General features: G+C 52.7%; 13 protein-coding genes, 6 long non-coding RNA genes and 5 pseudogenes across 21 annotated transcripts; 10 read left to right on the forward strand and 14 right to left on the reverse strand.

The window, feature by feature from the left end:
* Nucleotides 1-50,926: 50,926 nt before the first annotated feature.
* On the forward strand, nt 50,927-447,519 carry LOC135406163 (uncharacterized). 2 transcript variants are annotated; one of them, XR_010426183.1, is made up of 4 exons: nt 50,927-51,122; nt 79,810-79,901; nt 79,971-80,072; nt 447,473-447,519. It is a non-coding gene; the product is annotated as an uncharacterized LOC135406163 (long non-coding RNA). The 2 variants fall into 2 exon arrangements; XR_010426182.1 differs by lacking the exon at nt 50,927-51,122 and having other exon boundaries at nt 79,769-79,901.
* LOC135406290 (gastrula zinc finger protein XlCGF49.1-like) lies at nt 56,965-57,679 on the forward strand (annotated as a pseudogene).
* Nucleotides 76,965-79,448, forward strand: LOC135406291 (G2/M phase-specific E3 ubiquitin-protein ligase-like). The gene is made up of 4 exons (XM_064640712.1): nt 76,965-77,390; nt 77,524-77,642; nt 77,791-78,132; nt 79,309-79,448. The coding sequence occupies exons 1-4, from the start codon at nt 76,966-76,968 to the stop codon at nt 79,446-79,448; spliced, it is 1,026 nt and encodes a 341-aa protein (XP_064496782.1). The 5' UTR covers nt 76,965.
* Nucleotides 80,655-81,818, forward strand: LOC135406101 (PHD finger protein 7-like). Its single transcript, XM_064640653.1, has 5 exons — nt 80,655-80,862; nt 80,984-81,097; nt 81,231-81,349; nt 81,499-81,594; nt 81,705-81,818. The coding sequence occupies exons 1-5, from the start codon at nt 80,738-80,740 to the stop codon at nt 81,725-81,727; spliced, it is 477 nt and encodes a 158-aa protein (XP_064496723.1). The 5' UTR covers nt 80,655-80,737; the 3' UTR covers nt 81,728-81,818.
* On the reverse strand, nt 99,566-101,008 carry LOC135406077 (kelch-like protein 10). The gene is given in 4 exon segments (XM_064640635.1): nt 99,566-99,682; nt 99,684-99,706; nt 99,800-100,277; nt 100,803-101,008. Coding segments are annotated over 4 exon segments (750 nt in total). The 5' UTR covers nt 100,949-101,008; the 3' UTR covers nt 99,566-99,579.
* On the forward strand, nt 102,010-106,375 carry LOC135406127 (7-methylguanosine phosphate-specific 5'-nucleotidase-like; annotated as a pseudogene).
* On the reverse strand, nt 108,315-110,417 carry LOC135406210 (uncharacterized). The gene is made up of 2 exons (XR_010426228.1): nt 109,661-110,417; nt 108,315-108,624 (listed from the first exon to the last, which is right to left on the reverse strand). It is a non-coding gene; the product is annotated as an uncharacterized LOC135406210 (long non-coding RNA).
* LOC135406016 (hydrocephalus-inducing protein homolog) lies at nt 147,928-154,213 on the reverse strand. The gene is made up of 9 exons (XM_064640538.1): nt 154,013-154,213; nt 153,414-153,522; nt 152,574-152,819; nt 152,114-152,259; nt 151,551-151,772; nt 150,245-150,405; nt 149,949-150,061; nt 149,046-149,361; nt 147,928-148,226 (listed from the first exon to the last, which is right to left on the reverse strand). Exons 1-9 carry the CDS (start codon nt 154,193-154,195, stop codon nt 148,064-148,066), a joined length of 1,659 nt encoding a protein of 552 aa, XP_064496608.1. The 5' UTR covers nt 154,196-154,213; the 3' UTR covers nt 147,928-148,063.
* LOC135406293 (hydrocephalus-inducing protein homolog) lies at nt 154,967-202,662 on the reverse strand. The gene is made up of 47 exons (XM_064640713.1): nt 202,569-202,662; nt 202,052-202,180; nt 200,841-200,963; nt 199,673-199,792; nt 197,701-197,835; nt 196,962-197,176; nt 194,371-194,495; nt 192,811-193,012; nt 190,435-190,600; nt 189,319-189,418; nt 187,382-187,500; nt 185,646-185,869; nt 184,378-184,445; nt 183,136-183,377; nt 182,198-182,298; nt 180,831-180,966; nt 180,167-180,331; nt 179,136-179,288; nt 177,267-177,499; nt 176,298-176,547; nt 175,532-175,675; nt 173,949-174,092; nt 173,135-173,448; nt 172,083-172,473; nt 171,496-171,594; nt 170,695-170,904; nt 169,703-169,840; nt 168,461-168,638; nt 167,866-167,936; nt 167,024-167,157; nt 165,991-166,127; nt 165,232-165,353; nt 164,953-165,144; nt 164,407-164,556; nt 163,119-163,358; nt 162,674-162,845; nt 162,046-162,213; nt 161,581-161,754; nt 160,347-160,495; nt 159,770-159,916; nt 159,272-159,476; nt 158,677-158,818; nt 156,963-157,434; nt 156,328-156,483; nt 155,715-155,908; nt 155,352-155,534; nt 154,967-155,111 (listed from the first exon to the last, which is right to left on the reverse strand). The coding sequence occupies exons 2-47, from the start codon at nt 202,124-202,126 to the stop codon at nt 154,967-154,969; spliced, it is 7,923 nt and encodes a 2,640-aa protein (XP_064496783.1). The 5' UTR covers nt 202,127-202,180; nt 202,569-202,662.
* LOC135406195 (uncharacterized) lies at nt 219,233-223,355 on the reverse strand. Of its 2 annotated transcripts, none has more exons than XR_010426213.1 (3): nt 223,188-223,355; nt 220,461-220,531; nt 219,233-219,740 (listed from the first exon to the last, which is right to left on the reverse strand). It is a non-coding gene; the product is annotated as an uncharacterized LOC135406195 (long non-coding RNA). The 2 variants fall into 2 exon arrangements; XR_010426212.1 differs by lacking the exon at nt 219,233-219,740 and adding an exon at nt 219,751-220,288.
* LOC135406294 (kelch-like protein 10) lies at nt 258,002-263,658 on the forward strand. Its single transcript, XM_064640714.1, is given in 5 exon segments — nt 258,002-258,277; nt 260,929-261,406; nt 261,500-261,522; nt 261,524-261,604; nt 263,601-263,658. Coding segments are annotated over 5 exon segments (786 nt in total). The 5' UTR covers nt 258,002-258,131.
* On the reverse strand, nt 277,810-278,635 carry LOC135406109 (zinc finger protein 92 homolog). Its single transcript, XM_064640657.1, has 2 exons — nt 278,560-278,635; nt 277,810-278,371 (listed from the first exon to the last, which is right to left on the reverse strand). The coding sequence occupies exons 1-2, from the start codon at nt 278,609-278,611 to the stop codon at nt 278,058-278,060; spliced, it is 366 nt and encodes a 121-aa protein (XP_064496727.1). The 5' UTR covers nt 278,612-278,635; the 3' UTR covers nt 277,810-278,057.
* On the forward strand, nt 303,162-410,972 carry LOC135406295 (zinc finger protein 135-like). Its single transcript, XM_064640715.1, has 3 exons — nt 303,162-303,307; nt 303,781-304,194; nt 410,549-410,972. The coding sequence occupies exons 1-3, from the start codon at nt 303,162-303,164 to the stop codon at nt 410,970-410,972; spliced, it is 984 nt and encodes a 327-aa protein (XP_064496785.1).
* On the reverse strand, nt 312,297-313,045 carry LOC135406296 (olfactory receptor 14J1-like; annotated as a pseudogene).
* LOC135406114 (kelch-like protein 10) lies at nt 328,649-329,586 on the reverse strand. Its single transcript, XM_064640662.1, has 2 exons — nt 329,439-329,586; nt 328,649-328,913 (listed from the first exon to the last, which is right to left on the reverse strand). Exons 1-2 carry the CDS (start codon nt 329,570-329,572, stop codon nt 328,709-328,711), a joined length of 339 nt encoding a protein of 112 aa, XP_064496732.1. The 5' UTR covers nt 329,573-329,586; the 3' UTR covers nt 328,649-328,708.
* LOC135406297 (7-methylguanosine phosphate-specific 5'-nucleotidase-like) lies at nt 346,682-351,547 on the forward strand (annotated as a pseudogene).
* LOC135406219 (uncharacterized) lies at nt 389,170-390,376 on the reverse strand. The gene is made up of 2 exons (XR_010426236.1): nt 389,796-390,376; nt 389,170-389,607 (listed from the first exon to the last, which is right to left on the reverse strand). It is a non-coding gene; the product is annotated as an uncharacterized LOC135406219 (long non-coding RNA).
* Nucleotides 393,406-400,474, reverse strand: LOC135406012 (hydrocephalus-inducing protein homolog). The gene is made up of 10 exons (XM_064640529.1): nt 400,354-400,474; nt 399,392-399,587; nt 398,792-398,900; nt 397,952-398,197; nt 397,492-397,637; nt 396,929-397,150; nt 395,623-395,783; nt 395,327-395,439; nt 394,457-394,739; nt 393,406-393,627 (listed from the first exon to the last, which is right to left on the reverse strand). The coding sequence occupies exons 1-10, from the start codon at nt 400,458-400,460 to the stop codon at nt 393,465-393,467; spliced, it is 1,746 nt and encodes a 581-aa protein (XP_064496599.1). The 5' UTR covers nt 400,461-400,474; the 3' UTR covers nt 393,406-393,464.
* LOC135406143 (uncharacterized) lies at nt 400,493-401,960 on the reverse strand. Its single transcript, XR_010426162.1, has 3 exons — nt 401,846-401,960; nt 401,114-401,213; nt 400,493-400,586 (listed from the first exon to the last, which is right to left on the reverse strand). It is a non-coding gene; the product is annotated as an uncharacterized LOC135406143 (long non-coding RNA).
* On the reverse strand, nt 403,871-405,395 carry LOC135406298 (hydrocephalus-inducing protein-like). The gene is made up of 4 exons (XM_064640716.1): nt 405,234-405,395; nt 404,617-404,810; nt 404,254-404,436; nt 403,871-404,015 (listed from the first exon to the last, which is right to left on the reverse strand). Exons 2-4 carry the CDS (start codon nt 404,661-404,663, stop codon nt 403,871-403,873), a joined length of 375 nt encoding a protein of 124 aa, XP_064496786.1. The 5' UTR covers nt 404,664-404,810; nt 405,234-405,395.
* Nucleotides 423,257-435,164, forward strand: LOC135406299 (hydrocephalus-inducing protein homolog). The gene is made up of 7 exons (XM_064640717.1): nt 423,257-423,334; nt 429,388-429,510; nt 430,540-430,659; nt 432,064-432,198; nt 432,723-432,937; nt 434,210-434,408; nt 435,135-435,164. Exons 1-7 carry the CDS (start codon nt 423,257-423,259, stop codon nt 435,162-435,164), a joined length of 900 nt encoding a protein of 299 aa, XP_064496787.1.
* Nucleotides 447,520-463,753: 16,234 nt separating the features above from the next.
* On the reverse strand, nt 463,754-464,678 carry LOC135406117 (kelch-like protein 10). Its single transcript, XM_064640664.1, has 2 exons — nt 464,544-464,678; nt 463,754-464,018 (listed from the first exon to the last, which is right to left on the reverse strand). The coding sequence occupies exons 1-2, from the start codon at nt 464,675-464,677 to the stop codon at nt 463,814-463,816; spliced, it is 339 nt and encodes a 112-aa protein (XP_064496734.1). The 5' UTR covers nt 464,678; the 3' UTR covers nt 463,754-463,813.
* Nucleotides 464,679-465,748: 1,070 nt separating this feature from the next.
* LOC135406124 (7-methylguanosine phosphate-specific 5'-nucleotidase-like) lies at nt 465,749-470,097 on the forward strand (annotated as a pseudogene).
* A 288-nt stretch (nt 470,098-470,385) lies between these two features.
* Nucleotides 470,386-473,312, reverse strand: LOC135406211 (uncharacterized). The gene is made up of 2 exons (XR_010426229.1): nt 472,467-473,312; nt 470,386-472,378 (listed from the first exon to the last, which is right to left on the reverse strand). It is a non-coding gene; the product is annotated as an uncharacterized LOC135406211 (long non-coding RNA).
* Between the last annotated feature and the right edge of the window lie 37,889 nt (nt 473,313-511,201).

The following is a 511,201-nucleotide window of genomic DNA, read 5'->3' on the forward strand; positions in this document are numbered from 1 at the left end:
GTGCCGTTCCTCCTGCTCACAGAGGGCTCTTTGTATTTCTGTTTGTGGGGACGGGTTCAGAAGCTGAGTGTTTGGGCGTACCCGACTTCTGCTGGCCTCCTGGAAGACAGTCTCGTCTGCTGGATCAAGGACAACCCAGAGCCAGTGGTCTTCCAACTGTGCTGCGAAGGGGTGCAAGTGAAGCTGAGGGTCAGCCCCCAGGAGCTGCATTTCAACAAGATACTTCTGCACAGGTCAGTCATCCCACGGCTGAGGGCACTCCAAGGCTCGTGACAAAGAGAAGAGGTTTGACTCTGGTTCCAGAGGCTCAGATGGAGCTGCTTTGAGCCGCATTCAGTGGCCAGGCTGGTGTGACCACCCAGCACTGACGCTGAGTGTCTTCCTGTCTCTGCAGGACTGACACCCAGACCCTGGTCCTAAGAAACGACAGCCCACTGCCCATGGCATGGCATCTCAGTGGGCTGGACGACCTTGGAGATGACTTCTCTGCATCGCAAGGCAGGGGCATCGTTGGGCCCCGCACAGACTTTGAGGTGAAGCTGAATTTCAAGGCTGAGAAGATTGGCATCACAAATAAGATGATCCAACTAGAGGTGAGAGGGGCTTGGGCCTTCCTGGCAGAGCAGGGCAGAGCAAGCAGCCGTGTGCTCTTAGGGACAGAGTCAGGGAGAGCTGCACCTGACAGACACGGGGGACATTAATGCTTTCGCCGAGTTCGGAGAGAGACACAGGCACTGTGATGCCAATGAGTGCCTTTTTCCAAGAGGCAGGCAGGAGGCACAAGAGGGGGGGTAAGTTGCCAAAGCTGCCTCCCGAGCCTCTGCAGGGCTTGAAGCAGAAGGACCCCGGAGAAGAGCTCAGCTTCAAAGCTCCCATGCTTTGGACACTTTGTCCTCACCTCCATGAACCCATTTGCTTCCCCAGGCCCTGGGAACTGCTCCTGTGCTCCTCCTGTGCTGCCGAGGGCACCCACAGAGCCTGCTCTGCCTGAGAAACAGCGTAACTAGCTGGGAATGTGATGGCTGTGCTGGTCTGGGCACATGTAAGAGGCAAACAACCTGGTGACCCTGGGCCTGGTGCCCCTGGGCCTGGCAGTGGGTGCCCAGGGTGGGTTTGGCAGAGCCGCACTGCTCTGGCCTACCTTGACCCAGGTCTGGAACGATCTTGTCCCTCCTGTTTCCCCTCACACCCTCCCGAGATGACTCAGGGCTTGCTGGTGTCAGTGTGGCCAGACAGTCAGAACTGGAGCCTTCTGACAGCTCCAGGGAACCTGAGACCATCAGCCCCAACACAGGCAGCCTGGCGCTATCAGGGCTGTCTCCCGGTTCTCCAGCACTGGAGACCGTCAGCCCCAGCCCCAGCGCCCAGCTGCCATCTCCTGGATCTTCAGCACCACAGACCAGCAACCTCCATAGCACCCAACAGGCAACATCAGAGGAGACTCTGGAATCCCCCTCACAGGAGACGAGCAGCTCCAGCCCTGACAGTCAGGTAACATCGGGGTCGTCCCACAGCAGCTTCCCAGAAACTGAGGACAGCAGCTGCTCCAGCAGTCAGGGGCCTGACCGCCGGCAAAACCACTCCCGCCGGCAACGTCGGGCCCAAATTCCACACCTTCGGTCCGGAAGCCCCCAGGACAGGAGCCATGTGCCAGCACCAAGTCCTGGGAGGCGCAGGCCCAGGCAGAGACACTCAAGGACATTCCGCAGGCGAAACCGCTCCCGCCTGCAACGTCAGACCCCAAATCCATCCGGCCGGTGCAGAAGTCCCCATGACAGGAAGTGCACGCCAGCGCCGAGTGCTGGGAGGCGAAATCCAGGGGAAACAGCAGCCAGGACTTGCCAAAGGCAACACCACTCCCGCCAGCAGCGTCGGACCCGGAACTCATGCAGAACATTCCGAAGTCGCCATGAGAGAAGCCGTGTTAGAGCACCCAGTGCTGGGAGCCCCACTCACCGCTCAGACGGTGAGACAGGGACCCACCACTGACATGTCCCACATCAGACAGAGAGGAGGAGGCCCCCAAAGGGAGGGAGCCAGGTAAGAAGCAAAGCACCTGGTAACCCTGGGCCTGGTGCCCCTGGGCCTGGCAGTGGGTGCCCAGGGTGGGTTTGGCAGAGCCGCACTGCTCTGGCCTATCCTGGCTGGGCCTGGGGTGGCCTTGACATTCCTGCTTCCCCTCACAGCCTCCTGAGATGACTCAGAGCTTGCTGGCCCCAGCATGGCCTGACTGTCAGGACTGGAGCCTTCTGACAGCTCCAGGGAACTTGAGACCATCAGCCCCAACACAGGCAGCCTGGCGCTATCAGGGCTGTCTCCCAGTTCTCCAGCACTGGAGACCGTCAGCCCCAGCCCCAGTGCCCAGCTGCCATCTCCTGGATCTTCAGCACCACAGACCAGCAACCTCCATAGCACCCAACAGGCAACATCAGAGGAGACTCTGGAATCCCCCTCACAGGAGACGAGCAGCTCCAGCCCTGACAGTCAGGTAACATCGGGGTCGTGTCAGTGTTTCCTGCCTCGGAACCAGTGGAGGAGCACCTTGGAAGCGACCTCGGTGTTCCGAGGACAGACGCCCTGCTGACATCACCATGGCAGACAGACACGAGCAAGCCCCCGAAGAAAGGGAGCAAGCCCCCGAAGAGAGACAGGAAGCCCCTGAACAGAGAGAGGACCAAGCCCCCGAAGACAGGCAGGAAGCCCCCGAAGACAGGGAGCCAGGTGAGAGCAAAGTGCCCCTCCCGCAGCCTGGCAGAGGGGCTGTCAGGGTGGGCAGCACAGGTGCCATGCCCGGGGCCACTGTCTCTCTCCCTCCAGCATGCGTGCTGTGTCAGCGATCAGAGGCTGACCCGGACATCTTGTGCGGAAAAACTCCAGATAAATGGGCTCTGTGTCCACAAGCTCTGGTGACCCTGGGCCTGGCAGTGGGTGCCCAGGGTGGGTTTGGCAGAGCCGCACTGCTCTGGCCTATCTTGACCCAGGTCTGGAACGATCTTGTCCCTCCTGTTTCCCCTCACACCCTCCCGAGATGACTCAGGGCTTGCTGGTGTCAGTGTGGCCAGACAGTCAGGACTGGAGCCTTCTGACAGCAACAGCGAAAAGTTAACCATCCTCAACGACTCCCCCATGGAGGCAGAGGTGCATTTCTCCTTTGAGAATGACAGCAAAGGAGAGACGTTCCTTTTGGACCCTCCCAGCATGAGGCTGCAGCCCAAAGAGAAGAAGGTAGGAGGTGAGCAGGTAGGGCAGGCACCGCAGAAGTGCCGTTCCTCCTGCTCACAGAGGGCTCTTTGTATTTCTGTTTGTGGGGACGGGTTCAGAAGCTGAGTGTTTGGGCGTACCCGACTTCTGCTGGCCTCCTGGAAGACAGTCTCGTCTGCTGGATCAAGGACAACCCAGAGCCAGTGGTCTTCCAACTGTGCTGCGAAGGGGTGCAAGTGAAGCTGAGGGTCAGCCCCCAGGAGCTGCATTTCAACAAGATACTTCTGCACAGGTCAGTCATCCCACGGCTGAGGGCACTCCAAGGCTCGTGACAAAGAGAAGAGGTTTGACTCTGGTTCCAGAGGCTCAGATGGAGCTGCTTTGAGCCGCATTCAGTGGCCAGGCTGGTGTGACCACCCAGCACTGACGCTGAGTGTCTTCCTGTCTCTGCAGGACTGACACCCAGACCCTGGTCCTAAGAAACGACAGCCCACTGCCCATGGCATGGCATCTCAGTGGGCTGGACGACCTTGGAGATGACTTCTCTGCATCGCAAGGCAGGGGCATCGTTGGGCCTCGCACAGACTTTGAGGTGAAGCTGAATTTCAAGGCTGAGAAGATTGGCATCACAAATAAGATGATCCAACTAGAGGTGAGAGGGGCTTGGGCCTTCCTGGCAGAGCAGGGCAGAGCAAGCAGCCGTGTGCTCTTAGGGACAGAGTCAGGGAGAGCTGCACCTGACAGACACGGGGGACATTAATGCTTTCGCCGAGTTCGGAGAGAGACACAGGCACTGTGATGCCAATGAGTGCCTTTTTCCAAGAGGCAGGCAGGAGGCACAAGAGGGGGGGTAAGTTGCCAAAGCTGCCTCCCGAGCCTCTGCAGGGCTTGAAGCAGAAGGACCCCGGAGAAGAGCTCAGCTTCAAAGCTCCCATGCTTTGGACACTTTGTCCTCACCTCCATGAACCCATTTGCTTCCCCAGGCCCTGGGAACTGCTCCTGTGCTCCTCCTGTGCTGCCGAGGGCACCCACAGAGCCTGCTCTGCCTGAGAAACAGCGTAACTAGCTGGGAATGTGATGGCTGTGCTGGTCTGGGCACATGTAAGAGGCAAACAACCTGGTGACCCTGGGCCTGGTGCCCCTGGGCCTGGCAGTGGGTGCCCAGGGTGGGTTTGGCAGAGCCGCACTGCTCTGGCCTACCTTGACCCAGGTCTGGAACGATCTTGTCCCTCCTGTTTCCCCTCACACCCTCCCGAGATGACTCAGGGCTTGCTGGTGTCAGTGTGGCCAGACAGTCAGAACTGGAGCCTTCTGACAGCTCCAGGGAACCTGAGACCATCAGCCCCAACACAGGCAGCCTGGCGCTATCAGGGCTGTCTCCCGGTTCTCCAGCACTGGAGACCGTCAGCCCCAGCCCCAGCGCCCAGCTGCCATCTCCTGGATCTTCAGCACCACAGACCAGCAACCTCCATAGCACCCAACAGGCAACATCAGAGGAGACTCTGGAATCCCCCTCACAGGAGACGAGCAGCTCCAGCCCTGACAGTCAGGTAACATCGGGGTCGTCCCACAGCAGCTTCCCAGAAACTGAGGACAGCAGCTGCTCCAGCAGTCAGGGGCCTGACCGCCGGCAAAACCACTCCCGCCGGCAACGTCGGGCCCAAATTCCACACCTTCGGTCCGGAAGCCCCCAGGACAGGAGCCATGTGCCAGCACCAAGTCCTGGGGGGCGCAGGCCCAGGCAGAGACACTCAAGGACATTCCGCAGGCGAAACCGCTCCCGCCTGCAACGTCAGACCCCAAATCCATCCGGCCGGTGCAGAAGTCCCCATGACAGGAAGTGCACGCCAGCGCCGAGTGCTGGGAGGCGAAATCCAGGGGAAACAGCAGCCAGGACTTGCCAAAGGCAACACCACTCCCGCCAGCAGCGTCGGACCCGGAACTCATGCAGAACATTCCGAAGTCGCCATGAGAGAAGCCGTGTTAGAGCACCCAGTGCTGGGAGCCCCACTCACCGCTCAGACGGTGAGACAGGGACCCACCACTGACATGTCCCACATCAGACAGAGAGGAGGAGGCCCCCAAAGGGAGGGAGCCAGGTAAGAAGCAAAGCACCTGGTAACCCTGGGCCTGGTGCCCCTGGGCCTGGCAGTGGGTGCCCAGGGTGGGTTTGGCAGAGCCGCACTGCTCTGGCCTATCCTGGCTGGGCCTGGGGTGGCCTTGACATTCCTGCTTCCCCTCACAGCCTCCTGAGATGACTCAGAGCTTGCTGGCCCCAGCATGGCCTGACTGTCAGGACTGGAGCCTTCTGACAGCTCCAGGGAACTTGAGACCATCAGCCCCAACACAGGCAGCCTGGCGCTATCAGGGCTGTCTCCCAGTTCTCCAGCACTGGAGACCGTCAGCCCCAGCCCCAGTGCCCAGCTGCCATCTCCTGGATCTTCAGCACCACAGACCAGCAACCTCCATACCACCCAACAGGCAACATCAGAGGAGACTCTGGAATCCCCCTCACAGGAGACGAGCAGCTCCAGCCCTGACAGTCAGGTAACATCGGGGTCGTGTCAGTGTTTCCTGCCTCGGAACCAGTGGAGGAGCACCTTGGAAGCGACCTCGGTGTTCCGAGGACAGACGCCCTGCTGACATCACCATGGCAGACAGACACGAGCAAGCCCCCGAAGAAAGGGAGCAAGCCCCCGAAGAGAGACAGGAAGCCCCTGAACAGAGAGAGGACCAAGCCCCCGAAGACAGGCAGGAAGCCCCCGAAGACAGGGAGCCAGGTGAGAGCAAAGTGCCCCTCCCGCAGTCTGGCAGAGGGGCTGTCAGGGTGGGCAGCACAGGTGCCATGCCCGGGGCCACTGTCTCTCTCCCTCCAGCATGCGTGCTGTGTCAGCGATCAGAGGCTGACCCGGACATCTTGTGCGGAAAAACTCCTGATAAATGGGCTCTGTGTCCACAAGCTCTGGTGACCCTGGGCCTGGCAGTGGGTGCCCAGGGTGGGTTTGGCAGAGCCGCACTGCTCTGGCCTATCTTGACCCAGGTCTGGAACGATCTTGTCCCTCCTGTTTCCCCTCACACCCTCCCGAGATGACTCAGGGCTTGCTGGTGTCAGTGTGGCCAGACAGTCAGGACTGGAGCCTTCTGACAGCAACAGCGAAAAGTTAACCATCCTCAACGACTCCCCCATGGAGGCAGAGGTGCATTTCTCCTTTGAGAATGACAGCAAAGGAGAGACGTTCCTTTTGGACCCTCCCAGCATGAGGCTGCAGCCCAAAGAGAAGAAGGTAGGAGGTGAGCAGGTAGGGCAGGCACCGCAGAAGTGCCGTTCCTCCTGCTCACAGAGGGCTCTTTGTATTTCTGTTTGTGGGGACGGGTTCAGAAGCTGAGTGTTTGGGCGTACCCGACTTCTGCTGGCCTCCTGGAAGACAGTCTCGTCTGCTGGATCAAGGACAACCCAGAGCCAGTGGTCTTCCAACTGTGCTGCGAAGGGGTGCAAGTGAAGCTGAGGGTCAGCCCCCAGGAGCTGCATTTCAACAAGATACTTCTGCACAGGTCAGTCATCCCACGGCTGAGGGCACTCCAAGGCTCGTGACAAAGAGAAGAGGTTTGACTCTGGTTCCAGAGGCTCAGATGGAGCTGCTTTGAGCCGCATTCAGTGGCCAGGCTGGTGTGACCACCCAGCACTGACGCTGAGTGTCTTCCTGTCTCTGCAGGACTGACACCCAGACCCTGGTCCTAAGAAACGACAGCCCACTGCCCATGGCATGGCATCTCAGTGGGCTGGACGACCTTGGAGATGACTTCTCTGCATCGCAAGGCAGGGGCATCGTTGGGCCTCGCACAGACTTTGAGGTGAAGCTGAATTTCAAGGCTGAGAAGATTGGCATCACAAATAAGATGATCCAACTAGAGGTGAGAGGGGCTTGGGCCTTCCTGGCAGAGCAGGGCAGAGCAAGCAGCCGTGTGCTCTTAGGGACAGAGTCAGGGAGAGCTGCACCTGACAGACACGGGGGACATTAATGCTTTCGCCGAGTTCGGAGAGAGACACAGGCACTGTGATGCCAATGAGTGCCTTTTTCCAAGAGGCAGGCAGGAGGCACAAGAGGGGGGGTAAGTTGCCAAAGCTGCCTCCCGAGCCTCTGCAGGGCTTGAAGCAGAAGGACCCCGGAGAAGAGCTCAGCTTCAAAGCTCCCATGCTTTGGACACTTTGTCCTCACCTCCATGAACCCATTTGCTTCCCCAGGCCCTGGGAACTGCTCCTGTGCTCCTCCTGTGCTGCCGAGGGCACCCACAGAGCCTGCTCTGCCTGAGAAACAGCGTAACTAGCTGGGAATGTGATGGCTGTGCTGGTCTGGGCACATGTAAGAGGCAAACAACCTGGTGACCCTGGGCCTGGTGCCCCTGGGCCTGGCAGTGGGTGCCCAGGGTGGGTTTGGCAGAGCCGCACTGCTCTGGCCTACCTTGACCCAGGTCTGGAACGATCTTGTCCCTCCTGTTTCCCCTCACACCCTCCCGAGATGACTCAGGGCTTGCTGGTGTCAGTGTGGCCAGACAGTCAGAACTGGAGCCTTCTGACAGCTCCAGGGAACCTGAGACCATCAGCCCCAACACAGGCAGCCTGGCGCTATCAGGGCTGTCTCCCGGTTCTCCAGCACTGGAGACCGTCAGCCCCAGCCCCAGCGCCCAGCTGCCATCTCCTGGATCTTCAGCACCACAGACCAGCAACCTCCATAGCACCCAACAGGCAACATCAGAGGAGACTCTGGAATCCCCCTCACAGGAGACGAGCAGCTCCAGCCCTGACAGTCAGGTAACATCGGGGTCGTCCCACAGCAGCTTCCCAGAAACTGAGGACAGCAGCTGCTCCAGCAGTCAGGGGCCTGACCGCCGGCAAAACCACTCCCGCCGGCAACGTCGGGCCCAAATTCCACACCTTCGGTCCGGAAGCCCCCAGGACAGGAGCCATGTGCCAGCACCAAGTCCTGGGAGGCGCAGGCCCAGGCAGAGACACTCAAGGACATTCCGCAGGCGAAACCGCTCCCGCCTGCAACGTCAGACCCCAAATCCATCCGGCCGGTGCAGAAGTCCCCATGACAGGAAGTGCACGCCAGCGCCGAGTGCTGGGAGGCGAAATCCAGGGGAAACAGCAGCCAGGACTTGCCAAAGGCAACACCACTCCCGCCAGCAGCGTCGGACCCGGAACTCATGCAGAACATTCCGAAGTCGCCATGAGAGAAGCCGTGTTAGAGCACCCAGTGCTGGGAGCCCCACTCACCGCTCAGACGTGGTCCCTGAGACAGGGACCCACCACTGACATGTCCCACATCAGACAGAGAGGAGGAGGCCCCCAAAGGGAGGGAGCCAGGTAAGAAGCAAAGCACCTGGTAACCCTGGGCCTGGTGCCCCTGGGCCTGGCAGTGGGTGCCCAGGGTGGGTTTGGCAGAGCCGCACTGCTCTGGCCTATCCTGGCTGGGCCTGGGGTGGCCTTGACATTCCTGCTTCCCCTCACAGCCTCCTGAGATGACTCAGAGCTTGCTGGCCCCAGCATGGCCTGACTGTCAGGACTGGAGCCTTCTGACAGCTCCAGGGAACTTGAGACCATCAGCCCCAACACAGGCAGCCTGGCGCTATCAGGGCTGTCTCCCAGTTCTCCAGCACTGGAGACCGTCAGCCCCAGCCCCAGTGCCCAGCTGCCATCTCCTGGATCTTCAGCACCACAGACCAGCAACCTCCATACCACCCAACAGGCAACATCAGAGGAGACTCTGGAATCCCCCTCACAGGAGAGGAGCAGCTCCAGCCCTGACAGTCAGGTAACATCGGGGTCGTGTCAGTGTTTCCTGCCTCGGAACCAGTGGAGGAGCACCTTGGAAGCGACCTCGGTGTTCCGAGGACAGACGCCCTGCTGACATCACCATGGCAGACAGACACGAGCAAGCCCCCGAAGAAAGGGAGCAAGCCCCCGAAGAGAGACAGGAAGCCCCTGAACAGAGAGAGGACCAAGCCCCCGAAGACAGGCAGGAAGCCCCCGAAGACAGGGAGCCAGGTGAGAGCAAAGTGCCCCTCCCGCAGCCTGGCAGAGGGGCTGTCAGGGTGGGCAGCACAGGTGCCATGCCCGGGGCCACTGTCTCTCTCCCTCCAGCATGCGTGCTGTGTCAGCGATCAGAGGCTGACCCGGACATCTTGTGCGGAAAAACTCCAGATAAATGGGCTCTGTGTCCACAAGCTCTGGTGACCCTGGGCCTGGCAGTGGGTGCCCAGGGTGGGTTTGGCAGAGCCGCACTGCTCTGGCCTATCTTGACCCAGGTCTGGAACGATCTTGTCCCTCCTGTTTCCCCTCACACCCTCCCGAGATGACTCAGGGCTTGCTGGTGTCAGTGTGGCCAGACAGTCAGGACTGGAGCCTTCTGACAGCAACAGCGAAAAGTTAACCATCCTCAACGACTCCCCCATGGAGGCAGAGGTGCATTTCTCCTTTGAGAATGACAGCAAAGGAGAGACGTTCCTTTTGGACCCTCCCAGCATGAGGCTGCAGCCCAAAGAGAAGAAGGTAGGAGGTGAGCAGGTAGGGCAGGCACCGCAGAAGTGCCGTTCCTCCTGCTCACAGAGGGCTCTTTGTATTTCTGTTTGTGGGGACGGGTTCAGAAGCTGAGTGTTTGGGCGTACCCGACTTCTGCTGGCCTCCTGGAAGACAGTCTCGTCTGCTGGATCAAGGACAACCCAGAGCCAGTGGTCTTCCAACTGTGCTGCGAAGGGGTGCAAGTGAAGCTGAGGGTCAGCCCCCAGGAGCTGCATTTCAACAAGATACTTCTGCACAGGTCAGTCATCCCACGGCTGAGGGCACTCCAAGGCTCGTGACAAAGAGAAGAGGTTTGACTCTGGTTCCAGAGGCTCAGATGGAGCTGCTTTGAGCCGCATTCAGTGGCCAGGCTGGTGTGACCACCCAGCACTGACGCTGAGTGTCTTCCTGTCTCTGCAGGACTGACACCCAGACCCTGGTCCTAAGAAACGACAGCCCACTGCCCATGGCATGGCATCTCAGTGGGCTGGACGACCTTGGAGATGACTTCTCTGCATCGCAAGGCAGGGGCATCGTTGGGCCTCGCACAGACTTTGAGGTGAAGCTGAATTTCAAGGCTGAGAAGATTGGCATCACAAATAAGATGATCCAACTAGAGGTGAGAGGGGCTTGGGCCTTCCTGGCAGAGCAGGGCAGAGCAAGCAGCCGTGTGCTCTTAGGGACAGAGTCAGGGAGAGCTGCACCTGACAGACACGGGGGACATTAATGCTTTCGCCGAGTTCGGAGAGAGACACAGGCACTGTGATGCCAATGAGTGCCTTTTTCCAAGAGGCAGGCAGGAGGCACAAGAGGGGGGGTAAGTTGCCAAAGCTGCCTCCCGAGCCTCTGCAGGGCTTGAAGCAGAAGGACCCCGGAGAAGAGCTCAGCTTCAAAGCTCCCATGCTTTGGACACTTTGTCCTCACCTCCATGAACCCATTTGCTTCCCCAGGCCCTGGGAACTGCTCCTGTGCTCCTCCTGTGCTGCCGAGGGCACCCACAGAGCCTGCTCTGCCTGAGAAACAGCGTAACTAGCTGGGAATGTGATGGCTGTGCTGGTCTGGGCACATGTAAGAGGCAAACAACCTGGTGACCCTGGGCCTGGTGCCCCTGGGCCTGGCAGTGGGTGCCCAGGGTGGGTTTGGCAGAGCCGCACTGCTCTGGCCTACCTTGACCCAGGTCTGGAACGATCTTGTCCCTCCTGTTTCCCCTCACACCCTCCCGAGATGACTCAGGGCTTGCTGGTGTCAGTGTGGCCAGACAGTCAGAACTGGAGCCTTCTGACAGCTCCAGGGAACCTGAGACCATCAGCCCCAACACAGCCAGCCTGGCGCTATCAGGGCTGTCTCCCGGTTCTCCAGCACTGGAGACCGTCAGCCCCAGCCCCAGCGCCCAGCTGCCATCTCCTGGATCTTCAGCACCACAGACCAGCAACCTCCATAGCACCCAACAGGCAACATCAGAGGAGACTCTGGAATCCCCCTCACAGGAGACGAGCAGCTCCAGCCCTGACAGTCAGGTAACATCGGGGTCGTCCCACAGCAGCTTCCCAGAAACTGAGGACAGCAGCTGCTCCAGCAGTCAGGGGCCTGACCGCCGGCAAAACCACTCCCGCCGGCAACGTCGGGCCCAAATTCCACACCTTCGGTCCGGAAGCCCCCAGGACAGGAGCCATGTGCCAGCACCAAGTCCTGGGGGGCGCAGGCCCAGGCAGAGACACTCAAGGACATTCCGCAGGCGAAACCGCTCCCGCCTGCAACGTCAGACCCCAAATCCATCCGGCCGGTGCAGAAGTCCCCATGACAGGAAGTGCACGCCAGCGCCGAGTGCTGGGAGGCGAAATCCAGGGGAAACAGCAGCCAGGACTTGCCAAAGGCAACACCACTCCCGCCAGCAGCGTCGGACCCGGAACTCATGCAGAACATTCCGAAGTCGCCATGAGAGAAGCCGTGTTAGAGCACCCAGTGCTGGGAGCCCCACTCACCGCTCAGACGGTGAGACAGGGACCCACCACTGACATGTCCCACATCAGACAGAGAGGAGGAGGCCCCCAAAGGGAGGGAGCCAGGTAAGAAGCAAAGCACCTGGTAACCCTGGGCCTGGTGCCCCTGGGCCTGGCAGTGGGTGCCCAGGGTGGGTTTGGCAGAGCCGCACTGCTCTGGCCTATCCTGGCTGGGCCTGGGGTGGCCTTGACATTCCTGCTTCCCCTCACAGCCTCCTGAGATGACTCAGAGCTTGCTGGCCCCAGCATGGCCTGACTGTCAGGACTGGAGCCTTCTGACAGCTCCAGGGAACTTGAGACCATCAGCCCCAACACAGGCAGCCTGGCGCTATCAGGGCTGTCTCCCAGTTCTCCAGCACTGGAGACCGTCAGCCCCAGCCCCAGTGCCCAGCTGCCATCTCCTGGATCTTCAGCACCACAGACCAGCAACCTCCATACCACCCAACAGGCAACATCAGAGGAGACTCTGGAATCCCCCTCACAGGAGACGAGCAGCTCCAGCCCTGACAGTCAGGTAACATCGGGGTCGTGTCAGTGTTTCCTGCCTCGGAACCAGTGGAGGAGCACCTTGGAAGCGACCTCGGTGTTCCGAGGACAGACGCCCTGCTGACATCACCATGGCAGACAGACACGAGCAAGCCCCCGAAGAAAGGGAGCAAGCCCCCGAAGAGAGACAGGAAGCCCCTGAACAGAGAGAGGACCAAGCCCCCGAAGACAGGCAGGAAGCCCCCGAAGACAGGGAGCCAGGTGAGAGCAAAGTGCCCCTCCCGCAGTCTGGCAGAGGGGCTGTCAGGGTGGGCAGCACAGGTGCCATGCCCGGGGCCACTGTCTCTCTCCCTCCAGCATGCGTGCTGTGTCAGCGATCAGAGGCTGACCCGGACATCTTGTGCGGAAAAACTCCTGATAAATGGGCTCTGTGTCCACAAGCTCTGGTGACCCTGGGCCTGGCAGTGGGTGCCCAGGGTGGGTTTGGCAGAGCCGCACTGCTCTGGCCTATCTTGACCCAGGTCTGGAACGATCTTGTCCCTCCTGTTTCCCCTCACACCCTCCCGAGATGACTCAGGGCTTGCTGGTGTCAGTGTGGCCAGACAGTCAGGACTGGAGCCTTCTGACAGCAACAGCGAAAAGTTAACCATCCTCAACGACTCCCCCATGGAGGCAGAGGTGCATTTCTCCTTTGAGAATGACAGCAAAGGAGAGACGTTCCTTTTGGACCCTCCCAGCATGAGGCTGCAGCCCAAAGAGAAGAAGGTAGGAGGTGAGCAGGTAGGGCAGGCACCGCAGAAGTGCCGTTCCTCCTGCTCACAGAGGGCTCTTTGTATTTCTGTTTGTGGGGACGGGTTCAGAAGCTGAGTGTTTGGGCGTACCCGACTTCTGCTGGCCTCCTGGAAGACAGTCTCGTCTGCTGGATCAAGGACAACCCAGAGCCAGTGGTCTTCCAACTGTGCTGCGAAGGGGTGCAAGTGAAGCTGAGGGTCAGCCCCCAGGAGCTGCATTTCAACAAGATACTTCTGCACAGGTCAGTCATCCCACGGCTGAGGGCACTCCAAGGCTCGTGACAAAGAGAAGAGGTTTGACTCTGGTTCCAGAGGCTCAGATGGAGCTGCTTTGAGCCGCATTCAGTGGCCAGGCTGGTGTGACCACCCAGCACTGACGCTGAGTGTCTTCCTGTCTCTGCAGGACTGACACCCAGACCCTGGTCCTAAGAAACGACAGCCCACTGCCCATGGCATGGCATCTCAGTGGGCTGGACGACCTTGGAGATGACTTCTCTGCATCGCAAGGCAGGGGCATCGTTGGGCCTCGCACAGACTTTGAGGTGAAGCTGAATTTCAAGGCTGAGAAGATTGGCATCACAAATAAGATGATCCAACTAGAGGTGAGAGGGGCTTGGGCCTTCCTGGCAGAGCAGGGCAGAGCAAGCAGCCGTGTGCTCTTAGGGACAGAGTCAGGGAGAGCTGCACCTGACAGACACGGGGGACATTAATGCTTTCGCCGAGTTCGGAGAGAGACACAGGCACTGTGATGCCAATGAGTGCCTTTTTCCAAGAGGCAGGCAGGAGGCACAAGAGGGGGGGTAAGTTGCCAAAGCTGCCTCCCGAGCCTCTGCAGGGCTTGAAGCAGAAGGACCCCGGAGAAGAGCTCAGCTTCAAAGCTCCCATGCTTTGGACACTTTGTCCTCACCTCCATGAACCCATTTGCTTCCCCAGGCCCTGGGAACTGCTCCTGTGCTCCTCCTGTGCTGCCGAGGGCACCCACAGAGCCTGCTCTGCCTGAGAAACAGCGTAACTAGCTGGGAATGTGATGGCTGTGCTGGTCTGGGCACATGTAAGAGGCAAACAACCTGGTGACCCTGGGCCTGGTGCCCCTGGGCCTGGCAGTGGGTGCCCAGGGTGGGTTTGGCAGAGCCGCACTGCTCTGGCCTACCTTGACCCAGGTCTGGAACGATCTTGTCCCTCCTGTTTCCCCTCACACCCTCCCGAGATGACTCAGGGCTTGCTGGTGTCAGTGTGGCCAGACAGTCAGAACTGGAGCCTTCTGACAGCTCCAGGGAACCTGAGACCATCAGCCCCAACACAGGCAGCCTGGCGCTATCAGGGCTGTCTCCCGGTTCTCCAGCACTGGAGACCGTCAGCCCCAGCCCCAGCGCCCAGCTGCCATCTCCTGGATCTTCAGCACCACAGACCAGCAACCTCCATAGCACCCAACAGGCAACATCAGAGGAGACTCTGGAATCCCCCTCACAGGAGACGAGCAGCTCCAGCCCTGACAGTCAGGTAACATCGGGGTCGTCCCACAGCAGCTTCCCAGAAACTGAGGACAGCAGCTGCTCCAGCAGTCAGGGGCCTGACCGCCGGCAAAACCACTCCCGCCGGCAACGTCGGGCCCAAATTCCACACCTTCGGTCCGGAAGCCCCCAGGACAGGAGCCATGTGCCAGCACCAAGTCCTGGGAGGCGCAGGCCCAGGCAGAGACACTCAAGGACATTCCGCAGGCGAAACCGCTCCTGCCTGCAACGTCAGACCCCAAATCCATCCGGCCGGTGCAGAAGTCCCCATGACAGGAAGTGCACGCCAGCGCCGAGTGCTGGGAGGCGAAATCCAGGGGAAACAGCAGCCAGGACTTGCCAAAGGCAACACCACTCCCGCCAGCAGCGTCGGACCCGGAACTCATGCAGAACATTCCGAAGTCGCCATGAGAGAAGCCGTGTTAGAGCACCCAGTGCTGGGAGCCCCACTCACCGCTCAGACGTGGTCCCTGAGACAGGGACCCACCACTGACATGTCCCACATCAGACAGAGAGGAGGAGGCCCCCAAAGGGAGGGAGCCAGGTAAGAAGCAAAGCACCTGGTAACCCTGGGCCTGGTGCCCCTGGGCCTGGCAGTGGGTGCCCAGGGTGGGTTTGGCAGAGCCGCACTGCTCTGGCCTATCCTGGCTGGGCCTGGGGTGGCCTTGACATTCCTGCTTCCCCTCACAGCCTCCTGAGATGACTCAGAGCTTGCTGGCCCCAGCATGGCCTGACTGTCAGGACTGGAGCCTTCTGACAGCTCCAGGGAACTTGAGACCATCAGCCCCAACACAGCCAGCCTGGCGCTATCAGGGCTGTCTCCCAGTTCTCCAGCACTGGAGACCGTCAGCCCCAGCCCCAGTGCCCAGCTGCCATCTCCTGGATCTTCAGCACCACAGACCAGCAACCTCCATACCACCCAACAGGCAACATCAGAGGAGACTCTGGAATCCCCCTCACAGGAGAGGAGCAGCTCCAGCCCTGACAGTCAGGTAACATCGGGGTCGTGTCAGTGTTTCCTGCCTCGGAACCAGTGGAGGAGCACCTTGGAAGCGACCTCGGTGTTCCGAGGACAGACGCCCTGCTGACATCACCATGGCAGACAGACACGAGCAAGCCCCCGAAGAAAGGGAGCAAGCCCCCGAAGAGAGACAGGAAGCCCCTGAACAGAGAGAGGACCAAGCCCCCGAAGACAGGCAGGAAGCCCCCGAAGACAGGGAGCCAGGTGAGAGCAAAGTGCCCCTCCCGCAGCCTGGCAGAGGGGCTGTCAGGGTGGGCAGCACAGGTGCCATGCCCGGGGCCACTGTCTCTCTCCCTCCAGCATGCGTGCTGTGTCAGCGATCAGAGGCTGACCCGGACATCTTGTGCGGAAAAACTCCTGATAAATGGGCTCTGTGTCCACAAGCTCTGGTGACCCTGGGCCTGGCAGTGGGGGCCCAGGGTGGGTTTGGCAGAGCCGCACTGCTCTGGCCTATCTTGACCCAGGTCTGGAACGATCTTGTCCCTCCTGTTTCCCCTCACACCCTCCCGAGATGACTCAGGGCTTGCTGGTGTCAGTGTGGCCAGACAGTCAGGACTGGAGCCTTCTGACAGCAACAGCGAAAAGTTAACCATCCTCAACGACTCCCCCATGGAGGCAGAGGTGCATTTCTCCTTTGAGAATGACAGCAAAGGAGAGACGTTCCTTTTGGACCCTCCCAGCATGAGGCTGCAGCCCAAAGAGAAGAAGGTAGGAGGTGAGCAGGTAGGGCAGGCACCGCAGAAGTGCCGTTCCTCCTGCTCACAGAGGGCTCTTTGTATTTCTGTTTGTGGGGACGGGTTCAGAAGCTGAGTGTTTGGGCGTACCCGACTTCTGCTGGCCTCCTGGAAGACAGTCTCGTCTGCTGGATCAAGGACAACCCAGAGCCAGTGGTCTTCCAACTGTGCTGCGAAGGGGTGCAAGTGAAGCTGAGGGTCAGCCCCCAGGAGCTGCATTTCAACAAGATACTTCTGCACAGGTCAGTCATCCCACGGCTGAGGGCACTCCAAGGCTCGTGACAAAGAGAAGAGGTTTGACTCTGGTTCCAGAGGCTCAGATGGAGCTGCTTTGAGCCGCATTCAGTGGCCAGGCTGGTGTGACCACCCAGCACTGACGCTGAGTGTCTTCCTGTCTCTGCAGGACTGACACCCAGACCCTGGTCCTAAGAAACGACAGCCCACTGCCCATGGCATGGTATCTCAGTGGGCTGGACGACCTTGGAGATGACTTCTCTGCATCGCAAGGCAGGGGCATCGTTGGGCCCCGCACAGACTTTGAGGTGAAGCTGAATTTCAAGGCTGAGAAGATTGGCATCACAAATAAGATGATCCAACTAGAGGTGAGAGGGGCTTGGGCCTTCCTGGCAGAGCAGGGCAGAGCAAGCAGCCGTGTGCTCTTAGGGACAGAGTCAGGGAGAGCTGCACCTGACAGACACGGGGGACATTAATGCTTTCGCCGAGTTCGGAGAGAGACACAGGCACTGTGATGCCAATGAGTGCCTTTTTCCAAGAGGCAGGCAGGAGGCACAAGAGGGGGGGTAAGTTGCCAAAGCTGCCTCCCGAGCCTCTGCAGGGCTTGAAGCAGAAGGACCCCGGAGAAGAGCTCAGCTTCAAAGCTCCCATGCTTTGGACACTTTGTCCTCACCTCCATGAACCCATTTGCTTCCCCAGGCCCTGGGAACTGCTCCTGTGCTCCTCCTGTGCTGCCGAGGGCACCCACAGAGCCTGCTCTGCCTGAGAAACAGCGTAACTAGCTGGGAATGTGATGGCTGTGCTGGTCTGGGCACATGTAAGAGGCAAACAACCTGGTGACCCTGGGCCTGGTGCCCCTGGGCCTGGCAGTGGGTGCCCAGGGTGGGTTTGGCAGAGCCGCACTGCTCTGGCCTACCTTGACCCAGGTCTGGAACGATCTTGTCCCTCCTGTTTCCCCTCACACCCTCCCGAGATGACTCAGGGCTTGCTGGTGTCAGTGTGGCCAGACAGTCAGAACTGGAGCCTTCTGACAGCTCCAGGGAACCTGAGACCATCAGCCCCAACACAGGCAGCCTGGCGCTATCAGGGCTGTCTCCCGGTTCTCCAGCACTGGAGACCGTCAGCCCCAGCCCCAGCGCCCAGCTGCCATCTCCTGGATCTTCAGCACCACAGACCAGCAACCTCCACACCACCCAACAGGCAACATCAGAGGAGACTCTGGAATCCCCCTCACAGGAGACGAGCAGCTCCAGCCCTGACAGTCAGGTAACATCGGGGTCGTCCCACAGCAGCTTCCCAGAAACTGAGGACAGCAGCTGCTCCAGCAGTCGGGGGCCTGACCGCCGGCAAAACCACTCCCGCCGGCAACGTCGGGCCCAAATTCCACACCTTCGGTCCGGAAGCCCCCAGGACAGGAGCCATGTGCCAGCACCAAGTCCTGGGAGGCGCAGGCCCAGGCAGAGACACTCAAGGACATTCCGCAGGCGAAACCGCTCCCGCCTGCAACGTCAGACCCCAAATCCATCCGGCCGGTGCAGAAGTCCCCATGACAGGAAGTGCACGCCAGCGCCGAGTGCTGGGAGGCGAAATCCAGGGGAAACAGCAGCCAGGACTTGCCAAAGGCAACACCACTCCCGCCAGCAGCGTCGGACCCGGAACTCATGCAGAACATTCCGAAGTCGCCATGAGAGAAGCCGTGTTAGAGCACCCAGTGCTGGGAGCCCCACTCACCGCTCAGACGTGGTCCCTGAGACAGGGACCCACCACTGACATGTCCCACATCAGACAGAGAGGAGGAGGCCCCCAAAGGGAGGGAGCCAGGTAAGAAGCAAAGCACCTGGTAACCCTGGGCCTGGTGCCCCTGGGCCTGGCAGTGGGTGCCCAGGGTGGGTTTGGCAGAGCCGCACTGCTCTGGCCTATCCTGGCTGGGCCTGGGGTGGCCTTGACATTCCTGCTTCCCCTCACAGCCTCCTGAGATGACTCAGAGCTTGCTGGCCCCAGCATGGCCTGACTGTCAGGACTGGAGCCTTCTGACAGCTCCAGGGAACTTGAGACCATCAGCCCCAACACAGCCAGCCTGGCGCTATCAGGGCTGTCTCCCAGTTCTCCAGCACTGGAGACCGTCAGCCCCAGCCCCAGTGCCCAGCTGCCATCTCCTGGATCTTCAGCACCACAGACCAGCAACCTCCATACCACCCAACAGGCAACATCAGAGGAGACTCTGGAATCCCCCTCACAGGAGAGGAGCAGCTCCAGCCCTGACAGTCAGGTAACATCGGGGTCGTGTCAGTGTTTCCTGCCTCGGAACCAGTGGAGGAGCACCTTGGAAGCGACCTCGGTGTTCCGAGGACAGACGCCCTGCTGACATCACCATGGCAGACAGACACGAGCAAGCCCCCGAAGAAAGGGAGCAAGCCCTCGAAGAGAGACAGGAAGCCCCTGAACAGAGAGAGGACCAAGCCCCCGAAGACAGGCAGGAAGCCCCCGAAGACAGGGAGCCAGGTGAGAGCAAAGTGCCCCTCCCGCAGCCTGGCAGAGGGGCTGTCAGGGTGGGCAGCACAGGTGCCATGCCCGGGGCCACTGTCTCTCTCCCTCCAGCATGCGTGCTGTGTCAGCGATCAGAGGCTGACCCGGACATCTTGTGCGGAAAAACTCCTGATAAATGGGCTCTGTGTCCACAAGCTCTGGTGACCCTGGGCCTGGCAGTGGGGGCCCAGGGTGGGTTTGGCAGAGCCGCACTGCTCTGGCCTATCTTGACCCAGGTCTGGAACGATCTTGTCCCTCCTGTTTCCCCTCACACCCTCCCGAGATGACTCAGGGCTTGCTGGTGTCAGTGTGGCCAGACAGTCAGGACTGGAGCCTTCTGACAGCAACAGCGAAAAGTTAACCATCCTCAACGACTCCCCCATGGAGGCAGAGGTGCATTTCTCCTTTGAGAATGACAGCAAAGGAGAGACGTTCCTTTTGGACCCTCCCAGCATGAGGCTGCAGCCCAAAGAGAAGAAGGTAGGAGGTGAGCAGGTAGGGCAGGCACCGCAGAAGTGCCGTTCCTCCTGCTCACAGAGGGCTCTTTGTATTTCTGTTTGTGGGGACGGGTTCAGAAGCTGAGTGTTTGGGCGTACCCGACTTCTGCTGGCCTCCTGGAAGACAGTCTCGTCTGCTGGATCAAGGACAACCCAGAGCCAGTGGTCTTCCAACTGTGCTGCGAAGGGGTGCAAGTGAAGCTGAGGGTCAGCCCCCAGGAGCTGCATTTCAACAAGATACTTCTGCACAGGTCAGTCATCCCACGGCTGAGGGCACTCCAAGGCTCGTGACAAAGAGAAGAGGTTTGACTCTGGTTCCAGAGGCTCAGATGGAGCTGCTTTGAGCCGCATTCAGTGGCCAGGCTGGTGTGACCACCCAGCACTGACGCTGAGTGTCTTCCTGTCTCTGCAGGACTGACACCCAGACCCTGGTCCTAAGAAACGACAGCCCACTGCCCATGGCATGGCATCTCAGTGGGCTGGACGACCTTGGAGATGACTTCTCTGCATCGCAAGGCAGGGGCATCGTTGGGCCTCGCACAGACTTTGAGGTGAAGCTGAATTTCAAGGCTGAGAAGATTGGCATCACAAATAAGATGATCCAACTAGAGGTGAGAGGGGCTTGGGCCTTCCTGGCAGAGCAGGGCAGAGCAAGCAGCCGTGTGCTCTTAGGGACAGAGTCAGGGAGAGCTGCACCTGACAGACACGGGGGACATTAATGCTTTCGCCGAGTTCGGAGAGAGACACAGGCACTGTGATGCCAATGAGTGCCTTTTTCCAAGAGGCAGGCAGGAGGCACAAGAGGGGGGGTAAGTTGCCAAAGCTGCCTCCCGAGCCTCTGCAGGGCTTGAAGCAGAAGGACCCCGGAGAAGAGCTCAGCTTCAAAGCTCCCATGCTTTGGACACTTTGTCCTCACCTCCATGAACCCATTTGCTTCCCCAGGCCCTGGGAACTGCTCCTGTGCTCCTCCTGTGCTGCCGAGGGCACCCACAGAGCCTGCTCTGCCTGAGAAACAGCGTAACTAGCTGGGAATGTGATGGCTGTGCTGGTCTGGGCACATGTAAGAGGCAAACAACCTGGTGACCCTGGGCCTGGTGCCCCTGGGCCTGGCAGTGGGTGCCCAGGGTGGGTTTGGCAGAGCCGCACTGCTCTGGCCTACCTTGACCCAGGTCTGGAACGATCTTGTCCCTCCTGTTTCCCCTCACACCCTCCCGAGATGACTCAGGGCTTGCTGGTGTCAGTGTGGCCAGACAGTCAGAACTGGAGCCTTCTGACAGCTCCAGGGAACCTGAGACCATCAGCCCCAACACAGCCAGCCTGGCGCTATCAGGGCTGTCTCCCGGTTCTCCAGCACTGGAGACCGTCAGCCCCAGCCCCAGCGCCCAGCTGCCATCTCCTGGATCTTCAGCACCACAGACCAGCAACCTCCATAGCACCCAACAGGCAACATCAGAGGAGACTCTGGAATCCCCCTCACAGGAGACGAGCAGCTCCAGCCCTGACAGTCAGGTAACATCGGGGTCGTCCCACAGCAGCTTCCCAGAAACTGAGGACAGCAGCTGCTCCAGCAGTCAGGGGCCTGACCGCCGGCAAAACCACTCCCGCCGGCAACGTCGGGCCCAAATTCCACACCTTCGGTCCGGAAGCCCCCAGGACAGGAGCCATGTGCCAGCACCAAGTCCTGGGAGGCGCAGGCCCAGGCAGAGACACTCAAGGACATTCCGCAGGCGAAACCGCTCCCGCCTGCAACGTCAGACCCCAAATCCATCCGGCCGGTGCAGAAGTCCCCATGACAGGAAGTGCACGCCAGCGCCGAGTGCTGGGAGGCGAAATCCAGGGGAAACAGCAGCCAGGACTTGCCAAAGGCAACACCACTCCCGCCAGCAGCGTCGGACCCGGAACTCATGCAGAACATTCCGAAGTCGCCATGAGAGAAGCCGTGTTAGAGCACCCAGTGCTGGGAGCCCCACTCACCGCTCAGACGTGGTCCCTGAGACAGGGACCCACCACTGACATGTCCCACATCAGACAGAGAGGAGGAGGCCCCCAAAGGGAGGGAGCCAGGTAAGAAGCAAAGCACCTGGTAACCCTGGGCCTGGTGCCCCTGGGCCTGGCAGTGGGTGCCCAGGGTGGGTTTGGCAGAGCCGCACTGCTCTGGCCTATCCTGGCTGGGCCTGGGGTGGCCTTGACATTCCTGCTTCCCCTCACAGCCTCCTGAGATGACTCAGAGCTTGCTGGCCCCAGCATGGCCTGACTGTCAGGACTGGAGCCTTCTGACAGCTCCAGGGAACTTGAGACCATCAGCCCCAACACAGCCAGCCTGGCGCTATCAGGGCTGTCTCCCAGTTCTCCAGCACTGGAGACCGTCAGCCCCAGCCCCAGTGCCCAGCTGCCATCTCCTGGATCTTCAGCACCACAGACCAGCAACCTCCATACCACCCAACAGGCAACATCAGAGGAGACTCTGGAATCCCCCTCACAGGAGAGGAGCAGCTCCAGCCCTGACAGTCAGGTAACATCGGGGTCGTGTCAGTGTTTCCTGCCTCGGAACCAGTGGAGGAGCACCTTGGAAGCGACCTCGGTGTTCCGAGGACAGACGCCCTGCTGACATCACCATGGCAGACAGACACGAGCAAGCCCCCGAAGAAAGGGAGCAAGCCCTCGAAGAGAGACAGGAAGCCCCTGAACAGAGAGAGGACCAAGCCCCCGAAGACAGGCAGGAAGCCCCCGAAGACAGGGAGCCAGGTGAGAGCAAAGTGCCCCTCCCGCAGCCTGGCAGAGGGGCTGTCAGGGTGGGCAGCACAGGTGCCATGCCCGGGGCCACTGTCTCTCTCCCTCCAGCATGCGTGCTGTGTCAGCGATCAGAGGCTGACCCGGACATCTTGTGCGGAAAAACTCCTGATAAATGGGCTCTGTGTCCACAAGCTCTGGTGACCCTGGGCCTGGCAGTGGGGGCCCAGGGTGGGTTTGGCAGAGCCGCACTGCTCTGGCCTATCTTGACCCAGGTCTGGAACGATCTTGTCCCTCCTGTTTCCCCTCACACCCTCCCGAGATGACTCAGGGCTTGCTGGTGTCAGTGTGGCCAGACAGTCAGGACTGGAGCCTTCTGACAGCAACAGCGAAAAGTTAACCATCCTCAACGACTCCCCCATGGAGGCAGAGGTGCATTTCTCCTTTGAGAATGACAGCAAAGGAGAGACGTTCCTTTTGGACCCTCCCAGCATGAGGCTGCAGCCCAAAGAGAAGAAGGTAGGAGGTGAGCAGGTAGGGCAGGCACCGCAGAAGTGCCGTTCCTCCTGCTCACAGAGGGCTCTTTGTATTTCTGTTTGTGGGGACGGGTTCAGAAGCTGAGTGTTTGGGCGTACCCGACTTCTGCTGGCCTCCTGGAAGACAGTCTCGTCTGCTGGATCAAGGACAACCCAGAGCCAGTGGTCTTCCAACTGTGCTGCCAAGGGGTGCAAGTGAAGCTGAGGGTCAGCCCCCAGGAGCTGCATTTCAACAAGATACTTCTGCACAGGTCAGTCATCCCACGGCTGAGGGCACTCCAAGGCTCGTGACAAAGAGAAGAGGTTTGACTCTGGTTCCAGAGGCTCAGATGGAGCTGCTTTGAGCCGCATTCAGTGGCCAGGCTGGTGTGACCACCCAGCACTGACGCTGAGTGTCTTCCTGTCTCTGCAGGACTGACACCCAGACCCTGGTCCTAAGAAACGACAGCCCACTGCCCATGGCATGGCATCTCAGTGGGCTGGACGACCTTGGAGATGACTTCTCTGCATCGCAAGGCAGGGGCATCGTTGGGCCTCGCACAGACTTTGAGGTGAAGCTGAATTTCAAGGCTGAGAAGATTGGCATCACAAATAAGATGATCCAACTAGAGGTGAGAGGGGCTTGGGCCTTCCTGGCAGAGCAGGGCAGAGCAAGCAGCCGTGTGCTCTTAGGGACAGAGTCAGGGAGAGCTGCACCTGACAGACACGGGGGACATTAATGCTTTCGCCGAGTTCGGAGAGAGACACAGGCACTGTGATGCCAATGAGTGCCTTTTTCCAAGAGGCAGGCAGGAGGCACAAGAGGGGGGGTAAGTTGCCAAAGCTGCCTCCCGAGCCTCTGCAGGGCTTGAAGCAGAAGGACCCCGGAGAAGAGCTCAGCTTCAAAGCTCCCATGCTTTGGACACTTTGTCCTCACCTCCATGAACCCATTTGCTTCCCCAGGCCCTGGGAACTGCTCCTGTGCTCCTCCTGTGCTGCCGAGGGCACCCACAGAGCCTGCTCTGCCTGAGAAACAGCGTAACTAGCTGGGAATGTGATGGCTGTGCTGGTCTGGGCACATGTAAGAGGCAAACAACCTGGTGACCCTGGGCCTGGTGCCCCTGGGCCTGGCAGTGGGTGCCCAGGGTGGGTTTGGCAGAGCCGCACTGCTCTGGCCTACCTTGACCCAGGTCTGGAACGATCTTGTCCCTCCTGTTTCCCCTCATACCCTCCCGAGATGACTCAGGGCTTGCTGGTGTCAGTGTGGCCAGACAGTCAGAACTGGAGCCTTCTGACAGCTCCAGGGAACCTGAGACCATCAGCCCCAACACAGCCAGCCTGGCGCTATCAGGGCTGTCTCCCGGTTCTCCAGCACTGGAGACCGTCAGCCCCAGCCCCAGCGCCCAGCTGCCATCTCCTGGATCTTCAGCACCACAGACCAGCAACCTCCATAGCACCCAACAGGCAACATCAGAGGAGACTCTGGAATCCCCCTCACAGGAGACGAGCAGCTCCAGCCCTGACAGTCAGGTAACATCGGGGTCGTCCCACAGCAGCTTCCCAGAAACTGAGGACAGCAGCTGCTCCAGCAGTCAGGGGCCTGACCGCCGGCAAAACCACTCCCGCCGGCAACGTCGGGCCCAAATTCCACACCTTCGGTCCGGAAGCCCCCAGGACAGGAGCCATGTGCCAGCACCAAGTCCTGGGAGGCGCAGGCCCAGGCAGAGACACTCAAGGACATTCCGCAGGCGAAACCGCTCCCGCCTGCAACGTCAGACCCCAAATCCATCCGGCCGGTGCAGAAGTCCCCATGACAGGAAGTGCACGCCAGCGCCGAGTGCTGGGAGGCGAAACCCAAGGGAAACAGCGGCCAGGACTTGCCAAAGGCAACACCACTCCTGCCAGCAGCGTCGGACCCGGAACTCATGCAGAACATTCCGAAGTCGCCATGAGAGAAGCCGTGTTAGAGCACCCAGTGCTGGGAGCCCCACTCACCGCTCAGACGGTGAGACAGGGACCCACCACTGACATGTCCCACATCAGACAGAGAGGAGGAGGCCCCCAAAGGGAGGGAGCCAGGTAAGAAGCAAAGAACCTGGTAACCCTGGGCCTGGTGCCCCTGGGCCTGGCAGTGGGTGCCCAGGGTGGGTTTGGCAGAGCCGCACTGCTCTGGCCTATCCTGGCTGGGCCTGGGGTGGCCTTGACATTCCTGCTTCCCCTCACAGCCTCCTGAGATGACTCAGAGCTTGCTGGCCCCAGCATGGCCTGACTGTCAGGACTGGAGCCTTCTGACAGCTCCAGGGAACGTGAGACCATCAGCCCCAACACAGGCAGCCTGGCGCTACCAGGGCTGTCTCCCGGTTCTCCAGCACTGGAGACCGTCAGCCCCAGCCCCAGCGCCCAACTGCCATCTCCTGGATCTTCAGCACCACAGACCAGCAACCTCCACACCACCCAACAGGCAACATCAGAGGAGACTCTGGAATCCCCCTCCCAGGAGACGAGCAGCTCCAGCCCTGACAGTCAGGTAACATCGGGGTCGTGTCAGTGTTTCCTGCCTCGGAACCAGTGGAGGAGCACCTTGGAAGCGACCTCGGTGTTCCGAGGACAGACGCCCTGCTGACATCACCATGGCAGACAGACACGAGCAAGCCCCCGAAGAAAGGGAGCAAGCCCCCGAAGAGAGACAGGAAGCCCCTGAACAGAGAGAGGACCAAGCCCCCGAAGACAGGCAGGAAGCCCCCGAAGACAGGGAGCCAGGTGAGAGCAAAGTGCCCCTCCCGCAGCCTGGCAGAGGGGCTGTCAGGGTGGGCAGCACAGGTGCCATGCCCGGGGCCACTGTCTCTCTCCCTCCAGCATGCGTGCTGTGTCAGCGATCAGAGGCTGACCCGGACACCATCATGGGAGGGCTTTAATGCATTGGCCGAGCTAGAAGAGACACACAGGCACTGCCTCCTTTGTCCAGGAGGCAGGCAGGAGGCAGAAAAGGAGGGGTAAGTTGCCAAAGCTGCACCCCAGGGCTCTGCAGGGCTTGAAGCAGAAGGACCCAGGAGAAGAGCTCAGCACCTCCATGAACTCGTTTGCTTCCCCAGGCCCTGGGAACTGCTCCTGTGCTTCTCCTGTGCTGCCGAGGGCACCCACAGACACTGCTCTGGCCTGGGGACAGCAGAACCAGATGGGAATGTGATGGCTGTGCACTCCCGGGCACAGGTAAAAGGCAAAGCACCCTGGTGATCCTGGCAGCTGGTGCCCCTGGGCCTGGCAATGGGTGTCCAGGGTTGGCTTGGCTGAGCTTGTCTGCTCCAGGAGGGCTGGAGGTACTGCTCTGGGAGGGACCCCACGGGAACAGGGGAAGGACTCCAACTCCTCTCCCTGAGCAGCGGCAGAAACAACAACTGACCGTGACCCCCATTCCCATCCCCTCCCATCTCCCTGCTGGGGGGGAGGAGGGAGAACAAGGAAGGAAAGGTGGCGGAAGGTGTTTTTAAGACTGTTTTATTTCTCACTCTTTGGCTCTTATCCTGTTAGTAATAAATATAAGTACTATCCCCACTTGGAGTCTTGTTTTGCCCGTGAAGGTGATCAGTCACTGACCTCTCCCAGCTCTTATCTCTACTCAGGAATTCTTAGCTGTTTTTTTTCTCTGTCCTCTGTCCAGTTGCAGAAGCAGAGTGAGAGTGGCTTTATTGGGTACCTGGTGTCTGGCCAGGGTCAACCCACTACAAGAATATAAAAAGAAGTCATTTTTTTGGTCTTGTTCTGATGCAGTTAAGGAGCTGGAAAACCAAGACTGGTGCAGGGAGGTCCAAAGCATGGCTTTGGGTCTGGATGATGGAGACATCACATTTAGAGGGAGACAGACTCTGCCATTGCTTTCCTAGACTTTGTCCCAGCTTAATGGTGTTTTTCCACCCACAGCAGTATTGCTGGGAGATGTTGCAGTGGCACATCCCTCCTTCTCTGCCAGGGCAGCATCTTGGCCCTTCCCACCCCACCATGGATTTTCCATTCCTGTGGCAGGGACTTGTCCCCACCTGATATCCGAATGGGAAATGCAACTCCTGGGGGTGGCTTTCATGGTTCCACCACAGGCTGGCACAGATTCTGATCCAGCTTTGAGAAATTGTGTGGTCTACGTGTTCTGGATAAAGCTGTCCCACCTTTGCACGTTATGACCCAAGAGAGTTTCGGTGGCCAGTTTGTGTATCAAAAGCACTCAGTACTAAAATGTACCAAGTTGCACCTGTGGACAAATCTGCAGGAGCTCAATGCCCTGCGTACCCACACAGGCTTTTCTGTCTCGAATCCTGCTCATTGCGTGCCTGAGACTGGATTTATTTCAGCAGCTAAATGGTTCACTGGAGGACTAATTGACTCTGAGAGCTCCAGTCCTTTGCGACAGATTATTAACCCTTCCCCCTTCATTATAAAAACATGAACTGTAGAGAAATCAAATACCACAGGGCCCCTGCGCCGAGCCCGTCAGTGCTCCCGTCTCGGTGTTCAGCACAGAAAGTCCCTTTTATAGTTGGGAAGCGGAGGGAGAAAATTCTGGAAGCGCGAGAACGCGGCGATAGCTGGGATGAACTGGTAGCCCTTAGGAAAGGACTTGGAGGTACTGGGATAAAGTGGGAGCCCCGAGGAAGGAACCGGGGCTCTCCCGCCATTTGCGTAGCGCTGAGGGCAGGGCGCTTACGCCATTTGCGTAGCTTAAAGCAGTTTACGTAGCGCCCCTCTCTTGCCGTTACCGGCGCCCCCTTACGCCGTTTGCGTAGGGCTGAGGGCAGCGGCAGCGCCCTTTACGCCGTTTGCGTAGCGCTGAGGACAGCGGCGTTAGGAGGGGACTGGGATGGACTGGGAGCTCTTAAGACGGAACTGAGAGCCCTTAGGAAGGGACTGGGACAAACTGGGAGTCTTTGGAGAGGACTGCGATGAAGTGGGAAAGGTCCGCGAGCCCTCAGGAAGCCACCGTGGCCCTCCCGTCATTTGCGTAGCGCTGAGGGCAGGACCCTTGCGCCACTTGCGTAGCTTTACGCAACTGACGTAACACCTTCATTACCATTACCGGCGCCCTCCTTACGCTGTTTGCGTTGCCCCGCAGGATTGCTGGCCCCCTTACGCAATTTGCGTAGCGCCGCTCCATTGCCGGGGGTGTCCAAAAGCTCCTCCAAAAGTCAGTTTCTGGCTTTGCAGAGGGCTCTCGGGAGTCACCGAGGGGCTGAATGTAAAGAGAGAAAAATTAAATCTTTAGGAGGAAAAGAGTCTCATGGCACCCCCTGTGCCTCCCCAGAACTCCATGGAATCAAGCAGAGCCGCTGCCTCCCCCCCGCCGCCGCAGGGACCGGTGTCGCCGGCTCTGCCCCGCTTGGACACCTCTGGAGTCAGCGTGTTCTTGGGCAGCACAACTGATCTCAGACCAGAGATTTGCCCAGACTTGGCTTTGCCCCCTCTTTCCTTGGTTTCTTTTTTGTTCTTTGTTCATTCAGGGGGAAAAGGGGGAAGGGAGGTACGTGTTGATCCCTGTTTTGATCTGTTTACAAAAGGGAGTTGGGGCAGGGGGGCAGAGAGGAAGCAATTTCTCTCTCTGCTGTTCTTTGAACTGTTCTGTTGGTATTGCTGGTTTTGCTGCTCTATTTCTCATCAGTGAACTGCCACGGCCCGCGGGGGAAAGGAAAATGGGACCGGGCACTGCAAATCAGGGTCCTGACACAGCTGAGGTCTCGTGAAGCAATGCCAACTTTATTAGGACAAGCAGGGACTTACAGAGGGTTGGAACAGGGGCTGGACTCAGGATAGGGGAGGAGTAAAGGATTGACAACTCAGGGGCTCTTGGGATAGGGCAACAGGGTAGAGATGGGCGGAGTCTGGGTGTCACCAGGAGAATGGGCCAATAGGAGCTACCTCTGCACTGCACCAAACAGCAGCCAATAGCAGGCAGAGGAGCGGGAAAACAGGGCAGAACAACAGGGTTTGGCGGGAAAACTGTGAGGGAAGAAGGAGACAATATGGAGGATATGATTTTTAAAACAACAAGCTGGGGTACATACAACACTAGAACAGTACAACAATAAACTGGGGAAAACTGGGGAAAAACTGTGAGTGCAATGGTAGTCACATCCGGTAAATAAACGTCTTTTCCAGTGTATTAGTGTCCATTCCGGTGTAGATTAGTCATCTCAGGGGTTATAGATCTGTCTCCAAGCCTGGTATTTCTGCCAGTCGTTTTCTTCTTCCCCAACAGTAAACTGTTATTTTTTTCACTTATACCTCTTTGTATTTTGTCTCCTTGTACTGGTGGGGAATAAAAGGGGAGTGAGTTAATTTGATTGGAGTTCCCACCTGTGAGAAACAGAGACCCAGTCGGGCAATTTCCAATCAGAATTTATTATATGATAAAAGCAAATTCAGCGCTGGGTGATCAGGGAAGGGGTCCAACAACTCCCAACACCTGTCACACCCAAAGAAGACATTTGTTCTACATTTATTTCCAGCTACTACATGAATATTCATTATACATAAGTATAAACATTGTTAGGTACATGAGTATAAACATTACACATTGTTAGGTACATGAGTATAAACATTACACATTGTTAAGTACATGAGTATAAACATTGCGCATTGTTAGGTTAGATATTTCTTAACAAGAATGTTATCTATAAGCTTTCATAATATATTGTTAAATCAGACTTGCAGCAGATGTTCGCTGGTTATCTATACAAAGTTATAAATTTTAAGAAAGGTGCTATTATCTAGCTAACTAAACAAAATTCTCTCATTATAAATCCTACACAAGGTAAAAGGGAGGTAACTTGTTTTATCTCTTTATAGGGGCCCAATTAAGTTTTACGACTTGTTTTTCTTTTCTCTCCAGGTCATATTGACCCTTCACTGTTTCCTCTTAATCAACTCGAATTATTTTCTCAGTTTATCACACACCTCAATCTGTGTCTTTAAACCAGGACAGGTTGCTCAAGGGCTCCCTGAAATTTGGCATCATTCACAAAGGACTTGAAAACACATTTTGTCCCATTGTACAGAGAGATAATAAAGATGTTCTCTAGTGGTGTTCAAGAGATGGTCACTGAGGGATTTCACCAGGAAGTTGCTGCCAAGAGGACTTTGTACCATGGATTTTATTTGACACTCTTCATTCAGCCAACTTCCCACCCACCACATCTTCCACTTCTTCAGTCCAGCTCTCACCAGTCTGGCCATAAGGAGACCACAGGAAACCATGTCAAGGGCCTTGATAAAGTCTGGGCACAAAACATCCCCTTCTATTCCCTCCCACAGGCGTTCTGTAATCCCTGCCTTGTCCTTCCCATGCCTGGCAATGGCTGCAGCAGGACTTGCCCTCTCCCCTTCCCTGCTGAGCCTGAGCAGTGTGGAACTCTGCCAACCCTCCTTGCTGCCCTGTTTGCAGACTGCTTCCATGTCTGCCTTTGCCAAGGCCCCAGGAAGCTCTGGGATGGCTCTGGCCTTTCCAAGGGTTTGGGAGAGGTCTCCCAGTGACACTGCCCAGCCTTCTCAATATCCCAGACACCAAAACCTTTTCCATAGCCCACACTTGCAGAGGAGTGTCCAGGACACAACACAGGTTGTCCTGCTGGTTCTGGAAAATGAGAATTGATTTCTTCCTCGAGGCCAACCCCTCCAACTGGATTTGAGTGCAGCTGAAAGGTTTCCTCAGCATTTTGCCCGGTGCCTCCCTGCCCTGAAGGTTTGTGGCCATCAGGCTGGAGCTGAGGGGCTTGGGCAGGTGCCTGAGGAGGGGGTAGAACAAGGGCTGTGTCCAACTGTGCCAGGAGGGCTGTGCTGGGCAAGGATGAGGAGGCTGCAGAAAACAGTGGCACTGGGGAGGGGAGAGGAGCAGCTGGAGAGACCTTGTGCCTGCCCACGCTGGGCAGGAGCTGCCCCAGGATGGCAGCTCTGAAGCACTCACAGGATGTCCCTGTGAACAGGAGGGGAAGACTGGATCTGAAAATGGAACCTGGAAAGCAGAGAGCAGCAGTGTCATGATGACACTGCAGGAGAGTTCCAGCCCTGGAGCAAGGTGACAGAAGAAGTGACCCAGTCCATGCAGTGGCCTCAGAAGATGCCACAGCATCCTGGAGATGCTGGAAGGGAGCCCAGCTCTGCTTCACAAGTTCCCAGGGCCTGTCCCTGCCTGTGCTCCAAGGGCTTCCAGCCCCCAGGACTGTGCTCAGAGAGCACTCAGGCCTTACAGCGAGAAAGGGGCTCAGGAGGACAGTGTGGGAGTGGCAAGAGAGCAGCTCTGCAAAGACCAAGCACTGCTGCTCCCTGGCAGTGCTGCTGGGCTGGGATTATTGTCCCCGTCCCGTTTGCAAATACACCCTGTCCTGCAGTGTGCTGTCCTTTGGGAACAGCTAAGAAGAAGGGTCTTGGATAAAGAAGACACTGCGGGGTCCTTTATTTTGTTTAAATACTCAGAGAGCACAATTCACCATTTATACATCTCTGGGTCCAATTCAATGGGTAGACACTAAATTAGAAGGCAGATGCCAAATAATATTTCATTGCACAGAAGATTATTGTAAGAACAATCTGATGACCTTCATGAAAAACCTGAGCAGGAAGGCTGGGCCATGAAGGAGTCCCATTCTGAATGCTATGCACCAGAAAACAGGCACTTTATTGCTCCTGAAAAGCATCCAGTCATCATTTTTCTCAGGGTGTTCTTGAGCTCTTTGTTCCTCAGACTGTAGATGAGGGGGTTCAGTGCTGGAGGCACCACCGAGTACAGAACTGATAGTGCCAGATCCAGGGGTGGGGAGGAGATGGAGGGGGGCTTCAGGTAGGCAAATGGGCCAGTGCTGACAAAGAGGGAGACCACGGCCAGGTGAGGGAGGCAGGTGGAAAAGACTTTGTGATGTCCCTGCTGAGAGGGGATCCTCAGCACAGCCCTGAAGATCTGCAGATAGGAGAACACAATGAAAACAAACCCACCAAAACAAAAACAAGCACTAACCCCAATAAGGCCCAGTTCCCTGATGTAGGAGTGTGAGCAGGAGAGTTTGAGGAACTGTGAGATTTCACAGAAGAACTGGCCCAGGGACTTGCCCTGGCCCAGGGGCAGGGAAAATGTATTGGCTGTGTGCAGCAGAGAATAGAGAAACCAGTGGCCCAGGCAGCTGCTGCCATGTGGGCACAAGCTCTGCTGCCCAGGAGGGTCCCGTAGTGCAGGGGTTTGCAGATGGGAACATAGCGGTCGTAGCACATGATGGTGAGGAGGGAAAACTCTGCTGACATGAAAAAGGCAAAGAGAAACAGCTGTGCAGCACATCCTGCATAGGAGATGGTTGTGGTGCCCCAGAGGGAATTGTGCATGGCTTTGGGGACAGTGGTGCAGATGCAGCCCAGGTCTGTGAGGGAGAGGTGGAGCAGGAAGGAGCCCATGGGGTGTGCAGGTGGTGGTCACAGCTACGGCGCTGAGGATGAGGCCATTGGCCAGGAGGGCAGCCAGGGAGATGGCCAGGAAGAGCCAGAAGTGCAGGAGCTGCAGCTCCCGCCTGTCTGCCAATGCCAGGAGGAGGAACTGGGCCATGGAGCTGCTGTTGGACATTTCCTCCTTCCCCAGGGTATTTTGATCTGTTGAGGAGGAAACGTCACTGCTGAGTTAGACCAGGCTTCTGCAGCCAAACATTACACACCTCACAGCCACCCCACTCTCAGGCTCTCTCTGCTCTCTCAGACCTCCCTGCAGCTCCCTCCCCTGAGCTCTGGCTTTTGCTGCCTGAGGGGACCATTGGAAGCAGTAACTCTGTGATGGGCTCCCAAGGACTCCTTCTTGCTCTGCTGGAGAGGGAACTTGGATTGCAGGGTGATCTCAAAATAGATGTACTCATGATACATCAAAGAGCTTCTCAGCTTTGCTGTTTGCAATTTGCCCAAATGAGGACTGAGCTGAGGGAATTCTTTGTGTTTGTTCACCCACTTGCACCTGTCACAGTTATGAGTGTTTGTGAAGGTTTGAAATCCCTGACATTCCTATTGCACTGCAGGCCAAGTCTTGTGGGTTCTGAGGGGCACAGGGACAGTCCCTCAGTGCAGAGAGAAGAGCTGCTCTGCCCATCAGTCCTGGGCTCAGCTGCCCTGTGCTGGCAGCTTGGAGCTGGAGGAGCATCACACTCAATTGTTCCCCTACAGAGAAACTGCCCAGAGATCCAGGAATCCATGTCCAAAGAACAGATTGGCACACTGCTCACCTTTTCATCTCTCCCCTCCCAGACTGAGACACAAACTGCTGATTGCAGCTGCCCAGAGCATTTCCATGGATTTAGCACTGAGGAGTTTTCTCCATAGCGATCCTGTGCAGCACAGAGATACTATGGCAGAGCTGTGCCCTTCTGGAGGGCACCTGCAGCTCTGCAGGACACGCAAGCAAGCAGCTGAATCCCCTGAAGGTGCCTGGAGGGCACTTGGGTACTTGGCTCCCCCAGACACAACCCCACAGCAGCACCCAAAGGGGTTGTGTCTGGACAGGAATCTGCCCCTCCCAACCCCAGAGTGGCTCAGAAAACCCACTGGTGAGAACAAGGACAGCCCAGGCAGCAGGGGATGGCAGTGAAATGCCACAGTGCTGCTGCCAAGGGAGGAGGGACACCCAGAGACAGCTGGAAATCAGGGCCCTGTCCTTGCCTGGGCTCTGGCCAGGGCAATGCACAGCCCAGCCCCCGTGGGCCTGAGGGCACAGGCTCTGCTTAGGCTGGGAAAGGAGCCCAGGCAGGAGCTGCTCAGGGAAGGGGTCTGTGCCACAGGGACAGCAGGGAGGGGCCCACATCCCCCTGCCCAGCCCTTGTGGCAGCAGCTCCCTCTCCCTGCCTGCCTGTCTCCGGGTGAGGAGCTGTTCCTGCCAGCAGCCCCTGCCTGTGCCCAGCTCAGCTCCCTGCCAGTGCTGCCAGAGCCATCCCCAGCCCAGTGCCCAGGGGCAGCTCTGCCTGGGCAGGGGCTGCAGAGCAGATCCCAGACCCCCTGCGGTGGCTGGGAAGGGGGGGTGTTCTGGGGGGATGTGCTTCCTGAGAAGGGCCCCTGGAAATGGAGGAGGTGGAGCTGAAGCTGTGAGGAGCCCTGACCCTGCAGCTGAAGGGCCCTGCCCAGCCCTGCCCTGCCCTGACGGGTCACTCCTTCCACCCCCCCTTCTCCCTGCAGGGCCGTGGCAGCTCCTTGGCCGGGCTGAGAGCTGCCCTTGGCAGGCAGCAGAGTCCCTGCCCCAGCACACAGAGCCCTGGGGCAGGACCCTGCTCTGCCCCACAGCCCTGGGCACCCCTGGCTGCACCCCCACCTTCCCACCCCACAGCCAGCCCTGGCCCAGGGAACCTTCTTGCCCTGGGCCTCTGAGGGGGCAGCAGCAAGTCCTGCTCTGCAGCAGCTTCTCCTGCTGCACCCCAGCAAATCCAGCAGAGCCATCCTGACAGCTCCTGCCACTGTTGGCATTTGGCAGCTGGCAGAGGCACTTGCAGGAACTCCCCTGCACTGCTCTGCAGCCACAGCCTGACCCTGGCAAAGGGCTGGCAAGGTTCCTGCCCTGAGCAGCTCTGCCCTGTCCTCCCACCCCAGGATCCCTTGAACCTCCTGCTCCCTTCTCCTCTCTGCCCTTGCTGCCTGCAGCTCCTGCCCTGCTCTGCCATGTGGCCACTTCCCCTGCACTGCAGCAACTGGGAGAGTCCTGCTGAAAGATCCTACAAGCTGTGGGATGTGCCAGCTTTAGGAGATGCCTCCAGGAAGGGAAGCTGAACTTTCCTACAGCCAGATGATTCTTCCTTCAAATCCTGGGAAGGTTTCTCGTGTAGTGAGAGCTCAGTCACCTCCCAGCCCAGGCTGCCTCTCATCTCTCTGCCTTCTCTCCTGTGCCCTGGGTGCTGCAGGCAGTGCCCTCAGCCCTGCTGGGCTGTGCAGAGGAGCTGCTCACCAGCAGAGCTGTCTCTTGGAAGCTCTTCTTGCTTGCCAGGAGCTCCCTGTGTGCCAGGAGCCCGGCCCAGCTCAGCAGCACAGCAACAGCCCCAGGTATTTCATGACCCTCAGGGGGTTTGATGTTGTTTACATGAGACTCAGTCCCTGAGAGGAAGTTCAAACAACTTTTCAACAAGTCAAAATGAGTTTGAAATGCTGACGTTTCTTGTAGTGTTAATGGGTCCCACTGAGGGACACGACTGTGAAAACGTGTCCCTAGACTCCAATTGGAACAGAAAATTCCAGTGATGACAAGTATGGACAAGCAATGGAAAGGTGGCTCTGATGATAAGGAAACCTGGATGTGTTTTATTAGTCCAAAGGACCAAGCCCTGAGCCCCAGCCCCTGGGAAGGGACCTCCTGTCCCTGCCTCATTCCTCAGGGCTGTTCCTGGGGCACTGGGATGTGGGATGTGCAATGCCAAGGGCAGGCCCATGGGGTGGCACCTGCCAGGCTGCTGAGCAGGGACAAGGAGGCCATGAGGCCCCAGGGCTGCAAGGGGCACTCCCCTCCTCCTGGCATCAGGGGACACAGACAGCAGCCCTGGCCAAAGGCCTGCAGAAGGTGGCTCTGTCAGGGCCTTTCAGCTTCTCCCCCTCCCTGTCTCCTCTCCAGCCCAGGCTGTCCTACGGTGTCCATGCCCTGCCCCTTTCCCTGCAGGCTGTCGTCATCCCCCCGGCTGCCCCACCTGGCTGGCACCTTCCTGCACTGACATCTCTGCGTCCTCCCTGGCTCTTCCTGCACACACAAAGCCTTGGGCTCATCCACACTCCTCCTGGGGGATGTGTTGCATCACACCATTGCCCTCAGAGTGAAATTCCTTTCTCTTTGTTTCCATTCTGGACCTCTCCAGCTGAACTTGGCAGTACTTCTTTATTTTTCATGCTGTTTCCTGCTATGACAAAAGGATCCTTCATCTCTGAAACCCCCCTTCAAGCCTTCTCTGGCTACTCCTGCACTGTCCTCAGTCTCCACACCATGGAGCCCACAGCTCCTTAGTCCCTACAGAGTGGTCATGGGCTTGAGGCCTCCAAATCTTTTTTTGGGAGATCCCTGGGTACTCTCCAAGGTGTTTGTAGAAGAACACCTGGTGCTCACAGTCTAAGGAAAACACAGGGATATGTTTTACCAAGGCCTGTAGTGGCAGAACATGGAGCAATTGCTTTAAACTGAAAGACTGGAGTATTTTATTTATAATCAGAAGAAATATTTAACATTGAGGGTGGCAAGAACTGGAACAGGTTCCCAGAGAAGTGGATGCCCCATCTCTGTATTTGTCCAAGGTCAGGGAATGTGAGTAATCTCAATTAGTAAAAGATGTCCATGTCCAGGGACTTAGACCAGATGACCTTTTAGCTCCCTTCCAACCCAAATCATTCTGTGGTTCTTTCAGTCCCAAACTCCTTCTCCAAAGAATTGCCATATCTAGGACATGAATTGCCATGTTTTTAGAGAAACCCTTCTAAGCCACAACTAGTCAGGTCTGGTGTTCTTTGGGGGGGCAGACTCTGCCCAGAGTTCTGTGTGTGTTGGAAGCACAAAAGAGTGAAGCAAATGCAAAGCTAAACACCCAATGTAGTCTGGCTTTGTCCCTAAGTGGGGGCTGAGAATTGGACACAACATGTGCAGGGACAGATGGAGGGGTTTGTCCCCCTGGCCCTGCCCAGAAGGGACACCTTTCAGGAAGGGTTGTGGCCTTGGCTGTGCTGAGGGTTGCCCTGGGCAATGCAGCTTGGGATTGCAGTGGCACTGTCAGGGCTCTGCAGAGCTCCTGGCAGTTCCTGCATTTGTCCCCAGCAATGCCAGAGACCTGCAGGGGTTGCAGTCAATCACTTGTGCTCTTTGGGCCCCCGACTGGCTCTGCTGAATGTCAGCAGGCCTGGAGTTCCCAGACTGTTCCTGCATCCAGGGTCAGGCCTGCAGTGACGTTTGTGCAGCATTCAATTGGGGCAGTGGCAGGATGGCCATGGATCCATTCCTGCACAAACACAATGGGGCTCCACCCCAGGCAGGGAGAGAATGGGCCCACAAGTTTTGGAAGGATAAGAACCAGGGAGTTTTGGCCCTCTGGAACCCCATGGAACCAAAGGAACCCTGGGACATGGCAGAACCTCATGGAATAAAGGGGACATTGTGACCCTGCAGCACCTCATGGAACCAAAGGGAGTCTGGGACGTGGCAGGGCCTGATGGAAACAAAGGAACCTCCTGGGAACAAAGGGACCCTGGGACACTGTGGAATCTCCTGGAATCCAGGGGCCATTGGAATACACTGGGGCCTCCTGGAACCAAAGGGAACATGGGACACTGTGGAACCTCATGGAATCAAAAGGACCCCAGGACTCTGTGGAATGTCAGGGAATCAAGGGGCCAGTGTGACATCCCAGAACCTTTTGGAACCAAAGGGAACCAACGGGACACTGAGGAATCTCATGGAATCAAGGGTCCATTGTGACACTGGGGAAAATTATGGAATCAGTGGGCTGTTGTCACACTGCAGGGCCTTATGGAGCCCAAGAACGGTGGGAAACAGTGCAACTTCATGGAATCAAGGAGCCATTGTTGCACTGCAGAGCCTCAAGGAATAAGGGATCCAATCTTTGCCTCAGATTTTGTCAACAAATTAAATTTAAGGAATTACAGAAGTGGGATTGGAACATTTTTGTCCCACAAGTTTCAATGATTGGCCAAATGAGAATATTTATATAAAGTGAATCATTTATTCTTACAAATGATCAGACAAAAGATCTTAATCAGAGTTATTTACTACACAGTATGAAGGTTAAAACTACTAGTAGTACAGTATAAGATAGGATAGTGCACTATATTGAAGCAATTATTGAAACAATTATATTAAAGTTAGCCAAAAGAAATAATTATTATGTAGAGATCTGATGGAACTCACCCAGACCAACGGTCATGGGGAGATTTCTTTTGCTCAGCCTTGAGGAGTGTCCTTGGAGGGCGTCCCCAGCCAAGGCAGGAATCTCCACACATCTACCCCAAGCAGGGCTGTGTCAGAAGAACCTGCCTGGATGAAAGGGACTGGACTTCTCTAGTAGGAAGGGATTGACTGCTCCTCACAAATGGACAGGCCAGTGAGCAGCTTCTCTGTCCCATCCAACTTCCAAAAGCAGGATGTGTGTTTGGAGTTGGGTGAACCAGGCTGGTTTGAGCATCATCCAACACCAAAACCATTCCCATGGTGGCACCAGTAACTCTCAGATCTCACAGACAGCTTGCAGGAGAGCTGGCACTGTTGGCATTGTCTGAGGGGATTTTAGGCCTTATCAGGGTAGGCCCTCCTGCCACCTGGGCAGAGAGGTTGGCTGTGCAAGTCCATCCTGGAGATGCACAGGGAGCCAAGAGTTGGGCTCCTGAGTGACATCCAACAGTGGACAGGGGGATGGGACTGACCAGATGAAAGTGTCTCAGGCAGAGCTGGACTGGCAACACAAGGGGGAATTATTCCTGGCTCCCTGGGCCCAGGACACCTCAGGGCCTCAGGGAAGAGGTGCAACATCCAGCTGGGCTTGTGATCCAGGGCTGCATTTAACCATGGACACCAACTGCCAGGTTCTCCAGAACTGGGAAATGTGTGCTGCCATCAAAGAGGCCAAGAAGGGGATGATGGCTGAGATAGAGATGTGGGCAGGCCTGGCAGATTGATCCCAGCACACTCCCCAAACCCACCAAGGCAAGCTCTACGTGCTGACAATGGTGGACACAAGCCCTGGATGGCAGGAGACACCCACCTGTGCCTCCCACCACTGCCCAGAGCACCATCCTGGGCCTGGAAAAGCAAGTCCTGTGGAGACATGGCCCTCCAGAAACACTGGAGTTGGACAGCAGGACTCTTTTCCAAAACAACCTTGTGCACACCTGGACCAGAGAGCTCAGCATGGAGTGGATGGGTCATATTCCCTGTCCTGCACCAGCCTCTGGGAAAGTGGAATGGTAGAGTGGACTGTTCCAAACCACCTTGACAGCAATGGGCAGTGGGACCTTCAAACCTTGGGACGTGAATTTAGCAAAAGCCACCTAGTTAGTTAATCCTGTAAGCTCAAGAGAGAAAACTCCAGGCCAATTCAGTGTGTAAGATCAGCTCAAAAGAGCAGGTCCTTTAATCAGGCCCACAGGCCCAGGGGAACACACACGACGCACCCTCCCAGGCAATGGTTCTACAGTTTTAGAAGATGGTCCATCCAATGCCAGAACTCTCCACCCCCCAGTTCTGCCCAGTTCTGCCCCCGACACACCCCTTGGGGAATTGGGTTTGGGGGCTTTGGGACCCCTTCTTCCTCATCTTTCTCTTCTTCACAGCACGTACAGTCCTTGGAGCGCCTCCAAAGTTCTGGGCTTGAAGGTTGCTTTGTCTCTTGTGGGATCTTGTTGTCCAGGCCTAGGGTGTGATGGTGTTCAATAGAGGTGTTTTTCTACAATTCTACCTTGAAAAGAAGTCTAAACACGCTAAAGGAATTTAGAAAGTTTGATATCAAATGGGGTCATAGGGTTGGGTCTGTGTAAACGACTGTGCTAAAGGGTTGCATCTAATACAGCTACATTAACATCTACAGTTACTGCACAACTACTTTTAAATTAAAAAAAAAAAATATCCAGAAAGCTTTAAGGCATCACACAAACCGAGTTAGTTAACTCTACCAGTTGAACTGGCCCTGCCCAAAAAGAACCTCTCTGTACCATTGAAGGGGATAAAATCCCTGTGGTCCATGTGAGGAATATGTTAGGGAGGACAGTTTGCATTAGTCCTGCCTTAAGCAAAGGCAAACTCACCCATGGGATTGTTTCTGCTCAAGGACTTGGGTGCACTTGGTGGATGATGCAGAGGGAGGGGAAACACTCTGTGTACCTCAAGGGGATTTGATTTTTGGGTCAGAACAGTCCGTGATGTTGAATTGTAGAATATTGTTTGCTGAATGACACTCCCACTGTGTGCCAGAACTTCCATGAACAATGAGATCTTTCCTTATGTCCATTTTTTTTTATTTTCTATAGTTTTGATGTTTTCTTTTTAAAAAAAGTCATGTTTTCATTCCCTCCTTCTTCAGTAGCCCCCATCTTGTGTGTCCCAGAGAATTAGTCTACCTGGGGAGTCTCATATTGCATTTGAGTGACATAAATGAACCTGCAATAAGGTTTTGTCTGAGATTCCTTTCCTGAGCAGAGCAGGACTGATCAGGAAATGAGAACAGCTTTCTGGCTGCCCCAGCTTTGGGATGGGCCCTGTGCCTGGAGCTGGAAGAGCTCTGGAGGACCACAGGGGCCGGGGCTTTTGTGCTGGCCTGGGGGCATGGGATGGCAGGGAGGGGCTGCAGAGCTCTCAGGATCTCCTGCAGAGCAGAGCAGGGCACACCCGGAGCCTCCTTTCCCTTTTGCCAAGCACGTTCCCCCCCGGCTGGAGCTGAGTCCTCTCGGAGCTCCAGCTCTGCTGTGCCCAGAGGGGCTGGGGCTGTGGTGCCACTGCCCAGAGCAGCCTGCCCTGGGCAAGGCTGTGGGGCCAGAGCCACCTGGTCTGTGCTGGGGAGAGGCCCTTGGGGGTGGAGAGAGCTCAGGGGAGGTGGGAGAGCTTGGAGGGAGCTGGGCTGGGCTGGAAAGGAGCTGGGAGAGAAAGCCCTGGGTGTGTCTGTGACACTGTGTGAGCGTGCAGGGGGAGGACTCAGCCCAGGGGGGTTGTGGTGCAGAGCCAGGGCCTGTGGAAGGGATGGAAAACATGCAAGTGCCAGCGAGAGGAGGCTGCTCTGTGCCCTTGGTGGCAGGAACAGAGCAGGAAGGTGGCCCAGGACAGTTGTCCCCCCCAGCCTCTCTCCCCAGCCATTCCCAGCAGTGGCTGCTCAGCCCAGGGTTAGGGGTGAGTTTTGCTGTGCCCCCCTCCATCCTCCTGCTGGGCTCAGGGCCTGTGCCAGGGCCATGGCCAGCCCTGCCCGGCCTCTCTGCTGGCCCAGAACCCGGCAGAGCCTGGAGCAGGGCTGGCTGTGAGGCCCCACAGGGGACACGGCCTGTCCAGGAGCTTGGAGAGGGGCTGAACAGGAAGGCCCCGGGTGCCCAAGGCCAAGGACTGCCCTGGGCATCCCGACAGAGGGGCCCTTCCCCACCCTGAGTGCTCCTGTGCTGGGCTGGGCCTGCCCAGGGGGCTGTGGGACCAGCTGGGAGGCAGCGGGGCACAAAGGGGCCACGGAGCCACTGCCAGGGGGGGACAGCAAGGCAGGGACAGACAAGGGATTGCTGGGCATGGTCTGGGCTGGGCAGGGGGACTGTGGGGAAGGCAAAGCTCCCCTGCAGTTGGGGGCTGCAGGAAAAGTCCAGAGCCCAAAGAGCCTCAAGGGCTGTGTTGGACACCAAGGCTGCAGGAGGGAAAGGCAGGGCTGCTGTGCAATGGGGAGGGGGGTTGAATTCCAGCAGACACTGATGTGGTGCTCAGGGACTCCCTGGCTTCTCTGCCTGAGTCTTTCCTGGAAAGGTCTCTCGGGCCTCTGTGCTCGGGGAAGGGCTTCAGGGAGGAGGAGAACACGTCTGGGCAGGAACCTGCTGAAATCCCCGAGGGACAAATGGCAGTGTCTGCCCCTGCAGGGGACTCAGCCTGGCCATGGCACAGCTGGAGCTGCCTGGCTGGGAGCAGCCCTGTCAGAAGCTGTGGGTGGGCAGGGAGCTGGGCAGGAGGCAGCCGTGTGCCCTGGCACCAGGGGAGGCCAGGAGCACCCTGGGCTGTGGGACCAGCACATCAAGGACGGGCATTCTCCAGGTCTCTGTGGCTGAGGAAAACTGAGGAAAGAGCTGGGATGTTTATAAATTGTATCGTGTTTAAATTTTGTTTGTGGGCAATGAAGAGAAACTTTCTGTGTCTCTAAGTCTCACCAGTTCCAGACCTCCCAAAGAACACAAACCTGAGGAGTTGTGGTTCCCACTCCAGTGGCACTTGGAGCTCCCTCCGTACCCAGAGCACAGAGCTCCCTTGTCCCACAGAGTCCTTGGAAATGGAGGGATTAAGGACACAGGACAGGCTGTGGGGAGCAGTTGCAGGGCATGGTCAGGGCTTTGGGGTGGTTGTGACCCCAGGGCAGGACCCGGCACTTGGCCTTGTTGAACCTCCTCCAAGTGGCCTGGGCCCATGGATCCAGCCTGTCCAGATCCCTGTGCAGAGCCTTCCTGCCCTCCAGCACATCAACACTCCCCCCAGCTTGGTGCGCCCTGGGAACTGCCTGAGGCTGCACTCGATGCCCTTGTGCAGATCATTGAGAAAGAGATTGAAGTGCCCTGAGCCCAGTGCTGAGCCCTGGGAACACCCCTGGCTGGAACTCCATTGCCCACCACTCCTTGGGCCTGGCCATCCCCACAGATGTTTGCCCAGTGAAGAGATGCTGCAGAATGTGTTTGATAAAGGTCCTGTAAGCCCAGAATATTGGGATGAGTGCAGATTTAGCTCTGCACAACACAGAAATTCTTTCACTGTCTCTTTTCCTCCCTCTGTGGACTGAGGGATCTTGTGACTTCAGTGTGTGACTCCCTATGTGCAAAGGGCAAATATGGACAGAATGCGGGGCAGGGAGTGTTGGGGGGACCTTGGGCTCTGTGCTTGACACAGAAGGTGTTTGCCATTGGTCTAAGACTATCTACTGTGCAAAGAGGACTTCATTGGAGGCAATGTGGACCTAATATACAGCAGGGGAAGGACTTCTGGGTTTTATTGAGCTGTGCCTTCCTCTGGTTTTGTTTGCTGGCAATAAATGAACATCCCTCTGTGTCTCGGGCAGCTCTCTCTCCAAGCCAAGCAGGTGGGAGTTGGTGCCAAGGAGCTGAAACCTGCAGGTCCAGCCTTGAGTGGAGGGAGCTCAGATTTGCCCAAGGCTGCTTTGAGTGCCAGGGGTTTGATGAGGGAATGGTGGGGTGGGGATAGGGACAAAGTCTGATGGATTGTCAGACATAAAGGGTCCTGATTTTCTGATGTATTCAGACTGAATTAGGAGGTGCCCATGATCAATATCGACTGGGGATTGCTGATATCAATGTTAAAACAGGAAAAAAGTAAACAGGACACAAAAAAGACATCTTTTTTAATGGTTTTATTAATGCAAGATATTCACTTTGAATGCACTTCTGAGATCTGTCTAATTAACCACAAAAGAATTGAAGACTTACAAGTAAATTATTCCCAGGAGCTTGTCTGGTTAAGATGCCATCACTGAGAAGAGAGTGTGGAGGAATGAGCAGACAAGGAGACCATCCCTGGGGCTAGAGAAGCAGGAACTCAGAGTCACTGGTTCCAGATAGCAAATGGACTGTGGGATGTTTCTGTGAGAGCCCCTAAAGGGTGTGCTGGTTTCAGGGGGAGTCCAGTTAAATTTCTTCCCCATGGCCAGTGCAGGGCTGTGTTTTGGCTTTGTGCTGAACACAGGGTTGATAATCCCAGAATCACAGAATATGCTGAGTTGGAAGGGATCCACAAGGATCATCCAGTCCAACCCTTAGCCCTGCACAGGCCCATCCCCAAGGGTGACACCATGAGCCTGAGAGGATCATGCAAACACTTCTTGAGCTCTACCAGCCTTGGTGCTGTGCCCACTGCCCTGGGGAGCCTGTTCAGTGCCAACCACCCTCTGGGGGAAGAATCCTTTTCTAAGATCCAACCTAAACCTCCCCTGACACAACTCCAGGCCATTCCCTCAGACCTGTCCCTGGTCCACACAGAGCAGAGCTCAGGGCCTGCCCCTCCTCTGCCCCTCCCCAGGAAGTTGGACCTGCAGTGAGGTCTCCCCTCAGTCTCCTCTTCTCCAGCTGAACACACCAAGTGCCCTCAGTGTCCTCACACGCCTTCCCCCCAAGGCCCTTCCCCATCCTCGTTGCCCTCCTTTGGACACCCTCTAATGGCTCAATCTCTCCCTTCCATTGTGTCCCCCCAAACTGCCCCAATGGTGCAGGTGAGGCCGCCCCAGGGCAGAGCAGAGCGGGACAATCCCCTCCCTGGCCCAGCCGGCCATGCTGGGCCTGATGGCCCCAGGACAGGCTTGGCCCTCCTGGCTGCCAGGGCACTGCTGACTCAGGGCCAACTGGCCACCCACCAGCACCCCCAGGGCCCTTTCCCAGCGCTGCTTTCCAGCCTCTCCTTCCCAGTCTGTCCGTCCGTGCGGGGTTGCCCCATCCCAGGGCAGAATCCGGCACTTGCCCCTGTTGTTGGGGACGGGGTGGGGGCACAGCGGGGCCGCACATGCAGGAGCGGGGAGAGAGGGAGATCTCCCGGGGCAGTTTGTGGCCGCAGGGAGAGCTGGGGGAGTCCTTTTGGGTTTGGTCCGGGACCTGGTTTTTGGCCACCTCCTTCCCTTTTCCTGAGGGGAAGTTTTTCTCCCCACAGGACACCTTGCGGAGAACGACTGAGAGAGAGAGACCGACCCATCTCAGAGCGAGGCATTCTGCTTTCAAGACTGCCTGTGGGGAAAAAGGGACTTCTTCTTTGCTGGCTGTGAGCAGCTGTTGAACTGCCAGGACAGTCCTGCCTTCTCTCCCCCCTCCCTGGATTGCCACAGGTTTCTCCCAGCACACCTGGGGAACTGGGACTTTGTGTTTGTTCTGAAAGTTTTTGATTGCACCATTTGTTGCTTATTTAGATTTTGTTAATAAAAAGTTGTTTCTTTTCCTTTTCCACACTTCCACCTGAAGTTTCTTAATTTCTAAGTTGTAATCTTGTTAGACAGTAAGCAAATTATTCTTTATATTATTGTTCGAATAGAGTACCATTGACCTCTCCAGTTGCATGTTTGAAAATGGATTCTGTTTTCAGAAGTGCAAGAAGTTCATAGGTCACCAGGGAGTTTACTGTAACTGCCTGTCTGTGCTGCCATGGACCCCTGAGGGAGCAGGAAAGCAGCTGAGTGCACCAGTTCTGGAGCACGGGGTTACACTAAGAGCCAAAGCCTTAGAGCAGCGGCCACTTCCGCTGTCACCCCACTCCCGTCTAGACACGTGAGGACACTTAGAACCAAAACCTCCAACTGGTGGCCGCTTCCACTGCCACCCCGCCAAGACACGCGGGGACACTCAGACCACAAGCCTTAAAGCAGCAGCCGCTTCTGCCGTCATCCCCCTCCCGCCTAGACACAGGAGGACACTTAGAACAAATGCTGCCCGGCACGCATTTGCTGGGGGAAGCGGGAGACCTTGACAAAGAGAGACGTTCCTTTTGGACCCTCCCAGCATGAGGCTGCAACCCAAAGAGAAGAAGGTAGGAGGTGAGCAGGTAGGGAGGCACCGCAGAAGTGCCAGTGTTTGCTGACCACGAGAGGAGAAGGAAGAGGAGGGACAGCGCTGCCCAGGGAGAGCCTCACGGCTTGGGGCTCTTGGCCCTGTGGTGCAACCACAGCCACCTGGCGCTTCTCAGAATCAGCAAAGGAGCGTTTGGAGGAGACTGCAGTGGACTGGACAAAAGGAGGAGAAGGGGGACAGAGACAGGAGTCAGGGGCAGTAGGGGGGCCCTAGGCCCCCCTCTGTTGCAAAAGCCTCTCGCTTCTTTTGCAGAGACAGTGTAGGAGCACCTGGAGGAGGCCTCGGTGCAGTGGCCACTGGGACCCGTGAGGCCAAGGGCACAAAAGCGGACTCTGGGCTCGGGCCCAGTGCCAGTGTTTTCTGACCACGAGAGGAGAAGGAAGAGGAGGGACAGCGAGGTGGCTGTGGTTGCAGCACAGGGGGAAGGCAGGGACACCCTGCACCTGCCTGATTCCAGGACAGAGGGAGCTCATCAGTTTTCTTTTCCCATCAGGCCACCATCATGGGAGGGCTTTAATGCATTGGCCGAGCTAGAAGAGAGACACAGGCACTGCGATGCCAGTGAGTGCCTTTGTCCAGGAGGTAGGCAGGAGGCAGAAAAGGAGGGGTAAGTTGCCAAAGCTGCACCCCAGGGCTCTGCAGGGCTTGAAGCAGAAGGACCCAGGAGAAGAGCTCAGCACCTCCATGAACTCGTTTGCTTCCCCAGGCCCTGGGAACTGCTCCTGTGCTTCTCCTGTGCTGCCGAGGGCACCCACAGACACTGCTCTGGCCTGGAGACAGCAGAACCAGATGGGAATGTGATGGCTGTGCAGTCCCGGGCACAGGTAAAAGGCAAAGCACCCTGGTGATCCTGGCAGCTGGTGCCCCTGGGCCTGGCAATGGGTGTCCAGGGTTGGCTTGGCTGAGCTTGTCTGCTCCAGGAGGGCTGGGGGCACCTCTCTGGCCTATCTTGTCCTGGGTCTGGAACAATCTTGTCCCTCCTGTTTCCCCTTACAGCCTCCAGTTAAGACCCAGAGCATGTTGCTCTCATGAGGGAATCTTCTGACGACTCGACAGAATACGAGACCATCACCCCCAGTACGAGCAAACTCCATAGCAACCAACAGGCAACATCAGAGGAGACTCTGGAATCCCCCTCCCAGGAGACGAGCAGCTCCAGCCCTGACAGTCAGGTAACATCGGGGTCGTCCCACAGCAGCTTCCCAGAAACTGAGGACAGCAGCTGCTCCAGCAGTCGGGGGCCTGACCGACAGCAAAACCACTCCCGCCGGCAACATCGGGCCCAAATTCCACAACTTTGGTCCAGAAGTCCCCAGGACAGGAGCCATGTGCCAGCACCAAGTCCTGGGAGGCGCAGGCCCAGGCAGAGACACTCAAGGACATTCCGCAGGCGAAACCGCTCCCGCCTGCAACGTCAGACCCCAAATCCATCCAGCCGGTGCAGAAGTCCCCATGACAGGAACTGCACGCCAGCGCCGAGTGCTGGGAGGCGAAACCCAAGGGAAACAGCAGCCAGGACTTCCCAAAGACAACACCACTCCTGCCAGCAGCGTCGGACCCGGAACTCATCCAGAACATTCCGAAGTCGCCATGAGAGAAGCCGTGTTAGAGCACCCAGTGCTGGGAGCCCCACTCACCGCTCAGACGTGGTCCCTGAGACAGGGACCCACCACTGACATGTCCCACATCAGACAGAGAGGAGGAGGCCCCCAAAGGGAGGGAGCCAGGTAAGAAGCAAAGCACCTGGTAACCCTGGGCCTGGTGCCCCTGGGCCTGGCAGTGGGTGCCCAGGGTGGGTTTGGCAGAGCCGCACTGCTCTGGCCTATCCTGGCTGGGCCTGGGGTGGCCTTGACATTCCTGCTTCCCCTCACAGCCTCCTGAGATGACTCAGAGCTTGCTGGCCCCAGCATGGCCTGACTGTCAGGACTGGAGCCTTCTGACAGCTCCAGGGAACGTGAGACCATCAGCCCCAACACAGGCAGCCTGGCGCTACCAGGGCTGTCTCCCGGTTCTCCAGCACTGGAGACCGTCAGCCCCAGCCCCAGCGCCCAGCTGCCATCTCCTGGATCTTCAGCACCACAGACCAGCAACCTCCACACCACTCAACAGGCAACATCGGAGGAGACTCTGGAATCCCCCTCCCAGGAGACGAGCAGCTCCAGCCCTGACAGTCAGGTAACATCGGGGTCGTGTCAGTGTTTCCTGCCTCGGAACCAGTGGAGGAGCACCTTGGAAGCGACCTCAGTGTTCCGAGGACAGACGCCCTGCTGACATCACCATGGCAGACAGACACGAGCAAGCTCCCGAAGAAAGGGAGCAAGCCCCCGAAGAGAGACAGGAAGCCCCTGAACAGAGAGAGGACCAAGCCCCCGAAGACAGGCAGGAAGCCCCCGAAGACAGGGAGCCAGGTGAGAGCAAAGTGCCCCTCCCGCAGCCTGGCAGAGGGGCTGTCAGGGTGGGCAGCACAGGTGCCATGCCCGGGGCCACTGTCTCTCTCCCTCCAGCATGCGTGCTGTGTCAGCGATCAGAGGCTGACCCGGACATCTTGTGCGGAAAAACTCCAGATAAATGGGCTCTGTGTCCACAAGCTCTGCCTGGTGAGTTGCTCTGCAGGCTCCCTCCACTTTTTGACAGGCAGTCCCTGCCAGTCTTTCCTCATCAGTGAGTGTCCTTTTCCTGCAGTTTTTTGTCAGCAACTCTCCTGACATCCCGGTTCAGCGACTAGAAGACTGGAATATTGGCGCAAGGGAGATCCCTGATATAGTCTCCTGGGCAGCACAGCAGGTGAGAGCCTGACAAGAGCAGGGAGATTTGGGCAAGGCAAGGTTTGCTGGAGCTCAGCCCAGACCCCAAGCAAGAAAGCCCAGCCCTTCCAACCAGCTCTGGCACAAGGAGGAGGCCCTGAGGGTGCTGCTGATGGGGCTGCTCTGCTCTTTCCAGAGCTGCTGCATCTGTGGCCAGAGCGGGGCCACCATCCCCTGCTGTGATGGCACAGTGGGAAGGCAGGGACACCCTGCACCTGCCCAATTCCAGGACAGAGGGAGCTCATCAGTTTTCTTTTCCCATCAGACCACCATCATGGGAGGGCTTTAATGCATTGGCCGAGCTAGAAGAGACACACAGGCACTGCCTCCTTTGTCCAGGAGGCAGGCAGGAGGCAGAAAAGGAGGGGTAAGTTGCCAAAGCTGCACCCCAGGGCTCTTCAGGGCTTGAAGCAGAAGGACCCAGGAGAAGAGCTCAGCACCTCCATGAACTACTTTGCTTCCCCAGGCCCTGGGAACTGCTCCTGTGCTCCTCCTGTGCTGCCGAGGGCACCCACCGACACTGCTCTGGCCTGGGGACAGCAGAACCAGATGGGAATGTGATGGCTGTGCAGTCCCGGGCACAGGTAAAAGGCAAAGCACCCTGGTGATCCTGGCAGCTGGTGCCCCTGGGCCTGGCAACGGGTGTCCAGGGTTGGCTTGGCTGAGCTTGTCTGCTCCAGGAGGGCTGGAGGTACTGCTCTGGGAGGGACCCCACGGGAGCAGGGGAAGGACTCCAACTCCTCTCCCTGAGCAGCGGCAGAAACAATAACCGACCGTGACCCCCATTCCCATCCCCTCGCATCTCCCTGCCTGGGGGGGAGGAGGGAGAACAAGGAAGGAAAGTGGGGGAAGGTGTTTTTAAGACTGTTTTATTTCTCACTCTTTGGCTCTTATCCTGTTAGTAATAAATATAAGTACTATCCCCACTTGGAGTCTTGTTTTGCCCGTGAAGGTGATCAGTCACTGACCTCTCCCAGCTCTTATCTCTACTCAGGAATTCTTAGCTGTTTTTTTTCTCTGTCCTCTGTCCAGTTGCAGAAGGAGAGTGAGAGTGGCTTTATTGGGTACCTGGTGTCTGGCCAGGGTCAACCCACTACAAGAATATAAAAAGAAGTAATTTTTTTGGCCTTGTTCTGATGCAGTTAAGGAGCTGGAAAACCAAGACTGGTGCAGGGAGGTCCAAAGCATGGCTTTGGGTCTGGATGATGGAGACATCACATTTAGAGGGAGACAGACTCTGCTGTTGCTTTCCTAGACTTTGTCCCAGCTTAATGGTGTTTTTCCACCCACAGCAGCATTGCTGGGAGATGTTGCAGTGGCACATTCACCATTCTCTGCCAGGGCAGCATCTTGGCCCTTCCCACCCCATTATGGATTTTCCATTCCTGTGGCAAGGACTTGTCCCCACCTGATATCCGAATGGGAAATGCAACTCCTGGGGGTGGCTTTCATGGTTCCACCACAGGCTGGCACAGATTCTGATCCAGCTTTGAGAAATTGTGTGGTCTACGTGTTCTGGATAAAGCTGTCCCACCTTTGCACGTTATGACCCAAGAGAGTTTCGGTGGCCAGTTCGTCTATCAAAAGCACTCAGTACTAAAATGTACCAAGTTGCACCTGTGGACAAATCTGCAGGAGCTCAATGCCCCGCGTACCCACACAGGCTTTTCTGTCTCGAATCCTGCTCATTGCGTGCCTGAGACTGGATTTATTTCAGCAGCTAAATGGTTCACTGGAGGACTAATTGGCTCTGAGAGCTCCAGTCCTTTGTGACAGATTATTAACCCTTCCCCCTTCATTATAAAAACATGAACTGTAGAGAAACCAAATACCACAGGGCCCCTGCACCGAGCCCGTCAGTGCTCCCGGCTCGGTGTTCAGCACAGAAAGTCCCTTTTATAGTTGGGAAGCGGAGGGAGAAAATTCTGAAAGCGCGAGAACGCGGCGATAGCTGGGATGAACTGGGAGCCCTTAGGAAAGGACTGGGAGGTACTGGGATAAACTGGGAGCCCCGAGGAAGGAACCGGGGCTCTCCGCCATTTGCGTAGCGCTGAGGGCAGGGCGCTTACGCCATTTGCGTATCCTAACGCAGTTTACGTAGCGCCCCTCTCCTGCCGTTACCGGCGCCCTCTTACGCCGTTTGCGTAGGGCTGAGGGCAACGGCGTTAGGAGGGGACTGGGATGGACTGGGAACCCTTAGGGAGGGACTGGGACAAAGTGGGAGCCCTTTGGAGAGGACTGGGATGAAGTGGGAAAGGTCCGCGAGCCCTTAGGAAGCCACCATGGCCCTCCCGTCATTTGCGTAGCGCTGAGGGCAGGGCTCTTGCGCCTTTTGCGTATCTTTACGCAACTGACGTAACTCCCCCATTGCCATTACTGGCGCCCTCCTTACGCTGTTTGCGTAGCGCCGCAGGATTGGTGGCCCCCTTACGCAATTTGCGTAGCGCCGCTCCATTGCTGGGGGTGTCCAAAAGCTCCTCCAAAAGTCAGTTTATGGCTTTGCAGAGGGCTCTCGGGAGTCACTGAGAGGCTGAATGTAAAGAGAAAAATGAAAGCTTTAGGGGAAAAAAAAAGATAACAATTGCATGTCTGTGTTCCCGAGAAGCCGTGGGTGTTTTTAGGCAGCTGCCTGCAGAGGCCATCGCCGTTTCGTGAGGCGGCATTAATGCAGCAGGAGGAGACTTGTTGTGCTGTTCGGATTTTAAGGTTTTTCTCCTTGGTTTGAAGCTTCTTCATTCTTCCTTCACTCTCTTTCAGAGCAAAGGTTTTAATTTTTAAACTTAAGAGGAAAAAATATTAACAACAAGTGAGGAAAACTAGGGGGGAAAGTTCTTCTGAAAGGATTACAATGTGCAAGCAGAATCAGTTCTCTCTCCAGGAAAGAAAAAAATATTAGAGGTGTAAATTGGCTCCAAAAATGCCCCCAAGGGCATAGGGAGGATAATCAGGATGACAGCGTGGCTGAGCAAGTGTGTTCTGCTCTATACCATTAATTTTGTGATGTTTAATACTTCAGCAGGTCCAGGACTTCCAGGACTGTCCTGGTGGCTGTGATCACAAAGGATTCATCAGAGCCACTTGAACAAGAAAAGCCTTTCTAAACAAGGGCATTTCTGAGGCTCTTGCTGGTTTTTTTGCCTTCCAGCTGACCATCTTTGACTTCAGGGAGGTTGGTCTCAGGCTCAGGAAGAAGCCGGACAGCCCTCAGGAGACAAAGCTGCCCAAGACTGTCCGGCCCCCAGGCACGAGTGAGAACTCCAGTTCCAAGGTAGCCTTTTCCTGCCCTTTTCCTTGCTGTTAGATGTGACACTTGAAGAGGCTGCGTGCCTTGCCTCCAGCTCATTGAAACCCCTCAGTGTCTGGGTCCTGTTGTCGTTGCAAACTGCTGGTGGTGGTGGAGTTCCTTCTGCTGGGGCAAAGGCAAAACGTGTTCTCCTAGTGAGATGCTGGAGTCCTGATCTGTGCTAAGCCAACACAAATAATTTCTGCTGAAGCTGGTGGGGTTTGCTGGAGTTTAGCTACCATGGCGAAGGCACAATAGCGGGGGAAGGCTGGAGCAGGACACAAGGGCACGAGCTTGCCATTTTCCATTGTCCCACTGAAAGAGCCACCTCTTGCTTTGGTGTTGTCACTGGCAAATGCTGTGGGTCATAGGATTCCCTGCACAGTGGCAGTGCTGGCCTTTGAAGGCTGAGGGCCTGAGGGAATTACTCCCAGTCTAACACAACTCCAGCACTGCTGAGAAAAGAGCTGAACCTTATCCTCATGCAGCACTCACCTTATTTGTCCTATCCCTATCTACTGTGGTACTTTCTTTTTGCCCTTAACCTTCTCTGGTGCTGTTCTCTTCTTACTGGTGTCTAAGCTCTAGAGTCTGGAGTTGTGTGGGCCTCAGTCTCCCTGCCTCAGAGTAAAGGTCACCCAAAAATTGTTTCCTGTGGAGTCTGATGTAAATTCTTGAGTTTCACTTACTGCTTGAGTGCTCAGTGAGTGCCCAGAGCTCTGGGACCCCATTAGCACAGGGCTGTGCTGGAGGTAAGCGCTGCCTGGCATTTTGGAGAAGGAAAGCTGGAGAAACTCCTGCCAAAAGAGCTGCTCAGCTTGAGCCTGCTTGGTGTGGTCCAGCAGCTTTTGATCAGCTCAGAGCAGAGGTGGGTGAGCTACTGTTCCCCCAGTGGCAGCTGGGCAGACCTAGTCACCAAGAGCCTGTCCTTCACCGGGGATCAAGAGAGGAGAGTCATTCACGAGCCTTCCTCCCCGCAGCTGAACCTCTCCCTGCTCTCTCTCACCTCTCCAGTTCTCATCCCCTGACTGGAACAAGACCTTGCTTGAGCCTGTCCCATCCGAGCTGGTGTTTCAGAACTATGTCCTTGGCAAGGTCTGTGAAACGGCCCTGCTTCTGAGGAATAGAGACAAGGTAAGTGCTGGGATGTGGCGCTTTAACACTGTGCTAGAAGAAGAGGAGAGTGGTGTAACCCCCATGGTTTACAGCAGAGCAAGTATCAGCTGTGGCCCATCCAGATTCACCACCTTGGATTTGCAAGATGGTGGGAATTTTCCCGTGCTGAGGATTCTCCCCGAATTTTGGCCGTGCCTTGTTGGTATCTGACATCCAGAGCAATGGGCTCTTGAGGGTTTCCACCTTCACTTGAACCAAGTGTGATTGTTTTGCAATTGCCCACGAAAGCTGAGAAGGAAGAAGTTGAAAAATGTCAGCAATTGTGTTGCCCTGTAAAGAGGAAAACTGAGACCTTTTGAATTTCAGTCAAGGAAACAGTTTCTCAAATGACTCTTGTGCCAAGAGCAAGCTGGTGGGAATAGACAGCAGGGAGTTCAAATCACCTGGTTTAGAGGTTGTGAGATGGGATTTGGTGCTCAGGGGTTGATGCCTGTGTGCTAGCAAATGCCTGTTTGCTGTCCCTGTGCCTGTGTTCCCCTGAGGGCAGAAACTGGCAGCAGGGTGGCTGCAGGAATGCCCAGCAGTCTGGCTTGCCTGCACTGGCAGCTGCCTGGCCACAGTCACCAGGCAGCAAGAGCCCCTGGAGAGCTGAGACTGGCTTTTAATAATGAAACCACACTGTCAGTCGGTGCTGCTCATGTTTCTCCAGGCAGAAAATAACCTTTCAAGCCCAGAGTTGACAGGCCCAGCCTGCAGGGCCCTCTGGCTTTCCCTCACTCTGGCAAGCTGACTGCTCCCATCTTCTGCACCAGCCTTTCCTGGCAGTGTCTTGTGCTTCTCCCTTGCTTCTTTACAGCCCATTTCAATTCTCTTTGCCATCTCATTGTGTCGGGGCTTGTCTCTTTGTCTTGCTGTGTTCCTCCTTTTCTCTTCAGTTTCCCAGGAAGGCCAAGGGTCTGGTCTCCTCTGCTGGTGTGCCCATGGGACTGTCTCCCCACAGCTGGACTTCCCCACTCCACCTCAGTCTGTTAGAAGGGAATTTCTTCCTTCCCCCAGGCCAATGTGCTGGTTTGCCTTCAGGTAGCACATTCTCCCTCTGGAACAGGGCTGCGTGGCTGTGTGCAGGCAGAAGCAGGCAGATTCTCTGGGCTTGTTGAAATGAGGATGACTTGGTTCAGGTGTTCTATCTCCATACTGCTGGTGCCTGACCTTCCTTCCCAGCAGGCACTGCCCTACTGCCTCTGGCCGAGCTGCTTTGCCCAGGCAGAGGGATCCAAGTTCACCCTTGTGTAGCCTGTGCTTGTACCTCCAGAGCTAAAAGTCTTTTGGGAAAATGGTCAAGGAAGGCTGTCACCAGGGCACACCCAGGCCTCCTCCTGTTTCCATTAGTGGCAAAATCACCATTTTGTGTCTTTCCTGCAGGTTACTCAGCTGGTGAAGGTCACCATGGACAGCTCACCTTATTTCAAGTTGCTCGGCCTCAATGGTGTGTGCCATCAGATCCCACCGGGCTCATTTTGCACTATAAACATCCTTTTCACCCCTGAGGGGAGCAAGGTGAGTTTGGAGGAACGTTCTCTCTAAAGCCAGGGCGTTTGTTGCACACTGGTTATAGCCCAGCCCTTGCTGTGAGGTCGGCTCTGGGCTGGGGGCAGGCAGCCTGGAGCTGGTCACACCTTGGCACGGCGTGGTGCTGCCAGGCCCTGCAGCTGGGCCTAGAGGGCTGTGCTTTCCCTCCATGCCTGTTCTTGAACGTTCACGGGGGAAGAGGCAGATGGAACAGCAGGGAAATGACAGGGAGGGGTGTTGATGTTTAGCCGTCTCTAGGTTCAGTGGAAGGGATTTAAATATGGAAAATACCAGAGGAACAAAAAGATGATCCAGAAAACTTTATTCTTTCCCATTGGAATGGAGCAAAAATGATGCTTTTTCACATGCTCTGTTCTCCAGCCTTTATTAGTATGAATTAGTGGTCATTTTTGGGGTGGAAGAGGTAAATTCATGCCCACAAATGGTCATAGAAAACAGGTCTTTTTCTTCTGCCATGAGGATGGCACTCAATGCCCTCAATGCTGTGCCAGTCTCTTTTCCTGCAGGATCATTTCCACCAGCTTGTCTGCATCAGCGAAAGAGAAAAGCTCACTGTGCCAATCCGGGCCATTGGTGCCCGCCCAGTCTTGGACTTCCCTGACCAGCTGGACTTCTCGTCGTGTCCAGTCAACCACAGCACCCAGAAGACTCTGCTGGTTCAGAAGTAGTTTTATTGCCTTGAGGGGAAACTCTGTGATGCAATCATAAGTGTGGATGGAGTTGAATTCAAAGCTCACAAGCTCATCCTCTCTTGTTGCAGTACCTACTTCAGGTCAGTACTGGAAACACAAGGATTTATTTACACACCCCCAGCCCCTCCCCAGTGTGTCTGTGCCAGGGGCAGGAAAGGCCTTGGCTCTGGGGAGGCTCAGCACTAACCAAACCACCTCTGTGTTCTCAAGCCTGTGCTCAGCACAAGCCCAACCCCAGCCCCACAGCAGCCCCTGCAAAGAAAATTAACTCCACCCCGGCCCAAAGCAGCACATTCTGGCCCTTATTCCACACCAGTCCCATCATGCCCAGGCCCCACACGACTCAATACAACTTCACCACCCACCAGCCCCTTCCCATTCTTTGCTAGAACACACAGGTCTCCTTCCCTTAGTCTGTGCACCACCCCTGCAAAACGTCCATCAAATGGCCCCAAAATGTCTGTTCAATTCCTCCAGTCCAGTCCTTTGGGCTCCCCCTGTTCTGCTGGTCCCTCGGGGCAGGAGAGGGGCTGTGTGGGGGGAGTTCCTGGGCACCAAAGGCAGCTCAGGTCGGTCCCTGCTGCCCTGCAACTGCTGCTTGGGAGGCTCCTCCTGCACTGCTTGCTATTTCTGAAAGGGATTTTTGCCTGAATCTTGGTGGTTTCAGTTTTTCTGGGCTGATTCTTGCTGTTTTGGAGGTTTTTATGATGCCCGATGAGTTCTAGAGATGGACTTGGGCAGGAGGAACCCCCAAACCAACGTGCTCAGCCCTTGTTTTCCCCCCCATCAGGATTTGTCCTTCCCAAAGCTTGGGCGGATGGATGAGGAGGCTGCGAGGAAGAGGAAGATGCCTTGGGCCCCCCAGGCAGGTGAGGAGGCAGTCAGTGCCCCTTTGGGCGGGTGTTGTGCTGGCTCTGTCAGCCGAGCATGGCCCCGGCTGCAGGACAACCCCGCTGGCGCCGCCGTCCTGCCGGGGCCGGAGTTGGGGGGATGTCCTTGGCCTTCCCTGTGGGCCGGAGGCAAATCCCCTCCCTGTCCTTGCTTCCTACCCCAGGCCCCGAGCTGAGGACGGAGAGCCCGGAGGACAAATCCCCCTTGAGAGCCTGGTGGGAGAGGCTGTTTTGAAGGGCTCCCCGGCGCAGGAAGGCAGCGGGGAGGAAAAGGGCCGGAGATCCCCCCGCAGGAGGGGCTCCAAAGCCAGCCCAGGGTGCTGTGAGGAGGAAAGAGCCAGCCTGTGCCGGGAAGGCGGCCAGAGCTTGAGCCAGAGCTCTGACCTGGTGGAGCCTGAGCAGCCTCCCAGCAGGGAGAAGCCCTTCAGGTGCTTGGAGTGTGAAAAGAGCTTCAGGAAGAGCTCCCACCTGCTCTGACACCAGCACATCCACACTAGGGAATGGCCCTACCCATGTGGGGAATGCGGGAAAAGCTTCAGACAGAAGTCCCAGCTCCTCACTGACCAGCACATCCACACTGTGGAACGGCCCTACCAATGTGGGGACTGCGAAAAGAGCTTCAGGGACAGCTCCAACCTCCGCAAACAGCAGCGCATCCACACTGGGGAACGTCCCTACCAGTGTGGAGAATGTGGGAAGAGATTTCACACCAGCTCCAGTCTCCTCCTGCATTCCTGCATGAGCGGATTCACACAATGAGAGGCCCTTCTGCTGCACCGACTGCGGGAAGGGCTTCCAACAGAACTCTCCACACTGGGGAGAGGCTCTACAAGTGTGGGGAGTGTGGGAAGAGCTTCACCCAGAGCTCTAACTTGACGAGACACCAAGAGACCCACCAGTAAGTGAAGCCCTACCAGTGCCCCACCTGCAGGAAGAGCTTTGGCCGCTCCTTCCACCCCAAATGAACCCCTGATGGTTCCATCCATCTCCAAGATCTCTGATTCTTGCCTTCGAGGTGCCACATTCCCAGACATTCCCCCTCTCCAGGTTCTCCACTTTGTTGTCCTTGGGATCCCAGATGTCCCCACTGTCCAGGCTTCCCCTTCTCCGTGCGGCCCTCTCCAGGCTCTCAGGGCTCTTGCAGCTCCCCCCTCTCTCCAACCTCCCTCACTCTCCAGGGATCAAGGCATGGGGACACCAAGGCACCCTCATGGCAACCCCACTCCCGCTCTCCCCCCTCCCCTTAGCCCCCCTCTGCCAACCCTTTCCACAGCAGGAGAACAATCGCCCCCCCATCCCACAGGTGACCGGGAAGGGGGAACTCATCCCAAATATCCTGGGGGGAGCATGGGGGGTCAGGACATACTCGGGCTGCCAGCACAGATTCCCCTGCAAAGTCTGCACTGAGTCAAGCTCTGGAGAGGAGATTGTGCCCCACAGAGGGGATTGCAGAGGCTCCCTCAGGTCCCCAGCATCAATCAGCAACCAGGAATAGACACAAAAGAGAGTTTGCTGGTTGCAGCAGACCAGTCCAACGTCATGGGCATCGTCAACCTGTGCTGCGAGTTCCTCCGTTCCAGACTGTGCTCTGAGAACTGCATTGGCATCTGGAGACTCACTGACTATTACTACTGTCCTGACCTGCTCAGCCCAGGGTGCTCTGAGGAGGAAAGACTCAGCCTGTGCCAAGAAGGCGGCCAGAGTTTGAGGGGGAGCTCTGAGCTGGTGGAGCCTGAGCAGCCTCCCAGCTGGGAGAAGCCCTTCAGGTGCTTGGAGTGTAGAAAGAGCTTCAGGAAGAGCTCCCACCTGCTCCGACACCAGCACATCCACACTGGGGAATGGCCCCACTCATGTGGGGAATGCGAAAAGAGCTTCAGGGACAGCTCCCACCTCCGCAAACACCAGCGCATCCACACTGGGGAACGGCCCAACATGAGTGAGGAATGTGGGAAAAGCTTCAGCCAAAGCTCCCACCTCCGCAAACACCAGCTCATCCATACCGGGGAACGTCCCTACCAGTGTGGAGAATGTTGGAGGAGGTTTCACACCAGCTCCAATCTCCTCCTGCATGAGCGGATTCACAGCAATGAGAGGCCCTTCCGCTGCACCGACTGCAGGAAGGGCTTCAAACAGAACTCCCACCTCGTCACCCACCCGCATCCGCACTGGGGAGATGCCCTACAAGATTGGGGAGTGTGGAAAGAGCTTCACCCAGAGCTCTAACTGGACAAGACACCAAGAGACCCACCAGTAAGTGAAGCCCTACCAGCGCCCCACCTGCAGGAAGAGCTTTGGCCACTCCTTCCACCCAAATGAACCCCCTGATGGTTCCATCCATCTCTAATTAGGAATTCTTGCTTTTGTGTCCCACTCCCCTCCCACTCAGTTTGGGGTCCCACCACCCCGTTATCCCCTCTGACCCCCCTTTTCCCACCGACCGTCCCCTTCCCACCCCCCACTCACCCAAGAGCTCCTCGCCTGCAGCCAGGGGGGCTCCCAGCACCACCAGTGCCCAGAGAAGTCCCCCCAGAAAAGGGGTTGGGGGGGTCCTGGGTGGACTGTGAATGTGTTTGGGGGTCCTTGGGGAGCTCTGGGGAAGCTTTTGGGGTGTCCCAGCACCTTTTGGTGTGAGCTGGGTGCTTTATTGAGGGGCAGGTGCCCTCCCAAAGCCCCCCCAGAGCGGGTTGACACAGGGGGGACACAGCGGGGTCCCCATTCCCGATCCATCCTGGGCCTGTTCTGCCCCCCTCAAACTCGGCTCCACCTCACAGAGACCCTCCAAGCCCCTCCCCCACTGCCCCCAATAACCAGGACTGGGGAGAACTGGGAAGCTTTACTGGGATCACTGGGAGCAGCCGGGTGGAGGCAGAGTGACAGCAGGGCAGGGGGGGACACACAACCCCCCCAAAATCCTCGCAGGGACGGGGTGGGTCCAGGCTGGGCCCGAGGCTCTGGGGAGGGGCTGCGGCCGCCACCGGCTCAGGAGCTCTGTGGGGAGAGAAAAGGGGGTGACACCGGGGTGGGGGGACAGGGGGGACACCGGGATACACCGAGACCCAGACTGCATCCAGCGGGATCATATGTACTGGGATCATACTGGGATCAGACTAGGATCATACTGGCAGCAAGTGGTTCTACGCTTCAGGCAACTGGGAGCTACTAAGATCCCACTGGGAGCAATTGGGAGCAACTGGGACCATGCTGGGCACAACTGGGATCCTATTGGGAGTAACTGGGCTCACAGTGAAGGCGGCTGGGGTCATACTGGGAGTGACTGGGATCGTTCTGAGGGCAACTGGGACCATGATGGCGCAACTGGGGTATACTGGGAACAAGCAGGATCACGCTGGAGGTGACTGAATAATCGGTGTTTGAAAACATATATGTAGGGTTTATTTTAGAACAGTTTTCTTTCAAAGGTAAACAGGTATGTTGCCATTTTGGGTGTTATCATCTCTATCTCTCATCTACAGCAATATGGCATAAAGAGAACCTTTAGGGAAAATGCATAAGGGAAAGGCAGGATAAGGGTAAGGGAGAGTAAGGGAAAGCAAAGCTGAGAGTGGAAAGCTGTCTATAGTCACTGCCCACGGGGTCCAGAGATGGAACTTGGCAGTTGCAGCTCCAATGGCTGTCAGTTGAAGTGGTGGCCTTGATCCATTGGGGTGGGGGAGGGAAGCCCCCACACTCCAAGAAGTTATGAGTTATTATATCCATGGATGGTGTCCCAGCCCGTGCCACAAACCCCCAACATCTCCTGGGCCTGCGCAGAGTTCCCGTGAGGGGCCTGGGAAAAGGGTTTTTCCTGCCTTTCAAGATTGGTCGAGGGGGGAATGGGCTTTGATGGGCCATCAGAGGTCTAATGCAAAAGTCCTGCAGCTCCTCTTAGTGACACTTCTTCCTCACATCCAGTTTGAACCTTCCTGCACTTTACAAGTTTCTTTTCATTCCAGCACCCAGAAAAGCTCCATCCTGTCACATCTCCTCTAGACCCTCTCCAGTTCTTCCTCATTCCTCTAGAATAGGGAACCTCACAGACAGACAGACCAGTCCAGATGTGCTGAGGCCAAGGGGGTGACAACTCCCTTGTCTGGGTGCCCACACTCCCCCCAAGGCAGCCCCATGTGCAGTTGGCCTGAAATCAAGGGGCCGTTCTGATTCTTTGTAATGTCACGGAATCAAGTGGCACCGTGACACTGCAGGGCCTCATGAACCAAAGGAATGCAGGGACACTGTGGAATCTCATGGAACCAAGGGGCCAGAGTGACACTGAAGAGTCTCATGGCACCCCCTGTGCCTCCCCAGAACTCCATGGAATCAAGCAGAGCCGCTGCCTCCCCCCCGCCGCCGCAGGGACCGGTGTCGCCGGCTCTGCCCCGCTTGGACACCTCTGGAGTCAGCGTGTTCTTGGGCAGCACCACTGATCTCAGACCAGAGATTTGCCCAGATTTGGCTTTGCCCCCTCTTTCCTTGGTTTCTTTTTTGTTCTTTGTTCATTCAGGGGGAAAAGGGGGAAGGGAGGTACGTGTTGATCCCTGTTTTGATCTGTTTACAAAAGGGAGTTGGGGCAGGGGGGCAGAGAGGAAGCAATTTCTCTCTCTGCTGTTCTTTGAACTGTTCTGTTGCTATTGCTGGTTTTGCTGCTCTATTTCTCATCAGTGAACTGCCACGGCCTGCGGGGGAAAGGAAAATGGGACCGGGCACTGCAAATCAGGGTCTTGACACAGCTGAGGTCTCGTGAAGCAATGCCAACTTTATTAGGACAAGCAGGGACTTACAGAGGGTTGGAATAGGGGCTGGACTCAGGATAGGGGAGGAGTAAAGGATTGACAACTCAGGGGCTCTTGGGATAGGGCAACAGGGTAGAGATGGGCGGAGTCTGGGTGTCACCAGGAGAATGGGCCAATAGGAGCTACCTCTGCACTGCACCAAACAGCAGCCAATAGCAGGCAGAGGAGCGGGAAAACAGGGCAGAACAACAGGGTTTGGCGGGAAAACTGTGAGGGAAGAAGGAGACAATATGGAGGATATGATTTTTAAAACAACAAGCTGGGGTACATACAGCACTAGAACAGTACAACAACAAACTGGGGAAAACTGGGGAAAAACTGTCAGTCCAATGGTAGTCACATCCGGTAAATAAACGTCTTTTCCAGTGTATTAGTGTCCATTCCGGTGTAGATTAGTCATCTCAGGGGTTATAGATCTGTCTCCAAGCCTGGTATTTCTGCCAGTCGTTTTCTTCTTCCCCAACAGTAAACTGTTATTTTTTTCACTTATACCTCTTTGTATTTTGTCTCCTTGTACTGGTGGGGAATAAAAGGGGAGTAATTTGATTGGAGTTCCCACCTCAATAAATGTCTTTAAACCAGGACAGGTTGCTCAAGGGCTCTCTGAAATTTGGCATCATTCACAAAGGACTTGAAAACACATTTTGTCCCATTGTACAGAGAGATAATAAAGAGGTTCTCTAGTGGTGTTCAAGAGATGGTCACTGAGGGATTTCACCAGGAAGTTGCTGCCAAGAGGACTTTGTACCATGGATTTTATTTGACACTCTTCATTCAGCCAACTTCCCACCCACCACATCTTCCACTTCTTCAGTCCAGCTCTCACCAGTCTGGCCATAAGGAGACCACAGGAAACCATGTCAAGGGCCTTGATAAAGTCTGGGCACAAAACATCCCCTTCTATTCCCTCCCACAGGCATTCTGCAATCCCTGCCTTGTCCTTCCCATGCCTGGCAATGGCTGCAGGAGGACTTGCCCTATCTCCTTCCCTGCTGAGCCTGAGCAGTGTGGAACTCTGCCAACCCTCCTTGCTGCCCTGTTTGCAGACTGCTTCCATGTCTGCCTTTGCCAAGGCCCCAGGAAGCTCTGGGATGGCTCTGGCCTTTCCAAGGGTTTGGGAGAGGTCTCCCAGTGACACTGCCCAGCCTTCTCAACAGCCCTGACACCAAAACCTTTTCCATAGCCCACACTTCCAGAGGAGTGTCCAGGACACAACACAGGTTGTCCTGCTGGTTCTGGAAAATGAGAATTGATTTCTTCCTCGAGGCCAACCCCTCCAACTGGATTTGAGTGCAGCTGAAAGGTTTCCTCAGCATTTTGCCCGGTGCCTCCCTGCCCTGAAGGTTTGTGGCCATCAGGCTGGAGCTGAGGGGCTTGGGCAGGTGCCTGAGGAGGGGGTAGAACAAGGGCTGTGTCCAACTGTGCCAGGAGGGCTGTGCTGGGCAAGGATGAGGAGGCTGCAGAAAACAGTGGCACTGGGGAGGGGAGAGGAGCAGGTGGAGAGACCTTGTGCCTGCCCATGCTGGGCAGGAACTGCCCCAGGATGGCAGCTCTGAAGCACTCACAGGATGTCCCTGTGAACAGGAGGGGAAGACTGGATCTGAAAATGGAACCTGGAAAGCAGAGAGCAGCAGTGTCATGGTGACACTGCAGGAGAGTTCCAGCCCTGGAGCAAGGTCCCAGAAGAAGTGACCCAGTCCATGCAGTGGCCTCAGAAGATCCCACAGCATCCTGGAGATGCTGGAAGGGAGCCCAGCTCTGCTTCACAAGTTCCCAGGGCCTGGCCCTGCCTGTGCTCCAAGGGCTTCAGCCCCCAGGACTGTGCTCAGAGAGCACTCAGGCCTTACAGCGAGAAAGGGGCTCAGGAGGACAGTGTGGGAGTGGCAAGAGAGCAGCTCTGCAATGACCAAGCACTGCTGCTCCCTGGCAGTGCTGCTGGGCTGGGATTATTGTCCCCATCCCGTTTGCAAATACACCCTGTCCTGTAGTGTGCTGTCCTTTGGGAACAGCTAAGAAGAAGGTTCTTGGACAAAGAAGACACTGCGGGGTCCTTTATTTTGTTTAAAGACTCAGAGAGCACGATTCACTTTTTATACATCTCTGGGTCCAATTCAATGGGTAGACACTAAATTAGAAGGCAGAAGCATAATAATATTTCATTGCACAGAAAATTATTGCAAGAAGAACCCGATGATCGCCACGAAAAACCTGAGCAGAAAGGTTGGGCCATTAGTGAGTCCCATTCTGAATGCTATGCACAAGAAAACAGGCACTTTATTGCTCCTGAAAAGCATCCAGTCATCATTTTCCTCAGGGTGTTCTTGAGCTCTTTGTTCCTCAGACTGTAGATGAAGGGGTTCAGTGCTGGAGGCACCACTGAGTACAGAACTGATAGTGCCAGATCCAGGGGTGGGGAGGAGATGGAGGGGGGCTTCAGGTAGGCAAATGGGCCAGTGCTGAGGAACAGGGAGACCACGGCCAGGTGAGGAAGGCAGGTGGAAAAGGCTTTGTGATGTCCCTGCTCAGAGGGGATCCTCAGCACAGCCCTGAAGATCTGCACATAAGAGAAAATAATGAAAACAAACCCACCAAAACAAAAACAAGCACTAACCCCAATAAGGCCCAGTTCCCTGATGTAGGAGTGTGAGCAGGAGAGTTTGAGGAACTGTGAGATTTCACAGAAGAACTGGCCCAGGGCATTGCCCTGGCACAGGGGTAGGGAAAATGTATTGGCTGTGTGCAGCAGAGAATAGAGAAAGCCAGTGGCCCAGGCAGCTGCTGCCATGTGGGCACAAGCTCTGCTGCCCAGGAGGGTCCCGTAGTGCAGGGTTTTGCAGATGGGAACATAGCGGTCGTAGCACATGATGGTGAGGAGGGAAAACTCTGCTGAGATGAAAAAGGCAAAGAGAAACAGCTGTGCAGCACATCCTGCATAGGAGATGGTTGTGGTGTTATGGAGGGAATTGTGCATGGCTTTGGGGACAGTGGTGCAGGTGCAGCCCAGGTCTGTGAGGGAGAGGTGGAGCAGGAAGGAGCCCATGGGGTGTGCAGGTGGTGGTCACAGGCTACAGCGCTGAGGAGGAGGCCCTTGGCCAGGAGGGCAGCCAGGGAGATGCCCAGGAAGAGCCAGAAGTGCAGGAGCTGCAGCTCCCTCCTGTCTGCCAATGCCAGGAGGAGGAACTGGGGCATGGAGCTGCTCCATTTGCTGCTTCCCAGCACAGGGACACTGCTCAGAAACACGATAGGACAGGGAGAAGTTAAGACAGACTCCTCTAAGCAAAGCCTCTTTATTTCTCATAGAAATCCCCAGAACTGAAAGGCTTTTCCTTTCCCTTTCTCGTGGTGGCTGAGCGTGCTGTGAGGAACAGAAGCTCTGCCCATGTGCTGCCAAGGGCTCAGTTTTCCTCTGCTCCAGTGGGGACGTGGAGCTGGTCTGTGACAGCATCAAACCCTCCCAAGGGATGTCAGGCATCATCCACCCTGAATAGAAAAGTTCAGTCTCCACTCTCAAGACATGGAACAGTGTGTGCTTCAGGGGAAAGGCTTAGCATGTCCTTAAAATAATGTTGTCTGTGGTTATTATTTTCTATGGTTGCACCTGATACCTGTTCTTGTTAGGGTACAAATCCTCATTTTTATGATGCAAAATGTAATGAGACTTTAAACAAGAGAGGACAAACAGCACAGCTCTCTGTAGCTCAGTGCAGAGCCAGGAGAGCTGCAGTGTCCCTCTGTCTGTTCCCATCTGCCCTGTGCTTTTTCCCTCGTGCTGCCTGAACATAACTTCACATGCAAATTAAATTTTAGTAAACCCAAATACCTACAGTCTGATGAGTGCAGGGCAGCACTGTTTAAAAGGGCAGCTTTGTTAAATGTTCTCTGTTCCAGCCCAGCAGTGCAGCGTTGCCCAGGGGAATCTCTGGCTGTGCTGGCTCTGATGGCAACGTCAGAGCAACCCTGAGGAAGCTGGAAAAGTGACCCAGAGCTACATGTAAGGCACAGGTGTGGTGATTTCTGATACTGCCTGGTCTGTTCTCCTGTAAGAGGAACAGATTTGGAGTTTCAGTGCCTCCTCCTGAACTGTGAGATTAATTTTTAGGACCAATTTCCCAACCTGAAAACATATATTTGAAGATGGAAAGAACAGGATCCTTCACTTTCAGGTATCCCATGACTTGTTGTGCTTTCTAAAACTCCCCTGAGAAATGTTCTGTAATGACCTGGAGCTCTGAGCAGCTCTCACAATCTGCAGCCTGCTCTAAACAGGTGAAGAGCCCTTCCCTGCCCTGCCAGGTGTTGCTCCTTGCCCACAGCCCTTGTGCCCCAGCCCTGGGATCAGCTCCCCAGGTCGGCTGAGAGCTGCCCCTGGCAGGCAGCAGAGTCCCTGCCCAGCACAGCGCCCTGGGCTGCAGGACCCTGCTCTGCCCCACAGCCCTGGGCACCCCTGGCTGCACCCCCGGCTTCACAGCTCTTCCAAAGTGCCCCAAAACAGCCCTCTGCTCACCCACCCCATCAGCTGGGGCTGGGCCAGCTTTAGGAGATGCCTCCAGGAGCTGCCCCTGCACTGCCCTGCAGCCACAGACTCACCATGTGCAGCCCTGCCAAGATTCCTCCTGCAGGGAGCTCTCAGCCCTCCTGCCAGTGCTGAGCCCCTTGAAGCTCTGTCTGTGCCCTGCTGGTGTCCCTGAGCTGCCCTGGCAGTGCCCTCAGCCCTGCTGGGCTGTGCAGAGGAGCTGCTCACCAGCAGAGCTGTCTCTTTGAAGCTCTTCTTGCTTGCCAGGAGCTCCCTGTGTGCCAGGAGCCCGGCCCAGCTCAGCAGCACAGCAACAGCCCCAGGCATTTCATGACCCTCAGGGGGTTTGATGTTGTTTACATGAGACTCAGTCCCTGAGAGGAAGTTCAAACAACTTCTCAAGAAGTCAAAATGAGTTTGAAATGCTGACGTTTCTTGTAGTGTTAATGGGTCCCACTGAGGGACACGACTGTGAAAACGTCCCCAGGTTCCAATTGGAACAGAAAATTCCAGTGATGACAAGTATGGACAAGCAATGGAAAGGTGGCTCTGATGATAAGGAAACCTGGATGTGTTTTATTAGTCCAAAGGACCAAGCCCTGAGCCCCAGCCCCTATGAAGGCACATCCTGTCCCTGCCTCATTCCTCAGGGCTGTTCCTGGGGCACTGGATGTGGGATGTGCAATGCCAAGGGCAGGCCCATGGGGTGGCACCTGCCAGGCTGCTGAGCAGGGACAAGGAGGCCATGAGGCCCCAGGGCTGCAAGGGGCACTCCCCTCCTCCTGGCATCAGGGACACAGACAGCAGCCATGGCCAAAGGCCTGCAGAAGGTGGCTCTGTCAGGGCCTTTCAGCTTCTCCCCCTCCCTGTCTCCTCTCCAGCCCAGGCTGTCCTACGGTGTCCATGCCCTGCCCCTTTCCCTGCAGGCTGTCGTCATCCCCCCGGCTGCCCCACCTGGCTGGCACCTTTCTGCACTGACATCTCTGCGTCCTCCCTGGCTCTTCCTGCACACACAAAGCCTTGGGCTCATCCACACTCCTCCTGGGGGATGTGTTGCATCACACCATTGCCCTCAGAGTGAAATTCCTTTCTCTTTGTTTCCATTCTGGACCTCTCCAGCTGAACTTGGCAGTATTTCTTTATTTTTCATGCTGTTTCCTGCTATGACAAAAGGATCCTTCATCTCTGAAACCCCCCTTCAAGCCTTCTCTGGCTACTCCTGCACTGTCCTCAGTCTCCACACCATGGAGCCCACAGCTCCTTAGTCCCTACAGAGTGGTCATGGGCTTGAGGCCTCCAAATCTTTTCTTGGGAGATCCCTGGGTACTCTCCAAGGTGTTTGCAGATGAACACCTGGTGCTCATAGTCTAAGGAAAACACAGGGATATGTTTTACCAAGGCCTGTAGTGGCAGAACATGGAGCAATTGCTTTAAACTGAAAGACTGGAGTATTTTATTTATAATCAGAAGAAATATTTAACATTTAGGGTGGCAAGAACTGGAACAGGTTCCCAGAGAAGTGGATGCCCCATCTCTGTATTTGTCCAAGGTCAGGGAATGTGAGTAATCTCAATTAGTAAAAGATGTCCATGTCCAGGGACTTAGACCAGATGATTTTTTAGCTCCCTTCCAACCCAAATCATTCTGTGGTTCTTTCAGTCCCAAACTCCTTCTCCAAAGAATTGCCATATCTAGGACATGAATTGCCATGTTTTTAGAGAGACCCTTCTAAGCCACAACTAGTCAGGTCTGGTGTTCTTTGGGGGGGCAGACTCTGCCCAGAGTTCTGTGTGTGTTGGAAGCACAAAAGAGTGAAGCAAATGCAAAGCTAAACACCCAATGTAGCCTGACTTTGTCCCTAAGTGGGGGCTGAGAATTGGACCCAACATGTGCAGGGACAGATGGAGGGGTTTGTCCCCCTGGCCCTGCCCAGAAGGGACACCTTTCAGGAAGGGTTGTGGCCTTGGCTGTGCTGAGGGTTGCCCTGGGCAATGCAGCTTGGGATTGCAGTGGCACTGTCAGGGCTCTGCAGAGCTCCTGGCAGTTCCTGCATTTGTCCCCAGCAATGCCAGAGACCTGCAGGGGTTGCAGTCAATCACTTGTGCTCTTTGGGACCCCGACTGGCTCTGCTGAATGTCAGCAGGCCTGGAGTTCCCAGACTGTTCCTGCATCCAGGGTCGGGCCTGCAGTGACGTTTGTGCAGCATTCAATTGGGGCAGTGGCAGGATGGCCATGGATCCATTCCTGCACAAACACAATGGGGCTCCATCCCAGGCAGGGAGAGAATGGGCCCACAAGTTTTGGAAGGAGAAGAAGCAGGGAGTTTTGGCCCTCTGGAACCCCATGGAACCGAAGGAACCTGGGACATTGCAGAACCTCATGGAATAAAAGGGACATTGTGACCCTGCAGCACCTCATGGAACCAAAGGGAGTCTGGGACGTGGCAGGGCCTGATGGAAACAAAGGAACTTCTTGGGAACAAAGGGACCCTGGGCACTGCCAAAACTCAGGGAGACAAGGGAACCCCAGGACACTGTGGAATCTCCTGGAATCCAGGGGCCATTGGAATACACTGGGGCCTCCTGGAACCAAAGGGAACATGGGACACTGTGGAACCTCATGGAATCAAAAGGACCCCAGGACTCTGTGGAATGTCAGGGAATCAAGGGGCCAGTGTGACATCCCAGAACCTTTTGGAACCAAAGGGAACCAATGGGACACTGAGGAATCTCATGGAATCAAGGGTCCATTGTGACACTGGGGAAAATTATGGAATCAGTGGGCTGTTGTCACACTGCAGGGCCTTATGGAGCCCAAGAACGGTGGGAAACAGTGCAACCTCATGGAATCAAGGAGCCATTGTTGCACTGCAGAGCCTCAAGGAATAAGGGATCCAATCTTCACCTCAGATTTTGTCAACAAATTAAATTTAAGGAATTACAGAAGTGGGATTGGAACATTTTTGTCCCACAAGTTTCAATGATTGGCCAAATGAGAATATTTATATAAAGTGAATCATTTATTCTTACAAATGATCAGACAAAAGATCTTAATCAGAGTTATTTACTACACAGTATGAAGGTTAAAACTACTAGTAGTACAGTATAAGATAGGATAGTGCACTATATTGAAGCAATTATTGAAACAATTATATTAAAGTTAGCCAAAAGAAATAATTATTATGTAGAGATCTGATGGAACTCACCCAGACCAACGGTCATGGGGAGATTTCTTTTGCTCAGCCTTGAGGAGTGTCCTTGGAGGGCGTCCCCAGCCAAGGCAGGAATCTCCACGCATCTACCCCAAGAAGGGCTGTGTCAGAAGAACCTGCCTGGATGAAAGGGGGCTGGACTTCTCTAGTGGGAAGGGATTGACTGCTCCTCACAAATGGACAGGCCAGTTACCAGCTTCTCTGTCCCATCCAACTTCCAAAAGCAGGATGTGTGTTTGGAGTTGGGTGAACCAGGCTGGTTTGAGCATCATCCAACACCAAAACCATTCCCATGGTGCCACCAGTAACTCTCAGATCTCACAGACAGCTTGCAGGAGAGCTGGCACTGTTGGCATTGTCTGATGGCATTTTAGGCCTTATCAGGGCAGGCCCTCCTGCCACCTGGGCAGAGAGGTTAGCTGTGCAAGTCCATCCTGGAGATGCACAGGGAGCCAAGAGTTGGGCTCCTGAGTGACATCCAACAATGGACAGGGGGATGGGACTGACCAGATGAAAGTGTCTCAGGCAGAGCTGGACTGGCAACACAAGGGGGAATTATTCCTGGTTCGCTGGGCCCAGGACACCTCAGGGCCTCAGGGAAGAGGTGCAACATCCAGCTGGGCTTGTGATTCAGGGCTGCATTTAACCTTGGACACCAACTGCCAGGTTCTCCAGAACTGGGAAACATGTCCTGCCATCAAAGAGGCCAAGAGGGTAAAGCCCCTGTGGGGTGGGGGATGATGGCTGAGATAGAGATGTGGGCAGGCCTGGCAGATTGATCCCAGCACACTCCCCAAACCCACCCAGGCAAGCTCTACATGCTGACAATGGTGGACACAAGCCCTGGATGGCAGGAGACACACCCTGTGCCTCCCACCACTGCCCAGAGCACCATCCTGGGCCTGGAAAAGCAAGTCCTGGAGACATGGCCCTCCAGAAACACTGGAGTTGGACAGCAGGACTCTTTTCAAAAACGACCTTGTGCACACCTGGACCAGAGAGCTCAGCATGGAGTGGATGGGTCATATTCCCTGTCCTGCACCAGCCTCTGGGAAAGTGGAATGGTAGAGTGGACTGTTCCAAACCACCTGGAAAGCAATGGGCAGTGGGACCTTCAAACCTTGGGACGTGAATTTAGCAAAAGCCACCCAGTTAGTTAATCCTGTAAGCTCAAGAGAGAAAACTCCAGGCCAATTCAGTGTGTAAGATCAGCTCAAAAGAGCAGGTCCTTTAATCAGGCCCACAGGCCCAGGGGAACACACACGACATGTGCCCTCCCAGGCAATGGTTCTACAGTTTTAGAAGATGGTCCATCCAATGCCAGAACTCTCCACCCCCCAGTTCTGCCCAGTTCTGCCCCCGACACACCCCTTGGGGAATTGGGTTTGGGGGCTTTGGGACCCCTTCTTCCTCATCTTTCTCTTCTTCACAGCACGTACAGTCCTTGGAGCGCCTCCAAAGTTCTGGGCTTGAAGGTTGCTTTGTCTCTTGTGGGATCTTGTTGTCCAGGCCTAGGGTGTGATGGTGTTCAATAGAGGTGTTTTTCTACAATTCTACCTTGAAAAGAAGTCTAAACACGCTAAAGGAATTTAGAAAGTTTGATATCAAATGGGGTCATAGGGTTGGGTCTGTGTAAACGACTGTGCTAAAGGGTTGCATCTAATACAGCTACATTAACATCTACATTTACTGCACAACTACTTTTAAATTAAAAAAAAAAAAATATCCAGAAAGCTTTAAGGCATCACACAAACCTAGTTAGTTAACTCTACCAGTTGAACTGGCCCTGCCCAAAAAGAACCTCTCTGTACCATTGAAGGGGATAAAATCCCTGTGGTCCATGTGAGGAATATGTTAGGGAGGACAGTTTGCATTAGTCCTGCCTTAAGCAAAGGCAAACTCACCCATGGGATTGCTTCTGCTCAAGGACTTGGGTGCACTTGGTGGATGATGCAGAGGGAGGGGAAACACTCTGTGTACCTCAAGGGGATTTGATTTTTGGGTCAGAACAGTCCGTGATGTTGAATTGTAGAATATTGTTTGCTGAATGACACTCCCACTGTGTGCCAGAACTTCCATGAACAATGAGATCTTTCCTTATGTACATTTTTTTTTATTTTCTATAGTTTTGATGTTTTCTTTTTAAAAAAAGTCATGTTTTCATTCCCTCCTTCTTCAGTAGCCCCCATCTTGTGTGTCCCAGAGAATTAGTCTACCTGGGGAGTCTCATATTGCATTTGAGTGACATAAATGAACCTGCAATAAGGTTTTGTCTGAGATTCCTTTCCTGAGCAGAGCAGGACTGATCAGGAAATGAGAACAGCTTTCTGGCTGCCCCAGCTTTGGGATGGGCCCTGTGCCTGGAGCAGGAAGAGCTCTGGAGGACCACAGGGGCCGGGGCTTTTGTGCTGGTCTGGGGTGATGGGATGGCAGGGAGGGGCTGCAGAGCTCTCAGGATCTCCTGCAGAGCAGAGCAGGGCACACCGGGAGCCTCCTTTCCCTTTTGCCAAGCACGTTCCCCCCCGGCTGGGGCTGAGTCCTCTCGGAGCTCCAGCTCTGCTGTGCCCAGAGGGGCTGGGGCTGTGGTGCCACTGCCCAGAGCAGCCTGCCCTGGGCAAGGCTGTGGGGCCAGAGCCACCTGGTCTGTGCTGGGGAGAGGCCCTTGGGGGTGGAGAGAGCTCAGGGGAGGTGGGAGAGCTTGGAGGGAGCTGGGCTGGGCTGGAAAGGAGCTGGGAGAGAAAGCCCTGGGTGTGTCTGTGACACTGTGTGAGCGTGCAGGGGGAGGACTCAGCCCAGGGGGGTTGTGGTGCAGAGCCAGGGCCTGTGGAAGGGATGGAAAACATGCAAGTGCCAGCGAGAGGAGGCTGCTCTGTGCCCTTGGTGGCAGGAACAGAGCAGGAAGGTGGCCCAGGACAGTTGTCCCCCCCAGCCTCTCTCCCCAGCCATTCCCAGCAGTGGCTGCTCAGCCCAGGGTTAGGGGTGAGTTTTGCTGGGCCCCCCTCCATCCTCCTGCTGGGCTCAGGGCCTGTGCCAGGGCCATGGCCAGCCCTGCCTGGCCTCTCTGCTGGCCCAGAGCCCGGCAGAGCCTGGAGCAGGGCTGGCTGTGAGGCCCCACAGGGGACACGGCCTGTCCAGGAGCTTGGAGAGGGGCTGAACAGGAAGGCCCCGGGTGCCCAAGGCCAAGGACTGCCCTGGGCATCCCGACAGAGGGGCCCTTCCCCACCCTGAGTGCTCCTGTGCTGGGCTGGGCCTGCCCAGGGGGCTGTGGGACCAGCTGGGAGGCAGCGGGGCACAAAGGGGCCACGGAGCCGCTGCCAGGGGGGGACAGCAAGGCAGGGACAGACAAGGGATTACTGGGCATGGCCTGGGCTGTGCAGGGGGACTGTGGGAAAGGCAAAGCTCCCCTGCAGTTGGGGGCTGCAGGAAAAGTCCAGAGCCCAAAGAGCCTCAAGGGCTGTGTTGGACACCAAGGCTGCAGGAGGGAAAGGCAGGGCTGCTGTGCAATGGGGAGGGGGGTTTAATTCCAGCAGACACTGATGTGGTGCTCAGGGACTCCCTGGCTTCTCTGCCTGAGTCTTTCCTGGAAAGGTCTCTCAGACCTCTGTGCTCGGGGAAGGGCTTCAGGGAGGAGGAGAACACGTCTGGGCAGGAACCTGCTGAAATCCCCGAGGGACAAATGGCAGTGTCTGCCCCTGCAGGGGACTCAGCCTGACCATGGCACAGCTGGAGCTGCCTGGCTGGGAGCAGCCCTGTCAGAAGCTGTGGGTGGGCAGGGAGCTGGGCAGGAGGCAGCCGTGTGCCCTGGCACCAGGGGAGGCCAGGAGCACCCTGGGCTGTGGGACCAGCACATCAAGGACGGGCATTCTCCAGGTCACTGCGGCTGAGGAAAACTGAGGGAAGAGCTGGGATGTTTATAAATTGTATCGTGTTTAAATTTTGTTTGTGGGCAATGAAGAGAAACTTTCTGTGTCTCTAAGTCTCACCAGTTCCAGACCTCCCAAAGAACACAAACCTGAGGAGTTGTGGTTCCCACTCCAGTGGCACTTGGAACTCCCTCCGTACCCAGAGCACAGAGCTCCCTTGTCCCACAGAGTCCTTGGAAAGGAGGGATTAAGGACACAGGACAGGCTGTGGGGAGCAGTTGCAGGGCATGGTCAGGGCTTTGGGGTGGTTGTGACCCCAGGGCAGGACCCGGCACTTGGCCTTGTTGAACCTCCTCCAAGTGGCCTGGGCCCATGGATCCAGCCTGTCCAGATCCCTGTGCAGAGCCTTCCTGCCCTCCAGCACATCAACACTCCCCCCAGCTTGGTGCGCCCTGGGAACTGCCTGAGGCTGCACTCGATGCCCTTGTGCAGATCATTGAGAAAGAGATTGAAGTGCCCTGAGCCCAGTGCTGAGCCCTGGGAACACCCCTGGCTGGAACTCCATTGCCCACCACTCCTTGGGCCTGGCCATCCCCACAGATGTTTGCCCAGTGAAGAGATGCTGCAGAATGTGTTTGATAAAGGTCCTGTAAGCCCAGAATATTGGGATGAGTGCAGATTTAGCTCTGCACAACACAGAAATTCTTTCACTGTCTCTTTTCCTCCCTCTGTGGACTGAGGGATCTTGTGACTTCAGTGTGTGACTCCCTCTGTGCAAAGGGCAAATATGGACAGAATGCGGGGCAGGGAGTGCTGGGGGGACCTTGGGCTCTGTGCTTGACACAGAAGGTGTTTGCCATTGGTCTAAGACTATCTACTGTGCAAAGAGGACTTCATTGGAGGCAATGTGGACCTAATATACAGCAGGGGAAGGACTTCTGGGTTTTATTGAGCTGTGCCTTCCTCTGGTTTTGTTTGCTGGCAATAAATGAACATCCCTCTGTGTCTCAGGCAGCTCTTTCTCCAAGCCAAGCAGGTGGGAGTTGGTGCCAAGGAGCTGAAACCTGCAGGTCCAGCCTTGAGTGGAGGGAGCTCAGATTTGCCCAAGGCTGCTTTGAGTGCCAGGGGTTTGATGAGGGAATGGTGGGGTGGGGATAGGGATAAAGTCTGATGGATTGTCAGACATAAAAGGGTCCTGATTTTCTGATGTATTCAGACTGAATTAGGAGGTGCTTGGGATCAATATCGACTGGGGATTGCTGATATCAATGTTAAAACAGGAAAAAAGTAAACAGGACACAAAAAACCCATCTTTTTTAATGGTTTTATTAATATAAGATATTCACTTTGAATGCACTTCTGAGATCTGTCTAATTAACCACAAAAGAATTGAAGACTTAGAAGTAAATTATTCCCAGGGGCTTGTCTGGTTAAGATGCCATCTCTGAGAAGAGAGTGTGGAGGAATGAGCAGACAAGGAGACCATCCCTGGGGCTGGGGAAGCAGGAACTCAGAGTCACTGTTTCCAGGTGGCAAATGGACTGTGGGATGTTTCTGTGAGAGCCCCTAAAGGGTTTGCTGGTTTCGGGGGGAGTACAGTTAAATTTCTTCCCCTGCACAGGCCCATCCCCAAGGGTCACACCATGAGCCTGAGAGGATCATGCAAACACTTCTTGAGCTCTGCCAGCCTTGGTGCTGTGCCCGCTGCCCTGGGGAGCCTGTTCAGTGCCCAACCACCCTCTGGGGGAAGAATCCTTTTCTAAGATCCAACCTAAACCTCCCCTGACACAACTCCAGGCCATTCCCTCAGACCTATCCCTGGTCCACACAGAGCAGAGCTCAGGGCCTGCCCCTCCTCTACCCCTGCCCAGGAAGTTGGACCTGCAGTGAGGTCTCCCCTCAGTCTCCTCTTCTCCAGCTGAACACACCAAGTGCCCTCAGTGTCCTCACACGCCTTCCCCCCAGGGCCCTTCCCCATCCTCGCTGCCCTCCTTTGGACACTCTCTAATGGCTCAATCTCTCCCTTCCATTGTGCCCCCCCAGACTGCCCCAGTGGTGCAGGTGAGGCCGCCCCAGGGCAGAGCAGAGCGGGACAGTCCCCTCCCTGACCCGGCCGGTCATGCTGGGCCTGATGGCCCCAGGACAGGCTTGGCCCTCCTGGCTGCCAGGGCACTGCTGACTCAGGGCCAACTGGCCACCCACCAGCACCCCCAGGGCCCTTTCCCAGCGCTGCTTTCCAGCCTCTCCTTCCCAGTCTGTCCGTCCGTGCGGGGTTGCCCCATCCCAGGGCAGAATCCGGCACTTGCCCCTGTTGTTGGGGACGGGGTGGGGGCACAGCGGGGCCGCACATGCAGGAGCGGGGAGAGAGGGAGATCTCCCGGGGCAGTTTGTGGCCGCAGGGAGAGCTGGGGGAGTCCTTTTGGGTTTGGTCCGGGACCTGGTTTTTGGCCACCTCTTTCCCTTTTCCTGAGGGGAAGTTTTTCTCCCCACGGGACACCTTGTGGAGAACGACTGAGAGAGAGAGACCGACCCATCTCAGAGCGAGGCATTCTGCTTTCAAGACTGCCTGTGGGGAAAAAGGGACTTCTTTGCTGGCTGTGAGCAGCTGTTGAACTGCCAGGACAGTCCTGCCTTCTCTCCCCCCTCCCTGGATTGCCACAGGTTTCTCCCAGCACACCTGGGGAATTGGGACTTTGTGTTTGTTCTGAAAGTTTTTGATTGCACCATTTGTTGTTTATTTAGATTTTGTTAATAAAAAGTTGTTTCTTTTCCTTTTCCACACTTCCACCTGAAGTTTCTTAATTTCTAAGTTGTAATCTTGTTAGATAGTAAGCAAATTATTCTTTATATTATTGTTCGAATAGAGTACCATTGGCCTCTCCAGTTGCGTGTTTGAAAATGGATTCTGTTTCCAGAAGTGCAAGAAGTTCTTAGGTCACCAGGGAGTTTGCTGTAACTGCCTGTCTGTGCTGCCATGGACCCCTGAGGGAGCAGGAAAGCAGCTGAGTGCACCAGTTCTGGAGCATGGGACCCAGGAGCAGGATCCAATGGTTGCCTTTGTGCAGCATGATTAGGTGCCTCTGAGCCCAACGCTTGAGCCTGCCCAGGACTCACTGGACGGCAGCAGAGCCTTGTGGTGCCTCAGCCACTCCTCCCAGTCCCATATCATCAGCAAACGTGCTGAGGGTGCTCTCCGTCCCTTCTGCCAGGTCACTGGGCAACCGGTCGAACGAGGCTGGCCCCAGCACTGAGTGCCACGCTCACAACCCTCTGAGCTCTGCCATTCAGCCAGGTCTCAACCCCCTCAGTGTCCACTCATCTAAGCCACACTTCCTGAGCTGCCTGTGAGGGTGTTCTGGGAGGCAGGGTCAAAAGCCTTGCTGAAGTCATGGCAGACAACAGACACTGCTCTCCTCTCACTTACCCAGCTAGTCACTCCAGCACAGAAGGCTAGGAGACTGTCAGGCATGATTTTCCCTTCCTTTTATTCCACCGGCTTAGAGATGACATGCAGCATGAGCTGTTCTGTCCCCTTTCTGGGGGTGGAGGTGACTGTATTTGACCTGTCATTTCCTGGGTCCATCTTGCTGCCCTTTTTGAAGACTGGAGTGATGTTGGCTTTCCTGCAGCCCTCAGGCACCTCTGCTGGGGAATCAGCATCCCTGATGTGCTGGCAGTGTTCCCTGTGCCAGGGGCAGGAGCAGAGATTTGCCTTGGCCAGGGCTGGAGCCCTGGAGTGGCACTGCCTGAACAGCACTTTTCATCCAACAGTCCTTGGTGGCTGCCCCAGGGCCTGGCATTTGACCCTGTGCTTGCTGCAGCAGCAGCCCCGGCTCTGTGGTTACTGAGGGCTCGGGACCCGCCTCGGAACCTCGGTTGCCAAGGGGCCGCCTTACACTGGGGGGGGGGGGCTGAGGCCATCCATGCCCGTATTTCAGGTGCAGGGTGCTGATGTCACAGTGGCCACTGTGACCCCTGGGGCCAAGGGCACAAAACCGGACTCTGGGCTCGGGCTCAGTGTCACTGTTTCCTACCTCGGAACCAGTGGAGGAGCACCTTGGAAGAGACCTTGGTGTTCCGAGGAAAGACGCCCTGCTATCACCATGGCAGACAGACACGAGCAAGCCCCCGAAGACAGGCAGGAAGCCCCCGAAGACAGGGAGCCAGGTGAGAGCAAAGTGCCCCTCCCGCAGCCTGGCAGAGGGGCTGTCAGGGTGGGCAGCACAGGTGCCATACCTGGGGCCATTGTCTCTCTCTCCTCCAGCATGCCTGCTGTGTCAGCAATCAGAGGCTGACCCGGACATCTGCGGAGAAAAAATTTTCCTATTTGGGCTCTGTGTCCACAAGCTCTGCCTGGTGAGTTGCACTGCGGGCTCCCTCCACTTTTTGACAGGCAGTCCCTGCCACTCTCTCCTCATCAGTGAGTGTCCTTTTCCTGCAGTTTTTTGTCAGCAACTCTCCTGACCGCCCCGTTCTGCGACTCGAAGACTGGGATATTGACGAAAGAGAGATCCCAGATATAGTCTCCCGGGCGGCTCAGCAGGTGAGAGCCTGACAAGAGCAGGGAGATTTGGGCCAGGCGAGGTTTGCTGGAGCTTAGCCCAGACCCCAAGCAAGAAAGCCCAGCCCTTCCAACCAGCTCTGGGACAAGGAGGAGGCCCTGAGGCTGCTGCTGATGGGGCTGCTCTGCTCTTTCCAGAGGTGCTTCATCTGTGGCCAGAGCGGGGCCACCATCCCCTGCTGGGAAAGACACTGTGACCTGAGATTCCACCTGCCCTGTGCCAAGCAGGGAGGCTGTGTCACCGAGTTCATGCCACCATACAGGTACCTCCTGTCCCCTCCTCCCCACCACCAGGGAAGGGCCCAGCACTTCTCACCTCACCCACTCCTTTTCCCCCCAGGGCCTTCTGCCCCGCACACAGACCAGATCAGTCAGTGTTGGTGACTCCGGAGGCGGGCACCGAATGCCTCATCTGCTTGGAGCCTGTGGAGAACAGACAGACCTTCAACACCCTGGTGTGCCCAGCCTGCAAAACCGCCTGGTTCCACAGGGACTGCGTCCAAGTAGGAGTGGTTCTGTCACCCCGGGGGGCACACAGGGGCTCAGCAGCACCAGGGCCTCACTCTGGCTGTTTGTGTTTCTCCTGCAGAGACTGGCTCTGCATGTTGGACTTTATTCCCTCCTGTGCCCCATCTGCAGAAGTCTTGATGGCACATTTCGCAGGGATATGGCCATCATGGGGATCCGAATCCCCTTCAGGTTGGTGTCCTTCTGCCTGGCTCACAACACAGGGGGTGCAAGTGCTGTGCTGTTCCAGGGCCTGCCCCAGCAGTCCTGGCCCTGCCCTGTTCCGTGAGTCCCGGGTTCAGCTTCCCGCAGGAGTTGGAAATGGCACAGGGGGAAGGCAGGGACACCCTGCAGCTGCGCGATGCCAGGGCAGAGGGAGGTCATCAGTTTTCCCTTTTCCCATCAGAGAGTCATCAGAGGAGGACATTAATGCTTTCGTCGAGTTCGGAGAGAGACACAGGCACTGTGATGCCAATGAGTGCCTTTTTCCAGGAGGCAGGCAGGAGGCACAAGAGGGGGGGTAAGTTGCCAAAGCTGCCTCCCGAGGCTCTGCAGGGCTAGAAGCAGAAGGACCCCGGAGAAGAGCTCAGCTTCAAAGCTCCCATGCTTTGGACACTTTGTCCTCACCTCCATGAACCTGTTTGCTTCCCCAGGCCCTGGGAACTGCTCCTGTGCTCCTCCTGTGCTGCCGAGGGCACCCACAGAGCCTGCTCTGGCCTGAGGGCCAGCATAACCAGCTGGGAATGTGATAGCTGTGCTGGTCTGGGCACAGGTAAGAGGCAAACAAACCTGGTGACCCTGGGCCTGGTGCCCCTGGACCTGGCAGTGGGTGCCCAGGGTGGGTGTGGCAGAGCCGCACTGCTCTGGCCTATCTTGACCCAGGTCTGGAACGATCTTGTCCCTCCTTCTTCCCCTCACAGCCTCTCGAGATGACTTGGGGCTTGCTGGTTTCAGCGTGGCCAGACAGTCAGAACTGGAGCCTTCTGACAGCTCCAGGGAACCTGAGACCATCAGCCCCAACACAGGCAGCCTGGCGCTACCAGGGCTGTCTCCCAGTTCTTCAGCACTGGAGACCGTCAGCCCCAGCACCAGCGCCCACTCCGAAAACAACTCCGGCCGGCAACATCGGGCCCAAAATCCACAGCTTCGGTCCAGAAGTCCCCTGGACAGGAGCCATGTGCCAGCACCAAGTCCTGGGAGGCGCAGGCCCACGCAGAGACAATCAGGGACATCCTGCAGGCGAAACCGCTCCCGCCTGCAACGTCAGACCCCAAATCCATCTGGCCGGTCCAGAAGTCCCCATGACAGGAGCCATGGGAGAGCACCGAGTGCTGGCAGGAGCAGCCACATCCAGGAAACATTGCGGACATCCTGCACACAAAATCGCTCCCGCCAACAGCATCAGACCCCAAATCCATCCGGCCGGTCCAGAAGTCCCCATGACAGAAACTGTGTGAGAGCACCAAGTGCTGGGAGCCGCACCCCCAGCCAGGAAGCATCAGGGACATCCCGCAGGCGAAACCGCTCCCGCCTGCAACGTCAGACCCCAAATCCATCCGGCCAGTCCGGAAGTCCCCATGACAGGAGCTGCATGCCAGCAGCGAGTGCTGGGAGGCGAAACCAAAGGGAAACAGCAACCAGGACTTGCCAAAGACAACACCACTCCCGCCAGCAGCGTCGGACCCCCAATTCATCCAGCACATCCAGAAGTCGCCATTACAGAAACCGTGTTAGAGCACCCAGTGCTGGGAGCCCCACTCACCGCTCAGACGGTGAGACAGGGACCCACCACTGACATGTCCCATGCCAGACAGTGAGGAGGAGGCCCCCAAAGGGAGGGAGCCAGGTAAGAAGCAAAGCACCTGGTAACCCTGGGCCTGGTGCCCCTGGGCCTGGCAGTGGGTGCCCAGGGTGGGTTTGGCAGAGCCGCACTGCTCTGGCCTATCCTGGCTGGGCCTGGGGTGGCCTTGACATTCCTGCTTCCCCTCACAGCCTCCTGAGATGACTCAGAGCTTGCTGGCCCCAGCATGGCCTGACTGTCAGGACTGGAGCCTTCTGACAGCTCCAGGGAACGTGAGACCATCAGCCCCAACACAGGCAGCCTGGCGCTACCAGGGCTGTCTCCCAGTTCTCCAGCACTGGAGACCGTCAGCCCCAGCCCCAGCGCCCAGCTGCCATCTCCTGGATCTTCCGCACCAGAGACCAGCAACCTCCATACCACCCAACAGGCAACATCAGAGGAGACTCTGGAATCCCCCTCACAGGAGACGAGCAGCTCCAGCCCTGACAGTCAGGTAACATCGGGGTCATCCCAGAAAAGCTTCCCAGAAACTGAGGACAGCAGCTGCTCCAGCAGTCGGGGGCCTGACCGACGGCAAAACCACTCCCGCCGGCAACGTCGGGCCCAAATTCCACACCTTTGGTCCGGAAGTCCCCAGGACAGGAGCCATGTGCCAGCACCAAGTCCTGGGAGGCGCAGGTCCAGGCAGAGACACTCAGGGACATCCCGCAGGCGAAACCGCTCCCGCCTGCAACGTCAGACCCCAAATCCATCCGGCCGGTGCAGAAGTCCCCATGACAGCAAGTGCACGCCAGCACCGAGTGCTGGGAGGCGAAATCCAAAGGAGACAGCGGCCAGGACTTCCCAAAGGCAACACCACTCCCGCCAGCAGCCTTGGACCCCCAGTTCATCCAGCACATCCAGAAGTCACCGTGACAAGAGCCGTGTTAGAGCACCCAGTGCTGGGAGCTCCACTCCCCGGTGGGACGGCGAGACAGGGACCCACCACTGACGTGTCCCGTGTCGGACAGAGAGGACGAGGCCCCCAGATGGATAGAGCCAGGTGAGGGCAAAGTGCCCCTCCCGCAGCCTGGCAGAGGGGCTGTCAGGGTGGGCAGCACAGGTGCCATGCCCAGGGCCATTGTCTCTCTCCCTCCAGCATGCCTGCTGTGTCAGCGATCAGAGGCTGACCCGGACATCTGCGGAGAAAACCTTCAGATAAATGGGCTCTGGGCCCACGAGTTCTGCCGGGTGAGTTACTCCATTTTTTGACAGGTAGTCCCTGCCACTCTCTCCTGATAAGTGTCATTTTTCTTGCAGATTTTTACCAGCCACCTTCCTCACCACCCGGCTCACTGAGGAGGACTCAGGGCTTTTCTCCCAAGGGATATCCCAGATATAGTCTCCTGGGCGGCACAGCAGGTGAGAGCTTGACAAGAGCAGGGAGATTTGGGCCAGGCGAGGTTTGCTGGAGCTCAGCCCAGACCGCAAGCAGGAAAGCCCAGCCCTTCCAACCAGCTCTGGGACAAGGAGGAGGCCCTGAGGCTGCTGCTGATGGGGCTGCTCTGCTCTTTCCAGAGGTGCTTCATCTGTGGCCAGAGTGGGGCCACCATCGCCTGCTGTCAAACAGACTGTGACCTGAGCTTCCACCTGCCCTGTGTCACCCAGTTCATGCCACCGTACAGGTACCTCCTGTGCCCTCCTCCCCACCACCAGGGAAGGGCCCAGCACTTCTCACCTCACCCACCCATTTTCCCCCCAGGGCCTTCTGCCCCGCACACAGCCCACAGCAGGCAGTGGAGGCGACTCCAGGGCCGGGCACCCAATGCCTCATCTGCTTGGAGCCTGTGGAGGACAGAAAGACCTTCAACACCCTGGTGTGCCCGGCCTGCATGACCACCTGGTTCCACAGGGACTGCAGCCAAGTAGGAGTGGTTCTGTCGCCCCGGGGGGCACAGCAGGGGCTCAGCAGCACCAGGGGTTCACTCTGGCTGCTTGTGTTTCTCCTGCAGGGACAGGCTCTGCGCTCTGGATTTTTATCCCTCCAGTGCCCCATCTGCAGAAACAGGCACACTTTTCTCAGGGATATGGTCACCATGGGGATCCGAATCCCCTTCAGGTTGGTGTCCTTCTGCCTGGCTCACAACACAGGGGGTGCAAGTGCTGTGCTGTTCCAGGGCCTGCCCCAGCAGTCCTGGCCCTGCCCTTTTCCGTGAGTCCCGGGTTCAGCTTCCCGCAGGAGTTGGAAATGGCACAGGGGGAAGGCAGGGACACCCTGCAGCTGCGCGATGCCAGGGCAGAGAGAGCTCATCAGTTTTCCCTTTTCTCCTCAGGCCACCATCATGGGAGGGCATTAATGTATTCACTGAGCTAGGAGAGAGACACAGGCACTGTGATGCCCGTGAGTGCCTTTTTCCAGGAGGCAGGCAGGAGGCAGAGGAGGAGGGGTAAGTTGCCAAAGCTGCCCTCCAGGGCCCTGCAGGGCTTGAAGCAGAAGGACCCAGGAAAAGAGCTCAGCTTCAAAGCTCCCATGCTTTGGACACTTTGTCCTCACCTCCATGAACCTGTTTGCTTCCCTAGGCCCTGGGAATTGCTCTGGTGCTCCTCCTGTGCTGCTGAGGGCACCCACAGACCCTGCTCTGGCCTGAGGGACAGCATAAGCAGCTGGGAATGGGATGGCTGTGCTGGTCTGGGCACAGGTAAGAGGCAAACATCCCTGGTGATCCTGGACCTGGCAGCGGGTGCCCTGGGTGGGTTTGGCAGAGCCTGTCTGCTCCAGGAGGGCTGGGGGCACTGCTCTGGCCTATCTTACTCTGAGTGGCCTTGACCCTCCTGCTTCCCCTTACAGCCCCCATGGAAGAGCCTGAGCTTGACAGCCCCAGCCTGTCCACACAGTCAGGCTTGGAGCCTTCCCATGAACCCAAGACCATCAGCCCCAGCACTGGTAACCAGGTGCCATCAGGGATGTCTCCCAGTTCTCCAGCACCAGAGACCAGCAACCCCAGCACCACCCAACAGGCAACATCGGAGCAGTCTCTGCAATCTCCCTCACAGGAGATGAGCAGCCCCAGCACTGAGAACCAGGTGACATCAGACTCATCCCACAGCAGCTCCTCAGAACCTGAGGACAGCACCTGCTCCAGCAGTCCTGGGCCTGACCTGACACAAAACTGCTCGTGCCAGCAACGTCGGACCCCATTCCATATGGCCGGTCCTGGACTCCCCATGACAGTAACTGCGAGTCACATCGAGTTCTGAGAGGCAAAACCCAAGGGAGACACAGCAGCGAGGACATCCCGAAGGCAAAACCACGCCCACCAGGAGTGTCAGACCCCAAATCCACAGAGCCGGTCCCAAAGTCCCCATGACAGGAGCCATGAGCCAGCACCAAGTCCTGGGAGACGCAGGCCCAGGCAGACACAAACAGGGACATCCTGCAAGCAAAAGCACTTCTGGCAGCAATATCAGACCCCCAATACACAGAGCCAGTCCAGAAGTCATCGTGACAGGAGCCGCGTGAGATCACCAAGGGCTGGGAGGTGCAACAGCGGCCAGAAGCATCGAGGACACCCCAAAGGCGAAACCAGTCCCGCCACCAATGTCGGACCCCAGATGAATGCAGCCAATCTAGAAGTTGCCGTGACAGGAGCCGTGTGGCAGCCCCAAGTGCTGGGAGATGCACCCCCAGCCAGGAAGCACGAAGGACATCCCACACGTGAAACTGGTTCTGTCAGCAACGTATCAAATCCCTTTATCAAATCCCTTCAATAAATGTATAGGACTGCTTTTTAAAATATTTTTATGTATTTGCAAAATTATGCAAGTGGCACTTTTGATGTTGTAGCGTTTAGTATTTTCATTGTAAAGTTTCACCTGACACATTGGAGACTATTGCAAAGACCAAGGCTTAGTAGTATCTTGTTCAGGTTTCCCTTTCATCCCCCTTGGCTTTTGGCACAGCTTTCCTTTCCTTCCTATTCTATGGTTTCCCCTTGGTGTTGCAAGGGAGATGTTTGGAATGTTTTGCAATCCAGCGGTGCCACCGCCTTGATGCACTGAAGGCAGGGAAGCACTGCCGGGGTGTTGGCAGCCCCGTCCTGTCCCTGCTGCCGGCGGCCCGGGGGCAGGAGCACCCCGGCAGTGCCATGGCGGGGTTCCCCTCAGGTGTGGGCAGCCACAGCCCAGCTCTGCGGGGCGGCCCCGGCGGTGCCATGGTGGGGTTCCCCTCAGGGCGGCCCCCACTGCCCGTGCATGGTGGTGTTGCCGGGGCAGCCTCTTCCCCAGGCACATCTGTGGGCTGTGACCCAGCGGCGATCGCTTCCCGCTCTAAGAGCCCGCAGGAATGGCTGCCTGGCTCCAAACTGCCCGCCGGGAGCGCGCTGGGATCACAGGGGGAGCTCTGCCCGGGGCAGCCCCCGCACTCAGTCACCCCGAGCCTTCCCGCTCTCCCCGCACATGGCCGGCGCTTTGGGAACGGCCGCGGTCGGCGCTGGAGTGGCGGCGCTTGGGCACGAGGGAGCGCCGCGAGCCCGGGAAAAGAGTCAGGAACATTCTGGCACTGAGGGGAGCGCGGGTGCGGAACTTGGGCACAGAAATGATCGTGGGCCCGAGCGGGGGAGGGTCCTGGGCAACGGAGCGCAGGAGAGGACGGCGAGCGATGAGTGCTGCGGGTTGGGCTTCGCTGCCCTGGAGGCAAAAACTGCACTGTGCACCATCCAGAGATTTCCCATCGACCTTTCCCAAAACCTGCCAAGTGGGACAGGACATCAGACCTGTGCCCTGCCCAGACCCCAGGAAAGCTCCCCAGGCAGCCACCCCAGGCCCCACCATGGCAGGGAGGGCATTTGGAGCAGTCACCCCACATTGTGAGTCCCAGGCCAGGCCAGGCCACTGCTTTCCACACAGCCCCAGCCCCCATTTGCCGACAGGGCTGCCCCTCACACCGCCCTGCTCACCATCTCAGCTCTCTGCGACAGCCCGGCGAGCCCTTCCAGCAGTAGCCTGGACATCCCCACATTTGGACAGCCCTGATGGCTCTCGATGTCGGGCTCGTCAGCCAACTCCTCTGACTCAGCCTTCCTGGAGGACGACTGCAGGAGCAAACAGAGCCGTGAGGGGCCGGTAGAGCCTGCAGGGCTGGCGGGAGGGGACCAGGGCCTTTAGTGGTCACTCACAGCCATGGGTTGGGGTGTGGGGGCCTTCTGCAGAGCAGCGGAAGCACTGTCTACTGCAGCAGGTTGGTAAAGTCCTCCAAGATCTTGGCCAGAGTGGCCCACGGTGGGCCAGTGTCCGTCAGGACGGTGACCGCCAGGATAGGAGTGCACCTGCCCCCAGCAACGGGTCCCAGGGAGCCACCACGCAGGCAGGAACAGGCAGGGTGTCCCTGGGGACACAGGCCTGCCTCAGCCCTGGGCGCCCAGCTGCCCTCAGGGTGTCTCCAGGCCCTACTTTGCTCTCGTGTCTCCTCGGGACATCCCGAGGAGCCCCATGTTCAGACAGCCCTGCGTGCCCCCAGGACACCCCTTTTCTGTCCCCACACCGCAGAGCCTGACCTGTGAGCCCTTCAGTCACATTAAATGCATAACATTTGCTCAAGCTTAAGAGAAACCATGGCTTTTGTTGCCTCTTCTCTTTCTCCCACTGACCAGCAAGAGCTTTTCCCCACTCAACAGCTCTTCCAGCACCTTCTCCCAAGGCCTTTGCCGCGCCCCAGGCCCCTGTGCGGCACCCCGAGCTGCCCCAGGGGTGGCTGAGTGGCCCTGCCAGGCTGGCGGAGTCTTGAGGGGGGCTTAGGGCTGAAGGGAGGAGGATGGCACCCAGGGGGATTCCTTGGATTCACCAAGGAAGGCCTAGACTAAACTACCCCCGGGATCCAGCTGGAAGGGCCAAGCTCCTCAGCATGCTGGGAGCTGTCATCTGCTGGCACAGCCCAGCTGAGCGGCCGCATTGGTCCATCTGAGGGGCCAGGAGCTGTAGTCCTGCTGCTCTTGCCTCAGTTCTGTGTCTCTTCTACAGAATCCGAGCAAAGAAGCCCCCAGAAGCCCAAAGGGCCCTGGAACAGCCCCTCTCTGACAGCCCCAGAGGTGCCCTGGAGCCACTGCCCAGTGTGACCCCGCTCAGGCACCTTCAGAGCCCTGCTCTGCCCTGGGGGGCTGGTGTGGGCGTCCACGCTGCCTGGGGACAGCCAATGGGGACAACTGGCAGTTGACAACAGGAAAGACCTGGAAAAGGCTATCTTGGCAAAGAGTCCCCCCACTTTGAATTTCCATCCCATCCCCTCAGGACTTGTTCATTTTCCCTTCCGGTCCCCCCAGGCCTAGAGCCCTCCTCATACCACAAGTCCTCTCTGAACCTTCTCTTGTGCTGGGGCTGCCTCAGCCTGGGCCATTTGCCCTCTCAGCACCCTAAGGCACCTTTGGATGTGCTCCAGAGGCCACAGTTTGTCCCCTGGTCCCCACAGTACCCCTCCATCCCCCTCCCCGCACCCTTCCTTGGAGCCTCACGAGCCCTCCCTTGGCCCTCGAGGGACACAAAAGCCCACAGTTTGCTCTTCTGCAGCCAGGAGAGGCCTCTTGGCCACAGTCCCACCACAGGACTCCTCCACCTGCCCTGCAGCTGTCTTCAGGCCAGATCATACAATCACAGAACCATTTAGGTTGGCAAAGATCTGCAAAATCATCGAGTCCAAACTTGCGCCCATCCCCACCTTGTCAACTAGAGCAGAGCACTGAGGGAGTGCCATGTCCAGTCTTGTCTTGGATACCTCCAGGGATGGGGATTCCACCACCTCTCCGGGCAGCCCCTTCCAATGCCTGACAACCATTTCCATCAAGAAAAGCTTCCTCATGATCACACACAAAACCTCCTGAGGCCCTCAAGTGCACCCCAGGCCCCGCAGCAGAAACCACCCAGTCATCATGGCCGGGACCCCCGGGGCCCCCGTGGGTCAGGAAAAATACACAGCTCGGGGGGGCAACCCCTACAATAAATAACTCGAGTAGCCGTTGTTTTTCTGCTTCACTCGATCCCAGAAGTCGCCCCTGCAGCGGGCCCGCGTCTAAAGCTGCTCTTTCCAAGCCTCCTAGTCCTGGGGTTCGCCTACAGAAAATTGTTGAATTTAAAAAAAAAAGAAAAGGTGTGGCAGTGCTGTTCATGAAGCCTTCAGCAGTTACCAAGAGTTCTGTTCTGCAGAGATTTCAACTCTCTCCTAAATTCCACACTCGTGGCTTCAGGCCATGACTTGCCAGAGCAGTCCCAGAGCTGGCCACTGCCCAGAGATGCCCTGGGGCAGCTCAAGGGCCCAAGTGGGACAAGTGCCCCAGGGTGTGTGGGAGCCCTTTGGAGCAGGAGCTGGTGGGCAGGAAGGGCCCAGCTGGGGAGGGTCAGGGAATCCCCCCCCTCCAGCCCTGCTGCCCAGGTTGAGGAGGGTCCTCTCCAGCACAGCAGCACATCGTGTGCCCTTAGGGGCTGCACTGCCAGGGCTGTTCCCAGGAACTGACCAGCCAAGGTGAGGAGTGTCAGAGACTGAGATGGTTCATGACTGTCCTGGGTTGAAAAGGGCTTTCCCCTGGAGTTGGAAAGTGGTTAACCCCAGGAGGTGGTGTTCTTGGTGTTGACCCAATCAGCACCCCTGCAAAATTAAACATATCACAACAGGCTGGAAAAGAAGAGATTACGTAGCCGAGAGAAGAGCGGCAGCCACGGGCTGAGACCACGAGGAGAGAGGGGGCCAGGGAGCCCCACTGGGGGCCAAGACCCCCCAGCCCCCCGGCTGGGGCTGTAGAAACTCGGAACAGTGTTAAACTGGGCCCAGTACTGCGGCCAAGAGCCGAGGGAGTTTTTCTCCACTGTGAGTGGGCAGCAGGAGCGGCAGCAGAGACAGCACTGAACAGAGAGCTGTGGCTGAGAGCCAAGAAGACAGTCAGCAGGAGTGAGGTGGCACAGAGCCAAGCTGAGAGACACAGAGATGCCCGACAGAGAGACAGAGCACCAGGCTCAGCAGAGACTGTTTGGGGTGAGCCTGGCTTTATTTCTCCAAACCCTTTAAGACCCCTCTTGGAAGGAGGGGGTGGGCTTCCACTTGAAGGGAGTCCTGAAATGCAGCAGCAACTAGAGAGAGAGAGAGAGAGAGAGAAGCTGAGAAGCTCAGAGATGTCCTGGAGCTGGACCAGGACAGCCAGGAGGAATGTGGAGGGGGGAAGAGGCTTTCCTGCCCCTCTTCGCCATGCTGACAGTTTGAGACAGAGCAAAGGAGCTCTGCTGGAACGCTTGGGGCAAAAACTGAACTGAAAGCCCTAAATGTTCTGACTCAGGAGGAACTTGAATCCCCTGAGGAAGGGACTGTCAGGGGTGCCCAGTACCCCGTGATATGACTGTGGAGAGGTGAGTCTTGTCCCTGCTTTCGCAGTCCACGGGAGAGAGACCTTGGGCTGGAGCCGAAGGGCCGAGGGGTGAGAGAAGACCCCTGTGTTGTAATGGAGAGAGAGAGAGATTTTCCAGCTCTGACAAATCCAGCTATGACTGCTGCCTTGAAGAGGAGAGACACTGCTGCCCTGAAAGTGGAAAGGATCTTTTCTTCTTCCCTTCTGAACGTTTATTGGAGGGAAAGGAGGGATTTGATCTAATGTAAATATATTGCTCTATCATAGGAGAGATAGTTAGAATTGTGTATATAATGTATTATAGTATTTATTTGTGTAAGTAATAAACTGTAATAGAATTCCCTTCCCCCCATACTGAGCTGTGTTTTGTCTGAAAACCCTCTCACACTGAAACAAACTGGGGGGGGGAGGGGGCTTGGACTTGGAAATTGGATTTGTGAGGGTCGCAAACTGCCACAATGATTTATGCATTCTGGGATTGCCAGGGCACTTCTGCAGGCTGGGAAGAGGCAGCTGGACCCATCCCCCCTGCCAGTGCTGCTGAAGGTGTCAAGCCCTGAAAAGGCGAGAAGAGCCGTGTTTCCCAGGCCCCTCACGGGAACTCTGTGCAGGCCCAGCAGACCTTGGAGGCTCGAGGCACGGCCCAGAACACTGTCCATGGATATAATAACTCATAACTTCTTGGAGTGTGGGGGCTTCCCTCCCTTACCCCAAACGGGTCAAGGCCACCACTTCAACTGACAGACATTGGAGCTGCAACTGCCAAGTTCCATCTCTGGACCCCGTGGGCAGTGACTATAGACAGCTTTCCACTCTCAGCTTTGCTTTCCCTTACTCTCCCTTACCCTTATCCTGCCTTTCCCTTATGCATTTTCCCTAAAGGTTCTCTCTATGCCATGTTGCTGTAGATGAGAGATAGAGATGATAACACCCAAAATGGCAACATACCTGTTTACCTTTGAAACAACATTGTTCTAAAATAAACCCTACATATATATGTTTTCAAACACCGATTATTCAGTGTCGTTTCACTCTAATCCACCCCAAGGGATTTATTAATAAGAACCTGGTTACCCCCCCCTTTCTGGGGTGGGTGGTAACAGACCCCTTGTAGCAGGATGTTCTACCTGGAAAAGAATCTCGTCAGAGAATGCAAGCACTGCCAGCTCTCTGTGGGGAGTTACTGCTGGTGCCAAGGGGTTGGTTTAGTGTTGAACTGGGCCCAACCCAGCCTGGTTCCCCAGCCTTCCAACACACATCCTGCTTTTGGAAGCAGAGTTTGACAGATCAGCTGCTCACTGGCCTGGGAATATGTGACTGCTGATCCATCACTGGAGAAGCATAAAAGCCCAGGGCCAACTTTGACAGAGCAGATTCTTCCACAGACTTTGTTGAAGTGTGTGCAGCTTCTGCCGTGAAGCAGGGACAGCTCTTGATGGTCACTGCCCAGGGGGGAAAAGAAAGAGAGAGCTCTGCCTTGATTTATTTCTATCAGACCCCGCCGGGCCCTCCCCGCTTCCTGCCGGGATCGGACACTGCCGGCGGCCCCGGCCCTGCCGGGCTCCATCAGCCTGAGGAATTGCTCCGGAGGAGGGGTCGGGGCTTCCTCTTGGGCTTCGTCTCCCTGGCGCTGGGGCTCGGCTTCTACCTGTGCCAGAAGGTGAGGGGGGTCCCAGGGGGTCGCGTGTCCCCCCAGAGCGTCTGTGCCCCCCCGGGGACCCCCCACCCCGGTGTCACCCCCTTTTCTCTCCCCACAGAGCTCCTGAGCCGCCGGCGGCCACAACCCCTCCCTGGGGCCTCAGGCCCAGCCTGGACCCCTCCCCGTCCCCGTGAGGTTTTTGGGGGGGTCGTGTGTCCCCCCTGTCCCTGCTGTCACTCTGCCTCCACCTGGTTGCTCCCAGTGATCCCAGGAAAGCTTCCCAGTTTTCTCCAGTGACAGATCTGGGAGGCAGTGGGGGAGGGGTTTGAAGGAATCCCAAGGATTGGAGCTGAGTTTGGGGGGAGCAGAACCGGCCCCGGGATGGATCGGGAATGGGGACCCCCCTGTGTTCCCCCAATGTCATCTCGCTCTGGGGGGGCTTTGGGAGGGCACCTGCCCCTCAATAAAGCACCCAGCTCACCCCAAAACGTGCTGGGAACCCCCCTACACTTCCCCAAAGCCCTTCAAGGACCCCCAAACACACTCAAAGCCCACCCAGGACCCCCCCAACCCCTTTTCTGGGGGACTTCTCTGGGCACTGGTGGTGCTGGGAGCCCCCCTGGCTGCAGGCGAGGAGTGGGGAGTGGGAGGGGGGGTGGTTGGTGGGAAAAGGGGGGTCAGAGGGGATAAAGGGGTGGTGGGACCCCAAACTGAGTGGGAGGGGAGTGGGACCCCCCAAAAGTGGAGGGGGAGAGGCACTGAAGTTTGGGGGGTGATGAGAAATGGGTGGGAGAGGTCAGAAGAGTGGAGAAAAGGGGAGGGTGGGACCCCCAAACTGATCATGAGGGGGCTGGGGAGTGGGGGGATGATGTGGGAGGGGTGGGAAGGGGGGCAAAAAGTGGGGGTTGGGACCCCAAAAGTGATCCTGGTTGGGCTGGGGATTGAGGGGACCACGGAAAAGCAGGAGGAACAGGGAGAAGGGTGGAAAAGGAGGGGTGGTCTGGTGGGTCCGGCAGTCCCATGGGGGTCTTTGGAAACCAGGTTTTGGGAAAGGGAGTGGTTCCCCTGAGCTCCCAACTTCCTGTGGGGTGCTGGAGGCTGCTGGATCCAATCTCAGCCTTGAATCTTGTCAACATTTTATATTTAGAGGAATTACAGAGGTGTGACTGAACCACTTTTGTCCCCCAGGTTTTAATGATGGCAAATCAGATCTATTGATAGAAATGAAATTATTTAGGGTTATGATGCCATGGAATGTTGATGCTAAAAAATAACTCCAGGGACACCTCCAGGGACAGGGACTCCACTCCCTCCCTGCCCAGCCCATTCCAAGGCCTGATTACTCTCTTGGGAAAAAATTCCTTCCCAATATCCAGCCTAAACCTCCCCTGGCACAGCTCCAGACCCAGCCCTCTTGTCCTACTGCTGCTTCCTGGCAGAACAGCCCCAACCCCACCTGGCTACACCCTCCTGGCAGGGACTTGCAGAGAGTCAGGAGGTCTCCCTTGAGCCTCCTCTTCTCCAGCCTCAACACCCCCAGCTCCCTCAGCCTCTCCTCACACCACTTGTGCTCCACTCCCTTCCCCAGCCTCGCTGCTCTTCTCTGCTCCTGCTCCAGCCCCTCCAGGGCCTTCCTCAGCTCAGGGGCCCAGAGCTGGACACAGCACTCCAGGGGTGGCCTCACCAGCGCTCACTCCAGCCCAACAATCCCTTCCCTGCTCCTGCTGCCACACTCTTCCTCAGCCAGGCCACCATCCATTGGCCCTCTTGGCCACCTGGCCACACTCTGCCTCCTCTTCAGCTTCCTGTCCATCCCCACTCCCGGCTCCCTTTCTGCCTGCCTGCTCTCCAGCCACTCTGGCCCCAGCCCAGGGGGCTGACGGGGCTTCTTGTGGCCAAAGGGCAGGACCCGGCCCTTGGCCTGCTTGACCCTCATCCCCTTGCAATCAGCCCATGGATCCAGCTAGGCCAGGTCCCTCTGCAGAGCCCTCCTGCCTTCCAGCACATCAACACACCCCCAGCTTGGTGTCAGCTGCACATTTGCTGATGGAATGCCTGGTTCTGCAGCAGCTGCAGATGCTCAAGGGGCAGCAGGACCAAGTCAGGGGCCTGGGGGGGCCTGGGGGGCTTTGGGGTGCGGGAGGGTCCTGGGGGAGCTGGGGAGGGGCTTTGGAGATTGGGGGTTTAGACCTGAACAGACCAGGACAGACCAGTAGCTCCTCACTGCTCCCCAGATCTCTCCTGGAGCTGGGTCATGTTGTCATGGGGCACCTAAGCCCCCCCCAGTGCCCTCCCAGTACAGCCCAGTGCCCCCAGTACAGCCCACTGTGTTCCTGTCCAAGGGTGCCGGGCGATCCCTCTTGGGGGGGTTGGAAGGGATTTGAGGGGGGAGCTGGGGGAGATTTGGGGGGATCTGCAGGGGTGGGATGGGGATTTAAGGGGGTTTAGGGGGGCTTTGGGTGCATTTAGGGAAGTTAAAAGAGGTCTTGAGGGCATTGGGGGGTCAAAGGGATCTGTGTGGGGAGGGGATTAAAGGGAAAATGGGGGTTAGGGGACATTTGGGGGTGTTAATGGGGCCTGGGGGGGAGAGGAGGGGCTGCACCACGAGCAGCTGAATCCTGAAACCCCCCTGGTGTCCCCAAGACCCTCTTGGTGTCCCTAATTCCCCCTTTGACACTCCAAGACAACCCTGGTGTCTCCAGTGTCCCCAGGGCCTCCTCATTGCCATTATTCCCTCCTTGACACCCCCAATTCCACTGGCCCCAAGCTCCTCCTCACTGGCCCCAAACCCCATCCCTGATGTCCCCAACCCTCCATCTCACCCCAGGAGCCCCCCCAGAGCCTCTGACCCCAGAAACTTCCTCCCCTCCACGCTCACAGAAAGGCCAAGGGCATCTGGGGACACCTTGGGGACAGTTGGGGGGCTTTGCAGGGCACTGGGGGATACTGGGACACACTGGGGGGAACCAGGGTGTGGGAGGCGTGTCCAGGGCACAGGGTACGTGCCGGGGCAGAGAAGCCCAAGGGAGCATGCGCCGACACAGGTAACCTCATTGGTTAAAGGAGTCACAGGGTGTTAAAGGATAAAACCGTGCCGAATTTGAAATAAACTCTCTTTGTTCACCATCACACGAGGAGGTGTTTTTCCTTATTATATAAGGACATTTGAGTCTTCTACACATGGCGCACCCGAACTTGGGACTCTTTTAACTTATATTAAGTCAGTTTAGATTATCCTGAACCAGGAAACTCGTGGTAGATTCCGGTTATCGAGTCTATTATTTTGACTCGGGAATCTTTCACCACAAAAAACCAAGACGTCTATAACCCGTTGTCTCAGTGACGTCTGAGAAACGGAAAGTTAGTTTAGGAGCTCCCAAATATTAGGAAAAGTGCACAGGAACGAGAGGAAGAAAGAAGAAAGAAAAAGCCGACAGATCGAAGCGGCTGGAGAGGGTGGCCCTGATTCCGACTTACACCGGAGCGGTGAGTCAAGCTGAACACAGCGGCACATCTCACGCGGAAAGGACTTCTTCCCTGATCGGTGTGGTGCGCTGCAGCTCGGAGACCCGGGCCGTGGAGCACTTTCAAGCCGCCAGGAGAAGCCCCGCTGTTCGCCGCGGCTCGCCCGTGTGCGAAAAAGCGGCTCCGCTGCTGCCGCCTCTGACATCCTCGGCGACCGCCAGAGCCCGTGGAGCCTGAAGTGGTTCCTGCCCGGCAGAAACTGCCACAGCTCCCCGCCCGCCCGCCGCTCCTGCCGGCTCTGCCGCGCTTAAAAACCGCGCCGCGCCTTCCCGCTGCAGCGCCCGACCCCCGCACCGCACAGCAATCTGCGGGGACCCCGGAGCCGCTGCCGCCGCCCCCGCTCGTCACCGCCCGCCGAGCCCGCCCTGCGCCGGGGGCCGCCGCTCGCCGCAGCCACCCCCCACCCCAGCCACAGCACCCACGCCGTCGGAGCAGCCCCGCGCCCCCCCCGCCGCAGCCGGAGCAACCCCGAACCTCGCAGACACGTCAGAAGAAAAAAAAAGCCGGCAGGCGAACAGCCAAGTCGGAACTGAAACTGTTACACAAAGGAACTCCCAGCCATGTGCTCCGGCACCTGCCTGGAGCTAAGGGAACATAAGATGCTTCGTTTCCATAGAAACCTCACAGAGACATTGAAACATTAACTTTACTGCTAAAATCTTACCATATTCTGAACCAAGACACACACACAAGCAATTACCAAACTTGCAACGCAGGAACAGAAACTCACGGGACATAGAGGGGGGAGGGAGAGGAGCCGTTCGTGATTTAAGTACTGGGTCAGGAACCGGGAGCCCAAGGGATGCAGGTCAGCGGGAAGGGACGGGGCTTGTGACGCGAGATCCCAGCCCATGGCACCACCGTGGGGGGCCCCGTAATGGTGATGGGGGGGTTAACCCAGTTTATTTGCCACCCCATAGCGCGAATGATCGCCGACCACGTGCCCAGGCATGGGTGCCACCATCTTCCCCACCACACGGACCAGACACCGATCCTTCTCTCTGGCCCCGGCGCAGCCCCGCCCCACCCACAGACACCAAGGGGAAAGCAACCCCACCCCCTGCCCACTGCCCACCACCACCCCCCCAGGGAACCGGGTTCGCTGGAGCCACAGAGGGGGAGGAGTGGGGGGATGGGGAGAAGGAACCAGGGATGGTTCCACCGGGAGGGAACGTGGAGGCGAATGGGGGGAAGTCAGTTAACACCTGGGAACAATGTCTGGGCGAGGCACTTCAAGTGGGAAGCTTGAATAATATTCAGGCGTGCCCAAACAAATTCAGCCAAAGCCAGTCCCCTCAGCGTCAACCCCTGTATGGGGCTACAGAGAAACTGAGGCCTTTGGTAAGAGAATCTGGTATGTCCTTAACCAATACTCTCAAGTATTTGGAGGCATTGAGTTCCATCTATTTTTTCACCACATATGACTGGAAAGAACTAATGAAAATAGTTCTTAGTGACACCCAATATACAGTCTGGTTAGCTGACTTTCAGAAAAATTGCTCTGCTTATATTAAATACCCACAGGCAGGCGTCACAGCACACCAGTTAAGTGGGGATGCAAATTATAATTCATTAGATACACAATCTAAATACCATAGAGAAATATGCGACGTAGTAGCCAGGCAAGCCCTAATAGCTATGAAAAACACTCTCAGTACAAACCAAGATAATTACCTGTTCCCCATTAAAGTGTTACAAGGTTGTACTGAGCCAAATTTGAGATGTTTAGACCAGCTGCAGTCTGCTTTAAACAAGCAAGTTGAATACAATGAAGCCAGAGAGATGCTGTATAAGCAGTTGGCTCTTGAAGAGGGGAATACAAGCTGTGAAACAGCCTTGCAGACCCCTCCTGCAGGGGAAAATTGCAACATTCCTGAACTGGTTCAACCCTACCAAAGAGTTAGCTCTGAGAAGCACCAACCTGCCTTTTTAGCTGCAGCCTTAGATGCCCAGCTAAGAGTACAAAAAGAAGTCAGACACACAGGTAGTTGTGTTAGATGTGGAGACACTGATCACTCTCAGAAAGATTGCCCCTGGAGACCTCTAATAGCAACATTTCATAAGCACCCTAGCAGCAGGGAATGGACTGAGTTGTACCAAGGGTGCCATAAGCAAGGCAAGAGATAGGTCGCAAGCATTGCACTGCTTGTGGGGGTACTGCTTGCTGTACTCCTTTGTAGCACCACTTTTCATGTGCAAGAGAGGAAACAACTTAAGGCAAGCCACAATATGCCAATAACCAGCCCCCAAAATACCCATGTACTCTGCACCCCCAAGAAAGGGGACAGGTGGAAAACACTGCAAATGTTAAGAGCAGAACACGCAGTCAAAAAACATGCGGAAGCCTTGCAGCTTGGACTGCCCCTACCTATAAAGCTTCCAGCAAATTGGCCACTAGTGGTAACTGGTTCAAAGAACTATTCCTTTACCACCCTTATACACCATGGGGATGCCCAGAGACTTTTCTCTCTCGTCATGGCCACGAACAATGCACAGCCTATGCAAAATCACTGCTGGGCTGTCCCTCCTCAGGAGATGCAAAGTAACCTGACAAGGTATCAAACAGCCATGATACATCATTATGCAGAGGACACATTGATAACCACGGCCACAAGAAATGAACTGCCATTCATTGTTACTGCTCTAACCAAAATTGTCCAAGATGCAGATCTTCAGATTGTTTCAGGAAGGATCCAGCAACCACAACTCTGGGCTTGCCCTGGACAGGAATCCACGCAGCAAAAAAGTTCTCCACAGCTGCTACAGCTCGAGGTAAAAAACACTTTATATTTACACGAGTTGCAGAAGCCTCAGGGAGCTGTCAATTGCTTAAAACCTGTTTTAACCATAACCACAAGGGGCCTACACCCTCTCTTTGTATTGCTAAAGGGGAACTCCAACCTAAAGTCTGACAAATCTCTAGCTGCAGAGGCAAACCAAGTGTTAGAAAATTGTACCAAGGTGATACAAGCAGACAAAACAGGAGAAATCCTGAAAGGCAAATCTACCTAGTCCTAATTCCCAGCAGGTACCGACTTTGCAGTATTGTTCAGTGGGATCAAACTGAGAGAAGCCCACTGTTAGTTCTAGAATGGCTCTTCCTGCCACACACACACCACCTAAAAAATGTGTAAACTGTTAATGAGATGTTTGCAAAGCTTGTCATTAAAGGCAGAGCACGACTGCGGTAATTGGACAGAAGAGATCCTGCCTTTTGTCAACAGTCCAGCTTCAAAGGACAATTTGGATAGGATGACAGCTGAGGACGCAGGATCCCAAACTGCCTTGGCAAGTGGTGGTAATATTTCAATCCATCTCCTTAAGCACAGATTGTGGGCAGAAAATGGTAATTTACCTTTAAAAGCCACACCAGATGCAAACCTGAAACAGTAAAAGGTCTCAGAGCCTTCACAGATGCATCTGGGAAAAACACAAAATGCTGCAATGTCTTGAGTAAATCCTGCCACAGAACAGTGGGAACGAGAACTACAGACCGTGAACCAAGGCTCTGTGCAGGTTCTGGAACTGACTGCCGTTCATATTGCCTTGGAAAGTTTTCTGAACAACCCTTAATGTTGTATCTATGTCTGTTATACTATAAGGTTCATACCCTGTCTTGAAAGTTAATTTCCTTGAGATATTGTTAACCCTCACCTGTTGTTTGAAATGCGTTCTGTTTGGTTCCCGTGATTTACAAAAGGTATGATTTCTATACAATACACACAAATCACATGCTGACAGGTCAGAGCCAATAACTGACAGAAACTAAGAAGCTGCTAAAGCAGCAATGTTTAACACCATACCCAGAGTTCTAGAGCAAGCAAAATTAACTCATTCATTTTTCCATCAGAATGCACATTCTGTAAAGAGCCAATTCCAACCCATGATTAATAAAGCTCAGACATTATCAGGGCATGCCCACACTGTCAGAAAATCACACCCATGCCATCTCAGGAAAGCATTAACCCTAGAGAGTTAATGGCAAATGAGATCTAGTGAACAGATATACACATCTCTGAACTGGACGTATTGAAATATGTACATGCACATAGATACACATCCACAAAACATAACTGCCACAGCATCCACTGGACAAAACACAAGAGTGTAAAACACAATGATTTAGTTGCTTAGCAACCTTTGGTACCCAAAAATGGATTAACAATAATAATAAAACAGCTTTACTTCCTATCAAATAGGAAAATTCTCATGTCACAAGCATTCCACAATAACCTATAAGACAAGCACATCACACATTGAAACACATACTAGATAAAAACAAAAAGGGGGAGAATCTGTGTAGCCTGCAAGAACATCTGTAAAAAGCTATGTATGTTATCAGTTTTTTAAATTGTGACAGCACTGAAAAGCATAAGTATGAAAAGCAACATAAACCCCAGGCTTGTGCCTCTCCCGAACCACCGGTCGTGGTAAGGAACTTGATTTCAGGACAGTGGACGAGATCCCTAGATTTTGTGACAGGGGGAGGGAGCTATGCCTGTGTAGCTACAAGAAAAGAACTTAAGCAGATTTCTTCCAGGTGTGTAAAATCCTATTCAGGTACACGACCACAGCAGCAGGAACCAGAGTAACGCAGAAGTTTAAAAAGAGTTATGTTTATGTTTCAGGTTTACATTAAGGAATGACCAATGTGGTAAAAAGCAGTCTGTAAAATGTGTGTGTGTGAGTGAAGGTGGCCACCGATGAATGAAAATGAATGAAAAGAGTGAATGAATGAAAAGAGTTGTTTGACTGGTCAAATATTAAAACACAAAACACCTCACAAAATAACATTACCTCAGCCACAAGGTTGCTTTTAAGAAAATTTAGTTTTGCTAAGATTATCCTGTTTTTTAAATAAAGTTGAATTCCCTAGTTATAAAACCCCTCAGATTAATAAAGGTTGTAAGTTTATACACGGTTGGCCTAAGGCCCCTAAGTTAATAAAGTTATTTCTCCAAGTTGCACTACCCTTTAGGAATATAAGAAAGTTTTATAAGGTTTACCATAGAAGTATAAGAAACCAAGCAAGCGATGTGCTGGGTCATTGCAAACCTTGGTAGTTTACAATGTACTGTTTTGATTGTATACACTGTTGTTGTTTTGCACTGTTTTTGTGACTTCTTTAGATAATTAAGAGCAGGGTGATGTGGGAGGCGTGTCCAAGGCACAGAGGACGTGCCGGGGCAGAGGAGCCCAGGGGACCATGCGCCGACATAGGTAACCTCATTGGCTAAAGAAGTCACATGGTGTAAAAGGATAAAACCACACCGAATTTGAAATAAAGCTCTTTTTGTCTCAGCACCACACGAGGAGCAGTTATTCCTTGTTACACAAGGACTTTGCGTCCCCTACAGGGTGAGTGACTTGGCGTCGGCTGAGGAGCTCTGGCCGTACGAGTTCAGGTTGATATAGTCAAGAGACTCGAGAAAATTAGGGTTGCAAGGAAATAAAGAATTTATTGAAGAACAAATAAGCAAAACGGCGAGCCGGGCGATCGGAGGAAGCCCCTTGTTCCTGCCACGGTCCGCAAAAGGGAACAACAGGGCAGCACTTCTTATACCCTTTCACAACCACCTCCCCCCAATGTCACCTCATCTGTCCTTTGGCTCCAGTTTCGCGGGTTAGATTCTGTTTGGTTCCCCTTTCGCGGGCTGTAGTGGTTTGAACCAGATTTTCCCCCAGAGGCTAAGAAAGTGGTAACCCCCAAGGGGTGGTGGCACTTGAGCTTTGAACCAATCTGCGCTCCTGCAAAATGTAAACATACCACAAGCAAACGGAAGAGAAGAGTTGTAGTTTTGTTGTTGTAGGAGAGGTAGCCATGTTGTGAGCCACGAGGAAGGGGCTCGGAGCCCCTTGGAGGGCTCTGGCCCCCTCCTGACCCCCAGCTGGGGGGACTGCAGAGACTTGGAACAGTGTTAGACTGTTTGTAGTTAAGCTGGGAGATGTTTTCTCCACGGTGAGTGAGCAGAGACAGCAGCGGCAGACGCAGCGTCCAGAGACTCTGGCAGAGAGCCAGGACAGATAAGAACTGAACCGGAGAAGCAGCAGAGACATGCAGCTGAGTAAGGGAGACACCGAGTTGTCCCGGAGAGCTGAGAAGGAGAGTCAGCAGCAGAGCTACAGAGTTTTGGGGGTAAGAACTGAACCAAACCCCCCAAACTCCTTTGAGACCTCCGGGAAAGGAGGGACATGGACTCCTATTTTGGAGAGTAGTTTTGGATGTGCAGCACCGGAGGGAGAGGAGCTGAGAAGCTCAAAGATGTCCTGAAGCTGGATCGGGACAGAAAAGGAATGTGGGTGGAGTTGACCTTGGCCTCCCCGCTGCTGCTGACAAGCCTGGCAGCCTGGAACAGAGCACAGGAGCTCTGGTAGAACTCTTGAGGCAAAGGCTTGCAACTGAATGCTGCCCAAGATGTTCTGACTCAGGGGTGAATCCCCCGAGGAAGGGACTTTCACGAAGATGCCCCTGCATTTCGTGATATGCCTGTGATGAAGCCAGCCTTGTCCCTGCTGGCAGTCCACAGATGAGGCCTTTGCTTGGAGTCAAAGGAGAGCCAAGAGGGGTGAAAGGAGACCCCCTGTGTCTTGAAGACCCTCGTTTTGGAGACAACGGGCCAAGGGGCTTGGAGACCCTCTTGTGTGTATTGAAAAGAGATCCAGCTATCAGCTGCTGCATGTGAAGAGGACTGCTGCCATAGAGAAAGTGCTCAGAGACTAGAAGGGATCTGTCCTTCTTCCCTCCTGGACTTCTATTTGGAAAGGGGAAGAGATCTGATCCATTGTAAATACTTATGTCATGGTAGAGATAGCTAAGATTGTATATAATGTATTGTAGTATTTATTTGTATAGTCACTGTAATATATTCCCTTTCCCCCATTTGGAGTCTGGTGTGTTTTGTCTGGGAAAAAAACCCCATCTCACATTAGATTGAGATGTGACAGGGGACTAGGACGAGGGAATTTAGATTTTGAGGATTTCAAACCATGACACGGGCCGACTCCTGTTTGGTTCCTCTTTTCGTGGGCTAATCCTGTTGCTGGGAGACATCAGCCAATAGTCCAGTAGTCAATAGTCTCTATGGGCCGTGATGCTGGAATTTTCCATTGCAGGTAGTGGTTTTTCAATCCAGACCTCGTGGTCTACCCCTCTCCCTGCTTTCTCCATTTTGATTCCTACAAATGTGCTTAGAACAAGTACTTTTAAGAACAACAAGGCATAATGTGACAATTCATCTCTGCGTTGTGGTTTGTTAGTCAGCAACTCAACAGATCTTGTGCTTAGTTATTACACAACTCTCAAACTTGTGCTTTTAACAAAACGCTAAATATAACATTATAACATTATTGAGTTGTCTCGTACTTCGATCTGCAAATTTATTCTTTAATAATCTATAAAAAGGTCATAGATTTCTGACAGGGCCCTGATGATGAGATCTTTGCCCTCAGCACTGTCCTTCACGTACTCGTGAGCTTCGACGTTGTTCAGACTGTAGGAGTGCCAGTCGAACCTGGAACATGCAAGGAGGAGGTTAGAATACTAATGCTGATGGTTTCCCCCTCGGCAGCCTTTGGGGACAGCTTCAAAGCTGTGCTGCACCCACCTTGTCCAGCAAGCAGGCGATGTACTGCCTCCTGTTCTGCGGGTCGTGAGCGATCCACCTCAGCACAGCCTCGAGCATGGCTTCTTCTCGCCTCACGTTGAGCTCGTCCTTCTCGATGATATGTGCCAGCTCCTCAGCAGAGAGGGCTAGGAACTCCTCGGACACCTGGGACACCTCCTCGAAGTGATGCAGGATGTACGCGCAGGCGGCTGCGCGCAGGTCGGGGCAGTAGTAATAGCTAGTTAATCTCCAGATGCCAATGCAGTTCTCAAAGCAGAGCCTGGAATGGAGGAACTCGCAGCACAGGTTGACGATGGCCATGACATTGAACTGGTCTGCTGCAGCCAGCAAACTCTCAACGTTGTCCTCCGTGATCGGTACTGTCCCAGTGTAGGCGTAATCGATGATGAGACCCATCATTTCAGCTGAAACACCAGGGATTTGATAGACCATCTTGTCCCAGTTGGTAAACAGTATCCTGAAAACACAGCATTGCTGCATTAAATCCTGTCCTTGGGTCCCCTGTGTTTCCCGAACTCCCAGGGCAACAGTTTAGGCACTGGCAGGAGCCCTGCTGGGAGGCCCCATAGTTTATTAATTAATGTTTTACTTGCTGGTTGTTTGAAAAAGGAGAGAAAGCCTCTGGCTGGGGACAGGGAGCACCAGGGTGAACGGCCCCCATGCTTCCACAGGAATCACAAAATCACAAAATGGCCTGGGTTGGAGGGGACCTTAAGGATTATCCCATTCCAACCCCTGCCATGGGTAGGAACTCCTTCCACTAGACCAGGTTGCTCCAAGCCCCATCCAACTTGGTCTTGGACACTTCCAGAGATGGGGCAGTCACAGTTTCTCTGGGCAACCTGTGCCAGGACCTCACCACCCTCACAGGGAGGAAGTTTTTCCAACTATCTAATATAAACCTCTGTCAGTGTGACGCCATTACCCCTTGTCCTGTCACTCCAGGCCCTTGTAAATAAATCCTTGTGTTTCCAGTACTGACCCGAAGTAGACACTGCAACAGGAGAGGATTTGCTTGTGAGCTTCGAATTCCACTCCATCAACTGTTATGATCACATCACATGGTCTCTCTTCAAGGCGGAGCTCGTTGGAGATGCAGCAATTCCTTTCTCTCGTCTCCCTCTCCATGTTGGAGGATGAGCTATCCCCCACCTTGGAGTCTGAGGCAGAGTGGACCTATCTGATGTGCGTGGAGCACTCTGGTGTTGCCTGGAAACATCCAGCACTGAACCCACTCGCTGGCTCTGGATTGTGACCCGTGATGACTTCACAACCACAGGGGTGACCCAGGCCCAACATTCCCTGGTTGCCCGGCGCCTTCACTTCCCCTCGGCCCAGGTTCTGCTGAACCCCGGGCCTGCACAATGTTAATGGTTGCTGGGAGCAAAATCGTCTGTGTGATCCCCCAGCATAAGAATAATGAATAATAATAATAATAAATAATCCTCAGTATTATTTTGCCAGAGTGTAAAAGTCCCGAAAGGTGGGCACTGACTGCTGCTGAAGTGCCTTGTGCCACCTCACCCAGGAGGAAGCTGAGGCACAGCCCAGCTCCTGTCAGTGCTGAAGTCGCACACGCTGCCCCTGATTTGTCATTTGAGGTGTGCCAGGGGAGATTTAGGTTGGCTCATGGGAAAGTTTTTTCCCCAAAAGGGCTGTCCAGCCCTGGCACAGCTGCCCAGGGCAGCAGCGGTGGCGTCCTCATCCCTGTCCAGGTTTAAAAGCCGTGTGGCTCTTGGGGACATGGGTTAGTGGTGGCCTTGGCAGTGCTGGGGGACGGTTCTCTGCGGGCATTTCCTGCACAGGGTTCCGCGACTCCGCGTCCCCGGCGCTGCGGGGCGGTTCAGTGCCGGGCGCCCTTGCCCGCGGCTTCTTTATTGGAATCTTTCCTTTCTGCTTCGCCCTCCCCGCTCGCTGCGGCAGAAACGAAACCGCCGGTCCCGCCCCGCGCTGCTGCGGGCGCCGGGCGGAGGCGCAGCCGGGGCACGGGGGGTCCCCCCGCACCCCCTACCCCGAGCACGCCCCGAGTCCCCCCCGGCCCCGCGGCCGCGTTCCGGTCCCGCCCCCCCGGCCCCGCCCCGCGGCTGCGCGGCCCGGCGGGAGCGGAGCGGGAGCGATGGTGAGCGGGGTCCGCGGGCCGGGAGCCCGGGCTGGGGCAGCGGCGGCCCCGGGGCTGGGCGGGGGAGCGCGGCCAGGAGGGCGCTGGAGGCTCCTCGGTCCCACCAGGGCGGCACCGAGCGGGGTCTCTGCTCTGCCCGCAGGTGCCCGAGCTGGAGAAAGCCACGGTCCGGATCCGGCAGCCCGAGCGCGTGCGGGGGATCCTCCGGACCCTCCGGGAGCAGGGGGTGGCCAAGCTGCAGGTACCGGCCCCGGCGGGGCAGGAGGTGCATCGCTCACGCTCCGTCCTTGTCTCAGCTGGCCCTTCCTCACCCCCCCGGCTGCGGCGCGGTGTGCAGGCGGAGGGGAGAAGCCCCAGAGGAGACGGAGGACGGGGCTGGTGGCTCTCCCCGGACGGTCCTTTTGGCTCCCGGTTATGAAGCTCCCGACTCCCCAACCCCCTCCTCCGCCCAGGCAGGATGGAGCCATTCGGTGCTGATAATAGCGCCGGGGTGGGAGGGTGAGGACACCGTCTGCCCCTGTCGCTGCCAGTGTGCGCCCTGGCAGCACCTTGGCTTGCTCTGGCTGGGGCAGAGTGTGCTGGGGCACACACAGATGTTGTTTTCTCCCCTCTTCCAGGTCACTTCTGACTTTGACATGACACTGAGCAGGTTTGGATGCAAGGGCAGGCGCTGCCCCACATCTCACAGTGAGTGGAAGCTGCTGTTTTTACTGTCACTAGTTCTGTTTGGTTTCTGCATTTGTGTTTTTCATCACTGTGGTTTCTGTCATCCTCTGTCCCCTCCTGTGCCAAACCTGACTGCTCCTCCTGCGGCTCTGGGCCTCACTGCCTGGTCCTGGCCACCCACTGCCCATTGCAGGAGCCGTGTCCTGGGCTGTCCATCTCCATCCCACTCTCCCAGCAGAGCCAGGCCCTGTGCTCGGCGCCTGTTGGGACTCCACAGCTGTGCCACCGCAGCTTGTTTTGGGAGGAGCCGGCGCTGAGATGCAGGAGAGCTGCTGTTAGAAAGGCTTTTAATGTCTCTGTGCCATTGTCATTGTATTGTCCTTGCAGATATCCTCGATACCAGCCGTGTTGTCAGCGAGGACGGCAGGAAGAAGGTGGGTGCTGTGTGTAGGACACCCTGTCACCCGTCATTGTAAGGTCGCACTGGCTGGCGTGGCAACTCTCCTGGCTGTGCTGGCTGCCAGGCTGGAGGGGGAAGTGTCCAGGCTGCATTTCAGCCAGCAGTGACAGAGGAGAAGTTCAAAAGGGAAATTGAATTTGCATGCACAGCTGTGGGTGTTTCAGCTCAATAAGAGGAGGAAGGGGAGGGATGTTTGTACCTGCAGTGTCTGTCTGGAGTGAGGTGAGGGTCAGCCAGGCTGCCAAGAGCTCCAGGTGTGCTCAGAGGGAAGTTGCTCAGTGACACAGTTTGGTTGTGTTTAGGAAGTGTGATGCTTTGGAAGACTTCAGAAATGCTGGTTGTGTTGTTTATAGTCTGTTTAGACCTGATGTTCACTCTGTTCTTTTCCCTCTGTCCGACGCTCCAGCTGAAGGACCTGCTGCACTATTACAATCCCTTTGGAATTGATCCCAACCGGACTCTGGAAGAGAAATGTCCCCTCATGGTGGAGTGGTGAGTGCTGTGCATGATGATCTTGACCTTGCCCTGACAACCTCTTGTCCCCAAGGACTGCAGGACGCAAGGCTTGAGCTGTTCCTGGGCTTTGTGGTGATCCTGGGGAATTTAGTTGTGATTCTGACCGCCGAGGGCCTCTGCCCCAGAGCTCACTGCTGCCTTTCCCCAGGTGGGCCAGGGCCCAGGAGCTGCTGGTGCAGCAGAAGATCCGCAAAGATGACATAGCCCAGATTGTCAGAGAGTCAGAAGTGATGCTGAGGTGTGGACATGGGGCTGTGGTGCTGAGTTATGGACATGGGGCTGTGGTGCTGAGGTATGGACATGGGGCTGTGGTGCTGAGTTATGGACATGGGGCTGTGGTGCTGAGGCACAGGCACAGGGCTTGGCTGCCCTCGGCCCTTCTCTCCTGCCTGTGCAGCCAGGTTTCTCTGCTGTCACCAGGCTCTGTGCCGCTGAGCTCACTCCCTGGCTGCAGGCTGCTCCCTTCCTGCGCAGAAACCGCTTCCCCCTCCCTTGGGCCTTGGCGAGGAGCAGCCGAGGGGCCGGCACTGGGCACGGCTCTCCATGTGCAGGGCGGGATGCGGGGGCAGCTCCTTGCTTCCAGCAGAGATTTGTTCTCTGCACTGGAGCTGCTGGGCCTTGTCCAGGACCTTGGCTCAGCAGCAGATTTCACCCACAGCACAAAACCTTTGCTCTAAAACTTGCTGCTACAGCTGCCCTGGCAGTGATGGCCCTAAGGCTGGCTCAGGGAGCTGGGCTTTGACTGAGCTCCCAGGCTCAGGGAGGAGATGGCACCGTACGTCTGGGTTTTCTTGAGCCCAAGTTCTCCTTCTGCATGGAATTGTGTCCTGGCAGACTGAGGCTGTCACAGGTTGGCCTGATGGTCCTGCCAACCAGTCTGACCTGTTGCACATTTCCCACGTGGTTCCTGGCAGTGCCCTGTGCCCCCGCTGAGCAGGGGGTGTGATCAGGAGGTGCCAGGCAAAGGGCTGGAGTGCTCCATGTTCCCGTGAGCACCCGCCCGACCACTACACCCAGAGCTCTCCAGGGTTCTGCACAGGGAAGGCCACAGGAATGCTGGTGCCACGGAGAGCTCGTGCTGTTTGCAGAGCTCACCTGTGTGTTTCTGTTTGGGAAGTGCTGGACAGAAACAGGAGCTGGGCTGGGCACGCTGCCAGCCCAGAACACCGGGCACCGTGCTGGGAGCTGGTAACACAACCCCATGCAATGGACACTCCTGTTCTAGGGATGGCTTCAAGGAATTCTTTGATCAGCTGCACAAGAACAATGTCCCCCTGTTCATCTTCTCTGCTGGCGTCGGTGACGTCCTGGAGGAGATTATCCGCCAGGCCAGCGTCTTCTACTCCAACGTCAACGTGGTGTCCAACTACATGGACTTTGATGATGACGTGAGTTTCTGCACCACACTGGTGTGGTGAGAGGAAAGGTGTGGGCTGGGACCAAGGGCTGGGACACGATTAACAGTGCCACCACTGGGTTAAGAGCTGTCTGTCTGTCTGTCCTGTGTGCTCAGGGAGTCCTCACGCACTTCAAGGCACCACTCATCCACACCTACCACAAGAACAACACCGTGCTGCAGGCACAGATTACTTCCAGCAGCTGAGCACGAGGACGAACATCATCCTGCTCGGGGACTCCATGGGTGACCTGACGATGGCAGATGGCATTCCCAGCGTGGGGAATATCCTCAAGATTGGCTTTCTCAATGACAAGGTGGGTGTGAGGAGCAGTGTTGTGTTTCCCTGCCAGCCTTCCCCAGGTGCCAAGCTTTGGGGCAGCAGGGAGGGGCAGTGATGTGGAGGGGGGCTCCTGCTGCGTCTGGGGCATTGTCAGGGTGGTTATTGATCCCCTTTCCAGTAGCGAGGTCTGTGGGTGCAGTATCTCCGCCCTCAGCTGTTGGTGTTCACAGTCTTCCCCCCTCCCCACCCTGTCCTGAGGGACGTGCTGTAGGTGGAAGAGCGGAGGGGGAAGTACCTGGAAGCCTATGACATCGTGCTGGAGAGCGACGAGACGCTGGACGTGGTCAGTGGGATTCTCCGGTACATCCTTACTGAGACATGAGCTGGGAAGAGGCATCCCAGCTCCGGCCCCACAGCAGGCACTGGGCAGGGAATGTCCTCCCCGGGACAGAGCTGGAGGGAATCTGCTGGTACTGGCTGGGCTCCGTCCTGACCTCACTAATGCCCTCAGCCCTGGAGAGGGAGAGAAGAGATGGAGGAATCTTCTCCATTCCCTTTACCCCAACTCCCTGGTTCTGCTGCTTCCCTCTTGGACTGGCTTCATCCAACTTGGACTTCATCCCACTGGGAATTCAGGCCCTCTACCTCCCAAGGCCACAACAAACCATTCCATGTTTCAGGAAGAGATATTCTGCACCTGCTTCAGCAGCTGAGTGTGGAATGGAGATGGTTTGCTGTGGGACAGACCCGGTTTAGATGAAGTTTTAGAGTCACTGTGTTCTTCACTAAGAAAACAAATCTCTCTCCTCCCGTTTTCCTGTTTCTGAGCCCTGCTGCCCCCACTGGGCTGGTGTGGCCCTGCCAGGCATCGCATTGCCCAGCCCTACATCCCTCATGGAAACCTGCAGCTCCCTGGCCTTGGGTCCCACCTCATCCCTCTTGCACCAAGACAATTCTTACTGTGGACAAAAAGCTTTTCCAGCCGTCCCTGAAGGCCCCAGAACTCAACTGCTGCTGCTGCCCAAACCCAGAAGTAAGTTTGTCTGCCAGGGTTGGGGCTGGGGTTTGGGTGGGGTGGGAGAGGAGAGGCCAGCCGGCAGCATTTTGGGTTTTAAGGAACGTTTGAGCTGTCTGTGTTTCTGTCCTAAACTTCTGGGCTGATCCTAGGCTGATCCCAGGGTCTCGGAGCAGCAATAGGAAAAACCCCTTGTTGTTTCTTACGATGGATTAGTGGGATGGGGGAGACCTCCAGGCCTTAGGGTGCCAGCCCCATTACCTGCAGGTGAATGCCCTTCCCCCTGCCCCAGCACGTGGCCGGCGACCCCACAAGGAGCCCACACAAACCACCAGGGAGGGACGGACGAAAGAGAGAGTTTATTTGTGGGGTAGGGGTTTATAAGGCTTTTAGGAGGGTCAAAAGAGGGCCAATCACCAGTTCAGGGGCACAGAAAAAACCAATCAGGTAAGGGGTCAACAGCCAACAGGAAGGGGTTAACAAGGACCAATGAGAAACACCTCAGGACACTTTCCCAGGATACTCCTGTATGGGAGACAAGTCTCTCACAGGGGGTGTCGGGAAAAAGAAGCAATGACCTTGCAGAAAATACAAAAGGCCATTTTGAAACATGTTTAAACCACATTAAAACCTTCTGTTTCTATAACATTTGTACTGTTTTCTTCTTTTTCTTCACTAGTCCATCTCTGACAGGACTTCTTCCATCCTGCATATGGCAAATCCATTGCCACAGCTCCTCCTTTTCTGTTTCCTAAAGCTGGATATGCTTTAAATGATTGAGAGGTTCTGGCACAACTGAGCAAGCATCGAAAGACACACGTAAAGAGAAACACTACAGAAAGTCCTAGTACGATAACTACAATAATTTTCTTAATAGTGGAAGAGAGGCCTTTGAAGGGCAGCCAGTTGAAAAAGTCATCAAAAGTCAGAGGATCAGCTTGCTTGATTTCATGAACTAAGGATTTAAGCTGATTAATCTGGGAGTGGATAGATTGGGAATGATCAGAGAAGTTGAGGCAGCAGAGGCCTTCAAACTCCTGACACCGATGGCCATTTACTAGAAGGAGAAAATCTATTGCAGCACGATTTTGTAACAAGGCCTTCTTATTGGTTTGGGTATCTTGAAATAGATCATCAAGGGCAGCACTGGTGGCATCAGCTTCTTTTGCAAGCCAACATCCCATTCTGGTAAGGAGCATTAAGGCTTTTGTGGAGCTGACAACTGGAAGCAGACCACTTAGAATGTTTGCGGTGTCGGACCAAAAAAGCATGTTGGAATTGCATTCTGCTGTGAATTCCCTCAAGGACTGCAATTTTGCTAAGGGATGTTCTTCAACTGGAGGTGGGGGTGCTGCAGCCACAGGGACCTGCACTGCCTTAGGTGGAGAAGGTGGTTTTGGTTGTGATGGATAGAAGTTAAGAGGTGGGTATAAACCTTGGAATTGCCTGCGCACTCTATGACGTGGGAAGGGTGAGGTTGTTTGGAGGTTAAGGTTTCTTTTTTGCATGATTTTTGGGAGGACTTACAGGTAAAGATTTCATAAGGGTAGCTGGATTGTACAGTGTTAGTTTTCCAAATGTGCAGGGGCCTCCAGCAGCTAATCTGGGAATCATATTCCAGACTCTAAGTCCACAAATTAAAAAGACTCCTTTTGGAAGAATAACTGAATCAGGGGTAGCATGTATCTGGTAAGGAACCTCTTCCTTGCACCAAAAACTGAAGTTGGAATAAGGTCTATAAGAGGTGATATTAATTAATTCAGGAGGGGCAACATATTTGTTGTGAATGAATCAAAAACAGAGAGGAGATATGATACTCCCCAAGATTTCTAATTCCTCAGGTCTCTGCCACTGATAGCTAAATGTCTGTCTGTCATGTGAAGTTTTTGCTGGTCTTGTGAGACAATCTAAGAATGGATTTTTAAACTGATCATGGTCATCACACCAGGGGATATATTGATTTCTAAAATCACCCCATTCTCTTGGTTTCCATAGGATTCCTACCAGACAGGTCTTAAAAGGGTGAGAGGGATCTAAGGTAGAGAGACAGATAGAGTCAGTATTTAGTGATTGTGCCAGGTTTAGCCAAACATTTTGACCAGGGAGCATTACCCAATTTGGAATTGTTGGAGGAGGTGTGGCAAGGGCTCCTGATGTTAGGTCTTTCTGATTTGCTGGTGTTATGCTGCACACAAAACCAGGATTATCCCGAAAGTGATGCTGATGGGGGATCGCTTCCTGTAGCTGGTGCTGAATCCGCTGGTGCTGGATCTGCTGCTGGTTGAGCTGGGAGGGAAACTTCTTGGTGGATCCTCACTAGTCTGGACGGTATCCATCTTGGACCTGCTCCTGTGGAGACACAAGCATGTCCTCTTCCCCAGACAATTAGAGGGACAGGACCGAGCCATTCTCCTGTCAGGATATCCTTGTATTTTACCTCAGCTTCCCCCATTTTTAATTTTCCAGCTCCAAAATGATGTCCAACAGGTGAGACATCCTCATGCAGCCTATTTAAAAAATTGAGGACATACAATGCCTTGTTTAAACATTCTGATGGAGAGAGACCCACAGTTGTTTTTTCTTGTTTTTTCAGCATATCTTTTAAGGATTTGTGAGTTCTCTCTACTATCGCTTGGCCCTGTGGAGAGTGAGGAATGCCAGTGGTGTGAACTATTCCCCACATATTGAAAAATTCTTTAAGGGAAGCAGAAATGTATGCCGGGGCATTATCTGTTTTAATTTGTTTTGGAATGCCCATTATGGCAAATGCTGAGAAAAAATGTCTTTTAACATCTTTAGCTTTTTCTCCTGTATGTGCAGTGGCAACAATGAGTCCTGAGCAAGTGTCCACTGATACATGTACATACTTCAACCTGCCAAATCGTGGCACATGTGTCACATCTGATTGCCAGAGATCTAAGGGGCTAAGGCCTCTTGGATTAACTCCTTCAGATCTCACTGGAGTTACCAACTGACAGTCTGGACACGCAGACACAATGGCTTTGGCTTGAGAGGTAGATAACTGAAACATTTTTTTCAATGATGTAGAATTTTGGTGGAAAAAGTTATGAGAAATTTTTGCTTTTTCAAAACTGTTAGGTGTAGGTACTGTGTTAACTGGGAAAGCTGAATTTGCTGCTTTATCTGCCACAGCCTTCCCTTCTGTAAGTGGGCCTGGGAGGCATGTATGTGATCTAATGTGAGTGATATAGAAAGGATGTTTCCTCTGTTGGATTAATAGTAACAATGTTTTAAACAGGGTAAACAACTTTTGATTGTTCAGATCTTTTAAATAACTATTTTCTATGCAACTCACAACTCCTACAACATAGGCAGAATCTGATACCAAATTCAGAGTCTGTGGAAAAAGTTGGAACGCTCTTACCACGGCTGAGAGTTCAGCAATCTGAGATGAACCTTCAACTTGATGAACATCTGTTTTTCATTCTCCTTTTTCAAACCAGGCTACCACTGCATTACTAGACCTCCCTGAGCCGTCTGTGAAGGCTGTCACAGCTTTCTTCAAAGGGCTAGTAGAAAAGTTATTTCTCAGTCTGGGTTGAGAGATGGAAAGAAACTGCAGAAAAGGAATTGCTGGTAGATGGGTTATCAGTTTGCCTGTAAAATCTGACATAACCAGTTGAAAATCAAACAGATGTAAATCATGATAACACAGTTGAGATTTGGACAGTGGAACATAAAGAAAATCTGGGTCTTTCCCTGACAGTTCTAACATTCGGAGTTTGCCTTTGTGACAGACTTTTGCAAGCATTTCAGGCACAGTAACAATTGTCTTTGAAAACTGGTGACTGAGAAATACCCATTCCCACAAAAGAAATTTTTTGGGTTTTGAGTCTAATTGTCCTATTACAGCAAAAGGCTGTTTTGGTCCACGAAAGATTAGCAATGCAGTAGGTAATCCTTCTACTCTCCTGTTTACCTGTTGTTCTGAAATGTTTTGGTTGATCACTTCAATAATATTTTCTGCTTCTGGTGTCAAGTGACGAGGAGAAGTTAGTTCTGCTTCTCCCTTAAGGAGCTGAAACAAAGGAGCTAAAAAATCTGTTGAGAAACCAAAAAAGGATCGTATCCAATTGAGATTTCCCAAAAGAGACTGCAGATCGTTTAGTGGTTTTATTTTGGTGGGCAGGTTTACTGCTTGAGGCCTAAATGTTCTCTCTTCAATTATCAGACCAAGGTACTTCCACGGGGAAATTCTTTGTTCTTTTTCTGGGGCTATTTCTAACCCATGATTACTCAGGGTTTTTTTCACGGACTTATGTACCAATGTCAATTTGTCAGTATTAGGGGCACTGATCAATAGGTCGTCCATGTAATGAAAAATGATAGCTTCAGGAAACTGAGATCAAACTGGTTCAATTATATTGGACACCACAGACTGACAGATTGTGGGACTGTTTTTCATCCCTTGTGGCAACGTGAGCCAACTGAGACGTTTGGAGGGTTCAGCTGCATTAAGAGCTGGAACAGAAAATGCAAATTTGTGTGTATCATTAGATGGAGGTAGATATTAAAAAAACAGTCTTTAATGTCTAAAATAACAAGTGGCCAGTCTGCTGGGAGCATGGCAGGGGAGGGTAGCCCAGCTTGGAGGGCTCCCATCAGCTCTATGATATTATTGGCTTCTCGTAAATCATGTAATAACCTCCATCTCCCAGATGATTTTTTGATTGTGAAAATAGGAAAATTCCATGGAGTGGTTGTGGGGACTAATCTGCTTTTGTCCAATTGTTCTTTTACCAAATTATGAATTTGCCGCAATTTCTCTCCTCTGAGGGGCCACTGGTTTATCCACACTGGTGTGTTTGATGTCCATGTGAGAGGTGGTGCTTGCAGCTCTCCAGTGGCCACAATCACAAATTTGGAATGGATAAGATAATTCCCCACTGTGTTATTACATCTCTGCCCCACAAGGTTAGTGGAATGTCCAATATAAAAGGCTTAGATGAAGCTACCTTACCCTGTGGGCCTTGGACCAGAAGTGGCAAAATGCTCTGGAGAGGAGTTTTGGATCCTCCTACTCCTTGGATGTTGACAGCTGGCCTTGTTGTACCCCAGGTGCTGGGCCAATCTTTGGCAGAGATTATGGAAATGTCCACACCCGTGTCCAGTAAGCCAGACACAGATTTCTGTTGGCCTGAATTAGGAGAGAGAAGAGTACATTCTATTATAGGTCTGTCAAGAGGAACCTTTTGAGCCCAATTTATGCAAATTCCCTGTTCATCCTGGGTTTCTTCCTCTATGGGTATGACCTGTGCTATTTGATCTTCTGGATTAATCACTGGGGGTACAAAGTTAGGTTTAATTACAACAGACACAACTTTAGGATCTTGGAGACTCATAACCATAGGTAACACAGTAATGCCTAATGCAGTTGCAGAATCTGTTGCTGTGATAACACATTTCCCTTTAAAATCTGAAACCTGAGAAGAAGCAGAAGCCAATAACACAGTGTGATACTCTGTTTTTTCTAAGGTTTGAGGTTTTGAAGTTGCTAGCTCCAATTTAAAGGCACCTGTTTGGGGTTTTTGTTGGGAACTGTTTGAGAGGGGTAGATTAGATTGCTTAAAGCAGCTTTTTATGTCCACGTGCTGCTCTAAGCGCTCACCAAACCGTTTCCCGAATTCTGTGTTCTGGGAGGAGGCCTGGGTGAGAGTGGGTTTCCATCTCTGTCAAATAGAGATCGACAGTCTAGAGCCCAGTGTAGCCCTCTTTTACATCTGGGGCAAAGGCCTGGACGAATGGTTTTTTGAGAATTGGGGTTTTGAAATGGTGGGCAGTTAGCTTTTATATGACCTGGACATTTGCAATTATGGCATATTATTTTGGAGGGGTCTAGGGCTGCTGCTAAGGCTTGGGTCATTTTTTCTGCCATCTGCTGAGGTGCTTCCGCAATTTGGTTGCCTAATTGTATATTAGCTTCAGCTAATTGGTTAGACATTGACACCTGAGCGTGGACCAGGCTATTTGCCAATTTGTCATCAGGGCTAATATCTTTACAAGCCTTTTCCATATCCATGGGGGTAGGGTCATGAAGTTTTCTGAGTATCTGCTGACACTGTGCATTTGAATTGGAGATAGCTAGCTTCAGGAATAGGGCATCTTGTGCTTCTTTCACATTGATTTGTTTTTCTATAGATTCTTTTAATCGTTCTGCAAAGTCAATAAAAGATTCATCAGGCTTTTGAGTTACATTATTGAAAGGTGGAGTTGTTTGAGAGGCATCAGCTACTGATTGTCGTGCCTGTAATGCCATATTTCTGGTAGCAATTAAGTCTTGTTTGGGAATTTGGGCCTGATCTGTATTTGCAGAATATGGACCCTCACCAAAAAGCATTTGTATGGTAGTTTCTATAGGTCTACGTGTAGTGGTACTAGTTTCATGAGCATCCTTTCTAATTAAAGCTTTCCATTCATCTAAAAACAATGTTATTTGCACCTTATTTAGCAAGGATCTCATTATATCTTTTAAATAATTTGGAGTTAGTACAAAGGCTGAGAATAAAGACGACAAAATTCCCATTGCGTAGGCTGAGTTCAACCCATAAGTTGGTACCGCTTTTTTTGCATCCTTGAGAAGGGGTATGGCTAAGGGGTCCCATACCGGGGCTGAACCTGGATTATAAAACACTGGATATGCCTGCAATAAATTTAAACCATTAACATGACTAGGAACGTTATTTATATCATTACAATTATTGGTCTGGTTGGTTCCTGTGGAAGAAAGAAAAGGGTTAAAAGGAGAAGCAGAATTGTTAAAATTATTTGACATATTTGAAAATGGATTATTGGGAGAAAACTTGTTAAATGTTGTTAAGGATTGTGAATGGTTTGTAGCTGGAAAACTGTTTGGTGAGCCTGGTGCTGCTGAGTCAGTCACAGCTAGATCCACGCTGTGAGAGGTGGGGGAAATCCTGTCCGTTAGGGGAGTGAGTCTGTGATGCTCGGTGGTGAAGGTGTTCTGAAGCTGTGGGTGTCCTTGCCTGTCGCGGCACGATGTAGGAAGAAGCGGGGGGAGCTGGAGCTGCAGGGCAGAGGTTGTCCCGTCCCCGGCGCCGGGCAGGGAGGGGGTCCCGATGACGTCATCCTGTCCCGCTCGGCATCCCTAGGGAAGGCAGGAGCTCTCGCTGTCGGTCCGGTGTGGTTGGAAGCTGGGAATTCCCCGCCTCCTTTGTTTGGCCATGCGGGATGGCGGCCGGGGGCTGCGGCTGTGAAGCTGCCTGGGGAAGCTGCAGTTGGTGATCTCCCGCTGAGAGCTGCCGGGCAGGAGGGGCTGGGGCTGAAGCCACACAAACGCCTGCTGGATTTTTCTCGGCACAGCTCTGCCCCGAAGAGTGCCTGTGGCAGCTATTCCGTGTCAGGGGCGGTGGAATAAAGTTTTGTGTCACTGGGGGTGTGCTTGGAGCGCTGCTGCTAGTGGGTTGAAGAGAGTCTGGGCTCGGGAACGGCGAGATGGGATCGCCTGCTCTCGGAGGGAGAGGGGGTGGGAGGCGGGGAGGGGTCCCGCCGGTGTTGGCTGCGGGCGGCTCCTCCTCTCCTCGCCCCACCGGCAGCCGCGACGGAGGAGCCCGGGACGGGGCAGGGGCCGCCTCGGTGCTGAAGCCCGGGATGGGGGTTGCCGCCCCGGGTCCGACCTGTAGAAGATATTGCAGAAACCTGGTTGGTAGAGAGAGGACGCATTAAAGATTCTATACCGCTGGTCTCACGCTAAAGCAAGAAAACTATTAGAAGGTCACTGATTAGTGTGTTTGTGAAACTGCTTTGTCTAAGAAACTGCAAGGTTGCATTGTCTGCTGTGAAGCTGTATTGTTTAAGAAACTGCATACGTGATAGAAAAATTAGAGCAACAGGATGGGAAAGGTAGAGAAAGTAGCAAATAGTAAATAAAGTAACTATAGCCATGAGAAAGAGGCAGCATTTGCGCAAATGTAACTTAGGTAATTAGGAGCCAATGATGAGCTTGTATTTGGAATATTAATGAGCCTAATTATTAACCTTTATAAGCATGGAGCTTACAGCAATAAAGTTGGATTAGTCATGATCAATACTGTGATCGTGTGATACTTTCCCGTCGTCCGCAACAAATGGTGACCCCGACGTGATAATTTAAAGAAACGGGGGAATCCACGGTTGGGATGGCATAGTGTCGGAGCCTTAGCAGCGAAGGCTGGTCAAAAAGTCAAATTGAGGAGTGACTTGGACCTGGAACTGGTCAAAAAGTTGGCAGAATTTGCGACTTCGGACCCGGATCAAAAAGTGGGCAACTGCAACTTCGGATCCTTAAAGCGTCACTTGGGACGAGTTCCACCGTACGTGCTGCCGGACCCTGGAGGCTGCAAGAGCGCGCTAAAAATAGGTAAAAAATGGAAAGGGAAGCAGCATATAGTTTATTTTCTGAATTTTTGCAGAAAAAGGGTATTAAAGATATAGATTTAAAAAAGGAATTACCAGGATTACTTGCTTTTGGGTATGCAAAAGGGTGTTTTATCAACCCGCATACCGTGCATTCTTTAGAAGAGTGGCGAAAGTTTGGAGATAAAATATGTGAGGCCATTCTAGAAGAGGATAAAGTTGCAAAAAAGCTGGGAAAGTTTTGGAAAGCTGTGAATGATACATTGTTACAACATGAGGCAGAGAAACGAGCTGCTGAGCAAGCTCGAGGTATGCAGCAACACAACAGAGATTGGTTCTCTATTTCCCCGGCTCCCCCTGCATTTCAATCAGTTATGCTCCCAGCACAGCCGTCTGCCCCCCCTCCTAATGAAAATACGGCTCCCCCTTCTGCAACCCCTCCTGACCCTCCTGCCCCTGCAGAACCTTTAAGCAATAACGCTGATCCATTGCTGGAGCCACCAGCACCCCCTCCTCCTGCTTTAGATGCTGTGATGCCTGTCCCTGGGGCAAGCACTGACCCGGCGGGGGCCATAGCCAAGGAGAGGAGAGATACATGGGCAGCGATTGCTAAACATTGCCTGTCAGAAGAATTGCAGAGGGCAGAGGGCATGGCATTTCCAGTTATTTATAATCAAATGCCAGGGGGAGGGCTAAATGCCACTATAACTCCATTAGATTGGAAACTTTTGGCACAACTGCGGAGCACTGTAAGTGAATTTGGTTTGCATGGAGAACCTGTTAAACAAATGTTAGATTATTTCTGGGCCACTCAACTTTTACTACCCTCAGATCTCCGTTCCATTTCGAGAATGATACTTACAGAACATCAGCAACTTTTGTTTAATGCTTATTGGCAAGCATATGTTAATGAAAGTGTTGCTGTGATCAGGCAACCAGGGGATCCTTTACACGGCGTTACAGCAGACGAACTAATGGGAACAGGTCCATATTCACGAACCGAAGCACAAGTACACATTGGGGCAGATAAAATTAGAGAGGCCATGGACCTTGTAAGGAAAGCATTAAATAGAGTCAAGGAGCCAGGGGGAGTGCCATTATATATGAGCTTAAAACAGGGAAGGAATGAATCTTTTGGTGAATATGTTGACAAGTTAACAGCTGCTATCACAAAAGCTGGGGTCCCAGATTATGTGAAGGGAACCATGCTAAAGCAGTGTGTTTTGCAAAATGCTAACTCAATGGTTAAACAAGTAATAAATACATTGGGTCCTTATTGGACTATAGAAGAATTATTAGACAAAGTATTGCAAATACCAACAGGAGAGAATGCATTTTTAGTCAATGCTATTCAGGATTTTACTAAAGGGCTTAAAGAACAGACTCAGGACTTAGTTAAGGAGCTTAAAGAACAGGCTCAAAATTCCCAAATTCAAGTGTTAGCAGCTCTTGCACCCCTCCAGGGAAAGGCTAATAACTCCACAGATGGAAAAACTCGATCAAAGTGTTATCGATGCGGAGCTACTGGACACTTCAGAAGGGAGTGCCGAGCAACAGGAATTTGGTGCCAGCAGTGTCAGAACTCCACCCACAACACTTCTGTTTGTCGGAGCCGTTCGGGAAACTCACGGCAGAGCGCGAGATACAGCAGTGGCCGCGCTCAGACACAAATCGTCGCTGCAGCACAGATAACCCCAGCCAGCAACTTTTCACCGAACAATCCATTCCACGGACAGGAGAACAGCTGCAACCTGCCACAACCACAGCCTCAGCCAATGCTTTCGGATTACAACCTGCCACAGCCGGCAGCCTCGGATTGGATTTGGCAACAGCAGTAGAAGTTACTTTGTTATCCACCCAACCTCAAAAGATTCCCACCGGGATTTATGGACCTTTAATAATAAACAAACAAGTGTTTGGTGCATTGCTGATTGGCAGATCATCAGCTAGTCTTGCTGGATTATTTGTGCTGCCTGGATTAATTGATGCTGACTACACTGGACAGATAATGGTTATGGCATATACTATTTTTCCACCTTTAAAGATTCCTAAAGGACAACGTATTGCTCAATTAATACCCCTGCCACAGTTAGCAAAACCTTTAACCAACGACCGACAACTGATGCAACGTGGAGATCGTGGATTTGGTTCTACAAGGGGACTTACCTTACTGACACTGGATTTAAGTGAGAGGCCAAAACATAAAGTTACAATTATATGGAAAGATCAAACAAAAACACTGGATGCTTTACTAGATTCAGGAGCTGATTCCAGTATAATAGCTCCTCATTGTTGGCCTAGACACTGGCCTCTGCAACCTGCTACTACAATTGTGACTGGCATTGGAGGTGCCTCAATTGCTATGCGGACTCCTACTGTGAACATCGAGGTGGAAGGTCGTGTGGCCAGTGCTGTCCTGTCTGTTGTGCAGCTTCCACCAACAGTACAATGCTTAATCGGGAGAGATGTTTTGACACAAATTGGGATGAAACTCTCCAATGATTACCCTTTGGGGGAATAGCCATTGCTTGGTCTTTCCCAATTCCTATTACTTGGATTGTTGATACTCCAGTATGGGTTAAGCAATGGCCTTTAAAACGGGAAAGCTTGGAAGCTGCTCATGAATTAGTACAAGAACAAATTGATCAAGGACACTTAAAACTTTCTACTAGTCCCTGGAATACACCTATATTTGTAATAAAGAAAAAGTCTGGAAAATATCGATTATTGCATGATCTAAGAGCAGTTAACTCACAAATGGAAGCCATGGGAGCTTTACAGCCTGGACTACCAAATCCTGCAATGCTTCCCATGGATTGGTCCTTACTGATTGTAGACTTAAAGGATTGTTTCTTTACAATTCAATTGCACCCTCGGGATACTAAACGTTTTGCTTTTACATTACCTGCTATTAACAGAGAAAGACCTGACCAACGATTTGAATGGACAGTATTACCACAAGGGATGAGGAACAGTCCAACTTTGTGTCAACTATATGTGGATACTGCCTTACAAGCCTTGCGAAGAAGATGGCCTGACTGCATAATCTATCACTATATGGATGATATTTTGTTTTGCCAGCCTGAAGAGTTTGTACCCGAACAAATACAAATAATTCGCAGACATTTGGAACAATATAAGTTAATAATAGCAGATGAAAAAATTCAAACGACAGAACCATGGAGATATTTGGGGTGGACTATCTCTCGACATGCTGTTATCCCACAGAAATTGGTATTTCAATCAAAATTGCGCACTGTGAATGATGCACAAAAACTTCTTGGGGATTTACAGTGGTTACGCCCTGTTGTGGGAATCCCTGCTGACCTTTTAGCTGAATTGCGACCCCTATTAAAAGGAACAGACCCAACAACCAAAATTACTGTCACAAAGCACCAACAACTCATACTCCAACAAATTTTAGATTGTGTCACTCAGGGTCGTGTTCGGAGAAGACAATGGGAATTACCTTTAGAACTTACCTTTTGGGCTGACAAACGATACATTTTGGGTGCTATTACACAATCACAAACAGAAACGGGGGAGGATATAGGGGTTTTAGAATGGTTATCAACTAGCATACAACAGCCTAAAACACTTTTACAAAAAATTGAAATGTTGGCAGCCCTGATAAAAAAGGGTCGAGAGCGTGTGTTACAAATTGATGCTCAAGAGCCTGCACGTATACGATTACCAATGCAGAAAAATGATCTTGATTGGTACCTATGTACTAATGAGGGTCTTCAAGAAGCATTATTAGGACTGACATGTCCCATAATCACCAGTAGACTGCACAATGTCCCTACAGCATGGATTGGTTCTTGGCAATGGATACTGAAACCTAAAAAACAGGAACAACCAATTCCACATGCACGAACAGTTTACACAGACGCTGGCAAAAAATCTCACACTGCTGCCCTAACCTGGTTAGAGAAAGGAGAATGGAAGCATGAAATTTTAACAGGAGAACCTACAGATTCATTACAAACTTTAGAGTTGTTAGCAGTGGTCAGAGCACTAGCTAGCATGGATAGACCCCTTAATATTGTTACTGACTCATTCTATGTAGCAGGAGTAGTTAATCGGATAGAAGGGGCCCTAATTAAAGAAGTCCCGAATAAGAGGCTCTTTCAGTTATTTTGTCAATTATGGTTGGCAGTAACAAACAGAGATCATGACTATGCTGTCATATATGTACGAAGCCATAAATGGGACATTGGGTTGGGTGAAGGAAATGCTAGGGCAGACAGATTAGTTTCTATGGCTACAGAGGATGAGGAAGAATTTACCAAAGCACAGAAAGATCATGAACAATATCATCAAAATGCCAGAGGACTAAAAAGAATGTATGACATCACCTTAAATGATGCTAAAAATATTGTTCGATCCTGTCCAACATGTAGCAATCATAATGGTGGTGTAGGATTGGGTATGGGAGTAAATCCCAGAGGATTAAAGAGTAATGAAATCTGGCAAATGGATGTTACACATTATGCACCTTTTGGAAGATTTAAATATATACATGTGTGTATTGACACATATAGTCATTTTATGTGGGCTACAGCTCAAACAGGAGAAAAAGCTTTACAAGTAGAAAGACATTTGTGTGAATGTTTTGCTGTGATGGGGAAACCACAACAGATAAAAACAGACAATGGACCTGCCTATGTGGGTACTAGAGTAGGCCAATTTTTGAAAAAGTGGAAAATCACTCACCGCACAGGTATTGCTCACTCTCCCACAGGACAAGCAATCATAGAAAGGGCTCATTACACACTAAAAACGTATCTTGAAAAACATAAAAACATTATTGATATTAAGAAAAGGTTAAGCAAGGTACTGTTTGTCCTGAATCATTTATGCATTTTTGGAGATCAAAAAGATCCTCCTGTAACAATTCATTATACATTAAAACAGGATACAGAGAAACCTGAAGAGGTGTGGGTCAGATTTAAAGATCCACGTACAGGGATTTGGCAAGATCCAGCAAAAGTACTCTATTGGGGAAGAGGTTATCTTTGTGTTTCTTCACCACAGGGACCTCTTTGGATACCTGCCAAGTGGACTCGAGCTGCTGTGAATGTCTCGAGCCCTGCTAATGCAAAGTCACCTGAATAACTTTGAAGTTCAAAAAGATCCCATTAGGGGATGGCTAGCAAAATTAGGTTTAGGACCATGGCTTGCGGAGATCACTAAACAAGCAATTTCGCTTTTACTAATACTGCTGGCTGCTTTATGCATTGTTCCTTGTGCTTTTAAATGCATTCAAAACATGCTAACAAAGGCAATGAGTGACGTGTTTTTAACATTGTCTAAACAGAGCGGGGGAAGTGTAGAAGATATTACAGAAACCTGGTTGGTAGAGAGAGGACACATTAAAGATTCTATACCGCTGGTCTCACGCTAAAGCAAGAAAACTATTAGAAGGTCACTGATTAGTGTGTTTGTGAAACTACTTTGTCTAAGAAACTGCAAGGCTGCATTGTCTGCTGTGAAGCTGTATTGTTTAAGAAACTGCATATGTGATAGAAAAATTAGAGCAACAGGATGGGAAAGGTAGAGAAAGTAGCAAATAGTAAATAAAGTAACTATAGCCATGAGAAAGAGGCAGCATTTGCGCAAATGTAACTTAGGTAATTAGGAGCTAATGATGAGCTTGTATTTGGAATATTAATGAGCCTAATTATTAACCTTTATAAGCATGGAGCTTACAGCAATAAAGTTGGATTAGTCATGATCAATACTGTGATCGTGTGATACTTTCCCGTCGTCCGCAACACCGACCCGTGTAGGGGGCTGGGGCGGGGCAGCACCAAAACCAGCAGCCAGATCAGGGACCGGGTGCGCGGCACCGCCATGCGCCGACCACGATGGGGGGCTGAAGGGGGACCCCTGCCCGCGGCTGCTGGACGGGGTCTCCGTATCCCCCCTCCCCCGTTTCCCGCGGCGACTTCGGTCGCCCCCCCTCTCCTAGATCCAGGAGGGAAGCTGCGGGGTTCTCCCCTAGGGGCTTGGGATTTTTTTGTTGCATTTCAAGTATTGCTAAGACGTGAGTCCAAGCTATGCTGGCATGTACTGCTGCTTTATCGTTGGAATTTGCAGCCATCCATATCTGTGTGCCTAATAAATCCCAATCTTTGGTCGTCAGACAGAAAGGAAGTTGAAAGTCATTTTTAACCATAACTTTGGAAAGGCATTTTAAAGCTGTTTTGTTAGTCAATTTGCCATTACAACTCAATAAATTTTTCAAATGCTTATAGTTCTCTTTTTCAGTCTTAGAGAGGGAAGCCCCCATTTTTTTTTGTTTTTTTGTTGTTTTTTTTTTTTTAAGGGAACATGCCGGCGCCTGCTCCTACCTGAATGTCGTCAGGAAGGTTGAGGTATTCAAAACAGACTGCTGTCCCGTGGTGACGTAGTTCGCTAATACCTTGCTGCTTAGACGCCGGTCCGTCGTCGGAACACAGACTCGCCCCGTCTGTGCCTTAGGGCTGCTTATATCTTCACAGAAGAGTTCAGACAATCGTTGCCTCACCACGAGGGCACCATTTACGACGGATTAGTGGGACGGGGGAGACCTCCAGGCTCTTGGGTGCCTGCCCATCACCTGGAGGTGAATGCCCTTCCCCCCTGCCCCCCAGCACGTGGCCCGCGACCCCATAAGGAGCTCACAGACCACCAGGGAGGGAGGGACAAAAGAGGAAGTTTATTGTGGGGAAGGGGTTTATAAATAAGGCTTTTAGGAGGGTCAAAGGGAAACCAATCACAAGTTCAGGGGCACACAGAAAAAACCAATCAGGTAAGGGGTCAACAGCCAACAGGAAGGGGTTAACAAGGACCAGTGAGAAACACCTCAGGACACCTTCCCAGGACACCTTGTATGGGAGACAAGTCTCTCACAGGGGGTGTCGGGAAAAAGAAGCAATGACCTTGCAGAAAATACAAAAAGCCATTTTGAAACATGTTTAAACCACATTAAAAACTTCTGTTTCTATAACATTTGAACTGTTTTCTTCTTTTTCTTCACTAGTCCATCTCTGACAGGACTTCTTCCATCCTGCATATGGCAAATCCATTGCCACAGTGGCTCTGGAGGTCACTGACATTGTTCAAGGTGGAGGCCACAGCACTTCAAAAGGGAGGACAGGGCCACACGATCCTCCCATGCTGCTGGTTGGTCCCCCTGTCTCTGGGCAAACTGCCCCTCTCCGGAGCTGAGACCTGAACAACTTTGTCGCTTCTTACTGCGAGCTGTGACTGCCCTGCAAACTCTGCAGGAACACCTACTTGTTCCTAACACCCTAAAGCACTCAAAAGCACAAGCACCCCCTGAGGCCATAGGTTAGTTTTACCCTTGGGCAGTGCATGTCACTGCATCTTTCAGACCAACCTGATCTTCTGCGGATACTCCTCTGCCTCAGTAGCAAAAGCCTTCCACTGGAATCGGGCTGTGATGTTACTTCTGTTGTGGATGACCATGGTTCTGTGGCTTGACAAGTTCCAAAGAGTACTTGTCCAGCCCGATGTTGAAGTCCTTAGCTTTTCCAAGAAGTCTGGTGTGGGTATCTTCATCTGGAACAAAGCAAAGAGGAGTCTTTGCTCAGCTCCCTTGCTGATGGAATTACAAGGAGCAGAGCAAACCACAGGTAACAGAAGAAAGTGTCCAGCTTTTAGCTGGATAAGTAATTCCACAGATCAGTACATTTATCAAATGCCAACAGCTCCGTGGGTACAGTGTGAGGATGTCCTGGACACCACCTTAAGCACCTTATTTCTGGGTAGGTTTGTAGAGATTTGTCCCCAGGTGACAGTATTTACAGTGAGATTTGTCAGGTGTGCTCAGGTGACCCACTCAGACCCCAGGCAATTCTGCATCAAATTCATTCGGGTGACTCTAAGGAGCCCCACTCAGTCACAGCCCAGGGGCTCCTGAAGGCACCCCACGGGGCTCCTGCCTCTCCCAATCCCTTGTTGCTGACAAGCAAAGATTCCTGGGGGCAGGTGTGAAGAAAGGGAGGTCCAGGGGAGCAAGGGAAGTGAAGCCCATGGCAGAAGGGAACAAAGGTGAGGAAACAAGACACAATGCTCTACAACATTCAATATGACAAAGCACTAGAAAATCAACACCATGAAAGCCATCATCCCCTCCTGTCCAAGGTGTGACCAGCTCCAGGCTGCCTGCCCCCAGCCCAGAGCCGACCTCACAGCACGGGCTGGGCTATAACCAGTGTGCAACAAATGCCCTGGCTTTAGAGAGAACGTTCCTCCAAACTCACCTTGCTCCCCTCAGGGGTGAAAAGTAAGAAGACAACAGCACCAGAGAAGGTTAAGGGCACAGGCTACACAAGGGTGAACTTGGATCCCTCTGCCTGGGCAAAGCAGCTCGGCCAGAGGCAGTAGGGCAGTGCCTGCTGGGAAGGAAGGTCAGGCACCAGCAGTATGGAGATAGAACACCTGAACCAAGTCATCCTCATTTCAACAAGCCCAGAGAATCTGCCTGCTTCTGCCTGCACACAGCCACGCAGCCCTGTTCCAGAGGGAGAATGTGCTACCTGAAGGCAAACCAGCACATTGTCCTGGGGGAAGGAAGAAATTCCCTTCTAACAGACTGAGGTGGAGTGGGGAAGTCCAGCTGTGGGGAGACAGTCCTATGGGCACACCAGCAGAGGAGACCAGACACTTGGCCTTCCTGGGAAACTGAAGAGAAAAGGAGGAACACAGCAAGACAAAGAGACAAGCCCCGACACAATGAGATGGCAAAGAGAATTGAAATGGGCTGTAAAGAAGCAAGGGAGAAGCACAAGACACTGCCAGGAAAGGCTGGTGCAGAAGATGGGAGCAGTCAGTTTGCCAGAGTGAGGGAAAGCCAGACGGCCCTGCAGGCTGGGCCTGTCAACTCTGGGCTTGAAAGGTTATTTTCTGCCTGGAGAAACATGAGCAGCACCGACTGACAGTGTGGTTTCATTATTAAAAGCCAGTCTCAGCTCTCCAGGGGCTCTTGCTGCCTGGTGATTGTGGCCAGGCAGCTGCCAGTGCAGGCAAGCCAGACTGCTGGGCATTCCTGCAGCCACCCTGCTGCCAGTTTCTGCCCTCAGGGGAACACAGGCACAGGGACAGCAAACAGGCATTTGCTAGCACACGGGTATCAACCCCTGAGCACCAAATCCCATCTCACAACCTCTAAACCAGGTGATTTGGACTCCCTGCTGTCTATTCCCACCAGCTTGCTCTTGGCACAAGAGTCATTTGAGAAACTGTTTCCTTGACTGAAATTCAAAAGGTCTCAGTTTTCCTCTTTACAGTGCAACACAATTGCTGACATTTTTCAGCTTCTTCCTTCTCAGCTTTTGTGGGCAATTGCAAAACAATCACACTTGGTTCAAGTGAAGGTGGAAACCCTCAAGAGCCCATTGCTCTGGATGTCAGATACCACCAAGGCACGGCCAAAATCAGGGGAGAATCCTCAGCACGGGAAAATTCCCACCATCTTGCAAATCCAAGGTGGTGAATCTGGATGGGCCACAGCTGATACTTGCTCTGCTGTAAACCATGGGGGTTACACCACTCTCCTCTTCTTCTAGCACAGTGTTAAAGTGCCACATCCCAGCACTTACCTTGTCTCTATTCCTCAGAAGCAGGGCCGTTTCACAGACCTTGCCAAGGACATAGTTCTGAAACACCAGCTTGGATGGGACAGGCTCTAGTAGGAAGGGATTGACTGCTCCTCACAAATGGACAGGCCAGTTACCAGCTTCTCTGTCCCATCCAACTTCCAAAAGCAGGATGTGTGTTTGGAGTTGGGTAAACCAGGCTGGTTTGAGCATCATCCAACACCAAAACCATTCCCATGGTGGCACCAGTAACTCTCAGATCTCACAGACAGCTTGCAGGAGAGCTGGCACTGTTGGCATTGTCTGATGGCATTTTAGGCCTATCAGGGCAGGCCCTCCTGCCACCTGGGCAGAGAGGTTGGCTGTGAAAGTCCATCCTGGAGATGCACAGGGAGCCAAGAGCTGGGCTCCTGAGTGACATCCAACAATGGACAGGGGGATGGGACTGACCAGATGAAAGTGTCTCAGGCAGAGCTGGACTGGCAACACAAGGGGGAATTATTCCTGGCTCCCTGGGCCCAGGACACCTCAGGTCCTCAGGGAAGAGGTGCAACATCCAGCTGGGCTTGTGATCCAGGGCTGCATTTAACCATGGACACCAACTGCCAGGTTCTCCAGAACTGGGAAACGTGTGCTGCCCTCAAACAGGCCAAGAGGGTAAAGCCCCTGTGGGGTGGGGGATGATGGCTGAGATAGAGATGTGGGCAGGGCTGGCAGATTGATCCCAGCACACTCCCCAAACCCACCAAGGCAAGCTCTACATGCTGACAATGGTGGACACAAGCCCTGGATGGCAGGAGACACCCACCTGTGCCTCCCACCACTGCCCAGAACACCATCCTGGGCCTGGAAAAGCAAGTCCTGGAGACACGGCCCTCCAGAAACACTGGAGTTGGACAGCAGGACTCTTTTCAAAAACAACCTTGTGCACACCTGGACCAGAGAGCTCAGCATGGAGTGGATGGGTCATATTCCCTGTCCTGCCCCAGCCTCTGGGAAAGTGGAATGGTAGAGTGGACTGTTCCAAACCACCTGGAAAGCAATGGGCAACGGGACCTTCAAACCTTGGGATGTGCATTTAGCAAAAGCCACCTAGTTAGTTAATCCTGTAAGCTCAAGAGAGAAAACTCCAGGCCAATTCAGTGTGTAAGATCAGCTCAAAAGGTCCTTTAATCAGGCCCACAGGCCCAGGGGAACACACACGACGCGTGCCCTCCCAGGCAATGGTTCTACAGTTTTATAGGATGGTCTGTCCAATGCCAGAACTCTCCACCCCCCAGTTCTGCCCAGTTCTGCCCCCGACACGCCCCTTGGGGAATTGGGTTTGGGGGCTTTGGGACCCCTTCTTCCTCATCTTTCTCTTCACAGCACGTACAGTCCTTGGAGCGCCTCCAAAGTTCTGGGCTTGAAGGTTGCTTTGTCTCTTGTGGGATCTTGTTGTCCAGGCCTAGGGTGTGATGTTGTTCAATAGAGGTGTTTTTTCTACAATTCTACCTTGAAAAGAAGTGCTAATGGAATTTAGAAAGTTTGATATCAAATGGGGTAATAAGATTGGGTCTGTGTAAACTACTGTGCTAAAGGGTGGCATATAATACAGCTGCAGGACTTTTGCATTAGACCTCTGAGGGCCCATCAAAGCCCATCCCCCCTCGACCAATCTTGAAAGGCAGGAAAAACCCTTTTCCCAGGCCCCGCACGGGAACTCTGCGCAGGCCCCGGAGATGTTGGGGGCTCGAGGCACGGCCCAGAACACTGTCCATGGATATAATAACTCGTAACTTCTTGGAGTGTGGGGGCTTCCCTCCCCCACCCCAATGGATCAAGGCCACCACTTCAACTGACAGACATTGGAGCTGCAGCTGCCAAGTTCCATCTCTGGACCCCGTGGGCAGTGACTACAGACATCTTTCCACTCTCGTCTCTGCGTTCTCTTACTCTCCCTTACCCTTATCCTGCCTTTCCCTTATGCATTTTCCCTAAAGGTTCTCTCTATGCCATGTTGCTGTAGATGAGAGATAGAGATGATAACACCCAAAATGGCAACATACCTGTTTACCTTTGAAACAACATTGTTCTAAAATAAACCCTACATATATGTTTTCAAACACCGATTATTCAGTGTCGTTTCACTCTAATCCACCCCAAGGGATTTATTAATAAGAACCTGGGTTACCCCCCCCTTTCTGGGGTGGGTGGTAACAGACCCCTTGTAGCAGGATGTTCTACCTGGAAAAGAATCTCGTCAGAGAATGCAAGCACTGCCAGCTCTCTGTGGGGAGTTACTGCTGGTGCCAAGGGGTTGGTTTAGTGTTGAATTGGGCCCAACCCAGCCTGGTTCCCCAACCTTCCAACACACATCCTGCTTTTGGAAGCAGAGTTTGACAGGTCAGCTGCTCACTGGCCTGGGAATATGTGACTGCTGATCCATCACTGGAGAAGCATAAAAGCCCAGGGCCAACTTTGACAGAGCAGATTCTTCCACAGACTTTGTTGAAGTGTGTGCAGCTTCTGCCGTGAAGCAGGGACAGCTCTTGATGGTCACTGCCCAGGGGGGAAAAGAAAGAGAGAGCTCTGCCTTGATTTATTTCTATCAGACCCCGCCGGGCCCTCCCCGCTTCCTGCCGGGATCGGACACCGCCGGCGGCCCCGGCCCTGCCGGGCTCCATCAGCCTGAGGAATTGCTCCGGAGGAGGGGTCGGGGCTTCCTCTTGGGCTTCGTCTCCCTGGCGCTGGGAGCTCGGCTTCTACCTGTGCCAGAAGGTGGGGGGGGTCCCAGGGGGTCGTGTGTCCCCCCAGAGCGTCTGTGCCCCCCCGGGGACCCCCCATCCCGGTGTCACCCCCTTTGCTCTCCCCATAGAGCTCCTGAGCCGGCGGCGGCCACAACCCCTCCCTGGGGCCTCAGGCCCTGCCTGGACCCCCTCCCCATCCCCACGAGAATAGCTACCGCTATGATTCCAGTATGGTGCTGAATCCCAGTTGCCTCCAAGGTGGTCCCAGTTGCTCCCAGCCACCCCCAGGATGGTTCCTTTCACTCTCAGGGACTCCCCGTCTGAGTCCAGTCTGGCCCCAGTCACTCCCAGTCACTCCCTGGAGGATGCCATTTGCCCTCCGCATGGTCCCAGTTGCTCCCAGTATGATCCCAGTATGAGTCCAGTCACCCCCAGTATGATCCCAGTGACTTCCAGACACGTCCAGTAGAAAGCCAGTTTGATCCCACTCATCCCCAGTCGGCTGCAGTCCCTCTCACACACTCCCAGTATTATTGCAGTCACTCCCAGTAGGACCCCAGTAGGACCCCAGTAGGGGCCCAACTGCTCCCACTCTGATCCCAGTTGCCCCCAGCATGGTTCCAGTTGCTCCCCTTCACCCCTGCTATGGTTCCAGTCACTCCCAGAATGATCTCAGTCACTCCCAGCCACTCCCTGGATATCCCAGTTGCCTCCAGCATTCTCCCAGTCAGTCCCAGTATGATCCCAGTCTCTCCTAGTAGGATCCAAGTTACCCCCTGCATGGTCCCAGTTACTCCCAGCCACCCCATTGTAGTTCCAGTCCCTCCCAGTCTCTCCCAGTATGACTCCAGTATGATCCCAGGGACACCCTGTGTGGTGTCAGTCACACCCAGGATGAACCCAGACATTCCCTGGCACTCCCAGGATAAAGCCATTTGCCCCCAGCAGGGTCCCACTTGCTCCCAGTCACCCCACTGTAGTTCCAGTCCCTCCCAGTAGGATCCCTGTCATGGCCAGTCTCTCCCAGTATATCCCAGTTGACCTCAGCCTGCTCCCAGTCAGTCCCAGTATGATCCCAGTCACTCTTGGTCTCTCCCAGTATATCCCACTTGCCCCCAGTGTGGTTCCACTCACTCCCAGTTGCTCCCAGTAGCTTCCAGCATGATCCCAGTTGCTCCCAGCAACTCCCAGTCACCCCCAGTGGGGTCCTAGTCGCTCCCAGTATGATCCCAGTCACCTCCAGCGTGATCCTGCTTATTCCCAGTATACCCCAGTTGCGCCAACATGGTCCCAGCTGCCCTCAGAACGCTCCCAGTCACTCCCAGTATGACCCCAGCCGCTCTCACTGTGGGCCCAGTTGCTCCCAATGGGATCCCAGTTGTGCCCAGCATGGTCCCAGTTGCTCCCAATTGCTCCCACTGAGATCTCAGTAGCTCCCAGTTGCCACAAGTGTAGAACCACTTGCTCCCAGTATGATCCTAGTCTGATCCCAGTATGATCCCAGTACATATGATCCCGCTGGATCCAGTCTGGGTCTCGGGGTATCCCGGTGTCCCCCCTGTCCCCCCACCCCGGTGTCACCCCCTTTTCTCTCCCCACAGAGCTCCTGAGCCGGTGGCGGCCGCAGCCCCTCCCCAGAGCCTCGGGCCCAGCCTGGACCCACCCATCCCTGTGAGGATTTTGGGGGGTCGTGTGTCCCCCCTCCCCTGCTGTCACTCTGCCTCCACCCGGCTGCTCCCAGTGATCCCAGTAAAGCTTCCCAGTTCTCCCCAGTCCCGGTTATTGGGGGCAGTGGGGGACGGGCTTGGAGGGTCTCTGTGAGGTGGAGCCGAGTTTGGGGGGGGCAGAACAGGCCCAGGATGGATCGGGAATGGGGACCCCCCTGTGTCCCCCCTGTGTCAACCCGCTCTGGAGGGGCTTTGAGAGGGCACCTGCCCCTCAATAAAGCACCCAACTCACACCAAAAGGTGATGGGAACTTCCCCAAAACCTCCCCACAGCTCCCCAAGGACCCCCAAACACACTCAGAGCCCACCCAGGACCCCCCCAACCCCTTTTCTGGGGGATTTCTCTGGGCACTGGTGGTGCTGGGAGCCCCCCCGGCTGCGGGAGAGGAGCTCTCTGGTGAGTGGGGGGTGGGAAGGGGGCAGTTGGTGGGAAAAGGGGGGTCAGAGGGGATAAAGGGGTGGTGGGACCCCAAACTGAGTGGGAGGGGAGTGGGACCACCCAAAAGTGGAGGGGGAGGGGCACTGAGGTTTGGGGGATGATGGGAAATGGGTGGGAGAGGTCAGAAGAGTGGGGAAAGGGGAGGGTGGGACCCCCAAACTGAGCATGAGGGGGCTGGGGAGTGGGGGATGATGTGGAAGGGGTGGGAGAGCGGGGTAAAAAGTAGGGATTGAGACCTCAGAGTGATCCTGGTTGGGCTGGGGATGGAGTGGACCATGAAAAAGTGGAAGGAACAGGGAGAAGGGTGGAAAAGGGGAGGTGGTCTGGTGGGTCTGACGGTCCCATGGGTGTGGGAGGCATGTCTGGATGCACAGGGGATGTGCCAGGGCGAGGGGCCCGAGGGGACATGCGCAGTCACATATAACTCTATTGGCTGAAGAAGTCACATGGTATACAGGGATTTAAGAGTGGGAATTTTGAATAAAGTTCTCTTTGACCACACCACCGCACGAGAAGCGTCTTTCATTCCTTGTTATACAAGGACCCCTGCTACAAATGGCGATCCGACAGGGATATTTTTAGCTTATATTAAGTGAGATATCTATCCTGGATCAGGAGATCAGCTGGTGACCCCGGGATCGTTTCAATTTTCGGAAACGGGGGTCTTGACCACAAAAAACCTTGACGTCAATAAACCCCATGCTCTTAGTGGCATCTAAGAGACGGACAGTTAGTTTAGCGAGCTCAAAAATAGTAAGATAGTGCACGGAAGAAGAGAAGAAAGAAGTTGAAGAAGAAACCGAGGGGTCAAAGCAGCCACCGGAGAGAGCGGAGAGGGTCAACGCAACATCAAAAGCAGTGAGTCTGTCTGGAACGCACCCCGCACGTCTAAGACTGATCCCTGGATGAAAGCGTGCCTGCAGCTTGGAGAACGAGCCGCGGAGCACCTTAAGATCGTCAGGGAAAGGCCTGTTTGTCCCCTAAGTGTCGGTCATCTGGTAAAGCAACCCTTCGCTACCGACTGTGTGGACCACGTGCAAGAAGCGGTTTGCCGCTGCCGCGTCTTAGCAACCCCAGCCACCGCTGACCCCCGCGGAGCCCCCGTTCCAGTTTTCTGTCCAGTAGAAACTGGCCGTGGCTCCCCGCCTGCTCGTTGCTGCTGACTGACCCTGCGGCGTGCTTAAAAAGCACTGCCAGCAAAAAGCCCTTGCGCTGTGTTCAGACCGCGTGGGCTTTACCGAGGCGCCGAGCCGCGCCTTCCCATACAGCGCACTCCGACCCCCGCGCCGCCCAGCGAACCGCGGGAGCTCCCGGAGCCGCCGCTGCCACCGCTGCGAACGCCGCACTCACCGGAGACGGAGCCGGGACCACGCTGAGCCGTCGCCACGTGACTGAGAGGCCGCCGCCAGCGCCGCCGCTTCATTCGCCGCTTTGCAGCCCGCGCACGCCGATCGCCACAACCCCAGGTCACCGCCTCTACAGCCAGCCCCCGCGCTCGTAGCTACAGCTGCCCGTGCCTGCCGCCGCCGCTTGCCGCTTGCCGCCTGCACCGGGACATCAGCCGCTGCCGATGGGACGCCACAGCCCAGCCGACAGTGAGCCAACACAAATCAACAAACCGACAGACCCTCTTCAGCAGCGCACCCCAGCAGCGCCGAGTCTCAAAAGGTAACATGGGGAACTTTTTCCCTACCGAACTATCACGGGACACAGAAGCACTGGCTGCTCTGCTGAATCCTTACTATGTTCAGGTTACAAGGGCTGAACTATCAGAGTTGGTGCGGCTCATTAAAGCAGCCGTACCAGAACTGCCTCTAGTTGAAGCCCTCAACACTCACATATGGGACAAAATAGGCAATCTTATCAAACTCAAGGCTCAGGGAGGGGATCCCCAAGCAAACAACGCTTATCCAGCCTGGCAAGCTATAATGACTGCATTAAGCAGATCCCACCAAAGAACGACGGACACATACACCCCCACTCATGCTGCAACCAGCAGCCCCACTTTTACGCGCCGCAGTTCAAACACACAAACCGCGGCGGGGGGAGGGGGTGGAGCCGTTCACAATTCAACTCCGGGGAAGGGAACAGGGAGCCCGAGGGACACGGACCGGCGGGAGGGAGCGGGGCCCCAGATGCGAGGTTCCAGTCCGTGGGACAGCAGCAGGGGGTCCCGTGACGGGGGTGGGGGGGCTAGCCCAGCTTACTTGCCAACCCATCCCGCGCATGAATGCCGAGTACGTGCCCAGGGGCGGGCACCACCATCTCGCCCGCCACGCGGTACGGACACCGACCCGTCCTTCCCCACCCCTGCGCCGTCTTCCCCAACCACCACCACCGCCCACCCACAGGCAGCCGCTTTCGCCGGAGCTGCAGGGGGGGGGGAATGGGAGGAATGGGGGGAGGAGGAGGCGGATTTGGGGATAGCTCCGCTGGCAAGGGATGAAGCGACATACCGAGAGGGTACAATTGATAGATGGGCTTTATGTAGAGAAGAGGCATTGCGGGCTGGAGACTTACAAGCATGTCCAGTAATTATCGGCCCACGTCAAAGCCGCAGATTCCAACCATTACCACATGAACTAACCAAAGAACTGAGACAGTTAATAAGAGAAACTGGTGTATCATCCCCTAACACGCTTGCATTTTTAGAATCACTAAGTTCCACATATATCTTCATGCCTCATGACTGGAGAACCCTGTTACAAATAAGCCTTTCTAACACACAGTACAATGTATGGCTGAACGATTTAAGAGAAATCTGTTCCGCCTATGCTAATGACCCGCAAGCAGGGGTATCAGCACACCAACTCACAGGGGATGGGAACTGTCGTTCCATAGATGCTCAAACCGGGTACAATAGAGAGGTATACGAAGTCATTGCAAAACATGCCATGCGGGCAATAAGGAAATTACCCACATCAGACAGAGACGCAAACTTGTCATTTACAAAAATAGTACAGGGCCCAACAGAACCTTATACAAAATTCCTAGATCGGCTGCAATCTGCTCTGGATAGGCAGATTGAAAATGAGGAAGCCAGAGAAATCCTTAGCAGAAGACTGGCTTTCGAAAATGCTAATGTGGACTGCAAGAGAGTTCTGCAAACCCTTCCTAAGAGGGAAACTTGCAGTATCTCAGAATTAGTTCGTGCCTGCCGGGAGGTAGGTTCTTTAACACGTCAATCAGATTTGCTAGCAGTAGCACTGAGTACTCAGTTAAGGACACAGCAGGGGGCCAGACCCAGAGAAGGTTGCTTCATTTGTGGGGCCCCCGACCATTTCCAAAGGGACTGCCCTCAGAAACCTCTAGCATTGGTACCTCGAAAGCAACCCAAAACAAGGAGGATGCCAAAAAACTGGAGGCGAGGGGTGCTGTCGCACGCCCCGGTACAGCAATCGCATGCGACACAAGGGAACAGGCTGGCGATTTGTGCCCCCCCAACTCAGCCAGCGCTCTGTACCCCTATACCCCAGCCAGCAATCTGTGCCCCTCCACCGCAGCCAGCGCTGGGCTGGACTTATCCAACAGGGACACAATCCTCATAACTTCCACTGAGGTGGTGCTAATCCCGACCGGGTGTTGGGGTCCCCTTAATCCAGGGGTACATGCACTGCTGATTGGAAGGTCCTCCACCACTAGAATGGGTTTGTTTGTGCTGCCAGGTGTAATAGACTCAGATTCTCATAGTGAGATTCTAATAATGGCTTGGACCCCTTCACCCCCCTGCTTCATCCCGAAAGGACAGAAGCTTGCTCAGTTAATCCCCTTCTAGAGTGCGTCGCCTGCAGGGGAGGGGGGGAGGGAGCGGGGTTCAAGGGCCTTTGGCAGCACGGGACAACCACAAGTTTACTGGGCAACAGCCATCACAGCCACACAGCCGCTCATGACGTGCCAAGTTAATGGACACCAATTTACAGGCCTTTTGGATTCGGGTGCCATATGTCCTTTATGTCTCCATCATAAAGGAATGGCCACTTGACTGGCCCACTGTTTGCCCAGCTGCAACCATTCAAGGGGTGGGAGATACACAAAGACCCAGACAGAGTGCTCAAGTACTCACTGTCTTGGGGCCAGAGGGACAATTAGCAAAGGTAGCTCCATTCATAGCTCCAATCCCTTGCTCTCTGTGGGGACGTGATATACTTTCACAGTTTGGCACAGTCATGCAAATACCTCCTGCAAGCAGCCAGGCTTTTCAATAGGGGCCATTGGTCAGCCTTCCCAAGCACCGATTAAGCTAGTCTGGAAAAGTGACCAGCCGGTCTGGGTAGACCAGTGGCCCATGAAAAAAGAAAGGCTTGAACATTTAAAAATGCTTGTAGAGGAACAATTAGAAGCAGGACACATTGTAACGGCGGAGGGGGTCAGACAGAAATGCACACAAATCAATATGATTGGTAAAAATGTCCGCTTTATTAGAGGACAGACAGCTTATATGCTGCCTGTGACACACAGACATGTGATTCTTCCCCAGGTTACATTGGATACAGAAGGAAAACATACTGTGGTGTACAGTACTAATTGGATATCAGCAGGTGTCCATAAAACTTGTTTTCCTGCCAGAACAACTCCTCCTTCACCTTGGCACAAGGCCTGCAGCCATATTAGTGGCGCAGTATTTTTTTACTCTCTGCACCCAGCCATGCCAAGGTGAAGGTCTCAGAAATGCAACTGAAATTGTTCACACAATTTCTGTCCACCGACAAATCCCCCGTTGAAGTTTGAACAATTTAAATTGCATTTCTGTAACATTCCTTATTGTATCCATAACATCTCAATAAATCCAAACATACAATAACACTACTGTCATTAATAAACTTAACAACCTATTGACCCTAAGATGTGTGCTCTCAAAGTGTGCCTAAAAGTGCTTCTTTAAATGTAGGGTTTACTCTTAAAACTTCCACTCCGTCCAGAACATCCTTGGAAATGGAACTCCATTAAACTCTGGGCCATATGTCTTCCGTTATTCTTTTTCACACCTTGGCCCTTGAATAACACAATGACATAATCATATATTAACACTGGATCTTCTGTTTCTATTGCACTCTTTGCATACCATTCTATTGCAGCCCGGAGAGTTTGTTCAGGATTTCTTGCCATTTTATGGAAAGGTATCGGTGTATTTGTTTATCCAAAAGTGTTTGTGTAAGTGAATATTCACACATATACATGCATACATTTTCATTCATTCCCTTTCACACGGTGGCCACCATCATTCAAACACACTTCACACACGCATACTTTTGAATCTCATTTCACTGTGTCTCATGAGTTACGAAACCATACTAATTCTCTAGTACCTTATGGTGTTAAAGCTTCTCCACCAAACAGGTAAACTTTCCTCCACCAATACCCAGTGAATAATCTAAGATCTTAACCTTCTATAATTATATACTTCAACATACTAAAAAATTGTACTCCAACAAAACTAAAAATACTGTGCCTTAACAACACTAAAATGTGCTCATAATGCTGACAAATTGTGCTCCTGTAATACTTACTTTAAAGTTCGTACACTCTCTTAAATCCTTAATTTCATGTGCTTAAAAAAATATACTAAAAAGGTGTATATGACTAAGAAAAACTATGCATATAATACCAAAAAGAATTGTGCTCCAAAAACTGTGTTCTAACAATATTGAGGAAACTGTTAGCCACAACAACTCCTGATGTTACCATTGTTACCTGCAGAAAACAGCATCAACCTTGTTCTTTCTTTCCAAGGTTTCATTCATCATGCAGGCAGCTACAAACACCTGTGTACAAAAAAAAAAAACTTAACATATGAAACAACTTTTGCAAGGGAACTGAGGGGGCTGCCACCTGTTCTCTCCCTGTTTCTGTCTTGCAAAAGTGTGTTACAAATTCTTAAATCACTGACCCCTATACCAAATACATAGCATTGTCTGGCAACTTGGTAGTAGTTTTCAAACTGGACAAGCAATTCACCCTTTCAAAGTTTTTCTAGTTTGGATATGATATAGAATTTTACCCCAAAAATTGTTATTGCACAATCACATATAATCTTGGGAAGACTCGTAAGCCAAAAGGTTTCTGTCATATGCTGATTCCAAATAAATCTTGCTACCCACTGTAACACTACTGAGATGAAACACAGACAAATACAAGCACTGCAAAATAGTTAATGTCTGATGTAGAGTTCCCAAACCTCACCAGTCTGCCTGATCTTCACAAACATCACTGATGTGACATGAGCAGCACAGAAACAGATCGTTGTATACAGCGACAACCCTTAGGCCTCAGGATGCTAAAAGTTCTATAGTTTTCCATTGTCTTCCTTTCCCTTTAGTGACACGTCTGCCCTATCTCAGTCAAGAAATCATCTTCTAAATTCACATCTAAACAGACATTCCTCTGCTCCACAGTTTGCACAGGCAACACGGAGACAAAAGGTGTTTTTCGCAGAGTGTGATCTTTTGGCAGCTCTGGATGAGTTGTGGGGAGAGAATCCTCCTCTTTCCTAGATACCAGTGACAAGCAGTCTGCAGTGGAGCTGCTTTCCAAACAGATGAATGTTTGTGTCCATTCAGTGGTATACCTATTTCTGTTTTCTCACTTTTTTTTCCTTGGCAAAGGCTGTTTGGTTCAAGTTGGCTGCCAGAATGCAGGAGTGCTTTTGATTCCTGAGTATGTTCTACCTCAGTGCTGGCTTCCTGCAGTTCATCTTTGTCCACTTCTTCATGCATCAGGCACAGATTTGTATTAAACTCACATTGAACTTCACAAGCTACAATATTAGTAGGTTTCTTTGGATTCTGAGATACACTAATGTCTTTAAAATCCTTTCCACTGCTGTCTTCAGTTACACTTTGGACTTTGGCTTCTGGATTGTCAGGAAAACTTTCAATCTGTCCATGTTTAATTTCCAATATATTTTTTTTTTCTAAGTTGATTGCATTACTGGACAATTGGTTAATTATTTCTGCATCACCATGTGTTTGAATTCATAATGATTCAGTGAAGACAAGTCTTCCTCCTTGGATTCATATTCTTTGTGAGATACGAATGAAAGCACCTCTGGCATAACCTCTGCCAAACTATCTGTGCTTGTTTCCATACAGATTATCTCTTTTTCAGACATCTCTACTGGTGCTGCAGATTGGCTGTAACTTGCACTGACAGCAACAGCTAAAGGGTGACATCAATATGTTGTCTCCTGTGAGGAAAAATTCTGTCTCTGTTGTTATGTCTTCTGCAGATATTTGTCCATAATCTGTTTCTTACATAGTTTTCAAATTACTCTCCCCAGACCTGAGGAGACATTCTGTAACAGTTGATTCTGCTCCATGTCCAGCCAGTGTCTGAAACTCATAGCTGCTTACTAGAGAGCAGTTCTTATTTGCTAAGTCACTGAGAAAGAAACCTCCATCACAACGTGTTGGTATTTTTTGTAGTGGCAAAAGCTGCCCACGGTTTCCAAATTGGATGTGTTTTATTGCAGATGTCCGTGTTGAGGTCATATTATGAGCAAGTCCCATAGAAGATTCAGCAGTAGATGCACTGACAGATGCACTTCCCCTGCCTGAATCTGTCACACTTAATTGTGCCATCAAGTTATTATAGTCATTGTCAAGCTCATCTTTTGAAAAAGTTCGCATTTAAGTCTATGACAGTGAAAAAATACTGTTTGATCATTCTGTTTAATACTCAGCCTTAAGCTACATGTGCAGTTCAGAAGGATATAGAAGGCCAGATTCCAGCTTGCAACCGGTTCCTTAGATGTGATCTACATCATCTGCTCGTATTTTTAGTTCTTTTATCTATGAAATTTTGGTAAGAGAACAAAATTCACAACATAAGCAGCACAAAGGAAGACAAATAACTAGTTCTAAGAACATGTAACTCCATGATTGTGGAACAACAGCACAGAACAGGTAAAAAACACACCCGTTATATTAAAATCCTAAATCACTCACAGGTTTTAATTAATTTCCCGAATGTAAAGCTAACTAAATCTAGCTTTGAGATCGTTTTATTGGGAGGCAAACTAGAAAAATTTTACTAAATTCAACCTGACTCTAGTAACTCAGCTTTATTGCAATCTCTACTGATTTCCTGACAGATTATCATGTGGTCTCCAGACATTTCTGCTTTATAAATCAAATGGGCATAAAAAGTTCTAATTCACTCATCAATAGTTTCGGAAAAGTGTAATTTAGCAATCTGCTCTTTTATCAGTATAAAGTAAACACATGCATTTTGCATCTTGTTAGGTTATTTTAAAAATAATCTGAAATTCATGTAGTATAACTGTTGACATAACATCAGTGCCAAGAGAGATAAGTCAAACTTCACAGCATAGTGTGTGCCTGAGTAGTGTTTTTATAAAAGCAATTAGGCTGTATGCTATATCAGCAGTTATAAAACATTTAAAAACATATAATACGTTTCGTTTGACCAAACTGCTCTGTACATACTGTACGAATCCACGACAGAAGATATATATTAAAATCTGAAAAAAAATGTACTTGCTGCTATGTTATAAATAGAATATTAACAATTGCTTAAACAGCACATGAAATGGAACTCAAAGTTGCAACTCTGTCATAAACACAGAAGAAAAAAAAAAGGAAAAAATAATGAATTCACTAAGCTTGACCAAGGAAAAGAAATAATATCAGACAGGAATGTAAACTAAACATCCAAATGTTAAAATCAGCTGAGTAAACCTTTTTAAATACAATTCTAAAGATGTGATTTCCACTGTCACAATAACTTCTCAGTTTATAACAGGAAGATAGAGAGATGTTTTACCTAAGAATTAAGGAAATCCTCAGCCTGCTAGCTTTCCATTTATCTTATTTGCAGATTTGTAGTTTTTGGTGTATAAGTTCTACTCTCTCCCTAGTTCTGAGAAACTGCTGGAGGTGGTTTGAGTCCCACCCAGTTGCTAAGCAACAAATGATCTCTATTGTGTGAACCTTATGTCTCCTCCTGCTAAGACTGAACACGAAATTTGGGCAGAAGGTCTTTACAGGGGTAAAATGTAACTACAAACAAGGCAATTCACTAAAGTTTTTATATAAAGATTCATTCTCTGGGAAACTCTTAAAATTTCTTGCATGCTAACTTTTAGTAAAACACAATCTTTTAATTTTAAGTTATCCACAACTGAGTAGAAGGACTAAAGAGAGAGATTCTGCTTTCTGTTCTCAATTACCGACATGCCTGGATTCTGCGGGGCAACTCCCCCGCAAACCAGTCACCGCCGAGCTGCTGTTCCCCGGGCCTCTCCACGCGCCGTGCAGCTCCCGGGGATGCCCGCAGAAGTCTGACTGGCTCTGCAGAAGTAGCTGTCGGCGTTGCCTTTGCCGCCGAGGTGCCCCTGCTGCCTTTTGCCGTGGCTGCCAGTGCCGCCTCCCCCACGGCCGAGCCCGGCGCAGCGGCAGCCCCAGCGCGCAGCTCCCAGCCCTGGCGCGCGGCCTCAGCGCCCGCACGCCGGACTCTGGCAGCTGTTTGAGTAATCCTAAAGAGGAATTTTCATGCTGTTATGTGTACCCGAGACACTCTAACGGGAGGAAATTCTCCCGGACTCTCACCTCTGGGTTTTAAGTTACTGACAAACGTATGGCCGCTTCTCCACACACACACAAGCACGGTACCGTTAACAATACAGTGAGCTCACAACAACATTGGACACACAACACAATTAACACGAGAGTTAACAAAAAATACGGAAAGGCAGTTCTCTAGCCTGCCTCTCCTGTCAACGAGAAGTGGCACTTTTTCGGTGTTGCTCGTTGTGCTAATATACCATCTTCTAATGCAAGGCACAATAGCTGCTACTTTCTTTCATATGTACCATACCTGGGAACGGTGTGGTTGTTTGTGTTGGTTTTGTTTTTGGTTTTTTTGGGGTTTTTTTTGTGTTTTTTTTTTTTTTCCGAAAACAGCGTCCGTTGCCATGGCAGCGATTCAGTGGCTTTCTTCCGGGTTTCGTGGTGGCTTCAGGCGCCAGCGGTGCAGCGCCATCTAGGGACGCGGAGGCTCCCAGCAGTGTCGGTCCAGTTGACACATGCGCAGTAGCAGGCACAGTGAGGAGCGACACTGCTGACCGCGCAGCCACAGGAGAGAGCGGTGCCGCGGGCACGGCTCCAGCTTCATTCTCCGCCGCTAGTGATGTTCCTGCAGCCCCTACACGTCCTGTCGCTACATGCACGGTGCTAAAGGGAGGTGATCCCGCTGCTGTTAAGGGTCCTAGCATTCGCAACTTCGCAGTCGCGAGCACGGGGATCTCCCCTACAGCGGACCGACCGGGGCGGGGACTTGCTGCAGTCCCGCCATCTCCCGACAGAGCTGTTCGAACCTTTATGAGTTCCCGTCGCTCAGAACTTAACTCTTGTAGCGACCCAACTGCCAGACGCCAAAGCACAGTATACTTTCTAGGGGCTCCTGACCCCGGAGAGATCTCGTCCCAAAACAATTCCTTTATAGCGTCCCTTGTGGACACCTGAAAGGCGGTTCGAGCAGCGGGAAGTAGAGTCCTCGCTCTCACCCATGCCATCAACCCCTTAGGGGCGGTTTCATCAGAAACGGGCTCTCCTAGAGAGATTATATATCGGAGGAGCGTTTCCGCGGCCTCATCCCCTTTGGATGCCGCGGGCCCCATGCTCTCTCCCTCGGTCGACTCACCGGGCCAGGGTGAGATTCCTCTGTACCATGCGCATGGCTTTGTTCCGTGATGCCAGGGACAGCATCACCTCCCACGACCGCTTCCCTCAACTCCTCCTGCCTTACGTCCCTGCAGAACTCGACGAAGTAGGACTCCCTGTTCGGGCGCCAGATAACGGCGGAGGGGGTCAGAGAGAAATGCACACAAATCAATATGATTGGCAAAAATGTCCGCTTTATTAGAGGACAGACAGCTTATATGCTGCCTGTGACACACAGACATGTGATTCTTCCCCAGGTTACATTGGATACAGAAGGAAAACATACTGTGGTGTACAGTACTAATTGGATATCAGCAGGTGTCCATAAAACTTGTTTTCCTGCCAGAACAACTCCTCCTTCACCTTGGCACAAGGCCTGCAGCCATATTAGTGGCGCAGTATTTTTTCACTCTCTGCACCCAGCCATGCCAAGGTGAAGGTCTCAGAAATGCAACTGAAATTGTTCACACAATTTCTGTCCACCGACACATTGTGTCAACAAATAGTCCCTGGAACACTCCTGTATTTTGCATTCCCAAAAAATCTGGCAAATGGAGGATGATTCAGGATCTCAGAGCAGTAAACGCAGTCATTGAGTCTATGGGGGCATTGCAACCAGGATTACCCTCACCTGCTATGCTCCCAGCGAACTGACCTCTGACAATAATTGATTTAAAGGATTGCTTTTTTACCATATTCCTGCACCCCGAGGATGCCCCAAGGTTTGCATTTTCCATTCCAGCATTAAACAACTCACAGCCTATGCAAAGGTATCACTGGGTTGTTCTCCCTCAAGGGATGAAGAACAGTCCAACCATATGCCAAACAGTAGTTGCAAATGCTATTCAACCCATTAGAAAGTGTTTCCCCTCTGCAATAATATATCAATACATGGATGATGTTTTAATAAGCATGGTCACAGAAAATGAACTGCAAATTGTTGTTACTGCCTTGACTGATGCTGTCCAAGAAGCAGGCTTGCAGGTTGCAGCAGAGAAAATCCAGCGATCGCAGCCCTGGACCTATCTTGGATGGAGGATCACGCAGCAACAGATTTCCCCACAGCCACTGCAGCTCGAGGTAAAGGACACTTTAACCTTAAATGAGTTGCAAAAACTCCTGGGAGCTATTAATTGGTTAAGGCCTATTCTAGGCTTAACCACAGAGGAGCTACACCCTCTCTTTGTGTTACTAAAGGGGGACTCTGATCTGACGTCTAACAGGTCTCTGACAGCAGAGGCAAAACAGGCGTTGGACATTTGTGCCAAGGCAATAGAATCTAGGCAGAGCAGAAGGAGAGATCCTGAACTGCAAATCTGCCTGGCCTTAGTTCCCAGCAGGTACCAGCCATTTGCAGTCTTGTTTCAGTGGGACCAGACTGAAAAGGACCCACTGCTGGTTCTAGAATGGCTATTTCTGCCCCACACTCCACATAAAACTGTATGGACAATTAATGAAATGTTTGCTAAGCTTGTTATTAAAGGCAGAGCTCGATTACAGGAACTGGATGGAAGGGATCCAGCGGTCATCTACATTCCAGCCACGAAGGACAATTTAGCTTGGATGCTGGCTGAGGACGCCGAGTTCCAAGCTGCCTTAGCAGGTTTTGATGGTAACATTTCAGTTAATCTCCCTAAGCACAAACTTTGGGCAGAAATCGGTAATTTGCCTTTAAGAACCACGACTAGATGCAGAAGTGAGCCAGTAAAAGGCCTCACAGTTTTTACAGATGCATCTGGACGATCACAGAAAGCTGCAGTGACTTGGGTGAATCCTGATACAGGACAATGGGAAGAAAAAGTACAGACCATGAACCAATGCTCTGTGCAGGTTCTGGAACTGGCTGCTATTCGTATCGCCTTGGAAAAGTTTTCTGAACAACCTGTTAATATTGTCACTGATTCTTGTTATGCTGCAGGGTTAGTTTCACGTCTAGAATGTTCATTTCTTCGGGATGTTTCTAACCCTCATTTGTTGTTTGAAATGCGTTCTATTTGGTTCCTTGTCAATCACAGAAGGTTTGATTTCTATATAATGCACATCAGGTCTCACACTGACATGCCAGGACCAATAGCTGAAGGGAACCGGGAAGCTGACAAAGCAGCAATGTTCAACACAGTACCGAGGACCCTTGAGCAAGCAAAATTGTCCCATTCATTTTTTCACCAGAATGCACGCTCTCTAAAGAGACAATTCAAAATTACTATCAATCAGGTCCGAGATATCATATTGTCTTGTCCAGACTGTCAAAAAATCACCCCTATGCCATCTCAGGAAGGTGTTAACCCCAGAGGGTTAGTATCCAATGAAATATGGTAATCAGATATTACACACATCCCAGAATTTGGCCCCTTGAAATACGTACATGTAACTGTAGACACACATTCACAGTACATCACTGCTACAGCACACACAGGTGAGAAAGCCAAGGATGTAATAAGACACTGGCTAAACTGTTTTGCTACCCTTGGCACTCCAAAACAAATTAAAAGTGATAATGGACCAGCATACGTCTCTGAAAAGGTAAGGAACTTCCTATCACAATGGGGAATTTCACATATTACAGGAATTCCACACTCACCTACGGGACAAGCAATTGTAGAAAGGGCACACCGCACACTGAAAGAGATGCTAATAAAACAAAGAGGGGGGGAGAAGCTATGTAGTCCGCAAGAACGTTTGTGGAAAGCCACATATGTTATCAATTTTTTAAATTGTGACAGTACTGAAAGAAGCAGATATGAGAAGCAGCACAAATCTCAGGCGTTTGCCTCTCCCAGGCCGCTAGTCATGGTAAAAGATTTGATTTCGGGACAGTGGACAGGACCTTTAGATCTTATGACTTGGGGGAGAGGTTACGCTTGTGTGGCAACAGGAAAAGAACTGAAGTGGATCCCCTCCAGGTGTGTAAAGCCCTATTTGGATACACAATCACAGCTGCAGGAACCAGATAACTCAGGAGTTTAAAAACAATTATGTTATGTTTCAGTTTATGTTAATGACCAATGTGGTGACAAGCAAACTGCAAATATTGGTGTGTGTATGTTTGTGCGTGAATGATGACGGCCGTCGTGTGTGAGTTGAGTGAATGAATAAGAGAATTGTGTGACTGGAAAACATAAAAACACAGAATACCTCACAAAACCACATTACCTACACCACAAGGTCACTTTGAAAGAATTGAGTTTTGATATGCTTACCCTGTTTCTTGAATAAAGTTTGAAATCCCCAGTTATAAAAAAACCCCTCAGATTAATAAAGGTTATAGTTTACACACAGTTGGGCTAAAGGCCCCAAGTTAATAAAATAGTTATCCAAGTTGCACTACCCTATAGGAATATAAGGTTTTAAAAGGTTTATGTTAGAGTTAAGAAGCTAAGCGAAGCAATGCGCTGGGTCGCTGCGAAACTTGGTAGTTTACAATGTTCTGGTTGTTTGCACTGTTTTTTGCACTGTTTTTTGTGACTTCTTTTAAATATTCGAGAGAGGGGATGTGTGGGAGGCATGTCTGGATGCACAGGGGATGTGCCAGGGCGAGGGGCCCGAGGGGACATGCGCAGTCACATATAACTCTATTGGCTGAAGAAGTCACATGGTATACAGGGATTTAAGAGTGGGAATTTTGAATAAAGTTCTCTTTGACCACACCACCGCACGAGGAGCGTCTTTCATTCCTTGTTATACAAGGACCCCTGCTACACATGGGGATCTTGGGGCACAGGGGGACTGGGAAAGGGGGGTGGCTCCCCTGAGCTCCCAACTTCCTGTGGGGTGCTGGGGGCTGCTAGATCCAATCTCACCATTGGATCATGCCAACACTTTCAGTTTAGAGGAATTACAGAGGTGTGACTGAACCACTTTAGTCCCCCAGGTTTTAATGATGGCAAATCTGATCTCTTGATAGAAATGAATTATTTAGGGTTACAAATGATCAGGCCACAGATTTTCATCAGAATTATTTACTGCACAATAGAAACACTAAAACTACCAGGAGTACAGGATAAGATAGGACAGTGCTCTACACTAAAGTAATTATTGATGCAATTCTACTAAAGCTGAAACAAAAGCAATAATTCTTAATTAGAGGTGGATGGAACTCCCCCAGACCAACGCTGGTGGGGAGATCTCTGCTCTCAACCTCCAGGAGTGACCTTGGGGGGTCCCCAGCCATGGCAGGAATCTCCACACACCTCCAGAAAGGTTCTGTTGGAAGAACCTGCCCCTGGGAAAGGGGACTGGCTTTGGAGCCCCTCCTGCGGGGGGATCTCCGGCCCTTTTCCTCCCCGCTGCCTTCCTGCGCCAGGGAGCCCTTCAAAACGGCCTCTCCCACCAGGGTCTCAAGGGGGGATTTGTCCTCCGGGCTCTCCGTCCTCAGCTCGGGGCCTGGGGCAGGAAGCAAGAAGGACAGGCAGGGGATTTGCCTCCGGCCCACAGGGAAGGCCAAGGACATCCCCCCAACTCCGGCCCCGGCAGGACGGCGGCGCCAGCGGGGTTGTCCTGCAGCCGGGGCCATGCTCGGCTGACAGAGCCAGCACAACACCCGCCCAAAGGGACACTGACTGCCTCCTCACCTACCTGGGGGGCCCAAGGCATCTTCCTCTTCCTCGCAGCCTCCTCCTCCATCCACCCAAGCTTTGGGAAGGACAAATCCTGATGGGGGGAAACAAGGGCTGAGCGCGTTGGCTTGGGGGTTCCTCCTGCCCAAGTCCATCTCTAGAACTCATCGGGCATCCCGTGACCACAAAAACCTCCAAAACACCAAGATTCAGCCCAGAAAAACCCAAACCACAGTGATTCAGGAAAAAACCTCAGAAATAGCAAGAAAACCCTTGTCCCCACAAACTGCAAAAAGTTGGGATTCAGCTAAAATATACTCTAAAATATGAAGATTAGCCCAAAAAATCTCTCCCAGAAATTCCCCCTCTCTGGTCTCTCCCCTCTGGGGTTCAGAGAGTCTCCCCTGTCTGGGATGCTTGGGGTCCCACTTAGGGATACTTGGGAGTGTTGGGTCTCAAGGGTCCCTTCTGCTCTGACTCTCGCCTTCAGGGTGCCACATTCCCGGATATTCCCTCTCTCCAGGTTTTCCACTTCATTGTCCCGGGGATCCCAGGGGTCCCCACTGTCCAGGCTTCCCCTTCTCCATGCCCCCCGTTTCAGGCTCCCGGGGGTCTCGGGGCTCCTCCCTCTCCGTGCTCCCCCCTCCAGGCTGCCGGGGGTCCCCCAGCTCTGGCATAGCCCCGCTCCGCCCTCCACACTTGGCAGCTCCCGGGCTCCACATCCTGGAGGGGCCCCAAACCCACTGTGTCCCCCCCGCCGGCACTGGGCTGACAATGGAGCCGGCGGGGCCTGACCCAGCAACACCAACCCCCACCATGGGGGGGACCCGCATCCCCCACCCACCGCTGGGGCTCTGCCCCCAACCTAGCCCGGCACCCTCAGAAAACACCTCCTGTCCACCCCCAGGAGCCACCCAGGGCTGAGTAGGAACAGGAAAAGCAGGAAAACAACTGCCCCCCCATCCTGTGCATGCCTGGGAAGGGGGAACTCGTCCCAAATATTCTGGGGGGAGCATGGGGGGTCAGGACATACTCGGGCTGCCAGCACAGATTCCCTGGCAAAGTCTGCACTGAGTCAAGCTCTGGAGAGGAGATTGTGCCCCATGGATGGGATTGCAGAGGCTCCCTCAGGTCCCCAGCAGGAATCAGGAACCAGGAATAGACACAAAAGGCCCCCCCAAAGATTTCAGGGGGAGTGTTCTGTAGGGAGGGGACAGTGTCACCCCACCAGGGCGGGGCTGGCAAGTGGGAGGCTGCTCCAGGGCTCTGCAAGAGGCCTCGTGCTCTGCTCGGCCCCAGCACTGGCTGGTCCCAACAGCCCTGGCTGCCCCCGGCCCTGGGCAGCTCTGCTGCCACAGGCTGTGCCCTCACCGTGGCCCTGCAATGGCCCTGCCTGTCCCTCCCCCGTGGCCCTGCCCGTGGCCCTGTCCCTTGGCTCTCTCTCTGCCAGCTCAGTGTGGGGCACACGGGCTGGGGGTCCCTCCCGTGCCCCCCGGGCAGCCAGCGTTGGCTGGGGGGATGTGAGGGCTGGGCCTGCTCAGCACAGCCCCGGCCTCGTGCCCAGCGCCTCTTTCCTGCCCCACACAAGAGCTTCCCGGCCCCCCCAGGGCTCCCCTGCTGCTGCCTCTGCTCCTGGCCCTGCCTTTGCTGCTCCCTTGGCTGGGGCAGCGGCTGCAGGGGGGGGATGGCAGCAGCTTCAGCTCCACGGCACTTCCTGGGGGGAGCTCAGCCCGGGGGGACGGGCAGGGACATGATGGGGATGGACAGGGGCCCAGCAGGGACAGCCAGGGCCTGCAGGGGAAGGCACAGGGACAACCTGGCCCCCCACACTGCCAGGGCTGTCTCTGCTCCTCCTTGCAGGCTCCGTGGCCAGGCACAGTTGGTGTTCCTGGGTGCCCACCATCTCAGCACTTGGAGCTGCTCAAATCAGCGCCCGCAGCTCTGCAGCAAAGCCCCAGCTCACCTGGCACACAGGGGATGGAGACAGAACCTTCTCGGGGATGGGCACTCCCAGCTTTGTCTCTTCCCCACCACGGGGCTCTCCTTCCTCAGCAGCACCTCTGCCTTGCACTTATTCTCAGTGTCATCTCTGGGCCTCCTCTCAAGGACAGGAACCTGCAGGGAGGGGACATGATGTGCAAGCTGAGGGCTGCCTGCTTGCACTGGCCTCTGGGCTTCCTTCTCCTTCTACAACCATCCCAGAACTTGGCCTGCTTTTCTAACACCACACATTTACAGACTAACCTTGGAGATAGATATGGACAGACATCTCTATCACCCTGGGGATGGAGCCTCAAGCATGTGCTGCCATAGGAATGGCAATCAGAGAATCACAGAATCAGCCAGGTTGGAAAAGACCTCCGAGATCATTGAGTCCCACCCTGGATCCAACCCCGCCGTGCTTCCCAGACCATGGCACTGATGCCACATCCACTCTCACCTTCAACACCTCCAGGGACGCTGACTCCACCTCCTCCCTGCCCAGCCCATTCCAAGGCCTGATTACTCTCTCCCGAAAAAATTCCTTCCTAATATCCAACCTAAACCTCCCCGGCACAGCTCAAGACCCAGCCCTCTTGTCCTACTGCTGCTTCCTGGCAGAACAGCCCCACCCCCACCTGGCTACACCCTCCTGGCAGGGACTTGCAGAGAGTCAGGAGGTCTCCCCTGAGCCTCCTCTTCTCCAGCCTCAACACCCCCAGCTCCCTCAGCCTCTCCTCACACCACTTGTGCTCCACTCCCTTCCCCAGCCTCGCTGCTCTTCTCTGTTCCTGCTCCAGCCCCTCCAGGGCCTTCCTCAACTCAGGGGCCCAGAGCAGAGCACTCCAGGGGTGGCCTCACCAGCGCTCAGTCCAGCCCAACAATCCCTTCCCTGCTCCTGCTGCCACACTCTTCCTCACACAGGCCACCATCCATTGGCCCTCTTGGCCACCTGGCCACACTCTGCCTCCTCTTCAGCTTCCTGTCCATCCCCACTCCCAGCTCCCTTTCTGCCTGCCTGCTCTCCAGCCACTCTGGCCCCAGCCCGGGGGGCTGACGGGGCTTCTTGTGGCCAAAGGGCAGGACCCGGCCCTTGGCCTGCTTGACCCTCATCCCCTTGCAATCAGCCCATGGATCCAGCTTGGCCAGGTCCCTCTGCAGAGCCCTCCTGCCTTCCAGCACATCAGCACACCCCCAGCTTGGTGTCAGCTGCACATTTGCTGATGAAATGCCTGCTTCTGCAGCAGCTGCAGATGCTCACCCCAGCCTTTAGCCAAGCAACTGGAGTTCTTGGTACAGTCAGTGCTGCTCCCACATTAGTCGTGCAGAGTTCCTGGTGTGACCAAAGGGACACTTCCCTACCCCACCCATGACACAAAGGCCAAGGAATGGGAATTCCTAAGAGAGCAGAGCAGCCTGTGGAGCAATGGGGGTGATGTCTGATCACAGCTGCTTTCCTGGAGATGGCTGAGCCCCAGCTCCCAACCAAGCACCACACGGACACCTGCTCACTCCCCTCCCGGGGAGGTGGGAGAGAACTGGAAGAGTAACAGTGAGAAAACTTGTGCGTTGAGACACAGTTTATTAGGTAGTACACAGATGAGGTAGAGATGGGTGTTGGGGCTTGAAGAGTAGCTGGGGAGGTCTCTGCTGAAGGCTGGGAAACCACGAGCAGGAGAAGCCATGACACAAATGGTGTCACTCTAGTTTTGCTGACTGCTGCACCTTCTTCTTGGGTTTGCTGCTCTGGGTTTCACCTTTTTGCAGTGATGTAGAGCGTTTCAGATCAGCCTTTGGCAAACAGCCTTTCCCCATCACAAACACCCGTGGGCTCTCCTGAGATGGCTTCAGATTAAGAAGTCTAGGAAGAAAGGGACTGGTATTAGCCAGATGAACATTTCCAGCCAGCCAGCCACTCGCCTGTCTCCTCACAGAGCACACAGTGTCACATCCTCTCTCCAGGTAAGTAGCGAGCAGCAAATGAAACAGAACTGCACTGCCTGCCATGGAGGCAGCAGAGGTGGAAGGGCAGAATCACAACCAGTTATGGGCCTGGGGACCAACTGCAGCACACGGGGTTCCAGGTGGAGAAGGAGGTTGTGCTTGCCCCATAAGGAAGCATAGCTAGGGACTGGCTGGCCCCTTGACAGCCGTTCTGGATCTCCCATTCCAGATTTTGAAGCAGGGCAGGAGCTTAGTGTTTCATACAGTGTCTTTTCCCATTGTCTCCACACAGATCCACAGACATCTCCACAGACATCTAGCCTTGGCCAGATGATCATCTCTCTGTGCTCCTGTATGCTGTGTGTTCCTGCTGCCTCTCTGGGGCTGGCTGTCGCCAGGGCTGCACGCTCACCCACCCCAGTCAGAGGGACTGAAGGGAGAGTGTCAGAGGCTCTGCTTGGTGCTGCCCATCAACAGGACAAGAGGCAATGGGCAGAACCTGATGCAAAACACGTTCCACCTGAACATGGGGAAGAACTTCTTTCCTGTGCAGGTGACAGGTTGTCCAGAGAGGGTGTGGAGTCTCCCTCACTGCAGGTATTCCAGAACCCTCTGGACACAATCCTGTGCCATGTGCTCTGGGATGACCCTGCTTGAGCAGGGAGGGTGCACCCAATGGCCCGTCCTGTGATACCCACCAGGAGCATGGATTGGAAAGCACATGGACATTTCCTACCTGCACAGCATTTCGGCCTTAAATTCCCCCACACGCGTCGGGAAGAATTTCACACGGAAAATCTGATTCTGGCCAGCAGGGATGGTACCGCAGTGGGGCTCGATGGAGAACAGTGGTGGGTCCTTGACGAGAATTGGAGAGAATTCCAGGGAGGAGCTAAGGCCCTTCGAAGAGCGGCACAGCTGCTTTGAAAGGCGCAGACTTGGCTGGGGGTGAGTTGGCTGGGGCTGAGTTGACTCGAGCAGCAATGCCTGCTGCACCAGCCTTGCACGATTCCCTTCCCAGAGATCCTCAGCAGTAGAGGACAAGAAATCACCTGCAGGAGGAAAGAAGACATCTTTCAAAGATAAAATCCTTTGTTCCCAACAACTCTGCCTCCTGCTGCAGGTGGATAGAAGAGAGCTGGAATGCACTTGGAGTGCCTCTGGCCAAGTACTTTCAGCAGGAGACAGAGCAGCTGGGAGCAGGGTCTCTGCCTGCAGCACACACTCCTGTGCCGGGGCAGGAGGCTTGGTTTTAGACAGTGACTTTGCATTTGCCCTGGAGTGGGGAACTGCATCCAGACAGCGGCTGCAGGGCAGCTCACTTGTTCCACCCTTGTTCTTCCCAGTCTCAGAGACTTCCCAAAGAGGTGCCCTGATGCCCCCCTTCCCAGTCCTGACCCAGCACATGGCTGTCCCTGGAGCCCAGGTCAGCTCCTGTGCAGAGCACAAGTGGCAGAGCAAGAACAGGAGGGGCTAAAAGGCAGACAGGGGGGAAGGAGAAAACTCTCCAGCTGCAGCTGGGAAGTGGACAGGGATGAAAAAGCAATTAATATTTTGGGGTGAAGTGGCAGGGTCTTCTCCCCAGGCCCTCAGCTACCAACTGAAATGGCCCAGGCACCACCCAGAGCCAAACACTTACGTGTCTGAGTGGACGAGAACGGCCTCCCAGAACTCTTTGATGGTATTTCCTCCTCCAGAGTCTCCACCCAGCAGTATTTCAGGGCTACATTCCCTGTATTGGACATCTGGAAACTGAAAAACAAGGAGGAGGAATAAAAAGCAAGTACTAAAGTAACACTGTCTGGTGGGCTCCTGGTACCACCTTCCCCAGGCAACTCTGCCACGTTCAGAATTGCTGCCCTGGGTGGCCCAAACAAAGTATTTCAAAGTCTGGAAGTTTAGGAGGAAAGGGCCAACACGGTGCCCAGCACTCACGTGCTTATCTCTGTCTGGAAGAGCTCAGTCTGCTTCAGTTGAACCTCGACCGTGTCCAGTTTGAACTCGGCGTAGTCAACCTGAGCACTGAGGACAAGCTCGACCTCGTGGCTGCTCCTCTCCACGATGGTGTGAGGTGGTTCCGGGACTGCCTTGACCACCTGCAGGCAGAGGAGGGAAGAATCACTGAGCAGAGCCCAGAAAGCCAGGCTGAGCAGGGAAACCTTTGGGCCTCCAAACTTGGCCGCATAGAAAGGACATTCAGGTTTATTTCCCTGGAAAGATGACAAAATTGGACTGGTGTACTATGGCATTGGTTTCTACCCACTGATCAAAGCAGTCACCACCACGGCTATTAATACACCCCTGGGGACTATGGTCAGCTGTCAGTCCCTGTGCTTCAACCCTGGAGAGCCTCTGACCTTTTCCCCGGTCCCCTATAAATCCAGCAGGTCTCGACATTAGGATTAAGTTCCCCTGCTGGAGCCCTGTGGATGGAGAAGCCCAAGACTGACTAGTCCTAGAAAGAACTTTTTCCTTCTTGTCTTAGGAGAAAGTGCTCTCCAGATGGTACATGTGGGGTGGGAGCTGGCTGTGGGCATTTTGGGATGTGAATGATCTCACTGGGAAAGTCTCCAACTGCTGATGCCCTGATGGGGAAGTTGGGTTTACAGGACTCACAATGATTTAGAAACTCAGAAAGAACCTTCACCAAGATAAGTGTGTTTGGCAATAATGACAGAAAAAGCAAGACTTTCTGGAGATGATGCTTCTCCAGACTCCTGCGTACTATCACACAGGGCCTGGGCTGCTCCATAATGAGATATCCCCCACAATACAGAGGCCACAACCAAAATCTCTGGTGTCGGTGTAGGCAGAGCTCAGAGCTCACTGGTGTATGCACAAGAGCACTTGTGCTGCTCTCCCCTTCGGAACAAGAGACAGAATGCAGTGGAATTAACTCCTTGTGGGTGACAAGGCACCAAATCAGATGAAGAGACTGTCAAATGGGATAAAATCAAACGTGACCTCCCACTCAACACGGGCTGCAACACTCGGCTCGTGGCACAGACCGGCAGTTTGCGTGTGGATAAAGGTCTCTTGCCCAAAGGCTTCCCCCTGTGGTGTGAGCCCACCCGCTCACTGCGCATCCGCCTCTCCCCAAAAGGCACTGCTGGTGAACCTCCCGGCTGGAGCCAATGCCCAGGGGAGGCAGGAGCTGCTCTGCCAGCAGCGCTGGTGCTCTGCTGCTGTCGGCAGGTCCTTTTGCAGCAGCTCGGTGAGCTTTTGCTGCTGTGCTTCTTACCCTCTGCTTCAAAGGCCAGCGGGCTCCTGGGAGTCTCTCGGTGGTATCCTCCCACTTCTCAGTGCACATTCTGTCATCCCAGTCGCAAACCTCCTCTGGTGGCAGCTGGTATTTGATCTTGGCCACCTTACAGTTCACAGAGTGCCTTTTGACGGTGACCGGGACCTTGGATTTCAAGGTCACTCTGATATTCTTGGCACAGCCAGGCTGGAGGTGTCCCACCTAGGGAGAACCAGAGAGTCAAGACCAAACTGGAATCACTGGCAAGGGCAGCACTGACAGCAAAAGGGACTGATATGGCGAGCAGCTGTGCTTGGAATCAGCACCTCAGTAAGGATTTATGTGAGATTTGACAGAGCAAAATATGAACAGAAGGTGCCACCTCCCAGAACGCGGAGCCTTTTCTGCTGGGCTGACAGCCCTGCCCCAGCAAAGACAGGGATTGCATCTCCTGCATGGCACTGGAACGGGCTCTCACTGGTATGTGGTGACTCCCTGCCAGCTCCCAGGAACACCAGGAAAGGGCCTGAGCCACTGAGAAAGGCAGGGCTGTCCCAGCTCACCTTGGGGGAGAACTGGAACGGGGCATCTGCCAGCAGCCACTCAAACCGCATCACCTCCTCCTTGCTGCGGTTGGTGACTGTGAAGGTCTTGTCGTAGAGCTCCCCGACTGCACACTCCCCAAACTTTATGTGATTCGCTCTGACAGCTGTGAAGAAGAAGAGCAAGAGACCTCAGCATGCAGTGATGTCCATCCACCCCCCTCACTTTAAGAGACACGTGTATGTTCAGCTCTTCCTTCCTCCAAGCCTCCCTCCCTCCCTCTGGGAGGTCCCCAAGCCCGTGGCTGTGCCTGTGCCCAGCGACAAGCAGCACAGCACACACTGCTCTGTGTGCATGGCTGGCAAGCTCACAGGCCCCCAAGTCCAGTGGGTGACAGCCCAGCCCTGGCTAGAGAGAGGACACGCATGACCAGACATTTTCCTCTTCCTCGCTCTACCTTGGCAGCCTCTCCTCTCTTACCCTCAATGATGTCGTCCTCCAGATTGCCCTCAGCATTGCTCCCCTGGCTGTCTTCTGCTAGTCCAGGGAGGTTATCAAGGGTGAAGTCATCATTGTGGCCTTCACCCACCAGCTCTATGTCGATCTCACTGTTGCCTGACACTGGCACACGGATCTTCCCTTTCAGACGTTGGGCCAGGGTGGGTTTGAAAAACACGTCAAACTCTGCTGATTGCCCGTGTTCCAGGAGCAGGTAAGGCTTCTTGGCTGCACGGCAATGGGAATCAGAGTTAAGTGATAGAGCTGTACAGAGGAAATATTTCCCTGGGGTATACGAGGAATAAGAGGTTGGAATCAGTTGCTTCTAAGCACAGGTTCTCCCACCAGTGGTTCCAGACCCTCTTCCTGTGTTCACAAGACTATGCCACCATCACACATATCACCACTTAAGCGGCTTAACCTCAGGTTAACGCTCAGCCCTCATTCCATCTGCTTCCAGCCAGCTCCTGCCATACAGAAGGCTGAGCCAAGGAGCGGTTTTGGCTTCTGCTGGCTGGCTTGTGTGCTCAAGGGCTGCCTCCCTTCAGGCTGGTACCTTCCCACACGCAGCAAAGACCTCAGCCAGTCCACTGAGGTGGTGATAGTCCCCCACAGCTCAACCCACCGTGTCTCGAAGAACAGAAAAACTTCCTACAACTTGCTAGGAGGAAACCCTGCAAGGAGTCCACAAGAAAAGCTCGGGGGACAGAGAGACCAAGGAAAGAAACTATGTCCAACATGTGGCTGCTGCTTAGACAAGCCAAGAACGGGGCACACCTTTTCCCTCTGTGAATGATCACGCTGCACAGTTAATGAATTTACCTTTTCCAGTGGAGTCCTTTTCCATGTCTGCAGTGTGGAAGGCACGGAGTGCGGACTGCGTGCTTTTCAGGAAGAAAACTCCCTTGTCATCCAGGATATGAACTGTAAACTGAGAAAAGGGAACACGGAGCACAATGACATTGGTGTGAGGAGAGGCTGGCACGGGGGTTGAGCCCGTACGGCCGCTGGTCCAGCACGGGGAACCCAGACCACCTCCCCACCTCAAACACAGCACCCAGCACAAAGGTTACGTGAAGTCACACAGGGAAAAAAGGTTGTTCAGAAGCATATGGATAGAACTGCCATAGAGCCAAACAGGACAGTCAGTCACAAGCAGAATGTAACGAAACCACAACTAAGTTTAATTAAAATGGAGTCAACCAGTATCAAATGCAATCTCATGGAACTGGGACGTCACCCACACCCACATGAGAACAAAATGTGAGCTGGGAGACGGGGGAAAAACACCCCACCACCTTTCTTGTCTTGTGTTCAACTGACAAGGAAAGACTGGACAGAAAATCACATTTTTTGGGACCTTTCCTCCACAGGACAAGCACTTGTTCCCAGCCCAGAGCATTCCCCAAGCAGGTCCTTACCTGGGTGGGTACGGTGCCATTGTTACGAAGGACCAGGGGGAGTGTCTGTGAATCCCCCAGCAGGAGCCTCCTGAAGCGCAGCACAGGGGTTCCTCTCTTACTCCGAAGGCCCGGGCACTCGACTGTCACCTGAGGCACGTGCCCCTCTCCACTGACAGTGAAGGTCAGCTGTTGGGGTTTCATCTTCACAGACCTGCTGGAGAGGCACAGAAACCATTTCAGCCAGAGCCTTCCAGAATAACAGTTCTAAATAATTTCCCTCATTTGAATCATGCCATACAGCAGATAAATAACGAGGCACCAGATGAGACGTGGCAAATCCTCTGGCTGCAGTGATAGGAGACATATGCAACAAGCAAAAGCACACCATGAGAACAGTACAAAAGCAAGAAGGGAAAACCAAACCAACAGCACCGTCAGTAAAGATTATTTCCAAGGATCCTAAAGAAGGAATTGCTTGTTAGGGCAGAAAGCTGACTTCCCTGTTCCAATTCAGCCACTAAAGGCTTGGGGAAGGGCAGGTCAGAGCCCCAGTACACAGGTGCCAGGGAGAGGAACTGGGCTTCTCTTTGATAAGAGCTCCAGTCACTCCCCTGATAAAAAAATAGCTTAATGTATGCCTGGAAACCACACAAGGATCACTTCCTTTTACAGAAATAAGGAAAATCTTGACTTGCTGGCACAGAAACTGCTTCATCTGAGCCTTTGGCCTTGGAAAGCCCCAGCTCAGCTGTTGCACTTGTCAGGAACTTCCAGCTGGCTACCTAAGGCCCTCTCTTCAGAGTCCCTCACACAGCCTGAAGTCTCCTCCTCATTTTCCTGCTCTGCTCTGCCTAATGCTTAATGCCCCCTACATCATCTCATGCCAAGTACTCTGCCTAAGGGTACTGAAAGCATTAGAGGTACCAAGGGAAGAGGCAGCTACCCGAACGATCCCCCCAATACTTCATAGGGTCACTTGGGAGCAGGGAGCACATACCACTCTCCTGACTTGCCACAAAGCAGCGGTCCAAAGTGGAACTGCTTCGTGCTCATGACATACTCCTTGGAGATGATGTCCTCCTTCTCCTTGCTCTTCCTCCAGCGAGGAAACACCAGCCTGGGCAGAGAAAAAATGGGGAATGAGGAGCTCTGAGATGCTGCAAGTAGGAAATCTAGTCAGAAAGCCATCACCCTTCTCGGTGGCTGAGGTACCAGTTCAGCCTCCCAGCTCCCAGCAGAGGAAGGGATGCTGGGTGACTCAGGCAGCACCATCTGCCCCAGCCAGAAGGTCACAAGGGGCAGCCCTGGCTCCCAGGTCGGGGGTGCAGTGTGGGATGCTCCCGTGGCCCAGCCTTACCGTGGGTTCTGGCTGATGCTGGGGTACAGGGCAGTGGCACTGCAGGGCAACTGGTACAGGCGCTTTGAGCCCAGGATCTCAAAGTTCATCAGCTGGTCAAACTGCCCTGGCACTGTGGGGCTGAAGCGGATCTTCAGTTCCACCTTGCCGTGGGCAGGAACGATCCACCGGAACCTTCTCAGCCTGGCAGTTAAAAAGGAAGCTTCAGACATTGCTAAGGGGCAAAGGAGACAAGGAGGAGGGCTGTGCACTCGCCATCCCATGGAGGCACTGGCAGAGGGTCGCTGCGGAGCTGAGGACGATGGACCTCGTTTGGCAAGATGAGCGTGAAGCACAGGGATCACCTCCTCCCCTGCAGCTCACCTGGCAGGTCTCTCGAGGGTTGAGTCACTCTGCAGTTGGCTTTTCATTGGCTCAGGTGAACTTCGGGGTGTTTCTGGGGAGTGATCACGGAGACTTTTCGGGCTCTGGGGGGAGTTTGGCTTTTCCTTGCTAGACTTCTGTCTGCTCGTGGCTTTCCCCTCCTTCAAGTGGTCCTGTGCCTCCTCCTCTGGGGCCTTGGCATAAGGGGAGAGAGAAAAGGGAGAGGTGAGACCTGCCCTGAGACACGCCCCTCCTGGAAAGCAGAATGGGGGATTTGTTAGCCAACAGGAGAGAGAATAAATAATCACCATTGCCCATGGACTTGGTCTTCCTTATTGGCCTTTGTCTTGCCTCGGACACCCCTCCTTACCCAGGACTCTCTCCCCACCAAGGACCCTTGGGTTGATGGGTTTAAGCGATTTTTTTCCTGTTGTCTTACAGAACTGCTCTGTGTCTCCAGCAGCGCTGACTCTTTTCTCTCATCCCTGGTGGAAAGGATGCCTGCAGACATGGGGCCCCATCACGTCTTCACTGCCCCTCCACGGTGACCCTTTTCCATCCAACCTGTCCCCTGCCCTGGCACCCTCACTTAAGGCACAAAAGGAGTACCCACCACATCATCTTCTGCAGCAGCACCCTCAGGTTCAACAAGGATGAAGTGTCTGAGGTCTTGTGATGCTGTGGGGACTCTGTCCTCCTCTGGGTAGGGGACCACGGAGAAAAGAGAGCCAGGGGGAATGGGAGGTCCCAGTCCCAGAGAGTGCAGGATCTAAAACCAAAGAGAAAAGCCTTTTTATACTCCTGTCACCTTCATTCTCACACTCCTTCCCTAAAGGCCCTGAGCTTTTGGCAGTGGAGTTTTTGATTTATACAGAGTACAAGTGCTTTTTTATGCCCAGTGGGTCAGCAGGCTCCAGAGCAGAGGCAGGACCTACAGCGGGACCAAGAGAGAAACCTCTCCCAAGTGACTCAGCTGAAGAGAACAATGCCCTGTCCTGGGACCATTTTTAATGATTTCCAGACTGAGAAACTCTCTGAACAGATGGGATGCTTGGACACAGAGCACTCCCACTTTCCACACATCTGAGGGAGGCTGAGAACCTCCCCATCCACAGAGATACTGCGGAGCTATTGTGCAACATCATCAGTGGCCTTGACAAGGGTCTGTGTTGTTATCACCTGGGGGACACACGGTTCCAGGGCCCCAGACCACGGCAAGTTCAGCATCTGAGCCTTGCAGGCTTTTACCTGCTTTGGTGGTGGCAGCTTCTTGCTCTTCAGGATCCTCCTAAACACCTTTTCACGACGCGTGACGTGGAAGTCCAAGCAGGGCACTCCGGCATCCTGGCTTCCGACTGAGCCTTCTGCAACTTCCCCTTCCCGCTGAAGACTCTTGTGGCTGCCATGTTTTTTCAGAGGATTCTTCTCTGGCTTCTCCGGAGACTTACTGCTCTTCTTCTTGTCTTTGTGTTTACGGGAAGACTGGGACTTGTCTGGCACTTGGTTTATGATACCCTGAACCCTGTCCCAGGATGACAGAATATGTTTGATCTTCTTCTGAGAAGACTCATAGATGTCAAACCTCAGGTCCAAGATCCTGTCCCGCTTACTCGGGACCTCTGGGATTTTGGTTTCTTGCTGCCCATCTTTCTTCTCTGAGGCTCGTGATGACGCCTTTTTGCTTTCCTTATGCTCTCGAGCCAGCTGCTCCAGCTCCCTTCTGCAAGCCAAAGAGAAAACACCCCTGAGGGTCTCCACCAGAAACCTGGGCTTGCTGTAATCCCAGCTGGCTTCGCCCTTCACTCCTCGACCCTGAGGCCAGGCAGAACTGTTAGACCATCTCCATGGACCTTCCTCAACCCAGACAGCTTGGGAACATCCCAGGTGAGGAAGGCTGGGAGGCGTGGCCCAGCCAAACCTAAGCCTTGCCATCAGAAGGTATCCACTGTGCAGCTTCTCCCCTGAGACCCACCCGGACGCCTCCAGCACGCTGCCAAAGGCTGATCCACCATCTCTCTGCAGGGATGATTGAAGCCCCCCCTCTCTTGGTTTCCCAGTTTAGACCTGCCCATAAATTGCTAACACCTACTTATCCCTCCTCCAATGCTTACTTGGCTCCTTCAGCCCCCTTCTCCCTGGGCAGAGCCTGCTCATTAATGAGAATAATCATAGCAATCAGAAAGCAAAGGCTGCAGGAAGTCCCCTCCTGCAAATCAGGCTCTGATTCACCAGGTTTCCTGCTGGAACACAGCTGTGACCAGGGCACACTCGTGCTGTCTGTCCTGGGAACTGATTTGAAACAGCCCTGGCCATCTCCTCCCAGTACAACAAACATCAGCCTGGGCTGAGAGAAGTGCTGAAACACAGGTTCACTTTAAGCAGCTTCCCCTCCCAGCTCCACACTCTTCCTGTGCGTCCTCCTGAGCTGGGCTGCCCTGTTGGGCCAGAGCTTCTCCCAGATTCACCTGCTGCTGCAGCTGAAGGGCAGCCTAAGCTTTTATGGATGGTGCTCCACCCTAAGGAAAGCCCTGGCACATCAGCATTGCAAGGACTTCATCTATAGCAGGACCAGGGTGAAAGCAAGCCAGCTCAGCTGTGTCCCACACCAGCCCACACCACAGTCCTGCGGGTTTGGTGAAGAAGGGGGACGATGAAGAAGATGAGAACCAACATCACGCACTTCGAGACACTTCCGTGGGCAGTGGCAAGGCAAGCCCAGAGCCCAGCTCCCCGCAGGCCATGTCTAAGCCAGAGGGCTCACGGCTAAAACGGAGAGAAGATGTTCTCATCTCAACAGAGGAAAGTCCTTCCTCTCTTGGGAACCGGGGACCTGGACCTGGCCATCCTTGTGCTGCTTCTGGCCTTTGCTCTTGAACCCCTCTGAGCTCAACCAAGGTCCCTGGAGCAGAGAAACCCTCCAGGGACACTACCCTGAGGAGTAACCCAGAGGAGGTTTACTTACCTCTCCTTCCGCTCACACTTGATTTGTTCTATTTTGTAATCAAGCAGAGCTGTCTGCTTCTCAGAGAGGGCTTTGTACTCGTCCACATCCACATCCCAGAGACGTTCTTCCTCTCTCCGGGCAGCTTCTTCCTTCTCCCGTGCTTCAGCACAGACCACAAGAGAAGCCATCAGTGACTGCAAGCAGAGCTTGGGGCTCTGGGTCAGCTGGGAGGATTCACAGCTCTTTCCTGACCCAGCCTCTCACCCTGCCAGGAGACACTGCGGAGCTCACATCCCCGCTCCAAAATTCAGACAGCCCCCCAAACTGTGGCCTGGCTCAGGTGCACCACGGCTGTGGACAGCTGGCTGGGGGCTGGTCACTGAGCCACGCCAGCTTGCACTTGCACCCAAGCTTTAATGATGGAGATTAAGGTGAGTCTTACAGCCTCAGCTCTGCTGTATGTAAAGAAGCTGTGAGCTGAGTGCTGGCTACACTGAGCCAGAAGGTGGAAGGATCAATAAAAAGATTTCTTACAAGCTCTGCTGCAAACCCAGATACACACAGCTAAGGTTGAGGGCTTGAGAGAAATTTGAGAGGGATGGAGATATCTCACCTTTCTGCTCTTCTTTAGCTGCCCTCTTCTCTCTTGCAGCTATCTGCCTGCCTTTCCAAAACTCAGAATCCTGGAAGATGTTCACAACGTGGATATGAGGGCGATTGCTGACAGCTTTGAGCACGCACAGGAGAGAAGATGCCAGGCTGCTCGCAAAGAGGGTCTCCAGGCCATCAAACACCACTCCCTTGTAGCAGTCACTCAGCTGCCAGGAGAGACAAACAGGAACAGCGAGTCAGCCATCGCACACGTTGGGCTTGCAGCAGGTCAGTAAATGCAGATGTCTCAGGACACCAGTCACTGTCATTCCAAGTGCATTAGCTACGACCAGCTTGGATCTGCCAACTTAGGGCATCTGCACCTTCCCCCAAGGATCCCTGCATGCGGCACAGGATCCTCCAGCAGCAGGCACAGACCTCCTCCTCCTCCTCTCCGAGCTGTACCTCACTGCCCGTCTCTCTGGAGCAGGAATGTCTCCGTTTCCACCACACCACGTACCTGCAGCCGTTCAGAGATGATTTCCACCAGCAATTCCTCGGGCAGCACACAGCTCCAACACTTCCTCTTTTCCTCCTTTGTCCCCGTCCTGGTGAGGATGGTCAGTCGCTGTGGTGCAGGAGCGGTGGCGCAGGAAACGGCTGCCATCTGCAATGTGGAGCATGGTAAGGAAAATAAACCCCTGCAGAAAGCCCTGGACAGTTCCCAGTGCTGGGCTCACATCTGGGCTTCCTCGCTAGTGGAGACAAGGGCAACCCTGCAGTGCAGGCCCTGGAGGGCCCGTCCCTTGGCCAGCAGAGACCCAAGCTTGCAAGCCCCCGGCACAGCCTCCCACAGCTTTGCTCGCCGCCTGCAGCCAAGTTAACCAGGAATACACTTTGCCCACAAACCATTAAGAACCAATGGTGCTTTTCTGCTAGAGCACATTCCCACCCCAAGCCATGCCCAGCTGGCCCTTGGCACTATAGACCCTGCACCAGGCCCTTGGTGACAGGGAGCCTCCACTGTAAGCAGCCCCTTTCCATCTCAACAGCAACAGGAAGGTCCCAGGCATTAACCAGCGCAGATCATGTTTCACCTTGGAGGGCACTGAAAATCTTGCCTGGGGTTTGTCAGATGCCTTATCCTTGGTTGCTGAAGCGCTCTGGTGTCCAGCACTGAGGGTCTTCTGGTTGGCTTTGTCCCCAGGGCTGGGCTGGGTTTTCTTGGCCTCAGCACCCTTTTTACCTGCAGAGGGGACAGATGGTTCAGCAGGGCTGTGAGGAGCAAGCAGGCACCTTCTACCCCAATGGGCACAGCCTTGCCCCTGGAAGGGACATGGCACTTGTCCCCCAGCCTGCTGGGCACTGGCAGCACTGCTTCCCAGAAGCAGCTCCTTCCCTGCTTATCAGCAGGATTACAGCACACCAGCCCAGACTGGATTCTAAAGCCAGCTCTAGGCCCCTCCTAACAAACGTGCACGCAGGTGACACTGCTAGCACAGTAGTTCCCCTACGGATCAAGCCAAAGATTTGCCCTCCAGGACCATTGTTTCCATACCTTGCACCCATCCTGCATTTTCACATGGAGACTGTAACATGCAGCCCTGCCCCAGCTGCATCACCCGTCTCTGCTGGAGCTAAATCCTCCGTGTGGGAAAACCCCAGCTGGGATCCACACCCTTCTTCCTTTCACCAGCTCTGAACCCAACCAGGTTCAAAACAAAGCAATGCAAAACTTCTCCCCACACTAAGCAGGTCTGCCCTCACCCTGCAGAGCTCAGGGCACCAACTGCCAGCAAAGTTTCCTGAAAGTCTCCAGTCTGATCTGGAGAACAGCACAGCGTGCACAAGCTGCATGACCCAACAGTGGGCATAGGAAAATCTCTGGAGAAAAGAGCTCATCTACAGCATGTTTCTCATTGGAAACTCCTCTGGGAGGTTATTCTTCCCTTCCTCTCACATTTGCAAAGCCACACTCATAGCTGTCTTGTGCTTAATGAGCCACTTCAGAGGGCTTTTTCCTTCTGAAGGTGGGCAATGGTTCTGCCTGCTGCCCATGAGCAGCAAGCTGGATTCAGCTTTGAGGAAATATAAAAAATTCAGAGAAAGAGACAGGTGTGCTTCACCACCCCTAGAAAAAGGAATATGTGCCAAGAATGGCAGTAAAAGTGCCCTTCAAATCGAGCTTTCTGTTTTCAAACTAGCCAGAGATGCACAGCACCCATGTTCCCTAAGAGACCCGAGGGCTGCCAAACCATTTCTCTGAGCAAGCAGAAGTGGACGGTCGTGGTGGTTTCCTAAGCATGCTCTGGGTGCAGCGTTTCTCCTTACCCGGCATCTGTTCCCTCATGGCTCTTTGCTGACGGGCAGCCTCGACGCACAGCTCCCGGGCACGGCGCCCCGCCGAGCTGCACTCGTCCGACATGGCTTCTGTCACCACCTCGTCCAGGGACAAGCAGGCGGCACTGTAATACTTGGACAGGGCGGCCGCTACCCTTGTCTTTCCTGAGAGAGAGAGGAAGACTGCTTGGTGACACCTGCACGTGAGGCATTTTCAGGGACAGCCTCTGGAAACTCACAAACGGGTTTCAAGGACGGTGGGAAAGCAAGTGCCCTTCTAGGGGAGACCACGAGGGAGGCAGCTTGAGCACGGTTACGAGCACTGAACTCCAGCCCCAGGTGGGTCATCTCCACCTCATATGCAGCTGAGGACTTTGTCTCAGGCACCACGGTCCACCAGGATGCATTTCTCCTGCTTCCCCCTCTCCTTGCAGCCCAGGGCTGTGGCTCCCGTACCTGTCTGGGGGGTCCCATAGACGATGATGGCAATCCCTCTGGGCATTTGGGCTTTGAGCTCTTCTACAACGGGATTGGTGTCGAGGTAGCGCCTGATGGCCTGACGGATGGGCCTGTCACACTCGTCCACCATGTCCTTCAACAACCTGATGCTCTCTTGAAGTGCTGCTGTGCAGAACCAGCAGAAAAGTCAGCCTCCTGCCTACCTTGGATCCTGATCATCCTCCCTATCCCCTCAGATCCCAGGAAAGGAGACGGCCGAAAGCAACGTGAGCTTGTGCTTTTGTTGCTGGGAAGGAGCAAATATAAAAGAGCCAGTGATATTAGACCTGGTTCTACTGGCTGAAGAGCTCATCTGATGCTACTCTTTGTGGCTAAGGGACGCAAGGGGATATCCTGACTACTTCCCCAGTCTGTGGCAGGCAGATAGGAGCTGGCTTTGGCTACACTCCAGGTTGGCAGAGGATGCCACAGCCCTTCACCCAGGAATTCCTCCACCAGGCAGGAGGTCAGATGGCTGCTAAAAGCATGGGCTTTGCATGGAGAACAAGGTGATGGAGAGCTCAGGGTGCATGGGCTGGGCTCCCTGCTATGTCCCCAGTCAGAACAGCCAATGCCAAAGCCTTACCATTGTTCTCGCCTGATTCTTCCTTGTGCTTGAACATCTCTTGACCCAGAGCCTCCATCTTCTTCCATTTTTCATAATATTCCAGCACCTCTGGGGGCAGCTTCTCACCCATAGCGCGTGGAGGCATCACCACGGCTGCCCGGTCTCCAAACTCCTCCAGCGTCCGCAGGATCTGTGCGTGTGGGGAAGAGAAACCATCCACAAGATTCCTTTATCAACCTCCATCATACCAACAGACTCAGCCCATCTTCTCCCTCCTTCCTTCCTCCCAACAACACAGGCTATCCAAGCCCCTCCACAGACTGCCAGCAGGGATGGCTCACCTCAAAGTGCCACCAGGCTTTGCCCTGGGGATTGCCTCCATCTCCCTGGCACAAGCCTGGGAAGGCTGGAGTGCTGCACAGCTTGGGGAGCACACACATGGGGACCAGACCTTCCCTCTCACCTTCTCCTCCTCACGGTACTCCTCGTCAAACTCCAGGGAGTAAAATTCAATGGGGAACTCGCAGGGGTTCTTCACCACCACTGTCCTCTCCAGCTCAGGGCCGCACGGAAGCACCGCTCCCAGCTTGATCTCCGCGGGGCTGAACTCCAGCCGTGGCTCCAGACCCTGTCCTGAGATGTGCAGCACGAGGAGCTGGCTGTTCCCACGAATGTTGATCTTCAGCTCGGTTTTGTAGGACTTCTGAAAAGAGAAAAGTGCCGAGAATTTGTCCATGAAGTCCTAGGTGACAGGACCCCAAATACAAGCCTTGCTCAAGGGTCAGGGGTGTTATCAGTCCCTCCAGGGGGAACGGAAACCCAGATCTTTACTTATGGTAGGGCCTACAGCATCTGTGTCTTTGGGTCGGAGTAACTGGGACAAATCCTGGTGTGCAGTGTAACTGGGTATTTGGGTATGAAATGGATGTAAAATGGATTATCAGATGTTCTCCCCTAGTCATGGAGGAGCACACGAGAAGGTCCCTCAGTCTTGGTACTGCTGCATCAGGCAAACACCAGCTCCATGAGAGAGGCAGATGAGCTCTCGCTGGCTAGAAATAAAGGTCGTCTTCTCTGCTCAGTGTTTGGCTCTGGTCAAAGCCTGACACAAGATGGTTGGTTACATCCATCAAGCAATGAAAAGATCCCTGGGACTGTTCTTGGGCACAGAAGCACTTGTGTCCCTCCTGTTACACCCTGTCAGTTTCCAAGTCCCAGTGGCCACATGCAAAGGGCTTTTGGGAATGCTCCATCCTTGAAGTCGACTCCCCAGCTGCAAGGCAATGTGCAGGCAGGCTGGGCCAGAGCCCCAGGGACTGCTGGCAGCACACCACTACAGGTGACTGTCCTGCCGTGCCCAGGAAGGTGTCTGGTGGCTGTTTTGTCTGTTGGTGCCAGCAGCAGGATGAGCCAGCATTGGCCCTTCCAGGTTGATGCCCTGTGACTGCCCAGCTGCTCTGCACCCAGCGTCGCAGGCTGCAAATACAACCAGGCAAGGGGGAGGACGAGGGAGTCAGGCAAATCTCCCCCATGGGCAGAGAGGCAGCCACAGCACAATGCCCTGATGTTCCCTGGGAGGATTTCAAGGCGCCTCTCAGAAGGGTGTGCTGCAGGGGAAACTGAGGCGCAGTGAGTGCAGGGCTTCCAGAAAGCTGCTCGTGGAGGAAGAGCTCATCTGCCACTCCCTGTGTTGGGCTCTCCTTACCACCCTGCCCTGACAGAGCTCCTGGGGCGACAGCTGCCAATCTCACCTCTTCCAGGGGGGAAAACTGGATCTGCAGGTCACACCACTCTCTACCATAGAGGGTTCCCTCCCGGGCCTTCCACTGAAAGACACGGGAATCATCCTTCGCAGCCTGGAGCTCCTTCTGACGCATGGCCGGTGTCAAACGTTTGTCCACCTGAGCACAAAAACCAGTCGTGTGAGGTCTCCTCGGTCTGAGAGGACAGAGCCTCGGTTCCTGGAGTGCTCCGAGATCCTGTCCCGGTGCTGAGAGCACCCACAGCAAACCCGGCGTGGCCCCCACGGTCTAGAACTGGAGGGACAACCTGCAGGCAGGGCAAGCAGATGGGGAGCCACCGTCCTGTCCTCAGAGGAGGAGGAGGAATGGGTGAGGATGGCAGGGAAGCAAAGCATCAGCCAATGGAACAGGTCCAGGCAAAGCAGCCTTGATCTGGACCCTCAAAAGCTTCCTCAAACACACTGTAGCCCAAGTGCTCAGGCAGCCACAGGCACAGAAAAGGCAGGAGGTGCAAAGAAAACCCAACATTCCGTGTTACATTTCCCTGTGCTTTACCTTCTTGGCAGGTTTGTTGACAGTGAGGAACCATTCACAGGGCACGTTGAACGGGTTGTAGAGCCGGACTGTTTCACTCCAGCACTGCCCAACCTGGACATCGGGGAACTGGAGTCTGTTCCTGGAGAGGCTGAGCAGCAGCTGAATCACAGTGGCACGGAGGCGGATGTGCAGTGTGGGGCCTTTCTCTACCTGGAGAAAGACAGAGAGTTCAGCTGAGAGTCCAGGTGACACGTGCTGCTGTGCCCAGCCTGCTGCCTGCCCCAAAAGCTGCGGTACCTTGATGGGCAGGAGCACATCCACCTTTCCCACGGGCAGGTTGGCACTTGCAAAGTTCACTTGAAACAGTTTGGTGTTGCCGTAGATCAGGAACTCCACGGGCTCCCGGTATATGCTGAAACCTTGAACAGATGAAAACAAAGCAGCTGAGATACACAAGCAACACAAAATGTGTCGTAAGCATTGTTAAGGCCATACGAGAGCCCTGCTGGGAGCCCTGGGAAAAACCCCACGCTGTGCTGTTCCTGGGACAGAAACTTAGAGGAGACACCTGAGCAGCCCTCAGACACAGCAAGCCACTCTGTGATGGAAGTGCAGATCTGCCTCCAGGCCTCTTTTGGAAGCCTACTTTGATCCACCAGAGGATCAAACAGGCTGTTTCCTCAATAAAGGCCGAACACAAGAGCTGTGAGAGTGTGAACTCCAGACAAAGCACTTTCCAATCACAACAGATCTCATCTGTTTGCAACATTCCCAGAGTGCCCAAAGAAACTTGATGCCAATGGGAATCAAAGGCAGAAGATGCTGGCAGGTGAGGAGGGTAATCAGCCCATCAGGCCCCTGCAGGGAAGTGTCAGGGCAGCCCCAGGCAGGCCAGGTCCCTGGGCACAGCTGGCCAGGAGAATTCTGGCCCTGAAGCTCCCAGCAGGGGCACTGGGAGGAAGAAGCTCAAAAAACCTCCCCATGTGCAGTGGCTTAAGCCAATCTGTCTGAGACAGCTCCCTGCAGCCCACGGGAAGCCTCTCCAGCACTGGTTACCTGTGTCACGCAGGGCACGTTCATCGGCCCGGAAGACCACTGGGTACCTCCAGGTGTTGGTGATCTTCACAGTGCAGCTTTTACTGTAACCCTGAACAACAGTGCCCATGTCCAGGATGTACTCGGGCAGCTCAACTCTGGAAGGAGGAGTAAGGACAGTCCTTAAACAACAGTGCGGCCACACATTCAAGTAGATGGAAGATTCAAATAAAGTGGACATTTCTGTACTCACTGCTGTAAAAACTCAACTCAAGCCTACAAAACCCAAGGCCTGACCACCTGGGAATGACTTTGGGAAGTTATGGGGAGTGCAGGTCCTGGGTTTCATCAGCTTCCAATGGGACCCAAAAATAAAATTAGTTTTCAATGGACTCTGGTCACAGCTCCTCTGCTACAAAAAGCCCGTGTAGGTAAATCCATTGGACCTCCAGTGGTCTCAGTGAAAACGCTTCTCCTGGTGCACAGCCCAAGCCTGAAATTGCTTCCGAGCCTTGGAATAAGATTTGCACAGGAAAACTTCGCTGCTCACATGAAGGATCTGTTTTGCAAAGCATCTTCTTCCTGAACTGGAGCCTCCCATGCCCAGGCAGCATCATGAAGGAGCAAAGGGAAGGACCAAGTTACCCAGATAAGCCCTGCCAGCCCACCAGCATCAAAGCCACCTTTTGCTTAGGGGGCTCTGTCAGTCAGAACCAAGAGAACAGCTTGGAGTTCTCTTTCCGAGCTGGTCAGCAGGGACAGTGTCTGTGCTGTCTGGAAGGGCTTGATGGTCTGCACTGGGCCCTCGCAGCTCTAAGAACAGGACCTTGCACCTGTGGGGAGCTGAGCAGCTCCAAAGCTCAGCGCGGCGCTGGGGAAGGGAGGACAGTCAGCTGCTCACGAGCTATTGCTGCCACAGCTACTGGGATCAGACCCAATCTGAAGTGCCCACTGTTCCCAGATCCGCATGCACAAGGAGCTCTCAGGAGCAGGGGACACTGCTGGCTGTTGCCCTCAGGGCACCTGTAGAGAGGGAACAGGAGTCCCTACTCACTTGACAAGCTTCTGAGGAATGCTCTTGTTAAAGACAGTGTCCTCTGGGGGGCGGGAGATGAGGGTTGGCTGCAGCTCCAGAGCATTCTCCTTTATCAGCATCTGCTCCATCTCCATCCTCAGCCAAGTGTTTGCCTGAGGGAAGGGAAGGCAGTGGCTGGTTAGCAAAGGCCCTTCCCAAGGCCCAGGCTTGTATCTAAAGAGGATCCCACCCTGCTCTTGTTGAGAGGGGGAATGGGGTCCTCCTGGCTGCTCAGTGTCACATTCTGCTCTCCTAGCCAGGACCTTCTCTCCAGGGAAATAACTGCAGCATCTGTGCCTTCCCACCCACTGCTAGAAAAGCTGATCTGGCCAGACAGACAAGCTAGCAGCCTTCCAGAGCTTCAAGTATTTGCCTGTCCCCAACCAGTGCCAAAGCAGCTTGGACAAAAGCTGTCTTGAAAAGGGAACCCCGACCAAGCTGCTGCCTCTTGGAGTTGAGTACTGCCAGCACAGTCCCAGGGCACAGTCAGGCTGCTGCTACTAAGGTCTGTAAACCTGCTAGGGCTTGATTTGGGAGCAACAAACTCCCCAGCAAGGGGAAGCTTGGTACATCTCCAGGAGAGACCACGACCAGAGGTGGGGCAACGCTGAGCTGATGAATGTTTGTGGTCAGGTGTGGGCAGGGAGGTGCCAAGTGCCAGCAGGGCACTGAGAAGCTGTTGTGGGGTGTTGTGGGGTGCCAGGGCCTCAGGTGACATGGGGAGGGTGGCATGTGCCAAATGGGACTGCAGCTGTTCCTACCACAATGCCAGGGCCCTTCGCGTGTCGCTTCCTGATTTGAGCCTTCCTCCAAACACTTACTTTCTTGTCCTGCTTGTCTTTTTTCAGCTTTTCTTTTGCCTGTTTCAGTAGCCTCTCGTATTTTTCACTTCCTGAAGGAAGAAAACATTCACAAATAGAAGTGTGGGTGCAGTGCCAATGCCATTGAAGCTGAGAAGTCCCACTCCCCCGAATGCTGGTCTCTCCCAGAAACAACCCATCAATGGAAAGCCACCTCTGGAAAGTGGATGCTGCTGCTCATCTCTGAATCCTCATGTTCACTCCCACCCATCTTCCTCCCCACAGAGGAGCATCTTATCCCCTGCAGTGTCATGCAAATCCAGCCCTGCCAAAAGCCCTGCCAGTCTCTCTTACAGCTTTCCCAAGCTTTTCTGTCTAGACATCTTTCCAGGCCTCTGACGGAAGTGCTGGCAAGAGCTGCAGGATGGTTACTTGGACAAAGCCTACATGTGCTTGTCTGCTCAAGACTCAGGAAGCAACCAGAGGGGTGAGTGTTGGTCTGGCAGCCCTGCAACCTCCAGGCTTGGTGGAGATGGGTGTGAGCTGCCCTCTGGGCATTACGGCCAGGAAAAACCCCAGTGGGGACTTTGCTGGGGAGCAGATGGGCAGTGCTCACCTTTGATGCTCCAGGGCAGGTCCAGACAGATCCCAGCAAAGATTGCCTCTCCTTTCAGGGAGATTTCTACTGGTTTCAGGTGACCCACTTGAACCTGGAAAGTCCTGCAGAAGACTCCTGGCACTCCTGGCAGGTAATAGAGGTTCAGCACCTGCTCCTTGCCAGGTTCAATGGAAGCCTGCAAGGGACAGGAGAAGAGGGAGGCAATGCATCAAAGAGGGTGTGATGGAGGAAGGCTCAGGCCACAGGCAGGCTGAGAAGATAGTTTCTCTCTGGAAAAAAATGTCAGACCACATCACCTTCTAACTTCCTCATGCCCAAAAGCCCGACCCTCCAAGGTGAGGGTGCAGAGGGTGCAGTGTGTCCTTCCCAGGGCTCCTAAGGCTGCACCCCCAGCAGAGCCTGCCCTGTGCTCAGCGTGAGCACGGCTCTGCTGCTAACGGGGTTTGCCCTCTGCCAGCGAGAGCCAGGCTGAACAGGTGAGAGCTCTTTTGCCACCACTGGGGAAGAGGAGCGAAGCGCCCACACTCTCAGCCCGGCCAGCAGCTCCTGCCACCCCTTGTAGGAGACAGGCAGGAAGAAATGGGAAAACCAATCGGCTTCCTCTTCCCATGGCAAAGAGGGACAAAGACAGGAACACTGCTTCACCTCAAAGACATCCAGGCAGCACTGAGAAGCTGGGACAGTGGTGGGATGCTCCAAATTCCTCTATTGGCTCTTCCAGCCCCTCTCCTCCCTGGCCCCCTCACTGCCCCACAAAGCTGCTCCAGAGCAGCACAGCTGGGGGGAGGGAAGGACCAGCACAGGGGCTGTGACACTTTCTGGCAGAGCAGCTTCAAGCCCAAGCAAGGAATATGTAAGTGCTGCTTAGTGCTGGCATGGGGGAGGCACGGGTCAAGGAATAAGTCCTGTCTGATCCCACAGCTGGGGTAAGGTGACCCTCAGAAGAGCCTCAGTGCCAGCACAGCCACAGAGCTCAGCAGTCGGGGGCCAAGGAGTGACCAAAGTGCTCGTGCCTCCCACCAGCGGCTGCCCTGGGATGGCAGAGCCACTTGCCAGCCAAGGCCACGGGGCAGTCTGTTAGGATGGCACTTGCTTGACCTTCTCTGCCCCCAGCAGCAATTGCTTACAGCCCGGTCTCTTCTTATGGCTGGGTTTGGTTTTATTTGCCCCCCTTTTTTCTCTTTAACCCTCTCCTTGGCCACCTGACACAGGGCTGGGTCAGTCAATTGTGCCACTCACTGTGCTGGGCCGGACCACGAGCACACCAGGCAGAGGCTTGTCTGCAGTGCCAGTGCTGGGGCTCTGCACCACGTAGGTGAATCCGACCTTCCCGTCGTTCCGCAGGGTGACCTCGGCACTGGTGACTTCGTTAAAGAGCTGGAGAGGACAGAGGAGTGGGAAGTTACAGACACAGGCCTGCTGCTGAGAATCTCCTTCCTCTTTCATGGGGTTGAAAGCAGACACACCACAGGAGCAGGGACTGGGAACGAGCTACGGGCACTTGGGAACGTGGGGAACCCCCAGGCACAGGGACCTGCACAGGAACAGAGTTCTGGCAGCACGCAGAGGGGCAGGAACAACCATGGGAGGGCCAATAAGAAATGAAGCAGGGGGCACGGGCCCTCTGCACTCTGAGGGGTCACCAACAGCCAGGAGAAACAAAGGAGGTGGCATCAAGGCTTTCCAGAAGAAAAGGCGCCTGCATGCAAATATTGGCAAGCAACACACCAGCCAAAAGGGAGACAGACGGGGCACCAAGACAGGGACAGCAGCTGGAAAGACCTGTGGACTTTTAACTGAGAAGTAGGAAAGTGGGGATTATTCTGGGACATCCTCTCCAACTGCAGTGACTGGAAGCCCAACCGGGTTATTTTGTGGATTAAGCAAGAGCATTAAACAAGAGCATCTCGTTGGAGCTCAGGCTTTAGGAGTGGATCAGCAGAGGGATGTCTCAGGGACGTGTCCCTCTGGACATCCCCACTGGGATCCTGCTTGCTCCAGGAGGCAGCATTAGGCACCCTGAAGAGAAGGAATTCCCAACATTCTAGAGGGGGGTGGAGACAGCCATTGCAAAGCAGTCTGGATGCCAGACAAATCCCTCCAAGGTTGTGCTTCCAAGCCCCAGAGCCAACAAAGGAGCTGGGAAGGGGAGGGAGCCCTGGGCCGGGCTGGGCAGCAACCTGCTGGTGATGGTCCCAAGGCAGCAGCTCTGCCAGGAGAAGGGGTGGTACCTGCAGCCCACAGTTGATCTCCTCGATGCTCAGGTGGTAGGTGAGGACCGAAGTCTCTCCCCTCAGCTCCACCTCGTAGGTCGGGCCTCCCTCCACCCGGCACAGCGCTGTGACACGGGCGATGATGCTGGCATGGCCAAAGAAGGTGAAGGGCACCTGCTGGCTCTTGCCCGGCTGCAGCACACCGGACACCGGCTGGACACCAAAAACCTGCAGGAGGGGAGGAGGGATCGAGTCGTTGAGCGTGGAAATGGGTGCAGAAGAGCAGCCGTGGCTTGGAGCAAAGTACAACCGTAGCTGGAGGGGCCTATTCCTCAAACACCAGCCAGAAGCATCCTAATCTCATCCTGCCTCCATGCCACTGACCAGTGGAGGGAGCATGGCCAAAGTCTTCTGCCATACTCACTGCTCAATGCATTAATTAATACCAGACATTAAAGTAAACTGGGATGTCTCCTGGCAGCAAGACATTCTCTCTGCTGCAGAACTTGCCTTTAAAACCGGTTTTTACTGCCTTCAGAAAAGCAGGAGACTCAGAGGTGAGAGCTCTTGGAGCTGAGGGGAAGACTCCAGCCCAGCTCATCTGACTCCTGAGGCTTTTCCCCCTCTCTCTGACTTAACAGGCTGCTCCTCTCAAGGTGCTACACCAAAAGCTCCTGAAAAATATCCTGTTGAGCACCTGATGAGGTACCAGGGGAGCAATGCCCTCCCTGGGTGCTGCAGAGGGAGTTCTGTAGCTCTGGGGGCAACAGACCTGCTTGCCACGCTGAAAACGTGCAAGCGAGAGAGATTCCCACTCACCTCCTCCACTCTGAAGCCAGGGGCCTCTGCCTCCGCCGACTGCCCAGACCCCTTCGTCTCCACTGAGCTCCGAGGCCCTGCAGCAGTGGATGGTGGCACCTGGAAGACAAGGCACTTTCCATTCCAGGACACAGCCACCTTGCCAAGTCTCACTCTATAAAGGGCAGCTCTGGGGCCGTCACTGCAATGCCGGCTCGTGGGTGAAGGCAGAGACCTGAAAACGGGTGCTCTAGCTGGGTTGGGAAGGGGGTACATGGAGATCAGGATTTGGCACGGTTTGCTACAGGAAGGAAAGTGGGAGCCTTCTCATCATGATGCAGAAAAGCCTCATTTTACATTGTAAAGAAAACAAGCCAAAAAATCCCCAACTCAGCATAGGTCTGTAGGATCAGAGTGGGCTTCTTCAAAGAAAAGTATCCTATTTCTCCCTCCCCAGACACCCCATGTCCAGCCACTGGCCCTGCTGCCCAGCCCACTCTCAGGGCACAGAACAGCAGGGCAGCAAAAGGGGAGGTCAGCATGAGCACGGCTTTTTGGTGGCAAGCTGGGGGAGGCAACACAAGTGGCAGGTGCCCAAGAAAACCCACCTTTGCTTCCGGGGAGGCCTCTGAATGTGATGACTTTTGGGAAGAGTCCTGCTTTGTTTCCAGAGAGTTCTCTGGATGTGGTGACTGTTCAGGAGAATCGTCCTCTGTTTCCAGGGAGCCCTCTGAATCCGATGACTCTTCAGAAGAATCCCATTCTGTTTCCAGGGAGTTCTCTGAATCTGATGACTCTTCGGAAGAATTCTGTTCTGTTTCCAGGCAGTTTGCTGAATGTGATGATTGTTGGGAAGAGTCCTGTGCTGCTTCCGGGGCTTTGGCTGGCTCCCGCACACTTCCAGGCCTGAAGTACCTCCTTGAATAACGCCCACACTCAACACAGCCGAACCTGGCCATTTGTGGTTGGGGTCTGAATCTAGGTGGGGAAGGTATGAACCTGGAAAACAACATAACCATGATCGCGGACCTGCAGTGGGAGGGAGGGACACCTGCACGAGCAATTCCTCGTCAGGATGCAGCCCCTGGGTGGGTGCAGGTGTGATGAGCTCAGAAAGGGGGTGTCTCAGAAAAGGAGAAGGAAGGGGAAGGTAGCAAGATGTTCAGCATCAGCTCAGGTGCTAACTAGCTCTTTCTGTGACGTAATTTGGGACTTTCTGGGCATCCTCCAGCACTTCCAGGCCAAGGCTGGGAATGCAGAGAAGGTAGCAAGGAGCAGAGAGCAGTTTCTCTGCTCGCAGAGAGGACCCATCCCAAAGCAGAGGGGCCAAAGGGCTGTGAAAGTGCCTCCACCAGCCCTGTGGAGGTGGGACTAGGAGCCCTTCACCAAGGTGGTCACTGCCTCACGCCACAGAGGTCTGAGAAAGCAGATTTCCCTACCAGCTTTCCTTCCCAGAGGAAACCAGGAGGGGGACTACAGCAGCACCAAACTCATGGAAAACGCCTATTCCCTGAGCATCCAGCCTGACCACGGCTGGTCGGTGTTATTTCCACAAGGGAAAGTCAAAAGCAGTTTTTCAGATGCCAGGCAAACAGCTTTGGTCTTTGCAAAGTACAAACAGGACACCAGAGCTTCCAGGAGAGGGCAAAGGTGCACATACCCTGTCAGGTAGTCCTTGCTGTTCTCCTGGAATGACCAGTGGTAGTGGGCAGGAATTGGGCTGCAGTTGGTCATCTCCAGGTAACGCACTTGTTTTGTGCCATTCGCGATGCAACCGAAGTCCAGCGCTTTGGTCGGGATACGGAGATTCGGGAAGTAGACCTCTCCCCGAACGGTGATCTCTTCCTCATGAGGATGTTCCACCAGCTGGATCTTCATAGTCTTCTCTGCTACCCAGCTGATCGGATCCTTTTTATAGGCTGGGTTAAAGCCGATGGAGAGATGAAGTTCCTGCCCTGCCTCCATCTTCACAGGCTGCAAGGAGACAATGAGTGTCAGTCACCCACACGATGAAGTCCCAAGGTCTGACAGCACAAAACCGTAAACGCTCCAAGTGTGACCCCAGCACGGCCTTCCCAGTCCACCCTTCAGTTCTTTACAAGGGAGGCTCTGACTGCAAGCACCACACTCCGGTGGGGGATTCTCAGGCTCCTGTTTCTGTGCTCAGCAGCAATACAAGAGGATGGCTGCTGGAGAGCTGGGGTGCTCTCCAGGAGACACCTCTGCTGCATGGCTTGCCCACACCTGGCTGCCTGCTCCCTTCCCCTTGTATCTTAAGAGCCAGGAGGGATCTTTCCAATTCAGATGAGTTTTTGCTTCCTTCAGCAGCTCTGCTGACTCAGTTCACAGTTCAGGCCAGTCCACTGCTGACTCTATGGAATAAACTTCTTGACTCGAGGACCTCCCAACAGAAGGGCACCACCACAGCCCTCCCTCTTCAAAGCCCACTGGCAGGAGGGTCCTTGGCTGCTCACCTGGGCCCCTGCAGGGAGGGGCTGATGGTCTGCATCACAGATTAGGAACGGCTGCTCCAAGCCCAGCAAAAGGTGGAATGGCAGGCAGCAGGTGTTTTTTAAAGATAGAGGCTTGTACTGAAGAGTCAGGACATCATCAGGGTGCTACAGAAACAGGAGACAAGGAAAAACAACCTCAAGGAACCACAGACCTCCTTCCCCTTCCAACGCGTTTCACATTTTTCAACCTCAGAAGTGCATACATCTCTATTTACTCTTTTTCTTTGATTCTAAACCTTCCAGGACATTTTTCCCTAGAGCTGATTCTTTACATGTTTCGAAACCCCAGCCTCCCCTGGGAGACAAGGAAACACTTCCATGAACAGAGGAGGGAATAGGCTCCTGAGAGGAGGCAGCTGCTTGAACAAGATCAAAGGCAGAAAGTGACCCCAGAACGTTTGTCTCCAGTTTTGTCTCCTCTCTTGGGCAGAACAGCACAAGATGATCTTCCCTCACATACAGTCATTTCTCACAGCCTTATTGGCTCCAGCAGCCTCCTAGAAGCAGTGATGCCAGCCAGAAGAGAAAAGCAAGCAGGATTTGGCCCTTCGTGGAGATCCTGCAGCAGCCCAAGGTCAGCTTTGAACATTCCATGAACATGTGGCCAGCCAGAAACCTCAACAGTCCCTCTGCAATGTGTGTCCTGCTGCCTCTGCTACAGGCACATAGTGTCTATAACCTCCAAGCTATGATCAGCCTAAGCTCCTTCTTCTTGTTTGTGCATTGTGGTGGGCTTCTTGCACGGGGCAGAGAAACCAGAGTTTGGGAAACTAGTTCTGGATGTACTGATATCAAACAGCTGCAGTGCCAGAGCACTCCATAAATCAGTGTGGCATCAAGCAGAGCACAAGCAGGCATCAGGGAGAGCTGAAAAGCTGCTCATTACACCCAAACGGCCCGTTCCCAGAATTCGGTGCTTCCGTGGAAGCCTGGCAACCTGAGGAGAGACCCGAAACCACAGAAACTAAAAAATGCAACACCTTTTCCAGACACCTTGTGGGAATGACGATGCAGAAGTTGGGATCCAGAGACTAAAGGGCACCTGCTTTGCCTCGGTGGCATCATCACTGCAGCTGCAGGACGTGTGTGGGTCCTTAGAAGCAGGTGAGGCTTGGGGAAATGCACAGAGCTGTACCATAGAGCTATACCATAGAGCATCCATGCCAACAGCAGAGAAGGCAAAGACACACAGCAGATGACAGGTTTTTCCTCATCAGCCTGAGGAATTCACAGGAATCTCTGGTTTTCCCAGCTTCCCTACTTCACCGTGCGTTGGAGGATCCTCAAAAACCTCCCTTGACAGTGAGCACAGAAACTGGCATTTCTCTCCAGGTGGCCACGGTCCCCCTCAGCAGTGCGGCTGGAGCCACAATTCTACTTTGAGGAAGCTAAAAACCAGTCTCATCTCTAAAAACATCCTCACTTACTTTACAAAGTGCCTCAGGAAGGGTAAAGAGGGCTGTTAACACAAGCACACACCCCCCCCCACGAGCTCTCTCGCTGAGCCATGCTGTTAAATGCCAGGATGCAATCCAGAGACTTACCTTCTCCACACGGAAAGTGATTGCCTTGGATGATATTTGCACAGCGGGAGAAATGAACTTGCAGGTGACCTTTGTCTTGATTATCTCTTTCTTTGTTATCTCTGGCTTCACGACTGTCTCACACACAAGCTTCTCCTCCACATCCTGCATGCAAGAGTCACTTGTCACCAGTGCTGCTGGCAGGGTGTCCAGCAAACGCCCTGCGTTGGCTCCTCACCCCCCATGGGCCACAAAGTTACAGACACTGCCCCCTTTTCTTCCTGTGCTGCTGCAGCCTATTTCTTCTGTGCTCCAATGGCCCTAACACTGCACCCCAATAGCCACAAAAGGCACTCGTGAGACACTCCCTCCCTTCACAGGGCTTCTCTTTTACTCTCTGCTTACTCCAGAGAAACCACTTGGCACTTGCTTAATTCACTTTCTGCTTGGGCTCCTGCTTTAAGCGTAACCTATTTTCTCTGCCCTTCCTTTGTGCCTCAGCAGGTGACACTGGTAACCCCCTGTTTGCCCCCAAGAAGCAATACTTCCTTCAGCCCGTATTTTGGGATCAGCATTGGGGTTTGGTAGCTATGGAATCACAAAAAAGCCTTAGCAACCGATGGTGGCCAGCAAGGAAAGCCACTGGTGCTGCCATGGAAACCTGTAGCCTTAAACGCTGTCTTGAAGGCCCTTGCTCATTTGCCCAGGCAAATGTCAAGGGGCTGCAGGAGAAGCCCCAGTGCAGGGGACCTGATGGGGAAGGCTCAGCCCTTGGCAGGGACCTCACCTGGACAGTGCTGGAGAAGCCTTCCAGCACCAGCTCCATAGTCTCGCCTGGCTGCAGATTCATACTCCGTGGTCGCAGCTTAAATACGGGGGTGGTGTGTCTCTGGGAAGCGTTTTTGCCCTTGGTGACACAGAGGGCAGGGAGAGGATGACGCTGTCGAAAGGGGCTGAAACCTTCTGTGCCCCAGTACAGCCGCTGGAACTGACGCCCCTTGTTTGTCACGTTGAACCGGAAAACGCAGGGAACGAGGCTGGAGGAGAAGCAGAGATGGAAAAGGTCATGGGAGCTGCTATTTCCCTGCAGTCAAGTGCTCTTAAGTGAGCAATCTGAAGCGTTAATAGCTTGGAGACCATCTTCCCTTCCCGCTCTTAATGTGGACCAGAAACAATGTCTGATGCCCTTCTGATGTCGTTATTGCAAAGAGTAAGAGGTTTACACTGGTAATGTAGTATTTCCACAGCTTCCCTCAGCACAAGAGACTTCCTTCGTCACCATGGGCTTTTTCCCTCACCATCCTGGGCTTCCCTTAATGGATGCAGACTGAAACTATCACTTTGAGAACACTTCACCACCGAGAAGGCCACAAGAAGAGCATCAATGGGATGCCATTGGAATCCATGCAGCGGTGATATTTTCTCTACTTAATCTGTCTCTTTGTCATTCTCTTTCTCTCCCCCTTTCTCTCTTTTTCCCATTTCTTTCTCTCTCTCTCTTCCTTGTGTTTACTGTTAAATAAAAACCCGTACTATTAACTTTGGCACACGGTCTCGCTCGCCCCTTAATTTGGGCAGAGGCGTCTCTCTAATGATTTAAGGAACCTGAGCATAACAACATGTTTCTAAAGGAAGCTCTGGCTTCAGGGAAACAAAGCCAGGGCCTGGAGCACTGTAGAAGATTTAGCCTGAAAGTCTAAGCATAACTGCTCCTTGCTGAGCCAAGAGGAGAGGCAGGAGTTAAGAGATCTCTTACTTGAACTGGGGTTCCAAATTCAGCTCCGGCGCAAACGGTTTGTCAATGGTAATTGTGGTGCCGATGCCCACAGCCTGGATGGGGATGACACTGGTAAGGCTGTTCTCAATGAACAGCTTCATGCTGTCTTCAAATCTCCCTGTGTCACCCAGGTTTGCTGTGACAACCACAGGAACCTCAGCCTTGGCAGGGACCACTCCTTCCCTGGGTTCAATACTCCAGCATTTGCCATCCTGTAAGACAAGGCAAACATGCATTTAGGATGGAAACCATGGACCCTGGTGACTTGTGGGGTGTGAGAAAAGGAACAACTACAGAGAGGAGGGTAAAAAGCGTAAAGCCTTCATTTCCCTAAATCTAAACTACTGTGTCTGGGCAAGAGCAGAGCTTATACAACCTGTATTTTACCCGCCTTGAACCCATTTTAACAGACTTTTAAGTTTTGCCCAACCCAAGGGATGCTCCTCCTCAGGAGAATGTTATTCTCCCCCCAGTCTTTTCTTGGAGTGTATGCCAAGGGAAGCTACTTTCTCTCTTCTGGTTTCCCCACAGCAGAGCTGGGTTTTCACAAAGGCTCAAGGCTGCAGAAAGCCACGACTGCTCAAATCCCACCACAGCAGCCACACAGCTGCAGGATACTGCTGAGAGCCTGAAGACGAACTCTGCAAAACCGCTTGAGCTAAAGCCCAGCACCAAAGTCCTCGCCCCTGAAGGACCAAAGCCCTGGCTTCCCACTGAGCATCAGCTGCCAAGAGGTGCCCCAGAGCCCTTGGCTTTGGAAAAGTCAGCTCTAAATGCTTATAGCAGGGCAGGAAAACAGGAAGCAGAAAGAAAACTGCCCTGTGGGCATGGCCCAGCCTTCCCACTCTGGTCCTCTGCTTTCTCATGGACTTCCCTCTGTGGATGGGGTAAGAAAGCTGCAAGCTGCCCTGGGGAGGGAGGCAAGGCCTTCCACTAGGACAGCTGTACAGACACAGCTCGGCAGGTCCCGGCCTGGGATGAGCATGCAAAAACTATTATTTCCATGCCAGCACCACCCATCCGAGGTGGCTTGCTCTCTGCAGGGGTGGAGAGCAGAACTTCATTGTGGAGTTGAAGAAAGCTGCCCTGGAAATCCCTCACTTGGAGGTTACATTTCCTCCTCAGACACCTGGGAAAGCAGCAAGTGGAAAACTCACTCTCCTCCTCCTTGGCCCAGGAGGCTGAGCCTGGACTCTCCCCCACCGCCTGCTGCTTTATCCACAGACACAACCACGCCCACCGTGTCGGGGCTGGCTTCAACCAGCTCCAGCAGTCCAGCCCACTCAGCACGGAGGAGAACAAACCTCCCCCCAACGCTATGGAGGCCACAGGCTCCAGAGGTGCACAATCCCTGCAGCTGTGTCTGTGTGCAACAGCCCTGCTGCTCTGACCCCCAGGAAGGGGAAACTCCTGTCCCCACCCTGAGCTTGAGGCCAGACCTCACACCCTGGCCTCTACCATTAACAGCACTTTGGCACAAAACAAATGTAGGTGGTATGAGGAAACCACGGGGAAATCCTTGCCCTCTCAGGAGCAAAGGGCCACTGGCTCCTCTTCATCTCAGAGCTCCAAAAACCCAACCTGCACCGCTAAATACCTTCCCCAAAATAAAGGGAGAACTTGTAACCACAATCCAGACTCGCTTCTGCTCCTACAACTCTGCAAACTGTTTCACTGAAGGTCATCCCAGCTAAAACCACCTGCAGAGCCAGGCTCCTCTTGCCTCGGATGGAATCTCTTGTCTCCTCTCTCCCACAGGGCGATATAGAAACCTTACATATAAAATCCAAGTCCTGGGCTGCTGCTGACCAGGGAGTTTCCCTGGAAAACAGCCCCACAGACACTTACGATCTCTACTCTGAAGGCTGCAGGGATGAGATCCTGATTGCACAGCTGGAGAGTTTGGGAAGTCTCCTGTATCGCTTGGATCTCGCCGAAGTTTATCTTATTCACACTTGCGTAGACAAGCGGCGTCTTTCCAGTGCACATTAAACGCATTTGCTGTTCCAGGGAGCAGGTAAGAGAGATTTAAAAAAAACAAACCCACACAACAGGGAAAGTTAAGAAAGCTTAAACAGCTCAATCGCACTCAAGTCATTTCTCTAGGGACAGATATGATACTCCAGTTAAAATGCTGGCCTGTTAGGCAAACTTTTGACATCTTCCCTTCCAAATTAAAAAAGATTAAAGTCTGGGAAACTTTCAGAACAACTGTAAACTGTTGGCCCAAAGGCAAAAGCTTTGCAAGAAATCTGTACTTAAAAACAGTCTGGCAGTTAAACAGCTGGTTATTCTGGTGGGGAGAAACCCTGCTCTTTAAGGGAAGCAGCCTGATAGTTACGAGCAAGTGTTTTGTTAAAAGTCAGGCTCCCCTGCACAGCCTGCACTGCCTGGCCTTCCTGCTGACTGGTTTACATGCACAACGCCAATGGCCCAGCTTGAGATCTTTGGTGCCACCCAGGGGATTTGACATCATCCTTTCCATCTGCTTGACTCTAAGTTTAAATCCCTGCAACCACTTTTCAAACATCAGCCTTCCTTTCTGACACAGAAAGCTGAAGGTTCCCAGAATCCTCCCTTTGTGTTCAGAGAGATGACATTTTAAAAGTGTTTCCACAGTTACCAGCATTTTCAATGGAAGACTAATTAAATAAAATGATCCTCGATTTCAGCTTAGATGAACTATATGCTGAGATTACCCCCTAGGAGGACTCCGCTCTTCCTCTTTTCCAGCATACACTGCTTATGCCACCACTGCCTTCTGTCCTTGTCCACACCAGCCATATATGACGAGTCCCTGCTTTCCCTGGAAGAATCCCTGTGCACTCCACCCCCCCAGGATGAACTGCACAAAGGCACACGTCTCCCCTCGCACTCACCAGTGGGGATGTCTCCTTCCCGAACACGGCGATATCCACCGGGATGGAATGAGTACCCACCGCCTGGACTTCAGCTGTAATTGGGATCTCCACCGCCTCGTGACCTTGGATAATCCCACACGGCTTGGGGCTGGAGTACCACAGAGCAGCGGCCTCTTGGTGTCTCTAGAGGGACAGAATCAAGTGCAACTTCAGAGGGACCTTTGCGGAAACTTTAAACTCCTTCACATCTACCACAATGGCAACTCACACGCGTTTTCTAAAAATCCCCAGGAAAAAGCTGAAAGGCACACAAAAAAATGCAAGAATTGTTGGGGCTCAGCATCCTCTGGGGGTCCAACAGCTGCTGCATCCACAGACACCCACTCCTGTGCTGGCAGCCTCCTTGCAGTAGCTTTTCACAACCTTCTAAGAGCTCTCACAAGAAAACACCCCAAACACTAGAATATAAACTGCTTCCTGAAGAGGTTCAAATGCTTCCTGAAGTTGATATTCAGGCAGGTTCCTATTTAACTGCTTTCTAAAGTTTACATTCAGGTAGAATCCTGTTCTCAGCACATCTTTAAGTCTGAACAGAAACCAGCAAGGTCTTATCCAAACCCCGTTTGTCCCTAATAAACCCCTCAACAGTATTTGAGAGGAGGAGGGGGATGAGATGCCAAACCTGAGGGAGAACTCTGTAGCATCCTGGAAGGGGGCTCAGGTTCACAAGGGTCATCATCTTCTCGCAAGGGACCTTTGCAGAGCACGGTCCACAGTGGAGGGTGGATAAGAGCAAACGCAGCTCAGGAACGACACATCTGGGCAAAGAGATGACCCCGAGGGAATGAGAGATACTGAGAGAACAGAGAGCGTTCACCCCGCAGAGCATGGAATGGAGCATAAGACATTTGTCACTGTCCAACAGATGTTTAATACCCCTCCAGAGATAAATCACCTTTCATGTCTTTCCACTCAAACACATCTTGTCAAGGAGGGGCAAACCCTGAGACTCAGCTCTGCAGAGGCTGCCAAGTGCCCGGGCAGAGCACGGGCCTTGTCCCACAGCAGCCTCTGCCCCTCCTTTGCCCAAGGAGGCTTGCAAGGACTCCCCCAACAGGCCCAGCGAGCCGTGAGCTCTGGGGGAGCCTTCCCATTGAGGGTCAGCGCTCACCAAGGCTCAAGGAACACGAGACTCCAGTGTCTCAGGAAAAACAACTCTCTTCTCTCCCAGGGTGCTGTTGCCCTGCCAGAGAACTCAGCCAGTGTTGAGGGCACGAGCCACCCCCTATAGGGTGTGGGTGATCATCCTCCCAGTTCCTACAGCTCCCTTGCTGCTGCACCCCACAGGTCCCCGGTCTGTCCCCACTGGCACTTGCGTTACAAAACTGCAGCCCAGGCACTGACTGGACGGCTCTGCCTGGGAGAGGGAACGGCACCAGGGAACTGCATCCCTCTTGTCATTAAACTGACACCCAGGGCAGCACCACAGGAGGGAATTTGGCTGCAGCAACAACAACATCTGCATTAAGTCTGAGAACTGAGAATGTTAATGTTCAAAAGAGCCAGAGGGAAGCAGGGAAACCTGAGCCCACCTCCACATCAAGGACTACTTTCCTCTCCCACTCCTGCTGTGAGCCCCTTTCCCACTGCCATGTGCCCTTGTTAACTGAGCCAGACCCCAGCTCTCAGCAGGCTGCTCACTGAGTCCCAAACCAATGCTGCAGTGTGGTTGGAACCCAGCACAAGCAGGAAGAAGGACAGGAGGAGCTTGGGAATTTTTTACACCTCAAGCAGCAAAAGCCAGGCCAATAAATAATGTCATTCCTGTTCCCCAGAAAAAAAGGCCCAGAGCCATGCCTGGCTGTGAGCAGGGGTGCTTCTCACCACGGGCTGCTTTCCAAGCACTGCTCTTCTCCTACCTAGCTGGGCAGAACCAGCTTCTTAAGCAAGCCTTCTCCTAGAGCTGCAGCCAGCAAACCCCAAGCAAGGCACTGTGCTGGTGGTGGGTGCACGGGGAAGGACGAGCAGCTGCAAGGAGAGCACTGGTACCTGGCTTTGAGGCACAGAGCCAACACCTCCTTGCCAAAACCATCCACGTCCACCACCATATCACAGTCGTACTGTCCCACGTCATTGGAACACAGCGTGACCTGGTGGAAGAGAAGAGCAGCAAATACTTCCCTTCTCCCAAAAGCTCATTACCCACGTGTGGTCTCCTCCGGTTCTTGTTTCGCAGTAAGGCAAGGGAGGATTTTGCCTTAATTCTTCTGCTGGCCCATGCCTAGAGCACAGTCTCTGGGAGTAACATAAGCCTTCTGGCAATACTGAATTTGTTAAACACACCTTGCAGCTGTCAGGGCAGAGGTGGCTAAATTAAAGCATTATACATAATCATGTATAATCATGTATAATGAGACTAAAGCTCTACTCACTACTGCCTTCAAATTAGGGGCCCATTTTTTCATTTGACTACAATAACATAAATGCAAAGGAAATGTGTTGACTTGGACAGAATGAGTTCAGCTTTTCAGCAGGAAGCTGAGGGCAAGGTGTGCTCCTGCAGATGCTGGGCAGCTCATGGCTGCCGAGTTTTTTCTTTCCTCACTGGGGATCCCTGCAGTGACCTCAACTCATTCTGCTCCCCAGGAGAGGAGAAACGAGACTGGGAAGAAAAGCAAACTGCTTTATACAGTGGCATCTCTCTAACAGCCACCTTCTGTTCTCATCCTTCCTCTGCCTGTTTTCAGTCAAAGAAGTCACGCTCAAAACCAACACACGAATGACTTCTGTTGACCATGTGATCTCAGCTTATGGTTTTGGAGACAAAATGGTGCTCCTTCAGGAACATTCCACGTAACCCAGCTCCCACACCAGTGCAGATCCCTCCCTTGCACATGCTGAGAGCCGACAGCACTAAAGCCCTCCCACAGCCCAGTGAGGCTTCAGCCCCACCTACTGACCCATGTGTGGCCAGACTCCTCCCATACCCTGATCTCCTGGGATCCCTGGGAAGGGATGGTCCCTGTGCTGGGTGTTATGGTGAACTCCATTGGCTTCTCCTGACATGGAGCCAGTGTGCCTTTTTCCCAGGAGGGGTGAGCGTTGTCTTTCACTTGATCAGAGCTCCTAAGGCTGGGCTGTCCCTGGCCGTCCTCAGGGATGCGAAGGTGGAAGGTGATGGGCACCACGGAGGTGTTGATCAGGTGGCACGACAAGGTCTGAGGAAAGCCTAGGAAAATGACACAAATGGCCATGTAGGCACCAAGCACCTCGTGACTTCTGGTGTGAATATCCTGGTAGGATGAAACTATGCTCTGAGACTTGCTTCCCGTAACAGAAAGCCAGGGATACAGCCACACCTGGTGGGGATGTCCTGCAGAGCCAGGACACCAGCCCACAGCCTGCTCTGCAGTGGACAGGTGGCTTGGCTGGCCAGCTCTGTGGGGAGGAGACATCTCCCAGGACCTGCTTACCAAGCATCACTTGAACCCAGATGGGGAGGAAAACCAACTGCAGGCACAGCAGGGAGCTTCTCCGTGCCCATCAACAGGGACACTGCCCAGCTCCAGCAGTGACTCCAGCAGGGAGCCTCCACAGAGGCATCCTGGGTGCAGAATGATAATGGCCCTTCAGTCAATCCACGACTGATTTCACATTTAAACTGTAGATCATCTCAGTAGAAAGCCTTTTGTGAGCCTGAGATGGAGAACCAGAACCTGCATTTCAATGGTGACACTCTGGATGTTCAGCCAAAAGCTCTGTCAGCAGAGCTGGGCTTCTGCTGGGGAAGAAGAAGAAGAAGCCCACGGCTCTGAGGACACAGGTGCCTGAGACAGAGCTATTGCTGGGGCATCTGACCTCCTCAGGGATAACGAGGTGCCCTCACACCACTAATTAACATCCCACACTAAAGGTACGTGGCTTAAGCTCCCTTCTCCTGCAGTCCCATCCCCTGGGCCCTCCTACGACGAGGACTTTTACAGTCGTTTTGCTGGCAAGGACTGGGAGATTGGAGCAGAAGAGACTACGAGGGACACCAGAAAATACTGACTTTCTATTCCTTTGGTCCTTTCGGATCTCACGATGGCAAAATGCCACCAGCAGCCCTGGAGTTAACACCCTGCAGGCTGCCATGGAAGGGCATGAGTGACAGATGCTCTTCTGTTCAAGTGCTCCGTTTTGGCAAGGCACAGATCCCTCCTGCTGCATCCAGGCCCAGGAACACTCACCAAAGGAGACGTCATTGAAGTCAAGGCCACCTGTGCTGAAATGCAGGCTCAGTCCGGTGACGTGGCCCCTGCGAGGACGAGGACAGAGGAGACAACGGCTTGGTTAAAGGGAACTGCAAAGCCTTTGGCCGTCCTTCCAGCTCAGGTGGGTCAAAGCTGGTGTCAGAGCCCCGTGGGTGTCGAACCAGCTCCACACCCTGTGCTCAGCACGGCGTCCGTGGGCACAGGAGGCAGCCAACAGCTGCTGATGGGGCTCAGGGCACCACGGCAGGCAGGGCATGCCCCCGAGGTGCTGCTGGCCCCATGGAGGACCCTGTACACACACCCAGAGATGGCTCTGTGCCCTTGCCTTAGGAGAAAGACCGACTCACTACTTTTCTCTTGCAAAGTAATAACCTTTTTGTTATGTTTTATCCACTTCCCTGATGTTCTTGGTAAAATGGACTGCAGATTCCTTTTGTTTCTTTACTACCTTGATTCAGTGCCTCCCAACAGCAGCCCAGACACAGCCACCTCCAAAGCTCCAGAGCTCCCAGCATCAGCTTTCCTGCCTCCACCACATTACCCCGCCAGCCCGTGGTTCAGACTAGCTGGGACAAGCCCTCGTGCTGCTGTGGTGCTGAGGAGAGAGCTTTGCCTCTCCTTCATCACCCCTTTTCCCCATTGCTGGGCGAGGATTATCTTTTGCAATGGCACCAGCCCATGGGAGGATGCCCAAGTCCTTGTGACAGTCCCTGCTGCTGCAGAGCTCCCCATCTCCCACCCCAGTCCCTTCCTGCTGTGGAAAGGAGGTCCCAGAGCACTCCCTGCACAGGAGCCGGGAGCACAGCCTGTGCCTGTGCCTGGGCACGAGGGATGATGTGAGGCTGCTGCTGCCCCTTTGGCACAGATCATTAACAGAGGATTTTAGAACCACTTCTTCTGGCTGCAGAGTCACCCAGGCTGGCCCATCTCCAAAGCCCTGGGGGCCTTGCTGGGCGCTCAGAGGGGACATCCCAGACCAGCAGCTGCCCAAAACTAATGCCTTCCCACTGCCTGCCACGGCCAAGGCGGAGGGAGGTCCCCGCAGGAAGGAGTCACTCCAGCTCCTGGGCACCTGCACTGGGCAGAAGGCATCCCCACACTGAGGGGATGCCAACATCAGAGCCAAGACTAAGAGCTCGGGCAACACCTTTTTTCTCTGCTCCACCACCAAATGAGGCAGGTGAGAGATGATTACCCAGAGACACCTACAGACGTGCCCACCAAGCTCCCAGAGCCCTCCTCACCTGATAGTCAAGGTCACAGGCTTAGGGCATTCAGCCACATTGAAATGGAATTCTTCCTTGAACTCCCCCAGGGTGGTGGAACTGAAGGAGATCTGGATAGGCTGGAGCCCACTGGGTGGAATGATGCCCTGCTGGGGCCGAAAGGTGAAGCAGGAGCTACGGGCTGTGGTTGGAGGGATGAGCTCAAAAGGAGCATCAATAGCTCCTTTGTTAACCAGCACTGCCTGCAGCAGCAAGAAAGCAAAATGGAAATACATGAGCAACCTTCCTTTCTTACAGAAGGCTGAGTTGTTTCTAAGAAATGATTAACCCCTGGAAAGGCAGAAGATGCCATGTGCTGCTACGTGGCAAAAGCCAAAAAAGTACAACAGGAGACAAGTTCTGCCTTTGGGTTTTCATGCAAAGCAGCGATAACTTCACATAAGCAGAGTCACTCCTGGGTTATCCCAGGGACATGGAGCGGGTCACTCCTGGCCAGCATCGCCAAGTTCATTCAGACCCGGCCTGAGGAGCAACGTGGGGCAGTTGCAGCCACGCAGTGAATCCCCACAGAGCTGCTGCTGCTGCTCCAGGGGTGCCTGGCCCTGCCAAGGGCAGCACACATTCAGCTTCCATGGCAGCCAACCGGTTTACTGCGTGCAGAAGACACCTCAGAACAGTGCTATCACCAACTTCAGAAGCTCTCCCCAGCTCTGCTAGGGTAGATCATTTGGGTTCTTGTATTTTTCCTTTAATCTGATAGTTTCTTAGACCTTGCTCAGCCAGACATGTCAAGAAAGGATGAATGTGAGGTGCACAGCAGCTCCACCTATTCTAAAGAGTTGCTCTCTCACATCTCTACACAGCCATGGGGAAACCCTGCCATTGCCATGGACTTATCCATCTGCTTTGGAATTCTTTCCGCAGTTGTTAGCCTGGCAAAACCTGTCAGAACAGTTGAGGCAGAAGCAGAGGGATGTCCCTCATTTTGTAGCTTTGCAGCTGCTGTTGCAAATATTCCCATATTCAACCTCTGCCTTGAAACTTGAAAACTACTCTCCTCTCGTGTGTTACCTGTGTTACAAATTGCACTTGGGGATCCCATGCTGAGCTGAGGTTTACCTGCAGCGTAGCTGCTTAGGACAGCACTAACAGTATCATCTACTCATTCACCTTTTCTCATCTAATGAAATTACTATATTGATAGTGAGAAACACTAAAGTATCAGCATCAAAAATGCAGAGAGAGCACAATCTTTTAGTAAGAAAACAACTCAGTGTGTCCTTTCCTGCCATGGCAAAGCTTTTGGAAGTGTCTGGCATGATGCAGTGCCTCATTTTCCACCTTTTTCAGTTGCTCTCTCTTGCAGTGGACTCAAGCTCAAACGCAGCCAGTTTGTTCCAGCTGCTCTTGAACAGCCTGAGCACAAAGGTGCCTTGAGTCTGAGGCTGGAACAGAAGCCTCTGAGCACTTCAGCTTTTTGACCCAGTGTTGCTTTCATGTGTTGAGGGGTTGTTTTGCAGAAAGCATCCCAGCTGATCTCCAAGGGAGGTTGTCAAAAAGCAGGAATTGGGGCTTCAGACAACACCTTTCAGGCCCCAGAAAAGGATCCAGATTCTGTGAAACCCCTCAGATTTGACTAGTATGTCAAATATTCCCTGCTCACAACTGCCCAAGTTGCCAGAAATTCCACAGGTCCACCAGGTTCCCCTCTGCCCCAGGAGCCATCAGGATCCACCCCAGCCCCTGCTGCTCACCTCGTAGCTGTAGGCTTTTCCAACCAAAACTTTCCCCATGTCCAGTTCCTCAGAGCTGAGTTGGAGGCAGGGCTCGAGGCCTTCCCCTGTGAGGTGCAGGGGCAGCCTGGTCTCACGGCCTGGGGAGAGATTTCCATTTCAGTAGAGTAATTCTTACTCTCTTATCCTGCTTTTTCCAGGCTGCCTCAGTGCTAGTCCCTGACTCTGAGATGGGTGAGACCAGCTCCTTCCAATTTCTAACCCACCCCTCGGGCTTGTTTCCCGTTTAGCCACCAGTTTGCACCCTGAAAAAGCGATGCCAAGTTTAAAACATGATTTCTGCAGTGATAGGTTAGATATACAAAAGAAATTCTTCCCTGGGAGGGTGGTGAGAACCTAGCACAGGTTGCCCAGGGAGGTTGTGGCTGCCCTGTCCCTGGCAGTGTTCAAGGTCAGGTTGGACGGGGCTCTGAGCAACCTGGGCTAGTGGAAGGTGTCCCTGCCCATGGCAGGGGGGTTGGGGATTAGGTGATCTTTAAGGGCCATTCCAACCCCTTATCATTCTATGATTCTGTGATTTCCTTCTCACACACTTGGAGGAGCTTTGAAACCCATTCAGTGAAGGGACAAAGCTTGCAAAGAGTTGGACATTGCTGCCTGGCTTCCAACTAAATTGGGGGGCAGTGGCCCAACAGCACAGGGCTTTGTTGCCAAAGCCTTCAGCTTCTGCTGCTTTCTGACACTCAGCATCTTGTTGACAGAATGTCCCCGTGTTCGGTGACTGGCTTGGAACACGATTCTCATCTGACCACGTCAACAAACAGAGATGCACAGTTTCACACATCACAAGGAATGCCTTGGGAGCAACTTTTTAAATCCATGCTTTCCTTCCACAGCTCTAACGACTGCAGTTGGTGGGCAAGAAGAGAGTTTGTTAGCATGAGCCCTGAGTAATTACTGTAGATGGCATTTGTTGAGTTATCCCTGCACAATTACTGTCTAAATAAAAAGCTGTTTCATGACATTTGTATCTATCAGCTTGGAGCAGGAAGGAAGGCAACAGGGTGGCTGGGTTAGGGGATTGCAGCACCCTCCAGAACAGGAGCCTGGCTGCTGGAGGACCATGGGCCTCCCACCTCTTTCTCGTAGATGGGCAAACCCAGAGTATTCCCTGGATGGAAATCTGGCAGCCATCTCCCACTTTAAGGTGAAAAACACTAAGCAGCACCATGCAGAGACAGAGAGGAAGGACAGGGGAACCTGAACCACGCTGTGCTCTGTGAGTGTTCCCTCCCCTGTGCGGGCACAGCAAAGCCATCACCTCGGGGTGGGGGGTAATGATAACTGCTCCCAGAAAAGGACTTGACAGAACTCCTGGAAGCTGAGCACAGCAAGCCCAGTGGCCACCACCTGGACACACTTCAGCCTGAGAGCCAGAAGGTGACAATTCCCACACAGGGAGAGAAGCAGGTGCTGGCCAGGGGTGGTCCTTCTGCAGACAGCCTGGGCTCAGCAGGGCTCAGCCACCTCTGGTCTGCTGTTGTCTGGGCAGTGGGAGGTGATCCGGGCTCAGGGAGCACATTTCTACCTCAGCTCCTACTGCCTGATGATGGATCCATGAGGAGCCATCCTGGAGGTCAGTGCTCTAGAGGGGCTTAGTGCCTGTTCCCTAAAGCTGTTCTGCTGTGTAGCTCTTTGGCCTTTGAGGAAATACTGGCAAACCCGTGGCATGAGAGCTTATCCATGCACTGCTTGGATTGTTCTGGGAACAGTGTCCTGAGCCCTGGCCTTGCATGGGAGACCACCAGGAAGCTGCAGGGACAGTGGACATGAGCCAGCACTGCCCTGATGACCTTGGACCCTTCCCAGCACTTCCACGGGAGCTCAGTGGGCTGGAAGAGTATTTGCACCTCCCCCTCACTGTGTGTGGGTAAGAGAAAGAGGAGAAGGAGCCGTACCTGAGATGGAACAGTAGGCCACTTTTCTGTAGACTTGGGCTTCTTGGGGTTTAAAGAACACCTTGATTTCAGCTGAACAATGTGGCCCAACCTCTCCCTCCTAAAGCAGAAAGAGACAGCAAACCATTTACCTTCCAGTATCACATTTCTTCTTTTCAATCTGTAAGCCTTTACTTAGAGCAAGGAGTGAACAACACTCCCAAACCAGCTCAACACAACCGCAGGATGCTCTTAATGCTCAGCTGATCAGCCCCCACGCTACAATATTCCTACTCTGACACAAGCGCTTGGTCACATCGTGCTGCTGTCAGCTACAGTGGTGTGAAACTGCTCTTGTGCTGACACTGGTGGCTCTTGGCCTTAGATGGGCTATAGGAGTCACCAAGAAGAGAACATGATCCCCTTCCTTGGAAAGAAAAAACTTAGTTTCACTTTTTTTAAAAGAAAGCAGAGGCTGGGATTATTGTAGGGTTTACTCCAAGACGAGGAGGGATTTTGCACTGCGCAGGCAGCAGGGATTCCTCATCTCACGCTGTGTCAATACTCATACTCAGGGCTCTGGTTGATGGAAGGACATGGGGGTTTGCTTGCAGAAACAGAAAAAGATTTTCAGTCCCTGTGTGCAATAGAACTCAAAAAGTCCATTTCCAAGTCTTGTGTCCAGGCTCCCAGATGACACTGGAAGGCAGACTCAGACATGCTGTAAGTCCTGGTTCCAGGGAGGGCTTGGCATTTCCATGACCTTGGGCTGAATTTGGCCTCCTTTTCGCTTCAGGTCAGTCTGTGAACTGACAGTTCTCCAACGCCCTCTGGGAAGCCCCACACATCACGTGTAAGCTGTGCCCCTTCCTACAGTAACCGACCCCTCTGGACACTGCAAGGACACGCACCAAGCTCCCTTGATGTCGAGCCCTTGCAGCAGAGCTCAGCTTTAGGCAGGTTCCTGCTGCCTGCCAGGAGCCCACAGGGTAGCAATGCTTTTTGCAACAAGCTCTCCAGCCTGGTCAGAAACCCCATGTCTTCTCTCGGGGCACATCGAGACAGCTGAGGTGGGGATCTGCCGAGTGACCTCATTCAGGGAGGGGGAGGAGGAGGAGGTTCTCAGCTATCACTTACCAAGGGCTCAATGGTGAAAACATCATCTGAGAAGAGCATGGAGTCTGCTTCAATCTTTGCTGTCTCCTTCTCCAACTCGCGGTCGTAAAGGTCCAGCTCCTCATAGCGCTTCATCACAAGAGCCTTTGCTATCTCCTGGGGTGGCCGAGACAGATTGTGACACAGCCTGCAGCCACAGGGAGAAACAAAGGCAGCACGTCATTTAATAAGCCGCTGATTTGCAGAGCTGAGTGTAAGTGCAGAAGCAGCAAATAACTCGGGGAGGAGCAGCAGCAGCTCCCCAGCAAGGGGCTGAGCCTGAGCCACGGGCTCCCAAAGGGCTCAGAGGATCACTCGTCGTTCACTCGCAGGGCAGGTGCTTTTACTCCACACTTACAAGCTCAGGAGAGGTTTTAAAAGCCAGCAGCCCTCAAGAGAACCTCCTGGCTCAGAGCCACTGCCAAAACTGAGGGAGAACCCACCAGTGACCTCAACTGACTCTTCCTACCACAGAGCTGCTTGGGGGAGACAGATAAAGATCAAGGAGCTCCCCCACTGCCTGCAGGGCTTCCCTGGCAAGGGGAGAAGAAGCTGGCTCTCAGCTGCAGGTTACCAGCATCACTCTTGGCTTCTTCCCTTCTGGACCTGCAGGGATAAGCTAACCCTGTGTGCCCTGTTCTCTACACTGTCTTCCACCAGAGCATCCCAGAGCACTTTCAAAGCCAATTGAGGAATTCAGGCATGGCACCTCTTCAGTGACATTAAAGGTTTTGTAGGCATGAAAACAAAGGCCCTGAGAGGGGGACATCTAGCCTTGAACCACCTTCTTGTTTTCCTCCTTTTGGCCTTCTCTGCAGACCTTTGGCACAGTTAATTGCTCCGTTACTTGGTAGCTGCAGCAGAAATCATTCCAGTGTTTTAAGATCACAACCAAGAGATGAGAAAGGAACAGCTGCTTCCCAGCTGGCAGATCACTGTTCCCCCCTCAGACTCCAGTCCCCTGGCTGTGAAGAACCTGCAGGTGGCAACTGGGGGGACAAGTAGAAGGTTCCATAGGGAGCAAATTGAGGCAGTGGAGTATAAACAGGACAGCACCCTCACCCAGCCAAATTCAAACACAGTTATAAAGGAAGTACAGTCATGGATATTACCAGCTGCACACAGACAGAGCCTTGGACAAACACTGTCACCGGCACCAAAACTACTGGCTATGGCTGGCTCTCTGCACCAAAAATACTGGCTATGGCTGGCTCCCTGCACCAAAACTACTGGCTATGGCTGGCTCCCTGCACCAAAAATACTGGCTATGGCTGGCTCCCTGCCCCAAAAATACTGGCCATGGCTGGCTCCCTGCACCAAAAATACTGGCTATGGCTGGCTCCCTGCCCCAAAAATACTGGCTATGGCTGGCTCCCTGCCCCAAAAATACTGGCTATGGCTGGCTCCCTGCCCCAAAAATACTGGCTATGGCTGGCTCCTTGTGCAGCGCATTCGGAAATGTTTCTCCAGGGCTGACCTGCAGTGCTGGGCATGAGGAGGGCATCCAGCCACTGAGGTGGCAACCCTCTGCTCAACCTCCATCAACAGACAGTAATTTCCCCATGACGTGCCAGAAGGCCCTGATACTCTGCACCCCCACCTTCCACTGCCTTGTGTTATATAACAAGGGAATACCTGCCCGAGTGCAAGAAGCGGGGTCACAAATAGGACGACTGATTTAGGGGGCTCTCACCTCGGAGGACCCCCAGAGTGGACCCCTGACAACCACTGAACCAAGACCTGAGTATGTGGAATGGCAAAACCACTGCCACTCTCACCTCCCATGCTGATGAGAGACTGTACAGAAGTAACTCGCATAAATGGCCAGGAGACAGAGGAGCTAACTGAAAAAATAAACCTTTACTCTAATAAAAGAGAGAGTTCACTGAACAGACCTCAGGGAGGTCTCTCAACTCAGTGGAGGTTGCAGCTTCTTTTATCTCCTTTGCCCGGAGCACAGGTCCCTCCCCATTTCTCCATTGGCTGGGATACTCTGGAGTTACAGGCTTCCCAGCAGGCCTACTGTGTGTCCCCCATTATGTGCTGATTCGGTGGCTCTGGAGGTCGCTGACGTTGTTCAAGGTGGAGGCCACAGCACTTCAAAAGGGAGGACAGGGCCACATGATCCTCCCATGCTGCTGGTTGGTCCCCCTGTCTCTGGGCAAACTGCCCCTCTCCAGAGCTGAGAACTGAACAACTTTGTCGCTTCTTACTGCGAGCTGTGACTGCCCTGCAAACTCTGCAGGAACACCTACTTGTTCCTAACACCCTAAAGCACTCAAAAGCACAAGCACCCCCTGAGGCCATAGGTTAGTTTTACCCTTGGGCAGTGCATGTCACTGCATCTTTCAGACCAACCTGATCTTCTGCTGATACTCCTCTGCCTCAGTAGCAAAAGCCTTCCACTGGAATCGGGCTGTGATGTTACTTCTGTTGTGGATGACCATGGTTCTGTGGCTTGACAGTGTGAGGTAAGTCTTGTCAAGTTCCAAAGAGTACTTGTCCAGCTCGATGTTGAAGTCCTTAGCTTTTCCAAGAAGTCTGGTGTGGGTATCTTCACCTGGAACAAAGCAAAGAGGAGTCTTTGCTCAGCTCCCTTGCTGATGGAATTACAAGGAGCAGAGCAAACCACAGGTAACAGAAGAATATGTCCAACTTTTAGCTGGATAAGTAATTCCATGGATCAGTACATTTATCAAATCCCAACAGCTCCGTGGGTACAGTGTGAGGATGTCCTGGACACCACCTTAAGCACCTGATTTCTGGGTGGGTTTGTAGAGATTTGTCCCCAGGTGACAGTATTTACAGTGAGATTTGTCAGGTGTGCTCAGGTGACCCACTCAGATCCCAGGCAATTCTGCATCAAATTCATTCGGGTGACTCTAAGGAGCCCCACTCAGTCACAACCCAGGGGCTCCTGAAGGCACCCCACGGGGCTCCTGCCTCTCCCAATCCCGTTCCCTGTCCAAACCCATGGCCACATCAGTCTAGAAATATTTGATATCATTCTGATCTCAAACACCAAGCTGAAGCATTTGAAATGAAAGAAAGAAGGGCAGAGAGACAGACTAAAAGTACAGAGCAGCTTTTACACGAAGACTGAATGGGGTTCTTCGACCTAGAAATCGAATGGGAGACAGATGGGAGAGGTTGGGAGAGCATGAATGGCCTGGGAAATGGGAATAAGGGACAATTTGTCACGGTTTGTCATCCAACAGGAACCCGAGGGCCTGAAAATGTTCTTAGACAGAAATGACATGTATGTGTAAAGGACAACATAGAAAAAGGGTCTGTGGCAAGACAACAGAGAAGCAGCTTAGGGGACAGAGGTGAGCAAGAGACACATGACATTGGAGAGAGTTGGATGGAAAGCTCACACGTCACAGACAGCACTGTCCAGGAACACAACTTCAGCCCTGCACATCCACACTGCAGTGGAGAATCAAGGTTCCTCCTTCCTCCACTCAGCAACTCCCAACAAAACAGGATTCCAAAAATCTCATCCCTGTTTGAGGGCTTTATCCTCTTTATCAACCCCCTAAACACGAACTAGTTTGCACTTTTCGTTGCGGTGAAGCTGGGACGGGGCGGTGCTGCTGGAGGGGAATTCAGGTGGCTGGGACAGTGGGGAGTGCTGGTAGAGGACTGGGGTGGGGGTGCAGGATGGAGGACACCATGCTGGCACCAGGGTCCCCCCAGGGATGGACCAGCACACAGCAACACAGCACATCCAGGACAGGGGCAGACTCAGCCTTGGCCCCTTCTCTGCTCACTTCTGAGCACTGAAACACACGGAGGCTTTGAAAGGAACAGTTCTACAAGTAGTTTGCAGAGCAAGTCTAACGTTATTCTGCTTAGAAAGGGCTCTGCTGTTCAGAAGGACGCGGGGTGAGTGCACCTGCAGTGCCCAGCACTCACCTCTGTCACAGTGCACTGCCAGGGATGTGGAATGGTGCCCGGTCTGCAGCGGGTGATATTCCACTGTCACTTGCATGGCTTCACCAACATCGAGGGTTCCCGTGGCTGGGCTGACAGTGAAAGGGCTGCAAGACCAAGGGAGAGATCAGGACTCTTGGGGGAGGTTTGGGGACGATACTTGCAGTCTGGTTCACTTCAGCTGACTTGTGCAAGCGAGGAGCAAAGCAACCACAGTCAGCAGAAGACAGACAGAACACACAGCATCAGAAACAGCTACTGACTCTCTTTGGAGGAGATGCAGCCCTCAGAAAATCCTGTTGGATGAAATGAACTTATCTCCCCCATACTCTGCATGGAGGCTCAAGGGTCCGACTGCCAGCAATCCCAGCAGAGAATGGTTTGGGAAGAGCACAGAGAGGGTTAAGAGCTATTTGCATGCACAACTTGACACTGACTGCCTCAGGAATCTCTTTTCCAGTCCCTTATAAACCTCATTCAAGAGATGCAAACGGAATCTCAGCTGTCCTGTGAGATTACAGCCTAGGAATCAAGAGGAAGAATAAAGTCTTCCTTGAAGACCAGAGAATAATGAGTTTAATTTGCAGTGTGGTTGTTTGGGGTTGTTTTTCCCCTTGTAAACATCCTGGTTTAGCCTAAGAAAGGGCACCTTTTATCACATTTCAGTGAAAGCTGCTGGAAGAAAAGGAGCAATGAAAACTCTGAAGGAGTGCAACTGCAGATTGGAGCAATACAGTGACATGGACACAGTACCCAAAAGGAGGGTCCTGTTTACAGCCTGAAGGATTCAATCCCATCTAAATGAAGTGCCATTAAGAGCAGCACATCAAGGGAGCTGAACAGGAGGTTTCTGTGTATTCCCCAGGGATGCAGTCTGGGATTCTGGAGTGTCATCCAGGCTGGTAACTGTTTGCTTGGCCCACCAGAGAAACAAGGGAAATCATTAGGCAAATGTGTTGGTGCAGCTTGGATTTAACAGGAGCAATTTGGCTTTGTCACCAGGTAAACAGCTCTTGCCTGACAGACACAAAAATCAGAGCTTTAGTGCTTCAGGACAGCTCAGGTGAAAGGAACAGTTCTGCCCAGGGGCTGCTGGGCTTTGTGCTCTTTCTACAGCCCCACTGAGAAAACAAAAGTTTAGTGCTTGCTGATGGTTAATTTGTCACCTTAAAAACATTTCCTGGGGATTCTGATAATGATTAGAGAATGCAACACAAAAAAAAAAAAATAAGAAGAACAACTGGAGCCCTGTGCAAACTGAACTTTGTTCCTGTCAGTGGTGACAGCTGATGGAATTGCTGCCCTTTCTGCTCCTTATAAGGAGCTACTGCTGCAATTAGGGGCCTGACCTGGTCCCATTACCACCAGTGAGAACATCACTACTGGCTAATGGAGAAGCCTTGGGCCAGCAATGTTTTTGTGCTGGGCCTGAGACTTTGGAGAGAGAGGAGGAAAGACAAGCCCCACCAGCCCCAGAGCTGGATTACTCTCTGTGCTCCTGCATCTGCCCTGATGGGGATGCCAGGACTGCTGCAGGGCTCTGCTGGGGCTCGGGCGTTCATTGCCTGGAGTGGGAAAGGCACGGAATTTTTTTCCTGTTCTTTTGCCAGAAATTTTGCCAGAACAGAGAAGTTACTAGTTAAGGGGCAACTCATGAGTGCTACCTTCCCTCCCGTTCCCTTCCTACTCCTGCCCCATGTCGATATACTCCTGCCCTCAGATGGCTGGATGGGGAATAAGACTCCTGGTGCTGACTTCAGGGGATGCCTGAGAAAGAAGGCATCTTCCTATTTTCAATTTCTCAGAAGAGGATCCAGCCAAGTTCAGGACTAAGAACCCAAGTGCAAATCAGCCCCTGCATCTCCTACATTTTCACATATTCCCCAAATTGCTCCTGTTTCTTATACACCTGTGCATATGCCTATGGGCAGATGGTAGATCAACAGGCATGAGAGGACCTTGAAGAAAGTTCCCAAGGAAGAATGAGTGATAGTTTGACAAAAATTTAACACAGAGCAAAATAAATGGAAAACAAAGCAGAAACACGGGAAATTCAGAGTATTTTAAAAGAAATCGGAATTAAATCTGCTTGAAAATTTAGACTGGCTTTCAGAGGTTCCTCATGAAACAGAAGAGATGACTGATGCCCTCAGCTGACAAGGGAAATCAGATCAGCTTTGAATAACAGGAACAGCATGGGCTGTTCACAACACAGCTCATGTTGGGCATCTGATGAGGGGCCCCCTGATGTGCCACATGCTCGAGGCCTCCTGGAGAATGGGTTTATTGGCTGACAGTGGGAGGCAGCCATTTCAGAAGGTGTTGGCGCTCAGGAGGGTGCAGACCAACCACTAACGTGTTCCAGCAGTCCCCAGGAAATCTGGGAGAGACAAAGCTCAGGGCTTGCATCCTGCTTCAAACACTAGAAGCAACAGCAGACCCCACACGTCCTGCCCCTTTCCAGCTGTGGCTGCAGTGCAGCAGCTCGGATGCTCTGGTTCCTTTGGGATACTCTTTCCCAACTCTGCCATCACCCAAAGGTGTTTTGCACTAAGACAGATGAGCTGCTTTACCTCTCAGTGCTGAGGCTGTAACAGGCTTCCAGGTTCCCAGTGTTGTGAACCAGCAGAGTCTTCTGGGTGCTGTGGTTGACTGGACACGACGAGAAGTCCATCTGGTCAGGGAAGTCCAAGACTGGGCGGGCACCAATGGCCCGGATTGGCACAGTGAGCTTTTCTCTTTTGCTGATGCAGACAAGCTGGTGGAAATGATCCTGCAGGAAAAGAGACTGGCACAGCATTGAGGGCATTGAGTGCCATCCTCATGGCAGAAGAAAAAGGGCTGTTTTCTATGACCCTTTGTGGGCATGAATTTACCTCTTCCACCCCCAAAACGACCACTAATTCATACTAATAAAGGCTGGAGAACAGAGCATGTGAAAAAGCATCATTTTTGCTCCATTCCAATGGGAAAGAATAAAGCTCTCTGGATCATCTTTTTGTTCCTCTGGTATTTTCCATAATTAAACCCCTTCCAGTGAGCCTAGAGGTGGCTAAACATCATCACCCCTCCCTGTCATTTCCCTGCTGTTCCATCTGCCTCTTCCCCCGTGAACGTTCAAGAACAGGCACAGAGGGAAAGCACAGCCCTCTAGGCCCAGCTGCAGGGCCTGGCAGCACCACACCGTGCCAAGGTGTGACCAGCTCCAGGCTGCCTGCCCCCAGCCCAGAGCCGACCTCACAGCACGGGCTGGGCTATAACCAGTGTGCAACAAACGCCCTGGCTTTAGAGACAACGTTCCTCCAAACTCACCTTGCTCCCCTCAGGGGTGAAAAGGATGTTTATAGTACAAAATGAGCCCGGTGGGATCTGACGGCACACACCACTGGGGCCGACCAACTTGAAATAAGGTGAGCTGTCCATGGTGACCTTCACCAGCCGAGTAACCTGCAGGAAAGACACAAAATGGTGATTTTGCCACTTGTGGAAACAGGAGGAGACCTGGGTGTGCCCTGGTGACAGCCTTCCTTGACCACTTTCCCAAAAGACTTTTAGCTCTGGAGGTACAAGCACAGGCTACACAAGGGTGAACTTGGATCCCTCTGCCTGGGCAAAGCAGCTCGGCCAGAGGCAGTAGGGCAGTGCCTGCTGGGAAGGAAGGTCAGGCACCAGCAGTATGGAGATAGAACACCTGAACCAAGTCATCCTCATTTCAACAAGCCCAGAGAATCTGCCTGCTTCTGCCTGCACACAGCCACGCAGCCCTGTTCCAGAGGGAGAATGTGCTACCTGAAGGCAAACCAGCACATTGGCCTGGGGGAAGGAAGAAATTCCCTTCTAACAGACTGAGGTGGAGTGGGGAAGTCCAGCTGTGGGGAGACAGTCCCATGGGCACACCAGCAGAGGAGACCAGACCCTTGCCCTTCCTGGGAAACTGAAGAGAAAAGGAGGAACACAGCAAGACAAAGAGACAAGCCCTGACACAATGAGATGGCAAAGAGAATTGAAATGGGCTGTAAAGAATCAAGGGAGAAGCACAAGACACTGCCAGGAAAGGCTGGTGCAGAAGATGGGAGCAGTCAGTTTGCCAGAGTGAGGGAAAGCCAGACGGCCCTGCAGGCTGGGCCTGTCAACTCTGGGCTTGAAAGGTTATTTTCTGCCTGGAGAAACATGAGCAGCACTGACTGACAGTGTGGTTTCATTATTAAAAGCCAGTCTCAGCTCTCCAGGGGCTCTTGCTGCCTGGTGATTGTGGCCAGGCAGCTGCCAGTGCAGGCAAGCCAGACTGCTGGGCATTCCTGCAGCCACCCTGCTGCCAGTTTCTGCCCTCAGGGGAACACAGGCACAGGGACAGCAAACAGGCATTTGCTAGCACAGGGCTATCAACCCCTGAGCACCAAATCCCATCTCACAACCTCTAAACCAGGTGATTTGGACTCCCTGCTGTCTATTCCCACCAGCTTGCTCTTGGCACAAGAGTCATTTGAGAAACTGTTTCCTTGACTGAAATTCAAAAGGTCTCAGTTTTCCTCTTTACAGTGCAACACAATTGCTGACATTTTTCAGCTTCTTCCTTCTCAGCTTTCTTGGGGAATCACAAAACAATCACACTTTGTTCAAGTGAAGGTGGAAACCCTCAAGAGCACATTGCTCTGGATGTGCTGTAGTTCTGCAAAGGGAAAGCAGAGCACCATGTTGCCTTTGGAAAACCTGAGCAGAGCTGAATTAAGCTTAGCAGGAGCCTGAAGTGGCACCTAAAGGCCTCCTGCTGCTTCTGCTAAATGAGTCTGATTCCAGGGCTGTTTTCAAACACATGTCCTGCAGTGCCAGTGCTGCTAGTCATAACTAGTCATCATCATCACTAACCATGATTCCAGCATAAAGTGGAGAAGACTCAGCCCCTGAGCTTTGACTGCGAGCTGCACAGAGGCAGCTCAACAGGCTGAGAGAGGCAGAGATGCCCGCCGGGAACCAAGATTAACCAAGGAGCCACAGGACGTGGTAGTGGACATTCGAGGGCAAGCACGAGAGCAGGTGAGAACTGCACAGCCTTCCCATCAATCCAGGGCTTTCAGGGGAAAGAAGCTCCTTTGGGTCAGATACCACCAAGGTGCAGCCAAAATCAGGGGAGAATCCTCAGCATGGGAGAATCTCCCACCATCTTGCAAATCCAAGGTGGTGAATCTGGATGTGCCACATCTGATACTCTGCTGTACACCACGGGGGTTACACCACTCTCCTCTTCTTCTAGCACAGTGTTAAAGCTCCACATCCCAGCACTTACCTTGTCTCTATTCCTCAGAAGCAGGGGCATTTCACAGACCTTGCCAAGGACATAGTTCTGAAACACCAGCTCGGATGGGACAGGCTCAAGCAAGGTCTTCTTCCGGCCAAGTGACAAGAACTGGAGAGGTGAGAGAGAGCAGGGAGAGGTTCAGCTGCTGGGAGGAAGGCTCGTGAATGACTCTCCTCTCTTGATCCCTGGTGAAGGACAGGCTCTTGGTGACTAGGTCTGCCCAGCTGCCACTGGGGGAACAGTAGCTCACCCACCTCTGCTCTGAGCTGATCAAAAGCTGCTGGACCACACCAAGCAGGCTCAAGCTGAGCAGCTCTTTTGGCAGGAGTTTCTCCAGCTTTCCTTCTCCAAAATGCCAGGCAGCGCTTACCTCCAGCACAGCCCTGTGCTAATGGGGTCCCAGAGCTCTGGGCACTCACTGAGCACTCAAGCAGTAAGTGAAACTCAAGAATTTACATCAGATTCCATAGGAAACAATTTTTGGGTGACCTTTACTCTGAGGCAGGGAGACTGAGGCCCACACAACTCCAGACTCTAGAGCTTAGACACCAGTAAGAAGAGAACAGCACCAGAGGAGCTTAAGGGCAAAAAGAAAGTACCACAGTAGATAGGAATAGGACAAATGAGGCGAATGCTGGATAAGGATGAAGCTCAGCTCTTTTCTCAGCAGTGCTGGGCAACTTGAGTAAGACTGGAGTTGTGTTAAATCGGGAGTAATTCCCTCAGGCCCTCAGCCTTCAAAGGCCAGCACTGCCACTGTGCAGGGAATCCTATGACCCCCAGCATTGGTCAGTTACAACACCAAAGCAAGAGGTGGCTCTTTCAGTGGGACAATGGAAAATGGCAAGCTCGTGCCCTTGTGTCCTGCCCCAGCCTTCCCCCGCTATTGTGCCTTCGCCATGGTAGCTAAACTCCAGCAAACCCCACCAGCTTCAGCAGAAATTATTTGTGTTGGCTTAGCACAGATCAGGACTCCAGCATCTCACTAGGAGAACACGTTTTGCCTTTGCCCCAGCAGAAGGAACTCCACCACCACCAGCAGTTTGCAACGACAATAGGACCCAGACACTGAGGGGTTTCAACGAGCTGGAGGCAAGGCACGCAGTCTCTTCAAGTGTCACATCAAACAGCAAGGAAAAGGGCAGGAAAAGGCTACCTTGGAACTGGAGTTCTCACTGGTGCCTGGGGGCCGGACAATCTTGGGCAGCTTTGTCTCCTGAGGGTTGTCCGGCTTCTTCCTGAGCCTGAGACCAACCTCCCTGAAGTCAAAGATGGTCAGCTGGAAGGCAAAAAAACCAGCAAGAGCCTCAGAAATGCCCTTGTTCAGAAAGGCTTTTCTTGTTCGAGTGGCTCTGATGAATCATTTGTGATCACAGCCACCAGGACAGTCCTGGAAGTTGCCTGCTGAAATGTGTATTTCAGCATCAGAAAATTAATGGTATAGAGCAGAACACACTTGCTCGAACCAGGCGGCTCTGCCTCATTAGCTTCTCCTTGATTCAATGTGACATGTATGGAGACTTCTGCTCTTGGGGCATTTGTGTCCTCTTTACTTTCACTGGATTGAGCCAGTGACCCTGGCAGAGAGTGGCAAACTGCCCTAACTCCATCCCTGCCCAAGGCTCACAACCCCCCTGTGTGTGAAGATCTCAGTGCTGGCTGAGTGGGAGGGAAGCAGAAAAGCGGCGTTGTGCCAAGACCGAGGTGCAGAGCAATAGGTCCATAGTTCTCTCTTTGCAATTAGCACGGGTTTTTCTCTGTCTGGCCTCACAGTCCCATCCCCAGAAGAATACAGAGAGATGTCCTTGACAGAGCCTCAGCACTGGGTCACCTCCAGCCAAGTGAGCTCCAGGCAGCAAAGGGGACGTTTGTGGGCGGGAAGGAGGACTTGCCCCAATTCCACTGCTGCCTGCAGGGCTGGATCTGTGCTCCACACAGGAGATGAGACAGAACAACTGGTTAGGAACCTGTTCCAGGGGGGACCAGCCACCTCTCTCAAGGCTTCAGGCAGCACTTGAGCCGCCCACCACATGCCCAGGTGCCTGGAGGGCAGCTGTGGTCAGAGCAGCACAGTGAGCGTGCCAACCTGACAGAAGGAATTCCTGCCCACACAGGGGAAAGAAAGAAGCACAAACAAATGTAACGCTGAAGATGAGCTTAACTTGGCTCCAGTGGCACAGCCAGGCAAGACTCTGGACTGTCCCTGACGCACCATGACAGCCCCTGCCAACAGAAGCACGGCCCCAAGAGCTGGGGAGGGGGTCTGTAGCTTCACGGTGCTGCTGGACAGCAGGAGGGGCTGGGAGAAGAGGGACACGGGAGGAGTTTCCAGCCTTAACACAGCTCCTGGCCACAGCAGGTACTTACACGCTTAGGCTTCTCAGCCTCTCTCGGCTCTAGAGGACGAGTCAGCACCGCTCTCCTCGGGAATCCGGGATCCATTCTGAAGGATGTTGTGGGTGGATAAGTCGTACCAGTGATCGTGTCTCAGCTCACCTGGAAGGAGCAACAATGGAATGCTGAAAATCCAGAATCCCATTCCTGGCAGACCCAAAAGATAGAGTGGTGCTGAGAATTTTATATTATTTGAAAGTAGCTAAATGCTTGTTTGGCATAAGTAGCTAGAATTGTTAGGCTGGAAGTTGGACTTTATTTTAACGATATGGCTATGTTGTGTAATTCAAAGATGGATCAGAGTGAAACCTGGAGCTAACATTCTGAACATTAATAACAGTTAGAAGAGACAAAGCTGTAGTTTAAATATTACTTAAAAATTAATAGCTAGGGTGGACAGCCCATAGCTGGTGGTATAGGAACTGTAACAACCTCCTCTTCTGCAGGCCAACCAAGCCCAACTCCCTCAGCCACTCCTCACAGGACTTACCTCTAGACTCTGCATCAGCTGTGTTCCCCCTCCCTGGACTTGGTCCAGGGAGGGAGAATCTTTACTGCAGTGAAGGTCTCAGACACAGTACTTTTGCCTGTTGAGAAATGCAAATGGATTTGATGTGATTATTCCACTAAACTCATTGATAGGTGCCTTTGTACCCGTAAATATAGATGTTCCCATCTCTGTGCCTGAGTGTGTGTGAATTGATCATGGTCTATGTAGGCAGCAACAGAGTGAACCTTGCCATCAAACTCTGCTAGGTCGCTGAGGAGACACCATTAAAGGGACTTGAGCCACTAGAAACGCAACATGTGGGGAGCAGGACCACGTCAGACTTTATCCTAGTGGCACTTCTTCTCCAGCATCCTTATCCTGCAAGAAGCTATGGGTAAACAATCACCAGCCTGACAACCACCTCTCTCTGTGTCGTACAAAGTCGATGTGCAAGAAAGGGTAAGAAGAGAACTCCAGAAACATATCACAACAATTTGAAAAACTCTAATCAGCATGCAATCTTCAACAACTAAAATATAATCAAAATCTCTCTATTACACATCAACATAGTATTATCACAAACTTAGCTCTATTCTTAGTACTTAACTTACGTTACTATAGCTTTACTTTCTCTACAATGGTACAGTCTGCGTTTTGTTGATATTTCGCAAAAGCGGGGGGTGGACAGTTGTGATGGGGGAAACAGTTTTCCCCCTGCAGTTATAAAATGGTAAAACCCCAGGGGGTGGTGACCCTTGAAGTTTTGAGGTTTTACCCAATGAGCGCTTCTGCAAAATATAAACATATCACAACCAGAACGGAAGAGAAGGTAGTTGTGAGTTGTTTGTAGAGGAAGGAACCATGTTGTGAAGCCACGAGCAGAGGGCAGGAGCCCCTGGGGGTGGCTCTGGCCCCCCCCAACCCCTAGGCTGGGGCTGCAGGGACTTGGAACAGTGTTAGACTGGGCTAAGTGCCTGTAGCTGAAAGCCGAAGGAGTTTTTCTCCACCGTAAGTAGGCAGAAGGAGCAGCGGCAGAACTGCACTGACCGAAGAAATGATGGCAGAGAGCCAACAGATAAGAACTGAAGAAGCAGCAAAACAGCATGCAGCCAGGAAGACACAGAGTTGTCCGAGAGAACGAGAACCAGCAGCTGAGAGAAAGCAAAGCTGAGCTCTACCAAGAGAAAGTTTGGGTAAGAACTGAATAAAAAACCCTAAACCCTTTTGAGACCCCTCTTAAGTTGGGGTGGTGGACTCCTACTGAATGGAAGTCCTAAAACTGCAGCAGCAGCACTGGAGAGAGGAGCTGAAAAGCTCAAAGCGTCCTGGAAAGCTGGACCGGGATGGAGAAGGAATGCAGAGGGGGTGACCTTGAGACCCCCTCCCCACTGCTGCCAAGTTGGCAGCCTGAGACAGAGCACAGGAGCTCTGTTGGAACTCTTGAGGCAAAGGCTTCCGACTGAAAGCTGCCCAAGATGTTCTGACTCAGGGGTGAATGCCCTGAGGAAAGGACCTTCATGGGGCTCTTACACCCCATGATATACCCGTGGTAAAGCGAGTTTTGTCCCTGCTGGCAGCCCACGGGTGAGACCTTCGCTTGGAGTCAAAGGGCGAGAGGGGCTTGGATACCCCCCTCGTGTGTACTGGCAGTGAGATCCAGCTACAACAATCCAGATTGTGGCAATGGATTTGCCATACGCAGTATGGAAAAAATCCTGTCAGAGATGGGCTGGTGAGGAAAACAGCTCTAACCTTATGGAAACAGAAGTTTTTACTGTAGTTTAAACATGTTTCAACATGTTTGCGTATTTTCTGCAGTGTCACTGTCTCCCTCTCCCAGACACCCCCTGTGAAGCTATTGTCTCCCATACAAGGTGTCCTGGGAAGGTGTCCTGAGCTGTTTCTCATTGGTCCCTTGTTAACCCCTTCCTATTGGCTGTTGACCCCTTACCTGATGGTTTTTTCTGTGTGATCCTGAACTTGTGATTGGCCCCCGCTGACCTTCCTAAAAGCCTTTTTATAAACCCCAACCCCACAATAAACTTCCTCTTTCGTCCGTCCCTCCCAGGTGGTCTGCGTGTGCTCCTTGCGGGGTCACCGGGCCACGTGCAGGGGTGGGAGGAAGGGCATTCACCTCGCAGGTAATGGGGCAAGCAGCTTAAGGCCTGGAGGTCTCCCCCAATCCCCCATAATTGGTGCACCGTGGTGAGGCCAAGTTGGAACTCTTCTGTGAAGATTATAGCAGTCCTAACGCACAAACGGGGGCTAGTTTGTGTGCAGCGGCAGACCGGAGTCTAAGCGGCAAAGGTATTAGCAGACGGCATCACCACAAGAGAGCATCCTGTTTTGAGTACTTCAACCTTCCTGAGGACATTCAGGTAAGGAGCAGACCCGGCATATTCCCTTATAACAAAAAAAAAAAAATAAAAATAAAAAAAAAAAATGGGTGCATCCCTCACTAAGACTGAAAAAGAGAACTATAAGCATTTGAAAAATTTATTAAGTTGTAATGGCAAATTGACTAACAAAAATACCTTAAAATGCCTTTCCAAAGTTATGGTTAAAACTGACTTTAAACTTCCTTTCTGTCTGACGACTAAAGATTGGTAATTACTAGGTAGACAGATTTGGATAGCTGCAAATTCCAACGATAAAGCAGCAGTACATGCCAACATAGCTTGGACTCATATCGTAACAATTCTTGAAATGCAACAAAAAGATTCTGAGCCCCAACGAGAAAGCAACGCAGCTTCCCTCCAGGGTCTAGGAGAGGGTGGGCGACCGAAATCACCGCGGGAAGCGGGGGAGGAGGGAAACAGAGATCACGAACGGCAACCCTGGGCAAGCACCACCCCTCAGCCCCCCCCATCGCGGTCAGCGCATGGCGGTGCCGCACACCTGGTCCCTGATACAGCAGGAGGCTTTGGAACTGGCCAGCCTCAGCCCCCTGCGCAGATGGGACCCGGAGCGGCAACCCCCATCCCGGGCTTCACCATCGGGGCAGCCCCTGCCCCGTCCCGGGCTCCTCCGCCGCGGCTGCCGGTGGGGCGAGGAGAGGAGGAGCCGCCCGCGGCCAGCGCCGGCGGGACCCCTCCCCGCCTCCCACCCCCTCTCCCTCCGAGAGCAGGCGAATCCATCCCGCTGCTCCCAAGCCCCGACTTCCCTCAGCCGACTAACAGCACCGCTCCAGGCACACCCCCAGAGACGCAAATTCCACCGCCCCTGACACGGAATAGCTGCCACAGGCACTCTTCGGGGCAGAGCTGTGCCGAGAAAAATCCAGCAGGCGTTTGTGTGGCTTCAGCCCCAGCCCCTCCTGCCCGGCAGCTCTCAGCGGGAGATTACCAACTGCAGCTTCCCCAGGCAGCTTCACAGCCGCAGCCCCCGGCCGCCATCCCGCATGGCCAAACAAAGGAGGCGGGGAATTCCCAGCTTCCAACCACACCGGACCGACAGCGAGAGCTCCTGCCTTCCCTAGGGATGCCGAGCGGGACAGGATGACGTCATCGGGACCCCCTCCCTGCCCGGGGACGGGACAACCTCTGCCCTGCAGCTCCAGCTCCCCCCGCTTCTTCCTACATCGTGCCGCGACATGCAAGGACACCCACAGCTTCAGAACACCTTCACCACCGAGCATCAAAGAAACCCCCAGCTAACGGACAATATTTCCCCCACTTCTTACAGCGTGAATCTAGCGGTGACAGACTCAGCAGCACCAAACTCGCAATCCTTAACAACATTTAACCAATTTTCTCCCAATAATCCATTTTCAAATATGTCAAATAATTTTAACAATTCTGTTTCTCCTTTTAACCCTTTTGTTTCTTCCACAGGAACCAACCAGACCAATGATTGTAATGATATAGATGATATTGCTACACCTGTTAATGATGTAAATTTATTGCAGGCATATCCAGTGTTTTATAATCCAGGTTCAGCCCCGGTATGGGACCCCTTATCCATACCCCTTCTCAAGGATGCAAAAAAAGCGGTACCAACTTATGGGTTGAACTCAGCCTACGCAATGGGAATTCTGTCATCTATATTCTCTGGCTTTATACTGACCCCAAATGATTTAAAAGATATCATGAGAGCTTTGCTAAATAAGGTACAGGTATCATTGTTTTTAGATGAATGGCAAGCTTTAATTAGAAAATATGCTCATGAAACTAGCTCTACTACACGTAGACGTATAAAAACTACCATACAAATGCTTTTTGGTGAGGGTCCATATTCTGCAAATACAGATCAGGCCCAAATTCCCAAACAAGACTTAATTGCTACCAGAAATATGGCATTACAGGCACGACAATCAGTAGCTGATGCCTCTCAAACAACTCCACCTTTCAATAATGTAACTCAAAAGCCTGATGAATCTTTTATTGACTTTGCAGAACGATTAAAAGAATCTATAGAAAAACAAATCAATGTGAAAGAAGCACAAGATGCCCTATTCCTGAAGCTAGCTATCTCCAATTCAAATGCACAGTGTCAGCAGATACTCAGAAACCTTCATGACCCTACCCCCATGGATATGGAAAAGGCTTGTAAAGATATTAGCCCTGATGACAAATTGGCAAATAGCCTGGTCCAAGCTCAGGTGTCAATGTCTAACCAATTAGCTGAAGCTAATATACAATTAGGCAACCAAATTGCTGAGGCAACTCAGCAGATGGCAGAAAAAATGACCCAAGCCTTAGCAGCAGCCCTAGACCCCTCCAAAATAATATGCCATAATTGCAAATGTCCAGGTCATATAAAAGCTAACTGCCCACCATTTCAAAACCCCAATTCTCAAAAAACCATTCGTCCAGGCCTTTGCCCCAGATGTAAAAGAGGGCTACACTGGGCTCTAGACTGTCGATCTCTATTTGACAGAGATGGAAACCCACTCTCACCCAGGCCTCCTCCCAGAACACAGAATTTGGGAAACGGCTTGGTGAGCGCTTAGAGCAGCACGTGGACATAAAAAGCTGCTTTAAGCAATCTAATCTACCCCTCTCAAACAGTTCCCAACAAAAACCCCAAACAGGTGCCTTTAATTGGAGCTAGCAACTTCAAAACCTCAAACCTTAGAAAAAACAGAGTATCACACTGTGTTATTGGCTTCTGCTTCTTCTCAGGTTTCAGATTTTAAAGGGAAATGTGTTATCACAGCAACAGATTCTGCAACTGCATTAGGCATTACTGTGTTACCTATGGTTATGAGTCTCCAAGATCCTAAAGTTGTGTCTGTTGTAATTAAACCTAACTTTGTACCCCCAGTGATTAATCCAGAAGATCAAATAGCACAGGTCATACCCATAGAGGAAGAAACCCAGGATGAACAGGGAATTTGCATAAATTGGGCTCAAAAGGTTCCTCTTGACAGACCTATAATAGAATGTACTCTTCTCTCTCCTAATTCAGGCCAACAGAAATCTGTGTCTGGCTTACTGGACACGGGTGTGGACATTTCCATAATCTCTGCCAAAGATTGGCCCAGCACCTGGGGTACAACAAGGCCAGCTGTCAACATCCAAGGAGTAGGAGGATCCAAAACTCCTCTCCAGAGCATTTTGCCACTTCTGGTCCAAGGCCCACAGGGTAAGGTAGCTTCATCTAAGCCTTTTATATTGGACATTCCACTAACCTTGTGGGGCAGAGATGTAATAACACAGTGGGGAATTATCTTATCCATTCCAAATTTGTGATTGTGGCCACTGGAGAGCTGCAAGCACCACCTCTCACATGGACATCAAACACACCAGTGTGGATAAACCAGTGGCCCTTCAGAGGAGAGAAATTGCGGCAAATTCATAATTTGGTAAAAGAACAATTGGACAAAAGCAGATTAGTCCCCACAACCACTCCATGGAATTTTCCTATTTTCACAATCAAAAAATCATCTGGGAGATGGAGGTTATTACATGATTTACGAGAAGCCAATAATATCATAGAGCTGATGGGAGCCCTCCAAGCTGGGCTACCCTCCCCTGCCATGCTCCCAGCAGACTGGCCACTTGTTATTTTAGACATTAAAGACTGTTTTTTTAATATCTACCTCCATCTAATGATACACACAAATTTGCATTTTCTGTTCCAGCTCTTAATGCAGCTGAACCCTCCAAACGTCTCAGTTGGCTCACGTTGCCACAAGGGATGAAAAACAGTCCCACTATATGTCAATCTGTGGTGTCCAATATAATTGAACCAGTTTGATCTCAGTTTCCTGAAGCTATCATTTTTCATTACATGGACGACCTATTGATCAGTGCCCCTAATACTGACAAATTGACATTGGTACATAAGTCCGTGAAAAAAACCCTGAGTAATCATGGGTTAGAAATAGCCCCAGAAAAAGAACAAAGAATTTCCCCGTGGAAGTACCTTGGTCTGATAATTGAAGAGAGAACATTTAGGCCTCAAGCAGTAACCCTGCCCACCAAAATAAAACCACTAAACGATCTGCAGTCTCTTTTGGGAAATCTCAATTGGATACGATCCTTTTTTGGTTTCTCAACAGATTTTTTAGCTCCTTTGTTTCAGCTCCTTAAGGGAGAAGCAGAACTAACTTCTCCTCGTCACTTGACACCAGAAGCAGAAAATATTATTGAAGTGATCAACCAAAATATTTCAGAACAACAGGTAAACAGGAGAGTAGAAGGATTACCTACTGCATTGCTAATCTTTCGTGGACCAAAACAGCCTTTTGCTGTAATAGGACAATTAGACTCAAAACCCAAAAAATTTCTTTTGTGGGAATGGGTATTTCTCAGTCACCAGTTTTCAAAGACAATTGTTACTGTGCCTGAAATGCTTGCAAAAGTCTGTCACAAAGGCAAACTCTGAATGTTAGAACTGTCAGGGAAAGACCCAGATTTTCTTTATGTTCCACTGTCCAAATCTCAACTGTGTTATCATGATTTACATCTGTTTGATTTTCAACTGGTTATGTCAGATTTTACAGGCAAACTGATAACCCATCTACCAGCAATTCCTTTTCTGCAGTTTCTTTCCATCTCTCAACCCAGACTGAGAAATAACTTTTCTACTAGCCCTTTGAAGAAAGCTGTGACAGCCTTCACAGACGGCTCAGGGAGGTCCAGTAATGCAGTGGTAGCCTGGTTTGAAAAAGGAGAATGGAAAACAGATGTTCATCAAGTTGAAGGTTCATCTCAGATTGCTGAACTCTCAGCCGTGGTAAGAGCGTTCCAACTTTTTCCACAGCCTCTGAATTTGGTATCAGATTCTGCCTATGTTGTAGGAGTTGTAAGTTGCATAGAAAATAGTTATGTAAAAGATTTGAACAATCAAAAGCTGTTTACCCTGTTTAAAACATTGTTACTATTAATCCAACAGAGGAAACATCCTTTCTATATCACTCACATTAGATCACATACATGCCTCCCAGGCCCACTTACAGAAGGGAAGGCTGTGGCAGATAAAGCAGCAAATTCAGCTTTCCCAGTTAACACAGTACCTACACCTAACAATTTTGAAAAAGCAAAAATTTCTCATAACTTTTTCCACCAAAATTCTACATCATTGAAAAAAATGTTTCAGTTATCTACCTCTCAAACCAAAGCCATTGTGTCTGCGTGTCCAGACTGTCAGTTGGTAACTCCAGTGAGATCTGAAGGAGTTAATCCAAGAGGCCTTAGCCCCTTAGATCTCTGGCAATCAGATGTGACACATGTGCCACGATTTGGCAGGTTGAAGTATGTACATGTATCAGTGGACACTTGCTCAGGACTCATTGTTGCCACTGCACATACAGGAGAAAAAGCTAAAGATGTTAAAAGACATTTTTTCTCAGCATTTGCCATAATGGGCATTCCAAAACAAATTAAAACAGATAATGCCCCGGCATACATTTCTGCTTCCCTTAAAGAATTTTTCAATATGTGGGGAATAGTTCACACCACTGGCATTCCTCACTCTCCACAGGGCCAAGCGATAGTAGAGAGAACTCACAAATCCTTAAAAGATATGCTGAAAAAACAAGAAAAAACAACTGTAGGTCTCTCTCCATCAGAACGTTTAAACAAGGCATTGTATGTGCTCAATTTTTTAAATAGGCTGCATGAGGATGTTTCACCTGTTGGACATCATTTTGGAGCTGGAAAATTAAAAACGGGGGAAGCTGAGGTAAAATACAAGGATATCCTGACAGGAGAATGGCTCGGTCCTGTCCCTCTAATTGTTTGGGGGAGAGGACATGCTTGTGTCTCCACAGGAGCAGGTCCAAGATGGATACCGTCCAGACTAGTGAGGATCCACCAAGAAGTTTCCCTCCCAGCTCAACCAGCAGCAGATCCAGCACCACCGGATTCAGCACCAGCTACAGGAAGCGATCCCCCATCAGCATCACTTTCGGGATAATCCTGGTTTTGTGTGCAGCATAACACCAGCAAATCAGAAAGACTTAACGTCAGGAGCCCTTGCCACACCTCCTCCAACAATTCCAAATTGGGTAATGCTCCCTGGTCAAAATGTTTGGCTAAACCTGGCACAATCACTAAATACTGACTCTATCTGTCTCTCTACCTTAGATCCCTCTCACCCTTTTAAGACCTGTCTGGTAGGAATCCCCTGGACACCCAGAGAATGGGGTGATTTTAGAAATCAATATATCCCCTGGTGTGATGACCACGATCAGTTCAAGAATCCATTCTTGGACTGTCTCACAAGACCAGCAAAAACTTCACATGACAGACAGACATTTAGCTATCAGTGGCAGAGACCTGAGGAATTAGAAATCTTGGGGAGTATCATATCTCCTCTCTGTTTTTACTTCATTCACAACAAATATGTTGCCCCTCCTGAATTAATTAATGTCACCTCTTATGGACCTTATTCCAATTTCAGTTTCTGGTGCAAGGAAGAGGTTCCTTTCCAGATACATGCTACCCCTGATTCAGTTATTCTTCCAAAAGGAGTCTTTTTAATTTGTGGACTTAGAATCTGGAATATGATTCCTAGATTAGCTGCTGGAGGCCCCTGCACATTTGGAAAATTAGGACTGTACAATCCAGCTACCCTTATGAAATCTTTACCTGTAAAGCCTCCCAAAAATCATGCAAAAAGAAACAGTAACCTCCAAACAACCTCACCCTTCCCACGTCATAGAGTGCGCAGGCAATTCCAAGGTTTACACCCACCTCTTAACTTCTATCCATCACAACCAAAACCACCTTCTCCACCTAAGGCAGTGCAGGTCCCTGTGACTGCAGCACCCCCACCTCCAGTTGAAGAACATCCCTTAGCAAAATTGCAGTCCTTGAGTGAATTCACAGCAGAATGCAATTCTAACGTGCTTTTTTGGTCTGACACCGCAAACATTCTAAGTGGTCTGCTTCCAGTTGTCAGCTCCACAAAAGCCTTAATGCTCCTTACCAGAATGGGATGTTGGCTTGCAAAAGAAGCTGATGCCACCAGTGCTGCCCTTGATGATCTATTTCAAGATACCCAAACCAATAAGAAGGCCTTGTTACAAAATCGTGCTGCAATAGATTTTCTCCTTCTAGTAAATGGCCATGGGTGTCAGGAGTTTGAAGGCCTCTGCTGCCTCAACTTCTCTGATCACTCCCAATCTATCCACTCCCAGATTAATCAGCTTCAGTCCTTAGTTCATGAAATCAAGTAAGTTGATCCTCTGACCTTTGATGATTTTTTCAACTGGCTGCCCTTCAAAGGCCTCTCTTCCACTATTAAGAAAATTATTGTAGTTATCGTACTAGGACTTTCCGTAGTGTTTCTCTTTATGTGTGTCTTTCCATGCTTGCTCAGTTGTGCCAGAACCTCTCAATCATTAAAAGCATATCCAGCTTTAGAAAACAAAAAACGAGGAGCTGTGGCAATGGATTTGCCATATGCAGTATGGAAAAAGTCCTGTCAGAGATGGGCTGGTGAGGAAAACAGCTCTAACCTTATGGAAACAGAAGTTTTTACTGTAGTTTAAACATGTTTCAACATGTTTGCGTATTTTCTGCAGTGTCACTGTCTCCCTCTCCCAGACACCCCCTGTGAAGCTATTGTCTCCCATACAAGGTGTCCTGGGAAGGTGTCCTGAGCTGTTTCTCATTGGTCCCTTGTTAACCCCTTCCTATTGGCTGTTGACCCCTTACCTGATGGTTTTTTCTGTGTGACCCTGAACTCGTGATTGGCCCCCGTTGACCTTCCTAAAAGCCTTTTTATAAACCCCAACCCCACAATAAACTTCCTCTTTCGTCCGTCCCTCCCAGGTGGTCTGCGTGTGCTCCTTGCGGGGTCACCGGGCCATGTGCAGGGGTGGGAGGAAGGGCATTCACCTCGCAGGTAATGGGGCAAGCAGCTTAAGGCCTGGAGGTCTCCCCCAATCCCCCTCAATCCGCCGTACCCGATACAGATGCTGCATAGAAGAAGAGCACCTGCTGCCTTGGAGACTGCTGCTCTGAAGAAGGATCTTTCCTTCTTCCCTCCTGGACTTTTATTTGGAGAGGAGAAGAGATTTGATCCATTGTCAATACTTATGTCATGGTAGAGATAGCTAAGATTGTATATAATGTATTGTAGTATTTATTTGTACAGTCATTGTAATATATTCCCTTTTCCCCATTTTGAGTCTGGTGTGGTGTCTGGAAAAAACCATCTCACATTGGGTTGAGATGTGGAGGGCGTTTGGACTAGGGAATTGGATTTCTGGAGTTCTCAAACCATGACATTTTTGGTAGCAGAGGATGGTTGCGATCCATCGAGACCAAAAGAGATAAGAGCCATGATGCTTGTTGTAACAGAACAAAAACACAGACAAAACACAGACTGTACCATTGTAGTGAAAGTAAGGCTATAGTAATGTTAGTTAAGTACTAAGAGTATAGTTAAGTTTGTGATGATGTTATATTGATGTGTAGTAGAGAGATTTTGATTATATTTTAGTTTATTGCATGTTGATTAGAGTTTTTCAATTGTTGTGATATGTTAATGTTTTGCAAAAGCAGGGGATGGACAGTTGTGATGGGGGGAAACAGTTTTTCCCCCTGCAGTTATAAAATGGTAAAACCCCAGGGGGTGGTGACCCTTGAAGTTTTGAGGTTTTACCCAATGAGCGCTTCTGCAAAATATAAACATATCACAACCAGAACGGAAGAGAAGGTAGTTGTAGTTTGTTAGTTAAAGAAGTGGCCATGTTGTGAGGCCACGAGCAGAGGGGAGGAACCCCCCCCCCCGGGGGGGGAGCTTTGGACCCCCAGCCCCCAGCTGGGGCTGCAGGGACTTGGAAGAGTGTTAAACTGGACTACGTGTCTCTGGCTAAGATCTGGGGGAAGTTTCTTTGCTGAGAGCAGCAGCAGCAGTGGCAGAACTGCACTGACCGAAGAAGCTCAGGCATCCTGGCAGAGAGCCAGAAGAGATAAGAAGAAGCAGCAAACAGCATGCAACCAGGAAGATACACAGTTGTTCGAGAGAGAGAGAGCAGAGAGAGAGCCAGCAGCAGAGAGACAGAGTTGGGGTAAGAACTGAATAAAACCCCCAAACTCCTTGGAGACCCCTCCGAGAAAGGAGGAAGATGATGGGCTCTTACTTGAAAGAGCCTTGGACTGCTACTGCACTGCAGAGAGGAGCTGAAAAGCTCAAAGCGTCCTGGAAAGCTGGACCGGGATGGAGAAGGAATGCAGAGGGGGTGACCTTGAGACCCCCTCCCCACTGCTGCCAAGTTGGCAGCCTGAGACAGAGCACAGGAGCTCTGTTGGAACTCTTGAGGCGAAGGCTTCCGACTGAAAGCTGCCCAAGATGTTCTGACTCAGGGGTGAATGCCCTGAGGAAAGGACCTTCATGGGGCTCTTACACCCCATGATATACCCGTGGTAAAGCGAGTTTTGTCCCTGCTGGCAGCCCACGGGTGAGACCTTCGCTTGGAGTCAAAGGGCGAGAGGGGCTTGGATACCCCCCTCGTGTGTACTGGCAGTGAGATCCAGCTACAACAATCCAGATACAGATGCTGCATAGAAGAAGAGCACCTGCTGCCTTGGAGACTGCTGCTCTGAAGAAGGATCTTTCCTTCTTCTCTCCTGGACTTTTATTTGGAGAGGAGAAGAGATTTGATCCATTGTAAATATTTATGTCATGGTAGAGATAGCTAAGATTGTATATAATGTATTGTAGTATTTATTTGTACAGTCATTGTAATATATTCCCTTTTCCCCATTTTGAGTCTCGTGTGGTTGTCTGGAAAACCATCTTACACTGGATTGAGATGTGGGAAGGGGCTTGGACTAGGGAATTGGATTTTTGGAGCTCTCAAACCATGACAGAAAGCCTTGAGAAACTAGAGATAAAGGTATACCTGCAGATTTCGGAAAGCCCCTAATTAGGAAGGCCTTTACATGCCAAGTATGATTTCAGATTGCATGGACAGAACATCAGGTCCAATGAACTGGAGACATGAGATGCGTGCACAGACTGAGCTATCCAATCACCTTGTTGTGAGCATGTGCCCCAAACAAACTAAACTGTATAAAAGTTAACTTATTTAAGTAATAAATTGGACATTTTGCCTGATCACACCGATCGTTTGCATGCGTTCCTAAACCTCTCCATCAACAAGTTTCATTTGACTTCAAAGGAAGCCTGTCCATCATGTCCACACTGCTGTTTACAGAGGGTTTCCACTCTCCACGCCCCCATCCAGGCTAGCAGCTTCCCCTGCCCTCTAGCCCTGGCGTGATGCTCTTCCATAGCCCCATGGTTCCACTTCCATAAAGCCTACAGGGTTCTGCCTGCCAGACTCAGGGGAAGGAGCAGAACTCAGATATCAGTCCCAGCTCTCTGCAGGGACAGGATAAAGCACAGCTCCAGACGACCACCACGGTCCCGTGGGGAGAGATCTCCATCTTCCCCACCTCAGACAGCCCCTTACCCAGCCCACAAGTTAAGGAAGGATCTTAATTCCCCCTCTGCTCCAGGCTCAGGGCACAGACAGCTCTGGCCCCTCAGCTTTGTGTTCAGAGCATGAATGGCCTGAGCCTGGGCAGAGGAGCCAGCTGTGCCAGGACACAGCAGCTGAGGCCCCCTAGGGAAGCAATGAAGAAATATGGCCAGGGCTGGGGAACAATTCCTGACATGTCTCAGGAAACCCTGGTCTATCACGGCAGGGTGTCAACATCATCAAGGACATCGCAGCTTTACCTTCCAATAAAGGACACGAGTGATCTTCAAAGACAATTCTCTGCAAGGGCTCAGTTGGTGAAGAGCCTGGTCAGTCTTTGCCTTTCAACGAACTGCAAGACCGACTTTTTGAGAGTCAATCTCTCAAAGGATTGGCTTGGTGAAGCAATAAATGTCGCTGCCTGAAGGAGCTCAGGCCGCAGGGAACAGAGTAGGGTGAAAGGGAACAGGGAACTGAGGGTGTTGTGACGCCAGCACCAACAGGACAGTCGCTGTCACCGCGTTCCGGTTGCCAGGCAACAGATGGAAGGTGGAAGGGAGGCGGGCCCCGTGGGGCTGTGTGAGGGCTGTGAACAAACAAAGAGTCCCTCTCCGGCTTCCCTGCAGGCCCCTCCAGGTACTGGAAGGTGCTGCAGGTCTCCACACAACCTTCTCTTATGCCTGTCACTGACACGGGCTGTCTGTAACAGACGGATAACACAAATGCCAAAAATTATGTTTCGCCATTGTTTCTGCCTGTCAAAAAACTTCCTACCAAAAATTCTGTGTCAGTTTTCCACCACAAGTTCTCACCAGAATTTTCCCACTGGAGTTTTCCTGCCAAACGATCCTGCTATTGTTCATGGTTATCATATCTCTTTCAACATCTGAATAGGGCTATGTGTCAAGAAACCACACACAACCTCCTTTGAAAACTACAAAAGTTGAGGAGAAATTTGGGAAAAGTAGGGAAAGAGGAGCAGGAAAGAGAATTGGCTATAGCAGCTGAGTCTCTCCCCCACCTCACGCTCACCTCTTCTGCCACCCTATGCTGCCTGCCCGTCCGGAGACCGGACCTCTGCTGTCTTGGACTGAGACCCCCCGTGCCACCCGCGTGAGTTCTCCACCCTGACCAAATTTCTGAGGGCCGAGAGGTGCAGCTGGACCAAGACCTCTGCACAGCCTGGGACACGGTCTGGTGTGAGCAGCAAAGCCACATCCTGGCTGCATTCCAGAGAACTAAAGCTGTAAGAGACCCCCCCGCAGCTAAAGAGATAACACAGAAAGCGCAGAGACAGAAAAAAAAAGGCAGAAAACTGCTTCTCTCTCCCACCCCACCCCACAGACCAGCTCGACGGAAAGGTATTTTTTTGGTGGTATTTTTCTCTGCTTCTAAAAGTAATCTTAGCATTTTCCAACCTTTTCTTATTTTTTCCTCTTTCCCTTTGCATCTCTTAGCAATTAATAAAAACAGGTTTGGTATCAACAGATAACTTGTATGAGTTTTAATTTTGCTCAAGGGAATATTTGAATCTGAAAGTTCTTTCTGCAATATTTAAGCAGATTGTAACACTCTGGCACACAGAACACACCCTGAATCAAAGGGCCACAGCTCCTTCACCCCAAGACTGGCACTGCTGGCTCCAACCACCAGCACAGTCTATCTCCTTCTACAGCAAGAGCTGAGGTCACACCCCCAAAAGCTATTACCTGATATCAGATTCTCTCTTGGGATTAATCAGTATTTTGGCAAAGATGATGTGTATCACCACACCAGTGCTCTTCCATGTAAGATGTCAAAGCCACAAAAAGCAATTCTAGAAGAATACTTCACATGGCTTCATATCCCCAGAGGAACAGCTTCCTCTGCTGAAAAGGTTATTGGGACTCAACCACAGAGGTTCTCCTGAACCCCCCCCCAACCCTCATGAGCAGCTGCAGGGCAGCCATAAAGTTAAAACTTCCCTCAAGTCCCAGCAGTGTGCATCTAACCTACTGAGGTCCACCTAACAGAGAGATCAAGCTGCCATGTGCTAGATAAACAGATATTGCTCTTCCAAGAAAAGGGAGCTCCAAAGAGCTCAGAAAAGTAACAAGGGACAGGTAAAACTGCCTTTATTCTAATACCTACTCAGCACAAACAGCATCAGGGCAATCCAGGAAAGGTGCAGACCATTAAGGCTGGAGTGCTCAATTTTGTATTTAGCATGGAACAGCAGGTCAGCCAAGATCTGCTCCTGACACTGCAGGGTTTAATTTTAATCTTTAATTTTGCTATTTTTTGAACAGCAGGTCAATTAAAAGTTGCAGCTTTAGAAATTTCAGGATTTAACATTAGGAACACAAGTCCTGGGTCCAACAGGCTCAGTCCCCTCATTATCATCAGACTGGTCTTGCCTTCATTGTAACAGACTGTGCAATATCTGTGATTTTGACCCTCTAAACTGAAAATTCACATGGGATTTCAGATATGCTGTCCTAGTTAAAACAGCTGGGGCTGATTCATCACTGGATGGGTGTAGCCCAAAAGTGTGTATTCTATGGCCCTCCTGCCATTTCCCAGAAATTGTTGTCGGGGGGGGGGGGGGGGCTGCGAGGTGGGGGGATGTTCCTGTCCTCATACCCTTTTATGGAATTCCCCGCTCTGAGGGAGGGACTGAGCATTCCTGCCTGAACTGGAGAATATATAAACCTGGAGGTTTGGAACCTTACCACCACTCATGGGATCCAGAGGAAGACTGCAGCTCCCCGCTCTCAACCAGACTGAGACCACCACCCTCAACTGGACTGCAATCACCACTATTGACCAGACTGCAACAGCTCTCCCACCAGCAGGTTTTTCCCCTCTCCCTTTACTTTGGACTCGGTGGGGGGCCCAAGGAACACCACTTTGTTCATGCCCCAGGGTGCTGGGTTATACATTTGGGTTTTGTGGGTTAAAACCAATTGCTTGTCTGTATAATTGTACTTATTGCATTATTTTAATAAATTGTTATTCTGACTTATAATCTCTCTTTTGAGTTGAGTTCATTTCCCCTGCTGGTTAACTTTTAAACCAGCACAGTTCCGTTGTTCATAAGGTATGAGATCATTTCTAAACCCAAACTCTTAGTTCTCACAGATCCCATCAGACAGTTACACAACCAAGTCCGGAACACACTGACACACACATTTGCACATCAGCCCTGTTTGCTGCAGGACATCCACGATCATGGACATGTCCATTCTCTGTAAATATTATCTGAATTCTGCCTTGCACATCAGCAGTGACTCACTGCAGGTAAAGGTTCAGTACAACCTGGAGAGACATTTTTATAAAGCTTTGCAAAATTGGCCCATGATTTTTTACATGAACGGGCTGAAGGCTTCATCCAAGCCAAAGAAAACAGCTGCACTCGGGTGGGGGTTCACAACTGTATTCTTTAACTATTACCATCAATTATGTAATTTCAAAAAGCAAATTATCAAGAGTGTTTTTGAGATTCCTGACACAGGTGTCTTCACGAAGACGCCTTGTGCTTTGAGGTCCTGAGGTACCTGAGCATGAGAAGCTGCGAAAAGGAACCAGTTCAGAGAGGCAAATGAGCTCTCCGACTTTGAATTACACAGTGGGGAAAGCCTGACTCAAAGGAAACGTGTTCCTCTGGCTCTAAATGCAGAATCTTAGAGTGCAAAAACAAATTATAAGCATTAGAAAGCTGATTTGTTTGTACTGCAAGGAGGAGAGCAAGATACCTCGTAACGCTTTGGGCTTTAGAGTCAAATTTACACCAAAAAGAGAAGGTTTAAGTTTATTGTACAAACAACTGATTGGAAAGGAAAAGTTTATGAGTGTCCCTAGCTAATGAATGAATACCTTGAACTAAGGAAAAGCACTTCTGAAGTGTGGTTAGACAATGTCCTCGGGAGATGGCAATTCTCAGAGCACAGCCTGGCTTTCCTACGTGTCACCACGGTCACTGCAGGTTGTTAAAGTTGTGTGTGAGTGACCACAGAAATCTTCAAAGGTGCAGGAGACACAAACATTGCTGCAGTCAGTACTTACTAACAGTTTTCAAATGGACTGAGCTTGAAAGAAAATAAATTCAACAAGGAAAAACACTGCACCTTAAATGTTTAAGGCTTATTTTGAAAAAAATTATTTCCAGCGTAAGTTAAAAAAAAAGACATAAACAAAAAGCCACAACACAGTATAACATACCTGGCACAAACAGTACACAATTTCGCTCAAGGACTTTTACCCAACCAGTCATCTGCATCTTTGGAAGAACAATATCCAGTGAGAGACTTTAGAGAAAAAAAAAGAAAAAACAAAACCAGATTTGTCTGAAAACAAGGTACAGACAGATCTCACCTGCAGTCCTAATGTTCTTGACTGACAAACTTGCTGAAAACACAGAAGGTGTCTTTCAATTCATAAAAATGTGACCTACACTACAATAACAATATTCTATCCTTGCCAAGCATCAGCCTTTGTGTTCCCAAAACCAAGAAACAGGCCCCAAAAATCTCCTCTACAAACACCTGAAGTCTCCTGTTACTGCTGTTCCTGTTGGCAAATGTGAGTTCTACAATATCCCCAACTGTTAATGCTACAAACTCAGTAAGTACAAAATACAGTCAAAGTTTAATGCAGGTTCTCCCTGGTGAAATGGGACATTGAATGAAATGGATTTCTATAAAAATACTGCCCTTTTCCACAAATACAAGGCACATGGATCTATATACACAGATGATAAAAATAACAAGCCCCTTAACAGATAGCCTGGGTAAACTCAAATTTATACAGAAGTAGCACAGAAACATGACATTATTTGAAGACAGTCTACCTGCATCTGCAAAAAAAAAAGCTTTCTAAAAGTCCAGATACTTTACAAAATGTATCCCCTCCACATAAAAAATCAGATTTTTTTTCTTCCCATCTGCACTGTAGCAAAAAGGCAAATTTCAAGATAAAAAAAAAAACAAGGAAATGAACATACTACCACAAGTTACAGCCACTCTTACCTGAGAAAATAACTCATGAACGATTCCTCTGAAGCCACTCAGAAAATAAGGTATTATTCATGGCATTCTACCTGAAAAAAAAAAAAAAAAGATGGAAATTTTCAGCATTTTACTTCAGAAAAGCAGAACAAGTCACATGCCTGAAACGTATTGATCTTTAGGTAATTATTAAGCCAAGAAAACTTATGAGAGCAGTAACTGTATCTTTACAACTCAACTCTAAAAATAAAAGGACATTCTTGGCTGAAATAAAACACACTGGAGATGACAGTGACTGACACACAACACACACGACCTGTGCTTCTCATGACTAACTGCAATCTGCTCTTCTGTCTTCCATTACTTTAATTTTGAAAGACTTAGAGATCAAATGCAAATTTAACATTTTTTTATTGAGTAACTTATCACCCAATACCCCTCACCCCTTGTGCTTTTTTTTCACATTAAAGTCTTTAGAACCAGGCTATGCAAAATTAAATAAAACCTTTAGGGACAGCAAAGTTATTTCAAAATGGCTTCTTGTAAGGGGGGTACTTTTGAATTAGATGATCAATGGAGCATAGAGGCATGAGAAAGGAACCATATTAGGATGTGAAACCAGCTAGAGTATGGTACAATGTAACTTCATGGCACAGGTTAATTGGAAGGTCCATTGTGCTTTTTAGCAAGTCAGCCTGATATCCCCTATTATCAGAGCTGAGTTCTTCCTTAGTTTTGCTACATATTGCAAGATGGATACATCTACCCTTGAAACACAATGGTAGAGGTCATACATAGGGGTGAGAAAGATGATGATGGGAGGAAGATGGTGTGGGCAGGGGTCGCTGGCCCCTTGCCCTACAAGTAGGGCAGGCACAGACTGTTGCCATGAGGTGATGATCAGGCGGTGTTTGGCTGCCACTCAGGCATCACCTTATACTGGGTACTGGCCCTACGTAGTGTAATGTGGAACTGATAAAATGGGGTGTCGGGACTGCTGAGCCAAGCGATCCTCATCCTACCACCGAGACTGTGTTGCTCCACGGGGACGCCCGCTAAGCACGGGCACCAACCAGCTGCTGCAGATCCTGACAGCCCTGGCCTGTCTGTGTGGGTAAGCACAGGTTATTGATAGGAAGCAACTGAGAGAACAAACTTTTTAATATCCTTTTAGCATTCCTTTAATTCCCCTTTTATTATTTCATAGTATTTTTCCTTTATTTTCCCTTTTTACTAACCAATATCGTGTTAATAGTTATCCATAATATTGTGTTAAGATTCTTTTTTTTTTTTTTTGGTATCCCTTTAACCCCCCCCTTTTTTCACTAGTTAATACTGTATTAAATGCTGTTCGTAGTATTTGTTTTAAGGCTACACAATAAGGTAGTTATTTTGTATCCTTTTTAGTTCTTGATTCACTTTGCTAAGTATTATTATTATTATCACTGTAATAAAAGATATTTTGTGTGTTTGAATATTTCTGGCACTTGTCTTTATTCCGGACATGTATCCAAACAAACTGTTACACTTCTGTCATCAGCTTCTCTGAATTTTAAGTCCTACCTTGTTTGATCTTCCCCAAAAATGCATCTTTTTTGCCCTTTAGAAAACAGTTTTAAAGCTTTCAGGTAAAACCTGGAAAGCAAATATAGTATAACAATACGAGAATTAGAGAGGTAAACTCAAAGTGCAGGCTTTAAGCAAAAGCATAGAGAACTCAGTATTAACAGCAGAGGCAATAAATTCACTAAGGAGTACAGGATGCGCTGACATGAAGGAACATAAGCATAAGCACATAGGAGAACAGAAAGAACTAAAAACGCTAACTCACACGTAAATAGACATAGGAAAGGAAAACAGAGGGAGATAAGGAAAGAGATGAGCTAAGAACCAAGTACTCTTGCCAGACACCAGAAATCCCTGCCAATTGCACAAGGAAACTATCCAAATTAGGGAAGGTTCAAAAGTTTATGAGGATGATGATGAAAGGACACTGAGTTCATGAAGCTGAAGAACAGGAACGACCCCTCAAATTCTCCCCAAACTGAAGACCACACCTCTAACTCCGCCTCAACTCCACCTGCTATGAATATTAAAAGTAGATGTTACAATATAATAAATATTCATATTGTGTGATGCAATTGCTTGGCAAAAATTGTATAAAAAGCTCAGCTGTAAGTTGCTCGAGTGAAGCAGTCTTATCCAGGATGACCTGGCTGCTTCCCGACATCGTAATTAATAAACATACCTCCTGCTTAAAGACTCAAAAACTTTGTCTTTGAGCAGTTTTTCCGTTCGTGCCTTTTTGGGGGCATAAAATTGGCATCACATCAGATCCCAAACCAGGGTCTTTAACAAAAGGAACACTATATTTGCACGACCTCCAGCCAACTTTTCTTGCCTTTTGTGAAGGCAAAAATGGTATTTTATTGTACAGCAGTTATATTTATCAGCCCCACTACTTCATACTTAAGAAGAAGTCTGGAATCAGTCAGTAAAGACACAATTTTAAAAAAACATTCCTTGCTAAATTAAAAGGTATCCAAATATAAATTCCAATTCCTACACCTTAAATATAAAAAAGTAGAATTGTTAAACAAAACACATTACAAATTAAGAGGAATTTATTTTTTGAGACAATTACTTGCTATTTATTTTCAGTTGTTAAAAGAAACCACTCAAAGCTATCAAAAAAAAAACAAAACACCATAACTTATTTAAGAAAAGAGAAATTCAGCAGACATCCACCTACAGCCAGAACTTTCTTTAGGGCAAAGTGTGTATGCCAGAACCTGTTCTATACTGCAGAACTGTGGCTGGGTTAGAAAACCACCATAATCCAAATCTAAAATAAAGACACAGAACATTGTGCATAAAGGTGGAGAAGTCCAGTGGTTGCTAAAACCTGTATTTCTATTTCCAAAAAAGGGCAAACTTATATTGTTGCAATGACAGATTCACATTCCCAGAGGAGATTTACCTCCAACTGCAATGTTTAAAACCTGCATGGAGTTTTATAACTTTGCTCAAGGGTACACCATAGAAATCCAACAAATATGGCTAAACACAACCTCCAATTAAAACTAAAGTTATTAATATTTACCTCTTGCTCTACCACAGCGACTTTTTATACATTCAGAATTCCAATTTTGCCCTTACAGTGGTAATTGCTGAATGCCAGCTAACACATAACAAACGTCAGGCATTCCATTTAAACTTGCATTTTTAGAAAGTCTTGCAATAGGTGTTCTACAACTTCTAAAATTATTAGGCACCGAAAAGAAGATAAAAAATGCTTCATAAAGAGAAATGACTGTGAGGTCTCTGAAAAACGCATAAACTGAACACTAAAAACAAACCTGACACCCCAGAAACGTTTTTAAAAGCTTTCCATGTAACACACAAACTCATCCGTTTCCTTATCCTGTAACTCATATTTAAGTAACTACCTTTGCTTCCCGTAGTGTCGTCTAAATCACAACCACAATATTTGCCAACTTTCAGCTGCAGAGGTGGCAACTATTTGTTTAATTCCTTTTCTGTCTTCTAGTTTGAGAGGACATTGTTTAATTCTTACCGGTCGTGTCCCAGGTTTTAATCTTACTGTTACAGGTTGAGCGTCTGGCCCTTCCTGGGTTCCCGTCAGCCCAAACCCCAGGGTAGATTTGGTCATAGATTGCTGGTGGTACTTCTCCCAATATCTGTGGCTGGATTAAAGCAAGACTTAAAATTTTGATTAATTCATTTTCTTTTACTTTAATTTGCATATCTCCATTGTTGAACCTAATTTCTGCATTCAATTTTTCTAATAGATCCCTTCCCAAAAGTGATTTAGGTGCATGAGGCATATAAAGGAATTTATGTATACCCAAAGTCTTACCTAATTTAAAACTTAGTGGTTTCATAAAAGATACTTTTCCAACTTGACCAGTGGCTCCTATCACATTCAAAGATACATCATCCATAATGCTTAATTCCTGATTTAACACAGAGAATGTTGCTCCAGTATCTACTAAAAATTCTATTTTATGTTTGTTTTTCCCCAGTTCCATTATAACCAGGGGATCCCTGGGGGCAAACCCCTCGGTCCCCGTTAATCCTGGTCCAATTCTGCCATTAAAATAGGTTTTTGCTTCCTTTGAGGGAATTCTCTTTTCCAGTGTCCATCTTGTTTACAAATTGCACATTGGTTTGGTCTCAACTTCTGATGGTCACTCCTTCCAGGGTGCTGTCCAGGTCTCCCAGAGCGATGGTCTCTTTTATCCAGGGCAGCAATGGCTGCCTTTGTGATAGTTTTACCTAATTTTTGTCTTTCTACCCCTTCCCGGTTCCTGTATACCCGCCACGCTTCTTCAATTAATTTTTCGATATTTCTCTGATCTTCAGCTTTTAATTCTTGTAGTTTGCGCCTGATGTCATCTGAAGATTGACCCCAAAACAGTGAAATTAGCTGCTGTTGGCCCTGGTCCCCTGATGGGTCTAAGGTGGTGTAAGTTCACATTGCTTCCTTTAATCGATCTATAAATTCAGTAGGGGTTTCTCCAGTGTTTTGTTTTACTGCATAAAGAGAACCCCAGTTTACTGCTTTGGGAACTGCATTTTCTATTCTGTAAGCCACCCAACCCCAGTATCTCTGGAGAATTTGATAATGATCAGGTTTGTTATAGTCCCAACCTGGTTTATCTCGTGGGAAATAGAAATTCAAATCATCTCCAGCAGCTAACTTGGTTTGTGCATATGTCCTTGCTGCTTTTAAGACTAACTCTTTTTCAGTTTCTGTCAAAGCATCCAACATGAGGTCCACATCTTCCCAGTCTGGGTCTAAAGCTTTAACATATGCTTTAAACTTCTTTGCTACCCCAACTGGGTCGTCTCTATATTTACGAGCAATATTCTTCCAATTTTCTAAATCTCCCATAGAGAAATTGGCTTTAAGTTTTATAGACCCCTGCGGTCCTGCAGCCTCTCTTAAAGGGGCTTGTATAGTCTGCCTGGTCTCTGTGTGTGGGGAGACAGATTTTGCTCTCATTTTACTGCGTGTCCACCTGCTCAGGGGAGATAAGGATGGGGAGTGGGAAATTTCCCTTCTTCCCCTTTCTTTGTCCCTACCCCTCCCCTGCTGTCTTGGAGATGCAAACAATTCACTGTTCGGTCCTGAGGGGGGAGCAGAAGCCCCTCCTTCGACTATTTCATTTGCCCTTTCTCCAAAGGGACTTACATAATCCTCAATTCCACTTTCCATTTCCCTGTTGGTATATTTCAGACACCTCTGTCCTATTGAACAGGCTGAACAACACCTTTTGAGCTCTCCTATACCTTGTTTTAAATTCTTCTTTTCCAGTGTTAAAACAAACAGGTCTCGTGGGGCTAAATTAATGCCACACTCTCTATGCCATTCTGGGTGTTCCCTCAAGCCAAAGAACATGTCAGCATAAAGGACCTCGTTCCACCTTCCATGCCTCTGCAAAAACAACATTAACTGCAGTAAAGTATTATAGTCTAATGATCCGTGCTTTGGCCACTTTGCTCCTTCCTCTAGTTTATAGAGGGGCCACCATTCTGAACAATATTTGATTAAAGTTTTCTTGTTAGTAATCCCACCCTGAGATTCCCCAATTTCTTTCCAGTGTGTTAAAACACATCCTAATGGGCTTTTATCAACCTCGTGTTTCCCTTGCTGGTTTCCCATTTTTAGCTTTTGCTTTGGCCTGCTTTTAGTCGTGCCCTTTGCACGATAACAAAGGCACAAACTTGTGGTTATCTACAAACTTCAGTTATACACTTTCAACATACCATACGCACACAGCACCAGCTTTGAGGCAGGAAAGTTCTGAGTCAGCCCTCTTAGCTTGTTTAAGTATCTCTTGTCCGGTAGCAATCCTCAGTCTGGCAATAAGAAACTCTTTTCTTAGGTGCTTACGAAATAACTACGCTCCACACTTACTGATACAAGGTAACAATCTCACAATCTAAGTATTAATGAGAAAAGATCCACCTTTTATTCCTTTTCGCCTTATTTTACCTGTAGATTTTGTTACTCTCTCTTAGATACTGTATAAAACTGTATCTAGACTTAATTACTCCAATGCTAAGATCTCTTAATGCCGATCTTGCCCCTAACACGCAAAAATTGCCAACATTTAACACAGATTACAAGTACGAGGTGAACAATTTCTACAGATTGAGCAACGATACGGCTTTGCACTTTCGGAGGTTGTCAGCCCTGGGGTTTGTGGTATCTGCAAGCGGCCAGCAAACTTCCTGGCTTAATTCCTGCAAACAATGAGTGTTAAGGTTCTGCCTAAAACCATAAAACCACAAAAACACAAAACCACTATCTCCCGTAAACACACGAAGGTAGTCCTTTTGCCGTGGTTAGGAGAAAACCAGTAACATATATGAAAACACATATAATTTCCCAATATTTGTTTACTTAACATACAACAGTAATTTTATGACATAAGAGACAATACTCACAGACAAAAGCAAACAATACAATTCAGCAAACACATGGAACACAGACAGATGGTTTAAAACAAACCCAGATATAATATATTACCAAACTTATAATAATCGCAATTCCAAAACCAAGTCCCAAATCTAGCCACAATGGTAAACCCAAAAACATTTGTACCTCTTTCCAAATCCTCTTAGACTGAGGAATTTGGTATACCTTCGGTGAGATTCACAATCAAAAACCTATGCCACCCTTTAATGGGACTGTTAACCCATATTCAGAAGGATGCAGCCCTCTGCCCAAAATTCCTCTTAGCTTGAGGAATTTGGTAAAGCTTTGGTGAGACTCTAACTCACAATCAAAGCCATATGCATCCTCCCAGTAGGACTCGAACCTACTATTGAAAGGGTGTTGCTCTTGTTAGCTGTTAGCAAGCCCAGAGCCCTAAAAACCAGCGTACGACTTACGGTTTCCTTCCCAAAACCCTAGGGGGAAAAAGAGAAAGAAAAAAAAATGAGTGCTTTAAAATTTGTATACCTGTGCACAGGGTCTTCCTCTACTCCCGTGGTGATCCAGCGGAGCCCGGGGAGCCTCACCGGAGTAACGTCCCGGGGCGCGCAGAGGGTCCCCAGTTCCGGAGGGTCCTCACCGGCGAGCAGAGATTAGTCCCATCTGGGTGCCATATTGATTCAAAGAAACCTCTGCCAATCTGAAAAGCACTTTTATTACGGCCGGGGAATGCAAAGGGGCAGGTGTTCTCCCCAGTGCACTCCGCCGAGCCAAGAAATAACATAGCCTTTTATACAGTTTGAAAGTAGCAAGGTCAAAATTATCTTTACGCACACTCTTTTTGCAGTCTGTCTTATCTAAATAGACATTTAGTTTTACCTCCTATTCTTACCATTACAGAGTAGTTACATAAAGTTTTATCACTTCAAACAGTTTCAGGTTACACACCCCTCTCTAGGTGCTAAAAAGCCTTCCCTATTTTCTAAGCTTTTTATCTCAATTGCCCACAGTTTGGTCAGAGACTTTTAAGCAGTTTTATATTTTGCAAAGTCACACATTCATAGCTAAATATCTAATATTTTATTTCATTTTCTATTTCAAGAGGTCAGTGACTGATCACCTTCACGGGCAAAACAAGACTCCAAGTGGGGATAGTACTTATATTTATTACTAACAGGATAAGAGCCAAAGAGTGAGAAATAAAACAGTCTTAAAAACACCTTCCCCCCCCTTTCCTTCCATGTTCTCCCTCCTCCCCCCCAGCAGGGAGATGGGAGGGGATGGGAATGGGGGTCACGGTCAGTTGTTGTTTCTGCCGCTGCTCAGGGAGAGGAGTTGGAGTCGTTCCCCTGCTCCCATGGGGTCCCTCCCACGGGAGACAGTCCTTGATGGACCTCTCCGGCGTGAGTCCATCCCTCGGGCAGCAGCTCTTCCCAACCTGCTGTCCCGTGGGTCACTCCTCCATGGGGTCAGTCCCTCACGGATGAGCTGTACCAGTGTGGGTCCCCCACAGGGGCCATGAGTCCTACCTGGGAAAAACCTGCTGCAGCCTGGGCTTCCCTCTCCACGGGCTGCAGGTCCCTGCCAGGACCCTGCTCCATCCTGGGCCTGCCACGGGGTCACAGCCCCCTTCCTGCATCCACCTGCTCCAGCGTGGGAGCCTCCATGGGCTGCAGGGGGGTCTCTGCACCCCGATGCTCCCCCAGGGGCTGCAGGGGGGTCTCTGCACCCCGATTGTCCCCCAGGGGCTGCAGGGGGGTCTCTGCACCCCGATGCTCCCCCAGGGGCTGCAGGGGGGTCTCTGCACCCTGATGCTCCTCCACGGGCTGCAGGGGGGTCTCTGCACCCCGATGCTCCCCCAGGGGCTGCAGGGGGGTCTCTGCACCCCGATGCTCCCCCACGGGCTGCAGGGGGGTCTCTGCACCCCGATGCTCCCCCAGGGGCTGCAGGGGCACAGCTGCCCCACCCTGCTCTGCCCCACGGGCTGCAGGGCCTCAGCTCCAGTGCCTGGAGCACCTCCTGCCCCTCCTTCTGCGCTGACCTTGGGGTCTACGTTGTTATTCCCATGGTCTCACTTCGCTCTTCCCTGGCTGGAATTTCTTTTTCTTAAATATGTTATCCCAGAGGTGTTACTGTCACTCCTGACTGGCTCGGCCTTGGCCAGCGGCAGGAATTCCATCCTGGAGCCACTGGCATTGGCTCCATGGGACAGGGGAAGCTTCTGGCAGCTTCTAACAGAAGCCACCCCTGTAGCCCCCCCGCTACCAAAACCCAGCCACAGAAACCCACTGCACCCAGTTACTTCCACTTGCCCCAGGATGGTTCCAGTTTCCATCAGGATGATCCCGGTCACTCCCAGTCACTCCCAGTTTATGCCAGTTGCCCCCAGCATGCACCCTGTCACTCCCAGTTACTCCCAGTTGCTTCCAGCATGATCCCAGTTGCTCCAAGGATGTTCCCAGTTGTCTTCCAGCATGGCCCCACTGGCTCCCAATTCCCCCCTGCATAGTTCCAGTCACTCCCAGTTTGATCCTGGTCCCTTACAGTCACTCCCACTATGATTCCAGTATGGTGCTGGTCGCTCCCACTATGATCCCAGTCACTCCCAATAGGATCCCAGTTGCCCCCAAGGTGGTCCCAGTTGCTCCCAGCCACCCCCAGGATGGTTCCTTTCACTCTGAGGGACTCCCAGTCTGAGTCCAGTCTGGCCCCAGTCACTCCCAGTCACTCCCTGGAGGATGCCATTTGCCCTCTGCATGGTCCCAGTTGCTCCCACTATGATCCCAGTATGAGTCCAGTCACTCCTAGTATGATCCCAGTAACTTCCAGACATTTCCAGTACAAATCCAGTTTGATCCCACTCATTTCCAGTATGGCTGCAGTCCCTCTCACACACTCCCAGGATTATTGCAGTCACTCTCAGTATGATCCCAGTATGACCCTAGCAAGAGCCCAGTTGCTTCCAGTAGGATCCCAGTTGCCCCCAGCGTGGTTCCAGTTGCTCCCAGTCATCCCTACTATGGTTCCAGTCACTCCCAGCCACTCCCAGTATATCCCAGTTGCCTCTAACGTGCTGCCAGGTGCTCCCAGTATGATCCCCATTGCCCCAGTTCTGGTCCCGCTGGATCCAGTTGGGGTCTCGGTGTATCCCAGTGTCCCCCCTGTCCACCCCCCCCGGTGTCACCCCCTTTTCTCTCCCCACAGAGCTCCTGAGCCGCCGGCGGCCGCAGCCCCTCCCCAGAGCCTCGGGCCCAGCCTGGACCCCCCCCCATCCCCGTGAAGATTTTGGGGGGGTCGTGTGTCCCCCCCTCCCCTGCTGTCACTCTGCCTCTGCCCGGCTGCTCCCAGTGATCCCAGTAAAGCTTCCCAGTTCTCCCCAGTCCTGGTTATTGGGGGCAGTGGGGGAGGGGCTTGGAGGGTCTCCGTGGGCTGGAGCTGAGTTTGGGGGGGGCAGAACCAGCCCCGGGATGGATCGGGAACGGGGACCCCCCTGTGTCCCCCCTGTGTCAACACGCTCTGGGAGGGTCTTGGTGGGGCACCTGTCCCTTAAAATGCACCCAGCTCACCCCAAAAGGTGCTAGGACACCCCTAAATCTCCCCACAGGCCCTGGAGAACCCCCCAAACATACTCAGAACCCACCTAGGACCCCACCTAACCCCTTTTTTTGGGGTGGTGGGACCCCAAACTGAATTAGAGGAAGTTGGGGATTGGGGGGATGGTGTGGAAGATGTGAGAGGAGGGAAAAATGGGGGTTGGGACCCCCAGAATAATCTGGGGGTGGAGTGGGGATTGAGGGAACTATGGCAAAGTGGAAGGAAAAGGGAGAAGCATAGAAAAGGGGGGGTGATCTGGTGGGTCGGATAGTCCCATGGGGGTCTTCAGGCACAGGAAGGCTGGGAAAGGGGGGTGGCCTCCCTGAGCTCCCAACTTCCTGTGGGGTGCTGGGGGCTGCTGGATCCAATCTCAGCCTTGGATTATGCCAACAGTTCCAGTTTAAGGAATTACAGAGGTCCAACTGAACCATTTAGGTCCCCCAGGTTTTAATGATGGCAAATCAGATCTACTGATAGGAAGGAATTATTTAGGGATACAAATGATCAGACAAAACATATTCATCAGAATTTTTTTGCTGCACAATAGAAACATTAAAACTACCAGGAATACAGGATAAGATAGGACAGGGCTCCACACTAACACAATTGTTGAAGCAATTCTACTGAAGCTGGCACAAAAGCAAGAATTCTTAACAAGAGTTGTATGGAACTCCCCCAGACCAACGTTCGGGGGGAGATCTCTGCTCTCAACCTCCCCGAGTGACCTTGGGGGATCCCCAGCCAAGGCAGGGATCTCCACACACCCCACCAGGAAGGGTTCTGTTGGCAGAAGCTGCCCCTGGGAAAGGGGACTGGGCCTTTGTGGTAGAAACCTCAGTCCGCTCAAGTGCAAAGGGCCGCTATGATCCCTCCCCCCCAAAGGGACAAGACAATTGGGGAAGGAAAGTGGGGCTTGGCTACCAGAGATCAAAGATTTCATGAGGTAAAACCACAGTCAGCTCAGGCTGAGGGCGCTGCGGCCCCGCCCCTGCGAACATTCCTGACGGGAGCGCGGCGGGCGGAGGGCGGGGCCACGCCCTGATTGGCTGCGGCGGGGGGGCAGTAAAGGCGTTGTGCGCACAGAGCGCCGTGTTGGCTGCCGGGAAACCATGATGGCGGAAGGTGCGACTGAGCTAGGAGAGGTGGGGGGGGGGGTCTGCGGGAGAGCGGGGCTCTGGGGATCCCCTCGGGGGCTGCGGGGAGCGCGGCTGCGGGTGGAAAGGCTGGAGGGCTCGGGAGGGTTTAGCAGAGGGGTTCAGGGGTTCCCGAGGGTCAGAGCGCGAGGCCTGGAACCCGCGCGGGGGGCTCTGCCGACGCCCTGGCTGCACTGCGCAGGCGCCGGTATGAAAGAACTGCAACTCCCATGAGGCTCTGCGCGACCCGCCATTACCCCTCCCGCCACAGCGCCCCTTGCCGGCCCGGCGGACCGACCCCAGGGAAAGGGGATCTTAATGCCCCCTCGAACCCCAGAGACCCCCAACACTCAGCACACAGAGACCTCACAGGGAAGGGGTCCCGGGGGTCCCCTAAAGCCCAGCAGTGGGGTTCAGGGGATCTCGCAGCCCCCAGGGGAGAGGTCCTGGGGGTGCCCCCCAAAGTGCCGGGGGGAGATGTAGCAGATCTGAGTAAGGGAATCCCAGTGCCCCCAGTATCGCCCAGTGACCTCCCAGCGACACTCAGTACGGCCCAGCAACCCCCTCAGTGACCAGCCAGTGCATCCCAGTGACCTCCCACTGCCCCCCAGTATGGCCCAGTGATCCTGCAGTGAGCACCCAGTAACCCCCAGTATGGCCCAGTAACCTGCCAGTGTCCCCCCGTGTGTCCTGGTAATGCCCCAGTAACCCCCCAGTCCCTCCCAGTGCCCCCCAGTGTGTCCCAGTATCCCCCAGTAATCCCCCAGTGCCCTGCAAAGCCCCCCAGCTGTCCCCAAGGTGTCCCCAGATGCCCTTGGCCTTTCTGTGAGCGTAGAGAGGGGGTGTTTTTTGGGTCAGAGGGTCCGGGGAGGGCTCCTTGAGGGAGATGGAGGGTTGGGGACATCAGAGATGGGGTTTGGGGACAGTGAAGAGAGGTTTGTGTACAGTGGAATTGGGGGTGTCAAGGGGGGAATAATGGCAATGGGGAGGCCCCGGGGACACTGGAGACACCAGGGTTGTCTTGGGGTGTCAAGAGGGGGAATTAGGCACACCAAGAGGGTCTTGGGGACACCAAGGGGATCTCAGGATTCACCTGCTCATATTGCAGCCCTCCTCTCCCCCCCCAGGCCCCATTAACCCCCCCAAATGTCCCCCAACCCCCATTTTCCCTTTAATCCCTTCCCCTCACAGATCTCTTTAACCCCCCTAATGTCCCCAAGAGCTCTTCTAACTTCCCTAAATGCACCCAAAGCACCCCAAAACCCCCCAAATCCCCATCCAACTCCCCCCAAATACCCCCAAATCTCCCCCAGCCTCCCTCTCAATTCCCTTCCAACCCTCCAAAGAAGGGATCACCTGGCACCCTGGGACAGGAGCACAGTGGGCTGTACTGGGGGCACTGGGCTGTACTGGGAGGGCACTGGGGGGGCTCAGGTGTCCCACGACAAGGTGGCCCCAGCTCCAGGAGAGATCTGGGGAGCAGTGAGGAGCTACTGGTCTATGCTGGACACCCAGGAACACAAACTGTGCCTGGCCACAGAGCCTGCAAGGAGGAGCAGGGACAGCCCTGGCAGTGTGGGGGGCCAGGTTGTCCCTGTGCCTTCCCCTGCAGGCCCTGGCTGTCCCTGCAGGGCCCCTGTCCATCCCCATCAGGTCCCTGCCTGTGCCCCCCGGGCTGAGCTCCCCCCAGGAAGTGCCGTGGAGCTGAAGCTGCTGCCATCCCCCCCCTGCAGCCGCTGCCCCGGCCAAGGGAGCAGCAAAGGCAGGGCCAGGAGCAGAGGCAGCAGCAGGGGAGCCCTGGGGGGGCCGGGAAGCTCTTGTGTGGGGCAGGAAAGAGGCGCTGGGCACGAGGCCGGGGCTGTGCTGAGCAGGCCCAGCCCTCACATCCCCCCAGCCAACGCCGGCTGCCCGGGGGGCACGGGAGGGACCCCCAGCCCGTGTGCCCCACACTGAGCTGGCAGAGAGAGAGCCAAGGGACAGGGCCACGGGCAGGGCCACGGGGGAGGGACAGGCAGGGCCATTGCAGGGCCACGGTGAGGGCACAGCCTGTGGCAGCAGAGCTGCCCAGGGCCGGGGGCAGCCGGGGCTGTTGGGACCAGCCAGTGCTGGGGCCGAGCAGAGCACGAGGCCTCTCGCAGAGCCCTGGAGCAGCCTCCCACTTGCCAGCCCCGCCCTGGTGGGGTGACACTGTCCCCTCCCTACAGGACACTGCCCCAGAACTCTTCAGGGTGGGCCTTTTGTGTCTATTCCTGGTTGCTGATTGATACTGGGGACCTGAGGGAGCCTCTGCAATCCCATCCATGGGGCAGAATCTCCTCTCCAGAGCTTGACTCCCTGCAGACTTTGCAGGGAAATCTGTGCTGGCAGCTGCATCCTGAGCCCGAGGGCAGTTTGTATCCCCGAGTGCTGATCCATCCTGGGCACTCAAGGGATCCTCTGCCATTCCATCCATGCAGGAGGGTGACTCCTGCTGCCCTTGACTCCCTGCAGAGGAACAAGTGCCATCTCTCTGTCTGGGAGAAGCCAGATGCTGCCCCCAGGCCATCAGAAGTGGTGCTGAAGCCTCTTTCAGCCCAGCCCCAGGTGCAGTTTTCTCATCCCCTCACCAAGTGCCCGCTCCCCCAGCTGGCACTGACCATCCATGGCATTTGGCACACTTGGTTTGGTGGTTTGGAGAAACAGCCCTGGACTGGCAGGGGGCCAGAAAACCTCGAGTATCAGCCCTGGCGAGTTTAAGTGATGCTACTTCAAAACAGCTTTTGATTAATATATAGCAACTCAATCAAGTGTTCATGAAATGATCTCACTTACCTCATCCTCCCAATTAAACACCATTTTTTTTCACTGAATCTTCATATTTTGGAGTATTTTCTACTATGGCTAAACTTTAACTTTTTGCAGTTTGGGGGGGTTCATCTTGCTATATCGTAGAGGGTTTTTACCTGAATGTCGGTGGTTTGGGTTTTTCTGTTTAGTGGATCTGCAAGTCGTGGTAAGTCACACCACTTGGACTACATGCAGATCTCTTTCTCATATGATGTGTCTGAATCAGCTCATCGTAATCAATATGTACTTCTTGATCAAGGTAGTCTCCTGATTCCATCAATGTTTGCCTGCTATTTCATTGGAACTATAATGAAAATACTCTGGTCTCTAACTGGTCTCAGATTTATGTAATTAGAATCCTCTGATTCTAAAGAGGAAAAGAGAATATTTCTTATTAAATACATTTAAATTTGCTTTATGTTGAATCTTGTTGCATTTTGTTTATTTATACCTGTTTAGTGGGTCTTTTTATTTCTTCTTTCTGCCATTCCAGTAGACCTTTTTTCCTAACATATAAATATTCCTTTAAAATTAATACAGATTACCAATAAGATGTCAGCACCTTGTCACTTTGTTGTATGACTTTGCCCCCTTTCCAGTGATGTAGCATGTGACCCTTGTATAACAAGGAATAAGTGATGCTCCTCGTGCGGTGGTGAGACAAAGAGATTTTATTCGAACTCGCGCGCCCTTTTATCCTTACAGATCATGTGACTTTCTTAACCAACCAGTTTACTAACTCTGGGGCATGCTCCTTGGGCTCTGTACCTGGGCACTTCCTCTGTGCCACCTTTGGCCCGCCCCTACACATCCCCTCTTTTAATTATATTAAGAAGTCACAAAAACAGTATGAACAAAAATGCAAACAACAATGCAAACAACAATTTTAGCAATCAGAACATTATAAAACTACTAAGCTTCGCAGTGATCCGGCACATTGCTTGCTCAGTTGCTTAACTCTAATGTAAACCTTTTTAAAACCTTCTTATATTCCTATAGGGTAGTGCAACTTGGATAATTACTTTATTAACTTGGGGGCTTATCTTAACTGTGTATAAACTTATAACTTTTTTAATCTGAGGGTTTTTTAATAACTGGGGATTTCAAACTTTATTTAAGAACAGGGAAATCTTAGCAAACTACAATTTCTTAAAAGCGACCTGTGGCTGAGGTAGTGTTATTTGTGAGGTGTTTGTCTTTTATTATTTGACCAATCACACAACTATTTTCATTCACACACTCATATCATACATCGGTGGCCACCGTACTGAACACACACATGAACACACACACACACACATTCCAGAGATTGCTTTTCACCACATTGGTCATTTCCTAATGTAAACTTGAAAACATAACATAACTCTTTTCCAAACTTCTGCGTTGCTTTGGTTCCCGTTGCTGTGGTCACATATTTGAATAGGGTTTTACACACCTGGAAGAAACTTGCTTGAGTTCTTTTCTATAACTTTTAGGCATAGCTTTCTCTCCATGTCACAAACCTAGGTATTTCATCCATCGTCCTGAAATCAAATCTTACTATGATTAGCAACTTTGGAGAAACAAACGCCTGAGGTGCGTGCTGCTTTTCAGACCTGCTTCTTTCAGCACTGTCACAACTCAAAAATTGATAACATACATAGCTTTTTCCAGATGTTCTTACAGGTTACACCAGTTCTCCCCCCTTTTGTTTAAACTTAGCACGTGTTTCAATATGTGTCTTTACTGTTTTTTGGATTAGTGTGAAATACTTGACGTGAGAATTTTCCTATTTCATAGGAAGTAACTGCTTAATTTTAATGTTAATCCATTTTAGAGTACTAAAGGTTTGCTAAGCAACTAACTCATGTGTTTTACACCTTTGTGTTTTGTCTAGTGAATGTAGTAGCAGTTATGTTTTGTGAATGTATATCTATTTGCATGTACACTTTCAATATGTCCAATTCAAAATGTATATCTCTGATCGCCAAGCCTCATTTGCTATTAACTCTTTAGGGTGGTTTCCTGACAGTGTGGCATACTTTGATGATGTAGCTTTATTGATTGTTATTTTGAATGGTCTCTTAGAGAACTTGTATTCTGATGGAGAATGAATGAGGCAATTGCTTGCCTTAAAACTCTGGGTATAGTGTTAAACATTGCTGCTTTAGCAGCTTTTCAGTTTCTGTCAGTCATTGGCTGTGGCAGGTCAGGATGTGATTTTGCGTGCATTTGTATACAAATCATACCTTTTGTAACTCACAGGAACCAATCAGAACGCATTTCAAAAAACAGGTAAGGGTTAACAATATCTCAAGGAAATTAACTTTCAAAACAGATTATCAACCTCATAGCATAATAAGCACAATCATAACATCAAAGGATTGTTTTAAAATTTTCCCAAGGTAATGACAATCAGTCCAGAACTATACAGAAGCTTAGTTCATGGCTTGTAGTTTTCTCACTGTTCCGTGGCAGGATTTATTTTAAGTCTATTGCAGCATATTGTGTTTTCCTAGATGCATATGTGAAGGCCCTGAGGCCTTTCATTGGTTCAGTTTTGCATCTGGTGTGGCCTTTAAAGGTAAACTGTTGGTTTCTGCCACAATCTGTGTTTAAGGAGATGGATTAAAATATTACCACCAAAACTTGCCAGGGCATCTTGAAATCCAGCGTCCTCAGCTGTCATCCTATCCAAATTGTCCTTTCAAAGCTGGAATGTTGGTAAAGGCAGGATTTCTTCCGTCCAGATCCTCAGTCGTGCTCTGCCCTAAATGACAAGCTTACAAACTCAATAGCAACTTACACAGATTTAGGTGGTGGGGTATGACTGAAAGAGCTGTTTTAGAACTAACAGCGGCTTCTCTCAGTTTGATCCCACTGAAACAAAGCTGCAATGCTTCATACCTGCTGGAAACAAAAACTAGGCAGATTTGCCTTTCAGGATCTCCTCTGATTTGTTTGCTCTTTGTTACCTTGGTATAATTCTCTAATATTTGGTTTGCCTCTGTAATCAACAATTTGTCAGACTTTAAGTTGGAGTTCTCCCCTAGCAACACAAAGAGAGGTTGTAGGTTCCCTCTGTTTATGGCTAAAACCGGTTTTAAGCAACTGGTAGCCCTTTGAGGTTTCTGCAACTCCTGTAAATACAAATGTTTTTTACCTCGAGCTGCGTCACTTGTGTAGAGCTTTTTTGCTGTGTTGTCTTGTCCATGGCAAGTCCAGAATTGTGGTCGTTGGATTCTTCCTGAAACAAACTGAAGATCTGCACCTTGGGCAGTTTTGGTTAAAACAGCAGGAACAATTAGCAGTTCATTTCTTGTGGCATTGGCTATTAATGTGTCCTCTGCATAATGATGTATTATGGCTGTCTGATACTTCATCGAGGTATTTTGCATTTCCTGAGGAGGTACAGCCCAGCAGTGAGTTTGAATAGTTTGTGCACTGCTTAAAACCATGATGGGAAAGAGGGGTTTCTGGGCATCCTCAGGGTGACAGAGAATGGTAAAGGAATTGTTTTTTGAATCAGTTACCACTTGTGACAAATTTGCTAGAAACCCTTTAAATAGAGGCAGTCCAATCTGCAAGGCTTCTGCATGTGTTTTGACTGCGTGTTCTGCTGTTAGTATCTGCAATGTTTTCCACCTGTCACCTTTCTTTGGGGTACAGGGTACATGGTTATTTTGGGGGCTGGTTATTGGTGTGTGGCTTGCCTTAAGTAGTTTTCTCTTTTGCACATGAACAGTAGTGCTAAAAAAGAGTACAGCTAGCAATGCTATTACAAGCAATACAATACTTGTAGCACATCTTTTGTTTTGCGTATGGCACCCTTGGTACAACTGAGTCATTTCTCTGCTGCTAGGGTGTTTATGGAATGTTGCAATTAGGGGTTTCCAGGGACAACTCTCCTGATAGTGATTCATTTCTCCACAACTAAAACAACTAGTTGTGTGTCTGACTTCCTTGTGTATTCTTACCTGGGCATCTAAAGCTGCAGCTAGAGAGGCAGGTAGCTGCTTCTCAGAGCTAGCCTTTTGATAGGGTTGCACTAGCTCAGTAAAGTCACAGTTCTCCCTTGCAGGAGAGCTCTGCAAGGCTCTTGCATTTTCTCTTTCAAAAGCCAAATGCTTGTACAGCATCTCTCTGGCTTCATTGTATTCAATTTGCTTGTTTAAAGTCGACTGTAGCTGGTCCAAACATCTTAAATTCAACTCAGTATAACTTTGTAACCCTTCACTGTTGGATAGATAATCATTTTGATCTGCAGTGATAATGTTTTTCATAGCTTTTAGGGCTTGCCTGGCTATCTCTTTATGGTATTTTGATTGTGAATCTAAATTATAATTTGCTTTCCCGCTTGACTGGTGTGCCGTGGTGTCTGCCTGTAGGTATTTCCTATGAATAGAACAATTTTTCTGGAAATCAGCTAACCAGACTGTATATTGGGTGTCACTGAGAACTAGTTTTATCAGTTCTTTCCAGTCAGATGTAGTGAGTGGGTAGGTGTAACTCAATGCCTCCAAATATTTAAAAATATTGGTTAAGGACAGACCAGAACCACTTATCAATTGCCTCAGGATTTCTGTGGCCTCATACAAGGCTTGACTCTGAGGGGGCTGGCTTAGGCTCATATCGCCTGGGCAAGCCTGAATAATATTCAGGTTTTCCTTTCGTATTGCCTCGTCCAGACATTGTTCCCACATGTTAGCTGAAATCTCCTCCTGTGCCCTATTGATCCCTCCCGTTGGAACTATGTTTAGCTCTTTCTCCCCCTCCTTCTCCCCTTCCTTCTCTCCCTCCCTCCATTCGTCCCATTCCTCCCATCCCTCCCCCCTTTTGGTTTCGGCAAAACCGGTTCCTTGTGGGGGGATGGTGGTCAGTGCAGGTGGCGAGTGGGGGGCGGGGCTGGGCTCTCGGCCGGAAAAGAAAGGTTGGAGTACAGTCTGTGTGGGGGAGGAAAATGGCTGCGGCCATGGCTGTGCACGAGGTCGCGGTGCATTTGCAGCGAAAGGGGATGAATACATTAAGTTACTCTCCCCATCACTGTAACAGGACTGCCTTGTGTGGACCCGGGAGTCAGAAGTTCGCATGGCAGTGTCTGTCTCTTCCCAGCGACTCGTTTTGCGTGGCTCACGTGTCTCCCGGTATGATCCCTGAGTTTGTGTTATCATGTTGTGCTGTGCTTGCTTTCAGCAGTGTGTGTGGGGGGGTGTGGTGTGGGTTGTTTGTCTTTCTCTGGGTGCCTCGTGCAGGCAGAGTTTATCAGAGTAAAGTTGCTTTATGTTGCAAAGTTTAGCAAAACCCTAGAGTCTGAGTTTTGTTTCAATGTATCAGAGGTTTCTATGGAAACAGGTGTCTTATGTTACCTTATTTCGAGCGGCTGGGAGCACACGTTTTGAGTCCCTTTGTAGCAGTTTGGGCTATCTGCAGTCTTTTTTTGCTGCTGCTTTGGGAGGTCCGGGCTGTGTCGGCTGCGGCGAGGGGGGTGCTGCTCCGGCGGCGTGGGCGGTTCTGCACACGGCTGGAGGCGGCTGCAGCTCTGGGCAGGTCCCGGCGCGGGGGCAGGCTCGGCAGATGCTGGTTCGGCGATGGCAGGCCGTGGGGTTCCGGCGCTGGTGGCTGGTGTCTCGGTGCGGCTGCAAACTGCAGGCTCGGGACAGCGGCGGCAGCGGCGGGGGGGCCAGGACCCGCGCGGGCGGCTCCGGCGGCGTGCTCGGGGCCGCGCGGTCCTAGCGCCGGCCGGGGCCGCACGGGGCGTCCTCGGCGCGCGCGGCTCGGCGGGCGCTGCGAGGCGCGGGGCCGGCGGCGAAAAGCGGCGAAAAGCTCTTTTGGGGTTTCCGCGGTTTCTGAAAGGTTTTTCCTCAACTTGAAGGGTCTACACTATCGTCACTAACAGGCAGGGGTCGGCAGGAGTTGGCCAAGTCTCCTCCGGTGCGCAAGACGCGCAGGGGGCGGCCAGCACACGTGCTTGGCTCGGCCGCTTCTCGGGTACTTTCAAACTACGGGTTTAGTAGTTGCTAGGCAACAGGCACTAGGTGCCGGCCGGCGGTGCAGCGGGCACGGAGTTCTGCGCTTTCCGCTAGGCAGAAAGGCAATGCGGGGGTCGCGCGGTGGGGCTGGGATGGTACGGGCGGCAGCGAGACCACTCCTCGCACGCGATCCACACAGTCGGTAGCGAGATATCGCTTTTACCAGACGACCGACACTTAGGGAATCAACAGGCTTTTCCCTGACGATCTTAAGGTGTTCCGCAGCTCGGGGCTCTGAGCTGCAGCCACGTCTCGCCCAGGGATCAGTCTTAGACGTGCGGGTTCGCTCCAGACAGACTCACCGCCTTTGATGTTGCATGGACCCTCTCCGCACTCTCCGGCTGCCTGCTCTGACCTCTCGGCTTCTTCCTTAACTCTTTCTTCTCTTCTTCCGTGCACTACCTAATCTTTTTTGAGCTCGCTAACTAACTATCCGTCTCTTAGATGCCACTAAGACCACGGGGTTTACTGACGTCAAGGTTTTTTGCGGTAAAGACTCCCATCTCCGAAAAATCGAGACGATCCCGGAGTCACCGGCTAATCTCCTGATCCAGGATATTTATCTCACTTAATATAAGCTAAATTTGTCCCGTTCGAGCGCCATATGTAGCATGTGACCCTTGTATAACAAGGAATAAGTGATGCTCCTCGTGCGGTGGTGAGACAAAAAGCTTTTATTCGAACTCGCGCGCCCTTTTATCCTTACAGATCATGTGACTTTCTTAACCAACCAGTTTACTAACTCTGGGGCATGCTCCTTGGGCTCTGTACCTGGGCACTTCCTCTGTGCCACCTTTGGCCCGCCCCTACAAACACAGCCAAGCATATTCATCCAGAAAAGATATACGACAGTCTCCTATATCTTTTTTTTGCTAGATAACAGCCTCCTGAGAGATCCAAGAGCTCCTTCTTCCTGCCTCAGCTAACCCTATAAGTGCAGGTTTGAGGGATCAGAGAGTCGTGGATCAGATGATAAGACCTGCCAGCAAGGTAAAAATGATGAATGAGAACGCAAGAAAAAGCAATAATTAACATTTTGTATATGGAATTTTGGAGATGAGCTATTATTAGGTGTACAAAGCTGACCCAACCAATACTTCAAATTCTGCCAGTAATAACAAAAATTGCTTATGAAGGTGATGCTCAGTTTTGGTTTGGGCTCTGGATGGTTTACCAGAGCCCATTTGGTAATACTTAAAGTGTGCAGATTTGGAAAGGTCCAGAAAGTCCCAGTCAAAGTCCATTCTATGTCCCAAACTTTGAGGAGAAATATTAAAACCCCTGCATCCAGTGAGTGAATTGCTCATCATCTATGTACAATACATGGTTCACTGACTGACTTATCATTCTGAGAAGGAAATCCATTTTTAGGCTGTAAATTACTGAGCTGAAACTTCCATGCTAGTAGCTTTTAATGCACTTTGTTTCAGGAATGCTGACACAAAAAAAAAAAAAAGTCCAGGGTGATGCATCTTCTTTTACTGTAAAATACGTGTTACAATTCAGAAATATTGATGAAAAGTGAAAATCAATTTCTTCTGTCGTACCTTTGTGCAGAGACCATTTGAAAGGTGATATGAAGCAGTTCCAATCTCTCTTACATTTTGCAGCACCTATGGAAAACCAAAATGGTCAAAGGGAAAAAAAAAAAAAAAGAAATAACAGAAATTTATTTTCTTCTGGTGTCACTGTACACATCTCCAGCAAGAAATCTGGCATATTCTTCTTATGTGGTGCCAGATCCATCATCCACTCAAGTGAAGATATAGGCTATTACTTGCTTCAGTAGGAGTTGGAACAAAGATCCAAATAGTAATTTTCAGGGTCTTTCTTGCCTTGTGATATCAAATATCAGCAGGCATTAAACACATACAGCTTTTTGAAGGCATTTTTACAGCACAGAGATGATATTAAATTACAGAGCACTCACTGAACAGTGCAACGTTGCCCTACAATTGCATGTTGTGGTAAACATACCTTTCATGAGAGAACATTAGAAGATCCTTAAGAGTACTGGATATTTAATCCCAAAGCATTCACAAAAATATTCACAGAAGTATATTGTGTCTAGATGCAAAAAGGGCCTGATATCAATGGATGAATAAATGGTGATTTATAATCTAATATTATGCATTTTAAGAAACAGTTAATTTTTGGAAAACAAAATTTTTTCTTTGCCTCTTTTTAATTGGCTTAAATCCAACAGTCTGTTTCCTTTGGATGTACTTAGTTTGATTGCTTTCAGAAAACTCAAAATATTTCATGACCGTTTTCAAGATGGAACATTTCAACTTTCCATTTTAAGGTTGAAAAAAATCCCCAAATAATAGAGATGGAATAGAAGAGGTTGAAACCCACACATGCATCATCTGCCTTTGATAATTTTCTAGCTTTACACAGGAAGCCACCAAAAATAATAAAAACCTCAACCAATTTCCCTTCCTTGTGTTTATCTATTTTTCATCTCACAAACTAAAGTTGTCTTTCTTGTCTGCTTTAAAGTTATACTTTTGTACAGAAAAAAGAAATACAGTGTTTAACTCAGACATATTTAAATGTAAATACCACAGTATTTCACATTTGCAGCTGCACTTGGTGTCTGTCTGCTCAATGATTCACATCAATCATGAGCAAAAGCAGGTGGCCTGACCTGTTACTGCGTGGGGCCAAAATGCCCCATTATTTCCCCTACAAAATGTTGGGAAAAATGCCAGAAAGTCCACCAGGACTCCCCAGATTAGACTCATTGTTGGGTTCTCATCTCTAATCATCACCAGTGTGTCTCTGCTGACAAATCTAGATGCCTTCACTCTGCCACATCCATCTCTTCTCAAAGGTATGTTGTTTTTTTTATAGTTTATATACCCAAGATTACAGATTTTTGTTTGATATTTGTTTATCTTCAGGCAGCAGCAAGCACAGCTGGACTCCCACACTGATCTACAGATTCCAGATTTTTGCTTGTTTACAGAATAAGGAGGAAAGTCACAAAGATTTTCTCAGCACTTTTGTTCACTTGAACATGTAAGAGCGTAACCTGCTCTATGAGATCTTGCAGCTTATCAGTTTAGAGATCAGTAGTCTTGTGTTTTATTAGCTTTTTTCCTGTTTGTAACCATTTCTTGTCACTCCCTTCATTGCTCTCCTGTAAGTGCTTTCTAATATCCAGAAGGATATTTTTTTATGCAATCCTTAAAATATATCCACTGCCTCTCTTACCAGTACCTTCCTTCCGAAGGCGTAACATTCTAAACCTCAGATCCCAAAAACATATTTTGAAAGTTCTGTGTTATGTAACAATCACATAAAGCATAAGATCACTGGAACTCTGCTTCTTCCAGTTAGATTAAGAAATATGAAAATAAATGCACTGAAGTGGTTCTTGCAAAAAGTCTTTTTGAAGACTTTCAGGGTCTTTTCAATATATGCCCCAGAATCAAGCAGACAGGTTGATTGCAGCACTATCCCACCAGTCTTTGGCTCCCCAGGCTACTTTGCATTCTGAGGTCACAAAAGCGTACAACAAACCCCGAGAAAAGGGCTTCCTCAGAGGAGAGTCTCTGTGTATATTTGGGGGCAGAGGAAGGAAGATGCAGCAGGAGAAAGAACAGTTTTCCCCTCTCTCAAACAACACAGTATTGACCATGTTTACTATTTCCAAGCGTGACAGGACCCAAACCCGAGGAAAATATCTCTTAAACAGAGTCCTATGACATGGCAATTGGAAGAAAAAGCTCAACAAATTAAGGAAAGACTCAAGAGCTGTCATACAGTTGCATTCAAAATGCTTTTAAATAAAGAATCTAGAAAGGGAAATTGTGTCTCAAAAGGTGGTTAGATCTTGAACTATTTATTTTGCTTCTCTTTCTCCCCCTCTCATCTTTATTGCGCTTTGCTTGAGTTTGTCTGATTTATTGTCCCATTTGGACGATAAAACAGGGTCGTTGGTTTGAAGTGTTTTCATTATTATTTTGTTTTATTTTTGCACTTACCCCCACAAGCCTAATTAACTCCTGCCTTGTTGGAAAGCCGGCTGCATGTACAAAGTAGGTTACAAACATTTTAATAATCACTCAGTGGCTGCATGTGGTACTTATTTAAAATGCTTACTTATATAATAGATGTGCATGTTTTGATAGCACAGAATAACATAATACAATAACAGCCAAAAGATTACTCAAAAAAGATATTAAAACATCCCATTTATATTCCTCTTTATAACTATTTAGCTCACATATAATATTTAACTGTGCTCATTTTCCACTAATCATGGATACCAAAGTCTTTCATCAGACGATCTGTAACAAAGAAGTTACAGAGCTCCAGATTCAAAAACAGATTCCTCCTTACGATTCTTCAAAGTAGGAGTGAGTAGGCTCAGGAATTGATATGAAAGAGGAAAAATATTAAGAATCAAAAGCAAAGAATGGAATTTATTTAAAAAAAAAATTTACTGGAAGGGTGTTTGATTTACGAAGCTGGAAGATCACAAAGTCAGAGCTAAATGGAGGCCTTAAATTTTGAGGAATATAAATAGGAGAGAGGTATCTCTTTCAACATTTTGTTGTTGCTATAGCTATGTCATTCAGGAACAATAAAGCTCTCCAAAGAAATTATAAAATTAATAAAACCATGCTTACAACATCAGATTCATAAAAGCTTCTTAAAATGCACAATAGCTCTGACTTTGCTTCTGTGGTTTCAATTTGATTATGTACTTCAGATTGACACTAGAGAAGATTAGAGTAATGCTTCCAAGCACAGAAACACATTATCCCTAAGAGCAATTATTTTAAGATTCATGATTGTGGGTATATTCTTTTGATACAGCTGTATGAAAAAATGCAATTATTAGATAATCTTAAATTAGAAAATCTTAACTTTTAATAACAAACTAAAATACCACATTGCAGTGAAAAATGCCTATAATTTATAGAGTTAATTTATAAACTTCGGTAAACTGTAACTACAAGGTAGGTCATGAACTCCATTCCTCAGATGTAGATCTTCTCTGATTAAGTAAATAGGCTGTGTTAAAATTCAGGCATTCTGCCTGAGAACAAGGCAGCACTCCCCAGTACATGCTCTGCGTGGTGCAACTAATGTGTTTTTCAATATCATGGGTCACAAATGAACTAAATTCCATGTCCCTTTGCTCTCTTTTTATTACTTTAAATCATATTATGCCATTGATTTTTAAAACAGAACTCCCCACAGAATCCAATAGGACTCTGCTTGGAAATCAATGGTATGATCTGGCCTTCAGTATTCCATTACTCGGCTGCAGAGACAGACTGAAAAGGTTAAAAAGGTGAAAACAACACCAGCAGCTAGGCTTCAAACAGACCAAAAAAAAAAAAAAATTTCTTTCACCCAATGAATGCATGTAAAAGGTGAAGTAGGTTTTCTCCTGCCTCTCCAAGGGAGCATGGTTTGAGTAAGCGAAACTCAAATAGTGTCCACACAGCTTGCAGGCATCCCCATGCCCCAAGCACAACCCTCTGAAAGAAGGATCAGCTTTCTATCATCCCATCTCTGCCCCTTCACCTGGACATCCAGAGATGCCACAAGCCAGCCCCTGCTAGTTTCTATGCAAAAAATAAACACAGGGAGAGACACACACACAATATCTCTTTTGTTCTTAGCACAAAAGAGTGGCATTGATTAGAGAATTGACAGTAATGAAGACAGATTTTAACCCCTTCAGACACAGATTATGGATGGAGAGGGATATTTTCATTTTATCCACTTTTATAATGCAGGTTTGCAAACTTCAGTAAAAGACCTTGAAGAAAATGCTTCCAAGTGTTGCCCATTTATAAGGAAAAGACAACACAAATAATACAATTTCGCTGTAACGGTCATAAATTGCAGATCAGTGACTAGACATGAATCTAGCAGTATCCAATTTTTTTAATGGATCAAGTGGGGTGATTTATATTCTAAGGGGGCAAAAGATACATAGTGTACTACCTTAACCTCTCAGACTAACTTTAAACATGGCCAAACTCATTTCCTTCCTAGTAAATTGTCCAAACCCAATCACATCACCCTTGCTCTCCCATCATCCATATAACTGCAGCTCAAAGGAACATTAATTTGTGCAGAACAGATCACAGTTAGCATATAAAATTCAATGAAAATAAAACTAATGTACAATCCTTTATAAAAGTAGCAGCAATTCTGGGAGGAGGAGGGAATTAGATGTGGAATAGTTATATCATGAGTGAAAAAAAACCAAACGCATCAATCTAAACTGATATCCTTGTATGGTTCATCTCTGATTAGAACAAACTTCTTTTTAATATTAGGTGCTTAGTAACAGAAAAGAATTTGTAATAAGACTTCTCACAGATGAAGCATGCGCTCTTTCCTTTCAGGAAGAAACATTTTCTTTTACCCAGCACACATTTTAATTGCCTAAGATGCAATTTCCCTTATGAATAATTTGAATACAGCTGACTTTTTGACTAAGCAAATTTTCTTCAGAACTCAAATGATGTGTGCACTGTAAAATATGGAAAACCATGTGGCAGGGCAGCAGAAGAAAAGTGATGAAGTATAGCATGAATTTTAATGTAATTTAAGAAGTCACCAAGGTTCATACTCTGTCAGCGACACGCGCCTCTGACCAGATGTGTAGCCTACATTTTAGTTCACAGCCATGGAGCGTTTCACCACAAAGCCCCGTTCACATCATCCTGCTTAACGTCAGCTTTGCCATTACAGACCCTCTATCACCAGCTCAGAAAGGCTCTGAAAAGAAAAAAAGATCCACTGCAAAGTGGAGTTTGGCTACAAAGCTTTGTCTCTCCATCAGAGAATTTGTTACTGTCTTTCCTTCATGTACAACCCTCGGGGGGGCTTGCGCTTCCAACTTAACATATGAATAACTTACTGAAGTCCTGAAGTGGGAAAGCAAGCTTTAGCAGCTAGAATTAAAACAATTCTATTTTCTTCTGACTAAAACATAATAAACCAGGAAAAAAAAATATCTAAAGAAGTATATTCTTTTCTAGTGTAAGTTGCAGGTGTGAATTTTCAATAAATCATGCAAGACACTTAGATATCATCTGAGAGTTATAGATAACCTATAATAACTAAAAATTAGATCGCCATCTTCCATTAACAGAGTCAAGCTGTAGACAAATGGTAGTTTCAATGATACCACAGGGCCAAAACAGGGCAAATAAAGCAGTTTTGTTGATATTGTCAGTGTATATAATTTGGAAAAGCATTATCTGATCCTAAAAATGCACTCAATGAACACTTTGTAGGAGTTGTAGTAGCTGCTTGGTCTAGTAAATAAATTGAAATACTAATTACTCTTTCTTTGGAAAGGGGCTTTGTTATTTATTTTAATGTTGGAATTATTTCACTAAGAGGAACTTTATTTTATAATGATTGCATTGGGAAAATTTGTCTCCTAAGGGAAATAAATTAGTTACTTTTGTACCGACATAAACTACCTCAGCTGATGAGTAACCACTAACCACAACTTAATATAATTTCAAATTATTTGCGTTTTCACTTGCCTGTAGGAGCTAAGCCATCTGTTACACCTTTTTTTTCCAATTTTTTATTATCTTTAAAAATAGCAAAAGCAAACACTCTTTATCCAGGCCTCTTCAGTGATAGAGCAGTGTTCAGCTAAACTGTACCACTGAGTAAGAGTAAAAAAAAAAAAAAACAACAAATTTAGCAGTTTCTGACGTCTCTTCCAAATGTCTGATACAAGATTTTAGTTCACTGGACCAGATACATAAACAAACTAAATTCTGGCAAATGAACATACATTCCATGAAGCTGATCTTCATCATGTTTTATAACAGTCAGCTGTTTTTTAGTCAGATCCCTGTAAAATCAACTGAACCTGCTAAAATCTTATACTAAACTCCATTTTATAACAATAACATATAATTAATGTACTCTTCAGTACAAAAAAATCTCTCAGTATTGGGGCCAGTCCTGTTTAACATCTTTATTGATGACCTGGATGAAGGGATATTGAGTGTGCCCTCAGCAAGTTTGGAGATGGCACCAAATCAGGAGGGAATGTTGATCTGCTTGAGGGTAGGAAGAGACTCGGTAGCGCTGGGTTAATGGTTGGACTTGATCATCTTAAAGGTCTTTTCCAATCCAAATGATTCTATGATTGAGTTGTGGGATTTCAAAGAAATCCACATTAAAACTTGGAAAATGTTCCCCCTCTGGAGAATAGCGCTAATTAATTCATTAGTGATGAAATGTATTAGTGATGAAAAATGTCTATGTATTTAGGTCTATCTTCTGATTAGGGAAATCTTCTCTGGGTGTTGGAGAGCCAACTATTCCTAGAAATTAACACATAAAAGCATCTCTCTGTTGGGAAGAAGTTTAGCAAAACTCTGAGGGAGAAAAATTAAATGAATTCCTAAACTGTTTCTTAGTGTAGACAGTTTTCAATATTTAATGGGCACATACAAATTGAAAAATTTTTGTCTTTTAAAATTGTAGTGATGAGGTATTTTTGATTTATTTTTACTGAAGACTTTAAAAAAACCCACCTACCATCTTGCAATCTAGAAGTATACATATTTCGAAAAAAATATTCCAATTCTACCATTGGAAAAAACAATGGTTAAATATAAATAGTTGTATTAACATTTAGGGTGTGTCCCTGGTCAGGGAACACCCACGGAAAATGTGGGAAATTACTTAAGTTCAGTGGTTTTTAACCTTTTACAATTCGAATGCCCCAACAAACTCCTGCTGAAAGAACAGACTCAAGTAAAAGCAATACAGGAAAATCTCTCTATACCCAGCACCAATTTGACTTGAGGGAATGGGAAGTGGTGTGGAAATCATCAGAAAACACTAGGGGGAAAAAAACCTTCAGATCGGACACCTGAAAACACGTTTCTGGGAAACAGATCCTGTACTGAGAAATTCAAGTCCAAGACCTGTCATTTTAGCAGCAAGGCTGCATGGAGCAACAGCAGCCTCCGCAGATGTCACAAGCCTCTCAGGCCTGGCCAAAGCCTTCAGTCCTCAATGCCACGTCTGAGAGGCATGAGATAAACCCACCATCCAGGACTCCCAAAGCCATAACACTGACAATTTCCTGGAGATGCCAGATCACACATAATAGTTTATGGCAGCTTGTTTGCCTTCCTTAATAAGATACAGTAAGTATAATTTAACTTTATCACCTCATAAATCCCAAGAAAATTTCACTGAATTCTCCAAGGTGAAAGCTCTTCACTAATATAAAATATATCATACTTGCACTTATTTAGGACTATCTTATTCTTTTCTCCTTTAGAGAACAAACTGAATCCTCCATCTTAGAGCTGGGAGATACCACCCGGTATGTGCATGTCCCTTTGAAAATTAGATTAGTAAGTGGGGTTCTCCAGTCACTACAGTGTTATCCAAGCGTTGTTTCTTGTATTTCTTTGGTTTTTTATGTCATTTTTATCACTGAAGAGTAATTTATGGCCTGCCGCCCTGGTTGACTTGCAATGTTACAGTGGAAGCTTGCAAGATACATGGCTTGGTTTGGTTTTGAAACCAGCCCAGTAAAGGCTGATGATACATCTCACTTTTGTTTTGGAATTAGATCTACTTGAAAACAAAATTATACAAGGGAAAATAGCTGTAGAATTTCAAAGTACCACCAAAGAGGAAGGAACACTTTTGACTGAACCATAGGCTGGTTTTAATGCAGCCTGTTATTAAAGGAATTAAAGGAAAATGAAATTTGTTGTAGATATACACAGACAGAGTGTGGAGAGGGTAAGCGAAAGAAGCAGATATTTTATGCAGTGTACACTTCTGACTGGTCTTTTTTCTCTTGTTTTTAAGGAAATGAACCTCTTTTAACCATTCTGGGTGCTCCCAGCCAGACCAATGGGAGGACAAACCATGCTCCTTATAACATGCACAGGGTGTTTTACGTCACAATCCAGACAAGCTGAAAGCATACGCCAGACCTTTCTAGAAGATGACATAAGGCACTATTAGTCAACAGTATTTTCCTACAGCAACTTAACTCTCCCCCACACAAAACTTCAAAGCTTAACTATATTTTGTGTTTACACTAACTGGCTTGTTCAGAGCTATACATTAATTTTGGATTATCACAGACTTTGGCTTTGTGAGACTTGTGTTTGCAGTGAGATCGGCTTTAACAAAATAGCAAAATATGCCGGAAGTGCAAGCACACCTGCCCCACGTTGTGAAAGAGCAGGGCACAGAACACCTCCAGAGGTGCTTCTTGCAGAAGTGCTCCTGTTTCAGGATGAGAAACAATATGTGAAATTGTTTGGACAATATGCCATAACTTTCTCTTCTAGGTCTGTGACTGAAGAACTAGCTTTTATACTTTTAGAATAAAAGTATAAATACACTGGTAGGAGAATGGAGCCAATTTACCTCGTGACAATTCACACATTCCCACAGGTTCAGAATACTCTAGTAAATGCTCGTTACCAGGGAAAGAAACAAAAAAAATAGAACACACTTTGAACTGGCACACATTTTAGAGCGCTGGGCAAAAAATAAATAATGCACATTAAAAAAGGTATAAGCTATTTCTTTTAATGGACTAAAGGTCTTGAGGGCATTGGGGGGTCAAATGGATCTGTAGGGGGAGAGGATTAAATGGAAAAGGGGGGTTGAAGGACATTTGAGGGGGTTAAACGGGCCTGGGGAGGGGAGAGGATGGGCAGCACCACCAGTAGGGGAGTCCTGAGACCCCCCTGGTGTCCCCAAGACCCTCTTTGTGTCCCCAGTTCCCTCCTCAACACCCCAAGACCCCCCCGGTGTCTCCATTTTCCCCAGGGCCTCCCCATGGCCCCAATTCCCCCCTTGACACCCCCAATTCCACTGTCCCCAAACTCCTCCCCACTGTCCCCAAACTCCATCCCTGATGTCCCCAACCCTCCATCTCACCCCAGGAGCCCCCCCTGGACCCTCTGAGCTCAAAAACGTCCCCTCTCCCCCCCACACTCACAGAAAGGCCAAGGGCGTCTGGGGACACCTTGGGGACAGTTGGGGGGCTTTGCAGGGCACTGGGGGATTACTGGGGGATACTGGGACACACTGGGGGGAAGCAGGGGGCACTGGGAGGGACTGGGGGCTTACTGGGGCATTACCAGGACACCCGGGGGGGCACTGGGAGGTTTCTGGGCCATACTGGGGGTTACTGGGTGCTCACTGCAGGATCACTGGGCCATACTGGGGTCAGTGGGAGGTCACTTGGACACACTGGCTGGTCACTGAGGGGGTTACTGGGCCGTACTGAGGGTCACTGGGATATACTGGGGGCACTGGGATCCCCTTACCCGAATGTGGTCCGTCACCCCCCCGCACTTTTGGGGGCACCCCCAGGACCTCTCCCCTGAGGGCTGGGAGATCCCCTGAACCCCACTGCTGGGCTTTAGGGGACCCCGGGGCCCCTTCCCTGTGAGGTCTCTGTGTGCTGAGTGTTGGGGGTCTCTGGGGTTCGAGGGGGCATTAAGATCCCCTTTCCCTGGGGTCGGTCCGCCGGGCCGGCAGGGGGCGCTGTGGCGGGAGGGGTAATGGCGGGTCGCGCAGAGCCTCATGGGAGTTGATGTTCCCTCTTGAGGACTCCGCCGGCGCCTGCGCAGTGCAGCCAGGGCGTTAGCAAAGTTCCCCCCTCCGCTCGCTGGTTCCAGGCCTGCGCTCTGACCCTCGGGAACCCCCGAACCCCTTGGCTAAACCCTCCCGAGCCCTCCAGCCTTTCCACCCGCAGCCGCGCTCCCCGCAGCCCCCGAGGGGATCCCCAGAGCCCCGCTCTCCCGCAGGCCCCGCAATCTCCCCCAGCGCAGCCGCACCTTCCGCCATCATGGCTTCCGCCCGCCCGCCCGCCGGGGCTGTGTCCGGGACCGGCCGTGCCCTGGGGCGGGGCTTTGCTGCACTTTGGTGTTAAACCCAACAAACTGCGAGGGGGGACAGCCCCAGAAACCAGGGACTGGCTTCCTTTCCCCGCACAGATGTGGAAAGCCAAGTCCCGGCTGCCCCCCGGCCGCCTCCAGCGCCTTCCACAGCTCCAGCCTCATCCCTCCTCCTCTCCCCTTTACTCGGCACCAGGTTCTTCCTCCTCCTCTCCCTACAAATCCTACAAAACCATCGGGCTTCACTTCATCCCTGATTTCCTCCCTTTCCCCCCCCACCCCGGGGGCCCAGGGAGATGGGAGTGGGGGTTATGGTCAGTTCATCCCATGTTTGTGCTGCTGCTTCAACCTCAGGGAGAGGAGTCCTTCCCCTGCTCCATCCAGCCTGGCTCCCTCCCACGGGAGACAGTCCTCCATGGACTTCTTCAACCTGAGTCCTTCCATGGGGTCAGTCCCTCAGGAACAGGCTGTTCCAGTGTGGGTCTTTCCATGGGGTCAGTCCCTCAGGAACAGGCTGTTCAAATGTCAGTCCCTTCCATGGGATCAGTCCCTCAGGAACAGGCTGTTCCAGTGTGGGTCCCTTCCATGGGGTCAGTCCCTCAGGAACAGGCTGTTCCAGTGTGGGTCCTTCCATGGGATCAGTCCCTCAGGAACAGGCTGTTCCAGTGTGGGTCCCTTCCATGGGGTCAGTCCCTCAGGAACAGGCTGTTCCAGTGTGGGTCCCTTCCATGGGATCAGTCCCTCAGGAACAGGCTGTTCCAGTGTGGGTCCCTTCCATGGGGTCAGTCCCTCAGGAACAGGCTGTTCCAGTGTGGATCCCCCACGACGTCACAAGTCCTGCCAGCAAATCTGCTCCAGTGTGGGCTCCTCCCCGGGCTGCAGGGGGGTCTCTGCTCCAGCCTGGACTCACCCACAGGTCACAGGCCCTTCAGCTCGAGTTCACACGGAGTTGCAGCCACCAAGGAGCCCCAGACTCTGACACACAGCCAGGAGCCCCAGACAGCCCCAGCAGCTGCAAATTTCAGCAGCACATCCCAGACACATCTGTGGCTATCTCCAACACTCCCAGCCCCACCCTGGACACCAACAAAGGCTGTTGTGGTTTCACCCCATGCAGCCCCCAAGCCCCTCCCGGCCGCTCCTCACTCCCCCACCAGCAGGACCCTGGAGAGAACTGGGAGGGGAAAAGCTGGAAAACTCGTGGGTGGAGAGAAAGACACTTTAATAAGGACAAGCAGAAGCTGCACGCAGGAGCAAAACAAAACAGGGGATTCATTCCCTGCTTCCCACGGTTGGGCAGGTGTTCAGCACCTCCAGGAGAGCAGGGCCCTATCCCGTGGAATGGGGACTTGGGAAAACAATCTCCATCCCTCTAAACCTGTCCCAGCTGTGTCCCCTCCCAACCTCCCCCACACCCCCAGCCCCTCCCCAGTGTGTCTGTGCCAGGGGCAGGAAAGGCCTTGGCTCTGGGGAGGCTCAGCACTAACCAAACCACCTCTGTGTTCTCAAGCCTGTGCTCAGCACAAGCCCAACCCCAGCCCCACAGCAGCCCCTGCAAAGAAAATTAACTCCACCCCGGCCCAAAGCAGCACATTCTGGCCCTTATTCCACACCAGTCCCATCATGCCCAGGCCCCACACGACTCAATACAACTTCACCCCCCACCAGCCCCTTCCCATTCTTTGCTAGAACACACAGGTCTCCTTCCCTTAGTCTGTGCACCACCCCTGCAAAATGTCCATCAAATGGCCCCAAAATGTCTGTTCAATTCCTCCAGTCCAGTCCTTTGGGCTCCCCCTGTTCTGCTGGTCCCTCGGGGCAGGAGAGGGGCTGTGTGGGGGGAGTTCCTGGGCACCAAAGGCAGCTCAGGTCGGTCCCTGCTGCCCTGCAACTGCTGCTTGGGAGGCTCCTCCTGCACTGCTTGCTATTTCTGAAAGGGATTTTTGCCTGAATCTTGGTGGTTTCAGTTTTTCTGGGCTGATTCTTGCTGTTTTGGAGGTTTTTATGATGCCCGATGAGTTCTAGAGATGGACTTGGGCAGGAGGAACCCCCAAGCCAACATGCTCAGCTCTTGTTTTCCCCCCCATCAGGATTTGTCCTTCCCAAAGCTTGGGCGGATGGAGGAGGAGGCTGCGAGGAAGAGGAAGATGCCTTGGGCCCCCCAGGCAGGTGAGGAGGCAGTCAGTGTCCCTTTGGGCGGGTGTTGTGCTGGCTCTGTCAGCCGAGCATGGCCCCGGCTGCAGGACAACCCCGCTGGCGCCGCCGTCCTGCCGGGGCCGGAGTTGGGGGGATGTCCTTGGCCTTCCCTGTGGGCCGGAGGCAAATCCCCTCCCTGTCCTTGTTGCTTCCTGCCCCAGGCCCCGAGCTGAGGACGGAGAGCCCGGAGGACAAATCCCCCTGGCAGAGCCTGGTGGGAGAGGCCGTTTTGAAGGGCTCCCCGGCGCAGGAAGGCAGCGGGGAGGAAAAGGGCCGGAGATCCTCCCGCAGGAGGGGCTCCAAAGTCAGCCCAGGGTGCTGTGAGGAGGAAAGATGCAGCCTGTGTGGGGAAGGTGGCCGGAACTTGAGCCAGATCTCGGACCTGGTGGAGCCTGAGCAGCCTCCCAGCAGGGAGAAGCCCGTCCGGCGCTTGGAGTGTGAAAAGAGCTTCAGGAAGAGCACCCACCTGCTCCAACACCAGCACATCCACAGTGGGAAACGGTCCTACCCATGTGGGGAATGTGAAAAGAGCTTCAGGCAGATCTCCAGCCTGATCCGACACCAGCGCATCTCCAGCTCAGATCACACCAGCTCAGATCTCCTCAACACTCAGTTTCACACCAGTTTAGATCTCCTCCTGCATGAGCGGATTCACAGGGATGAGAGGCCCTTCCACTGCACCGACTGCGGGAAGGGCTTCCAACAGAACCAGAACTCCCACCTCATCACCCACCGGCGCGTCCACACCGGGGAGAGGCCTTACAAGTGTGGGGAGCTCTGCTGTGTTGAGCTCTATGTACCCGTCAAACCCTTCCATCCCAGCATCCAGTGATGGCTGATCACAAGACTTAGAAGGGGGAACTATTTACAACGGCACGCTCCGAGTTGAAGTGCTGAATGAGATGCCCATGGAGTTGTTGTGCCGGTAGTAGTGTGGCCTGGCGATGTAGTCCATGACGCTGGAGAGCCCTGGTACCACGCAGCAGCTGACAGCGCTGCGGGTGATGCCCATGCTGTGGGCGTTGTACAGGTTGTCCCTGTGCCTTCCCCTGCAGGGCCCCTGTCCATCCCCATCAGGTCCCTGCCCGTGCCCCCCGGGCTGAGCTCCCCCCAGGAAGTGCCGTGGAGCTGAAGCTGCTGCCATCCCCCCCCTGCAGCCGCTGCCCCAGGCAAGGGAGCAGCAAAGGCAGGGCCAGGAGCAGAGGCAGCAGCAGGGGAGCCCTGGGGGGGCCGGGAAGCTCTTGTGTGGGGCAGGAAAGAGGCGCTGGGCACGAGGCCGGGGCTGTGCTGAGCAGGCCCAGCCCTCACATCCCCCCAGCCAACGCCGGCTGCCCGGGGGGCGCGGGAGGGACCCCCAGCCCGTGTGCCCCACACTGAGCTGGCAGAGAGAGAGCCAAGGGACAGGGCCACGGGCAGGGCCACGGGGGAGGGACAGGCAGGGCCATTGCAGGACCACGGTGAGGGCACAGCCTGTGGCAGCAGAGCTGCCCAGGGCCGGGGGCAGCCGGGGCTGTTGGGACCAGCCAGTGCTGGGGCCGAGCAGAGCACGAGGCCTCTCGCAGAGCCCTGGAGCAGCCTCCCACTTGCCAGCCCCGGCCTGGTGGGGTGACACTGTCCCCTCCCTCCAGGACACTCCCCCTGAAATCTTTGGGGGGACCTTTTGTGTCTATTCCTGGTTCCTGATTCCTGCTGGGGACCTGAGGGAGCCTCTGCAATCCCCTCCATGGGGCACCATCTCCTCTCCAGAGCTTTACTCAGTGCAGGCTTTGCAGGGAAACCTGTGCTGGCAGCCCGAGTATGTCCTGACCCCCTATGCTCCCCCCAGAATATTTGGGATGAGTTCCCCCTTCCCAGGCACGCACAGGATGGGGGGGCAGTTGTTTTCCTGCTGTTCCTGTTCCTGCTCAGCCCTGGGTGGCTCCTGGGGGTGGGCGGGAGGTGTTTTCTGAGGGTGCCGGGCTGGGTTGGGGGCAGAGCCCCAGCGGTGGGTGGGGGATGCGGGTCCCCCCCATGGTGGGGGTTGGTGTTGCTGGGTCAGGCCCCGCCGGCTCCATTGTCAGCCCGGTGCCGGCGGGGGGGACACAGCGGGTTTGGGGCCCCTCCAGGAGTGCTGGGGGTGGTTCTGGAGCCCGGGAGCTGCCAAGTGTGGAGGGTGGAGCGGGGCGATGCCGGAGCTGGGGGACCCCGGCAGCCTGGAGGGGGGAGCACGGAGAGGAAGGAGCCCCGAGACCCCCGGGAGCCTGAAACGGGGGGCGTGGAGAAGGGGAAGCCTGGACAGTGGGGACCCCTGGGATCCCCGGGACGATGAAGTGGAAAACCTGGAGAGAGGGAATATCCGGGAATGTGGCACCCTGAAGGCGAGAGTCAGAGGAGAAGGGACCCTTGAGACCCAACACTCCCAAGTATCCCTAAGTGGGACCCCAAGCATCCCAGACAGGGGAGACTCTCTGAACCCCAGAGGGCAGAGACTAGAGAGGGGGAATTTCTGGGAGAGATTTTTTGGGCTAATCTTCATATTTTGGAGTATATTTTAGCTGAATCCCAACTTTTTGCAGTTTGTGGGGACGAGGGTTTTCTTGCTATTTGAGGGTTTTTTTTCCTGAATCACTGTGGTTTGGGTTTTTCTGGGCTGAATCTTGGTGTTTTGGAGGTTTTTATGGTCACGGGATGCCCGATAAGTTCTAGAGATGGACTTGGGCAGGAGGAACCCCCAAGCCAACGTGCTCAGCCCTTGTTTCCCCCCCATCAGGATTTGTCCTTCCCAAAGCTTGGGCGGATGGAGGAGGAGGCTGCGAGGAAGAGGAAGATGCCTTGGGCCCCCCAGGCGGGTGAGGAGGCAGTCAGTGTCTATTTGGGCGGGTGTTGTGCTGGCTCTGTCAGCCGAGCATGGCCCCGGCTGCAGGACAACCCCGCTGGCGCCGCCGTCCTGCCGGGGCCGGAGTTGGGGGGATGTCCTTGGCCTTCCCTGTGGGCCGGAGGCAAATCCCCTCCCTGTCCTTGTTGCTTCCTGCCCCAGGCCCCGAGCTGAGGACGGAGAGCCCGGAGGACAAATCCCCCCTTGAGACCCTGGTGGGAGAGGCCGTTTTGAAGGGCTCCCCGGTGCAGGAAGGCAGTGGGGAGGAAAAGGGCTGGAGATCCCCCTGCAGGAGAGGCTCCAAAGCCATCCCAGGGTGCTCTGAGGAGGAAAGAGCCAGCCTGTGCCGGGAAGGCCGGAGCTTGAGGGTGAGCTCTGAGCTGGTGGTCCCTGAGCAGCCTCCCAGCAGGTAGAAGCCCTTCAAGTGCTTGGAGTGTGAGAAGAGCTTCAGGAAGAGCCCCAGCCTCCTCACCCACCAGGACATCCACTCTGAGGAACGGCCCTACAGGTGTGGGAAGTGTGGGAAGAGCTTTGCCCAGAGTGGACACTTGTCCAAACACCAACGGACCCACCCTTAAGAGAGCCAGCGAGTGGGTTCAGCGCTGGATGTTTGCAGGCAACACCAGAGTGTTCCACACGCGTCAGTGAGGTCCACTCTGCCTCTGACTGCAACGTGGGGGATATCTGAGCACCCACCAGACAGTCATCCTCCAACATGGAGAGGAAGATGAGTGCAAGCAAGTGGAGCATCGCCAACGAGTTCCGCCTTGAAGGGACATTCTGTGATGTGGTTATAAGAGTTCATGGAGTGGAATTCAAGGCTCACAAGCTCATCCTCTGTTGTTGCAGTACTTACTTCAGGTCCTCCAACATGGAGAGGGAGATGAGCGACACGTCTACAGAAATTCCAAGAGGGCCGGGCTGGGCGGATGCAGGGGCCAGGACGTTGTCTTTCCTCCTTGCTGCACAAAGCTCCAATGTGCCATATGCAAAATGGTTTGGAAGCAGCAGGAAGCCTGCGAGCTGCTGGCCTCCAGCCCAGCTCTGTGGGTGAGACCTGGGGAGGCAGCTGATGGGTTCTGGAGGTGCAGGGTCAAGCTGGAGCCCTGAGCAGTGCTGCAGGGGGCAGCTGCCCCCCAACAGCGCAGGATTGAGCCCATCAGGATGCGTGTTTTTGAGCTGTGGATTCTGCCTGCAGCACAGAGGCTCATGGGCTGTGGTGGGCTACCTGCACCTCGGGGAGGGGGCAGCCCTGTGCCCCCACTCTGCCCCCTCCCAGCAGCTTTGGGAGCTTCATCCTTTTTTGCACCTCTGACGGGCCTGTCCCTTCGCCCCAGCCATGACCGAGGGGCCACAGTGGCCGGCGTGGTGGGCGTGGGGCGGCTGATCACCGGCATGGACGGGGTCTGCAGGGCATGTGCGTGAACGAGCGGCGTCACCTGGGCCCCACCTGGGCTACGGCAGCATCGGCGTGGGTAAGGGGCCACGGCACGGAGGGATGGAGGGGGCAACCCCCCTGGGGCCGCTGTCAGCAGGGACAGGGCTCCAGTGCCCACCTGGCAGCTCCACGGCCAGGGCAAGTGGTGCTGAAGCAGGGCTTCCCTGCAGCTTGGCCACCCCCTGCTCCCGGAGGGTCCGGAGGATCCCCCGCACGCGCTCGGGCTGCCGGATCCGGACCATGGCTTTCTCCAGCTCGGGCACCTGCGGGCAGAGCAGAGACCCCGCTCGGTGCCGCCCTGGTGGGACCGAGGAGCCTCCAGCGCCCTCCTGGCCGCGCTCCCCCGCCCAGCCCCGGGGCCGCCGCTGCCCCAGCCCGGGCTCCCGGCCCGCGGACCCCGCTCACCATCGCTCCCGCTCCGCTCCCGCCGGGCCGCGCAGCCGCGGGGCGGGGCCGGGGGGGCGGGACCGGAACGCGGCCGCGGGGCCGGGGGGGACTCGGGGCGTGCTCGGGGTAGGGGGTGCGGGGGGACCCCCCGTGCCCCGGCTGCGCCTCCGCCCGGCGCCCGCAGCAGCGCGGGGCGGGACCGGCGGTTTCGTTTCTGCCGCAGCGAGCGGGGAGGGCGAAGCAGAAAGGAAAGATTCCAATAAAGAAGCCGCGGGCAAGGGCGCCCGGCACTGAACCGCCCCGCAGCGCCGGGGACGCGGAGTCGCGGAACCCTGTGCAGGAAATGCCCGCAGAGAACCGTCCCCCAGCACTGCCAAGGCCACCACTAACCCATGTCCCCAAGAGCCACACGGCTTTTAAACCTGGACAGGGATGAGGACGCCACCGCTGCTGCCCTGGGCAGCTGTGCCAGGGCTGGACAGCCCTTTTGGGGAAAAAACTTTCCCATGAGCCAACCTAAATCTCCCCTGGCACACCTCAAATGACAAATCAGGGGCAGCGTGTGCGACTTCAGCACTGACAGGAGCTGGGCTGTGCCTCAGCTTCCTCCTGGGTGAGGTGGCACAAGGCACTTCAGCAGCAGTCAGTGCCCACCTTTCGGGACTTTTACACTCTGGCAAAATAATACTGAGGATTATTTATTATTATTATTATTCATTATTCTTATGCTGGGGGATCACACAGACGATTTTGCTCCCAGCAACCATTAACATTGTGCAGGCCCGGGGTTCAGCAGAACCTGGGCCGAGGGGAAGTGAAGGCGCCGGGCAACCAGGGAATGTTGGGCCTGGGTCACCCCTGTGGTTGTGATGTCATCACGGGTCACAATCCAGAGCCAGCGAGTGGGTTCAGCGCTGGATGTTTCCAGGCAACACCAGTGTTCCGCACACGTCAGTGAGGTCCACTCTGCCTCTGACTGCAGCGTGGGAGATAGCACCAGAAAGTCATCCTCCAGCACAGAGAGGGAGATGAGCGGAAGGAATTGGAGCATCACCAACGAGCTCCGCCTTGAAGCTCCGCCCTGTGATGTGATCATAACAATTGATGGAGTGCAATTCAAAGCTAACAAGCAAATCCTCTCCTGTTGCAGTGTCTACTTTGGGTCAGTACTGGAAACACAAGAATTTATTTACAAGGGCCTGGAGTGACAGGACAAGGGGTAATGGTGTCACACTGACAGAGGTTTATATTAGATAGTTGGAAAAACTTCCTCCCTGTGAGGGTGGTGAGGTCCTGGCACAGGTTGCCCAGAGAAGCTGTGACTGCCCCATCTCTGGAAGTGTCCAAGGCCAGGTTGGATGGGGCTTGGAGCAACCTGGTCTAGTGGAAGGAGTTCCTACCCATGGCAGGGGTTGGAATGGGATAATCCTTAAGGTCCCCTCCAACCCAGGCCATTTTGTGATTTTGTGATTCCTGTGGAAGCATGGGGGTCGTTCACCCTGGTGCTCCCTGTCCCCAGCCAGAGGCTTTCTCTCCTTTTTCAAACAACCAGCAAGTAAAACATTAATTAATAAACTATGGGGCCTCCCAGCAGGGCTCCTGTCAGTGCCTAAACTGTTGCCCTGGGAGTTCGGGAAACACAGGGGACCCAAGGACAGGATTTCATGCAGCAGTGCTGTGTTTTCAGGATACTGTTTACCAACTCGGACATGATGGTCTATCAAATCCCTGGTGTTTCAGCTGAAATGATGGGTCTCATCATTGATTACGCCTACACTGGAACAGTACCGATCACGGAGGACAACGTTGAGAGTTTGCTGGCTGCAGCCGACCAGTTCAATGTCATGGGCATTGTCAACCTGTGCTGCGAGTTCCTCCATTCCAGGCTCTGCTTTGAGAACTGCATTGGCATCTGGAGATTAACTAGCTATTACTACTGCCCCGACCTGCGCGCAGCCGCCTGCGCGTACATCCTGCATCACTTCGAGGAGGTGTCCCAGGTGTCCGAGGAGTTCCTAGACCTCTCTGCTGAGGAGCTGGCACATATCATCGAGAAGGACGAGCTCAACGTGAGGCGAGAAGAAGCCATGCTCGAGGCTGTGCTGAGGTGGATCACTCACGACCCGCAGAACAGGAGGCAGTACATCGCCTGCTTGCTGGACAAGGTGGGTGCAGCACAGCTTTGAAGCTGTCCCCAAAGGCTGCCGAGGGGGAAACCATCAGCATTAGTATTCTAACCTCCTCCTTGCATGTTCCAGGTTCGACTGGCACTCCTACAGTCTGAACAACGTCGAAGCTCACGAGTACGTGAAGGACAGTGCTGAGGGCAAAGATCTCATCATCAGGGCCCTGTCAGAAATCTATGACTTTTTTATAGATTATTAAAGAATAAATTTGCAGATCGAAGTAAGAGACAACTCAATAATGTTATAATGTTATATTTAGCGTTTTGTTAAAAGCACAAGTTTGAGAGTTGTGTAATAACTAAGCACAAGATCTGTTGAGTTGCTGACTAACAAACCACAACGCAGAGATGAATTGTCACATTATGCCTTGTTCTTAAAAGTACTTGTTCTAAGCATATTTGTAGGAATCAAAATGGAGAAAGCAGGGGGAGGGGTAGACCACGAGGTCTGGATTTAAAAACCACTACCTGCAATGGAAAATTCCAGCATCACGGCCCATAGAGACTATTGACTACTGGTCTATTGGCTGATGTCTCCCAGCAACAGGATTAGCCCACGAAAAGAGGAACCAAACAGGAGTCGGCCCGTGTCATGGTTTGAAATCCCCAAAATCTAAATTCCCTAGTCCTAGCCCCCTGTCACATCTCAATCTAATGTGAGATGGGTTTTTTTTTTTCCAGACAAAACACACCAGACTCCAAATGGGGGAAAGGGAATATATTACAATGACTATACAAATAAATACTACAATACATTATATACAATCTTAGCTATCTCTACCATGACATAAGTATTTACAATGGATCAGATCTCTTCCCCCCTCCAAATAAAAGTCCAGGAGGGAAGAAAGACAGATCCCTTCTTGTCTCTGAGCAGTTTCTCTACGGCAGCAGTCCTCTTCACATGCAGCAGCTGATAGCTGGATCTCTTTTCAATACACACAAGAGGATCTCCAAGCCCCTTGGCCCGTCGTCTCCAAAACGAGGGTCTTCAAGACACAGGGGGTCTCCTTTCACCCCTCTTGGCTCTCCTTCGACTCCAAGCAAAGGCCTCATCTGTGGACTGCCAGCAGGGACAAGGCTCGCTTCACCACAGGCATATCACGAAATGCAGGGGCATCTTCGTGAAAGTCCCTTCCTCGGGGGATTCACCCCTGAGTCAGAACATCTTGGGCAGCATTCAGTTGCAAGCCTTTGCCTCAAGAGTTCTACCAGAGCTCCTGTGCTCTGTTCCAGGCTGCCAGGCTTGTCAGCAGCAGCGGGGGGGCCAAGGTCAACTCCCCCCACATTCCTTTTCTGTCCCGATCCAGCTTCAGGACATCTTTGAGCTTCTCAGCTCCTCTCCCTCCGGTGCTGCACATCCAAAACTACTCTCCAAAATAGGAGTCCATGTCCCTCCTTTCCCGGAGGTCTCAAAGGAGTTTGGGGGGTTTGGTTCAGTTCTTACCCCCAAAACTCTGTAGCTCTGCTGCTGACTCTCCTTCTCGGCTCTCCGGGACAACTCGGTGTCTCCCTTACTCAGCTGCATGTCTCTGCTGCTTCTCCGGTTCAGTTCTTATCTGTCCTGGCTCTCTACCAGAGTCTCTGGACGCTGCGTCTGCCGCTGCTGTCTCTGCTCACTCACAGTGGAGAAAACATCTCCCAGCTTAACTACAAACAGTCTAACACTGTTCCAAGTCTCTGCAGTCCCCCCAACCGGGGGCTGGGAGGGGGCCAGAGCCCTCCAAGGGGCTCCGAGCCCCTTCCTCGTGGCTCACAACATGGCTGCCTCTCCTACAACAACAAAACTACAACTCTTCTCTTCCGTTTGCTTGTGGTATGTTTACATTTTGCAGGAGCGCAGATTGGTTCCAAGCTCAAGTGCCACCACCCCTCGGGGGTTACCACTTTCTTAACCTCTGGGGGAAAATCTGGTTCAAACCACTACAGCCCGCGAAAGGGGAACCAAACAGAATCTAACCCGCGAAACTGGAGCCAATGGACAGATGACGTGACATTGGGGGGAGGTGGTTGTGAAAGGGTATAAGAAGTGCTGCCCTGTTGTTCCCTTTTGCGGACTGTGGCAGGAACAAGGGGCTTCCTCCGATCGCCCGGCTCACCGTTTTGCTTATTTGTTCTTCAATAAATTCTTTATTTCCTTGCAACCCTAAATTTCTCGAGTCTCTTGACTATATCAACCTGAACTCGTACGGCCAGAGCTCCTCAGCCGACGCCAACCCACTCACCCTGTAGGGGACGCAAAATCCTTGTATAACAAGGAATAACTGCTCCTCGTGCGGTGCTGAGACAAAGAGAGCTTTATTTCAAATTTGGTGCGGTTTTATCCTTTTACAGCATGTGACTTCTTTAGCCAATGAGGTTACCTATGTCGGCACATGGTCCCCTGGGCTCCTCTGCCCCGGCACGTCCTCTGTGCCCTGGACACACCTCCCACATCACCCTGCTCTTAATTATCTAAAGAAGTCACGAAAACAGTGCAAAACAACAACAGTGCAAACATTCAGAACAGTACGTTGTAAACTACCAAGGTTTGCAATGACCCAGCACATCGCTTGCTTGGTTTCTTATACTTCTATGGCAAATCTTTTAAAACTTTCTTATATTCCTAAAGGGTAGTGCAACTTGGAGAAATAACTTTATTAACTTAGGGGCCTTAGGCCAACCGTGTATAAACTTACAACCTTTATTAATCTGAGGGGTTTTATAACTAGGGAATTCAACTTTATTTAAAAAACAGGATAATCTTAGCAAAACTAAATTTTCTTAAAAGTGACCTTGTGGCTGAGGTAATGTTATTTTGTGAGGTGTTTTGTGTTTTAGTATTTGACTAGTCAAACAACTCTTTTCATTCATTCACTCCTTTCATTCATTTTCATTCATCGGTGGCCACCTTCACTCACACACACACATACACACACATTTTACAGGCTGCTTCTTACCACATTGGTCATTCCTTAATGTAAACCTGAAACATAAACATAACTCTTTTTAAACTTCTGCGTTACTCTGGTTCCTGCTGCTGTGGTCATGTACCTGAATAGGATTTTACACACCTGGAAGAAATCTGCTTAAGTTCTTTTCTTGTAGCTACACAGGCATAGCTCCCTCCCCCGTCACAAAATCTAGGGATCTCGTCCACTGTCCTGAAATCAAGTTCCTTACCATGACCGGTGGTTCAGGAGAGGCACAAGCCTGGGGTTTATGTTGCTTTTCATACTTACGCTTTTCAGTGCTGTCACAATTTAAAAAACTGATAACATACATAGCTTTTTACAGATGTTCTTGCAGGCTACACAGATTCTCCCCCTTTTTGTTTTTATCTAGTATGTGTTTCAATGTGTGATGTGCTTGTCTTATGGGTTAGTGTGGAATGCTTGTGACGTGAGAATTTTCCTATTTGATAGGAAGTAAAGCTGTATTATTATTATTATTGTTAATCTATTTTAGAGTACCAAGGTTGCTAAGCAACTAAATCATTGTGTTTTACACTCTTGTGCTTTGTCCAGTGGATGCTGTGGCAGTTATGTTTTGTGGATGTGTATCTATGTGCATGTACATATTTCAATATGTCCAATTCAGAGATGTATATATTTGTTTGCTAGACTTCATTTGCCATTAACTCTCTAGAGTTAACGCTTTCCTGAGATGGCATGGGTGTGATTTCTTGACAGTGTGGGCATGCCCTGATAATGTCTGAGCTTTATTAATCGTTGTTTTGAATTGTCTCTTTAGAGAACGTGCATTCTGATGGAAAAATGAATGAGACAATTTTGTTTGCTTTAGAACTCTGGGTATGGTGTTAAACATTGCTGCTTTAGCAGCTTCTTAGTTTCTGTCAGTTATTGGCCCTGTCCTGTCAGCATGTGATTTGTGTGTATTGTATAGAAATCATACCTTCTGTGAATCACAGGAACCAAACAGAACGCATTTCAAACAACAGGTGAGGGTTAACAATATCTCAAAGAAACTAAGTTTCAAGACGGGGTATGAACCTTATAGTATAATAAACATAGTTACAACATTAGAGGATTGTTCAGAAATTTTTCCCAAGGCAACATGAATGGCAGTCAGTTCCAGAACCTGCACAGAGCCTTGGTTCACGGTCTGTAGTTCTCGTTCCCACTGTTCTGTGGCAGGATTTATTCAAGTCACTGCAGTATTTTGTGTTTTTCCTGGATGCATCTGTGAAGGCCCTGAGGCTTTTCACTGGTTCAGGTTTGCATCTGGTGTGGCTTTTAAAGGTAAATTACCGATTTTTGCCCACAACCTGTGCTTAGGGAGATGAATTTAAATGTCACTGTCAAAACTTGCCAGGGCAGCTTGGAATCCTGTGTCTTCAGCTGGCATCCTATCCAAATTGTCCTTCGTGGCTGGAAGGTAAATGATAGCTGGATCCCTTCCGTCCAGTTCCGGTAGTCGTGCTCTGCCTTTAATGACAAGCTTTGCAAACATCTCATTAACAGCCTACACAGTTTTTAGGTGGTGTGTGTGTGGCAAAAACAGCCACTTAGAATTTGCAGCGGGTCTTGCCTGTCTGATCCCACTGAAACAAAACTGCAATGGTTCATCCCTGCTGGAAACAAGGACTAGGCAGATTTGCCGTTCAGGATTTCTCGTTTTGTCTGCTTTGTATCGCCTTGACACAAATGTCTAACACCTGGTTTGCCTCTGCAGCCAGAGACTTGTCAGACCTTAGGCTGGAGTCCCCCTTTAGCAGCTCAAACAGAGGGTGTAGGTCCCCTGTGGTTATGGTTAAAACAGGCCTTAACCAGTTGACAGCCCCCTGAGGCTTCTGCAATTTGTGTAAAGTGTTTTTTACCTCGAGCTGCAGCAGCTGTGGAGAACCTTTTTGCTGCATTAGTTCCCGTCCAAGGCAAGTCCAGAGTTGTGATTGTTGGATCTTCTCTGAAACAATCTGAAGTCCTGCATCTTGGACAGTTTTGGTTAGAGCAGTAATAACGAATGGCAGTTCATTTCTTGTGGCCGTGGTTATTAATGTGTCATCTACATAATGATGTATCATGGCTGTTTGAGATCTTGTCGGGTTATTTTGCATCCCCTGAGGAAGGACAGCCCAGCAATAACTTTGCATAGGCTGTGCATTGTTCAGGGCCATGATGGGAAATGTAAACCTTGGCTCATTATCAGGGTGCAGAAGGGTGGTAAAGAAATAGTCCTTTGTATCAGTTACCACTAGTGGCCAATTTGCTGGAGGCATGATGGATGAAGGCAGTCTGTTCTGCAGTGCTCCTGTAAGCTTTATGACTGCATTTCCTGCTTTTACATGTCGCAGCGTTCTCCCCCTGTCACCTTTCTGGGGGGTGCAGAGTATAGGGGTGTTTTGGGGGCTGGTTGATGGCACATTGTGGCTCGCCCCAAGCTGCTTCCTCTTGCACATGAAAGGTGGTGGCACAGAGGAGGACAGCGAGCAGTACCCCCACAAGCAGTGTGATGCTTGTGGCATATCCTTTGCCTTGCTTATGGCACCCTTGGTACAACTCAGTCCATTCCCTGCTGTTAGGGTATTCGTGAGATGTTGCTACTAAGGGTCTCCAAGGGCAATCCCTTTGAGAGTGATCAGTGTCTCCACATCTAACACAACTTTCCTTATGTCTGGCTTCTTTTTGTACTCCTAGCTGGGCTTTTAAGGCCGCAGTTAAAGAGGCAGACTGGTGCTTCTCAGAGCTAACTCTTTGGTAGGGTTGAACCAGCTCAGTAATGCTGCAGCCTTCCCCTGCAGGAAGGACTTGCAAAGCTCTTTCACAGCTTGTATTCCCCTCTTCAAGAGCCAATTGCTTATACAGCATCTCTCTGGCTTCATTGTATTAACCTTGCTTGTTTAAAGCAGACTGCAGCTGGTCTAAACATCTCAAATTTGGTTCAGTACTACCTTGTAACACTTTTGTGGGGGACAGGTAATCATCTTGGTTTGTAGTGAGAATGTTTTTCATGGCTTTTCTGGCTTGCCTGGCCACTACGCCGCATATCTCTCTATGGTATTTATATTGTGTATCTATTGAACTATAATTTGCATCCCCGGTCAACTGATGTGCTGTCACGCTTGCTTGGGTGTTAGCTGCTGTGGGTTTGGCACAACTTTCCCGAAAGCCAGATAGCCAGACTGTATATTGGGTGTCATTAAGAACTAATTCATTAGCTCCTTCCAGTCATGTGGGGTGAAAAAATAGATGGAACTCAATGTCTCCAAATACTTGAGAGTATTGGTTAAGGACATACCAGATTCTCTTACCGAAGGCCTCAGTTTCTCTGTAGCCCCATACAGGGGCTGAAGCTGAGGGGACTGGCTTTGGCTGAATTCGTTTGGGCACGGCTGAATATTATTCAAGCTTCCCACTTGAAGTGCCTCGCCCAGACATTGTTCCCACGTGTTAACTGACTTCCCCCCATTCGCCTCACTGCTCCCCAGATCTCTCCTGGAGCTGGGCCACTTTGTCGTGGGACACGTGAGCCCCCCCCAGTGCCCTCCCAGTACAGCCCAGTGCCCCCAGTACAGCCCAGTGTCCCCAGTACAGCCCACTGTGCTACTGTCCCAGGGTGCTGGGTGATCCCTCTTGGGGGGGGTTGGAAGGGATTTGAGGGGGGAGCTGGGGGAGATTTGGGGGGATCTGGAGGCAGCAGCAGGGGAGCCCTGGGGGGGCCAGAAAGCTCTTGTGTGGGGCAGGAAAGAGGCGCTGGGCACGAGGCCGGGGCTGTGCTGAGCAGGCCCAGCCCTCACATCCCCCCAGCCAACGCCGGCTGCCCGGGGGGCTTGGGAGGGACCCCCAGCCCGTGTGCCCCACACTGAGCTGGCAGAGAGAGAGCCAAGGGACAGGGCCACGGGCAGGGCCACGGGGGAGGGACAGGCAGGGCCATTGCAGGGCCACGGTGAGGGCACAGCCTGTGGCAGCAGAGCTGCCCAGGGCCGGGGGCAGCCGGGGCTGTTGGGACCAGCCAGTGCTGGGGCCGAGCAGAGCACGAGGCCTCTTGCAGAGCCCTGGAGCAGCCTCCCACTTGCCAGCCCCGCCCTGCTGGGGTGACACTGTCCCCTCCCTCCAGAACACTCCCCCAGAACTCTTCAGGGTGGACCTTTTTTTGTATATTCCTGGTTGCTGATTGATACTGGGGACCTGAGGGAGCCTCTGCAATCCCATCCATGGGGCACAATCTCCTCCCCAGAGCTTGACTCCCTGCAGACTTTGCAGGGAAATCTGTGCTGGCAGCTGCATCCTGAGCCCGAGGGCAGTTTGTATCCCCGAGTGCTGATCCATCCTGGGCACCCAAGGAATCCTCTGCCATTCCATCCATGCAGGAGGGTGACCTACCTGCTGCCCTTGACTCCCTGCAGAGGAACAAGTGCCATCTCTGTGTTTGGGAGAAGCCAGATGCTGCCCCTGGGGCATCAGAAGTGGTGCTGAAGCCTCTTTCAGCCCAGCCCTGGGTGCAGTTTTCTCATCCCCTCACCAAGTGCCCGCTCCCCCAGCTGGCACTGACCATCCATGGCGTTTGGCACACTTGGTTTGGTGGTTTGGAGAAACAGCCCTGGACTGGCAGGGGGACAGATAAGCTCGAGTAACAGCCCTGGTGAGGTGCCCGCACTGGCAGGGGCCGGGGGATCGCTGCTCCACAGAACCAGCTGGAGCTCTGGTGACCCTTGACCTCAGGGGGGTCACCCCCTCTGCGAACTCCCCTGTGCCCAAAGACCCCCATGGGACTGTCCATCCCGCCAGACCACCTCCCCTTTTCCACCCTTCTCCCTGTTCCTCCCACTTTCCCATATTCCCCTCAATCCCCAGTTTCCCTCTAAACAGTTTTGGAGTCCCAACCCCTACTTTTTGCCCCCTCTCCTGTGGGCGCTGAAGGAGAAAATGAGACTGCACACACAGAGTTCCATTTGGGCACTTGTCTGTCAACATTTTTCGGTGTCCCCTTTTATTCCTCCTCTCTCGTGAGCAGCACCCACTGTTTGTCTTTTAGTCCACCGGAATTCCCCAAGCAGTGTCCTGATCCCACACATTCCCCTCCCCTCATGTGCTGGCTGTGTTCAGCCACCAGAGAAAAACAGGCTGGTCATGCAGACTGGTTAAAGTGCATTTCCACTTGGAGAAACAACCTTCTCTCTCCAAGCACTCAGCCAAGGTCTCTCCTCCCTTTGCATTCCCATAAACTCAGGGCAGGTGCAGAGTGACTCCGCTTGGTCCCACCTGTGCCCCTGTTTTGTTTGGACACGCAGAGTTCACGGCCAAGAGGGCCAGGACCCGGGCTCCTTGTCTTGGGGCTTGTCCCATGCACTTCCAGAGGACTTGGAATACTGAAACCAGGCAGATTCTGAAACCCCTGCTCCTGGTGCTGCCACAGTGCCCATACACTGGCCCTGCAGGCATGGCCTGCACTGAATGGCCAGTGCAGCAGGAGCCGTGGCTGCGGCAGCTGCCGGGATTGCTGCAGAGATGATCCAAGCAATCAGCCCTCCACTGAGGATTTCTGCATTTCACAGTTTCCTTAATTCACTGTATCCTGCATCATCCTCCCAGCTTCTGCTTCCCTGGGAGCCACAGTTTGGCTCTTCTGCCCATGGGAATTTTTAATGATAAATGGAGGGTAGGTACGTTTTGATCTGTGGTACAACTAAAATAACAAGGATTACTTACAGGGGTGTTAAAGGTATTGTCAGTCACACAAATCACAATGTCAGGTGTGGCCAAGAAGGGGTCTGAGTGACAGGGACATGCCATGGCTGAGTCATTAAGCCAGTCAGTAAGAGTTGGTAGACACAGTGAATTCCCCTTAGAACAGTGTCTTCCCGATGGGACATCCGGGCAGGGCTTGCTCTGGTCAGCATTCCCTGCCTCCTCCTGGAATTCTTGAGGGACAGCCTCTGCATCTGCAGGGTCGGATTGCGGGCCGGGTCCACTCGGGATAAGGTTCCATCAGAGGGACTGGAAGCCAGCAAGGTCTTGTGGGAGAAGAACACAAGCACAGCCCTTCCCCACACTGACCACTTGATAGGACCTTGTCATTAGGTGTCTTGTGGGTTTTTATTCAGTACTCATTGATCTAAATTCAAAAAACTAAGGGTAAATACAGCTTTGTCTACTTGGGGTGCCACATTCTCCCTTTTTTGTTTTAAAAGTACAGTTTTAATACAGAATACACCTTTCTTGCACCTGGGATAGGCACAAGTGATAAGACCACATTACCACATTTATGTTTTTTTTTGTTTTCTGTCTGCTTTTTTATTCTCTTTTCTTTCTTTTTATTTTTTCTCTTTTTTCTTTTTTCTTTTCTTCTCCTTTTTTCGTTTTTCTCTTTTTTCTTCCTGTTTTTCTTTTTTTTTTTCCTTTTTGTTTTCTTTTACATTGTTTTCTATCAGTTGTATTTTCAAGGAAGATTTAAACACATATCAAAACAATCTCCGTGTACATATCTTAAGACAACAGATAATCCAAAGCAGTGCCCTGATCCCACACATTCCCCTCGCCTCATGCTGGCTGTGTTCAGCCACCAGAGGAAAACACAGGCTGCCGTGCACAGTGTTCCAAGTGGTTTTCCACTGGTTTTGGCAAACAGCACTCTCTTGATGGAAAACACCAGCCAAGGCCAAAACACTCCTTTTGGATCCTGATTAACTGAATGCAGCTGCTGCTGCCTTAACTTGTTCCCACAAAAATTCTCGGGGTTCCTTTGCTTCCAGGAGCCCCCACAGTGTCACAATGGCCCTTTGATCCCATGAGCTTCCACGGTCTCCAAAGGTTCCTTTAGTTCCACGAGGCCCTGCAGTCCCAAAATGCCCTTTGGATTCCAGGAGATTTCCCATTGTCCCAGGGTCCCTTGTGCTTCAGAAGCAGCTGCAGTGGGACAGTGGCCCCTTGGTTCCGTCAGCTCTGCAGTGTTCCAGGAATCCTTGGGTTCCAGGAGAGCCTGCAGTTTCACAAGGACCACTGGAATCCAGGAGGTTCTGCAGGGTCACAGTGGCCCCTGGATTCTGGCAGGTTCAGAAATATCTCAGGGCTCCCTTGTTTCCAGGAGGACACACATGTCACCAGAAACCCTTGGTTCCAGCAGGTTCGACAGTGTCCCAGAATTCCTTTGATTTCATGAGGCCCTGGATTGTCCCAATGGCCTCCTGATTCCATGAGCCCCCTCAATGTCACAATGGTCCCTTGGTTCCATGAGTTTCTGCAGCATCCCAGGGTTCCTTTTGTTCCATGGGGACCTGAGTGTCACAATGGGCCCTGAATTCCAGGAGTTTTCCCAGGGTGACAGTCCTGCCTTGATTCCATGAGGTTCCCCAGTGTCCCAGGGCTCCTTTGGCTCCAGAAGGCCCTGCAGTGTCTCAGTGGTCCTTGGTTCCATGAGGTTCCAGGATGTCCTTGCTGGAACATGTGTGGCTGTAATGCTGCCCCACCTGCAGAGCTGCCTCCAGCTCTGGGCTCCAGCACAGCAAGGACATGGACCTGCTGGAGCGAGTGCAGAGGGGAGCAGCAAGAGGATCAGAGGGATGGAGCAGCTGTGCTGTGAGGAAAGGCTGAGAGAACTGGGATTGTTCAGGTTGGAGAAGAGAAGGCTCAGGGGTGACCTAATTGTGACCTTGCAGTGCCTGAAGGGAGCCAACAAGAAAGATGGAGAGAGACTTTGGACAAGGGCCTGGAGTGACAGGACAAGGGGCAGTGGCTTCACACGGAGAGAGGGAAGGGTTGGAGGAGATAGTGGGAAGGAATTCTTGACTCTGAGGGTGCTGAGATGCTCCTGAAGGCCTCTCCCAAACCAAAGCATTCCTTGATTGTGGGACTGGTGGGTGAGGTGGTGGTCGGAGCCGTCTGGGGCACAGGGACACAAAATGAGGGAGTTTTCCATTGTGGGGGAAGGAGAGGGCAGCAGAACTGACACCTTGGACTGCTGGTGAGCAGATTTGGCCTGTTTGGGAGAATGATTGATGGAGGCCCTTGCGAGTCAGTCCTGAAGGACAAAATGGATCAATAAGGCCAAGTGTCAGGGCCTGCACTTGGGTAACAACAACCCCCTGGAAGGCTCCAGGCTGGGGGCAGAGGGGCTGGAGAGCAGGAAGGGACTTGGAGGTGCTGCTTGGCAGTGGCTGGATATGAGCCAGAGTGTGCCCAGGGGGGCAAGAAGGCCAAGGGCATCGTGGCCTTTGTGGAGAAGAGTGTGGCCAGCAGGAGCAGAGAACTGATTGCCCCTCTGTGCTGGGCACTGCGGAGGCCCCACCTGGAGTGCTGTGTCCAGTTCTGGCCCCCCAGTGCAAAAAGGCCCTTGAGGGACTGGAGCGTATCCAGAGAAGGGAACGGAGCTGGGGAAGGCTCTGGAAAACATGTCTGCTGAGGGAACTGGGCTGGTTGAGTCTGGAGAAGGGGAGGCTCAGGGGGGACCTCATTGCTCTCTACAATGACCTGAAAGGAGGTTTTAGTGGGGTCAGGGTTGGTGTTTTCTGCCAAGGCTATAGTGAAAGGTTGTGAGGGAATGGCCTTAAATTGCATTGGGCAAGGTTCATATTAGATATTAAAGAAACCTTTTTCCACTGAGAGAGTGTTCAGGCACTGGAACAAGTAGCCCAGGGAGGTGGTGGAGTCTCTGGGAGTGTTCAGGTGTGTGATGGGTTGACCTTGGCTGGACTCCAGTTCCCACCCAGCCACTCTATCACTCCCCTTCCCAGCAGGACAGGGGAAAGAGTAAGGTGATAAAAAAAACAACTGGTGGGTTGAGATAAGGCAGTTTATTTAAAGGGAAAGACAGCAGGGTTTGTTCTCTGCTTCCCATGAGCAGCCATGGTGGGCCACTCCCGAGGAGCAGGGCTTGGGGACGCGGGACGGTTCCTCAGCAGGCAGCCATCAGACAATGAATGCCCCCCTCCTGCTCCCTGCCTCAGCTTTTAGAGCTGAGCTGACCTCCCGTGGGCTGCAATGTCCCTTGGGTCAGTTGGGCTCAACTGGCCTACTTGGGTCCCCTGCCAGGCTCTTGCCCTCAGCTAAGGAAGGAATGTCCCAGTGTTGGTGCTGTGCTCAGCAGTGGCCAAAACACTGGGGTGTTCTCAACCCCCTTCCAGCTGCCAATGCCAAGCCCAGCCCTGGGAGGGCTGCTGTGGGGAACTGACCTGCAGCTCAGCCAGACCCAACCCAAATATCTCTGGCACATATTCTATAGAATCCATCCTTAGGTGTTGTATGATAGATCTATAGGATATTACAAATAATGAGCAATAACAAGGCAAGTGCCCTCCTTAGGGACACCCCCCCAAACTCCTGCCTGGGTTTGTTCCCTGGGGGTCTCTGTAGCAGCAAGCACAGCCCCACACTGACTGCTCTGGGCTGTGCAGGCATTTGTGGTTCTGCCTGTCTGACACACACTCCCACCCTTGGGATGGATCTGGATGTCACTGGTTGTGATGTCACAGGGGAGATGTGATGTCATAGGAAGGATGTGACATCAACGAGGAGCCTTAATGTCACAACAAGGATGTGACATCACAAGGGACATGTGATGTCATAACAAGGATGTGATGTCACAGAGGAGGTGTGGTGTCCCAGGGAGGATGTGATTTCACAGGCGAGCACGGGATGTCACAGGGATGATATGATATCACAGGAGAGATGTGATGTCACAGGAAGGATGTGATGTCATAGGGAAACTGTGATGTCACAAGGAGGACGTGATGTCACAGGGATGATATGAGATCACAGGAGAGGTGTGATGTCACAGGAAGGATGTGATGTCACAGGGGAGCTGTGATGTCATGGTGATGTGTGATGTCATAGGGGAGATGTGATGTCACAAGGAGGATGTGATGTCACAGGGGAGGATGTGACATCACGGGGAGGATGTGATGTCACAGGGGAGGATGTGACATCACAGAGATGATGCGATATCACAGGAATAACGGGACGTCATATGATGGATATGACGTCATGGGGAGATGTGATGTCACAGGAAAGATGTGATCTCACAGTCAAGATGTGATGTCACAAGGGAGCTGTGATGTCACAAGAAGTATGTGATGTCATAGGGGAGCACGTGATGTCACAGGGACGATATGATATCACAGGAAGGACATGATGTCACCGGAAGGATGTGATGTCATAGGGAAGCTGTGATGTCAAGGGGAGGACGTGATGTCACAGGGATGATATAAGATCACAGGAGAGGTGTGATGTCATCTGATGGACATGACGTTATAGGGGAGATGTGATGTCACAGGAAGGATGTGACATCATAGAGGAGCTGTAACGTCAAATAGCGGATGTGACATCATAGGGGAGATGTTATGTCACAGAAAGGATGTGATGTCACAGGGCAGGTGTGATGTCACAGAGGAGAATGTGATGTCACAGGGACAATGTGATGTCCTAGGGGATCTTGGATGTCACGGGGAGGATGTGATGTCATATGGAAGATGTGATGTCACAGGAAGGATATGATGTCACATTATGGGTGCGATGTCATAGGGGAGATGTGATGTCACAGGGATTATATGATGTCACAGGGGAGGACATGATGTCACAGGGATGATATGATATCACAGGAGAGTTGTGATGTCATATGATGGATGCGACAGCATAGGGGAAATGTGATGTCACAGGGCAGGTGTGATGTCACAGGAGAGGTGTGATGTCACGGGAAGGATGTGATGTCATGGGGGAGTTGTGATGTCTCAGGGGAGGATGTGACATCACAGGGATGATGTGATATCACAGAAAAGGTGTGATGTCATATGATGGTTGTGATGTCATAGGGGAGATGTGATGTCACGGTGGAGGTGTGATGTCATAGGGCAGTTGTGATGTCATGGGGAGGACCTGACGTCACAGGGATGATATGAGATCACAGGAGAGGTGTGATGTCATATGATGGATGTGACGTCATAGGGGAGATGTGATGTCATAAGGGAGCTGTGATGTCAAGGGGAGGGTGTGACATCATAAGGGAGATGTGATGTCATAGGGGAGCTGTGATGTCACAGGAGAGGTGTGATGTCACAGAAAAGATGTGATGTCACATGGGAGCTGTGACGTCATGGGGAGATGTGATGTCATAAGGAGGATGTGATGTCACAGGCGAGCACGGGATGTCACAGGAATGATATGATATCGCAGAAGAGATGTGATGTCACAGGAAGGATGTGATGTCATGGGGAGCTGGGATGTCATAGGGGAGATGTGATGTCACAGGAAGGATGTGATGTCACATGATGGTTGAGATGTCATAGGGGAGGATGTGATGTTACAGGGCAGGACATGACATCATAGGAGAGCTGTGATGTCACAGGGAGGATGTGAATTCACGGAGAGGATGTGATGTCACAGGGAATGTGTGATGTCATGGGAAGCTGTGATGTCATAGTGAGGATGTGATGTCACGGGGATGATATGATATCATAGGAGAGATGTGATGTCATAGGGGAGGTGCGATGTCAAGGGAAGGATGTGATGTCACAGGAGAGCTATGATGTCACACGGGGGGATGTGACATCACAGGGATTATATGGTATCACAGGAGAGATGTGATGTCCTATGGTGGACGTGACGTCATAGGGGAGATGTAATGTCATAGGGGAAGTGTGATGTCACAGGAAGGATGTGATGTCACGGGGAGCATGTGATGTCAGAGGGGAGTGACACAAATCCCCCCCCAACCTTGCTCCAGCTAAAGCCGTGGAATTTGTCTTTGTTTCCCTTGGGTTCAAGGTCAGGCTGTTTTATTTCCATGGATGGCTAGAGATGAGTTAAGGGGAGCTCAGACCTTTTTGTGAGGAAGGAGTTGTTTACTCTGGAGCACTTGAACTCAGCCTTTGTTCCTGGTTTCTTCCCACTCTTTCAGAGCAGTTCATTTCCCAACGTGGATGTATGATGGTTGCCATGGTAACCGACAGTAGCAATAAGAATGTATGACAGTTACCATAGTAACTGACCATAACAACATGAATATATGACAGTTGCTATGGTAACCGACTGTAGCAATAAGAATTTACACTGGTTGCCATGGTAACTGACCGTAGCAATGGGAATGTATGATGGTTGCCATGGTAACTGAACATAGCAATGGGAATGTATGATGGTTGCCATGGTAACTGACTGTAGAAACAATGGGACTGTATGATGGTTGCCATGGTAACCAACCGTAGCAGTGGGAATGTATGACGGTTGCCGTGGTAACTGACCATCGCAATGGGAATGTATGATGGTTTTTAAGAAGCACTAGGCCTTGCTTGACACGACTTTGGAGGTTGCAAACTGTGTGAAAGCTCTGTGTTTATACTCACAAACTCTGTGAAACTATGCAATGTTTATTCTTGTTAGCTATATGTTTATAGTCGTAGGTATGAGAAAATCCTGGGTTTATGGTGGAAAGTTTGGGAAAACTGGAGATAAAGGAACACCTGCAAGATATCAGAAAGTCCCTAAGGGCGGATCAATAGGAGGGACTTTGGGTGGCCCTATGATGTCAGGCCGCGTGGACAGAGCACCAGAACCAGCGGACCGACGGCGTGGTACGCGTGCACAGACTGAGGTACCCAATCACATTGTTGTAAGTACGTACCCAGAAAAAACTAAACTGTATAAAAGTTAACTCATTGAATAATAAATTGAACATTGCCTGATCATACTGACTGTCTGCGTGTGCTCCGGAACTCCTGCCGGCCACAACCCCAGGCGCTGTTTCCAAAGGAACCCCAATGAAAGGGGGACGGGGAAAGACGGGCGGACAAGGCCCACAATGGAACTCTGTGTGTGCAGCCTCATTTTCTCCTTCAGCACCCACAGGAGAGGGGGCAAACAGCGGGGGTTGGGACCCAAAACTGTTCACGGTAGAAATTGGGGATTGAGGGGACAGTGGGAAAGTGGGAGGAACAGGGAGAAGGGTGGAAAAGGGAGGCTGGTCTGGCGAGTCTGATGGTCCCATGGGGGTCTTTGAGCACAAGGGGGTTGGCCCCCTGAGCTCCACACTTCCTTTGGGGTGCTGGGGGCTGCTGGATCCAATCAGCCCTGGATTATGCCACCACTTTAGAGGAATTACAGAAGTGTGACTGAATCACTTTGATCCCCGTGATTTTAATGATGGCAAAACAGATCTATTGATAAAAATAAATTATTTAGAGATGCAAATGATCAGACAGAAGATCTTCATCAGAATTATTTACTGCAAAATAGAGACACTAAAACTACTAGGAGTACAGGATAAGATAGGACAGGGCTCTACACGAAAGCAGTTGTTGAAGCAATTCTACTACAGCTGGCACAAAAGCAAGAATTCTTAAAAAGAGTTGTATGGAACTCCCCCAGACCAATGCTGGTGTGGAGATCTCTGCTCTCAACCTCCAGGAGTGACCTTGGGGGGTCCCCAGCCAAGGCAGGAATCTACACACACACACAGAAAGGTTCTGCTGGAAGAACCTGCCTGTGTGAAAAGGGACTGTCCCTTTCTGGTCGAAAGGGATGGACTGACAGTCACTGGACTCCAGGGGTTGCCTCCCCATCACGGGGTTCATTTGAGGGCAGAGTTCTGGTTGAAGCCCTTCCTGCAGTCGATGCAGTGGAAGGGCCTCTCTGCCCTGAGCTGGTCTGAAACCTCTTCCCACATTCCCCACACCTGAAGGGCCATTCTCCAGTGTGGATGTGCTGGTGTCAGATCAAGTTGGAGCTGTGACTGAAGCTCTTCCCACACTCCAAGCACCTGAAGCGCTTCTCCCTGCTGGGAGGCTGCTCAGGCTCCACCAGCCCAGAGCTCCGGCTCAAGCTCCGGCTGCCTTCCTGGTACAGGCTGGCTCTTTCCTCCTCAGAGCACCCTGGGCTGGCTTTGGAGCCCCTCCTGCGGGGGGATCTCCGGCCCTTTTCCTTCCCGCTGCCTCCCTGCGCCGGGGAGCCCTTCAAAACGGCCTCTCCCACCAGGCTCTGCCGGGGGGATTTGTCCTCCGGGCTCTCCGTCCTCAGCTCGGGGCCTGGGGCAGGAAGCAACAAGGACAGGGAGGGGATTTGCCTCCGGCCCACAGGGAAGGCCAAGGACATCCCCCCAACTCCGGCCCCGGCAGGACGGCGGCGCCAGCGGGGTTGTCCTGCAGCCGGGGCCATGCTCGGCTGACAGAGCCAGCACAACACCCGCCCAAAGGGACACTGACTGCCTCCTCACCTGCCTGGGGGGCCCAAGGCATCTTCCTCTTCCTCGCAGCCTCCTCCTCCATCCGCCCAAGCTTTGGGAAGGACAAATCCTGATGGGGGGGGAACAAGGGCTGAGCGCGTTGGCTTGGGGGTTCCTCCTGCCCAAGTCCATCTCTAGAACTCACCGGGCATCCTGTGACCATAAAAACCTCCAAAACACCAAGATTCAGCCCAGAAAAACCCAAAACACAGTGATTCAGGAAAAAAACCCCTCAGAAATAGCAAGAAAACCATCACCCCCAAAAACTGCAAAAAGCTGGGATTCAGCTAAAATATACTCCAAAATATGAAGATTAGCCCAAAAAATCTCTCCCAGAAATTCCCCCTCTCTTGTCTCTCCCCTCTGGGGTTCAGAGAGTCTCCCCTGTCTGGGATGCTTGGGGTCCCACTTAGGGATACTTGGGAGTGTTGGGTCTCAAGGGTCCCTTCTCCTCTGACTCTCGCCTTCAGGGTGCCACATTCCCGGATATTCCCTCTCTCCAGGTTTTCCACTTCATTGTCCCGGGGATCCCAGGGGTCCCCACTGTCCAGGCTTCCCCTTCTCCACGCCCCCCGTTTCAGGTTCCCGGGGGTCTCGGGGCTCCTCCCTCTCCGTGCTCCCCCCTCCAGGCTGCCAGGGGTCCCCCAGCTCCGGCATCGCCCCGCTCCACCCTCCACACTCGGCAGCTTCCGGGCTCCACAACCACCCCCAGCACTCCTGGAGGGGCCCCAAACCCGCTGTGTCCCCCCCGCCGGCACCGGGCTGACAATGGAGCCAGCGGGGCCTGACCCAGCAACACCAACCCCCACCATGGGGGGGACCCGCATCCCCCACCCACCGCTGGGGCTCTGCCCCCAACCCAGCCCGGCACCCTCAGAAAACACCTCCCGCCCACCCCCAGGAGCCACCCAGGGCTGAGCAGGAACAGGAACAGCAGGAAAACAACTGCCCCCCCATCCTGTGCGTGCCTGGGAAGGGGGAACTCATCCCAAATATTCTGGGGGGAGCATGGGGGGTCAGGACATACTCGGGTTGCCAGCACAGATTCCCCGGCAAAGTCTGCACTGAGTCAAGCTCTGGAGAGGAGATGGTGCCCCATGGATGGGATTGCAGAGGCTCCCTCAGGTCCCCAGCAGGAATCAGGAACCAGGAATAGACACAAAAGGTCCCCCCAAAGATTTCAGGGGGAGTGTCCTGGAGGGAGGGGACAGTGTCACCCCACCAGGGCAGGGCTGGCAAGTGGGAGGCTGCTCCAGGGCTCTGCAAGAGGCCTCGTGCTCTGCTCGGCCCCAGCACTGGCTGGTCCCAACAGCCCCGGCTGCCCCCGGCCCTGGGCAGCTCTGCTGCCACAGGCTGTGCCCTCACCGTGGCCCTGCAATGGCCCTGCCTGTCCCTCCCCCGTGGCCCTGCCCGTGGCCCTGTCCCTTGGCTCTCTCTCTGCCAGCTCAGTGTGGGGCACACGGGCTGGGGGTCCCTCCCGCGCCCCCCGGGCAGCCGGCGTTGGCTGGGGGGATGTGAGGGCTGGGCCTGCTCAGCACAGCCCCGGCCTCGTGCCCAGCGCCTCTTTCCTGCCCCACACAAGAGCTTCCCGGCCCCCCCAGGGCTCCCCTGCTGCTGCCTCTGCTCCTGGCCCTGCCTTTGCTGCTCCCTTGGCTGGGGCAGCGGCTGCAGGGGGGGGATGGCAGCAGCTTCAGCTCCACGGCACTTCCTGGGGGGAGCTCAGCCCGGGGGGCACGGGCAGGGACCTGATGGGGATGGACAGGGGCCCAGCAGGGACAGCCAGGGCCTGCAGGGGAAGGCACAGGGACAACCTGGCCCCCCACACTGCCAGGGCTGTCTCTGCTCCTCCTTGCAGGCTCCGTGGCCAGGCACAGTTGGTGTTCCTGGGTGCCCACCATCTCAGCACTTGGAGCCGCTCAAATCAGCGCCCGCAGCTCTGCAGCAAAGCCCCAGCTCACCTGGCACAGAGGGGATGGACACAGCACCTGCCCGGGGATGGGCACTCACAGCTTTGTCTCTTCCCCACCACGGGGTTCTCGTTCCTCAGCAGCACCTCTGCCTTGCACTTATTCTCAGTGTCATCTCTGGGCCTCCTCTCAAGGACAGGAACCTGCAGGGAGGGGACATGATGTGCAAGCTGAGGGCTGCCTGCTTGCACTGGCCTCTGGGCTTCCTTCTCCTTCTAGAACCATCCCAGAACTTGTCCTGCTTTTCTAACACCACACATTTACAGACTAACCTTGGAGATAGATATGGACAGACATCTCCATCACACTGGGGATGGAGCCTCAAGCATGTGCTGCCATAGGAATGGCAATCAGAGAATCACAGAATCAGCCAGGTTGGAAAAGATCTCCGAGATCATTGAGTCCAACCCTGGATCCAACCCCGCCGTGCTTCCCAGACCATGGCACTGATGCCACATCCACTCTCACCTTCAACACCTCCAGGGACAGGGACTCCACCCCCTCCCTGCCCAGCCCATTCCAAGGCCTGATTACTCTCTTGGGAAAAAATTCCTTCTTAATATCCAACCTAAACCTCCCCTGGCACAGCTCCAGACCCAGCCTTCTTGTCCTACTGTTGCTTCCTGGCAGAACAGCCCCAACCCCACCTGGCTACACCCTCCTGGCAGGGACTTGCAGAGAGTCAGGAGGTCTCCCCTGAGCCTCCTCTTCTCCAGCCTCAACACCCCCAGCTCCCTCAGCCTCTCCTCACACCACTTGTGCTCCACTCCCTTCCCCAGCCTCGCTGCTCTTCTCTGCTCCTGCTCCAGCCCCTCCAGGGCCTTCCTCAACTCAGGGGCCCAGAGCTGGACACAGCACTCCAGGGGTGGCCTCACCAGCGCTCACTCCAGCCCAACAATCCCTTCCCTGCTCCTGCTGCCACACTCTTCCTCACACAGGCCACCATCCATTGGCCCTCTTGGCCACCTGGCCACACTCTGCCTCCTCTTCAGCTTCCTGTCCATCCCCACTCCCAGCTCCCTTTCTGCCTGCCTGCTCTCCAGCCACTCTGGCCCCAGCCCGGGGGGCTGACGGGGCTTCTTGTGGCCAAAGGGCAGGACCCGGCCCTTGGCCTGCTTGACCCTCATCCCCTTGCAATCAGCCCATGGATCCAGCTTGGCCAGGTCCCTCTGCAGAGCCCTCCTGCCTTCCAGCACATCAACACACCCCCAGCTTGGTGTCAGCTGCACATTTGCTGATGGAATGCCTGGTTCTGCAGCAGCTGCAGATGCTCAAGGGGCAGCAGGACCAAGTCAGGGGCCTGGGGGTCCTGGGGAGCTTTGGGGTGCGGGAGGGTCCTGGGGGAGCTGGGGAGGGGCTTTGGGGATTGGGGGTACAAACCAGGACAGACCAGGACAGACCAGTAGCTCCTCACTGCTCCCCAGATCTCTCCTGGAGCTGGGCCATGTTGTCATGGGACACCTGAGCCCCCCCCAGTGCCCTCCCAGTACAGCCCAGTGCCCCCAGTACAGCCCACTGTGTTCCTGTCCCAGGGTGCCGGGCGATCCCTCTTGGGGGGGTTGGAAGGGATTTGAGGGGGGGGCTGCGGGAGACTTGGGGGGATCTACAGGGGTGGGATGGGGATTTAAGGGGGTTTAGGGAGGCTTTGGGTGCATTTAGGGAAGTTAAAAGAGGTCTTGGGGGCATTGGGGGGTCAAAGGGATATGTGTGGGGAGGGGATTAAAGGGAAAATGGGGGTTAGGGGACATTTGGGGGTGGTTAATGGGGCCTGGGGGAGGAGAGGAGGGGCTGCACCACGAGCAGGTGAATCCTGAAACCCCCCTGGTGTCCCCAAGACCCTCTTGGTCTCCCTAATTCCCCTCTTGAGAGGATGAGCTTGTGAGCTTTGAATTCCACTCCATCAACTCTTATGACCGCATCACAGAGTTTCCCTTCAAAGCGGAGCTCGTTGGCCAAGCTGCAGGGAAGCCCTGCTTCAGCACCACTTGCCCTGGCCGTGGAGCTGCCAGGTGGGCACTGGAGCCCTGTCCCTGCTGACAGCAGCCCCAGGGGGGTTGCCCCCTCCATCCCTCCGTGCCGTGGCCCCTTACCCACGCCGATGCTGCCGTAGCCCAGGTGGGGCCCAGGTGACGCCGCTCGTTCACGCACATGCCCTGCAGACCCCGTCCATGCCGGTGATCAGCCGCCCCACGCCCACCACGCCGGCCACTGTGGCCCCTCGGTCATGGCTGGGGCGAAGGGACAGGCCCGTCAGAGGTGCAAAAAAGGATGAAGCTCGCAAAGCTGCTGGGGGGGGGCAGAGTGGGGACACAGGGCTGCCCCCTCCCCGAGGTGCAGGTAGCCCACCACAGCCCATGAGCCTCTGTGCTGCAGGCAGAATCCACAGCTCAAAAACACGCATCCTGATGGGCTCAATCCTGCGCTGTTGGGGGGCAGCTGCCCCCTGCAGCACTGCTCAGGGCTCCAGCTTGACCCTGCACCTCCAGAACCCATCAGCTGCCTCCCCAGGTCTCACCCACAGAGCTGGGCTGGAGGTCAGCAGCTCCCAGCCTTCCTGCTGCTTCCAAACCATTTTGCATATGGCACATTGGAGCTTTGTGCAGCAAGGAGGAAAGACAACGTCCCAGCCTCATTTTTAAACTGCAGATTTGTTTTTATTTTTAGATCTCGAAAAACTCTAAGAAGTAAGTGGAGACATCTCAGGTAAATCGAAGTCCTTAATCCCCTTGTTTCTGTGTCCCCGGTTCTCCCCCTGCTCACGGTGCTGCAAACCAGGGGCTGCCCCAGGCTCGGGTCCCAGCCAGTGTGGGCAGAGCAGGAGGGATGCAGGGCCAAGTGGAGCAAAGCCTCTGGGGTAATGGCAGGTTTCTCGACTGCCACGTCTCAAAGTGCTTTAAGTGTTTTCCTGCCTGTGCAGCACAAGCAGATACATGTTCCTGAGTGCAGAACGTCCCACTTAGGGCCAAATCCTGCCTGTGCCCGGGACAGGCTCCCACACGGCACTGTAGAGCTGAGGGCATGCCAGGCTCCCCGAGGGGCAGGGGGAGATGGGGGACACAGCAGGGCAGCTGGGCAGGGGCTGGGGGAAGGGGCTGCAGCCTGGGTTGAGGTTTTGCTTGAGGCCCCCCCAGGCTGACACGTGTACAGGGCTCCCCGGGTCCATGTGCTCACCCCAGCAACCACCAAAAACCCTTCTTGGGGGGGATCTGGGCACTGTCTGGAGCGGGCAGCTGCCTGCCCTGGCCTGGCTGCCCCTGTCCTGGGGCTGGGGGATGCATGCGGGGTCCCCGCAGCTGCCCGCCCGCCCCGGGATGCGGGTGGGGGCTGGAGGAGACATGCAGGGTCCCGCCGCAGCTGCCCCCCGCATGCAGCCGGCACAGAGCCGCGGGCGATACCTGGAGTCAAACTTTTTGCCATCTTTAAAGGTCCCATTGTAGTGCTAGCGAATGAAATCCCCCATCTGCGCCTCCCGCAGGCAGATTTTGGGGATATAGTATCTGTCTATCACCACGTCTTCCCAGCGCCGGGGCCCCCAGGATGCCCAGGAGGAGGAGGAGGAGGAGGACGAGGCAGTGGCTGCCCGGGGCCATGGCCATGGTGCTGGGGCTGTGGCGGCAGAAGGGCCCAGCGCGGGAAGGCAGAGAAGGGGGGTCCGGGACGCCCCTTCCCTGCCCGGGACGCCCCTTCCCTTCGCTTTCCCTCCCTTCCCTTCCCCTGCACCCGCCCAGCCCGGCCCTCTTGGAATTTCTGTAGACGTGTCGCTCATCTCCCTCTCCATGTTGGAGGACCTGAAGTAGGTACTGTAACAACAGAGGATGAGCTTGTGCGCCTTGAATTCCACCCCATCAACTCTTATGATCACATCACAGAGTTTCCCTTCAAGGCGGAGCTCATTGGCGATGCTCCAGTTCCCTTCGCTCATCTCCCTCTCCATGTTGGAGGACGACTGTCTGGTGGGTGCTCAGCTATCCCCCACGTTGCAGTCAGAGGCAGAGCGGACCTCGCTGACGCGTGTGGAACACTCTGATGTTGCCTGGAAACATCCAGCGCTGCACCCACTCGCTGGCTCTGGATTGTGACCCGTGATGACATCACAACCACAGGGGTGACCCAGGCCCAACATTCCCTGGTTGCCCGGCGCCTTCACTTCCCCTCGGCCCAGGTTCTGCTGAACCCCGGGCCTGCACAATGTTAATGGTTGCTGGGAGCAAAATCGTCTGTGTGATCCCCCAGCATAAGAATAATGAATAATAATAAATAATCCTCAGTATTATTTTGCCAGAGTGTAAAAGTCCCGAAAGGTGGGCACTGACTGCTGCTGAAGTGCCTTGTGCCACCTCACCCAGGAGGAAGCTGAGGCACAGCCCAGCTCCTGTCAGTGCTGAAGTCACACCCACTTCCCCCGATTTGTCACTCGAGGTGAAGCCCAGAGGCCAGTGCAAGCAGGCAGCCCTCAGCTTGCACATCATGTCCCCTCCCTGCAGGTTCATGTCCTTGAGAGGAAGCCCAGAGATGACACTGAGAATAAGTGCAAGGCAGAGGTGCTGCTGAGGAAGGAGAGCCCCGTGGTGGGGAAGAGACAAAGCTGGGAGTGCCCATCCCCGAGAAGGTTCTGTCTCCATCCCCTGTGTGCCAGGTGAGCTGGGGCTTTGCTGCAGAGCTGCGGGCGCTGATTTGAGCAGCTCCAAGTGCTGAGATGGTGGGCACCCAGGAACACCAACTGTGCCTGGCCACGGAGCCTGCAAGGAGGAGCAGAGACAGCCCTGGCAGTGTGGGGGGCCAGGTTGTCCCTGTGCCTTCCCCTGCAGGCCCTGGCTGTCCCTGCTGGGCCCCTGTCCATCCCCATCAGGTCCCTGCCCGTCCCCCCCGGGCTGAGCTCCCCCCAGGAAGTGCCGTGGAGCTGAAGCTGCTGCCATCCCCCCCCTGCAGCCGCTGCCCCAGCCAAGGGAGCAGCAAAGGCAGGGCCAGGAGCAGAGGCAGCAGCAGGGGAGCCCTGGGGGGGCCGGGAAGCTCTTGTGTGGGGCAGGAAAGAGGTGCTGGGCACGAGGCCGGGGCTGTGCTGAGCAGGCCCAGCCCTCACATCCTTCCAGCCAACGCCGGCTGCCCGGGGGGCACGGGAGGGACCCCCAGCCCGTGTGCCCCACACTGAGCTGGCAGAGAGAGAGCCAAGGGACAGGACCACGGGCAGGGCCACGGGGGAGGGACAGGCAGGGCCATTGCAGGGCCACGGTGAGGGCACAGCCTGTGGCAGCAGAGCTGCCCAGGGCCGGGGGCAGCCGGGGCTTCTTGTGGCCAAAGGGCAGGACCCGGCCCTTGGCCTGCTTGACCCTCATCCCCTTGCAATCAGCCCATGGATCCAGCTTGGCCAGGTCCCTCTGCAGAGCCCTCCTGCCTTCCAGCACATCAACACACCCCCAGCTTGGTGTCAGCTGCACATTTGCTGATGAAATGCCTGGTTCTGCAGCAGCTGCAGATGCTCAAGGGGCAGCAGGACCAAGTCAGGGGCCTGGGGGGCCCTGGGGAGCTTTGGGGTGCGGGAGGGTCCTGGGGGAGCTGGGGAGGGGCTTTGGGGATTGGGGGTACAAACCAGGACAGACCAGTACAGACCAGGACAGACCAGTAGCTCCTCACTGCTCCCCAGATCTCTCCTGGAGCTGGGCCATGTTGTCATGGGACACCTGAGCCCCCCCCAGTGCCCTCCCAGTACAGCCCAGTGCCCCCAGTACAGCCCACTGTGTTCCTGTCCCAGGGTGCCGGGCGATCCCTCTTGGGGGGGTTGGAAGGGATTTGAGGGGGGAGCTGGGGGAGATTTGGGGGGATCTACAGGGGTGGGATGGGGATTTAAGGGGGTTTAGGGAGGCTTTGGGTGCATTTAGGGAAGTTAAAAGAGGTCTTGGGGGCATTGGGGTGTCGAGGACCAGGAATCGGAATGGGAACAATTCCGGAAATGGAAAAATATGTACAGCGATTGAATGGACTTTACACATTGTGTGTTTCCCCTGAATTTGAATCTTCCAGCCATGCCCAGGCCTGCTCACCTCCCCGCTCCTCTATCTTCTCTGCCGATTGGCTGGAGAAGCTGCGGCAGGAGACAGCCCCCATTTGCCCTTTCCTCCCTTTTTCCCACGGCCCAATCCTGGTTTGTCCCCCTGCCTGTCTGTCTCCTGCTCCACCCTATGTTCTGGCCCTTTCCCTCTGGATAAAAACCCCGCGTGCGCGCTGGATTAAACATTCTACCTGCACCCCACCTTTGTGTCTGGGATCCGTGTTGTGTCGCGGCCCCATTCCCCTCCCCCATTCGGACTGCGACAGATGGCGCTCACCGTCGGGCAGAAAAGGTTTTTACCTTAAGAAAACCTCTCCCACGCCACAAAGGGCTCAGACAGCGCTGAGAGAAGCGTTTTCGTCTCGCTGGTCCTTCCCGGTAGAACCCCAGATTACGGCAGGATAGCCGCCGCACCGAGAAAGGTGAGCTCCGGGAAAAACCTCTAATCCCATCTCCCACCCTCACAAAATAATTTCGCAATGGGCCTCTCGCTATCTACCTCTCAAAAATTCGTGTACCGCAAGCTTAAAGACTTTATTTTGGAAAATGGACACCCTTTAGACAAAAAATCCTCAAAATCCCTTGCTAAATGGCTTGAAAACAGAGGGGAAGCAGTCTCCGACAGCATGTCCCTGAAAGACTGGGAGAAAATTGGATACAATATCTGGAGAGCGAAAGAGAGGGGAGACAGAGAGGCTACTGAAGCGTTAATTGCTTGGAGATTGATTTTGATGGTGCTACAACATCAAATAACCAGTCCCAATGAAAATCTCCAAGAATCTGAACAAAAATCCAAGCCCCCACCCCAAAAAATGGACAAGCCCCGAGGGTCCCGGAGCGGCGGGGGGGCGGGGGAGAGCGCGGACGGCGGGAGGGGGAAACAAAGCACAGAATACCGACATCATGGCGTAGGCGAGCTGAGCAGCCTCGTGGCTGAAACCCAGGAGAGCAGGGAGCAGCGTGGAGAAACGGCGTGCAAAGATTTCGCGCGTCTCCCGCCGGCACCGCCCCCCAGCCCGCCCGGGGAAGCTCGGCCGGCACCGCCCACCAGCCCGCCTTCGCGTCCGCCCCCCTACGCCCCCGGCACGACCACAGACCCTCCCACCAGAACGCCCTCTCCCTCCAGCGCCGCCTCTACCCCCACGTCATCACCCTCCCGGGATAGACGAAAACTAAGGAGCAGGGCCACGGCCTCTTCCGACGACAACACCGGGGAAGATAGCCGCGCCCATGAAGCCTCTGTTACCGAGGCTCCCGGTAGTTGCAGGAGGACAAATAACTCTCTTCCATGCAACGATATTTGGAAAGCTTTCCGGACAGAAGCCGCACAGGCTAATGATGCCGAGTTTTTAAAAGCCTTTCCAATATATTTAGAGGAAGGTCGAGCTCCTGAGTGGCGTCCGGTGTCTTATCCTATGTTAAAAGACATCAAAAAAGCAATTGTAGAGTACGGTTTGGGGTCACCTTATACTGTTGGACTTTTTGAATCGTTTTTTCTCGCCTGCCGGTTAATACCTTATGATATCAAAGCGGTAATTAATGGGCTGTTATCCACCGTGCAGGCATCCGTTTTTGAAGCGGAATGGAAACGCCTTATAGTTAAATATGTTAATGAGAAAATGGAGAGGCGTGGTATTCCTGTAAAAAATGCTATTGATATGCTGTATGGAGAAGGCAACTATGCCAACCGACAAGACCAGGCTCTTGTGGATTTAAAATACTTAGATATTACAAAAGATCTGGCAATGGAGGCCTTTAAAAAGGTTGCTGATGCATATGTCCAAACACCCTCCTTCACCCTAATTCATCAGGGCTCAACAGAACCTTTTGTGGACTTTATAACTCGGCTAAAAGAAGCTATAGCACGGCAAGTCCAGCAAAAGGAAAGCCAAGACATTCTGTTTAATAAACTTGTGATTGAAAAGGCTAACGAAGATTGCCAACAAGCCTTAAAAATGCTAAAGGATCCTACACTCCTGGAGATGATAGAGGCCTGTAAGAATGTGGGGTCTAATTCTCATAAAGCAAGACTAATAGCTGAAGCTTTAGCTGGACCACAAACCTGTTTTCACTGTGGGGAGACAAGACATATTAAAAAGAACTGCGCACGATTAACTACAAAGACTGAGCTTCCCAAGACGCCGTGCAAACGATGTGGAAAGGGCAGACACTGGACTAAAGATTGCCGCTCTCTTACTAACATTTATGGACAACTGCTACCCCCGAAAAGGTCACCAGACTTAAGAAGAAAAGTGACTTTTAATTCAATGCCAGATCTTAAACAGTGCACCTGTGAGCTGTCAAGAAACAAGGCAGCACCCCCTCAACTGCGTTCCATCCTGCGTAGCCCATCCCTTCAGCAAATGCCAAGAAACCACAGCAATCCCTGCAGTTCCCTTATCATGTGATCCCAATCCTAAATTCTCCCTTCTAACATGTTCTGCTTACTTTCCAGGATCTCGTAGTCCACAGAAGACCACTATCACTAAGCTTTTAGACACCATGGAGCAGTGGCATCTCGGGCTGGAAACAATTTTAGGGGGGGAGTCACTCAGCAAATGCAGCTGTCCACTTGTTTTGAAATTTTGCTTTCTCTGTTTGTTTTGTTACTAACTATTTCTTGTGTCACAGCATGCTGCAGGAAAACCATCACAAAAAATATCTTTTTAGCCGTGCCTCATTCAAACAACAGAGGGCGAGATGTCGAGGACCAGGAATCGGAATGGGAACAATTCCGGAAATGGAAAAATATGTACAGCGATTGAATGGACTTTACACATTGTGTGTTTCTCCCGAATTTGAATCTTCCAGCCATGCCCAGGCTTGCTCACCTCCCCGCTCCTCTATCTTCTCTGCCGATTGGCTGGAGAAGCTGCGGCAGGAGACAGCCCCCATTTGCCCTTTCCTCCCTTTTTCCCACGACCCAATCCTGGTTTGTCCCCCTGCCTGTCTGTCTCCTGCTCCACCCTATGTTCTGGCCCTTTCCCTCTGGATAAAAACCCCGCGTGCGCGCTGGATTAAACATTCTACCTGCACCCCACCTTTGTGTCTGGGATCCGTGTTGTGTCGCGGCCCCATTCCCCTCCCCCATTCGGACTGCGACATTGGGGGGTCAAAGGGATATGTGTGGGGAGGGGATTAAAGGGAAAATGGGGGTTAGGGGACATTTGGGGGGGTTAATGGGGCCTGGGGGGGGAGAGGAGGGGCTGCACCACGAGCAGGTGAATCCTGAAACCCCCCTGGTGTCCCCAAGACCCTCTTGGTCTCCCTAATTCCCCTCTTGAGAGGATGAGCTTGTGAGCTTTGAATTCCACTCCATCAACTCTTATGACCGCATCACAGAGTTTCCCTTCAAAGCGGAGCTCGTTGGCCAAGCTGCAGGGAAGCCCTGCTTCAGCACCACTTGCCCTGGTCGTGGAGCTGCCAGGTGGGCACTGGAGCCCCGTCCCTGCTGACAGCAGCCCCAGGGGGGTTGCCCCCTCCATCCCTCCGTGCCGTGGCCCCTTACCCACGCCGATGCTGCCGTAGCCCAGGTGGGGCCCAGGTGACGCCGCTCGTTCACGCACATGCCCTGCAGCCCCCGTCCATGCCGGTGATCAGCCGCCCCACGCCCACCACGCCGGCCACTGTGGCCCCTCGGTCATGGCTGGGGCGAAGGGACAGGCCCATCAGAGGTGTAAAAAGGATGAAGCTCCCAAAGCTGCTGGGGGGGGGCAGAGTGGGGGCACAGGGCTGCCCCCTCCCCGAGGTGCAGGTAGCCCACCACAGCCCATGAGCCTCTGTGCTGCAGGCAGAATCCACAGCTCAAAAACACGCATCCTGATGGGCTCAATCCTGCGCTGTTGGGGGGCAGCTGCCCCCTGCAGCACTGGTCAGGGCTCCAGCTTGACCCTGCACCTCCAGAACCCATCAGCTGCCTCCCCAGGTCTCACCCACAGAGCTGGGCTGGAGGTCAGCAGCTCCCAGCCTTCCTGCTGCTTCCAAACCATTTTGCATATGGCACATTGGAGCTTTGTGCAGCAAGGAGGAAAGACAACGTCCCGGCCTCATTTTTAAACTGCAGATTTGTTTTTATTTTTAGATCTCGAAAAACTCTAAGAAGTAAGTGGAGACATCTCAGGTAAATTGAAGTCCTTAATCCCCTTGTTTCTGTGTCCCCGGTTCTCCCCCTGCTCACGGTGCTGCAAACCAGGGGCTGCCCCAGGCTCGGGTCCCAGCCAGTGTGGGCAGAGCAGGAGGGATGCGGGGCCAAGGGACACTGAGTGGAGCAAAGCCTCTGGGGTAATGAAAGGTTTCTCCACTGCCACGTCTCAAAGTGCTTTAAGTGTTTTCCTGCCTGTGCAGCACAAGCAGATACATGTTCCTGAGTGCAGAACGTCCCACTTAGGGCCAAATCCTGCCTGTGCCCGGGACAGGCTCCCACACGGCACTGTAGAGCTGAGGGCATGCCAGGCTCCCCGAGGGGCTGGGGGGAGCTGGGGGACACGACAGGGCAGCCGGGCAGGGGCTGGGGGAAGGGGCTGCAGCCTGGGTTGAGGCTTTGCTTGAGGCCCCCCCAGGCTGACACGTGTACAGGGCTCCCCGGGTCCATGTGCTCACCCCAGCATCCATCAAAAGCCTTTCTTGGGGGGGATCTGGGCACTGTCTGGAGCGGGCAGCTGCCTGCCCTGGCCTGGCTGCCCCTGTCCCGGGGCTGGGGGATGCATGCGGGGTCCCCGCAGCTGCCCGCCCGCCCCGGGATGCAGGTGGGGGCTGGAGGAGACATGCAGGGTCCCGCCGCAGCTGCCCCCCGCATGCAGCCGGCACAGAGCCGCGGGCGATACCTGGAGTCAAACTCTTTGCCATCTTTAAAGGTCCCATTGTAGTGCTAGCGAATGAAATCCCCCATCTGCGCCTCCCGCAGGCAGATTTTGGGGATATAGTATCTGTCTATCACCACGTCTTCCCAGCGCCGGGGCCCCCAGGATGCCCAGGAGGAGGAGGAGGAGGAGGACGAGGCAGTGGCTGCCCGGGGCCATGGCCATGACACTGGGGCTGTGGCGGCAGAAGGGCCCGGCGGGGGGAAGGCGGAGAAGGGGGGTCCGGGACGCCCCTTCCCTGCCTGGGACGCCCCTTCCCTTCGCTTTCCCTCCCTTCCCTTCCCCTGCACCCGCCCAGCCCGGCCCTCTTGGAATTTCTGTAGACGTGTCGCTCATCTCCCTCTCCATGTTGGAGGACCTGAAGTAGGTACTGCAACAACAGAGGGTCTGTTACCACCCACCCCAGAAAGGGGGAGGGTAACCCAGGTTCTTATTAAAAAATCCCTTGGGGTGGATTAGAGTGAAATGAAACTAAATAATCGGTGTTTGAAAACATATATGTAGGGTTTATTTTAGAACAATGTTGTTTCAAAGGTAAACAGGTATGTTGCCATTTTGGGTGTTATCATCTCTATCTCTCATCTACAGCAATATGGCATAGAGAGAACCTTTAGGGAAAATGCATAAGGGAAAGGCAGGATAAGGGTAAGGGAGAGTAAGAGAAAGCAAAGCTGAGAGTAGAAAGCTGTCTATAGTCACTGCCCACGGGGTCCAGAGATGGAACTTGGCAGTTGCAGCTCCAATGGCTGTCAGTTGAAGTGGTGGCCTTGATCCATTGGGGTGGGGGAGGGAAGCCCCCACACTCCAAGAAGTTATGAGTTATTATATCCATGGACAGTGTCCCGGGCCGTGCCACAAACCCCCAACATCTCCTGGGCCTGCGCAGAGTTCCCGTGAGGGGCCTGGGAAAAGGGTTTTTCCTGCCTTTCAAGATTGGTCGAGGGGGGATGGGCTTTGATGGGCCATCAGAGGTCTAATGCAAAAGTCCTGCAGCTCCTCTTTGAGTGACACTTCTTCCTCACATCCAGTTTGAACCTTCCAAGCTGCACTTTACGAGTTTCTTTTCATTCCCGCACCAAGAAAAGCTCCATCCTGTCACATCTCCTCTAGACCCTCTCCAGTTCTTCCTCATTCCTCTAGAATAGGGAACCTCACAGACAGACAGACCAGTCCAGATGTGCTGAGTCCAAGGGGGTGACAACTCCCTTGTCTGGAAGCCCACACTCCCCCCAAGGCAGCCCCACGTGCAGTTGGCCTGAAATCAAGGGGCCGTTCTGATTCTTTGTAATGTCACGGAATCAAGTGGCACCGTGACACTGCAGGGCCTCATGGAACCAAGGGAATGCAGAGACACTGTGGAATCTCATGGAACCAAGGGGCCAGAGTGACACTGAAGAGTCTCAGGGCACCCCCTGTGCCTCCCCAGAACTCCATGGAATCAAGCAGAGCCGCTGCCTCCCCCCCGCCGCCGCAGGGACCGGTGTCGCCGGCTCTGCCCCGCTTGGACACCTCTGGAGTCAGCGTGTTCTTGGGCAGCACCACTGATCTCAGACCAGAGATTTGCCCAGATTTGGCTTTGCCCCCTCTTTCCTTGGTTTGTTTTTTGTTCTTTGTTCATTCAGGGGGAAAAGGGGGAAGGCAGGCACGTGTTGATCCCTGTTTTGATTTGTTTACAAAAGGCAGTTGGGGCAGGGGGGCAGAGAGGAAGCAATTTCTCTCTCTGCTGTTCTTTGAACTGTTCTGTTGGTATTGCTGGTTTTGCTGCTCTATTTCTCATCAGTGAACTGCCACGGCCCGCGGGGGAAAGGAAAATGGGACCGGGCACTGCAAATCAGGGTCTTGACACAGCTGAGGTCTCGTGAAGCAATGCCAACTTTATTAGGACAAGCAGGGACTTACAGAGGGTTGAAACAGGGGCTGGACTCAGGATAGGGGAGGAGTAAAGGATTGACAACTCAGGGACTCTTGGGATAGGGCAACAGGGTAGAGATGGGCGGAGTCTGGGTGTCACCAGGAGAATGGGCCAATAGGAGCTACCTCTGCACTGCACCAAACAGCAGCCAATAGCAGGCAGAGGAGCGGGAAAACAGGGCAGAACAACAGGGTTTGGCGGGAAAACTGTGAGGGAAGAAGGAGACAATATGGAGGATATGATTTTTAAAACAACAAGCTGGGGTACATACAACACTAGAACAGTACAACAATAAACTGGGGAAAACTGGGGAAAAACTGTGAGTGCAATGGTAGTCACATCTGGTAAATAAACGTCTTTTCCAGTGTATTAGTGTCCATTCCGGTGTAGATTAGTCATCTCAGGGGTTATAGATCTGTCTCCAAGCCTGGTATTTCTGCCAGTCGTTTTCTTCTTCCCCAACAGTAAACTGTTATTTTTTTCACTTATACCTCTTTGTATTTTGTCTCCTTGTACTGGTGGGGAATAAAAGGGGAGTGAGTTAATTTGATTGGAGTTCCCACCTCAATAAATGTCTTTAAACCAGGACACATTGCTCAAGGGCTCTCTGAAATTTGGCATCATTCACAAAGGACTTGAAAACACATTTTGTCCCATTGTACAGAGAGATAATAAAGATGTTCTCTAGTGGTGTTCAAGAGATGGTCACTGAGGGATTTCACCAGGAAGTTGCTGCCAAGAGGACTTTGTACCATGGATTTTATTTGACACTCTTCATTCAGCCAACTTCCCACCCACCACATCTTCCACTTCTTCAGTCCAGCTCTCGCCAGTCTGGCCATAAGGAGACCACAGGAAACCATGTCAAGGGCCTCGATAAAGTCTGGGCACAAAACATCCCCTTCTATTCCCTCCCACAGGCGTTCTGCAATCCCTGCCTTGTCCTTCCCATGCCTGGCAATGGCTGCAGGAGGACTTGCCCTCTCCCCTTCCCTGCTGAGCCTGAGCAGTGTGGAACTCTGCCAACCCTCCTTGCTGCCCTGTTTGCAGACTGCTTCCATGTCTGCCTTTGCCAAGGCCCCAGGAAGCTCTGGGATGGCTCTGGCCTTTCCAAGGGTTTGGGAGAGGTCTCCCAGTGACACTGCCCAGCCTTCTCAACAGCCCTGACACCAAAACCTTTTCCATAGCCCACACTTCCAGCGGAGTGTCCAGGACACAACACAGGTTATCCTGCTGGTTCTGGAAAATGAGAATTGATTTCTTCCTCGAGGCCAACCCCTCCAACTGGATTTGAGTGCAGCTGAAAGGTTTCCTCAGTATTTTGCCCGGTGCCTCCCTGCCCTGAAGGTTTGTGGCCATCAGGCTGGAGCTGAGGGGCTTGGGCAGGTGCCTGAGGAGGGGGTAGAACAAGGGCTGTGTCCAACTGTGCCAGGAGGGCTGTGCTGGGCAAGGATGAGGAGGCTGCAGAAAACAGTGGCACTGGGGAGGGGAGAGGAGCAGCTGGAGAGACCTTGTGCCTGCCCACGCTGGGCAGGAGCTGCCCCAGGATGGCAGCTCTGAAGCACTCCCAGGATGTCCCTGTGAACAGGAGGGGAAGACTGGATCTGAAAATGGAACCTGGAAAGCAGAGAGCAGCAGTATCATGGTGACACTGCAGGAGAGTTCCAGCCCTGGAGCAAGGTGACAGAAGAAGTGACCCAGTCCATGCAGTGGCCTCAGAAGATCCCACAGCATCCTGGAGATGCTGGAAGGGAGCCCAGCTCTGCTTCACAAGTTCCCAGGGCCTGACCCTGCCTGTGCTCCAAGGGCTTCCAGCCCCCAGGACTGTGCTCAGAGAGCCCTCAGGCCTTACAGCGAGAAAGGGGCTCAGGAGGACAGTGTGGGAGTGGCAAGAGAGCAGCTCTGCAAAGACCAAGCACTGCTGCTCCCTGGCAGTGCTGCTGGGCTGGGATTATTGTCCCCGTCCCGTTTGCAAATACACCCTGTCCTGCAGTGTGCTGTCCTTTGGGAACAGCTAAGAAGAAGGGTCTTGGATAAAGAAGGCATTGCAGGGTCCTTTATTTTGTTTAAATAGTCAGAGAGCACAATTCACCATTTATACATCTCTGGGTCCAATTCAATGGGTAGATGCTAAATTAGAAGGCAGATGCAAAATAATATTTCATTGCACAGAAGATTATTGTGAGAACAATCTGATGACCTTCACGAAAAACCTGAGCAGGAAGGCTGGGCCATGAAGGAGTCCCACTCTGAATGCTATGCACCAGAAAACAGGCACTTTATTGCTCCTGAAAAGCATCCAGTCATCATTTTTCTCAGGGTGTTCTTGAGCTCTTTGTTCCTCAGACTGTAGATGAAGGGGTTCAGTGCTGGAGGCACCACCGAGTACAGAACTGATAGTGCCAGATCCAGGGGTGGGGAGGAGATGGAGGGGGGCTTCAGGTAGGCAAATGGGCCAGTGCTGACAAAGAGGGAGACCACGGCCAGGTGAGGGAGGCAGGTGGAAAAGGCTTTGTGATGTCCCTGCTGAGAGGCGATCCTCAGCACAGCCCTGAAGATCTGCACATAAGAGAAAATAATGAAAACAAACCCACCAAAACAAAAACAAGCACTAACCCCAATAAGGCCCAGTTCCCTGATGTAGGAGTGTGAGCAGGAGAGTTTGAGGAACTGTGAGATTTCACAGAAGAACTGGCCCAGGGCATTGCCCTGGCCCAGGGGCAGGGAAAATGTATTGGCTGTGTGCAGCAGAGAATAGAGAAACCAGTGGCCCAGGCAGCTGCTGCCATGTGGGCACAAGCTCTGCTGCCCAGGAGGGTCCTGTAGTGCAGGGGTTTGCAGATGGGAACATAGCGGTCGTAGCACATGATGGTGAGGAGGGAAAACTCTGCTGACATGAAAAAGGCAAAGAGAAACAGCTGTGCAGCACATCCTGCATAGGATGCAGGTGCCCTCTCAAAGCCCCCCCAGAGCGGGTTGACACAGGGGGGACACAGGAGGGTCCCCATTCCCAATCCATCCTGGGCCTGTTCTGCCCCCCTCAAACTCGGCTCCACCTCACAGAGACCCTCCCAGCCCCTCCCCCACTGCCCCCAATAACCAGGACTGGAAAGAACTGGGAAGCTTTACTGGGGTCACTGGGAGCAGCCGGGCGGAGGCAGAGTGACAGCAGGGGAGGGGGGGACACACAACCCCCCAAAATCCTCGCAGGGACGGGGTGGGTCCAGGTTGGGCCCGAAGCTCTGGGGAGGGGCTGTGGCTGCCACCAGCTCAGGAGCTCTGTGGGGAGAGAAAAGGGGGTGACACCGGGGTGGGGGGACAGGGGGGACACCGGGATACACCGAGACCCAGACTGGATCCAGCGGATCCCTGGGGTAGTTTAGTCTAGGCCTTCCTTGGTGAATCCAAGGAATCCCCCTGGGTGCCATCCTCCCCCCTTCAGCCCTAAGCCCCTCTCAAGACTCCGCCAGCCTGGCAGGGCCACTCAGTCACCCCTGGGGCAGCTCGGGGTGTCGCACTGGGGCCTGGGGCGCGGCAAAGGCCTTGGGAGAAGGTGCTGGAAGAGCTGTTGAGTGGGGAAAAGCTCTTGCTGGTCAGTGGGAGAAAGAGAAGAGGCAACAAAAGCCATGGTTTCTCTTAAGCTTGAGCAAATGTTATGCATTTAATGTGACTGAAGGGCTCACAGGTCAGGCTCTGCGGTGTGGGGACAGAAAAGGGGTGTCCTGGGGGCACGCAGGGCTGTCTGAACATGGGGCTCCTCGGGATGTCCCGAGGAGACACGAGAGCAAAGTAGGGCCTGGAGACACCCTGAGGGCAGCTGGGCGCCCAGGGCTGAGGCAGGCCTGTGTCCCCAGGGACACCCTGCCTGTTCCTGCCTGCGTGGTGGCTCCCTGGGACCTGTTGCTGGGGGTAGGTGCACTCCTGTCCTGTCCGGTCGCCGTCCTGATGGACACTGGCCCACCGTGGGCCACTCTGGCCAAGATCTTGGAGGACTTTGCCAACCTGCTGCAGTAGACAGTGCTTCCACTGCTCTGCAGAAGGCCCCCACACCCAGCCCATGTCTGTGAGTGACCACTAAAGGCCCTGGTCCCCTCCTGCCAGCCCTGCAGGCTCTACCGGCCCCTCACGGCTCTGTTTGCTCCTGCAGTCGTCCTCCAGGAAGGCTGAGTCAGAGGAATTGGCTGACGAGCCCGACATCGAGAGCCATCAGGGCTGTCCAAATGTGGGGATGTCCAGGCTACTGCTGGAAGGGCTCGCTGGGCTGTCGCAGAGAGCTGAGATGGTGAGCAGGGCGGTGTGAGGGGCAGCCCTGTCGGCAAACGGGGGCTGGGGCTGTGTGGAAAGCAGTGGCCTGGCCTGGCCTGGGACTCACAATGTGGGGTGACTGCTCCAAACGCCCTCCCTGCCATGGTGGGGCCTGGGGTGGCTGCCTGGGGAGCTTTCCTGGGGTCTGGGCAGGGCACAGGTCTGATGTCCTGTCCCAATTGGCAGGTTTTGGAAAGGTCGATGGGAAATCTCTGGATGGTGCACAGTGCAGTTTTTGCCTCCAGGGCAGCGAAGCCCAACCTGCAGCACTCATCGCTCGCCGTCCTCTCCTGCGCTCCGTTGCCCGGGACCCTCCCCCGCTCGGGCCCACGATCATTTCTGTGCCCAAGTTCCGCGCCCGCGCTCCCCTCAGTGCCAGAATGTTCCTGACTCTTTTCCCGGGCTCGCGGCGCTTCCTCGTGCCCAAGCGCCGCCACTCCAGCGCCGACCGCGGCTGTTCCCAAAGTGCCGGCCATGTGCGGGGAGAGCAGGAAGGCTCGGGGCGACTGAGTGCGGGGGCTGCCCTGGGCAGAGCTCCCCCTGTGATCCCAGGGCGCTCCCGGCGGGCAGTTTGGAGCCAGGCAGCCATTCCTGCGGGCTCTTAGAGCGGGAAGGGATCGCCGCTGGGTCACAGCCCACAGATGTGCCTGGGGAAGAGGCTGCCCTGGTAACACCACCGTGCACGGGCAGTGGGGGCCGCCCTGAGGGGAACCCCGCCATGGCACCGCCGGGGCCGCCCTACACAGCCGGGCTGCGGCTGCCCACACCTGAGGGGAACCCCACCATGGCACCGCCGGGGCCGCCCCGCACAGCCGGGCTGCGGCTGCCCACACCTGAGGGGAACCCCACCATGGCACCGCCGGGGCCGCCCCGCACTGCCGGGCTGCGGCTGCCCACACCTGAGGGGAACCCCACCATGGCACCGCCGGGGCCGCCCCGCAGAGCTGGGCTGTGGCTGCCCACACCTGAGGGGAACCCCGCCATGGCACCGCCGGGGCCGCCCCGCACTGCCGCAGCGAGCGGGGAGGGCGAAACAGAAAGGAAAGATTCCAATAAAGAAGCCGCCGGCAGGGCCCGGCACTGAACCGCCCCGCAGCGCCGGGGACGCGGAGTCGCGGAACCCTGTGCAGGAAATGCCCGCAGAGAACCGTCCCCCAGCACTGCCAAGGCCACCACTAACCCATGTCATCCTCCAACATGGAGACAGAGATGAGCAAAAGCAAGTGGAGCATCGCCAACGAGCTCCGCCTTGAAGAGAGACCCTGTGATGTGATCGTAACAGTTGATGGAGTGGAATTCAAAGCTCACAAGCTCATACTCTCTTGTTGCAGTACCTACTTCAGGTTAGTACTGGAAACACAAGGATTTATTTACAAGGGCCTGGAGTGACAGGACAAGGGGTAATGGCGTCACACTGACAGAGGTTTAAATTAGATAGTTGGAAAAACTTCCTCCCTGTGAGGGTGGTGAGGTCCTGGCACAGGTTGCCCAGAGAAGCTGTGACTGCCCCATCTCTGGAAGTGTCCAAGACCAAGTTGGATGGGGCTTGGAGCAACCTGGTCTAGTGGAAGGAGTTCCTACCCATGGCATGGGTTGGAATGGGATAATCCTTAAGGTCCCCTCCAACCCAGGCCATTTTGTGATTTTGTGATTCCTGTGGAAGCATGAGGGCCGTTCACCCTGGTGCTCCCTGTCCCCAGCCAGAGGCTTTATCTCCTTTTTCAAATCTTCTTGCTTCAAATCTTGCTTCAAATCTTCTTGCTTCAAATCTTCTTGCTTCCTGCCCCAGGCCCCGAGCTGAGGACGGAGAGCCCGGAGGACAAATCCCCCGGCAGACCCTGGTGGGAGAGGCCGTTTTGAAGGGCTCCCCGGCACAGGAAGGCAGCGGGGAGGAAAAGGGCCGGAGATCTCCCCGCAGGAGGGGCTCCAAAGCCAGCCCAGGGTGCTGTGAGGAGGAAAGACTCAGCCTGTGCCGGGAAGGCGGCCAGAGTTTGAGCCAGAGCTCGGACCTGGTGGAGCCTGAGCAGCCTCCCAGAAGGGAGAAGCCCTTCAGGTGCTTGGAGTGTGGAAAGAGCTTCAGGAAGAGCTCGCACCTGCTCCGACACCAGCACATCCACACTGGGGAGATGCCCTACAAGTGTGGGGAATGCGAAAAGAGCTTCAGGGACAGCTCCCACCTCCGCACCCACCAGCGCATCCACACTGGGGAACGGCCCAACATGTGTGAGGAATGTGGGAAAAGCTTCAGGCAAAGCTCCCACCTCCGCAAACACCAGCTCATCCATACCGGGGAATGTCCCAACCAGTGTGGAGAATGTGGGAGGAGGTTTCACACCAGCTCCAATCTCCTCCTGCATGAGCGGATTCACAGCGATGAGAGGCCCTTCCGCTGCACCGACTGCAGGAAGGGCTTCCAACAGAACTCCCACCTCGTCACCCACCCGCATCCGCACTGGGGAGATGCCCTACAAGATTGGGGAGTGTGGAAAGAGCTTCACCCAGAGCTCTAACTGGACGAGACACCAAGAGACCCACCAGTAAGTGAAGCCCTACCAGCGCCCCACCTGCAGGAAGAGCTTTGGCCACTCATTCCACCCCAAATGAACCCCCTGATGGTTCCATCCATCTCTAATTAGGAATTCTTGCTCTTGTGTCCCACTCCCCTCCCACTCAGTTTGGGGTCCCACCACCCCTTTATCCCCTCTGAACCCCCTTTTCACACCGACCGCCCCCTTCCCACCCCCCACTCACCCGAGAGCTCCTCGCCCGCAGCCGGGGGGGCTCCCAGCACCACCAGTGCCCAGAGAAGTCCCCCCAGAAAAAGGGTTGGGTGGGGTCCTGGGTGGGCTCTGAGTGTGTTTGGGGGTCCTTGGGGAGCTCTGGGAAAGCTTTTTGGGAAGTTCCCAGCACGTTTTGGGGTGAGCTGGGTGTATTATTGAGGGGCAGGTGCCCTCCCAAAGCCCCCCCAGAACGGGTTGACACAGGGGGGACACAGGGGGGTCCCCATTCTTGATCCATCCCGGACTCGATTCTGTCCTTCCCAAACTCAGCTCCAGTCACAGAGACCCTCCATGCCCCTCCCCCACTGCCCCCAATAACTGGGACTGGGGAGAACTGGGAAGCTTTACTGGGATCACTGGGAGCAGCCGGGTGGAGGCAGAGTGACAGCAGGGGAGGGGGGACACACGACCCCCCAAAATCCTCACAGGGACGGGGGGGGTCCAGGCTGGGCCCGAGGCTCTGGGGAGGGGCTGCGGCCGCCACCGGCTCAGGAGCTCTGTGGGGAGAGAAAAGGGGGTGACACCGGGGTGGGGGGACAGGGGGGACACCGGGATACACCGAGACCCAGACTGGATCCAGCGGATCCCTGGGGTAGTTTAGTCTAGGCCTTCCTTGGTGAATCCAAGGAATCCCCCTGGGTGCCATCCTCCCCCCTTCAGCCCTAAGCCCCTCTCAAGACTCCGCCAGCCTGGCAGGGCCACTCAGCCACCCCTGGGGCAGCTCGGGGTGCCGCACAGGGGCCTGGGGCGCGGCAAAGGCCTTGGGAGAAGGTGCTGGAAGAGCTGTTGAGTGGGGAAAAGCTCTTGCTGGTCAGTGGGAGAAAGAGAAGAGGCAACAAAAGCCATGGTTTCTCTTAAGCTTGAGCAAATGTTATGCATTTAATGTGACTGAAGGGCTCACAGGTCAGGCTCTGCGGTGTGGGGACAGAAAAGGGGTGTCCTGGGGGCACGCAGGGCTGTCTGAACATGGGGTTCCTCGGGATGTCCCGAGGAGACACGAGAGCAAAGTAGGGCCTGGAGACACCCTGAGGGCAGCTGGGCGCCCAGGGCTGAGGCAGGCCTGTGTCCCCAGGGACACCCTGCCTGTTCCTGCCTGCGTGGTGGCTCCCTGGGACCTGTTGCTGGGGGTAGGTGCACTCCTGTCCTGTCCGGTCGCCGTCCTGACGGACACTGGCCCACCGTGGGCCACTCTGGCCAAGATCTTGGAGGACTTTACCAACCTGCTGCAGTAGACAGTGCTTCCACTGCTCTGCAGAAGGCCCCCACACCCAGCCCATGGCTGTGAGTGACCACTAAAGGCCCTGGTCCCCTCCCGCCAGCCCTGCAGGCTCTGCCGGCCCCTCACGGCTCTGTTTGCTCCTGCAGTCGTCCTCCAGGAAGGCTGAGTCAGAGGAATTGGCTGACGAGTCCGACATCGAGAGCCATCAGGGCTGTCCAAATGTGGGGATGTCCAGGCTACTGCTGGAAGGGCTCGCCAGGCTGTCGCAGAGAGCTGAGATGGTGAGCAGGGCGGTGTGAGGGGCAGCCCTGTCGGCAAATGGGGGCTGGGGCTGTGTGGAAAGCAGTGGCCTGGCCTGGCCTGGGACTCACAATGTGGGGTGACTGCTCCAAACGCCCTCCCTGCCATGGTGGGGCCTGGGGTGGCTGCCTGGGGAGCTTTCCTGGGGTCTGGGCAGGGCACAGGTCTGATGTCCTGTCCCACTTGGCAGGTTTTGGGAAAGGTCGATGGGAAATCTCTGGATGGTGCACAGTGCAGTTTTTGCCTCCAGGGCAGCGAAGCCCAACCTGCAGCACTCATCGCTCGCCGTCCTCCTCTCCTGCGCTCCGTTGCCCAGGACCCTCCCCCGCTCGGGCCCACGATCATTTCTGTGCCCAAGTTCCGCGCCCGCGCTCCCCTCAGTGCCAGAATGTTCCTGACTCTTTTCCCGGGCTCGCGGCGCTCCCTCGTGCCCAAGCGCCGCCACTCCAGCGCCGACCGCGGCTGTTCCCAAAGTGCCGGCCATGTGCGGGGAGGGCGGGAAGGCTCGGGGCGACTGAATGCGGGGGCTGCCCTGGGCAGAGCTCCCCCTGTGATCCCAGCGCGCTCCCGGCGGGCAGTTTGGAGCCAGGCAGCCATTCCTGCGGGCTCTTAGAGCGGGAAGGGATCGCCGCTGGGTCACAGCCTACAGATGTGCCTGGGGAAGAGGCTGCCCTGGTAACACCACCGTGCACGGGCAGTGGGGGCCGCCCTGAGGGGAACCCCGCCATGGCACCGCCGGGGCCGCCCCACACAGCCGGGCTGTGGCTGCCCACACCTGAGGGGAACCCCACCATGGCACCGCCGGGGCCGCCCCGCACAGCCGGGCTGCGGCTGCCCACACCTGAGGGGAACCCCGCCATGGCACCGCCGGGGCCGCCCCGCACAGCCGGGCTGCGGCTGCCCACACCTGAGGGGAACCCCACCATGGCACCGCCGGGGCCGCCCCGCAGAGCTGGGCTGTGGCTGCCCACACCTGAGGGGAACCCCGCCATGGCACCGCCGGGGCCGCCCCGCACTGCCGCAGCGAGCGGGGAGGGCGAAACAGAAAGGAAAGATTCCAATAAAGAAGCCGCCGGCAGGGCCCGGCACTGAACCGCCCCGCAGCGCCGGGGACGCGGAGTCGCGGAACCCTGTGCGGGAAATGCCCGCAGAGAACCGTCCCCCAGCACTGCCAAGGCCACCACTAACCCATGTCATCCTCCAACATGGAGACAGAGATGAGCAAAAGCAAGTGGAGCATCGCCAACGAGCTCCGCCTTGAAGAGAGACCCTGTGATGTGATCGTAACAGTTGATGGAGTGGAATTCAAAGCTCACAAGCTCATACTCTCTTGTTGCAGTACCTACTTCAGGTTAGTACTGGAAACACAAGGATTTATTTACAAGGGCCTGGAGTGACAGGACAAGGGGTAATGGCGTCACACTGACAGAGGTTTAAATTAGATAGTTGGAAAAACTTCCTCCCTGTGAGGGTGGTGAGGTCCTGGCACAGGTTGCCCAGAGAAGCTGTGACTGCCCCATCTCTGGAAGTGTCCAAGACCAAGTTGGATGGGGCTTGGAGCAACCTGGTCTAGTGGAAGGAGTTCCTACCCATGGCATGGGTTGGAATGGGATAATCCTTAAGGTCCCCTCCAACCCAGGCCATTTTGTGATTTTGTGATTCCTGTGGAAGCATGAGGGCCGTTCACCCTGGTGCTCCCTGTCCCCAGCCAGAGGCTTTATCTCCTTTTTCAAATCTTCTTGCTTCACATCTTACTTCAAATCCTCTTGCTTCAAATCTTGCTTCAAATCTTCTTGCTTCAAATCTTCTTGCTTCCTGCCCCAGGCCCCGAGCTGAGGACGGAGAGCCCGGAGGACAAATCCCCCGGCAGACCTTGGTGGGAGAGGCCGTTTTGAAGGGCTCCCCGGCACAGGAAGGCAGCGGGGAGGAAAAGGGTCGGAGATCTCCCCGCAGGAGGGGCTCCAAAGCCAGCCCAGGGTGCTGTGAGGAGGAAAGACTCAGCCTGTGCCGGGAAGGCGGCCAGAGTTTGAGCCAGAGCTCGGACCTGGTGGAGCCTGAGCAGCCTCCCAGAAGGGAGAAGCCCTTCAGGTGCTTGGAGTGTGGAAAGAGCTTCAGGAAGAGCTCGCACCTGCTCCGACACCAGCACATCCACACTGGGGAGATGCCCTACAAGTGTGGGGAGTGTGGAAAGAGCTTCACCCAGAGCTCTAACTTGACCAGACACCAAGAGACCCACCAGTAAGTGAAGCCCTACCAGTGCCCCACCTGCAGGAAGAGCTTTGGCCGCTCCTTCCACCCCAAATGAACCCCTGATGGTTCCATCCATCTCCAAATTCTCTGATTCTTGCCTTCGAGGTGCCACATTCCCAGACATTCCCCCTATCCAGGTTCTCCACTTTGTTGTCCTTGGGATCCCAGATGTCCCCACTGTCCAGGCTTCCCCTTCTCCACGCGGCCCTCTCCAGGCTCTCAGGGCTTTTGCAGCTCCCCCCTCTCTCCAGCCTCTCCTCAACCTGTGCTGGGAGTTCCTCCATTCCAGGCTGTGCTTTGAGAACTGCATTGGCACCTGGAGACTCCCCAGCCCCCTCATGATCAGTTTGGGGGTCTCACCCTCCCCTTTTCCCCACTCTTCTGACCTCTCCCACCCATTTCTCATCACCCCCCAAACCTCAGTGCTCTTCCCCCTCCACTTTTGGGGGATCCCACTCCCCTCCCACTCAGTTTGGGGTCCCACCACCCCTTTATCCCCTTTGACCCCCCTTTTCCCACCAACTGCCCTCTTCCCACAACCCACTCACCCGAGAGCTCCTCGCCCGCAGCCGGGGGGGCTCCCAGCACCACCAGTGCCCAGAGAAGTCCCCCAGAAAAGGGGTTGGGTGGGGTCCTGGGTGGGCTCTGAGTGTGTTTGGGGGTCCTTGAGGCGTTGTGGGGAGGTTTTTGGGAAGTTCCCAGCACGTTTTGGGGTGAGCTGGGTGCTTTACTGAAGGGCAGGTGCCCTCCCAAAGCCCCCCCAGAACGGGCTGACACTGGGGAAACACCGGGGGGGTCCCCATTCCCGATCCATCCCGGGGTCGGTTCTGCCCCCCCCAAACTCGTCTCCACCTCACAGAGACCCTCCAAGCCCCTCCCCCACTGCCCCCCAATAACCAGGACTGGGGAGAACTGGGAAGCTTTACTGGGATCACTGGGAGCAACCGGGTGGAGGCAGAGTGACAGCAGGGGATGGGGGGACACACAACCCCCCAAAATCCTCGCAGGGACGGGGTGGGTCCAGGCTGGGCCCGAGGCTCTGGGGAGGGGCTGCGGCCGCCACCGGCTCAGGAGCTCTGTGGGGAGAGAAAAGGGGGTGACACCGGGGTGGGGGGACAGGGGGGACACCGGGATACACCGAGACCCAGACTGGATCCAGCGGGATCATATGTACTGGGATCATACTGGGATCAGACTAGGATCATACTGGCAGCAAGTGGTTCTACGCTTGGGGCAACTGGGAGCTACTGAGATCCCACTGGGAGCCATTGGGAGCAACTGGGACCATGCTGGGCACAACTGGGATCCTTTTGGGAGCAACTGGGCTCACAGTGAAGGCGGCTGGGGTCATACTGGGAGTGACTGGGAGCGTCCTGAGGGCAGCTGGGACCATGTTGGCGCAACACTCCCCCCAAGGCAGCCCCATGTGCAGTTGGCCTGAAATCAAGGGGCCGTTCTGATTCTTTGTAATGTCACGGAATCAAGTGGCCCTGTGACACTGCAGGGCCTCATGGAACCAAGGGAATGCAGGGACACTGTGGAATCTCATGGAACCAAGGGGCCAGAGTGACACTGAAGAGTCTCATGGCACCCCCTGTGCCTCCCCAGAACTCCATGGAATCAAGCAGAGCCGCTGCCTCCCCCCCGCCGCCGCAGGGACCGGTGTCGCCGGCTCTGCCCCGCTTGGACACCTCTGGAGTCAGCGTGTTCTTGGGCAGCACCACTGATCTCAGACCAGAGATTTGCCCAGATTTGGCTTTGCCCCCTCTTTCCTTGGTTTGTTTTTTGTTCTTTGTTCATTCAGGGGGAAAAGGGGGAAGGTAGGCACGTGTTGATCCCTGTTTTGATCTGTTTACAAAAGGGAGTTGGGGCAGGGGGGCAGAGAGGAAGCAATTTCTCTCTCTGCTGTTCTTTGAACTGTTCTGTTGCTATTGCTGGTTTTGCTGCTCTATTTCTCATCAGTGAACTGCCACGGCCCGCGGGGGAAAGGAAAATGGGACCGGGCATTGCAAATCAGGGTCTTGACACAGCTGAGGTCTCGTGAAGCAATGCCAACTTTATTAGGACAAGCAGGGACTTACAGAGGGTTGGAACAGGGGCTGGACTCAGGATAGGGGAGGAGTAAAGGGTTGACAACTCAGGGGCTCTTGGGATAGGGCAACAGGGTAGAGATGGGCGGAGTCTGGGTGTCACCAGGAGAATGGGCCAATAGGAGCTACCTCTGCACTGCACCAAACAGCAGCCAATAGCAGGCAGAGGAGCGGGAAAACAGGGCAGAACAACAGGGTTTGGCGGGAAAACTGTGAGGGAAGAAGGAGACAATATGGAGGATATGATTTTTAAAACAACAAGCTGGGGTTCATACAACACTAGAACAGTACAACAATAAACTGGGGAAAACTGGGGAAAAACTGTCAGTCCAATGGTAGTCACATCTGGTAAATAAACGTCTTTTCCAGTGTATTAGTGTCCATTCCGGTGTAGATTAGTCATCTCAGGGGTTATAGATCTGTCTCCAAGCCTGGTATTTCTGCCAGTTGTTTTCTTCTTCCCCAACAGTAAACTGTTATTTTTTTCACTTATACCTCTTTGTATTTTGTCTCCTTGTACTGGTGGGGAATAAAAGGGGAGTGAGTTAATTTGATTGGAGTTCCCACCTCAATAAATGTCTATAAACCAGGACACCTTGTTCAAGGGCTCTCTGAAATTTGGCATCATTCACAAAGGACTTGAAAACACATTTTGTCCCATTGTACAGAGAGATAATAAAGAGGTTCTCTAGTGGTGTTCAAGAGATGGTCACTGAGGGATTTCACCAGGAAGTTGCTGCCAAGAGGACTTTGTACCATGGATTTTATTTGACACTCTTCATTCAGCCAACTTCCCACCCACCACATCTTCCACTTCTTCAGTCCAGCTCTCACCAGTCTGGCCATAAGGAGACCACAGGAAACCATGTCAAGGGCCTTGATAAAGTCTGGGCACAAAACATCCCCTTCTATTCCCTCCCACAGGCGTTCTGCAATCCCTGCCTTGTCCTTCCCATGCCTGGCAATGGCTGCAGCAGGACTTGCCCTATCCCCTTCCCTGCTGAGCCTGAGCAGTGTGGAACTCTGCCAACCCTCCTTGCTGCCCTGTTTGCAGACTGCTTCCATGTCTGCCTTTGCCAAGGCCCCAGGAAGCTCTGGGATGGCTCTGGCCTTTCCAAGGGTTTGGGAGAGGTCTCCCAGTGACACTGCCCAGCCTTCTCAACAGCCCTGACACCAAAACCTTTTCCATATCCCACACTTCCAGAAGAGTGCCCAGGACACAACACAGGTTGTCCTGCTGGTTCTGGAAAATGAGAATTGATTTCTTCCTCGAGGCCAACCCCTCCAACTGGATTTGAGTGCAGCTGAAAGGTTTCCTCAGCATTTTGCCCGGTGCCTTCCTGCCCTGAAGGTTTGTGGCCATCAGGCTGCAGCTGAGGGGCTTGGGCAGGTGCCTGAGGAGGGGGTAGAACAAGGACTGTGTCCAACTGTGCCAGGAGGGCTGTGCTGGGCAAGGATGAGGAGGCTGCAGAAAACAGTGGCACTGGGGAGGGGAGAGGAGCAGCTGGAGAGACCTTGTGCCTGCCCACGCTGGGCAGGAGCTGCCCCAGGATGGCAGCTCTGAAGCACTCCCAGGATGTCCCTGTGAACAGGAGGGGAAGACTGGATCTGAAAATGGAACCTGGAAAGCAGAGAGCAGCAGTATCATGGTGACACTGCAGGAGAGTTCCAGCCCTGGAGCAAGGTCCCAGAAGAAGTGACCCAGTCCATGCAGTGGCCTCAGAAGATCCCACAGCATCCTGGAGATGCTGGAAGGGAGCCCAGCTCTGCTTCACAAGTTCCCAGGGCCTGTCCCTGCCTGTGCTCCAAGGGCTTCCAGCCCACAGGACTGCACTCAGAGAGCACTCAGGCCTTACAGCGAGAAAGGGGCTCAGGAGGACAGTGTGGGAGTGGCAAGAGAGCAGCTCTGCAAAGACCAAGCACTGCTGCTCCCTGGCAGTGCTGCTGGGCTGGGATTATTGTCCCCGTCCCGTTTGCAAATACACCCTGTCCTGCAGTGTGCTGTCCTTTGGGAACAGCTAAGAAGAAGGGTCTTGGATAAAGAAGGCATTGCAGGGTCCTTTATTTTGTTTAAATAGTCAGAGAGCACAATTCACCATTTATACATCTCTGGGTCCAATTCAATGGGTAGATGCTAAATTAGAAGGCAGATGCAAAATAATATTTCATTGCACAGAAGATTATTGTGAGAACAATCTGATGACCTTCACGAAAAACCTGAGCAGGAAGGCTGGGCCATGAAGGAGTCCCACTCTGAATGCTATGCACCAGAAAACAGGCACTTTATTGCTCCTGAAAAGCATCCAGTCATCATTTTTCTCAGGGTGTTCTTGAGCTCTTTGTTCCTCAGACTGTAGATGAAGGGGTTCAGTGCTGGAGGCACCACCGAGTACAGAACTGATAGTGCCAGATCCAGGGGTGGGGAGGAGATGGAGGGGGGCTTCAGGTAGGCAAATGGGCCAGTGCTGACAAAGAGGGAGACCACGGCCAGGTGAGGGAGGCAGGTGGAAAAGGCTTTGTGATGTCCCTGCTGAGAGGCGATCCTCAGCACAGCCCTGAAGATCTGCACATAAGAGAAAATAATGAAAACAAACCCACCAAAACAAAAACAAGCACTAACCCCAATAAGGCCCAGTTCCCTGATGTAGGAGTGTGAGCAGGAGAGTTTGAGGAACTGTGAGATTTCACAGAAGAACTGGCCCAGGGCATTGCCCTGGCCCAGGGGCAGGGAAAATGTATTGGCTGTGTGCAGCAGAGAATAGAGAAACCAGTGGCCCAGGCAGCTGCTGCCATGTGGGCACAAGCTCTGCTGCCCAGGAGGGTCCTGTAGTGCAGGGGTTTGCAGATGGGAACATAGCGGTCGTAGCACATGATGGTGAGGAGGGAAAACTCTGCTGACATGAAAAAGGCAAAGAGAAACAGCTGTGCAGCACATCCTGCATAGGATGCAGGTGCCCTCTCAAAGCCCCCCCAGAGCGGGTTGACACAGGGGGGACACAGGAGGGTCCCCATTCCCAATCCATCCTGGGCCTGTTCTGCCCCCCTCAAACTCGGCTCCACCTCACAGAGACCCTCCCAGCCCCTCCCCCACTGCCCCCAATAACCAGGACTGGAAAGAACTGGGAAGCTTTACTGGGGTCACTGGGAGCAGCCGGGTGGAGGCAGAGTGACAGCAGGGGAGGGGGGGACACACAACCCCCCAAAATCCTCGCAGGGACGGGGTGGGTCCAGGTTGGGCCCGAAGCTCTGGGGAGGGGCTGTGGCTGCCACCAGCTCAGGAGCTCTGTGGGGAGAGAAAAGGGGGTGACACCGGGGTGGGGGGACAGGGGGGACACCGGGATACACCGAGACCCAGACTGGATCCAGCGGATCCCTGGGGTAGTTTAGTCTAGGCCTTCCTTGGTGAATCCAAGGAATCCCCCTGGGTGCCATCCTCCCCCCTTCAGCCCTAAGCCCCTCTCAAGACTCCGCCAGCCTGGCAGGGCCACTCAGTCACCCCTGGGGCAGCTCGGGGTGTCGCACTGGGGCCTGGGGCGCGGCAAAGGCCTTGGGAGAAGGTGCTGGAAGAGCTGTTGAGTGGGGAAAAGCTCTTGCTGGTCAGTGGGAGAAAGAGAAGAGGCAACAAAAGCCATGGTTTCTCTTAAGCTTGAGCAAATGTTATGCATTTAATGTGACTGAAGGGCTCACAGGTCAGGCTCTGCGGTGTGGGGACAGAAAAGGGGTGTCCTGGGGGCACGCAGGGCTGTCTGAACATGGGGCTCCTCGGGATGTCCCGAGGAGACACGAGAGCAAAGTAGGGCCTGGAGACACCCTGAGGGCAGCTGGGCGCCCAGGGCTGAGGCAGGCCTGTGTCCCCAGGGACACCCTGCCTGTTCCTGCCTGCGTGGTGGCTCCCTGGGACCTGTTGCTGGGGGTAGGTGCACTCCTGTCCTGTCCGGTCGCCGTCCTGATGGACACTGGCCCACCGTGGGCCACTCTGGCCAAGATCTTGGAGGACTTTGCCAACCTGCTGCAGTAGACAGTGCTTCCACTGCTCTGCAGAAGGCCCCCACACCCAGCCCATGTCTGTGAGTGACCACTAAAGGCCCTGGTCCCCTCCTGCCAGCCCTGCAGGCTCTACCGGCCCCTCACGGCTCTGTTTGCTCCTGCAGTCGTCCTCCAGGAAGGCTGAGTCAGAGGAATTGGCTGACGAGCCCGACATCGAGAGCCATCAGGGCTGTCCAAATGTGGGGATGTCCAGGCTACTGCTGGAAGGGCTCGCTGGGCTGTCGCAGAGAGCTGAGATGGTGAGCAGGGCGGTGTGAGGGGCAGCCCTGTCGGCAAACGGGGGCTGGGGCTGTGTGGAAAGCAGTGGCCTGGCCTGGCCTGGGACTCACAATGTGGGGTGACTGCTCCAAACGCCCTCCCTGCCATGGTGGGGCCTGGGGTGGCTGCCTGGGGAGCTTTCCTGGGGTCTGGGCAGGGCACAGGTCTGATGTCCTGTCCCAATTGGCAGGTTTTGGAAAGGTCGATGGGAAATCTCTGGATGGTGCACAGTGCAGTTTTTGCCTCCAGGGCAGCGAAGCCCAACCTGCAGCACTCATCGCTCGCCGTCCTCTCCTGCGCTCCGTTGCCCGGGACCCTCCCCCGCTCGGGCCCACGATCATTTCTGTGCCCAAGTTCCGCGCCCGCGCTCCCCTCAGTGCCAGATGTTCCTGACTCTTTTCCCGGGCTCGCGGCGCTTCCTCGTGCCCAAGCGCCGCCACTCCAGCGCCGACCGCGGCTGTTCCCAAAGTGCCGGCCATGTGCGGGGAGAGCAGGAAGGCTCGGGGCGACTGAGTGCGGGGGCTGCCCTGGGCAGAGCTCCCCCTGTGATCCCAGGGCGCTCCCGGCGGGCAGTTTGGAGCCAGGCAGCCATTCCTGCGGGCTCTTAGAGCGGGAAGGGATCGCCGCTGGGTCACAGCCCACAGATGTGCCTGGGGAAGAGGCTGCCCTGGTAACACCACCGTGCACGGGCAGTGGGGGCCGCCCTGAGGGGAACCCCGCCATGGCACCGCCGGGGCCGCCCTACACAGCCGGGCTGCGGCTGCCCACACCTGAGGGGAACCCCACCATGGCACCGCCGGGGCCGCCCCGCACAGCCGGGCTGCGGCTGCCCACACCTGAGGGGAACCCCACCATGGCACCGCCGGGGCCGCCCCGCACTGCCGGGCTGCGGCTGCCCACACCTGAGGGGAACCCCACCATGGCACCGCCGGGGCCGCCCCGCAGAGCTGGGCTGTGGCTGCCCACACCTGAGGGGAACCCCGCCATGGCACCGCCGGGGCCGCCCCGCACTGCCGCAGCGAGCGGGGAGGGCGAAACAGAAAGGAAAGATTCCAATAAAGAAGCCGCCGGCAGGGCCCGGCACTGAACCGCCCCGCAGCGCCGGGGACGCGGAGTCGCGGAACCCTGTGCAGGAAACTGTCCTGCAGTGTGCTGTCCTTTGGGAACAGCTAAGAAGAAGGGTCTTGGATAAAGAAGGCATTGCAGGGTCCTTTATTTTGTTTAAATACTCTGTGAGCACAATTCACCATTTATACATCTCTGGGTCCAATTCAATGGGTAGACACTAAATTAGAAGGCAGATGCAAAATAATATTTCATTGCACAGAAAATTATTGCAAGAAGAACCCGATGATCGCCACGAAAAACCTGAGCAGGAAGGCTGGGCCATGAAGGAGTCCCATTCTGAATGCTATGCACCAGAAAACAGGCACTTTATTGCTCCTGAAAAGCATCCAGTCATCATTTTCCTCAGGGCATCCTTGAGCTCCTGATTCCTGAGGCTGTAGATGAGGGGGTTCAGTGCTGGAGTCACCACTGAGTACAGAACTGACACCAACAGATCCAGGGCTGGGGAGGAGATGGAGGGGGGCTTCAGGTAGGAAAATGCTGCAGTGCTGAGGAACAGGGAGAGCATGGCCAGGTGAGGGAGGCACATGGAAAAGGCTTTGTGCTGTCCCTGCTGAGAGGGGATCCTCAGCACAGCCCTGAAGATCTGCAGATAGGAGAACACAATGAAAACAAACCAACCAAATAATAAAGAGATTGAAAACAAGAGATGCCCAATTTTCCTGATGTAGGAATGTGAGCAGGAGAGTTTGAGGAACTGTGAGATTTCACAGAAGAACTGGCCCAGGGCATTGCCCTGGCCCAGGGGCAGGGAAAATGTACTGGCTGTGTGCAGCAGAGAACAGAGAAAGCCAGTGGCCCGGGCAGCTGCTGCCATGTGGGCACAAGCTCTGCTGCCCAGGAGGGTCCTGTAGTGCAGGGGTTTGCAGATGGGAACATAGCGGTCGTAGCACATGATGGTGAGGAGGGAAAACTCTGCTGACATGAAAAAGGCAAAGAGAAACAGCTGTGCAGCACATCCCATGTAGGAGATGGTTGTGGTGCCCCAGAGGGAATTGTGCATGGCTTTGGGGACAGTGGTGCAGGTGCAGCCCAGGTCTGTGAGGGAGAGGTGGAGCAGGAAGAAGCCCATGGGGGTGTGCAGGTGGTGGTCGCAGCTATAGCACTGAGGATGAGGCCGTTGGCCAGGAGGGCAGCCAGGGAGATGGCCAGGAAGAGCCAGAAGTGCAGGAGCTGCAGCTCCCGCCTGTCTGCCAATGCCAGGAGGAGGAACTGGGTGAGGGAGCTGCTCTTGGGCATTTGCTGCTTCCCAGCACAGGGACACTGCTCAGAAACACGAAAGGACAGGGAGAAGTTAAGACAGACTCCTCTAAGCAAAGCCACTTTATTTCTCATAGAAATCCCCAGAACTGAAAGGCTTTTCCTTTCCCTTTCTTGTGGTGGCTGAGGGTGCTGTGAGGAACAGGAGCTCTGCCCATGTGCTGCCAAGGGCTCAGTTTTCCTCTGCTCCAGTGGGGACGTGGAGCTGGTCTGTGACAGCATCAAACCCTCCCACGGGATGTCAGGCATCATCCACCCTGAATAGAAAAGTTCAGTCTCCACTCTCAAGACGTGGAACAGTGTGTGCTTCAGGGGAAAGGCTTAGCATGTCCTTAAAATAATGTTGTCTGTGGTTATTATTTCCTATGGTTGCACCTGATACCCGTTCTTGTTAGGGTACAAATCCTCATTTTTATGATGCAAAATGTAACGAGACTTTAAACAAGAGAGGACAAACAGCACAGCTCTCTGTAGCTCAGTGCAGAGCCAGGAGAGCTGCAGTGTCCCTCCCTCTGTTCCCATCTGCCCTGTGCTTTCCCTCGTGCTGCCTGAACATAACTTCACATGCAAATTAAATTTTAGTAAACCCAAATACCTACAGTCTGAGGAGTGCAGGGCAGCACTGTTTAAAAGGGCAGCTTTGTTAAATGTTCTCTGTTCCAGCCCAGCAGTGCAGCATTGCCCAGGGGAATCTCTGGCTGTGCTGGCTCTGATGGCAACGTCAGAGCAACCCTGAGGAAGCTGGAAAAGTGACCCAGAGCTACATGTAAGGCACAGGTGTGGTGATTTCTGATACTGCCTGGTCTGTTCTCCTCTAAGAGGAACAGATTTGGAGTTTCAGTGCCTCCTCCTGAACTGTGAGATTAATTTTTAGGACCAATTTCCCAACCAGAAAACATATATTTGAAGATGGAAAGAACAGGATCCTTCACTTTCAGGTATCCCATGACTTGCTGTGCTTTCTAAAACTCTCCTGAGAAATGTTCTGTAATGACCTGGAACTCAGAGCAGCCCTCACAACCTGCAGCCTGCTCTAAACAGGTGAAGAGCCCTTCCCTGCCCTCCCAGGAGTTACTCCTTGCCCACAGCCCTTGTGCCTCAGCCCCGGGATCAGCTCCCCGGGCCGGCTGAGAGCTGCCCCTGGCAGGCAGCAGAGTCCCTGCCCAGCACAGCGCCCTGGGCTGCAGGACCCTGCTCTGCCCCACAGCCCTGGGCACCCCTGGCTGCACTCCCGGCTTCACAGCTCTTCCAAAGTGCCCCAAAACAGCCCCTGCTCACCCATCCCATCAGCTGGGGCTGGGCCAGCTTTAGGAGATGCCTCCAGGAGCTGCCCCTGCACTGCCCTGCAGCCACAGACTCACCATGTGCAGCCCTGCCAAGATTCCTCCTGCAGGGAGCTCTCAGCCCTCCTGCCAGTGCTGAGCCCCTTGAAGCTCTGTCTGTGCCCTGCTGGTGTCCCTGAGCTGCCCTGGCAGTGCCCTCAGCCCTGCTGGGCTGTGCAGAGGAGCTGCTCACCAGCAGAGCTGTCTCTTTGAAGCTCTTCTTGCTTGCCAGGAGCTCCCTGTGTGCCAGGAGCCCGGCCCAGCTCAGCAGCACAGCAACAGCCCCAGGCATTTCATGACCCTCGGGGGGTTTGATGTTGTTTACATGAGACTCAGTCCCTGAGAGGAAGTTCAAACAACTTCTCAACAAGTCAAAATGAGTTTGAAATGCTGACGTTTCTTGTAGTGTTAATGGGTCCCACTGAGGGACACGACTGTGAAAACGTGTCCCCAGGTTCCAATTGGAACAGAAAATTCCAGTGATGACAAGTATGGACAAGCAATGGAAAGGTGGCTCTGATGATAAGGAAACCTGGATGTGTTTTATTAGTCCAAAGGACCAAGCCCTGACCCCCAGCCCCTATGAAGGCACATCCTGTCCCTGCCTCATTCCTCAGGGCTCTTCCTGGGGCACTGGATGTGGGATGTGCAGTGCCAAGGGCAGGCCCATGGGGTGGCACCTGCCAGGCTGCTGAGCAGGGACAAGGAGGCCATGAGGCCCCAGGGCTGCAAGGGGCACTCCCCTCCTCCTGGCATCAGCGGCACAGACAGCAGCCCTGGCCAAAGGCCTGCAGAAGGTGGCTCTGGCAAGGCCTTTCAGCTTCTCCCCCTCCCTGTCTCCTCTCCAGCCCAGGCTGTCCTATGGTGTCCATGCCCTGCCCCTTTCCCTGCAGGCTGTCGTCATCCCCCCGGCTGCCCCACCTGGCTGGCACCTTCCTGCACTGACATCTCTGCGTCCTCCCTGGCTCTTCCTGCACACACAAAGCCTTGGGCTCATCCACACTCCTCCTGGGGGATGTGTTGCACCACACCATTGCCCTCAGAGTGAAATTCCTTTCTCTTTGTTTCCATTCTGGACCTCTCCAGCTGAACTTGGCAGTATTTCTTTATTTTTCATGCTGTTTCCTGCTATGACAAAAGGATCCTTCATCTCTGAAACCCCCCTTCAAGCCCTCTCTGGCTACTCCTGCACTGTCCTCAGTCTCCACACCATGGAGCCCACAGCTCCTTAGTCCCTACAGAGTGGTCATGGGCTTGAGGCCTCCAAATCTTTTCTTGGGAGATCCCTGGGTACTCTCCAAGGTGTTTGCAGATGAACACCTGGTGCTCACAGTCTAAGGAAAACACAGGGATATGTTTTACCAAGGCCTGTAGTGGCAGAACACGGAGCAATTGCTTTAAACTGAAAGACTGGAGTATTTTATTTATAATCAGAAGAAATATTTAACATTGAGGGTGGCAAGAACTGGAACAGGTTCCCAGAGAAGTGGATGCCCCATCTCTGTATTTGTCCAAGGTCAGGGAATGTGAGTAATCTCAATTAGTAAAAGATGTCCATGTCCAGGGACTTAGACCAGATGACCTTTTAGCTCCCTTCCAACCCAAATCATTCTGTGGTTCTTTCAGTCCCAAACTCCTTCTCCAAAGAATTGCCATATCTAGGACATGAATTGCCATGTTTTTAGAGAAACCCTTCTAAGCCACGACTAGTCAGGTCTGGTGTTCTTTGAGGGGCAGACTCTGCCCAGAGTTCTGTGTGTGTTGGAAGCACAAAAGAGTGAAGCAAATGCAAAGCTAAACACCCAATGTAGGCTGACTTTGTCCCTAAGTGGGGGCTGAGAATTGGACCCAACATGTGCAGGGACAGATGGAGGGGTTTGTCCCCCTGGCCCTGCCCAGAAGGGACACCTTTCAGGAAGGGTTGTGGCCTTGGCTGTGCTGAGGGTTGCCCCGGGCAATGCAGCTTGGGATTGCAGTGGCACTGTCAGGGCTCTGCAGAGCTCCTGGCAGTTCCTGCATTTGTCCCCAGCAATGCCAGAGACCTGCAGGGGTTGCAGTCAATCACTTGTGCTCTTTGGGCCCCCGACTGGCTCTGCTGAATGTCAGCAGGCCTGGAGTTCCCAGACTGTTCCTGCATCCAGGGTCGGGCCTGCAGTGACGTTTGTGCAGCATTCAATTGGGGCAGTGGCAGGATGGCCATGGATCCATTCCTGCACAAACACAATGGGGCTCCATCCCAGGCAGGGAGAGAATGGGCCCACACATTTTGGAAGGATAAGAACCAGGGAGTTTTGGCCCTCTGGAACCCCATGGAACCGAAGGAACCTGGGACATGGTAGAACCTCATGGAATAAAGGGGACATTGTGACCCTGCAGCACCTCATGGAACCAAAGGGAGTCTGGGATGTGGCAGGGCCTGATGGAAACAAAGGAACCTCCTGGGAACAAAGGGACCCTGGGACACTGCCAAAACTCAGGGAGACAAGGGAACCCCAGGACACTGTGGAATCTCCTGGAATCCAGGGGCCATTGGAATCCACTGGGGCCTCCTGGAACCAATGGGAACATGGGACACTGCGGAACCTCATGGAATCAAAAGGACCCCAGGACTCTGTGGAATGTCAGGGAATCAAGGGGCCAGTGTGACATCCCAGAACCTTTTGGAACCAAAGGGAACCAACGGGACACTGAGGAATCTCATGGAATCAAGGGTCCATTGTGACACTGGGGAAAATGATGGAATCAGTGGGCTGTTGTCACACTGCAGGGCCTTATGGAGCCCAAGAACGGTGGGAAACAGTGCAACTTCATGGAATCAAGGAGCCATTGTTGCACTGCAGAGCCTCAAGGAATAAGGGATCCAATCTTCGCCTCAGATTTTGTCAACAAATTAAATTTAAGGAATTACAGAAGTGGGATTGGAACATTTTTGTCCCACAAGTTTCAATGATTGGCCAAATGAGAATATTTATATAAAATGAATCATTTATTCTTACAAATGATCAGACAAAAGATCTTAATCAGAGTTATTTACTACACAGTATGAAGGTTAAAACTACTATAGTACAGTATAAGATAGGATAGTGCACTATATTGAAGCAATTATTGAAACAATTATATTAAAGTTAGCCAAAATAAATAATTATTATGCAGAGATCTGATGGAACTCACCCAGACCAACGGTCGTGGGGAGATTTCTTTTGCTCAGCCTTGAGGAGTGTCCTTGGAGGGCGTCCCCAGCCAAGGCAGGAATCTCCACACATCTACCCCAAGAAGGGCTGTGTCAGAAGAACCTGCCTGGATGAAAGGGGGCTGGACTTCTCTAGTAGGAAGGGATTGACTGCTCCTCACAAATGGACAGGCCAGTTACCAGCTTCTCTGTCCCATCCAACTTCCAAAAGCAGGATGTGTGTTTGGAGTTGAGTGAACCAGGCTGGTTTGAGCATCATCCAACACCAAAACCATTCCCATGGTGCCACCGGTAACTCTCAGCTCTCACAGACAGCTTGCAGGAGAGCTGGCACTGTTGGCATTGTCTGAGGGGATTTTAGGCCTTATCAGGGCAGGCCCTCCTGCCACCCGGGCAGAGAGGTTGGCTGTGAAAGTCCATCCTGGAGATGCACAGGGAGCCAAGAGCTGGGCTCATGAGTGACATCCAACAATGGACAGGGGGATGGGACTGACCAGATGAAAGTGTCTCAGGCAGAACTGGACTGGCAACACAAGGGGGAATTATTTCTGGCTCGCTGGGCCCAGGACACCTCAGGTCCTCAGGGAAGAGGTGCAACATCCAGCTGGGCTTGTGATCCAGGGCTGCATTTAACCATGGACACCAACTGCCAGGTTCTCCAGAACTGGGAAACGTGTGCTGCCATCAAACAGGCCAAGAGGGTAAAGCCCCTGTGGGGTGGGGGATGATGGCTGAGATAGAGATGTGGGCAGGCCTGGCAGATTGATCCCAGCACACTCCCCAAACCCACCCAGGTAAGCTCTACGTGCTGACAATGATGGACACAAGCCCTGGAGGGCAGGAGACACCCCCTGTGCCTCCCACCACTGCCCAGAGCACCATCCTGGGCCTGGAAAAGCAAGTCCTGTGGAGACACGGCCCTCCAGAAACACTGGAGTTGGACAGCAGGACTCTTTTCAAAAACAACCTTGTGCACACCTGGACCAGAGAGCTCAGCATGGAGTGGATGGATCATATTCCCTGTCCTGCACCAGCCTCTGGGAAAGTGGAATGGCAGAGTGGACTGTTCCAAACCACCTGGAAAGCAATGGGCAGTGGGACCTTCAAACCTTGGGATCTGCATTTAGCAAAAGCCACCTAGTTAGTTAATCCTGTAAGCTCAAGAGAGAAAACTCCAGGCCAATTCAGTGTGTAAGATCAGCTCAAAAGAGCAGGTCCTTTAATCAGGCCCACAGGCCCAGGGGAACACACACGACGCGCCCTCCCAGGCAATGGTTCTGCAGTTTTAGAAGATGGTCCATCCAATGCCAGAACTCTCCACCCCCCAGTTCTGCCCAGTTCTACCCCCGACACACCCCTTGGGAATTGGGTTTGGGGGCTTTGGGACCCCTTCTTCCTCATCTTTCTCTTCTTCACAGCACGTACAGTCCTTGGAGCACCTCCAAAGTTCTGGGCTTGAAGGTTGCTTTGTGTCTTGTGGGATCTTGTTGTCCAGGCCTAGGGTGTGATGGTGTTCAATAGAGGTGTTTTTCTACAATTCTACCTTGAAAAGAAGTCTAAACACGCTAAATGAATTTAGAAAGTTTGATATCAAATGGGGTAATAAGATTGGGTCTGTGTAAACTACTGTGCTAAAGGGTGGCATATAATACAGCTGCAGGACTTTTGCATTAGACCTCTGAGGGCCCATCAAAGCCCATCCCCCCTCGACCAATCTTGAAAGGCAGGAAAAACCCTTTTCCCAGGCCCCTCACGGGAACTCTGCGCAGGCCCAGGAGATGTTGGGGGTTCGTGGCACGGCCCAGAACACTGTCCATGGATATAATAACTCATAACTTCTTGGAGTGTGGGGGCTTCCCTCCCCCACCCCAATGGATCAAGGCCACCACTTCAACTGACAGCCATTGGAGCTGCAACTGCCAAGTTCCATCTCTGGACCCCGTGGGCAGTGACTATAGACAGCTTTCCACTCTCAGCTTTGCTTTCTTATACTCTCCCTTACCCTTATCCTGTCTTTCTTTCTCTCCCTTATGCATTTTCCCTAAAGGTTCTCTTTATGCCATGTTGCTGTAGATGAGAGATAGAGATGATAACACCCAAAATGGCAACATACCTGTTTACCTTTGAAACAACATTGTTCTAAAATAAACCCTACATATATATGTTTTCAAACACCGATTATTCAGTGTCATTTCACTCTAATCCACCCCAAGGGATTTATTAATAAGAACCTGGTTACCCCCCCTTTTCTGGGATGCGTAGTAACAGACCCCTTGTAGCAGGATGTTCTACCTGGAAAAGAATCTGATGGGAGAATGCAAGCACTGCCAGCTCTCTGTGGGGAGTTACTGCTGGTGCCAAGGGGTTGGTTTAGTGTTGAACTGGGCCAAACTCAGCCTGGTTCCCCAACTATCCAACACACATCCTGCTTTTGGAAGCAGAGTTTGACAGGTCAGCTGCTCACTGGCCTGGGAATATGTGACTGCTGATCCATCACTGGAGAAGCATAAAAGCCCAGGGCCAACTTTGACAGAGCAGATTCTTCCACAGACTTTGTTGAAGTGTGTGCAGCTTCTGCCGTGAAGCAGGGACAGCTCTTGATGGTCACTGCCCAGGGGGCAAAAGAAAGAGAGAGCTCTACCTTGATTTATTTCTATCAGACCCCGCCGGGCCCTCCCCGCTTCCTGCCGGGATCGGACACCGCCGGCGGCCCCGGCCCTGCCGGGCTCCATCAGCCTGAGGAATTGCTGCGAAGGAGGGGTCGGGGCTTCCTCTTGGCCTTCGTCTCCCTGGCGCTGGGGCTCGGCTTCTACCTGTGCCAGAAGGTGAGGGGGGTCCCAGGGGGTCGTGTGTCCCCCCCAGAGCGTCTGTGCCCCCCCAGGGACCCCCCACCCCGGTGTCACCCCCTTTTCTCTCCCCACAGAGCTCCTGAGCCGGCGGTGGCCGCAGCCCCTCCCCAGGGCCTCAGGCCCTGCCTGGACCCCCTCCTCATCCCCGTGAGGTTTTTGGGGGGTCGTGTGTCCCCCCTGTCCCTGCTGTCACTCTGCCTCCACCTGGTTGCTCCCAGTGATCCCAGGAAAGCTTCCCAGTTTTCTCCAGTGACAGATCTGGGAGGCAGTGGGGGAGGGGTTTGAAGGAATCCCAAGGATTGGAGCTGAGTTTGGGGGGAGCAGAACCGGCCCCGGGATGGATCGGGAATGGGGACCCCCCTGTGTTCCCCCAATGTCATCTCGCTCTGGGGGGGCTTTGGGAGGGCACCTGCCCCTCAATAAAGCACCCAGCTCACCCCAAAACGTGCTGGGAACCCCCCTACACTTCCCCAAAGCCCTTCAAGGACCCCCAAACACACTCAAAGCCCACCCAGGACCCCCCCAACCCCTTTTCTGGGGGACTTCTCTGGGCACTGGTGGTGCTGGGAGCCCCCCTGGCTGCAGGCGAGGAGTGGGGGGTGGGAGGGGGGGTGGTTGGTGGGAAAAGGGGGTCAGAGGGGATAAAGGGGTGGTGGGACCCCAAACTGAGTGGGAGGGGAGTGGGACCCCCCAAAAGTGGAGGGGGAGAGGCACTGAAGTTTGGGGGGTGATGAGAAATGGGTGGGAGAGGTCAGAAGAGTGGAGAAAAGGGGAGGGTGGGACCCCCAAACTGATCATGAGGGGGCTGGGGAGTGGGGGGATGATGTGGGAGGGGTGGGAAGGGGGGCAAAAAGTGGGGGTTGGGACCCCAAAAGTGATCCTGGTTGGGCTGGGGATTGAGGGGACCACGGAAAAGCAGGAGGAAGAGGGAGAAGGGTGGAAAAGGAGGGGTGATCTGGTGGGTCCGGCAGTCCCATGGGGGTCTTTGGAAACCAGGTTTTGGGAAAGGGAGTGGTTCCCCTGAGCTCCCAACTTCCTGTGGGGTGCTGGAGGCTGCTGGATCCAATCTCAGCCTTGAATCTTGTCAACATTTTATATTTAGAGGAATTACAGAGGTGTGACTGAACCACTTTTGTCCCCCAGGTTTTAATGATGGCAAATCAGATCTATTGATAGAAATGAAATTATTTAGGGTTATGATGCCATGGAATGTTGATGCTAAAAAATAACTCCAGGGACACCTCCAGGGACAGGGACTCCACTCCCTCCCTGCCCAGCCCATTCCAAGGCCTGATTACTCTCTTGGGAAAAAATTCCTTCTTAATATCCAGCCTAAACCTCCCCTGGCACAGCTCCAGACCCAGCCCTCTTGTCCTACTGCTGCTTCCTGGCAGAACAGCCCCAACCCCACCTGGCTACACCCTCCTGGCAGGGACTTGCAGAGAGTCAGGAGGTCTCCCCTGAGCCTCCTCTTCTCCAGCCTCAACACCCCCAGCTCCCTCAGCCTCTCCTCACACCACTTGTGCTCCACTCCCTTCCCCAGCCTCGCTGCTCTTCTCTGCACCTGCTCCAGCCCCTCCAGGGCCTTCCTCAGCTCAGGGGCCCAGAGCTGGACACAGCACTCCAGGGGTGGCCTCACCAGCGCTCACTCCAGCCCAACAATCCCTTCCCTGCTCCTGCTGCCACACTCTTCCTCAGCCAGGCCACCATCCATTGGCCCTCTTGGCCACCTGGCCACACTCTGCCTCCTCTTCAGCTTCCTGTCCATCCCCACTCCCAGCTCCCTTTCTGCCTGCCTGCTCTCCAGCCACTCTGGCCCCAGCCCGGGGGGCTGACGGGGCTTCTTGTGGCCAAAGGGCAGGACCCGGCCCTTGGCCTGCTTGACCCTCATCCCCTTGCAATCAGCCCATGGATCCAGCTTGGCCAGGTCCCTCTGCAGAGCCCTCCTGCCTTCCAGCACATCAACACACCCCCAGCTTGGTGTCAGCTGCACATTTGCTGATGGAATGCCTGGTTCTGCAGCAGCTGCAGATGCTCAAGGGGCAGCAGGACCAAGTCAGGGGCCTGGGGGGGCCTGGGGGGCTTTGGGGTGCGGGAGGGTCCTGGGGGAGCTGGGGAGGGGCTTTGGAGATTGGGGGTTTAGACCTGAACAGACCAGGACAGACCAGTAGCTCCTCACTGCTCCCCAGATCTCTCCTGGAGCTGGGTCATGTTGTCATGGGACACCTAAGCCCCCCCCAGTGCCCTCCCAGTACAGCCCAGTGCCCCCAGTACAGCCCACTGTGTTCCTGTCCAAGGGTGCCGGGCGATCCCTCTTGGGGGGGTTGGAAGGGATTTGAGGGGGGAGCTGGGGGAGATTTGGGGGGATCTGCAGGGGTGGGATGGGGATTTAAGGGGGTTTAGGGGGGCTTTGGGTGCATTTAGGGAAGTTAAAAGAGGTCTTGAGGGCATTGGGGGGTCAAAGGGATCTGTGTGGGGAGGGGATTAAAGGGAAAATGGGGGTTAGGGGACATTTGGGGGTGTTAATGGGGCCTGGGGGGGAGAGGAGGGGCTGCACCACGAGCAGCTGAATCCTGAAACCCCCCTGGTGTCCCCAAGACCCTCTTGGTGTCCCTAATTCCCCCTTTGACACTCCAAGACAACCCTGGTGTCTCCAGTGTCCCCAGGGCCTCCTCATTGCCATTATTCCCTCCTTGACACCCCCAATTCCACTGGCCCCAAGCTCCTCCTCACTGGCCCCAAACCCCATCCCTGATGTCCCCAACCCTCCATCTCACCCCAGGAGCCCCCCCAGACCCTCTGACCCCAGAAACGTCCTCCCCTCCACGCTCACAGAAAGGCCAAGGGCATCTGGGGACACCTTGGGGACAGTTGGGGGGCTTTGCAGGGCACTGGGTGATTACTGGGGGATACTGGGACACACTGGGGGGAACCAGGGTGTGGGAGGCGTGTCCAGGGCACAGGGTACGTGCCGGGGCAGAGAAGCCCAAGGGAGCATGCACCAACACAGGTAACCTCATTGGTTAAAGGAGTCACAGGGTGTTAAAGGATAAAACCGCGCCGAATTTGAAATAAACTCTCTTTGTTCACCATCACACGAGGAGGTGTTTTTCCTTATTATATAAGGACATTTGAGTCTTCTACACATGGCGCACCCGAACTTGGGACTCTTTTAACTTATATTAAGTCAGTTTAGATTATCCTGAAGCAGGAAACTCGTGGTAGATTCCGGTTATCGAGTCTATTATTTTGACTCGGGAATCTTTCACCACAAAAAACCAAGACGTCTATAACCCGTTGTCTCAGTGACGTCTGAGAAACGGAAAGTTAGTTTAGGAGCTCCCAAATATTAGGAAAAGTGCACAGGAACGAGAGGAAGAAAGAAGAAAGAAAAAGCCGACAGATCGAAGCGGCCAGAGAGGGCGGCCCTGATTCCGACCCCAAACCTCGCAGACGCCAGAAGAAAAAAAAAGCCGGCAGGCGAACAGCCCAGTCGGAACTGAAACTGCTACACAAAGGAACTCCCAGCCATGTGCTCCGGCACCTGCCTGGAGCTAAGGGAACATAAGATGCTTCGTTTCCATAGAAACCTCACAGAGACATTGAAACATTAACTTTACTGCTAAAATCTTACCATATTCTGAACCAAGACACACACACAATTACCAAACTTGCAACGCAGGAACAGAAACTCACGGGACATAGAGGGGGGAGGGAGAGGAGCCGTTCGTGATTTAAGTACTGGGTCAGGAACCGGGAGCCCAAAGGATGCAGGTCGGCGGGAAGGGACGGGGCTTGTGACGCGAGATCCCAGCCCATGGCACCACCGCGGGGGGCCCCGTAATGGTGATGGGGGGGTTAACCCAGTTTATTTGCCACCCCATAGCGCGAATGATCGCCGACCACGTGCCCAGGCATGGGTGCCACCATCTTCCCCACCACACGGACCAGACACCGATCCTTCTCTCTGGCCCCGGCGCAGCCCCGCCCCACCCACAGACACCAAGGGGAAAGCAACCCCACCCCCTGCCCACCGCCCACCACCACCCCCCCAGGGAACTGGGTTCGCTGGAGCCACAGAGGGGGAGGAGTGGGGGGATGGGGAGAAGGAACCAGGGATGGTTCCACCGGGAGGGAACGTAGAGGCGAATGGGGGGAAGTCAGTTAACACCTGGGAACAATGTCTGGGCAAGGCACTTCAAGTGGGAAGCTTGAATAATATTCAGCCGTGCCCAAACAAATTCAGCCAAAGCCAGTCCCCTCAGCGTCAACCCCTGTATGGGGCTACAGAGAAACTGAGGCATTTGGTAAGAGAATCTGGTATGTCCTTAACCAATACTCTCAAGTATTTGGAGGCATTGAGTTCCATCTATTTTTTCACCACATATGACTGGAAAGAACTAATGAAAATAGTTCTTAGTGACACCCAATATACAGTCTGGTTAGCTGACTTTCAGAAAAATTGCTCTGCTTATATTAAATACCCACAGGCAGGCGTCACAGCACACCAGTTAAGTGGGGATGCAAATTATAATTCATTAGATACACAATCTAAATACCATAGAGAAATATGCGACGTAGTAGTCAGGCAAGCCCTAATAGCTATGAAAAACACTCTCACTACAAACCAAGATAATTACCTGTTCCCCATTAAAGTGTTACAAGGTTGTACTGAGCCAAATTTGAGATGTTTAGACCAGCTGCAGTCTGCTTTAAACAAGCAAGTTGAATACAATGAAGCCAGAGAGATGCTGTATAAGCAGTTGGCTCTTGAAGAGGGGAATACAAGCTGTGAAAGAGCCTTGCAGACCCCTCCTGCAGGGGAAAATTGCAACATTCCTGAACTGGTTCAACCCTACCAAAGAGTTAGCTCTGAGAAGCACCAACCTGCCTTTTTAGCTGCAGCCTTAGATGCCCAGCTAAGAGTACAAAAAGAAGTCAGACACACAGGTAGTTGTGTTAGATGTGGAGACACTGATCACTCTCAGAAAGATTGCCCCTGGAGACCTCTAATAGCAACATTTCATAAGCACCCTAACAGCAGGGAATGGACTGAGTTGTACCAAGGGTGCCATAAGCAAGGCAAGAGATAGGTCGCAAGCACTGCACTGCTTGTGGGGGTACTGCTTGCTGTACTCCTTTGTAGCACCACTTTTCATGTGCAAGAGAGGAAACAACTTAAGGCAAGCCACAATATGCCAATAACCAGCCCCCAAAATACCCATGTACTCTGCACCCCCAAGAAAGGGGACAGGTGGAAAACACTGCAAATGTTAAGAGCAGAACACGCAGTCAAAAAACATGCGGAAGCCTTGCAGCTTGGACTGCCCCTACCTATAAAGCTTCCAGCAAATTGGGCACTAGTGGTAACTGGTTCAAAGAACTATTCCTTTACCACCCTTATACACCATGGGGATGCCCAGAGACTTTTCTCTCTCGTCATGGCCACGAACAATGCACAGCCTATGCAAAATCACTGCTGGGCTGTCCCTCCTCAGGAGATGCAAAGTAACCTGACAAGGTATCAAACAGCCATGATACATCATTATGCAGAGGACACATTGATAACCACGGCCACAAGAAATGAACTGCCATTCATTGTTACTGCTCTAACCAAAATTGTCCAAGATGCAGATCTTCAGATTGTTTCAGGAAGGATCCAGCAACCACAACTCTGGGCTTGCCCTGGACAGGAATCCACGCAGCAAAAAAGTTCTCCACAGCTGCTACAGCTCGAGGTAAAAAACACTTTATATTTACACGAGTTGCAGAAGCCTCAGGGAGCTGTCAATTGCTTAAAACCTGTTTTAACCATAACCACAAGGGGCCTACACCCTCTCTTTGTATTGCTAAAGGGGAACTCCAACCTAAAGTCTGACAAATCTCTAGCTGCAGAGGCAAACCAAGTGTTAGAAAATTGTACCAAGGTGATACAAGCAGACAAAACAGGAGAAATCCTGAAAGGCAAATCTACCTAGTCCTAATTCCCAGCAGGTACCGACTTTGCAGTATTGTTCAGTGGGATCAAACTGAGAGAAGCCCACTGTTAGTTCTAGAATGGCTCTTCCTGCCACACACACACCACCTAAAAAATGTGTAATCTGTTAATGAGATGTTTGCAAAGCTTGTCATTAAAGGCAGAGCACGACTGCGGGAATTGGACGGAAGAGATCCTGCCTTTTGTCAACAGTCCAGCTTCAAAGGACAATTTGGATAGGATGACAGCTGAGGACGCAGGATCCCAAGCTGCCTTGGCAAGTTTGGGTGGTAATATTTCAATCCATCTCCTTAAGCACAGATTGTGGGCAGAAAACGGTAATTTACCTTTAAAAGCCACACCAGATGCAAACCTGAAACAGTAAAAGGTCTCAGAGCCTTCACAGATGCATCCAGGAAAAACACAAAATACTGCAATGTCTTGAATAAATCCTGCCACAGAACAGTGGGAATGAGAACTACAGACCGTGAACCAAGGCTCTGTGCAGGTTCTGGAACTGACTGCCATTCATGTTGCCTTGGGAAAAATTTCTGAACAACCCTTAATGTTGTAACTATGTTTATTATACTATAAGGTTCATACCCCGTCTTGAAACCTAGTTTCTTTGAGATATTGTTAACCCTCACCTGTTGTTTGAAATGCGTTCTGTTTGGTTCCTGTGATTCACAGAAGGTATGATTTCTAAACAATACACACAAATCACATGCTGACAGGTCAGAGCCAATAACTGACAGAAACTGAGAAGCTGTTAAAGCAGCAATGTTTAACACCATACCCAGAGTTCTAGAGCAAACAAAATTGTCTCATTCGTTTTTCCATCAGAATGCACGTTCTCTAAAGAGACAATTCAAAACAACGATTAATAAAGCTCAGACATTATCAGGGCATGCCCACACTGTCAAGAAATCACACCCGTGCCATCTCAGGAAAGCATTAACCCTAGAGAGTTAATGGCAAATGAATTCTAGCAAACAAATATATACATCTCTGAATTGGACATATTGAAATATGTACATGCACATAGATACATATCCACAAAACATAACTGCCACAGCATCCACTGGACAAAATGCAAGAGTGTAAAACACAATGATTTAGTTGCTTAGCAACCTTGGTACTCTAAAATGGATTAACAATAATAATAATACAGCTTTACTTCCTATCAAATAGGAAAATTCTCACGTCACAAGCATTCCACACTAACCCATAAGACAAACAATTATTAAAAAGGCACATCACACATTGAAACACATACTAGATTAAAACAAAAGGGGGGAGAATCTGTGTAGCCAGCAAGAACATCTGTAAAAAGCTATGTATGTTATCAATTTTTGAATTATGACAGTGCTGAAAGAAGCAGGTCTGAAAAGCAGCACAAACCTCAGGCGTTTGTCTCTCCCAAGCCACCTGTCATGGTAAAGGATTTGATTTCAGGACAGTGGACGAGATCCCTAGATTTTGTGACATAGGGAGGGAGCTATGCCTGTGTAGTTATAAGAAAAGAACTTAAGCAGAATTCTTCCAAGTGTATAAAACCAAATTCGAGTACATGCCCACAGCAGCAGGAACCAGAGTAACGCAGAAGTTTGAAAAGAGTTATGTTTATGTTCCAGGTTTACATTAGGAAATGACCAATGTGGTAAGAAGCAGCCTGTAAAATGTGCGTGTATGTTTATGTGTGAGTGAAGGTGGCCACCGATGACTGAAAATGAATGAGAGGAGTGAATGAATGAAAAGAGTTGTTTGACTAGTCAAATATTAAAACACAAAACACCTCACAAAATAACATTACCTCAGCCACAAGGTCACTTTTAAGAAAATTTAGTTTTGCTAAGATTATCCTGTTTTTTAAATAAAGTTTAATTCCCTAGTTATAAAACCCTCAGATTAATAAAAGTTATAAGTTCATACACGGTTAGGTTAAGGCCCTAGGTTAATAAAGTTATTTCTCCAAGTTGCACTACCCTATAGGAATATAAGAAGGTTTTAAAAAGGTTTACAATAGAAGTATAAGAAGCCGAGCAAGCGATGTGCTGGGTCATTGCGAGCTTCGGCAGTTTATAATGTTCTGATTGTTTGAATTGTTGTTTGCACTGTTGTTTACACTGTTTTTGTGACTTCTTTTAGATAATTAGGAGAGGGGTGGTGTGGGAAGGCGTGTCTAAGGAACAAGGGATGTGCCGAGGCAGAGAAGCCAAGAGAGCATGCCCCGAGATAGGAAACCTAGTTGGTTAAAGAAGGCACATGGTGTTAAGGAATAAAACCGCGCCGAGTTTGAAATAAAGCCTCTTTGTTCACCATCACACGAGGAGCATTTATTTCCTTGTTATACAAGGACTGCGTCTGCTACAGTTCTCAAATCACAGCCGGGAAATGAGGAACTCGCAGCACAGGTTGACGATGCCCTTGACGCCGAACTGGTCGGCTGCAGCCAGCAAACTCTCAACGTTGTCCTCCGTGATCGGTACTGTCTCAGTGTAGGCGTAATCGATGATGAGACCCATCATTTCAGCTGAAACACCGGGGATTTCATAGACCATCTTGTCTGTGCTGGTAAACAGAGTCCTGAAAACACAGCACTGCTGCATTAAATCCTGTCCTTGGGTCCCCTGTGTTTCCCGAACTCCCAGGGCAACAGTTTAGGCACTGACAGGAGCCCTGCTGGGAGGTCCCATAGTTTATTAATTAATGTTTTACTTGCTGGTTGTTTGAAAAAGGAGATACAGCCTCTGGCTGGGGACAGGGAGCACCAGGGTGAACGACCCCCATGCTTCCACAGGAATCACAAAATCACAAAATGGCCTGGGTTGGAGGGGACCTTAAGGATTATCCCATTCCAACCCCTGCCATGGGTAGGAACTCCTTCCACTAGACCAGGTTGCTCCATGCCCCATCCAACCTGGTCTTGGACACTTCCAGAGATGGGGCAGTCACAGCTTCTCTGGGCAACCTGTGCCAGGACCTCACCACCCTCACAGGGAGGAATTTTTTCCAACTATCTAATATAAACCTCTGTCAGTGTGACGCCATTACCCCTTGTCCTGTCACTCCAGGCCCTTGTAAATAAATCCTTGTGTTTCCAATACTGACCTGAAGTAGGTACTTTGACAAGAGAGGATGAGCTTGTGAGCCTTGAATTCCACTCCGTTAACTCTTATGATGACATCACAGAATGTGCCTTCAAGGCGGAGCTCGTTGGCAATGCTCCAATTCCTTCCGCTCATCTCCCTCTCTACGTTGGAGGATGACTTCTTTCTGGTGCTATCTCCCACACTGCAGTCAGAGGCAGTGGACCTCACTGACGTGTGCGGAACACTGGTGTTGCCTGGAAACATCCAGCGCTGAACCCACTCGCTGGCTCTGGATTGTGACCCGTGATGACTTCACAACCACAGGGGTGACCCAGGCCCAACATTGCCTGGTTGCCCGGCGCCTTCACTTCCCCCGGCCCAGGTTCTGCTGAACCCCGGGCCTGCACAATGTTAATGGTTGCTGGAGCAAAATCGTCTGTGTGATCCCCCAGCATAAGAATAATGAATAATAATAATAATAAATAATCCTCAGTATTATTTTGCCAGAGTGTAAAAGTCCCGAAAGGTGGGCACTGACTGCTGCTGAAGTGCCTTGTGCCACCTCACCCAGGAGGAAGCTGAGGCACAGCCCAGCTCCTGTCAGTGCTGAAGTCGCACACGCTGCCCCTGATTTGTCATTTGAGGTGTGCCAGGGGAGATTTAGGTTGGCTCATGGGAAAGTTTTTTCCCCAAAAGGGCTGTCCAGCCCTGGCACAGCTGCCCAGGGCAGCAGCGGTGGCGTCCTCATCCCTGTCCAGGTTTAAAAGCCGTGTGGCTCTTGGGGACATGGGTTAGTGGTGGCCTTGGCAGTGCTGGGGGACGGTTCTCTGCAGGCATTTCCCGCACAGGGTTCCGCGACTCCGCGTCCCCGGCGCTGCGGGGCGGTTCAGTGCCGGGCGCCCTTGCCCGCGGCTTCTTTATTGGAATCTTTCCTTTCTGCTTCGCCCTCCCCGCTCGCTGCGGCAGAAACGAAACCGCCGGTCCCGCCCCGCGCTGCTGCGGGCGCCGGGCGGAGGCGCAGCCGGGGCACGGGGGGTCCCCCCGCACCCCCTACCCCGAGCACGCCCCGAGTCCCCCCCGGCCCCGCGGCCGCGTTCCGGTCCCGCCCCCCCGGCCCCGCCCCGCGGCTGCGCGGCCCGGCGGGAGCGGAGCGGGAGCGATGGTGAGCGGGGTCCGCGGGCCGGGAGCCCGGGCTGGGGCAGCGGCGGCCCCGGGGCTGGGCGGGGGAGCGCGGCCAGGAGGGCACTGGAGGCTCCTCGGTCCCACCAGGGCGGCACCGAGCGGGGTCTCTGCTCTGCCCGCAGGTGCCCGAGCTGGAGAAAGCCACGGTCTGGATCCGGCAGCCCGAGCGTGTGCGGGGGATCCTCCGGACCCTCCGGGAGCAGGGGGTGGCCAAGCTGCAGGGAAGCCCTGCTTCAGCACCACTTGCCCTGGCCGTGGAGCTGCCAGGTGGGCACTGGAGCCCTGTCCCTGCTGACAGCAGCCCCAGGGGGGTTGCCCCCTCCATCCCTCCGTGCCGTGGCCCCTTACCCACGCCGATGCTGCCGTAGCCCAGGTGGGGCCCAGGTGACGCCGCTCGTTCACGCACATGCCCTGCAGCCCCCTGTCCATGCCGGTGATCAGCCGCCCCACGCCCACCACGCCGGCCACTGTGGCCCCTCGGTCATGGCTGGGGCGAAGGGACAGGCCCGTCAGAGGTGTAAAAAAGGATGAAGCTCCCAAAGCTGCTGGGGGGGGCAGAGTGGGGGGACAGGGCTGCCCCCTCCCCGAGGTGCAGGTAGCCCACCACAGCCCATGAGCCTCTGTGCTGCAGGCAGAATCCACAGCTCAAAAACACGCATCCTGATGGGCTCAATCCTGCACTGTTGGGGGGCAGCTGCCCCTGCAGCACTGGTCAGGGCTCCAGCTTGACCCTGCACCTCCAGAACCCATCAGCTGCCTCCCCAGGTCTCACCCACAGAGCTGGGCTGAAGGCCAGCAGCTCCCAGGCTTCCTGCTGCTTCCAAACCATTTTGCATATGGCACATTGGAGCTTTGTGCAGCAAGGAGGAAAGACAACGTCCCGGCCTCATTTTTAAACTGCAGATTTGTTTTTATTTTTAGATCTCGAAAAACTCTAAGAAGTAAGTGGAGACATCTCAGGTAAATCGAAGTCCTTAATCCCCTTGTTTCTGTGTCCCCGGTTCTCCCCCTGCTCACGGTGCTGCAAACCAGGGGCTGCCCCAGGCTCGGGTCCCAGCCAGTGTGGGCAGAGCAGGAGGGATGCGGGGCCAAGGGACACTGAGTGGAGCAAAGCCTCTGGGGTAATGAAAGGTTTCTCCACTACCACGTCTCAAAGTGCTTTAAGTGTTTTCCTGCCTGTGCAGCACAAGCAGATACATGTTCCTGAGTGCAGAACGTCCCACTTAGGGCCAAATCCTGCCTGTACCCGGGACAGGCTCCCGCACGGCACTGTAGAGCTGAGGGCATGCCAGGCTCCCCGAGGGGCTGGGGGGAGCTGGGGGACACAACAGGGTGTACAAGTTTCGAGTTGGCTTCCTGCCAAGTCCCCCGAAACTCGACAACAAGGACCCGCCTCCCAGAGAGGGAAAAGAAGAAAAACCAAGCAGCCAAAGCTATAGCAAAAAATATGTATATATATATATGTATATTTATATATAAGACAGATACACGAAAGGGGAATACCACACACCAGGGGGGGAAGGGGGGGGGAGGGGAAAAAAAAAGGAGAAGGACAAAAAGGGGCAAGGACCGAACAAGTCAAACAGCCAGTCGAAGGCAAACTAGCAAAAGTCTCACCACTTCCCTTCGAACAGGCAGGATGGCCAGACACGGTCCTTGGCTCTCCCCTCACGCGTGGCAGATAACGGCAGTCACTGTAGGCCTCGGCTCCAGATAAGCCCAACCGAAACAGGGACCCACCGTTCTCGAACCTCGCCGGAGAGGAAAGAGAGCGAACTCTCTTATCAATGCCTTATTTATACCCTGGGTTACGTAAAGGAATAGCATGGAATACTTCCTTGGTCACCCTCCTAGTTCCTTCCTGGTTACAAGCTGGTTTCCAGGAAGGCCTAGACTGAAACCATCACATTCTCCACCCCTTATTCCATACTATTTCTTTACGTAACACCTGTATATTGTGTTTGTCTCTATCCCGCACATATACACATATATATATATAGTCCATGTTTATTTTTTCTCGAAGGTTGTCGTCTGTCATTGAAGATCAGCACCACCAGCAACTCGATTTGTGTTCTTGGCCCTTTCATCATAATCACAGTTCCGGTTTAGGGCTGGCTCATTGGTTTGGGCTGTGTCATCATCGGCCATCCTTAGATTCTCGTATCAGCTTTGTTTGGGTCTCTCTCTTTTTTTTTACGTCTGGTGTCTGGTCTCCTGTAAAATACAACTCAAGGCACAGAATTAGTTTTTTCCCAGGCTTAGGTTTCCTTGAGGCACACATTGGACCTCTCCATCCTTCCTCATAACCCACCAAGTATATCCAGGCCCTTGAGCAAAGACAATCCCACGAATGGGTTTGTCTTGGCCTGAGGGAGGAGTGATCCAAACGGCCTTACCTAACATACCTTTTAGATGGATCGCTGGAACTTTGTCTCCATCTACAGTGTGGAGGGACTCTGCTTGGGCAGGACCAGCTCGGTTGACAGAGCCTCGGGTGTTGACTAGCCAGGTGGCCTTGGCTAAATTCTTGTCCCAATTTTTGTAAGTTCCCCCACCTAGTGCCTTTAGAGTCGTCTTCAACAGTCCATTACACCTTTCTACTTTTCCTGCAGCAGGTGCATGATATGGAATGTGATATACCCATTCAATACCATGCTCCTGTGCCCAAGTGGCCACTAGACTGTTTTTGAAATGAGTCCCGTTGTCTGACTCAATTCGCTCTGGAGTGCCATGTCTCCACAGGACCTGCTTCTCAAGGCCTAGGATGGTGTTTCGGGCTGTTGCATGTGGTACCGAATATGTTTCTAACCATCCGGTGGTTGCTTCCACCATGGTAAGCACATAGCGTTTACCTTGGTGGGTCTGTGGCAATGTGATGTAATCAATCTGCCAGGCCTCTCCATACTTATACTTCTCCCAACGTCCACCATACCACAGGGGCTTCAGTCTTTTCGCCTGCTTAATAGCGGCACAGGTCTCGCAATCATGGATAACTTCAGAAATGATATCCATGGTTAAATCCACCCCTCGGTCTCGTGCCCATCTGTGGGTGGCATCTCGGCCTTGATGACCGGAAGCATCATGGGCCCATCGAGCCAGAAACAGCTCTCCCTTCTGCTGCCAGTCTAGGTCTACTTGTGACACCCCTATCTGTGCAGCTCGGTCCGCTTCTCTGTTGTTATTATGTTCTTCATTAGCTTGCTTCTTGGACACATGGGCATCTACATGGTGGACTCTCACATTCAGACTCTTCGCTCTGGCAGCGATGTCCTGCCACAAGTCAGCAGCCCAGATGGGTTTTCCTCCACGCCTCCAGTTCATCTTCTTCCATCGGTCTAACCATCCCCATAGAGCATTGGCTATCATCCACGAGTCTGTGTAGAGGTAGAGTCTCGGCCATCCTTCTCGTTCGGCGATGTCCAGGGCCAATTGGACGGCTTTGAGCTCTGCAAATTGACTCGACCCGCCTTGACCCTCAGTAGCTTCTGCCACTCGTCGGGTGGGACTCCAAACGGCTGCTTTCCACTTCCGGTTCCTTCCTACAATACGGCAAGAACCATCAGTGAAAAGGGCATAACACCTTTCTTCATCTGGCAGCTGATCAAATGGCGGAGCTTCTTCAGCTCGGCTCACTGGCTCTTCTTCTTCTTCTGCCAGACTGAAGTTCCCACCTTCAGGCCAATTTGTGATAACCTCCAGAATTCCAGGGCGATTTGAGCTTCCCAATCATACACGCTGCGTAATCAAGGCTATCCACTTGCTCCATGTGGCATCAGTGGCATGATGCGTAGGGGGTACCTTCCCTTTGAACATCCAGCTCAAGACTGGTAATCGGGGTGCCAGGAAGAGCTGTGCTTCAGTACCAATTACCTCTGTAGCTGCTCGTACACCTTCATACGCCGCTAAGATTTCCTTTTCCACAGGGGTGTAATTAGCCTCAGAACCTCTGTAGCTTCGGCTCCAGAAACCCAGTGGTCGCCCTCGTGTCTCGCCAGGCACCTTTTGCCAGAGGCTCCAGGAGGGACCTTTATCTCCAGCTGCAGAGTAGAGTACATTCTTTACATCTGGTCCCGTTCTAACTGGTCCAAGAGCCACGGCATGTGCAATTTCTTGCTTGATCTGCCTGAAAGCTTGTTGTTGCTCAGGACCCCACTGGAAATTGTTCTTTTTACGGGTCACAAAGTAAAGAGGGCTCACAATCTGACTGTATTCTGGGATATGCATCCTCCAGAAACCTATTGCTCCCAGAAAAGCTTGGGTTTCTTTCTTGTTTGTGGGGGGAGCCATTGCTACAATCTTGTTGATTATGTCTGTTGGTATCTGGCGTCGTCCATCTTGCCATTTCACCCCTAGGAATTGGATCTCTCGGGCAGGTCCCTTGACTTTGCTCTTCTTGATAGCGAAACCGGCCTCGAGGAGAATCTGGATGATCGTCTGTCCTTTTTTGAAAACCTCTTCTGCTGTATCCCCCCATACAATGATGTCATCGATGTACTGGATGTGTTCGGGAGCCTTACCCTTCTCTAGTGTGGCCTGGATCAGTCCATGGCAGATGGTTGGACTGTGTTTCCACCCCTGGGGCAGTCGATTCCAGGTGTATTGAATGCCCCTCCAGGTGAAAGCAAACTGTGGCCTGCACTCTGCCGCTAAAGGAATGGAGAAAAACGCGTTGGCTATGTCGATGGTGGCGTACCACTTTGCTGTCTTGGACTCCAACTCGTATTGGAGCTCCAACATATCTGGCACGGCAGCACTCAACGGTGGCGTAACTTCATTTAAGCCACGATAGTCCACAGTCAGTCTCCACTCTCCATCGGATTTACGCACAGGCCAGATGGGGCTGTTGAAGGGTGAATGGGTTCTGCTGACCACCCCTTGGCTCTCCAACTTCCGGATCATTTTGTGGATAGGGATCACAGCATCTCGGTTTGTCCGATACTGTCGTCTGTGCACAGTTGTTGTGGCTATTGGCACTTCTTGATCTTTAACTCGCAGTAATCCTACAATGGAAGGGTCTTCTGAGAGGCCAGGAAGGGCAGACAATTGCTTGGACTCCTCTTCAATCACCGAGGCTATACCAAAAGCCCACCGGTACCCTTTCGGGTCCTTGAAGTATCCTCTCCTTAAGTAGTCCATACCAAGGATGCAAGGGGCTTCTGGCCCCGTCACAATGGGACGCTTTTCCCATTGGTCTCCCGTCAAGCTCATGTCTGCCTCTACTACTGACAATTCTTGAGACCCTCCAGTCACTCCAGAAATAGTAACAGTCTCGGTACTCTTATACTCCGAAGGCATTACAGTACACTGGGCTCCAGTATCTATCAAGGCCTGGTATCTCTGAGGATCCGATGTGCCAGGCCATCGAACCCACACAGCCCAGTAAACTCGGTTATCTTCTTGGTCCCTCTCCTTCTCCTGGCAGAAGGCAGGGCCCCTCTACTGGTCTTGATCAGAGCATTCGTCGTCAGAGTTTGACTTTGACTTCTTAGACTTTTTACCGTTGTCGAAGTGGACCTCCATCTTCTCGTGTTTCGGCGATCGCAGTTTCTTTTCTAAGAAATCTCCGTCTACTACATAGACAACTTTCTTGTCAGTCTTCTTTCGCTTCAGCTCCCTCACTCTAGCTTCAAGCTTAAAAGTGGGTTCACCATCCCACTTCTTCATGTTTTCTCCTTTACTACGAAGGTATGCCCATAGTTGGTTACGTGGCCAACGCTTAGAGTTCTCTTTCCTTTGACTTGTGAATGACAGGGACCGTGAGCGAGATCGAGACCAGGATCGAGGTCTAGGCCGAGGTCGTCTTTGTCGGTCCCGCCATGATCTTCCCATTGGCCTTTCCTGGTAATCTCTATACCTTCTGTCCTCTCTGTCTCTAAGGTCGTCCTCATATCTGGAATATTCATAATCTCTCTCCATTCTTTCCCTATCATAGGGGTGTCGGTATAGAGGGTCGAAGGGGTCTTCCAGATTTTCCTCTATGCTCCTCATCCAAGCACACATGGTGTCCACACTTGGTTCATCCATCTTTGGATGATATGCGGTTATCAAGCAATACCTATATGGTTTAGGGGCACCTTGAATTACCTTCTTCCACATTGGTTGTGTGCAAGGAACATTCTCGGGAACTTGGATGTCATAATATTCTGGATCAGAGTAGACAATTTCCTGCATGGCCAATTCCCGCAGGTATTGGATGCCTTCTTCCGCAGTCCTCCACCTTCTCGAAGAACTCTTCAGGGACTCCTTAAACGGGTATTTCGCCCTCACAGCATGAAGAATTCGGAGCCAAAGACTGGATGCCGTTTTCTCCCTTCCCATTTCTTGTTCTATCTTAGGGTCTCGGGCAATGGATCCCAGTTGTCGTGCTTCGTCACCTTCAATTATGTGACTATCAGCTCCCTTGTCCCAGCATCGCACCAGCCAGGCGAGGATTTGTTCACCAGGCAAGCGCATATAATCTCTCCGTAAATCTCTAAGCTCTCTTGTGGTCAGTGATTGTATAATTTCGCTTTCTCGCATTATTTCTTGTCCATCTCTCCCACGTAGAATCTTTTCTACCTCCCTCTTTACTCTTCCGCTCTTACGTGGAACCGCTCCTGCCTCCTCCCTGTATCTCTCACGTGGAGATGGAGACTGGGCATGCCATGGGGATAAGCTTCTATGTTGTTCATGGCGTGGAGATGGACTTCTACGCCGTTCATACCGTGGGGACGGACTCCTACGTCGTTCACGCCGCGGAGATGAACTTCTACGTCGTTCACGCCGTGGAGATGGACTTCTACGTCGTTCACGCCGTGGAGATGGACTTCTACGTCGTTCACGCCGTGGAGATGGACTTCTACGTCGTTCACGATACCCAGCCGGTGGAGGTAGCGAGTAGTCTCTCGGGTGCCAAGATAAGGGCTTCTTCCAATCATCCACACCTCCAAGAGAAGGTTGGGTCTGGAGGGGTAGAGATAATTCCCCCTCCAATTGAGGGGGATGCTTTGGCTCCTTCTTTGCGTCCTTTGTAACACTGAATTTGTAGTCGGGATATAAATCATCAAGCGACAATATACCACCGGCCATTTGTGCTGTTGCTTTCTTTTCTCTTGGTGCTGTTCTGTATTCCTTTGGGCGTGCCCCTAGTTCTTTTGGACGTGCTCCTTCCCGTGTAGCCGTTTCTTCCTCTCTGGTAGCTGCTTCTTCTCTTCCAATCGCTCCTTCCTCAGTCACAACCACTTCTTCCTCTCTCGCAGTCGCGCCTTCATCACTTGCTGTTGCTCCTTCTCCCATTGCTGCCGCTCCTTCGTTCACTACATCCTCTGTTCCTTCTTCTTCTTCTTCTCTTTCTTCTGTGCGTTCTGGTTGCGGAGATGGGTCCGTAAGTTCCTCGATCTCCCTTACCCACGTCTTCTTCTTCTTTATAGGGGCAATGATGATCTTCCGGTTCTTAGCTTGAGTCCCGGTTCTAGTGGACTTAGTAGAAATGTCATTGACTTCAAGTTGTGTTTGGACCCCAACTTCTGTGGACCTAATAGGGACATCACTGGTTTCAAGTGGCGTGGTTTGGGTCTCTGTGTCGACCTTAGCCCTCTGAAGGTGGTCTATGGCAGCTCGATAAGCATTAGCCAGGCCCCAGCACAAAGCGGAGAATTGCATATTCGGATCTTTGTAGGAAAAACACCCTTCTGCCAAACAGTGGGCCATCTCACCAGAATCAAACATTTGTTCTGGTGTGAACTCCCAATTAATGGGGGGTGACACACGTCCTACTAATCTACCGAAATCTCCCCAAGCTCCATGCCACCCGGGGACTGGCCTGTCTGCAGCCCTTTCCAAAGTTCCAGCGAATCCCTTTGAGGTGTGATCTTTCCTACAAGAGGGAGAGCAACGGAACCCCATTCTTCCAAGTTTAAGGAGCACTTCCAGTACCTTTATCAATGACAGTACTGTTGCAATAAGATTTATATAGTAATTAGAGCCGATTTTAACCATGGGGATCTCCTTTACCAAACCTTCGATGTCAAAATTAAAGGATGGAAGCAATTCGTTCCATCCATCCTCAAGGTCTGGACGTCTCCCTATAGAGTAGCCTAACACAGGTGTAAAGACGGCTAGAATTATAAGACAAATTAATGAAATAGCCATTGCTTTTTGTTATTATTTCTTCTTGATCCCAAAACAAACTTTTGTTTTATATAAACAAAGTTTCCTTGGCTGTTTTCCCAGACTCTGGCAGTGTTCCCAGACCTGTTCCCAAAACAATAGATTGGCTTGCAAAACAACACCGAGCTTAGCTGTCTTCCTGGAAAATGTTTATCAAAACAAGCCAAACTTAACCAAAATATCCCACTTCTGACACCAAAAAATGTTGTACAAGTTTCGAGTTGGCTTCCTGCCAAGTCCCCCGAAACTCGACAACAAGGACCCGCCTCCCAGAGAGGGAAAAGAAGAAAAACCAAGCAGCCAAAGCTATAGCAAAAAATATGTATATATATATATGTATATTTATATATAAGACAGATACACGAAAGGGGAATACCACACACCGGGGGGGGAAGGGGGGGGGAGGGGAAAAAAAAAAGAAGAAGGACAAAAAGGGGCAAGGACCGAACAAGTCAAACAGCCAGTCGAAGGCAAACTAGCAAAAGTCTCACCACTTCCCTTCGAACAGGCAGGATGGCCAGACACGGTCCTTGGCTCTCCCCTCACGCGTGGCAGATAACGGCAGTCACTGTAGGCCTCGGCTCCAGATAAGCCCAACCGAAACAGGGACCCACCGTTCTCGAACCTCGCCGGAGAGGAAAGAGAGCGAACTCTCTTATCAATGCCTTATTTATACCCTGGGTTACGTAAAGGAATAGCATGGAATACTTCCTTGGTCACCCTCCTAGTTCCTTCCTGGTTACAAGCTGGTTTCCAGGAAGGCCTAGACTGAAACCATCACACAGGGCAGCCGGGCAGGGGCTGGGGGAAGGGGCTGCAGCCTGGGTTGAGGCTTTGCTTGAGGCCCCCCCAGGCTGACACGTGTACAGGGCTCCCCGGGTCCATGTGCTCACCCCAGCATCCATCAAAAGCCTTTCTTGGGGGGGATCTGGGCACTGTCTGGAGCGGGCAGCTGCCTGCCCTGGCCTGGCTGCCCCTGTCCTGGGGCTGGGGGATGCATGCGGGGTCCCCGCAGCTGCCCGCCCGCCCCGGGATGCGGGTGGGGGCTGGAGGAGACATGCAGGGTCCCGCCGCAGCTGCCCCCCGCATGCAGCCGGCACAGAGCCGCGGGCGATACCTGGAGTCAAACTCTTTGCCATCTTTAAAGGTCCCATTGTAGTGCTAGCGAATGAAATCCCCCATCTGCGCCTCCCGCAGGCAGATTTTGGGGATATAGTATCTGTCTATCACCACGTCTTCCCAGTGCCGGGGCCCCCAGGATGCCCAGGAGGAGGAGGAGGAGGAGGACGAGGCAGTGGCTGCCCGGGGCCATGGCCATGGCGCTGGGGCTGCGGCGGCAGAAGGGCCCGGCGGGGGGAAGGCAGAGAAGGGGGGTCTGGGACGCCCCTTCCCTGCCTGGGACGCCCCTTCCCTTCGCTTTCCCTTCCTTCCCTTCCCCTGGGCCAGCCCAGCCCGGCCCTCTTGGAATTTCTGTAGACGTGTCCGGGCCCCATCGCGCTCCCCCCGCGCTCCCCCTCAGTGCCAGGAACAGACACCGCGGGAGAGAACGATCCACGGCGGGAGGGGTTGTTTTATGTCCCCTCTTTTGTTTTCCCTGGGGTAACACAAAACACTCTGTTTCCGTAGAAACCTCACAGAGACATTGAAACAATAACTTTATTGCTAAAATCTTACCATATTCTGAACCCAAACACACGTACAAACTATTACCAAACTTGTAACAGTATCGCCCACCCCCCCCCTCCCCGCCCACACTGCAGATAGCAGCGTAACCCACCAACATTGTAATAGAAACTCACAGAACATACAGGGAGACGGGAGCCGGGAGACCCCGAGTCGCTGGGAAAGAACAAAGCCGAAATGCAAGATCCCCGCCCATGGGATCAATGCAGGGAGCTCTGTCACAGCCATGGGGGACGTGACTCGCTATATTCACTACCCCAAGCTGCAAATGAACAGCGACCCTGTGTCTCAGCGTGGCAGCAGCCATATTCCCTGCCGCACGGACCGGACACTGATCCGTCTTTTCTGGCCCCAGCGCAGCCCCGCCCCACCCACAGACACAAAGGGGAAGGCAACCCCGCCCCCAACCCACCGCCCACCACCACGCCCCCACGGAGACCCGGGTTGAAATAAGGAGGGGGGGAGGAGTGGGGGGATGGGGAAGAGGGAACCCAGATAGTTCCACCGGGGATGGTTCCACCGGGAGGGAACAAAAAGGCAAATGGGGGGAGGTCAGCTAACATGTGGGAACAATGTCTAGACGAGGCACTTCCTGTGGGAAGCTTGAATAATATTCAGCCGTGCCCAAACGAATTCAGCCAAAGCCAGTCCCCTCAGCGTCAACCCCTGTATGGGGCTACAGAGAATCTGAGGCATTTGGTAAGAGAATCTGGTATGTCCTTAACCAATACTCTCAAGTATTTGGAGGCATTGAGTTCCATCTATTTTTTCACCACATATGACTGGAAAGAACTAATGAAAATAGTTCTTAGTGACACCCAATATACAGTCTGGTTAGCTGACTTTCAGAAAAATTGCTCTGCTTATATTAAATACCCACAGACAGGCGTCACAGCACACCAGTTAAGTGGGGATGCAAATTATAATTCATTAGATACACAATCTAAATACCATAGAGAAATATGCGACGTAGTAGCCAGGCAAGCCCTAAAAGCTATGAAAAACACTCTCACTACAAACCAAGATAATTAATTACCTGTTCCCCATTAAAGTGTTACAAGGTTGTACTGAGCCAAATTTGAGATGTTTAGACCAGCTGCAGTCTGCTTTAAACAAGCAAGTTGAATACAATGAAGCCAGAGAGATGCTGTATAAGCAATTGGCTCTTGAAGAGGGGAATACAAGCTGTGAAAGAGCCTTGCAGACCCCTCCTGCAGGGGAAAATTGCAACATTCCTGAACTGGTTCAACCCTACCAAAGAGTTAGCTCTGAGAAGCACCAACCTGCCTTTTTAGCTGCAGCCTTAGATGCCCAGCTAAGAGTACAAAAAGAAGTCAGACACACAGGTAGTTGTGTTAGATGTGGAGACACTGATCACTCTCAGAAAGATTGCCCCTGGAGACCTCTAATAGCAACATTTCATAAGCACCCTAGCAGCAGGGAATGGACTGAGTTGTACCAAGGGTGCCATAAGCAAGGCAAGAGATAGGTCGCAAGCATTGCACTGCTTGTGGGGGTACTGCTTGCTGTACTCCTTTGTAGCACCACTTTTCATGTGCAAGAGAGGAAACAACTTAAGGCAAGCCACAATATGCCAATAACCAGCCCCCAAAATACCCATGTACTCTGCACCCCCAAGAAAGGGGACAGGTGGAAAACACTGCAAATGTTAAGAGCAGAACACGCAGTCAAAAAACATGCGGAAGCCTTGCAGCTTGGACTGCCCCTACCTATAAAGCTTCCAGCAAATTGGCCACTAGTGGTAACTGGTTCAAAGAACTATTCCTTTACCACCCTTATACACCATGGGGATGCCCAGAGACTTTTCTCTCTCGTCATGGCCACGAACAATGCACAGCCTATGCAAAATCACTGCTGGGCTGTCCCTCCACAGGAGATGCAAAGTAACCCGACAAGGTATCAAACAGCCATGATACATCATTATGCAGAGGACACATTGATAACCACGGCCACAAGAAATGAACTGCCATTCATTGTTACTGCTCTAACCAAAATTGTCCAAGATGCAGATCTTCAGATTGTTTCAGGAAGGATCCAGCAACCACAACTCTGGGCTTGCCCTGGACAGGAATCCACGCAGCAAAAAAGTTCTCCACAGCTGCTACAGCTCGAGGTAAAAAACACTTTATATTTACACGAGTTGCAGAAGCCTCAGGGAGCTGTCAATTGCTTAAAACCTGTTTTAACCATAACCACAAGGGGCCTACACCCTCTCTTTGTATTGCTAAAGGGGAACTCCAACCTAAAGTCTGACAAATCTCTGGCTGCAGAGGCAAACCAAGTGCTAGAAAATTGTACCAAGGTGATACAAGCAGACAAAACAGGAGAAATCCTGAAAGGCAAATCTGCCTAGTCCTAATTCCCAGCAGGTACCGACTTTGCAGTATTGTTCAGTGGGATCAAACTGAGAGAAGCCCACTGTTAGTTCTAGAATGGCTCTTCCTGCCACACACACACCACCTAAAAAATGTGTAAACTGTTAATGAGATGTTTGCAAAGCTTGTCATTAAAGGCAGAGCACGACTGCGGGAATTGGACGGAAGAGATCCTGCCTTTTGTCAACAGTCCAGCTTCAAAGGACAATTTGGATAGGATGCCAGCTGAGGACGCAGGATCCCAAACTGCCTTGGCAAGTTTGGGTGGTAATATTTCAATCCATCTCCTTAAGCACAGATTGTGGGCAGAAAATGGTAATTTACCTTTAAAAGCCACACCAGATGCAAACCTGAAACAGTAAAAGGTCTCAGAGCCTTCACAGATGCATCCAGGAAAAACACAAAATACTGCAATGTCTTGAATAAATCCTGCCACAGAACAGTGGGAACGAGAACTACAGACCGTGAACCAAGGCTCTGTGCAGGTTCTGGAACTGACTGCCATTCATGTTGCCTTGGGAAAAATTTCTGAACAACCCTTAATGTTGTAACTATGTTTATTATACTATAAGGTTCATACCCCGTCTTGAAACCTAGTTTCTTTGAGATATTGTTAACCCTCACCTGTTGTTTGAAATGCGTTCTGTTTGGTTCCTGTGATTCACAGAAGGTATGATTTCTAAACAATACACACAAATCACATGCTGACAGGTCAGAGCCAATAACTGACAGAAACTGAGAAGCTGCTAAAGCAGCAATGTTTAACACCATACCCAGAGTTCTAGAGCAAACAAAATTGTCTCATTCGTTTTTCCATCAGAATGCACGTTCTCTAAAGAGACAATTCAAAACAACGATTAATAAAGCTCAGACATTATCAGGGCATGCCCACACTGTCAAGAAATCACACCCGTGCCATCTCAGGAAAGCATTAACCCTAGAGAGTTAATGGCAAATGAATTCTAGCAAACAAATATATACATCTCTGAATTGGACATATTGAAATATGTACATGCACATAGATACATATCCACAAAACATAACTGCCACAGCATCCACTGGACAAAATGCAAGAGTGTAAAACACAATGATTTAGTTGCTTAGCAACCTTGGTACTCTAAAATGGATTAACAATAATAATAATACAGCTTTACTTCCTATCAAATAGGAAAATTCTCACGTCACAAGCATTCCACACTAACCCATAAGACAAACAATTATTAAAAAGGCACATCACACATTGAAACACATACTAGATTAAAACAAAAGGGGGGAGAATCTGTGTAGCCAGCAAGAACATCTGTAAAAAGCTATGTATGTTATCAATTTTTGAATTATGACAGTGCTGAAAGAAGCAGGTCTGAAAAGCAGCACAAACCTCAGGCGTTTGTCTCTCCCAAGCCACCTGTCATGGTAAAGGATTTGATTTCAGGACAGTGGACGAGATCCCTAGATTTTGTGACATAGGGAGGGAGCTATGCCTGTGTAGTTATAAGAAAAGAACTTAAGCAGAATTCTTCCAAGTGTATAAAACCAAATTCGAGTACATGCCCACAGCAGCAGGAACCAGAGTAACGCAGAAGTTTGAAAAGAGTTATGTTTATGTTCCAGGTTTACATTAGGAAATGACCAATGTGGTAAGAAGCAGCCTGTAAAATGTGCGTGTATGTTTATGTGTGAGTGAAGGTGGCCACCGATGACTGAAAATGAATGAGAGGAGTGAATGAATGAAAAGAGTTGTTTGACTAGTCAAATATTAAAACACAAAACACCTCACAAAATAACATTACCTCAGCCACAAGGTCACTTTTAAGAAAATTTAGTTTTGCTAAGATTATCCTGTTTTTTAAATAAAGTTTAATTCCCTAGTTATAAAACCCTCAGATTAATAAAAGTTATAAGTTCATACACGGTTAGGTTAAGGCCCTAGGTTAATAAAGTTATTTCTCCAAGTTGCACTACCCTATAGGAATATAAGAAGGTTTTAAAAAGGTTTACAATAGAAGTATAAGAAGCCGAGCAAGCGATGTGCTGGGTCATTGCGAGCTTCGGCAGTTTATAATGTTCTGATTGTTTGAATTGTTGTTTGCACTGTTGTTTACACTGTTTTTGTGACTTCTTTTAGATAATTAGGAGAGGGGTGGTGTGGGAAGGCGTGTCTAAGGAACAAGGGATGTGCCGAGGCAGAGAAGCCAAGAGAGCATGCCCCGAGATAGGAAACCTAGTTGGTTAAAGAAGGCACGTGGTGTTAAGGAATAAAACCGCGCCGAGTTTGAAATAAAGCCTCTTTGTTCACCATCACACGAGGAGCATTTATTTCCTTGTTATACAAGGACTGCGTCTGCTACAGTTCTCAAATCACAGCCGGGAAATGAGGAACTCGGAGCACAGGTTGACGATGCCCTTGACGCCGAACTGGTCGGCTGCAGCCAGCAAACTCTCAACGTTGTCCTCCGTGATCGGTACTGTCTCAGTGTAGGCGTAATCGATGATGAGACCCATCATTTCAGCTGAAACACCGGGGATTTCATAGACCATCTTGTCTGTGCTGGTAAACAGAGTCCTGAAAACACAGCACTGCTGCATTAAATCCTGTCCTTGGGTCCCCTGTGTTTCCCGAACTCCCAGGGCAACAGTTTAGGCACTGACAGGAGCCCTGCTGGGAGGCCCCATAGTTTATTAATTAATGTTTTACTTGCTGGTTGTTTGAAAAAGGAGATAAAGCCTCTGGCTGGGGACAGGGAGCACCAGGGTGAACGACCCCCATGTTTCCACAGGAATCACAAAATCACAAAATGGCCTGGGTTGGAGGGGACCTTAAGGATTATCCCATTCCAACCCCTGCCATGGGTAGGAACTCCTTCCACTAGACCAGGTTGCTCCAAGCCCCATCCAACCTGGTCTTGGACACTTCCAGAGATGGGGCAGTCACAGCTTCTCTGGGCAACCTGTGCCAGGACCTCACCACCCTCACAGGGAGGAATTTTTTCCAACTATCTAATATAAACCTCTGTCAGTGTGACGCCATTACCCCTTGTCCTGTCACTCCAGGCCCTTGTAAATAAATCCTTGTGTTTCCAATACTGACCTGAAGTAGGTACTTTGACAAGAGAGGATGAGCTTGTGAGCCTTGAATTCCACTCCGTTAACTCTTATGATGACATCACAGAATGTGCCTTCAAGGCGGAGCTCGTTGGCGATGCTCCAATTCCTTCCGCTCATCTCCCTCTCTACGTTGGAGGATGACTTCTTTCTGGTGCTATCTCCCACGCTGCAGTCAGAGGCAGTGGACCTCACTGACGCGTGTGGAATACTCTGGTGTTGCCTGGAAACATCCAGTGCTGAACCCACTCGCTGGCTCTGGATTGTGACCCGTGATGACATCACAACCACAGGGGTGACCCAGGCCCAACATTCCCTGGTTGCCCGGCGCCTTCACTTCCCCTCGGCCCAGGTTCTGCTGAACCCCGGGCCTGCACAATGTTAATGGTTGCTGGGAGCAAAATCGTCTGTGTGATCCCCCAGCATAAGAATAATGAAGAATAATAAATAATCCTCAGTATTATTTTGCCAGAGTGTAAAAGTCCCGAAAGGTGGGCACTGACTGCTGCTGAAGTGCCTTGTGCCACCTCACCCAGGAGGAAGCTGAGGCACAGCCCAGCTCCTGTCAGTGCTGAAGTCGCACCCACTGCCCCTGATTTGTCATTTGAGGTGTGCCAGGGGAGATTTAGTTTGGCTCTTGGGAAAGTTTTTTCCCCAAAAGGGCTGTCCAGCCCTGGCACAGCTGCCCAGGGCAGCAGCGGTGGCGTCCTCATCCCTGTCCAGGTTTAAAAGCCGTGTGGCTCTTGGGGACATGGGTTAGTGGTGGCCTTGGCAGTGCTGGGGGACGGTTCTCTGCGGGCATTTCCCGCACAGGGTTCCGCGACTCCGCGTCCCCGGCGCTGCGGGGCGGTTCAGTGCCGGGCGCCCTTGCCCGCGGCTTCTTTATTGGAATCTTTCCTTTCTGCTTCGCCCTCCCCGCTCGCTGCGGCAGAAACGAAACCGCCGGTCCCGCCCCGCGCTGCTGCGGGCGCCGGGCGGAGGCGCAGCCGGGGCACGGGGGGTCCCCCCGCACCCCCTGCCCCGAGCACGCCCCGAGTCCCCCCCGGCCCCGCGGCCGCGTTCCGGTCCCGCCCCCCCGGCCCCGCCCCGCGGCTGCGCGGCCCGGCGGGAGCGGAGCGGGAGCGATGGTGAGCGGGGTCCGCGGGCCGGGAGCCCGGGCTGGGGCAGCGGCGGCCCCGGGGCTGGGCGGGGGAGCGCGGCCAGGAGGGCGCTGGAGGCTCCTCGGTCCCACCAGGGCGGCACCGAGCGGGGTCTCTGCTCTGCCCGCAGGTGCCCGAGCTGGAGAAAGCCACGGTCCGGATCCGGCAGCCCGAGCGCGTGCGGGGGATCCTCCGGACCCTCCGGGAGCAGGGGGTGGCCAAGCTGCAGGTACCGGCCCCGGCGGGGCAGGAGGTGCATCGCTCACGCTCCGTCCTTGTCTCAGCTGGCCCTTCCTCACCCCCCCGGCTGCGGCGCGGTGTGCAGGCGGAGGGGAGAAGCCCCAGAGGAGACGGAGGACGGGGCTGGTGGCTCTCCCCGGACGGTCCTTTTGGCTCCCGGTTATGAAGCTCCCGACTCCCCAACCCCCTCCTCCGCCCAGGCAGGATGGAGCCATTCGGTGCTGATAATAGCGCCGGGGTGGGAGGGTGAGGACACCGTCTGCCCCTGTCGCTGCCAGCGTGCGCCCTGGCAGCACCTTGGCTTGCTCTGGCTGGGGCAGAGTGCGCTGGGGCACACACAGATGTTGTTTTTTCCCCTCTTCCAGGTCAGTTCTGACTTTGACATGACACTGAGCAGGTTTGGATGCAAGGGCAGGCGCTGCCCCACATCTCACAGTGAGTGGAAGCTGCTGTTTTTACTGTCACTAGTTCTGTTTGGTTTCTGCATTTGTGTTTTTCATCACTGTGGTTTCTGTCATCCTCTGTCCCCTCCTGTGCCAAACCTGACTGCTCCTCCTGCGGCTCTGGGCCTCACTGCCTGGTCCTGGCCACCCACCGCCCATTGCAGGAGCCGTGTCCTGGGCTGTCCATCTCCATCCCACTCTCCCAGCAGAGCCAGGCCCTGTGCTCGGCGCCTGTTGGGACTCCACAGCTGTGCCACCGCAGCTTGTTTTGGGAGGAGCCGGCGCTGAGATGCAGGAGAGCTGCTGTTAGAAAGGCTTTTAATGTCTCTGTGCCATTGTCATTGTATTGTCCTTGCAGATATCCTCGATACCAGCCGTGTTGTCAGTGAGGACGGCAGGAAGAAGGTGGGTGCTGTGTGTAGGACACCCTGTCACCCGTCATTGTAAGGTCGCACTGGCTGGCGTGGCAACTCTCCTGGCTGTGCTGGCTGCCAGGCTGGAGGGGGAAGTGTCCAGGCTGCATTTCAGCCAGCAGTGACAGAGGAGAAGTTCAAAAGGGAAATTGAATTTGCATGCACAGCTGTGGGTGTTTCAGCTCAATAAGAGGAGGAAGGGGAGGGATGTTTGTACCTGCAGTGTCTGTCTGGAGTGAGGTGAGGGTCAGCCAGGCTGCCAAGAGCTCCAGGTGTGCTCAGAGGGAAGCTGCTCAGTGACACAGTTTGGTTGTGTTTAGGAAGTGTGATGCTTTGGAAGACTTCAGAAATGCTGGTTGTGTTGTTAATAGTCTGTTTAGACCTGATGTTCACTCTGTTCTTTTCCCTCTGTCCGACACTCCAGCTGAAGGACCTGGTGCACTATTACTATCCCATTGGAATTGATCCCAACTGGACTCTGGAAGAGAAATGTCCCCTCATGGTGGAGTGGTGAGTGCTGTGCATGATGATCTTGACCTTGCCCTGACAACCTCTTGTCCCCAAGGACTGCAGGATGCAAGGCTTGAGCTGTTCCTGGGCTTTGTGGTGATCCTGGGGAATTTAGTTGTGATTCTGACCACCGAGGGCCTCTGCCCCAGAGCTCACTGCTGCCTTTCCCCAGGTGGGCCAGGGCCCATGAGCTGCTGGTGCAGCAGAAGATCTGCAAAGATGACATAGCCCAGATTGTCAGAGAGTCCGAAGTGATGCTGAGGTGTGGACATGGGGCTGTGGTGCTGAGTTATGGACATGGGGCTGTGGTGCTGAGTTATGGACATGGGGCTGTGGTGCTGAGTTATGGACATGGGGCTGTGGTGCTGAGTTATGGACATGGGGCTGTGGTGCTGAGTTATGGACATGGGGCTGTGGTGCTGAGGCACAGGCACAGGGCTTGGCTGCCCTCGGCCCTTCTCTCCTGCCTGTGCAGCCAGGTTTCTCTGCTGTCACCAGGCTCTGTGCTGCTGAGCTCACTCCCTGGCTGCAGGCTGCTCCCTTCCTGCGCAGAAACCGCTTCCCCCTCCCTTGGGCCTTGGCGAGGAGCAGCCGAGGGGCCGGCACTGGGCACGGCTCTCCATGTGCAGGGCGGGATGCGGGGGCAGCTCCTGGCTTCCAGCAGAGATTTGTTCTCTGCACTGGAGCTGCTGGGCCTTGTCCAGGACCTTGACTCAGCAGCAGATTTCACCCACAGCACAAAACCTTTGCTCTAAAACTTGCTGCTACAGCTGCCCTGGCAGCGATGGCCCTAAGGCTGGCTCAGGGAGCTGGGCTTTGACTGAGCTCCCAGGCTCAGGGAGGAGATGGCACCGTACGTCTGGGTTTTCTTGAGCCCAAGTTCCCCTTCTGCATGGAATTGTGTCCTGGCAGACTGAGGCTGTCACAGGTTGGCCTGATGGTCCTGCCAACCAGTCTGACCTGTTGCACATTTCCCACGTGGTTCCTGGCAGTGCCCTGTGCCCCCGCTGAGCAGGAGGTGTGATCAGGAGGTGCCAGGCAAAGGGCTGGAGTGCTCCATGTTCCCGTGAGCACCCGCCCGACCACTATGCCCAGAGCTCTCCGGGGTTCTGCACAGGGAAGGCCACAGGAATGCTGGTGCCACGGAGAGCTCGTGCTGTTTGCAGAGCTCACCTGTGTGTTTCTGTTTGGGAAGTGCTGGACAGAAACAGGAGCTGGGCTGGGCACGCTGCCAGCCCAGAACACCGGGCACCGTGCTGGGAGCTGGTAACACAACCCCATGCAATGGACACTCCTGCTCTAGGGATGGCTTCAAGGAATTCTTTGATCAGCTGCACAAGAACAATGTCCCCCTGTTCATCTTCTCTGCTAGCGTCGGTGACGTCCTGGAGGAGATTATCCGCCAGGCCAGCGTCTTCTACTCCAACGTCAACGTGGTGTCCAACTACATGGACTTTGATGATGACGTGAGTTTCTGCACCACACTGGTGTGGTGAGAGGAAAGGTGTGGGCTGGGACCAAGGGCTGGGACACGATTAACAGTGCCACCACTGGGTTAAGAGCTGTCTGTCTGTCTGTCCTGTGTGCTCAGGGAGTCCTCACGCACTTCAAGGCACCCCTCATCCACACCTACCACAAGAACAACACCGTGCTGCAGGCACAGATTACTTCCAGCAGCTGAGCACGAGGACGAACATCATCCTGCTCGGGGACTCCATGGGTGACCTGACGATGGCAGATGGCATTCCCAGCGTGGAGAATATCCTCAAGATTGGCTTTCTCAATGACAAGGTGGGTGTGAGGAGCAGTGTTGTGTTTCCCTGCCAGCCTTCCCCAGGTGCCAAGCTTTGGGGCAGCAGGGAGGGGCAGTGATGTGGAGGGGAGCTCCTGCTGCGTCTGGGGCATTGTCAGGGTGGTTATTGATCCCCTTTCCAGCAGCGAGGGCTGTGGGTGCAGTATCTCCGCCCTCAGCTGTTGGTGTTCACAGTCTTCCCCCCTCCCCACCCTGTCCTGAGGGCCGTGCTGTAGGTGGAAGAGCGGAGGGGGAAGTACCTGGAAGCCTATGACATCGTGCTGGAGAGCGACGAGACGCTGGGCGTGGTCAGTGGGATTCTCCGGTACATCCTTACTGAGACATGAGCTGGGAAGAGGCATCCCAGCTCCGGCCCCGCAGCAGGCACTGGGCAGGGAATGTCCTCCCCGGGACAGAGCTGGAGGGAATCTGCTGGTACTGGCTGGGCTCCGTCCTGACCTCACTAATGCCCTCAGCCCTGGAGAGGGAGAGAAGAGATGGAGGAATCTTCTCCATTCCCTTTACCCCAACTCCCTGGTTCTGCTGCTTCCCTCTTGGACTGGCTTCATCCAACTTGGACTTCATCCCACTGGGAATTCATGCCCTCTACCTCCCAAGGCCACAACAAACCATTCCATGTTTCAGGAAGAGATATTCTGCACCTGCTTCAGCAGCTGAGTGTGGAATGGAGATGGTTTGCTGTGGGACAGACCCGGTTTAGATGAAGTTTTAGAGTCACTGTGTTCTTCACTAAGAAAACAAATCTCTCTTGTCCTGTTTTCCTGTTTCTGAGCCCTGCTGCCCCCACTGGGCTGGTGTGGCCCTGCCAGGCATCACATTGCCCAGCCCTACATCCCTCATGGAAACCTGCAGCTCCCTGGCCTTGGGTCCCACCTCGTCCCTCTTGCACCAAGACAATTCTTACTGTGGACAAAAAGCTTTTCCAGCCGTCCCTGAAGGCCCCAGAACTCAACTGCTGCTGCTGCCCAAACCCAGAAGTAAGTTTGTCTGCCAGGGTTGGGGCTGGGGTTTGGGTGGGGTGGGAGAGGAGAGGCCAGCCGGCAGCATTTTGGGTTTTAAGGAACGTTTGAGCTGTCTGTGTTTCTGTCCTAAACTTCTGGGCTGATCCTAGGCTGATCCCAGGGTCTCGGAGCAGCAATAGGAAAAACCCCTTGTTGTTTCTTACGATGGATTAGTGGGATGGGGGAGACCTCCAGGCCTTAGGGTGCCAGCCCCATCACCTGCAGGTGAATGCCCTTCCCCCCACCCCAGCACGTGGCCCGCGACCCCACAAGGAGCCCACACAAACCACCAGGGAGGGACGGACGAAAGAGAGAGTTTATTTGTGGGGTAGGGGTTTATAAGGCTTTTAGGAGGGTCAAAAGGGGGCCAATCACCAGTTCAGGGGCACAGAAAAAACCAATCAGGTAAGGGGTCAACAGCCAACAGGAAGGGGTTAACAAGGACCAATGAGAAACACCTCAGGACACCTTCCCAGGATACTCCTGTATGGGAGACAAGTCCCTCACAGGGGGTGTCGGGAAGAAGAAACAGTAACCTTGCAGAAAATACAAAAGGCCATTTTGAAACATGTTTAAACCACATTAAAACCTTCTGTTTCTATAACATTTGTACTGTTTTCTTCTTTTTCTTCACTAGTCCATCTCTGACAGGACTTCTTCCATCCTGCATATGGCAAATCCATTGCCACAGCTCCTCCTTTTCTGTTTCCTAAAGCTGGATATGCTTTTAATGATTGAGAGGTTCTGGCACAACTGAGCAAGCATGGAAAGACACACGTAAAGAGAAACACTACGGAAAGTCCAAGTACGATAACTACAATAATTTTCTTAATAGTGGAAGAGAGGCCTTTGAAGGGCAGCCAGTCGAAAAAATCATCAAAGGTCAGAGGATCAACTTACTTGATTTCATGAACTAAGGACTTGAGCCGATTAATCTGGGAGTGGATAGATTGGGAGTGATCAGAGAAGTTGAGGCAGCAGAGGCCTTCAAACTCCTGACACCCATGGCCATTTACTAGAAGGAGAAAATCTATTGCAGCACGATTTTGTAACAAGGCCTTCTTATTGGTTTGGGTATCTTGAAAGAGATCATCAAGGGCAGCACTGGTGGCATCAGCTTCTTTTGCAAGCCAACATCCCATTCTGGTAAGGAGCATTAAGGCTCTTGTGGAGCTGACAACTGGAAGCAGACCACTTAGAATGTTTGCGGTGTCAGACCAAAAAAGCACGTTAGAATTGCATTCTGCTGTGAATTCCCTCAAGGACTGCAATTTTGCTAAGGGATGTTCTTCAACTGGAGGTGGGGGTGCTGCAGTCACAGGGACCTGCACTGCCTTAGGTGGAGAAGGTGGTTTTGGTTGTGATGGATAGAAGTTAAGAGGTGGGTGTAAACCTTGGAATTGCCTGCGCACTCTATGACGTGGGAAGGGTGAGGTTGTTTGGAGGTTACTGTTTCTTTTTGCACGATTTTTGGGAGGCTTTACAGGTAAAGATTTCATAAGGGTAGCTGGATTGTACAGTCCTAATTTTCCAAATGTGCAGGGGCCTCCAGCAGCTAATCTAGGAATCATATTCCAGATTCTAAGTCCACAAATTAAAAAGACTCCTTTTGGAAGAATAACTGAATCAGGGGTAGCATGTATCTGGAAAGGAACCTCTTCCTTGCACCAGAAACTGAAATTGGAATAAGGTCCATAAGAGGTGACATTAATTAATTCAGGAGGGGCAACATATTTGTTGTGAATGAAGTAAAAACAGAGAGGAGATATGATACTCCCCAAGATTTCTAATTCCTCAGGTCTCTGCCACTGATAGCTAAATGTCTGTCTGTCATGTGAAGTTTTTGCTGGTCTTGTGAGACAGTCCAAGAATGGATTCTTGAACTGATCGTGGTCATCACACCAGGGGATATATTGATTTCTAAAATCACCCCATTCTCTGGGTGTCCAGGGGATTCCTACCAGACAGGTCTTAAAAGGGTGAGAGGGATCTAAGGTAGAGAGACAGATAGAGTCAGTATTTAGTGATTGTGCCAGGTTTAGCCAAACATTTTGACCAGGGAGCATTACCCAATTTGGAATTGTTGGAGGAGGTGTGGCAAGGGCTCCTGACGTTAGGTCTTTCTGATTTGCTGGTGTTATGCTGCACACAAAACCAGGATTATCCCGAAAGTGATGCTGATGGGGGATCGCTTCCTGTAGCTGGTGCTGAATCTGCTGGTGCTGGATCTGCTGCTGGTTGAGCTGGGAGGGAAACTTCTTGGTAGATCCTTACTAGTCTGGACGGTATCCATCTTGGACCTGCTCCTGTGGAGACACAAGCATGTCCTCTCCCCCAAACAATTAGAGGGACTGGACCAAGCCATTCTCCTGTCAGGATATCCTTGTATTTTACCTCAGCTTCCCCCGTTTTTAATTTTCCAGCTCCAAAATGATGTCCAACAGGTGAAACATCCTCATGCAGCCTATTTAAAAAATTGAGCACATACAATGCCTTGTTTAAACGTTCTGATGGAGAGAGACCTACAGTTGTTTTTTCTTGTTTTTTCAGCATATCTTTTAAGGATTTGTGAGTTCTCTCTACTATCGCTTGGCCCTGTGGAGAGTGAGGAATGCCAGTGGTGTGAACTATTCCCCACATATTGAAAAATTCTTTAAGGGAAGCAGAAATGTATGCCGGGGCATTATCTGTTTTAATTTGTTTTGGAATGCCCATTATGGCAAATGCTGAGAAAAAATGTCTTTTAACATCTTTAGCTTTTTCTCCTGTATGTGCAGTGGCAACAATGAGTCCTGAGCAAGTGTCCACTGATACATGTACATATTTCAACCTGCCAAATCGTGGCACATGTGTCACATCTGATTGCCAGAGATCTAAGGGGCTAAGGCCTCTTGGATTAACTCCTTCAGATCTCACTGGAGTTACCAACTGACAGTCTGGACATGCAGACACAATGGCTTTGGCTTGAGAGGTAGATAACTGAAACATTTTTTTCAATGATGTAGAATTTTGGTGGAAAAAGTTATGAGAAATTTTTGCTTTTTCAAAATTGTTAGGTGTAGGTACTGTGTTAACTGGGAAAGCTGAATTTGCTGCTTTATCTGCCACAGCCTTCCCTTCTGTAAGTGGGCCTGGGAGGCATGTATGTGATCGAATGTGAGTGATATAGAAAGGATGTTTCTTCTGTTGGATTAATAGTAACAATGTTTTAAACAGGGTAAACAACTTTTGATTGTTCAGATCTTTTAAATAACTATTTTCTATGCAACTTACAACTCCTACAACATAGGCAGAATCTGATACCAAATTCAGAGGCTGTGGAAAAAGTTGGAACGCTCTTACCACGGCTGAGAGTTCAGCAATCTGAGATGAACCTTCAACTTGATGAACATCTGTTTTCCATTCTCCTTTTTCAAACCAGGCTACCACTGCATTACTGGACCTCCCTGAGCCGTCTGTGAAGGCTGTCACAGCTTTCTTCAAAGGGCTAGTAGAAAAGTTATTTCTCAGTCTGGGTTGAGAGATGGAAAGAAACTGCAGAAAAGGAATTGCTGGTAGATGGGTTATCAGTTTGCCTGTAAAATCTGACATAACCAGTTGAAAATCAAACAGATGTAAATCATGATAACACAGTTGAGATTTGGACAGTGGAACATAAAGAAAATCTGGGTCTTTCCCTGACAGTTCTAACATTCAGAGTTTGCCTTTGTGACAGACTTTTGCAAGCATTTCAGGCACAGTAACAATTGTCTTTGAAAACTGGTGACTGAGAAATACCCATTCCCACAAAAGAAATTTTTTGGGTTTTGAGTCTAATTGTCCTATTACAGCAAAAGGCTGTTTTGGTCCACGAAAGATTAGCAATGCAGTAGGTAATCCTTCTACTCTCCTGTTTACCTGTTGTTCTGAAATGTTTTGGTTGATCACTTCAATAATATTTTCTGCTTCTGGTGTCAAGTGACGAGGAGAAGTTAGTTCTGCTTCTCCCTTAAGGAGCTGAAACAAAGGAGCTAAAAAATCTGTTGAGAAACCAAAAAAGGATCGTATCCAATTGAGATTTCCCAAAAGAGACTGCAGATCGTTTAGTGGTTTTATTTTGGTGGGCAGGGTTACTGCTTGAGGCCTAAATGTTCTCTCTTCAATTATCAGACCAAGGTACTTCCACGGGGAAATTCTTTGTTCTTTTTCTGGGGCTATTTCTAACCCATGATTACTCAGGGTTTTTTCACGGACTTATGTACCAATGTCAATTTGTCAGTATGAGGGGCACTGATCAATAGGTCGTCCATGTAATGAAAAATGATAGCTTCAGGAAACTGAGATCAAACTGGTTCAATTATATTGGACACCACAGACTGACAGATTGTGGGACTGTTTTTCATCCCTTGTGGCAACGTGAGCCAACTGAGACGTTTGGAGGGTTCAGCTGCATTAAGAGCTGGAACAGAAAATGCAAATTTGTGTGTATCATTAGATGGAGGTAGATATTAAAAAAACAGTCTTTAATGTCTAAAATAACAAGTGGCCAGTCTGCTGGGAGCATGGCAGGGGAGGGTAGCCCAGCTTGGAGGGCTCCCATCAGCTCTATGATATTATTGGCTTCTCGTAAATCATGTAATAACCTCCATCTCCCAGATGATTTTTTGATTGTGAAAATAGGAAAATTCCATGGAGTGGTTGTGGGGACTAATCTGCTTTTGTCCAATTGTTCTTTTACCAAATTATGAATTTGCCGCAATTTCTCTCCTCTGAGGGGCCACTGGTTTATCCACACTGGTGTGTTTGATGTCCATGTGAGAGGTGGTGCCTGCGGCTCTCCAGTGGCCACAATCACAAATTTGGAATGGATAAGATAATTCCCCACTGTGTTATTACATCTCTGCCCCACAAGGTTAGTGGAATGTCCAATATAAAAGGCTTAGATGAAGCTACCTTACCCTGTGGGCCTTGGACCAGAAGTGGCAAAATGCTCTGGAGAGGAGTTTTGGATCCTCCTACTCCTTGGATGTTGACAGCTGGCCTTGTTGTACCCCAGGTGCTGGGCCAATCTTTGGCAGAGATTATGGAAATGTCCGCGCCGTGTCCAGTAAGACAGACACAGATTTCTGTTGGCCTGAATTAGGAGAGAGAAGAGTACATTCTATTATAGGTCTGTCAAGAGGAACCTTTTGAGCCCAATTTATGCAAATTCCCTGTTCATCCTGGGTTTCTTCCTCTATGGGTATGACCTGTGCTATTTGATCTTCTGGATTAATCACTGGGGGTACAAAGTTAGGTTTAATTACAACAGACACAACTTTAGGATCTTGGAGACTCATAACCATAGGTAACACAGTAATGCCTAATGCAGTTGCAGAATCTGTTGCTGTGATAACACATTTCCCTTTAAAATCTGAAACCTGAGAAGAAGCAGAAGCCAATAACACAGTGTGATACTCTGTTTTTTCTAAGGTTTGAGGTTTTGAAGTTGCTAGCTCCAATTTAAAGGCACCTGTTTGGGGTTTTTGTTGGGAACTGTTTGAGAGGGGTAGATTAGATTGCTTAAAGCAGCTTTTTATGCCCACGTGCTGCTCTAAGCGCTCACCAAGCCGTTTCCCGAATTCTGTGTTCTGGGAGGAGGCCTGGGTGAGAGTGGGTTTCCATCTCTGTCAAATAGAGATCGACAGTCTAGAGCCCAGTGTAGCCCTCTTTTACATCTGGGGCAAAGGCCTGGACGAATGGTTTTTTGAGAATTGGGGTTTTGAAATGGTGGGCAGTTAGCTTTTATATGACCTGGACATTTGCAATTATGGCATATTATTTTGGAGGGGTCTAGGGCTGCTGCTAAGGCTTGGGTCATTTTTTCTGCCATCTGCTGAGGTGCTTCTGCAATTTGGTTGCCTAATTGTATATTAGCTTCAGCTAATTGGTTAGACATTGACACCTGAGCGTGGACCAGGCTATTTGCCAATTTGTCATCAGGGCTAATATCTTTACAAGCCTTTTCCATATCCATGGGGGTAGGGTCATGAAGGTTTCTGAGTATCTGCTGACACTGTGCATTTGAATTGGAGATAGCTAGCTTCAGGAATAGGGCATCTTGTGCTTCTTTCACATTGATTTGTTTTTCTATAGATTCTTTTAATCGTTCTGCAAAGTCAATAAAAGATTCATCAGGCTTTTGAGTTACATTATTGAAAGGTGGAGTTGTTTGAGAGGCATCAGCTACTGATTGTAGTGCCTGTAATGCCATATTTCTGGTAGCAATTAAGTCTTGTTTTGGAATTTTGGCCTGATCTGCATTTGCAGCATATGGACCCTCACCAAAAAGCATTTGTATGGTAGTTTCTATAGGTCTACGTGTAGTGGTACTAGTTTCATGAGCATCCTTTCTAATTAAAGCTTTCCATTCATCTAAAAACAATGTTATTTGCACCTTATTTAGCAAGGATCTCATTATATCTTTTAAATAATTTGGAGTTAGTACAAAGGCTGAGAATAAAGACGACAGAATTCCCATTGCATATGCTGAATTTAAACCATAAGTTGTTACTGCCTTTTTTGCATCCTTGAGAAGGGGTATGGCTAAGGGGTCCCATACCGGGGGTGCACCTGGATTATAAAACACTGGATATGCCTGCAATAAATTTAAACCATTAACATGACTAGGAACGTTATTTATATCATTACAATTATTGGTATGGTTGGTTCCTGTGGAAGAAAGAAAAGGGTTAAAAGGAGAAGCAGAATTGTTAAAATTATTTGACATATTTGAAAATGGATTATTGGGAGAAAACTTGTTAAATGTTGTTAAGGATTGTGAATGGTTTGTAGCTGGAAAACTGTTTGGTGAGCCTGGTGCTGCTGAGTCAGTCACAGCTAGATCCACGCTGTGAGAGGTGGGGGAAATCCTGTCCGTTAGGGGAGTGAGTCTGTGATGCTCGGTGGTGAAGGTGTTCTGAGGCTGTGGGTGTCCTTGCCTGTCGCGGCACGATGTAGGAAGAAGCGGGGGGAGCTGGAGCTGCAGGGCAGAGGTTGTCCCGTCCCCGGGCAGGGAGGGGGTCCCGATGACGTCATCCTGTCCCGCTCGGCATCCCTAGGGAAGGCAGGAGCTCTCGCTGTCGGTCCGGTGTGGTTGGAAGCTGGGAATTCCCCGCCTCCTTTGTTTGGCCATGCGGGATGGCGGCCGGGGGCTGCGGCTGTGAAGCTGCCTGGGGAAGCTGCAGTTGGTGATCTCCCGCTGAGAGCTGCCGGGCAGGAGGGGCTGGGGCTGAAGCCACACAAACGCCTGCTGGATTTTTCTCGGCACAGCTCTGCCCCGAAGAGTGCCTGTGGCAGCTATTCCGTGTCAGGGGCGGTGGAATAAAGTTTTGTGTCACTGGGGGTGTGCTTGGAGCGCTGCTGCTAGTGGGTTGAAGAGAGTCTGGGCTCGGGAACGGCGAGATGGGATCGCCTGCTCTCGGAGGGAGAGGGGGTGGGAGGCGGGGAGGGGTCCCGCCGGTGTTGGCTGCGGGCGGCTCCTCCTCTCCTCGCCCCACCGGCAGCCGCGACGGAGGAGCCCGGGACGGGGCAGGGGCTGCCCCGATGGTGAAGCCCGGGATGGGGGTTGCCGCCCCGGGTCCGACCCGTGTAGGGGGCTGGGGCGGGGCAGCACCAAAACCAGCAGCCAGATCAGGGACCGGGTGCGCGGCACCGCCATGCGCCGACCACGATGGGGGGCTGAAGGGGGACCCCTGCCCGCGGCTGCTGGACGGGGTCTCCGTATCCCCCCTCCCCTGTTTCCCACGGCGACTTCGGTCGCCCCCCCTCTCCTAGATCCAGGAGGGAAGCTGCGGTGTTCTCCCCTAGGGGCTTGGGATTTTTTTGTTGCATTTCAAGTATTGCTAAGACGTGAGTCCAAGCTATGCTGGCATGTACTGCTGCTTTATCGTTGGAATTTGCAGCCATCCATATCTGTGTGCCTAATAAATCCCAATCTTTAGTCGTCAGACAGAAAGGAAGTTGAAAGTCATTTTTAACCATAACTTTGGAAAGGCATTTTAAAGCTGTTTTGTTAGTCAATTTGCCATTACAACTCAATAAATTTTTCAAATGCTTATAGTTCTCTTTTTCAGTCTTAGAGAGGGAAGCCCCCATTTTTGTTTGTTTTTTTTGTTGTTTTTTTTTTTTAAGGGAACATGCCGGCGCCTGCTCCTACCTGAATGTCGTCAGGAAGGCTGAGGTATTCAAAACAGACTGCTGTCCCGTGGTGACGTAGTTCGTTAATACCTTGCTGCTTAGACGCCGGTCAGTCGTCGGAACACAGACTCGCCCCGTCTGTGCCTTAGGGCTGCTTATATCTTCACAGAAGAGTTCAGACAATCGTTGCCTCACCACGAGGGCACCATTTACGATGGATTAGTGGGATAGGGGAGACCTCCAGGCCTTAGGGTGTCTGCCCATCACCTGGAGGTGAATGCCCTTCCCCCCTGCCCCCCAGCACGTGGCCCGCGACCCCGTAAGGAGCTCACAGACCACCAGGGAGGGAGGGACAAAAGAGGAAGTTTATTGTGGGGAAGGGGTTTATAAATAAGGCTTTTAGGAGGGTCAAAGGGAAACCAATCACAAGTTCAGGGGCACACAGAAAAAACCAATCAGGTAAGGGGTCAACAGCCAACAGGAAGGGGCTAACAAGGACCAGTGAGAAACACCTCAGGACACCTTCCCAGGACACCTTGTATGGGAGACAAGTCTCTCACAGGGGGTGTCGGGAAAAAGAAGCAATGACCTTGCAGAAAATACAAAAAGCCATTTTGAAACATGTTTAAACCACATTAAAAACTTCTGTTTCTATAACATTTGAACTGTTTTCTTCTTTTTCTTCACTAGTCCATCTCTGACAGGACTTCTTCCATCCTGCATATGGCAAATCCATTGCCACAGTGGCTCTGGAGGTCACTGACATTGTTCAAGGTGGAGGCCACAGCACTTCAAAAGGGAGGACAGGGCCACACGATCCTCCCGTGCTGCTGGTTGGTCCCCCTGTCTCTGGGCAAACTGCCCCTCTCCGGAGCTGAGAACTGAACAACTTTGTCGCTTCTTACTGCGAGCTGTGACTGCCCTGCAAACTCTGCAGGAACACCTACTTGTTCCTAACACCCTAAAGCACTCAAAAGCACAAGCACCCCCTGAGGCCATAGGTTAGTTTTACCCTTGGGCAGTGCATGTCACTGCATCTTTCAGACCAACCTGATCTTCTGCGGATACTCCTCTGCCTCAGTAGCAAAAGCCTTCCACTGGAATCGGGCTGTGATGTTACTTCTGTTGTGGATGGCTGTCCTAGTTAGGACAGCTGAAGACCAGTTCATCATGGTGGGTGTAACCCAAAACTGTGTATTCTATAGCCTTCCATGCCATTTCCCAGAAACTAGACTATTGTTGTCAATAGACTATTCGCACCCTCTGCCCATAGAGCCTGACTCCTCAGGCTACAAACTAGGTGTTAAGAGGCCTGTGAGATAGGAGGATGCTCTTGTCCTCACACCTTTTGTGGAACTCCCCGCCCTGAGGGAAGCACTGAGCATTCCTGCCTGAACTGGAGGATATATAATCTTGGAGTTTTGGAACATTTTTCAACCACTCTGTGGGATCCAGAGAAAGACTGCAGCTCATCGCTCTCAACCAGACTTAGACCACCCTCAACTGGACTGCAACAGCTTTTTTTCCCCAGCATCTCACTGCAATCACCACTTTTGACCAGATTGCAACCGCTCTCCCACCAGCAGGTTCTTCCCCTCTCCCTTTACTTTGGACTCAAGCGGGGCCCAAGGAACACCACTTTGTTCATGCCCCAGGGTACTGGGTTATACATTTGGGTTTTGTGGGTTAAAACCAATTGTTTGTTTGTATGATTGTACTTACTGTATTATTTTAGTAAATTGTTATTCTGACTTATAATCTCTCCTTTGAGTTGAGTTCATTTCCCCTGCTGGTTAACTCTAAACCAGCACATTATTGGCCGCCCAACGTGGGGCAGAGAGAGAGAAGTCAGAATCACAATTTCATTTTTAAGCATTTGTCTATTTGGATATAGAAACTCCCTGATCACCATGTTGTTTGATGCATTCACATGGATGTTGTATTTGAGCCTGTTCATATTTCCACAGATGGGGTATTATTTGCCTGTTTTGATGCTCTCTTTAAGACCAGGGAGAGGGATCCAAATTGCTCTATTAGTATATTATGTTTATGTCATTCTAACATCAGAAGCAATGAGTTTCATTGTAAATGTGTATTCAGTCCTGTTTGCCTGTCCTGGTTTGGGTTGCTACCTCTGGGGCCTCATTAAAAATCGTACCCAGCCTTTTGGGGGAACAGGGGGGGATGGTTGTTTCCAGCCTCTCACCTCCTTCTTCCCCTTCAGACCTGCTACAACAGTTTTTGAAAATATTGAGTTCCCTTTTGATGTTAAGGACAGCATAATGTTATTGTTAGTGTTGCTCTGTCTGCTCTGTACTGTGTACACCATGTTTAGGGTCAGAACAGGGCCTTCTAGGGAGGTTGTTTGGACACCTGCCCTGGGAGCAGATAATGCTGAGTGGCACGGGAAGTGGGAGGACATCAGCCAGTATTTGGAGAAGTTTTCTCCTCCAATGATCTGGAAATTCACCCCTGAACAACTGCAGGATCCTGTTAGCATGATAAGACTGGTGAAGGGAAAATGCTCTGGCAGCTCCAGAGATGGCCAGCTCACAGCAACCTGCTGGGCCCTGGCCACTGCCTACCGGGCAATGCTTGACATGGTACAGCACTGTCAGGGGGAGGAGAGAAGGACCAAATCCACAGGCACCACGTCCACCCAAACCACAGCTGAGTCAGAGGGAGAAAGAAATGGATCAACTGTCACCGTGTCCACACAAACCATCGAGGAGCCAGAAGAACCACCAGAACCAATAGCAGTCGCCCCTGTCCAGAAAAGGAAATCAAAGACTAAATCAGTCCGTATAGCAAATGATGATGAAGAGGCAGGACCTTCACATCCACCGGAGGAGACAGAGCCAGAAATAATCACTCGGTCCCTATCCCTGGGTGAGCTACGTGAGCTCCGGAGAGAGTTCACACGACAGGCAAACGAGTCCATTCTGACCTGGCTGCTCCGAATCTGGGATGCCGCAGCTAACGATACAATCCTAGATGGGAGTGAAGCCAGACAGCTGGGATCCCTGTCTCGAGATGTAGTCATTGATCAGGGGATTGGAAGGAGGCAGGAAACTCTCAGCCTCTGGCGGCGACTGTTGTCCAGTGTGAGGGAGAGATACCTTTGCAAGGAGGACCTCCACGTACAGCAAGGACAGTGGAACACGATGGAACAAGGTATCCGGTGCTTAAGGGAGTTAGCTGTACTGGAGATAATCTTTTCAGAGGATGAAAGATTCCCTAAGAGTCCAGATGGTGTACAGTGCACCTCCCAGATGTGGTTAAAGTTTGCACGACTTGGGCCAGAAATGTATTCCCGCTACTTAGCAACGCTGCAATGGAGGGAGGGAGAGGACAAGGTGGGAGCATTGGTCAGTAAACTCAGGATTTATGAAGACACTGTCACCGCCCCATTACGAGCCCACGTCTCATCTGTGGAAACCAAACTGGCTGAACACGTCCGAAGCCTGGAAGAGAAAATTGAAGAGGGACACCAGAAGCTAAGAGAAGAAATTAAGGAAGGGATTTTCCATATCTCGCCAGGACAAACAAGAGTCTCTGCTATTAGGAGCCAGCGTCCCCCAGCTAAGGAGAGAAGGTACACTCCACGTGGCGATCTATGGTTTTACCTCCGTGAGCACGGAGAAGATATGAGGAAGTGGGATGGGAAACCCACCCCTTCCTTAGCAGCCCGGGTACGTGAACTGAAAAGAGGAACAAATACCATAAAGAACTCTTCAAGGGTAAACGTTGCTCCAGTCTCTCGTGGGCAAGACTCCAGACGATACAGGAATGATGATACGTCTGATCCTCTTGAAGGGACCTCCAGGTCATACCCACAAGAAGAGCACAATGAGTACCATGACCAGGACTAGGGGTGCCCTGCCTCTAGCCAGGTAGAGGAGAGGGACAATCGAGTCTATTGGACTGTGTGGATTCGGTGGCCTGGCACATCAGAGCCACGAAGATATAAGGCCTTAGTGGACACCGGCGCACAATGTACTTTGATGCCATCAAGATACATAGGGGCAGAATCCATCTCCATTTCTGGGGTGACAGGGGGATCCCAACAGCTGACTGTACTGGAAGCTGAAGTGAGCCTGACTGGGAAGGAATGGCACAGACACCCCATCGTGACTGGCCCAGAGGCCCCGTGCATCCTTGGCATAGATTACCTGAGGAGTGGGTATTTCAAAGACCCAAAAGGACTTCGTTGGGCTTTCGGCATAGCTGCTGTGGAGACGGAGGAAATTAGACAGTTGAACACCTTGCCTGGTCTCTCAGAGGACCCCTCTGCTGTGGGACTGCTGAAGGTTGAAGAACAATTGGTACCGATAGCCACAGCAACAGTGCACCGTCGGCAATACCGCACCGACCGAGACTCTGTGACCCCTATACATAAGATGATCCGTGAACTGGAGACCCAGGGGGTGGTCAGCAAGACTCGCTCACCCTTTAATAGCCCTATATGGCCAGTGCGTAAGTCCAGCGGAGAGTGGAGGCTGACGGTGGATTACCGTGGACTCAATGAAGTCACACCACCCCTGAGTGCTGCTGTGCCGGACATGCTGGAGCTCCAGTATGAGCTGGAGTCCAAGGAAGCCAAGTGGTATGCCACCATTGACATTGCCAATGCCTTTTTCTCCATTCCTTTGGCAGCGGAGTGCAGGCCACAATTTGCTTTCACTTGGAGAGGTGTGCAGTACACCTGGAATCGACTGCCTCAGGGGTGGAAACACAGTCCCAGCATTTGCCATGGACTGATCCAGACCGCACTGGAAAAGGGTGAGGCTCCAGAGCACCTACAGTACATTGACGACATCATTGTATGGGGGAACACAGCGGGCGAAGTCTTCGAGAAAGGAGAGAAAATAATCCAGATTCTCCTAAGAGCCGGTTTTGCCATTAAACGGAGTAAGGTCAAGGGACCTGCTCAGGAAATTCAGTTCCTAGGAGTGAAGTGGCAAGATGGACGCCGTCTAATTCCAATGGAGGTGATTAACAAAATAGCAGCCATGTTCCCACCAACCAGCAAGAAGGAAACACAGGCTTTCCTAGGCGCTGTGGGCTTTTGGAGGATGCATATCCCCGAGTATAGTCAGATTGTAAGCCCTCTCTACCTTGTGACACGGAAGAAAAATGATTTCCAGTGGGGGCCCGAACAACAACAAGCCTTTGAACAAATTAAACAGGAGATTGCCCATGCGGTAGCCCTTGGGCCAGTAAGGACAGGACAGGACGTGAAGAACGTGCTCTACACCGCAGCCGGGGAGAATGGCCCTTCCTGGAGCCTCTGGCAGAAAGTGCCTGGGGAGACCCGAGGACGACCGCTGGGATTCTGGAGTCGGGGATACAAAGGATCTGAAGCCAGCTATACACCAACTGAAAAAGAGATCCTGGCTGCCTATGAAGGAGTTCGAGCTGCCTCAGAAGTAATCGGCACCGAAGCGCAGCTCCTCCTGGCACCCCGACTACCAGTGCTGGGCTGGATGTTCAAGGGAAGAGTTCCTTCCACACATCATGCTACCGATGCTACGTGGAGTAAGTGGATAGCTCTGATCACGCAGCGAACCCGGATAGGAAATCCTAATCGCCCTGGGATTCTGGAAATTATCACCAATTGGCCCGAAGGTGAGAGTTTCGGACTATCCTCTGAAGAAGAGGAGGAGAAGGTGACACGGGCTGAGGAGGCCCCACCATATGACAAGCTACCAGCAGAGGAAAGGCGATATGTGCTCTTCACGGATGGCTCCTGCCGCATTGTAGGGACAAACCGAAAATGGAAGGCAGCTGTATGGAGTCCCACACGGCGAGTTGCAGAAGCGACCGAAGGACAAGGTGGGTCAAGTCAGTTTGCAGAGCTTAAAGCCGTTCAGTTGGCTTTGGATATAGCTGAACGAGAGAAGTGGCCAAGACTCTATCTCTACACTGACTCATGGATGGTGGCCAATGCTCTGTGGGGATGGCTGGAGCGATGGAAAAAGGCCAACTGGCAACGCCAAGGGAAACCCATCTGGGCAGCGGAGATGTGGCAGGACATCGCTGGCCGGGTAGAGAAGCTGAGCGTGAAGGTCCGTCACGTAGACGCTCATGTAGGCAAGAAACGGGCTAATGAGGAGCATCGTAACAACGAGCAGGCAGACCGAGCTGCCAGGATTAAAGTGTCTCAGGTAGATCTGGATTGGCAGCACAAAGGAGAATTATTTCTGGCTCGATGGGCCCATGACGCCTCCGGTCACCAGGGGAGAGATGCAACATACAGATGGGCTCGTGACCGAGGGGTGGACTTAACCAAGGACATTGTCTCACAGGCCATCCATGACTGTGAGACATGTGCTGCCATCAAGCAGGCCAAGTGGGTGAAGCCTCTATGGTATGGTGGACGGTGGTCGAAGTACAGGTATGGGGAAGCCTGGCAAGTTGACTACATCACGCTCCCCAAAACCCGCCAAGGCAAGCACTACGTACTGACCATGGTAGAAGGAAGTACTGGATGGTTGGAGACATACCCCGTGCCTCATGCCACTGCCCGGAATACCATCCTGGGCCTTGAAAAACAAGTCCTGTGGCGACACGGCACCCCGGAGAGAATTGAGTCTGATAATGGGACCCATTTCAAGAATGGCCTCGTAAACACCTGGGCCAAAGAGCACGGCATTGAGTGGGTGTATCATATCCCCTACCATGCACCAGCTGCTGGAAAAGTTGAGCGGTGCAACGGACTGCTGAAAACCACCCTGAAGGCACTGTGTGGGGAGACTCTCAAACACTGGGAGCTGCATTTAGCAAAGGCCACCTGGTTGGTCAACACCCGAGGCTCCATCAATCGAGCTGGCCCTGCCCAATCAGAACTTTTGCGTACTGTAGATGGAGATAAAGTCCCCGTGGTACATATGAGAGGAATGTTAGGGAAGACTGTTTGGATTAGTCCCACCTCAAGCAAAGGCAAACCCATCCGAGGGATTGTTTTTGCTCAAGGACCTGGTTCCACCTTGTGGGTAATGCAAAAAGATGGGGAGACACGTTGTGTACCACAAGGGGACCTAATTTTGAGTGAGAATGGTCTGTAATGTTTCATTGTATATATATATATATATATATGTATATAGTTTTAAAGGGATATAGTTTTTAAAGGGGGTTAATCTGGGCATGACATGGATGGCATAGAATAAGGGGTGGATAATGTCCTAGTTAGGACAGCTGAAGACCAGTTCATCATGGTGGGTGTAACCCAAAACTGTGTATTCTATAGCCTTCCATGCCATTTCCCAGAAACTAGACTATTGTTGTCAATAGACTATTCGCACCCTCTGCCCATAGAGCCTGACTCCTCAGGCTACAAACTAGGTGTTAAGAGGCCTGTGAGATAGGAGGATGCTCTTGTCCTCACACCTTTTGTGGAACTCCCCGCCCTGAGGGAAGCACTGAGCATTCCTGCCTGAACTGGAGGATATATAATCTTGGAGTTTTGGAACATTTTTCAACCACTCTGTGGGATCCAGAGAAAGACTGCAGCTCATCGCTCTCAACCAGACTTAGACCACCCTCAACTGGACTGCAACAGCTTTTTTCCCCAGCATCTCACTGCAATCACCACTTTTGACCAGATTGCAACTGCTCTCCCACCAGCAGGTTCTTCCCCTCTCCCTTTACTTTGGACTCAAGCGGGGCCCAAGGAACACCACTTTGTTCATGCCCCAGGGTACTGGGTTATACATTTGGGTTTTGTGGGTTAAAACCAATTGTTTGTTTGTATGATTGTACTTACTGTATTATTTTAGTAAATTGTTATTCTGACTTATAATCTCTCCTTTGAGTTGAGTTCATTTCCCCTGCTGGTTAACTCTAAACCAGCACAATGGCCGTGGTTCTGTGGCTTGACAAGTTCCAAAGAGTACTTGTCCAGCCCGATGTTGAAGTCCTTAGCTTTTCCAAGAAGTCTGGTGTGGGTATCTTCACCTGGAACAAAGCAAAGAGGAGTCTTTGCTCAGCTCCCTTGCTGATGGAATTACAAGGAGCAGAGCAAACCACAGGTAACAGAAGAAAGTGTCCAGCTTTTAGCTGGATAAGTAATTCCACAGATCAGTACATTTATCAAATGCCAACAGCTCCGTGGGTACAGTGTGAGGATGTCCTGGACACCACCTTAAGCACCTGATTTCTGGGTGGGTTTGTAGAGATTTGTCCCCAGGTGACAGTATTTACAGTGAGATTTGTCAGGTGTGCTCAGGTGACCCACTCAGACCCCAGGCAATTCTGCATCAAATTCATTCGGGTGACTCTAAGGAGCCCCACTCAGTCACAACCCAGGGGCTCCTGAAGGCACCCCACGGGGCTCCTGCCTCTCCCAATCCCTTGTTGCTGACAAGCAAAGATTCCTGGGGGCAGGTGTGAAGAAAGGGAGGTCCAGGGGAGCAAGGGAAGTGAAGCCCATGGCAGAAGGGAACAAAGGTGAGGAAACAAGACACAATGCTCTACAACATTCAATATGACAAAGCACTAGAAAATCAACACCATGAAAGCCATCATCCCCTCCTGTCCAAGGTGTGACCAGCTCCAGGCTGCCTGCCCCCAGCCCAGAGCCGACCTCACAGCACGGGCTGGGCTATAACCAGTGTGCAACAAACGCCCTGGCTTTAGAGAGAACGTTCCTCCAAACTCACCTTGCTCCCCTCAGGGGTGAAAAGTAAGAAGACAACAGCACCAGAGAAGGTTAAGGGCACAGGCTACACAAGGGTGAACTTGGATCCCTCTGCCTGGGCAAAGCAGCTCGGCCAGAGGCAGTAGGGCAGTGCCTGCTGGGAAGGAAGGTCAGGCACCAGCAGTATGGAGATAGAACACCTGAACCAAGTCATCCTCATTTCAACAAGCCCAGAGAATCTGCCTGCTTCTGCCTGCACACAGCCACGCAGCCCTGTTCCAGAGGGAGAATGTGCTACCTGAAGGCAAACCAGCACATTGTCCTGCGGGAAGGAAGAAATTCCCTTCTAACAGACTGAGGTGGAGTGGGGAAGTCCGGCTGTGGGGAGACAGTCCCATGGGCACACCAGCAGAGGAGACCAGACACTTGGCCTTCCTGGGAAACTGAAGAGAAAAGGAGGAACACAGCAAGACAAAGAGACAAGCCCTGACACAATGAGATGGCAAAGAGAATTGAAATGGGCTGTAAAGAAGCAAGGGAGAAGCACAAGACACTGCCAGGAAAGGCTGGTGCAGAAGATGGGAGCAGTCAGTTTGCCAGAGTGAGGGAAAGCCAGACGGCCCTGCAGGCTGGGCCTGTCAACTCTGGGCTTGAAAGGTTATTTTCTGCCTGGAGAAACATGAGCAGCACCGACTGACAGTGTGGTTTCATTATTAAAAGCCAGTCTCAGCTCTCCAGGGGCTCTTGCTGCCTGGTGACTGTGGCCAGGCAGCTGCCAGTGCAGGCAAGCCAGACTGCTGGGCATTCCTGCAGCCACCCTGCTGCCAGTTTCTGCCCTCAGGGGAACACAGGCACAGGGACAGCAAACAGGCACTTGCTACCACACGGGTATCAACCCTTGAGCACCAAATCCCATCTCACAACCTCTAAACCAGGTGATTTGGACTCCCTGCTGTCTATTCCCACCAGCTTGCTCTTGGCACAAGAGTCATTTGAGAAACTGTTTCCTTGACTGAAATTCAAAAGGTCTCAGTTTTCCTCTTTACAGTGCAACACAATTGCTGACATTTTTCAACTTCTTCCTTCTCAGCTTTTGTGGGCAATTGCAAAACAATCACACTTTGTTCAAGTGAAGGTGGAAACCCTCAAGAGCCCATTGCTCTGGATGTCAGATACCACCAAGGCACGGCCAAAATCAGGGGAGAATCCTCAGCACGGGAAAATTCCCACCATCTTGCAAATCCAAGGTGGTGAATCTGGATGGGCCACAGCTGATACTTGCTCTGCTGTAAACCATGGGGGTTACACCACTCTCCTCTTCTTCTAGCACAGTGTTAAAGTGCCACATCCCAGCACTTACCTTGTCTCTATTCCTCAGAAGCAGGGCCGTTTCACAGACCTTGCCAAGGACATAGTTCTGAAACACCAGCTTGGATGGGACAGGCTCTAGTAGGAAGGGATTGACTGCTCCTCACAAATGGACAGGCCAGTTACCAGCTTCTCTGTCCCATCCAACTTCCAAAAGCAGGATGTGTGTTTGGAGTTGGGTGAACCAGGCTGGTTTGAGCATCATCCAACACCAAAACCATTCCCATGGTGCCACCGGTAACTCTCAGCTCTCACAGACAGCTTGCAGGAGAGCTGGCACTGTTGGCATTGTCTGATGGCATTTTAGGTCTTATCAGGGCAGGCCCTCCTGCCACCCAGGCAGAGAGGTTGGCTGTGAAAGTCCATCCTGGAGATGCACAGGGAGCCAAGAGCTGGGCTCCTGAGTGACATCCAACAATGGACAGGGGGATGGGACTGACCAGATGAAAGTGTCTCAGGCAGAGCTGGACTGGCAACACAAGGGGGAATTATTTCTGGCTCCCTGGGCCCAGGACACCTCAGGTCCTCAGGGAAGAGGTGCAACATCCAGCTGGGCTTGTGATCCAGGGCTGCATTTAACCATGGACACCAACTGCCAGGTTCTCCAGAACTGGGAAACGTGTGCTGCCCTCAAACAGGCCAAGAGGGTAAAGTCCCTGTGGGGTGGGGGATGATGGCTGAGATAGAGATGTGGGCAGGGCTGGCAGATTGATCCCAGCACACTCCCCAAACCCACCAAGGCAAGCTCTACGTGCTGACAATGGTGGACACAACCCCTGGAGGGCAGGAGACACCCCCTGTGCCTCCCACCACTGCCCAGAGCACCATCCTGGGCCTGGAAAAGCAAGTCCTGGAGACATGGCCCTCCAGAAACACTGGAGTTGGACAGCAGGACTCTTTTCAAAAACAACCTTGTGCACACCTGGACCAGAGAGCTCAGCATGGAGTGGATGGATCATATTCCCTGTCCTGCCCCAGCCTCTGGGAAAGTGGAATGGTAGAGTGGACTGTTCCAAACCACCTGGAAAGCAATGGGCAACGGGACCTTCAAACCTTGGGATGTGCATTTAGCAAAAGCCACCTAGTTAGTTAATCCTGTAAGCTCAAGAGAGAAAACTCCAGGCCAATTCAGTGTGTAAGATCAGCTCAAAAGAGCAGGTCCTTTAATCAGGCCCACAGGCCCAGGGGAACACACACGACGCGTGCCCTCCCAGGCAATGGTTCTACAGTTTTATAGGATGGTCTGTCCAATGCCAGAACTCTCCACCCCCCAGTTCTGCCCAGTTCTGCCCCCGACACGGCCCTTGGGGAATTGGGTTTGGGGGCTTTGGGACCCCTTCTTCCTCATCTTTCTCTTCACAGCACGTACAGTCCTTGGAGCGCCTCCAAAGTTCTGGGCTTGAAGGTTGCTTTGTCTCTTGTGGGATCTTGTTGTCCAGGCCTAGGGTGTGATGTTGTTCAATAGAGGTGTTTTTTCTACAATTCTACCTTGAAAAGAAGTCTAAACACGCTAAAGGAATTTAGAAAGTTTGATATCAAATGGGGTAATAAGATTGGGTCTGTGTAAACTACTGTGCTAAAGGGTGGCATATAATACAGCTGCAGGACTTTTGCATTAGACCTCTGATGGCCCATCAAAGCCCATCCCCCCTCGACCAATCTTGAAAGGCAGGAAAAACCCTTTTCCCAGGCCCTGCACGGGAACTCTGCGCAGGCCCAGGAGATGTTGGGGGCTCGAGGCACGGCCCGGGACACTGTCCATGGATATAATAACTCATAACTTCTTGGAGTGTGGGGGCTTCCCTCCCCCACCCCAATGGATCAAGGCCACCACTTCAACTGACAGCCATTGGAGCTGCAACTGCCAAGTTCCATCTCTGGACCCCGTGGGCAGTGACTATAGACAGCTTTCCACTCTCGTCTCTGCGTTCTCTTACTCTCCCTTACCCTTATCCTGCCTTTCCCTTATGCATTTTCCCTAAAGGTTCTCTCTATGCCATGTTGCTGTAGATGAGAGATAGAGATGATAACACCCAAAATGGCAACATACCTGTTTACCTTTGAAACAACATTGTTCTAAAATAAACCCTACATATATGTTTTCAAACACCGATTATTCAGTGTCGTTTCACTCTAATCCACCCCAAGGGATTTATTAATAAGAACCTGGGTTACCCCCCCCTTTCTGGGGTGGGTGGTAACAGACCCCTTGTAGCAGGATGTTCTACCTGGAAAAGAATCTCGTCAGAGAATGCAAGCACTGCCAGCTCTCTGTGGGGAGTTACTGCTGGTGCCAAGGGGTTGGTTTAGTGTTGAACTGGGCCAAACTCAGCCTGGTTCCCCAGCCTTCCAACACACATCCTGCTTTTGGAAGCAGAGTTTGACAGGTCAGCTGCTCACTGGCCTGGGAATATGTGACTGCTGATCCATCACTGGAGAAGCATAAAAGCCCAGGGCCAACTTTGACAGAGCAGATTCTTCCACAGACTTTGTTGAAGTGTGTGCAGCTTCTGCCGTGAAGCAGGGACAGCTCTTGATGGTCACTGCCCAGGGGGCAAAAGAAAGAGAGAGCTCTGCCTTGATTTATTTCTATCAGACCCCGCCGGGCCCTCCCCGCTTCCTGCCGGGATCGGACACCGCCGGCGGCCCCGGCCCTGCCGGGCTCCATCAGCCTGAGGAATTGCTCCGGAGGAGGGGTCGGGGCTTCCTCTTGGGCTTCGTCTCCCTGGCGCTGGGAGCTCGGCTTCTACCTGTGCCAGAAGGTGGGGGGGGTCCCAGGGGGTCGTGTGTCCCCCCAGAGTGTCTGTGCCCCCCCGGGGACCCCCCATCCCGGTGTCACCCCCTTTGCTCTCCCCATAGAGCTCCTGAGCCGGCGGCGGCCACAACCCCTCCCTGGGGCCTCAGGCCCTGCCTGGACCCCCTCCCCATCCCCACGAGAATAGCTCCCGCTATGATTCCAGTATGGTGCTGGATCCCAGTTGCCTCCAAGGTGGTCCCAGTTGCTCCCAGCCACCCCCAGGATGGTTCCTTTCACTCTCAGGGACTCCCCGTCTGAGTCCAGTCTGGCCCCAGTCACTCCCAGTCACTCCCTGGAGGATGCCATTTGCCCTCCGCATGGTCCCAGTTGCTCCCAGTATGATCCCAGTATGAGTCCAGTCACCCCCAGTATGATCCCAGTGACTTCCAGACACGTCCAGTAGAAAGCCAGTTTGATCCCACTCATCCCCAGTATGGCTGCAGTCCCTCTCACACACTCCCAGTATTATTGCAGTCACTCCCAGTAGGACCCCAGTAGGACCCCAGTAGGGGCCCAACTGCTCCCACTCTGATCCCAGTTGCCCCCAGCATGGTTCCAGTTGCTCCCCTTCACCCCTACTATGGTTCCAGTCACTCCCAGAATGATCTCAGTCACTCCCAGCCACTCCCTGGATATCCCAGTTGCCTCCAGCATTCTCCCAGTCAGTCCCAGTATGATCCCAGTCTCTCCTAGTAGGATCCAAGTTACCCCCTGCATGGTCCCAGTTACTCCCAGCCACCCCATTGTAGTTCCAGTCCCTCCCAGTCTCTCCCAGTATGACTCCAGTATGATCCCAGGGACACCCTGTGTGGTGTCAGTCACACCCAGGATGAACCCAGACATTCCCTGGCACTCCCAGGATAAAGCCATTTGCCCCCAGCAGGGTCCCACTTGCTCCCAGTCACCCCACTGTAGTTCCAGTCCCTCCCAGTAGGATCCCTGTCATGGCCAGTCTCTCCCAGTATATCCCAGTTGACCTCAGCCTGCTCCCAGTCAGTCCCAGTATGATCCCAGTCACTCTTGGTCTCTCCCAGTATATCCCACTTGCCCCCAGTGTGGTTCCACTCACTCCCAGTTGCTCCCAGTAGCTTCCAGCATGATCCCAGTTGCTCCCAGCAACTCCCAGTCACCCCCAGTGGGGTCCTAGTCGCTCCCAGTATGATCCCAGTCACCTCCAGCGTGATCCTGCTTATTCCCAGTATACCCCAGTTGCGCCAACATGGTCCCAGCTGCCCTCAGAACGCTCCCAGTCACTCCCAGTATGACCCCAACCGCTCTCACTGTGGGCCCAGTTGCTCCCAATGGGATCCCAGTTGTGCCCAGCATGGTCCCAGTTGCTCCCAATTGCTCCCACTGAGATCTCAGTAGCTCCCAGTTGCCACAAGTGTAGAACCACTTGCTCCCAGTATGATCCTAGTCTGATCCCAGTATGATCCCAGTACATATGATCCTGCTGGATCCAGTCTGGGTCTCGGTGTATCCTGGTGTCCCCCCTGTCCCCCCACCCCGGTGTCACCCCCTTTTCTCTCCCCACAGAGCTCCTGAGCCGGTGGCGGCCGCAGCCCCTCCCCAGAGCCTCGGGCCCAGCCTGGACCCACCCCGTCCCTGCGAGGATTTTGGGGGGTCGTGTGTCCCCCCCTCCCCTGCTGTCACTCTGCCTCCACCCGGCTGCTCCCAGTGATCCCAGTAAAGCTTCCCAGTTCTCCCCAGTCCCGGTTATTGGGGGCAGTGGGGGAGGGGCTTGGAGGGTCTCTGTGAGGTGGAGCCGAGTTTGGGGGGGGCAGAACAGGCCCAGGATGGATCGGGAATGGGGACCCCCCTGTGTCCCCCCTGTGTCAACCCGCTCTGGAGGGGCTTTGAGAGGGCACCTGCCCCTCAATAAAGCACCCAACTCACACCAAAAGGTGCTGGGACACCCCAAAACCTCCCCACAGCTCCCCAAGGACCCCCAAACACACTCAGAGCCCACCCAGGACCCCCCCAACCCCTTTTCTGGGGGATTTCTCTGGGCACTGGTGGTGCTGGGAGCCCCCCCGGCTGCGGGAGAGGAGCTCTCTGGTGAGTGGGGGGTGGGAAGGGGGCAGTTGGTGGGAAAAGGGGGGTCAGAGGGGATAAAGGGGTGGTGGGACCCCAAACTGAGTGGGAGGGGAGTGGGACCCCCCAAAAGTGGAGGGGGAGGGGCACTGAGGTTTGGGGGATGATGGGAAATGGGTGGGAGAGGTCAGAAGAGTGGGGAAAGGGGAGGGTGGGACCCCCAAACTGAGCATGAGGGGGCTGGGGAGTGGGGGATGATGTGGAAGGGGTGGGAGAGCGGGGTAAAAAGTAGGGATTGAGACCTCAGAGTGATCCTGGTTGGGCTGGGGATGGAGTGGACCATGAAAAAGTGGAAGGAACAGGGAGAAGGGTGGAAAAGGGGAGGTGGTCTGGTGGGTCTGACGGTCCCATGGGTGTGGGAGGCATGTCTGGATGCACAGGGGATGTGCCAGGGCGAGGGGCCCGAGGGGACATGCGCAGTCACATATAACTCTATTGGCTGAAGAAGTCACATGGTATACAGGGATTTAAGAGTGGGAATTTTGAATAAAGTTCTCTTTGACCACACCACCGCACGAGAAGCGTCTTTCATTCCTTGTTATACAAGGACCCCTGCTACAAATGGCGATCCGACAGGGATATTTTTAGCTTATATTAAGTGAGATATCTATCCTGGATCAGGAGATCAGCTGGTGACCCCGGGATCGTCTCGATTTTCGGAAACGGGGGTCTTGACCACAAAAAACCTTGACGTCAATAAACCCCATGCTCTTAGTGGCGTCTAAGAGACGGACAGTTAGTTTAGCGAGCTCAAAAATAGTAAGATAGTGCACGGAAGAAGAGAAGAAAGAAGTTGAAGAAGAAACCGAGGGGTCAAAGCAGCCACCGGAGAGAGCGGAGAGGGTCAACGCAACATCAAAAGCAGTGAGTCTGTCTGGAACGCACCCCGCACGTCTAAGACTGATCCCTGGATGAAAGCGTGCCTGCAGCTTGGAGAACGAGCCGCGGAGCACCTTAAGATCGTCAGGGAAAGGCCTGTTTGTCCCCTAAGTGTCGGTCATCTGGTAAAGCGACCCTTCGCTACCGACTGTGTGGACCACGTGCAAGAAGCGGTTTGCCGCTGCCGCGTCTTAGCAACCCCAGCCACCGCTGACCCCCACGGAGCCCCCGTTCCAGTTTTCTGTCCAGCAGAAACTGGTCGCGGCTCCCCGCCTGCTCGTTGCTGCTGACTGACCCTGCGGCGTGCTTAAAAAGCACTGCCAGCAAAAAGCCCTTGCGCTGTGTTCAGACCGCGCGGGCTTTACCGAGGCGCCGAGCCGCGCCTTCCCATACAGCGCACTCCGACCCCCGCGCCGCCCAGCGAACCGCGGGAGCTCCCGGAGCCGCCGCTGCCACCGCTGCGAACGCCGCGCTCACCGGAGACGGAGCCGGGACCACGCTGAGCCGTCGCCACGTGACTGAGAGGCCGCCGCCAGCGTCGCCGCTTCATTCGCCGCTTTGCAGCCCGCGCACGCCGATCGCCACAACCCCAGGTCACCGCCTCTACAGCCAGCCCCCGCGCTCGTCGCTACAGCTGCCCGTGCCTGCCGCCGCCGCTTGCCGCTTGCCGCCTGCACCGGGACATCAACCGCTGCCGATGGGACGCCACAGCCCAGCCGACAGTGAGCCAACACAAATCAACAAACCGACAGACCCTCTTCAGCAGCGCACCCCAGCAGCGCCGAGTCTCAAAAGGTAACATGGGGAACTTTTTCCCTACCGAACTATCACGGGACACAGAAGCACTGGCTGCTCTGCTGAATCCTTACTATGTTCAGGTTACAAGGGCTGAACTATCAGAGTTGGTGCGGCTCATTAAAGCAGCCGTACCAGAACTGCCTCTAGTTGAAGCCCTCAACACTCACATATGGGACAAAATAGGCAATCTTATCAAACTCAAGGCTCAGGGAGGGGATCCCCAAGCAAACAACGCTTATCCAGCCTGGCAAGCTATAATGACTGCATTAAGCAGATCCCACCAAAGAACGACGGACACATACACCCCCACTCATGCTGCAACCAGCAGCCCCACTTTTACGCGCCGCAGTTCAAACACACAAACCGCGGCGGGGGGAGGGGGTGGAGCCGTTCACAATTCAACTCCGGGGAAGGGAACAGGGAGCCCGAGGGACACGGACCGGCGGGAGGGAGCGGGGCCCCAGATGCGAGGTTCCAGTCCGTGGGACAGCAGCAGGGGGTCCCGTGACGGGGGTGGGGGGGCTAGCCCAGCTTACTTGCCAACCCATCCCGCGCATGAATGCCGAGTACGTGCCCAGGGGCGGGCACCACCATCTCGCCCGCCACGCGGTACGGACACCGACCCGTCCTTCCCCACCCCTGCGCCGTCTTCCCCAACCACCACCACCGCCCACCCACAGGCAGCTGCTTTCGCCGGAGCTGCAGGGGGGGGGGAATGGGAGGAATGGGGGGAGGAGGAGGCGGATTTGGGGATAGCTCCGCTGGCAAGGGATGAAGCGACATACCGAGAGGGTACAATTGATAGATGGGCTTTATGTAGAGAAGAGGCATTGCGGGCTGGAGACTTACAAGCATGTCCAGTAATTATCGGCCCACGTCAAAGCCGCAGATTCCAACCATTACCACATGAACTAACCAAAGAACTGAGACAGTTAATAAGAGAAACTGGTGTATCATCCCCTAACACGCTTGCATTTTTAGAATCACTAAGTTCCACATATATCTTCATGCCTCATGACTGGAGAACCCTGTTACAAATAAGCCTTTCTAACACACAGTACAATGTATGGCTGAACGATTTAAGAGAAATCTGTTCCGCCTATGCTAATGACCCGCAAGCAGGGGTATCAGCACACCAACTCACAGGGGATGGGAACTGTCGTTCCATAGATGCTCAAACCGGGTACAATAGAGAGGTATACGAAGTCATTGCAAAACATGCCATGCGGGCAATAAGGAAATTACCCACATCAGACAGAGACGCAAACTTGTCATTTACAAAAATAGTACAGGGCCCAACAGAACCTTATACAAAATTCCTAGATCGGCTGCAATCTGCTCTGGATAGGCAGATTGAAAATGAGGAAGCCAGAGAAATCCTTAGCAGAAGACTGGCTTTCGAAAATGCTAATGTGGACTGCAAGAGAGTTCTGCAAACCCTTCCTAAGAGGGAAACTTGCAGTATCTCAGAATTAGTTCGTGCCTGCCGGGAGGTAGGTTCTTTAACACGTCAATCAGATTTGCTAGCAGTAGCACTGAGTACTCAGTTAAGGACACAGCAGGGGGCCAGACCCAGAGAAGGTTGCTTCATTTGTGGGGCCCCCGACCATTTCCAAAGGGACTGCCCTCAGAAACCTCTAGCATTGGTACCTCGAAAGCAACCCAAAACAAGGAGGATGCCAAAAAACTGGAGGCGAGGGGCGCTGTCGCACGCCCCGGTACAGCAATCGCATGCGACACAAGGGAACAGGCTGGCGATTTGTGCCCCCCCAACTCAGCCAGCGCTCTGTACCCCTATACCCCAGCCAGCAATCTGTGCCCCTCCACCGCAGCCAGCGCTGGGCTGGACTTATCCAACAGGGACACAATCCTCATAACTTCCACTGAGGTGGTGCTAATCCCGACCGGGTGTTGGGGTCCCCTTAATCCAGGGGTACATGCACTGCTGATTGGAAGGTCCTCCACCACTAGAATGGGTTTGTTTGTGCTGCCAGGTGTAATAGACTCAGATTCTCATAGTGAGATTCTAATAATGGCTTGGACCCCTTCACCCCCCTGCTTCATCCCGAAAGGACAGAAGCTTGCTCAGTTAATCCCCTTCTAGAGTGCGTCGCCTGCAGGGGAGGGGGGGAGGGAGCGGGGTTCAAGGGCCTTTGGCAGCACGGGACAACCACAAGTTTACTGGGCAACAGCCATCACAGCCACACAGCCGCTCATGACGTGCCAAGTTAATGGACACCAATTTACAGGCCTTTTGGATTCGGGTGCCATATGTCCTTTATGTCTCCATCATAAAGGAATGGCCACTTGACTGGCCCACTGTTTGCCCAGCTGCAACCATTCAAGGGGTGGGAGATACACAAAGACCCAGACAGAGTGCTCAAGTACTCACTGTCTTGGGGCCAGAGGGACAATTAGCAAAGGTAGCTCCATTCATAGCTCCAATCCCTTGCTCTCTGTGGGGACGTGATATACTTTCACAGTTTGGCACAGTCATGCAAATACCTCCTGCAAGCAGCCAGGCTTTTCAATAGGGGCCATTGGTCAGCCTTCCCAAGCACCGATTAAGCTAGTCTGGAAAAGTGACCAGCCGGTCTGGGTAGACCAGTGGCCCATGAAAAAAGAAAGGCTTGAACATTTAAAAATGCTTGTAGAGGAACAATTAGAAGCAGGACACATTGTAACGGCGGAGGGGGTCAGACAGAAATGCACACAAATCAATATGATTGGCAAAAATGTCCGCTTTATTAGAGGACAGACAGCTTATATGCTGCCTGTGACACACAGACATGTGATTCTTCCCCAGGTTACATTGGATACAGAAGGAAAACATACTGTGGTGTACAGTACTAATTGGATATCAGCAGGTGTCCATAAAACTTGTTTTCCTGCCAGAACAACTCCTCCTTCACCTTGGCACAAGGCCTGCAGCCATATTAGTGGCGCAGTATTTTTTTACTCTCTGCACCCAGCCATGCCAAGGTGAAGGTCTCAGAAATGCAACTGAAATTGTTCACACAATTTCTGTCCACCGACAAATCCCCCGTTGAAGTTTGAACAATTTAAATTGCATTTCTGTAACATTCCTTATTGTATCCATAACATCTCAATAAATCCAAACATACAATAACACTACTGTCATTAATAAACTTAACAACCTATTGACCCTAAGATGTGTGCTCTCAAAGTGTGCCTAAAAGTGCTTCTTTAAATGTAGGGTTTACTCTTAAAACTTCCACTCCGTCCAGAACATCCTTGGAAATGGAACTCCATTAAACTCTGGACCATATGTCTTCCGTTATTCTTTTTCACACCTTGGCCCTTGAATAACACAATGACATAATCATATATTAACACTGGATCTTCCGTTTCTATTGCACTCTTTGCATACCATTCTATTGCAGCCCGGAGAGTTTGTTCAGGATTTCTTGCCATTTTATGGAAAGGTATCGGTGTATTTGTTTATCCAAAAGTGTTTGTGTAAGTGAATATTCACACATATACATGCATACATTTTCATTCATTCCCTTTCACACGGTGGCCACCATCATTCAAATACACTTCACACACGCATACTTTTGAATCTCATTTCACTGTGTCTCATGAGTTACGAAACCATACTAATTCTCTAGTACCTTATGGTGTTAAAGCTTCTCCACCAAACAGGTAAACTTTCCTCCACCAATACCCAGTGAATAATCTAAGATCTTAACCTTCTATAATTATATACTTCAACATACTAAAAAATTGTACTCCAACAAAACTAAAAATACTGTGTCTTAACAACACTAAAATGTGCTCATAATGCTGACAAATTGTGCTCCTGTAATACTTACTTTAAAGTTCGTACACTCTCTTAAATCCTTAATTTCATGTGCTTAAAAAAATATACTAAAAAGGTGTATATGACTAAGAAAAACTATGCATATAATACCAAAAAGAATTGTGCTCCAAAAACTGTGTTCTAACAATATTGAGGAAACTGTTAGCCACAACAACTCCTGATGTTACCATTGTTACCTGCAGAAAACAGCATCAACCTTGTTCTTTCTTTCCAAGGTTTCATTCATCATGCAGGCAGCTACAAACACCTGTGTACAAAAAAAAAAAACTTAACATATGAAACAACTTTTGCAAGGGAACTGAGGGGGCTGCCACCTGTTCTCTCCCTGTTTCTGTCTTGCAAAAGTGTGTTACAAATTCTTAAATCACTGACCCCTATACCAAATACATAGCATTGTCTGGCAACTTGGTAGTAGTTTTCAAACTGGACAAGCAATTCACCCTTTCAAAGTTTTTCTAGTTTGGATATGATATAGAATTTTACCCCAAAAATTGTTATTGCACAATCACATATAATCTTGGGAAGACTCGTAAGCCAAAAGGTTTCTGTCATATGCTGATTCCAAATAAATCTTGCTACCCACTGTAACACTACTGAGATGAAACACAGACAAATACAAGCACTGCAAAATAGTTAATGTCTGATGTAGAGTTCCCAAACCTCACCAGTCTGCCTGATCTTCACAAACATCACTGATGTGACATGAGCAGCACAGAAACAGATCGTTGTATACAGCGACAACCCTTAGGCCTCAGGATGCTAAAAGTTCTATAGTTTTCCATTGTCTTCCTTTCCCTTTAGTGACACGTCTGCCCTATCTCAGTCAAGAAATCATCTTCTAAATTCACATCTAAACAGACATTCCTCTGCTCCACAGTTTGCACAGGCAACACGGAGACAAAAGGTGTTTTTCGCAGAGTGTGATCTTTTGGCAGCTCTGGATTAGTTGTGGGGAGAGAATCCTCCTCTTTCCTAGATACCAGTGACAAGCAGTCTGCAGTGGAGCTGCTTTCCAAACAGATGAATGTTTGTGTCCATTCAGTGGTATACCTATTTCTGTTTTCTCACTTTTTTTTCCTTGGCAAAGGCTGTTTGGTTCAAGTTGGTTGCCAGAATGCAGGAGTGCTTTTGATTCCTGAGTATGTTCTACCTCAGTGCTGGCTTCCTGCAGTTCATCTTTGTCCACTTCTTCATGCATCAGGCACAGATTTGTATTAAACTCACATTGAACTTCACAAGCTACAATATTAGTAGGTTTCTTTGGATTCTGAGATACACTAATGTCTTTAAAATCCTTTCCACTGCTGTCTTCAGTTACACTTTGGACTTTGGCTTCTGGATTGTCAGGAAAACTTTCAATCTGTCCATGTTTAATTTCCAATATATTTTTTTTTTTCTAAGTTGATTGCATTACTGGACAATTGGTTAATTATTTCTGCATCACCATGTGTTTGAATTCATAATGATTCAGTGAAGACAAGTCTTCCTCCTTGGATTCATATTCTTTGTGAGATACGAATGAAAGCACCTCTGGCATAACCTCTGCCAAACTATCTGTGCTTGTTTCCATACAGATTATCTCTTTTTCAGACATCTCTACTGGTGCTGCAGATTGGCTGTAACTTGCACTGACAGCAACAGCTAAAGGGTGACATCAATATGTTGTCTCCTGTGAGGAAAAATTCTGTCTCTGTTGTTATGTCTTCTGCAGATATTTGTCCATAATCTGTTTCTTACATAGTTTTCAAATTACTCTCCCCAGACCTGAGGAGACATTCTGTAACAGTTGATTCTGCTCCATGTCCAGCCAGTGTCTGAAACTCATAGCTGCTTACTAGAGAGCAGTTCTTATTTGCTAAGTCACTGAGAAAGAAACCTCCATCACAACGTGTTGGTATTTTTTGTAGTGGCAAAAGCTGCCCACGGTTTCCAAATTGGATGTGTTTTATTGCAGATGTCCGTGTTGAGGTCATATTATGAGCAAGTCCCATAGAAGATTCAGCAGTAGATGCACTGACAGATGCACTTCCCCTGCCTGAATCTGTCACACTTAATTGTGCCATCAAGTTATTATAGTCATTGTCAAGCTCATCTTTTGAAAAAGTTCGCATTTAAGTCTATGACAGTGAAAAAATACTGTTTGATCATTCTGTTTAATACTCAGCCTTAAGCTACATGTGCAGTTCAGAAGGATATAGAAGGCCAGATTCCAGCTTGCAGCCGGTTCCTTAGATGTGATCTACATCATCTGCTCGTATTTTTAGTTCTTTTATCTATGAAATTTTGGTAAGAGAACAAAATTCACAACATAAGCAGCACAAAGGAAGACAAATAACTAGTTCTAAGAACATGTAACTCCATGATTGTGGAACAACAGCACAGAACAGGTAAAAACCACACCCGTTATATTAAAATCCTAAATCACTCACAGGTTTTAATTAATTTCCCGAATGTAAAGCTAACTAAATCTAGCTTTGAGATCGTTTTATTGGGAGGCAAACTAGAAAAATTTTACTAAATTCAACCTGACTCTAGTAACTCAGCTTTATTGCAATCTCTACTGATTTCCTGACAGATTATCATGTGGTCTCCAGACATTTCTGCTTTATAAATCAAATGGGCATAAAAAGTTCTAATTCACGCATCAATAGTTTCGGAAAAGTGTAATTTAGCAATCTGCTCTTTTATCAGTATAAAGTAAACACATGCATTTTGCATCTTGTTAGGTTATTTTAAAAATAATCTGAAATTCATGTAGTATAACTGTTGACATAACATCAGTGCCAAGAGAGATAAGTCAAACTTCACAGCATAGTGTGTGCCTGAGTAGTGTTTTTATAAAAGCAATTAGGCTGTATGCTATATCAGCAGTTATAAAACATTTAAAAACATATAATACGTTTCGTTTGACCAAACTGCTCTGTACATACTGTACGAATCCACGACAGAAGATATATATTAAAATCTGAAAAAAAATGTACTTGCTGCTATGTTATAAATAGAATATTAACAATTGCTTAAACAGCACATGAAATGCAACTCAAAGTTGCAACTCTGTCATAAACACAGAAGAAAAAAAAAAGGAAAAAATAATGAATTCACTAAGCTTGACCAAGGAAAAGAAATAATATCAGACAGGAATGTAAACTAAACATCCAAATGTTAAAATCAGCTGAGTAAACCTTTTTAAATACAATTCTAAAGATGTGATTTCCACTGTCACAATAACTTCTCAGTTTATAACAGGAAGATAGAGAGATGTTTTACCTAAGAATTAAGGAAATCCTCAGTCTGCTAGCTTTCCATTTATCTTATTTGCAGATTTGTAGTTTTTGGTGTATAAGTTCTACTCTCTCCCTAGTTCTGAGAAACTGCTGGAGGTGGTTTGAGTCCCACCCAGTTGCTAAGCAACAAATGATCTCTATTGTGTGAACCTTATGTCTCCTCCTGCTAAGACTGAACACGAAATTTGGGCAGAAGGTCTTTACAGGGGTAAAATGTAACTAAAAACAAGGCAATTCACTAAAGTTTTTATATAAAGATTCATTCTCTGGGAAACTCTTAAAATTTCTTGCATGCTAACTTTTAGTAAAACACAATCTTTTAATTTTAAGTTATCCACAAGTGAGTAGAAGGACTAAAGAGAGAGATTCTGCTTTCTGTTCTCAATTACCGACATGCCTGGATTCTGCGGGGCAACTCCCCCGCAAACCAGTCACCGCCGAGCTGCTGTTCCCCGGGCCTCTCCACGCACCGTGCAGCTCCCGGGGATCCCCGCAGAAGTCTGACTGGCTCTGCAGAAGTAGCTGTCGGCGTTGCCTTTGCCGCCGAGGTGCCCCTGCTGCCTTTTGCCGTGGCTGCCAGTGCCGCCTCCCCCACGGCCGAGCCCGGCGCAGCGGCAGCCCCAGCGCGCAGCTCCCACCCCTGGCGCGCGGCCCCAGCGCCCGCACGCCGGACTCTGGCAGCTGTTTGAGTAATCCTAAAGAGGAATTTTCATGCTGTTATGTGTACCCGAGACACTCTAACGGGAGGAAATTCTCCCGGACTCTCACCTCTGGGTTTTAAGTTACTAACAAACGTATGGCCGCTTCTCCACACACACACAAGCACGGTACCGTTAACAATACAGTGAGCTCACAACAACATTGGACACACAACACAATTAACACGAGAGTTAACAAAAAATACGGAAAGGCAGTTCTCTAGCCTGCCTCTCCTGTCAACGAGAAGTGGCACTTTTTCGGTGTTGCTCGTTGTGCTAATATACCATCTTCTAATGCAAGGCACAATAGCTGCTACTTTCTTTCATATGTACCATACCTGGGAACGGTGTGGTTGTTTGTGTTGGTTTTGTTTTTGGTTTTTTTGGGGTTTTTTTTGTGGTTTTTTTTTTTTTCCGAAAACAGCGTCCGTTGCCATGGCAGCGATTCAGTGGCTTTCTTCCGGGTTGCATGGTGGCTTCAGGCGCCAGCGATGCAGCGCCATCTAGGGACGCGGAGGCTCCCAGCAGTGTCGGTCCAGTTGACACATGTGCAGTAGCAGGCACAGAGAGGAGTGACACTGCTGACCGCGCAGCCGCAGGAGAGAGCGGTGCCGCGGGCACGGCTCCAGCTTCATTCTCCGCCGCTAGTGATGTTCCTGCAGCCCCTACACGTCCTGTCGCTACATGCACGGTGCTAAAGGGAGGTGATCCCGCTGCTGTTAAGGGTCCTAGCATTCGCAACTTTGCAGCCGCGAGCACGGGGATCTCCCCTACAGCGGACCGACCGGGGCGGGGACTTGCTGCAGTCCCGCCATCTCCCGACAGAGCTGTTCGAACCTTTATGAGTTCCCGTCGCTCAGAACTTAACTCTTGTAGCGACCCAACTGCCAGACGCCAAAGCACAGTATACTTTCTAGGGGCTCCTGACCCCGGAGAGATCTCGTCCCAAAACAATTCCTTTATAGCGTCCCTTGTGGACACCTGAAAGGCGGTTCGAGCAGCGGGAAGTAGAGTCCTCGCTCTCACCCATGCCATCAACCCCTTAGGGGCGGTTTCATCAGAAACGGGCTCTCCTAGAGAGATTATATATCGGAGGAGCGTTTCCGCGGCCTCATCCCCTTTGGATGCCGCGGGCCCCATGCTCTCTCCCTCGGTCGACTCACCGGGCCAGGGTGAGATTCCTCTGTACCATGCGCATGGCTTTGTTCCGTGATGCCAGGGACAGCATCACCTCCCACGACCGCTTCCCTCAACTCCTCCTGCCTTACGTCCCTGCAGAACTCGACGAAGTAGGACTCCCTGTTCGGGCGCCAGATAACGGCGGAGGGGGTCAGACAGAAATGCACACAAATCAATATGATTGGCAAAAATGTCCGCTTTATTAGAGGACAGACAGCTTATATGCTGCCTGTGACACACAGACATGTGATTCTTCCCCAGGTTACATTGGATACAGAAGGAAAACATACTGTGGTGTACAGTACTAATTGGATATCAGCAGGTGTCCATAAAACTTGTTTTCCTGCCAGAACAACTCCTCCTTCACCTTGGCACAAGGCCTGCAGCCATATTAGTGGCGCAGTATTTTTTCACTCTCTGCACCCAGCCATGCCAAGGTGAAGGTCTCAGAAATGCAACTGAAATTGTTCACACAATTTCTGTCCACCGACACATTGTGTCAACAAATAGTCCCTGGAACACTCCTGTATTTTGCATTCCCAAAAAATCTGGCAAATGGAGGATGATTCAGGATCTCAGAGCAGTAAACGCAGTCATTGAACCTATGGGAACATTGCAACCAGGATTACCCTCACCTGCTATGCTCCCAGCGAACTGACCTCTGACAATAATTGATTTAAAGGATTGCTTTTTTACCATATTCCTGCACCCCGAGGATGCCCCAAGGTTTGCATTTTCCATTCCAGCATTAAACAACTCACAGCCTATGCAAAGGTATCACTGGGTTGTTCTCCCTCAAGGGATGAAGAACAGTCCAACCATATGCCAAACAGTAGTTGCAAATGCTATTCAACCCATTAGAAAGTGTTTCCCCTCTGCAATAATATATCAATACATGGATGATGTTTTAATAAGCATGGCCACAGAAAATGAACTGCAAATTGTTGTTACTGCCTTGACTGATGCTGTCCAAGAAGCAGGCTTGCAGGTTGCAGCAGAGAAAATCCAGCGATCGCAGCCCTGGACCTATCTTGGATGGAGGATCACGCAGCAACAGATTTCCCCACAGCCACTGCAGCTCGAGGTAAAGGACACTTTAACCTTAAATGAGTTGCAAAAACTCCTGGGAGCTATTAATTGGTTAAGGCCTATTCTAGGCTTAACCACAGAGGAGCTACACCCTCTCTTTGTGTTACTAAAGGGGGACTCTGATCTGACGTCTAACAGGTCTCTGACAGCAGAGGCAAAACAGGCGTTGGACATTTGTGCCAAGGCAATAGAATCTAGGCAGAGCAGAAGGAGAGATCCTGAACTGCAAATCTGCCTGGCCTTAGTTCCCAGCAGGTACCAGCCATTTGCAGTCTTGTTTCAGTGGGACCAGACTGAAAAGGACCCACTGCTGGTTCTAGAATGGCTATTTCTGCCCCACACTCCACATAAAACTGTATGGACAATTAATGAAATGTTTGCTAAGCTTGTTATTAAAGGCAGAGCTCGATTACAGGAACTGGATGGAAGGGATCCAGCGGTCATCTACATTCCAGCCACGAAGGACAATTTAGCTTGGATGCTGGCTGAGGACGCCGAGTTCCAAGCTGCCTTAGCAGGTTTTGATGGTAACATTTCAGTTAATCTCCCTAAGCACAAACTTTGGGCAGAAATCGGTAATTTGCCTTTAAGAACCACGACTAGATGCAGAAGTGAGCCAGTAAAAGGCCTCACAGTTTTTACAGATGCATCTGGACGATCACAGAAAGCTGCAGTGACTTGGGTGAATCCTGATACAGGACAATGGGAAGAAAAAGTACAGACCATGAACCAATGCTCTGTGCAGGTTCTGGAACTGGCTGCTATTCGTATCGCCTTGGAAAAGTTTTCTGAACAACCTGTTAATATTGTCACTGATTCTTGTTATGCTGCAGGGTTAGTTTCACGTCTAGAATGTTCATTTCTTCGGGATGAAACCCTCATTTGTTGTTTGAAATGCGTTCTATTTGGTTCCTTGTCAATCACAGAAGGTTTGATTTCTATATAATGCACATCAGGTCTCACACTGACATGCCAGGACCAATAGCTGAAGGGAACCGGGAAGCTGACAAAGCAGCAATGTTCAACACAGTACCGAGGACCCTTGAGCAAGCAAAATTGTCCCATTCATTTTTTCACCAGAATGCACGCTCTCTAAAGAGACAATTCAAAATTACTATCAATCAGGCCCGAGATATCATATTGTCTTGTCCAGACTGTCAAAAAATCACCCCTATGCCATCTCAGGAAGGTGTTAACCCCAGAGGGTTAGTATCCAATGAAATATGGCAATCAGATATTACACACATCCCAGAATTTGGCCCCTTGAAATACGTACATGTAACTGTAGACACACATTCACAGTACATCACTGCTACAGCACACACAGGTGAGAAAGCCAAGGATGTAATAAGACACTGGCTAAACTGTTTTGCTACCCTTGGCACTCCAAAACAAATTAAAAGTGATAATGGACCAGCATACGTCTCTGAAAAGGTAAGGAACTTCCTATCACAATGGGGAATTTCACATATTACAGGAATTCCACACTCACCTACGGGACAAGCAATTGTAGAAAGGGCACACCGCACACTGAAAGAGATGCTAATAAAACAAAGAGGGGGGAGAAGCTATGTAGTCCGCAAGAACGTTTGTGGAAAGCCACATATGTTATCAATTTTTTAAATTGTGACAGTACTGAAAGAAGCAGATATGAGAAGCAGCACAAATCTCAGGCGTTTGCCTCTCCCAGGCCGCTAGTCATGGTAAAAGATTTGATTTCGGGACAGTGGACAGGACCTTTAGATCTTATGACTTGGGGGAGAGGTTACGCTTGTGTGGCAACAGGAAAAGAACTGAAGTGGATCCCCTCCAGGTGTGTAAAGCCCTATTTGGATACACAATCACAGCTGCAGGAACCAGATAACTCAGGAGTTTAAAAACAATTATGTTATGTTTCAGTTTATGTTAATGACCAATGTGGTGACAAGCAAACTGCAAATATTGGTGTGTGTATGTTTGTGTGTGAATGATGACGGCCGTCGTGTGTGAGTTGAGTGAATGAATAAGAGAATTGTGTGACTGGAAAACATAAAAACACAGAATACCTCACAAAACCACATTACCTACACCACAAGGTCACTTTGAAAGAATTGAGTTTTGATATGCTTACCCTGTTTCTTGAATAAAGTTTGAAATCCCCAGTTATAAAAAAACCCCTCAGATTAATAAAGGTTATAGTTTACACACAGTTGGGCTAAAGGCCCCAAGTTAATAAAATAGTTATCCAAGTTGCACTACCCTATAGGAATATAAGGTTTTAAAAGGTTTATGTTAGAGTTAAGAAGCTAAGCGAAGCAATGCGCTGGGTCGCTGCGAAGCTTGGTAGTTTACAATGTTCTGGTTGTTTGCACTGTTTTTTGCACTGTTTTTTGTGACTTCTTTTAAATATTCGAGAGAGGGGATGTGTGGGAGGCATGTCTGGATGCACAGGGGATGTGCCAGGGCGAGGGGCCCGAGGGGACATGCGCAGTCACATATAACTCTATTGGCTGAAGAAGTCACATGGTATACAGGGATTTAAGAGTGGGAATTTTGAATAAAGTTCTCTTTGACCACACCACCGCACGAGGAGCGTCTTTCATTCCTTGTTATACAAGGACCCCTGCTACACATGGGGATCTTGGGGCACAGGGGGACTGGGAAAGGGGGGTGGCTCCCCTGAGCTCCCAACTTCCTGTGGGGTGCTGGGGGCTGCTAGATCCAATCTCACCATTGGATCATGCCAACACTTTCAGTTTAGAGGAATTACAGAGGTGTGACTGAACCACTTTAGTCCCCCAGGTTTTAATGATGGCAAATCAGATCTCTTGATAGAAATGAATTATTTAGGGTTACAAATGATCAGGCCACAGATTTTCATCAGAATTATTTACTGCACAATAGAAACACTAAAACTACCAGGAGTACAGGATAAGATAGGACAGTGCTCTACACTAAAGTAATTATTGATGCAATTCTACTAAAGCTGAAACAAAAGCAATAATTCTTAATTAGAGGTGGATGGAACTCCCCCAGACCAACGCTGGTGGGGAGATCTCTGCTCTCAACCTCCAGGAGTGACCTTGGGGGGTCCCCAGCCATGGCAGGAATCTCCACACACCTCCAGAAAGGTTCTGTTGGAAGAACCTGCCCCTGGGAAAGGGGACTGGCTTTGGAGCCCCTCCTGCGGGGGGATCTCCGGCCCTTTTCCTCCCCGCTGCCTTCCTGCGCCGGGGAGCCCTTCAAAACGGCCTCTCCCACCAGGGTCTCAAGGGGGGATTTGTCCTCCGGGCTCTCCGTCCTCAGCTCGGGGTCTGGGGCAGGAAGCAAGAAGGACAGGGAGGGGATTTGCCTCCGGCCCACAGAGAAGGCCAAGGACATCCCCCCAACTCCGGCCCCGGCAGGACGGCGGCGCCAGCGGGGTTGTCCTGCAGCCGGGGCCATGCTCGGCTGACAGAGCCAGCACAACACCCGCCCAAAGGGCCACTGACTTCCTCCTCACCTGCCTGGGGGGCCCAAGGCATCTTCCTCTTCCTCGCAGCCTCCTCCTCCATCCACCCAAGCTTTGGGAAGGACAAATCCTGATGGGGGGAAACAAGGGCTGAGCGCGTTGGCTTGGGGGTTCCTCCTGCCCAAGTCCATCTCTAGAACTCATCGGGCATCCCGTGACCACAAAAACCTCCAAAACACCAAGATTCAGCCCAGAAAAACCCAAACCACAGTGATTCAGGAAAAAACCTCAGAAATAGCAAGAAAACCCTTGTCCCCACAAACTGCAAAAAGTTGGGATTCAGCTAAAATATACTCTAAAATATGAAGATTAGCCCAAAAAATCTCTCCCAGAAATTCCCCCTCTCTGGTCTCTCCCCTCTGGGGTTCAGAGAGTCTCCCCTGTCTGGGATGCTTGGGGTCCCACTTAGGGATACTTGGGAGTGTTGGGTCTCAAGGGTCCCTTCTCCTCTGACTCTCGCCTTCAGGGTGCCACATTCCCGGATATTCCCTCTCTCCAGGTTTTCCACTTCATTGTCCCGGGGATCCCAGGGGTCCCCACTGTCCAGGCTTCCCCTTCTCCATGCCCCCCGTTTCAGGCTCCCGGGGGTCTCGGGGTTCCTCCCTCTCCGTGCTCCCCCCTCCAGGCTGCCGGGGGTCCCCCAGCTCTGGCATAGCCCCGCTCCGCCCTCCACACTTGGCAGCTCCCGGGCTCCACATCCTGGAGGGGCCCCAAACCCACTGTGTCCCCCCCGCCGGCACTGGGCTGACAATGGAGCCGGCGGGGCCTGACCCAGCAACACCAACCCCCACCATGGGGGGGACCCGCATCCCCCACCCACCGCTGGGGCTCTGCCCCCAACCCAGCCCGGCACCCTCAGAAAACACCTCCTGTCCAACCCCAGGAGCCACCCAGGGCTGAGTAGGAACAGGAAAAGCAGGAAAACAACTGCCCCCCCATCCTGTGCGTGCCTGGGAAGGGGGAACTCATCCCAAATATTCTGGGGGGAGCATGGGGGGTCAGGACATACTCGGGCTGCCAGCACAGATTCCCCGGCAAAGTCTGCACTGAGTCAAGCTCTGGAGAGGAGATTGTGCCCCACGGAGGGGATTGCAGAGGCTCCCTCAGGTCCCCAGCAGGAATCAGGAACCAGGAATAGACACAAAAGGCCCCCCCAAAGATTTCAGGGGGAGTGTTCTGTAGGGAGGGGACAGTGTCATCCCACCAGGGCAGGGCTGTCAAGTGGGAGGCTGCTCCAGGGCTCTGCAAGAGGCCTCGTGCTCTGCTCGGCCCCAGCACTGGCTGGTCCCAACAGCCCCGGCTGCCCCCGGCCCTGGGCAGCTCTGCTGCCACAGGCTGTGCCCTCACCGTGGCCCTGCAATGGCCCTGCCTGTCCCTCCCCCGTGGCCCTGCCCGTGGCCCTGTCCCTTGGCTCTCTCTCTGCCAGCTCAGTGTGGGGCACACGGGCTGGGGGTCCCTCCCGTGCCCCCCGGGCAGCCGGCGTTGGCTGGGGGGATGTGAGGGCTGGGCCTGCTCAGCACAGCCCCGGCCTCGTGCCCAGCGCCTCTTTCCTGACCCACACAAGAGCTTTCTGGCCCCCCCAGGGCTCCCCTGCTGCTGCCTCTGCTCCTGGCCCTGCCTTTGCTGCTCCCTTGGCTGGGGCAGCGGCTGCAGGGGGGGGATGGCAGCAGCTTCAGCTCCACGGCACTTCCTGGGGGGAGCTCAGCCCGGGGGGACGGGCAGGGACCTGATGGGGATGGACAGGGGCCCAGCAGGGACAGCCAGGGCCTGCAGGGGAAGGCACAGGGACAACCTGGCCCCCCACACTGCCAGGGCTGTCTCTGCTCCTCCTTGCAGGCTCCGTGGCCAGGCACAGTTGGTGTTCCTGGGTGCCCACCATCTCAGCACTTGGAGCTGCTCAAATCAGCGCCCGCAGCTCTGCAGCAAAGCCCCAGCTCACCTGGCACAGAGGGGATGGACACAGCACCTGCTCGGGGATGGGCACTCCCAGCTTTGTCTCTTCCCCACCACGGGGCTCTCCTTCCTCAGCAGCACCTCTGCCTTGCACTTATTCTCAGTGTCATCTCTGGGCCTCCTCTCAAGGACAGGAACCTGCAGGGAGGGGACATGATGTGCAAGCTGAGGGCTGCCTGCTTGCACTGGCCTCTGGGCTTCCTTCTCCTTCTACAACCATCCCAGAACTTGGCCTGCTTTTCTAACACCACACATTTACAGACTAACCTTGGAGATAGATATGGACAGACATCTCCATCACCCTGGGGATAGAGCCTCAAGCATGTGCTGACATAGGAATGGCAATCAGAGAATCACAGAATCAGCTGGGTTGGAAAAGACCTCCGAGATCATTGAGTCCCACCCTGGATCCAACCCCGCCGTGCTTCCCAGACCATGGCACTGATGCCACATCCACTCTCACCTTCAACACCTCCAGGGACAGGGACTCCACCTCCTCCCTGCCCAGCCCATTCCAAGGCCTGATTACTCTCTCCCGAAAAAATTCCTTCCTAATATCCAACCTAAACCTCCCCTGGCACAGCTCCAGACCCAGCCCTCTTGTCCTACTGCTGCTTCCTGGCAGAACAGCCCCACCCCCACCTGGCTACACCCTCCTGGCAGGGACTTGCAGAGAGTCAGGAGGTCTCCCCTGAGCCTCCTCTTCTCCAGCCTCAACACCCCCAGCTCCCTCAGCCTCTCCTCACACCACTTGTGCTCCACTCCCTTCCCCAGCCTCGCTGCTATTCTCTGCTCCTGCTCCAGCCCCTCCAGGGCCTTCCTCAACTCAGGGGCCCAGAGCTGGACACAGCACTCCAGGGGTGGCCTCACCAGCGCTCAGTCCAGCCCAACAATCCCTTCCCTGCTCCTGCTGCCACACTCTTCCTCAGCCAGGCCACCATCCATTGGCCCTCTTGGCCACCTGGCCACACTCTGCCTCCTCTTCAGCTTCCTGTCCATCCCCACTCCCAGCTCCCTTTCTGCCTGCCTGCTCTCCAGCCACTCTGGCCCCAGCCCGGGGGGCTGACGGGGCTTCTTGTGGCCAAAGGGCAGGACCCGGCCCTTGGCCTGCTTGACCCTCATCCCCTTGCAATCAGCCCATGGATCCAGCTTGGCCAGGTCCCTCTGCAGAGCCCTCCTGCCTTCCAGCACATCAGCACACCCCCAGCTTGGTGTCAGCTGCACATTTGCTGATGGAATGCCTGCTTCTGCAGCAGCTGCAGATGCTCACCCCAGCCTTTAGCCAAGCAACTGGAGTTCTTGGTACAGTCAGTGCTGCTCCCACATTAGTCGTGCAGAGTTCCTGGTGTGACCAAAGGGACACTTCACTACCCCACCCATGACACAAAGGCCGAGGAATGGGAATTCCTAAGAGAGCAGAGCAGGCTGTGGAGCAATGGGGGTGATGTCTGATCACAGCTGCTTTCCTGGAGATGGCTGAGCCCCAGCTCCCAACCAAGCACCACACGGACACCTGCTCACTCCCCTCCCAGGGAGGTGGGAGAGAACTGGAAGAGTAACAGTGAGAAAACTTGTGCGTTGAGACACAGTTTATTAGGTAGCACACAGATGAGGTAGAGGTGGGTGTTGGGGCTTGAAGAGTAGCTGGGGAGGTCTCTGCTGAAGGCTGGGAAACCACGAGCAGGAGAAGCCATGACACAAATGGTGTCACTCTGGTTTTGCTGACTGCTGCACCTTCTTCTTGGGTTTGCTGCTCTGGGTTTCACCTTTTTGCAGTGATGTAGAGCGTTTCAGATCAGCCTTTGGCAAACAGCCTTTCCCCATCACAAACACCCGTGGGCTCTCCTGAGATGGCTTCAGATTAAGAAGTCTAGGAAGAAAGGGACTGGTATTAGCCAGATGAACATTTCCAGCCAGCCAGCCGCTCGCCTGTCTCCTCACAGAGCACACAGTGTCACATCCTCTCTCCAGGCAAGCAGCGAGCAGCAAATGAAACAGAACTGCACTGCCTGCCATGGAGGCAGCAGAGGTGGAAGGGCAGAATCACAACCAGTTATGGGCCTGGGGACCAACTGCAGCACACGGGGTTCCAGGTGGAGAAGGAGGTTGTGCTTGCCCCATAAGGAAGCATAGCTAGGGACTGGCTGGCCCCTTGACAGCCGTTCTGGATCTCCCATTCTAGATTTTGCAGCCCTGCAGGAGCTTAGTGTTTCATACAGTGTCTTTTCCCATTGTCTCCACACAGATCCACAGACATCTCCACAGACATCTAGCCTTGGCCAGATGATCATCTCTCTGTGCTCCTGTATGCTGTGTGTTCCTGCTGCCTCTCTGGGGCTGGCTGTCGCCAGGGCTGCACGCTCACCCACCCCAGTCAGAGGGACTGAAGGGAGGGTGTCAGAGGATGGAGCAGGCTCTGCTTGGTGCTGCCCATCAACAGGACAAGAGGCAATGGGCAGAACCTGATGCAAAACACCTTCCACCTGAACATGGGGAAGAACTTCTTTCCTGTGCAGGTGACAGGTTGTCCAGAGAGGGTGTGGAGTCTCCCTCACTGCAGGTATTCCAGAACCCTCTGGACACAATCCTGTGCCATGTGCTCTGGGATGACCCTGCTTGAGCAGGGAGGGTGCACCCAATGGCCCGTCCTGTGATACCCACCAGGAGCATGGATTGGAAAGCACATGGACATTTCCTACCTGCACAGCATTTCGGCCTTAAATTCCCCCACACGCGTCGGGAAGAATTTCACATGGAAAATCTGATTCTGGCCAGAAGGGATGGTACCGCAGTGGGGCTCGATGGAGAACAGTGGTGGGTACTTGACGGGAGTTGGAGAGAATTCCAGGGAGGAGCTAAGGTGCAGACTTGGCTGGGGCTGAGTTGGCTGGGGCTGAGTTGACTCGAGCGGCAATGCCTGCTGCACCAGCCTTGCACGATTCCTTTCCCAGAGATCCTCAGCAGTAGAGGACAAGAAATCACCTGCAGGAGGAAAGAAGACATCTTTCAAAGACAAAATCCTTTGTTCCCAACAACTCTGCCTCCTGCTGCAGGTGGATAGAAGAGCGCTGGGATGCACTTGGAGTGCCTCTGGCCAAGTACTTTCAGCAGGAGACAGAGCAGCTGGGAGCAGGGTCTCTGCCTGCAGCACACACTCCTGTGCCGGGGCAGGAGGCTTGGTTTTAGACAGTGACTTTGCATTTGCCCTGGAGTGGGGAACTGCATCCAGACAGCGGCTGCAGGGCAGCTCACTTGTTCCACCCTGGTTTTTCCCAGTCTCAGAGACTTCCCAAAGAGGTGCCCTGATGCCCCCCTTCCCAGTCCTGACCCAGCACATGGCTGTCCCTGGAGCCCAGCTCAGCTCCTGTGCAGAGCACAAGTGGCAGAGCAAGAACAGGAGGGGCTAAAAGGCAGACAGGGGGGAAGGAGAAAACTCTCCAGCTGCAGCTGGGAAGTGGACAGGGATGAAAAAACAATTAATATTTTGGGGTGAAGTGGCAGGGTCTTCTCCCCAGGCCCTCAGCTACCAACTGAAATGGCCCAGGCACCACCCAGAGCCAAACACTTACGTGTCTGAGTGGACGAGAACGGCCTCCCAGAACTCTTTGATGGTATTTCCTCCTCCAGATTCTCCACCCAGCAGTATTTCAGGGCTACATTCCCTGTATTGGACATCCGGAAACTGAAAAACAAGGAGGAGGAATAAAAAGCAAGTACTAAAGTAACACTGTCTGGTGGGCTCCTGGTACCACCTTCCCCAGGCAACTCTGCCACGTTCAGAATTGCTGCCCTGGGTGGCCCAAACAAAGTATTTCAAAGTCTGCAAGTTTAGGAGAAAAGGGCCAACACGGTGCCCAGCACTCACGTGCTTATCTCTGTCTGGAAGAGCTCAGTCTGCTTCAGTTGAACCTCGACCGTGTCCAGTTTGAACTCGGCGTAGTCAACCTGAGCACTGAGGAAAAGCTCGACCTCGTGGCTGCTCCTCTCCACGATGGTGTGAGGTGGTTCCGGGACTGCCTTGACCACCTGCAGGCAGAGGAGGGAAGAATCACTGAGCAGAGCCCAGAAAGCCAGGCTGAGCAGGGAAACCTTTGGGCCTCCAAACTTGGCCGCATAGAAAGGACATTCAGGTTTCTTTGCCTGGAAAGATGACAAAATTGGACTGGTGTACTACAGCATTGGTTTCTACCCACTGATCAAAGCAGTCACCACCACGGCTATTAATACACCCCTGGGGACTATGGTCAGCTGTCAGTCCCTGTGCTTCAACCCTGGAGAGCCTCTGACCTTTTCCCTGGTCCCCTATAAATCCAGCAGGTCTCGACATTAGGATTAAGTTCCCCTGCTGGAGCCCTGTGGATGGAGAAGCCCAAGACTGACTAGTCCTAGAAAGAACTTTTTCCTTCTTGTCTTAGGAGAAAGTGCTCTCCAGATGGTACATGTGGGGTGGGAGCTGGCTGTGGGCATTTTGGGATGTGAATGATCTCACTGGGAAAGTCTCCAACTGCTGATGCCCTGATGGGGAAGTTGGGTTTACAGGACTCACAATGATTCAGAAACTCAGAAAGAACCTTCACCAAGATAAGTGTGTTTGGCAATAATGACAGAAAAAGCAAGACTTTCTGGAGATGATGCTTCTCCAGACTCCTGCGTACTATCACACAGGGCCTGGGCTGCTCCATAATGAGATATCCCCCACAATACAGAGGCCACAACCAAAATCTCTGGTGTCGGTGTAGGCAGAGCTCAGAGCTCACTGGTGTATGCACAAGAGCACTTGTGCTGCTCTCCCCTTCGGAACAAGAGACAGAATGCAGTGGAATTAACTCCTTGTGGGTGACAAGGCACCAAATCAGATGAAGAGACTGTCAAATGGGATAAAATCAAACGTGACCTCCCACTCAACACGGGCTGCAACACTCGGCTCGTGGCACAGACCGGCAGTTTGCGTGTGGATAAAGGTCTCTTGCCCAAAGGCTTCCCCCTGTGGTGTGAGCCCACCCGCTCACTGCGCATCCGCCTCTCCCCAAAAGGCACTGCTGGTGAACCTCCCAGCTGGAGCCAATGCCCAGGGGAGGCAGGAGCTGCTCTGCCAGCAGTGCTGGTGCTCTGCTGCTGTCGGCAGGTCCTTTTGCAGCAGCTCGGTGAGCTTTTGCTGCTGTGCTTCTTACCCTCCGCTTCAAAGGCCAGCGGGCTCCTGGGAGTCTCTCGGTGGTATCCTCCCACTTCTCAGTGCACATTCTGTCATCCCAGTCGCAAACCTCCTCTGGTGGCAGCTGGTATTTGATCTTGGCCACCTTACAGTTCACAGAGTGCCTTTTGATGGTGACCGGGACCTTGGATTTCAAGGTCACTCTGATATTCTTGGCACAGCCAGGCTGGAGGTGTCCCACCTAGGGAGAACCAGAGAGTCAAGACCAAACTGGAATCACTGGCAAGGGCAGCACTGACAGCAAAAGAGACTGATATGGCGAGCAGCTGTGCTTGGAATCAGCACCTCAGTAAGGATTTATGTGAGATTTGACAGAGCAAAATATGAACAGAAGGTGCCACCTCCCAGAACGCGGAGCCTTTTCTGCTGGGCTGACAGCCCTGCCCCAGCAAAGACAGGGATTGCATCTCCTGCATGGCACTGGAACGGGCTCTCACTGGTATGTGGTGACTCCCTGCCAGCTCCCAGGAACACCAGGAAAGGGCCTGAGCCACTGAGAAAGGCAGGGCTGTCCCAGCTCACCTTGGGGGAGAACTGGAACGGGGCATCTGCCAGCAGCCACTCAAACCGCATCACCTCCTCCTTGCTGCGGTTGGTGACTGTGAAGGTCTTGTCGTAGAGCTCCCCGACTGCACACTCCCCAAACTTTATGTGATTCGCTCTGACAGCTGTGAAGAAGAAGAGCAAGAGACCTCAGCATGCAGTGAGGTCCATCCACCCCCCTCACTTTAAGAGACACGTGTATGTTCAGCTCTTCCTTCCTCCAAGCCTCCCTCCCTCCCTCTGGGAGGTCCCCAAGCCCGTGGCTGTGCCTGTGCCCAGCGACAAGCAGCACAGCACACACTGCTCTGTGTGCACGGCTGGCAAGCTCACAGGCCCCCAAGTCCAGTGGGTGACAGCCCAGCCCTGGCTAGAGAGAGGACACGCATGATCAGACATTTTCCTCTTCCTCGCTCTACCTTGGCAGCCTCTCCTCTCTTACCCTCAATGATGTCGTCCTCCAGATTGCCCTCAGCATTGCTCTCCTGGCTGTCTTCTGCTAGTCCAGGGAGGTTATCAAGGGTGAAGTCATCATTGTGGCCTTCACCCACCAGCTCTATGTCGATCTCACTGTTGCCTGACACTGGCACACGGATCTTCCCTTTCAGACGTTGGGCCAGGGTGGGTTTGAAAAACACGTCAAACTCTGCTGATTGCCCGTGTTCCAGGAGCAGGTAAGGCTTCTTGGCTGCACGGCAATGGGAATCAGAGTTAAGTGATAGAGCTGTACAGAGGAAATATTTCCCTGGGGTATACGAGGAATAAGAGGTTGGAATCAGTTGCTTCTAAGCACAGGTTCTCCCACCAGTGGTTCCAGACCCTCTTCCTGTGTTCACAAGACTATGCCACCATCACACATATCACCACTTAAGCGGCTTAACCTCAGGTTAACGCCCAGCCCTCATTCCACCTGCTTCCAGCCAGCTCCTGCCATACAGAAGGCTGAGCCAAGGAGCGGTTTTGGCTTCTGCTGGCTGGCTTTTGTGCTCAAGGGCTGCCTCCCTTCAGGCTGGTACCTTCCCACACGTAGCAAAGACCTCAGCCAGTCCACTGAGGTGGTGATAGTCCCCCACAGCTCAACCCACCGTGTCTCGAAGAACAGAAAAACTTCCTACAACTTGCTAGGAGGAAACCCTGCAAGGAGTCCACAAGAAAAGCTTGGGGGACAGAGAGACCAAGGAAAGAAACTATGTCCAACATGTGGCTGCTGCTTAGACAAGCCAAGAACAGGGCACACCTTTACCCTCTGTGAATGATCACGCTGCACAGTTAATGAATTTACCTTTTCCAGTGGAGTCCTTTTCCATGTCTGCAGTGTGGAAGGCACGGAGTGCGGACTGCGTGCTTTTCAGGAAGAAAACTCCCTGGTCATCCATGATATGAACTGTAAACTGAGAAAAGGGAACACGGAGCACAATGACATTGGTGTAAGTAGAGGCTGGCACGGGGGTTGAGCCCGTACGGCCGCTGGTCCAGCACGGGGAACCCAGACCACCTCCCCACCTCAAACACAGCGCCCAGCACAAAGGTTACGTGAAGTCACACAGGGAAAAAAGGTTGTTCAGAAGCATATGGATAGAACTGCCATAGAGCCAAACAGGACAGTCAGTCACGAGCAGAATGTAACAGAACCACAACGAAGTTTAATTAAAATGGAGTCAACCAGTATCAAAATGCAATCTCATGGAACTGGGACGTCACCCACACCCACATGAGAACAAAATGTGAGCTGGGAGATGGGGGAAAAACACCCCACCACCTTTCTTGTCTTGTGTTCAACTGACAAGGAAAGACTGGACAGAAAATCACAGTTTTTGGGACCTTTCCTCCACAGGACAAGCACTTGTTCCCAGCCCAGAGCATTCCCTGAACAGGTCCTTACCTTTGTGGGTATGATGCCATTGTTACGAAGGACCAGGGGGAGTGTCTGTGAATCCCCCAGCAGGAGCCTCCTGAAGCGCAGCACAGGGGTTCCTCTCTTACTCTGAAGGCCCGGGCACTCGACTGTCACCTGAGGCACGTGCCCCTCTCCACTGACAGTGAAGGTCAGCTCTTGGGGTTTCATCTTCACAGACCTGCTGGAGAGGCACAGAAACCATTTCAGCCAGAGCCTTCTAGAATAACAGTTCTAAATAATTTCCCTCATTTGAATCATGCCATACAGCAGATAAATAACGAGGCACCAGATGAGATGAGGCAAATCCTCTGGCTGCAGTGATAGGAGACATATGCAACAAGCAAAAGCACACCATGAGAACAGTACGAAAGCAAGAAGGGAAAAACAAATCAACAGCACCGTCAGTAAAGATTATTTCCAAGGATCCTAAAGAAGGAATTGCTTGTTAGGGCAGAAAGCTGACTTCCCTGTTCCAATTCAGCCACTAAAGGCTTGGGGAAGGGCAGGTCAGAGCCCCAGTACACAGGTGCCAGGGAGAGGAACTGGGCTTCTCTTTGGTAAGAGCTCCAGTCACTCCCCTGATATAAAAATAGCTTAATGTATGCCTGGAAACCACACAGGATCACTTCCTTTTACACAAATAAGGAGGAAATCTTGACTTGCTGGCACAGAAACTGCTTCATCTGAGCCTTTGTCCTTGGAAAGCCCCAGCTCAGCTGTTGCACTTGTCAGTAGCATCCAGCTGGCTACCTGAGGCCCTCTCTTCAGAGTCCCTCACACAGCCTGAAGTCTCCTCCTCATTTTCCTGCTCTGCTCTGCCTAATGCTTAATGCCCCCTAGATCATCTCATGCCAGGTACTCTGCCTAAGGGTATTGAAAGCATTAGAGGCACGAAGAGGAGAGGCAGCTACCAGAACGGTCCCCCCAGTACTTCACGGGGTCACTACCTTTTTGGGCTAACAAGGGAAGCTGTGAAAGTGCACTGGTAGTCCTCCTTTTGTTCTGGAGTGAAGGTCACTGTAGCAAAGGCGTGGGATAAGCCAGGAATGCTCATCTCGACAGGATCCAGCTTGAACTCACCTGTACTCAATGTCATATAAGCCTTTGTTCTGCAGACTCAGGACTTGCTTCTTATTATCCAGGACATTAATGGTTCCAAATTCCAAGCTGCCATCTGGACCTGCAGAAAACCCACAGAGCAAGGTAAGAAGTGGTGAATATTTGTGAGCTGCTGCAGAGCACACCCAGTCACAAGCTACACAGTTGGAGTTCTTGGATGGCACAAAACCCTCTTCAGCAAGTGCCCCTTCTCAGAAGTGTTCTCTAGCTACTTGGCTGCCCTTTCTCTTCTCACTCCAGTATCTGCAGGGTAGAAGCCAAGGAGCTTGGTTTCCATTTCCTTGCTTCCAAGCACAAATCCAGCTACTTTATGTGCTCTGCTGAGCCAACTGCCTGTTCAGATGACTGTTGTTTCAAAGCACCAAATGCAATCTGCACGTGAAGCTGCACATTTCCAAGTTCAGACGAGAGACTCAAGGCTGTTGGTGCCCTGACAGTGCTTTACTTCACGCAGCTTGCAAGGTCTGTGCTTTATGGATCTGTGCCACCCTTGCCTGCTATGCCATCCCCTCCCAAGGGCTTTGGTTGCCCACCTGCCAAGGTAGTAAAATGCATCTGGACTGTGTTGTCTGGGAGGCATCCACTGACCTTCAGGCATGTTGATGCTCAGATTAACATCGTAGACCTCCACAGAGACTTTGATGGTTTCAGCCTGAACAATGCCCAGGATGTTTTCTGTATCTGAAACCTGAGGCAGCAAGAAACAAACACTGCTTAGACCATTCTTTTGGAAGACAGCCTCTAAGTCCTTGTCTCTGCCAGCTGCTTCCCCCACGGCCTCCCTGGCTTGACAAGTGTTTGGGGACTCCCAAGTTTTCTTAACCTGTTCATCTCACAGGCTGCCCCGGCAGGATTCCGCTGCAGTAAAGAACCTTATCAGCCCAATTCTGCACTCCCACAGCAGGGAATGGTGCTGCTAAAGCACCCTTGAGAGGGCCAGGGCTGTAAACACCACCACAAGAAATGCGAGGTGTCCCAGAGCAGGTGGCATTGACAATTAGCGCCCTCCTCGTCAATCACCTCGCATGTTTGCTGAAATGCAGCCTCTAAACCACAGGGAGCAAAATCCCAGAAAGGGTGCAGAGGGGATGCTGGTCTGTACAACCAAACAACAGCCTTCAAGCCTGCACAGCAGCAAGGTGGCTGTGCTACAGGCTCCGGATGCAGAGCCTGGGCACCCGGCCAACCCAGCACAGAGGCAGAAGTTGGGGCCACAGCACCCCCGTGTCTGTCAGGTGCAGCTCTCCCTGACTCTGTCTATAAGAGCACACGGCTGCTTGCTCTGCCCTGTTCTGCCAGGAAGGACCAAGTCCCTCTCACCTCTAGTTGGATCATCTTATTTGTGATGCCAATCTTCTCGGCCTTGAAATCCAGCTTCACCTCAAAGTCTGTGCGGGGCCCAACGATGCCCCTGCCTTGCGATGCAGAGAACTCATCTCCACGGTCGTCCAGTCCACTGAGATGCCATGCCATGGGCAGTGGGCTGTCGTTTCTTAGGACCAGGGTCTGGGTGTCAGTCCTGCAGAGACAGGAAGACACTCAGCGTCAGTGCTGGGTGGTCACACCAGCCTGGCCACTGAATGCGGCTCAGAGCAGCTCCATCTGAGCCTCTGGAACCAGAGTCAAACCTCTTCTCTTTGTCACGAGCCTTGGAGTGCCCTCAGCCGTGGGATGACTGACCTGTGCAGAAGTATCTTGTTGAAATGCAGCTCCTGGGGGCTGACCCTCAGCTTCACTTGCACCCCTTCGCAGCACAGTTGGAAGACCACTGGCTCTGGGTTGTCCTTGATCCAGCAGACGAGACTGTCTTCCAGGAGGCCAGCAGAAGTCGGGTACGCCCAAACACTCAGCTTCTGAACCCGTCCCCACAAACAGAAATACAAAGAGCCCTCTGTGAGCAGGAGGAACGGCACTTCTGCGGTGCCTGCCCTACCTGCTCACCTCCTACCTTCTTCTCTTTGGGCTGCAGCCTCATGCTGGGAGGGTCCAAAAGGAACGTCTCTCCTTTGCTGTCGTTCTCAAAGGAGAAATGCACCTCTGCCTCCATGGGGGAGTCGTTGAGGATGGTTAACTTTTCACTGTTGCCGGGGCAGTTCTGTGCCTTGTACCTGTCCAGAGAAGGGGAAAAGGCTGCAGAGGAGACTGTTGCCCTCACCACACACTGAGGAAAGCACTGTGTGCTGGCAGCAGGAGGTGGCACTGGAAGACCATGGTCTAACAAGCAGGGGAAGAAAAAGGATCCCTGTCAGGGGCACGAGGCACGGTCTGTGTGCTCATCCTTGCCTGGCTTTGATGCTGCCCCTATACCTGGTGCCTGCACCCCAGAAGCGTGACGATGCACAGGCCATTTCATAAGTGTTTCACACAATTTAAATTCAGAAGTGCCTGGAAAAACAACAATACACCAGGCACAAGGGTTCTTTCCCCTTCTTTCTTGGGGTGCCTTCCCTGCAGAGATAGAGAAAGGCTTTGGAAAAGATGTTTGCAAAAGAGTTTCGCTTATCTCTTTTAGAAAAGTCGTCAGACTACTGTGGGTTAGCTCAAAAGTCTGAGGGAAAGAAATCAAAAGCATCAGTTCCCAAGGGGAATGTGAAAGATAACAAATGACCCTTCCCTGAGGTGTGCAATTGAATTTGGAGTGAAAGGGCCAAAGAGGCAAACAGAAATCCCAGACCATCCATCAGCCTGGCCTTCCAGAGCTCCCATGGAGACAAGAACTTAACTTCAAATATTATTAAAAAAATAAAAAGAAGAGTGACATTAAAAACAGAAATATGCCAACAGCTACAATGACAACATTTTTAGGTAGACTTTTTCCAGCACTGTGGATGCAATGGAATCTCAGGAAAACGCAATTCCTGCTGTAAGTTCCCCTCTGACTCACACATATTGGCAGGTCAAATCACAAAATCTCACTACTATTAGAGATTAATGAAAGGTTTACAAAACCATCTAGAGAATACTTGCTTGTTTGTCTACCTGTCGAGCTCAAAGCACTTGAAAAAGCACCATAAAGTTCATTTCCTAAGGGGTGGAGCTGAGATGTGGAGGGGACACAGGTTGCCCCAAGTCACCTTCGGGCTGGCAGCAGCAGCTCTGGTGGCTCTGGACACCAGGGCACCCACCAGGCTGGCAAAGCAGCTCCTCCAAGGCTCATTTGCCTGTTATCTGCTCACACTCACACATCTGTGCTCCCTCAAGCCCATGTGTCTGCCAGGTCTCTGCCCGGGACTGCCCTGCATTGTGCCACTGGGACAGTGTGTCTGCAAGTGTGTCCAGGAGAGCACAAGGCCCTGGAGATCCCCTCCCGACATCTCAGTCTGTACAGGCAGCACACAGGGATGCTCACTTGGGAGCAGGGAGCACATACCACTCTCCTGACTTGCCACAAAGCAGCGGTCCAAAGTGGAACTGCTTCATGCTCATGACATATTCCTTGGAGATGATGTCCTCCTTCTCCTTGCTCTTCCTCCAGCGAGGAAACACCAGCCTGGGCAGAGACAATGGGGAATGAGGAGCTCTGAGATGCTGCAAGCAGGAAATCTAGTCAGAAAGCCATCACCCTTCTCGGTGGCTGAGGTACCAGTTCAGCCTCCCAGCTCCCAGCAGAGGAAGGGATGCTGGGTGACTCAGGCAGCACCATCTGCCCCAGCCAGAAGGTCACAAGGGGCAGCCCTGGCTCCCAGGTCGGGGGTGCAGTGTGGGATGCTCCTGTGGCCCAGCCTTACCGTGGGTTCTGGCTGATGCTGGGGTACAGGGCAGTGGCACTGCAGGGCAACTGGTACAGGCGCTTTGAGCCCAGGATCTCAAAGTTCCTCAGCTGGTCAAACTGCCCTGGCACTGTGGGGCTGAAGCGGATCTTCAGTTCCACCTCGCCGTGGGCAGGAACGATCCAGCGGAACCTTCTCAGCCTGGCAGTTAAAAGGGAAGCTTCAGACATTGCTAAGGGGCAAACGAGACAAGGAGGAGGGCTGTGCACTCGCCATCCCATGGACGCACTGGCAGAGGGTCGCTGCGGAGCTGAGGACGATGGACCTTGTTTGGCAAGATGAGCGTGAAGCACAGGGATCACCTCCTCCCCTGCAGCTCACCTGGCAGGTCTCTCGAGGGTTGAGTCACTCTGCAGTTGGCTTTTCATTGGCTCAGGTGAACTTCGGGGTGTTTCTGGGGAGTGATCCTGGAGACTTTTCGGGCTCTGGGGGGAGTTTGGCTTTTCCTTGCTAGACTTGTGTCTGCTCGTGGCTTTCCCCTCCTTCAAGTGGTCCTGTGCCTCTGCCTCTGGGGCCTTGGCATAAGGGGAGAGAGAAAAGGGAGAGAGAGGTGAGACCTGCCCTGAGACACCCCCCTCCTGGAAAGCAGAATGGGGGATTTGTTAGCCAACAGGAGAGAGAATAAATAATCACCAGTGCCCATGGACTTGGTCTTCCTTATTGGCCTTTGTCTTGCCTCGGACACCCCTCCTTACCCAGGACTCTCTCCCCACCAAGGACCCTTGGGTTGATGGGTTTAAGCCATTTTTTTCCTGTTGTCTTACAGAACTGCTCTGTGCCTCCAGCAGAGCCGTCTCTTTTCTCTCATCCCTGGTGGAAAGGATGCCTGCAGACATGGGGCCCCATCACATCTTCACTGCCCCTCCACGGTGACCCTTTTCCATCCAACCTGTCCCCTGCCCTGGCACCCTCACTGAAGGCACAAAAGGAATACCCACCACATCATCTTCTGCAGCAGCACCCTCAGGTTCAACAAGGATGAAGTGTCTGAGGTCTTCTGTTGCTGTGGGGACTCTGTCCTCCTCTGGGTAGGGGACCACAGAGAAAAGAGAGCCAGGGGGAATGGGAGGTCCCAGTCCCAGAGAGTGCAGGATCTAAAACCAAAGAGAAAAGCCTGTTTATACTCCTGTCACCTTCATCCTCACACTCCTTCCGTAAAGGCCCTGAGCTTTTGGCAGTGGAGTTTTTGATTTATACAGAGTACAAATGCTTTTTTATTCACAGTGGGTCAGCAGGCTCCAGAGCAGAGGCAGGACCTACAGTGGGACCAAGAGAGAAACCTCTCCCAAGTGACTCAGCTGAAGAGAACAATGCCTGGGAGCTGCCCTGCCCTGGGACCATTTTTAATGATTTCCAGACTGAGAAACTCTCTGAACAGATGGGATGCTTGGACACAGAGCACTCCCACTTTCCACACATCTGAGGGAGGCTGAGAACCTCCCCATCCACAGAGATACTGCGGAGCTATTGTGGAACATCATCAGTGGCCTTGACAAGGATCTGTGTTCTTAACACCTGGGGGGCACACTGTTCCAGGGCCCCAGACCACGGCAAGTTCAGCATCTGAGCCTTGCAGGCTTTTACCTGCTTTGGTTGTGTCAGCTTCTTGCTCTTCAGGATCCTCCTAAACACCTTTTCACGACGCGTGACGTGGAAGTCCAAGCAGGGCACTCCGGCATCCTGGCTTCCGACTGAGCCTTCTGCAACTTCCCCTTCCCGCTGAAGACTCTTGTGGCTGCCATGTTTTTCCAGAGGCTTCTTCTCTGGCTTCTCCGGAGACTTACTGCTCTTCTTCTCATCTTTGTGTTTAGGGGAAGACTGGGACTTGTCTGGCACTTGGTTCATGATACCCTGAACCCTGTCCCAGGATGACAGAATATGTCTGATCCTGTTCTGCCCATGGATCCAGCTTGGCCAGGTCCCTCTGCAGAGCCCTCCTGCCTTCCAGCACATCAACACACCCCCAGCTTGGTGTCAGCTGCACATTTGCTGATGAAATGCCTGGTTCTGCAGGAGCTGCAGATGCTCAAGGGGCAGCAGGACCAAGTCAGGGGCCTGGGGGGGCCTGGGGGGCTTTGGGGTGCAGGAGGGTCCTGGGGGAACTGGGGAGGGGCTTTGGGGATTGGGGGAACAAACCAGGACAGACCAGTACAGACCAGGACAGACCAGTAGCTCCTCACTGCTCCCCAGATCTCTCCTGGAGCTGGGCCATGTTGTCATAGGACACCTGAGGACCCCCCAGTGCCCTCCCAGTACAGCCCAGTGCCCCCAGTACAGCCCACTGTGTTCCTGTCCCAGGGTGTCGGGCGATCCCTCTTGGGGGGGTTGGAAGGGATTTGAGGGGGGAGCTGGGGGAGATTTGGGGGGATCTTGGGGTGTTGGATGGGAATTTGGGGGTTTTGGGGGGCTTTGGGTGCATTTGGGGGAGTTAAAAAGTCTTGAGGGCATTGGGGGGTCAAATGGATCTGTAGGGGGAGAGGATTAAATGGAAAAGGGGGGTTGGGGGACATTTGAGGGGGTTAAATGGGCCGGGGGGGCGGAGAGGATGGGCAGTACCACCAGTAGGTGAGTCCTGAGACCCCCCTGGTGTCCCCAAGACCCTCTTTGTGTCCCCAGTTCCCTCCTTAACACCCCAAGACCCCCCCGCTGTCTCCATTTTCCCCAGGGCCTCCCCATGGCCCCAATTCCCCCCTTGACAACCCCAATTCCACTGTCCCCAAACTCCTCCCCACTGTCCCCAAACTCCATCCCTGATGTCCCCAACCCTCCATCTCACCCCAGGAGCCCCCCATGGACCCTCTGAGCACAAAAACATCCCCTCTCCCCCTCACACTCACAGAAAGGCCAAGGGCGTCTGGGGACACCTTGGGGACAGTTGGGGGGCTTTGCAGGGCACTGGGGGATTACTGGGGGATACTGGGACACACTGGGGGGAAGCAGGGGGCACTGGGAGGGACTGGGAGGTTACTGGGGCATTACCAGGACACACGGGGGGACACTGGCAGGTTACTGGGCCATACCGGGGGTTACTGGATGCTCACTGCAGGATCACTGGGCCATACTGGGGGGCAGTGGGAGGTCACAGGGACACACTGGCTGGTCACTGAGGGGGTTACTGGGCCGTACTGAGGGTCACTGGGATATACTGGGGGCACAGGGATCCCCTTACCCGGACGTGGTCCATCACCCCCCCGCACTTTTGGGGGCACCCCCAGGACCTCTCCCCTGAGGGCTGGGAGATCCCCTGAACCCCACTGCTGGGCTTTAGGGGACCCCGGGACCCCTTCCCTGTGAGGTCTCTGTGTGCTGAGTGTTGGGGGTCTCTGGGGTTCGAGGGGGCATTAAGATCCCCTTTCCCTGGGGTCGGTCCGCCGGGCCGGCAGGGGGCGCTGTGGCAGGAGGGGTAATGGCGGGTCGCGCAGAGCCTCATGGGAGTTGATGTTCCCTCTTGAGGACTCCGCCGGCGCTTGCGCAGTGCAGCCAGGGCGTTAGCAAAGTTCCCCCCTCCGCTCGCTGGTTCCAGGCCTGCGCTCTGACCCTCGGGAACCCCCGAACCCCTTGGCTAAACCCTCCCGAGCCCTCCAGCCTTTCCACCCGCAGCCGCGCTCCCCGCAGCCCCCGAGGGGATCCCCAGAGCCCCGCTCTCCCGCAGGCCCCGCAATCTCCCCCAGCGCAGCCGCACCTTCCGCCATCATGGCTTCCGCCCGCCCGCCCGCCGCGGCTGTGTCCGGGACTGGCCGTGCCCTGGGGCGGGGCTTTGCTGCACTTTGGTGTTAAACCCAACAAACTGCGAGGGGGGACAGCCCCAGAAACCAGGGACTGGCTTCCTTTCCCCGCACAGATGTGGAAAGCCAAGTCCCGGCTGCCCCCCGGCCGCCTCCAGCGCCTTCCACAGCTCCAGCCTCATCCCTCCTCCTCTCCCCTTTACTCGGCACCAGGATCTCCCTCCTCCTCTCCCTACAAATCCTACAAAACCATCGGGCTTCACTTCATCCCTGATTTCCTCCCTTTCCCCCCCCACCCCGGGGGCCCAGGGAGATGGGAGTGGGGGTTATGGTCAGTTCATCCCATGTTTGTGCTGCTGCTTCAACCTCAGGGAGAGGAGTCCTTCCCCTGCTCCATCCAGCCTGGCTCCCTCCCACGGGAGACAGTCCTCCATAGACTTCTTCAACCTGAGTCCTTCCAATGGGATCAGTCCCTCAGGAACAGGCTGTTCCAGTGTGGGTCCCTTCCATGGGATCAGTCCCTCAGGAACAGGCTGTTCCAGTGTGGGTCTTTCCATGGGGTCAGTCCCTCAGGAACAGGCTGTTCCAGTGTGGGTCCCTTCCATGGGATCAGTCCCTCAGGAACAGGCTGTTCAAATGTCAGTCCCTTCCATGGGATCAGTCCCTCAGGAACAGGCTGTTCCAGTGTCAGTCCCTTCCATGGGGTCAGTCCCTCATGAACAGGCTGTTCCAGTGTGGGTCCCTTCCATGGGATCAGTCCCTCAGGAACAGGCTGTTCAAATGTCAGTCCCTTCCATGGGATCAGTCCCTCAGGAACAGGCTGTTCCAGTGTGGGTCCCTTCCATGGGGTCAGTCCCTCAGGAACAGGCTGCTCCAGTGTGGATCCCCCCCGGGGTCACAAGTCCTGCCAGCAAATCTGCTCCAGTGTGGGCTCCTCCCCGGGCTGCAGGGGGGTCTCTGCTCCAGCCTGGACTCACCCACAGGTCACAGGCCCTTCAGCTCGAGTTCACACGGAGTTGCAGCCACCAAGGAGCCCCAGACTCTGACACACAGCCAGGAGCCCCAGACAGTCCCAGCAGCTGCAAATTTCAGCAGCACATCCCAGACACATCTGTGGCTATCTCCAACACTCCCAGCCCCACCCTGGACACCAACAAAGGCTGTTGTGGTTTCACCCCATGCAGCCCCCAAGCCCCTCCCGGCCGCTCCTCACTCCCCCACCAGCAGGATCCTGGAGAGAACTGGGAGGGGAAAAGCTGGAAAACTCGTGGGTTGAGAGAAAGACACTTTAATAAGGACAAGCAGAAGCTGCACGCAGGAGCAAAACAAAACTGGGGATTCATTCCCTGCTTCCCACGGTTGGGCAGGTGTTCAGCACCTCCAGGAGAGCAGGGCCCTATCCCGTGGAATGGGGACTTGGGAAAACAATCTCCATCCCTCTAAACCTGTCCCAGCTGTGTCCCCTCCCAACCTCCCCCACACCCCCAGCCCCTCCCCAGTGTGTCTGTGCCAGGGGCAGGAAAGGCCTTGGCTCTGGGTGGGCTCAGCACTAACCAAACCACCTCTGTGTTCTCAAGCCTGTGCTCAGCACAAGCCCAACCCCAGCCCCACAGCAGCCCCTGCAAAGAAAATTAACTCCACCCCGGCCCAAAGCAGCACATTCTGGCCCTTATTCCACACCAGTCCCATCATGCCCAGGCCCCACACGACTCAATACAACTTCAACCCCCACCAGCCCCTTCCCATTCTTTGCTAGAACACACAGGTCTCCTTCCCTTAGTCTGTGCACCACCCCTGCAAAATGTCCATCAAATGGCCCCAAAATGTCTGTTCAATTCCTCCAGTCCAGTCCTTTGGGCTCCCCCTGTTCTGCTGGTCCCTCGGGGCAGGAGAGGGGCTGTGTGGGGGGAGTTCCTGGGCACCAAAGGCAGCTCAGGTCGGTCCCTGCTGCCCTGCAACTGCTGCTTGGGAGGCTCCTCCTGCACTGCTTGCTATTTCTGAAAGGGATTTTTGCCTGAATCTTGGTGGTTTCAGTTTTTCTGGGCTGAATCTTGCTGTTTTGGAGGTTTTTATGATGCCCGATGAGTTCTAGAGATGGACTTGGGGAGGAGGAACCCCCAAACCAACGTGCTCAGCCCTTGTTTCCCCCCAATCAGGATTTGTCCTTCCCAAAGCTTGGGCGGATGGAGGAGGAGGCTGCGAGGAAGAGGAAGATGCCTTGGGCCCCCCAGGCAGGTGAGGAGGCAAATCCCCTGCCTGTCCTTCTTGCTTCCTGCCCCAGGCCCCGAGCTGAGGACGGAGAGCCCGGAGGACAAATCCCCCTGGCAGAGCCTGGTGGAAGAGGCCGTTTTGAAGGGCTCCCCGGCTCAGGAAGGCAGCGGGGAGGAAAAGGGCCGGAGATCCCCCCCCAGGAGGGGCTCCAAAGTCAGCCCAGGGTGCTGTGAGGAGGAAAGACGCAGCCTGTGTGGGGAAGGTGGCCGGAGCTTGAGCCAGATCTCGGACCTGGTGGAGCCTGAGCAGCCTCCCAGCAGGGAGAAGCCCGTCCGGTGCTTGGAGTGCGGAAAGAGCTTCAGGAAGAGCACCCACCTGCTCCAACACCAGCACATCCACAGTGGGAAACGGTCCTACCCATGTGGGGAATGTGAAAAGAGCTTCAGGCAGATCTCCAGCCTGATCCGACACCAGCGCATCTCCAGCTCAGATCACACCAGCTCAGATCTCCTCAACACTCAGTTTCATACCAGTTTAGATCTCCTCCTGCATGAGCGGATTCACATGGATGAGAGGCCCTTCCACTGCACCGACTGCGGGAAGGGCTTCCAACAGAACCAGAACTCCCACCTCATCACCCACCGGCGCGTCCACACCGGGGAGAGGCCTTACAAGTGTGGGGAGCTCTGCTGTGTTGAGCTCTATGTACCCGTCAAACCCTTCCATCCCAGCATCCAGTGATGGCTGATCACAAGACTTAGAAGGGGGAACTATTTACAACGGCACGCTCCGAGTTGAAGTGCTGAATGAGATGCCCATGGAGTTGTTGTGCCGGTAGTAGTGTGGCCTGGCGATGGACTCCATGACGTTGGAGAGCCCTGGTACCACGCAGCAGCTGACAGCGCTGCGGGTGATGCCCATGCTGTGGGCGTTGTACAGGTTGTCCCTGTGCCTTCCCCTGCAGGGCCCCTGTCCATCCCTATCAGGTCCCTGCCCGTGCCCCCCGGGCTGAGCTCCCCCCAGGAAGTGCCGTGGAGCTGAAGCTGCTGCCATCCCCCCCTGCAGCCGCTGCCCCAGCCAAGGGAGCAGCAAAGGCAGGGCCAGGAGCAGAGGCAGCAGCAGGGGAGCCCTGGGGGGGCCGGGAAGCTCTTGTGTGGGGCAGGAAAGAGGCGCTGGGCACGAGACCGGGGCTGTGCTGAGCAGGCCCAGCCCTCACATCCCCCCAGCCAACGCCGGCTGCCCGGGGGGCACGGGAGGGACCCCCAGCCCGTGTGCCCCACACTGAGCTGGCAGAGAGAGAGCCAAGGGACAGGGCCATGGGCAGGGCCATGGGGGAGGGACAGGCAGGGCCATTGCAGGGCCACGGTGAGGGCACAGCCTGTGGCAGCAGAGCTGCCCAGGGCCGGGGGCAGCTGGGGCTGTTGGGACCAGCCAGTGCTGGGGCCGAGCAGAGCACGAGGCCTCTTGCAGAGCCCTGGAGCAGCCTCCCACTTGCCAGCCCCGCCCTGGTGGGGTGACACTGTCCCCTCCCTCCAGGACACTCCCCCTGAAATCTTTGGGGGGACCTTTTGTGTCTATTCCTGGTTCCTGATTCCTGCTGGGGACCTGAGGGAGCCTCTGCAATCCCATCCATGGGGCACCATCTCCTCTCCAGAGCTTTACTCAGTGCAGGCTTTGCAGGGAAACCTGTGCTGGCAGCCCGAGTATGTCCTGACCCCTCATGCTCCCCCCAGAATATTTGGGACGAGTTCCCCCTTCCCAGGCACGCACAGGATGGGGGGCAGTTGTTTTCCTGCTGTTCCTGTTCCTACTCAGCCCTGGGTGGCTCCTGGGGGTGGGTGGGAGGTGTTTTCTGAGGGTGCCGGGCTGGGTTGGGGGCAGAGCCCCAGCGCTGGGTGGGGGATGCGGGTCCCCCCCATGGTGGGGGTTGGTGTTGCTGGGTCAGGCCCCGCCGGCTCCATTGTCAGTTCAGTGCCGGCGGGGGGGACACAGTGGGTTTGGGGCCCCTCCAGGAGTGCTGGGGGTGGTTCTGGAGCCCGGGAGCTGCCAAGTGTGGAGGGTGGAGCGGGGCGATGCCGGAGCTGGGGGACCCCGGCAGCCTGGAGGGGGGAGCACGGAGAGGAAGGAGCCCCGAGACCCCCGGGAGCCTGAAACGGGGCGCCTGGAGAAGGGGAAGCCTGGACAGTGGGGACCCCTGGGATCCCCGGGACAATGAAGTGGAAAACCTGGAGAGAGGGAATATCCGGGAATGTGGCACCCTGAAGGCGAGAGTCAGAGGAGAAGGGACCCTTGAGACCCAACACTCCCAAGTATCCCTAAGTGGGACCCCAAGCATCCCAGACAGGGGAGACTCTCTGAACCCCAGAGGGCAGAGACCAGAGAGGGGGAATTTCTGGGAGAGATTTTTTGGGCTAATCTTCATATTTTGGAGTATATTTTAGCTGAATCCCAACTTTTTGCAGTTTGTGGGGGCGAGGTTTTTCTTGCTATTTGAGGGTTTTTTTTCCTGAATCACTGTGGTTTGGGTTTTTCTGGGCTGAATCTTGGTGTTTTGGAGGTTTTTATGGTCACGGGATGCCCGATGAGTTCTAGAGATGGACTTGGGCAGGAGGAACCCCCAAACCAACGTGCTCAGCCCTTGTTTCCCCCCCATCAGGATTTGTCCTTCCCAAAGCTTGGGCGGATGGAGGAGGAGGCTGCGAGGAAGAGGAAGATGCCTTGGGCCCCCCAGGCGGGTGAGGAGGCAGTCAGTGTCCCTTTGGGCGGGTGTTGTGCTGGCTCTGTCAGCCGAGCATGGCCCCGGCTGCAGGACAACCCCGCTGGCGCCGCCGTCCTGCCGGGGCCGGAGTTGGGGGGATGTCCTTGGCCTTCCCTCTGGGCCGGAGGCAAATCCCCTCCCTGTCCTTGTTGCTTCCTGCCCCAGGCCCCGAGCTGAGGACGGAGAGCCCGGAGGACAAATCCCCCCTTGAGACCCTGGTGGGAGAGGCCGTTTTGAAGGGCTCCCTGGTGCAGGAAGGCAGTGGGGAGGAAAAGGGCCGGAGATCCCCCTGCAGGAGGGGCTCCAAAGTCAGCCCAGGGTGCTCTGAGGAGGAAAGAGCCAGCCTGTGCCGGGAAGGCGGCCGGAGCTTGAGGGTGAGCTCTGAGCTGGTGGTCCCTGAGCAGCCTCCCAGCAGGTAGAAGCCCTTCAAGTGCTTGGAGTGTGAGAAGAGCTTCAGGAAGAGCCCCAGCCTCCTCACCCACCAGCACATCCACTCTGAGGAACGGCCCTACAGGTGTGGGAAGTGTGGGAAGAGCTTTGCCCAGAGTGGACACTTGTCCAAACACCAATGGACCCACCCTTAAGAGAGCCAGCGAGTGGGTTCAGCGCTGGATGTTTGCAGGCAACACCAGAGTGTTCCACACGCGTCAGTGAGGTCCACTCTGCCTCTGACTGCAACGTGGGGGATATCTGAGCACCCACCAGACAGTCATCCTCCAACGTGGAGAGGAAGATGAGTGCAAGCAAGTGGAGCATCGCCAACGAGTTCCGCCTTGAAGGGACATTCTGTGATGTGGTTATAAGAGTTCATGGAGTGGAATTCAAGGCTCACAAGCTCATCCTCTGTTGTTGCAGTACTTACTTCAGGTCCTCCAACATGGAGAGGGAGATGAGCGACACGTCTACAGAAATTCCAAGAGGGCCGGGCTGGGCGGGTGCAGGGGCCGGGACGTTGTCTTTCCTCCTTGCTGCACAAAGCTCCAATGTGCCATATGCAAAATGGTTTGGAAGCAGCAGGAAGGCTGGGAGCTGCTGGCCTCCAGCCCAGCTCTGTGGGTGAGACCTGGGGAGGCAGCTGATGGGTTCTGGAGGTGAAGGGTCAAGCTGGAGCCCTCACCAGTGCTGCAGGGGGCAGCTGCCCCCCAACAGCGCAGGATTGAGCCCATCAGGATGCGTGTTTTTGAGCTGTGGATTCTGCCTGCAGCATAGAGGCTCATGGGCTGTGGTGGGCTACCTGCACCTCGGGGAGGGGGCAGCCCTGTGCCCCCACTCTGCCCCCTCCCAGCAGCTTTGGGAGCTTCATCCTTTTTTGCACCTCTGACGGGCCTGTCCCTTCGCCCCAGCTATGACCGAGGAGCCACAGTGGCCGGCGTGGTGGGCGTGGGGCGGCTGATCACCGGCATGGACGGGGTCTGCAGGGCATGTGCGTGAACGAGCGGCGTCACCTGGGCCCCACCTGGGCTACGGCAGCATCGGCGTGGGTAAGGGGCCACGGCACGGAGGGATGGAGGGGGCAACCCCCCTGGGGCTGCTGTCAGCAGGGACAGGGCTCCAGTGCCCACCTGGCAGCTCCACGGCCAGGGCAAGTGGTGCTGAAGCAGGGCTTCCCTGCAGCTTGGCCACCCCCTGCTCCCGGAGGGTCCGGAGGATCCCCCGCACGCGCTCGGGCTGCCGGATCCGGACCGTGGCTTTCTCCAGCTCGGGCACCTGCGGGCAGAGCAGAGACCCCGCTCGGTGCCGCCCTGGTGGGACCGAGGAGCCTCCAGCGCCCTCCTGGCCGCGCTCCCCCGCCCAGCCCCGGGGCCGCCGCTGCCCCAGCCCGGGCTCCCGGCCCGCGGACCCCGCTCACCATCGCTCCCGCTCCGCTCCCGCCGGGCCGCACAGCCGCGGGGCGGGGCCGGGGGGGCGGGACCGGAACGAGGCCGCGGGGCCGGGGGGGACTCGGGGCGTGCTCGGGGTAGGGGGTGCGGGGGGACCCCCCGTGCCCCGGCTGCGCCTCCGCCCGGCGCCCGCAGCAGCGCGGGGCGGGACCGGCGGTTTCGTTTCTGCCGCAGCGAGCGGGGAGGGCGAAGCAGAAAGGAAAGATTCCAATAAAGAAGCCGCGGGCAAGGGCGCCCGGCACTGAACCGCCCCGCAGCGCCGGGGACGCGGAGTCGCGGAACCCTGTGCGGGAAATGCCTGCAGAGAACCGTCCCCCAGCACTGCCAAGGCCACCACTAACCCATGTCCCCAAGAGCCACACGGCTTTTAAACCTGGACAGGGATGAGGACGCCACCGCTGCTGCCCTGGGCAGCTGTGCCAGGGCTGGACAGCCCTTTTGGGGAAAAATTTTCCCAAGAGCCAACCTAAACCTCCCCTGGCACACCACGAGTGACAAATCAGGGGCAGTGTGTGCGACTTCAGCACTGACAGGAGCTGTGAGCACCCACCAGTCATCCTCCAACATGGAGAGGGAGATGAGCAAAAGCAAGTGGAGCATCGCCAACGAGCTCCGGCTTGAAGGGACATTCTGTGATGTGGTTATAAGAGTTCATGGAGTTGAATTCAAGGCTCACAAGCTCATCCTCTGTTGTTGCAGTACCTACTTCAGGTCCTCCAACATGGAGAGGGAGATGAGCGACACGTCTACAGAAATTCCAAGAGGGCCGGGCTGGGCGGGTGCAGGGGCCGGGACGTTGTCTTTCCTCCTTGCTGCACAAAGCTCCAATGTGCCATATGCAAAATGGTTTGGAAGCAGCAGGAAGCCTGGGAGCTGCTGGCCTCCAGCCCAGCTCTGTGGGTGAGACCTGGGGAGGCAGCTGATGGGTTCTGGAGGTGAAGGGTCAAGCTGGAGCCCTCACCAGTGCTGCAGGGGGCAGCTGCCCCCCAACAGCGCAGGATTGAGCCCATCAGGATGCGTGTTTTTGAGCTGTGGATTCTGCCTGCAGCACAGAGGCTCATGGGCTGTGGTGGGCTACCTGCACCTCGGGGAGGGGGCAGCCCTGTGCCCCCACTCTGCCCCCTCCCAGCAGCTTTGGGAGCTTCATCCTTTTTTGCACCTCTGACGGGCCTGTCCCTTCGCCCCAGCTATGACCGAGGAGCCACAGTGGCCGGCGTGGTGGGCGTGGGGCGGCTGATCACCGGCATGGACGGGGTCTGCAGGGCATGTGCGTGAACGAGCGGCGTCACCTGGGCCCCACCTGGGCTACGGCAGCATCGGCGTGGGTAAGGGGCCACGGCACGGAGGGATGGAGGGGGCAACCCCCCTGGGGCTGCTGTCAGCAGGGACAGGGCTCCAGTGCCCACCTGGCAGCTCCACGGCCAGGGCAAGTGGTGCTGAAGCAGGGCTTCCCTGCAGCTTGGCCACCCCCTGCTCCCGGAGGGTCCGGAGGATCCCCCGCACGCGCTCGGGCTGCCGGATCCGGACCGTGGCTTTCTCCAGCTCGGGCACCTGCGGGCAGAGCAGAGACCCCGCTCGGTGCCGCCCTGGTGGGACCGAGGAGCCTCCAGCGCCCTCCTGGCCGCGCTCCCCCGCCCAGCCCCGGGGCCGCCGCTGCCCCAGCCCGGGCTCCCGGCCCGCGGACCCCGCTCACCATCGCTCCCGCTCCGCTCCCGCCGGGCCGCGCAACCGCGGGGCGGGGCCGGGGGGGCGGGACCGGAACGCGGCCGCGGGGCCGGGGGGGACTCGGGGCGTGCTCGGGGTAGGGGGTGCGGGGGGACCCCCCGTGCCCCGGCTGCGCCTCCGCCCGGCGCCCGCAGCAGCGCGGGGCGGGACCGGCGGTTTCGTTTCTGCCGCAGCGAGCGGGGAGGGCGAAGCAGAAAGGAAAGATTCCAATAAAGAAGCCGCGGGCAAGGGCGCCCGGCACTGAACCGCCCCGCAGCGCCTGGGACGCGGAGTCGCGGAACCCTGTGCGGGAAATGCCCGCAGAGAACCGTCCCCCAGCACTGCCAAGGCCACCACTAACCCATGTCCCCAAGAGCCACACGGCTTTTAAACCTGGACAGGGATGAGGACGCCACCGCTGCTGCCCTGGGCAGCTGTGCCAGGGCTGGACAGCCCTTTTGGGGAAAAATTTTCCCAAGAGCCAACCTAAACCTCCCCTGGCACACCTCGAGTGACAAATCAGGGGCAGTGTGTGCGACTTCAGCACTGACAGGAGCTGTGAGCACCCACCAGTCATCCTCCAACATGGAGAGGGAGATGAGCAAAAGCAAGTGGAGCATCGCCAACGAGTTCCGCCTTGAAGGGACATTCTGTGATGTGGTTTTAAGAGTTCATGGAGTTGAATTCAAGGCTCACAAGCTCATCCTCTGTTGTTGCAGTACCTACTTCAGGTCCTCCAACATGGAGAGGGAGATGAGCGACACGTCTACAGAAATTCCAAGAGGGCCGGGCTGGGCGGGTGCAGGGGCCGGGACGTTGTCTTTCCTCCTTGCTGCACAAAGCTCCAATGTGCCATATGCAAAATGGTTTGGAAGCAGCAGGAAGCCTGCGAGCTGCTGGCCTCCAGCCCAGCTCTGTGGGTGAGACCTGGGGAGGCAGCTGATGGGTTCTGGAGGTGAAGGGTCAAGCTGGAGCCCTCACCAGTGCTGCAGGGGGCAGCTGCCCCCCAACAGCGCAGGATTGAGCCCATCAGGATGCGTGTTTTTGAGCTGTGGATTCTGCCTGCAGCACAGAGGCTCATGGGCTGTGGTGGGCTACCTGCACCTCGGGGAGGGGGCAGCCCTGTGCCCCCACTCTGCCCCCTCCCAGCAGCTTTGGGAGCTTCATCCTTTTTTGCACCTCTGACGGGCCTGTCCCTTCGCCCCAGCTATGACCGAGGAGCCACAGTGGCCGGCGTGGTGGGCGTGGGGCGGCTGATCACCGGCATGGACGGGGTCTGCAGGGCATGTGCGTGAACGAGCGGCGTCACCTGGGCCCCACCTGGGCTACGGCAGCATCGGCGTGGGTAAGGGGCCACGGCACGGAGGGATGGAGGGGGCAACCCCCCTGGGGCTGCTGTCAGCAGGGACAGGGCTCCAGTGCCCACCTGGCAGCTCCACGGCCAGGGCAAGTGGTGCTGAAGCAGGGCTTCCCTGCAGCTTGGCCACCCCCTGCTCCCGGAGGGTCCGGAGGATCCCCCGCACGCGCTCGGGCTGCCGGATCCGGACCGTGGCTTTCTCCAGCTCGGGCACCTGCGGGCAGAGCAGAGACCCCGCTCGGTGCCGCCCTGGTGGGACCGAGGAGCCTCCAGCGCCCTCCTGGCCGCGCTCCCCCGCCCAGCCCCGGGGCCGCCGCTGCCCCAGCCCGGGCTCCCGGCCCGCGGACCCCGCTCACCATCGCTCCCGCTCCGCTCCCGCCGGGCCGCGCAGCCGCGGGGTGGGGCCGGGGGGGCGGGACCGGAACACGGCCGCGGGGCCGGGGGGGACTCGGGGCGTGCTCGGGGTAGGGGGTGCGGGGGGACCCCCCGTGCCCCGGCTGCGCCTCCGCCCGGCGCCCGCAGCAGCGTGGGGCGGGACCGGCGGTTTCGTTTCTGCCGCAGCGAGCGGGGAGGGCGAAGCAGAAAGGAAAGATTCCAATAAAGAAGCCGCGGGCAAGGGCGCCCGGCACTGAACCGCCCCGCAGCGCCGGGGACGCGGAGTCGCGGAACCCTGTGCGGGAAATGCCCGCAGAGAACCGTCCCCCAGCACTGCCAAGGCCACCACTAACCCATGTCCCCAAGAGCCACACGGCTTTTAAACCTGGACAGGGATGAGGACGCCACCGCTGCTGCCCTGGGCAGCTGTGCCAGGGCTGGACAGCCCTTTTGGGGAAAAATTTTCCCAAGAGCCAACCTAAACCTCCCCTGGCACACCTCGAGTGACAAATCAGGGGCAGTGTGTGCGACTTCAGCACTGACAGGAGCTGTGAGCACCCACCAGTCATCCTCCAACATGGAGAGGGAGATGAGCAAAAGCAAGTGGAGCATCGCCAACGAGCTCCGCCTTGAAGGGACATTCTGTGATGTGGTTTTAAGAGTTCATGGAGTTGAATTCAAGGCTCACAAGCTCATCCTCTGTTGTTGCAGTACCTACTTCAGGTTAGTACTGGAAACACAAGGATTTATTTACAAGGGCCTGGAGTGACAGGACAAGGGGTAATGGCGTCACACTGACGCCATATCTATTATATTAGATAGTTGGAAAAACTTCCTCCCTGTGAGGGTGGTGAGGTCCTGGCACAGGTTGCCCAGAGAAGCTGTGACTGCCCCATCTCTGGAAGTGTCCAAGACCAGGTTGGATGGGGCTTGGAGCAACCTGGTCTAGTGGAAGGAGTTCCTACCCATGGCATGGGTTGGAATGGGATAATCCTTAAGGTCCCCTCCAACCCAGGCCATTTTGTGATTTTGTGATTCCTGTGGAAACATGGGGGCCGTTCACCCTGGTGCTCCCTGTCCCCAGCCAGAGGCTTTATCTCCTTTTTCAAATCTTCTTGCTTCAAATCTTGCTTCAAATCTTCTTGCTTCCTGCCCCAGGCCCCGAGCTGAGGACGGAGAGCCCGGATGACAAATCCCCCCGTCAGAGCCTGGTGGGAGAGGCCGTTTTGAAGGGCTCCCCGGCGCAGGGAGGCAGCGGGGAGGAAAAGGGCCGGAGATCCCCCTCGCAGGAGGGGCTCCAAAGCCAGCCCAGGGTGCTGTGAGGAGGAAAGACTCAGCCTGTGCCCAGAAAGCGGCAAGAGCTTGAGGCAGAGCTCGGACCTGGTGGAGCCTGAGCAGCCTCCCAGAAGGGAGAAGCCCTTCAGGTGCTTGGAGTGTGGAAAGAGCTTCAGGAAGAGCTCCCACCTGCTCCGACACCAGCACATCCACACTGGGGAATGGCCCTATAAGTGTGGGGAGTGTGGAAAGAGCTTCACCCAGAGCTCTAACTTGACCAGACACCAAGAGACCCACCAGTAAGTGAAGCCCTACCAGTGCCCCACCTGCAGGAAGAGCTTTGGCCGCTCCTTCCACCCCAAATGAACCCCTGATGGTTCCATCCATCTCCAAATTCTCTGATTCTTGCCTTCGAGGTGCCACATTCCCAGACATTCCCCCTATCCAGGTTCTCCACTTTGTTGTCCTTGGGATCCCAGATGTCCCCACTGTCCAGGCTTCCCCTTCTCCACGCGGCCCTCTCCAGGCTCTCAGGGCTTTTGCAGCTCCCCCCTCTCTCCAGCCTCTCATCAACCTGTGCTGGGAGTTCCTCCATTCCAGGCTGTGCTTTGAGAACTGCATTGGCACCTGGAGACTCCCCAGCCCCCTCATGATCAGTTTGGGGGTCTCACCCTCCCCTTTTCCCCACTCTTCTGACCTCTCCCACCCATTTCTCATCACCCCCCAAACCTCAGTGCTCTTCCCCCTCCACTTTTGGGGGATCCCACTCCCCTCCCACTCAGTTTGGGGTCCCACCACCCCTTTATCCCCTTTGACCCCCCTTTTCCCACCAACTGCCCTCTTCCCACAACCCACTCACCCGAGAGCTCCTCGCCCGCAGCCGGGGGGGCTCCCAGCACCACCAGTGCCCAGAGAAGTCCCCCAGAAAAGGGGTTGGGGGGGGTCCTGGGTGGGCTCTGAGTGTGTTTGGGGGTCCTTGAGGCGTTGTGGGGAGCTTTTTGGGAAGTTCCCAGCACGTTTTGGGGTGAGCTGGGTGCTTTACTGAAGGGCAGGTGCCCTCCCAAAGCCCCCCCAGAACGGGTTGACACAGGGGGGACACAGGGGGGTCCCCATTCTTGATCCATCCCGGACTCGGTTCTGTCCTTCCCAAACTCAGCTCCAGTCACAGAGACCCTCCAAGCCCCTCCCCCACTGCCCCCAATAACTGGGACTGGGGAGAACTGGGAAGCTTTACTGGGATCACAGGGAGCAGCCGGGTGGAGGCAGAGTGACAGCAGGGGAGGGGGGGACACACGACCCCCCAAAATCCTCACAGGGACGGGGGGGGTCCAGGCTGGGCCCGAGGCTCTGGGGAGGGGCTGCGGCCGCCACCGGCTCAGGAGCTCTGTGGGGAGAGAAAAGGGGTGACACCGGGGTGGGGGGACAGGGGAGACACCGGGATACACCGAGACCCAGACTGGATCCAGCGGATCCCTGGGGTAGTTTAGTCTAGGCCTTCCTTGGTGAATCCAAGGAATCCCCCTCGGTGCCATCCTCCCCCCTTCAGCCCTAAGCCCCTCTCAAGACTCCGCCAGCCTGGCAGGGCCACTCAGCCACCCCTGGGGCAGCTCGGGGTGCCGCACAGGGGCCTGGGGCGCGGCAAAGGCCTTGAGAGAAGGTGCTGGAAGAGCTGTTGAGTGGGGAAAAGCTCTTGCTGGTCAGTGGGAGAAAGAGAAGAGGCAACAAAAGCCATGGTTTCTCTTAAGCTTGAGCAAATGTTATGCATTTAATGTGACTGAAGGGCTCACAGGTCAGGCTCTGCGGTGTGGGGACAGAAAAGGGGTGTCCTGGGGGCACGCAGGGCTGTCTGAACATGGGGCTCCTCGGGATGTCCCGAGGAGACACGAGAGCAAAGTAGGGCCTGGAGACACCCTGAGGGCAGCTGGGTGCCCAGGGCTGAGGCAGGCCTGTGTCCCCAGGGACACCCTGCCTGTTCCTGCCTGCGTGGTGGCTCCCTGGGACCTGTTGCTGGGGGTAGGTGCACTCCTGTCCTGTCCGGTCGCCGTCCTGACGGACACTGGCTCACCGTGGGCCACTCTGGCCAAGATCTTGGAGGACTTTACCAACCTGCTGCAGTAGACAGTGCTTCCGCTGCTCTGCAGAAGGCCCCCACACCCCAACCCATGGCTGTGAGTGACCACTAAAGGCCCTGGTCCCCTCCCGCCAGCCCTGCAGGCTCTACCGGCCCCTCACGGCTCTGTTTGCTCCTGCAGTCGTCCTCCAGGAAGGCTGAATCAGAGGAATTGGCTGACGAGCCCGACATCGAGAGCCATCAGGGCTGTCCAAATGTGGGGATGTCCAGGCTACTGCTGGAAGGGCTCGCCAGGCTGTCGCAGAGAGCTGAGATGGTGAGCAGGGCGGTGTGAGGGGCAGCCCTGTCGGCAAATGGGGGCTGGGGCTGTGTGGAAAGCAGTGGCCTGGCCTGGCCTGGGACTCACAATGTGGGGTGACTGCTCCAAACGCCCTCCCTGCCATGGTGGGGCCTGGGGTGGCTGCCTGGGGAGCTTTCCTGGGGTCTGGGCAGGGCACAGGTCTGATGTCCTGTCCCACTTGGCAGGTTTTGGAAAGGTCGATGGGAAATCTCTGGATGGTGCACAGTGCAGTTTTTGCCTCCAGGGCAGCGAAGCCCAACCTGCAGCACTCATCGCTCGCCGTCCTCCTCTCCTGCGCTCCGTTGCCCAGGACCCTCCCCCGCTCGGGCCCACGATCATTTCTGTGCCCAAGTTCCGCACCCGCGCTCCCCTCAGTGCCAGAATGTTCCTGACTCTTTTCCCGGGCTCGCGGCGCTCCCTCGTGCCCAAGCACCGCCACTCCAGCGCCGACCGTGGCTGTTCCCAAAGCGCCGGCCGTGTGCGGGGAGAGCAGGAAGGCTCGGGGCGACTGAGTGCGGGGGCTGCCCTGGGCAGAGCTCCCCCTGTGATCCCAGCGCGCTCCCGGCGGGCAGTTTGGAGCCAGGCAGCCATTCCTGCGGGCTCTTAGAGCGGGAAGGGATCGCCGCTGGGTCACAGCCCACAGATGTGCCTGGGGAAGAGGCTGCCCTGGTAACACCACCGTGCACGGGCAGTGGGGGCCGCCCTGAGGGGAACCCCGCCATGGCACCGCCGGGGCCGCCCCACACAGCTGGGCTGCGGCTGCCCACACCTGAGGGGAACCCCACCATGGCACCGCCGGGGCCGCCCCGCACAGCCGGGCTGCGGCTGCCCACACCTGAGGGGAACCCCACCATGGCACCGCCGGGGCCGCCCCGCACAGCCGGGCTGCGGCTGCCCACACCTGAGGGGAACCCCACCATGGCACCGCCGGGGCCGCCCCACACAGCTGGGCTGTGGCTGCCCACACCTGAGGGGAACCCCGCCATGGCACCGCCGGGGCCGCCCCGCACAGCCGGGCTGCAGCTGCCCACACCTGAGGGGAACCCCGCCATGGCACCGCCGGGGCCGCCCCGCACTGCCGCAGCGAGCGGGGAGGGCGAAACAGAAAGGAAAGATTCCAATAAAGAAGCCGCCGGCAGGGCCCGGCACTGAACCGCCCCGCAGCGCCGGGGACGCGGAGTCGCGGAACCCTGTGCAGGAAATGCCCGCAGAGAACCGTCCCCCAGCACTGCCAAGGCCACCACTAACCCATGTCATCCTCCAACATGGAGACAGAGATGAGCAAAAGCAAGTGGAGCATCGCCAACGAGCTCCGCCTTGAAGAGAGACCCAGTGATGTGATCGTAACAGTTGATGGAGTGGAATTCAAAGCTCACAAGCTCATACTCTCTTGTTGCAGTACCTACTTCAGGTTAGTACTGGAAACACAAGAATTTATTTACAAGGGCCTGGAGTGACAGGACAAGGGGTAATGGTGTCACACTGACAGAGGTTTAAATTAGATAGTTGGAAAAACTTCCTCCCTGTGAGGGTGGTGAGGTCCTGGCACAGGTTGCCCAGAGAAGCTGTGACTGCCCCATCTCTGGAAGTGTCCAAGACCAAGTTGGATGGGGCTTGGAGCAACCTGGTCTAGTGGAAGGAGTTCCTACCCATGGCATGGGTTGGAATGGGATAATCCTTAAGGTCCCCTCCAACCCAGGCCATTTTGTGATTTTGTGATTCCTGTGGAAGCATGAGGGCCGTTCACCCTGGTGCTCCCTGTCCCCAGCCAGAGGCTTTATCTCCTTTTTCAAATCTTCTTGCTTCAAATCTTACTTCAAATCCTCTTGCTTCAAATCTTGCTTCAAATCTTCTTGCTTCAAATCTTCTTGCTTCCTGCCCCAGGCCCCAAGCTGAGGACGGAGAGCCCGGAGGACAAATCCCCCCGTCAGAGCCTGGTGGGAGAGGCCGTTTTGAAGGGCTCCCCGGCACAGGAAGGCAGCGGGGAGGAAAAGGGCCGGAGATCTCCCCGCAGGAGGGGCTCCAAAGCCAGCCCAGGGTGCTGTGAGGAGGAAAGACTCAGCCTGTGCCGGGAAGGCGGCCAGAGTTTGAGCCAGAGCTCGGACCTGGTGAAGCCTGAGCAGCCTCCCAGCAGGGAGAAGCCCTTCAGGTGCTTGGAGTGTGGAAAGAGCTTCAGGAAAGAGCTTCAGGAAGAGCTCCCACCTGCTCCGACACCAGCACATCCACACTGGGGAGATGCCCTACAAGTGTGGGGAGTGTGGAAAGAGCTTCACCCAGAGCTCTAACTTGACGAGACACCAAGAGACCCACCAGTAAGTGAAGCCCTACCAGTGCCCCACCTGCAGGAAGAGCTTTGGCCGCTCCTTCCACCCCAAATGAACCCCTGATGGTTCCATCCATCTCCAAATTCTCTGATTCTTGCCTTCGAGGTGCCACATTCCCAGACATTCCCCCTCTCCAGGTTCTCCACTTTGTTGTCCTTGGGATCCCAGATGTCCCCACTGTCCAGGCTTCCCCTTCTCCGCGCGGCCCTCTCCAGGCTCTCAGGGCTTTTGCAGCTCCCCCCTCTCTCCAGCCTCTCATCAACCTGTGCTGCGAGTTCCTCCATTCCAGGCTGTGCTTTGAGAACTGCATTGGCACCTGGAGACTCCCCAGCCCCCTCATGATCAGTTTGGGGGTCCCACCCTCCACTTTCCCCACTCTTCTGACCTCTCCCACCCATTTCTCATCACCCCCCAAACCTCAGTGCTCTTCCCCCTCCACTTTTGGGGGATCCCACTCCCCTCCCACTCAGTTTGGGGTCCCACCACCCTTTTATCCCCTCTGACCCCCCTTTTCCCACCAACTGCCCTCTTCCCACCCCCCGCTCACCCGAGAGCTCCTCGCCCGCAGCCGGGGGGGCTCCCAGCACCACCAGTGCCCAGAGAAGTCCCCCAGAAAAGGGGTTGGGGGGGGTCCTGGGTGGGCTCTGAGTGTGTTTGGGGGTCCTTGAGGCGTTGTGGGGAGCTTTTTGGGAAGTTCCCAGCACGTTTTGGGGTGAGCTGAGTGCTTTACTGAGGGGTAGGTGCCCTCTCAAAGCCCCCCCAGAACGGGCTGACACTGGGGAAACACCGGGGGGGTCCCCATTCCCAATCCATCCCGGGGTCGGTTCTGCCCCCCCCAAACTCGTCTCCACCTCACAGAGACCCTCCAAGCCCCTCCTCCACTGCCCCCAATAACCAGGACTGGGGAGAACTGGGAAGCTTTACTGGGATCACTGGGAGCAACCGGGTGGAGGCAGAGTGACAGCAGGGGATGGGGGGACACACGACCCCCCAAAATCCTCGCAGGGACGGGGTGGGTCCAGGCTGGGCCCGAGGCTCTGGGGAGGGGCTGCGGCCGCCACCGGCTCAGGAGCTCTGTGGGGAGAGAAAAGGGGGTGACACCGGGGTGGGGGGACAGGGGGGACACCGGGATACACCGAGACCCAGACTGGATCCAGCGGGATCATATGTACTGGGATCATACTGGGATCAGACTAGGATCATACTGGCAGCAAGTGGTTCGACGCTTGGGGCAACTGGGAGCTACTGAGATCCCACTGGGAGCCATTGGGAGCAACTGGGACCATGCTGGGCACAACTGGGATCCTTTTGGGAGCAACTGGGCCCACAGTGAAGGCGGCTGGGGTCATACTGGCACTGACTGGGAGCGTTCTGAGGGCAGCTGGGACCATGTTGGCGCAACTGGGGTATACTGGGAATAAGCAGGAGGTGACTGGGATCATACTGGGAGTGACTAGGACCCCACTGTGGGTGACTGGGAGTGGCTGTGAGCAACTGGGATCATGCTGGAAGCTACTGGGATCAACTGGGAGTGTGTGGAACCACACTGGGGGCAAGGGGGATATACTGGGAGAGACCAAGAGTGACTGGGATCATACTGGGACTGACTGGGAGCAGGCTGAGGTCAACTGGGATATACTGGGAGAGACTGGCCGTGACAGGGATCCTACTGGGAGGGACTGGAACTACAGTGGGGTGACTGGGAGCAAGTGGGACCCTGCTGGGGGCAAATGGCTTTATCCTGGGAGTGCCAGGGAACGTCTGGGTTCATCCTGGGTGTGACTGACACCACACAGGGTGTCCCTGGGATCATACTGGAGTCATACTGGGAGAGACTGGGAGGGACTGGAACTACAATGGGGTGGCTGGGAGTAACTGGGACCATGCAGGGGGTAACTTGGATCTTACTAGGATAGATTGGGATCATACTGGGACTGACTGGGAGAATGCTGGAGGCAACTGGGATATCCAGGGAGTGGCTGGGAGTGACTGAGATCATTCTGGGAGTGACTGGAACCATAGTGAAGGGGTGAAGGGGAGCAACTGGAACCATGCTGGGGGCAACTGGGATCAGAGTGGGAGCAGTTGGGCCCCTACTGGGGTCCTACTGGGGTCATACTGGGAGTGACTGCAATAATACTGGGAGTGTGTGAGAGGGACTGCAGCCATACTGGGGATGAGTGGGATCAAACTGGCTTTCTAGTGGAAGTGTCTGGAAGTCACTGGGATCATACTGGGGGTGACTGGACTCATACTGGGATCATACTGGGAGCAACTGGGACCATGCGGAGGGCAAATGGCATCCTCCAGGGAGTGACTGGGAGTGACTGGGGCCAGACTGGACTCAGATGGGGAGTCCCTGAGAGTGAAAGGAGCCATCCTGGGGGTGGCTGGGAGCAACTGGGACCACCTTGGGGGCAACAGGATCCTATTGGGAGTGACTGGGATCATAGTGGGAGTGACCAGCACCATACTGGAATCATAGCGGGAGTGACTGTAAGTGACCAGGATCAAACTGGGAGTGACTGGAACTATGCAGGGGGGAACTGAGAGCCAGTGGGGCCATGCTGGAAGGCAACTGGGAACATCCTTGGAGCAACTGGGATCATGCTGGAAGCAACTGGGAGTAACTGGGAGTGACAGGGTGCATGCTGGGGGCAACTGGCATAAACTGGGAGTGACTGGGAGTGACCGGGATCATCCTGATGGAAACTGGAACCATCCTGGGGCAAGTGGAAGTAACTGGGTGCAGTGGGTTTCTGTGGCTGGGTTTTGGTAGCGGGGGGGCTACAGGGGTGGCTTCTGTTAGAAGCTGCCAGAAGCTTCCCCTGTCCCGTGGAGCCAATGCCAGTGGCTCCAGGATGGAATTCCTGCCGCTGGCCAAGGCTGAGCCAGTCACGAGTGACAGCAACACCTCTGGGATAACATATTTAAGAAAAAGAAATTCCAGCCAGGGAAGAGCGGAGTGAGAACATGGGAATAACAACGTAGACCCCAAGGTCAGCGCAGAAGGAGGGGCAGGAGGTGCTCCAGGCACTGGAGCTGAGGCCCTGCAGCCCGTGGGGCAGAGCAGGGTGGGGCAGCTGTGCCCCTGCAGCCCCTGGGGGAGCATCGGGGTGCAGAGACCCCCCTGCAGCCCATGGAGGCTCCCACGCTGGAGCAGGTGGATGCAGGAAGGGGGCTGTGACCCCGTGGCAGGCCCAGGATGGAGCAGGGTCCTGGCAGGGACCTGCAGCCCGTGGAGAGGGAAGCCCAGGCTGGAGCAGGTTTTTCCCAGGTAGGACTCGTGGCGCCTCTCTTGCCGTTACCGACGCCCTCGTTACGCCGTTTGCGTAGGGCTGTGGGCAGCGGCGTTAGGAGGGGTCTGGGATGGACTGGGAGCCCTTAGGAGGGAACTGAGAGCCCTTAGGGAGGGACTGCGACAAAGTGGGAGCCCTTTGGAGAGGACTGGGATGAAGTGGGAAAGGTCCGCGAGCCCTCAGGAAGCCACCGTGGCCCTCCCGTCATTTGCGTAGCGCTGAGGGCAGGGCCCTTGCGCCTTTTGCGTAGCTTTACGCAACTGACGTAACTTCCTTATTGCCATTACTGGCGCCCTCCTTACGCTGTTTGAGTAGGGCTGTGGGCATTGCCGGCCCCCCTTACGCAATTTGCGTAGCTCCGCTCCATTGCCGCCGGCGTCGCCGCTTTACGCCATTTGCGTATCCTTGCGCCGTTTGCGCAGCGCAGCGGGGGCGGGCCCGTGTCCCCGCCTGCTGATGTTTATTTATCAGTGTCCAGGCGCTCGACCCCTCAGCCCCTCACACACCCACGGGCCCCACGGCAGCGCGGGGGAGGATCCCGGGGGTGTCCAAAAGCTCCTCCAAAAGTCAGTTTATGGCTTTGCAGAGGGCTCTCAGGAGTCACCGAGGGGCTGAATGTAAAGAGAGAAAAATTAATTCTTTAGGGAGAAAAAAAAAATAACAATTGCATGTCTGTGTTCCCGAGGAGCCGTGGGTATTTTTAGGCAGCTGCCTGCAGAGGCCATCGCTGTTTCCTGAGGCAGCATTAATGCAGCGGGAGGAGACTTGTTGTGCTGTTCACAGAAATTCGGATTTTAAGGTTTTCCTCCTTGGTTTGAAGCTTCTTCATTCTTCCTTTGCTCTATTTCAGAGCAAAGGCTTTAATTTTTAAACTTAAGGGGGGAAAAGTGATAACAACAAGTGAGGAAAACTAGGGGGAAAAGGGAAAAGTTCTTCTGAAAGGATTACAATGTGCAAGCAAAATCAGTTCTCTCTCCAGGAGACAAAAAATATTAGAGGTGTAAATTGGCTCCAAAAATGCCCCCAGGGGCATAGGGAGGATAATCAGGATGACATCCTGGCTGAGACCTCAGCATCCGGGGCATGGCCCAGGTGTGCAGGGAAAATGCAGCTCATCAGGCATGTGTTAAACAGAGAATTTGTTTCTGGTATAAAAAGATGCCTGACTGGTCTGTGCACACACCAAACCAGCCCTTTGTGACTTGCACGGGCTGACTTGACTTCCAGGTTTTGAGACACTAGTTTTGATCTAAAAGCCCAGCCTATTGCTAATGCTGCAGAACTGTTTGTTTGATGCAAGGAGAAAACAGGGATTGTGGCAGGAGCGAGGTCAGGCAGATCCCCTTCGGTGCAAAACTCCTGGAGCGAGCTGCAGCTCTTTCAGAGCAAAGGTTTTAATTTTTAAATTTAAGAGGAAAAAAGTATTAACAACAAGTGAGGAAAACTAGGGGGAAAAGTTCCTCTGAAAGGATTACAATGTGCAAGCAGAATCAGTTCTCTCTCCAGGAGAGAAAAAAATATTAGAAGTGTAAATTGGCTCCAAAAATGCCCCCAAGGGCATAGGGAGGATAATCAGGATGACAGCATGGCTGAGCAAGTGTGTTCTGCTCTATACCATTGATTTTGTGATGTTTAATACTTCAGCAGGTCCAGGACTTCCAGGACTGTCCTGGTGGCTGTGATCACAAATGATTCATCAGAGCCACTTGAACAAGAAAAGCCTTTCTAAACAAGGGCATTTCTGAGGCTCTTGCTGGTTTTTTTGCCTTCCAGCTGACCATCTTTGACTTCAGGGAGGTTGGTCTCAGGCTCAGGAAGAAGCCGGACAGCCCTCAGGAGACAAAGCTGCCCAAGACTGTCCGGCCCCCAGGCACGAGTGAGAACTCCAGTTCCAAGGTAGCCTTTTCCTGCCCTTCTCCTTGCTGTTTGATGTGACACTTGAAGAGGCTGCGTGCCTTGCCTCCAGCTCATTGAAACCCCTCAGTGTCTGGGTCCTGTTGTCGTTGCAAACTGCTGGTGGTGGTGGAGTTCCTTCTGCTGGGGCAAAGGCAAAACGTGTTCTCCTAGTGAGATGCTGGAGTCCTGATCTGTGCTAAGCCAACACAAATAATTTCTGCTGAAGCTGGTGGGGTTTGCTGGAGTTTAGCTACCATGGCGAAGGCACAATAGTGGGGGAAGGCTGGGGCAGGACACAAGGGCACGAGCTTGCCATTTTCCATTGTCCCACTGAAAGAGCCACCTCTTGCTTTGGTGTTGTCACTGGCAAATGCTGGGGGTCATAGGATTCCCTGCACAGTGGCAGTGCTGGCCTTTGAAGGCTGAGGGCCTGAGGGAATTACTCCCAGTCTAACACAACTCCAGCACTGCTGAGAAAAGAGCTGAACCTTATCCTCATGCAGCACTCACCTTATTTGTCCTATCCCTATCTACTGTGGTACTTTCTTTTTGCCCTTAACCTTCTCTGGTGCTGTTCTCTTCTTACTGGTGTCTAAGCTCTAGAGTCTGGAGTTGTGTGGGCCTCAGTCTCCCTGCCTCAGAGTAAAGGTCACCCAAAAATTGTTTCCTATGGAGTCTGATGTAAATTCTTGAGTTTCACTTACTGCTTGAGTGCTCAGTGAGTGCCCAGAGCTCTGGGACCCCATTAGCACAGGGCTGTGCTGGAGGTAAGCGCTGCCTGGCATTTTGGAGAAGGAAAGCTGGAGAAACTCCTGCCAAAAGAGCTGCTCAGCTTGAGCCTGCTTGGTGTGGTCCAGCAGCTTTTGATCAGCTCAGAGCAGAGGTGGGTGAGCTACTGTTCCCCCAGTGGCAGCTGGGCAGACCTTATCACCAAGAGCCTGTCCTTCACCAGGGATCAAGAGAGGAGAGTCATTCACGAGCCTTCCTCCCAGCAGCTGAACCTCTCCCTGCTCTCTCTCACCTCTCCAGTTCTCATCCCCTGACCGGAACAAGACCTTGCTTGAGCCTGTCCCATCCGAGCTGGTGTTTCAGAACTATGTCCTTGGCAAGGTCTGTGAAACGGCCCTGCTTCTGAGGAATAGAGACAAGGTAAGTGCTGGGATGTGGCGCTTTAACACTGTGCTAGAAGAAGACGAGAGTGGTGTAACCCCCATGGTTTACAGCAGAGCAAGTATCAGCTGTGGCCCATCCAGATTCACCACCTTGGATTTGCAAGATGGTGGGAATTTTCCCGTGCTGAGGATTCTCCCCTGATTTTGGCCGTGCCTTGTTGGTATCTGACATCCAGAGCAATGGGCTCTTGAGGGTTTCCACCTTCACTTGAACCAAGTGTGATTGTTTTGCAATTGCCCACGAAAGCTGAGAAGGAAGAAGTTGAAAAATGTCAGCAATTGTGTTGCCCTGTAAAGAGGAAAACTGAGACCTTTTGAATTTCAGTCAAGGAAACAGTTTCTCAAATGACTCTTGTGCCAAGAGCAAGCTGGTGGGAATAGACAGCAGGGAGTCCAAATCACCTGGTTTAGAGGTTGTGAGATGGGATTTGGTGCTCAGGGGTTGATGCCTGTGTGCTAGCAAATGCCTGTTTGCTGTCCCTGTGCCTGTGTTCCCCTGAGGGCAGAAACTGGCAGCAGGGTGGCTGCAGGAATGCCCAGCAGTCTGGCTTGCCTGCACTGGCAGCTGCCTGGCCACAGTCACCAGGCAGCAAGAGCCCCTGGAGAGCTGAGACTGGCTTTTAATAATGAAACCACACTGTCAGTCGGTGCTGCTCATGTTTCTCCAGGCAGAAAATAACCTTTCAAGCCCAGAGTTGACAGGCCCAGCCTGCAGGGCCGTCTGGCTTTCCCTCACTCTGGCAAGCTGACTGCTCCCATCTTCTGCACCAGCCTTTCCTGGCAGTGTCTTGTGCTTCTCCCTTGTTTCTTTACAGCCCATTTCAATTCTCTTTGCCATCTCATTGTGTCAGGGCTTGTCTCTTTGTCTTGCTGTGTTCCTCCTTTTCTCTTCAGTTTCCCAGGAAGGCCAAGGGTCTGGTCTCCTCTGCTGGTGTGCCCATAGGACTGTCTCCCCACAGCTGGACTTCCCCACTCCACCTCAGTCTGTTAGAAGGGAATTTCTTCCTTCCCCCAGGACAATGTGCTGGTTTGCCTTCAGGTAGCACATTCTCCCTCTGGAACAGGGCTGCGTGGCTGTGTGCAGGCAGAAGCAGGCAGATTCTCTGGGCTTGTTGAAATGAGGATGACTTGGTTCAGGTGTTCTATCTCCATACTGCTGGTGCCTGACCTTCCTTCCCAGCAGGCACTGCCCTACTGCCTCTGGCCGAGCTGCTTTGCCCAGGCAGAGGGATCCAAGTTCACCCTTGTGTAGCCTGTGCTTGTACCTCCAGAGCTAAAAGTCTTTTGGGAAAATGGTCAAGGAAGGCTGTCACCAGGGCACACCAGGGTCTCCTCCTGTTTCCACAAGTGGCAAAATCACCATTTTGTGTCTTTCCTGCAGGTTACTCAGCTGGTGAAGGTCACCATGGACAGCTCACCTTATTTCAAGTTGGTTGACCCCAATGGTGTGTGCCATCAGATCCCACCGGGCTCATTTTGCACTATAAACATCCTTTTCACCCCTGAGGGGAGCAAGGTGAGTTTGGAGGAACGTTCTCTCTAAAGCCAGGGCGTTTGTTGCACACTGGTTATAGCCCAGCCCGTGCTGTGAGGTCGGCTCTGGGCTGGGGGCAGGCAGCCTGGAGCTGGTCACACCTTGGCACGGCGTGGTGCTGCCAGGCCCTGCAGCTGGGCCTAGAGGGCTGTGCTTTCCCTCCATGCCTGTTCTTGAACGTTCACGGGGGAAGAGGCAGATGGAACAGCAGGGAAGTGACAGGGAGGGGTGTTGATGTTTAGCCATCTCTAGGTTCAGTGGAAGAGATTTAAATATGGAAAATACCAGAGGAACAAAAAGATGATCCAGAGAGCTTTATTCTTTCCCATTGGAATGGAGCAAAACTGATGCTTTTTCACATGCTCTGTTCTCCAGCCTTTATTAATATGAATTAGTGGTCGTTTTGGGGGTGGAAGAGGTAAATTCATGCCCACAAAGGGTCATAGAAAACAGCCCTTTTTCTTCTGCCATGAGGATGGCACTCAATGCCCTCAATGCTGTGCCAGTCTCTTTTCCTGCAGGATCATTTCCACCAGCTTGTCTGCATCAGCAAAAGAGAAAAGCTCACTGTGCCAATCCGGGCCATTGGTGCCCGCCCAGTCTTGGACTTCCCTGACCAGCTGGACTTCTCGTCGTGTCCAGTCAATCACAGCACCCAGAAGACTCTGCTGGTTCACAACACCGGGAACCTGGAAGCCTGTTACAGCCTCAGCACTGAGAGGTAAAGCAGCTCATCTGTCTTAGTGCAAAACACCTTTGGGTGATGGCAGAGTTGGGAAAGAGTATCCCAAAGGAACCAGAGCATCCGAGCTGCTGCACTGCAGCCACAGCTGGAAAGGGGCAGGACGTGTGGGGCCTGCTGTTGCTTCTAGTGTTTTAAGCAGGATGCAAGCCCTGAGCTTTGTCTCTCCCAGATTTCCTGGGGACTGCTGGAACACGTTAGTGGTTGGTCTGCACCCTCCTGAGCACCACCACCTTCTGAAATGGCTGCCTCCCACTGTCAGCCAATAAACCCACTGGGCAGAAGCACCTCTCACCTGAGCTATCCTGAAGCACTAAAGCACTGATTTTTGTGTCTGTCAGGCAAGAGCTGTTTACCTGGTGACAAAGCCAAATTGCTCCTGTTAAATCCAAACTGCACCAACACATTTGCCTAATGATTTCCCTTGTTTCTCTGGTGGGCCAAGCAAACAGTTACCAGCCTGGATGACACTCCAGAATCCCAGACTGCATCGCTGGGGAATACACAGAAACCTCCTGTTCAGCTCCCTTGATGTGCTGCTCTTAATGGCACTTCATTTAGCTGGGATTGAATCCTTCAGGCTGTAAACAGGACCCTCCTTTTGGGTATTGTGTCCAGGTCACTGTATTGCTCCAATTTGCAGTTGCACTCCTTCAGAGTTTTCATTGCTCCTTTTCTTCCAGCAGCTTTCCTTGAAATGTGATAAAAGGTGCCCTTTCTTAGGCTAAACCAGGATGTTTACAAGGGGAAAAACAACCCCAAACAACCACACTGCAAATTAAACACATTATTCTCTGGTCTTCAAGGAAGACTTTATTCTCCTTCTTGATTCCTAGGCTGTAATCTCACAGGACAGGTGAGATGCCATTTGCATCTCTTGAATGAGGTTTAGAAGGGACTGGAAAAGAGATTCCTGAGGCAGTCAGTGTCAAGTTGTGCATGCAAATAGCTCTTAACCCTCTCTGTGCTCTTCCCAAACCATTCTCTGCTGGGATTGCTGGCAGTCGGACCCTTGAGCCTCCATGCAGAGTATGGGGGAGATGAGTTCATTTCATCCAACAGGATTTTCTGAGGGCTGCATCTCCTCCGAAGAGAGTCAGTAGCTGTTTCTGATGCTGTGTGTTCTGTCTGTCTTCTGCTGACTGTGGTTGCTTTGCTCCTCGCTTGCACAAGTCAGCTGAAGTGAACTAGACTGCAAATATCGTCCCCAAACCTCCCCCAAGAGTCCTGATCTCTCCCTTGGTCTTGCAGCCCTTTCACTGTCAGCCCAGCCACGGGAACCCTCGATGTTGGTGAAGCCAAGCAAGTGACAGTGGAATATCACCCGCTGCAGACCGGGCACCATTCCACATCCCTGGCAGTGCACTGTGACAGAGGTGAGTGCTGGGCACTGCAGGTGCACTCACCCCGCGTCCTTCCGAACAGCAGAGCCCTTTCTAAGCAGAATAACGTTAGACTTGCTCTGCAAACTACTTGTAGAACTGTTCCTTTCAAAGCCTCCGTGTGTTTCAGTGCTCAGAAGTGAGCAGAGAAGGGGCCAAGGCTGAGTCTGCCCCTGTCCTGGATGTGCTGTGTTGCTGTGTGCTGGTCCATCCCTGGGGGGACCCTGGTGCCAGCATGGTGTCCTCCATCCTGCACCCCCACCCCAGTCCTCTACCAGCACTCCCCACTGTCCCAGCCACCTGAATTCCCCTCCAGCAGCACCGCCCCGTCTCAGCTTCACCGCAACGAAAAGTGCAGACTAGTTCGTGTTTAGGGGGTTGATAAAGTGGATAAAGCCCTCAAACAGGGATGAGATTTTTGGAATCCTGTTTTGTTGGGAGTTGCTGAGTGGAGGAAGGAGGAACCTTGATTCTCCACTGCAGTGTGGATGTGCAGGGCTGAAGTTGTGTTCCTGGACAGTGCTGTCTGTGACGTGGGAGCTTTCCATCCAACTCTCTCCAATGTCATGTGTCTCTTGCTCACCTCTGTCCCCTAAGCTGCTTCTCTGTTGTCTTGCCACAGACCCCTTTTCTATGTTGTCCTCTACATATACATGTCATTTCTGTCTAAGAACATTTTCAGGCCCTCGGGTTCCTGTTGGATGACAAACTGTGACAAATTGTCCCTTATTCCCATTTCCCAGGCCATTCATGCTCTCCCAACCTCTCCCATCTGTCTCCCATTTGATTTCTAGGTCGAAGAACCCCATTCAGTCTTCGTGTAAAAGCTGCTCTGTACATTTAGTCTGTCTCTCTGCCCTTCTTTCTTTCATTTCAAATGTTTCAGCTTGGTGTTTGAGATCAGAATGGTATCAAATATTTCTAGACTGATGTGGCCGTGGGTTTGGACAGGAGGGGATGATGGCTTTCATGGTGTTGATTTTCTAGTGCTTTGTCATATTGAATGTTGTAGAGCATTGTGTCTTGTTTCCTCACCTTAGTCCCCTTCTGCCGTGGGCTTCACTTCCCTTGCTCCCCTGGACCTCCCTTTCTTCACACCTGCCCCCAGGAATCTTTGCTTGTCAGCAACAAGGGATTGGGAGAGGCAGGAGCCCCGTGGGGTGCCTTCAGGAGCCCCTGGGCTGTGACTGAGTGGGGCTCCTTAGAGTCACCCGAATGAATTTGATGCAGAATTGCCTGGGATCTGAGTGGGTCACCTGAGCACACCTGACAAATCTCACTGTAAATACTGTCACCTGGGGACAGATGTCTACAAACCCACCCAGAAATCAGGTGCTTAAGGTGGTGTCCAGGACATCCTCACACTGTACCCAGGGAGCTGTTGGGATTTGATAAATGTACTGATCCATGGAATTACTTATCCAGCTAAAAGCTGGACACTTTCTTCTGTTACCTGTGGTTTGCTCTGCTCCTTGTAATTCCATTAGCGAGTGAGCTGAGCAAAGACTCCTCTTTGCTTTGTTCCAGGTGAAGATACCCACACCAGACTTCTTGGAAAAGCTAAGGACTTCAACATCGGGCTGGACAAGTACTCTTTGGAACTTGTCAAGCCACAGAACCATCCACAACATGTCAAGCCATCCACAGCAGAAGTAACATCACAGCCCGATTCCAGTGCGAGGCTTTTGCTACTGAGGCAGAGGAGTATCCACAGAAGATCAGGTTGGTCTGAAAGATGCAGTGACATGCACTGCCCAAGGGTAAAACTAACCTATGGCCTCAGGGGGTGCTTGTGCTTTTGAGTGCTTTAGGGTGTTAGGAACAAGTAGGTGTTCCTGCAGAGTTTGCAGGGCAGTCACAGCTCGCAGTAAGAAGCGACAAAGTTGTTCAGTTCTCAGCTCTGGAGAGGGGCAGTTTGCCCAGAGACAGGGGGACCAACCAGCAGCACGGGAGGATCATGTGGCCCTGTCCTCCCTTTTGAAGTGCTGTGGCCTCCACCTTGAACAATGTCAGCGACCTCCAGAGCCACCGAATCAGCACATAATGGGGGACACACAGTAGGCCTGCTGGGAAGCCTGTAACTCCAGAGTATCCCAGCCAATGGAGAAATGGGGAGGGACCTGTGCTCCGGGCAAAGGGGATAAAAGAAGCTGCAACCTCCACTGAGTTGAGAGACCTCCCTGAGGTCTGTTCAGTGCACTCTCTCTTTTATTAGAGTAAAGGTTTATTTTTTCAGTTAGCTCCTCTGTCTCCTGGCCATTTATGTGAGTTACTTCTGTACAGTCTCTCATCAGCATGGGAGGAGAGAGTGGCAGTGGTTTTGCCATTCCACATACTCAGGTCTTGGTTCAGTGGTTGTCAGGGGTCCACTCTGGGGGTCCTCCGAGGCGAGTGCCCCCTAAATCAGTCGTCCTATTTGTGACCCCGCTTCTTGCACTCGGGCAGGTATTCCCTTGTTATATAACACAAGGCAGTGGAAGGTGGGGGTGCAGAGTATCAGGGCCTTCTGGCACGTCATGGGGAAATTACTGTCTGTTGATGGAGGTTGAGCAGAGGGTTGCCACCTCAGTGGCTGGATGCCCTCCTCATGCCCAGCGCTGCAGGTCAGCCCTGGAGAAACATTTCCGAATGCGCTGCACAAGGAGCCAGCCGTAGCCAGTATTTTTGGGGCAGGGAGCCAGCCATAGCCAGTATTTTTGGGGCAGGGAGCCAGCCATAGCCAGTATTTTTGGGGCAAGGAGCCAGCCGTAGCCAGTATTTTTGGGGCAGGGAGCCAGCCATAGCCAGTATTTTTGGGGCAGGGAGCCAGCCATAGCCAGTATTTTTGGGGCAGGGAGCCAGCCATAGCCAGTATTTTTGGGGCAGGGAGCCAGCCATAGCCAGTATTTTTGGGGCAGGGAGCCAGCCATAGCCAGTAGTTTTGGGGCAGGGAGCCAGCCATAGCCAGTAGTTTTGGTGCAGGGAGCCAGCCATAGCCAGTATTTTTGGTGCAGAGAGCCAGCCATAGCCAGTAGTTTTGGTGCCGGTGACAGTGTTTGTCCAAGGCTCTGTCTGTGTGCAGCTGGTAATATCCATGACTGTACTTCCTTTATAACTGTGTTTGAATTTGGCTGGGTGAGGGTGCTGTCCTGTTTATACTCCACTGCCTCAATTTGCTCCCTATGGAACCTTCTACTTGTCCCCCCAGTTGCCACCTGCAGGTTCTTCACGGCCAGGGGACTGGAGTCTGAGGGGGGAACAGTGATCTGCCAGCTGGGAAAAGCAGCTGTTCCTTTCTCATCTCTTGGTTGTGATCTTAAAACACTGGAATGATTTCTGCTGCAGCTACCAAGTAATGGAGAGATTAACTGTGCCAAAGGTCTGCAGAGAAGGCCAGAAGGAGGAAAACAAGAAGGTGGTTCAAGGCTAGATGTCCCCCTCTCAGGGCCTCTGTTTTCATGCCTACAAAACCTTTAATGTCACTGAAGAGGTCCCATGCCTGAATTCATCAGTTGGCTTTGAAAGTGCTCTGGGATGCTCTGGTGGAAGGCAGTGTAGAGAACAGGGCACACAGGGTTAGCTTATCCCTGCAGGTCCAGAAGGGAAGAAGCCAAGAGTGATGCTGGTAAGCTGCAGCTGAGAGCCAGCTTCTTCTCCCCTTGCCAGGGAAGCCCTGCAGGCAGTGGGGGGACTCCTTGATCTTTATCTGCCTCCCCCAAGCAGCTCTGTGGTAGGAAGAGTCAGTTGAGGTCACCGGTGGGTTCTCCCTCAGTTTTGGCAGTGGCTCTGAGCCAGGAGGTTCTCTTGAGGGCTGCTGGCTTTTAAAACCTCTCCTGAGCTTGTAAGTGTGGAGTAAAAGCACCTGCCCTGCGAGTGAACGACGAGTGATCCTCTGAGCCCTTTGGGAGCCCGTGGCTCAGGCTCAGCCCCTTGCTGGGGAGCTGCTGCTGCTCCTCCCCAAGTTATTTGCTGCTTCTGCACTTACACTCAGCTCTGCAAATCAGCGGCTTATTAAATGACGTGCTGCCTTTGTTTCTCCCTGTGGCTGCAGGCTGTGTCACAATCTGTCTCGGCCACCCCAGGAGATAGCAAAGGCTCTTGTGATGAAGCGCTATGAGGAGCTGGACCTTTACGACCGCGAGTTGGAGAAGGAGACAGCAAAGATTGAAGCAGACTCCATGCTCTTCTCAGATGACGTTTTCACCATTGAGCCCTTGGTAAGTGATAGCTGAGAACCTCCTCCTCCTCCCCCTCCCTGAATGAGGTCGCTCGGCAGATCCCCACCTCAGCTGTCTCGATGTGCCCCGAGAGAAGACATGGGGTTTCTGGCCAGGCTGGAGAGCTTGTTGCAAAAAGCATTGCTACCCTGTGGGCTCCTGGCAGGCAGCAGGAACCTGCCTAAAGCTGAGCTCTGCTGCAAGGGCTCAACATCAAGGGAGCTTGGTGCGTGTCCTTGCAGTGTCCAGAGGGGTCGGTTACTGTAGGAAGGGGCACAGCTTACACGTGATGTGTGGAGCTTCCCAGAGGGCATTGGAGAACTGTCAGTTCACAGACTGACCTGAAGCGAAAAGGAGGCCAAATTCAGCCCAAGGTCATGGAAATGCCAAGCCCTCCCTGGAACCAGGACTTACAGCATGTCTGAGTCTGCCTTCCAGTGTCATCTGGGAGCCTGGACACAAGACTTGGAAATGGACTTTTTGAGTTCTTTTGCACACAGGGACAGAAAATCTTTTTCTGTTTCTGCAAGCAAACCCCCATGTCCTTCCATCAACCAGAGCCCTGAGTATGAGTATTGACACAGCGTGAGATGAGGAATCCCTGCTGCCTGCGCAGTGCAAAATCCCTCCTCGTCTTGGAGTAAACCCTACAAGAATCCCAGCCTCTGCTTTCTTTTAAAAAAAGTGAAACTAAGTTTTTTCTTTCCAAGGAAGGGGATCATGTTCTCTTCTTGGTGACTCCTATAGCCCATCTAAGGCCAAGAGCCACCAGTGTCAGCACAACAGCAGTTTCACACCACTGTAGCTGACAGCAGCACGATGTGACCAAGCGCTTGTGTCAGAGTAGGAATATTGTAGCGTGGGAGCTGATCAGCTGAGCATTAAGAGCATCCTGCGGTTGTGTTGAGCTGGTTTGGGAGTGTTGTTCACTCCTTGCTCTAAGTAAAGGCTTACAGATTGAAAAGAAGAAATGTGATACTGGAAGGTAAATGGTTTGCTGTCTCTTTCTGCTTTAGGAGGGAGAGGTTGGGCCACATTGTTCAGCTGAAATCAAGGTGTTCTTTAAACCCCGAGAAGCCCAAGTCTACAGAAAAGTGGCCTACTGTTCCATCTCAGGTACGGCTCCTTCTCCTCTTTCTCTTACCCACACACAGTGAGGGGAGGTGCAAATACTCTTCCAGCCCACTGAGCTCCTGTGGAAGTGCTGGGAAGGGTCCAAGGTCATCAGGGCAGTGCTGGCTCATGTCCACTGTCCCTGCAGCTTCCTGGTGGTCTCCCATGCAAGGCCAGGGCTCAGGACACTGATCCCAGAACAGTCCAAGCAGTGCATGGATAAGCTTTCATGCCACGGGTTTGCCAGTATTTCCTCAAAGGCCAAAGAGCTACACAGCAGAACAGCTTTAGGGAACAGGCACTAAGCCCCTCTAGAGCACTGACCTCCAGGATGGCTCCTCATGGATCCATCATCAGGCAGTAGGAGCTGAGGTAGAAATGTGCTCCCTGAGCCCGGATCACCTCCCACTGCCCAGACAACAGCAGACCAGAGGTGGCTGAGCCCTGCTGAGCCCAGGCTGTCTGCAGAAGGACCACCCCTGGCCAGCACCTGCTTCTCTCCCTGTGTGGGAATTGTCACCTTCTGGCTCTCAGGCTGAAGTGTGTCCAGGTGGTGGCCACTGGGCTTGCTGTGCTCAGCTTCCAGGAGTGCTGTCAAGTCCTTTTCTGGGAGCAGTTATCATTACCCCCCACCCCGAGGTGATGGCTTTGCTGTGCCCGCACAGGGGAGGGAACACTCACAGAGCACAGTGTGGTTCAGGTTCCCCTGTCCTTCCTCTCTGTCTCTGCATGGTGCTGCTTAGTGTTTTTCACCTTAAAGTGGGAGATGGCTGCCAGGTTTCCATCCAGGGAATACTCTGGGTTTGCCCATCTACGAGAAAGAGGTGGGAGGCCCATGGTCCTCCAGCAGCCAGGCTCCTGTTCTGGAGGGTGCTGCAATCCCCTAACCCAGCCACCCTGTTGCTTTCCTTCCTGCTCCAAGCTGATAGATACAAATGTCATGAAACAGCTTTTTATTTAGACAGTAATTGTGCAGGGATAACTCAACAAATGCCATCTACAGTAATTACTCAGGGCTCATGCTAACAAACTCTCTTCTTGCCCACCAACTGCTGTCGTTAGAGCTGTGGAAGGAAAGCATGGATTTAAAAAGTTGCTCCCAAGGCATTCCTTGTGATGTGTGAAACTGTGCATCTCTGTTTGTTGACATGGTCAGATGAGAATCGTGTTCCAAGCCAGTCACCGAACACGGGGACATTCTGTCAACAAGATGCTGAGTGTCAGAAAGCAGCAGAAGCTGAAGGCTTTGGCAACAAAGCCCTGTGCTGTTGGGCCACCGCCCCCCAATTTAGTTGGAAGCCAGGCAGCAATGTCCAACTCTTTGCAAGCTTTGTCCCTTCACTGAATGGGTTTCAAAGCTCCTCCAAGTGTGTAAGAAGGAAATCACAGAATCATAGAATGATAAGGGGTTGGAATGGCCCTTAAAGATCACCTAATCCCCAACCCCCCTGCCATGGGCAGGGACACCTTCCACTAGCCCAGGTTGCTCAGAGCCCCGTCCAACCTGACCTTGAACACTGCCAGGGACAGGGCAGCCACAACCTCCCTGGGCAACCTGTGCTAGGTTCTCACCACCCTCCCAGGGAAGAATTTCTTTTGTATATCTAACCTATCACTGCAGAAATCATGTTTTAAACTTGGCATCGCTTTTTCAGGGTGCAAACTGGTGGCTAAACGGGAAACAAGCCCGAGGGGTGGGTTAGAAATTGGAAGGAGCTGGTCTCACCCATCTCAGAGTCAGGGACTAGCACTGAGGCAGCCTGGAAAAAACAGGATAAGAGAGTAAGAATTACTCTACTGAAATGGAAATCTCTCCCCAGGCCGTGAGACCAGGCTGCCCCTGCGACTCACAAGGGAAGGCCTCGAGCCCTGCCTCCAACTCAGCTCTGAGGAACTGGACATGGGGAAAGTTTTGGTTGGAAAAGCCTACAGCTACGAGGTGAGCAGCAGGGGCTGGGGTGGATCCTGATGGCTCCTGGGGCAGAGGAGAGCCTGGTGGACCTGTGGAATTTCTGGCAACTTGGGCAGTTGTGAGCAGGGAATATTTGACATACTAGTCAAATCTGGGGGGTTTCACAGAATCTGGATCCTTTTCTGGGGTCTGAAAGGTGTTGTCTGTTGTTCATGAAGCCCCAGTTCCTGCTTTCTGACAACCGCCCTTGGAGATCAGCTGGGATGCTTTCTGCAAAACAACCCCTCAACACATGAAAGCAACACTGGGTCAAAAAGCTGAAGTGTTCAGAGGCTTCTGTTCCAGCCTCAGACTGGGCCACAGGAGCATCCCACACTGCACCCCCGACCTCAGAGCCAGGGCTGCCCCTTGTGACCGTCTGGCTGGGCCAGATGGTGCTGCCTGAGTCACCCAGCAGGATGAGCACACAGACCGTGCCTCGTGCCCCTGACAGGGATCCTTTTTCTTCTCCTGCTTGTTAGACCATGGTCTTCCAGTGCCACCTCCTGCTGCCAGCACACGGTGCTTTCCTCAGTGTGTGGTGAGGGCAACAGTCTCCTCTGCAGCCTTTTCCCCTTCTCTGGACAGGTACAAGGCACAGAACTGCCCCGGCAACAGCGAAAAGTTAACCATCCTCAACGACTCCCCCATGGAGGCAGAGGTGCATTTCTCCTTTGAGAACGACAGCAAAGGAGAGACGTTCCTTTTGGACCCTCCCAGCATGAGGCTGCAGCCCAAAGAGAAGAAGGTAGGAGGTGAGCAGGTAGGGCAGGCACCGCAGAAGTGCCGTTCCTCCTGCTCAGAGAGGGCTCTTTGTATTTCTGTTTGTGGGGATGGGTTCAGAAGCTGAGTGTTTGGGCGTACCCGACTTCTGCTGGCCTCCTGGAAGACAGTCTCGTCTGCTGGATCAAGGACAACCCAGAGCCAGTGGTCTTCCAACTGTGCTGCGAAGGGGTGCAAGTGAAGCTGAGGGTCAGCCCCCAGGAGCTGCATTTCAACAAGATACTTCTGCACAGGTCAGTCATCCCACGGCTGAGGGCACTCCAAGGCTCGTGACAAAGAGAAGAGGTTTGACTCTGGTTCCAGAGGCTCAGATGGAGCTGCTTTGAGCCGCATTCAGTGGCCAGGCTGGTGTGACCACCCAGCACTGACGCTGAGTGTCTTCCTGTCTCTGCAGGACTGACACCCAGACCCTGGTCCTAAGAAACGACAGCCCACTGCCCATAGCATGGCATCTCAGTGGGCTGGACGACCTTGGAGATGAGTTCTCTGCATCGCAAGGCAGGGGCATCGTTGGGCCTCGCACAGACTTTGAGGTGAAGCTGAATTTCAAGGCTGAGAAGATTGGCATCACAAATAAGATGATCCAACTAGAGGTGAGAGGGGCTTGGGCCTTCCTGGCAGAGCAGGGCAGAGCAAGCAGCCGTGTGCTCTTAGGGACAGAGTCAGGGAGAGCTGCACCTGACAGACACGGGGGACATTAATGCTTTCGCCGAGTTCGGAGAGAGACACAGGCACTGTGATGCCAATGAGTGCCTTTTTCCAAGAGGCAGGCAGGAGGCACAAGAGGGGGGGTAAGTTGCCAAAGCTGCCTCCCGAGCCTCTGCAGGGCTTGAAGCAGAAGGACCCCGGAGAAGAGCTCAGCTTCAAAGCTCCCATGCTTTGGACACTTTGTCCTCACCTCCATGAACCCATTTGCTTCCCCAGGCCCTGGGAACTGCTCCTGTGCTCCTCCTGTGCTGCCGAGGGCACCCACAGAGCCTGCTCTGCCTGAGAAACAGCGTAACTAGCTGGGAATGTGATGGCTGTGCTGGTCTGGGCACATGTAAGAGGCAAACAACCTGGTGACCCTGGGCCTGGTGCCCCTGGGCCTGGCAGTGGGTGCCCAGGGTGGGTTTGGCAGAGCCGCACTGCTCTGGCCTATCTTGACCCAGGTCTGGAACGATCTTGTCCCTCCTGTTTCCCCTCACACCCTCCCGAGATGACTCAGGGCTTGCTGGTGTCAGCGTGGCCAGACAGTCAGAACTGGAGCCTTCTGACAGCTCCAGGGAACCTGAGACCATCAGCCCCAACACAGGCAGCCTGGCGCTATCAGGGCTGTCTCCCGGTTCTCCAGCACTGGAGACCATCAGCCCCAGCCCCAGCGCCCAGCTGCCATCTCCTGGATCTTCAGCACCACAGACCAGCAACCTCCATACCACCCAACAGGCAACATCAGAGGAGACTCTGGAATCCCCCTCCCAGGAGACGAGCAGCTCCAGCCCTGACAGTCAGGTAACATCGGGGTCGTCCCACAGCAGCTTCCCAGAAACTGAGGACAGCAGCTGCTCCAGCAGTCGGGGGCCTGACCGACAGCAAAACCACTCCCGCCGGCAACGTCGGGCCCAAATTCCACACCTTCGGTCCGGAAGTCCCCAGGACAGGAGCCATGTGCCAGCACCAAGTCCTGGGAGGCGCAGGCCCAGGCAGAGACACTCAAGGACATCCCGCAGGCGAAACCGCTCCCGCCTGCAACGTCAGACCCCAAATCCATCCGGCCGGTGCAGAAGTCCCCATGACAGGAAGTGCACGCCAGCGCCGAGTGCTGGGAGGCGAAACCCAGGGGAAACAGCAGCCAGGACTTGCCAAAGGCAACACCACTCCTGCCAGCAGCGTCGGACCCGGAACTCATGCAGAACATTCCGAAGTCGCCATGAGAGAAGCCGTGTTAGAGCACCCAGTGCTGGGAGCCCCACTCACCGCTCAGATGTGGTCCCTGAGACAGGGACCCACCACTGACATGTCCCACATCAGACAGAGAGGAGGAGGCCCCCAAAGGGAGGGAGCCAGGTAAGAAGCAAAGCACCTGGCAACCCTGGGCCTGGTGCCCCTGGGCCTGGCAGTGGGTGCCCAGGGTGGGTTTGGCAGAGCCGCACTGCTCTGGCCTATCCTGGCTGGGCCTGGGGTGGCCTTGACATTCCTGCTTCCCCTCACAGCCTCCTGAGATGACTCAGAGCTTGCTGGCCCCAGCATGGCCTGACTGTCAGGACTGGAGCCTTCTGACAGCTCCAGGGAACTTGAGACCATCAGCCCCAACACAGCCAGCCTGGCGCTACCAGGGCTGTCTCCCAGTTCTCCAGCACTGGAGACCGTCAGCCCCAGCCCCAGTGCCCAGCTGCCATCTCCTGGATCTTCAGCACCACAGACCAGCAACCTCCATACCACCCAACAGGCAACATCAGAGGAGACTCTGGAATCCCCCTCACAGGAGACGAGCAGCTCCAGCCCTGACAGTCAGGTAACATCGGGGTCGTGTCAGTGTTTCCTGCCTCGGAACCAGTGGAGGAGCACCTTGGAAGCGACCTCGGTGTTCCGAGGACAGACGCCCTGCTGACATCACCATGGCAGACAGACACGAGCAAGCCCCCGAAGAAAGGGAGCAAGCCCCCGAAGAGAGACAGGAAGCCCCTGAACAGAGAGAGGACCAAGCCCCCGAAGACAGGCAGGAAGCCCCCGAAGATAGGGAGCCAGGTGAGAGCAAAGTGCCCCTCCCGCAGCCTGGCAGAGGGGCTGTCAGGGTGGGCAGCACAGGTGCCATGCCCGGGGCCACTGTCTCTCTCCCTCCAGCATGCGTGCTGTGTCAGCGATCAGAGGCTGACCCGGACATCTTGTGTGGAAAAACTCCAGATAAATGGGCTCTGTGTCCACAAGCTCTGGTGACCCTGGGCCTGGCAGTGGGTGCCCAGGGTGGGTTTGGCAGAGCCGCACTGCTCTGGCCTATCTTGACCCAGGTCTGGAACGATCTTGTCCCTCCTGTTTCCCCTCACACCCTCCCGAGATGACTCAGGGCTTGCTGGTGTCAGTGTGGCCAGACAGTCAGGACTGGAGCCTTCTGACAGCTCCAGGGAACCTGAGACCATCAGCCCCAACACAGGCAGCCTGGCGCTATCAGGGCTGTCTCCCGGTTCTCCAGCACTGGAGACCGTCAGCCCCAGCCCCAGCGCCCAGCTGCCATCTCCTGGATCTTCAGCACCACAGACCAGCAACCTCCATAGCACCCAACAGGCAACATCAGAGGAGACTCTGGAATCCCCCTCCCAGGAGACGAGCAGCTCCAGCCCTGACAGTCAGGTAACATCGGGGTCGTCCCACAGCAGCTTCCCAGAAACTGAGGACAGCAGCTGCTCCAGCAGTCGGGGGCCTGACCGACAGCAAAACCACTCCCGCCGGCAACGTCGGGCCCAAATTCCACACCTTTGGTCCAGAAGTCCCCAGGACAGGAGCCATGTGCCAGCACCAAGTCCTGGGAGGCGCAGGCCCAGGCAGAGACACTCAAGGACATCCCGCAGGCGAAACCGCTCCCGCCTGCAACGTCAGACCCCAAATCCATCCGGCCGGTGCAGAAGTCCCCATGACAGGAAGTGCACGCCAGCACCGAGTGCTGGGAGGCGAAACCCAAGGGAAACAGCGGCCGGGACTTGCCAAAGGCAACACCACTCCTGCCAGCAGCGTCGGACCCGGAACTCATGCAGAACATTCCGAAGTCGCCATGAGAGAAGCCGTGTTAGAGCACCCAGTGCTGGGAGCCCCACTCACCGCTCAGACGGTGAGACAGGGACCCACCACTGACATGTCCCACATCAGACAGAGAGGAGGAGGCCCCCAAAGGGAGGGAGCCAGGTAAGAAGCAAAGCACCTGGTAACCCTGGGCCTGGTGCCCCTGGGCCTGGCAGTGGGTGCCCAGGGTGGGTTTGGCAGAGCCGCACTGCTCTGGCCTATCCTGGCTGGGCCTGGGGTGGCCTTGACATTCCTGCTTCCCCTCACAGCCTCCTGAGATGACTCAGAGCTTGCTGGCCCCAGCATGGCCTGACTGTCAGGACTGGAGCCTTCTGACAGCTCCAGGGAACGTGAGACCATCAGCCCCAACACAGGCAGCCTGGCGCTACCAGGGCTGTCTCCCGGTTCTCCAGCACTGGAGACCGTCAGCCCCAGCCCCAGCGCCCAGCTGCCATCTCCTGGATCTTCAGCACCACAGACCAGCAACCTCCACACCACCCAACAGGCAACATCGGAGGAGACTCTGGAATCCCCCTCCCAGGAGACGAGCAGCTCCAGCCCTGACAGTCAGGTAACATCGGGGTCGTGTCAGTGTTTCCTGCCTCGGAACCAGTGGAGGAGCACCTTGGAAGCGACCTCGGTGTTCCGAGGACAGACGCCCTGCTGACATCACCATGGCAGACAGACACGAGCAAGCCCCCGAAGAAAGGGAGCAAGCCCCCGAAGAGAGACAGGAAGCCCCTGAACAGAGAGAGGACCAAGCCCCTGAAGACAGGCAGGAAGCCCCCGAAGACAGGGAGCCAGGTGAGAGCAAAGTGCCCCTCCCGCAGCCTGGCAGAGGGGCTGTCAGGGTGGGCAGCACAGGTGCCATGCCCGGGGCCACTGTCTCTCTCCCTCCAGCATGCGTGCTGTGTCAGCGATCAGAGGCTGACCCGGACATCTTGTGCGGAAAAACTCCAGATAAATGGGCTCTGTGTCCACAAGCTCTGCCTGGTGAGTTGCTCTGCAGGCTCCCTCCACTTTTTGACAGGCAGTCCCTGCCAGTCTTTCCTCATCAGTGAGTGTCCTTTTCCTGCAGTTTTTTGTCAGCAACTCTCCTGACATCCCGGTTCAGCGACTAGAAGACTGGAATATTGGCGCAAGGGAGATCCCTGATATAGTCTCCCAGGCGGCTCAGCAGGTGAGAGCCTGACAAGAGCAGGGAGATTTGGGCAAGGCAAGGTTTGCTGGAGCTCAGCCCAGACCCCAAGCAAGAAAGCCCAGCCCTTCCAACCAGCTCTGGCACAAGGAGGAGGCCCTGAGGCTGCTGCTGATGGGGCTGCTCTGCTCTTTCCAGAGCTGCTGCATCTGTGGCCAGAGCGGGGCCACCATCCCCTGCTGTGATGGCACAGTGGGAAGGCAGGGACACCCTGCACCTGCCCAATACCAGGACAGAGGGAGCTCATCAGTTTTCTTTTCCCATCAGGCCACCATCATGGGAGGGCTTTAATGCATTGGCCGAGCTAGAAGAGACACACAGGCACTGCCTCCTTTGTCCAGGAGGCAGGCAGGAGGCAGAAAAGGAGGGGTAAGTTGCCAAAGCTGCACCCCAGGGCTCTGCAGGGCTTGAAGCAGAAGGACCCAGGAGAAGAGCTCAGCACCTCCATGAACTCCTTTGCTTCCCTCAGGCCCTGGGAACTGCTCCTGTGCTCCTCCTGTGCTGCCGAGGGCACCCACAGACACTGCTCTGGCCTGGAGACAGCAGAACCAGATGGGAATGTGATGGCTGTGCAGTCCCGGGCACAGGTAAAAGGCAACGCACCCTTGTGATCCTGGCAGCTGGTGCCCCTGGGCCTGGCAATGGGTGTCCAGGGTTGGCTTGGCTGAGCTTGTCTGCTCCAGGAGGGCTGGGGGTACTGCTCTGGGAGGGACCCCACGGGAGCAGGGGAAGGACTCCAACTCCTCTCCCTGAGCAGCGGCAGAAACAACAACTGACCGTGACCCCCATTCCCATCCCCTCCCATCTCCCTGCTGGGGGGGAGGAGGGAGAACATGGAAGGAAAGTGGGGGAAGGTGTTTTTAAGACTGTTTTATTTCTCACTCTTTGGCTCTTATCCTGTTAGTAATAAATATAAGTACTATCCCCACTTGGAGTCTTGTTTTGCCCGTGAAGGTGATCAGTCACTGACCTCTCCCAGCTCTTATCTCTACTCAGGAATTCTTAGCTGTTTTTTTTCTCTGTCCTCTGTCCAGTTGCAGAAGGAGAGTGAGAGTGGCTTTATTGGGTACCTGGTGTCTGGCCAGGGTCAACCCACTACAAGAATATAAAAAGAAGTAATTTTTTTGGTCTTGTTCTGATGCAGTTAAGGAGCTGGAAAATCAAGACTGGTGCAGGGAGGTCCAAAGCATGGCTTTGGGTCTGGATGATGGAGACATCACATTTAGAGGGAGACAGACTCTGCTGTTGCTTTCCTAGACTTTGTCCCAGCTTAATGGTGTTTTTCCACCCACAGCAGCATTGCTGGGAGATGTTGCAGTGGCACATCCCTCCTTCTCTGCCAGGGCAGCATCTTGGCCCTTCCCACCCCACCATGGATTTTCCATTCCTGTGGCAGGGACTTGTCCCCACCTGATATCCGAATGGGAAATGCAACTCCTGGGGGTGGCTTTCATGGTTCCACCACAGGCTGGCACAGATTCTGATCCAGCTCTGAGAAATTGTGTGGTCTACGTGTTCTGGATAAAGCTGTCCCACCTTTGCACGTTATGACCCAAGAGAGTTTCGGTGGCCAGTTCGTGTATCAAAAGCACTCAGTACTAAAATGTACCAAGTTGCACCTGTGGACAAATCTGCACGAGCTCAATGCCCCGCGTACCCACACAGGCTTTTCTGCCTCGAATCCTGCTCATTGCGTGCCTGAGACTGGATTTATTGCAGCAGCTAAATGGTTCACTGGAGGACTAATTGGCTCTGAGAGCTCCAGTCCTTTGTGACAGATTATTAACCCTTCCCCCTTCATTATAAAAACATGAACTGTAGAGAAACCAAATACCACAGGGCCCCTGCGCCGAGCCCGTCAGTGCTCCCGGCTCGGTGTTCAGCACAGAAAGTCCCTTTTATAGTTGGGAAGCGGAGGGAGAAAATTCTGGAAGCGCGAGAACGCGGCGATAGCTGGGATGAACTGGTAGCCCTTAGGAAAGGACTGGGAGGTACTGGGATAAAGTGGGAGCCCCGAGGAAGGAACCGGGGCTCTCCCGCCATTTGCGTAGCGCTGAGGGCAGGGCGCTTACGCCATTTGCGTAGCCTAACGCAGTTTACGTAGCGCCCCTCCCTTGCTGTTACCGGCGCCCCCCTACGCCGTTTGCGTAAGGCTGTGGGCAACGGCAGCGCCCTTTACGCCGTTTGCGTAGGGCTGTGGGCAGCGGCAGCGCCCCTTACGCCGTTTGCGTAGGACTGTGGGCAGCGGCGTTAGGAGGGGACTGGGATGAACTGGGAGCCCTTAGGGAGGGACTGGGACAAACTGGGAGCCCTTTGGAGAGGACTGGGATGAAGTGGGAAAGGTCCGCGAGCCCTTAGGAAGCCACCATGGCCCTCCCGCCACTTGCGTAGTGCCGAGGGCAGGGCCCGTGTGCCACTTGCGTAGCTTTACGCAACTGACGTCACTCCCCCATTGCCATTACCGGCGCCCTCCTTACGCTGTTTGCGTAGCGCCGCAGGATTGCTGGCCCCCTTACGCAATTTGCGTAGCGCCGCTCCATTGCCGGGGGTGTCCAAAAGCTCCTCCAAAAGTCAGTTTATGGCTTTGCAGAGGGCTCTCGGGAGTCACCGAGGGGCTGAATGTAAAGAGAAAAATGAAAGCTTTAGGGGAAAAAAAAAGATAACAATTGCATGTCTGTGTTCCCGAGGAGCCGTGGGTGTTTTTAGGCAGCTGCCTGCAGAGGCCATCGCCGTTTTGTGAGGCGGCATTAATGCAGCAGGAGGAGACTTTTTGTGCTGTTCACAGAAATTCGGATTTTAAGGTTTTTCTCCTTGGTTTGAAGCTTCTTCATTCTTCCTTCGCTCTCTTTCAGAGCAAAGGTTTTAATTTTTAAACTTAAGAGGAAAAAAGTAATAACAACAAGTGAGGAAAACTAGGGGGAAAAGTTCTTCTGAAAGGATTACAATGTGCAAGCAGAATCAGTTCTCTCTCCAGGAGAGAAAAAAATGTTAGAGGTATAAATTGGCTCCAAAAATGCCCCCAGGGGCATAGGGAGGATAATCAGGATGACAGCGTGGCTGAGCAAGTGTGTTCTGCTCTATACCATTAATTTTGTGATGTTTAATACTTCAGCAGGTCCAGGACTTCCAGGACTGTCCTGGTGGCTGTGATCACAAAGGATTCATCAGAGCCACTTGAACAAGAAAAGCCTTTCTAAACAAGGGCATTTCTGAGGCTCTTGCTGGTTTTTTTGCCTTCCAGCTGACCATCTTTGACTTCAGGGAGGTTGGTCTCAGGCTCAGGAAGAAGCCGGACAGCCCTCAGGAGACAAAGCTGCCCAAGACTGTCCGGCCCCCAGGCACGAGTGAGAACTCCAGTTCCAAGGTAGCCTTTTCCTGCCCTTTTCCTTGCTGTTTGATGTGACACTTGAAGAGGCTGCGTGCCTTGCCTCCAGCTCATTGAAACCCCTCAGTGTCCGGGTCCTGTTGTCGTTGCAAACTGCTGGTGGTGGTGGAGTTCCTTCTGCTGGGGCAAAGGCAAAACGTGTTCTCCTAGTGAGATGCTGGAGTCCTGACCTGTGCTAAGCCAACACAAATAATTTCTGCTGAAGCTGGTGGGGTTTGCTGGAGTTTAGCTACCATGGCAAAGGCACAATAGCGGGGGAAGGCTGGGGCAGGACACAAGGGCACGAGCTTGCCATTTTCCATTGTCCCACTGAAAGAGCCACCTCTTGCTTTGGTGTTGTCACTGGCAAATGCTGGGGGTCATAGGATTCCCTGCACAGTGGCAGTGCTGGCCTTTGAAGGCTGAGGGCCTGAGGGAATTACTCCCAGTCTAACACAACTCCAGCACTGCTGAGAAAAGAGCTGAACCTTATCCTCATGCAGCACTCACCTTATTTGTCCTATTCCTATCTACTGTGGTACTTTCTTTTTGCCCTTAACCTTCTCTGGTGCTGTTCTCTTCTTACTGGTGTCTAAGCTCTAGAGTCTGGAGTTGTGTGGGCCTCAGTCTCCCTGCCTCAGAGTAAAGGTCACCCAAAAATTGTTTCCTATGGAGTCTGATGTAAATTCTTGAGTTTCACTTACTGCTTGAGTGCTCAGTGAGTGCCCAGAGCTCTGGGACCCCATTAGCACAGGGCTGTGCTGGAGGTAAGCGCTGCCTGGCATTTTGGAGAAGGAAAGCTGGAGAAACTCCTGCCAAAAGAGCTGCTCAGCTTGAGCCTGCTTGGTGTGGTCCAGCAGCTTTTGATCAGCTCAGAGCAGAGGTGGGTGAGCTACTGTTCCCCCAGTGGCAGCTGGGCAGACCTAGTCACCAAGAGCCTGTCCTTCACCGGGGATCAAGAGAGGAGAGTCATTCACAAACCTTCCTCCCAGCAGCTGAACCTCTCCCTGCTCTCTCTCGCCTCTCCAGTTCTCATCCCCTGACCGGAACAAGACCTTGCTTGAGCCTGTCCCATCCGAGCTGGTGTTTCAGAACTATGTCCTTGGCAAGGTCTGTGAAACGGCCCTGCTTCTGAGGAATAGAGACAAGGTAAGTGCTGGGATGTGGCGCTTTAACACTGTGCTAGAAGAAGAGGAGAGTGGTGTAACCCCCATGGTTTACAGCAGAGCAAGTATCAGCTGTGGCCCATCCAGATTCACCACCTTGGATTTGCAAGATGGTGGGAATTTTCCCGTGCTGAGGATTCTCCCCGAATTTTGGCCGTGCCTTGGTGGTATCTGACATCCAGAGCAATGGGCTCTTGAGGGTTTCCACCTTCACTTGAACCAAGTGTGATTGTTTTGCAATTGCCCACGAAAGCTGAGAAGGAAGAAGTTGAAAAATGTCAGCAATTGTGTTGCCCTGTAAAGAGGAAAACTGAGACCTTTTGAATTTCAGTCAAGGAAAGTTTCTCAAATGACTCTTGTGCCAAGAGCAAGCTGGTGGGAATAGACAGCAGGGAGTCCAAATCACCTGGTTTAGAGGTTGTGAGATGGGATTTGGTGCTCAGGGGTTGATACCCTGTGCTAGCAAATGCCTGTTTGCTGTCCCTGTGCCTGTGTTCCCCTGAGGGCAGAAACTGGCAGCAGGGTGGCTGCAGGAATGCCCAGCAGTCTGGCTTGCCTGCACTGGCAGCTGCCTGGCCACAGTCACCAGGCAGCAAGAGCCCCTGGAGAGCTGAGACTGGCTTTTAATAATGAAACCACACTGTCAGTCGGTGCTGCTCATGTTTCTCCAGGCAGAAAATAACCTTTCAAGCCCAGAGTTGACAGGCCCAGCCTGCAGGGCCGTCTGGCTTTCCCTCACTCTGGCAAGCTGACTGCTCCCATCTTCTGCACCAGCCTTTCCTGGCAGTGTCTTGTGCTTCTCCCTTGCTTCTTTACAGCCCATTTCAATTCTCTTTGCCATCTCATTGTGTCAGGGCTTGTCTCTTTGTCTTGCTGTGTTCCTCCTTTTCTCTTCAGTTTCCCAGGAAGGCCAAGGGTCTGGTCTCCTCTGCTGGTGTGCCCATGGGACTGTCTCCCCACAGCTGGACTTCCCCACTCCACCTCAGTCTGTTAGAAGGGAATTTCTTCCTTCCCCCAGGACAATGTGCTGGTTTGCCTTCAGGTAGCACATTCTCCCTCTGGAACAGGGCTGCGTGGCTGTGTGCAGGCAGAAGCAGGCAGATTCTCTGGGCTTGTTGAAATGAGGATGACTTGGTTCAGGTGTTCTATCTCCATACTGCTGGTGCCTGACCTTCCTTCCCAGCAGGCACTGCCCTACTGCCTCTGGCCGAGCCGCTTTGCCCAGGCAGAGGGATCCAAGTTCACCCTTGTGTAGCCTGTGCCCTTAACCTTCTCTGGTGCTGTTGTCTTCTTACTTTTCACCCCTGAGGGGAGCAAGGTGAGTTTGGAGGAACGTTCTCTCTAAAGCCAGGGCGTTTGTTGCACACTGGTTATAGCCCAGCCCGTGCTGTGAGGTCGGCTCTGGGCTGGGGGCAGGCAGCCTGGAGCTGGTCACACCTTGGACAGGAGGGGATGATGGCTTTCATGGTGTTGATTTTCTAGTGCTTTGTCATATTGAATGTTGTAGAGCATTGTGTCTTGTTTCCTCACCTTTGTCCCCTTCTGCCATGGGCTTCACTTCCCTTGCTCCCCTGGACCTCCCTTTCTTCACACCTGCCCCCAGGAATCTTTGCTTGTCAGCAACAAGGGATTGGGAGAGGCAGGAGCCCCGTGGGGTGCCTTCAGGAGCCCCTGGGCTGTGACTGAGTGGGGCTCCTTAGAGTCACCCGAATGAATTTGATGCAGAATTGCCTGGGATCTGAGTGGGTCACCTGAGCACACCTGACAAATCTCACTGTAAATACTGTCACCTGGGGACAAATCTCTACAAACCTACCCAGAAATAAGGTGCTTAAGGTGGTGTCCAGGACATCCTCACACTGTACCCACGGAGCTGTTGGCATTTGATAAATGTACTGATCTGTGGAATTACTTATCCAGCTAAAAGCTGGACACTTTCTTCTGTTACCTGTGGTTTGCTCTGCTCCTTGTAATTCCATCAGCAAGGGAGCTGAGCAAAGACTCCTCTTTGCTTTGTTCCAGGTGAAGATACCCACACCAGACTTCTTGGAAAAGCTAAGGACTTCAACATCGGGCTGGACAAGTACTCTTTGGAACTTGTCAAGCCACAGAACCCCGGCCATCCACAACAGAAGTAACATCACAGCCCGATTCCAGTGGAAGGCTTTTGCTACTGAGGCAGAGGAGTATCAGCAGAAGATCAGGTTGGTCTGAAAGATGCAGTGACATGCACTGCCCAAGGGTAAAACTAACCTATGGCCTCAGGGGGTGCTTGTGCTTTTGAGTGCTTTAGGGTGTTAGGAACAAGTAGGTGTTCCTGCAGAGTTTGCAGGGCAGTCACAGCTCGCAGTAAGAAGCGACAAAGTTGTTCAGTTCTCAGCTCTGGAGAGGGGCAGTTTGCCCAGAGACAGGGGGACCAACCAGCAGCACGGGAGGATCATGTGGCCCTGTCCTCCCTTTTGAAGTGCTGTGGCCTCCACCTTGAACAATGTCAGTGACCTCCAGAGCCACTGTGGCAATGGATTTGCCATATGCAGGATGGAAGAAGTCCTGTCAGAGATGGACTAGTGAAGAAAAAGAAGAAAACAGTTCAAATGTTATAGAAACAGAAGTTTTTAATGTGGTTTAAACATGTTTCAAAATGGCTTTTTGTATTTTCTGCAAGGTCATTGCTTCTTTTTCCCGACACCCCCTGTGAGAGACTTGTCTCCCATACAAGGTGTCCTGGGAAGGTGTCCTGAGGTGTTTCTCACTGGTCCTTGTTAGCCCCTTCCTGTTGGCTGTTGACCCCTTACCTGATTGGTTTTTTCTGTGTGCCCCTGAACTTGTGATTGGTTTCCCTTTGACCCTCCTAAAAGCCTTATTTATAAACCCCTTCCCCACAATAAACTTCCTCTTTTGTCCCTCCCTCCCTGGTGGTCTGTGAGCTCCTTACGGGGTCGCGGGCCACGTGCTGGGGGGCAGGGGGGAAGGGCATTCACCTCCAGGTGATGGGCAGACACCCTAAGGCCTGGAGGTCTCCCCTATCCCACTAATCCATCGTAAATGGTGCCCTCGTGGTGAGGCAACGATTGTCTGAACTCTTCTGTGAAGATATAAGCAGCCCTAAGGCACAGACGGGGCGAGTCTGTGTTCCGACGACTGACCGGCGTCTAAGCAGCAAGGTATTAGCGAACTACGTCACCACGGGACAGCAGTCTGTTTTGAATACCTCAGCCTTCCTGACGACATTCAGGTAGGAGCAGGCGCCGGCATGTTCCCTTAAAAAAAAAACCAACAAAAAAACAAACAAGAATGGGGGCTTCCCTCTCTAAGACTGAAAAAGAGAACTATAAGCATTTGAAAAATTTATTGAGTTGTAATGGCAAATTGACTAACAAAACAGCTTTAAAATGCCTTTCCAAAGTTATGGTTAAAAATGACTTTCAACTTCCTTTCTGTCTGACGACTAAAGATTGGGATTTATTAGGCACACAGATATGGATGGCTGCAAATTCCAACGATAAAGCAGCAGTACATGCCAGCATAGCTTGGACTCACGTCTTAGCAATACTTGAAATGCAACAAAAAAATCCCAAGCCCCTAGGGGAGAACACCGCAGCTTCCCTCCTGGATCTAGGAGAGGGGGGGCGACCGAAGTCGCCGTGGGAAACAGGGGAGGGGGGATACGGAGACCCCGTCCAGCAGCCGCGGGCAGGGGTCCCCCTTCAGCCCCCCATCGTGGTCGGCGCTTGGCGGTGCCGCGCACCCGGTCCCTGATCTGGCTGCTGGTTTTGGCGCTGCCCCGCCCCAGCCCCCTACACGGGTCGGACCCGGGGCGGCAACCCCCATCCCGGGCTTCAGCACCGAGGCGGCCCCTGCCCCGTCCCGGGCTCCTCCGTCGCGGCTGCCGGTGGGGCGAGGAGAGGAGGAGCCGCCCGCAGCCAACACCGGCGGGACCCCTCCCCGCCTCCCACCCCCTCTCCCTCCGAGAGCAGGCGATCCCATCTTGCCGTTCCCGAGCCCAGACTCTCTTCAACCCACTAGCAGCAGCGCTCCAAGCACACCCCCAGTGACACAAAACTTTATTCCACCGCCCCTGACACGGAATAGCTGCCACAGGCACTCTTCGGGGCAGAGCTGTGCCGAGAAAAATCCAGCAGGCGTTTGTGTGGCTTCAGCCCCAGCCCCTCCTGCCCGGCAGCTCTCAGCGGGAGATCACCAACTGCAGCTTCCCCAGGCAGCTTCACAGCCGCAGCCCCCGGCCGCCATCCCGCATGGCCAAACAAAGGAGGCGGGGAATTCCCAGCTTCCAACCACACCGGACCGACAGCGAGAGCTCCTGCCTTCCCTAGGGATGCCGAGCGGGACAGGATGACGTCATCGGGACCCCCTCCCTGCCCGGGGACGGGACAACCTCTGCCCTGCAGCTCCAGCTCCCCCCGCTTCTTCCTACATCGTGCCGCGACAGGCAAGGACACCCACAGCCTCAGAACACCTTCACCACCGAGCATCACAGACTCACTCCCCTAACGGACAGGATTTCCCCCGCCTCTCACAGCGTGGATCTAGCTGTGACTGACTCAGCAGCACCAGGCTCACCAAACAGTTTTCCAGCTACAAACCATTCACAATCCTTAACAACATTTAACAAGTTTTCTCCCAATAATCCATTTTCAAATATGTCAAATAATTTTAATAATTCTGCTTCTCCTTTTAACCCTTTTCTTTCTTCCACAGGAACCAACCAGACCAATGATTGTAATGATATAGATGATATTGCTACACCTGTTAATGATGTAAATTTATTGCAGGCATATCCAGTGTTTTATAATCCAGGTTCAGCCCCGGTATGGGACCCCTTAGCCATACCCCTTCTCAAGGATGCAAAAAAGGCAGTAACAACTTATGGTTTAAATTCAGCATATGCAATGGGAATTCTGTCGTCTTTATTCTCAGCCTTTGTACTAACTCCAAATTATTTAAAAGATATAATGAGATCCTTGCTAAATAAGGTGCAAATAACATTGTTTTTAGATGAATGGAAAGCTTTAATTAGAAAGGATGCTCATGAAACTAGTACCACTACACGTAGACCTATAGAAACTACCATACAAATGCTTTTTGGTGAGGGTCCATATGCTGCAAATGCAGATCAGGCCAAAATTCCAAAACAAGACTTAATTGCTACCAGAAATATGGCATTACAGGCACTACAATCAGTAGCTGATGCCTCTCAAACAACTCCACCTTTCAATAATGTAACTCAAAAGCCTGATGAATCTTTTATTGACTTTGCAGAACGATTAAAAGAATCTATAGAAAAACAAATCAATGTGAAAGAAGCACAAGATGCCCTATTCCTGAAGCTAGCTATCTCCAATTCAAATGCACAGTGTCAGCAGATACTCAGAAAACTTCATGACCCTACCCCCATGGATGTGGAAAAGGCTTGTAAAGATATTAGCCCTGATGACAAATTGGCAAATAACCTGGTCCAAGCTCAGGTGTCAATGTCTAACCAATTAGCTGAAGCTAATATACAATTAGGCAACCAAATTGCTGAGGCAACTCAGCAGATGGCAGAAAAAATGACCCAAGCCTTAGCAGCAGCCCTAGACCCCTCCAAAATAATATGCCATAATTGCAAATGTCCAGGTCATATAAAAGCTAACTGCCCACCATTTCAAAACCCCAATTCTCAAAAAACCATTCGTCCAGGCCTTTGCCCCAGATGTAAAAGAGGGCTACACTGGGCTCTAGACTGTCGATCTCTATTTGACAGAGATGGAAACCCACTCTCACCCAGGCCTCCTCCCAGAACACAGAATTCGGGAAACGGCTTGGTGAGCGCTTAGAGCAGCACGTGGGCATAAAAAGCTCCTTTAAGCAATCTAATCTACCCCTCTCAAACAGTTCCCAACAAAAACCCCAAACAGGTGCCTTTAAATTGGAGCTAGCAACTTCAAAACCTCAAACCTTAGAAAAAACAGAGTATCACACTGTGTTATTGGCTTCTGCTTCTTCTCAGGTTTCAGATTTTAAAGGGAAATGTGTTATCACAGCAACAGATTCTGCAACTGCATTAGGCATTACTGTGTTACCTATGGTTATGAGTCTCCAAGATCCTAAAGTTGTGTCTGTTGTAATTAAACCTAACTTTGTACCCCCAGTGATTAATCCAGAGGATCAAATAGCACAGGTCATACCCATAGAGGAAGAAACCCAGGATGAACAGGGAATTTGCATAAATTGGGCTCAAAAGGTTCCTCTTGACAGACCTATAATAGAATGTACTCTTCTCTCTCCTAATTCAGGCCAACAGAAATCTGTGTCTGGCTTACTGGACACGGGTGTGGACATTTCCATAATCTCTGCCAAAGATTGGCCCAGCACCTGGGGTACAACAAGGCCAGCTGTCGACATCCAAGGAGTAGGAGGATCCAAAACTCCTCTCCAGAGCATTTTGCCACTTCTGGTCCAAGGCCCACAGGGTAAGGTAGCTTCATCTAAGCCTTTTATATTGGACATTCCACTAACCTTGTGGGGCAGAGATGTAATAACACAGTGGGGAATTATCTTATCCATTCCAAATTTGTGATTGTGGCCACTGGAGAGCTGCAAGCACCACCTCTCACATGGACATCAAACACACCAGTGTGGATAAACCAGTGGCCCCTCAGAGGAGAGAAATTGCATTGTTTTTACAGCAATAGGTGTTATGCATGCAGCGTGCTCATGGGATTCTCAAATGTTTTCTCCAAAAACAGAAAGGGAGACTGACGAAAAATCCCTTGAAGTAAGATTAGAAATAACGCAGCATCCGTGCTTAGCTTTTTATATATTACAGAAGGTTATTAAGAATTTCCTATAGTTTGCCATTTTGCTTCTCTTACATGAAATTTGGCTGTTTCCCCCTGGGGCAGGGTGCAGGTAGAAGATTTGCAGACAAGACGATGAGACAAAGGGGAATAGTTCTGCCCCCTGCAGAAGTAGTTTTATTGCCTTTATGACAGAATATCATTGCTCTATAAGAAGTGTTGAAGATTTCCAAGATAATATTCTGTTCTTTCTTGCTGTATTTGTCTTTTACATGGAGAGTTATGCAGGATTTGCAGATTGCTGATGGTGGCTATGCCATAAATTTCCTTTGAATTATGAAACTGATAAGAAGTGCACAGCCAATGACTACTTGAAAATGTGTGTGTGAGTGAAGAGTGACTGAGGTGGCCACCTGAATGTTGTGTGAAAGAGAAAAGCTACATGAATGTGTGACTGTGTAAACTTAAAAATACTTTCTGCCGGTGTCAAGATTTTAGAGATGTGTAACATGATTCTGTTGAACCATAGTGACTCCTTATTCTGAATGGTATATGAATTCTTCAAATTCCCACCATGAGTGATGAGGTTTTAGTTATTTCTAGACTAGATACAAGTATCTGGTGTAAACTTTGTGCATTTATAATATTATTAGAAACGTGGCAGCACGAATTACAACAAACCACTGGTTTGCCACTAGCCGCAGCTTTGCAACTATTTGAAAGCAGTGAGCAAAAAGCCTTAGCATATTTACGCTGGGACACAAAGCACATTATCAAGCACATAGGTATCATAAGAGGCATTAAGATAATAGCTGCCCGTTGTCAGAAAAGAACACCTTTAACAGTTATAATACCTGATGAACCCTTTCAAGGGAATCCACAGAAATATTTAGACCTTTGTGTCAGGAAATATAATCACAGTATCCACAACAATATCTAGATTTTTGTGTAGAGGTACATGGTCGGAAATTTAAAAGAAAATGATGATTTCTTTATGGTTTTGGATTTTGAAGATAATTCTGATAACACAAGGACATCCCAGTATCCCTGTTGGGCCCAGAGAAAACATTTGGGTAACGTTTGCCAACCAAACAGGTCAAATGGACTTCTGTCTAAGTTTAGCTTCAGCGTCAGATCCTTTTCAAACGTGTCTGATTGGCATTCCTTACCTTGATACAAGTGATTTTGCAGGATGGGTTAGCTCTAATCATAACAAAACTGAGGTGGAATTAGCCTGCAATGTAACAAAAGAATGCACAAACGGCACCAAAGGCATGACATCTCTTTTGTTAGTAGCTAATCTAAACAGGACCATGACAGATAGCCCTAGTGAGTTACAATTATTTGGAGCTGTGTATGGAAATGACTCTTGCTTTAGACTCAATATAAATAAGGAAAAGACTTTTCTACAATGGCAACAAACAATTGGGAATGTATCCACTACAAACATAACAGCACAGAACCCTCCATACGATAATATAACCTGGTGCCAAGGCTATGTCAAAAACATGTCAGTCAGTGTAACGAAGCCAAAATACTTACCACCTGTTATTTCTTAATTTGTGGTAATAAAGCATGGTCTGGCATTCCTAAATACCCCATTGGTGGACCATGTTACTTGGGAAAATTGACCATGTTTACACCCACTATGAGACAAATAACACAGTTGAAAAGGAGAAATGTTCGGAACAAACGAGACACTGAATTTGATAAATATTGTAAATCAGTAGAAAACCAACCCATCAAATTTTGGTCACCTACGGCAAACTTCTTTGCATCCATATTTGCTCCCATTGGAGCAAAAAAGAGCCTAGTTCTTGTCCAAAGAACAGCTTGTTGGGCAAGGAATCAAATGAATAGAACCTCAAAAATTCTAGGAGAATTGGCTCATGACTTTGATGAAATAAGACATGCTGTTTTACAGAACAGAGCAGCTATAGATTTTCTATTGCTGGCTCGGGGGCGTGGATATGAGGAATTTGAAGGCATGTGTTGTATGAATCTTTCTGATCACTCTCAGTCCATCTACCAAAAACTAAAAGAAATGTAAGGTCATTTGAATGACTTTAAAATCCAAAAGGATCCTATTAGAGAATGGTTAGCAAACTTAGGCTTAGGACCATGGCTCGCAGAGATCACTAAACAAGCTATTTCACTTTTGCTGATACTGTTGGCTGCTTTATGCGTCGTTCCTTGTGGTTTTAAATGTATACAGAACATACTAACAAAAACAATGAATGATGTATTTTTAACATTATCAAAAGAAAACGGGGGAAGTGTGGAGAGTATTACAGAAACATGGTTGATAGAAAGAGGACATGAGAGAGATGCTATAGCTCTGGTCCCACGGTAAGGGAAAACTATTAGAAGGTCACTGTATCTGTGAAACTGTGTACGTGACAGAAGAATAGAATAAAGCGGATGGGAAAGCAGAGCAAATAGCAAACAAGTAACCATAAGAATGAGAAAGAAACAGCATTTGCGCAAATATAACTTAGGTAATTAGAAGCCAATGATGAGTTAGCGCTTGTAATATGTATGAGGCTAATTGTTAACCTTTATAAGCACAGAGCCTGCAGCAATAAAGTTGGATAAGTTATGATCAATTCTGTGGTCTAAAAGTGTCTTTATCCCGTCATCTACAACAGAACTCCAACCTAAAGTCTGAAAAATCTCTAGCTGCAGAGGCAAACCAAGTGTTAGAAAATTGTACCAAGGTGATACGAGCAGACAAAACAGGAGAAATCCTGAAAGGCAAATCTGCCTAGCCCCAATTCCCAGCAGGTACCAACTTTGCAGTATTGTTCAGTGGGATCAAACTGAGAGAAGCCCACTGTTAGTTCTAGAATGGCTCTTCCTGCCACACACACACCACCTAAAAAATGTGTAAACTGTTAATGAGATGTTTGCAAAGCTTGTCATTAAAGGCAGAGCACGACTGCAGGAATTGGACGGAAGAGATCCTGCCTTTTGTCAACAGTCCAGCTTCAAAGGACAATTTGGAGAGGATGACAGCTGAGGACACAGGATCCCAAGCTGCCTTGGCAAGTTTTGGTGGTAATATTTCAGTCCATCTCCTTAAGCACAGATTGTGGGCAGAAAACGGTAATTTACCTTTAAAAGCCACACCAGATGCAAACCTGAACCAGTAAAAAGTCTCAGAGCCTTCACAGATGCATCTGGGAAAAACACAAAATACTGCAGTGACTTGAATAAATCCTGCCACAGAACAGTGGGAACGAGAACTACAGACCGTGAACCAAGGCTCTGTGCAGGTTCTGGAACTGACTGCCATTCATGTTGCCTTGGGAAAAATTTCTGAACAATCCTCTAATGTTGTAACTATGTTTATTATACTATAAGGTTCATACCCCGTCTTGAAACTTAGTTTCTTTGAGATATTGTTAACCCTCACCTGTTGTTTGAAATGCGTTCTGTTTGGTTCCTGTGATTCACAGAAGGTATGATTTCTATACAATACACACAAATCACATGCTGACAGGACAGGGCCAATAACTGACAGAAACTAAGAAGCTGCTAAAGCAGCAATGTTTAACACCATACCCAGAGTTCTAAAGCAAACAAAATTGTCTCATTCATTTTTCCATCAGAATGCACGTTCTCTAAAGAGACAATTCAAAACAACGATTAATAAAGCTCAGACATTATCAGGGCATGCCCACACTGTCAAGAAATCACACCCATGCCATCTCAGGAAAGCGTTAACTCTAGAGAGTTAATGGCAAATGAAGTCTAGCAAACAAATATATACATCTCTGAATTGGACATATTGAAATATGTACATGCACATAGATACACATCCACAAAACATAACTGCCACAGCATCCACTGGACAAAATGCAAGAGTGTAAAACACAATGATTTAGTTGCTTAGCAACCTTGGTACTCTAAAATGGATTAACAATAATAATAATACAGCTTTACTTCCTATCAAATAGGAAAATTCTCATGTCACAAGCATTCCACACTAACCCATAAGACAAACAATTATTAAAAAGGCACATCACACATTGAAACACATACTAGATTAAAACAAAAGGGGGGAGAATCTGTGTAGCCAGCAAGAACATCTGTAAAAAGCTATGTATGTTATCAATTTTTGAATTATGACAGTGCTGAAAGAAGCAGGTCTGAAAAGCAGCACAAACCTCAGGCGTTTGTCTCTCCCAAGCCACCTGTCATGGTAAAGGATTTGATTTCAGGACAGTGGACGAGATCCCTAGATTTTGTGACATAGGGAGGGAGCTATGCCTGTGTAGTTATAAGAAAAGAACTTAAGCAGAATTCTTCCAAGTGTATAAAACCAAATTCGAGTACATGCCCACAGCAGCAGGAACCAGAGTAACGCAGAAGTTTGAAAAGAGTTATGTTTATGTTCCAGGTTTACATTAGGAAATGACCAATGTGGTAAGAAGCAGCCTGTAAAATGTGCGTGTATGTTTATGTGTGAGTGAAGGTGGCCACCGATGACTGAAAATGAATGAGAGGAGTGAATGAATGAAAAGAGTTGTTTGACTAGTCAAATATTAAAACACAAAACACCTCACAAAATAACATTACCTCAGCCACAAGGTCACTTTTAAGAAAATTTAGTTTTGCTAAGATTATCCTGTTTTTTAAATAAAGTTTAATTCCCTAGTTATAAAACCCTCAGATTAATAAAAGTTATAAGTTCATACACGGTTAGGTTAAGGCCCTAGGTTAATAAAGTTATTTCTCCAAGTTGCACTACCCTATAGGAATATAAGAAGGTTTTAAAAAGGTTTACAATAGAAGTATAAGAAGCCGAGCAAGCGATGTGCTGGGTCATTGCGAGCTTCGGCAGTTTATAATGTTCTGATTGTTTGAATTGTTGTTTGCACTGTTGTTTACACTGTTTTTGTGACTTCTTTTAGATAATTAGGAGAGGGGTGGTGTGGGAAGGCGTGTCTAAGGAACAAGGGATGTGCCGAGGCAGAGAAGCCAAGAGAGCATGCCCCGAGATAGGAAACCTAGTTGGTTAAAGAAGGCACGTGGTGTTAAGGAATAAAACCGCGCCGAGTTTGAAATAAAGCCTCTTTGTTCACCATCACACGAGGAGCATTTATTTCCTTGTTATACAAGGACTGCGTCTGCTACAGTTCTCAAATCACAGCCGGGAAATGAGGAACTCGCAGCACAGGTTGACGATGCCCTTGACGCCGAACTGGTCGGCTGCAGCCAGCAAACTCTCAACGTTGTCCTCCGTGATCGGTACTGTTCCAGTGTAGGCGTAATCGATGATGAGACCCATCATTTCAGCTGAAACACCGGGGATTTCATAGACCATCTTGTCTGTGCTGGTAAACAGAGTCCTGAAAACACAGCACTGCTGCATTAAATCCTGTCCTTGGGTCCCCTGTGTTTCCCGAACTCCCAGGGCAACAGTTTAGGCACTGACAGGAGCCCTGCTGGGAGGCCCCATAGTTTATTAATTAATGTTTTACTTGCTGGTTGTTTGAAAAAGGAGATAAAGCCTCTGGCTGGGGACAGGGAGCACCAGGGTGAACGACCCCCATGTTTCCACAGGAATCACAAAATCACAAAATGGCCTGGGTTGGAGGGGACCTTAAGGATTATCCCATTCCAACCCCTGCCATGGGTAGGAACTCCTTCCACTAGACCAGGTTGCTCCAAGCCCCATCCAACCTGGTCTTGGACACTTCCAGAGATGGGGCAGTCACAGCTTCTCTGGGCAACCTGTGCCAGGACCTCACCACCCTCACAGGGAGGAATTTTTTCCAACTATCTAATATAAACCTCTGTCAGTGTGACGCCATTACCCCTTGTCCTGTCACTCCAGGCCCTTGTAAATAAATCCTTGTGTTTCCAATACTGACCTGAAGTAGGTACTTTGACAAGAGAGGATGAGCTTGTGAGCCTTGAATTCCACTCCGTTAACTCTTATGATGACATCACAGAATGTGCCTTCAAGGCGGAGCTCGTTGGCGATGCTCCAATTCCTTCCGCTCATCTCCCTCTCTACGTTGGAGGATGACTTCTTTCTGGTGCTATCTCCCACGCTGCAGTCAGAGGCAGTGGACCTCACTGACGCGTGTGGAATACTCTGGTGTTGCCTGGAAACATCCAGTGCTGAACCCACTCGCTGGCTCTGGATTGTGACCCGTGATGACATCACAACCACAGGGGTGACCCAGGCCCAACATTCCCTGGTTGCCCGGCGCCTTCACTTCCCCTCGGCCCAGGTTCTGCTGAACCCCGGGCCTGCACAATGTTAATGGTTGCTGGGAGCAAAATCGTCTGTGTGATCCCCCAGCATAATAATAATGAATAATAATAAATAATCCTCAGTATTATTTTGCCAGAGTGTAAAAGTCCCGAAAGGTGGGCACTGACTGCTGCTGAAGTGCCTTGTGCCACCTCACCCAGGAGGAAGCTGAGGCACAGCCCAGCTCCTGTCAGTGCTGAAGTCGCACCCACTGCCCCTGATTTGTCATTTGAGGTGTGCCAGGGGAGATTTAGTTTGGCTCTTGGGAAAGTTTTTTCCCCAAAAGGGCTGTCCAGCCCTGGCACAGCTGCCCAGGGCAGCAGCGGTGGCGTCCTCATCCCTGTCCAGGTTTAAAAGCCGTGTGGCTCTTGGGGACATGGGTTAGTGGTGGCCTTGGCAGTGCTGGGGGACGGTTCTCTGCGGGCATTTCCCGCACAGGGTTCCGCGACTCCGCGTCCCCGGCGCTGCGGGGCGGTTCAGTGCCGGGCGCCCTTGCCCGCGGCTTCTTTATTGGAATCTTTCCTTTCTGCTTCGCCCTCCCCGCTCGCTGCGGCAGAAACGAAACCGCCGGTCCCGCCCCGCGCTGCTGCGGGCGCCGGGCGGAGGCGCAGCCGGGGCACGGGGGGTCCCCCCGCACCCCCTACCCCGAGCACGCCCCGAGTCCCCCCCGGCCCCGCGGCCGCGTTCCGGTCCCGCCCCCCCGGCCCCGCCCCGCGGCTGCGCGGCCCGGCGGGAGCGGAGCGGGAGCGATGGTGAGCGGGGTCCGCGGGCCGGGAGCCCGGGCTGGGGCAGCGGCGGCCCCGGGGCTGGGCGGGGGAGCGCGGCCAGGAGGGCGCTGGAGGCTCCTCGGTCCCACCAGGGCGGCACCGAGCGGGGTCTCTGCTCTGCCCGCAGGTGCCCGAGCTGGAGAAAGCCACGGTCCGGATCCGGCAGCCCGAGCGCGTGCGGGGGATCCTCCGGACCCTCCGGGAGCAGGGGGTGGCCAAGCTGCAGGTACCGGCCCCGGCGGGGCAGGAGGTGCATCGCTCACGCTCCGTCCTTGTCTCAGCTGGCCCTTCCTCACCCCCCCGGCTGCGGCGCGGTGTGCAGGCGGAGGGGAGAAGCCCCAGAGGAGACGGAGGACGGGGCTGGTGGCTCTCCCCGGACGGTCCTTTTGGCTCCCGGTTATGAAGCTCCCGACTCCCCAACCCCCTCCTCCGCCCAGGCAGGATGGAGCCATTCGGTGCTGATAATAGCGCCGGGGTGGGAGGGTGAGGACACCGTCTGCCCCTGTCGCTGCCAGTGTGCGCCCTGGCAGCACCTTGGCTTGCTCTGGCTGGGGCAGAGTGCGCTGGGGCACACACAGATGTTGTTTTCTCCCCTCTTCCAGGTCACTTCTGACTTTGACATGACACTGAGCAGGTTTGGATGCGACGGCAGGCGCTGCCCCACATCTCACAGTGAGTGGAAGCTGCTGTTTTTACTGTCACTAGTTCTGTTTGGTTTCTGCATTTGTGTTTTTCATCACTGTGGTTTCTGTCATCCTCTGTCCCCTCCTGTGCCAAACGTGACTGCTCCTCCTGCGGCTCTGGGCCTCACTGCCTGGTCCTGGCCACCCACTGCCCATTGCAGGAGCCGTGTCCTGGGCTGTCCATCTCCATCCCACTCTCCCAGCAGAGCCAGGCCCTGTGCTCGGCGCCTGTTGGGACTCCACAGCTGTGCCACCGCAGCTTGTTTTGGGAGGAGCCGGCGCTGAGATGCAGGAGAGCTGCTGTTAGAAAGGCTTTTAATGTCTCTGTGCCATTGTCATTGTATTGTCCTTGCAGATATCCTCGATACCAGCCGTGTTGTCAGCGAGGACGGCAGGAAGAAGGTGGGTGCTGTGTGTAGGACACCCTGTCACCCGTCATTGTAAGGTTGCACTGGCTGGCGTGGCAACTCTCCTGGCTGTGCTGGCTGCCAGGCTGGAGGGGGAAGTGTCCAGGCTGCATTTCAGCCAGCAGTGACAGAGAAGTGTAAAAGGGAAATTGAATTTGCATGCACAGCTGTGGGTGTTTCAGCTCAATAAGAGGAGGAAGGGGAGGGATGTTTGTACCTGCAGTGTCTGTCTGGAGTGAGGTGAGGGTCAGCCAGGCTGCCAAGAGCTCCAGGTGTGCTCAGTGGGAAGCTGCTCAGTGACACAGTTTGGTTGTGTTTAGGAAGTGTGATGCTTTGGAAGACTTCAGAAATGCTGGTTGTGTTGTTTATAGTCTGTTTAGACCTGATGTTCACTCTGTTCTTTTCCCTCTGTCCGACGCTCCAGCTGAAGGACCTGCTGCACTATTACTATCCCATTGGAATTGATCCCAACCGGACTCTGGAAGAGAAATGTCCCCTCATGGTGGAGTGGTGAGTGCTGTGCATGATGATCTTGACCTTGCCCTGACAACCTCTTGTCCCCGAGGACTGCAGGATGCAAGGCTTGAGCTGTCCCTGGGCTTTGTGGTGATCCTGGGGAATTTAGTTGTGATTCTGACCGCTGAGGGCCTCTGCCCCAGAGCTCACTGCTGCCTTTCCTCAGGTGGACCAGGGCCCACGAGCTGCTGGTGCAGCAGAAGATCTGCTAAGGTGACATAGCCCAGATTGTCAGAGAGTCAGAAGTGATGCTGAGGTGTGGACATGGGGCTGTGGTGCTGAGTTATGGACATGGGGCTGTGGTGCTGAGTTATGGACATGGGGCTGTGGTGCTGAGTTATGGACATGGGGCTGTGGTGCTGAGGTATGGACATGGGGCTGTGGTGCTGAGGTACAGGCACAGGGCTTGGCTGCCCTCGGCCCTTCTCTCCTGCCTGTGCAGCCAGGTTTCTCTGCTGTCACCAGGCTCTGTGCCGCTGAGCTCACTCCCTGGCTGCAGGCTGCTCCCTTCCTGCGCAGAAACCGCTTCCCCCTCCCTTGGGCCTTGGCGAGGAGCAGCCGAGGGGCCGGCACTGGGCACGGCTCTCCATGTGCAGGGCGGGATGCGGGGGCAGCTCCTTGCTTCCAGCAGAGATTTGTTCTCTGCACTGGAGCTGCTGGGCCTTGTCCAGGCCCTTGACTCAGCAGCAGATTTCACCCACAGCACAAAACCTTTGCTCTAAAACTTGCTGCTACAGCTGCCCTGGCAGCGATGGCCCTAAGGCTGGCTCAGGGAGCTGGGCTTTGACTGAGCTCCCAGGCTCAGGGAGGAGATGGCACCGTATGTCTGGGTTTTCTTGAGCCCAAGTTCCCCTTCTGCATGGAATTGTGTCCTGGCAGACTGAGGCTGTCACAGGTTGGCCTGATGGTCCTGCCAACCAGTCTGACCTGTTGCACATTTCCCACGTGGTTCCTGGCAGTGCCCTGTGCCCCCGCTGAGCAGGGGGTGTGATCAGGAGGTGCCAGGCAAAGGGCTGGAGTGCTCCATGTTCCTATGAGCACCTGCCCGACCACTATGCCCAGAGCTCTCCGGGGTTCTGCACAGGGAAGGCCACAGGAATGCTGGTGCCATGGAGAGCTCGTGCTGTTTGCAGAGCTCACCTGTGTGTTTCTGTTTGGGAAGTGCTGGACAGAAACAGGAGCTGGGCTGGGCACACTGCCAGCCCAGAACACCGGGCACCGTGCTGGGAGCTGGTAACACAACCCCATGCAATGGACACTCCTGCTCTAGGGATGGCTTCAAGGAATTCTTTGATCAGCTGCACAAGAACAGTGTCCCCCTGTTCATCTTCTCTGCTGGCGTCGGTGACGTCCTGGAGGAGATTATCCGCCAGGCCAGCGTCTTCTACTCCAACGTCAACGTGGTGTCCAACTACATGGACTTTGATGATGACGTGAGTTTCTGCACCACACTGGTGTGGTGAGAGGAAAGGTGTGGGCTGGGACCAAGGGCTGGGACACGATTAACAGGGCCACCACTGGGTTAAGAGCTGTCTGTCTGTCTGTCCTGTGTGCTCAGGGAGTCCTCACGCACTTCAAGGCACCACTCATCCACACCTACCACAAGAACAACACCGTGCTGCAGGCACAGATTACTTCCAGCAGCTGAGCACGAGGACGAACATCATCCTGCTCGGGGACTCCATGGGTGACCTGACGATGGCAGATGGCATTCCCAGCGTGGAGAATATCCTCAAGATTGGCTTTCTCAATGACAAGGTGGGTGTGAGGAGCAGTGTTGTGTTTCCCTGCCAGCCTTCCCCAGGTGCCAAGCTTTGGGGCAGCAGGGAGGGGCAGTGATGTGGAGGGGGGCTCCTGCTGTGTCTGGGGCATTGTCAGGGTGGTTATTGATCCCCTTTCCAGCAGCGAGGGCTGTGGGTGCAGTATCTCCGCCCTCAGCTGTTGGTGTTCACAGTCCTCCCCCCTCCCCACCCTGTCCTGAGGGCCGTGCTGTAGGTGGGAGAGCGGAGGGGGAAGTACCTGGAAGCCTATGACATCGTGCTGGAGAGCGACGAGACGCTGGGCGTGGCCAGTGGGATTCTCCGGTACATCCTTACTGAGACATGAGCTGGGAAGAGGCATCCCAGCTCCGGCCCCGCAGCAGGCACTGGGCAGGGAATGTCCTCCCCGGGACAGAGCTGGAGGGAATCTGCTGGTACTGGCTGGGCTCCATCCTGACTTCACTAATGCCCTCAGCCCTGGAGAGGGAGAGAAGAGATGGAGGAATCTTCTCCATTCCCTTTACCCCAACTCCCTGGTTCTGCTGCTTCCCTCTTGGACTGGCTTCATCCAACTTGGACTTCATCCCACTGGGAATTCAGGCCCTCTACCTCCCAAGGCCACAACAAACCATTCCATGTTTCAGGAAGAGATATTCTGCACCTGCTTCAGCAGCTGAGTGTGGAATGGAGATGGTTTGCTGTGGGACAGACCCGGTTTAGATGAAGTTTTAGAGTCACTGTGTTCTTCACTAAGAAAACAAATCTCTCTCCTCCTCTTTTCCTGTTTCTGAGCCCTGCTGCCACCACTGGGCTGGTGTGGCCCTGCCAGGCATCGCATTGCCCAGCCCTACATCCCTCGTGGAAACCTGCAGCTCCCTGGCCTTGGGTCCCACCTTGTCCCTCTTGCACCAAGACAATTCTTACTGTGGACAAAAAGCTTTTCCAGCCGTCCCTGAAGGCCCCAGAACTCAACTGCTGCTGCTGCCCAAACCCAGAAGTAAGTTTGTCTGCCAGGGTTGGGGCTGGGGTTTGGGTGGGCTGGGAGAGGAGAGGCCAGCCGGCAGCATTTTGGGTTTTAAGGAACGTTTGAGCTGTCTGTGTTTCTGTCCTAAACTTCTGGGCTGATCCTAGGCTGATCCCAGGGTCTCGGAGCAGCAATAGGAAAAACCCTTGTTGTTTCTTACGACGGATTAGTGGGATGGGGGAGACCTCCAGGCCTTAGGGTGCCAGCCCCATCACCTGCAGGTGAATGCCCTTCCCCCTGCCCCAGCACGTGGCCGGCGACCCCACAAGGAGCCCACACAAACCACCAGGGAGGGATGGACAAAAGAGAGAGTTTATTTGTGGGGTAGGGGTTTATAAGGCTTTTAGGAGGGTCAAAAGGGGGCCAATCACAAGTTCAGGGGCACAGAAAAAACCAATCAGGTAAGGGGTCAACAGCCAACAGGAAGGGGTTAACAAGGACCAATGAGAAACACCTCAGGACACTTTCCCAGGATACTCCTGTATGGGAGACAAGTCCCTCACAGGGGGTGTCGGGAAGAAGAAACAGTAACCTTGCAGAAAATACAAAAAGCCATTTTGAAACATGTTTAAATCACATTAAAAACTTCTGTCTCCATAACATTTGAGCTGTTTTCTTCTTTTTCTTCACTAGTCCATCTCTGACAGGACTTCTTCCATCCTGCATATGGCAAATCCATTGCCACAGCTCCTCGTTTTCTGTTTTCTAATGCTGGATATGCTTTTAATGATTGAGAGGTTCTGGCACAACTGAGCAAGCATGGAAAGACACACGTAAAGAGAAACACTACGGAAAGTCCTAGTACCATAACTACAATAATTTTCTTAATAGTGGAAGAGAGGCCTTTGAAGGGCAGCCAGTTGAAAAAATCATCAAAGGTCAGAGGATCAACTTGCTTGATTTCATGAACTAAGGACTTAAGCTGATTAATCTGGGAGTGGATAGATTGGGAGTGATCAGAGAAGTTGAGGCAGCAGAGGCCTTCAAACTCCTGATACCCATGGCCATTTACTAGAAGGAGAAAATCTATTGCAGCACGATTTTGTAACAAGGCCTTCTTATTGGTTTGGGTATCTTGTAATAGATCATCAAGGGCAGCACTGGTGGCATCAGCTTCTTTTGCAAGCCAACATCCCATTCTGGTAAGGAGCATTAAGGCTCTTGTGGAGCTGACAACTGGAAGCAGACCACTTAGAATGTTTGCGGTGTCGGACCAAAAAAGCACGTTAGAATTGCATTCTGCTGTGAATTCCCTCAAGGACTGCAATTTTGCTAAGGGATGTTCTTCAACTGGAGGTGGGGGTGCTGCAGCCACAGGGACCTGCACTGCCTTAGGTGGAGAAGGTGGTTTTGGTTGTGATGGATAGAAGTTAAGAGGTGGGTGTAAACCTTGGAATTGCCTGCGCACTCTATGACGTGGGAAGGGTGAGGTTGTTTGGAGGTTACTGTTTCTTTTTGCACGATTTTTGGGAGGACTTACAGGTAAAGATTTCATAAGGGTAGCTGGATTGTACAGTGTTAATTTTCCAAATGTGCAGGGGCCTCCAGCAGCTAATCTGGGAATCATATTCCAGAAATTAAAAAGACTCCTTTTGGAAGAATAACTGAATCAGGGGTAGCATGTATCTGGTAAGGAACCTCTTCCTTGCACCAAAAACTGAAGTTGGAATAAGGTCCATAAGAGGTGATATTAATTAATTCAGGAGGGGCAACATATTTGTTGTGAATGAAGCAAAAACAGAGAGGAGATATGATACTCCCCAAGATTTCTAATTCCTCAGGTCTCTGCCACTGATAGCTAAATGTCTGTCTGTCATGTGAAGTTTTTGCTGGTCTTGTGAGACAATCTAAGAACGGATTTTTAAACTGATCATGGTCATCACAGCAGGGGATATACTGATTTCTAAAATCACCCCATTCTCTGGGTGTCCAGGGGATTCCTACCAGACAGGTCTTAAAAGGGTGAGAGGGATCTAAGGTAGAGAGACAGATAGAGTCAGTATTTAGTGATTGTGCCAGGTTTAGCCAAACGTTTTGACCAGGGAGCATTACCCAATTTGGAATTGTTGGAGGAGGTGTGGCAAGGGCTCCTGACGTTAGGTCTTTCTGATTTGCTGGTGTTATGCTGCACACAAAACCAGGATTATCCCGAAAGTGATGCTGATGGGGGATCGCTTCCTGTAGCTGGTGCTGAATCTGCTGGTGCTGGATCTGCTGCTGGTTGAGCTGGGAGGGAAACTTCTTGGTGGATCCTCACTAGTCTGGACGGTATCCATCTTGGACCTGCTCCTGTGGAGACACAAGCATGTCCTCTCCCCCAAACAATTAGAGGGACAGGACCGAGCCATTCTCCTGTCAGGATATCCTTGTATTTTACCTTAGCTTCCCCCGTTTTTAATTTTCCAGCTCCAAAATGATGTCCAACAGGTGAAACATCCTCATGCAGCCTATTTAAAAAATTGAGCACATACAATGCCTTGTTTAAACGTTCTGATGGAGAGAGACCTACAGTTGTTTTTTCTTGTTTTTTCAGCATATCTTTTAAGGATTTGTGAGTTCTCTCTACTATCGCTTGGCCCTGTGGAGAGTGAGGAATGCCAGTGGTGTGAACTATTCCCCACATATTGAAAAATTCTTTAAGGGAAGCAGAAATGTATGCCGGGGCATTATCTGTTTTAATTTGTTTTGGAATGCCCATTATGGCAAATGCTGAGAAAAAATATCTTTTAACATCTTTAGCTTTTTCTCCTGTATGTGCAGTGGCAACAATGAGTCCTGAGCAAGTGTCCACTGATACATGTACATACTTCAATCTGCCAAATCGTGGCACATGTGTCACATCTGATTGCCAGAGATCTAAGGGGCTAAGGCCTCTTGGATTAACTCCTTCAGATCTCACTGGAGTTACCAACTGACAGTCTGGACACGCAGACACAATGGCTTTGGCTTGAGAGGTAGATAACTGAAACATTTTTTTCAATGATGTAGAATTTTGGTGGAAAAAGTTATGAGAAATTTTTGCTTTTTCAAAACTGTTAGGTGTAGGTACTGTGTTAACTGGGAAAGCTGAATTTGCTGCTTTATCTGCCACAGCCTTCCCTTCTGTAAGTGGGCCTGGGAGGCATGTATGTGATCTAATGTGAGTGATATAGAAAGGATGTTTCCTCTGTTGGATTAATAGTAACAATGTTTTAAACAGGGTAAACAGCTTTTGATTGTTCAAATCTTTTACATAACTATTTTCTATGCAACTTACAACTCCTACAACATAGGCAGAATCTGATACCAAATTCAGAGTCTGTGGAAAAAGTTGGAACGCTCTTACCACGGCTGAGAGTTCAGCAATCTGAGATGAACCTTCAACTTGATGAACATCTGTTTTTCATTCTCCTTTTTCAAACCAGGCTACCACTGCATTACTAGACCTCCCTGAGCCGTCTGTGAAGGCTGTCACAGCTTTCTTCAAAGGGCTAGTAGAAAAGTTATTTCTCAGTCTGGGTTGAGAGATGGAAAGAAACTGCAGAAAAGGAATTGCTGGTAGATGGGTTATCAGTTTGCCTGTAAAATCTGACATAACCAGTTGAAAATCAAACAGATGTAAATCATGATAACACAGTTGAGATTTGGACAGTGGAACATAAAGAAAATCTGGGTCTTTCCCTGACAGTTCTAACATTCGGAGTTTGCCTTTGTGACAGACTTTTGCAAGCATTTCAGGCACAGTAACAATTGTCTTTGAAAACTGGTGACTGAGAAATACCCATTCCCACAAAAGAAATTTTTTGGGTTTTGAGTCTAATTGTCCTATTACAGCAAAAGGCTGTTTTGGTCCACGAAAGATTAGCAATGCAGTAGGTAATCCTTCTACTCTCCTGTTTACCTGTTGTTCTGAAATGTTTTGGTTGATCACTTCAATAATATTTTCTGCTTCTGGTGTCAAGTGACGAGGAGAAGTTAGTTCTGCTTCTCCCTTAAGGAGCTGAAACAAAGGAGCTAAAAAATCTGTTGAGAAACCAAAAAAGGATCGTATCCAATTGAGATTTCCCAAAAGAGACTGCAGATCGTTTAGTGGTTTTATTTTGGTGGGCAGGGTTACTGCTTGAGGCCTAAATGTTCTCTCTTCAATTATCAGACCAAGGTACTTCCACGGGGAAATTCTTTGTTCTTTTTCTGGGGCTATTTCTAACCCATGATTACTCAGGGTTTTTTTCACGGACTTATGTACCAATGTCAATTTGTCAGTATTAGGGGCACTGATCAATAGGTCGTCCATGTAATGAAAAATGATAGCTTCAGGAAACTGAGATCAAACTGGTTCAATTATATTGGACACCACAGACTGACAGATTGTGGGACTGTTTTTCATCCCTTGTGGCAACGTGAGCCAACTGAGACGTTTGGAGGGTTCAGCTGCATTAAGAGCTGGAACAGAAAATGCAAATTTGTGTGTATCATTAGATGGAGGTAGATATTAAAAAAACAGTCTTTAATGTCTAAAATAACAAGTGGCCAGTCTGCTGGGAGCATGGCAGGGGAGGGTAGCCCAGCTTGGAGGGCTCCCATCAGCTCTATGATATTATTGGCTTCTCGTAAATCATGTAATAACCTCCATCTCCCAGATGATTTTTTGATTGTGAAAATAGGAAAATTCCATGGAGTGGTTGTGGGGACTAATCTGCTTTTGTCCAATTGTTCTTTTACCAAATTATGAATTTGCTGCAATTTCTCTCCTCTGAGGGGCCACTGGTTTATCCACACTGGTGTGTTTGATGTCCATGTGAGAGGTGGTGCTTGCAGCTCTCCAGTGGCCACAATCACAAATTTGGAATGGATAAGATAATTCCCCACTGTGTTATTACATCTCTGCCCCACAAGGTTAGTGGAATGTCCAATATAAAAGGCTTAGATGAAGCTACCTTACCCTGTGGGCCTTGGACCAGAAGTGGCAAAATGCTCTGGAGAGGAGTTTTGGATCCTCCTACTCCTTGGATGTTGACAGCTGGCCTTGTTGTACCCCAGGTGCTGGGCCAATCTTTGGCAGAGATTATGGAAATGTCCACACCCGTGTCCAGTAAGCCAGACACAGATTTCTGTTGGCCTGAATTAGGAGAGAGAAGAGTACATTCTATTATAGGTCTGTCAAGAGGAACCTTTTGAGCCCAATTTATGCAAATTCCCTGTTCATCCTGGGTTTCTTCCTCTATGGGTATGACCTGTGCTATTTGATCTTCTGGATTAATCACTGGGGGTACAAAGTTAGGTTTAATTACAACAGACACAACTTTAGGATCTTGGAGACTCATAACCATAGGTAACACAGTAATGCCTAATGCAGTTGCAGAATCTGTTCCTGTGATAACACATTTCCCTTTAAAATCTGAAACCTGAGAAGAAGCAGAAGCCAATAACACAGTGTGATACTCTGTTTTTTCTAAGGTTTGAGGTTTTGAAGTTGCTAGCTCCAATTTAAAGGCACCTGTTTGGGGTTTTTGTTGGGAACTGTTTGAGAGAGGTAGATTAGATTGCTTAAAGCAGCTTTTTATGTCCACGTGCTGCTCTAAGCGCTCACCAAGCCGTTTCCCGAATTCTGTGTTCTGGGAGGAGGCCTGGGTGAGAGTGGGTTTCCATCTCTGTCAAATAGAGATCGACAGTCTAGAGCCCAGTGTAGCCCTCTTTTACATCTGGGGCAAAGGCCTGGACGAATGGTTTTTTGAGAATTGGGGTTTTGAAATGGTGGGCAGTTAGCTTTTATATGACCTGGACATTTGCAATTATGGCATATTATTTTGGAGGGGTCTAGGGCTGCTGCTTGGGTCATTTTTTCTGCCATCTGCTGAGGTGCTTCCGCAATTTGGTTGCCTAATTGTATATTAGCTTCAGCTAATTGGTTAGACATTGACACCTGAGCGTGGACCAGGCTATCTGCTAATTTGTCATTAGGGCTAATATCTTTACAAGCCTTTACCATATCCATGGGGGTAGGGTCACAAAGGTTTTTGAGTATCTGTTGACACTGTGCATTTGAACTGGAGATAGCTAGCTTCAGGAATAGGGCATCTTGTGCTTCTTTCACATTGATTTGTTTTTCTATAGATTCTTTTAATCGTTCTGCAAAGTCAATAAAAGATTCATCAGGCTTTTGAGTTACATTATTGAAAGGTGGAGTTGTTTGAGAGGCATCAGCTACTGATTGTAGTGCCTGTAATGCCATATTTCTGGTAGCAATTAAGTCTTGTTTTGGAATTTTGGCCTGATCTGCATTTGCAGCATATGGACCCTCACCAAAAAGCATTTGTATGGTAGTTTCTATAGGTCTACGTGTAGTGGTACTAGTTTCATGAGCATCCTTTCTAATTAAAGCTTTCCATTCATCTAAAACCAATGTTATTTGCACCTTATTTAGCAAGGATCTCATTATATCTTTTAAATAATTTGGAGTTAGTACAAAGGCTGAGAATAAAGACGACAAAATTCCCATTGCGTAGGCTGAGTTCAACCCATAAGTTGGTACCGCTTTTTTTGCATCCTTGAGAAGGGGTATGGCTAAGGGGTCCCATACCGGGGCTGAACCTGGATTATAAAACACTGGATATGCCTGCAATAAATTTAAACCATTAACATGACTAGGAACGTTATTTATATCATTACAATTATTGGTCTGGTTGGTTCCTGTGGAAGAAAGAAAAGGGTTAAAAGGAGAAGCAGAATTGTTAAAATTATTTGACATATTTGAAAATGGATTATTGGGAGAAAACTTGTTAAATGTTGTTAAGGATTGTGAATGGTTTGTAGCTGGAAAACTGTTTGGTGAGCCTGGTGCTGCTGAGTCAGTCACAGCTAGATCCACGCTGTGAGAGGTGGGGGAAATCCTGTCCGTTAGGCGAGTGAGTCTGTGATGCTCGGTGGTGAAGGTGTTCTGAAGCTGTGGGTGTCCTTGCATGTCGCGGCACGATGTAGGAAGAAGCGGGGGGAGCTGGAGCTGCAGGGCAGAGGTTGTCCCGTCCCCGGGCAGGGAGGGGGTCCCGATGACGTCATCCTGTCCCGCTCGGCATCCCTAGGGAAGGCAGGAGGTCTCGCTGTCGGTCCGGTGTGGTTGGAAGCTGGGAATTCCCCGCCTCCTTTGTTTGGCCATGCGGGATGGCGGCCGGGGGCTGCGGCTGTGAAGCTGCCTGGGGAAGCTGCAGTTGGTGATCTCCCGCTGAGAGCTGCCGGGCAGGAGGGGCTGGGGCTGAAGCCACACAAACGCCTGCTGGATTTTTCTCGGCACAGCTCTGCCCCGAAGAGTGCCTGTGGCAGCTATTCCGTGTCAGGGGCGGTGGAATAAAGTTTTGTGTCACTGGGGGTGTGCTTGGAGCGCTGCTGCTAGTGGGTTGAAGAGAGTCTGGGCTCGGGAACGGCGAGATGGGATCGCCTGCTCTCGGAGGGAGAGGGGGTGGGAGGCGGGGAGGGGTCCCGCCGGTGTTGGCTGCGGGCGGCTCCTCCTCTCCTCGCCCCACCGGCAGCCGCGACGGAGGAGCCCGGGACGGGGCAGGGGCCGCCTCGGTGCTGAAGCCCGGGATGGGGGTTGCCACCCCGGGTCCGACCTGTAGAAGATATTGCAGAAACCTGGTTGGTAGAGAGAGGACACATTAAAGATTCTATACCGCTGGTCTCACGCTAAAGCAAGAAAACTATTAGAAGGTCACTGATTAGTGTGTTTGTGAAACTGCTTTGTCTAAGAAACTGCAAGGTTGCATTGTCTGCTGTGAAGCTGTATTGTTTAAGAAACTGCATACGTGATAGAAAAATTAGAGCAACAGGATGGGAAAGGTAGAGAAAGTAGCAAATAGTAAATAAAGTAACTATAGCCATGAGAAAGAGGCAGCATTTGCGCAAATGTAACTTAGGTAATTAGGAGCCAATGATGAGCTTGTATTTGGAATATTAATGACCTAATTATTAACCTTTATAAGCATGGAGCTTACAGCAATAAAGTTGGATTAGTCATGATCAATACTGTGATCGTGTGATACTTTCCCGTCGTCCGCAACAAATGGTGACCCCGACGTGATAATTTAAAGAAACGGGGGAATCCACGGTTGGGATGGCATAGTGTCGGAGCCTTAGCAGCGAAGGCTGCTCAAAAAGTCAAATTGAGGAGTGACTTGGACCTGGAACTGGTCAAAAAGTTGGCAGAATTTGCGACTTCGGACCCGGATCAAAAAGTGGGCAACTGCAACTTCGGATCCTTAAAGCGTCACTTGGGACGAGTTCCACCGTACGTGCTGCCGGACCCTGGAGGCTGCAAGAGCGCCCTAAAAATAGGTAAAAAATGGAAAGGGAAGCAGCATATAGTTTATTTTCTGAATTTTTGCAGAAAAAGGGTATTAAAGATATAGATTTAAAAAAGGAATTACCAGGATTGCTTGCTTTTGGGTATGCAAAAGGGTGTTTTATCAACCCGCATACCGTGCATTCTTTAGAAGAGTGGCGAAAGTTTGGAGATAAAATATGTGAGGCCATTCTAGAAGAGGATAAAGTTGCAAAAAAGCTGGGAAAGTTTTGGAAAGCTGTGAATGATACATTGTTACAACATGAGGCAGAGAAACGAGCTGCTGAGCAAGCTCGAGGTATGCAGGAACACAACAGAGATTGGTTCTCTATTTCCCCGGCTCCCCCTGCATTTCAATCAGTTATGCTCCCAGCACAGCCGTCTGCCCCCCCTCCTAATGAAAATACGGCTCCCCCTTCTGCAACCCCTCCTGACCCTCCTGCCCCTGCAGAACCTTTAAGCAATAACGCTGATCCATTGCTGGAGCCACCAGCACCCCCTCCTCCTGCTTTAGATGCTGTGATGCCTGTCCCTGGGGCAAGCACTGACCCGGCGGGGGCCATAGCCAAGGAGAGGAGAGATACATGGGCAGCGATTGCTAAACATTGCCTGTCAGAAGAATTGCAGAGGGCAGAGGGCATGGCATTTCCAGTTATTTATAATCAAATGCCAGGGGGAGGGCTAAATGCCACTATAACTCCATTAGATTGGAAACTTTTGGCACAACTGCGGAGCACTGTAAGTGAATTTGGTTTGCATGGAGAACCTGTTAAACAAATGTTAGATTATTTCTGGGCCACTCAACTTTTACTACCCTCAGATCTCCGTTCCATTTCGAGAATGATACTTACAGAACATCAGCAGCTTTTGTTTAATGCTTATTGGCAAGCATATGTTAATGAAAGTGTTGCTGTGATCAGGCAACCAGGGGATCCTTTACACGGCGTTACAGCAGACGAACTAATGGGAACAGGTCCATATTCACGAACCGAAGCACAAGTACACATTGGGGCAGATAAAATTAGAGAGGCCATGGACCTTGTAAGGAAAGCATTAAATAGAGTCAAGGAGCCAGGGGGAGTGCCATTATATATGAGCTTAAAACAGGGAAGGAATGAATCTTTTGGTGAATATGTTGACAAGTTAACAGCTGCTATCACAAAAGCTGGGGTCCCAGATTATGTGAAGGGAACCATGCTAAAGCAGTGTGTTTTGCAAAATGCTAACTCAATGGTTAAACAAGTAATAAATACATTGGGTCCTTATTGGACTATAGAAGAATTATTAGACAAAGTATTGCAAATACCAACAGGAGAGAATGCATTTTTAGTCAATGCTATTCAGGATTTTACTAAAGGGCTTAAAGAACAGACTCAGGACTTAGTTAAGGAGCTTAAAGAACAGGCTCAAAATTCCCAAATTCAAGTGTTAGCAGCTCTTGCACCCCTCCAGGGAAAGGCTAATAACTCCACAGATGGAAAAACTCGATCAAAGTGTTATCGATGCGGAGCTACTGGACACTTCAGAAGGGAGTGCCGAGCAACAGGAATTTGGTGCCAGCAGTGTCAGAACTCCACCCACAACACTTCTGTTTGTCGGAGCCGTTCGGGAAACTCACGGCGGAGCGCGAGATACAGCAGTGGCCGCGCTCAGACACAAATCGTCGCTGCAGCACAGATAACCCCAGCCAGCAACTTTTCACCGAACAATCCATTCCACGGACAGGAGAACAACTGCAACCTGCTACAACCACAGCCTCAGCCAATGCTTTCGGATTACAACCTGCCACAGCCGGCAGCCTCGGATTGGATTTGGCAACAGCAGTAGAAGTTACTTTGTTATCCACCCAACCTCAAAAGATTCCCACCGGGATTTATGGACCTTTAATAATAAACAAACAAGTGTTTGGTGCATTGCTGATAGGAAGATCATCAGCTAGTCTTGCTGGATTATTTGTGCTGCCTGGATTAATTGATGCTGACTACACTGGACAGATAATGGTTATGGCATATACTATTTTTCCACCTTTAAAGATTCCTAAAGGACAACGTATTGCTCAATTAATACCCCTGCCACAGTTAGCAAAACCTTTAACCAACGACCGACAACTGATGCAACGTGGAGATCGTGGATTTGGTTCTACAGGGGGACTTACCTTACTGACACTGGATTTAAGTGAGAGGCCAAAACATAAAGTTACAATTATATGGAAAGATCAAACAAAAACACTGGATGCTTTACTAGATTCAGGAGCTGATTCCAGTATAATAGCTCCTCATTGTTGGCCTAGACACTGGCCTCTGCAACCTGCTACTACAATTGTGACTGGCATTGGGGGTGCCTCAATTGCTATGCGGACTCCTACTGTGAACATCGAGGTGGAAGGTCGTGTGGCCAGTGCTGTCCTGTCTGTTGTGCAGCTTCCACCAACAGTACAATGCTTAATCGGGAGAGATGTTTTGACACAAATTGGGATGAAACTCTCCAATGATTACCCTTTGGGGGAATAGCCATTGCTTGGTCTTTCCCAATTCCTATTACTTGGATTGTTGATACTCCAGTATGGGTTAAGCAATGGCCTTTAAAACGGGAAAGCTTGGAAGCTGCTCATGAATTAGTACAAGAACAAATTGATCAAGGACACTTAAAACTTTCTACTAGTCCCTGGAATACACCTATATTTGTAATAAAGAAAAAGTCTGGAAAATATCGATTATTGCATGATCTAAGAGCAGTTAACTCACAAATGGAAGCCATGGCAGCTTTACAGCCTGGACTACCAAATCCTGCAATGCTTCCCATGGATTGGTCCTTACTGATTGTAGACTTAAAGGATTGTTTCTTTACAATTCAATTGCACCCTCGGGATACTAAACGTTTTGCTTTTACATTACCTGCTATTAACAGAGAAAGACCTGACCAACGATTTGAATGGACAGTATTACCACAAGGGATGAGGAACAGTCCAACTTTGTGTCAACTATATGTGGATACTGCCTTACAAGCCTTGCAAAGAAGATGGCCTGACTGCATAATCTATCACTATATGGATGATATTTTGTTTTGCCAGCCTGAGGAGTTTGTACCCGAACAAATACAAATAATTCGCAGACATTTGGAACAATATAAGTTAATAATAGCAGATGAAAAAATTCAAACGACAGAACCATGGAGATATTTGGGGTGGACTATCTCTCGACATGCTGTTATCCCACAGAAATTGGTATTTCAATCAAAATTGCGCACTGTGAATGATGCACAAAAACTTCTTGGGGATTTACAGTGGTTACGCCCTGTTGTGGGAATCCCTGCTGACCTTTTAGCTGAATTGCGACCCCTATTAAAAGGAACAGACCCAACAACCAAAATTACTGTCACAAAGCACCAACAACTCATACTCCAACAAATTTTAGATTGTGTCACTCAGGGTCGTGTTCGGAGAAGACAATGGGAATTACCTTTAGAACTTACCTTTTGGGCTGACAAACGATACATTTTGGGTGCTATTACACAATCACAAACAGAAACGGGGGAGGATATAGGGGTTTTAGAATGGTTATCAACTAGCATACAACAGCCTAAAACACTTTTACAAAAAATTGAAATGTTGGCAGCCCTGATAAAAAAGGGTCGAGAGCGTGTGTTACAAATTGATGCTCAAGAGCCTGCACGTATACGATTACCAATGCAGAAAAATGATCTTGATTGGTACCTATGTACTAATGAGGGTCTTCAAGAAGCATTATTAGGACTGACATGTCCCATAATTACCAGTAGACTGCACAATGTCCCTACAGCATGGATTGGTTCTTGGCAATGGATACTGAAACCTAAAAAACAGGAACAACCAATTCCACATGCACGAACAGTTTACACAGACGCTGGCAAAAAATCTCACACTGCTGCCCTAACCTGGTTAGAGAAAGGAGAATGGAAGCATGAAATTTTAACAGGAGAACCTACAGATTCATTACAAACTTTAGAGTTGTTAGCAGTGGTCAGAGCACTAGCTAGCATGGATAGACCCCTTAATATTGTTACTGACTCATTCTATGTAGCAGGGGTAGTTAATCGGATAGAAGGGGCCCTAATTAAAGAAGTCCCAAATAAGAGGCTCTTTCAGTTATTTTGTCAATTATGGTTGGCAGTAACAAACAGAGATCATGACTATGCTGTCATACATGTACGAAGCCATAAATGGGACATTGGGTTGGGTGAAGGAAATGCTAGGGCAGACAGATTAGTTTCTATGGCTACAGAGGATGAGGAAGAATTTACCAAAGCACAGAAAGATCATGAACAATATCATCAAAATGCCAGAGGACTAAAAAGAATGTATGACATCACCTTAAATGATGCTAAAAATATTGTTCGATCCTGTCCAACATGTAGCAATCATAATGGTGGTGTAGGATTGGGTATGGGAGTAAATCCCAGAGGATTAAAGAGTAATGAAATCTGGCAAATGGATGTTACACATTATGCACCTTTTGGAAGATTTAAATATATACATGTGTGTATTGACACATATAGTCATTTTATGTGGGCTACAGCTCAAACAGGAGAAAAAGCTTTACAAGTAGAAAGACATTTGTGTGAATGTTTTACTGTGATGGGGAAACCACAACAGATAAAAACAGACAATGGACCTGCCTATGTGGGTACTAGAGTAGGCCAATTTTTGAAAAAGTGGAAAATCACTCACCGCACAGGTATTGCTCACTCTCCCACAGGACAAGCAATCATAGAAAGGGCTCATTACACACTAAAAACGTATCTTGAAAAACATAAAAACATTATTGATATTAAGAAAAGGTTAAGCAAGGTACTGTTTGTCCTGAATCATTTATGCATTTTTGGAAATCAAAAAGATCCTCCTGTAACAATTCATTATACATTAAAACAGGATACAGAGAAACCTGAAGAGGTGTGGGTCAGATTTAAAGATCCACGTACAGGGATTTGGCAAGATCCAGCAAAAGTACTCTATTGGGGAAGAGGTTATCTTTGTGTTTCTTCACCACAGGGACCTCTTTGGATACCTGCCAAGTGGACTCGAGCTGCTGTGAATGTCTCGAGCCCTGCTAATGCAAAGTCACCTGAATAACTTTGAAGTTCAAAAAGATCCCATTAGGGGATGGCTAGCAAAATTAGGTTTAGGACCATGGCTTGCGGAGATCACTAAACAAGCAATTTCGCTTTTACTAATACTGCTGGCTGCTTTATGCATTGTTCCTTGTGCTTTTAAATGCATTCAAAACATGCTAACAAAGGCAATGAGTGACGTGTTTTTAACATTGTCTAAACAGAGCGGGGGAAGTGTAGAAGATATTACAGAAACCTGGTTGGTAGAGAGAGGACACATTAAAGATTCTATACCGCTGGTCTCACGCTAAAGCAAGAAAACTATTAGAAGGTCACTGATTAGTGTGTTTGTGAAACTGCTTTGTCTAAGAAACTGCAAGGCTGCATTGTCTGCTGTGAAGCTGTATTGTTTAAGAAACTGCATACGTGATAGAAAAATTAGAGCAACAGGATGGGAAAGGTAGAGAAAGTAGCAAATAGTAAATAAAGTAACTATAGCCATGAGAAAGAGGCAGCATTTGCGCAAATGTAACTTAGGTAATTAGGAGCCAATGATGAGCTTGTATTTGGAATATTAATGAGCCTAATTATTAACCTTTATAAGCATGGAGCTTACAGCAATAAAGTTGGATTAGTCATGATCAATACTGTGATCGTGTGATACTTTCCTGTCGTCCGCAACACCGACCCGTGTAGGGGGCTGGGGCGGGGCAGCGCCAAAACCAGCAGCCAGATCAGGGACCGGGTGCGCGGCACCGCCATGCGCCGACCACGATGGGGGGCTGAAGGGGGACCCCTGCCCGCGGCTGCTGGACGGGGTCTCCGTATCCCCCCTCCCCTGTTTCCCGCGGCGACTTCGGTTGCCCCCCCTCTCCTAGATCCAGGAGGGAAGCTGCGGTGTTCTCCCCTAGGGGCTTGGGATTTTTTTGTTGCATTTCAAGTATTGCTAAGACGTGAGTCCAAGCTATGCTGGCATGTACTGCTGCTTTATCGTTGGAATTTGCAGCCATCCATATCTGTGTGCCTAATAAATCCCAATCTTTGGTCGTCAGACAGAAAGGAAGTTGAAAGTCATTTTTAACCATAACTTTGGAAAGGCATTTTAAAGCTGTTTTGTTAGTCAATTTGCCATTACAACTCAATAAATTTTTCAAATGCTTATAGTTCTCTTTTTCAGTCTTAGAGAGGGAAGCCCCCATTTTTGTTTGTTTTTTTGTTGTTTTTTTTTTTTAAGGGAACATGCCGGCGCCTGCTCCTACCTGAATGTCGTCAGGAAGGCTGAGGTATTCAAAACAGACTGCTGTCCCGTGGTGACGTAGTTCGTTAATACCTTGCTGCTTAGACGCCGGTCCGTCGTCGGAACACAGACTCGCCCCGTCTGTGCCCTAGGGCTGCTTATATCTTCACAGAAGAGTTCAGACAATCGTTGCCTCACCACGAGGGCACCATTTACGACGGATTAGTGGGACGGGGGAGACCTCCAGGCCTTAGGGTGTCTGCCCATCACCTGGAGGTGAATGCCCTTCCCCCCTGCCCCCCAGCACGTGGCCCGCGACCCCGTAAGGAGCTCACAGACCACCAGGGAGGGAGGGACAAAAGAGGAAGTTTATTGTGGGGAAGGGGTTTATAAATAAGGCTTTTAGGAGGGTCAAAGGGAAACCAATCACAAGTTCAGGGGCACACAGAAAAAACCAATCAGGTAAGGGGTCAACAGCCAACAGGAAGGGGTTAACAAGGACCAGTGAGAAACACCTCAGGAGACCTTCCCAGGACACCTTGTATGGGAGACAAGTCTCTCACAGGGGGTGTCGGGAAAAAGAAGCAATGACCTTGCAGAAAATACAAAAAGCCATTTTGAAACATGTTTAAACCACATTAAAAACTTCTGTTTCTATAACATTTGAACTGTTTTCTTCTTTTTCTTCACTAGTCCATCTCTGACAGGACTTCTTCCATCCTGCATATGGCAAATCCATTGCCACAGTGGCTCTGGAGGTCACTGACATTGTTCAAGGTGGAGGCCACAGCACTTCAAAAGGGAGGACAGGGCCACACGATCCTCCCATGCTGCTGGTTGGTCCCCCTGTCTCTGGGCAAACTGCCCCTCTCCGGAGCTGAGAACTGAACAACTTTGTCGCTTCTTACTGCGAGCTGTGACTGCCCTGCAAACTCTGCAGGAACACCTACTTGTTCCTAACACCCTAAAGCACTCAAAAGCACAAGCACCCCCTGAGGCCATAGGTTAGTTTTACCCTTGGGCAGTGCATGTCACTGCATCTTTCAGACCAACCTGATCTTCTGCTGATACTCCTCTGCCTCAGTAGCAAAAGCCTTCCACTGGAATCGGGCTGTGATGTTACTTCTGTTGTGGATGACCGTGGTTCTGTGGCTTGACAAGTTCCAAAGAGTACTTGTCCAGCCCGATGTTGAAGTCCTTAGCTTTTCCAAGAAGTCTGGTGTGGGTATCTTCATCTGGAACAAAGCAAAGAGGAGTCTTTGCTCAGCTCCCTTGCTGATGGAATTACAAGGAGCAGAGCAAACCACAGGTAACAGAAGAAAGTGTCCAGCTTTTAGCTGGATAAGTAATTCCACAGATCAGTACATTTATCAAATGCCAACAGCTCCGTGGGTACAGTGTGAGGATGTCCTGGACACCACCTTAAGCACCTTATTTCTGGGTGGGTTTGTAGAGATTTGTCCCCAGGTGACAGTATTTACAGTGAGATTTGTCAGGTGTGCTCAGGTGACCCACTCAGATCCCAGGCAATTCTGCATCAAATTCATTCGGGTGACTCTAAGGAGCCCCACTCAGTCACAGCCCAGGGGCTCCTGAAGGCACCCCACGGGGCTCCTGCCTCTCCCAATCCCTTGTTGCTGACAAGCAAAGATTCCTGGGGGCAGGTGTGAAGAAAGGGAGGTCCAGGGGAGCAAGGGAAGTGAAGCCCATGGCAGAAGGGAACAAAGGTGAGGAAACAAGACACAATGCTCTACAACATTCAATATGACAAAGCACTAGAAAATCAACACCATGAAAGCCATCATCCCCTCCTGTCCAAGGTGTGACCAGCTCCAGGCTGCCTGCCCCCAGCCCAGAGCCGACCTCACAGCACGGGCTGGGCTATAACCAGTGTGCAACAAACGCCCTGGCTTTAGAGAGAACGTTCCTCCAAACTCACCTTGCTCCCCTCAGGGGTGAAAAGTAAGAAGACAACAGCACCAGAGAAGGTTAAGGGCACAGGCTACACAAGGGTGAACTTGGATCCCTCTGCCTGGGCAAAGCAGCTCGGCCAGAGGCAGTAGGGCAGTGCCTGCTGGGAAGGAAGGTCAGGCACCAGCAGTATGGAGATAGAACACCTGAACCAAGTCATCCTCATTTCAACAAGCCCAGAGAATCTGCCTGCTTCTGCCTGCACACAGCCACGCAGCCCTGTTCCAGAGGGAGAATGTGCTACCTGAAGGCAAACCAGCACATTGTCCTGGGGGAAGGAAGAAATTCCCTTCTAACAGACTGAGGTGGAGTGGGGAAGTCCAGCTGTGGGGAGACAGTCCCATGGGCACACCAGCAGAGGAGACCAGACACTTGGCCTTCCTGGGAAACTGAAGAGAAAAGGAGGAACACAGCAAGACAAAGAGACAAGCCCTGACACAATGAGATGGCAAAGAGAATTGAAATGGGCTGTAAAGAAGCAAGGGAGAAGCACAAGACACTGCCAGGAAAGGCTGGTGCAGAAGATGGGAGCAGTCAGTTTGCCAGAGTGAGGGAAAGCCAGACGGCCCTGCAGGCTGGGCCTGTCAACTCTGGGCTTGAAAGGTTATTTTCTGCCTGGAGAAACATGAGCAGCACCGACTGACAGTGTGGTTTCATTATTAAAAGCCAGTCTCAGCTCTCCAGGGGCTCTTGCTGCCTGGTGATTGTGGCCAGGCAGCTGCCAGTGCAGGCAAGCCAGACTGCTGGGCATTCCTGCAGCCACCCTGCTGCCAGTTTCTGCCCTCAGGGGAACACAGGCACAGGGACAGCAAACAGGCACTTGCTACCACACGGGTATCAACCCCTGAGCACCAAATCCCATCTCACAACCTCTAAACCAGGTGATTTGGACTCCCTGCTGTCTATTCCCACCAGCTTGCTCTTGGCACAAGAGTCATTTGAGAAACTGTTTCCTTGACTGAAATTCAAAAGGTCTCAGTTTTCCTCTTTACAGTGCAACACAATTGCTGACATTTTTCAGCTTCTTCCTTCTCAGCTTTTGTGGGCAATTGCAAAACAATCACACTTGGTTCAAGTGAAGGTGGAAACCCTCAAGAGCCCATTGCTCTGGATGTCAGATACCACCAAGGCACGGCCAAAATCAGGGGAGAATCCTCAGCACGGGAAAATTCCCACCATCTTGCAAATCCAAGGTGGTGAATCTGGATGGGCCACAGCTGATACTTGCTCTGCTGTAAACCATGGGGGTTACACCACTCTCCTCTTCTTCTAGCACAGTGTTAAAGTGCCACATCCCAGCACTTACCTTGTCTCTATTCCTCAGAAGCAGGGCCGTTTCACAGACCTTGCCAAGGACATAGTTCTGAAACACCAGCTTGGATGGGACAGGCTCTAGTAGGAAGGGATTGACTGCTCCTCACAAATGGACAGGCCAGTTACCAGCTTCTCTGTCCCATCCAACTTTCAAAAGCAGGATGTGTGTTTGGAGTTGGGTGAACCAGGCTGGTTTGAGCATCATCCAACACCAAAACCATTCCCATGGTGCCACCGGTAACTCTCAGATCTCACAGACAGCTTGCAGGAGAGCTGGCACTGTTGGCATTGTCTGATGGGATTTTAGGCCTATCAGGGCAGGCCCTCCTGCCACCTGGGCAGAGAGGTTGGCTGTGAAAGTCCATCCTGGAGATGCACAGGGAGCCAAGAGCTGGGCTCCTGAGTGACATCCAACAATGGACAGGGGGATGGGACTGACCAGATGAAAGTGTCTCAGGCAGAGCTGGACTGGCAACACAAGGGGGAATTATTCCTGGCTCCCTGGGCCCAGGACACCTCAGGTCCTCAGGGAAGAGGTGCAACATCCAGCTGGGCTTGTGATCCAGGGCTGCATTTAACCATGGACACCAACTGCCAGGTTCTCCAGAACTGGGAAACGTGTGCTGCCCTCAAACAGGCCAAGAGGGTAAAGCCCCTGTGGGGTGGGGGATGATGGCTGAGATAGAGATGTGGGCAGGGCTGGCAGATTGATCCCAGCACACTCCCCAAACCCACCAAGGCAAGCTCTACATGCTGACAATGGTGGACACAACCCCTGGAGGGCAGGAGACACACCCTGTGCCTCCCACCACTGCCCAGAGCACCATCCTGGGCCTGGAAAAGCAAGTCCTGGAGACACGGCCCTCCAGAAACACTGGAGTTGGACAGCAGGACTCTTTTCAAAAACAACCTTGTGCACACCTGGACCAGAGAGCTCAGCATGGAGTGGATGGATCATATTCCCTGTCCTGCCCCAGCCTCTGGGAAAGTGGAATGGTAGAGTGGACTGTTCCAAACCACCTGGAAAGCAATGGGCAACGGGACCTTCAAACCTTGGGATGTGCATTTAGCAAAAGCCACCTAGTTAGTTAATCCTGTAAGCTCAAGAGAGAAAACTCCAGGCCAATTCAGTGTGTAAGATCAGCTCAAAAGGTCCTTTAATCAGGCCCACAGGCCCAGGGGAACACACACGACGCGCCCTCCCAGGCAATGGTTCTACAGTTTTATAGGATGGTCTGTCCAATGCCAGAACTCTCCACCCCCCAGTTCTGCCCAGTTCTGCCCCCGACACGGCCCTTGGGGAATTGGGTTTGGGGGCTTTGGGACCCCTTCTTCCTCATCTTTCTCTTCACAGCACGCACAGTCCTTGGAGCGCCTCCAAAGTTCTGGGCTTGAAGGTTGCTTTGTCTCTTGTGGGATCTTGTTGTCCAGGCCTAAGGTGTGATGTTGTTCAATAGAGGTGTTTTTCTACAATTCTACCTTGAAAAGAAGTGCTAATGGAATTTAGAAAGTTTGATATCAAATGGGGTAATAAGATTGGGTCTGTGTAAACTACTGTGCTAAAGGGTGGCATATAATACAGCTGCAGGACTTTTGCATTAGACCTCTGATGGCCCATCAAAGCCCATCCCCCCTCGACCAATCTTGAAAGGCAGGAAAAACCCTTTTCCCAGGCCCCTCACGGGAACTCTGCGCAGGCCCAGGAGATGTTGGGGGTTTGTGGCACGGCCCGGGACACCGTCCATGGATATAATAACTCGTAACTTCTTGGAGTGTGGGGGCTTCCCTCCCCCACCCCAATGGATCAAGGCCACCACTTCAACTGACAGACATTGGAGCTGCAGCTGCCAAGTTCCATCTCTGGACCCCGTGGGCAGTGACTACAGACATCTTTCCACTCTCGTCTCTGCGTTCTCTTACTCTCCCTTACCCTTATCCTGCCTTTCCCTTATGCATTTTCCCTAAAGGTTCTCTCTATGCCATGTTGCTGTAGATGAGAGATAGAGATGATAACACCCAAAATGGCAACATACCTGTTTACCTTTGAAACAACATTGTTCTAAAATAAACCCTACATATATGTTTTCAAACACCGATTATTCAGTGTCGTTTCACTCTAATCCACCCCAAGGGATTTATTAATAAGAACCTGGGTTACCCCCCCCTTTCTGGGGTGGGTGGTAACAGACCCCTTGTAGCAGGATGTTCTACCTGGAAAAGAATCTCGTCAGAGAATGCAAGCACTGCCAGCTCTCTGTGGGGAGTTACTGCTGGTGCCAAGGGGTTGGTTTAGTGTTGAATTGGGCCAAACCCAGCCTGGTTCCCCAACCTTCCAACACACATCCTGCTTTTGGAAGCAGAGTTTGACAGGTCAGCTGCTCACTGGCCTGGGAATATGTGACTGCTGATCCATCACTGGAGAAGCATAAAAGCCCAGGGCCAACTTTGACAGAGCAGATTCTTCCACAGACTTTGTTGAAGTGTGTGCAGCTTCTGCCGTGAAGCAGGGACAGCTCTTGATGGTCACTGCCCAGGGGGGAAAAGAAAGAGAGAGCTCTGCCTTGATTTATTTCTATCAGACCCCGCCGGGCCCTCCCCGCTTCCTGCCGGGATCGGACACCGCCGGCGGCCCCGGCCCTGCCGGGCTCCATCAGCCTGAGGAATTGCTCCGGAGGAGGGGTCGGGGCTTCCTCTTGGGCTTCGTCTCCCTGGCGCTGGGAGCTCGGCTTCTACCTGTGCCAGAAGGTGGGGGGGGTCCCAGGGGGTCGTGTGTCCCCCCAGAGTGTCTGTGCCCCCCCGGGGACCCCCCATCCCGGTGTCACCCCCTTTGCTCTCCCCATAGAGCTCCTGAGCCGGCGGCGGCCACAACCCCTCCCTGGGGCCTCAGGCCCTGCCTGGACCCCCTCCCCATCCCCACGAGAATAGCTCCCGCTATGATTCCAGTATGGTGCTGAATCCCAGTTGCCTCCAAGGTGGTCCCAGTTGCTCCCAGCCACCCCCAGGATGGTTCCTTTCACTCTCAGGGACTCCCCGTCTGAGTCCAGTCTGGCCCCAGTCACTCCCAGTCACTCCCTGGAGGATGCCATTTGCCCTCCGCATGGTCCCAGTTGCTCCCAGTATGATCCCAGTATGAGTCCAGTCACCCCCAGTATGATCCCAGTGACTTCCAGACACGTCCAGTAGAAAGCCAGTTTGATCCCACTCATCCCCAGTCGGCTGCAGTCCCTCTCACACACTCCCAGTATTATTGCAGTCACTCCCAGTAGGACCCCAGTAGGACCCCAGTAGGGGCCCAACTGCTCCCACTCTGATCCCAGTTGCCCCCAGCATGGTTCCAGTTGCTCCCCTTCACCCCTACTATGGTTCCAGTCACTCCCAGAATGATCTCAGTCACTCCCAGCCACTCCCTGGATATCCCAGTTGCCTCCAGCATTCTCCCAGTCAGTCCCAGTATGATCCCAGTCTCTCCTAGTAGGATCCAAGTTACCCCCTGCATGGTCCCAGTTACTCCCAGCCACCCCATTGTAGTTCCAGTCCCTCCCAGTCTCTCCCAGTATGACTCCATTATGATCCCAGGGACACCCTGTGTGGTGTCAGTCACACCCAGGATGAACCCAGACATTCCCTGGCACTCCCAGGATAAAGCCATTTGCCCCCAGCAGGGTCCCACTTGCTCCCAGTCACCCCACTGTAGTTCCAGTCCCTCCCAGTAGGATCCCTGTCATGGCCAGTCTCTCCCAGTATATCCCAGTTGACCTCAGCCTGCTCCCAGTCAGTCCCAGTATGATCCCAGTCACTCTTGGTCTCTCCCAGTATATCCCACTTGCCCCCAGTGTGGTTCCACTCACTCCCAGTTGCTCCCAGTAGCTTCCAGCATGATCCCAGTTGCTCCCAGCAACTCCCAGTCACCCCCAGTGGGGTCCTAGTCGCTCCCAGTATGATCCCAGTCACCTCCAGCGTGATCCTACTTATTCCCAGTATACCCCAGTTGCGCCAACATGGTCCCAGCTGCCCTCAGAACGCTCCCAGTCACTCCCAGTATGACCCCAGCCGCTCTCACTGTGGGCCCAGTTGCTCCCAATGGGATCCCAGTTGTGCCCAGCATGGTCCCAGTTGCTCCCAATTGCTCCCACTGAGATCTCAGTAGCTCCCAGTTGCCACAAGTGTAGAACCACTTGCTCCCAGTATGATCCTAGTCTGATCCCAGTATGATCCCAGTACATATGATCCCGCTGGATCCAGTCTGGGTCTCGGTGTATCCCGGTGTCCCCCCTGTCCCCCCACCCCAGTGTCACCCCCTTTTCTCTCCCCACAGAGCTCCTGAGCTGGTGGCGGCTGCAGCCCCTCCCCAGAGCCTCGGGCCCAGCCTGGACCCACCCCGTCCCTGCGAGGATTTTGGGGGGTCGTGTGTCCCCCCTCCCCTGCTGTCACTCTGCCTCCGCCCGGCTGCTCCCAGTGATCCCAGTAAAGCTTCCCAGTTCTCCCCAGTCCCGGTTATTGGGGGCAGTGGGGGACGGGCTTGGAGGGTCTCTGTGAGGTGGAGCCGAGTTTGGGGGGGGCAGAACAGGCCCAGGATGGATCGGGAATGGGGACCCCCCTGTGTCCCCCCTGTGTCAACCCGCTCTGGAGGGGCTTTGAGAGGGCACCTGCCCCTCAATAAAGCACCCAACTCACACCAAAAGGTGATGGGAACTTCCCCAAAACCTCCCCACAGCTCCCCAAGGACCCCCAAACACACTCAGAGCCCACCCAGGACCCCCCCAACCCCTTTTCTGGGGGACTTCTCTGGGCACTGGTGGTGCTGGGAGCCCCCCCGGCTGCGGGAGAGGAGCTCTCTGGTGAGTGGGGGGTGGGAAGGGGGCAGTTGGTGGGAAAAGGGGGGTCAGAGGGGATAAAGGGGTGGTGGGACCCCAAACTGAGTGGGAGGGGAGTGGGACCCCCCAAAAGTGGAGGGGGAGGGGCACTGAGGTTTGGGGGATGATGGGAAATGGGTGGGAGAGGTCAGAAGAGTGGGGAAAGGGGAGGGTGGGACCCCCAAACTGAGCATGAGGGGGCTGGGGAGTGGGGGATGATGTGGAAGGGGTGGGAGAGCGGGGTAAAAAGTAGGGATTGAGACCTCAGAGTGATCCTGGTTGGGCTGGGGATGGAGTGGACCATGAAAAAGTGGAAGGAACAGGGAGAAGGGTGGAAAAGGGGAGGTGGTCTGGTGGGTCTGACGGTCCCATGGGTGTGGGAGGCATGTCTGGATGCACAGGGGATGTGCCAGGGCGAGGGGCCCGAGGGGACATGCACAGTCACATATAACTCTATTGGCTGAAGAAGTCACATGGTATACAGGGATTTAAGAGTGGGAATTTTGAATAAAGTTCTCTTTGACCACACCACCGCACGAGAAGCGTCTTTCATTCCTTGTTATACAAGGACCCCTGCTACAAATGGCGATCCGACAGGGATATTTTTAGCTTATATTAAGTGAGATATCTATCCTGGATCAGGAGATCAGCTGGTGACCCCGGGATCGTTTCAATTTTCGGAAACGGGGGTCTTGACCACAAAAAACCTTGACGTCAATAAACCCCATGCTCTTAGTGGCGTCTAAGAGACGGACAGTTAGTTTAGCGAGCTCAAAAATAGTAAGATAGTGCACGGAAGAAGAGAAGAAAGAAGTTGAAGAAGAAACCGAGGGGTCAAAGCAGCCACCGGAGAGAGCGGAGAGGGTCAACGCAACATCAAAAGCAGTGAGTCTGTCTGGAACGCACCCCGCACGTCTAAGACTGATCCCTGGATGAAAGCGTGCCTGCAGCTTGGAGAACGAGCCGCGGAGCACCTTAAGATCGTCAGGGAAAGGCCTGTTTGTCCCCTAAGTGTCGGTCATCTGGTAAAGCGACCCTTCGCTACCGACTGTGTGGACCACGTGCAAGAAGCGGTTTGCCGCTGCCGCGTCTTAGCAACCCCAGCCACCGCTGACCCCCGCGGAGCCCCCGTTCCAGTTTTCTGTCCAGCAGAAACTGGCCGTGGCTCCCCGCCTGCTCGTTGCTGCTGACTGACCCTGCGGCGTGCTTAAAAAGCACTGCCAGCAAAAAGCCCTTGCGCTGTGTTCAGACCGCGCGGGCTTTACCGAGGCGCCGAGCTGCGCCTTCCCATACAGCGCACTCCGACCCCCGCGCCGCCCAGCGAACCGCGGGAGCTCCCGGAGCCGCCGCTGCCACCGCTGCGAACGCCGCGCTCACCGGAGACGGAGCCGGGACCACGCTGAGCCGTCGCCACGTGACTGAGAGGCCGCCGCCAGCGCCGCCGCTTCATTCGCCGCTTTGCAGCCCGCGCACGCCGATCGCCACAACCCCAGGTCACCGCCTCTACAGCCGGCCCCCGCGCTCGTCGCTACAGCTGCCCGTGCCTGCCGCCGCCGCTTGCCGCTTGCCGCCTGCACCGGGACATCAGCCGCTGCCGATGGGACGCCACAGCCCAGCCGACAGTGAGCCAACACAAATCAACAAACCGACAGACCCTCTTCAGCAGCGCACCCCAGCAGCGCCGAGTCTCAAAGGTAACATGGGAAACTTCTTCCCCACTGAACTATCACGGGACACAGAAGCACTGGCTGCTCTGCTGAATCCTTACTATGTTCAGGTTACAAGGGCTGAACTATCAGAGTTGGTGCGGCTCATTAAAGCAGCCGTACCAGAACTGCCTCTAGTTGAAGCCCTCAACACTCACATATGGGACAAAATAGGCAATCTTATCAAACTCAAGGCTCAGGGAGGGGATCCCCAAGCAAACAACGCTTATCCAGCCTGGCAAGCTATAATGACTGCATTAAGCAGATCCCACCAAAGAACGACGGACACATACACCCCCACTCATGCTGCAACCAGCAGCCCCACTTTTACGCGCCGCAGTTCAAACACACAAACCGCGGCGGGGGGAGGGGGTGGAGCCGTTCACAATTCAACTCCGGGGAAGGGAACAGGGAGCCCGAGGGACACGGACCGGCGGGAGGGAGCGGGGCCCCAGATGCGAGGTTCCAGTCCGTGGGACAGCAGCAGGGGGTCCCGTGACGGGGGTGGGGGGGCTAGCCCAGCTTACTTGCCAACCCATCCCGCGCATGAATGCCGAGTACGTGCCCAGGGGCGGGCACCACCATCTCGCCCGCCACGCGGTACGGACACCGACCCGTCCTTCCCCACCCCTGCGCCGTCTTCCCCAACCACCACCACCGCCCACCCACAGGCAGCCGCTTTCGCCGGAGCTGCAGGGGGGGGGGAATGGGAGGAATGGGGGGAGGAGGAGGCGGATTTGGGGATAGCTCCGCTGGCAAGGGATGAAGCGACATACCGAGAGGGTACAATTGATAGATGGGCTTTATGTAGAGAAGAGGCATTGCGGGCTGGAGACTTACAAGCATGTCCAGTAATTATCGGCCCACGTCAAAGCCGCAGATTCCAACCATTACCACATGAACTAACCAAAGAACTGAGACAGTTAATAAGAGAAACTGGTGTATCATCCCCTAACACGCTTGCATTTTTAGAATCACTAAGTTCCACATATATCTTCATGCCTCATGACTGGAGAACCCTGTTACAAATAAGCCTTTCTAACACACAGTACAATGTATGGCTGAACGATTTAAGAGAAATCTGTTCCGCCTATGCTAATGACCCGCAAGCAGGGGTATCAGCACACCAACTCACAGGGGATGGGAACTGTCGTTCCATAGATGCTCAAACCGGGTACAATAGAGAGGTATATGAAGTCATTGCAAAACATGCCATGCGGGCAATAAGGAAATTACCCACATCAGACAGAGACGCAAACTTGTCATTTACAAAAATAATACAGGGCCCAACAGAACCTTATACAAAATTCCTAGATCGGCTGCAATCTGCTCTGGATAGGCAGATTGAAAATGAGGAAGCCAGAGAAATCCTTAGCAGAAGACTGGCTTTCGAAAATGCTAATGTAGATTGTAAAAGAGTTCTGCAAAGCCTTCCTAAGAGGGAAACTTGCAGTATCTCAGAATTAGTTCGTGCCTGCCGGGAGGTAGGTTCTTTAACACGTCAATCAGATTTGCTAGCAGTAGCACTGAGTACTCAGTTAAGGACACAGCAGGGGGCCAGACCCAGAGAAGGTTGCTTCATTTGTGGGGCCCCCGACCATTTCCAAAGGGACTGCCCTCAGAAACCTCTAGCATTGGTACCTCGAAAGCAACCCAAGGCAAGGAGGATGCCAAAAAACTGGAGGCGAGGGGCGCTGTCGCACGCCCCGGTACAGCAATCGCATGCGACACAAGGGAACAGGCTGGCGATTTGTGCCCCCCCAACTCAGCCAGCGCTCTGTACCCCTATACCCCAGCCAGCAATCTGTGCCCCTCCACCGCAGCCAGCGCTGGGCTGGACTTATCCAACAGGGACACAATCCTCATAACTTCCACTGAGGTGGTGCTAATCCCGACCGGGTGTTGGGGTCCCCTTAATCCAGGGGTACATGCACTGCTGATTGGAAGGTCCTCCACCACTAGAATGGGTTTGTTTGTGCTGCCAGGTGTAATAGACTCAGATTCTCATAGTGAGATTCTAATAATGGCTTGGACCCCTTCACCCCCCTGCTTCATCCCGAAAGGACAGAAGCTTGCTCAGTTAATCCCCTTCTAGAGTGCGTCGCCTGCAGGGGAGGGGGGGAGGGAGCGGGGTTCAAGGGCCTTTGGCAGCACGGGACAACCACAAGTTTACTGGGCAACAGCCATCACAGCCACACAGCCGCTCATGACGTGCCAAGTTAATGGACACCAATTTACAGGCCTTTTGGATTCGGGTGCCATATGTCCTTTATGTCTCCATCATAAAGGAATGGCCACTTGACTGGCCCACTGTTTGCCCAGCTGCAACCATTCAAGGGGTGGGAGATATACAAAGACCCAGACAGAGTGCTCAAGTACTCACTGTCTTGGGGCCAGAGGGACAATTAGCAAAGGTAGCTCCATTCATAGCTCCAATCCCTTGCTCTCTGTGGGGACGTGATATACTTTCACAGTTTGGCACAGTCATGCAAATACCTCCTGCAAGCAGCCAGGTTTTTCAATAGGGGCCATTGGTCAGCCGTCCCAAGCACCGATTAAGCTGGTCTGGAAAAGTGACCAGCCGGTCTGGGTAGACCAGTGGCCCATGAAAAAAGAAAGGCTTGATCATTTAAAAATGCTTGTAGAGGAACAATTAGAAGCAGGACACATTGTGCCAACAAATAGTCCCTGGAACACTCCTGTATTTTGCATTCCCAAAAAATCTGGCAAATGGAGGATGCTTCAGGATCTCAGAGCAGTAAATGCAGTCATTGAACCTATGGGAACATTGCAACCAGGATTACCCTCACCTGCGATGCTCCCAGCGAACTGACCTCTGACAATAATTGATTTAAAGGATTGCTTTTTTACCATATTCCTGCACCCCGAGGATGCCCCAAGGTTTGCATTTTCCATTCCAGCATTAAACAACTCACAGCCTATGCAAAGGTATCACTGGGTTGTTCTCCCTCAAGGGATGAAGAACAGTCCATCCATATGCCAAACAGTAGTTGCAAAAGCTATTCAACCCATCAGAAAGCGTTTCCCCTCTGCAATAATATATCAGTTTATGGATGATATTCTAATAAGCATGGCCACAGAAAATGAACTGCAAATTGTTGTTACTGCCTTGACTGATGCTGTCCAAGAAGCAGGCTTGCAGGTTGCAGCAGAGAAAATCCAGCGATCGCAGCCCTGGACCTATCTTGGATGGAGAATCACGCAGCAACAGATTTCCCCACAGCCACTGCAACTCGAGGTAAAGGACACTTTAACCCTAAATGAGTTGCAAAAACTCCTGGGAGCTATTAATTGGTTAAGGCCTATTCTAGGCTTAACCACAGAGGAGCTACACCCTCTCTTTGTGTTACTAAAGGGGGACTCTGATCTAACGTCTTACAGGTCTCTGACAGCAGAGGCAAAACAGGCGTTGGACATTTGTGCCAAGGCAATAGAATCTAGGCAGAGCAGAAGGAGAAATCCTGAACTGCAAATCTGCTTAGCCTTAGTTCCCAGCAGGTACCAGCCATTTGCAGTCTTGTTTCAGTGGGACCAGACTGAAAAGGACCCACTGCTGGTTCTAGAATGGCTATTTCTGCCCCACACCCCACATAAAACTGTATGGACAATTAATGAAATGTTTGCTAAGCTTGTTATTAAAGGCAGAGCTCGACTACAGGAACTGGATGGAAGGGATCCAGCGGTCATCTACATTCCAGCCACGAAGGACAATTTTGCTTGGATGCTGGCTGAGGACACCGAGTTCCAAGCTGCCTTAGCAGGTTTTGATGGTAACATTTCAGTTAATCTCCCTAAGCACAAACTTTGGGCAGAAATCGGTAATTTGCCTTTAAGAACCACGACTAGATGCAGAAGTGAGCCAGTAAAAGGCCTCACAGTTTTTACAGATGCATCTGGACGATCACAGAAAGCTGCAGTGACTTGGGTGAATCCTGATACAGGACAATGGGAACAAAAAGTACAGATCATGAACCAATGCTCTGTACAGGTTCTGGAACTGGCTGCTATTCGTATTGCCTTGGAAAAGTTTTCTGAACAACCTGTTAATATTGTCACTGATTCTTGTTATGCTGCAGGGTTAGTTTCACGTCTAGAATGTTCATTTCTTCGGGATGTTTCTAACCCTCATTTGTTGTTTGAAATGCGTTCTATTTGGTTCCTTGTCAATCACAGAAGGTTTGATTTCTATATAATGCACATCAGGTCTCACACTGACATGCCAGGACCAATAGCTGAAGGGAACCGGGAAGCTGACAAAGCAGCAATGTTCAACACAGTACCTAGGACCCTTGAGCAAGCAAAATTGTCCCATTCATTTTTTCACCAGAATGCACGCTCTCTAAAGAGACAATTCAAAATTACTATCAATCAAGCCCGAGATATCATATTGTCTTGTCCAGACTGTCAAAAAATCACCCCTATGCCATCTCAGGAAGGTGTTAACCCCAGAGGGTTAGTATCCAATGAAATATGGCAATCAGATATTACACATATCCCAGAATTTGGCCCCTTGAAATATGTACATGTAACTGTAGACACACATTCACAGTACATCACTGCTACAGCACACACAGGTGAGAAAGCCAAAGATGTAATAAGACACTGGCTAAGCTGTTTTGCTACCCTTGGCACTCCAAAACAAATTAAAAGTGATAATGGACCAGCATACGTCTCTGAAAAGGTAAGGAACTTCCTATCAGAATGGGGAATTTCACATATTACAGGAATTCCTCACTCACCTACAGGACAAGCAATTGTAGAAAGGGCACACCGCACACTGAAAGAGATGCTAATAAAACAAAGAGGGGGGGAGAAGCTATGTAGTCCGCAAGAACGTTTGTGGAAAGCCACATATGTTATCAATTTTTTAAATTGTGACAGTGCTGAAAGAAGCAGATATGAGAAGCAGCACAAATCTCAGGCGTTTGCCTCTCCCAGGCCGCTAGTCATGGTAAAAGATTTGATTTCGGGACAGTGGACAGGACCTTTAGATCTTATGACTTGGGGGAGAGGTTACGCTTGTGTGGCAACAGGAAAAGAACTGAAGTGGATTCCCTCCAGGTGTGTAAAGCCCTATTTGGATACACAATCACAGCTGCAGGAACCAGATAACTCAGGAGTTTAAAAACAGTTATGTCATGTTTCAGTTTATGTTAATGACCAATGTGGTGACAAGCAAACTGCAAATATTGGTGTGTGTATGTTTGTGTGTGAATGATGACGGCCGTCGTGTGTGAGCTGAGTGAATGAATAAGAGAATTGTGTGACTGGAAAACATAAAAACACAGAATACCTCACAAAACCACATTACCTACACCACAAGGTCACTTTGAAAGAATTGAGTTTTGATATGCTTACCCTGTTTCTTGAAAAAAGTTGAAATCCCCAGTTATTAAAAAACCCTCAGATTAATAAAAGTTATAGTTTACACACAGTTGGGCTAAAGGCCCCAAGTTAATAAAATAGTTATCCAAGTTGCACTACCCTATAGGAATATAAGGTTTTAAAAGGTTTATGTTAGAGTTAAGAAGCTAAGCGAAGCAATGCGCTGGGTCGCTGCGAAGCTTGGTAGTTTACAATGTTCTGGTTATTTGCACTGTTTTTTACACCGTTTTTTGTGACTTCTTTAAATATTTGAGAGAGGAGATGTGTGGGGAGCATGTCTGGATGCACAGGGGATGTGCCAGGCCGAGGGGCCCGAGGGGACATGCGCAGTCACATACAACTCTATTGGCTGAAGAAGTCACATGGTATACAGGGATTTAAGAGTGGCAATTTTGAATAAAAGTTCTCTTTGACCATACCACCGCACGAGGAGCGTCTTCATTCCTTGTTATACAAGGACCCATGCTACAAGGAGGAGGGAGATCCTGGTGCCGAGTAAAGGGGAGAGGAGGAGGGATGAGGCTGGAGCTGTGGAAGGCGCTGGAGGCGGCCGGGGGGCAGCCGGGACTTGGCTTTCCACATCTGTGCGGGAAAAGGAAGCCAGTCCCTGGTTTCTGGGGCTGTCCCCCCTCGCAGTTTGTTGGGTTTAACACCAAAGTGCAGCAAAGCCCCGCCCCAGGGCACGGCCGGTCCCGGACACAGCCCCGGCGGGCGGGCGGGCGGAAGCCATGATGGCGGAAGGTGCGGCTGCGCTGGGGGAGATTGCGGGGCCTGCGGGAGAGCGGGGCTCTGGGGATCCCCTCGGGGGCTGCGGGGAGCGCGGCTGCGGGTGGAAAGGCTGGAGGGCTCGGGAGGGTTTAGCCAAGGGGTTCGGGGGTTCCCGAGGGTCAGAGCGCAGGCCTGGAACCAGCGAGCGGAGGGGGGGAACTTTGCTAACGCCCTGGCTGCACTGCGCCAGAGTATGAGCTTGTGAACCTTGAATTGCACTCCATCAACTCTTATGATGACATCACAGAGTTTCCCTTCCAGGCGGAGCACATTGGCGATGCTCCAATTCCCTTCGCTCATCTCCCTCTCCATGTTGGAGGATGACTGTCTGGTGGGTGCTCAGCTATCCCCCACGTTGCAGTCAGAGGCAGAGTGGACCTCGCTGACGCGTGTGGAACACTCTGGTGTTGCCTGGAAACATCCAGCGCTGAACCCACTCGCTGGCTCTGGATTGTGACCCGTGATGACATCACAACCACAGGGGTGACCCAGGCCCAACATTCCCTGGTTGCCCGGCGCCTTCACTTCCCCTCGGCCCAGGTTCTGCTGAACCCCGGGCCTGCACAATGTTAATGGTTGCTGGGAGCAAAATCGTCTGTGTGATCCCCCAGCATAAGAATAATGAAGAATAATAATAATAAATAATCCTCAGTATTATTTTGCCAGAGTGTAAAAGTCCCGAAAGGTGGGCACTGACTGCTGCTGAAGTGCCTTGTGCCACCTCACCCAGGAGGAAGCTGAGGCACAGCCCAGCTCCTGTCAGTGCTGAAGTCGCACCCACTGCCCCTGATTTGGCACTCGAGGTGAAGCCCAGAGGCCAGTGCAAGCAGGCAGCCCTCAGCTTGCACATGATGTCCCCTCCCTGCAGGTTCCTGTCCTTGAGCCCAGGCTCTGAGGTGAGGCTGAGAAGTGGCCCAGAGGTGAGCCCGGAGCTGTCCCTGAGGTGAGGCTGAGAATAAATGCAAGGCAGAGGTGCTGCTGAGGAAGGAGAGCCCCGTGGTGGGGAAGAGACAAAGCTGTTCCTGAGGGACTGACCCCATGGAAGGGACCCACACTGGAGCAGCCTGTTCCTGAAGGACTGATCCCATGGAAGGACTCAGGTTGAAGAAGTCCATGGAGGACTGTCTCCCGTGGGAGGGAGCCAGGCTGGATGGAGCAGGGGAAGGACTCCTCTCCCTGAGGTTGAAGCAGCAGCACAAACATGGGATGAACTGACCATATCCCCCATTCCCATCTCCCTGGGTCACCGGGGTGGGGGGGGAAAGGGAGGAAATCAGAGATGAAGTGAAGCCCGATGGTTTTGTAGGATTTGTAGGGAGAGGAGGAGGGAGATCCTGGTGTCGAGTAAAGGGGAGAGGAGGAGGGATGAGGCTGGAGCTGTGGAAGGCGCTGGAGGCGGCCGGGGGGCAGCCGGGACTTGGCTTTCCACATCTGTGTGGGGAAAGGAAGCCAGTCCCTGGTTTCTGGGGCTGTCCCCCCTCGCAGTTTGTTGGGTTTAACACCAAAGTGCAGCAAAGCCCCGCCCCAGGGCACGGCCGGTCCCGGACACAGCCCCGGCGGGCGGGCGGGCGGAAGCCATGATGGCGGAAGGTGCGGCTGCGCTGGGGGAGATTGCGGGGCCTGCGGGAGAGCGGGGCTCTGGGGATCCCCTCGGGGGCTGCGGGGAGCGCGGCTGCGGGTGGAAAGGCTGGAGGGCTCGGGAGGGTTTAGCCAAGGGGTTCGGGGGTTCCCGAGGGTCAGAGCGCAGGCCTGGAACCAGCGAGCGGAGGGGGGGAGCTTTGCTAACGCCCGGGCTGCACTGCGCCAGAGTATGAGCTTGTGAACCTTGAATTGCACTCCATCAACTCTTATGATGACATCACAGAGTTTCCCTTCCAGGCGGAGCACATTGGCGATGCTCCAATTCCCTTCGCTCATCTCCCTCTCCATGTTGGAGGATGACTGGCGGGTGGGTGCTCAGCTATCCCCCACGTTGCAGTCAGAGGCAGAGTGGACCTCGCTGACGCGTGTGGAACACTCTGGTGTTGCCTGGAAACATCCAGCGCTGCACCCACTCGCTGGCTCTGGATTGTGACCCGTGATGACATCATAACCACAGGGGTGACCCAGGCCCAACATTCCCTGGTTGCCCGGCACCTTCACTTCCCCTCGGCCCAGGTTCTGCTGAACCCCGGGCCTGCACAATGTTAATGGTTGCTGGGAGCAAAATCGTCTGTGTGATCCCCCAGCATAAGAATAATGAAGAATAATAATAATAAATAATCCTCAGTATTATTTTGCCAGAGTGTAAAAGTCCCGAAAGGTGGGCACTGACTGCTGCTGAAGTGCCTTGTGCCACCTCACCCAGGAGGAAGCTGAGGCACAGCCCAGCTCCTGTCAGTGCTGAAGTCGCACCCACTGCCCCTGATTTGGCACTCGAGGTGAAACCCAGAGGCCAGTGCAAGCAGGCAGCCCTCAGCTTGCACATGATGTCCCCTCCCTGTAGGTTCCTGTCCTTGAGCCCAGGCCCTGAGGTGAGGCTGAGAAGTGGCCCAGAGGTGAGCCCGGAGCTGTCCCTGAGGTGAGGCTGAGAATAAGTGCAAGGCAGAGGTGCTGCTGAGGAAGGAGAGCCCCGTGGTGGGGAAGAGACAAAGCTGTTCCTGAGGGACTGACCCCATGGAAGGGACCCACACTGGAGCAGCCTGTTCCTGAGGGACTGACCCCATGGAAGGGACCCACACTGGAGCAGCCTGTTCCTGAAGGACTGATCCCATGGAAGGACTCAGGTTGAAGAAGTCCATGGAGGACTGTCTCCCGTGGGAGGGAGCCAGGCTGGATGGAGCAGGGGAAGGACTCCTCTCCCTGAGGTTGAAGCAGCAGCACAAACATGGGATGAACTGACCATATCCCCCATTCCCATCTCCCTGGGCCACCGGGGTGGGGGGGGAAAGGGAGGAAATCAGAGATGAAGTGAAGCCCGATGGTTTTGTAGGATTTGTAGGGAGAGGAGGAGGGAGATCCTGGTGCCGAGTAAAGGGGAGAGGAGGAGGGATGAGGCTGGAGCTGTGGAAGGCGCTGGAGGCGGCCGGGGGGCAGCCGGGACTTGGCTTTCCACATCTGTGTGGGGAAAGGAAGCCAGTCCCTGGTTTCTGGGGCTGTCCCCCCTCGCAGTTTGTTGGGTTTAACACCAAAGTGCAGCAAAGCCCCGCCCCAGGGCACGGCCGGTCCCGGACACAGCCCCGGCGGGCGGGCGGGCGGAAGCCATGATGGCGGAAGGTGCGGCTGCGCTGGGGGAGATTGCGGGGCCTGCGGGAGAGCGGGGCTCTGGGGATCCCCTCGGGGGCTGCGGGGAGCGCGGCTGCGGGTGGAAAGGCTGGAGGGCTCGGGAGGGTTTAGCCAAGGGGTTCGGGGGTTCCCGAGGGTCAGAGCGCAGGCCTGGAACCAGCGAGCGGAGGGGGGGAACTTTGCTAACGCCCTGGCTGCACTGCGCCAGAGTATGAGCTTGTGAACCTTGAACTGCACTCCATCAACTCTTATGATGACATCACAGAGTTTCCCTTCCAGGCGGAGCACATTGGCGATGCTCCAATTCCCTTCGCTCATCTCCCTCTCCATGTTGGAGGATGACTGGCGGGTGGGTGCTCAGCTATCCCCCACGTTGCAGTCAGAGGCAGAGTGGACCTCGCTGACGCGTGTGGAACACTCTGGTGTTGCCTGGAAACATCCAGCGCTGAACCCACTCGCTGGCTCTGGATTGTGACCCGTGATGACATCACAACCACAGGGTGACCCAGGCCCAACATTCCCTGGTTGCCCGGCGCCTTCACTTCCCCTCGGCCCAGGTTCTGCTGAACCCCGGGCCTGCACAATGTTAATGGTTGCTGGGAGCAAAATCGTCTGTGTGATCCCCCAGCATAAGAATAATGAAGAATAATAATAATAAATAATCCTCAGTATTATTTTGCCAGAGTGTAAAAGTCCCGAAAGGTGGGCACTGACTGCTGCTGAAGTGCCTTGTGCCACCTCACCCAGGAGGAAGCTGAGGCACAGCCCAGCTCCTGTCAGTGCTGAAGTCGCACCCACTGCCCCTGATTTGGCACTCGAGGTGAAGCCCAGAGGCCAGTGCAAGCAGGCAGCCCTCAACTTGCACATGATGTCCCCTCCCTGCAGGTTCCTGTCCTTGAGCCCAGGCTCTGAGGTGAGGCTGAGAAGTGGCCCAGAGGTGAGCCCGGAGCTGTCCCTGAGGTGAGGCTGAGAATAAGTGCAAGGCAGAGGTGCTGCTGAGGAAGGAGAGCCCCGTGGTGGGGAAGAGACAAAGCTGTTCCTGAGGGACTGACCCCATGGAAGGGACCCACACTGGAGCAGCCTGTTCCTGAAGGACTGATCCCATGGAAGGACTCAGGTTGAAGAAGTCCATGGAGGACTGTCTCCCGTGGGAGGGAGCCAGGCTGGATGGAGCAGGGGAAGGACTCCTCTCCCTGAGGTTGAAGCAGCAGCACAAACATGGGATGAACTGACCATATCCCCCATTCCCATCTCCCTGGGCCACCGGGGATGGGGGGGAAAGGAAGGAAATCAGAGATGAAGTTTTGTTTCAAAGGTAAACAGGTATGTTGCCATTTTGGGTGTTATCATCTCTATCTCTCATCTACAGCAATATGGCATAGAGAGAACCTTTAGGGAAAATGCATAAGGGAAAGGCAGGATAAGGGTAAGGGAGAGTAAGAGAAAGCAGAGACGAGAGGGGAAAGCTGTCTATAGTCACTGCCCACGGGGTCCAGAGATGGAACTTGGCAGTTGCAGCTCCAATGGCTGTCAGTTGAAGTGGTGGCCTTGATCCATTGGGGTGGGGGAGGGAAGCCCCCACACTCCAAGAAGTTATGAGTTATTATATCCATGGACAGTGTCCCGGGCCGTGCCACGAACCCCCAACATCTCCTGGGCCTGCGCAGAGTTCCCGTGAGGGGCCTGGGAAAAGGGTTTTTCCTGCCTTTCAAGATTGGTCGAGGGGGGATGGGCTTTGATGGGCCATCAGAGGTCTAATGCAAAAGTCCTGCAGCTCCTCTTTGAGTGACACTTCTTCCTCACATCCAGTTTGAACCTTCCAAGCTGCACTTTACGAGTTTCTTTTCATTCCCGCACCAAGAAAAGCTCCATCCTGTCACATCTCCTCTAGACCCTCTCCAGTTCTTCCTCATTCCTCTAGAATAGGGAACCTCACAGACAGACAGACCAGTCCAGATGTGCTGAGGCCAAGGGGGTGACAACTCCCTTGTCTGGAAGCCCACACTCCCCCCAAGGCAGCCCCACGTGCAGTTGGCCTGAAATCAAGGGGCCGTTCTGATTCTTTGTAATGTCACAGAATCAAGTGGCACCGTGACACTGCAGGGCCTCATGGAACCAAGGGAATGCAGGGACACTGTGGAATCTCATGGAACCAAGGGGCCAGAGTGACACTGAAGAGTCTCAGGGCACCCCCTGTGCCTCCCCAGAACTCCATGGAATCAAGCAGAGCCGCTGCCTCCCCCCCGCCGCCGCAGGGACCGGTGTCGCCGGCTCTGCCCCGCTTGGACACCTCTGGAGTCAGCGTGTTCTTGGGCAGCACCACTGATCTCAGACCAGAGATTTGCCCAGATTTGGCTTTGCCCCCTCTTTCCTTGGTTTCTTTTTTGTTCTTTGTTCATTCAGGGGGAAAAGGGGGAAGGCAGGCACGTGTTGATCCCTGTTTTGATCTGTTTACAAAAGGGAGTTGGGGCAGGGGGGCAGAGAGGAAGCAATTTCTCTCTCTGCTGTTCTTTGAACTGTTCTGTTGCTATTGCTGGTTTTGCTGCTCTATTTCTCATCAGTGAACTGCCACGGCCCGCGGGGGAAAGGAAAATGGGACCGGGCACTGCAAATCAGGGTCTTGACACAGCTGAGGTCTCGTGAAGCAATGCCAACTTTATTAGGACAAGCAGGGACTTACAGAGGGTTGGAACAGGGGCTGGACTCAGGATAGGGGAGGAGTAAAGGATTGACAACTCAGGGACTCTTGGGATAGGGCAACAGGGTAGAGATGGGCGGAGTCTGGGTGTCACCAGGAGAATGGGCCAATAGGAGCTACCTCTGCACTGCACCAAACAGCAGCCAATAGCAGGCAGAGGAGCGGGAAAACAGGGCAGAACAACAGGGTTTGGCGGGAAAACTGTGAGGGAAGAAGGAGACAATATGGAGGATATGATTTTTAAAACAACAAGCTGGGGTACATACAACACTAGAACAGTACAACAATAAACTGGGGAAAACTGGGGAAAAACTGTCAGTCCAATGGTAGTCACATCCGGTAAATAAACGTCTTTTCCAGTGTATTAGTGTCCATTCCGGTGTAGATTAGTCATCTCAGGGGTTATAGATCTGTCTCCAAGCCTGGTATTTCTGCCAGTCGTTTTCTTCTTCCCCAACAGTAAACTGTTATTTTTTTCACTTATACCTCTTTGTATTTTGTCTCCTTGTACTGGTGGGGAATAAAAGGGGAGTGAGTTAATTTGATTGGAGTTCCCACCTCAATAAATGTCTTTAAACCAGGACAGGTTGCTCAAGGGCTCTCTGAAATTTGGCATCATTCACAAAGGACTTGAAAACACATTTTGTCCCATTGTACAGAGAGATAATAAAGAGGTTCTCTAGTGGTGTTCAAGAGATGGTCACTGAGGGATTTCACCAGGAAGTTGCTGCCAAGAGGACTTTGTACCATGGATTTTATTGGACACTCTTCATTCAACCAACTTCCCACCCACCACATCTTCCACTTCTTCAGTCCAGCTCTCGCCAGTCTGGCCATAAGGAGACCACAGGAAACCATGTCAAGGGCCTTGATAAAGTCTGGGCACAAAACATCCCCTTCTATTCCCTCCCACAGGGGTTCTGCAATCCCTGCCTTGTCCTTCCCATTCCTGGCAATGGCTGCAGCAGGACTTGCCCTCTCCCCTTCCCTGCTGAGCCTGAGCAGTGTGGAACTCTGCCAACCCTCCTTGCTGCCCTGTTTGCAGACTGCTTCCATGTCTGCCTTTGCCAAGGCCCCAGGAAGCTCTGGGATGGCTCTGGCCTTTCCAAGGGTTTGGGAGAGGTCTCCCAGTGACACTGCCCAGCCTTCTCAACAGCCCTGACACCAAAACCTTTTCCATATCCCACACTTCCAGAGGAGTGTCCAGGACACAACACAGGTTATCCTGCTGGTTCTGGAAAATGAGAATTGATTTCTTCCTCGAGGCCAACCCCTCCAACTGGATTTGAGTGTAGCTGAAAGGTTCCCTCAGCATTTTGCTTCGTGCCTCCCTGCCCTGAAGGTTTGTGGCCATCAGGCTGGAGCTGAGGGGCTTGGGCAGGTGCCTGAGGAGGGGGTAGAACAAGGGCTGTGTCCAACTGTGCCAGGAGGGCTGTGCTGGGCAAGGAGGAGGAGGCTGCAGAAAACAGTGGCACTGGGGAGGGGAGAGGAGCAGCTGGAGAGACCTTGTGCCTGCCCACGCTGGGCAGGAGCTGCCCCAGGATGGCAGCTCTGAAGCACTCCCAGGATGTCCCTGTGAACAGGAGGGGAAGACTGGATCTGAAAATGGAACCTGGAAAGCAGAGAGCAGCAGTGTCATGGTGACACTGCAGGAGAGTTGCAGCCCTGGAGCAAGGTCCCAGAAGAAGTGACCCAGTCCATGCAGTGGCCTCAGAAGATCCCACAGCATCCTGGAGATGCTGGAAGGGAGCCCAGCTCTGCTTCACAAGTTCCCAGGGCCTGGCCCTGCCTGTGCTCCAAGGGCTTCCAGCCCACAGGACTGCGCTCAGAGAGCACTCAGGCCTTACAGCGAGAAAGGGGCTCAGGAGGACAGTGTGGGAGTGGCAAGAGAGCAGCTCTGCAAAGACCAAGCACTGCTGCTCCCTGGCAGTGCTGCTGGGCTGGGATTATTGTCCCCGTCCAGTTTGCAAATACACCCTGTCCTGCAGTGTGCTGTCCTTTGGGAACAGCTAAGAAGAAGGGTCTTGGATAAAGAAGGCATTGCAGGGTCCTTTATTTTGTTTAAATAGTCAGAGAGCACAATTCACCATTTATACATCTCTGGGTCCAATTCAATGGGTAGACGCTAAATTAGAAGGCAGATGCAAAATAATATTTCATTGCACAGAAGATTATTGTGAGAACAATCTGATGACCTTCACGAAAAACCTGAGCAGGAAGGCTGGGCCATGAAGGAGTCCCACTCTGAATGCTATGCACCAGAAAACAGGCACTTTATTGCTCCTGAAAAGCATCCAGTCCTCATTTTTCTCAGGGTGTTCTTGAGCTCTTTGTTCCTCAGACTGTAGATGAAGGGGTTCAGTGCTGGAGGCACCACCGAGTACAGAACTGATAGTGCCAGATCCAGGGGTGGGGAGGAGATGGAGGGGGGCTTCAGGTAGGCAAATGGGCCAGTGCTGACAAAGAGGGAGACCACGGCCAGGTGAGGGAGGCAGGTGGAAAAGGCTTTGTGATGTCCCTGCTGAGAGGGGATCCTCAGCACAGCCCTGAAGATCTGCACATAAGAGAAAATAATGAAAACAAACCCACCAAAACAAAAACAAGCACTAACCCCAATAAGGCCCAGTTCCCTGATGTAGGAGTGTGAGCAGGAGAGTTTGAGGAACTGTGAGATTTCACAGAAGAACTGGCCCAGGGCATTGCCTTGGCCCAGGGGCAGGGAAAATGTATTGGCTGTGTGCAGCAGAGAATAGAGAAAGCCAGTGGCCCAGGCAGCTGCTGCCATGTGGGCACAAGCTCTGCTGCCCAGGAGGGTCCCGTAGTGCAGGGGTTTGCAGATGGGAACATAGCAGTTGTAGCACATGATGGTGAGGAGGGAAAACTCTGCTGACATGAAAAAGGCAAAGAGAAACAGCTTTGCAGCACATCCTGTGTAGGATGCAGGTGCCCTCTCAAAGCCCCTCCAGAGCGGGTTGACACAGGGGGGACACAGGGGGGTCCCCATTCCCAATCCATCCTGGGCCTGTTCTGCCCCCCTCAAACTCGGCTCCACCTCACAGAGACCCTCCCAGCCCCTCCCCCACTGCCCCCAATAACCAGGACTGGAAAGAACTGGGAAGCTTTACTGGGGTCACTGGGAGCAGCCGGGTGGAGGCAGAGTGACAGCAGGGGAGGGGGACACACACAACCCCCCAAAATCCTCGCAGGGACAGGGTGGGTCCAGGTTGGGCCCGAAGCTCTGGGGAGGGGCTGTGGCTGCCACCGGCTCAGGAGCTCTGTGGGGAGAGAAAAGGGGGTGACACCGGGGTGGGGGGACAGGGGGGACACCGGGATACACCGAGACCCAGACTGGATCCAGCGGATCCCTGGGGTAGTTTAGTCTAGGCCTTCCTTGGTGAATCCAAGGAATCCCCCTGGGTGCCATCCTCCCCCCTTCAGCCCTAAGCCCCTCTCAAGACTCCGCCAGCCTGGCAGGGCCACTCAGCCACCCCTGGGGCAGCTCGGGGTGCCGCACAGGGGCCTGGGGCGCGGCAAAGGCCTTGGGAGAAGGTGCTGGAAGAGCTGTTGAGTGGGGAAAAGCTCTTGCTGGTCAGTGGGAGAAAGAGAAGAGGCAACAAAAGCCATGGTTTCTCTTAAGCTTGAGCAAATGTTATGCATTTAATGTGACTGAAGGGCTCACAGGTCAGGCTCTGCGGTGTGGGGACAGAAAAGGGGTGTCCTGGGGGCACGCAGGGCTGTCTGAACATGGGGCTCCTCGGGATGTCCCGAGGAGACACGAGAGCAAAGTAGGGCCTGGAGACACCCTGAGGGCAGCTGGGCGCCCAGGGCTGAGGCAGGCCTGTGTCCCCAGGGACACCCTGCCTGTTCCTGCCTGCGTGGTGGCTCCCTGGGACCTGTTGCTGGGGGTAGGTGCACTCCTGTCCTGTCCGGTCGCCGTCCTGACGGACACTGGCCCACCGTGGGCCACTCTGGCCAAGATCTTGGAGGACTTTACCAACCTGCTGCAGTAGACAGTGCTTCCGCTGCTCTGCAGAAGGCCCCCACACCCCAACCCATGGCTGTGAGTGACCACTAAAGGCCCTGGTCCCCTCCCGCCAGCCCTGCAGGCTCTACCGGCCCCTCACGGCTCTGTTTGCTCCTGCAGTCGTCCTCCAGGAAGTCTGAATCAGAGGAATTGGCTGACGAGCCCGACATCGAGAGCCATCAGGGCTGTCCAAATGTGGGGATGTCCAGGCTACTGCTGGAAGGGCTCGCTGGGCTGTCGCAGAGAGCTGAGATGGTGAGCAGGGCGGTGTGAGGGGCAGCCCTGTCGGCAAACGGGGGCTGGGGCTGTGTGGAAAGCAGTGGCCTGGCCTGGCCTGGGACTCACAATGTGGGGTGACTGCTCCAAACGCCCTCCCTGCCATGGTGGGGCCTGGGGTGGCTGCCTGGGGAGCTTTCCTGGGGTCTGGGCAGGGCACAGGTCTGATGTCCTGTCCCACTTGGCAGGTTTTGGGAAA

Source organism: Pseudopipra pipra, chromosome W (genome assembly GCF_036250125.1).
Source record: "Pseudopipra pipra isolate bDixPip1 chromosome W, bDixPip1.hap1, whole genome shotgun sequence".
In the NCBI taxonomy this organism is placed as follows: domain Eukaryota; kingdom Metazoa; phylum Chordata; class Aves; order Passeriformes; family Pipridae; genus Pseudopipra; species Pseudopipra pipra.

Excerpts from the sequence above, each read along its gene's own strand:
- LOC135406295 (XM_064640715.1), top strand. The coding sequence starts at position 303,162 with ATGGAGACAGAGATGAGCAAAAGCAAGTGGAGCATCGCCAACGAGCTC. Across the intron at positions 303,308-303,780 it reads TGTTGCAGTACCTACTTCAG|GCCCCGAGCTGAGGACGGAG; the intron begins GTTAGTACTGGA and ends TTCCTGCCCCAG. Across the intron at positions 304,195-410,548 it reads AGACACCAAGAGACCCACCA|CAGGGAGAAGCCCGTCCGGT; the intron begins GTAAGTGAAGCC and ends GCAGCCTCCCAG.
- LOC135406299 (XM_064640717.1), top strand. The coding sequence starts at position 423,257 with ATGGAGACAGAGATGAGCAAAAGCAAGTGGAGCATCGCCAACGAGCTC. Across the intron at positions 423,335-429,387 it reads AGAGACCCAGTGATGTGATC|CTGACCATCTTTGACTTCAG; the intron begins GTAACAGTTGAT and ends TTTGCCTTCCAG. Across the intron at positions 432,938-434,209 it reads TACAGCCTCAGCACTGAGAG|CCCTTTCACTGTCAGCCCAG; the intron begins GTAAAGCAGCTC and ends TTGGTCTTGCAG.
- LOC135406291 (XM_064640712.1), top strand. The coding sequence starts at position 76,966 with ATGTTGGACTTTATTCCCTCCTGTGCCCCATCTGCAGAAGTCTTGATG. Across the intron at positions 77,391-77,523 it reads CAGGAGGCACAAGAGGGGGG|GCCCTGGGAACTGCTCCTGT; the intron begins GTAAGTTGCCAA and ends TTGCTTCCCCAG. Across the intron at positions 78,133-79,308 it reads AAACCGCTCCCGCCTGCAAC|GACAGGAGCCATGTGCCAGC; the intron begins GTCAGACCCCAA and ends GGAAGTCCCCAG.
- LOC135406298 (XM_064640716.1), bottom strand. The coding sequence starts at position 404,663 with ATGAAAAGCCAACTGCAGAGTGACTCAACCCTCGAGAGACCTGCCAG. Across the intron at positions 404,437-404,616 it reads ACCCTCGAGAGACCTGCCAG|GCTGAGAAGGTTCCGCTGGA; the intron begins GTGAGCTGCAGG and ends TTTAACTGCCAG. Across the intron at positions 404,016-404,253 it reads AGCATCAGCCAGAACCCACG|GCTGGTGTTTCCTCGCTGGA; the intron begins GTAAGGCTGGGC and ends GTCTCTGCCCAG.
- LOC135406012 (XM_064640529.1), bottom strand. The coding sequence starts at position 400,460 with ATGAGCATTCCTGGCTTATCCCACGCCTTTGCTACAGTGACCTTCACT. Across the intron at positions 399,588-400,353 it reads TCCCTTGTTAGCCCAAAAAG|CAGGTCTGTGAAGATGAAAC; the intron begins GTAGTGACCCCG and ends GTGCCTCTCCAG. Across the intron at positions 397,151-397,491 it reads CGTTCCAGTTCTCCCCCAAG|GTGGGACACCTCCAGCCTGG; the intron begins GTGAGCTGGGAC and ends GGTTCTCCCTAG.
- LOC135406117 (XM_064640664.1), bottom strand. The coding sequence starts at position 464,677 with ATGAGCGGAAGGAATTGGAGCATCGCCAACGAGCTCCGCCTTGAAGGC. Across the intron at positions 464,019-464,543 it reads TGTCAAAGTACCTACTTCAG|GACTCTGTTTACCAGCACAG; the intron begins GTCAGTATTGGA and ends CTGTGTTTTCAG.
- LOC135406293 (XM_064640713.1), bottom strand. The coding sequence starts at position 202,126 with ATGGATCCCGGATTCCCGAGGAGAGCGGTGCTGACTCGTCCTCTAGAG. Across the intron at positions 189,419-190,434 it reads TTTTCACCATTGAGCCCTTG|GAGGGAGAGGTTGGGCCACA; the intron begins GTAAGTGATAGC and ends TTTCTGCTTTAG. Across the intron at positions 157,435-158,676 it reads AAGTGTGAGCGGAAGGAGAG|AAGGGAGCTGGAGCAGCTGG; the intron begins GTAAGTAAACCT and ends TTTGGCTTGCAG.
- LOC135406109 (XM_064640657.1), bottom strand. The coding sequence starts at position 278,611 with ATGGAGGAGGAGGCTGCGAGGAAGAGGAAGATGCCTTGGGCCCCCCAG. Across the intron at positions 278,372-278,559 it reads GCCTTGGGCCCCCCAGGCAG|GCCCCGAGCTGAGGACGGAG; the intron begins GTGAGGAGGCAG and ends TTCCTGCCCCAG.
- LOC135406101 (XM_064640653.1), top strand. The coding sequence starts at position 80,738 with ATGGTCACCATGGGGATCCGAATCCCCTTCAGGTTGGTGTCCTTCTGC. Across the intron at positions 80,863-80,983 it reads TCCTGGCCCTGCCCTTTTCC|GCCACCATCATGGGAGGGCA; the intron begins GTGAGTCCCGGG and ends TTTTCTCCTCAG. Across the intron at positions 81,595-81,704 it reads GACCATCAGCCCCAGCACTG|GAGATGAGCAGCCCCAGCAC; the intron begins GTAACCAGGTGC and ends TCTCCCTCACAG.
- LOC135406114 (XM_064640662.1), bottom strand. The coding sequence starts at position 329,572 with ATGAGCGGAAGGAATTGGAGCATTGCCAACGAGCTCCGCCTTGAAGGC. Across the intron at positions 328,914-329,438 it reads TGTCAAAGTACCTACTTCAG|GACTCTGTTTACCAGCACAG; the intron begins GTCAGTATTGGA and ends CTGTGTTTTCAG.
- LOC135406016 (XM_064640538.1), bottom strand. The coding sequence starts at position 154,195 with ATGAAACCCCAACAGCTGACCTTCACTGTCAGTGGAGAGGGGCACGTG. Across the intron at positions 151,773-152,113 it reads CGTTCCAGTTCTCCCCCAAG|GTGGGACACCTCCAGCCTGG; the intron begins GTGAGCTGGGAC and ends GGTTCTCCCTAG. Across the intron at positions 148,227-149,045 it reads AAGGCCGAAATGCTGTGCAG|ACTTCTTAATCTGAAGCCAT; the intron begins GTAGGAAATGTC and ends CTTTCTTCCTAG.